General features: G+C 41.9%; 4 protein-coding genes and 1 long non-coding RNA gene across 7 annotated transcripts; 2 read left to right on the top strand and 3 right to left on the bottom strand.

Moving 5' to 3' along the window:
• Window positions 1-80,747: 80,747 nt before the first annotated feature.
• LOC116959479 lies at window positions 80,748-87,793 on the bottom strand. The gene is made up of 3 exons (XR_006166417.1): window positions 87,738-87,793; window positions 84,152-84,223; window positions 80,748-82,959 (listed from the first exon to the last, which is right to left on the bottom strand). It is a non-coding gene; the product is annotated as an uncharacterized LOC116959479 (long non-coding RNA).
• Window positions 86,066-376,489, top strand: MSRA (methionine sulfoxide reductase A). Of its 2 annotated transcripts, none has more exons than XM_042803094.1 (6): window positions 86,066-87,855; window positions 201,003-201,071; window positions 227,585-227,704; window positions 265,063-265,167; window positions 283,151-283,257; window positions 375,710-376,487. In XM_042803094.1, exons 1-6 carry the CDS (start codon window positions 87,717-87,719, stop codon window positions 375,872-375,874), a joined length of 705 nt encoding a protein of 234 aa, XP_042659028.1. In that variant the 5' UTR covers window positions 86,066-87,716; the 3' UTR covers window positions 375,875-376,487. The 2 variants fall into 2 exon arrangements, with proteins under 2 accessions (XP_042659028.1, XP_042659029.1); XM_042803095.1 differs by lacking the exon at window positions 86,066-87,855 and adding an exon at window positions 132,944-132,986 and having other exon boundaries at window positions 375,710-376,489.
• A 121-nt stretch (window positions 376,490-376,610) lies between these two features.
• Window positions 376,611-394,522, top strand: PRSS55 (serine protease 55). Of its 2 annotated transcripts, none has more exons than XM_032993858.2 (5): window positions 376,611-379,054; window positions 379,436-379,625; window positions 380,449-380,696; window positions 382,971-383,110; window positions 393,461-394,522. In XM_032993858.2, exons 1-5 carry the CDS (start codon window positions 378,919-378,921, stop codon window positions 393,761-393,763), a joined length of 1,017 nt encoding a protein of 338 aa, XP_032849749.1. In that variant the 5' UTR covers window positions 376,611-378,918; the 3' UTR covers window positions 393,764-394,522. The 2 variants fall into 2 exon arrangements, with proteins under 2 accessions (XP_032849749.1, XP_032849747.1); XM_032993856.2 differs by having other exon boundaries at window positions 382,968-383,110.
• A 47,374-nt stretch (window positions 394,523-441,896) lies between these two features.
• Window positions 441,897-443,652, bottom strand: LOC122154525 (cilia- and flagella-associated protein 251-like; the record flags this gene model as incomplete). The annotated part of the gene is made up of 2 exons (XM_042803461.1): window positions 441,897-443,334; window positions 443,383-443,652. Coding segments are annotated over 2 exons (1,197 nt in total), but the record flags the coding sequence as incomplete, so codon positions are not given.
• A 267-nt stretch (window positions 443,653-443,919) lies between these two features.
• RP1L1 (RP1 like 1) lies at window positions 443,920-486,534 on the bottom strand (the record flags this gene model as incomplete). Its single annotated transcript, XM_032993861.2, has 5 exons — window positions 486,262-486,534; window positions 472,847-472,904; window positions 470,180-470,837; window positions 450,703-450,868; window positions 443,920-448,742 (listed from the first exon to the last, which is right to left on the bottom strand). Coding segments are annotated over exons 3-5 (5,628 nt in total), but the record flags the coding sequence as incomplete, so codon positions are not given.
• Between the last annotated feature and the right edge of the window lie 28,015 nt (window positions 486,535-514,549).

Here is a 514,549-nt window from a genome sequence, read left to right as displayed (position 1 = left end):
AATAGAATAAGTCATAGCCACATGACATTTATTTTCGCTAATTTACTTACACACCCACGGGAAACCAATTAAGTCATCTGTACAGTACTGCTGTGGTTATTTGTATAGAACCAGTATGTCAGATGTTTCCTAAGGATGCACAGGAAGGTTAAACTGTTAAACAGGCTTTGGGCTTTTGAAGGGTACTTCTGTCAGGATGAGCAACTAAATAAAGGCACTGTGCAGACTTCTTTATCACTGCCTAAACCCCCTTCAAATCCTTCCTCAGTGCAGAAGCTCCCAGGCACGCCACTGTCATGTCCTTCACTCGCAGCTCCTTGTCCACCCTATAACCAACATTTTGGTCCACACACATGCATCCAGAGAAACCCATAAGTCCATTTTAGCATCGAGGACCTCTGCAATTCATCCCTTGGGATGGGTTTCTTGTTACTTTTCCTCCAGGAAAGGGTTTGATCGCTCTTTCTGATGAGTTTGAAAGCAAGTAGGTTCTTTTGACTCATGGCTTGAATGCCATCTGTGCTATACTTTAGTGGCATTACCCACCTTCTGCCTGCCATCAATACTTTTGAGAATGACACAAGCAAAGATTTTGGCCCTAAAACTTATGACCTCATGAAGTTACTTTATTATAAGCTGAGGTTAGATTTAACCCACACTATACGTACAAGTGTTTGGTTTTTTTTCCACCTGGTTAATGGATGCTCTGTTGCATTTTGTGTACACCATAGAGTTTTACTAGCTTAGATAGATTTGTTAGTCAGAACTGTGGTTTTGTCCCATTCTCCTGGCTATGCAAGCAAAACTCCATAGATGCACAGATGCAGTTGCACCAATCAAGCAGTCCTGTTGCTCATATAGTTCCTTGTGTTCAAGGAACTGGCTAATGAACACCTAATAAGTGTTAAGCTGACCTGGGCTGGAAGTGCTCACACAATTTCTTTGATAATTCTGAATTTCCGTGAGCTCTGAAGGAGATGAACTTCATCACCAGCTTCATTGTGTGCAGGCTTTCAGTCTTAGAGAGTGCCCAGGTTTCATCTGCCCTTGCCAAAGGCATCTTTTAAGAGTGATTATGTGGTCCCTGTAAGGAAGGAGCCTGCTTGATGTCCTCACAAGGATAGAAGGATGAAGCCAACAGAAAACTACGAGGACCGTGCCCCTGGGCTGCTCTGAACATGGTGTCCAGCTCAGCCCGGGGTGATTGCTCTGCCCTCTTCAGTGAACAAGACAAGCAGGAGTTCACAGCAGCATGGGTGCAGCCAAAATCCCCCGAGGATCAGGAGGCTGCAGGGCACTGTCCAAGCAAGAATCTTGTGTTTTTCAGGAGGAAAAATGGTGCTGCTGAAATGAGTGATGAGCAAAAATGTTGCCATTAAAAAAAAAATTTATAAGTCTGAGAAATTAAAGGGGCTTCATAGCTTCCATTTAAATGAAGAAAAAGCAAGTTGTGCTGCAGAAATGCAGTGACAGCGTACCTCTGGAAGGAGTGAAACTCCTAAGAGATGTCAGTTCTATGTCAGAAATTTGGTTCATGATAAGGGTTTCGAGTCTGTGGAATGAATATGCAAGTTTAGAGAGTTAAAGGGATTTCAAGTCATAGTGGGAGCTGGAGATGGAAATCTGAGCTAAAAGCTGGTAGGAGAAAACTAGAAGGAGTGAGAATTTGCAGAATACAGAATATAATATGCCCAAGAATACAAATTGAATTCTTATTACATATGACTTGGATGCTGGGGTATAAATTAACTTTTATTTGAAACTGCAGAACAAGATTTGCCAAGAAAAAACTCATCCTGTTGAACAGGGACAGGTTTCAGACTACATGGTGGAGAAATCCTTTCCAGCGTTGCTGTTTCTGCACCTGATATAAAGATAAACTCAAAAGCTAAACTGCAAATTGTTTCAGGAAATGGTGTGTCTGTTCAAAGGCTGAAAATCTGTCAGAGTCTGTTGCACTGGTAGGGATTATATGCAGAGGAAGTGGAATTCAGGGAGATAGAAAGCAAAAAATATAAATAAAAGGCAGTTCTACATGCAATTATAGAAATAGCATCGGAAAGGCAATATTTTGAAAATAAAAATGCCACAAATGAACATTTCAGATAGAAAACTTTAGTATAGAGGAGCTCCATTGAACAGTAAGGCTGTGGTTCTGAAAAGTATGCTGGTTAGTGGTTTAATGGAAAGGAAAACAAATTTTCCCATAAGGATTAATGCAATATAGAGCAATTGAAATGCACAGGGACATTATACAGCAGCTTAAAATCATTCCCATATAAAGTCCATCCCCGAACAAAGGCACAAGATGATAGCACCAGTGTGAAACTTAAATAACATAGTATTGAATTACTTAAAATGTTGTACTGCAAACAACTGTATCTTTGTAGGTATTTTAAGGCAAACAAGTATAATATTAGAAAAAAATTGTGTTCACCAAGATAATTTGGTGGCAGGAGGGTGAAGGACAGAAAAATAGTCTAATGACAGCAGTCAGCAGAGCAGGGTATCAAATGATTGACAGTGAATCTTGGGTAGGTAAGTGATGGAGAGTAGGGTATTTATTACTGTGCTATTAAAGAACTTCCAACTTCCTTCAGGAGGAATTTGAAAAATTGTAGGACAGAAAAAAACAGACAAAAGAGCAGAGGTTTATTCTGTAAATGTAAATATATTTAAGAAATCTCTAAGCTTTTGGTCTGAAGTGACATAAATTTCTTTGCTTATGCTGTTAGAAAATACACATTAGTTCTGGATTGGAAACACAGATGCTGGGGATTCACATAAACATTGTGAAAAAAAAAAAAAGTATACTGTGAGCGGAGTGAATGGTTTAAAGCCTTTGCAGCCTTAGAATAATGTATATATGATGTTAAAATGTAGGTAAAAAGAGCAGTAGCCCATAGAGAAGTTACTCCTTATACCAGTGAGGTAGGTTCCAGAGAAGGGTCGATCTCTACATCCCAAGAATGGCTGTCCTGTAGGAGGCTGGAGGTCCGTCTAGCTCAGGATCCTGTCTTCAAGCATGGTGATAAGTGGTGTTTAGGGAAGAGCAGAAGAACTGGGTGCATGTATGTGATCCTGCTTCCCAGTCCGGAGACGTGATTTCCATGTACAGACTTCAGTGGGTAGGGAAAGTGAGAGACACCTTCTACATGGCGGGGAAATAAGAGGTGGATTTCCAGTACTCAAGCAAAACCGGAAAAACCCAGGCTGTGGAGGACTTGGAGGAGCGGAAAACATCCATGGCTGAGCATTTTCTTGGACATGGAGGCAGTCATGTTTTTACCTGTTCAGGCTGTATTGCAAGTTTTCTCCTGCCTGTGTCCTAAGAGCACTTGCAACAGGAGGTTACCGCAGCAGAGCTCTGTAGGACTAACTTCAGGAAATTCAGATTTGTGTTGGCAAAGCAAGGTTTTACAGACTTGTTTTGAAGAGTGGCTGTAAGTGATTTAAAAGATTCCCTCTCCAGATATGCTCGTTTGTCCCGGTGCTGCTCTGGTGCTGGGGTTGCCATCAGTACTTCCCATCAAGGACTCTCCAGCTGGAGTTGCACTTCCCTGTTACACTGCTGCTGGGGGTGTCCCAGCACCTAAATTCTTGGCTGACCTTGGGTTTCACCCTCATGGCATGTGTGTCCCAGAGCTGGTGTGTTGGGACCAGTTGAACTTGGGCTATTGTCCCATGGTAGAGTCAAGGAGTCTGGCTGAGCTCCCATGCCAGAGCATCACTGGGTGTGGATGCTGAAGCGGAACAGGGTGTTTCCTCGGGGACTTTTGGGCATCAGGACACCCCGCAAGATTGGATGCACTGACACATCAGTGTCGAGAGCCTTTTGGGAGCAAGGTCTCAGATGTTCTGTGGGAACCCACTGTATGGTCCCACAGGCCAGAGTGGCAGTGGTGCTCCCCTTTCCCTGACCCCTCGGGTAGACAGCACTGCCTCTACGCCAGCCCCGCTCCTATGTTCCATCTCAAGTGCTAAGAAGTTGCTAAGCAACCTCAATCCATCTAGCAGCCAGCAGCATCACCACCATGAGGATACCGTGGCGTGGATGCTCAGGTACCATTTTTTTCCTGCAGCAGCTATCGCTTTGGAAGAGACCTATCCTTCCCCCCCACAAGCCAAGAGCAACCGCAGGGCTGTCGACAACTTTGCAGAAACACATGGGCATGCAAACAGATAGAAGCTGGACAAATCTCGTCTTTATACGAAGCACCTCTGCTTTGGCTTGGAGGGGTCATCTGGGGATGGTGTGAATTTTCATCAGCATGAGCCGTATGGGGCATTTGTAGGTCCAGCTCTCTGCTGGCGCCCAGGTGTGGCATGATCATAGAATCACAGAACTGTTTGAGTTGGAAGGGACCTTTAAAGGTCATCTAGTTCAACCCCCCTGCCATGAGCAGGGGCATCTTCAACCAGACCAGCTTGCTCAGGGCCCTGTCCAACCTGACCTTGAATGTTTCCAGGGATGGGGCATCTACCACCTCTCCGGGCACTTTGTGCCACTGTCTCGCCACTCTCAGGGTAAAAAATGTCTTCCTTATATCTAGTCTGAATCGCCCCTATTTTAGTTCAAAACCATCACCCCTTGTCCTATCACAATGGGTCCTGCTAAGAAGGTTGTCCCCATCTTTCATATAAGCCATGTGAAGTGATGGAGAGTGTGTGGGGCAGGTCAATCAGGGACAAGGTGGGTGCTGGAGAGGGGACCACCTTGTCTGGCTCTCCACAAACCCTCCAGCATGGGCTACTCTTGCAGGCAGAGGGACCTAGCTCAGATGTTAGCTATGTCCATCGTATGTCCATCCAGCTTTAGCATCCTAAACATGTGGCTCACCTGGCAGGTCTCCATTGCCGAGACTTGTTTTTCCATAGAAAGTAAAAAGCTTGACTAGAGGGATGGAGTCATGGATATTTATGGCAGCTTTCTTTAAAACGAGCAGGTTGTTGCTGCCCTTCTCAGTTTTGAAAAAATGTGCTCATTTTTTTCCTTCTACTGCCTCCTTCCAGCAGTGCAGCTTCTCGGTGTTGTCAGAAGGGTATCGCTTTCTGCAAAGGCATGAATATTTAACAAATGGCTAGATTGCTCGGAGACAGTGATGGTGAACCGTGTAGGCATGTTGGTGTGGTTTCCTTTGTGCATCGCTTGCATCAGTCCTTCTTTGCAAGCCTCCTGCCTTCCTTTGTGCAGAGTTTTGAGTTGCTCCTTCTTCGCGAAGGCTGCGGGGATTTTCCGAGTCCCGCTCTCGGACTGAGCTTGCGGCTGTACAGAACTGAACCCTCCCTCTAGTGGCTGCCGCACCGAAATGTTGAGAAATGTGCTGCACGTTTCGGCTAATCTCCGCTCAGGAACGGGCAGCGGTGCCAAAATCAGATTATCTGCCAGAGGTCCGTGGTTCCTGCGGGCTGGGAAACCAGAACCATAGCACACGCAGGGCTCGCGCTGCGCCCTGGCTGTGTTGCACGGGGTTTGGCCACGCTGATGCGATTCCTGCTGTTCCTTCATTCCGATGGGCTATTTGCAATGTAGGATTTGTCCCCCCTGAACCAGCAGAGAGGGGTGTGAATGGGAAGAGCTGCCTCAGGCTTCCCCTCTGGGACTCGTCGCACGTCTGGTTGAGGGCGCTTCTCCTTCACGTAGGTTTTGTGCCACCAGCAGTTTGGATTCATCCAGACCAGACGTGCCAGGGTGAAAGCTGGATTTCTGTTAAATCTCATTACAGTTCCTCTGTGTTTCATCATCCTGCAGACACGCTATTTGCTGCAGCATCACTCCTTGCAGCAGGAGGAATTGCAGTGAAAGCCTCCACGCCTGGTGAGAAGGGCAAAGTGCTGCCATCCAGCATGCAGGAGCTCCATCGATATCTCTACTTCTCCATCACCCTGGAGCTCAGCCAGCATAACTGTATGTGCAGCCGTTCTTGGGATTAAACTACTAGATCTTGTACCAACGGTGTATAGGAGCATTTTTTCTGGCCAACTAGGAGATGCTGCATAGATGTTGGGAAGACAAGGCTAATGCAGGGACGCAAGACAGCATCTCCCAGCTCAGGTGCAACCAGACAGCACATCTGACACTACCCAGTATGAATACGACTGCTGGGGGCTGCTGGTGCCTGAGCAGTCCCCGAGAGGTGTGTGCAGTATCGCTCATCTCAGAGTCACAGATCCAGACCCCTCAAAAGAAGAAACGGCTTCGAAACCCCAGAATGACTATTTAATTGTAAACACCTCTAAACCTTCTGTTGGTGGTTTGAACAAAACCCATCCAGATTGAATGGAGCGATCAGTCTTGGTATCTATTCACAAAACTGCTCTCCCAACAAGCAGAACATGTGGCTGTGCTGATAAATGCCAAGAATGATTTCTGACTACTGAAAACTTCGGTTATAGTTGTCTTTTATGATCATGGATATTCCCTGGATTATTTCAGTTCCAATCTCGGTCGCAGGGCCGTTCCTCTGTCTCATTAAAGGACAACCGTATGTAACTACAGACCAAATTTTTCAGCAGCCATTAAGTTATTTTGCATTTCAGTCAGCTTGACTATTAAAATAAACTGGACAATTTCCCAGTTATTGCTGATTCTCAGGCACCGGCACAAAGCTGTGCTTGAGTGTCTGTTGCTGCAGGGAACACATCGATTTAAAAAAAAAGAAAAAACCTCCCCATTGTTCTTTATGAAAGATTTCTCTATTTAGCATCAAGAAAAAAATTAGGTTCAAAATGAGCCAAACTTACGTGCTCTGGGTACCTCTGCCTTACACTGAGCAGGTAGAGCAAAGCCCACGTGCCTGGCACCAGAGTTCCCCTAAATCTACATCTGTACTATCTAGTTATTAACCAATAAATTAATTAGTGCTAGGAGAAGATTATTAAGCTCTTTCTGCTCCTAACAGGGTAGCTGCATCCAAATTGCCTGTTGGGAGCAGTCCCATGCCCGTGCTGCCCCTGTCGCTGCATGGGGACTGCTTTTTACTATCTGTATGAAAAGGAGTTTCTTTTGATTTCCCTTCTGCTGCTGCTTGTGGAGCCTCTATCGCATCTCCTGGCCTTTCCTTGCTGTTCTGGTGACTGGAAACTTTAAAAAAGCAAAACAGAGGAGCAGAGATTATCCCTGAATCCAAGGGCTGGGGCTTTGAGGTTACATGCACGGCACGACCCCGTCCTTGCAGAGCTTTTGGAGATGTCTCTTTGAGACTGCAGGAGAATGCCTTGGCCACTGCACATGGCACAGGGTAACAGAAGAATGAGAGCCGCGATTTCTTTCTGGATCTACTAATATTTCCTTATGTGCTGGTGCATGGGTATGTCTTACATGACATACACACACACACACACACACACATATGTGATAGTGTACATTATAGCAGGTGTTATAATATCGGCTCTAGGCTGGAGTAAGCTGAGGTTTAGGGTGTTTGGGGTGCAATACAAAACATGAATACAAAAAAATTCAGATTACCTATGAAAACCTCTATCTTAACGCTGAAATACATTAGTAACGGCCCATTTTTCACCTTCTCATGCTCACAGAGGAACCCCACTGCCTGCCTTGGTGCTCTGCATCAATCACCAGGGATGCTGGTACCACCCAGCACTGGCTGTGTTGACAGATGGGTTATTTCCCTGTGCTGTGGACAGGTATTCACAGGAAACAGGTCTAGGCAGTAATTAGGCCAGAGGATAATTTCAACTTGCACTGGGACCACTGAGCACTGCTGGAGGGGAGCAGGAGATCCTAGTCTGAAGGGAACCAAGCCCCCTTCTAAATGTGTTGCTCCTCAGATGGAGCTGAAGGCACCATTTTGGTGTGTCTGGTGACAATCCCTACCCGCTTGTCCCTCTTGAAGGTCATCGGGGGCATAGAACGGGGAGAGAACAGCTCCTTTTATGCCATGTGAGATATTTATATAGATAAGCGCTGCCGGTCACTGGGAAGCTGCCCAAGACTTTAATGGTTTTTAATTCCTGTATGTTCCGCTCTCTGTTGTTCATCACAGATGACAATTGTGGTTTCATGTCTGTGGGGCTGGGCTGGTTCTCCCTGGGAATCTCAGCTCTTTGTGCAATTACTACTCCTGGATATCTCTAATACTCTGGGTATGTCCTTGAAGTCTCCCACCAGTTAAGATCATGGGCATGGGCTTTATTTCCTAGTGGGAACTCCTACAAGATGATGTTGGTCCCTTTTTTACCCTGAGGCACGAATGAGGGATGGAGCGCAGATTTGGGCATCCTTGCAACAAGCCATAAAACACGCTGTGCACGATGGGGTGAGACTGGGATGGACAGGATGAAAGACAAGAACTGAGGGAGGACTGGAAAACAAGGACATTTTGGGCACCATGGTACTCACTGACAGTTCCACAGGGCGGCATTAGTGTAAAGCAGGGCACAATTAGACCTTTTAAGGCTTGTGCGTGCTAGCAGATAAATGCACCATTTGCTGCACCCTGATATTGATCCTGAAATAAAACAGTGTCGCCCTCCGCTCCCAGTTCCATTATCTCAAATCCAAAAGACCCAAAAATCACAGCTAGAAACCCCCAGATCACAGAATTGGCTTGAAGTTCTTGATTGTATTTTTAGTACTCTTTCTAATGTGGTTTGAATTTGCCTTCTGGTTTTTGAGCTGCTAGAGGAAACTCAGCTCATCCCTCAAACCTTTTGAAAATGGAGGTTTTTAAAAAATGAGTTGCCTCTAGGGCCTGGGGCTTTAAGAAAAACAACACATATGTATGTCTATGTATTCCTACATATATTTATACCTTCAAAAAATGAGATGCATGGTAAAATTACACGAGCTGGCAACACAACCGCCCTGTCACAAGAATGTCCTTGAAAGGGTGACAAACCACCTACACCCAATGCACCAAGATGAGGGGGCAAACGTTGGTTTGGCTAAACCGAGCCCTGTCAGCCCTTCCTGCCACCCGCAGGTGGCTTTCACACATGCAATCCCTTCCCTTGCCTGGAAACATTTAGATACCTCCCTGAATTTGGACTGGGCTACGGCCAAGGACTGGATGTTTGCTTTAAATCACAGAGTTCTTCTCTGCCGTGCTTTAAAAGCTGATCCTGGGCTGAAGTCGTGCCAGGATTGGTTTTATCAGCGATAAGAGGGAGACTCTGACAAAAAAAAAAGTGTTATAAATCTTTCAGAGCATTAAAAAAAAAAAAAAAAAAAAAAAAAAAAAAGAGCCTCTTCTCCCATGGGCGTTTTAACAAAGCAAGTTGCCCCAGGATTGAGCCGGTGCCCACTGCGCACCCCCGCACGTGCCTCTGGTTAATTAATTAATCTCTTGGCATTTTTTCCTCCAAAGCTTCCATCAGCACTGTCGCTCGGCAAATCTGCTGGAGAAAGGTGATGGGAACGTGGGTGGGGGTGTTTGTGTGTGTGGGGATGGTGGCACCTCTGCCGTGGGCACAGCCGACCCCGTGGGGAGCAGCTGATCTTTAGGGAAAGGTCACGGCATCGGGACTGCTGCCGCCGGGTAATCCCAGCCCAGAGACCTGCTCTCCTGCCCACCGTGGGATCACAGGAAGGCTCTGAGCCTCCGTATTTAATGCATAAGGAGCAACGGGATGATCTTTTTATAGGTGGTGCTCTCAGGCTTCACTGGTTTTGAATTGTTGGTGTAAGCAGGGCTTTGAAAGGAGGGGTTGGGTCCCCAGGCTGGTAGGAGAGGTCTGTAGGACCAACATCTGGAGCTAGAGTTTTGCTGGAGCCTTATTCGTCATCCTGGGGACCAGGGACCCCTGGAGACCCCTGGCCCGTGGGTGGCTGCTGGTCTGGACTATGCTGCTCAGCCAAGCTGGGACTGATGACGGAGGGGTGGATTTGGGCTCCTTTTTTAGCTGAGTGCACCTCCAGCTTTCCCCTTCTGTGAATCTAAGGAAAATCCTTTCAATTAAACTCTGGTTTTACACCATTACATTTCGTTCTAGAAGAATGGGAGTCTGGAGATCTGGGCTATATACTCTGTTCTGCCAGTGATGTGCTGGGTGAGAAGATTTTCCTCTGTTAAACACACCTGTAATCTTCCTTGTAACTTGCTGGATTTGGCCACCAGCTTGGAGGTCTACTTGCGCCATCTGATTTCAGTGGATTAAAACCAAGGACTGGTTTTCTTTTTCCTCTCCAGAGACCGTATTTGCCCTTTCTCCTCTGCTGATTTTGGTCTTGCTAATTTTAAAGAGAAATCCTTGAATCAAATACAGCACACATGGATCAGTGGGTTTTAACCCCTGGCCCATGGCTGGCTGTTGGTTTGGACTAGGCTGCAAGCCAGCTCTTGTTACATAGATATTTTCAACACTGTGCAAACGAGGCAAGAAAGCAAGAGAAGGTAATTAGGAGTTAATTTTATGGGAATTTCAGATGTAACCTCTCTTTTCCGTTGCCTGCAAGAGATGGCAGGCAATGGCGCACAAAAAACCTTTGGGATTTTAATCCTAATTTACAGATTAGCTAGGGTCACAGACCAATGCAGTTTGGAACAAGACCTTTGGATGTTACTTGGTCCAGCCCCAGAAGCTTTGCTAGTCCTTAGCTATTTTTTAAAGTCATTTAGTGTTTTTTTCCAAGAACAGTGGGGAATACCGGTCTCTAACCCAGCCCCTTGTCCCAAGGCAGGATCAAGTATTTTCTTCTGTCATTTCTGACACACATTTTTCTAACCTGGTATTAAAACCTTCCAGGAGCAGAGTCCCCCCCAGCTGCAGGTAACCCATCCCCACGCTAAACTAAACTACCCTCACGAGAAAAAACTTTCCTGATAGCAGGGTAAGAAAACCACACAGTATCAGCTCAATCAAACAATATTTGTTTTATTGACTGTATCAGCAACAGAATCCTGGTTTTGTCTGTGCTTTTGGGATCATTATCTCTGTGCTAACGAGGGCAGCGTTAAGAGGATGCTGCACTGAGGAGTGTATATGGAAAGAGGATGGAGAGGTAAATTTAAGTCTCTCGTAGGTATAATCACTGCTATATGGCCCCTTCTCATCTGTATCACGTCTCTTCACATCACCCCATGTTAAGCCACCCAGGGCATTTCCCTTCTCTCCAGGAAAATCTGACCAGCTAAATTCCTCTCTATATAGCAGAACTCATAGTAGTAGGAGAAAGGAGAAGAAAACGCAATATAATAGGCCACAATATAGTGCTATCTATAAATATTTCACCAGGAAAGGTATGCAACTGGTATTTTGAACAAATCCCCAGCCACAGTTTTAATAAAGTGCCTTTAGCATGCCTCTCTGCCGTGTTTAAATCTAATTCCAGTTGTCAGTCAAATCGCTGTATGTTATTAACCTATGGGCATAATTGCCTATTCCAAGTCTGCAGCTCTAAGAGGCTTTATGTATGATTGTAATAAATGAAATAACTTTTATGATTCCAACTCGTAGTTGAAAACACTGACATTGAAAATTACACATGCATACGCAATACTTTTGTCTTTCCCTATAAGATATTATTGGTGTGACTACTACTGCAGAGGAAGAGCCGTGTTAGCAGGGAAAGGACTGAGCTTCGCATTAGTTCATCTCTACAGCTGGCGCCACATGGAAACACTTCAGTCCTTCTTGGTTTAAAATAAAAAATCACGATCCAAACAAGAAAACTTTCATAAAATTGCCACTATGTATATCAGCGATGGAGAAATCCTTATACACTGTCACGGCCAAAGCAATTTATATCAGATTTAGGCACTGATGGCTGCTGTCTCTCCATCCCCAACCTCCTCCTTCTCTCCCACCATGTCATATTTTGCACCTCTGGGAGGAACTGATGCTGAAGGGGCGATTGGCTTGTTGGCTTATTTTTTATTTGTCACCATTGGAGCTAGGCGAACACGAAATACAAAGGGCACAGGCAGCATTCTGCACCCTTTTTGTGCCGCCAAAAACCACAGCATAAGGGGGAGGGCAACTCACAGCACCTACCTCCTTTGGCGTCCCTGAAAATCATCACCTCAGCCTCTGTTGGATGTCACCAGACTTTACGAGAAGCTGTGGCCCCACCAGCAGTAATTTGTGCCAGGAGCATCTCATCTGCACCCTCAGCAAGTTTGTGGATGACACCAAGCTGAGTGGTGCGGTTGACACACCTGAGGGATGAGATGCCACCCAGGGGGACCTGGACAAGCTTTAGCAGTGGGCCTGTGTGAACTTCATAAGGATTAAGAAGGCCAAGTGCAAGGTCATCCATCTGGGTTGGGGCAATCCCCGGTGTCAATACAGGCTGGGGGATGAATGGGTTGAGAGCAGCCCTGCCGAGAAGGACTTGGGGGTGCTGATGGATGAAAAGCTGGACATGACCCGGCAGCGTGCGCTCGCAGCCCAGAACCCACCCGTGCCTTGGGCTGCAGGCAGAGCAGGGGGGGCAGCAGGGCCAGGGAGGGGATTCTCCCCCTCTGCTCCGCTCTGGGGAGACCCCCCTGCAGTGCTGGGGCCAGCTCGGGGGCCCCCAACAGCAGAAGGACACGGAGCTGCTCAAGTGGGGCCAGAGGAGGCCACGAAGATGCTCGGGGGGCTGGAGCACCTCTCCCATGAGGAAAGGCTATTCTATGATTCTACAGTCTTGGCAGAGCTGGGCCTTGTGGCCTCGATTGCTTCCCCAAACCGTTTTTGTATTTGTAGACCAGGGCTGGGGAACATCTCTCTTCATTTCACCCATGCTGGATTGCTTCCTGGGTGGACAGAGGGACGGGCATCTCCAGAGGGTGGTTTGTCTCAGAGGCGAGGGACAGCAGTCCATCGGCAGTGGACATCCACACAATGTGATTCGCGGGCAAGGGAGGACCTTTGGGCAGCTGAGATTTGGTAGGATGAATCCCACCTCTGCCACTTCTCTACCTCCCTAACCTGAAGGCTGATGAAGAGAGGTTGGAACACTTGGAAAACACTCACTGAGGACCAGACCATGCCTAAAATACCGCAAGGGATGGGAGGAGTGTCCTCCACTGAGCTTCCAGCCTGTCCCTAGCTCCCTAAATACCCTCAGGAGAGAGACAGCAAGAGGGGGGATAAATTCTCTAGCCAGGCTGCTCAGACCTTGCCTTGGGTATGGGAAGGGGTTGTGCTGCTGGCCACCTCCAGTGACCAACCACTGGGGCATTTTATCCTCTTGCTATCCTCTACTTTGGCTGAAATGGTCCCAAAACACCCTGAGAGAGACCCAGTAGCAGCCTTCTCACTTGGAAACACCTCGTCCTCGCTGCAGGGCAGGAAGGGTCCAGGCTCTTGCTAATGTGGCTTTTAGGGCTGGGCTGGGCTCATGTCCTAAAATCAGAGTGTTTCCTCTGAACGCTATGATGGGTATTTTAGGGATTAGGAGTTTTGGGGCCAGTATAGGTGTGTTTATGTATCATGATGTGTAGGTTCACATGAGGAGTGGGCGATACTGTTAAAGTCTTTCCTGGCATTGGTAGTGATTAAAGAACTGTGATTTCAGTGGGTATTATGTCCCCACTAAACCTCTGGGTGAGGGTCCAGATGGATTCCGAGTGCTCTGCACCTCTTGAGCAACTCTTACCAAACTCTTGCCCTCCAACCCATCCGATCTTGTTGAGGAGGTCAGGATCTGCCCCTCCAACTGCAGCGCAACAGGAGCCATGGGGATCCTTCTTCTTTATTTATCCCCTGGCATATGAGACCTCTTGTTTCAGAGCAGCTCTGTTCCCAGTTTAGGACTCAGCCTTGGCTCCCTTTCCCTTATGTGCACTGCTTTTTGGCTCTGACCCGTGGCTGCAGAGCAAAGCACGCAGAAAAAGCTATAGGTACCGGGATACCATAGTGGCATCACCACCCCGTGTCATCGCGGCATGACTTGGGACCCTACATGCGCCCAGTCGTGGTGATGGCGTATCCTTCATCATTACCGGCCGCCTGGCGAAGGCTGGACCCACCTTCCAGCTCCAGGGAGGCAGGAGAAGCGAGTCGCCTCTCCTCCCAGCCTCCGTGCTGGGCAAAGCTCATCAGCTTTGCTGGTTTGGTTTCTCGTCGCCCGCAGGCTTGGAGCAAACCCGGTCAGACTGAGCATCTCGGCAGTGCTGGGTCCCCACGGTCTTTCAGCACGACTTCTGACTGGAATTAATCTAATTACCGGTCCGATTCTGGGCATTTTGGGTGATGGGAAAAATATATATTTTAAGGGGATGCTTCGAGATGTCTTAATAGGAGAAACGGGATGGCCTCGGTGAGCAGGAGCATCGTTAAAGCGCCGGCCCTGCTCCTTGGGGCGCTGCGTTCAGCTTCCCTGTTTGACCCCTTAATTTCCAGCAGTGATGTCACCGAAATCCCTGTTTGTGGTCTCGCTGGCGGTCTAAATTTAGAGTGTTTGAGATGATTTGTGACTCTGTTGCTGGGGGGAGGCGGGGAAGGGGGGGGGGTGGGGGGTGTCGGGGAATGACATGTGAGTACTGTGTCACTGAGGCTTGTTTGGGCTTTGGAGGCGGTGGAGTGGTGTGCGGAGATGACGGTGCTGTCCAGGAAGAGCAGAGAGGAAAAGAAATATGGGACTCTCGGTCCTTTTTACAGTCTAAGCAATTTAATTGAGCTTGTTGCTTAGCCAAGACATTAAGAAAGGATTTTCCCCTCGATTCCTGATTAGATTTCCCGATGAAACACCCACTTTGACTGCTGCTGCTGCTAGGAGATATGTTGGTTTGCAGTTCAAGGAAGCACACGGTGTAAAAATAAACCCAAGAAAGGAGCTGGATGCTGCGGGGATGTGGAGGAAAAGACCTTTCCACGTGGAGACCATCATCCTTCGTGGGGCTGAGTGAATAGGAGAGTTGGACAGGGCTGGGACCCGGCAGAGGGTTGGGAAATGAGGGAAATAGAGGAATTTCCCACATCTTCCCTTCTGCCTCCCCACCAGAGCCAGAGCATCTTAAGCCAAACCAGCGCTGCCGTCGCAAGCGAATCGGTCAGGGGGGTGGGCGTGGGCAGGGAGAAATAAAAATGGTATAAAATCGCAGATGGAAGGATCTGCACGCCCCGCTTCTCCGCTCCATCCATCCCTTTCCTCTCCCCGCATCGTGGGTACCCGAGGGTCCCTCTCGCCGGTCCCTTCCAGCGCACGACCTTGAGGCCAGACTCCTGAAGGTTATTTGGGGGCATCTCTGTGTTAATCAAACATTCGCACGAGCTGCTTAATTCCACACACCCCCCCCCCCCCCCGCCCCTATAATCCAACCGGGGATGGAGACTGGCAGGTTTCTAGCCGTTATGTTTACATCGGACTGCGGGTTGAGGGAGGAAGGAGGGGACAGGGAGTGGGGGGGAGCTGACGTGCTTGGAATAAAATCGTGCCACCTCCTCCTCCATCCCTCAGCGAAAAAATAAAACGCATCTGTCCACCCCCCCACGCCATTTCCCTACCCAAAGCATCCACCCAGAAGAGGAGGGGCAGCGCTGCAGCTCATCTCAAGGGGGCAAAGGTCTTTGAGAAACCCCCAGCCTGATTTATTCAGGGCATAGCAATATTTCTTGGGATTACTATTAATAAGAGCCTCCTGCTCCCTCCTCTCCATCCCCGGGAGCTGAGCCCGAGGGAGGCAGCCGAGCCCCGGCGGGGTACCAGGCCTCCCGCCTCGGGGTGCGAGGTGATGGCGTCTCTTCAGCCCAGCCATTTCGCAAGCAATAAATGGGTTGTTTATTAATTTGGGGTTCTTTAGCTCTCGTTTCTCTCTCCCCGTGCTGCAGCTCGTTAATGGAAAAGCCGTTTCGCTAGCTCTCCGGGCGAGGGCCGTGTGCTGCTGGGGCTGGCGGCGCCGCAGAGGGATGCTCGGGCGCGTAGTGCGGCGGGGCAGGGATCTGCCGGCAGGGATGGAGGCGATCCCGAAATAGAAAGGACCCCAAATCTCTTTCTTTTTGCCCTTTTTATTCACGAAACGTCAGCGCTCTGGCAGTTCAGACTCTCCTGGAGGTCCAGGACGCTGAGGCGCCTGCCCAGGGTTGAGCAGGCAACCGTGGGCTGCCAAATTGAAAGGTTGGCTTTTTTTATTTTGGGGTGGAATTGAATATTCATCCCCCCACCTGGTGCTGAGTGCGGGTCCTTCTCAGGGAGGAGGGGTGGGGGGGGGTAGGGGGGGTGTCCTGCCTCCGCCGCCGTAAAGAGACGGGCGAGAAACCTCCGTGAACAAAGGAGAGGATGCGGGAGCCCGCAGCAAAAGAGCTTTATTGGCACGGCACGACCCGAAACGGGCTCCTTGCGGCATCCGCTCCAGCCGGGAGGCAAACCCGGGGAGGGCTGCCCCGAAATACCTGCAGCACCCCAAGGATGGGGAAGGGGGGGGTGCAAAGAGGCGTCCTGGGGACCCCGAGCTGCCGTCACTGCTCCCGCGGCCACCGTCCCGTAGGTGAGGGTCTGCGCGCAGAGCTGCAAAGAGAGATGGGCCCCCCCCCCCCCCTTCCCCTCCACGCCATCAGTAAAGGGTGACCCCCCCCATGCCGCGGGGTGGGGGGACCAGTAAGGCCTTTCCTTGCCCAGTGCGAAGCACCTGCTGGGAGCACTGGGTGGTATGTGGGGATGGAGCGATGTGGGGCAGGTTGGCCTCCGGCTGCAAAGAGAAGGGAAGGGAGAAGGGCGGAGGGGGGGGTGAAAGGCCCCGGCGGGGAGCAGAGGGGTGGCAATGGGCTCCCTGACACCTCTCTGGCTAAAACGGTGGAGGAAAAAAAAAAAGAAAAAAAATTAAATAAAAATAAAAGAGTGAAAAAAGGGAAGGGAAAAAAATCAGGCAGGGGCCACTGCGGGTGGCTCTGGGGGGGCACCTGCTCCGCGTTAGGCCGCAGGGTCGCAGCATCCCCCCATCACCCTCCCCTCCCGCTGCCTCGGGCTTCCAGTTTCTTGAATTTTATTTTATTTTCTGAATAATTTAGGTTCTGTTTCCACCCCCCCTCTCCTTCTTCCTTTCCTTTCCCCCCCCCACCCCCTCCCCTCGGCTCCTCGCACACACACGCCTCTCGCCGGGGCTGTGTTAGGGGTATAATGAGGCAGCCGATGGGTAATTGGGATCTTTTGTAGGGAGGATGTATGGCCGGGGCAGCTGCTGGGGGGGGGGGGGGTTGGGGGGGGGGACAGCATTACCATACAAAGGGAACAAATGACATGTTTATCCCTCCAAGAGATTTACGCCCGGCCTCGCCCTGCAGACACAGCACTCCCACCCCCCCACCCCCCCCACCCCTTCTTCTCCCCGGCACTTTTGATTTAAATTATAAGGATTAAAGGAGAGGAGGAGTGGAAGGGAAAGACACACAAACAGCCACTAGAAATAATAATAATAACAATAATAATAATGCTTTAAAAAAATTAAAAAAAGCGGCTTTGCCCCAGCCTCCCCCCCGCCCCCGCTGGGGGAGCAGCGTGAGCCCCGGTGACCCCAAGACCTGCCCTTGCTTTTAGCAGGGGAAAAAACCCCTCGCTCTGCGGAAAAAAAAAAAAAAAAAAAAAAAAAAAAAAAAAAAAAAAGAATAAAAAAGGCAAAGCACAAAGCGGCGGCCCCGGGGGCAGCAGCCGCGGCCCCCCCGGGGCCCACCCGCGGGGCAGCCCCGAGTGACAGCTCCACGTTTCATTCCGCGGGTGTCTATGCGCGCAAGGGACCCCGCTTTTTTCCCCACCCCCCCCCCGCCAAAAAAGGTGCCGTGTGTGTCGCCCCCCTCCCATCCCTCTCCCTCCCCCCCCCCCCCTCCCCGCGCTGCGGGTGCCACTTGCGCCGCGCAGCCTGCGCGCCCCGCGGCCGGGCTTGGTGGTGGGGGGGGGAGGGTTCCGCGGGTGCGGAGAGCCGCGGAGCCGCCTCCGGCCTCGATGCTGGTCAGCCTCGTTCTTGGCATTCACCGCGTGCCTTAATTGTATGGACATTTAAATCAAGGTCCGCTGTGAACACGGAGAGAGGGGCCTTTCCTCGGGTGGAAAAAATTATATAGAATAAGGGAGGGGGGGGGAAATTATTATTAAAAATAATAATAAAAAGGGGGGGGGGAAAGGAAGGGGAGGTGGGAGAGGGGGGCCGCGCTGCCCACCGCCCCCGCGGAGCCCAGCCTTTGTTCTCCGCGCCCCGCGGAGGGCTCGGCGCGCCCTTCCCGATGGGGGGGGGGGGGGGATAAAAATCCAACCTCCCCCCCCACCCCCGGGGGGGGGAAAAAAATAAATAAAAACCGAACCAACCCCAACCTTTCCCACACTCCCCCCCACACACACACCCACCCCCTCTACCCCCCCCCCCCCCCTTCCACCATTTGGGTAGGATGCAATAGGGCGGAGGCGGTGGGTGCTGCCCGGGCAGGGGGGGCCGGGGTGCCCCGTTACCTGCCTCCGTCTCTGCCCGCCGCTGCCCGCTCTCTGCCGCCTTCCCCGAGCCCCGCCGCGCTGCTATAAAGGGGGGGGGTCTGGAGGAGCGTAATAAACCTTCCCCCGTTCGCCTGCTGCAGTCAATCCTTTCGCTCAGATCCCAAGTGGTGCAAAAAAAAGAGGAGAGGGGCCCATCTGGCTTCTCATCAGCTTTGTCAAGTCTTGCATACGCTAAAATGCTAATGACCTAGATAGCTCATGCAAAATGCAGCAGAGAGAGAGAGGGAGGGAGGGGAGGGAGCAGCGAGGGAGGGAGGGAGGGAGGGGGAAAGGCAGAGGGAGGGGGAGAGCCCGGGTGCATCACCCCCCCCCCCCCCTTCCCAATCCATTCCCCCCCCGCCTCAACCCCTCGCTGGCCAATGCACCTTGGTAGGTACGAGCCGGGCTTTGATTTGAAAGGTCACCCGGGTACGATGGGGGGGGGGGGGCACGGATAAACCGCCCTGGCTTCGCCCCCCACCCTCCCTCCCCAGCCCTCCAAGGCGGGGGGGGGGGGGGGAAAGAAAGGGCGCAGCCCCCATTGCAAACCGCCCCCCCCCCCCTCAGTGGGGTGCTGAGGGGTGTCGTGTGTGTGTGTGTGCGTGGGGTCCCCCCCCCCACTTCCCCGGCCCGACCTCAACACCCCCCCCCCCCCACCCCCCCCAAGAAAAGGAGCGAAGGAAATAAAATGAAATAAAATACCCCCTGCGCAGCCCCGCGGTGGTCCCTCCGTCCGGCAGCCGGTGCAGCAGCGCGGCCAGGCGCGTAATCCCGCGGAAGATGCTCGGAGAAGGGGAGGGGAGGTTGCGGGGGGGGGGGGGGGGGAGAGTGCCCACCCACCACCACCCCCCCCCTCACCGCGCTATGCGGAGGAGAGGTGAAAATGATAGAAATATATAGATTAAAAAAAAAATAGATCTATAAAAGAAAAAGGGGGGGGATAAAGTCAGGGAGCGGAGCGGGCGGCTGGAGGGGTGCGGAGGGAGCGCGCAGCGCGGAGCTGCGCGGAGAGAGGAGCTGTCAGCGGCGCCTTCTCATTTATCATTAGCCAGCCCTAATCTTGCTCGCTGTCCTCCTTCGGTGATGTTGATCCACTTTCCCTCCCTCCTCCCCCAGCCTCTCCCCCCCCCCCCCCCCCCCCTTTCCCCGCACACCCCCCCTCCCCGTAAAGGATTATTCAGCCAAAAAAAAAAAAAAAAAAAAAAAAAAAAAAAAAATCACAGCTGCTGACTCCGTGCGCCGAAAACAAGGCGGCTGCAGCCCTCGCCCCCCAGCCCCTCTCCCGCAGAGATGCTCCGGGTGTTGTCCGCAGAAATGCTGCCTTTTAAAACAAGGAGCGACCCGCGGGGAAAGAGCCTCCAGCCCTGCCCAGCTCCCCCCCCCCCCCCCCCCCCCCGTCACCCCCCACCCCTTCCACCCGGTTGGGGAGGGGGGAAACCCCTTGCCCTGACACCCCCCCCCCCCCACCTCCTGCTCCATCCTCCATACACCGGCCTCCCCCAACCCCTCTGCGGAGAAAGGATGCTGCAGAGCTGGGTGCAGCTTTGCATGAAAAAAAAAAAAAAAAAAATTAAAATAATAAAAGACCAGTTTTGGATGAAGCTTTGCTTTCTTCCCCCCCCCCCCCCCCCCCCAACTGCTGGTTTCATGGCTACGCTACTGTAATTATGAATTCTTTTTCTTGCGACTTGTGTGTGTGCGGGTGTGCGAGGGGCTGGGGGGGGGAAGCGGCTGTGTTTTGCGGCTGACATCACTGCAGTGGCGTGGGGCTGACAGCTCCCAGGGCTGCGCTCAGCCTGCAGTGGCTCCTCAGCTTTTTTTGCAGCCTCTCTGCTGACAATTGTCAGGGAAAAAAAAAAAGGAGGGGTGTGTGTGTGTGTGTGGGGGGGTGTGGGGTGTGTGTGTGTATGAATAATAAAAATAATACTAAAAAAAAAAAAAAAAAGAAAAAAAGAAAAACAAACCCACACCAAAAAAATCAACAAACCCACCCTGTCTCACTGCGTTCAAGGTGAATTTCAAGGAGAAGAGGGTGCTTTTTGTTCACGGATGTATACTGGTGATGGTTAGCTATACATCTAGATCCAGGGATATCGATGTATTCGCAGCGTCCCCGGGCCTTACCGAGCACCCTGTGGGACCCTGTAACCTTGTCGGGGTGCTGCGTGGCGTGACCCAGCCTAAACCCCCGGCTGGAGCAGCTCGGAAGGCAGGAAATCCTTTATTACTCGCCGGCTGATTTCGTATCAAGGGCATGTGCCTGCTCCTGGGATCTCTTTGCACAAGCCGCGGCTACCGCGCCGTTGAGATCATTTCAGCTACGTACCGCACGTATATTCCTTCCCATTGCATGAAGACAAATGCATGCTTTTTTTTTTTTTTTTTGTCTCTGCTTTTTCCCCAATTGAGGCCTAGAAGTTGCTGAGGATAAAAAAACACAAAAAAACAAAAAAAACCAAAAAAACAAAAAAAAAACCAAAAAAAAAAACCCAAAACGCGTGGAAGCACCAGCACCCGGTTCATACCCCGAGCACAGCCCGTGTGTGTGTGTGTGCTCAGAGACAGAAGCATCCGCTCTGAATAAGCACGAGAGCCCTGTGCGCATCGGGACCCCCCCCCCCCAAACGCGCTCCAAATCTCCGTGCCGAGCCGGCTGAGAGCCGCGGCCCTTTCTTCTCAGTGCTGTTTAACGGTAGTACCATTTCGTTTCCATTACGTTAATGACATTTCAGCTAATGCACCAAATCGGAGGAGTTTTCAGGGGAATACTGGAAATTAGACGTCGAAAATTGCGCGGGAGAGTCACCAGCCCAGGCGCAAAAATCTCCCCGCCTGCCCTTTATAATGCCACCCTCCCCAAAAAGCCAAACCACGATATTATTTGCTTAAAAAAAAAAAAAACCAAAACACCAACAAACAAGCCAACCCTCTTTACCCTGAATGAGCAACTTCTCCTATACCTCCTTTAAACTGTTTGCAATTCAAATAAGCGATGGTAGAGCACAGATTTGAAAGGTCTCGCGGGCAGAAGCCAACAGCCAGAGCATCCCTCTGAGACCACCGCGCTTCAAACCGCAGCTGGAGCCGCGGGCCGGGCGAGCATCGGCCCCTGCCCGGCAGGCAGCTGCCCGCCGGGGACGGGGTCACGGCATCACGGTGTTTATCTCCTCCTTGCTTCTCTGTCTCCGAGATTTATTGAGAACTAGTTGACTTAAAAATAATTATGTGTTTCATGGGAGGTAGTTTGGGTGGAGGTGAAAAGTTGTCACTTCAGTACCCCGCCAGAATTACTTATATATATATATATATTTTTTTTTTTTTTTAATAAGTAACAGTGCTTTATCTCTCCATAAGACCTTCCTTTGAAGGATCACAAAACGCTTTGGAAATCTGCACAAGCACCAATCCCAAGTGGCAATTTGAAGGAAATCAGTGCAATTCCCCCTTTACACAAAGTGGGGAAACTGAGGGCCAGGGGCCTCAGGGAACATTTTGCCGCCCGTCCCTCGCGGCGTGGAATGGAAACGAGGTGGAGCCAAGGCACGGAGCTGGAGCCACGGCTGAAAACCACGGGGGGCAGCTGGAGATGCAAACCCAGACCAGGGCTCCCGTCGCCCGCTGCCCTCGGCGCCGGGCAAAACGGCTTTGCAAAACGGGCACGGGGATTTTCAGCCTGAATTTCAACCCACTCGCACGAGGGCCGGATGCTGCATCATAAACCTGCGCTGGATTAACGCTCAAAGGGATCTTTTAGGATCTTTTCTAGTTCACGCTCTCGCCCGCTCCCCATCACATTCACCAGGGGTATTTAAAGTCCACTCCGACCCGCTTGAAAATACATTATGCTCCCTTAAAAACGTAAATCCTCGGACTTAAGCGATGATCCATCCCCTCCCTCTGCACTATTAGCACATTAAGAAATTAAACCATAAAACTCCTAAAGATCCGATTGACCAGCATCGCGCCGCTCCATATGGCACGGCATATGTGTGCGGCCCTCCTGCGCGCCCCGCCCGCGATCGCCTGGATGCTGGCATGGGAAAAGGGTTTCAAGGCAAATTCGGATGGATTTAGAGATCCTTTTTTCTTTTAATTTTTTTTTTTTTTTTTTTTTTTTTTTTTTTTCCACGACGTTTCACTGCTCTGCTCCACCTCCAGCACCGGAGGAAAAAGTGTAGAGGTGATGTATGCCCCTAAATACGGATGCAGAGCTTTGCTTTGCTGGAGGAGGTCAGGTGAGGCTACTTAACGCTTTGCAGGATGGCTCCCAAAAGATGATGGGCTTAAGAAAACAACCCCAAACCCCAAAGCTACATCCCCACAATCAGCTTAACAACTGCTGGAGCTGATGGCAGAGGTGACTCTAGGGGAATGGGTCCCGCTGGTGGGTGCTGAGCACCCAACCGGGGCAGGGGAAAAGTCCTTTTTCTGCCCTACCCGCCCCATGATAAATCACATTGCAGCAAACAATAGGCTCTGGGCCTCGCTGGGAGCTTTTCTCGAGCGACGATGGCAGGTTTTGAAAAGCCTTTACAAGCTTTTTCACTGCTTTGGTGAAATTTATACATTTTTTTTTTTTTTTTTTCTTTTCTTTTCTGGGGCTCACCTGAATTTCTGGGTGCTGGGAGGTGCGAGGGGATGAAGATCGCAGAGCTGGAGCCAGCAGCACCTTGCTGGGTTCATCCCTGTGCCCAGCGCTGTGGAGATGGACAGACAGAGCCCACACCAAAAAACTTTAAACCTAACACGACCTAAAACAGCTTAGTGGGGATATACATGAAGGTCGGGATTAATCCCCTTCGCCCCCCAACCAGGAGCAGCAAATCCCATTAACTCCCCATCCCTGGGAGGGGAAACTCCGCATCCACAGGTCCCCGAAATAGGGACCTGCTGCATTTATTTAGTTAGTTATTGTAAATAAAAATGCCAGCCCGTGGCAACGTCTCCTGCAGAAGCTCTGTACTGAGAATTAACGACGGTTTCTGCGGAAAGCATCGGCGTCGCTGCGAACCAGCCTGACCGCCTTATTCTGGTGCGACGCTTGTGTCGGCTGCTCACCTCCTAAATAGTTAATTCCTGGAGACTGCAAGAAGGTTAAATATGTATCGGGATCAGATGCAGTCACCTATAGCTCCCCTTCCTGCAGGATTTCTTGGGGCTACGTTGAGAACCGGGAGCAAAATTCAGCAAGAGGGGGGATGAAAAGCCTTTCTCTGCCTGAAAAACCCGGCTTTGCTCTCAAGTTGTAATTTGCTTTAAACCAGGCGAATTACTCACCGAGGTGATAGGTAGGAATCGCACAAAATATAGTGGGGGGAAAAAAGAAGCTGTTAGAGACAACAGCGGAAGAAAAACTCTGTTATCTATGGTAACAGTCTGGAGACTGATTTATACAGCGTATAAATAGAGCAGGAGAAGCTTTCTCGATGTAGACACTCGGATGGTGAAGTGAGAGTTTATTTTCCCCTCCCTTTCAGGTTCAGCTTAATATGAAAATTCTCCATCGAGGTAGCGGCTCCTGCTCCTCAGCGTGCGCTGTCGCACCCATTTCCATAGGAAACGGGCCCAAACTTTCTCCTCTCGACGCTGTGCCGGGCTCAGGCGTGGGACGTGAGCCTGGAGGTTCCCCCCTTCCTTCCCTACGTAGCCATTTCATCTTAATTAACCACCCCCCCCCTCCCTCCAGACCAGCCCTTGAAATATTATTGCTTTGTTTAGTTCTGGGTTTTGTGGAGGATGAAAGCTGATGGACTAGATCCCTATTCCAAGAATTCATTCCCTTCCACAGTTTTAATAATATTATTTCATCTACTGGCGGTAGAGGTAAAAAAAAAAAAACCCACCCCAAATATCTTGTACTCTGTGATTTATTTCTGAATTTTCCTCCAGGGGGAAAAAGTCATCTAAAGGTCTCCAAGCCGAAGGTTTAAAATAATGCATCATATTTAAGCAAATTATATCGGAGTAAGCACAGAGAAAAAAGGAAAGCTGTAGTGCCGGGCTGGAGCCTTGTTCAGCGTTTTGAGTAATGTAACACCTATTTTAGAGAATAAAATGTGGGGGGTAGTAGTGAGATTTCAGGGCTCGTCTCAAATATACCTGGCTGTTTGTGTTTGGGAGCCGCAAACCCCATCGCGTCATTTGTCCCTTTCGCATTTTGTGCCTCCGTCATTTTATGGGCATTTGCAAAGCAGCTGAAAACCAAAAACTCGCCTCGCCTCGCTGGAATTTGCTCTTTATTTTCCAAGCTGCTCTGATACAGCAGCAACGGCCTTGAAATCCTGCGGCTTCAGTTTTACGGTGACATCTCCTGGCGTATACATTATCTTGGCTCCTATTGTTCTATAGGTCAGCGTGAGAGCCCTGAATCAGGTAAAAGCACTTTCCTGGTCCCTTTTGTGCCGTATGCCACAATATAAATGTCTGCCTAGTGTGTGTTTCCTATACGCAGATTCAACTGGCATTGAACAGCAGATGGTTCAGGTAGCGGATTTAAAAGCTGTCCTAGCCACCCCCCAATCCTGACCTATATCGCAGGATGAATGCCAGGCATACCTTTGCTTTCCCCTATGTCGATCAGATATCTTTAGATTATTTCCCCCCCACCCCCCTTCCATCAGCTGTCAAAAAAAAAAAAAAAAAAAAAAAAAAGGGAAAAAAAAAAAAAAAGCAATACCTTCACGACTGATATTTACACAAGTAAATATTTTTTATGTATATACAGCCAGTATGAAATGATTTTTAATGAATTATCTGTGAGTGAAAACAGTTCTGTAAATCAGCAGGGCTGCAGGCAATTTTTACCATATGTCGGCTTGCATTTGTATCACAGAATTTGTTTTTGCGAGGACAAAATATCTGCTTTTCTTTCATTGCTTATGTCCTAGAATTAGGATCTACATAACTCAATGCATTTAAGCAAGAATACTGTCTGGTTTTATTGGACTATTATTAATGCAAAGGCGAACGTATCCTATACTGCACTGCACACCCAGACAGCAAGGCAGGCAGTAAGAGCTGCATGTTAGCAGGGAGAAGCCTGAACGATATTAAAAATCCCATTTTTCCCATAAAGCTTCCTTCAAACCTTTCTCCAGGAGGTTTCTTAGAGTAAATCGGCAACTTGCACAGCAAAAAAAAAAAATAAATGTGCAAAATATAAACTGCGCTCTGCACACATCCCTCCCTTCCCCCTCTGTAAAATAGCATCTGAATTCCTAATGGCAATAAGGATGAATTACTTAACGTATGGAGGGGGTGCTCAGGCTAAAAACACACTCCATGTTAACACTGAGCTTTATTATCACTGTATTTACCCATAGAAGTGTAAAGCTCGTCATGCACAACAGAAGCCGGAGCCTGAAATGAGAAATTGCCACCATAATACCCTGCAAAACGCAGGTTAAAACTTCTGTCTGATCCAGGTTAGCAATAAATTGCTCTCCTAAATTCAGTTACAAAACGAAGATGGAAAGTAATGGGGAGCAAGGGGGGTGGGGGGGAGGCGGCAACACAAAACCAAACTAAAATTGTTGTGGAGATCTCTTACTCTTGCTTTATTCCTGAACTCGGGGGATTTTATTCCTGAGCTGGTAATGCTGAGGAAACGTTTCAATTATCTTTTAAAAATATTGCCGCAGTAAAAAAAAAAAAAAAAAAAAAAAAATATATCTAAAGCCAGATTCTCCGGCGTTGAGCCGGGGCTAAATGGGAAGCAGGGGGGAGGCTTCCCCCAGGTTTGCATTGATGCTGGGAGGGAGGAGAAGGCCTCTGGTAACTGTGGTCCTCGCTCTGCCGCGCCATACATCGAACAAAGAGAGGTTGCCCCTGTTTGTATACGGGTCCTGTACATCGAGCGATTTGCCGCTGACTTCAATGGGAACAGGATGCTTTCCATTTGCCCACGGGAATATTTCTGGCGATGCTGCCTCGAGGAGGGGGGAAGGGAGAGAGGTCAAAAAGATTTTTATTTCATCTTTTTTTTTTTTTTTTTTTTTGGCGAGAGGATAAAAATAATAAGTAATAAAATTTTTAAAAATCCCAATTCTTTCTCTTTTGCCCCCGTTTTCATCCCCTCCTCTCTCCCTCTCTCGCCGTGTGGCCAGGATGCAGCCATTGAGACAGAAGACGACGATTATATAATGACGTAATGCTTAGATGAGAAATGTCATAACCATTTGTCACCAAATGCCCCGTGTACCGAGATGAAGCAAACAGTATGAGACTGACAGGGCTGATGAAAAACAGCACTTAAGCTAATTTTTTTCTGCTAAACTCTGTTGTGCACTATGCAAATATGATTGCGAAAGTGGGACATTATCAACACTTTAACGCTAGTTAACTTTCGGAGATGATACTCAGAGCAATCAACATAAACTTAGCATACAGTAACTTAAATAACAAAAATGTTTCGCCGCTCAGTGCTGACATTTGGTTCCAGCCAGCGTAACGCCGTGTGATGGATTGTGCCGTGCCTGAGAACAAATTAAAAATACATTGCTTCAGATCACTTGTGGCAGTAGCGAAGAGGAACTGGTTTTAAACCGGAATAACAATAATAGCAATTATATACCAATCTGGCCTGAATCATCTCGCCCTGCTAGCAGTTATTGATTATTAATAGGATAATATTTGCACGAGCCTGCCTTAGACCGCATCCCTCATCCCGCCGGCTCCTGCGCCAGCGCACAGCAAGAACCAACCCTCTCCTGACGAATTCACGGTCCAGCGGCGGGCGCTTGCCAGCTCTTAAATTTGTCAAGTTCCTCAGCAGCTTGTTTTTTTTCCCTAAAGGTCCGATTCCTAACAGTACGTGATCATGTGAGAAGCGCGGCTTTCCTTTTCTTTTTATTTTTCCCCGGGAAAATAAATTTCTCTTTATCCATCAGAGCTGTGTGTTGCAAACCCTAAAGGTCATCCTCCCAAAGAAAGGGAGAACCCGCTAGTTGTTATTTTTGTAAGCTCACGGCAGTGGGAGAGGTGGTATATGAAAAGATGAGCTGATTTACAGGAGAGGACGGGGCGCGCATCTCCCTCGTTAGCATTCGCCCCATTCCTCGCAGCAACAGGGAATAATAATAATACCTTAATATTCCCAGCAGGGCTCAAAGGAGCTGGAAAAACAGGATTTAGGGCGCGAGCTGGGGGGAAAAAATCCCACCCCGTGATGCAGCTGAACCCGTGGAGAAAAGTTGAAGCTGAATTTTATGTCGTGGTGTTATTGACTGGGACGTTAACAAACCCGGAGCGCGGGGAGCGGAGGGAGGTTGGATGGCAGCCAGCCGCCGCTGCCGGTCCGGGCCTGGAAGGATGCCGGCTCAGATATGGCAAAAAACACTCCCTGTCCTAGGTCTTCCCAGGGCTTCTTCAAAAACGTTAATTAAGACTCACACACTGAGTGAAGTACAGAGAATTAGCTCTATTTTGCATATGCAGAATTGAGGTGCGGGGAGGAGAAGTGCCTTAATGAGGGTGGCCCAGGGGGTGCACCAAGAATCGGGCCCCATCTTCGTGGTCTGAGCCCTCTTCTTTGACTGTGCCTTGTCTGGTCTTCTCCTTAATCAAACCTTCTTCTCCTTAATCAATCCTACCTAGTTCATTAATGAAACGCAACAATTCATAGCAAATATTACAGACTGGTGGAAAAAAATGGCACCTTTTCCAAAATTCAGGAGACATGTCAACACGTGCAGTTGGTGCAGGGACCAGAGAGGTGAGGTGAGCACCGGGCTACCGTGGGAGTTCTGGCCAAGGAAATAATTATACCCAAGGAAAAGTCTTCCTTCTTGTCCCAAGGGATGTCTGGCTGCCGAGATGCACCAAAGTACAGGGGTTTTCCCCTTGGTGAGACTAGAGCTGGAATTTTAGGGGTGAAGAAACCAAGAAGGACCCTACTGGGTTTGGTGGATCAGCTCTAAATTTTCAGCAGCCCAGTGGAGCATGGGCTGGACTTGCTGCTGACAGCATGACACTGGAGAGCAAGGAAATCCCTAGCTAGCCTGTTCTGCATGACTTAATTTATTAAAAAATAATACAATGTGCTTCAGCTCTTTGATAGAGGGGAAGAGCAAGGCTTACACATCACCCAGGTCTCTCTGCTCACAGCGGGGTGGGGTTCACCTCTCCAAACTTCAGCTATTTTGGTGCTCAGTGCCAAGACCTGCTCTGAGGTGTCTCTGAAGCCGGCAGCAATTTGAGGGCACCGAGGAAAGGCTGAGACTGTACATGCAACCAGCGGTCACACCTACCCCACCCCAAAGGCATGGCCTCATGGCCAAAGAAAGAGGAATTGTAGCAGATTTATTTATTAGTAAATGCATGGCTAAATTCTACAATTTATCACAAAGGCTCTGGTGCTGGCCAGGGTGAATGAGAGATGGGAAACAGGGTGGTCCAGCTTTTTTGGGTCAGGAAGGCTGGGGCATTTTTGGTTCATTAGCCTGTGCTGACACGGCAGCTCACCTTGATGCTTTACTCTGTTTCAACTGCTTACGCTCTGCCAGAAGGCCTTGCATCCCCCCAGGTACCTCCGAGGTGAGTTAGCAGCTCTTTCCACCTTCCCCCATGTCCATGGTCCCCCTGAACTTCACCCACCTCCAGCTCCACACGCCCGAAGGGATGTCTGACCCTGGGAAGTAACTGGAGACCACCTCACCATGGCAGAGAGCCTTCTTCTGTAGCCATGCCTACTCTGGAGGGGAGCTGAGGTCAGCCAGCACGTTGCTGTTTGATGGGAGAGCTCTCCTTGTTCTCACCCAACGCAAAGGTACTTCACCACTGAATTTCTGAAGCTGTAACAAGCCCGGTCCTAGTCCCCGGCTGCCTCTCACGGCCATCAGCAAGTCCTGGAGTGAGAGCATAAATGCACTTGTTCTGCCTTCCTGAGTGCAAGGGAACTGTCTCAACAAAGAGGATGAAATATTTCTCATGGCTTTCCATAAATGAAGGGAGAGAAAGCAGGGCAGACGGCAGCTACTCGAACCACTCCACCCGACAATTCATAGCCTACAAGAGCTTTGTGGGACCGCTGGGACAAGGCTTTTCTGCCACGGATGAACCCGCTTCTTTATCATCTCTGCCCAGATTCCCTTTTCTGCTCTTCCAGCTCCTGGTTTTGTAATAAATAGCAGCCGGGTCTGTGAAGGGTGAGCAAGAACAGCCCCCCAGGGCCTCTTGCTTTGCTCTCCATCATACCCCCGAAATCCATGTCCTCTGTGATGGATTTTTTGTGTTGCCAGCAGCAGCAGGATGCAAAGGACCATGACCGGCTAACCTCAAATATCAGGAGCTGTGTTATTATGCCTTGGACTCATTTTCAACAAGGCAGAGATTTGGGCATGAGGGACCTGTCCTCCACCAAAGTGACAACAAGGCTGAGTGCCGGGTCCTGCATTGGGGTCACACCAACCCCCCGCAACGCTCCAGGCTTGGGGCAGAGCGGCTGGAAAGGTGCCCGGTGGGAAAGGACCTGGGGGTGTTGGTCAACAGCCGGCTGAATACGAGCCAGCAGCGTGCCCAGGTGGCCAAGGTGGCCCCAACAGCATCCTGGCTTGTGTCAGCAAGAGCGTGGCCAGCAGGACCGGGGCAGGGATCGTCCCCCTGTACTCAGCACAGGTGAGGCTGCACCTTGAATCCTGGGCTCAGTTTTGGGTCCCTCACTCCAGGAAAGACCTTGAGGTGCTGGAGTGTGTCTAGAGAAGGGCAACAAATCGGGTAAAAGATCTGGAGCACAAGTCTTATGGGGAGTGTCTGAGGGAACTCGAAGGGTTCAGTCTGGAGGAGGCTGAGGGGAGACCTGATGGCTCTGTACAACTACCTGAAAGGAGGCTGGAGCCAGGTGGGGGTTGGTGTCTTCTCCCAAGTGACAAGTGACAGGATGAGAGGAAATGGCCTCAAGTTGCACCAGGGGAGGTTTAAATTGGATATTAGGAAAAATTTCTTCACCGAAAAGGTTGTCCAGCATTGGAACAGGCTGCCCAGGGCAGTGGTGGAGACCCCATCCCTGGAGGGATGTAAAAGACGTGTGGATGTGGCGCCTGGGGACGTGGGTTAGTGGTGGGCTCGGCAGGGTGAGGTGAACGGTTGGACTCGATGGTCCTAAAGGTCTTTTCCAACCTAAACGATTCTGTGATTCTATGACATCCATCCCAAAGAACCTCTTTTCAAAGAGCCTTTCTGCACTTGAAATCGAGGCCAAGAAACTGTCCCAATTGCCGTGACATCATCTCAAATCACTGCTGGGCATTCTTTCCACTTTGAGCGACCAGCATCAGCTCTTGTCCTATGTTTTATACGTGGTCAGCAAGAGACAGTCTCTTTCATAATAGGGCAGGAGCACATCCAATTAAACTGGCAAACAATATTACATTTTCCTATTACTTCGCAGAGAACATCCTTTCTGGTAAAGAGAACCCCAGAGGTTATAGAAATTTTAAGGTTTTCTTTTTCAAATTCTTACATGGCTGAATCTGTGATCTCAATTTGAATTAGCTGGTACCTGCTGTTTGGGCTGTTTGTTGTTAGATGTCATCGGTGATGGTGATACCAGTAGGGCTGTAACACAATAGTCTCAAAAGGATTTGAGGTCAAGGGCAATAAAGTTTAAAATATAATCTCTTTGCTTGGAGATATTTTTGCACATATATATCCTGAAAAGAAAACTCAGAAGAATAATGCTTTCAAATGCAATCTGAAGAAAGTCTCAGGGAAAAAGGCAATATATTTTGCAATGAATTCGTTTAAGCAACTCAGGTGATATTGTTGATTTGCTGCTCCCTGGATTGTAATTTATTAGAAATTGCTTCTGATGTTTACAGGATGAATAAAGAGTAGTTCAATGTAAATAAGGTGCTGCTGTATGTTTAAGTGTCCCTTCTGGTGAATTAAATAACTTTGTGAAAAGACTTCTTGCATATATTTATTCCACTTCCTACTTCAATGTCATTTTGGCTCAGTTAACCGGAGGAGAAAAAACAGATCGCACGTGAATATTTTACCGTTCTTGACGGACCTGTTCTTCGATAGGGTTTGGAAAACCCCTAATCACCCTGTGTGCTTTGCTGCCCTACTCGCTCCCTTAACCTCATCGCTCCGGAGACCTGGGCGCTGCTTTTTTTTCTGGGGCGAGGTGCCACTGTAGGAAGCAGAAATGGTCCCTCCCCTCCCTCGACCGCTGCACCAGCACGAAAGCGCTGAGCCCAGCAGAGGAAAAGCTTCTGCTGCCGAACAGGGAGGAGGGGAACTACCATGGCATGTAGCCTCCGCAAGACAGAGCACGTGATATTATTCAAGAGTCACCTTTTCAGCGGAGTGATTTGCTTCGTATGAGGCTTGCTTTCAACGTAGAAATAAATCTGAAAATCTATATACAACTGTCTCCAATTGATCAGACAAATCTTGCATAGCCAAGGCTAATCAGAAGGAGCTGTAATGCACAGATTTCTTAAAGCATCTTAAAATTAATGGCAGGATCTATCCCAGAGCTATAATTTTTTTCAGAGTGCTTAAAGGGGGGTTATGCAGACATAATTCAGCTGGATCGAACTGTCTAATCTGAGATTTACATGATTGGTAATGCTTACTTCTCTGGTAATCAATTCTTGCAGTGCAAGAAGGAGCTCTGAAACGTGCAGCTTCGGTATGAAGTACATTAATTCTTTCTAACGGGTTTATTCCTCCACCATTTGTTTGTCAAGTGCGATTTCGTGTTCCACCCCTCGCAGACATACCCAACAAACCCGCTCTGTTTATTTAACCAATTTACAGCCAAACTTTAAATACCAGCACTTGCTTCTGCTATTAACTGTGCCCTCTTGTTAATGCAGAAACACCTTGCAAGCCCCCAGCCAGTGTTCATAGCACGGCATCCCATGTTTTCTCCCAGCAATGGTACCAACATCCCCGAGCAAGCCCCAGGTCTGCTCTGCTGTACACGGTGATCACCCTCCTCTCAGCACCGCGGCTCAGCACACGCCGTGTGTCACTTATGGTCTTCAAAACATACATTTTTTTGACTCGTTTTCCAGTGTCACCCTGACATTCCAGAAAGCTCTTTATCAGACATGAAATCTCCCTTTCTTCAGGGCAGCATGTCTTTAACTTTATCCTCGTGCTTTACTTGCCCTGAAGGATTTGGGCGCCTACGGGAAGCTGAATTTGCTGGGGCCACTCTCCCAGGCTGGAACCACACCGCGCTCACTGTCCAGCCCAGATGCAAATCCATGAAAGTATTTATATCCCCACCGTGGATCTGAGCACATAGGAGCAGAAATTAAACTTTATGATATGTAAGCCTCACTCTGGAGATGGTGGCACATTTTGTGCTCCTCCCTGAGACTAGACTTTGGTGGTCACCCACATAAACAAGTGATTTTTTAAGCATCTCAGGCTGCTGGTTATGGTGTTACTTGGTGATGGTGAGTCTCTCAGCACCTCCTGACCTTGAAACGTTTGGGTTATTTGTTCTGTGTTGTTTTCATTCCAGGTGACTTAAACCCCTTCTTCCTGACACCAGATATGGTCAGGAGGTTTTACTCCATACCAGCAGTGTGAAAGGGACTTAAAGGAGGAGTAAGCCAGGTCTGAATCCAGCTGTGACCACAGCCTGGTCTGTGGGGGTGTAGCAGTGCTGACACTGGGCCCGTACGGGGCAGGGAGATGGAAATACCTTTCTTACCCTGAAGATGGTCCATTGTCACCAGCCCCTGGGAAAGGTTCTTTATATTCCATATTTTAATGAGTATATTCATAGAATAGTGGAATTGTAGAACAGCTTGAGTTGGAAGGGACCTTAAAGACCATCTAGTCCCGATCTCCCCTGCCCCGGGCAGGGCCCCCTTCCCCCAGCCCAGGGGGCTCCCAGCCCCGTCCAACCTGGCCTTGAACCCTTCCAGGGAGGGGGCACCCACAGCTGCTCTGGGCACCCTGGGCCAGCGCCTCACCACCATCACCATAAAAAATGACATCCTTATATTTAAGTCTGGATCTACCCTCTTTTAGTTTAAGTGTACACTATTACCTCCATCTTTTTTTTTTTTTTTTCTTTTTTTTTTTTTTTTGCTAGTGGCTCTACCTTCCTCCCACTGGCAGGAGTACCATGAGACACAGGACACGGCTGTGAGATCTGTGAGCTTCTTTCTTGCAAGACTTGCATTTTCTTTTGAAGTCACAGCACTCTGCAACAAGGCAACTGCTCCTTTGCTCCAGCCTTCTGAGCATGATGCAAGAGGAAAAAAATCATTATTCCCTCCCTGTTAGCAGATGCAGCCAGTGCTGGTTTTATTCTGATCTGTCCCAGTTCAGGTATTACAGAGGCGCTGCTGTGTGGATGTGACAGGGGTGACTTGTCACTGGGATCCTGTAAGTTCAGGCTTGAGGGTTTGAATGCAAACCAGACTCCCCTACTCAGTGGTCAGTCCATTTCTTCATTTTAAAACATGGTATAAAATGGTAAAATTCATAGAACAAGCTCAGAAATCTCACCCTACTTATGCAGTTAGCATCTTCTTTGGTATTTCAGCTTCCTGGCTGGGATTCCAATCCCCAGGAGATGTTTCAGGAGCAGGAGCATGGCATGGCTTGCAAGCTGGGCTAGAAGCGTGCGCATCCTTCAAGAGAAGTGTGACAGGGGAGACTGTACAACAAAAAAGAGAAATTGCAAAGTGGCAATGGGGGAAACACTGAAAACACGGAAAATGGGAAAAGCATTTTTAAACTAGAAGAAAAGGTTGAGTCATCAAGTTATGGTCTAGAATGTGCTCTTCTGGTAGACCAACAGGAATGGCTGCGTGGCTGGGCACGGCCTGCACAGGGATGGGCACATCTGACTGGGGAAACGTGCCAAGAGCTTTGGGTTTGCTTTGGGTTCACGACAGGTTACGAGCAGGTGGATGAGCACCTCCCCCAGCTCCTCCATTCGTTCAGGGGGATTCATTATGCCTGGGAAGCTTGCTCACATCGGAGTTTGAAATGATGTTAAGAAGACCTCATGGGATTTCCTGGTGATTGTCTCCCATAGTTCCAGATCAGCTGGATTCAAAGAAGCTACAAGGCTTTAAGCTCTGCTTCAGGTCATCTGGAAACCAAAGTCTCTTCTCTTTCTGCCTCTGCCATCCTCTGTGGCCATATGCTGAGTTTGGCTCTTGGAATTCAATCACCAGTGCTGATTCCTGAAGCAGAAGAGACTCTAACTTATTCTTCCCGCTGTATCTAGGCAAAGAGATGTTTATGACACAAGCTGAGTTAGAATTAGACTTAATCATATTTTCATTTTTCTGAGCAGAAGCATAATGTTCCTTAGGTTTGATCTTGCAAAATGCTGGTTGCTTTGGTCCTGATCCATGATCAGAAATCATGCATGGCAACTCATAGCATGACTGGGAGATGTTCTCAATGTTCATATAAATTCTGGAAAATACATGATGTGTTGTTAACATGAGGGAGTTTGTTCTAGTGCCGGTGCTGGGTCAAAACATGGGCAGGAGCTGTGTCCAACAGAGGACATGCCCATGAACAGCATTGTGCTTGTAGAAGAAGGAACACCAAAGCCAATCATGACAGCTGTGAAGAAAGAGGAAAGATGGCGTTTGCCACTGTTGATGCTAGTGAGCTCACACAACCGTGTTCATCTGAAATGAACGTTCTTTGGTGACTTTGTAAATGATCTGTAGCGGCACAAAAAGGAAAAGTGGTGCCATCCCAACAGGATGGGGAGATGCATTTGGACCAGGTCCTCATCTTCTGTGTGCGGCATCTCTCCTGCTCATGGAGTTGTGTTTAATAGCAAGAGGCAACATCTTTTTGCAGTTCGAATGCTCAGAGACCTCTTAGATTTGGCTTTTCCAGATTCTCCGTTGGGAGAGGAGAGAAGAAAGAAGTGAGGAGATTAGACATGGAAGAAGATCATTAGCAGACAGGGTGCTCCTGCTCTCTCCTTTCTTCTAAAGCCTGATGAATGCCACAAATAGGAGGAAGAAAATCAGAAATCAGCTCTGGGAGAGCTGTTAATACCTTGGAGTTAGGCTGGGATCCTGCCATCCCGCAGCTGAGCTGTGGCACCGTGGAAGATGGACCTGCAAATGAAGACTCCCCCGCGGTGCTGTGCTAGTTTGGCTGAGTTGAATGTGTCAGCAGGCAGCACGGGGAGTTTAATATTTATAATATGTTTAGACCAGTAATATATTCAGCCTACTTTTAAGCGGCATGGCTCTGCATGGAATGACATCTCGTGTCTCTGAGCCCTATGGAAAGCTCCTGTCCCCTGGAGGCAGCTGGAAGAGCTCTGCAGCTGATGTCCACGCTTGAAGGAGAAGGTTTCCAGCCTTGCTTCAGTTTTCCAGCAGCTGGGAGGAGAACCAGGGCTGGGGGTGGGATATTGCACAGGTCACGGGGTGGGAGAGGACACAGCATTAAGTTACGGATACAGGGTGCCCGGGAATGGCATGGGCTCTGCCAGGGCGGGATCGGGCACACTCACATCAGGTGTATTCACCTAAGTTTGCTCTGGTTTAGGTGATCCTGAAAAATGCTTTCGCTGTTGCCTTAGGAGGAAATTCTCCTGGCAGCAGTTCTCAATCACAGGTCAGTTTGTTTACTCAAAGAAGGATTCAGACGAGAAAACACCATTGTGAGCCCAAATAAGCATCAAATCAAGTTTTTAAAGCAGGAAATTAGTTTTCAGTAAACAAACTAGTTAAAATTCAGGTTCTAATGAGAGACCAGAAGGAACATCTACAGCAATAGGAGGTGAAACCTGTCTTGTTTGGATTATGTGATTAGAAGTTTTACTATTTTCAGTATCACTAATCTGAAAAAGTAAGCAATGTCACCAGAAAATTAGTCATCGTGGGTGGAAAATTTGGTGAGTATTTTGGGCTTTATTTCTGCACTGGAAATCAGTTGTTTGCTGAAAAACACACAGGGAAATTCAAGCAGTTGATGCTTCACTACTTCTGTTGCACACAGAGTAGGGAGAAATCAGTGGCTTTTTGGAAGGAAATTTGCGTGGGACATGACAGCAGTTCCTTTCACACAAACCCTAATGTCTCCAAATACAGATACATTTTTTTTTTTTTAATTGAAATTTTGGGGGCCTGAGAATTGTTCATAATTAAGTATGTGAAAGAGAAGTGGATCGTAAGGAGGAGGCTTTACTTCATGTCTCCAAACAAACCTCACCTAGATGAGATTTGTGCCTACACAGGTCTTTACAAGTGCCTGTGCATTATTTGAAATGTAAATAACATATCCCCGACTGCTCAGACAGTGAACGGGAGGGTAAGAGCAGTCTGTGAGGTGCCCAAATTTGGTGCTAAGCCAGCAGATGTGAACACAGGTCTCCTGCCTTTCTGCCTCATGACTCATCCCATACAGCATGCAGGAAAGCACAGGAGATTTGGGGGTTGCTTTTCAAATGAGAAGTCACCCCATTTTCACCTCCGTGGGACCTGCAGAGCAGCTGATGTGACTGAGCTGAAACGAGACCCCCTCCAGTTTTGGGGGAAGCTGATTCAGCGGGAACGGGTCTAACCCGAAATGCTGTAATAGCTCAAGATGGGTTTTGAGATCAGAGATTCTGATTCGTATTTATACTTAAATCTTTCCCATCCCAGTAACAATGTAAAACAGCCTTAAAATGACTGTGCAGTTTCAAACTGTCCCCTTACATCCCCAGTGGTGCAGAGGTCTGTAAGGACAAGCCCTGTGAGCGTCTGTGTTGAGCAAGGGCTAAAGAAGAGCCGGAGGGATTTAGGCTTTATCTCAGAAATAGTATTTCAATGCATCACCCTGACGGAGCTGCCGATGGGTCAGCGATTTCCTCAGCAAACCTCGGGAACAGGTGAAACACTGGGCAGGGCTTGGAGCATCACTCAGCCGAACTTTTAAAATAGCAGTCCCCATAATAGGATTAAACGGTGCCAACCAATGGGGGCAAAGGCTCGAAGAGATTACGCAAGGCATGCGAGGGGAAGGATTAGGGGGAGATACAACAAAAACGGAAGCCAGGAGAGTGCACTGAGCGTTAAGGGCGAGTGGAGCCACGCGCCGCTCACGCTTGGGGTTAGTTAACCTCTCCACCTCCGCTCCGGGACAGCCTGGGCTCACCCTCTCCATCCATAAGAACAGTCCCTGTGCTGTGCCTCGAGATGTCCCGTCTTCTCCTGGACGCCAGCTCCTGCCCCACTGACATGGTCCAGGGCTCTAGGGGCTGACGGCCGCTGGGAGCTGTGGGCAGCTGTGTGCACCAAAAAATAGGTGGTTTGAGGCCACTTCTCTTCCCCTTTGCAGTCTGGTAGCCATGGAGTGAGTGTTGTCACAACTACTCTCGGTTTTCTCATCTCAAAATGCCCCAAGAGGTGTGACAGCAAATTCAGGCATGAAAAATAGTCATCGGAGTGTGGCCCCACATTCATCCTTTTGCCTTCTGAAAAATGATTCTGTTAAAGTATCTCTTCCCCACATAATACTCTTAATAAGCTGCATGGAAAACACATTTTTCCCCAGCCACCCTCATGAGATAGAGGTATCCATAGTGGAATAATCTCAAGCCTGTGAATTTACATTCTTTTTAGTTATGGACACTAGAGTAAGAAATGTGAATGTGTCCTACCTTCTGCGTAGACTGTGATGTAATATCACAGTCTTGGTGACTTCACTGATTTAAGCTGTGTGAGATTGGAGCTGTTGACAGTTTATACCATTATCCCTCATCAGATTTTTCACCATACAAATGTGGGGGCACGCTATGTAACTTCAGGCATTATCAAATACTGTTTGTTTCCTGTAGAAGATGGACGTTCGTGCTCTTGGAACCCACATGGCAGGAGTTAAGGGCCTCTTTCAAACTTTAGGACTTTTCAGAGTTTCCTGGCTTTGCAACCTGAAATATAATTTCCAATAAGCAGAAATCCCACTATTTTTAACTCACAGAACAGCTCAATTGGCCCTCCTTACCACTAAGTTGGGGACAGTGTGCTGCTCTTCCATGCCTCTGAAGACCCCTCTCCAGCCTTCTGCACCCAACTTGCACCAGAACCATCCGATCCTTTCAAATTATTTCCCTTTGTCGATCTCAATGCATCTTCTATACATTTGTCCATCTGACTGGGACCTTACTGGTGACATGACTGTCATGGTGATGGCTACTTGTTGGCATGCCAAATAGAGAGCAGATTCTTTGGTGTGCCTCTGTTAATAGCAACAACAGCAATGATGGTGTGCACCAAAGTGCTTTACATTAGCAAATTCTAATGACTGACAGACAAAGTCTACGTAGCACTGGGTGTTGCTACTGATCTATATTCACTAAATAGGGATCCTGAGCAGAGTCATGTGCATTTGTGTGTGCAAAGGACTTCAAAGTGGTGCATGACCCTGCACACAGCAAGGTACTGCTGCTGGCAGCACCAGCTCCTGCTACGACCACTGATAGCATCAAATACAAAGTTGTTGCCTTTCACATACACCTCTTCACCTTTCTTTTCCCAGGAGAATGTACTTGAGACTCACTCTTACTGCTGAGAGGCCACAGCACTCCAAAGATTGTTGGATGCCATGACCTGCTGTCATTAACAGCTCTGTCTTTTGCTGTTCTGGCAGGTAATTGATAGCTGCTTCAGCACTGGACTGCACAGTTTGGGGTGTCACTGATAATACATAGTACAAATGCAAAACATTTTTATTTATCTATTTTATCCCTGGGCCTCTGCTTAGTTTGCCCTTAGATGTTTTCTCAATATAGCTATTTCCAATGGAAAATGAGATGATTACATTTGCAAGGAACCTCAGTGCGGATGAAGATATAATGCCAATTAATAAGGAATCATTCCTCCTTTTCTTTGTGTGTGCGGTGTGCCATCAGCCTAAAGCCTGTTTATATGACAGAATTATATCTGTTACTGTAAACTGCTGTTTTCTGTCTATAGTGTGCAGTAAAGACACTGTGTACAGGGATCAAAGGATTATATATTTATTACTGACATGTGCAACTGGCTCTTAGGCCATTTAGAAGCTGGGCTTCTATTTCAAATTAGGAGTTGAGGTCTCCACTGGAGAGAAAGATTCACTTCCAGAAGGCAATTTTTTTTAATCTACCACAGGATGGGATGAGCTGACCTCTGGCCGTGCCTGTCTTCTTCTGCATGAGAAAGCTTCCTTCCGTGGGACACCCTTTGTCATCTACCAGCTTCTTAGGTCATGAGACATTTCTTTTTTAGCTATCTAGAAGAAAACTCAGAATAAGCCCATGAGGCCACTTGGTGCCTTGGGGAAACCCTAGAAAAGCCCCGTACTGACCACGTGCTGTAGAGCTGCTACGGGCACGGAGTGAACGCTCAGGGCTTCCCGCAGACCATTAGTCAGCGGTGCTGAGCTTGAGCTGATGGGCTACGAGCACAAAGGAGCTTCTTTAGCTCCTTTTAGTAAACCCATGATCTCTTGTGCACTGAGCTATCCCTGTGTCATCCTCCCAGGCTGCCTGCCTGCAGCAGCAGAGACAGCTTTACGGGTCTGATGAGGTCCTATCTGAATATCATGAGTAATCTTCATGAGTGATGGAGAAATACTCATGTGTCTTGGTAAATAGCTGCAAGAGGCAGTTACCATAGTTTAAGATGTATAGCTGATTTTGAACCTCACCTTGTCATGCAAAATGTGAGCAAGACTGAGTCAGCCAAAGTTTTGTCACTAAGATCGCATTTATTATATATATATATGCATAAGATTAATGAACTGAGGCAAACTTCCATGGAAAATATTTATTTTGGTCAAAAAACCCAATGAACCTATTCTTCAGTGAAGACACTTGGGAAAAAGAGAAACCGCACATGAAAAGATGGAACAAAATCCATTTTTTGTTTTGTAGGAAAAGACTTGAATGCCCGTTGAAAAAATGGTATGGAATTATGGTGGTTTTTTTTTTGTTTGTTTGTTTGCTCCCTTTTAAAATGTCTTTGGAAATATGTCTTTGAGCGTTCCTGACAAGCTCTGAAATTAAGCATAGCCAAACAAAGTTTAAGTCAGTCATCTACAGAGACATGGGATACGTTAGGATATCTCTGTCTAGACCCAAATTTTTCATTTTTTTCAGCTAATCCCAGTCAGATTCCTATGCTGACCCATTAATATAAAATGTGAGCTACAGTCTGCTTCTGAATAGGAGCTATCACTGCAAGAAGCAGAGGCTACAACTCATATTCCTCCTTTTAATATTTTAACATCTCAAGAATTTTAACAGTTTTAATATCTCAAGAAAAGTCACTTATTCAAACTGTTTTCTGCCAACCCACTCCTCCGTCTTGAATGCAGTCAGGAGTCACAGGATGAGGTATCCAAACCTCAGGTAAACAAGCAATGCTGATGAGTTGTAGGAGGTGAAGATGAAGTAGAGAGTCATACCCACATGAGGTGCTCCATGGAGATGGGTGCTGGACCTGATGCTCCTCAAAGCCTCAGCTCCTCCATCACTTTTGGGGATAAAACAACCTCTTGAAGGAAAGAGCTCTATAGCTGAACGTTGATATTCTTCCTAAGAACGCATTCAAAAAATGTGAATTTGAGTGAAGGGAAGAGAAAAAGAGCTTGAAGAGGAGAGTATCAGCTTATGGAAGATCCTGATCTGCTGACTCCCACCTCTGGATGTCTGGAACTTATCCAATGGAGCAGGGGATTTCTTCCTGCTCCAGAGGACTTCACAGCCACACGTTCTATCCTGGCCCTGCCCATGGCAAGATAAAAAGGGTTTCTGCACCGTGTGGGTCTCCAACTACTGGGTTGGTTGGGTTGAGGACCACTGTCAGCCTCCACAGCCCATGGCTGAGCTGAATTTCAGAGGGTGATTTCCCCAAGTGAGTGTCATCTGTGGCTGAATTTTCCTTGCAGACTATTAGACAAGGAGGGTCTGTAACATATAATAAGAGCTTGATGAAGGCTGAAGGGCAGTCATGTTTTTACTGACTCTCATTTAAATGTAATTTAAATGTAATGTAAGTGCTATTACATGGCCCATAAGCAAACAGCTCCAACTGATGCTGCATCTTATTTTACCCGAGTCTGGGTTTTAGCCAGAGAGGTGGCAAGTAGCCCTGGATGAGTGGTGAGGTTGCCGACTCTGGTGAAGCCTTGCCCGATCGAGAGCCTCCCACTGCTGCTGACATGTGGGTGATTGCACGTGGCTGTGCTGAGATGCTTATTGGCCCTATAAAGCCGGCTACAGCATAATCTTCTTGGCAACTCTGGACCGGGGACATGAGATGTCACGCAACCCTTCGCTCAAGGAGCCACATCTACAGGTTGGCTAAACGTGGGTGCAGCTAGTGAGCCCTCGTGGTATCCCGCGGGGTTATTTTTGGAGCCAGAGCCATGGCAAAATGCTGAGCACAATTCTGCTGTCCCTTGTCAGCCTTGCCAAGTTCTGCTTTGCATCCACAAATGCTATCTCCTACTTAGAAAGCACAATGATATTTTCCACTGTGTCCGTCTTGCTTAAAACTCCACTGGGGTGGCTTATCCTCCTCCATACTAGCTGCAGGCTCCTCATCTACATCTTGAAGGCTTGTTAACTGTTATCCTACAGATTTATCGGTGTAGCCACCCAACATCAGACCTCTTCCACTACTACTAGGAGGTGCAATGCAGTTGATGTGGCTAGGAGCCTCCTCTGAAATCAGAGGTTCGTGTAGTAATGCTTTATTCCCCCTCCCAAGTAATCCTGATGTACCCCGGACCCACACAACGGTGCAATCTAAGTGGAGGGCACAGCAGCAGAGGAGGTGACCCGAACAGCGCGGTACAGCTGCTCCATGGCAGACATGAGCCGCATCCTGGCTTTTTGGCTACCCCCTTTACTAGTAAGCTTGTGCCTAAACCCGGGAGCCAGCTGTCAGAGTTGTGCCACGTCCATATTATCAGAGCCTCCGAAACCAGGTGGACACATCCCAGCTGCCTTTTGGGATTGGCACTTGTCCTGCTGTGCTGAGCAAGCCCCTGTTCTGCCACTGTAAGGTCTACCAGTCTAGAGGTGGGTTTTGAATTTTCCATCTAAGTCCCGCAGGCACCATTCCTAATTCCCTGCACTGTCCCCTACAGCTGGGATTTCTTTCTGTCTTTCTGACTCAAAGGTATCTTCAATGCACTTTTCATGTCACTGCAGCCTCTGTATATGGTTATACTTCAGACACATCCCCGAATATCAATATAGCAAAAAAGAAGAAAAAAGGAGCTGAGAAGGTACACATCTCTTAATGACTTTAAAAACTTTTTTAAGGGACTGCAGCTGGATTTTTTTTTTTTTTTAATATAGAGCCACTCCTTTGGGACCTACTCTTGGTATAAACTTGTGCTGATACAGTCTAACATCTAAAATAAATCTAAAGTTGAGGTAATCCTTTCAAACTCAATCTTACAAAACACTGAGTACAACCCTCACCTGGAACAATTCTCTTTCTTTATTCCACCTCTGGGTGCAACGGAGGATCTTACTGACCTTTTTTATAGGGCTGAACACTGTGTTCCCATCTTCGTGATGCTCCTGTTGTAAACCCTGAAGGTGGCTCCTACACTTCACTTTTCTCTCATGAGAAACACAGGCTACAAGATCTTCCTGAACAGCCTCTTCTTATAAATAAATACATTTTTTTTCACAAAACTCCCTTGAAACATGGCAACTAAAGTACTTTCACCTGTTTACTGAAGTGCATATCACATTATCCGTACCACCATTACTCTATAACTTACATATAGTAAAAACCTCTCAACATATATCAAGGGTTTTTTCAGTGCCTTCTGTAACAGTCAAATGAGCCCTGGCACACTTTCAAGTGGAAAGGCCTGATCAACCTAAATGTTAATGTTTACGTTTCTCCACAAAGTCGCCCATCTGAGTTCAGTGCCACTTGACTCTGCTCTTCCATTGCCCACAGGCTCGCGTGGGTATGGGACCGCCATCTCCACCGCTTTCTGCCTCAGGCAGTTACTTACAAATTGGCTGTAAGACCTGAACATCATGTCCTTGGAGACCAGCGTTCGTGTCACAGTAGGCTCTGTCAGAAATAATGAATTTAATGGATGTTGGAGCCCAACAGTCATCGGCAGCATGACCCTGGCATGATTTTGACCTGGGACACGTAGTACTGAGCTAAGGGGATCTGAGCAACCAGATCTAGGTGAAGAGGTCCCTGCTCATTGCAGGGGGGTTGGACTAGATGACCTTTAAAGGTTCCTTCCAACCCAAACCATCCTATGATTCGATGATTCTATGAAATAATCCTAAACTCAGATTAACATGGGTTAGAGATTCTTCTTAATAGTTTGTCTGGGTGCAACCACCCTGTTTAAGGGAACGAGGGGGTTTGGCCGTATGGATGTGGCCACCCCACCCCAGCCGTGCTGGAGCCAGCGGACAGACCCCAGCACTGTTTATTTTACCAGGACAAACGCAGCTTTATCATTGCCATTACATGTGCTGGCATCCCAGCCTGTTGCTAGAGTAGCCATCTCCCAGTACTGCTGTGCATTTATTTTATTGTGGGCTTCGGCTGTGTTTTCTAAAGATGTGCTGTGAGAAAGTTGTAATTGGAATCTTGAAATTTAATTTAGTGGTTGCCTGGCTGTCGGGCAGTTTTTCTGCCCATCGTATTCCAGACGTAATCATATTCCATCAGAAGCAGAATAAGCCAGTATGTCCTGCATTACTAAGTGTAGTACAAGTGTATTGCCTGCTGGATTTTGTTGGGTTTGATGGGTTTGTTTGTTTGTTTTTTTGTTGTTTTTTTTTTTTTCTTTCTTTTTTTCTTTTTTTTCCATGACACCTGTACATATTTGTTTTTCTGACTCTTGTCTGTGGACCTTGATGTGTTGAGTTATGATGGTACACGGGGAAATCAAGAGAAATGGTGAAAATAGCACGATGGAAAAGCCAAGCAGTGGTGTAGGTAAGATAAAATAACAGACAACCTCAGCCCTGTGGATGTCATATTGCTAATAATATATATTCTGCCAAGCCTGGGAGAGGGAAAGAGGAGAGTGTTTGAGAGGATGGATACGAACTGATGTTAGAAATGAGTCTGGAACAGAAACAAAGCGATTTAGTGTCTGTCCTTGAAGATCTTCACTTTGCCTGTACTCCTGAGATAAGATCACCTCCAGGGGACGGGGCAGCCCCAGTCGAAGGGGGACATGGTCACCTGCTCGGTGTCTGCTGGCTTGTCCATAGCCGGGCTCCCTGCCCAGTTCAGATGAGATTGGAGCAGTGGTGAATATACATCTGTCTGTACCCATTTCTGTTGAAACACCCATAGAAATCCCAAGCAGTCGTACGGTGAAGTTATCTGGGCTGAGGTGCATTTTCCAAACCTGCTTGGAGAGTTTGAAACACAGGGAAAACCCACATGTTTAGGCTGCTCCAGCTTTTATTATGTAGCTGTGAGTCAAAACTGAAGGATTAAAAGGAACCACCACAGAACCATATATGTTCAATGCAAACGCCTTTAAGAGAAAGCCATCTAAAATGAAAAGTGAATTCATGGCTATCCCTATTATGGCTTACATTTATTAATAACCACTGAAATTACAATGTGGCAACCAACAGCATCATTTAAGCAGTGACTATTTGTGAGGTGCTGTTGGAGAGCCTGACCTGGCCTTGGGAAAAGAGCTGGTACAGGTTTTGAAAAAAAAAAAAAAAAAAAAAAAAAAAAAATTCTTCTCTGGATGCAAACAGCATATTTTCTCTGGCCGCTGATGTCAGCACTGTAACACCACGCGGAGATGCTCCCGGCTGGAGGGCTGTTGTGAAGTTTGTGGAAGATGCCCAAATCCCTTGGAGAAACTCAGCTGCGGTCCCTTGGCAGCTGCCCGCTCTTTCCAGCCTTCCTCCATTGACGTTACCTCCTGGCTTCACCCCTGAATGCTTCTCTGTCCTCTTTTGCCGCCCGCTGGAAGCCCTTTCCCTCTGGCAGATTGATGGTGTTCTGGGGGGTGTCCCCAGCAGCCGTGCTGCCATCTGTCCCCCCTCCCCCTGGCACAACCCAGAGGCACCACCACTTTGAGGTGGGCTCCCTGAGTGCTTCCAGGGGTCAGGTTTTCCCTCTAATGACTGCTGAGTGGAGCAAACACCTCTCTTGGTGGGATGCAAGCACCTAAAACCCATGCCCAACCGCAGGACAGCCACGCATCCCGCCTATTTAAGACACAGTAGATAGAGCAAGGTTTCCCCTTTGCTGTAGGGTGTGCTCCAATCTGTTATAAAAATAACATATTCCTGGTCCCAGGAGGGAGCAGAAGACCAAATCTCTTGGTTCCTCTTCTTCATTTTTTATCCATCCCTGTGGCTTTTCTATCCCCTGCCTGCCGCTAATCAGCATTCCTCGCCAGGAGCAGCTGCTAATCTGCCGGCAGGAGTTAGCGGGAGCGGAGCGTGGGGAGGTGGTCGGGGTGAAGCAGCGACACTCTGCCGGCACCTCCTGCCTCCCGCACCACCAAACCGCCCCTTTCCCAAGCTCAAAGCCTCCATGGCAAAACCAGATTCAACCTGGTGCACCGAGTCCCACCCGTGAAAGAAAAGCTGTTTCATAGGACTTGTATTTTAGGGAGAAAAAAAATGTATATGTGTTTGTGTGTGCGTGCGTGTGTGTATATATAAATACATATATATATTTTCCCCTCTAAAACAACTTGCCTCCCTTTGGGAATAAAGGGGATCTTTAAAAATGCAAAAATTCCTTCCAGACAGTTTGTCATGTCTTACTAGAAACAGCCGACCCTATTAGCAATTTAAATGATGTCTCCTATTAGCATAATTTTTAATGAAGCAGAGCACGTGTTTCACATTTGTGTTTCCGATGCAGTGGGGAGGAGGCACTCGGACACTCAATGAACGTAGTAGAAATTGGCTTTGAGAGGACGAGGAGTGATGCTGCAATCTTTTGACAGTGACTCAAGCTGGTGCCGTGAAATTCAGTGTTGGGGTGTGTGTGTGTGTGTGTGTGTGTGTGTGTTCACGGTCCCCTGCTAAGGCCACGTGGCCAACATAACGGACCGACCTGTAGACAACACATTCTGCTTCAGTGTGACACTACGTAGATGCTTACAACAGGATGAACACTGCACACCCTTGACCTGCTCACGTGATTTATGAGCCAAGACTTTATTTTAGATAGTTCTCTGCAAGTGGGTCTGCATTATAATAATTTTCCCCCAATTCTATGCATAATTTGGTGGAAAACCGTCACTGACAAAAAAAGCCATGGGAATGCTACCACTCTTGGTCCATCTGCCAGATTTTTCGATGCAGGTAGAGTGAACGAAGGAGAGGCAAATGTGGGCTCGTGTGTGTGTGTGTGTTTTTGCTTCTAGAGCAGCAGTTGTGAGTTGTGAGATGCGCGTCCTGAAGGTCTGTGAATTATTCCTGCTGGGTTTACTGCCGGTGAATAGATGAGCAAAGTCATCTCCACTGTGCAACCAGTTTCACCAGTAAAAACACAACAAGACTCCGCTGGAGTATTTTTAGGATTCAGAAAAGGTTGCAAACTGCCCACTGCTGGATGTGCACAGAGAAACTATGGTTTTCCTTTATTTTTATTATTTTTTTTTTTTTCTCCAAAAGTGTTGGGAATAGCAGGATTTTTCTTCCCTGCTGCCATTCATAAAGTCTTTGGTAGCTTTTAAATATGACCTGGAAGCTTTCTCAGGGTGTTGCCCTACAAGCCAGGCTGTCGTTGCAACTCCAAGTCCTCCCTACCCATTTAGGAGTCCAAAAAGGGTTAGCAAACCCAGAATGACTGACAGCAATAAATGCTAAATAAAATCACTTGCCACCCCAGATTTGTTATTATTACTTCAAATTCTTATTAGCTTTACAGTACCCTCGTGGCAGTGTTCAGGAAGGGAATGCCAATGGGTTTTCAACTCAATCAAACATCAGATAAAGCAGAGCTGGTTTTTGTTTTTTTTTTTTTTTTTGTTTTTTTTTGTTTTTTTTTTTGTTTTTTTTTTGTTTTTTTTTTTTTGCTAAAAGCTTACATGATTTCTCTAAGATGAAATAGTAACTGAAATTTGCCCATCGTTTTCCCTGGTTTCCCCTGTTTTTCCCACCTCTCCCTGCCTGCAATGCTGATCCATTGCACTACGCCAGGTCCTCATGCACGAGCCATTTGCAATGTTAGAAGGGAAATTGTGCGTGGGTGTGAAATCTTGTGTGCACACATGTTCCACATTTTGTTTGCTTAAAAGCCCGTGCAAAGCTTTTCTTTTTTTTTTTTTTTTCCTTTTTTTTTTTTTTTTTTTTTTTTCTTTCCTTAATGGGAAAATACTCCTGGGAACTGAAGTTACACAGGCAATAGCACACAACACAAACCAGTAACCGATCCCTTATGGGGAGGACAGAAATGCCCTTGTGCTGGACCACCCTTTGGGAAAGCAGAAGGTCACTTGGACCAACCCTTCCCCCGTGTCAGTCTCCCCATCTCGTGCGTGAATGGTCTGCCACGATACGGAAACATCCTCATTAGGATAATAGGCAGATTTCCAGGATCCACTTCTGATTCCCCCGTCCTGGAACGGTCCCAACTATCACAGATGTTTTGACGGCTCTCCCAGAGGGCGGCAGCAGCTCGTCCTCCACTTTCGGCACGTTGAGCCCTGGCATGCCGCGAGCAGCGGGCTGCTGATGCCCTGTTCCACGCCAGGGATGGCAGCCACCCTGGTGCTCCCGGTCAACCCGGCACCTTCACCCCACCAGGGCAAGGTCCCAACTTGGGCTAGCGCCCAACTGGGTTTTTCAAAGCCATGCGGCATCCTGAAGACACAGTCTCCAGCCTGTGCATGCTGCAGCAGCTTCCGGGGAAAAAATATGTCTTTTTAGGACATCCTGCAAGCAAGTGCTGCTTCTTGAGGAGAACCTTGCTTTTAAGAAAGATGTAGAGATAAGGATGGACACAGGTCGAGGCTTCTTTTCCACAGGCCAGGAAATTATGAATAGGAAGCAAAGCACAGTAAGGACAGTTTGAGCATTAAGGCTAAAAGCAGGGAATAAACCTTCAGCATCAAGGTGTTATTCAGCATTAGGGTGACCTTCCTCAGTCTGCCCCAGTCCCAAGCAAGCACAACCCTGATTTCCCTGCTTGGGTCCCATTCTGATGGCTAGAGGATGGGACAGTGTGTCAAGAGAGGTCAAAGCACGTCTGGATTTGTTGGGTAACCTCAGGAAATTATTTCCCTTCCACCTTCCCTCCTGTCCTCCCCACCTGCTTCAGAAGAGGCTGTGGAGTTTACTCCACTCAAAAAGTGCTTGGGAAAGTTCAAGCGAAAGACAGCATGGAGCTGTTATTGTTGGTAGTGCTTTATTTTTCTCTGTCAGTCAATTAAGGGGTGGGAAACCTGATAATGAGAAGTTATTCATTGTGCTATATAACAGCGTTTTGTAGGGTATATCTTCCTTGGGAAGGAAACAAGAGCTGTCTGTTTATGAGAAGACTGGAAATATCAGACAATAAAAGAGAAGTGTCTGCACGTTGCTGACCTGGCCCATCTCCCACCTGGTGTCTCATTTATATCTGCTCAAAGCGACAGCAAAATGGGTGCGAAGTGCTGTTCTGGCAGGGCAGCACGGCCGGCTGGCGCGGCACCGACGTCAATGCAACGAGTCAGACCCCGAATCAAAAACTGTGGGGTTCGTTTGTGCTCATGAGCAAGCTGAGGTGGGACTAGGTGGGCTCTGAAGGGCTTTAACACCCAGCCTGGACACCTGGTGATGGGGAAAGGGAGAAATACGGCTTGAGCTGCTGAGGTGATACAGGGCTTGTGCAGGTCAAGTCCTTAGCGGCAGGGATGGAGATATTGGTCATCCACCTTTTTTTTTTTTTTTTTTTTTTTTTTCCCATTCATTGGAAAGAAGTGAAAAAAAACTTGGGGCTGCTCAGCTTTGCTGCACTTAGTTGACGTGTCCCGCTCAATGAGATGCCTGTGGATTTTGTGGCGTGGCAACAAATTCAACGCTCAAGGTACAAATGACAGATAACTGGGAGAATAACCATCCTTAGTGCTGCCTGCCTCACACCCTTCCTGTACCTTTATTCAAAGCCCTTCACAAACATTAATCAAATAAAGTGCATTGAAGTACCCTGAGAATTAAGTTAGGGAGATTAGAGTTGCATCTCTAACGCTGTGCATAGCGCTCCCAGGCCACCACTGCCTGTCCCCACAGGACCATTCATTCCTGGGGCAGTCGCTGGAGTGACGCTGCTGGTATTCCTGGGTAGATATCAGATTTGGTCCTCAGGCTGTCCTCTCACCTACGCTCTGGTAGCTCCTGGACATTGAGCTAGTCCTGCATTTATTGAGTGAGCAGGGGACTTGGCGCTGTGTGTTACATCATGGACACAAAGACTCATTGCTATGTTAGGGCTAAAATATAGCTCCTTCCCTACCTTCTCCAAATTTCCTTTGAAAGAAAGCCTATGGTCATTCGTGGTGAGGAGGTATCAATGAACAGCCATGAGATGGGATCCTGCATGTTCATGATGAAGAACCCCTTCCATAGGGCATCACACCGAGTTCAAGTCTCATATAGACGTTCCAGGGCAGACATTAATTATTCAAGTTAGAGCTTGGTCAGAGCATTGGAGTTAATTCTGTCAATCCAAACATGTGTGTTGGCACCATAAATGACCAAAAATGGTTAGGAGTCAAGCTTGGTATGTCCTCTGAAGGATGGTGCCATCAGCAGCCCAGACCTACCCAGGACCATTCAAGCACAGAAGGGAAAAGCCATCTGCAACATTTGGTGTCAGCCAAAGGCTACAGATCCCAATGGCATGCAGCCAGGACTTCTGAGACCATCTATAGAAGAGGGAAAGTCCACCCAATAGAGCCCAAAGAAATGTCTGAACTATCTCTTTCTTCTCAGAAGACCAGTTGTCCTGAAAGGATGTGGCTCTGGCCAACTTAGGGATCTCCACATGTACCTGCAGAGGCTAAGGAATTTAGAAAGTACATTCTGCCCAAAAGGGTTCTTTAAACTGGAAAACATCTTTGATATTCATGGTATTATCTCAGTAATGGTACTGCTTAATGACTATGCTGGTACAAATAAATAATAGAAATTAGCTAATAATTGACAATGGGGAAGGATCCTTTCTTCACTGGAGATTGAAACAGATCCCAATCATTGGGTTGAAACCAATAAGAGTCTTCCTTTTCTTCCCCAGAGAGACCAAATCATGTCTTTTGTGAAGATTTGATTTATATACCCCATTGCTGACAGAAAAATTTGAAGTCCAGGGAGCCAAAAGGGAAAATGTGGGGTTGCGCCTCCTCTGTGAGCGATCCCCATGAGAACATGGGTTTAGTCTTCATTAATAAACAGGTCTGTGCCAGAGACACATCTTCTTTGTGTCATCAGTCTCTCAGTCCTGAAAACACTGCATTACCAGCTTGCTGCTTGTGCCAGGCAAGATGGTATGGTCCCACAGATCCCAGTAAACCACTGGGAACGCACGGCAGGGTCAGCATCCTGCTCTGTCACAGCTCCCAAGAGGTCCAGGGTGATGTCTTTGGAAACGGTGGACAAGTGTCTGTCATGGTGGCATTCATGTTGTCCAACCGTGAGTTTTAGTTCAGGGCCACAGCACTTCAGAAGACCTCAACAGCAGAGGCGGATACACCACACCGCCTGTGCCTCCTGGTCCTTCTGTATCCAGGACTCTGTTGACTCTCCTGCAAGATCTGGCACAGAAAAAATCTCTGACTTTACTCCCCCAGAAGCTGGGCTGGTTTATTAACCCTGTTTGACTGCCCTCCATCCCTTGCACAGAGCTTTGGGGAGATGAGTGTTTTGAGAACTGGAGTGAATTTCATTTATTGTCCTCATTTTATCGGGTGGGTGGAGGTTGGGAGGAAATATTCTATTTTATTTTGGATTTTAATTTAGGAATATCTAAAATACCTTATCTGATTGAAGCTGACCCCTGCAATGCTGCCTGCTAAATATTTCAGAGAAAAGTGCAAGGTGTCTATCAGTAGGTGAGGATGAAATTCATTGCTTGTCAGTGAAGTTGTTGTAAACCTCTTAATCAGAGTTGATCTGACAGCTCAGTGATTACTTAGGTGGGGGCTGTAACTAGCACTAGCAGTGCAGGAATATATTTGTCCTACCGCTACGATTCCCCAGTTGTTCTCCACTTTCTCCCGGCGGTTGCTTGCTCCTGCTGTACTATGCTGTCATCTGGAACGCAAACTGATAGTAATTGGCCTTTTAATAGCATCAGCACATTGTCCGCCATGACCAAGTGCCAGGACTGATTTGGGCCCCTAACACTTTATTATCATGCAGTCTTCCAGAAAATTAATTGCTATCTCTGTTAGTGATAATCCAGACATTTAAAGATGAGCATCTCCTCCTGGGTTAAACAGTAAACTTACTGGAAGAGGGGTTGCCTTTTGCTTTTTTGCTTAAACAAGATTTAACCTGCACTAAGGAAGATTGTTGTAAATGAGAGTTTGACTTCAGAGACTGAAATCTGCATTTTGATATGAATTTTCCTTCCTTCCTTCCTTCCTTCCTTCCTTCCTTCCTTCCTTCCTTCCTTGGCAGCTGGCACTTTAGGTATAGCCCTTAAACTTATTAAATTGATCGGCCTTTGGAGTTTTAAATCTTTCCTACAGCATCTTATTTATGGGCACTCATGCCTACCGGTTGCTCTACTGAGATTAATTGGCATGTCTTTGTGGGATACTAAACTTTGAGCCAAGCCATATGCAATAGTGCCATCTTCACAAAGTCTTCTGAAAGGACTTTTGTATTAAATAAACAAACTAATTTTGTCACAAATTCCTATTGTTGACCTCTCTTGTACAGCTATCAAAAGAGGGAGGGACTGGTTCAGGACATTTCCATTGACTGTGGATCCAGAACATTAAACCTCCAAGCCAAAGCTTGGAATCTGGAGCCAAGTTGGTGGGAATCAAAATTTGCACTGAGAAATCCTGACTGAACAAAATGTGAGAAAAAAGATGCTGAAGAAGTAATTTCTTCACAGATAAGTGCCCACAGCACCAGACTGCCAGAGGAAAAGTTCTGTGCCAACAACCCATTTTCTCCAAGGCTTTCCTAACTTTAAACGAATCCCAGTTGGAGATCCATCCAAACCCAACCACTTCACGGTATATGGCGTGTTGGTGTCTCCTCAGATAATGTAGGCATGAACCGACTTACAGCTGGCAGCGAGCCTCCATGACAGTGGTGCTCCAGAACATGTATTGCCCCATTTCTTGCCATGAGAGGACTGCAGGTCTTAAAGTTTGACCTGAATTTATTTTTCTTGCTGATGCAATATAGTAACGCCCTTAAAAGGACTTCCCTGTACTGTCTGGACTTCCAACCCTTATGTTTTGGGAGCTCATTAAGCTTTTTAAGAACCATAGTTATGTATTGTCTCCTTCCTCAGCAAAGGGAAGTTAATTCTCTTTATTTTCTTGTTCCACTCTACTGTGGCCAAGGAAGAGGAAAGTCACTGGGTTCTTTCAAGGTTTACAAGGGGCTACCTTGGCACTGTGGTTTGGAGAAGTGATGGGAGGATTCAGCAGCACCATCCGAAGCTCCTGTGCTGTTCATGGAGGGGACAGTACTTGGATATATTGTCCTGTGCAAACTGCTTGGCAGGAGCACTTCTTCTCCCCCACAAGGATGGTGGGAGGCACATCATCTTCCTCTCTGCATAGTTGTTGGCGAAGCCGTGAAATTAATATGACCATATGGAAGTAGGCTGCAGATCTTGACTGTCTAACACACTCCAGTTTCCAAAATCATGCTCCTGACACAACGCAACCATAGGCTGCTCCAAACCCTAGGCTTGTGGCAAAAACACAATTTTGTTCCTCTACATCAGCCAAGGTACTCTTAGGTGTGAAAGATAAAGGTCTCTAGCAATTTATAACTGCTAATGTTCTGGCCCTGAAATAATCATGGAAGACATTTTATTTTCTGTTTATTCATCCTGACTTGAAGTGAATCAACTTCAGAGCTCACACCATGTGACGGTGGCAGTGGCGCATGTGTTTTCTGTGCCAGGAGAGAGTATCCAGGCAACTAGACCAGATATCAAAATCTTGTCAGATTTTTCCCACCCTGTATTTTGTCTGTGTTATGGCCCTTATTACCACTGAATTTAGGACCCGTTGATCCCTAATTAATTTAATCTCACAGCTGCCTTTTGCAGACAGAGCAATGCCTCCATTCTGCAGGTGGAGATGGGAGACACAGAGGGCCGTGTAGGAAACCTGGCTGCAGTAGGGATTGAAGTGGGAAGTCCCAGGTCATCAGCTAATAACAGAGACCCTTGTTTAAAGGTGGGAACAGTTCTGAGCGTGAGGGGTTCGAGCCAAAAAAGAAAAATTAACAACAAAGTCTTGTCTTACTGGATTGTAGGCGAAGTTGGGCTGGAAGGGGCCTTAGGAGGTCTCTGGTCCGACCTCCTCCTCCGAGCAGGATCAGCCCCGGGTTTAGACCAGGTTGCTCATCCATTTGGGTCATGAAAATGTCCAAGGACAGACTGCACAACTGGAACCCACTCCCCTGTTTGTGTCCTTTGCCCACAGTCTGAAGCCCTTCTGTATCCTTCTGCCAAGAACCAGCCCAGTAAGTCCACACAAGTATAACCCGAGAGATGGACCAGATTCACTGTATGGAGGCTTCTGCTTTTTCTGCTGAAACCATTGAGTTCTAGTCCCAGTAACAACATAGAGATCCCTGTGTATAAGTTAGAAGTAGGATCTAATCTACCTCATACGGGCATGCAATCTACACCTAAATTTTGCTCCTGTCTTGAAACACACATGTACTTGTTACTTGCTCAGGGCAGAGAGGAAGTTCCTCTGAAGACCTCCGCAAGAAGATCCTTAGACTGTCCATAGCTTCTCTGTAGATGTCACCCATCCCTGGGCAGGAAATCCAGATCAATTCACCTGTCACTGTAATTCCTCCCCCATGAATGAGAATCCTACGGTGTTAACTTCTCGTGCTTTTCCTTTTCATTCCTGCTTTTTGTTCAGCACTTCATTGTCAAGAGGAGAAATTGAGGAAGACAGGTATCATTTCTTGTATGACCAAACAGACAGAATGAAAATGGAATACCTGAATTTTTTTTTCCTTAGTAGTTAGGAATGTGGAAGTCAGTCATGGACATTGTGTCATGGCAGAATTGTGGCTGGATACTGAACTAAATTAGACTTTACATAAGTGTGGAATTTTGAGACCTGAGAATCATTTGTTATGTTTCAGAGATTCATCTCCCTCTCTGGCCCTACTAGGGAAAGAATAAATTTTCTTATATTTTAAGCTAAAAAATGTGTTGTTGATGACCCAACAATCTCAAAGTGATTCCTGGGGCCGGGAATCAGGAAATTCATATGCATTTTTAATTCATTGTCATTTTAGTTTAATGTCCTCAGGTTTTATTTCTTTAGCAATTCTTCTTAAATGTTCTTATTCCAAAGCCTATGTCCTAATTAAAAAGCACAGTGCCCTGAAATAAGAGATGGCATGCAAGAACGTCCTAAACAAAGAAAAATAAATAAAGGGCCTGTTAAATTTTCTACATAATGTCCATGAATGAGGAAGCATCCCCTTCTTCCTTTTTGACCTATGAATATCATTAATATGGACTGTTCCAGCACAATGAACTGGAAAGAATGGTAATATTTTTAATTTCCTCTCTTTGGCAGAAATAGTTGCTTCACCATAGTAATGTCTGCATGGGTAATACACTAACTTCTGCCTGACATGAAACGGGAATTTATCTTGGATTTTGTGGGTATGTCAGAATAGAGTCTGATTACTTCAAGCAACGATATTCATGCTGCAAATTCTAATGAGTCTTCCAAAGATGACTCACGGAGGCTCTTCCCAAATGACCTGTAGTGAAAAATGGCTCAAAATTCCTGTTGGGAGCTTGGTCACCCTTGATTATAAAGCCAGGCACTTGGACAACAAATCCAGAGTTGCCCCTGTTTGGTAGCAAAAATATGATTTTGCATTAAGTTACAGGTGTAATTCAGCTTTCATGAGCTGGACTCTGAGCCAACTTTACCCAGATTTGCCGTTGTTTTTCCCTAAGAATAGTTTACAGAGAATTGAAAGTGATATTAATTAGTTAGAAATCAGCTATTAGAACAGTCTTCATTGACTAGTGACCCTGCAACTGGGCACAAGTAAAAGGTGAGAAGCAAAATGGACTCAGGAGTTTGCAAGGGAATTTGTTCTTTTCCTTTGTGCGACTCTCAGCCTTTCATTTTCCTGCTTAAAATTATTTTGCTAATAATCTTACTGAAGAAACACAAGAATAACAAGTAAATCGATAAACGATTTCTCTTTTCTGCCTTCCAAAGAGTTTGCTACTTTGTGGGCTATGTGATCCCATTTGATGCACGTGCTGTTTGTTACGGGACTGAAAGGAGCTGCTCTAACCTCTGCACTTTGTCTTTTCAAAGTAGAGGAGAAAAACAGCTTGGAGTTTAGTTTATATGCAGAAAGTCACACTGTAAGTAACACTCTGCAATTTTCACAGCCTTCCATGGACACTTTATATTTGATCTTTCTTTGTTATATTAAAAAAAAAAGATTTATCCAAGGAATTATATAGGCTGAAAAAAAAAAGGCTTTTACTGCCCCACAAGGTTTTAGTGGAGGAGAAGAAAATGAAAGAGTAAGCACAATGTTTCCATACAAACCAGGACAGGGGATTTGTAGCAGGGTCTTAAGGGAAGAGTTGCCCATCCCCATGTCTGAGCTGGACACCACGCTCCTGTGATGCCTCCATGCAAAGGCATGGTTGTGCATGGGGTGGAACCCAAACTCACAGCCAAAACCACCCCGAACAGGCAGAACAAATTGCAAACAAGAGCCAGGGCAGGAGCTTGGGCTGACAATTTCTCTGATGTGTGTCGTGCTTTACGCTGCTGCAGGAGTAAAGAGGAGGAGAAGGGGAGAAGAAACCTGGATTTGTTTTTTTTTTTGCTACCAAAGACAATGATGGGACACCAGAAGAGTATGCACTTGTGAAAGACTGTTCTGGAGCAAATGTAGGTTGCTCCTCAGGAACAGGAATAGAAGAAATAGGCTTTTTTTAGAGGAGGATTTAGACTAGGTATTAGGAAAGCTGTTCCACCCTAAGAGTGGAGGAAGACTTTTTCCAAGAGGGTCTTAAAAAACCCCCAAAACATCAGTATGACTGTAAACTCTTCAACAAGAGCAGTTTTGGCTTGAACAGGGAAGTTCCCAGATCTAACACAACTCGCATCACATTTCACACAGGTCCTAGCGGTAGGTGATTGCTCTCTCATGTTTTTGTGTTGGTGTGTGGCCTGGGGAAGGGTCTCTGAGAGCTCTCGTTGGGTCAAAGGGATGAGTCAAATACCTGCCAGGAATGTGCTGAGCCCATTTGTTTCCACCTTGGTGCAAGGGGAGGCTGAGCGCCGGCCGGGTGAGGCTCGGGAGGTCCATCCATCCCTCTGGCTCCGGGCCCTTGGAGCAGGACTGAGCATTTTGGTTCCCCGTCAAGGCACAAAGCTCGGGAGATCTAACATGCGCACGCAGGAGGGGGCACGGCTGCGAGCATAAATGATCAAAGGGCAGAGCAAGCTGATGTGCATAAAGACGCTGTGATACAGCAGAAGAGATCCCCTCAAGCCCTCGCCGATGCTAATGCATATATTTACCTCCTGATTGACTTCATAATTAATTGACTATGTGGGGTAGATCCTTCTCTCGCCTCCCTTGCTCTAAATAGGGCTGCGGAAGCCTGCAATGACATGGGTGTAAAACTGAGCCATACAAGGGATGAATGAGGCCTTTTGTCTTTATTTTCTCTGAAAGTACATAAAAGCTATAAGGAGCCTGTAAGGATATAAACGAGGGCAAAAATGTATTTATCTGAATCCCCAAACTGCAGCAGGAGAAAGTCAGCACACAGAAGGGCTTAAGCAGTTGTTAAAAAGAAGAGTGGTTTGTATTTTTGACTCAAAGGTGGATATATTTTAAAAATACGGTAGGAAGGTAGGGGAAATTAATACTTCCATCCCAACCAGAACAAGGAGAAGAAGCATTTGTTATGCAAATCTTTTCATTATTGCAAATCCCGAGTGTTGATAAGAGATAAGCGTTGTTCTAGCTTTATTTCAAGTAGCTCCTGCACAGACGCGGGTACGTGATTATGTTGCTGCAAAAGAAAGAAACAAACACACACATTTTCCCTGTACATTTATTTCTGTTACTGGAACATGAATTCTGGAGCCTGCCTGAAAAGGCATTTGGTCCATTGAGGCTTGTTCATTTTACTGCTTTGTTTTCTGCTAAGGTGACATCTGCTCCTGAATGACCTTAGCATCTTTTCTCTCCGCAGCCTGGCCCGGGTGGCCGTTCCTTTTATGCGCATACATTAATGTTCGGGTGAATCGCAGCTTCATGAGGTCTGTTCTTTATCCTTTTCATTTCCACTAATCCCAGAGTCTGCAGGGAACAAAGGGCTGGATCCTTGCGGTGTAAATGGCCAGACCCGACTGTAGGGATTTAAACCCGCTACGATGTGACACCAGTTATCTCCAGAACCCATTCCCCACTTTACCATCTCCACCATCAAATTCCTTGTCCTTGTTGATAATTTATCACCTTTTTCCCCCCTGCTTTTTGTCTGCTTAGGAGGCAGCTGTAAAATTTGCTTGCAGCAGTGGGCACACGGAGCAGCAGCAGCTCCCGTCCCAGGTGCCCCCAGCCCCGGTCGGACACGTCCCCGCTGCACGCTGTGGCATGAGGGAGGTTACTGGTGGGTCGAAGGGTTGGTGCCACCCAAATGTCACGGACACTGATTTCCTCCCCATCACTGTGCCAAGGTGCTCCATATTTATGTGGCCATGGTGCAGGATCTATCCCAGACCGCTGCTGTCTTCCATGGAAATCAATGAGGTTTGCTCAGCCCTTCATTTAGCTGAGACACAGCTATCTGTCTGCCTGGCTATTAAATTACTTTTCCACGTGACAACAGAGCTTCCAAACTTTGCAGTATAATTTCAGTCTTCATATGCAGCTCTTTGAGCATTTTTTTTCCCCTACTCCCATTGTTTTACCACTCTTTCTCCATTCAGAGTCTTGGTGTTGCAACAGGAATATTACATTTGCCCCATCTCCCTTTGTCTGGCACCTTTGTTTTTTGCATCAGCACCAAATGAAATCAATTTCATAACTGATTTCTTTGACCTGGCACCAGAATGACATGCCTACAGTTTCTGTTACAAATTCTCCTTGCTGTCTGTAATAAGTTACTTAACCATTCCATTATTTCATGCCGGCTCCCGGTGGGTTTTAGCTGCACAAGATGTCTTTCTGATGAAATTGGCACCAGCTTTTAAAAAACCCAAATCAGTTATATCTCCTGGGCCCTGCTCAAGACTTTAAAAGAGGTTAGTTAGTCAGGATTTTCATTTTACACATCTGGGTGGAAAATGCACAGGCATTTTTTCCCTCTGCCTGCACGTACAAATGGCTCACATTGTTTCTTCGATAAAAATGTTTATCGTTGGGAGAGTCGGGAGCTCACTCAGGGAGGAAATTTGGCTGATATATATGGCAAGACTCCAATGGCTTTAATGAATGCAATGTTGATCACTTGAACAACAGGATCAGCAATATGGCATGGATGCGATAGCCCTTTTTTCCAATCCTGGTTATAAAGTACCAGATAACACCGTTGTGTCAGAGGGCAACTCCCACTAGAGGGGAAGAATTATGATCTGGGTGTTAGATCTGGTTTCTTCTCCCATCTTCTCCCTAGCAAGGCTTTGTTCCTGGAGGTGGTCCAATTCTTTTTCCATTCAAAGTGATATTGAAATCTAATATTACTTCTCCTGTCAAGCTTGCTGGTAAGGAAACATTTAATCCCAATGAACTTTTTAAACACCAATTTCACTAGGTTTCTCAATCTTCTCAACCAAGTCTTACTTGAACTACTTTCTAAATGAATACTGAAATATTCATTTACAGAAAGGAAAAAAAATAGACTCCCTCATTCCTTCGAGGTCATATCGTTATGCAAAAAAACACATGTGCACAACTTCCCACCTTTTTAAAAAATCAAACCTAAATTTGACTTGTTCTAAGTACCTAATGGGAGCTGCAATTTCTTGCTAATTATATAATTACTCCAGATTGTTATGTAGCACTAGCAATTAAACACTTGAAATACTTTTAGCTTGAAGAAAGTAATTACGTAATTCCAGTGAATCTGGGCAAGTGAAGTTGCATTGGTTGCTGCTCCCTTTCCCCTATGACTTCACGTCCACAGCCGCTCGCACAGAGACGCAGCCGTGAATTCCTGAGCTGCTGCAAACCGGCAGAGCTTGGCCAAACTTGGCACATCACTTCATGGCATCTGAAGGCCAAGCTGGTTATGATGTAAGGGCTTAACATGATAAAAATACCTTATTTATACAAACAGACAGAGTGATATGGATGTGTGTGCATATATATATATATCTATACACACACACACACATATATATGCATTATATTCTAGTTTTAGAAGCCTTTTCATTTTTAGAGGCTAGCAGGGCCATGCCCAAGGGAGCATCCTAGCATAGCAGTCTCCCAGGGGACCTCCCTGTCACACTGTCTGATGTGGTCCCAATCCTGAGACTTCCCAGTGGATATTTTCATGTGAGGTGTTTGCCCAGACCCAAAAAGGAGTGCATTTCATGGCGTGGCATCTTCCATACAGCTGCAGTGACAGCTCAAGCGTAGCCCTATTGTTATTCACCACCTCATTCTGTGTACCTGGAGCAGGGCCCCACAGTTCTACATGTCTGACCAACACAGAAGGAAAAATGTCCTTGTCCCCAATATTTCACTATAACGTCCCTTGACACCTAATGCTTTTAACTCAGGTGACAGTTCTGTCTCTGATGTCTCCACAGTCCCTGCTCTCTATGCCAAGACACTCAAAAGATGCTTTATTCTTCAATCGTATACTTTAACTCCTTCCTTCTTAATAGCAATTATAATTATAAAGAAGTCTGGAGTGTCTTTTAGGTCTGGTCCCGGAGTAGCAGGGACCAGTGAGCGGTAATGCTGGCCACAGCTGTCAAATACTGTGGCTTTTCACTGCATCCTTCATAGAGGATGAAGCTGTATATGTATAAGTAAGAGCTGTATGAGATTTCAGCTTTGCATTAACTTCTTGGTTCAGACTTTAAGTAGGTTTTAAACACAATTGTAAGGCTTCTCATAGGGAGAAGGGGAAAGGAAACATAGCCTTAAAATAACAACAAAAAGTTAAACAACATGCTGAATTTTTGACAGCCCTCCATAAAGTAAAAAGGCTGGGACTTGATGTCATTCAGTTGAGAAGAGTTCCTTGATGTCCACTGATTTCAAGGACAAGAACGTCCCTGCTGTATTGTTTATATGGAAGCTATCATCATTCAAAGACCAGGATTTTTCATGCATTTTGTCTCTGTCTCTATTTATGTCTGACTCTTCCTCCTTGCTTAATTTTAATTTTTTCATGCGAATTGAGACTGAGAGCAGAACCCATAAAACCTGTAAACCTTGGTCCACTCTTGGAGGAAGACAGCATGGACTTGGAGCCTCCCTGAGGCTGCTTTGCTGCAGACACTTTGCCAGATACCATCCTCCTTATGCCACCACTGTGTGAATTTATTGCCTCTCTCCTCTGGGAAGCTAAAACTTAGACAACTCCCTTCTGGGTCTGGAGACTAGAGCAGTGGCCCCATCTTTGGAGGGAAAATCTCATCCCACCCTTGAAGCCTTGATGTGATGCTCTCCCATATGCAATGTAGGGACCATAAGAAGGTTTTGAGCAGGTAACTGGAGATCTTCATCCCAAGTTTATTGCATTGATGGAAATATTTGGCTTGGCTTGGCTCCAGCAGACTTTGGTTAGTCCCTGGATTATACATATATGTACATATATATGCACATATGTATATGTACACACCACTATATATAAATCTCTATACCACTGATCATTTCAGGTCTCTGTCTTACTGGCCTGATGAAAATAAAACTCTTACTGAAGTAGACATAGCTTTTACTTGCATGAAGCCCAACAAGTTTAGCCCTCACTTTGCTAGAAAGCAAACCCAGCTAGTGCCAATCGACCTGGAAAAAATACCTCTGTCAATGAAATGATCAGAGATGATATGTTTTGACTTGACAGCAAAAAAAAAAAAATCTAACCTCTTTCATTTTCCTTGCCCCTCCTAAGCCAGGGGCCGTCCTCTGTTTAGTCATTCCTGGGGCTGAAACCAGCATGGAATGCTAAATGGATTAATTAGTACTACATCACTCTAAATTTAGACAGCTTCCTTTCAGAATTAGATTTATTCAGGTTTATGCCATTACATTTCTTAAATGTACATTCTCAATCACATTAGCAATTATGAATACATTACATTTATTTTATTTTTGAAATATTTTACTGTTGTACCTTAGGATATAAAATACACACACTGTCCTACCCAGGCAGAAATGTGAGGTCACTACCGCTCATGATTTTGTTGCAAATCTCATGATTTTAAAGATAATACTGCGACTCCCCCCAGGAACTATCGAGTATCTCCTTATATGAGAAAACCAATTTTAATTTTTCATGCAAGTTTTTAATCTCCTGGAGTTGCAGAGATATTAATGAAAAAAAAAAAGTATTTGCAAAAATGAGGAGGCAAATAAAAACATTTGCCATTCAGACTAAAGCTCTCTTTACCTAAGGTGATCACAAATTTCTGGGGACTAATCTCATGACTTCTAAGCATTGCAAGTTAATATTAATGAAAATTATATAAATTGGTATAACAACGAAACAATCAAACCAGAACTCCCACAGGGAAGGATTCTGGAGCAAGGACGTCATCCCAGAAGCAATGTTAGGGCAGTTTCTGTGACTATGCCATAAGCTTTCCAGTTCCGGTCTTATACTGGGGAGTTTTTCTCCGCTCTCCATTTCACGTGAAGACAACAGTGGACAACAACAGACGTGTTCTGTTACATCAAGGTAACAGGCACGTCAGGTCTGCATTGTGAGCTGCTCCAGAGAGTTTGAGAATTTTGCATACAAAGTGAGCTTTGGCAGAAGGGTTCGGTATCTGGGCCTGTGTGGAATCAGATTTTCAAACCAGGCAGGGGTATAGTAAGTGTAAGTTATGCACACGTGAACGTCTGAACTTGCTGAGCTCTCCTGGCAGTTCTGGTGATAGTCATTCTCCTGATGTAAAGTGGCTATTCTGCAGAAAATCTGGTGATGAAAAGAAATAGTGAAAGAAGTATACTGAAAATCTGTGAAACTAATGCAGAAAGTGAGGATAGGCAGCAATATATTAAAAATAGTATTTCACATTCCCTGGTACTATGAGAAATGCAAAATGAAACAGTAGCTATTAGCTTGGCATGTCAAAAAAGGCCAGTTGTAAGGTGCTTACTTAAGAAATGTTGTAGGAGATAGAGTGTGCGGCAAATCGGTTTGCGATGTTACAGCAGGGAGAGAATTCAAAAGCGATTTCAGGCAAAAGGGAGCTGGAACATTTCTGGGGACCAGTAGCATTAACAGTGGCAGAAGCAATGGTGAAGAATTTACAGGATTTCAGCACAGAGCAGGAAAACTAAAACAGATTCCGATAAAATGCCAGGGCAGTTTACTGGGAAGGATGTTTCTACTTTAGAGAGCTCATTTTTGCCAGTTTGTAAATTCATAGCGGCCGAGAGTCATGAATGCCTCACAACTGGTGACTGCAGAGCTAGAAAATGGAATGACAACAGCTCAGCAGCCGCTTTAGAGACAGCCAGCGTGGCTTCGCCGAGGGCAAATCGTGCCCGACTAATCCAGCGGCCTTCCATGATGGAGTGACTGCATTAGAGGACGAGGGAAGAGCTACGGATGTCACCTGCCTGGAGGACGTCAGTGAGGCACGGACAGGTTCTGGATAAATGGCTTTTAATGGAAAAACTGAGAACAAAACACGCACTACCAAAGCTACTACATTGTCAACACACCCTCCCCCCTCCCCAAACCCACCCGTTCCCCGCAACAGGCCCAGTCCCACCCCCCGCCCCAGCACTGGCTGCAGGGGCCTTGCGCTTGCCGCCATTTTCTGGCCGGGAGCCATTTTGTCTCTTCTCCGCTCGCTTCTCCCCTCTCTTCTCCGCTCGCTTCTCCCCTCGCTTCTCCCCTCACTTCTCCTCTCGCTTCTCCGCTCGCTTCTCCGCTCGCTTCTCCCCTCGCTTCTCCGCTCGCTTCTCCGCTCGCTTCTCCGCTCGCTTCTCCCCTCGCTTCTCCGCTCGCTTCTCCGCTCGCTTCTCCGCTCGCTTCTCCCGGCTGGTGTCGTGCCGGGACACACTGCCCTGAGGGGGTGGCAGGTCTGTCCCCACGTCCTGCCGTGGATCCTCAGCCCTCATCCTGATGGGAGTTAAGTGCTCCCTGCTCAGGGTGGCTTTGGAGGCCTTGGGGACACGAGTCATTGGGGAGCATCTTCTCGGGCAGCCACAGCGAGCTGATCCTGCGCTGGGGGATGGAGCCACTAGTGCCACCGGTGTCCACGGGCACGGGGACGCTGCTGGAATCGTCCCGGCTGATCCCCCCCTTGCCCCCAGGGAGCAATCCAAGTGCCTCATAGCCTCTTCCAGCAGCACCACCTCAGGCAGCACAACGTCACCGGCTGGAATCACCCCGGGGTCCCTGATGGCTTGGACGTGGAGGGCAGCAGAGTGGCTGGGGGAGATGTTACCACCCAGGGGGGTGCCCTCATCCATGGGGACATCACTCGCCAGGGAGATGTCACATCCTGGGAGGATGTCCTCATCCATGGGGACATCACTCGCCAGGGAGATATCAACACCTGGGAGGATGTCCTCATCCATGGGGACATCACTCGCCAGGGAGATGTCAACACCTGGGAGGATGTCCTCATCCATGGGGACATCACTCGCCAGGGAGATGTCAACACCTGGGAGGATGTCCTTAACCATGGGGATATTGTTGCCTGGGTGGCTGCCACTGCCTGGGGGTGCCGCCAGCGGTTGGCTCTGCTGGACAGGCCATGGTGCGTGTACTGTCCCTCGACGTGGTGGTGGCTGCGGAGGGACGGTGGCAGCACTGGACGGGCTGAGGCCGCTGCTCTGCCCTGACAGTTGTGGGGCAGGACAGCTCAGCTTGGCTCTGGGGGGCCCATTGCTCTGCCCAGGCCGGGGGGAGCCGCAGCCCGGGGGTCCCCACAGGGCAGCGCCTGGCCGGGAAGCAACGCTGTGGCCGGTGACAAAGGTGGCAGCTGGAGGCAGGTTGGTGCTCGTCCACTCCGAGTGGGAGACATGGGGGTTGAAGCAGCTGCTGCTTGGAGCCATCTGCAGACCTGCAGAGGTGAGAGGGAGATGTGCAGGGGTGAGGACCTGGAGGAATCTCCTGGGGCACCCCCTGAGCCAGCCCTGAGCACAGACATCCCCCTGCTCTGTGCCGGGTGAGTGGGGAGCTTGTGGCAGGGACGATTGTCCATGTGGTGGTGAAATGGGAGAGATGGCTCCAAGAGATTGGGGAATTATCTATAAATTATATTTACTGGGCAGGTTGATCCTGACAGAGAGACATGAGCACTCACTGGTGATCACATCCCAAGCCGGGACAGGAGGGCGCATGAGGGGACTGAGAAGGAGAAGGGAGAGGCGCAACGGAGAAAGGGCTCTGAATTTCCCCAGAGCGAGTCCCGGGGCTGTCGGGGTCAGGGTTAGTCCTCACCTCTGGTGTAGAAGGTTTTGGGGAAGAGGAATGGCTGCAGTAGCTGGGCCATCGGAGGAGCCCCAGGGCCGCACAGTGTGTGCTGCAGAGCTGGCAGTGCCATGGTCACTTCTGTCCTGTGGATTCTGTTTGAGTGTTGCCTGGCAAGGAATGTTGGGGCTCCCCGTGTTCTGTCCCGCCCCCAGTAGCTTTGACTGCTCTTCATGCAGAGGGAAAGGGTTAACAAAAGAGTTGAGTTAAGAGTTATGGTCAATGGCTCAATGTCCAGGGGGAAACCAGTAAGGAGTGGTGTCCCTAAAGGGTTTGTACTGGGACCAGTACTATTTCATGTCTTCACCAATGACATAGACAGTGGGATTGAGTGCACCCTCATCAAATTAGTGAATGACACCAAACTGAGTGGTGCAGTTGCCTCACCTGAGGGAAGGCATGCCTTCCAGAGGGACCTGGACAAGCTTAAGAAGTGGGCCCATGTGAACCTCTTGGAGATCAACAAGGCCAAATGCAAGGTCCTGCACATGGGTCAGGGCAATCCCCAGTAACAATACAGGCTGGGGGATGAGTGGATTGAGAGCAGCCCCACAGAGAAGGACTTGGGAGTACTGGTGGATGAAAAGCTGGACATGACCCGGCAATGTCTGCTCGCAGCCCAGAAAGCCACCCGTGTTCTGGGCTGCAGCCAGAGCAGGGGGGGCAGCAGGGCCAGGGAGGGGATTCTCCCCCTCTGCTGCGCTCTGGGGAGACCCCCCTGCAGTGCTGGGGCCAGTTCTGGATCCTCAGGGTAGGAAAGACATGGACCTGTTGGAGTGGCTCCAGAGGAGGTCATTAACATGATCAGGGCGATTGGGGCACCTCTGCTATGAGGACAGTCTGAGAGAGTTGAAGGTTGTTCATCCTGGAGAAAAGAAGGCTCCAGGGAGACCTTATTGCTGCCTTTTATGATGGGGGGCAACAGTTTTAAATTGAAAGAGGGTAGATTCAGATTAGATATGAGGAAGAAATTCTTCACTATGGGGGTGATGAAACACTGGCAGAGGTTTCCCGGAGAGGTTGTGGATGCCCCATCACTGTTAGTGTTCAAGGTCAGTGTTGTGGTTTAAGCTCAGAGGGCAACTGAGCACCATGCAGCCAATTGCTCACTCCTTCCCCTTCAGGCATGGGGAGAAGAGAATAAAACAAAATCCTTGGGGACTGAGACAAGGACAGGAAGGGATGACTCACCTATTTTGGCCATGGGCAAAAACCAGACTCCATTGTGGAAGGAAAAGAACATTAATTTAATTTGAACACTACCACCACTTAATCTACCAATGAAACAGAGTAGGACAGTGGGAAATACACCCACATTTTAAAAACACCTTCCCTCCATCCATCCTTTTTTCCTGGGTTCAGCTTTGCTCCTAATTTCTCTACCTCCTCCCCACCAGCAGCACAGGGGGTATGGGGAATGGGGGTTGTGGTCACTTCATCACCCATTGTTTCTGCCACATCTTCCTCCTCAGGGGGAAGAATCCTCACACTCTTCCCCTGCTCCCTCCCATGGAGACAGTCTTCCACGAACTTCTCCGGTGTGGGTCCTTCCCACAGGCTGCAGCTCTTCCCGAACTGCTCCAGCATGAGTCCCTGACACAGGGTGCAGTCCTCCCAGCAACAGACTGCTCCAGCACGGGCTTCCCTCAGAGTGTTGGCCTTCTTCGGGTGTAGCCACCTGCTTTGGCGTGGGGTCCTCCACAGGCCACAGGTTGGCCCCTGCTCCACTGGTGACCTCCACGGGCTGCAAGGGCGAAGCCTGTCCTCTCACCACGGGCTGCAGGGGAGTCTATGCCCTGGAGTACCTCCTCCCTCCCTCCTTTCTTCAGTTGCCCTTGGTGTTTGCATAGGTATTTCCCTCACAACTCCCACTCCTTCTCTCAGGTTCTCCCTTCTTAAATATGTTATTGCAGAGGCGCAGCCACCGTTGCTAGTTGGCTTGGCCTTGGCCAGAGGTGGGTCCAACTTGGAGCCAGGGGAGCTTTGAGAAGCTTCTCACAAGAGCCACTGCTGTAGCCACCTCCCCTGCTACCAAAACCCTGCTAAGCTCCCACTACACAAACCCAACATAGCCGGGTTGGATGGTGGGGCTTTGAGCAACCAGGTCCTGGTGGAAGGTGTCCCTGCTCATGTCAGGGGGGTTGGAACTAGATGATCTTTAAAGTCCCTTCCTACCCAAACCATTCTGTGATTCTATGATTCATATTAAGTATTTCACTTTTGTACTCAGTCAATACAATGTCTAGTGTCTTCTTCAGGCTCTCAGAGTCGAGCTCAAGCCTTGTTTGCCTGTTTTTCTGCTTTCATAGGTAGAATAGAAAAAAAATCATCATTAATGATCTTGTTTATCAGCAGAGAGGAGACCTGGGCTCTTTTGGTGTTGCATAAAAGCAGACTTTGAAGATGGCTTCTGTCCCAGCATCTCAGCCTAGTGGTGTGTATCTGAGTGTAGATGGTAGATACCTGATCTTCTCAAAGAATTTACCTTTGACAGGCGGAAGCACTGTTCCTGCTGGGTCATCATCGGCTGTTCAAAGCTCTGAGGTCAAACAAAACCAGGTCTTTAGTCAAAATGTTGTACAAACCATGGAGCTGGGGCACAGTAAATGATCTGGGGATGCTCTTGTGAGGCACATCAGAGATTGGCTGGTGCCACCTGGGACAATATCAACTTTTAAATTTTGCCCAACAACAGGGAGGAACAGCAAGGCTTGGATATTGGGACAGAAGCAGAAGCTCTTGCTCTGCTTTATCTCACCCAATGTAAGGTCTTACCAGTATGCTATGGTTGGGATTATCTCCTCCTATGAGACACTGTGGAAGTAACTCACACCAAACAGCTAGCAACTTAATAATGTTCATCAACGGGCAGTCAGTGCCAAAAATGAATCTTGCTTTTTAACTAAATCCAATGTCCTCGGACTTCTGTAAAACATTTAAATTAGCACCATATAATGTCAATGAAATCTCCTTTCAATGGATTCAATACAGGAAGATCTCACAGAGCAGACTGCAGAGGAGAATCACTGTCAAAAGGAGGGTTGTTTATGGAAGGTTCACATAGATCAAAATAAGGTCTGACACCTTTCCACATTTTTATGAGTCTCTGAGAAATAAATATAGAAGCACTGCTGATGAACAGCCCAGGTATCCCTTAGATTTACTGCAATCACAATGAGAAAAGAACAGCTGTTTTTATTGCATCCTAATCCAAATTAAAATGTGATAGGAACAAAACCCACAAGATGAACCTACAAAAAGGCATCTTACTCTTGGAAAGCAGCTGCTCTGGGAGGGTGTTAGGTGTTTAATAGATGGTGAATGAACAGAGGCTCTCACGGGGTATGCTGCTGTGATAAGTCACAAATGGAGGCACACACAAGGAAGGTGTGAAGGGATCAACTTCTCCCAGTCCCTCTGCATGCAAGAGACCTCGACATTTGGGAGAACCAGAGATTTTCCTTGCCATGGATGTATTCCTGCTACATTGTAATGATCAGTTTTGAGTGCAAGCAATAATCATGACCTTTTTTTGTACCATTAAAAAGGCATAAGGCAGATGGATTGCAGACTCAGGGTTATGTGAGATTTCGAGGAAATCAGTTTTTATTTTTTAAACCAACCACAACATGTTAATGATCTAGGGGTGTATTTTCAGTGCAAAGGCATTTCTCCATGGTACATCCCAATCATGCCGGTGTAACATCCCCATGCCACAATCTCAGCCCCCCCAGGGTTCTTGTGTTCGGCTCTCTCCCCTGATATTAAGGTGCAGAAACTCTCTCAGATCAAGAGGGAATCAGAAGCTCCTCCCTGAGCATGTCTTCACCTGCAGTGCCTTGAAGGGGGTGAAAAAAGAGGTACCTTGCTGCAGGGAGACAGCGTAGATTTTGGAAACAGGACAGAACGGGAGAAGGCTACTTATACAACATCTCAGCAACCCCATGTCTTTATTTTCACCAGCTTCTTGTTGAGGCAGGGAGGGGAGAGATGTGATCTTCCTTCTATAGGCAGGAAAATGAGGCAGAGATGTTAAAAGCGAGGCTCACAATGGGAATGGGGTAGATCTGGTGGGTCTAATGGTTGCATTAGTTGTGCCGTTCCTAAATCTGGTTCATCAGAGTTCCAGCCAGGTTGCTGTATCATCTAGGAGGCAGCTGATGTTTAGAGATGCTCAAGTTAGTAATTTTTGCATTCCCAAGCATGCGAATGGCCTCTGTGCCAGTGCATTAAATAGTGCCAGGGGGATGTTATTAGGCACTGAACCTGTCATGATTCGTATTTCAGGCTTCCTCTGTCAATCCCATTTCAGAGGTTCAATCTGGTAGGAAGGTTTTAGCGAGTCAGGACCAGCACAAAACAGAGAAATAGAGGACTGGTTTTGCTTCATTAATTCTGGGAATGGGGCGCTCTGGCAGGATGCTGGATAGCAGGGTTTTATGCCTTCCTTTCTCTGAAGAGTTTGAGTCCCCACCTCTCTGTAGAGCTTTTAGGCTATGATCCCAGGATGGGGTGTAGGTGTGTTATCTTCTTTCAGCAGAAGCTTTTCAGCTTTATTTGGCATTTAAATATTAATTGCACCAGAGAGAGGAAGCTGAAACATGACCCTTCAGCCTGACTCTGAAAGGGCAAGGCTCAGGTTATGACTATGGTGTTGGGCTATGAGGGTGCAAGGGCAGTGTTAAATTGTCAGCATGTTCCCTGGCATAGTTTTGGTCTGCGTCAACTAACATTGACCCAAACAATCCCCAGGCTCAGCTGAGGGTATAGCGTGAACCAGAGGTCATTCCCAGTGAGCGGTGTGGACATGGCCACCCTTGTTTTGGGACAGTGAGCTTAGCTGCACCGCTTGGCCTCAGGGCGAAGAGCCATTCCCTCACCTGCGTTAAACCCTGTTTAGTCTGTTAGTGTGAATGAAAGCGAGGGATTAATTTATGGAGCAAGGTCTGGGTCACAGATCTCTCCCAGCAGCTCAATGAACATATGGCACATTAGAGACCCATCTCAACAGCTTCAGCAGAAGGAGGTAAAAACATCCCCTTCCTGAGAGGAGTCTAGAGTGGGGTCAGAGAGAAGGAAATGGGAGGACAAGCTTGTTCCAGGCAGGAAAGGTCTTGATGGTCCATCCCACGTGCTGTGAATGCTCTGATGGGTGGATGTGTTGTAACAGCACTTACTTGCCGAGGTGGAAAAGAAAGACCCGTCTCTTTCATAAAAACAAAAGTCTCAAGTACATGGAGTAGGTGCAGGAGTGTGAAACCTATAAGGGGGAAAGGCCCTTATATATTGTATGCAGTTACAAGCGCCGTTATGATGCCACGGACAAGGATGCAGAGGCTGGTGCTGCCCATCCCAGCCCTACCCCAGTGGAGGGGTATAAGGCATCGTGGCTCTCAGGAGTCACAGCACATTAAGGTGCTGAGACAGCCCTTGCTCATGGCTTTATGGCATTGACACATGTCAAGCTTCCTTTGAAAATTTAGTCCCGGTCCTAGAAAATTTAGTCACAGGTCTGTGATCAAAGGAGGTCTTGGTCTGGCAAGGAAATGAGTTCAGTGTGTATATCCCAGCCATGTGTTTCAGATCTCTTTTGTGATAAAACTGTATATAGAAGTATATATGGATGTAAGTACATGTATGTATTTATATAAATATTTATACATATATTTACATGACTGTATGTAAACATATCTATATAAACTAATTTTCACCCCCAAAAAATCATTGAAGCTGAAAAGTCACTTCACAATAAAGACTAAATAGGGATCTGTGTCTTTTTCAAAATATTTATTACAGTATAAAACTTCAGGATGCAGCAACTTTGTCATGACTTCACCAGACTCATACCCACCTTGTGACTAGAGATGGAAATGGAGCCCAACACCTTGCCGGAATTCTGTATGTCACATGTTAAATGCACCCACAACACCCTATTTTTTCCAGTCTTGCACCTGCTGTTTTATATCTCATATTTAGGGCCAGTCGTTCTGGTCAACTTTAGCAAGGGTCAAAACCTTGTTTTCCACTTGAGATTTAATTTTCCGTCTCTTCCTTATATCAGTAAGTGAATCTTTGATGTTCTCTCTGCCAGTCATTGTGCCTTTCTGCAGCTTTATATTTGGCTTGATTGTACTATCTTGTGAACATGACTGTCTTGAAACAGAATAGCATTGATGCACAGACTGTCAGTCAGAGAGAAGTCAACCTTGTTCTTCTTTTAATGATGTGGGCTTTCCCCTTTCCAATTCTTGGTGACTTTCCTCCTACAGGAAATGAGTAGGATCTTCTGGCTCTGACTATTATAACATTTTACCACATGTGTTCTCTTTTGTTCCTAATTTCTCTTCAAAAGTGACTGCTTGGGCTGCTTTTCCCATGTTAACACTGGTGAAAAAAATAGATTTTTATTTCTCCTTCAGCAGCTTGTGACAGATCTTGAAACCTGCACTCATTGTACAGTTAACCATTGTAGTACGTATCTTTACTATTTCAGGCACTAATTAATTTTATTTATCCTCTCAATGTCTCTTGCCTTTGCAAGAGAAAGAATACTGTGTGCTTGTCCCCACCTCACTGATGTGGTGTTTAGGCACGGAGAATTGGTACTCACCCAAGAGAGCCCTGGAGAGGCATTGCAATGCCACCAAACACACACAAGGCTCCGGCACCCACCTCAGGGGGTTTTGCCCCAAGATCTTGTGCTCTCACCGCTGCCTCCATGGCACTTAGAAAGCCACCCCAAATGAGGGCACGCCGCATTAGCCGCGATATTTTGCATAGTTGTATGGTTTCAGCAGCTCATCATCTTGCGACTGCCGGTAAGTGCGCATATCAGAGCGATAATCAAGGTAGAATTCTGCTTTTAATTATACCCTTTGTGACACGTTGAAATCAACAGCATCGCACAGCCATGTCTGAATGCTCAAATGAGAAAACTGGAAAAATCAAGTGAAAGGAATTTGGTAAAACTTTCCGGTTCTGATGGAGGTTCAGAAGTTGAGCTTGGTTTTATGGAACTCTTGCTGAAGGCAAAATTTGGTCTTTTTGCTCTCTTTTGCCTGTTCTAATTAATTTTTTATCTTTTTGTTCCATAAGACATGCTGGTTTTTAAAAAAAAAGACCGAATGTCAGAACTACTAAAAGCTAACTTTGAAAGCCAAGTAATAATTCATTTTAAATCAGCATCAAACCAATGCCTCTCCCTAGTGTTCTCCATAAACTCCGCAAAAAATTAGGTGTTTCAACAAGAGCAGTTAATTATACAGACATAATGTGGAGCAAGACATTTATAAAATCCCCTAATGGCTGATCGAATGATCAGAGAATCACACAGCATTTGCAATTAAATATAAAAATATTCTGGATTTCTGGTTGTGAGTTGCACTGTTGGTGGCAATCCTATATTGGCATATAATAAAGCAGTTGTAAAAGCAAAGAAGCCTCCCTAGAAGATCAGGTGATGAAAAAACACATTGTGATCCTGGGATAATAGAAATCTGCATTGATTCTTCATCATTATCAGGTGAATTAACCAGTTCCTTCCTTCTAAACCCTCCTAAATTTCTCAGTGAGACAACTACATATTGTCAAGCAACTTCTCAGCTTAATCAAAAATAAAAAAAATCCAGTAACTATTTTTATCCACAATAAACTTGGATTAGAGTAAAGACATAAAGTAAGGGAATTGTCACACTTGAAGGGTTTTTTTGTGAGCGGAAATGTCTTTTTGCCTTTGAAAAATGTGTGGCCTAGGTAATATCTGAGAAAATATTCACGCCCCTTTTTTTGTTTGTTTGGTAGAGGATCCCATGTATTGTCCATGCGTGGCCTGAGTCCCATGTTAATGTCAACACAGATAAAAAGTGATTGTGAAATTTTGAGGAAAACTTCCTTTGTGAGCTCTGGGAGCTAACAACCTTCCTTGTTTCTACAGGTTTGCGAAGAAGTTGAAAAGCTTTCACAATATCCCGTGGAGACATACAATTTGTATTCAGAACAGGCTTCAGAAGTGACAGCAAGATTTTCCATCGGAGATTTCCTCAATTAACCCCAAGACATGCAAATTGGCATTTTTACTAATATTCTCCAAGGTCTCAGGCTTGTGATGAGCAGAGTGCTGTCTCTCATTAGCACACCTGTAAGAGCTTTGCAGCAAGCACACACACTTCTCAGCATCTGAATATTTTCCAACTCCATTTCCAAATCAGCAGCTCCATTCTCACAGGAGGGAGAGGATGATGCCCAGATCCCAAATATATATGAATATATATATATTTGCTGGGTATATTTTAATCCAGGTCTGTTCTGTGGTCTGGTTCAACCCATGGCCATCCAAATGTTTGGGGTGGTTTGAGGGGAATGATGCCTGCAAAGGACTGCCACAAGCTGGGGAAGGTGGGACGGCTGTGTAAATGTTATAGTGATTGAATGTGTCCTTTATAGGGCTGATCTGCTCAACACCTTCCTTGTGTCTGAATCTCACATAGATTGGGAAAAAAAAAAAAAAAAGATTTGTGTTCTCCCAGTGGGCTCTGTTTGGGAGGAAGGTTTCAAGGCATAGCTGCAATCTTAAGTCCTCTGAAAATGTACTGAATGTGAATCTACCATAAGCTGGCTGATTTTAGTACTGCCTCAACTATTAAAGAAAAGCAGCAATCTCTCATTTCCTCCTTGTGCTTTCAAGGGGTGTCTTTTCTTTCCTCAGTGTTTAGAAGAAAGTGCATTGCGTCTGCATGTGAGGGAGCTTCCAGCCTGCAAACTACAAGAGTATGGAAAAGTCCTGCAGCATTGTACGAGCTCTCTCTGCTCCAGAGAGGAACGTAGCTTAAGATGCCTTTTCCATGGGGAAGGTCTGGATGCTGGGTGGACCAGGACCATGGGGCATGATGGAGATGTTGTTTGCAGGTGTAGCTAGAGGGACATCACTGGAGAAGGCAGGCACCTAAAAAGTCGGTGCTGCCAGGTGGGAGAGGAGTTGTCTGCCCATCCATTTTAAGGGTCACTAAATGAAGTGCATAAAGAGCATCAGAAACAGGAGCTCCCACCCTCAAGGCAATGTCCTTTCCTCGCCAAGAGTCCAAACTCAAGCTCCCGGCTGTGAAGTTGCTCTCTTGACCTTCGGCTTGTCCCTCCTGGCTGTGCAGTGTCCTGGTGTGAATGTAAAGGATGGGAGTTGTCTGGAAACTGAATCCCGGCCAAGGATTGTGCGTGCTGGAGTGAAGGGTATGACTGAAGGTGAGAGAGATACAGTCGGGAGCGGTGAAGATCTCTTTGGACAATTCAGATCCTACTTCAGCAGGCACATAAAACAGGCAGTCGGGGCATATGTTGATGTGCTCCTCTTATCAATACAAATGGTATAAAAGGCAAGATAGATGAACGGGATGGTCTACTTTTGAGTGCAGATGTGAACATAATAGGCATCGCAGCAAATTACTACGGAGAAGATTGTCAGGACACTTTCAGAGCAACCTATAAATTTTACAGGAGGGGCAGAGTAATTTGCATTGTGGAGGAGTAACACCACGGTTAAAGAAAACAGGAGTCACATCAGATAAGGAAGTTAACTGTAGCAATAAGTAACACGGTTGACAACAGACTGAAATAGCACGCCCAAGAGGAGGACCACAACTGAGCTATTCCTCTATTGCTTGGTCAGGGTAGTGACACTGCCCGAGATGTCCTAAAGGAGACCAGAGATGCTGTGGGTGTACAAGATGCAATAAAAAGGGGCAAAGTCATGTACGGCGGATAAAGGTAATGTCCAAACATGATGCTGAGGGTAAATTTTTAGGTATCTGTGAACAAATGCTTCTTGCAGTGGTCTTCAAGGATTCTTCTGCAGTCAGTGGAGAAGGAATTCCTGGTGCAGCCCAGATTCATTATGGTGTTATCAAAGAGACACTCTGTGTGAGAAGCCATAATGTACCGAGCTTCAGTATAGTCATAGGAACAAGAAAGCCAAAAATATCACCAGCACAGTCGTGGATTTAAAAAGAAGCCTTATGAAAAATGAGGCAACTTGTTAAAAGGAAATTAGTACAAGCCACGACTGGATGAGATGTTTGCAAGCAGCCGAGATATTGTTTAAAGACACCATATTAGAGGCTCAGAGAAAATACATAGAGTGTATCAAAAAAGACTTTAAAAAGACCAGAAGAAAGCTACCGTAATTAAAGATCAGAGCGAAGGAGGCTATTACAAGTAAGAAGACTTCGTGTTCAAACAAGGAAAAAATAGAGAGCATACATTCTATTAAGAAGGTAGACTAAAAGATTTGAAGAACAACTTTCGAAAAGCACGAGCAAATTATCAATCCTCTTCCAAACACTGCCAGGCAGTGTGAAGGGCCAACAGAGAACCAGGGTGTAAAATGAGTAACTTCAGAGCCGCAGGCCGTAGCATATGCATTGAAGAACACCAAAAGAACTTGAATCTGAACTGTCTGTGCAGTGGAAATTGCTTGTAATTAGAACGGAGAACAGAAACTTTTTACATGTAGTTAGGGAAGAGTCTGCAGGGGTTTTGCTGGCTGAAGTCTTTAGTAGGACAAAACTGCTAGAGTTTTTTGCCAGCACCAACTAGTAAATTAATCTGGTTATGCTGTGTATGTGACCTTCCAAAGGCCCTTACCAAATTGCTAAGAAAAGCAAGCTGCCATGGGCATGAGATGGTATGAGAGATGTGTTTTTTCACTGATTAAAGGACAAGCAACAAAGCATTTTGCAGGTGAGGGGGATTATTAACAGGATCCCCGTGCTGGGAGGTGGACTGCTGGACAAATCTGATGATACTGGATGATGTACTTGCTGATGATATTGGTTTATTCGAGGTTGTGCAAATGAAAACCAGTTGCAGAAACCTCACAAGCACTGGGAGGCCAGATGATAAATTGGGAGCTGAGATTCAGCGTCTGTTACAGCAAATTAAAGTGCCGGGAAGAAAGCAACTCTAAATCTCTGCTAAGTACTGAAGCTGAGTGAGGTGCTGTTGTTGGAGATGTGATCTTAGAGCTATGGCAGATAGGGCCACAAAAATGGCAGAAACCCCACTGCCCAGGAGGAAATAAAAAAATAAAAAATCTTTTTCCCTCCAAGTGACAAACTGAATATTAGGAATTGTTAGGAAGTGAAAAAAACAAACAAACAAACAAATCCTATAATTTCACATGTGTAAAATCCCACTGGGGAACTGTGTCCAGTTTCTAGACTTCCCAGTCAGCAGGAAAGACACTGACAAATTGGAGTGGGTCCATCGGCACCATCAGTATGCTTAGGAAACTGGAGCACATGAAATATGAAGAGAGGCTGAGGGAATTGGCTTTGTTCAGTGTTAAGAAGAAAAGGCTGAGTGGAGATTTTATTGTCACCTTTAACTATCTTAAAGGAAGGTGTTGAGAAGTTGGAGCAAAGCTCTTCTTGGAGTTGCACAGAGAAAGGACCAGATTGAAATGTACACAAGCTGCAAGAAGGGAAGTTCTGGCTAGATGTGTGGGAAACAAATTCCCACTATGTAGGTGGTCAAACACTGGGACAGTGACCCAGAGAGGCAGTGGAACTGCCATCCTTGGAGATACCCAAAACCTAAGTGAAGACCCTGAGCAACCTGGGCTAAGCTGGCCCTTCTCGGGATGTAGGATTTGAGTGGCGACATCCAAAGGTCCCTTCCAACCGAAACCACTTACAATACTAGGATTGGTTTGCATGTCTGTAGATTGTGGTGCCTCTGCACCTTGAAAAATGAGTGCTGGTTGAGTTCCCTTTCTTCCCCCTCAAAAAGGACACCATGAAGCTGGAAAAGTGTCAATGAAAGGAGTAAGGGTGCTGGAAGCCATGGAACAATGCTAACGTGAGAAGAGATGGATTTGAGCCTGGAGGAGAAGGGAGGGATGTCTGCAGATCGACGAGCGCCATGAGGAGATGAGCAGAGAACGATTATCACTTCATAACATGAGATCAAGACAGCATTTGGGGAAATGCCTGAGGTTCAGGTTCACCACAAACCAAGAGAACGTTCTGGGGAAGTGCCACGGTACATTTGCCCTATTCTCAATTTTTTTTCTACAAGTGTTTGTGAGTGGCTTCATCAGGAAGACAAGACTCTTCAGTGGAGCCCATGCTGTCCTGCCAAAGCAGGACCCAAGTCCTAGTGAGCCTGGGGGCAGGCTGCAGAAGACCCAGACCCAAAAATACCTTTGCAAGGCTTGACTCAGCCTGATATTTTGTATAAACTGGTGTATAGGGGAAACAGCGAGCTCAATCCTTTCTCTGGCCCCAAACGCTGCTTGCATGTGTTAGCACATATCTCGCCTGCTGACACGTTCCTGTAGGTGAAGTCAAGATTAGTAAAAGTGTGTGAGATGGAAGCTCACGGTGGATAAAGGGAAAAGCTGCTGCCAGGGCTCCTATGCCTCGTAGCTCTGAAAACTTCTCCCTTCCCCATCTGCTTTTTTAACTGGCAGAGCACTCTGCAATGTCTGTATTTTCATCCGGAAGGTTGTGAAGGGCAGAGGGAGGAGGAGGAGAACTGGTGGTTTTCGCAGCGGTTGTCATTCTCTCCAGTGGCAAGCTGTATTTGTCTTTGGGGAAAGGTGACTATTGCGTGCTTTCGTGACATCACGTTAGATCTTGGAATATTTAAAATAATAGGAAAAATGCATTTCCCATTGACTTCTTTGGGAGCAGCTTGCACATTTCTGCAAGCAGATGGTATGATGTATATTAAATTATCACTTATGTCGGGGGGCTTATTTTAAGGATGGAAGTGTCGTCTCTTGGTATTTGTGCCAGAACTGCTCATCCCCAAACCAGGATTTTTGTATCCTTCTAGCTACCCTGGAAAATATTTGCAGAAATGTGCCCTCCCCAAAGACAGGTAAAAACTGTATCATCTTGTTCTTCTTTTGCATCTTTTAATGAAAAGGGAAAGCAATTTTTAAAATGCCCTTTGGGTCCAAATTGGCATTAATTGAACTAAAGGCAAATGTCTCCCGGGCTTCCTTGTAAATCCCCTCCACTTGGGTGAAGGTTCACATTGACAAACAGTGACAACACGAATAAGTAGTGCAAACATGACTAGTAAAGACCAAGAAGTCTAAAGCAAATGCTGAGTCATCAACAATATTTATAACCTCCCATGCTCAGAATAGAAGATACCAAGGGACTGCAATTACTGAGATATGACAAATGTTGAATTTTTAATGACTCCAGCTGTAGGACACTTCATCGTCCAAGAACATCGCTGCTGAGAGTCATAACCTTTGTTTAATCCACATACATTCGTTGTAAATTATGCTCTGTCCACTTTGTCCATAAAAAGTATTGCTGTTTGTGGAGATATTTTACATCAATGAAGGCCATGATGCTCTTGAAGGCTTTTGAATAACAGAAAAATAAGGGCTTTGAATAACAGAAAAATAAGGTCACAGCAGACCTTGAAGGTTTGTGAATAACAGAAAAACAGGGTTTCTGAATAACAGAAAAATAAGGTAACAACAGACCTTGAATAACAGAAAAATAAGGTAACAACAGACCTTGAATAACAGAAAAATAAGGTAACAACAGACCTTGAAGGTTTTGGAATAACAGAAAAATAAGAATGTTATCAGTGAACAACAGAGGACTTTGGAAGAACGCCCGGAGCAAAAAAGTTATTGTGACAAAGGTAAAAGAAAAGACATGTGTAGTTAAGGTAGCCAATCAAATGTTAGAATAGGTGTGTGAGTAATGTATGGTAAGCAATAAGCACTTATGTTGGGGTGATTGACAATTTTGTAGGGGGCTAAAAACGCAGCTTTCTGAATAATAAAGGGTCTTCTATCTTAACATCGGAGTCCGTGTCGTCAATCTCCTCAGCTGCTGACTACCAAAAAAGTTATACCCAGTTCGGCAGCTCTCCATATCCCATTTTCCTCTGTTTGGCTCCTCTCCATAATCTGGTTTTATAACAGACCATTCTTCTGTGTCACTCTCAACCCTCTTATGCTCATCTCGGTGCCTTCTCCCATACAGTTGTCAAAACACACCCTTCTGTGGATCATCTCTACTTTAATCCTCTTCACACGACTGTTTCTAAACTAGCCTACTAATCCTACCCCCATCACCATGAAAAACTCTATTCAATAAACAACACCTGCACTGGGCTTATTATGGCCTTGGGATATTCTGTTTCATTTGGAATGTAAGTTCCTGGGGGGCAGAAGAGGTGACAAAGACCCACTGATTCCTCTGGGACTCAAATATCCAGATACCAACAGGATTTCAATACCCAGGTATCTTTGATGGTCCAGACCTGTGCCCCCCTCTACGTACCACGCGGCGATATACTGAGGAGCAATTCCAATAAAGAATGGAATCGAAAGTCAGTACATCCTGTGGATGATAAAGAAGATAATTTAATAGGCAGTCAGATATATTTTACATATGCTGTTAATTTCTTTTCTTCCAAACAGAATATTACCTGGCATTTAATTTCCCTCAAGAATCCAGATGCTGTCAGGAAACGTCCTGATATTTTTGTTTAAAACTGAGAAGCATTTCAGGTGTCTCTTAATCCATTTTATTATGATTTCTCCAATGAAACTATCTCAAATATACAACCTTTCCGTTTACATCAGCACCTGAGTGCATTTTGCCAAGCAATGACAGGCTGTGCTGCATATCTATTCCCAGAAGAGCCTTCTGTGTTGCAATTCAATAATCACTGTTATTGCTGGATGCCAGCATCGAAAATAAGAAATGTGTGGTCAGAGCCTTAAAAATTTCTCACCACCTTTAACGAAATACCAGTTTTATTTTATTTTCACAGGCTTTTCTTATGCACGGGGATGAGGAAACAGCTCACGTTTCATAAAGATCATCTCCTTGGAGCACACTAATTGCCTGGGTTGTAGGAACTGCCTGCTGCAGTGGAGGAAGGAGCCCGCAAGAGGGCTCAGGGAAGCAGCCGGCATCCCTGGACCAGCATCCCTGGACCAGCATCCCTGGACCAGCATCCCTGGGAAGATGCTGGGCAGGGCGAAGCGGGGCCCGGAGGGAAAGCTCATCTGTTCAATCACATTCACTGCACTCCTTCAAACATCTCATATAGGGCAAGCAAATAAATGAGCGGCCCAAACAACATCAGCCTTTATTACCGGGGATAGGAGCATACATGTATTTTTAATCTTTTGCCTGGGTATTTCTTACGAACTTTATTAATAACGGGGAATGCTGCCGTACGATAATATACGATAGCACTTAAAGCTTATGAAGCTCCCTTTCAGTTTTATAGTATTGGCACAGCAGGCTCTGCTGAGCACCACATGAGCACATTTATAAAAAGCTTATTACAGCATGTAGCACAAGAGTTGTTTTTTTTATTTTTTTTTTTTTACTGGGAAACCAGCACTACTAAATACGATTATTTCCTTTAGTAGGGCAGCGTAAACAACTCTGTCATTTGTTTTCATAAAGTCATCAGTGCCACCGCATACAAACCAGCGCCGACTGACAAAGCCAAGGAATCCACTAGACACTGTGCAACGCATTTAAAACCACCGGTGAAGCATGCTTATGTTGCATAATTTTCCACCAAAAAACTTAATTGATTCCATTAGGTTTTTTTTTTTTTTTTTTTTTTTATTATTATTATTGTACGGTTTTGCTGTCAGATGAAAACAGAATCACAAAGCAAGCCACAATATTTTGACCAAGTGTATATATATGTATGCATATAAGCAAAACAGGCTGCCAAAAATACATTTTAGGTGACATGCAATACTTTTTCCACTATCTAATCTATTACAAGTCAGCCTGCTAGGAAAAAATATCCTTGCTTTATTTACAGAAGTGATGTTTTTACAGATTTTGAAGGTATTTGGTGCTCTCTGCAGAATTTAATATGGGAGATTATAAATGAAATTCAGTTATACACCGTTTCTTTGTATTTGCAAGCTAGATCACATCAGTACCTCCAGCAGAGCAGTGGGCTGTGCAGTTGCCTTAGAGAAATGTTACCCCAAAGTCCAGGGACAGTTTACATGTTATCACTGTATTTCTTCATTATTGACAGTTTAAATAAAGAAAAGTCCTTAATATATTTTAGCCATTCATATGGATTTATCTGAATGGACTTCAGACTTTCAGTGAGTTGGAAGAACTTCAAAAAGACAAATATTTTAGCAAATCTGAATTTGGGGTTCAGGAAGAAAAAAAGGTCTTAGTAAGGAAGGGAATAAATCTTGAGAACTATGAGATCAGTAAGGAAAATCTGGAGTGGGGAATGCAAAATACTCATTATGATGGGGAATGTGAAGGATATTGTGCTAAATAGCTGATTTATTTTGGAATGGCTGGTAAATGTGTAATATGAGTAACATTTTTACGGGGTTGAAATTTGCTTTAAAATTCTGCAGTTTCTCCTAGGTAAACAAAGGAAACAATTTCTGCCTAATTTCAGTTATCAAAAAAAATCAAGCTATCTACTCTAAGCTACTCACTAGGGCACTTGATGTGAGTTGAATGAAAGAAGCCTTTCTGGAGAACAGTCCATCCTGCCTGCTCCACTCTCCTCTTTTAAAATGGGATGAATTATGTTCTGAAGATGCTACTCTTCCGTTGTTTGCTACGGAAAAATATCTGGATGCCCAGCTTGGATGGGTTGCTGTACTTCAAAACAGCTAAAGTTAGGTGGTATCAGTCCCACCCAAAACTACTTTTCTCTGCCCTCACCTGCGGTGATTTATTTCTATTCATAAAGTTTATCCTGCAAAACAAGAGTTTAGGGTGATATAACCACAGAAATCCCTAAGTGAACTGTTCAGAACATATTGAGAAATTTATTTCCCAAGTTACCGTTTTATGAAGAGAAAGGCCGTGTCACGATAGCTCCCAACTAATGAAATCTGTGTTAAAATTTCAGGTTTTAGGCAGGGAAGGGAACGATGCTGATGACAATCTAACCTGATGTGTGCAGCACTGGCCGCTCAATGTGCGCGGTGATTTCCCCTCTCAAAAATTGGAACCCAACCTATAGAATATTTTGTACCACAGTGGGATATCTTGATTTAAAAACCCCAGGGCTGAGCCGCAGCTGCTGGTAACTTCTCTTAAGCCCAGGAAATTTATGGAGCTGTGAGAAGCCACGCTGTTGAAGGGGGATACCTGCTAGCTCTTGGGCGACCAGCGACCTGGCTGCCAAGTGTTAATTCATTTCTAGCGGGTGTCTGCATCTCTGCAGGACACAAACTCCGCAGCGACAGACAGCCCTGCACGAAGCTGTTTGACTTTTTGTGTCTGGGTAGGATTTGGCTCAAGATTCGGAGACCTTTCAGATGTCTCCATATGCACAGGGCACCTGAACCCTGAAGACAGGCGAGGGTTTTCTGTTTGATACCCGCTGGAAGCAGGAGTGGATGAGGTTCTGAACCGGTGATCATTTCTCAGCCGACTTGCTCTCCTCGCGCTGTTGATGGTAGGACTTTTTTCAGCCGCTTCCACGGGGGGTGCTTGAAAGCCCTCTGAAACGTTCTACACCGTCAAGAGATGTCTGCGTGGAGCTTGAAGGTACGACAGGAGACGTTTGTGAGACCAGAGCCAACCTGGAGGAGCACCCACAGCGCGGGCGATGGGCCCCAGGGCGTCACCGAGGGCGCTACGTGCCGGCAGCGAAACCAAGCCCCGCGTCGACCAGCTCTTCAGGGACTGTCGCAAGAGCTCAGAACCCGAGTCCCAAGCGGGCAGACACCAAAATGCAGGTGTCCACATCACCTCGGCTTGTGCAAACACTGGTTATAAAGATGCACTTTGAAGCAGGAACCAAGGGTTATACCTGCCAGGAAGAAAACGTGCGGATAGCGTGCTTGTTGCATTAATTAGCACCTTTTTTTTTTTTTTTTTTTTTTCCCCCGCAATTGCTACAGTGCAATAGAAAAATAAAGCAGAACCTGCGTGAAGAGGCTGCTTGTATCCTGCATTTTCCCCTTCTCCCTGGCGCGTACGGTAGACTCTATTAAATTGCCCATTGTTTTTGACATCCCTCTGTAAATCCCAAATCACTACATTATTCTGAGGTACAGTGCATGATGGCTCTTCTACGTCAGTTCCATTTTTAGTATAATTTATGTAGCTTAATCTGTATCTAAATGCTCATCTAGATCCCAAATGGAAGGCAGATGAATGACTGATTAATCTCCCTGCCTCTCTCTAGAAACTGTCTCATGTAGATTGCTTTACTATATTATCATCTTCGCTGTCCTTCTGGGGTGCCGGATACAGCTGTTGATACAGGAATTCAGGTCTCTTGTTTCCAAAAAGAATTGTGGCACTTCAAGTCTCCAGTTCCCTTGATTGAAAACCCCTTAGAACCAGCTCATGTCTTTTTGCTAAAATTGGGGGACCAGTGGGTTTGTTCCGATGAAAACACATGCTTTTTCAGTGGTCTCGTTACCTGACCAGTCACAAAATGTGATTGCAATGAAGCAATCATCATAAGGTCAGTGTGATGTCATGTCGGCACCAGTCCTAAGCTCCATTATTTGACATTTTTATCAATAATGAACAACATGGAAAAAGATTTCCAACTGCTAGCAGTTGACCCAAAAACTGCAGAGGCAGTAGTGACCAAGATGGGGGATCAGAACAAGTCTATAATAATAATTGAAATGGCGCTAAGGGCTAAGCATAGAACACAATCTCCTTTGTATCTGCCATCATCGTCTATGTATTTCTGTATGTTGGCAATAAATTCCTGAGGAGCCCTCGGGAGGCACAGCAGTGTACCTCTAAGGCTGGAAGGTCTAATACTGCCCCTGGATAGATGAGTGCAAAACCAAGCAGGAACGGGGAAACCACGTTACACCCGCGCTTGCTTTGGTGTGACCGGTACCAGAGTGCTGTACTCATTATTTACACCTTCATCAAAGTGAAGAAAAAAAAAAATAAATCAGGAAATACGTCATTTGAAAACCTAGAGAGGGCACAGGGAAGTGCAATGACAATACTTAAAGAATTAGAAAACATACTTCACCGTGATGAACTCCCAGAGTCCTGTTTATATTGTCTTGAGGGGTGACCACAGGTTACAGCAGTTAAATCTGGATAAAAAAAACTGGATAAAAGAAATCTTTTCGTTTTAGGAAAGGCAGGCTAAGATATAATGGGTGGGAGCTGGAGCTAACCTAAAAATAAGGCGCATATTTTAAACAGTAATCAAGCACTGAATAATCCACTAAAGCCTGTGGAGGGATCTTCTTTCGCTGCACGTTTTCAGATCAAAAGATTGCTTTTCCAGGAGATGCACACTGCAGCACAAACCTGCCTTCGTAATCAGCCTGTTACCACGAGGTGGTTACACAGGGCTTTAGTGGTTTGAAGATACAGCAAATTCTGCTACATGGCAAAAACACATCTATCCTAAACCACAGACTAGCAAATTTAACTCTGAAGGAAAGGATTATGTACAGTAAATGTCAGGTCTTGGAAAAAATTGTGTACATTTTGAGCAAGTTCCTAGGACTGGATGACTAGGAATTTGTGTAGAGCCCTGGCTGAAAGGACACAGGTAAGCCCACCCCCTTTTTTCCTGCTCTCTTTCCCTCGTCCCTCTTTTTCCTGCTTCACACGGGTTCCTTGAAATTTTTTAGCACATGCAGTAACATTGCTGTGCTGGGAATACTGTGATTATTACATGGGAACGCAAGCACTGTGTAGGTGCCTAAATCTAGGCTTTTTTTCTGATATACTTCTTGATTCAATCTATGTGTTGGTACAAATAAAGTGTGTTTCAGTGTGAAGCACAGTGCACTATAAACAAAAAGATAATCATGTTATGCTGCTTGGTTGGACAGGCAAATCCATACCAAGAGAACTTTTAAAAGTTAGTGTGATTTTCAGACTCTCCCACCCAGACCCCAACCCGTGGAACGAGAAAAGCGGACAGCCCACACTTTCCTGAAATGTAAGCAGGATTTATCTAATTTACAAAGTATTCTCTTTCCACGGAGCCAAGAAGCACTAAGCACTTTGGAAAATCAGCAGTTTTTATTTAAGTGGCATGATGGCTTATTACTATTTAATACTTTGGATCCAGTTACGAAGCAGGGCCAGTGTGTGAAGTGCCCTACAAACACAGAATGAAAGACTGTTTCCTGACCATAATAGCTGTAATCGAAATGCATCAACAGCCCCGCTATCTGTCACTGCTCTAACCGCTGTTTTGGAGTCCCGCCGCCGATCTTTTCGTGCCCTGCTCTGCCGTTATCAGCCTCACCAATGAAGCAGCTGAATGCAGTGGATGACAAAGCAATTTTTTCCCCATAAGACTTAACGTACCCGCAAGGACACCTGTGATTTAAGAGATACACATAACATCAATACAGAGGGAGAGCAGGTATGGTGTGGAGGATCACTGGGATCGTTTGACGGGACACAACACTGTTTTTTCAGCAGCCGGTGTGTCACAGCACATCAGGGCTCTGGAAGAGCTCAGCCACTTCATCCGTGAGGCTGAACAGCCAAACATTAGTCTGTTTTTCTGCCCTTCACCTCTGAGTGACCTCGATTCACACAAGGAAGACGGCAGTGAAAATGTAACCCTTCACAAAGAGGCAGCGAGGATGCTCAAGGTTCAGGCTGGGCAGTCCGGCTCACAGGCAGATACATTAACTCTTACAGGAAAATTGCATTGCCATCCATCGTGACATTAAGTGATGAGTTTTTTAGAAGCACATTCTTGGCAGAGTGGAGCAAGTACAGATAAATATGGTGAAACAGAAGAAATGGCTGGTATAAAACCAGGGGACATCATCATCTCTAGTGGCTTCTTACCAAGTAAGAAAGAGCTGGGAAATGTCAGCGTGACTAGAAATGAGAGAAAAGCTAATTAGGTGAACATGTTTTAAATGAAATTCACACTTTGTTATCAAGCATTTCTGAACCAACTTGTATTGTCAAAATACCACATAGTTATTTATGATACGCATCTCTGTTTTCGCTTTTTCTTTTTAATGGATTTTCTTCAGGTTCTCGCAAGTTTTTGGAGGTCACCTGAGGTCCTCTCCAGTACTGATCTCAGTGATTCTAACTATCAAAATTTAACAAAACTTGAAAAATGGACTGCAATCTTGGGACTACTCATGCTGAAAGAGGATGCTGTTTGCCTTTCAAACACAGGAACGGTGAATCTGAAAACAGAGATGGGACAGCTTGCCTCTCAGGTTCCGATCTGAATTTTTAATTTTAAAGAAAGCCTGACTCCTGAAACATGAATTTCCTGCTTCTCTCTATTTTTTTTAGGAGCATCTGGGAATTGTCAACATTGCCGTAAATATCCCACTTCTTAATAAATATGAATTCTATGTCTCCAGACTATCACATCCATGTAAAATCTAGATTGATTATGAGCTGAATGGAACTGCATTTGCCATAGACCACTTTTTGAGAGTTACCTGGCCTTCCTCTTGCAGACTAGGCATCGGTCTGTCATTTTATCTTCACTCCTATTCAGCCAACAACCCAACTTTTTCAAAACCCTCCAGATTAATTTTGCATTTAATTACTATCACGTCCTCTCTCTATAACTTTGCTACTTCTTACTTGTGCACTATCTTTTCTCATACTCTGAAATTCAGAGTGCAAGACCCCTGCTTAGTTCACAAACTTCCTTTGCAAGGTTTTGCAGAAATGTCTCTTCTATTGACCATGAGTATATGCACAGAATGAGCTTCAGTTGTTTGAAAAACATAACACCATTGTTCTAGCTTCTGTAAATCTCTGTTAGCAACCTGGTGGTGTTATATGTTCAATATGCATCATATTACCCCCCCAATATGGTGAATATTTTTCACAGGCACTTATACTCTGTTCACATTTTGTTTCAATATTTTTATTGCAAACGTATGTGCAGGCACTGGTCTCTGGAGATGTATGCTATTTAAAGCTTCTTCATTCAGAGTACTCTGCAAGACTGGCATGACACAGTACACTGGCTAAACATAACGTAGGAGAGTGCGGCACAGATCAACAACCAGAAAACTCTGGAGGAAAAAAAAAATATTGTACAATAAAGACAATTACTGCATACAAGTCTGTGCTGCATGTTTTGCTGAGTATGTTTGCACAACCCTTCCCTCCCTCAACTGAGAGCATGGACAGCAAGCCAGGGGGTGGATGTGACATACATACATACCCCAAGAGGGGCATGCATACAAAAACCCCTCCTGCGGCAGAGCCGGTGCAAAAAGAGACTGGGTACAACGGCGCTGGGGGGGCTCCAGGGCATGGAGCACACCACACGGCTCGGAGAGTAAGGCTGGGGAGAAAGCTCAGTAAGTCAGAGCTCAAGGAAGGGGGGAAACTACGGAGAGGAAAAAGGGGAACGAGCCTGACCTCAGGGGACGGCTGCTCCCCCTCGGAGCCAAGGGGGCAGGGGGTGCCGCCTCCAGGGCACGCACCCCGGCGTGTGAGGGCCGCGGCTGCGCTCCCCAATGGCGGGAGGGAGAAAAGGGCCGGCGCTCCGCTCCCGCCCTTATCGGCCCGCCTTCCCCCCCCCCCCCCCCCGCCCCCGCGCCGCGACTGCCCTCAGGGGTGATGCCGGCAGCGTCGCGGCACCTCCTCCTCCTCCTCCGCCCGCTCCGCAGCTCCACCTTCAGGATGGGCGACCCGGCCTCCCGCCTGCCGCCGAAGAAAGAAGCGTTCCCCGGCCGCAGCCAGCGCATCCCGGTGGCAGGTAGGGACGACACCACCCGCCGCCCCCACCCTTCTTCTTCTTCGCCGCCGCCGCCGCCTCCCTCAGCCCCGCGGCGGGAAGGGAAGCGGCGCGTCCCTGAGGGAAGTGGCGGCGCCTGCGCGCATGCGCACAGCCCGCCCACCCGGGGCGCTGGCCGCTGCGGCGCCTGCGCGCCGGTCTGGGGCGGGACGTGTGTGTGTGGGGGGGAGAAGTAACATGGCGGCCCCCCAGTCGGGCGAGAGGCAGGAGGGTGCGTTGGGAGCGCGGTTGTTTCGTGATTTAGCGGCACGGTGACGTTTCCTGTTGCACCCTTGTCGTAAGAATAGGAATTAATCGATTGCCGGAGCAGCCAGCAAGCACATGCCTGGTTTTCTCTTGGCCATATAGGAGTTTTCTGTTTAATTTTTAGGGCCATACTAGTCCTATTCAGGGTTTTAAACAGATTTACCTAGCCCTTTCTCTGTTAATACCTAAAAGTAATACCTCAGCATGGTGTGGATGTCCTAACCCTCATTTCTGCAAAGTGTTTTTAAGTTCTTCGTAATTCTTTCATGGAACCATGGACTGTTTTGGGTGGGAAGGGACCTTAAAGACCATCTAGTTCCACCCCCCTGCCCCGGGCAGGGCCCCCTTCCCCCAGCCCAGGGGGCTCCCAGCCCCGTCCAACCTGGCCTTGAACCCTTCCAGGGAGGGGGCAGCCACAGCTGCTCTGGGCACCCTGGGCCAGCGCCTCACCCCCCGCACAGGGAAGAATCTTTCCAGTACTACTCCTTTTGTTTTGAGTAAATGGGTGCTGTCAGGTAAGCAAAGTAGCAACCTAGAATTAAGCAATTTTGCCATCTGTCAGCCCTCCTAGGAACTGAAAACATTGCAAGATGACTGTCATCACTTAGGAATTATAGTGGCACCTAGATGCTCTCACATGCATGATCCTTCTCCCATTGTACAAGTTGGTTATTTATATGTATCTTTGCTCCAGGTACCTAAGGTCCCTAACAAAGTCTGTGTACTTAAATATATATTTAAACATGTAAGGTACATAAATGCTGGTTGGAGAATAGTAAATGGATGATGTCATAAGCTCAGTGGAAGAAGTGTTTGAGAACATAATAAAATATTGTGTTGTATAGATATTTGGTAAAATGCTGAAGGTAGCAAGAATGTAGTGGTGAAATTGAAGATACCAGGAAGAGTATTATGTCTGATGTGGAGAAGGTAGACTCAAAGGAGGGGTGCAGAGATGGGCTTGATGTCCTTAGTGCAATGAACTCTAGAGACTATACGGAGAGTAGCACATTGTCTGGATTAAAGTGGCACCTTCGTATTGCTGGTGGATAAAAGCCTGGACAGAAGATATGCTAGGCCCATTTTATGCTTTGTAAAGCATAAATATACATAAATATATATAGATTAAATAATTTTTTGCTGCTGTATAAAAAATGGCCTCATAAGGCCAAACAGGAGATTTTTTGGATGTTTTTATTCTATGACTAAACTTAATATTATGTACTTCATAACATCATGGAACTCCAGTGAGTTGCAAAAGTTAAAATTTTTAAGATGTAAGCTACTTTCAGAAAAGAATGGCAATTAAAATTTTAACATTGTCTAACATTTATTTAGTAACATTTCTTTGTTTAAATTGATCTTAGATTGCAGTATCAGAGGAGTGTTGGTTGGAAGGGCTCTCCAGTCCAGTCCAGTCCCTGTGACAGTGCTGTGCTGCCTTCTAGTCAGAGAGTTTTTTCTCGAGTGCATCGTGAACCTCTTACGGCAGAGTTGGTAGCTGCTGGCCTTTCTGATACTGTCTGGTGCTGCTGAGCAGGGTTTGGCTGAGTTCTCATTCTCACTCTATTCAGCTGCTGTATGATAGCCCCTTATTTTACCCTTCAGCAGCTGAAAAACACCCAGCCTCTGTCAGCTCTCTAGGTTTGTGTGCTGTAGACTGCTGACCAACTTGACCACTGACCTCACAGACCCTTGCCATTTTATTAATGTCTCTCTTGAACTGAGGACCCAGAACTGGACATGGTATTCCAGGTGAATTCTTACCACTACAGCATAGAGGAGAGGGTTTTTTCCTTACTCTGCTGTCCACAGTCCTTGCAATACAGCCCAGTACATAGTTTGCTTCATTTGCAATGAGAGCACATTGCTAGCTTATATTTAACCTGGCATCCAGCATAATTACAGGTCCTTTCCAGCTGGTCTGAGATTATCCTGCAGTGGTCCAGGATTTGCACTTCTCCTTGTTGACCTTCATGAGGTTTCTGTTGGTATAGACCTGAAATTTTTCAAGGTCTCATTGGACTGAAGCTCTGATGCTTGGCTTCTTCAGTCTCACTCTCTGTTTAGCGCTGCCCTCAATTTTGCCGAGCATGTTTTCTGTCACATCATTCATGTTATTGTTTAAGATATTGAATGATACTGGCTTCAGCATCAGCCCCTAGGGTAACCTGCTACACACCAGACATCAAGTTATTGATCACTGCCTTGTGAGTCTGCTGGTTCTGCCAATTTTGGATGTGTCTCGTACCTAGCAATATGTTCTTCAGCCAGTAGTTTCTCAGCTTCCAAGTGGAAATGCTCTAAGTGATGGTGTCAGAAGCCCTGCTAAAGTCAACATGTATTACATCTACTGCTTTGCCCTCATCTGCATAGCCAGTCATTTAATCATAAAAGGCAACCCAGCTGGTCAAGCATGATTTGCCTTTGCTAAATATGTTGACTATTCCTGATTACTTTCCCGTTCTCTTTGTGTTTGCACAAAATCAGTTCTGAGGACATACTTCATGATCTTGCCTGGAACTGAGCTGAGGCTGATCTGTCTACAGTTCCTCAATCCTCTGTTTACCTTCCTTAAAAATGACTGTTACTATAGCTCATTTATAGGCATCAGAGATCTCCCTCAGTGACCGGGATTTTTCTAGATATCATTCTATGTAAATCTCTCACAGTGTTATGATGATTACACCAGTGAGCTTCCTCCACAGCCCTGGAAAAACCCCACGTGGCTCCTCGAACATTTAACTTATTTAAGTATCCATAACATATTTTTCCCGACATTGCTGCTTTTCTTTCTGACTGTGCCAGTGCACTCAGAGGTTTTGGAGCAGTCTTCGTTTCTGAAGACTTCAGCAAAAGAGGTTTTGAGTACTTTAGTCTTTTCTGTACTACTTCTACACTGTCTTCTGTATTCATGAATACACCCAGATTTTCTCTATGGTTCTTTTTAGTCTTGTCATTTTTGTGGAATAGTTTCTTATTGCTGTTTGCATCCCTATCTAGTTTTCTCCAGCTTTGGCCTTTCTGATTTTGTGCCTAAATTCCTAGGCAAGGCATTTTATATACCCCCTTTGTTGCTTGATACTGTTTCTACTTCTTGTATGCTCTCTTTTTGCATTTTAGGTCATTAAGCAGCTCTGTGTTTCTGATGAAGTTCACAGTTTTTCTGCATATTTTGTTCGTTAACACTCTCAGAAAGTTTTGGTCAAAATTCAGACTGCCCTGAGGGGTGTTTTTTCCCTTTGACAGCTTCTCAGGGGCTTCTATCTAGAAATTCCCTAAATAAGCCAGAGTTTGAGCTCTGAAAATCCAAAATGCTAAATCTGCTGTTTACCTTTCTGTCTTTCCTTTGGATCCTGAACTCCATCATCTTGTGGTCACTGCAGCTCTCTGCCATCTACTGCTGCGACACTGCGCTTTTTTCCCTGCTCTGAACAGCCAGTCAGCAACCAACCATTATCCCTGGTGTTCCCTCTGAAACTTTTGGTGTGAAATTGTCACTAGTGCAGCTCCCTGAATTGCTTGAACCATTTGATGTTACCCTCCCAGCAGACATCTGGGAACTGAAATCTCTCAGGGCGACCAGAGCCTGCAGACTGGAGACTTCTGCTAGCTCTTTGTGGAGAGGAAAGCCTCGTCCACGTACTTCCTCTTGGTCAGGAGCTCTGTAGCAGACCCCAGACCACACCACCTCCAGTCTCTCCCCTCTGATCTTGACTCAGAGACTCTCAGCTGATGTGACTTAAATTCCACACTGGAGCTCTCTGCTGTCAAGGTGTTTGTTTCTGTGGAATGCAGCTCCCCATCCTAGTCTTTGCTAATCTTTCCTATGTACCTTGTTCCCATCCATGTCACTTCTCAACTTGTGTGTGCTGTGCCAGCTCTGGTTCTGATCACATCATAGGTCTGTGACCACACTTGGACATCTGAGTCTTCTTCTTTGTGAACCAAACCTTGCCTTAGTGTGCAGACATTTGAGGAAAACATCTGCCAGACCTTTCTTTTAAGCAGTAACTAGCACTGATCCTAATCCAGTGACCCGAGGTGTTCGTCCAGTTCATCTTCAGTGGTGTTGAGGGCCTCTAACTGTTTCCTAATGTCACATACCACTTAGATGAGGGAGACAAGTGACTTAGATTCATAAATCCCCTAGGTGAAGAGCTGCAGAACATTTAGCTTCTCTGTGTGGTCTCTTTGAAGATCCTGTTGATCTGCTCCTCATCCCTGATGCGACACAGGGTGCTCACTTCTCGCAGCTCCTTCCCTTGCGCTGCAGCGATTCGGTGGCCAGAGCCACCTCTCCAAGGTGAGGCTGCTGTGATCCCCACGCAGGAGCACCAGGCTCTCCCCACAGCCCGAGACCACTCTTGGGAGTTCAGGCTGGAGGGAGGTTCCCAAACTACCAGAGGTGTTTGTGCTTTCTGGGTGCGAGATGGGCAGGAATGCACTCTGCCCCTCGCTGAGATTTGTTGGTTGGCAAGGAACCTCTCGTGCTGACGGTTCTTGATCGCCATTCACAAACCTTGTGAGTACGGATCGATTCAGACAGCTCCCTCCTTTGCTGCAGACCGAAAAGAAGAAGACACAACTTCAGCTTGAAAGTTGCAGTTAATCTATTCTTGTGAAAAGCTAAATTACATTTCTATTTCTCCATAATTTGCTGACCACAGGATTATGTGAGATTTGACCTTGTCCGCATAACTATTTTTTTTTTTTTTGTGTGTGTTTTATTGTAAGGTTATTACTCATTTAGGATCTGAGTCTAGGAAAATTATGCAGTTAAACATTGTATAATTATATGGATTTCTGTGAAGTGACTGGAAGTAGTTGGTTTGTGATACAAAGGGTTCTGTTTGTAGAAGTCAGTTAAATGGGGATAAAATACCATCCTGTGAGCTGAAAACAATACAAACATTGAGCTTCACTTACTCTTTTTTGTAATCAGGTTGGATTTATCTGATCTTCAACAAGTTTCATAATCTGGGAATTAGAGTTTGTTGTGCTGTTTTCTTTCCTTGCAGTAGACCTGCTGCATTCATTTTTGAAAATGATTTCTTTCATATAATTTCTGTATCTGTGATGATACGATACTGTGCTTTATAGTAAAATCACGTACTATTTATTGCTTCTACCTTTCTAGCATAACTCTAGTTTTCAGAATTAATTTTAGTTACTTTACTGCTAAAACATGGCTGTGTTTTATGCGTGTGTGAGTATATATTGCTTACACTATTTAATTGACTATATTATTTTATGATAGTGGTAGGAGCAGTAGTGAAGGAGCCCTAATAATGTAGAGGGAACCTCCTGTGCAAGACATTGTATAATAACATATACACACACACACTCGTAATTTTTTTCTGTCTGAGATAGAATAGTATAGTAAATTAAAATAATGTTTTGTCCCACTGGTCCCAATGAGTAGCATTAGGAAATATCTCTCTATGTGGTCTCAGCTATATTCCTATCAGAGGTACTTATAGTGTAACATAGACATCTGTAGTGGGTTAACTTTTTTCAGGCAGTAAAGGTACAGCTCCTGGGTAGACAGTGTTACGATTGTTTAAACCTGTTAAGCCTCTTAGCTTTATATTTATAGATTAATAGAGCAATAATTACAAATGTGGAGGAGGTCATGGTGAACTTTAGTCTGACCTTCTGTATAAAAAAGAGCACAGCATTTCCATGAATTAATTATTGCTTCAATCAGATCATGCTCTTTAAAGAAAACATTGATTAAAAATGTCATTGGACAGAGAATCTACAGTAAAATTTCATAAATTGTTCCATTGTTCCATAACTCTCTCCATTAAAAAGGTGCGTATTTTGAATCACTTTGTTATGTTTCAACTTCCAACCACTGCAGCTTGGTACAGCTTTCTTCATGAAGATGAAAAGCATGGTAGTATGTGTTTTCTGGTTTTCATTAAATACGTTTGGATTGTAATTAGGTTGCTGGTTAGCCTACGTTTTAAAAAAGTGTTCAACCAGACATAAACCAAGCAAAGTGAATTTTTATTGTCAGCAGAAGGCAAGTTTTTCAATAATTTATTAGTTTTTGTTTCTTAAATTGTCATGAATTACTTCAGGTCTTCCTTAAGTTTTGGATATCAGAAGTAGACAATAGATTTTACTAGTGACAGTGTCAACTGCAGTCTTGTTCCTACTCAGTATTTTCCTCTTTGTGTATCAAAGGATAACTAACATTTTGGGTTGAAGTGTTGCACTGGGAACTTTGTGTTTAAGTGATGATGTTCTGCGTACTTAAGAGCTTTTCAAGTCATTGGGATAGTGTCTGATTCTATCTTTAACTTTTTCAATTGATCTGCATTTCCTTCAGCTCTTTGATTTAATTCCAAGTCCACATATTTTACATTAAATTCATACAACAGTGGAATTCAGTTCTGTATGGAATTAGTACTTCAGCTTGACATACTGAACTCAAGAAAAAGTTGTGCTGACTGTTATTTGCTGAGACACCTGGAGAAGAATGTGGCTAGTGAGCAAAGGAAATTGAGATTTTGGTAGGCTTTTAGTCTCATCGTTTCATCATTATTGTCTTCAGATGTAGCAGGAATATTTCAGCTTTAGTTGCCTTGATATTGTTAGAGCAAATATATGATCTTTGAGTGAAAGGGTAGCTCTGCCTAGGTTCAGTTAAGCTGGGACATGGTACTCAGGGGGATCTTATCAATGTGTAGAAAAACTGGTGGGAGGGACTAAAGGAGATGGAGACGGAGTCTTCCCACTGGTGCCCCGTGAGTGGACAAGAGGCAACAGACACAAAGTGAAAAGCAGGAAATTCCATTTCAACGTAAGAAGAAAAACTTTATTTCACTGAGGTTGGTTGAACAGTGGAACAGGTTGCCCAGAGAAATTGTAGCTTCTCCATCCTTGGAGGTAGTCAAAACCTGACAGGACACAGTACTGAGCAACCAGCTCTAGCTGACCTGGCTCTGAGCAGGGGAGTTGGCCCCGGTTATCTCCAGACGTCCCTTCCAACTTCAGCTGGGCTGTGACTGTCAATCCTCTAAGCTGTAGCAGTAGTGGTATCAGCAGTGTCCATCTTTTCTAGGATACTCTAGCAGTTACAGAATTCCATCAGGATCTTAATGATCCTCCTCTGTTGGGAGGCTGAAATAACATCCTAAGCAGATAACATCAAAATAACCAGCCAAAGCGCGTACCTGGGATGATGGTACTGCTTTAAGTGACTGCAGGAGGTTGGAGTCAGACCCTTCAGTCTGCTCTCATTTTGGCCACCCTACTTTTGCATTTCTGCCTGCGTGACAGTCCGACCCGTTGCAGAGTGGGGCATGCTGCCAATCTCACAGGATACTCCGAGTCCAAGTGGTTAGAATATATTTCTGAAACGGGTTTCAGTTTTCCCCAGGCTAAGTGGAGGTATGTCAGTTTTTTCTGAAGTTCCTAGAGGATATACTGAAGTTTTACAACCGGGATCACTTACTCTTCCTTCAGAGACACACTTCTTGACATTAAATCTATGCAGAACATAACTGGTATTTTATGGCAACTACTTTACCCTCCCTGTTCTATCCCCTGCCTGCTGAAGTATCACTTGCTTTTCACAGGGTCTGGGCATATTAGATTCCACCCCAATTGAGTGCATATGCATGAAGAATAGTATACCGTATATTTTTACAGGGAGATTATTTCACAAGAGATTTTTAAATGAGATGATTTTAGGTACCATATGTCCCATTAGCACTTGTTTAGTTGATTTCTACCATTGCATTTAGTTGGACATCATTTGAAGTGTAATAGTTTCCAAACACAATGAACATTCAGATGCAGAACTAACCCCTTAAATTGTTTTGCTTCAATACCTCTTTGTTTTAGTGGAATTCCTGTCCATGCTAATATTTTTTACCATTCTTAAAGCACTGTACAGAAATTATTGTGGTCAGATTAGTGGCTTGTGGTTTGGTACTTTGATTTGTCTCATGCCCTGCCCTTGGGGGAGGTTGCTGACTGGATTGTGTTTGCTGCCATGGGCACAGGGAAGGGTGCTTCGGCTAAAAGTCCATAACTTTTATTATGCATGTGCCCGGCCTGGTACAAAGACTTCCTGGTGGAATTTGATCCCTTTGGGCATGGGATCATCCAGTAATTTTCTCAACAGTTAGTGAATCAGTGTCGTCATTAAAGTTTAAATTATGCTGACTTATAATGATACAAGGGCATTGCGCTGACAAAGCGTACTGGATATCACTGAGCTGTGATCATTGAATAACTTATTCTTAAATCATCAGTACTTTCCTACCAAGGGCGAATGGCAAAATGGAGAACTGCTGAATGGGACAGCCTGATCCCTTGATACTTGCAAATTAGTATGTCATGGAAATCTCCATGTTTTTGTGGCCTCTTTGTACTGTGCAGAGTTAGGGAAAAAATCTGCTCCCTTATGCTTATTCGGTGCCTAAATATGTATGCAGCGTTAGGTTGAGAAGTTTTAAACAGATTTTTCCTGATATTCTGACAGTTTGCCGAATTGTTCAAGGCACAAGATTTTGCAGTAGCATTGCAAACTAAAATGTAAGCTTAATGTCTTCCAAGATATTTTTTCAGTAGAATATAAGGAATAAAATAAAAAAAAAATAGAATTTTTTTCCTTTAATGATTAAAAAACTTTGTTAATCATGGGCAAATATAAAACTTTTTTTCGGATGTGAATTCAATATCACTATATTGTAGGTCTAACATAGAGATTCTTGAGTCAGATTATGACTCAGAATAAAGCTGACAAAGAAAATACCGTTTCTCTTAAGGTTTAGGAGGACTGATTACTTAAAGTTTTCTACCACTTTATTTACCTGGCACAGTGTTTTACATAAAGTATTAACTAGTTACCCATTTGTACTGAAGTTTATATGGAATATGGGCCAAAAAATGTGAAATCTGACCTCCACTGAAGTACAGTTCAGGAGCATGTTGAGTAGCAGTGTTGTATGTGGTCTAGCATTTCTCAAATTTCAATTTACCTTTCTAATTCAGAAGAGTTATTTACTTATTTCTTCATTCTAAGAGATGATCTTTGCCTCAAATACACCCAAGCCATCAATTTCCATAAATTATTAAATTTCATTACAATTTCACTATGTATGCTGAGACTCAAATCAGAAAGGATGTAAAGCAGAGTACGTTTCTCTGCAGAAGCACCTCACCCCCAATAATTGTTCATTATCTGAAAGACAACTTCTGAAATTTGTGGTTACAACATCTTTATAAGTAGGTGTGAGATTAATTTGCTTGGAAATCCTGTCTGTACTAACATGCATTTTCTCTCTCTCTTTTTTTTTTTTTCCCCACCTTGTCAGGTATTTATATCTAAACACTAAACAGCTCGTTTTCAAGCGAAGTGTACAACTATAAATATTGTACTGTCGTTAGAAAAACAGGAATTACTTTTTAACCACCCATTACATTTACATTTTGGAAGGTGTTGCAGGGAGAGGCAAAGGTTAAGTCAATCTAAGGGTTTTTTTTGTTGTTGTTTGCATGTGCTTTTTTGCTCTCGGCAGCTGGAAAACAATAACAAAAAGGAAGTTAGCATGCGCACGCAATACTTGATAGATTAAGAGCATACAGGAAATATGTTTACAGAGCTGCACATCCAGCTGTCAAACGCTGCTCCCAAGGTAACAGCACCCTGATGAAAAAACCCTGCACTGCCTTATCACCTCTAACTACATTGCAGTAGAAAGGGCTACATCATTCATCACTGAGCCCTCTCCAAAAAACATATAAAGTTAAAAAAAAAAAAAAAAAAAAAAAAATTCTCAGTTGAGTCCCCGGAGTTCCTGGCGGACTGCTTAGCATGCTGCTCACAGTCGGGTGTGTGCGCTGGCATGAAGCAGCGCCGCACAAAGCTGTACCCCCAGGACTGCGGCGGGGCGGGTGCGGAGGAAGCTCTCCCCGGGGTTTCTCCTGGCAACAGCGCAGGTTGCTGGGAAACAGAATTACTTAAATGGGGAGAAACTTTACCCAACTGGCAGCCTCTTGAATGCAAATATGCTTGAAGGAGACTCCTCTTGCTGATACCGTAATTTCCCTCTCTGAAATGAAAAATGGATCCAGAGGTTCTTTATTCAGAGGATTGTGTGTGGATGCTGCTCTGAGGAATCATTCAAAGTTGTGTAATAAAAGATGATAATTATTGCTAGTAAAAGGTAGTGGTGTGGTACACAGGACTCAATAGCTTCTCGTGGTTGCTGTTTTGAAAAGGGATGTAATGTCTGAATTTGCCAAAGTTGTGTTGTTAAATAAACCTGTCAGTTATGAGAATTAAACACAAGGGTTATATTTACAAAGGTTATTTTTTTTCACTTGAGAATATTTTATATTGTTTTGTGCTAGTCCTGGGATACATTGGTCTTCTTTGGCTAATTGTGTTCATTTATCTTTAGTGCAATTATTGCATGAATGACATTGACTTGACATTTAGATAATATTGTGATTTTTGACTCAGAAGATAAGAAGGTTGAGAGAAACATCTCACTTCCTTCACTTGATCTCCATGCTACTATTTAAAAGCCTTTTGAGCTTGGATGCTGAAGATCTGTGGTGCCAGCTATGTCTTCAGTTGTGTCTGTGTAACTCAAATGAACAAATGTTCTTCTTTTTCAATATGATATTTGGCTGACTTCACCACAGTCACACTAGCACAAAGTTAGCATATATGGGGAAGACTGAGTTGGTTTTAAATGATGAGCGGTTGCAGCTATTCACATACGAGTAGGCATTGCTAAAATACCATGTAGTAAATCAGGTTGTGGCCTGGATTGCACATGTGCCTCTGTAACACTCATTTGGTGGATGTATTTCACAGGTAGAGACATGGGCCCCTGTTGCCTGTTGCTCCTTCTCTTTCCACACCAGATTGGAAAGTGCAGGGGAAAAAAACCTTGTTTTGGCTTTATGTTGTCACTGGAAGGTATGTAGTGTTGAATTGCTGCTGCAATTACTGCTACAGCAATACACAGAATTACGCTTTTATAGGTAAAACAGGCACTTCCGTGTTTAATTCATCACATGGTGAATGTCAAAAGACAGTTAAACCAGGGAATAGTGCCCCCCAAATGCCTTTTTTTTCCACTGGCTGCAAGGGGAGTGTCCAGGGACCAGCTCAGATGGAGGCATCGGCATTATAACCAGCTAAAGTGTGATGACAGGAGTCTTATCTTTGCTGTCTTAGGCGGCAATAGAATCACAGAATAGTCTGGGTCAGAAGGGACCTTGAAAGATCATCTAGTTCCAAACCCCCTGCCATGGGCAGGGACACCTTCTACTAGAGCAGGTTCCTCAGAGCCCCGTCCAACCTGGCCTTGAACCCTTCCAGGGATGGGGCTTCTACCACCTCTCTGGGCACCCTGTGCAAGTGTTTCACCACCCTCATCATAAAAAATTTCTTTCTTATATCTAGGATGAATCTATCCTCCTTTAGTTTAAAAAGCTTGTCACCATCTTTCTTATAAGCCCCCATTAAGTATTGAAAGGCTGCAATCAGGTCTCCCCAGAGCCTTCTCTTCTTCAGGCTGAACAACCCCAATTCTCTCAGCCTGGCCTCACAGCAGAGGTGCTCCAACCATCTGATAATTTTTGCGACCCTAACCAGATAGTGCACAGTCTTTCATGGGCCCACTACTTGTATTTCAATGTCGTAGCTGTTTGATGTTGGTTAAGACATCAACACGTCTATCTTAGTCTTCCTTTAGGAATGGTTTTCCAGGAGTGAACTGCTTTAAGTATTTATAATATTCTTTTAATTTTGACCCTATTATTTATTGCGCTTCTTATCTCTTCTTGTGTCTACATAGCCATTTAGCATCTCTCAGTTTTCTTTTATTTCCTTGATTAGAGAGAGAGAGTGGCCCCGTGCCACCTTCTCCTGTTTTCTGTTAAAGTGTAAAGCTGTTTTAATCTCTGTCAAATAGTATAACCAGCTGGTCAAAAGAGGTGATTAACCCACTATACACAGTGGTGGTGCAGCTTCACCTGGAGTCCTGTGTGCAGTTCTGAGCCTCACAATTTAAGAAGGATGTGAAGGTCTTTGTGTCCAGAGAAGGGCAACCAAGCTGGTGACGGGGCTGGAAGGAATGTCCTGTGAGGGGTGGCTGAGGACTTTGGGCTTGTCTAGTTTGGAGAAAAGGAGCCTGAGAGACAACCACATCTCTCTCTGCAGCTTCCCGAGGAGGGGACATGGAGAGGGAGGTGTTGAGCTCTTTTCCCTGCAATCCAGTGATGGGATGCATGGGAACAGTTCCAAGCTGCATCAGGGGAGGTTTAGACTGGACATGAGGAAGCACTTATTTACTGAGAGGGTGGTCAGACACTAGAACAGGCTTCCTGGAGAGATGGTTGATGCCCCAAGCCTGTCAGTGTTTAAGAGGCATTTGGACAATGCCCTTAACATCATGCTTTAGCTTTGGTCTGTCCTGAATTGGTCAGGCAGTTGGACTAAATGGTCTTTGTAGGTGCCTTCCAACTTAAATTTATTCTAGTCTAGTCTAGTCTGTTCTCATCAAATAGGTTACTTTTCAAAAACTACATCATAGTCATACTTCCCAGCACAGTAGAGCTCTGTTATGTATGGTGTTCTTAAAATAAAGAGTAACTGCAATGGACACTCATTTCAACTAGACATGCTCACGATTTATGTTATGGTTACACGGACAGATCAGCTCAGTGTAAGCCAGGTGTGGATTTATAGCATAATAACTACTCCAGGTAACTGCCTATGTGGATGCCTTTGTTGTGCAGTGAACACAAAGTAATCTCTCTCCGTTTCAATGAGAGGTAAGCTGTGTTACATTTACTCCAGCATAAAACAATGCGGTTGCCACAAAGAGATCCTCTGATATGTTGAGAAGTTTGTTTGTATGAATCATTTTTATCATCTTCTCTGGTTCCCACCAGAACAGCACAACCAAAATTAATTCAGGGAATAATGTTATTTAATAACCTATCCCCGTAAGTTGGTATTCAGTGTAAAGCCTTGAAAATTTTTACTTGGACAAAGAGTTGTTCTGGTTGCCCTGAGTCAAAAGTTCTCTTTGAAAAATTTTTTTTTATTTTCTTCATCAAATGCCAGTTCATAGAATCATACTTTTTTTTTCTTATTTTCTTTGATTTTCTAATAAAGAAACAAATTTCCAAAGTCAGGTTATCCTAAATGAGAGTTAGCCTGTTCATACATGGAACTGTAGAGGTGCAGCAGCTTTAGTTCTCTCAGAACCCTCAGGAAGTACAGGAGTAAAACTCCTCATATTTTAATGATTTGAAAGAAGATAAGTGCAGAATAGACCTTAGATTAGATTACCATAGGGCAGATTTAAGGTTGGTTGAATGGTTTAGCTATTAACCTCTGTGTTTTAGTCCTTTCGTATTTCTTTGATGTGTAGTATTTACTTTCAATTTTTTTGGCTTAAAAAGCTTCTATGTTTTAATTAATGTCTTCCTGTCAAATTTATACCTTCAAATTACAGTGGTGTATGTTGCCTTAACTTCAGTTTTATGTAATTTTTATTAAATTTATTTTTACTTTGCAAACATTGAATTATTGGGCTTGTAATTTGTTGTGTGATAGTCATTGCTTTATCTTTGCATGCTAATATTTTATTTATTATGTGTAGAATTTCAGTGGTATGGATATGTTTGTATAGTGCTCTTATTTTGTGACTTGCAGATTTTTATGATGCATAAGAAACTTGCATTTAAATTTCTAGTACAGTTAAAATAATACACATAAATAAGCCCTTAGTTCAAACAAGATAAAAACTTGTGCAATATATAATGATGTTTATTGCAGTTTCTTCTGTATTGCTCACAGTTAATTCCTGATGCAGCTATGTAAAATTGGAGTTAGTGGTATTTCATCCACCTGGGTGAAGAGATTATGTCTGTCTTAGTTTTGAAGACAGGATCTTATTTTCTGTTGAAAAAACGTGACCAAGTAGGTTATATCTGTGTTTTTATAGTAGTTTGGGCTTGATTTTTCAGGAATTTGACTTTCCAGGAGCCTCCAAACATGTTTTAAGGGCGCCCAAATTTCAGGAATGGCTGAGAAGCAGAACTCGAGCAGGAACTGATTTTTTTGGCATCCCTCAATGTGGGACAGGAAGCTCTCATCTTGAGGACATAAGCTCTGTTTGGGGGTAGATTTGGTGCTTGAGACACTGGCTGATAACTTCTGCTAGGAACCCACTGAGAAAGTAGAAGTATCGTGCAAGGGATTACTATTTACAGGCTCAGAAATTTACTTTTTGGTTTGTCAAACCTGCAGCTCCTGAAAATTTCATCCCAGAACCTGGCTATACTTCAGTTGATGCACAGCCCACTCCTAAAGCAGGAGCCGGGGAGGAGAGTTGTTGATTAGTTAGCAGGCTGGATGGGGAAGGAGAGGGATGACTCCAGACGGTCCTTGGGGACAGCAAAACAGAATGCACAGACAGGGACTGGTACCTGCTGCCCTGCAGAGTAGGATCATAGGATAATCCAGGTTGGAAGGGATTTTGGGAGATTATTGATTTATGAAATCAGTAGCTTGACAGCTGAGCTGCTGGTCTTGTAGAGAAAATGTCTGTAATCGTCTGTGCTACTTTCAAATATTGAGATTAAATTTAAAAAAAAGGACAAAATACTAAGTCAGGGAATCAGTGGATGATTTCCTGGTATGTTTTAGTGAACTGCATTAAGACTTTTTCTACGATTATCAGAAGCAAAGTAACTGCACCAGAGATAACATTATGGTATGTAGAGTCTATGTGGAGATACTTCATTGCCTGCTTTCTTTTGTTTGTGTTCTCCCGTAAGGATTCTCCTTTTTACCTGAACAGGGATGTCTGAATCTGCTTTTGCACTAACTGAGGTTGACCTGATGTGTGATAGGGAGCAGAAATAAAATCTCATCTTAAAGAGGTTGCACTCAGACAACTTTTAATAAAATAAAATGCTCACAGAGTAATAATGCTTAATTGTAGTACTATCTTGATTGACAGTTTTCAAAGTTACTACTCGGAAATGGAACAGGAAAGAAAAGAAATTAGCAGGCAAACCAAATGTAGAGGATGAATTCTTCAGCAGAATGTACTAATATGTCTTTACACGAAGAAGAGAAATATCAGTAAGATGACCCACAGATAGGTTTACGGTTGTTTCTTCCTTAAGATATTAATTTCAGAACTTGACTAGTGATCTTTTAGCTATTCTTTTGAGTGATTCTGGGATTTTCTTACCCTTCTCCTATTTTTTATCATTTCTGCCACAAATTCAATCATAAATTCAGTGATTTGGGTATAATTGCTCGGGAGTGCAGCTGCAGTTTCTGAAATTAAGCAGGAGGACCAACAGAGTATCTGTTTGCCATGTTCGCTTCTTCAGAAGTGGAACATTCTGCTTCTGAAAAGTGTCTTCTGATGTTGTTTGCAGCTGAACATGATTCCTGTTTCAAACACTGTGTTGAGCAGTGAATTGTATCTTGCTCTTGAGTGGGTTAATGCCTTTGTTTTCTTGCCAGGTTGTCTAAATTCCTTGCTATGTGATTTAATTTGGTCCCTTGTGCCATTCTTTGTCATCAAATTGCTTTTCAAACTACCTGAAAGATGTTCTCTTTTACTGGAGTAGGATGCCATCCCACTCAGGAAAAGCTGGATTCAGCCTCTGAGTCCCCAGCTTGGGCACCACAGGCTGTTCCCGTGCCAGTGAAGTGAACTGTATCAGGGCCCTGGCTCTGTAGATGTAGATGACTAAGTTCACCTCTGTTAAATCGTTAGAGAGATCCTGGGTCTGCCTTTGCCCTGGTCAACCAGTGCATTCCTCTGAACTCATGGTTCAGGAGTTATGAATCAGGGACTGTTCCCAGTCGACAGCTGGACTCAGCCATCCTTCTTCCGAGTGTACAAGCGTGGCATGGCTGTGCCTGGGCTGGTCACGCAGGGCCGGAGGATGGGACCTGCGGTCACGAAGCAGCCGTCAGCAGGACTTGAGTGTCTCTCCAGTCTTTGGTAGTGTGGCAGTGCAGGCTGTCAGACTTGCCCTCTTGCATTTAAATGACTAAATTTCTCCCTAAGTCCTCATTAAGGAGTCATCCTTGTGTTGTGCATTTCACACGCCAGTTGAGACCTACTCAGTGTTTGATTTAATTTACAACAATTAAAAGCAAGGTTTTTGAATGAGAGAGAGAAAAAAAAGAATCATCAATATGTGTCCTGTATGTGTGGATATCTGTGCATAGATATTGCTGAGTACTATAGTTGTCGAAATATTAAGTATAATGGAAGTGGAAAATGAATAAAAAATTGTACTCTCTGGGCTGATGACTGGATGAAGATGAGGAATTCTGAGATATTAATCTCTGAAAAACCATTTAAAATACTTAATTTGTGAAAATTTATTTGTTGAAGAGAATGTCGAACACAAAATCACTTTGTACCTCAATTTTAGATTAAATGCCTTGCTTAGTGCAAAATAAGGAATATATTTTTATTCCTCACACATGGACTGACAATTACGAGATGGTAACCTGACCATATTTTGGATAAATTCTCTTTCTTAGTTATTTGATTTTTCAGAGCCTCCTTTTTCATAATCACTGAAGCTATTTGAGAGTTTTTTCCATTTCATTAAAAGTCTATTTTCACTCTACCCAAGTTAACTGTAAGTAGATTCCATTATGAGTAACTACTTCTACCTAAAGTACTATGTATATATTTTTCATGTTGCACACTGTAATCATTTTTCTAAATGACAGTCACAAATGCCTGTGAAACTGGGTACCTAACATTTTGATTTTTGTAAGTATCTGTTTTTCTCCTGAGATCTAAAAGGAAATTATAAGCAGTTAAGGATATGAATGATGTTTAAACTTCCATGTGGCATTTTATATCTATAATGCATGTATCTAAAGTGTTCCGGGTGGTACTGGATGAAGAGAATGGGAAAACATTTTAACCTATGAATGAAAATGATGTTTGATATACTCAGAAAAGCAGCTGGTCCTCAAAAAACTGAAGAAGAACACATTTAGTGAAGACTGACCCATGTATTTTGCAATTTCAAATTGGGACGTCATGCCAGCAGATGATGACTAGCTGAAGTATATTCCCACAGTGGGATATTTAGGAAGTTGTTGACAGCTTCCAATAGAGTTTGGACTTGCAATTTGTTTGCCTTGCAGTGCTGGAGAACTCCACTCAACAGTGTGACAGTCCTAAACCCACCGCACTGCGGCATAGCTCAGGCATGCAGATTTGCTGCTTTGATTTTCAGCAGGATTCAACTGGAACAATCCATTTCTGGTGCTAATCCTTTTCCACAGCATCGCTCGACTGTTGCAGCCTCCCACGGAAAAGGCCACAGTCATGCATATATTATGTTGTCAAAATGATAAATGATAAATGAAAGTGGTAAGCGGTCAGCTGCCAAGGAAAAGACAGTCTGTCCTGTAGCGAAGTGTCGTGGTTTAACCCCAGCCAACCACACAGCTGTTTGCTCACTCCCCCCCAGGTAGGATGGGGGAGAGAATTGGAAGAGTAAAAGTGAGAAAACTTGTGGGTTGAGATAAAGGCAGTTTAATAGGTAAAGCAAAAGCTAAAAACATAAACAAAGCCCAACAAAGAATTAATTCACCCTTTCCCATCAGCAGGCAGGGGTTCAGCCATCTTCAGGAAATCCGGGCTCCATCACGCATAATGGTGGTTTGGGAAGACAAACTCCATCACTCTTAATGTCCCTTCCTTCTTCTTTCCCCAGCTTTGCATGACACCATATGGTATGGAAAACCCCTCTGGTCAGCTGGGGTCAGCTGTCCTGGCTGTGTCCCTTCCCAACACCTTGTGCACCCCCAGCCTCCTCGCTGGTGGGGTGGGATGAGAAGCAGAAAAGGCCTTGACTCTGTGTAAGCACTGCTGGGCAATAATGAAAACATTCCTGAATTGTCAAGACTGCTTTCAGCACAAATCCAAACCATAGTCACAGACTAGCTACTACGAAGAAAATTAACTCTACCCCAGCCCAAACCAGCACACCAAGTTAGTTGGGGACGCACAGCTATGCAAAACGAACTGTCCTAGGTGGTTCCTGCTAGGGACAACTCATCAGTCTGCTGATTCCTGGGAGTCAGGGGGACTTGAGGTGCACACCACAGGGCCTTGCAGATCTAGTCCTTCATGTTCTGGTCATTCATGGATTTATAGGCCTTTATTCTTGCTTTCTTGTGTATTTTTTTCATTTTTATGGTTGAATCTTGAAATGTTCACGTCAGCTGTTATCTTCCTTTGCTGCTTTTGTGTGGCTGCAATATTCCTTTCTTTTTTTTTTTTTTTTTTTTCTTTTTTTCACCATACTTCTTTCAGTATTCATTCTCCTTTTGTATTGGTCTCTATGTCATAGCTGCATTCACTCACTTATTTGTTCTTAGAGCTTCACCCATGTTTGTCTCTTTAATAATAAATGAAAACCAGAAAAGCAGAGAGTCATTAGACAATTAATTGTCATCATCCCTCCGTAATAACAGCCTAAAAGTGGCCTTTTTTCTGTCACATAATGCACTTTCACCCTTTAATAATAAATCAACAAAGCACCTGGCTCCAAAATTAGACTCTTAAAAAACCTCTGGCTTGTTCTCAGAGGAATTGGCTTCACTTATCTCTAATGGGAATGCCCAGAAATGATAACGGGAGCGTGATAGCAGAGAGGCTAATAAAGTTAGCCCTGACATGACAAACATGCCATGTTAAGAATGTATTTGTTCTTAAGGACAAAATGTTTTGGGGCATATCATGCGCCTGCTGCTTTTGAGCAATATTCTCCTACCAGGTGGTCAGGATGAAGTGTTCCACAGCTTGCATTGATCCATAGCGCTTAGATATTCTGTCAAGGAAGACAGTGAGAGTTATACCTGCCATTAAAGTTTTAAAAGTATCTATTTGGGGTTAAAGTGCCTTAATGAGCTTTCCAATGGATGAAGGCCCTTTTAGGTGTACAAATAGTTGCTAACATTTGTCGTTTATATTATCTGTATTTAGGCATGCATTTACTGTGTTTCATAAGAAAATGTAGGCCTGTAAGTGCTTTTGCATTTTATACATCATTTTCTCATGTTAATTCTTCTCATAAAACTTGCCTGGTAGATTTGCCTTCCCTGCAAGCGAAGAAAATATGCTGTGGTGGTAAGTGGAAGGAGAGCCAGGCTTGTGGATGACTTCTGTAATAGATTCCAAATATAATAGCTTAAATTAATGAATTACTACTAAGTTACTACAAGTTACTTCCTAAGTTTTCCACTTGTGAGGTGGGAAATCATGCTCACTTGACAGGTGTACTAGGACAGGTATTCAGGGATGCTACTTTTGTGAGACACAGGTGCATTGGAGTGAGGTGGAAAAATATATGAATAAAGGGATTTTGAGAAAAGGCAGAATAAGAAGACATCAGGAGGCTTTCATTGGGAGAATTTTAAATGAACAAATGGTAGGGGCATCAAAGTGAGATATATAAAAGATGGAAAAAAGGATTTGAATTGAGCGATGACCAAGGCACAGATAAATATTATTTTTTTCCTAATTCATAAAAGATCAAAGTGATATCTACGATATTGCAAAAGAATAAATTTTTGGATTCTTTTGTGATCATGGGGAGGCAGATAGTGTTGAAGGACAGACCTACATGTTGTTCTGCAATGGTAAACCTGTCTACGATGAAGATGGTCAAATTTGGATTCGAGATGGAGAGAAAAATACTTGGAGAGAAAGATGAAGAATTCAGCTCTTTCTATATTTTGTGCATTGGAAGAGAATAACATCAATGAAATATATCAGGAGAAATAGCTGGAGATATGAGAATGTTCAAGAGAAAAATGTTAAAGTCAAAAAGGACTTTATAGAGTTACTAATACAGAGCCTGATATCACTGGAGTGGGTCAAGTTACCCCAGATTTGAGTACTGGACTATTGCAGCCTCCCATCGAAAAGGCTTAGTGCAGGAAGGAGAGAGGAAAGGACTGACATCAGAACTGTGGGACACCCAGACGACAATAAAGAGAAGCAAATTGGAGAAGCAAGTGGGGGAGTAAGGTGAAAAATAGGCAGAGAACATGAAAAAAAGTCCTGAAACTTAAGGTGTGGAGAAAGTTTTGTATTTTCTTCCTGTGTGGAGGATATTGGATTAAGTAGAACACTAGATTGATCTGGGCTGGAAACTTATTTAGGGGAAGGAGGAGAAATTGGTTGCACTGAAAGATTTTGACAGCTGAAATTGGAGGAAGATGCATCTTGGACGGTGTCACTGAGGGTGGTGTAAGCAATTTCAGTTGAGTAGAGCAGAACTGCAATTACAGAGTATTTAAGAGAGAGGGAATTAGGAGAGTTACAGTAAACGACATATTTTAAAAAATGCTTTAAGACAGGAAGAGTGTAGTCATTTCTGCAAATGAGATCCACTGTATTTGGAGCAGTGTATATTGAGAGACAAAACAAGGCTCTTCATCCTATTAGCAAGGCTCTTCTTTTCAGAAAGGTGCTTGGCTGTTGGGGAATATATTTCTTTTTCCTGCCTTACTTTCAGTAAGAGTAATGAAAGAATAGTTAAAATTGTTCATCTCTGTTGGAATTATATATTTTTTTGAAATATAGTTGAAATACTCTGTTGTCAATACATACAGTTTTTGAAGGAAAACTTATTAAAAGATGAGTTTCTAATAGTGTCTACTGAAGTAGTATAGCCTTTCAAAGGTAATTCCACTGACAGTAATTTCTATGAGATCTTTTTATTCCCGTGTTGATCCCTGATGGTCTTACAGTAAAGGCAAACTGACATATTAGAGTTGTCTGTCAAGTGCACAATGAAAAGAAATAGAAAAATTATACATAGGTGTATTTTTTTCCCAAGTTGGCCTGTCATAATGATGCAGGATGCTAATTGAAATGATAGGATGTGCAGTATTTTGAGTAAAAAAAAATTGATTTTAAAGTTAATGTTGTTTCTTCTGGAGTTGGGAGGCTGTTGGGAAAAACACAGCTAGGTCTGTTACCGACATTGGAAACAAGACAAGGGGAAGCTTGAGAAGATGTCTAATTTATCCACCTGTCTGAAGGTCAAATAATTAGCCTATTTAAAAAAAAAAAAAAAAAAGTCAGTAGTTAGGATTACACAATATCTCAGAGAATGTAGCAGTTGTTATCTTTAGATTGTGTCTTCTTAAGGCTTAAGCTAGATCTTTATTATTTTGATTTAACTTGTTTGTTTTCTTGTCCTGTTCTCGATAGTTACACAGAATAGTTTATATCCTCTCTTCTTTCATTCTTCTTGATTACATAGCTGTAGTGTGGGATCTGGTGCTGGTTTCAGACCTGAAATTTAGATATCTGCACACAGGAATCTGGGTGCGCTCTGGGTGTGAGAGCTCTTGGAGTGTTCTGTGGAGGTGTAGCCCCGGAGTGAAGCCCGGAGAGCTTGGTTTGTAGGGTAAGCAGATGGGTGGGGAGAGCAAGGGAAACAAAATTTGTTGATAAATTTACTAAGAAGAAATGTTGATTCAGCAACTGAATACTTGGTATTTACTTGGATATGCTTGGTATATCACAGACTGTGTATCTGATGCAAAGATGGAACAGGACAGATACGAATTAAATCACTTACAGCTTGCCAAAGAGTCCCACCCAGCCGTCTTGTTGGGCATTAGTCTGCTCTCCAAAGATCTTTGGCAAATGCGGATCTTAAAGTAACACTTTTAAAACTCCAGGGCTTTCTTGGCCTGAGAAACAAAGCATGCTCCTGTGTTAGACTGAGGAAGAATATTTTGCCTCCTTTTTTAGCCAAGTGAACTTTATCCCTGACTCAAACCTTTGGGAAGATTGGATCGCTAAGTCCCCAGTAAAAACTTAGCCCTGAAATGTCTGGGACTCTATATTGAATCTCTTCACCAAAAAAAAAAAAAAAAAAATAGTATTCACAAACTTATAAAAATTACACACTTAGAGAACCTTTTTTTTTTTTTTTTTTCCCCCTGCATAATTTATTTTGCTTGTTAATGTAATGCATATATTTTAAAAAGTTGGCATTTTGCCTTGGCAAATAGCTTGAAGATAAAAGAAAGTTTATTCCTGTAATTCTCCTCATATGAATTCTTGTCATTTAGCATCTCTTGAATGAAGTTGCAGATATGTTTTGCTATCCTTAAAGTCTTGCAACATAGCAAAGATTTTTCCACCAAGGTTAACTGTTAATGCTGAGCCATTTCTCCTGTGCATGCCACAACAAGAACTTGTGCTTTTGAATTAGCAGATGACATCATTGGCATCTACGGATGTGTGGAGATTGCTGAAGGTTTTTTGTGTATTAGTTGGGATAAGATTTAGTAATAATTTAGTATTAATTTTCAGATGATTTTTAACAAGGATGGAATTGATAAGAACTAGTAGTTTTCAGGCTGGAGTTTAGAAAGTTAAAATGGGTATGACTTTCAAATGCGATCTTAATTCAAATCTATACGTCTCCTGCTCCTGGCATCTTCCCATGATTCTCGGGAGGAGAGAATGAAAACATATTATTTTAAGGAGTATTTGGTGCTTATTAAAATTACACATACGCCCGCCTTCAAAAGAATCTTGATTTACTGCAGGTTGTTCATGTGTCGCATGCGGACATTTTTAGAGAACAGATTTCTTATCACTGCGAACAGTGAATGGCTTCCAGTGCTCCACGATCAGTGAGCAAAAATGTTATATCCATTGTAAAAGGTAGGAAACCACAAAATCTATAAGCCGATTTGGCAGAAGAGGCGGTTGTTGGTGCCAAGATTTGGTTACTGACCCACAGTTTCCTGTTTTTAAATATATTAATTGATTCGCAAAGAGCATCTTTTGGAAAACAAGAACTCAGACAGACTGGCACAGGCTGGAGCTCCGCCAAGACTGCTCGGGAAGGTTGCCATGCTGGGAGCGAGCGAGCGAGAGAGCGAGCGAGCGAGAGAGCCGAGGAAAGAAAAAAAGGCAAGACTTGGCACGGCTCAGTCAAATCAGCTTCTTTTGTCTGCTTTCTCGGCTTGAGCTTCAGGAAAGAAAACCGTCCTGGGGTACAGAAAAACTCAGAACTTTTTGGTTTTCAAAGTTAGATAGCTTTTTAAGTCTCTTGGGCTGTTTGAAAGTGGTGGTACATTAAATGACGTTCAGTTACCAGTGATAAGAGAAATAAAAGACTTCTTTAATGAAGCCTCCACAATGTCAGTTTATACATGTGGGAAATACGATATTTGATTTTTTTCGTATGTCTGATTAAACTGTAAGGGAGCCGAGTAACTTGGAAGATTACAGAGGGAATACCTAAGTAAAAGGGAGAATTTTCATTTTTTGCAACAGAAAAAAAGTTTTCATCGGCATGAACATGCTTTAAAACCAAATCTGACCTCCTTCGGAATATGTTCAGAATGGGAATTTCAGCGTTTCTCTCATATATGCTACAGATGCGAACTTTTAATGGAACCTCCTTAAAGATTTCATCTGACCCAGCAACGAAGTAAGAGTAGAGAGAAAGTTGTGACATCTTAATGTGAAAGTAAGTATGTTCTTAAAGCAACAATATTTATTTTTGCTGCTTCATGCTGTCCTAGCTTCATCTCCCAGCTATTAGTGACAAGACTGAAGACCAGCAGGGCAAGCCGAAGACACCCAGACTACGCCTGAGGGGCAAAAAAAGAAATGAGAGCATGGTTATTTTGCTACTGCTCTAAAACATTTCTTCCAGTGCATCTTACTAGACAGCATATGAAATTGCTGAATTTTCTACTTTTAGGGGAAATAAGAGATGGAAAAATATTGACTTCTGCCAAGTGAGGAGTGTTTGAGGATGACAGAGCTGGATTTGAACTGATGACACTGGATATAGAAACTTCAGTTTGTAGTTACAGTACCTGTTTGCTGTAAATTGTGAAAAAAATCTGCTCTTTTCTCATACGTGGATTAAAAAAAAATCTGTGACGACTGGGGCGTGGATGTCTTATGATTTCAATAAAATTAAGGACCTAAAAATCCATTGTTTGTTTTCTCCAAGGGTGCCTGGATTTTCAGTGAGACAGGTACCTTATTTCTGTTTTCATAGGAACAAATACTAGCATACTGCCTATTAGGCCTGGATGTGGTTGGATTATACTACTTCTGCTGTGACAATCAGCATTATTATTTCAGAGAGTAACTGTAAAGCATAGATTTTTATGGATCGTCTTCACTTCTAGTAAGTATTATACTACCCTTAAAGAATAGATTGTTCAGCCTGTAAGATGTGCAATTTCTGGCATGCTGCAGAAGTATATTTCCCTAAATCTTATATGCTGAAGGAAAGTAAGAAACATTAACGAAGAGCATTTTAACAGGATTGTGTTTGTATTTTAACTGTACGTCATGGCATTTTGATTACTAGACTACTAGAAATAACTGGTATTTTTGATTATGTAAAAGAACTTGGGTTACTTAATACTACATTGAATTGATTTCATAGCAAGATATGTCAGATTTTTACTACATCAGTGAACCTTTTGAAAGATACTAAAATAGTGGGTAAGGTGCTGTTGTGATTACCATTTGATGTGCTGAAACCTTTTAATATGGTTTGTTAGTGATTTTTGAAGAAAGTGTCTCCATCAGATGATACTCTAAAAATAGCAACCCTGTATTTCTAAATTGTTAAAAAATATATTCAACAGCTACCTGTTAAAATAGGAATCCCACAATAGGTTGCAAATTGATACCCATTGGAAAGGAAGTGTTTGAAGGAATTCAATTTTGCTTTCTGTGTGGTTAGCTAGTATGTTGTTCATTCCTGCACAGACATTAACATGTGATGTGATCGGGGAAACAGAGGGATGTGATGAGTGGAAGTTTGCAATCACAACAGTGTAGTAAGTTTGTCTATCTGTGTGCATATTCTGAAATTAATTTCCCGTATTTTTTAGAAATAGCGTGTAGTCTCAAAGCATATGCTTTTTTCTTTAATCGTGACATTTCAAAGCAAATTTTTAATGAGTGTCCCTATTAAAAGTCAGAAAACAATAGAAAACATTTATCGTAGTGCTTCTAAGTGAAAACAAGCTCTGGATATTAAAATAACCATATTTCTCTCCTGAGTACTTAAATAATTCCGTAAATGATTTCTCAGGTTTTAAACATGATCAACATGTGGATCCTTGCAATGCATTTATGAATAGAAGTATTTGTACAAATATTTGAACATACATTGACACTGAAGTTATTTTGAAAGCAGTTACTATAATTTTGAAAATATTTATCTTTGAAATTTTTAGTTAGTACATTTCAGTTTCTTAAATGAGTTAGACACCAGTGCAGATTTCTTTTGGCCTACATAATAAAGTATTTTTTCTTTCTGGTAAAGCCTTTGCTTTTAAAAGTTCATCTAAGTGCTTATTTTTGGAAAATACCCCAACTTGGCAAGTTAAAATCAAAATTTGAATTGCATGGTTTAAATGGTTGGTTCCAGAATGTTGATTGGGTTGCATGCAAACGTAATTTGTGAGTATAATTTGACATGGTTTATCGTATTTATATATTACATTTACAAACTGTATAATGATTTGGAGTTTTCTGGATACTTTATTCAGATTATTCATTATCACCATCCTTTTATGATCCCTAATTATTGGTTAAGTTTAATAACTTCGTAAATGAGCATTTTGTGTTTAATTCTTAATGAATCATTGATACATATTTTGTATTGGACTGTACAGTTCCTTAAAGTGTCATATTCCAGTGAGATGAGGATTAGGGGCTAGGGTTTTACTTGATTTTTTCTTATTAAACTACAGAGGCATAATACTATTTCACGGAGGAGCATTGCGTTTGATACTGTAATGGGCCTATGTCTGCTCTCACTTGTATGTATTAATAATATATAAATCAAGGTTTACTATTCTGTTTTTACTGGTATCAAAGTAGACTGAGATCAAAATGGGACTGCAATTGCTTAGTTTGTGCCTTTTATATTGATATGTGTAAACCATTTGTAACAGATTTCTATAAGGCTTAAACAACCGCTTACTATGAACCGATATGTTCGTTGGACAAGGAAGAGATACGCAGTTGTCAGTGTGACTATGGATTTTTCCTAAATCTGCGTGTAGGATAATAATATAAATGTTATTTTACATTCCTATATCCATGGAAAATGCTGACAATTACCTTGATACTCTATATATGGTAGAACACCATATTCTGCCATTGCTGAGGTATCCTCAGCTTCTCTGTCCAGTATTTTTTAAAAAGCTACGTATATTTTAAAGCTCTTCCTATTTACCATTACTCCACAATAATTGCTCATTTTGTAGCCTACTACATGGCACAGTGTTTTCTCTCGGTATAGCAACTTATCTGGCATTGGTGTCATCATTTTAATTATTACGTATAACTGTAGCATGTATTCCTTCCGATCTTGCTCCAGTATGCAACAAGGTATGTAAAACTAAGTGTATTCCTAATATTTTATCTGTAAGTCAACCTTAACCAAGGTATAAAACTGTCCAAGAAACTGCAGAAAGAAGGCTGTAGTATTCTGTTTTTTCTTATTGTCTATACTTTTTCATAATTTAGCATTAATTACTTCTTCACTCATTCATGAGAACAGATGAAGACTTTTTCTTCATTTTAGTTAAAATCTTTTGCTCAGTACTATGTGTGCATGTACTGATTAGATTCTCAATGCTGCAAATTGGCATAGCAGGGTTGACTTTGGTGGAATTCCACTCCTCTATCCCAATGGGAGGTGTAGGCCAAGTCTTTACCTGTGCAGTAGAAATTCTGAGCAAAATCGATAGTATTTTGTCCAGTGTATCTGTTAAAACATCATGTAATTGAGTTGAGTAACTTTTGGAATCATTGTGGAGGAATAAACACCTTTAGAAGGTGATTTAGATGGCTGTCACATCGATCATGTGAATCGCTCTCTTTATTGACCATAAAGGTAATCCAGGGAAGCTAGCTTAGACTAAGACATCTGACATTTAGTTTTCTAAATTTGAGGAAGGTCAGTCAAATTCTTAATGAGATGATTTACAAAAAAGGAAGTTTTAAAATAAAAAATGGCAGTGATTTCTTGTACAGGCTTGTGCTCCACTACAACGAAGTGTTTGCTTTATTCAATTTCAAGTTTAAGAAATTAGGAAAATAGAACAAATGTTAAGATGAATATATTAGTTTGGAATATTTTTTTAAGTTGTCTTAAGATAACTGTATTGTCTGCTATATTCACATTTATTTTATGGATAAGGAATAGCCCACAGTCGTTTAGGGCCTGACTGATTCTGATAATCTTGTGGAAATTATTGTAGAATTGATAGAAGCTTGTCCTCTTGATAATTATGGACATCCATATTTTTCTAGTTGTTTCCCTATAATTAAGTTATACCCAGTATGCATCTGTTTCTCTGAGTCACTGTAGCAGTTTTTCCATATTTGGCTGATGCTGTGGAATTCTAAAATGTTTTTATCTTCCCTGGGGCACACAGGGACCACCCACTTAATGTAGTTGAAAGCTCTGGTGGTCCTTCACCTTGTCTTGGGTATTCTGTATCATCTTACGTTCATAAAGATGCCACTTATTGTGGCTAGAAAAATTAACAAGAATGAACTGGCTACTGTGCATTTTCTTATTTAAGTCATGGAGATATTGGGATTGAAATGTGGACCTGATTTGAATGTTATTTTCATTACAAAGGGATGAATTATAGGTCTTGCAAGAAATTCACATTATTGTTCCTTCTTTACATTTCTAAATCACCTATTTTTTGTAAGTTTGCCAAGATCAAGCAGAATAAGGCTCTATTTTCCTTTAGCTGGCTTCATTTTGTTGTCTTAGTATAATGAAGGTCAACTTTTCTGTGTCTGCTTTGGTTTTAACTTTCTGAAGACAAAGACTCTTGAATCTTGTCTATCTAGTGTTTTAAACTGGAGAGTGACTTCTGGTTTTGCTACCTCCTATATAAAAATATAATTCTCTTCTCTTCTGCATTTTTTCAGTGAAGGTAAAAGATATCCTTGAAGATGCTTGGTGACACTTCTTTTGTTTTCCATATTCCTAAGTATCTTGGAATGAATGAATTTGATTTTTTTTCTCCATTTTTTTCGTACACCATATAGTTTTCCCAGGTCAATGTGAGAGGATACTCTATGCTCAGTAGTTGTTCAAAGAGTCTATGAATTTCCTTTTCATGAACCACAAAATAGCAGCTCAGCAGAGGTTCATATTGATGTTGTCTTCGTTCTTCTCCTGATAATGGTGGAAAGGAAAACAGGTTTTTGAGGAAATAGGGCATATTCTCTGGGAACATCTGGGGAGTTTAGGTGCCTAACAGCAGTATATAGTCCCATCTTAGACATCCTAGGCTGAAGACAGGTGGGAGCATCTGAAAAGCTATCGGGCATTTGGAATTGCTTTCTTTTTACCATTTTACTGCTGCAGACTAGAGGAGGTTCTTTTTCTATCAAGTATTTGATTCCCAAAGACAGATTATGTAATGCAAAGGATCATGGCCCTGCAAATAATGTAATCCATCTCCTGAGTAATGACAAGAGAGCTTGTGAGTACAGGATCAGGATCCCTGGTGACATGTCCTCTTAGTCTTACATTTTGGCATCTTAACACCCGTCTGAGCACTTTTGTTCAGAGCAGTGCATTGATTTGTATATCTCCAGGTCTTTTTTCTTTCTCTTTTGTACCTGTCTTGTTTTCTCTAATCCCTGAAATTTTCAGTTCCAAGACAACTGATATAGTTTTAGCTACTTTAACTATTTCTGCTATGTCTCCACTCTTCCCTATTTTTCAGGGATTCAACACTGAACAAGTCCTTTTTGAAAAAAGAATTTTTTTCTCAGTAAGGGACACAGGGTTACCAAGGCATCCTGTTACTACCTTTTCCACGTGAAGAATTAAGGTTTAAGTTTGATCTTGTATTTCAGAAATCTCGAAAGGTAGATAAAGGGTGTTTGAGTTCACTGGGCTTGCTTTAGGACTGCTGTATTCTGAAGCTGTTCTTTGCCACTGTCCAGAGGTGTTTGGGGTTCCAGGGCAATTAGTGGTGTAGTGTATGAGAGCACAAAAAGAAAATAGGGCTTGAAATGTACATGTTAGTATGTGTGTGAATTAGGATGATTGTGGTACAGGAAACTGTAGAAATAGTATAGAATAACACAGTGTTGCAGAAGAGTGGTGGACTCTGATCTGCCCAAAGTAGTTTGACTTAGCCAGAGCAGTGAGTGCTTCTTAGAGCAAAGAAGCAAAAAAAAATAGATGCCAAGAGGTATTTGTCTCTCCACTTTGGTAAGATGGAATCTGAAGGGCAGCAAGATCTGACCATATTACATGACCACTTCTGATCAATGTGACTGCTAATTTGCTTAGGGAAATTATCTGGCTGGCACAGATGACTGTCTTAGTGTCATCTTTTCTCCTATAGTCTTATTCTTGCTGACCTCTTCAGTCTATATAAAAATCTTGGTTTGTCTGAAGTTGCAACCTCTGTAGTACCAAATGTTAAGTTTTTAAAAACAGAAAGTATACAGCATTTGTAAGACACTGACTGTTTGCCCTGTGTGCTCTTAACAACTTGTTAATGAAGCCTATTAGTAAGAAAGAAATTAGAGAATAATCATGAAACTGGGATGTCATATTCATGTCACGTTAGTCCTTATTTACAGCGAGATTGGGTGGCACACCTGTGGAGACTTTCAAGTTCACTCTTTTCACGGATGTACATTGCTGTAAGGTTATGACAGGTAGATGTTTCAGACACTTCAGGAAGATGCCTATAAGGAGGTCAACAACTTAGGAGGTAATCAGATCCCAGGAAGAGTGTCTCTGATATGGAGATAACATGTTTACTGAATTCAAAAGGAAACTGGAAGGTCTGAAGAAAGGTTTGTTTTGACTTCACTAAACTATAATGAGAAGATATATTGCTGCCATGCACATCTTTAAGGAAGCTGTTAGTAAGCTCTTGATTTAATATGCAGAAGCTATCGAAGATTATATTATCCTTCTGTAAGACAGAGCAGGCCCATCACAAGCAGTTAAAAAAGTAAATTGGGTCCCTGACTTTTTGGAATGTTTCAGGATGTAGTTCTTCACGAAGAGCAGTGTGGGTGGCATGGAGTATCTTGAGAGCAGATGTGATTTATATTTAGTCAGTAGGTTATCTCTGTTCCATACAGTGAATTACATATTTCTGCTGAGATGGGAGATCTAGAGTAGTATATGTGATGCCTTCCTGGACAGGTGCAAAAGGTGGGGAGACCATACTAGCAATCTGTTATTTGGGCTATTAATGTATTTTAATATGACTTTAATTTAATGTTCCATATAAATTAGTATTAGAAGAATCAGAGGCATACAGAAAACATTGTCTTTGATCTGCTAGATTACATCAAATTTGATTATTTCTTTGACCATCTTCTTAGATAATGCACTTAACAGTTCTTGCTTTTTTCCTGACACATAACAAGGGTCTAGTCCCAGTTCCCAATCTGCAGAATGCTAACTTTGGGTTTCAACACTGAAAGGTTTCCATTTGTATTGATTTCACAGAGCAAGCCGTCATCTCTTCTACAGTTCAGCACAGCACCAAATGTGCAGTGGAAGATTGCTTATAAGAGATGAAAGGCTTCTGTGTGGATTTTATTTTGGATGCCCCACAGCAGTGTTTTTTCCAGTCCTACAGATAGGAATAGGAGTAAGGTCTAGTTCGCTTGTTCATCTAGTACATAGCCAAGTAAAAACAAAGAAGTCTTCAGGGTCCTTACTTATCCATAGATAAGTGATAAGATGTTTCAAAACTTTGTTTTCCACAGACAGTGATTTTGGTAATATGGATTCCAGCTCAGATTAAAACACCTGCGGAAACTAAGGAGAGGACAGACTGAGAGGAAGTGGGTGTGTTCAGGAGAAATATATTAGAAAAATCTTAACAATTTGCTGGTACTATATTGATAGAAACACTAGGAATTGAACAATATAGGCTGGAAAGTTTTGCACTGAAGTAGGCGGTATCCACTCATAAAATCTTCTCCAAGAAGTTTATGACTGCATCATAGTCTTGTTTTGGGCAGTTTTCCCATTTTTAAAGAACAGCATGGTGTTTGCCCATGAGTTTATATTGTAATCTGTTCCGAGTTGGAGTTGTTCTGTCCTTAGTTGTGAATTGCTTGTTCACTGTCTGTCTAGGAGAGCACTACTTTCAAATCTCCATAGGTGAGAAGGCAAGGAAGATTTCGGAGAAGAGAGGACCTCTTCTTTACTAGTAGCTATTATTTGAAGGCTTGCTACTTTCACTGTCGTTAATTACCTTTCACTCTACCTTGGAGTTCTAGACAATGTCAAGTATCCGCAATGTGGGAGGTGGAATAGAGGGGGGTGATAGGTGGATGCTGTTGTTTATTTGCCCGTGCATTGTCTTTATACATAGGTAACGATAGCATCTTGCAGAAATTCCCCCAGTACCCTGTGCTGTGACGTGTGTGGTTCTGAGATTGAAACAGCCACTTAAACCTTGGTTATGGAAGTCACAGCAAGCCAAACGTCTTGGCTACAGCCAGCTGAGGTTCCAGAAGAGAGCCAGTGATGATAGAAGATCTGTCTTTTCAGGGCATGTGTTTCTCCAGCAGCTGGATGGTTGTGATGCTTGAGAATAAGAAAGCAGAGATGAGATAATTAGTGAGGCACAGGCGAGTGCCATATGGAACGTGCTGCCAGCAGCAGCCTGTTACTGCAAGCCCTTTGCTGTTTTAAAAGAAAACCAACGCTGTTTGCAAGTAAAGCCAATGCTGGCTTGTATCTGCAGTTACAAAGAGGGAAGCACTTTTATTACTTTGTCCATAGCTTTATCCAGTGGGAGAGAATGTTGTAAGAGTAATCTCGTATGTCTGACCTAATGCTAACGTATCAATTTTTGACGCTATCCAAGGAATTAACTCCTGGGCACTTGGTAGCAAGCTGGAAACCCACCTTTACAATCCATAGATGAGAGGTTTATGGTCCCTAGAAGACAGGAAATTACATATATATGCCTTTCTATTAGTTCTGCACGGTTGTGATCTATTTGAAGTACTTGAGATGTTTTGTTCTGATGCTGTTATTGCACTTAGGGCTCTTGTTTTCTGTTTCTGGGCACCCAGTGTAGTAACTTTTCATAGATGAGCTTATGTAATGTCTGTTGTATTTTTTTTTTCCCCACTATGATTAAACTTGTAAACTCATAACAGTGGTATAGTTTTGTGTTTAAGATACAATGTGCTATTGCAATAAGATACATTGTCCCCGTATAATGTTTTTGCTTTCATATGGATTCATGCTGTCCAATATAATTCCTTTTTTCTATTATAACACTTCTTCTGTGCAAATTAATCTGAAAGGGAAATGTTAAAAGCCAATATATTTGTAGTGAATGAACCAGTTTTAGCAGAGTGAGCGATGTGATTCCCTGCAATACTGTCTCACTGTCTCTTCTTTAAAATTGCTGTGTTGCAGGAGGCTATTGTGGTACTTACTTTTATAGTTGGGAAACATTTTTCTTGTTATTTAATTCAGATGCTGACATAATGAGTGCTGTGCTGTAATGAATATTTGATGTGTTTATGCTAATGTAAATGCCCAACTATCTTGCCAGTTCTCTTCAACCTTTAAACTTTTTAAGGAACAATTTTGAGAGTGTTGCAGCTTGTCTGCCCAATGCATTTTGATGAGAAGGAGGAATGTTTTTATGGACACTCAGTTAACAACTTCTGGAATTCATTTTTTTGTGGTCTTTGCTGTTATTCGGTGAGATTTTAACTTGAAATAGTCTCTTTAGACTCTCATGAGAGAATTGGGCCAGGATCAATATCTGCAGTGTAGGTATGTAGGACTCATTACTCTCGTTTTCCTTCATAGTCAGCAGACAGAGGCAGGCGCTTTTAGGCAAATTTGGTCATTATATAATACAATGCTGTTGGAGCCTCAAGTGGAATAGTTTCTAGTAAAACTCAGTTATCTTCTAATTAATTTGCTTGTAGAAGTGCTGAATTATGACTGAGGTGCTCGTAAGCAGTGAGTTTGTAAATCAAAGGCTTTCTTAGCTCTCCTAATGTGGAGCAGCTGAATGATCTTTAGAAATTACTAGCAGTATGCAGAATGTTTCGTAGGCACACAGTTACACCTAGCCCTTTGTGTGTGCGTCCGTGTCCTCTGGGTGATGCCATCAGGTTGATCTGTCCCACAGAAGACGTTTTAGAAGACGGTCTGTACGAGTCGATGTGGCATATTCTCTGTCATTTCTCCCGTCGTTCTACCAGTAGGGTACAATATGGAGTAATGCACATCTTAAAATTTTGGCACTGCATTTCAAGAAAAATGCGGTCCAACTGGAAATAGTCCAGAGGACAGCAATGATAGTGATCAGAGGTCTAGAAAATATAATCAGTGAGAAAGCAAATTTGAGTTGTTTAGCCTAAGGAAGAGAAGACTGAAGGAGAACGTGGTAACACTATTCAGTTATGTAAAAGGCTGCTGTAAATCAGAAGGTGATAATCTGTTCTCCATGCCTGTGGTGGCTTAGACAAGGCATAGTGGGTTTAAACTGTGTCAGAACAGATTCAGGTTAGATATTAGGGAAAAAGTTCTAAAGATACAGGTAGGGCAGTGCTGGAATATGTGATCTCTGGGTCTGCAGAGCATCCAGCTGTACTAATCTTTAAAATCAGGTTGAGCAGACAGCTGTCAGAGATGACAACAAGTCATCTTTACCTTGAGACAGGCTGATGGACTACATTTTCTCTCCAGGACCTCCAAACCTGCTTTTTTATGATTATTGATACAATAGATGAAAAAGAGAGATAAAATGACTCAAACAGAAGGACGATGCCTTAACAAAACGTCGTAACATTTCTAAAACTACATTCCATCAGTTGGATTTGCTCCCAGTTTGTTCTGCTTCCACAATGAATCCCTTTGGTTAGGAAGGCTAAAAAATTTGAGTAACACCGGGGTCTACTAACAGTAAGTATGGATGGTAGTAACTGGTAAGGGTTGCCGAATCCTGTAGCATGGTGGAGGTGAGGCTGGAGCAGCTCCGTTCTCTGAGGTCCACCCAGCCGTGAGGGTCATCCATGGAAGGTCTTATTTGATATTTTAGTTGTTTTCTTTATTTTCTTAATTTTCTTCTTACAGTATTTTGAAGCAATTCTGTCACAGAAAGGAGAGATGTGTTCAGTCTTTCAACCCGTGCACCTAGCTGTGTCAAAGAGTGGCCCCTCTGGATTTTACAGTCTCATAGTGCAAGGAAGTTCATGATGATCTGTCCAGTCTTTCCCTTGTAAACTTTCAGCCTGTTTTCTTACTCTTTTTTATTTAAAAAAAAGGAAAGTGTTCTGCTGTCTGTTTTCCTTTTTGTGTATGAAATTTGCATGTTCTGTGCATGTCTAGAATACTCACTCTTTTTATTATCACAGGCAACCTCAGTGGTCCTGACTGCATATATTACCTGCTTTTGAGCTGTGTGTTGGAAGTGGTGAATTTTGCATGTGGTATTTCCCCTCAGCTGTTTCATCATCTGGGATCAGGCGCAATCCCACTGGCAGGAATTATGCATGATATTACCAGAAAACATTACAGCTGACCGTGTCTTGTAATGAAAGGGCACAGTACTGTGCCCTGGAGTGGCCAGGCTTATATTTGCTTTGTGGATTCCTTTATAAGGAGCTCATTGAAACAAATCTTCTGGGTATTCAGCAGCCAAAGGTAGTTTTAAAATGAAAAAATATTTTTAACATAATCAGATAGGGAAAAAAATCAAAGAAAATTACAAAAATGGTAGGAAAAAAAATAAAGAAAGGGGGGATAAGAAGAAATGTTTTTAGATGAGATCTTCCTAGAAGTGCCTACATACCTGTTTTCTGTGTTCACATTTCTTTTGCTATTAGGAACAAAAATCTGTTGATTACAAAAAGTTCTTTTACTACTGCAGCATTGATTTCCCTTGTCCTACATGCTTGTGCAGTAAATGAGCAACCTCTTGTGCTCCCAGGCAAAGGAAGGTATTTTATCTCTGTCCTACATTGCTGTGCTATGAGGGAATATAGCCGGTTAAAATAATTCAATTTAGGACAACGTATTAAGAGTCAGTAATCCTATTGTATTACTATTGCATATTAGTTAAAGTTATTTGAACCCTTTACTTCCTTGATTTTTTTTAGCATATTTGGAGTTTTCCTTATCTTCAGTATAATCGTTTGTTTGTTTGTTTGTTTGTTTGTTTGTTTGTTTTTTGTTTGCTTTGGGATAACTACAAAATCCTTGTGTGCATTTTTGGATTCCTGACTTACTGATATATGTTATTAAACTTATCTTTCACATAGGAGATTTTATTTAAAGATGAGAGGGGTGTGTATGTATCTATACAATTGTATATATATGTGTGGAGGTGTGTGTGGTAAAAGTAAAACTTTATGCTCATATGCCTCTCCGAGATAATTAAAACATTTACATTTTTTTCATTATAGTCAGATATCATAGAGCTTGTTTAAAGATTTTTTTTTCTGGTAAATTTTCCAGACATTCTAGTATTAAACTTAGTGTGTACATTTGCTTAAATTTGAGTTTCCAAGTGATATTTAGACCAAAGGCTCTCTGACTGCTTTATTGTAAATCATTATAATTTCATTTGTATTAGAAAAAAAATTAGTCAAACGAATGTGGAAAGTCCTTGTCTGCCTACCCTCTAGGAATGCATTTCCCTTTCATTGCCTGTGCTGGGTGTTGGAGTTTCTTATGTTGCCTCAAACTCACTGTTGTTTTCTTTACAAGTCACTTCTTTTTTATGTATAGAAAGTTTATAGATTTAGTTAGCTAATGCAATTATTGGTTTTAAAATGTGCCTTTGGGCTTCAAGCAGTCTTTTGTGTAATGCTGTTATGTATGCAAGTGATGGGCATACCAAATGCTTAACTTGCCTTTCAGAAGGACATGTGAAAATAAAATGTGGTATTTGCATATCTTTCAGGATGAGACCAGAAGTCTTAGGAGGCACAAATGTCAAAATACCTGATGGAAAATGTTGAGTGCACTTCCTGTGATCCTAAACACTGATGAACTGAAAAGCAGAACCTCGATTTATCTCAGATAGTTAGCGACTTCTACTACCTTGAAGGGGACCAACACAATTTCTGTTATTTGGCTTTTCTGCTAAAGTACTCAAGCTTTCTCCTGCCTTTTTCTGTCCCCATGAGTGTGCTGTTTAGGATGCCTGAATGGGACACTTCTGGCTGTAGTTATTTTCTCCGTAACTTCAGCTTGTGCCATGCCCCCCGAACACTTGCACCTCACAGCTCTTGTCCTTCTCCCTAAGGGTCCTCTGAGATGTCACCAGCATGAAAAGTTCCCTCCTCTTACTGGGAAGCTGTGAGGCTTCGCTAGGAAGCTCACTGCTCCCATTCAACTTGCATCTTTCCCTTCTCTGAAACATTTCCATGACTCCCGTATGGATCCGCAGTCTTGGTGCCGAACACCGCGGCATCAGGAACAAAACCAGTGCTGATGGTGCCAACAGTATGAAATACGATATGTAGTCATGGATTCATGTCTGAGCATTTAAAATTACTTTTATTTGCTCTTTCATTGTTTAAACACTAAAAGGAAATTTGTCCCACACAAAAGTGCATCTAACTACTGCTGAGAGTTTTTATTAAATTTCCGCTTTATTGAATCTTCTCACTTTTCTAATTTTACTTGCTTCATTTTTAATGGTCATAATAATGGAGGTGATAATGTTTGTTTATTATCACAGCACCATTCTCCCTTGCACTGTAACTAAAGTCACTAGACCTTATTTTACTAGCCTCAACATCTGAGTTAATATTTCTCCTGCTTTCCTTTTTATTGAAAATTTATGTCTCCAAACATTCTGTTCTTAATATGCTGAAAATAAATTTGTGGCTCCCATTACTTCTATCAGGTGCTGAGCACTCCAGAAAATGGGATATCAAATAATCCTCGGCACTCAGGCACTCATCTGTTTTATGAGCACACTCCAAGTTTGCTACACCCCAAAGAGAACCCACACAGATCTTACAATTCACTGAAGAGGAAATTGAGAAATTCAACCTAGTTGATAAAGGTTTTGCCACCTTCTCATGCAGCACAGGGTCCACTGAGAAAGAGCACTCCCTGTATTTTAAAAATTTTAGACTCTAGCTTGTCATTGAGTGGTTAAATGACACAAAAGTCATTTTTTCCACACTCCTGTGTGTGCTTGGAAGAGGACTGCAAACTTCATCAAAGTTGCAGAGCTAATGATACACATAAAAATAATGGTGTTTTTTTTTTTTTTTTTGTGGATTACCTACGACAGCCTGCGATTACTAGTATGGGGGTCACAGTTTGGGAACACTTAGAGTAATATCCTTGTCCAGCGAAGTCCAATAAGCCAGTGTAACGGTACAGTGACTTTAATATTGATGAATAGGCTCCCCACAGTATCCTTTAAACAGTTTTATTAGTAATCTAAGAATACTGCTTAGCAATTTCAGATAAAATGGGCTTTATATAAAATTGAAAAGGCCTGGGGAAAATGTTCTGTGTTGTTAACTCTGTTTTAGCTGAGCTAGACTTGTATGTCACAAGCCATACTGGGACTTGGATGTAATAGTGGGGCTTGAACCTTTGCTGTCTATCCTTCTTGTTTCCTTCTGCCTGTATTACACTAAACTTGGACTTTACTTTTTTGATAGTAAATGAAATTAAAATCTTCTCCTCCCCTTCACAGCCTAGGAAGTGCCACCTTTCTTCTAAGTGTTTATCTGAAGTTTTTTCTGTCAACCCTATTGCAGATTTCTAAATCCCAATATTATTAAATGGACAGCTTCTGTTTAAGATGTTGTAAGAAAGATTAGAGATATTTTGTGTAGTTCAAATATTTAGAAATCAAGCTGTAATTTTGCCATTGGTGATAGCAGTTATTCCGAAAAAAACATTAGTGAAGCAGTTGGAACCCAGCAAGTTCCATGCCTTAGGTAGCAGGAACATGCTTTCAGGGCTTTCCAGATTTAATTTCTGCAGCATGGCCAAATATTTCAAGCACATATGTCGAAACTGGCTTTCAAAATCTGTTTTTAGGCTTTGATTTTATTGGAAGGTGTAAAAGACTGGTCCTTTGAAAAATCAGGCTCCTCTAATTATGTAGGTAACATGTTTTAAAATGTTAAAATTCTGTCTATGAATCATTCTCTCCCATTATTAGAGATGACATTTCCATTTAATTTCCCAGTGGGATTCCATTTAATGTTTTCAAAACAATGTCAGTTGAAATCATATTTGTTTTGGTTGTTTGCCTTTGTAAAGAAATTTTTATTAGCGGAATTGAAAAGTTTTTAAAATGGAAGCAAGAAGAGTTTTTAGAGATGAAACATTTGTAAAAGTTCCACTTGTTATTTTCTTTTAAATTCAATGCCTTGAATAGATGTCAAACTTGTGAGGCAGCTGTGGCACATCTATGTATAACATCAGAAACAAAGGATTTGGGAGTCTGCTGAATTTCTTATTTTGATCATGTTCTTATTCGGTGACTCATATATATTTAGTACTACTGTGAATGAAGCTAATACTTTGGTTTTAATTTACAGATGAAGAACTTAGTCCATCCTTGGAGTATTTGTATTGTCTTATCAGGAATGATTTTTTTAGCTGATATATTGAATTTTTGTTACATTATTGGCTATGATGCAATGTGCCGGTCTGTTCTAAATATGGCTGTTCTAAATAAAAGAAGGCTGACTGGTTTTTGGTCCAGAGATCAGGTGGCACAGAATGCCTTATATCAGTTGGGCCAAGGCGTGGATTCTGGCACTGGGACAAGATGCTCTTGCATTCTTCAGATGTCCTGTTATTTCGGAGATGGTGAAGGCTGGATGTGGTTTAAAGTTTTATCGGCTGTCATTAATAAGATTCACCAGGATACTTGAGTCTTTGCCTTGTTGTGGGCTTGATGAAATGTGGTGTGTTGAGTATAATGTGAAATTTAAGTGTGTAAGGAAAAATTCTAGATGAAACAAGAACTGCTCATGCATTTGGGAGAGTGTGAAAAGGGAGAAAAGTAGCAGAAGGGGAGAAACAACATACGTGTGAAGAATAAGAGAGTTGCAATATCTTAGTATGCTGCTTATTAATAGGATTTATTGCTGTTATTTGTAATAGAATCATAGAATCATAGAATGGTTTGGGTTGAAAGAGACCTTGAAGTTCATCTAGTTCCAACCCCCAACTCTGATTGAAACGTCTTCTTTTACATTTCTTAGTTGATACATTTTCAGGAAATTAGAAGAACATATTAAATGTCTTACCTTCTACCCCATGTCCCCTTTCTCTTCTGATCTTTTTACTTGGTAGGTTTTAAACATTTATGGGGAAAAAACGTTTTAAAAGAGCATGTAACACAAAGGTAATAATCACAGTGCCATGCTGTTTTATGGGGCAATAATCCAGTTGTCTTGTTTGAAAAAACTACTCGGCCTTCATTCTTCTAGCCTTTACCATGGGGAATGGAGCTGGATTATTGCCTTGTAAAACAGTGCTGCATTCCTGTTGTTGATTAATTATAAATCCTTGCCTATCACTAGTCATGGAGTACTTTCTGTCTTAGAGCATTCCTGTTCCTTTCCTTCATGGCTTTGTCCTGCGTTCAGAGGATTCACAAATAAAAGCTGAGTTCCCCCTGATTTGTGGCACTCTAACGTTAATCACCATTCTGGGAGTTTTTGTATAAGCATGTTATACATTTATTTTCTTCAAATGAAGGTGAATCACAGCACCTTCCATGTGGACGGCTTCTAAGTGAGATTCAACCTGCCTAAATTTCACTGAAGTCATTCAGTCTGAGGGAACAGGGAGTGCAGTGGTGGCTTTAGTGCCAGTGAGGATCCCTTGCCTCCCCGTGGGAGTCTACTCAACTTCAGATCACATATCCACTTATTTTCTGCAGCCCCTGGGATATGTAACCCAGTAGTAAGTAGATGTTATCGAAGAACTTGAGTAGTACCACCCAAATGAATTTTAAGAAGGTTGAGATCTCCTTAGTTTTGAACTGGGAATGTGGGCTGCTACCTCACATCATCAAGGTGCTGTAACTGTTAGCACTTGGGTGTATATCGATCCCCCTGTGTGTTGGTAACTGATCTTGTTGGGCTCTTCCAGAGAATTTTTAAGTCTTTTTCCACTTCTTGAGGCTTTCTGGGAATGGGAAGGAACAATCCAGAAATACCTGAAATAGCAAGAAGCCAGACACAGCCATGATCATATGGTTGCTGGTGTGACATGCAGGTAAACTAGTAGGACAGTCAATTCAGAGGTATTGCCAAATAGAGTTACAAATCAATAGACACTATCCAAATCGAAAGATTGTAGGATTTGTAACATCATTTGTAATTTTGTGCTGAAGAAGAGTCTGAATAGTATTTTCATAAATTATGTCTTTTGTGGGGGAATGACCTACATATGTTGATGAATTTGATCAGTGCACAATTAGTGAATGAGTGTTTTCTGATGTAGTACTTATGATTAGTGTTTGGCAAAATGGCCATTACCATTCCTTATTTATTTACGTATCAACTTGGATGCAGTGGTCTCTATACTTTAAAATATTTTGGAAGTTGAACTTGACGTTGTGTGTGACCACCAGGTTTATAAGTAGTGTTTGATAGGGTGGACTTATCACACATCCAACTCAGTCATCAGAGATGACTGTCAGTTGTTTTCTCTATGAACGGCTAGACAGTAACAGGGAAAAGTTTGATTCCATGTAAGGAAACCATTCTTCATAGTGTGAGTGTGAATCACCATCTGAGATTACAAACTGCACAGGAAGCCATGGATTCAAGCGTGCTTCTTCTGTGCCAGGCAGCTTTTTTGGGTTCTCACTGGCTTCCAGGACCCATACTGTCTTCTCATACTCCTGCTTTACTAGTTCATAAACTGCGCAGCTAGATGGAGAAACTTCTTGTTACTTTCTGGACACGTTGGAGAATACGTCCCGGGGGACTGGTTACTGCACAAGGGCTCTACTCCCTCAGTTTTAGGTACACCACCAGAAGTTGGTGGAATAGCTTCATGGTAGTCATCTGCATTCAAGCCACACATCACCAGTAAGGTTAGAATTATGGTAAACAGTGTGGAGGATGTTTACAAACTTTTCAAATACTTGATAGAAAGGAGATCAACCCATGCTTGGTTGACCCATCCCAAGATCACACCTGAAATATATTTCTAAATCTATAGTAGGCTACATCATCATAGTAAACTGAACGGTTTTCTGGTCTTGAGTCCGTCTGACCACATCCACACTACTAAACTCTTTCACCTGACAGAACACTATAGCAACATTCAAAATGTCTTTTGGAAAGGTTCCTGGTCCATACTGACACTAATTAAGCAGATGAATACATGAGTCAGTCTGTAGGGCCAGTCTTGGATCTAGTGCATACACTACATGCTGTTTAAATTTGCTTAAATTAGAATTTTCCTCCCTTTCCTTTCCTTTCCTACTCAGCTTCATGATTTCTTGTTTGTCATTTGTCTAGGAGGCAGTTTCTGCTTCTGTTCCTGTCAGCTAAGTGACCCTACATGCTAAGATATGCTATTTTTTTGACACGCCATATGCAAGAATCTCTCTTGTGCTTGCTTGAATTACAAGGAGGTTATTAACTTTTAGTGGAGTGGGCTCTGCTTTCTCACCCAGTAAGGCAGTGTGCAGGTTTCACAGTGAAGTTCCTCTGTGCACTGCATTTTATAGTTTTTATAAATACACACAGTAAAAAATGTGTGCTACAGGCATATCAATGAGATGAATCACTGCACCCCACTGTTGACTTTTGTTTGAGATCAAACCTTGATTATTCACCACCTGATGGTGACAGTGAATTTTGGGTGCCTGATCCTCAATCTTGTTTTTAAGGGAAACCGTGCTATTTACTTCTTGAAGTTCTCTATGCTTTGGATACTAACAGCTTAGCAGAGTCTGTAGTTCTTTGTATGGAATGGTAACAGGTGGGATCACCCAAGAAATCAGAGTTTTTCAGTTCTTTGATTGAAGTGATCAGTGCTGCTGGCTGCTCACTTTGTAAAAGGTCTTTGATTCTTGAATATTATGAACATAAGTACATAAAATAAAGGTAACTCTTTCTCAGTTCACCGATGTAAAAAAGTTTAACATCAAAATGATTTTTCTGAACAGTGTATACTGATGAACAGTGTTGTATTAAAATGGTACATTGACAACAATTAGTTAACAATTTGTAAAGTTCATTTTTATTTTTACTGTGTCTAAATTTGGAATATACTGGATAAACATATTTAACCATCAAACGGATTATTCAGTAACGGATAGAATTAGGAGGAAAAAGCACAGGTTGTAGGAGGATGATTTTTGGGAAGCATGAGGAATTCACTGCATACTGAGATAGCTGAACGGCTGGTTTTGGTTGCATCAAATCTAGGAAAAGGTTTACAGTGAAGAGCCAAATTAATTTTAGAAAAGAGGAGTCCTCATGCGCTGTCACCTGCCTTTGGTACATGCAGGTTCATAAATGTCTTCCCTCTATGTATACTCAAGAGAAGTATTCCTTAAAAATGAAATATATTTCTGCACCCCCATCCCCTAATTTCTTATTGTTTTGTGGAAATGAAGTCAGAACAGAAGTGTATTTTAACTTTGCTTAGAGCAACATAATTGGTAGGATATATGATTCAAATAAATTGGCTCAAATTTTCACCTAATGTACCCCTGCTTCAGTTCTCTTGCTGCCCTCATGAACTGTAGTTATTGTTCTTGCACTGTAGTTATCTTTGAAGAGGCAGGGTTGCCTGTGGCAGTCAAGGAAAAATCAGAAGAAAATTTAAATGATTAATTAATGTAATCTAGTGTCTGTTTTACCAAAGGCTTTCAGGGACTTATTTAGCTCGATTAATGAGAGAAATTCCAGCAGCAGGTTTTTAGAATAGGTTTTTGAAGAGTGTAAATGACATAGCTGCTGGAGGGAAAATGATCTTACACCTCTTTATATTAAGCCACCCACTGAATTAGTTCTAAGGAAAAATATTCTTTTAAAGCTTTGATTTCTTATTTAGTTATTATTTAGTATTTGTAAAAATCAACCTAGTACACATTTTCTTTGAAGTTGTAGAGGACAGAGGACATAAATCTCAAATATAGCTCTCAGCCAAAAGTCTACCTATTCCTAAAAGTGCCTGGGCAAAATCATGGCAGAAAAGTCCGCTGGGGGATACTGAATACAGGTACCACCTTTGGGCCAGGAAGTCCCTGGAGGCTGGGCAGATTTTCTAGGAATCTGTCAATATGTGTGTGCTCTGCTTCTGTGCTCTGCGGTTGGAGGGAGAGCAAGGGTCTGAACTGGCTTTTAGTTCAACCTGGTATAGCTGTTTTGCATGATATGTTTTAGGATTCTGAAAATACCTGTAACCAAATGAAGAAGGTAAAAGAAATAAAAATGTCGAGATATTTAAAATATTGACATGTTTTATGTTTAGCTATTTAAAATTGTTGTTATCATGCTTAAATTTGGAAACAAACACTGATGAGCTAAAATACTGCTATTTCATACTGTTGCAGAAGGAGTTTGGTTAGGTGGGACTTTTGGGAGTTACCTAGTTCAATTCCTTGCTCTGAGCATGGCTGCCTTCAAGGTTAGGGCCTTGCTCAGCTGAGTACTGAAAATTGCTGAGGATGTAGATTTTATCACTTTTTTAGGCACCTGGTGCTTAACCACTTCTGTTGTGAAAAATCTTTTCCTTGTGTGGAGCTGGAGTTTTCCTTGCTGCTGATATTTTTGTTTCAAAAATATGCAACTGTATGTTTTAATACTTCTGAAACACTTGCAGGTTTTTTTCAAAACAAAACAAAAAAAATCTATTAATTGATTATTTCCAGCAAATTTTTACTCAAGGCACACTAGCAATTGCTATTGAAGAAAGTCATCAATTCCTGTCCAGCTGTAATTATATTATTTAATGTTAGTGAAAATGTTTTTCAGCCTAGAAGTTAAAGCTGTCTGTGGGGATACAAAATTCCTCAAGTTGAGATACAAGATGCTAGAATGGAACAGTGATGAACACTGAGAAAGACACAGAGAGAGATCTTCAAACTTGCCTTAATTTTTAATTTTTTTTTTTTTTTGGTAGCCTCAAAACTATGCAGATACACAGGCTTTCTTCCTCATTCATCTGCCCCCGCCACTTCTCTGTAGATCATGCTAATCAAAATGGTAGCTAAGTAGAAAAATACTTCTATACTATAATTATGTAGCAGAGGAATACTGTAGTTTTTGAAATGAAAACTAAAAAGTGAAGGTTTGCGCTGTATTGTATAGTCATAGAATAATGTAGGTTGGAAGAGTCCTATGGAGGCCTGTGGTCCAACTTCCCATTCCGAGCAGGGCCAGCTTAGGTAGGTGAGATCGCTCACCTCTCAGAATATAGATGGCTCATTCAACTGAAGTGTTTTATCAGTTGAAAGATAAAAGTAGATTGCCACTTATTTTTCTGAGCTATCTCTGTTAGAAGAATTTTTAGTGGCCATCAGTCCAATGACAAAATGAAAAAAACAATGAAGTATTTTTCAGTATAATAAAAATGTGTACGCTTTACACGTGGCTATATGGACTAAGGCTAGGTGTATTAATTTAAAAGATGTGATAATTATTCTTTCTCTTTCAAAAACAGGGGCAACAATATTATACTTGCCAAAGGTTCAGCTGACAATCAGGAGGCCAGTATGACAGTGATGGCATACGGAACTGGAGGTAAAGTGATAAGGGAGTAAGAAAGCTGGAAAACGGAGGGATAAAAATGAGTCCCCAGGCAATCTGAATATGAGTCAGAGAAGGGGAGGAAGGAGGATGATGTGCAGAGGAGACCTAAAGTAAGGAATGAGAAAGCGTGGCTTTCAGGGTAACTATGACATGAGTGTGAAAAGAAGGATTGAGACATGGAATTTCGCGGGAACTCATTTTAAGGTCACGAGGCACAGAGGAAACCCCCAAAAGAAGGCGACCTCATTACCACTGACTACAACATAAGCAGAGCAGTTCCCAGGGGGAGGCAGTTAACCCGCTGTGGGTCTCCGTGTTAGCAGTATCCCCCGATCCTCAGTCCATCAGAGCTAGTGTGCTGGAAAGAGAAGTAATCCACTAACAATTTGTGTCATCATTATGAGCAGCAAGGTTTTCTTTTATATCTTATGTTAGTACATAGCTTCACCAAATTGGGGCATGTGATATGCCCGTGTTTTTAATATCAAGAGGTTTCAATGAAGGTGAAGAGGAAAAGAATCTTACTCTTCTAAAGCTTGCATAAAATATTACATTTGAATACAAAGCAACTGCTTCCATGAACCATAAACCAGCCCCAGTGCACTGAGGAGGTTTATTATTCAGCCCAAGAACACTCAGGCACAGCTCACAAATGCAAGCACAAATGGCATCCCCTATGGCTTTTGTTTTAGCGAAGCCTCTGGCAGCAAGAGGTCCTATTTCTTCATTAACTGTATATACATCTTGATTTATCCTTGTTGGCAAGCTAGCCCACCTTATTCCTCATATTGTGAAACGCACACAGTACCTTGCTTATGATTATGATCTAGAAGTGACAGTTTAAACAGCCTTTAAATAGCTTCATCTTATCCATACATGGCAGAAGGTTCTTTCATCGCTTTTCTGTAGTTTGTATTTAAAATGAGCACTGTCTTCTTGGTAGGTATCAGGGTGATACCTGGGTGACACAGCAAAAGATATGCTGTGTTATCTAAAAATTTTCACTGGTGTATATCTGTCAGTGATAATTCTGTTACTGCTTATGCTCAGACACTAGTGCTTCTAGTTCAGTCTTTCACTGGAGCGGCTTGTGATTTATTGGTGAGAGAAATGTGTAAGTTGTGTCCAAAGGCTGGTAGGGTGAAAACTACAGCAATGTAGCAGCTTTGTTGATACTGAAAGGAGCCTTGGGGCTTTTCCTTCCGCCAGAGTTACTTCTGGGAGCAGGACAGATGCCATAATACAGCCTTATGCTGGCATATAAAAGCTAGTTGTGTAGTAGTTGGTTATACTCCCCCATATGGGCTTTCACATAATTTGTCCAGGCTAGAATGTGGTGAAGACCATGTTCAGCTCCTGTGAACAACATGTATCCTGAAAATGCATCTGAGAGGGAACTCTGTTAGATTGGTCATGTGTTGCCAATTCAAGCAAAAATAAAGCATTTCAGCAGTCGAATGGTAAAATGAGAATAGTAAGCTGTTGCCATTGAAGCTTATTAAGGGTTCCCAGACTCTTGTCTACCTAGAACCCTTGGCAAAAAGATGATGCAGCCTCGAGTGATATTAGTAGCTGAGGCAAATACATCCGATTCCTGCATTTCTGGGAGCCCTGCCTGTCAGAAGTGATGGATCAAACAAGTGCGAGGTATTGATGGTAGGCGAACGCCTTGCTTAAAGAGCTTTAAGTGGCACTTCAGAGAAGGGAGATGGCCGTACCGCTGTGATTCAGGGTGCCTCAGCCAGGTACCCCGCTGTCACTGGAACTAGTCATGCCTGAAGATCTTTGGAGACCAACGCAGTGAACTTAACCGAAATGTCTGTCTCTCCTTATTGACTATAGATATTTCTGGAGGATGAGCGAGTGCTTCTCTATGACAAATCTGCCTCTTAGTTTCCTGCAGGGGCTGAGAAAATAATAAGTTAAAATTACCCAAATTGCTTTGGGTTTGTGTTTGTACTCTGCGTTGCTCTCTTTGTTTTTTTACTGAGTGGCGAGCACGTCGAACTCTTGTTGTGGTGTTTCTCGGATTTCATTTGTATAGCTGAGATTTGTATTTGTATCGTGCAATTTTGCCACACACCCACACTGGTTCTTGCTGCCGGAAAAATGCGGGAAGAAATTTAAACACCACGATATCCCTGCTTTTAGTCTTAGTTGATTTCTGTTGGATCAAAGACAGTGTACTAAAAGAAAGAGAAGCTTCTAGTTTGAATTAAAAAAAATCTTCACAGGCTTATCATCAAATCCTAAAGAAACATCAGTTCTCTTACTTTTACTTTCTTCTATTTTCCCAATACCTGTAATCCTTCTCATATTTCCATTTACCTTTTTTAAAATCCATGCATTCTTTTTGATGTTTAGCTGCAGAAACTGCCTTTTCAGAAACTGTGGCTTTTTGACTGTGTTAAAAATATTTTAGTTTTAATACTGTAGCTGCATACATAATTTCAGTGTAGCTATGTACAACTTTATAGCTTGTGTTTTTTCTGCGTGTTTATATTGAAGAAGCAAAGGTCTAGTATTATCTATTGTTATTAAAAATAAAACTTTAAAACATTAATCCATCCAAGAAATAAAGAATCCTGCAAAGCATTTGATGTTGGTTGCAAAAATAATGCCAATACCGTACCATATTCTGAAGAGCATTTTATGTGTTTCTCTGTTTTATTATCTATAACACTGCACTGTTGTTTTCCAAAGCTCCTGTTGGCTCCTTCTTGTTGGGATTATTTAACAGCCTGGTTTCCTGTGTCCTTATGGGTGCAGAGTGACACTTTTCACTACTGCCTATTTTAAAATGTTCTTACATCTCATTTTCATGATCCTACAATTATGTTGGATCAGTGTCTGATTGTGTGATAGTTTAACATAAGGATCATCTCACTCCTAATGGACAGAAGCAGATGCTTTATTTGATCAAGGGTGATACAAACCTTTCACCCATTTTTATTATCTCTTTTATTATATTTTTGTATGGTAAATACACTGGATTCTGTTTTGATATACTGCAGAGCTGTATATCACACGTCAGTTAAGTAGTTACCAAGTCTTGAAGACATTGAGTTATTGTGTTAGAATTTCTCTGAGTGAAAACATTTCTGTTTTACATTGCTTTTAAGGTACAAGTTGTTCTGATCTTTCATTAATAAAATAAAGATAAATTTATTACAGTATTCTTCATCATTATTGATGCTTTGAGATTGTAGTTTCCTAGCAACAGAAAAGACAATTTGGAAAAAAAATGGTTAAATATAGAGAAATCTACTTCTCCCTATTTACTTACTAAATTCAAGCTCTTAGTAATTGGAAAAACTGCGGCCAAATTAAAAAAAAAAACAACCAAACAAACAGTTTTTACTCCTGACTATGTGTTTTCTCAATACTTTTTAGTGGAGAAATGGTAAAAATATTTTTTTTTATGATCCCTGCAGCCCAGCTGAATGGAAAGAAATTGTGAATTTTGCTAACAAGGTTGAGCTGAAACACAAATTTTAACCACATAATACCAGGTCATCCATGCTGTCGGGTCATCCTAGTCTTGTAAAGGGTGAAACAGCTCCAAGAATAAATACTTAGTGCCCCTGTGCTGAGGAGTATCTGTCTTTAGTGGTCGGTGGTGACTTGTATGCCAGCTCAGCCCTCACCGTGTTTTCCCTTTGTGGTGGTTGTAACTTGGGTCAGTGATCAATGAGTTCACACTGCAGAGACAAGAAACTCCTTCCCCAAGGCTACGGAAGATATTGCCACAGCTGGAAACAGAACTCAGGTCTCCCTGCCTCCATCCAAGTGCCCCATCAGCCAGACCAGAAGTCCTGAATCTAGAGTCGATAAGCAACATCTTGCATTTGAGACTCTGCTGTTGCTCACAGAAACGATTAGAGTTTGTGCTGCTGTGATCCAAGTGGATTGGGGGTGAGGGATGGCGTTGCCCGTGGCACGTTACGTTGCCAGCACTGCTGCCCAGGGGTCTGCAATGATTCAAGGCCATTTGACGATACGTGGCTACCAGTGCATTGTTTATCTATGTCATGATGTCACAGCTCTTACAGAGGCAAAAATGTGTATTTAAAGTACTAAAGGTATTAAAAATTTAAAGCTATGCACAGCCCCAGAATTCTTTTTTCCTAAACCAGTGCATGGCTTTACATAGCCCATTTTCCATTATTTTCATATCCCATTTTCTACTATCACAGTCTACCTGCTCATAACAAAGCTTCTAAATACCCTTTTATACCCGTGACTTACAATGTTCCTGTATTCCTGATTTCTGTCTCACTGTTGATATGGGTCTTGACATTCATTTGATTAATTTCTGCTATTTCATTATTCTCATTAGGATTTTAGGTTTGGCCTAATCTGCCTCATGTTTTCACTCTATCTCCTGTAAATATTACCATTAAAACTAAGTTAAACTTGCATTTAAAAGCGAATACTACTTTCAGTGGAGCAGAAGAAGCATGTAAGAAGACAGAAACTTTTTATTTTATATCAAGCTTTTGGTATATGAGGATAGCTAAAAATTTACTGTCGATAAACTTGGATGCTAGAATCATTGTCTTGCTCTTTCAGCTACATACCATTTCATGTCATTCTTGGTTTGAGTGGCTTTTTGGTCTTGTTTTACATTAAAAAAAAAAAAAAGAAAAAGGGGCATGTAATCTACTTACTGATTCAGGGAGCAAATCTTTTAACTCATGGAATGTCACTTTGTCTTTATCTACATTATATACACTGATTTTCTCTGTACTGGTAAAAGTTCCAGTTTCTAAAGATGTTTTAGGTGAGTGTACCAAGTAACACTGTTAAAATGGATAAGATATGTGAAAATTTATTCCTTCTGCATATCTGGGCAGTTCAGAAATCGTTCTACACTTTATAAGATGCTGTTCTGAACCATGAGAGACATTTCAAAGAACTTTCCCCTTCTCACAGGGGTATTTGTGTAATCATCTTTGCTGGAACAAGTTCCTTTGGCATGCTAATGAATTCTCAACTCCAGGAGGTTCTTTCTACAAAGTTGCTTTACAGCAGATTTAATGCTGTTAAAAGCACACAAGAAAATTTAACCCACAAAACATGTGCCATCATCGTTTATGCTGCTTCATGAAAATGTGACATGCACGACGTGAAGGGATGATTGACTAAGATAACTGTTTATATAGTGTGAAGAGGAACAGGCTAAGCTGTGACCTTGCTCTGCTGGATGTAAGCAAAGCCCTGGGATGGTGCCATTGTAGGTCGACGTTAATTAGTAATTATCCAGGAAGAGAAACAACAATTTTTTAGAGAAGATATTATGAGGGATATTGGATAGCTGTAGTTTTATTTTTATTTATTTTCTAAAAATTAAACATTAGTCTTTTGTGTAAGCTCTCCTCTTTTGCTGACTTCTGTGAGTTTTCACAATTCTCCCTTTTAATCGGTCATCTTGAGGGATCTTGAGACCCTGGTCACAGTGCAAACATAGAGTCGCTTGAAAACATCGCCCTTAGAGGAGATGTAGGGCCTGGCTGAGTGAAATTAAAATTGTCATGAAACAGTAATTCTAAATTTTGTTTTTTTCATATCTTCTCTTCAAATTTCCTCTCTGAGATAACAGGAAAAATGTAAAGTCTTCTGGCCACTGTGCTACCAAGTCATAGACCTTGCTTGTTCTCCTTCTGGCTGTGTGACTCCTGCATGCTTATCATTTCAACCGGAGGTGTCAGTAGTTGTTCTGCTTAATCTGATGGCTAGAATGTTTTATAAAGGTGCAACAAAAATGGATCTGGATCCTCTTAGGATCCTGTGCAGAAGACTGAAATTTAATCTATCAAAGTATGTGATAGACTGGGTTGATGTGCATTAGCAATACTGCCTAATAGAAACTGGTAGAGTAGCCAGCTTGGAGAAATCTGCACGTTGTTTGTGGTCAAACCTTTTGGTGTTTGGAATATATTATTTTCAGTAAGGAAAATAGCACTTTCTTGTGGGCATGCTAAGGATATTAAAGGAATGCTGCTGCATTCAACAACGTATTTGAGAGTGGTAAATACTGTAGAAACGTTACCTACTGGATTTTCAAAGAGATGTAAACATCCATCTTCCATTTTGATTTTTATGGAAGTTATGCATGCCAATACTTTATTTTTGAACATCCAGCCCATACATTCTTTGAAAAAGTTACCAAAAGGCTTACTTTTCGGTAATTCTTAATGGAAGAAAGAAGCAATAGTGCTACTCCATCATTAGAAATAGTTTCTGAAACTGCTCTACATCATTGGTAAGACTACATCAAGAATTATACATCTGTTGATGATCTCTCTGTGATGAGAAGGATGTGGAAATAGTGAAGAGTAATAAAGGTCAGCCACAAAAATGGAAGCTGAAAAGCAAGCCTTATGATGTGGATCTTGAAAAACTCAAATTATAATTCTCAGTGAAGAGAAGATGGAAAGGCAACTCTCCTTGTATGTGGGTATTTGTATGTTGTCCTGGTTTCAGCTGGGATAGAGCTAATTTTTCTTCTTGTTTGGCTGCTGCCTGAGTTTAAACCATGACATAGGTGGAGAAGATTCCTGCTAATGGGTGGCATTTTAGTTTTGCAGAGAGAACTGTAAATAGAAAGACTAAAGTCAATAATAGATAAATTAATCTCCAAAACAAGGGTTGGTTTGCTAGCTGCAACGATCACTGAAGTATGGAGCGACTTCTTAGGGGATTGTTATTACATCTGGAGTCTTTACAATGAATTTAGGTTTATATTTCAAAAGCTTAAAACCTGTTTTGGGAGAAGTTATTTGACCTGTATGTGCAGAAGACATTTTTAATCTCACAGTTCTCTTGTGCAACCTCTTGCATGACAGGTTTTGAGCACAGAGGATTGCCTGTATTACCCTCAATGTGTTAATAGCCTCTGCACTGTATTAGAACTGTTCTTATACTGTTATTTCTAAGGGTGGATGCAGGTCATCTATGCACATTAGGAATTATTCTTCAGTACACAGTTAGCTAACTGATTTTTTTCTTATTATGCTTTTCTGGAGGGTGATTACAACTAGTGAGGGGGTGTCCAAATGGCAGATCAATGTTTGCAAATCCACAGGTGTGTGCTTCTGTAGAGTTATGCAGTGGGGATGTTTGAGGTGCAGGGTCTGTTTGGATAGTGCTGAGCATATTCCAGGGCAGGAGGTGGCAACCATGGTATCTCCTTGGCTAAATCCACAGGAGGAATTAGTGCAAACCAATAGAAGTAGATTTTTAGATCGTGTTGAGGGATCTGATGTCTATGCTGCAGATATTTCAGGGATTTTTACATTGGACTAGCTTTAGTCTGGCTCTATGGGCTGAATCCTATGTGGTACATTTCTGGAGTGAATCTTCCAATTTGGTTTTATCCAAGAGGAATCAACTTTATGCACTCGGAGACCATTCTTCATGTGAAACAGAGTAATTAAGTGGAGATTATCACAAGGTTTGCCTGAAAAGTATACTCCTACTTGGAGCTAAAATTCTTAATGTGGATGTGCCTTTTATTGCAGCCACAGGGATGAAATTTTGGATTGAACTGTCTCCAGTACATCCTGCTTTGAAAGGAACTTGTTTTCTTGGAGAGAAAGTCAAGGAATAAACTAATAAAGATGAATTTTTGACATGTAGGAGAAAAAACCCAGAAGCAAACTAGCGATATTATACTGGCAGATTAGACAAACCTTCCAATAACACTTTACTGTGGGGTAAATGATACTCTGTTCACTCAAGTGATTTATCAGGTGTGTTTTGAATAACAGAAGATCTTTGGCAATGCACCAAAAGTAACTTTGACCCTCATCCTTTTGCAAAGCCTTCTTGCCTGAATCTCAGATCAACTCTCAATACAAGGAAGATGGAGAAGGAACTGCCTACACTGAAGAGCAGTGCTGGTCTAAGAATACAGGCACTGTTCATGACATAAGGTGACCTGAAAATTAGAAGAGCATTTCTAAAAATTAGAAACATTAAGTTCTGGACTGGCCTCCCAATGGCAGTAATAAAGCAAATCACTTAAATGTTGTATAAATGATATGACCGGTGTATTGCTGAGAGCATGGGGTTGGACTCAGTGACCCAGATGGTCCCTTCCTAATAGAATAACAATTAAACCATAAATTTCAATATAAAATAGCTTCCAGTGTGAATTGTGTTTATCTTAATATCTGACTTTTTTTGAAAATGATTTGACTATCTAGACTTTATGAATTGTACAACTGTGGGCTGAAGATAAAATTTTAACTCATTCAGGAAAATATGCTTCCATTCATACAGGGTCTGAGATGTGCTATTCTATTGGATATTCTCAGAAAAATGCCTGGGTGAATAAAAGCTTTTTTATTAAATTCATGCTATCATATCTTCTCTTTTACATTTGGTAAGGATTAATATTACACTATCGTTTAGTCATAAAAGAACAGGTCTTTATAATGAACTGTGACAAGAGAGAGGTGAAGAAGAACTTTGATAGACAGATCTGATATAATGACACAGAAGATAATATACAATCCACTATCCTTGTATCTTGATCTTTTATATACGTTCAACTGCAGGAAAAATAGAGGAAAAAAGCTTTTTATGAAAAGAAAAAAACACTAGCCAGTTTGCTTACAGAAAGATTATTCGAATCACTGTTGCGTAGGAATAGAGAATATGTGTGACCATCTGACCCTCTGGCTCTTAGTGGGGAACTGGTAATGTTCTCCCACTGGTCACTGGAGCCTAATGGAGGAATAATTTTGCTAAGATGTCCTCAAAGCTGTTAATTTATCCTTTAGTTCTTTTGCTGGCCGAAGACTGAGGAGACTTTGGAGAAGACATTAAATATCCAGAGCGTTTTGGACATGTATTTCTCTCTTATTTCTTCTTCATCTCCTTCTGCCCAAGGAGGGAAAAAAAGACTTTCAGCCTGTAACTCTGTGTTATAACTGAACAAAGCTGCTGTGATTGTGCTCCATGTCGGTCCTTCGTTGTTCCCAATAACTTTTGAATCAGCTGGCCAGCTTCAAGCCAATTTGAAGGAAGAACGGTGAAACTTGAAGGAGAGGGGTCAGTGAGTCCTCACACTGATGGATAGGAAAGGGAATTCTGTTCTTCTGCTTTAGGGGTAGTTGGCAAGTCAACCAGTACGCCCTTGTGGCTCTCTAATCAGCATGGCCTCAAATTAGCCTCACCCTGCTTCTTCAGCAGTAAAAAAAGGGTTAAATGACACCTGGAGAGGAGCTGTGATCAGTGAGAAAGTGGAGGGAGCAAACTTTACAAATCTACAGGAAACCAGGCTTTGCTGGCTTTGTTTCTCCACAAAATATCCCGTTTAAACATGTTAGTCCATGATACAATCTTAGTGTGGACGAGTCATGGTTTTCTCAGGTGTGAGGGTTTGCCTCATTCCGGTATGTGTGAAATCAATCCATGCTTTCCATGTTAAGATTTTCCCACATACAACTGTGGCAATTGGCTGTCACATTGGGGCATTCTTCTCTCTTTGTCCTCTCCTTCAGCATCAATCTCCAAAATGCACATTTTCCCCTAATTGTCATACACTGTAAAAAAAAAAAAAAAAATTATAGAAAAGACTGTGAAGGTGGAATTAAAACTAGTTGACACCTAGCCAGTGCAACATTGTACTTCCAAGGAAATATTTTCTGCTCAAATACTGTCTGCAATTTGTTCTGGCTTAGCACGGCGTTTACATGTTAATTTTCTGTGGCTGGAAGTGTCACCCTGAATCCAAATAACTGCCTGGGTTTGAAGAGACCGAGTTTGTATTTGCTTGTAACTTTAATCTCTCTAAAACTACAGAAAGAATGATTTTAACTTGGTAGTCTTTGTTTCTTTTGTTTAAAGATGTGTTTAATTCTTTGTAAAAAACTTTTGATGAGATATTATCATTAAAATTACTGTATTAAACTCAACATCATGAATAATTCATAATGCAATTTTGAAAAAAATTGCCATGCAAAACTACAATAATTAGTTTTATATGATAGCAAAAGCATTATTTTCATATTTAGACAGGAAGTGAACATTTATTTAGATAGACTATTCATGGTATACTAAATTATAGCATAAACTAGTGTTTGTAATTTAAAAAATGACAATTTAATTTGAAAACCAGCCCTAAGATGCAAACTTGTATGTTGCCACCTACCTGATAAAATTGATTACTTTGTATATTTATGCCTTTGCTGTTAAGTAGGTGGCTTTAAAATGTGATTGAACATTTAAAATGAGACTTGAGCCCATGTTGCCTTTTATGAATTTTTTTGCATCTTATTTAGAATATTTTGAGTAGTGATATCTCTGATTTTCTGAGGACACAATGGCAATTCTCATTAATTGCATCCAGTCTTGTATATAACTTCTCCCAAGAAGTTGTGGGATGGTTGGATGGAGTCATGGAACAGGCCTCAAAACTACTTACCCGAATCGGGGATTGGAAGCTGCCTAAATGCTGTTGTACAAATACTAACCTACATCTTCCCAAAGGAGACTGTCTGGCAGTTTTAAGTCAAGCTATTTTCTTTTCTCTTCCTGACATCTTGAGAAATCTGTTCCCTTTCTGAAACACGGAGTAAGGAACTGTGCTAAGCACCCTGAACTTCTGTCCTGCCCTAAACCCCGCATCTGCAGAATCCTGAATTTCTAGTTATTCACTGAATCAAACTGAATGTCATTTCTTTAACTTAATAAATCACCATGTACACAGCAAATAAGAAAAAAACAATTTTATTTCTTTAAGTTGTGACTGTCAAAGCTTCCAGGCTTGTGTAGGAAGAGGGGCACAGATATTTTCACATTCTCTGTTGACCTCCTTGGGCTGCTGGGTGTTGGCATGTGTTTCTCAAGAAGCTAGCTAAATGAAGTGTAATACTGCTTGCGTTTCAGATATTGAGTATCTGCCACACGATCCAGTTAGTAATTCGTGGAGCCCAGCTTTACAGCCTGTGCTCAGAAAAGTTTTGGTAAGTTACTTCGATCTTGGCAGTCTGTGGGGACAAGCATTTTATTAAAATGGCTTGAATAAGAAATACACGACACGTACTGATTTATTTATAACAGATCAGTTACATGTAGTAAAGCCACTGGAATACTTTTCTGCGTTGGTGACCATTAAGTGGTGCAAAATTTAGTTTGTGCTGGGTGGATGAAGCTGACTGTTGTGAGCGGTGAGACCAGGCGGGTCAGGAGCTGGGCTGGGGCCTCCAGCCTTGGCAGGGCAATTGCTTGGGTGCCATCATCTTAGCAGTGAAGAGCTTATACAGGCTGTTAGACAGAGCTGGGATAAAATGAAATACTGAATAAAATCCTATTCGCAAAACAGAGCTGAGATCCTGCCAGGAAAAACCTAATGACATAATTGCATCCGTGTCGCGATGCACACACACAAGCAGATTACTATAATGGATGTGGACAGTCAAAATTCTGGCATTTCCAAACTTTTGAGCACCTGATTTTGCGATTTTAATATGACTTGAATGAATTATTTGAATAGCGTAATGCTGTAAAAAAGGGCTTGTTGAAATGCAGTCAATGGCTCAGAGCAGCCGATAAGGGTTTTTATTCATATCTTCTATTAATTTGAATGGCAGGCAGGTCTGAAGCTCACAGCGCGCTGTGAACATTGCACCCAGTGTTTTTAATATGAGCGGTGGTAAGAGAATCAGGCCTCGTCTTTCTGTCTTAAAATGCTACTGTATGGCGCTTACCTCAAAACCTTTTAAAAGCTTTCAATTAAGTGAAGAGTTCAGCACAGCTCTGCATTCATAGAATTCTTTCCCTGATGTCCTGAATTTAAGATCCTTTTCTACTGGTACTTGTAGAAATGAGTTAGCTGTGTTTTAATAAAGCTATTAACGTCTTGAGCAGTACCTGAACATTTGGCATGGGAAGTCAGGCAGAAGTGTACTAGATAAAGATTACTTCTGTGAGAGTATAGAACATAGCACTAGTGTATCTAAATTATTCCTAAGGATTCCTTTCAGTGTGTTTTTTTGTACCTCCATGATGATTCTGAGACTACCTCGTTAGCGACTGGTACCTAGATTAAACACCTGAAAAAGATTTTGTTCTACCAACTAGGAAGATCCACTTTTGTCCTTTGTACGATGCAGTTCTTCAACAGGAAGAGGCTATAAAATGTTAGCAAATAATTCTTTTTCTCTGTTCCATTAAAGGCATCATCAGAATAATCTTCACAGCAGTTTTGACACCTTTTGTAACGTCATATTCTGCACAGAACAGTGCATACTCATTTCATCAAAGCTTATATATGCAAACTTTTGTTGTGCTAATGTAAGCTCCCTCAGGGTTCTCTGTGGCACTCGCACAAATTTTAACATTTTGACTTCTGCACTGCTGGATTTTGTGTATGTCACCTAAAAAGCAGCAAGAGTTTTGTTTCTTTTTTGTTGTTATTGCTAGTTCTTTGTTCTTTCAAAGGCTTTTCAAGGCATTTTCCTCTATTTTTGTGGATGCACTGATTTCTTTCCATGATTTAAAGTCAGAAGAAGATTTTCTCTGTTACTTTTTGAACTGACAGGTTCTTTTTGAGCTTTCAAAGGCACTGCAAGATACAGGGTTGTGTCGTTATCAACACTGTCAGATTCTTTCTGCAATAACAAAAGGGCCATCCAAAGACTATCTATAGCAAGATGAGAATTTATTGTGGATGTGCATAAATCCTGCCTAAGGTTTCTTCTCATTGCTCCGGGTGTACCAAGTTTCAATATGACAATAGCATTGTTACAAGCAGTACATAAAATTCATATTGCCTATGCAAAGTAAACTGCCATTTCCTGGTACAGGTACTCTAGCCCCAGGAAATTATATAGCAGTATAAAAAATATTTTCATTTTTATGTATAAAATTTCCATCATATGGCTGTAGTGGCTTGATCTAGCTTCTGCTGGGTTGTATGTGAACCTTTTTCTGACATTTGTGTTTCAGTGAACGATGTGTTCCCAAAGCTGGAGTCATGTGGCAGTAAAGGCTGCATTATGGTTAGGATGCCTACGGGAGGGAGAAAGGAAGCATTGGGTCAGCAAAGCACTCCATAGCAAAAAGAGCAAAAGGATAAGGGTTTTGCAACACAGTTAAAAGGAATCAATACAAATGAAAGCCTTCCCCCCCAATTAAAAGGGGAAGTTCACAATATTTTGAAACAACAGAGGAAGTACCAGGTTTCTTCTATAATAAAAACTGAGCATACACCATCATAAGTGACACTGCAGGTATTGAGATGTGAGAGCAAAAGCATGTGAACTTAGATAGCTGCTGTAATAAAAAAGGAAATTTTCAGATAACCAGAATGTTTAGAAGATGGTAAGCCCAGTGTGACTTCACTGACTTCAGTGGTTTTAGCTTGTAAAGAGGGCTATGGCTCTTCAACATGACATAATAAATAATCCTGTCTTCAGTACAACTTGTGACTTAAAAAAAAATTCTGAGTGTAAATTCCAGGATCAAGGATCTGATTTGACTCTTCGTTTTATCAGTTGTGAATTTTGATAGCTTGCAGCCATAAAGCTGAGGTTAAGTGTACCAGTAAGATACAGTGTCATATGACAAGATTTACTGTTAGTAGAATGAAGATTAACTTCTTCCTTCTGCTAAAAAGAGACTGGTATTTGCAATTCAGTTTCTTAAAAATATATATAATTTTTCTATTGCAAGTGCTTTTATGGTACATCTCCGAATTACTGAGCACATCATCCTCTAAATTTGACCCAGTATAATTATGGAGAAATACTGTTTTTCATGGAGAAATATGATGTATATTAATTTTCTGTTTCATTGGCATGCTGTGTTTACTTTGCCTAAGTAACTACTGAGAGCAAAATGATTACATTTTAAAAATGTGAAAAATGTTATTTTTCCATATGGGTGGTAAATACTCACTCTGCTATATGTACAAAATTATTTATGTGTTGTTTATGTAAAACTTCCTTTTAGAAGAAGAAATCGTCTTCTTTCATCGTATTTAACATTTGTTGTCATATGCTGTGTTGTGCATATAAATGTTTATTTTTTCTGGACAGTGTTTTAAAATTGAATCTCACTTCAACAAAGTCAAGGCAACTTTTCATTTTAATTCTAATGGGAACAGAATTGGTCCAGTATATCTTAGATTCCTTTTAACAGGGTGATTGACATTTTAAACCAGTTGGAGGTTTAAAAACATGAGTTTGAGGACTGAAATTGAGTTATTTGCAATAGGTAAATAGATGAATGAATGATTACTAATTTTATGAATTTTACAAAAAGAACACCTGTAAAATCATGTTGAAGGGATCTTTCAGGACACATATTTTAAGTTCTGTCCCAGGCAAGGGGAGCAAATGAATGTGCACTGATGTTATTGAAATTAAATAAATGACTTGGAAAGTCTATTCAAGTTAATGATTTAGGAAGAAATATTTGGGATATAGATTGCTATCAATTCCTTGTTGTCTGCAATTTTAATTTTATTTTTTCAGTATTTTAATGCCATCTTCTGAATAACTTAGATTTATGTTGGAGTAAAGCATTAAAATGCTACTTGCAGGGTTTTATTTCACATCAGAAATCAGTAAGGAACATTCTCTTATTTGCCTTTCCATATCATCTGCAACAACTACAAAACTCCAAACAAGAGGAAAAAATGTTCTTGAAGGAGATACTACAGTCAGTTTGAGCTGAGGAAATGGCAGTAAAACTGTGAGAAAAAAGAGGCAGAACTTTGTAAATATATTCTTCTTAGCTGTGTACAACTCTTGTACCACTTCACATTCCTGCATGAGTTATTCATTTATGTGAAAAACAAGCATCAACTCTGAAAATACGATTTTAGAAACGATACGTCAGTGTTGGTGTAATATCCCAATGTGCTGTATGCTGCATGTATATCTATACAAGGAGAAATGGTTGCTGTTGCAAATCAGACATATGAAGGCAAGCAGAAGTGTGGGAATGGAAAGAGATAAAAAATAGGTGCAGGCAGGCTATGCTCATGCTAGTAAATTAAATTGCTGAGAGCTGAAACTCATATTCTGTGTACTTTTAATGTGCTCTATATACTCTTAAGGCTCTTGGTCCCACCTAACTCGCATTTTGTCAGACGTTCCCCGGGCACATTTTGGCAGTGCAGACAAGAACCTGGTTTGGAAGATGAGAGAGATTCGTGTGGATGTGGCCAGACTGGTGTCGTGCCAGAGGATGGACCGGTATGTTCTGTGGTTTGCTACGATAGTGGTACCCAGACAGTTCCCTGTGGTGAAGACCAGACGTCGTTGCCACCACCCCTTAGTCCTACACATTTACCCAATCATTACAGTGATCTTTAACTGCTAATTGCTCGTCAAGTCTATGGAAGAATTGATTTTGCGAAAGAATTTGGAGAAACGAGGGAGTATTGGGATGCTCTGAGTGCAAAATTCAGCATGAAGTAAAAAACATACATGGGAAAATGGCCAGAAAGTGTGTAGAAATTCATTGTTGGTGCATCAATCTCAGTAACAATATTATAGTAGCAGTTGGTTATAGAGTTTCAGAAGGTTGTACAATTTGCTTGAAAGTATTACACACAGAAAGTTTTAACTTGGTGTCTGCAGTAGGGTCTAACAGAAGAATTTGGTGACAAGTAACTGTGGTGAACTCAGCTATGCTTTGTGTGGAATGAGAAGGTGCAATGTGTGAATATTGGAGATAGTTATAGACGAAAATAACATGGCTTTCCTTTACAATTTTAGCTGTAAAGACAGAAGGGAAAGATTGTCTCGCTGAAATTTTTTGGGACAGTGCAACAAAACTTCTACCTGGAGTGGAGGTGAAAGTGAGGGAGGATAGGAGTCGGCACCGACTTTGAAGACCTGTGCCTAAAAAGAGCAAAATGATGGTTTTATGTAAGAATAAAATACCTGACTGGTGTAAATCATGGTCTTCAGACATAGATTTTTGCCACGATGAGGTGGTGGGAAGGGGCAGATAATGGGGAACTTCAACTGATGTGGCTAATGTAGCCACATTTAACTCAGTGGAACTACACTGATTTACATCAATGAATTCCTAGCTTAGACACTTATTACTGTAAAACAGTTACCTGATTACCCCGATTCCAGCTGCTAAGCCCCCAAACAGGTCAATTCTTGAGGAAACCCAGTAGAGTATGGACTTTCAAAGTGATTTGTTTGGTTAATGACAGCGATTATTGCATAAAATCGTCTCCTCTAATTTGATCTCAGTAGAGGAGCAGAGACAAGGGACATGAGAGATGTCATGGAGATCTCTTCTTATTACCACTGCTCTGGCAAGGAAAGACTAGGTAGCAGTATACCATTAAAAAAGTCCCAGGTATATAGAGGGATGCTCAGAATTTTTTTTTTTTTTCACGATCAAGACCTTGAATGAACTAATTTGTTGTCACCAGCGATACAAAATTAAAGGTTCCTGCTGTTTTCTTTTTGATACTAGGATCTTAGTTAAGGAAACAAAAAAACTAGTACACAATTATGATGCCTTGAGCTTTGACAAGTCCAGTTTTCATCATGGACAGAAAACGCAGGTTCCACTGCTAGGTAACTTTCACATAGTCATCAAAATAAAGCACATTTTGTATTTTATAATTCTCACTGATTACTTTAACCAACATAAATTATTTTGGTCACTTCTCTGCTCCTATTTATCTGAATTACTCCCTGAGTTCACACTATTCACTCAAGTTATGGTATTGGGAAGAATAAACAGAAGATACTTTTCTGCTAAACTTCAGTCTATAAACTGTAGTCTGTGTTGATCAAATTCTTGGCAAAATATTCTGGTTCCCAAAATAGCCCCACTGAAAAGATTATCTGAATATATATTTTCCAGGTTTTTGGCGGCATTTGTTCTGTATTAATAGTACTCCTGCACAGAAATGTTAAGAGCATTTCAAGCTCAGATCGTGATGCTGGCTTTCAGAACGGAGTACAACAAATATCTCCTTCCAAAGCTTTTGCCTTTCTTTTATTCATACCTATTCAGCTATAATAATAGGTGGACAAAGTAAATTTTTAAGTCTTCCTAGCTTAAGAGTCTGAAAGTTGTTTGGTTGCCATTTAGGTTTATTTACTTGGTGCCAGCTCATAGCTAAAGTTCAGTAAAACTGCTATTTTGGTTCTTTACTGGCATTCTTTTCTCCTGAATTATTCGATTCATGTCCTTCCTGCATGGTTCTGCGTGAGATCCCTTTAGACATCTCCGAGCTTCTTGGATTTAAACCAAGCCCCTGAATTGCTTCTGGAGGCTGATGTGCAGTCTGGGGAAGCAGATTTGCTCCTTATCTCCCTGAAGAACTGACACATGGTGATTTAACTCTTCAGTTATTTGAACTTCGCTAATGTAAACTCTCCATCTTCAAGAACTCTCGTCATGTCAGCACTGGAGGTTTGTGGTTCAGAGACTTGCGATAGATTAAGCAAACAGATAATGTTTACATGGCTTGAAAGGTAGTCAAGTCCAGACAAAACCAGTGAATTCTGGCAACCCTTTCATGTCTCACTTTCTCCATTGTCCCTGAGGTTAGATTAGGTTTCCAGGGCCCTTTTCCTGCAGCTCTTGGCTTGTCTGAGAGATGGCGTTTCTCCTTTGTCTTGGGACAGCCATGTCTGCTCTTGGCTAGCCTCTCAGTTAAAAAAGAAACCCCCTTCTCAACTCCATTATAATAGCGTTGCTTTGTTTTCTGATTGTAGGAGGTTCAAGAGCCTTTTCGGAGTTTCATGGAGGGACTTACTTCTCCCAGCTCTTTTCAAAGAATTACTCTGGGTGGTTTTGTTTGAATGAAGGATCATTAAAACTTAAGAGATGAATGCTGTCCCTGACCTAGTGAGAGAGTCCTAGGACCATGCCGGATGGAAGAGACCTCCCAAGGTCTTTAGTTCAACATCCTGCATTTAGAGCAGATGGCTCAGGGCTTTGCCTGTGAGAGGACTAGGCAGGGCCCACTGTCTTACTGAGCCCTGCCACAGCTTTTGATCAGGTCTATGATAAATTTACTATCCTTTCCTATTTTGAGTTGGAGTCTCCCATGTTTTGACTTCTGTCTGTTGCCGCTTGTCATTTTAGTTTACGCCTGCAAGAAGAGTCTGGTTTCACCTCCCCTACACCCTCCAGTCAGGTAGACAGCAACCAGATTGACTCTTAGCCTTCTCTTGAATGTCGTGCAAACCCAATTCTTTCAGCAGCCCCTCACATGTCCTGTGTTCCAGACCCCTAACCATTTTGGTACTCTATACAGTGACCTGTCTGTCTGTCTCCCTACCTACCTATGTACCTATCCGTCTGTCTACCTATATTTTGGTAGCCCTTTATATGTACAACCATTAGAGCAGAAGGCTGATGCCCTAAAGTAAAAGGGTGATACGCAATTTCTTTAAGCAGTTCTGTAACAGCAGCTTCACAAAGTCAAACTGTACATGGGCTATGTAAGTGGAATCACATATTTTTTTAAGACAAAGGGTTATTCTTAATGCAGTTTGAAAGAGATTTTTTACAGTTTATAAGTAATAATATATAATCTCTAATTCCATGCCCAAGTGCTGTTTTCTTCCTTATTTTATAGTGTACATCTTCCTTGGTTACAGTGTTTGTCTCCATAAGCAATGCATACAAAGAGGGTGACTGCAGTCTTATGTTTTACAAATGCAAACTATCTAAAATTAATATTTGCTTTTGGAAGCTGAAGTTATGGAAATACCATAAAATAAACATAGAGCAAATGAAAAGAGGAAAAACTGTAAAATATATAGGAATGTGTATTTTTTTAAACTACTAGGATCTGGAATGAGCTTTCAGATGTTAAATACCATATTGTCTTCTTATTACTTTTATTTTATTCTTTTACCTTGGTTATTAGAAGAACAAATGATGATGGAATTTAGAGGATGAACAGCGGGGATCACGAGATTGAAAGTAATATTTGCAAGTCCTTAAAGATGAAGGTAGCAGAAAGCCAAATGGTTTCCAAAAAGGGATATTTCATGGAGTGATTTATCTGATATGGCATTGCCATTTGTTGTATAATTTCAGTCTTGTTGCTATGGGAACCAATTTTACTGTTGCAGTGATTGTTAATCAGGATTTGTAGTTATACCATTTTTACCACAAGGCCTTATATCCTTACAGATTAAATCATGGTTCTCATTGACAGTGGTGTACATCAAACATTATTGCCAGAAATGAAATCTGACCAACCTTCCTGTCATTTTTCTCACCATTACAAGAATCAGAGAGCAAAAGCTTTAGTTAACTTTTACAGGAACTCAAGGATTCTGCTTCAGTTACATTTGTCATGCTGCACAATTCCAGGAAAAAGAAAAAAAAAAAGGCAAGCAAGCTTCTGCCATACAGTATAATCATTTTATTTTTCATTTAAGTGGAAATGAATTGAGTACTCTGGTGAGACATTTTCTACATATTTCTTCTTTAAGCATCTCTTAAGGTAGAATTAAAGCTTAAGGTCATCTAAACTTAAGGACTTTTCTCCCTATATTATGAAAAGAGAAGTATTTGCGCTTATGGAAGGATTCAACACTTGGAGTTTAGCAGTGTAAATATTCTGTATCTTTTCAATCTTCCCTCTAGTTTTACAACTTTCCCTGCGAAGAGGATGTTGACAGAAATAGGGACAAAGGCGCTAATGCAGTATAGGTTGTATTATCCTTTGTTTCAGTTAAAGGAGGATACTAGGGTCAAAGAGCATGACTTCTCTGGTCCTGGTCCTAATCTATTCTCTGTAAGTGAATAGAAATGGGAAGAAGAATTCTTTCTCTCCAAATTTCCTCGCTTGGTGACCTGAAGTGCTAGGCTCAAGTATTTGCCTGGACACTCAAAGATTAAAGTAACGAAGATAGGCATTTCTGCTTGATTTCTTTTATATAACTTTCTGGTTTCTTTGCTACTAAAAAAAAAAAAAAATTTAAATTCTGAAAAAAAGCCACTTGTAAATTGTAAACTGATGAAATGCTGCACTCAAAATTCACAGAAAACTTGAAAAACAGATGAGAACTGTTAACTTTCTCATTCATCTCAGTGGGAGTTTTCTGCTGAAGCATAGTGATGACCAATATTGTTCAGTGTTCACTGGAGATCAGTTTAATGGAATCATTAAACAATATGCTTGTCTCTGAGTCCAAAACTACTGACCTCATATGGCAGAGCTCCAGTTCTTCACTCCCCTGGTCTCCTCCTTTAACTTGCACAATGAAAAGTTTTCAACACAAAATTTGTGATAGTTTGTGAGATGAAATTATGTGGATCACATCGTTTGAGTACTGGGGGGTTATTTTCATGTCTCCTCTGTTATTTAAATGGAGTTTTAGCAGAATTTCTAAAATGGTAAACCAGAATGATGCAGAATTGCTACCATTGTTCTCAGATTTATGTTCATCTGAAAGTATATTATTCAGTATGATACACCCAGGTAGCATTTTCTGTGATATTTCATGAAAACCCTCAGATTGCTGGCTTTTCCCGATGAACCAAATTCACAGCTTCTCTAATTTCAAGTCAGCCCCGTTGAGCCAGGAACATCTATGTAACAGTTTTGTTTTCACTTCATTGTATTCCAAGTACACTGAAGGATGCGGAATCAAAATATTAGCAAGGTGCTAGGCACATTTTTTTGATCCCTTTCCTGATTTTCTTTCTCCCTTCTTTCTCCTTTTTCATCTTTGCTGCTGCCGATACCCAGCCCCCACTATAATTCTGATTGGCTAAATTAATTCTGCAGCATCCTGCTGTGAATAATTATGTTCATCCAGTGTGGAGCTGGATGCCTTTCTCTCCCCCCCCCTCCTCCTCCTCCTTGCCTAAATTATAATGTGACAATTGAAGCTCACAGCTGGCTCATCAGAGGTGGCCAGTTTGGGAATTGGCACATCTGAATGTGCCTCTCCGTTAACTCTCTGCCTTGATTGCTTAAGACAAGACATATGTAAACCCCATGATTATTACCATTTTGTGCATTTCACAAAGATACTGCTTTAAACTGCAAAGCTGTTGTGTTTGTTGGGGGAGGGGAAATTACAGGAATTTTTCTCTTCCCCTCCCCACAGTTCCCTCCAACAATAAATAGCTGTCAGACTTATGTCAAGAATGAAATTATAGGAGCACATGAGGCCTTGATTACATTGTTTTGGATAGATTGCTATTAGCATACTGAAATGAAGTCTAATTTTTCAGTGCTTTAGCTCAGTCAAGAATCAAGTGGCAGAGGAGGGGGAAGGGAAATCATCTACAAGAAATGAATGATGTAATTCTGTGCAACCATTCTGTAGCCTGTTTCAGTTATCAGTGGTGAAAAACAAACAATGAAATAAATAAATATATTCTGCTGAAATGTATTATTAGTTGGGAGGTAAGGCAAAGCTGGCATATTACTGAACAAAACATTCAGGTTAGATGTCATTCTTTGTCAACTTATTAAAGACATCTCAAAAGCAAATTGGTATATATTTAATCCAACCTCATGCAGCTCCTAGTTCACTCAGTTCATTTGTATTTTGGAGTTGAACGTATACTAGTTTTTTATTAGTTGTTTGCATAATTCATAGCACATTGCCAGTTTCGGCTACTGTGCATCCTCTGATGATGCGCGCTTATTATCAGATAATGCGTAGGGCAAGTGCCCTTGTGTTATTGTTGTTTACAATTTCTGATGATGTGCATATGTCGCTTGCTTAGTTGGAAAATTTTTCGTTTTGTATTCTGTGAATCTCCTAACCTTTAAATGTTTTAGTATCTGTGGCTCCTAAGATGGTAGTTTTATTAGTCACAGATATGTTGTTTTTAACTACCCCTCTTTTGGTGGGGTGGAAATAAATGAAAGTTGTTTTGACTGATTCTTGAAACAATTGACCCGGAGTTTGGAAAGGGTCAAGACTCATTTGGGTTTACTGGTACAACTGAGAGCAGCGAGAAGAGATCATGAGCTGTGCATGATGATACATAAAAATCCTTCTTGCATGGGCTTGAATTGGCCGTCTGGGTGAGACGCACAAGACATCCAAATCCAGCATTTAGAATGGATTTATACCACAACATCATGAATTTGCTAGATGACACATACTATGCAGAAGGTTCTCACTGAAATGTTAGACATTTTATCTTTCCAATTTGAAATGCTGAGCACTTTATTATAATTTAAATTAATATAACTGAACCAGCCACAGAGGGACACGGTAATTAGAACTAATTCAGTCTGAAATATCCCTAAAATGAAACAAAATATCTTGATTATTCTTTAAAAAGCAGTTATGATATCTGTTGTTTTGGAGACCTCTTCTTACTTGAAGAAAACAGGGTTTACTTTGTTGGAAGGTTGGGAGTGTCTTGGTTCAGTGGCTCACACGGCCTGTGGAGCTTGTTGGCAAAGGCTACCATGAGTGCCAGGGGTTTACCAGGGTTGAGAATGTGCTTAGAGAAATTCAGAGAAGAAAAATCCACGAAGAGCTGTTAAGCATTTAATATCACTTCTAAGAGATGCCTTTAGTGCAGATAACTGTAAATGAGAAAATCTGTAAGGAAATACGACAGTATGATTGCACTGTTACACTGAGCAACATCTAAAGCACTATCAAAGAAAGGGACCCAGATATACTTTTGGTCAGATCCAGTGTGGATGTTCCTAGGTTTACATGGAATACTGAGCATGCATTTTAGTCAGTATTTACCTAGAGTTTCTCTTTATGTGTGCTCCAAATGGTTGCATTAAATTCTAAAGTTTGTCTTGGACTATTTCAGTAGGTTGGACTTCCCTGAACATTTCCAATATAAAGATAAAAAGACAATTCAAAAGATAGGTTTTTCTAAAAGAGATATCTTACTAAAATAGATAAAATAGATACCACCTCCCTGGAAGTGTCCAAGGCCAGGTTGGATGGGGCTTTGAAAAACCTGGTCTAGTGGAAGGTGCCCCTGCCCATGGCAGGGAGGTTGGAACTAGATGATCTTTAAGGTTCTTTCCAACCTAAACCATTCTATGATTCTGTACTATTACTTTCTACTTTTTAAATGTTTTCAGTTGCTTCAGTATTAGGTGAAGAGAGTACTGGAGAGAAAGGGAACAAGAGGGAGTGTAAGGTGGTGTGGAACAAAAGGTCTTTCTAGGTCAAAGTCGATATCTTCACTTGTGCCCAAATTCCCTCTGAGCATGGCCTCATCACTAAATCTTTCTCGTAAAGTGGTGAGATGCTCCATCCATGATCAGTCAACTAACTCCCTTCCAAGTCTTAGTCTGGATTGAGCATGGGGCTCAGCTGTGCTACCCTGGGCCACCGAAGGAGACATGAACCTTAATGTGAGTCTCCTGATGACCTGAGATGAACCAAAAGCGCCTCAGCCCTTGCCTCGCTATATGTGACTCACAATAAGCCCTTGGTAGTCAGATGAATTGATACAACCTTGTGGTCTCCCACTGGAAACATATCCAGCATTGGGTAATATTTATTTTTCAATTTCTAAGCTGTTTTGGCCTATGATAGGCCAAAACATTAAACTCAATTCCTGAAAATTTACTGTGGTGGTTTTGAGGAACATTTAATATGTTCTTTGGTTGTAACTCATAGCTTGGTAATCACTTCTGTACTGGCTATGACATGGGAGCCATGGGAAAAATGAAAACAATGCAGCATAGTTTGGCTCTCCATTATGCATCAGGCTTGCAAAGTGAACTTAGTAGTTCTGAAATACACCTTTTATATCCATTGTAGTGAATTCCTGCTGGTATTTTGGTACAACCTCAACAAGTACATTGTACTGTCACTGCATCAGTTTACTAAGAAATATATCTCTCAGTTACATGAATATCACTTTTGAAATTGGTATATAAGAACGCCTTGAAATGACATAGAGCTCAGATGGTTGAAGTTACTGTTAAACAAAGAAAATTTCAGTTCCACTGAAATCAGAGGAGGAAAAGCAAGCTTACTAAATGGAAAATGATAAATTCACAGCTGAAAGCAATTTTTGATATTAAATGACAAAATGAAGTCAGATAAGAAGTAGAGAGAAAATTACTAGGTATTAAAAAAAAAAAAATTTTAACATATGCTTAAGTGTCATTTAGAGAATCTTAATCTGACGAATAAAGAATCTTAAAAATTCTACATAATATTTCCCAATTCTAAAAATCTAAAAATATTTATGCAAGGGCTAAGCAATATTTCTTGCCGAACCATGTTTGTTATGGATTAGTTCTACTGATCTGTTTGAAACTAAAGTCCCCCTGAATAATGGCAGTGCAGCCTCTTTAGCTATGCTGAAACTGATGGCAGTGTTGCTGTTGGTGATAGTAGGTACCAAATGTTGCTCAGTTTGAATAAAGATCTCACAATCTATTATTAAAAAAACAAAAAGGAATTCATAATTAGAGAGGATGCTAGTTTTCCTGTCTGTGTTGTCTGAATTTTTAATTTCACTGATGTGAATATGTTGTAAATATTTTGTATGAGTACTTCTTATAAGTCACTGCAGTCACAAGTTTAAAAGAAGTTAATCAGAGGAATAAATCTGTTAGACATTTCAAGTGCTTCACAAAAAAAGCGAGAGAATGCAAACTCATGTTAGTATCTGCGTGACTTAATAAAAGAAGCAAATGATGTGCTAACACAGCCAGAGGGAAAATTGTTGTATCACTTATTTCCTGAGAAATGTGAATTTCAGACATAATTAACCCAGCACTCATATACTTGTGACAATACTATTGATTAGCTAATCAATGATAACTAAATACACACCTCTAAATTACATAGTTTAAAACACATTACATTATATCAATGGAAACAAACCAATTAAAGTGCTTTAAATGCATACAACTAATCAAGAATTTAATACATGCTAATTGTGACCAAAATTTCAATTAATGTGTTGATACATCATATTGAAGAATGTAAAAAGTGGTGAAGTAATCATGTTCATCATGATCATATCAAATGATCTCTGAAACATACTATCAAGAAACAATGGTAATTTTCTGCCATTTGTCAACATTTTGTTATGGATATGGACTTCATCTCTTCATGTGTGCATACATGTGTCTCTGTGTGTATCTATCTATCTGTCTGTCTATCTATAGAAACGGCCTGGTTTAGTGTGTCCCAATTCTAGGGTGGCCTCAAGGTGGTATTACCAAATCTATCTCTTTTTTATAATGTTTCTATCATCTCCTTTTAGAGGGTATGATTGAATATTTTAATGTATTGCAAAAGATTAGTGCTGGAGAGGATTAGGTGGTGGATTGTAAGTGGTCTTCAACAGGATAAGTATGTTTGTGTGTAGGATCTTTTCTCTGAGTAAAGTAAGATTTGTGTGCTGAATTATTATTTGGAGAGTGCTAACAAGTCATAATTTTCTCTTTGGAAAATGACTGGATAATAATAAGCATTTGTATCAGTAGCCCTGTTGTTGCATTCCTTTTATTTTACCTGTAAATTATGGTGAATGTCTTTAAATGGACAAAAGATAGTTAAGTATGTAGCTATCAAAATTAAATGGAAATTGGACACTTTACAAATCTCTTTCAGAAGTGATTAGTGTAAAAATGAATAGTAACAGCATAATATCAACTTGATCCATGCAGGAATAGATGGGAAATAGGTGGAGGAAGAATTGCCAAAAATCTAAAGAGCAGCCGAGGGATAAATATGCACATTAGGGATTGGATTCAGTTCAATGTTAATACACCTGAATTTAGATATCTTTAAATGCAGTAGTTGTCTGAGCTCTCAGTATAGTCTCTGTTGGTGCAAGCCCGAGAGCTGCCCTGCTGATAACATACACGTCTGCTTTAGGGTGTGCTACTCATGGGGCAGGCGGTGCCTTTCCCTGCCCGGCGCTGCAGGTGGGAACAAGGACATGGAAACAGAACGGTGCCACTAATCGATTCTTCTGGCTCATTGGTAAATTTGATTTGAAAAAAGTTTTTGATGACGTAATTCAGAATTTTCCTGTTGAAAACAGAGGAAACTGGGTAAAACAAGTCTTTGGGTTTAAAACCAAGTGTTTCCATTTGAGGCACCTCTAGAAGATATAAAGCAAGAACAAGCTGACCTTTACCCAAGAGTTTAGGGCCACTGATGCTCTCACCAGATGTGAGAAATCCATTTTTCAGCCCTTTCCTTTGCCTAACAGGATTTTAAGTCATCTTCCCCTGCTCTCTAAGAGATTCCCTTGATTACCAAGCAGTGGGGGGGAAACACATTTTTTCAGGTAATGCCTTGGCCCTTTGTCCGTTTTATAAATAAATAAACATTCTCTGTAGCAGGGAAGCAAACCCAAGTGTCCTGTTTCCAAAGGAATACTCTTAAGTGTCCTAAAATCAGTCTAAATTGTGTCTTTGAGTTATTCTTAATCTGCTGCAACTAGAGTTTGATGCTAGAAGAGATTATCGCTAGATGATCTCAGTTAAATTTTTCAGCGAGTGTACTTGTGAGAATTTGATTATAAATCATGAGGAACCTGAAAGCAATCAGGAAAAAGGGTTGAGATGTTAAAGGTATAGAGAAAGGTAAAATGACAACTGAAGTACACATAAACTGTATATAGATGTATAGAAAATGCATGAAGTGCTAGAAATTTATTACCAAATGATATTGTTATTTTGTAGGCTTGAAATACACAGTTGCAGGAGATGGGAAATTTCATAGAGTAAGCAGTGTAATACTATTAAAGATGTCAAAAAAGTAAAATAAGGTCATTACTCTGCTCTACTTGCCCGGTTGGAGTATTGTGTTCTATTTTGGACATTCCTTTAAAAATAGCACATATGAACTAGGTTGACTCTGTGCGTAATCAACAAATACATTGAATTTTGCAGAATGAAAATTTAAAAAAGATTTCATTAGGTTTAAAAACGTTTTGCCTCAGTAAATAAATAAAGGTGAGGGACTACAATCAGCAGAGAAGGCACCTTTTCCACTTAATTAATAATGGAGCAGTAGATGCAGCAATGCCCCTTTCTTCCTGGAAATCCGGAACGCTGGTGTTAGGTATCACCCGGGGAGATAAAGTTCGATCTTAGATGTCAGTTAGATGTTTCTTTCGGAAGAAATTGTAACTGAGCAAGGCAGGACAGAGACACACTGCAGGAATGGAACAAATGCTGTTAATGAGGAAGATGTAGCATAAATGTGGTTTTCCTCTTGCAGATTAAAGACTAGCAAGATGAGAAAATTTAGCTCTCTGCAGAATTTAGGATAATAAAGCAGGATTTAAAAAAATGACCTAATACACTTACTGGAATATGAGGGCCATCAGCTGAATATTCTATGAATGAACAACTCCCCTCTGTACTTGATTCTTCAGGTTGTGCATGCTCAGATGCTCGTTTTTTAACATTGGTATAAAGAAACTGAGAATCAAGCACATTTTGCTTGCCCTCGAGAAAGACTTTAACAGAGAAAGTGTACTAACAATAAAATGTTCAATTAGAACACATTTTGTAGCTAGATCATGTTACAGGACTTCCACACACACTGCAGTTTTTCAAGGGAAAGAGGGCAACCCTTGAGCAGTAGCCCTTAGGTGTCACAGGACAATGGCAGCTTTTGACAGCCAACCCACCAATCCAGTATACCTTAGCAATAAATACTGGAGTATCAAACTTGAGGTTATAATTTTGATGGTATGTAAAGTTCCAGGAAAGATTAAATTTTTTGAAAAATAGTGGGGATGTTATGAACCGGACTGGGAGCCCAGGGAGTTGTAAAGATTCTGAGATCCCCTCACGTTAAATTAAGGTGAAACGACACCAAATAACCATATAAAATGTTTTACTTGTGGTGGAAACAACTTAAACTTGGAAAAGAATAGCAAGCAATGTGGTGTCTTACTGGTAAATTTATAAGAAAGAAAGGAAAGGAGTCTGGTTTCCACCCCCGGTTCCAGCATTGTCTCAGGTCTGGAATTCTTGGGTGGTGGGTGCACACATTAGCAAAATTTTCTGTCACCTTTTAAGTTCATCTTATCAGCTGATTAGCATATTAGACCAAGAGAGGCAGGTATTTCACAAACTCATTTCCATGAGAGACGGGGGAAGGGTGGAGCATGGGTTCTGCACATTCATTGAGGGGCAATGGGGTGCACTAACCCCCTTGTCCAGCTGAGTCAGTGGTCATGCTTGGGCTCTCCCCGCCCCCTTATTTTCTCATTGGGTTTTGCTTAGGTCCATCTGGTGCTGGTTATTTATCTCTCTTATTAGTCTTTTTCCCCAAACATATAGTTTCACTCGGGCTCCGTTTCCTTCCTCTGAGGCTTAGCTATGGAATCTGGCACTACAGCAGCAAGAAGTGAAGCTGTGCACCTTCCATACACTCCACACTTCCTTGGGCAGCAACTTGTCCTTCCTTGAGGCTTTCTCTGTTGAGGAATGTTTGAGGCACTGATTTCTTCAGTTCCTTACAGGGGGAAAAGAAGTAAATAAAACAGTGGATATTCAGATGACATAAAAAGAAATTGAAGACAGTGGTGAGGGCCTCTTTGAAAAACTAAAATTACATTAGTCCTTCCAGCTAAGTGATGAGGTTAAATACATATTTACAAGGTCATGCAGAATACAAGAAGAAAAGTCAGTTTGTATTTTTTTTTCCTTGTCTATGGAAATACAACTCTAAACCCTAAAACCAGGCATTACACACATACATATATATATATGTACACACATAGAAAAGTTTGGAGCCGTTCACTTATGTTTTTACTGGTTTCCTATGAGCATCACCCTAGGGTCATACTGCCACTTTCAGATAATACCTTTTATTTACACCCTGGAGGCTGAAGAATCTATTAGAATAGTTGGAAATTTCGGTCAAATCCTGAGAACTGTGGAAAAAATGCTGAAATATTTGTAAAAGAGAAATGTTCTTTCCTCTCTCCCCCAAGAGTGAGCAGAAGGAGCTTTTGTATCCAAATGTCTTTTTCTTGTTTATAAATACACTTGTACATAAAAGAAAGTCTTCTCAGCAAAGCTTATGGAAAGAGGTGGTCAAGAGAGTTTATGCAAGAAATAGGCATTTCTTGAAGCAAACAACAAACAACCCACAGCAGTCCAAAAGTTTCTAATAATCATACAAAGAGAATTCATTCTTTGCTAGATAGAAGGTGTCTGAAATCCATGGCAAATAGGGACACATATATTTTAAAATGCTGTCCATGAGGATAGCAGTGTTTCCAATAGTAACAGAACCCAACGAAAAATAAGCTTCCATGTGAACTGAACAATTTGAGGGTCTGACTCAGGAGACAGATTGCTGCTCTGCACGTTTCAGTGCTCTCAGAAACAGTGATTTCTATTTTGTACTTCAATATATATGTCTAAATAACTACTCAAAATGGTCCAGATTGTTTGAGGAGACACTCCGATTGACATATTTTCCGTGATAGTTTTAATCAGCTGATACTTTTCATATATTGATGAGCATATGCAAATAATGGCATATGGAAGATAAGGAGGTGATTTGTGATGGCCAGCATGGCTTCAGTAAGCGCAAAGTGTGCGTGACAAATTTGGAGGCCTTCTACGATGGGGTTACAGCATTGGTGGATAAGGGAAGAGCAACTGACATCATGTACCTGGACTTGTGCAAAGCATTTCACACTGTCCCACACGACATCGTTGTCTCTAAATTGGAGAGACGTGGATTTGACAGATGGACCACTCAGTGGATAAGGAATTGGCTGGATGGTCGCACTCAAAGAGTTGCAGTCAACACCTTGATGTCCAAGTGGAGAGCGGTGACGAGAGGCGTTCCTCATGGGTCAATGTTGGGCCTGGTGCTGTTTGACATCTTTGTTGGTGCCATGGACAGTGGGATTGATGCACCCTCAGCAAATTCACCCACGACACCGAGCTGTGTGGTGCGGGGACAGGCGGGAGGGCAGGGATGGCATCCAGAGGGACCTGGGCAGGCTGGAGATAACGGCCCATGAAAACCTCATGAAGTTCAACAAGGTCAAGTGCAAGGTCCTGCACGTGGGTCAGGGCAATCCCAAGCGCAAATCCAGGCTGGGCAAGGAGTGGATTGAGAGCAGCCCCAAGGAGAAGGACTTGCCAGTGTTGGTGGATGAGAAGCTCAACATGACCCAGCAATATGCGCTTGCAGCCCAGAAAGCCAACTGTGTCATGGGCTGCATCAAGAGAAGTGTGGCCAGCATGTCAAGGGAGATATCCCTGTCCATGGCAGCGGGGTTGAAACTAGATGATCTTTAAGGTCCCTTCCAACCCAAACCATTCTATGATTCTATGATAATCCCTGTTGGAGAAGACCTCCAAGTTTTTGAAACAGAAAACAGCATCCTTTTGTTTGAGTTTTTTACATTTACTCATTTTTGAACAAAGGTGCCATTCTGTGTAAAACTATAAAAAAAGGGGGAAGTGCATAAGTAGGAAATGGATCTCTGAAAACTGATGGATGATCCACAAGATCTCATGGAAATAAAGAAATGAAAAAACTTCAAATACAGAACTGCAAGCAGACAGGGAGAATATCACCAGGTAAAAAGGGTTCACCTGGGAAAGGAGAACAAAATTGCAATATTGAAAACAATGAAAGAGAAAAAGAAAGAAAAATTATGCAATTCTGTAATTAGAGAGGGTAGATCAGGATAAATAAAGATTTAGGATATATATAACCAGAGGGGGTTTTCAGCAATAGATTTCTGAAGTTAAATTCCAAAGTTTGATAATATTTTTCCAAAATAGTGAATGTCTAATACCACCATCAGAATCAAATTCTAATCGATTCTTGAAGTAAATTGAAATTAGTCATCTCAATTAAGTATGTGGGGTTGAAGTAAAATCTCGTTTGACTTCATTTTCTTTTCAGCTTCTGAAAATAATGTAAAATTCTGAAAGGTATGTTGTTCTCTTGGCACTGCAGTTGGGTTTTCCAAAAAGGTACTGTTGCTCAGAGAGAGAAGGGGATCGTTACAGTTGCATCAAAAGTGTTTCACATTGTGTGCAAATCAGGCAATAAATTCTTAAGTTTTGAGAACAGACATTCTCAGTGGGATTTAGACAGATGGACAACTCAGTTTTTATTTGGTTTCACTTCGCAGGTTTCTGACTGCTAATTTTACAAAGGCACAGAGGTCATACACATGTATGTAATCTTCCACAAGGTCAGAGAAATGTGTTAAAAGCAGCAGAAACATGAACTGGCCACTTATACAATACCTGATTGAGTAGGTCCCAAACTTTCAAGGTCTTTTTTGCTTTGTACGATCGATGCATTCAGATTTTTAAAGGAGCAATACAGCTTGTTTCTTAGAAATAATGTTAAAGCAGGGGTCAAACGATCACATTAATTACCTGGAGGTCATTTTGAGAAAATTACTATCAAATGTGTTGAAAAAGGTTTTATATTCTCACAGAAATTATGATCTGCTGTTTCTATGGAAACTGCAACAGTAGTTCATAAAAGCTCTTTAATGGAGGTTTACAAAAGCTTAACATCCTGAAGTCTAGCAACATCTATGGAAAAAGCACACTCATACACACATAAAGCTAATTTCATCTCTGTCGCAACTCTTTGATTTCAGCCTGTTACATCAGGCATGAATTGAGTCCCTAGCATTTAATAGTTGTATAAGATATAGGGATAAATATTATAAGATAATATTTGAATTGTAATCCTCAAATCTTTCTCCTCTGTTGGACACACACGCACTGTCATACTGTCAACCTGATGAAATGGAGCAAATCTTGGAGGAATAGAGCTATTTAAAAATGAACATTATTTCAATCTGTAGAACATTCTGGCCTAGGATTTTATTTTTATATTTCCATATTCCATTAACTGTGCTTTTCTGGTGGGTTCAGTCTGGAGTGAGGCTGAACATTCTGCTCTTTTACACATGCTTAACTTTAAGCATGTGAATAGTATATTGACTTCAATGCATAAAGATAAGGAAATGCCTAAGTGCTTCACTGGCTTAGAGCCAGCTTGCTCAGCTCCCAGCAAGAGCATGCCCAGTATCAATGATTAATAATAATGAAAACTAGAATTTGCATTTTCTTAGATAGTTTATTGATAACTTTTCCAGGATGAATATTCCTTTTATCTACCATGCACGCACACAGTCTGTTTCGTCACTGAGATATCATTGTAAAAAATATTCAAGAGGCATGATGGACTGCAGTTTGCTCTCTCTTAGTTGAGAGGACTAATAAGCATGAATCTTGCAAGAAGAGGAATAATGTGATATTTTAGTTCAAAGTGCAGTCAGGGTTATTACTGTGATTTTGGGAAGATTCAAAATATTGCTGATTTGCTGACAAATCTGTCAAATAAATCTTTAAGGCACAATAAGAGTCCCAGGAAAAAAAAGTGGGTGGAGTAATGGTGAAGAATAAGCCATTACATAATTTAGTGGAAGTGATAGAAACACCCCTACAGCTCTTGCCTGCAAATATTCCATATGATTTCTCTGCTTTCTGCTGAGACTTTTTAACAACTCCCATTTGTTTAGGGTAATGAACTACCTTATGGCATCGAACCACAGACTGTTTGGAGACTATCGAATTGTTAGTGTTTTTCTGTGTTTGTATTTGACTATGAACATGTAAGCAATTTGGGATTAAATTACTAACTAAAGTTTGCCCATCTGCATAAAAAAGTGTATTTTCTGATTTTGCTAAATGGGTATCAGATGAAAGGGGAGAGAAGAGAATGGCTAAAATTTGTTTGCAGCATTAGCATCATTTTAAATGGAATCCTCCAGTTGTCCCTCCTTTCTGTGTATTGGGTTGGTGTATACACCAAGACTCCTTTTGGAGGAAACTAAACCAACTCAGCATATTGGAAAATAAAATCTGAACTAGTGGCTGGCCTTCAGGCAGCTTCAGGCACTTATGCAATTGGAGGATCAGACTAAGTCTAGTCTAAATAACATCTTGTACTGCATATAATACACAGATAGGGACTTTATCAGCAACTGCTTGTTTACTGATTTATTTCAGTGGAACTGAATTACTTGCTCTTGTAAACATAACCACTGGGTTTATGAAAGTAAAAAGTCAAATTCCGTCTTTGTGGCCTTTGTTCCTTGTAGCCACAGTTTGCACATGAAGTTGGAAGTCCTGGGAGATATGGATTTGCTAATAGTATCTATGAACTACATGAGTGCTGTTGACTGGAAACGTACTTGAAAATGTTAAGTAATGATCTTGGGTGACTTGAGTTCATTTTGATTCCGACTACAAACCTGTTAAAAGAAAATGGGAGACATTAATGATTTCTGTATAAGGTATGTATTGGCGAGTGTGAGTAAAACTAGCATATATACATTTTAGGGAATTTCCTGAAATATTAATTGCACCAAAGATGTCAGTTTACTTATGTGACTGGCTGCCAAAAGGAGAATGACTGACTCCATAGCTATTCAGCCGTTACTGATGGTTAATGCTACTCATGATTTGGAAGTGATTTGAGAAACCAAATGGTATGGGTATACAGTCAAAAGTCAGTAGAAATAGTATTATGTTTTTATTGTTTTTACTTTTAGAAGAAAGTAGGAATAAATTGAAGTCTATGACTAAACCCCCACTATCCTCAGCGAGGCCAGCCATTTTGGTCATTGACTAAAGCCTTTTTCCCCTTCCATCTCACTAACTAAAATAACACAATAGCCAGAAAAACCCCAGTAAACATAAAGAAGCTCCATATATAATAATAATGCTAAATATTTGTTTTGTTTTGTTTTTTTGTTTTTTTTTTTTCATGGAGACCCTGTGGGAGCCCTGCAGGCTTTTCCTGTTGAATGTCCAAGACCAAAATAGATACACGCGAGGACCAACAGAATTTAAATTTCTATTGTGCAGGTTCACTTAAAGGAACCTTTGCATGGGTCTGTATCTGTAAGCTCTCAGTTGCCAGATTCAGCTCTAGTTAGGTGAAATAGAAAATTAGTCTTCTGTCTTGTCTACATCACAATCTAGGTTCTTTGTCAGTGTGTTATATTGTTAGTACTATTCCTAAAATACTTAAAAGGATGCCTATTAATCAAAGCCCCCCATAGTTTGCCTTCCAAATAAGTAATTGTTAAAATTCTCTAATGTATTTTCAGTCTATTATTTAAGATTACATTACTATTGTAATAATTGACTTGATTAATTATTGTATGGAATAAATGAAAATACTCGTAATAAGCAAAAATACAGAGTTAACAAAAATACATTTATTTTTCAAGGAAAATGTTAATTAAACATCAGTAGAGAATGTGTGATACAACTATGCTTTTAGATGCCCGATTTCTGAGAACTGTTTGTCTCTTAGGTACATTTGCTCTATAAGCAGAAAGAAAAACAATGAGCAATGTAGTTTAAATCTTAGTAACCTGCTTCAAAATTTGGCTGTCCAACACCCATATAATTTCATTCCTTGGAGCATTGCCGAGAATATTTATTTAATTAAATATCATCTGTTTCCTCATTAATATGTGGTTCTTCTTGGCTATTTTGTTGTTTCCTTTGTGCAGAAATCATCCAATAAATTTGCATCAGCTCTGATGTATTTTCTTCATTAGATGCTCGGGATGATGAGTCCCCAGGCAGGCCTTAATTTGATTTACAGTGTACAAAGAATTGAACCTTTTTACAAATTAAAACCAAAATGAAACAAACCATAACAGAACAACCTTCACTGAAGCTCCGATAAGAGCTACCATTTGTTCTTTTCCTTTTGAAAAATAATATAGAGAAACTGCAATGATGTCATAGCAAACTATCACTATAAAATTAATTCTAAAACTATTTGTTTGTATTCAATTAAATAGTCCTTACTAAGGCAAGAATTTTCATCAGCTTAAGCCTGAAACTTGTTTATCTTCCTTCTGTTATGAGTTTTATTTGCTTAAAATCTTCCAAGTTATTGTCGAAATGTATGTTTCTGGGATTTAATGTAAGATACTAACACATGTGAGTAAGTGCAAATTATGTGTGCCAATGGTAATTGGTAGTGAAGTCCATCAGTTCAGCTCTGACCTGAATTTGCCAAGCTGGATCCTAGCAGTCCCCCACCATTTAATTTCAGCTGGTCCCCTACCAATCTATTACATAGCTTAAAACGATGTGTATTGCCTATATTAGAATTTGAAAGTGTCCGAGACAAACTTTTGCTGTCTAACTTGTGCTAACATTGTGTTTTGAAATAAAGCCCCAAAAATACCTGAAACCACACTTTATGTTGATAGAAGCGAGATAGAAGGTGTGCAGGTTCAGGGAAAGCTACATGTGCTTAAGAAAGCCAAATGAAATAATTGGTAGGGTTATTAGTTCATTGTGTAATGAGCATCCAGCACTTCATTGAGATAGAACACACTGGTAGTGGATTTTGACTGTTTTTTCTTTGTCTGAAGAAAGCAATGAGCTTTGAGGTTTCCACTTTAAATTCCAGATTAAGAAGTCCAAAGGAAGAGATGTTACACTGAGCAAGACATGATTCCATTCAACTTCCTATTTCAAAACAGGAAGACAACTGGAACTCTTTAATTAAATGATTGCAAAGACTTTTATTTTAAACATGAGTAAATCATTCCTTCAGTTTCTTAGAATTGTTTTGACAAGTGGCTGAATTATAGTTATCTGGTATTTATAAAAATTGAATAGATCTAGACGTTGGGATGGGAAAACTTTCTTCTAGCAGTGGAAGTCTGGCAGTATTATAGGCAATGTGAAACAAAGCTTCTGTGAGCAATGGGCAGGCTTAATTACAAGTGTAGTAACACTGCAGCTAACATGCTGAGTCTCAAATTGAAAAAATCATGGTCATTGTTTTCATATTCTCCTCATAAGAAATGATTCACGTTTCTCAAAGTGATTTCTAATATTTTGCTACTTGATCCTAGTTTGGAGTATGGTCAGCAAATATAAACCTTAATTTTGCAAAATATTACTCATGTGGTGCACCGTTTCTTGGTAGACTATACAGTTGAGTAAGATCTTGCGTGATTAATTTGCAGTAGTGTGCAATCTCAGTTCATGAGCACATTTCTGCAGAGTAAGTGCTGCTTAAGCATAAATATAGCAGGTTCCCTGGTTTTCATCTTGCTCAAATCTCAGCCTAGCTTTTCGCAGGAATATCTTTTGAGATCAGCTCTGTCTAATGCAGGCTGCCCGCATAGGCAGCAGCACTAATGAGAGTGACTCTGACCCCCATGAGCCTGTTTGTTCTTCTGTGTCCTTCACCCAGCTGAGAACCTATGCATTAACATGTGTTACACATAATAAAATAACGCAGGAGTAGTACCTATTGTGATCATATTTCTCCAACCCTAATTACTGTCTTGAGATTTATAATGATATAAATGAGTTTGGCTCGAGTCAGTTTTATATATCAAGTATATGTGCTTTATAATGAAGCTCAGTTAGACTGGAGAAGGGGCTTGGTTCAGTTCACGTGTACAAGCCTAGGGTGTGCAGCTTATTGATTTCCATTTCAGAGGCATATGTGTCTTGCAAGTCTTGCCCTCTGCATTTCAGGGCTTTTCTATCACACACTTCTGGAATATTATCCCCAATTTAAAGTGTTAAACTGGGTATAATTGCCTTTCCCAGTTCAGGAAGCTTGTGACAAATTTAAGGGCTGAATCCATATCTTATGAATCTGACTTTAGTGTATTTAGAGTTCACACAGTTTAGATCCATGATTGTAACTACTGTGACTTCTTTACTTAAGTCATTTAATTTCCCTGTGTTAAATTTTTTTCCTTGTCAAGAACTAGCACTAATTCAAATTATATCTCTTTCCGTTGCTGATTAAGTCATTAACATTTAATACTGATTTGAACATCAAAACCACTAATCAGGCACAAATATTAATGGCTCTATTTTGTAGCTTTTCCTCTGACCTGGGTTGCTAGTGCTGCAGATCTGTTATGGCCCACAAGTTCTCAGGGCACCATCTATTTCTGGTACAGCAGTTCTGCTGGTGAATGTGAGGAAAGGTTGGATGGTTTTTTTACCTTCCTCCTTTTGGTCTTCAGAGTGATTCCTCACTGGTGGTTATGTGATTTATTTATGATAATGTGAGCCCTGTCTGTTCCCAGTATACTCATTTACTTTGCGATCTGTCCCCACTTTTCCCTCCTCGTTCATCAGTTCTAACTCTACCTGTGAACTTCTTGAGAAGTTGGATGGATACCATTTTGATGGCAGTAAAAATTATGTGGCTGGGTTTAACAGAGGGAAGACTGTGTGAATAAATGAATATAATGTAATGGTCTGCTAATTACTCAACCTAGATGACCTCACAGTTCCAAATTTATGAATCTTTCCTTTCTAAACAGGACTTCTTTCATTCCTGGTCTTTCTTCTTGGGCTTGAATATTAATAAATCAACACTTTTAATACTCTCTTTACTCCAATTTTCTTCAGTAAGCCCTCCCTCTTTCTCGTGGCTTTTTGGTGTTGGGAATATAAAATTTGTATGTGTACAGTGAGCTGGAATAACCATGACATCACTATAAAGATGTTGCTCTTCTTGTAACATTTAGTGCAGGATGTCTCAGATACCTTAGGCATCTAAAATAGCAATAGCTATATTTAGGTACCTGAATATTTCCCAGTGTGTTGCAGGAGTACAATAACTTCATTGCATTTTTTTTTTTGTTTGTTTGACTATATTAAATATACTTTTATAAGTATAGGTACCAATAGCATGAGACTCCTGGCTCTTCTGAATCATGCACCCAGCAGGGTGGGATCTTTGCTGGTGCTTTAATTTGGCATAGAGCCACTGAGCATCTTGCCAAAATTCCGAATTAAGGCTGAAGAACAGTTGTCTGGAGCAAATAATTTAACTTGATGATTCTGTCCACTTACTATGTCTTCCATCTGGCAGTGTGTCTTTTCAAAGGTTATGTGCCTATGCCTATTCTCTTGGATAGGACTGCTATAGCTGAGCAGGATGAATAAGAGTTTACCAGTCGATCTCTATTTTCTCTTGCATGAGGAGAGCTTATTCGGCACTCATCTGAATGTGCTCGAGGTGATAAGCAAACAATCAATTGACTTCTTAAAAAAAAAAAATCTAAACAGAAGGGAATCCAAAACACTTGGAGGCTTCTGAGAACGCCTTGAATTGCTTTTGAGCTACTCTTTTGGCTGATAACTAAAGTGATGGCCCTAAAGAAAGCTTCTTACAACCTTTATATGCCTGTGGTAATGGTGATGCAGGATTAGTGAAAAGGAAGGAGAGAGATTAAAGGAGTGGGTATTTTTGAGAACAGTTCCCAAACCAAATATTGCCTGTCACATTCTATAATTTATCAACAAGCTGACAGCCTATTTCAGATTTGGAAACCTCCCAGAATTTTAAAATAAATCAAGTTACCCTTCTCAGTTTTAAGTAGTACTTTGCCCCTTATCTTGGCTCTACTGTTTGTGGAATAGCGTAAGGGGAAGGTGGCATAATCTAGCTCTAAATTAAATGGCTTGGCATTTTTCTTTACCTACTTTTTCCTACTACCATGAACTGTGTCAAGATCTTTGTTCCTATCAGTTGACTGTAATCAAAATTTTGTCATTATCGATCCATTGTTATTAGTGTCTGAAAGTGCTGTATTTGAAAGTGCTGCTTCCTTGGTCCAAATTTACAGTTGATATGCAAAAGCGTCCTCATCCTCACTTTTCCATGAATATGTTTTCTTATGTTTCCCTTATCTTTTCATGTATTACTTTTAGTGAAACTCATGAAAAACAGCTGGTCTAGACGGGGAGGGAGGAGGGAAGAAGATGGGACTCATGTAACCGCTCTTCATGCTCATCTTCCTTATTTTTGTTCCTTTTTTCACTCCCCAGTACTTTGTTGTTGAAGTGTGACATCTCAGGAGCTGTCAGGCAAACGGTCAGCCCACCCTTTTTTTTTTTTAGTGCCTGATACGAGATCATGATAACTTTTCACTACTGTCTTTTTAATGCTCCCTTTTCTCTTTGCTGTCATGCTGCTGCAGTAGTAAAATAAATTATCCATTTGTGTTATTGGTGACTTACCTTTGTACCTTCAGCTCTCCCCTTACAGAGTTCACTCACTACATCAGGCATTCCCGTGGCGAGCTCCAGTCCAGAGACTTCCATTATTGTTAACTTTTCCTTATGCAATTCCTGAATAGCTCCACAAGAGATGAGACTTCTGTTGTGCTTGATGACAGGACACCTAGTGTAAGTGGTCCTGGCCTAAGTGAAGTTAATTGTAAAATCATCTACTGCTGTGCTGCTGATCAAACAGCCAAACTCCTCTTTCACACTTCTTGTTTCTTTCTGCTTCTGGTAATTCTCCCCAACCTTGACATGAATTGTTACTTTGTTTGTTACGCATTTTTTTTTTTTTTTTTGCAAATTTGTTGGAACAGGATCATTGTCCTTTTCAGCAGTCCCCTGTTGATTTCTCAGAACTTGATGTTCATGGAAGGTTTGTTTGCAGTATACATCTTCATGGGAGTGTCATTTAGAAAGGACCTTTGGCCAAAAGTTTCAACTGTTTCTCTGACTTTGTTTTTCACTTGTTGATTTCCAACTGACCTGCGCTTGCAGCTTTGAGGGAAAAAAGTCTGAAGCAGCAAATTGAGGCAAAGAGCAGGAATTATTTTTTTTTCTGCTCTCTCGGGATAAAAAAAAAAAAAAAAAAAAAAAGAAAATTAGAGAAATAATTCCTCACTCTTTCAGCCAGTTCCACTGGCTGTGAAGCCTATTTATCCATTGGCTCAACTACAAAACATTCTGGATCCACATGTCTTATAAGCATACATTTTTATAGATAGATAAAATATATAGAGAGATGTATAGATATATACACATATATATTCTTTTATATATATGATGCATTTGTATAAAGCAAAATGAAACTTGAAATTCTTTGAGATTATTGTGTAAGCATGAGTATTGCTGTGTGATTACTCAATGTTTACAGTTTTGCAAAAAAACACATCAGAACCACTTTCTTAGAATTATGCAACCGAGCCCTGGGCTGCAGGCAGAGCAGGGGGGGCAGCAGGGCCAGGGAGGGGATTCTCCCCCTCTGCTCCGCTCTGGGGAGACCCCCCTGCAGTGCTGGGGCCAGCTCGGGGGCCCCCAACAGCAGAAGGACACGGAGCTGCTCGAGCGGGGCCAGAGGAGGCCACGGAGATGCTGGGGGGGCTGGAGCAGCTCCCCTGGGGGGCCGGGCTGAGAGAGTTGGGGGGGTTCAGCCTGGAGAAGAGAAGGCTCCGGGGAGCCCTTCGAGCGGCCTCCCAGGGCTTAAAGGGGGGACAGGAGAGGTGGGGGGGGTGACTCTGGGTCAGGGGGTGGGGGTAGGATGAGGGGGGACGGTTTTAAACTGACAGAAGGGAGATTTAGATTAGATATGAGGAAGAAATTGTTCCCTGTGCGGGGGGCGAGGCGCTGGCCCAGGGTGCCCAGAGCAGCTGTGGGTGCCCCCTCCCTGGAAGGGTTCAAGGCCAGGTTGGACGGGGCTGGGAGCCCCCTGGGCTGGGGGAAGGGGGCCCTGCCCGGGGCAGGGGGGTGGAACTGGGTGATCTTTAAGGTCCCTTCCAACCCAAACCACTCTATGATGCTCTGTTTCTGATCATGGATATGGTGGATATGAATACCAGTTTGGAAAGGACCTCAAGGATCCTTGGTTGTGTACTTGCTTGTGTACTGAGTCTTCTGCCAGCATTTTAAATTACAGATGACAGAATTATTTTCTCTTCCAAATGGTCTAGATCCATCTTTACTTTTGAAATAGAGGGTATACAAAATTTCCATTCTGATGTTCAACCCTAGCTTTAGGATAAAAGGTGTCTAAGCTAAATTTATGGTTCAGGCTGGTTCTAAAGTCAATGCAGTTGGCTGCCAAAAGGTATTTCTAGATTCCATCATTAACCATTTTCAAGCAGATAAGGGGAATTAATCTTTTCAGTTGCCACTTTCTCTCCATTGCCCACAGAAAGAACTTTATGTGTTCATTAGAGAGGTTTTAGGTAAGTATATTAGATTAGATAAATCTCACAGTTCAAATTTACAGATCTTGTTTTCCTGCTAACCAGTAGATTGATGATGTAGATTTTTTTTTTTTGAGTAAACAAACAAAACAGTCCCCCTCACTTATGACATTGATATCTTATCAGGTGCAAACTTTCTCTATGTGTAATTAACCCAGTTTTATTCCTGATTTTTGACACATAATATTTTAGTGATTCACTGTAGTTTCAAGAAGCTGTATATTAAAAAGACTTTCTACACCACTTTCTGCATGAAATATAACAAGGAAAATACTTTAATTGCATTTTGATTTTCAGTTCACTGTCCAACAATTTTATATAATTGTTTATTAGAGATTATTGTAGCCTCTACTACAATAATTAAAAGTTGAAAGGCAATAAAAAGAAACAATCTTGTTGCAGAACAATGTAGCTGCTTGATTCTGCGTGGTTTCTTTTGCAGTGATTAACCAACAAAGATATTTTTCTGGTGAAAGACATTTTTCAAGAATTGCATTACCAGCTAAACAATTTCAAAAGCTGCATTTAATAATATTGTAAAATAAAACTATTTCCTATGGTTGACTGAATAATGTAGCTTCCTCAAATAGTACAACCCTTAGCTAATTAACTGGGTGCTTTCATATCAGTAGCTGATTATTGCTTCTGGAAACAATCATTTAGCCACTGAGAAAGGAACAACACATCTTAATAAAGACATTTTTCCTTACAGATCAGCTCATTAAATTTTTTCTAATGCATGTCATCAGCAAGGCTGTAAAGTAGTTTCAACTAATCCTGTAAACTTTCATGGGTTTCTGTCTCTAAAATGGAGATACAGTGTTTACTTGGTAGTTCTTTGTAGCCTGACAAACTAATGAAAGTGGGGAATTCGTGGGGTGGCAAAGATGTTTAGGTAAGAAGTGCACTGGTTTGGGGAAGCTGCACTTGTTGCTTGTAGATGTTTAAAGGGCAAGGCAGTAAGTATGACCGCAGTTGTGATTCCAAACATTTATGAATCTTAATAGACATAATTGTACTGTGTTAATTCTCTATTAGTTATGTATTGTTTAGCTACTTAAAAACTGTAAGTCAACCATTGGTAGGAAACAGTAGCAGGTAGCTGTGATCATTCTCATACACAGCGTCTGTTAGAGGGAGATTAGTCTAAGCACATGGTTTCTAAATGACCTGTTAGTTTGGCTGCAAAGTAAGTGCATTTCTAAATTACGTGTAGAATGAAAAAATAAAAGTTAGATTATTTTGAAATAATAATCACAAAAAAGAATTCAAAGTGTCTTACTTTGGAGAGAGTTACTTTTCAAAAACGTAAACAAGCTTTGCAAGGAATCTTAAGATTCTCTGATAGAAGTTTTTGTAGAAAGTCTTGGAAGATTTTTCTAGTTGAGGTAGCCAAATTGTCGAAAGACTTTTTTGATGAAAGGAATCTATAAGAATCTATTTTTATCCATGATAGCACTAAATATTGATATTAGAAATACCTCATTTCTAATCACTATTGTGAATTTGTGATTGATTTAGGTTGTTACAGAAAAGCATAATTATAGGGAAACCATTATTAGTATAACTTTTGATTTGAAGAGACGGAGTTCAATAAAATTAATGTTAAACATTATTTTTACTTAAATTAGTAAGCCAGACTGAATAGAGAAATCAAATATAAAATTATCTATATAATGGAAGATAACCTTCACACAAGCCAGGCCATATTTTTTCAAACAAAAGTCTGCATTTGGGATCTATGCATCTATTTCAGTATTTGGTTGTCCATTTAATTGTGGACACTTATCTAGAACTATTTATTAGGCTGCTAACCTAGTCAGCAAAACCATCTAAGTCCTTTGTGAATGTTTTATTGACAGTTATATTTTTTTATTTCATTTATATAAACATTAGTAAGAGAACAGATGGGTGAATTGCAAGCCCTGGACATGCTGTGACATGCAATCCTTAATATAAGAGTTGGGATTGAAAACTCTGTGTGAAGTTCATTACCAAGTTATTTTATTTTGACACTTGATGTTGCCTGTTCATTTATTTGTACTGCATATTGACAGAGATGGCATCTCAATCATTTGCTGATCTTTCTCTTTTCATAAAGAGAAATCATATGTTAAAAACACAGACTTCCTCAGGCTGGAAGGGACCTCAGGAGATCTCAAGTCACATCTCTTGCTCAAAGCAGGGACAGCACTAAATTCAGCCGGATTGCTTATGACTTTCCCATTGTGGCTTGAAAACCTCTAAGTGAAACATTCCACAACCTCTCTGTGCAAACTGTTCCAGTGCTTTAGTATCCACAGAATCCTCTTTACATCCAGTTGGAACCTCTCATCTTTGGATATAAGGCAGAAATCCTTCCCTGTGGGGGGGGTGAGGCGCTGGCCCAGGGTGCCCAGAGCAGCTGTGGCTGCCCCCTCCCTGGAAGGGTTCAAGGCCAGGTTGGACGGGGCTGGGAGCCCCCTGGGCTGGGGGAAGGGGGCCCTGCCCGGGGCAGGGGGGTTGGAACTAGATGATCTTTAAGGTCCCTTCCCACCCAAACCACTCTATAATTCTATTCTATGACTTGCTTCTCTTTCAATTTGTGACTGTTGTTTCTCCTGATGTGCAGCTCGGTAAATAACTTGAGTTTCTGTCACCTTTTCTGCTCTTTTCTGAAGACGGCGGTATGTTGGGAAGATACTGGCTACAGCCTGTGCAAAGGTACAGCAAGATGTGTCTCCCACTCTTCCTTCAGAAGCAGCCAAGAGTCATCGGGTGTTGTTCCGACCTGGTTCTGCAGCAGCAACACTGTGCAGAACTCATCTTTATATTGGTCTGGGTGAAAAAAGAATTGGGGTCAATTTAACTTACAAAGCCACGTGTGTTTGACTCCCCAGAGTAACTCTTAGTCTTCAGAGAGAGAACAGACCCTGTGACTTGTACAGATGAAACTGTGCTGTTTGCTTCCAGTAGTCTCTATTAGGCTTAGATTGGTAATAAATTCAGGTCTCGTGTTCCTCTGTAACATCAGAGTCAACAGCTTTTATATTTAGCCATGCAAGGAAATAAAACCATTGAACTTACAAACTTTTCTACATTTGATCATATCAATTTTATATTATTTGAACATTTCTCAGTAAACATAGCGATGGGGCATGAGTTACAGCTGCAGCACTTTCTCACATCGCTTTCTGTTCTTTCATCAGCTTTGTGCTCTTCATTTATTGCCTCCCCTGAGTCATCAGTATTGGTCTAATGGACTGGAACAGCCTAAGGTGAATGGTAATTACTTATTGAGTTGCTGATAGCCCAGATGAGAATAGGACTTATTAGATCAGTAATAATGGACATCTGTGTTTAATGCAGAAATTTTAGAGTCTAAAAGAAAAGTGTATGAATTTTTTTTTTTTTTTAATGCAGGAAGTTAAAATATTGTTATAGAAACGTTTAAAATTAATTATATGAATCATATTGTCAAAAGAAGGCATTCCGAGAGGTAAACATAGTAGAAGTGCACTGATTGTGCTCTTTCCTCACAAAACAATAAAATTAAAATGGTTTTGAAACCACCTTTTTTATATGACATAATATGAAAGAAAATGTTCGGTTCCCTAGCAAGAAATGTGTACGACTTGCTTATGTTTACCAAACAAGTAGTATCCTTAAACTGTCTGAAAAGCATCCTCAGGAACACTTCCCTTCCCTCTTCATCCACACTGGCATGATCAGGGCTCGGCTCCGATTTGGTTTCAGAATTGTTCTGCTCGAGACCTTGTTAAATCTTTTTACCTGCCATCGTTAGGGTGGCTGAGTGCTTGGATGGGAAGGCATAAGGAAACATAACCTGTATAAAATGGCCACTGCTATTTTGCTTTTTTGTGTTCTTTTTCTGTTCAGATGAATGCGATGTTCTGTTTTTTCTTACAATCTTTAACCTTTAGTGTATTATTGCAGGCGTAGACTTGGCTTCGTTTCATTATCCACTGAAGTAATTTTCTAATTTGTCGTTATGAAGAGTCATTTATTAAAAGATTTGCAGCTGCGTTGTTAAATAAAATAACAATAATAACAACAATAATTTGTATTAACTGATGTGCCCAATTGGGAAAGTGGTGCTCCACTGTACAGAATAACGTAGAACATCTGAGGAGGTGTGACCCTTTGCTCAGAAAAATTGTAAACTGCTTTAAGAGTAGATACAACTGTGTATAGTAGAGAATAGGAAGGAAGACTAGAAAGATGAGAATAATTACAATAATATCCGTCATCTCCAAGTGTTCACAGCCTAATGTTTGCCCTGAAATTTTACCAGATTTGCTACAATATTTGTTTCTCTAGTGAACCAGTTGTATAAATACAGTCATAAATAAGACATCAGAGCAAAGAGAGCATGAAAACCAAGAATAAATGAGATATATCTTACATCATCTTTATAAATTTGAAGTATACGTTTCCATGCGCTAGATTTTTCTCTAGTAAAAGAAAAAAGGTTTTAAAACCTTCCAAAGAAGAAGTGTAAGTGATGCTAAATAACTAGAATTAGAAGCTCCATTATCTCTTTAGATTCTTACGTGCTGTTAGTTTAAACAAATGAGATTTATCTTGTAAATATCCTGCGAAATGAGAAGCCCCAATGATTAGGGATGCGGTTTATTGCTGCTGTGTGGTTTACCATAGAGCACGGTTTGGAGACTCTGTTTCTATGATCCTTGCGTAAAATATGAAATAATTCTTTGAGCACCAGCGTCACAAAAAGCTCAACCTAATTCTTTCTGAAACAAAGAGCCTGTAATTTTCCTTAAGTTCCCATTTTTATGATGCTGTTGAGCTATTCTATCAGTTAACAATAAATGCTTCTTAGAATCCCATGTTTTCAGTAAACAGTATCTGAAGTGCTTTTTCCTTAGATCAAGTCTGAAAGAGCCTTGAATACTTTTTCCATTTGTAAGAGAAACTTTGCCTTCATATAAGTCAAGAGCAGACTGATTTCTCTTGTGTTACCTGATCCTTCGAGATTTACTCTTCACCATATTTAAAATTCACCTTGGTGCTGGGACAACCTGATAAATTCATGGCTGGGCTTGCATAAACATTGTTGGGATTCAGAGGGTCCTTTCCACTGTTATGACCGTGAATATTTTTTCATGTCAAATAAATCCCAGGGAATCTCAGCTCATTCTAGGATTCTTTACATTGTTCCTTTCTCATCTTTCAAACAGACTAATCCTTCAAGGCCAGTCATGCAGTGGTAGATAGGAATTAATGCCAAGATTCAGATCCTGCATTGCTGGAATCTGCAAGGCAATATCAGATATTGTACAACATCTGCGTGGAAATGTTGAATGAGCTGCATCACAGGTCTTGTTCAAATAGCATGTATTAATTTAAAAAATGTTTTTACATCCAGGCTACATTGAGTGCTTTCTGACTGTAATAGGTTAAAAGCAAGTATATTTTATCTAACTAAGCATATAGTGCTATAGTCCCTTATAGTTTGTATTTGAAGAACTGCCTGGAATTGCCACATTATTTTGTTGTCTTGTATTTTTTTTTCCCCTTTGTTTTTATAACACTTCCAATAATCCTAGCCAGCAACTGAGTAGCTAACTTGTTATCTTCTCTCCCTCATGAGTTGTCAGATAAGGCCACATCTGATATTTGCAGGCAGTTCATTGCCTACTTTGATGGGTGGTTATTGCTTATTATTATATTTATAAATATTATAAATATTGCCTTCTTTCTCTCTTTTTTTTTTTTTTTTTTTTTTGGCTGTGGGGAAGTTACATAGCAAAGCATTTCAGTTTACATTAGCTACTACCATAACTTCCTTTCAAGCCAGGAAATCTGAGGTGCCTATGGGTAGACAAGTTTGCGTAGATATAGCCTATACAATAGGTTCTAAACAATATGCTTTAAATCAGTGCCTTATTTTCAAAATTATGGAGTTAATAATATTTCTGTCAGGAATTTGCAACTGAGATTAATTACTGAAGTTTGACTATACAGTCATACATGAATGTAGATATATGAATATATGCTGGGTAGTTAATTTGAATTTGCAAGGTTGTCTTGTTTGTATTTGCATTACTAAATACTTTTGTCCTTGTTAGATTTTAGTCATTGATCCTCTTTCCATTAGTTTACATGTTGTTTACAGTAATTTGAAATAAAACTTGCAGTGCTTAGCTATGATTATTTTCTGTTTCAGGTTTCTTTACTGTTGACTGTGATAAGTTGATGACACTGCTAGCACAGGTAGATTAGGCCCTGGGACACCCATGTTTTGTTTCCTTCTCTGCTGCTGGCTTCTCTTGTAGCCAGGGGTATGTCAAGTAGCTCCTATTTCTGCCCTTCTTAGGGCTGTGAGAATAAATTAATTAAAAACTATGAAGTATGAGATGCTACGGAGGCTTTCAGAGTAAGTGAGACAAATTGTCAGGGTGCATTTTAAATTCTGCTTCTCGGATGCCTGCTTATGTGATTTTTGAAGTTGTTTTTCCTTGAACAGTTATAGCAGGAGAATTACATCAACCGAACATTTGTAGAAAGCAGATATAAAAGTGAAGTGAATATGGTCAAAGCAAATTAATTTCAAAATGTGAATGGTTTTCATTAGAAAATGCTTTTACATTATCGCCAGTAAGTATTCATCCAACTCTACATTGGAAGTACTAAGATAAAGTTTTTGTTTCACTTTGGGGATGGCAGTGAAATTTGAAAAAATAGAATGGTATATACATATTAAGTGTTACCAGAGTTAAAGATACCTGTACTTTCTTTAACCTATCCACTTGACCATCCTCTTTCTGGATGAACCACTTTAGAGATCCTAATCCCACAGAGGTCACTACTGAACTCATAACAGTTTTGTTAACTTACATTTGCCTATCTAGTAAATCATCATCTATATATATATATATATATATATATATATATTTATATTCTACACATAACTTAGATTTCCAGTTTTCAAATACTGAATAAAGTTCAGCCGTAACCTTAATAAAGACAGCAATTATGTTTGCATTATTCCCTCACTGCTTGTTAAATTGGGTCCAGAGTGTTTTGTGGATCTAGAGCAATAAACATTATCTTACTTTGAAAGTTATTATAAAGTGTTGAGAGAAACATAATTAACTATTGTTACTGGAAATGCTCAAAGTTTTATCGTGAGAAGGTTTGAGAAGCTTAATTATAGCTTTTTTTCACTGAATAACTTGATATTTTGGAGCTCTGATAATGTCATACAGAGCCATTCTTCTGTGAATGTTAGCAATGCATCCTTGATAGTAGCAGGCAAAAGTTGCCATCTGAACTTTGGCAGCATCACATCCCTATTCCGTCCGCATTTGTACAAAAACAAAGATTACTTGTCTTTCCAAGCCTTGCTTCAAATAAAAAAAAATAGCACAAAATTAGGACCCGTCACTTCCAGGCTCAGCTCTTTCTGCGAACTGCTTGATGTAAAATTTTGCATATGGGTCCATTTCTGAGAGGTTGTAGCTTCTTAGGAAGCTACTTGAACCTCATCAAATCTGCTTTTTGTGGTGGTCTTAAACAGCATTGCCCAGATTCTTCCAGCACACGACATCTGAAGAACCTCCACAACCTTTTTAAGCCTTCAGGCAACATCTATACTAGTGAACCAGGCAGAGCCAAGGCCCATTCCTTGGCTTGGAGGCCACTGGGGTGGTTTGGCCACCTTCATGCTATTAAACTCTCTTCTTCCAAAACATCCACACTGCCTGCCGGGGATGAACACTGACCTGCTCTGACTCCTGAACCTTGCTGGGAATTGCCAGGGAGAGGGCTAGAGAACCACCATGAAACCACTGCTGAAAACCATGTAACTGCAGAGCTTTGCGGTCTAGCCCCTGTGCCTCTGCCACTATTAGTTTATTATTAAAGCAAAGCATGAGGAGTTAATAATCTTATGTCAGTTATTCCTGTCCAGGTACATTCACAAAAACACATTGAGCGGGTGAACCAGCTGGTATTTGGGTTGGCACCGAGGAGAAAAGCCCCAACCCAGTGTGGTCACACAGACTGAATAACTGGCACAGGTTTGTAGGTGACCAAGATGCAGGCTCTTCAAGCTATGTGATTAAATGTACACCAGCTCTTTTTATTTTTTTTTTGTGTTTGTTTTTTGAATACTAGTTGAAATAATACACAGGAGCCAGGTTTTTGAAAGATCTTTTAATATTAAGTGCCGAGCTCTTATGAAAATCTGACATCACTTCAATGGGAGCTACTGAATAATTTTGAAAAACTGTCCTTGATTATGTAGTACCATAAGCTGCAGCTGGTCATAATACATGCAGCAAGAAAAAAACAGTGCAAAAATTGGAGTCACGTTTACAACACTATTTCAGCAATATGAAGATAAAAATACTGTAGGACTGTTGTAGTTTTCTGCAAACTAGGCCTTATAAAGTCAGGATACTTACTGTTATATTTACTTCTGGTAAATCAAGACACATTAAAGTACTAAAACCATGATTGTGTTTTGTCAGTTTAGGAAGGGAAAAACTGTTAAAAAAATCCATATCCATTTTATCTACCAAAAATCTGCTTTGTCTACCATGAAATCACAAACATTAGCATGTATTACTCATAAAATTGTATGAAAAGTGATTGGCAAAATTATAAAGCAGAATTTGCCAGCAGTTCTCTTTTATTTCATGGTTTAACTGAGAAAGGAATATTGTGGGCAGCCACTGAAGTAGAAGATACACAGACATGGGACATTTCAGAAGCAATGAGAGCTAAGTAAACTCATTCAGGAAGGAAGGGATGCAATGCAGGCAATATTCCCATATCCCTCATTCATTACAACTTGAATAAAATCATTATATGTAAATGACTTGTAAAGGAATGACAGTGGCTCAATGGGTTGTATGTCATCCCATAACCATGTAGCGCAAGCCTACCCCGAGCTATGGATGAAGAGCTTGAGGTGGTTTATATGTAACACTTAAAGCAATGATGGATAAATTCATTACATCCCAATTTATTCAATTACAGTGTAAGCTCAAAATGTCAGTTAATTTCAGTGTATAATAGATCTGAAGGTTCAAATTTGTTATTAAGAGCAAAAGAACAATGGAAAGAATGCTAAAATTCTAAAAAGATGCAGTTTATTAGAGTTTTATTAATGGATAGAAAGAGGAGGAAATTTTTAGAAAATAGATTCTGTATTTAAAGGAGTGTGTTGCATATTTGGATAACATATACTTTATTTTTCTTGGTTGGAACAAAGGTTAAATTCCTGTGACGTAAGGAAAGTAGACTTCACTGTCAATTATGGAATTGTGTCTGCTAACAGAATAAATATCAGGGTGCAACTCATGCTTCCATAATAACAGTCAGCCCTTACACTGGGATTAATGTGTTTGTTTTTTTCCTCACAAGAGTGACAGTCTTTAGAAATACAGGATTCCCTGGAAAATTATATTGCAATTAGGTTCTACAGTGGAGATGACAAATCACTTCTTTGCAAATAGGAAAAAACGTTAAGTTCATCTGGCCAAAATTCAGATGCTCATGGTATAGGTATTGCTATCTGAGCTAGTCACCACTGGCTCCATAACAATCACGGGGGAGATAAATGTCCTCAAGTTATAATTCGATTATTTTAGATGACTGCTTTAAGATGAGATGATTCATGTTAGAATTACCAGCCTATAGCACTACATGCTTCATTTGTTTAGATCTCTTGCTGTAATGGGTTAAAGTGTTCGTTTTGATGATTTTCAAAATAAATTCTGGCTTTCAGCAGAAATTTGTTGCAATTTGTAGGGCTATTCATAGAAACTAATGTAAAGAGGCTAACTTCAGCATAAAGAAGCTAACTTTAGCATAAAGGAGCTAAAATCTCCCATGTTTCTTCTTCCACAGTCAATGGAGAGATAGAGGGTGGGAGAGAACCTCATTCAGCAGGCAGTTCAAAGCTGAAAACTAATTTTAGGTTGTCTGAATTGCTCTCTGTGATGCCCTATCTCCCTGTTGATCATACAGAAGAATTTAAGGGGAATATTTCCCTTGGGGAATATATCGCTCACGGCTGCCAAAATAACTGCCCGATCCTGCTCCTTTCTTTTAAAAGGGAGAAATCCTTTCTTGACACACCTCAAACACAAGGCTGAACTCCCCATGCCCGTCCCGGGTCCGCTGAGCAGCGGCGAGGAGCAGGCTGCTTGTGCTCCCCCTTCCCTTGCTGGCGGGGTGCTCTGTGCAGCCCACGTCCCCCCCAGGCACAGCCAGTACCTTCCCTTCCCTCGTTCATCTTGTTCTTTGATTATTTCCCGGAGCAGCCTGTACCTCCTGGTGCTGTGAGATGTGGAGCACTCTTGTCCATGGCAGATGCCTCTTCTTGTCAGCCACGCTGATTACTTTCCCAGTTGCCCTGTAAGCATGAATTCTCCCAGGCCTAAAGCGTGACACAGCAATGCCAGTAAAGAAATGTTACTGCTTTCAGTGGAGTTTAGAAACAGATCCCTAGCTGTGCTGCTGTTAGAGTTAGTAATAACACCCTCCTTGGTTAGTATTTGATATATTCTACAGTTGTCATTAATTTTAGTATTAACATAGGTTGTCGATAGTTAAATATATGTGAACAATCACTGCTAAAACTTTTCTGTGACTCTACCGATGTTTTTAATGTGTGTAATATCCTTTCTAATCAAGCACTCTTTTTTCCTGTGTAGCTTTGTCAGTCTACATCCTTCCTCATCCACTCTGCCTCCTTTCTTCACAGTTCTGCTGGAGTACCCACAACATTTCCCCTGCTATTCTGTCTCTGGATTTCCTCTAAGCTTTCAGTACCAATTGTTCTAGATTTGGTAGTTGTTTAATGCTATGTACAATGCTTACAAAGGCCAGGTAAAGGCCGCTAAACATGCTTTCACTCTTTAAAGCTGCTGTCTTCACTCTACAAATGGTATTTTAGTAAAGTTCTGTGTATAACCTGCTTATTAGCAAGTTTTCTGAGAACACATAAGGGCGACAGTCAGTCCCAAATTAGGCAATGCAGTACTTTTAAAGGAGATGCCTTGGACCAGGAAGGATGATTGAGGACCCCAAAAGGAGGCACCTTGCTCTTTCCATTACCTGAGAAGAAGCCTTATCATCTCTATCAAGCGATTCAGTACTATAATTGGAAATATTCTTGATGTGAGTCTTTACAAATCACTACCAGAATGCATAGTTTTTTCCAGGTAAAGAAATCCAAATAAGTGCTAACTGTGCACATACAGTCCATGAAAGTCTTACCTACAGTGAATAAAGTATCTGGTTCATTGAGGGTGGTCCCACCACCCAGAGAGAGTCGTTTTGTTCCACTCTTCTGTCTTCATCCTGTCTTCCCCTCCCTCAAAAGTCAGTGCTGGACAGTTTACATGTAGGATAATTCTTCAGAGCCTCTCAGAGTTGATTTCAGAAGTGAATAAAGCCTGGTCAGCAAGTCAGGATCAAATCCATTTTGCTTCCTTTCCTTATAGCTGATCTGCTTTCTCTGCTTTGACTACAGACCTGCTCAGCAGATCTCTCCAACGTCAATCACTAGACAGACAAGTCTCTTTGTGCAAGTATTTAAAACAGGACATCTGTTTTTATTGTATTAGATGCTCTTATCTAATACTTCTTGAGGGTTTAAGTCCACCTCATAGCCTGAGTGTAGCTTTGCGATGACACTCGTCTGGGAATGGTTAAAGGCATTTTAAAAATGAAACTTTGCTCTCTAAGAGGCCAAGCTTCAACGAAGAGATGCCTAAAGGTGCAATGAAACTAATATTAAGTTAGTTAGACACATAGTAGACACCACTGTGTGTCTACTGCCGCACAGACGCCAGGCAAGGCTGCAACAAAGATCCAAACAATTCAGTGCCTCACGCTGTCACACGCGATGGGAACTGTGTGCCTTGTGCTTAGGTTTTCTGAACAGCCAAGTACATCTTCCTTCCTTTCTGATTCTCTTGCATCTCATTGTAAATCGCTTTACGCACTTTGGAAGGTGCAAAATATGACCTGGAAGTTTACTGTGAAGCGTGTATTCATGATGGATCCCTTAACCATGGGTATGGTTTTGTAGTGGTCAAAGGCTAGCTTGGTGATTGATGGTCGCTAGCTTCAGTATAGAAAAACAGTTTGAGCCTAGAATCCTGGTTATTTATCTGACTTAAGATAAAAGTGAAAAAAAAAATTGCTAAGTATGAAATATTTTATGATGTATTTCTAGTGACTGAGAAATAGAGTATCAGCCTTAAACTGCAGTAGCTGTTCAAGACGAGGTCGTAGCACATTTCTGTAATTGGGGTAACTACTTCCCATTTCACTTTAAAAATTACCTTTTTTAGAATCTTCCCCGTCCACTTCAGATACAGCAAAAGGAGTATCATGACGTCGTTTCACAAAGAGGGTGAGCACTTTGGCTAAAACGTATTTAAGGCTGAGGTGCATTTCTGAAGCTTTGAGATGTTGCTGCCCTTTTAAGGAGATAGTTAATTGACGCCTGTGCTCACTGTGCTGGCTTATAACACTGTTCTTGTCTTTAATTCCGCCGTCAGATGATGAGCTTCTCCGAGTAGCAAGATCACAATTCCCTTTTTTTTTGAAAAAGAAAAGCCAGTTGGCCTCACCTTGGCGCTCCCCCATCCCGCTTTTGCTGTGCCGAGGGGGGGGATATTACCAGAAAAAGGCTGATGTTCGTCTGAAACAGATTGCGAGGGGAGGCCTGGACCCGTCAAGCTTAGCTGAGCATTAGGTCTGGTCATTTATCACTGTCAGATGGGCGAGGGGGGGAAGAAGCACTGGACCGTTCCCGCTCATCTGCTGACTGACAGCTGACTGAAGCCTAATGCAACCTCCAGGCAGATAATCTGCCATCAAGGGGGAATGTGTGCGAGGGAGATACTCTATCACAGGCTGCACGCTGCTTCTTGCTCAAAGCTACTGACATCTTCACAAGGCGAAAAGAAATGTCAGTCGTGCTTTCAGGGACTGCGGTGTGTTGTAAAGCTGCGCGAAAACTGTGCCGTACCTCATTTCCATGGTTTCGTGTAGGTCCGTTTTTTTAAAAACAGATTAACGGCGCGGTGGAGACATGCAGTCAGGCACAGAAATGGTAATATGATGACAATGTTCAGATGAGAAAAAGCGCCGTTTGTTTCACCTATCGATTTAATCCACAGGACTGCAGATACGCTGCAAAGCAGCACGCTTATTTAAAAACAACAAAACCCGCCCTGCCAAATGTAGGCCTCTGAGTATGCCTACGTATTTAAGGAACGGGAAAAATATCTTGTGAGGGCAAACTGAAATTAAAGCAAGAAAAATCTAATAAGTAAGGGTTAATACTATTTCCTTCAGAGTTTTGTGCAGCACATACTTCCTGTAGGTGCTTATTTAGAGCAGCGCTCTGCAAGATAGTCTCTCAAACCAGTGTGAGAATGTTCTGTTTTCAGAAATTCCTGCTTTACCGCCTAATGAAAAATTCTGTATCTTTAATTTTGTCAATCTTAAACTCAAGGTTTTATTGTTTTTAATTTGCTATTATTTTTATTAACAGTGCCTAATTTTGCTATTCATTACAAATCATATGTATTAACTTAACTGGGGAACATTTTAATTGAGCACTGCTGGAGATTTTCCAATAAATTAACATTACATACTTTTAACAGATGTCTGAATTAGACATTGTTATTAGACATTGTAATTAATAGAAGTATTACTCAAATTAAAATCTCAGGGCCTTAGAAAAATTAAATTGTAGGTGACTGAGTGATGTTAACTCATTAATAGACAGTGACTGTTGAATTTCCTCCAGTGGGTTTTATTAGCCCAGTAAACACCCTTTTCCAAGTAACTGGAGAGGAAGTTGGACAAACTCTTTGGTATAAGGGACTGGGAATCAAGACATGTTTTACCAGCAATATTGTAAAGTTCTTTAACCTGTCATTGTGTTATTGGTGTAATATGTCCAATAATACCTTTCAGGGATATTTTAAAGTTTTAATATCATGTGTTGGTTAGATTTTTTTTAGATACAAAAATCGCAATAGGCCTGGTTGTTCACTGGCTTGGATGTTCAAAATCATTTTTTTTCATTTTCTTGGAGAACAAATACAAAGCTGGTATAAACTAGGACATTTGTACAGGGAAGAATCAAGCCCTGTAAAGGTATAAAGTATCAATGAGTAGATGGAGAAAAGTATCAGAATTGTTTTTCTTTGTTATTGTTTCTCTAACTGAATGAAAGCAGACAGTCTGGTTGGAAATAACTGGACCCAGTATAGATATCTTTATCTGAGATAACCACTATAGAATCCTTCATCTTAAAAGGGGAAAAAATAGTCACCTGTAGGATATGATTAACCTCTTCTGTGTATGGATATTTCAAACAAGATGAACTGCTCAATACTGCATATTTCTCCCCATTAGTCCATGTCCTTTGGGTGAGAGGAACCTTTCCTGGGTCAAGCTCTTCCATACCGTATTTCAGAAAAAAGAAAGAAGTTACACGTTGAGTGGTCTCATCAGCTTGACTGGCATGTTTTAGTGCTATATTAAAATATTGTAATATTAGTCAAAGAAATCTACATAGGAGAAGCAGTGTTCCTCTATGAGTCCCTCTGCAGGAAAAAATGTTTGAGTTACGTCTCTATGTATGTAATTACAGACTTGAAAAACCACTGCTCTACTATTTATCTACAAATTCATGTCTAGCCATGAATTTCAAAGGGGTTTTTCCACTTCGAACATGTATGTGAATGTCCAGCAAAAATTATCTTGAGTCTAATTTTGAGAAGCTGTGAACATAAAAATTCAGTAATAGCTTGTCGGTGTTAAGATATCCAGTATCAATTGGCACAAGAGCTAACTGCTCTCAGGGTGAGCCCTCAGAAAGCGAGCATCCTAAATCAAAAGTCACGTTTAGAACATGATTAATGTAAATATTAACATGTAAAAGGAAATTAGAAGAAAGTGACCTACATAAAGCAATTTGGGAGATTTTACCATTAGGTCGGCACTGTTTTCTGTACCTAGCTTTTCTTTGCATAGGCTAGCCTAGAATTTGGCACTTAACGTTGCTGATTCACAAGCAAGGCGATGTTGAGCCAAGCGGTGCCAGGCAGAATATCAACAGAGATTACATCCCCAGCCACAGCCTCTAAAAGAGAAGCTGAGGGCACATGGGTTTTCAGAATCTGGCCATTATAAGAGTTTATTTCTCCTGTGAAACTTCTGTCCTTCCCTCAGGCCATGGTCTTTGCCCTTTCAGACAGTTTTTTTTCCTTTTTTTCCTCAAGAAAGATGAGGGTGCAAGCTCTTCTTCCATAATAAGAAACCAGTGTTATTCCTGGAGCTACTTTGCATCTCTCTTTGCTTCATTGCAGAATTTCTGCCTAGAGCTTTGTGCTAGTTTTCATTTTTCATGATGTACACATGATGTCCCAGTTGAGTATCCAGTTCATGTTTTATTCATGTGCTTTTCACCCCTTCTTTGAGATCATTAATAAAGCTGCTAAATAAACCCAGGTTTAACAATCCTCCTTGCCACACCCCGCTGGACATCTCCTCCCAACTCGGTTACACTGTGTTTATCATCGTCCTTTGTTTGGATCTCTTGGTTTTCCAGTCTGTCTGATAGTATTCTTATCCAAACTGGTTTAGATAAGGGTTTCAAGTGGGGTTTTGAAAGGCATTGTCTCTAATTCTGAAACAAAGTCCAGTTGTATTTTATCAGCTTCATTCAATTCCTACACTAACAACCAGATGCTGCTGGCACTGCCTGAAAAGCAATAATGGTTGAGATGGCATGGATTGTTCCTGTTACGTAGATAACTCAATACCACGCTCTGCTCCAGGTTTTAGGGCCTTTTCTATGCATTCAGTGCATTGCTGATCATTATAGGGAGTCAAATAAATATGGTGTGCTGCTCTGTTCTCTCAAATGATGTCATGCTGACCCGTTCTTTTGCAGAAGGAGATAATTATCAATCCAGATTATTCAACAGCTACGCATTGGGCCCCATACAGAAAATGTAACACTTTTAAAATTATTTTTATTTGGGTTTCCACATGATGCAGAACTGACAGACAGCTGAAATCTCTATGGGTCAGTATACTGTCAACCTGACTATACATCTGAGCAGATTAACTGGTGTCAGGTTTTTCATGTCCAGTTCCAAAACTAGAGGAAATTTAAGGAAGGAGATAAGGAGGTAGCTCTGGTTTTGTTTACGGGCATCTTCTCCCTCCTATAAGGGGAAGTACCACAGAAATGATGAGGAAACTTGTTAGGGAGTGTAAAGGGTGATGTCTGGCATCTCTGAGTGATTAGAGGTGGAACAAGACATTGAGCTTGTGCATGAAAGATGGGTACTTTCGGTCAGGAGGGCCTCGAAAGTAGACAAGCAACTCCTGCCTGGTGCAATAGAGAACCAGATTGAAGAGGAGAGTGACGTTGTCAAACTGATGGACTAGAACAGTGTTCTTTGCAGCAATGTTCTTGGGGAATTTTAGTGCTCCAGAGAGCCTCTCTTAAGTCTCAAGGAAAACATATTTTAGCAATCACAGTGGGAGATAATGAGAACCTAAACAAAAGATTTAGATGTACATGTAGATAGTGGAGCCATCTTGTAGAGGTATTAGGAAGATAATATCTTGACCAATTGAATGCTGCGTATCTTCTTAGAAGGACAAATTATATTTCTATTTCTTGCTTAATTTTTAACCTTTGAATCTAGATGTTCTCTATTTTTAAATCTCCTAACAGTCAGGTTAAAAAGCATAGGTTTTAAAAATGAAAAACTGAGATTTTCATGTTATGTCATAAATCCAAAAGTTAGGTTTTTGGGAAGTGAAATGATGTGATAATCCCAAAAATACAGCAAGAGTTGACTACCGTGTGTACCTAATATGTTTCTGTCTTTGTTACCTGTCTGAGCTGGGTGAACACTGTATTGATTAGAAGTCTACTACTGCAGTACAGCAACAAAACTGCTTGTGAGATAGACTACCTTCTAGCAACCCTCATAGGGATCATTATTTTCCTCTGCTATTTTTTCCTTTGCTACTTTGATTATATGTTTTATTGTTAACATTTGTCCTGCTTCATAACCCAGAATCTCTGTTGGTGTCGAGGCCATATTTTAATAAATATCTGTGTACCCACAGGTACATATAATCCTCCCACTGAATAGATCATAAATCTCAGTGATATTACTGCAAGTGATACAGGTGGAATTCATCTGAGTTTGTCACTAGTTTCCTCATAATCAGTGCTCAGAAATTGATATTTTTAAATATGATTCATTTTATCCTGAAGAAAACATCCAAAATATGTCAGATGAATCACCACAGAAGTGTCTGGTTCTTTCCAGAGTACAGAAGGATCCAAGGCTGAATACTCAGATGTACATATCCATTGTAGGTGATTAAAGCCAAGTGGCACAAATCCCAATTGAAGCTTATTTTGTTTAACCTTAATGTATCTTCCCCAGGACTCAGAAGTTAAACACCTGGCCTATAGATTTAGAAAACACATCAAGCAGGACGTGTGGGTACAGTCAGGATGTGAGCGGTCTTGTTTATCTGAGTCTCATGTACTTTCTGCGTGTGAAAGTCACATAATGGTACGTGGCTTTGTCTCCTTGAAAGCAATCAGTCCCTTATGGTAGGTTCTAGGATGCTTTCCTCTGGCCATACCCCAAATACATCCCCGATCCTCATATTTTACTCCCACACCCCACCACCCTCTGTCCCAGCTGCCACATACCCACCACCCCACACCCGGGATGTCCATCTGCTCGCTGGTCTTACGCAGAGCCCTGCCGCCAGCTTTTCCCCTGGCCCCACTCATGCCCCTAAGGCCCATTTTCCCCGTCACACACGTGGTCTGCTCTGACCTTGGAGCCCACCCACCCCTTCGCACTGCAGCCTGCTTCCCCTGCGGTCCAGAGCTGCACGACTCCCTGCTTCCTATTAGCAGTCGCACAGCTACAGGCGCAGATGTTCAGCCACTAATCTGCAAACCCCAGTAGATTGGAAATTTCAAAGTCACTATTTCTCCTCCTCTGCATCCCCACTGCCCTCTTCTAAGAAATTAATTCATTTTCATTTTCAGAAACTTATTTTCCTGTCATTCCCGTTGGTACATTTCCCAGTAAGAACTGCAGAACGGAATCAGTGTGTGATAATCTTGCCCTTGTTCATTAAACAGAACCTTATGTTTTTGGAGTCCATGTGTTTTGGAGTCTGAACTAACACAATGTGCTAGGTCGCATCATGTTTTGTAGCATCAATCAGTTTCTGTGTAGTAATCTGTTTGATAGAATGGATGAAGTAGAAGAGTGTGTCACGTTGTGAGACATCATCTCCAGAATACATTTCAAAACTCTTTTCAGCTACCACTCTTCCTTTCATGACCAATTTAATAAGCAAAGTTAGTTATTTTTCAACAGAATTTGTAATTAATATTTTCCACTGAATGATACCATGCTTTTTAAATAATAGTTGGGAACCAATCTGTGAGAACATTAGCACAATTACTACAGATAGTTGTAGGCACTGAATTACCATTACATAGCTGACCTCTCTTTTTAATTGGTAATGAGTTGACAGCTGATCTCCACTGACTGACGGAGGATGGAACTAGAGAAATGAGAGGTAAAAGAAACCCAGTAGATCGTGTACGCCATCTCTCTGCCAATGCTGAGAACCAAAACGACTTGTCAAGAGTTGGAAACATAAATGGCTGGATTTGGGCAGCAATGTCCCTGTGCTGAAAATACCCTTTGGGAGACAAAGTGATTTGAAACATAACACTTCAGGTCTGATCCGGTATGACATTAGATTTTCTTATTACACAGGACCTTGCAGAACTGACAGTTCTGCTCATTGAACTAGACCTGAGAATAAAGAAGAGCTTCTATTTCATCACGAGCTATGAAGAATTTATGGACGGAATTCTGCCATAAATTACACATCTAATACGACCATTAGCTCCGCAGAGGCCAGAAGCAGAGCTGCCCTTTCCCTCTGGTGCCTCTCTTTAGTCCTCTAAGAGAGTGCCCCTGGTGAAGCTGTGCTTTCATGGATTTTTCCATTGAGTAGCTTTTTGAAATCCCCCAAATGATGAAGAGAGGCTCCACCTTCAGGGACAAGGATGAGTGGGTGGTTTTAGACAGTTTAAGTTGGAAATGGGGGGGATTTAGTAGGTAATTCCTATTCCTTCAGCAGCACTACCTACAAGCTTTCTCTTTAACAGCCAGACTTCCTCTCTGTCCTTTCCAGATCATTGTGAAACTTTTCCAAACACATTTTCTGATATCGAGGAGATCTTGGGAGAGGGGACGGGTATAAATAATGTGAAAGATTTCTCCTCTGTCTGAAGAAGTAGGGATCTGGTTCAATATTAATGACTGGAACAATCTTATCCTTGCACAATGTGTAAAATCCTCATGACATAATTTGGACATAGTACATGCATAACTCCTCGGGGCGTACACATCAGATGCCATACTAGCAAACAAAACCCTTTTTTTAAGGAAATATGTTCTAAGTTATGAAATAGGTAGATGGTGAAAAGTTTTCATTTATGCTTTTGTCTGAAAGAGCTATCAGGCTTACTCCTAGAATAACTGACAAAGCAATCTAAATAACTGTTTTGATCAAGCTATCAGCCATGCCTACTGAGAATGATAGGACAAAAAAAAAGGTAGATTCTGATCTGTGACATCTAGGCTTTCAAACCAGAATTTAGTCAGTTTGATTTCAAATTGGATGAATCAATTGTTAAAAGATTTATCAGAGACTTAGTAATTTTTTTTTTTTTTTTTTTTAAATAACAAGATTTAACAATTACTGTTAAAAGATTTAACGGGTAAGGTACAGCAACAAAAATCAAACAACCAACAGTTCTTCGGTTTAAAAAGTCAGGTATCAAGGTTTGTATTTGGGTATATAAATGAATGACCTGTTTTTCAAAAGTACTGGCCAGTTGTGTCTTTCAGTGAAGTTAACAGAAATTCTAGAAGCCCAGAAGTTTTTAGAATCAGGTTATTTACTCGGGTACCTCATTTTAGGCACAAGTACAATAAAGGTCAGCTGCCTCTTTTCTAAGCCAGGAAAATGAAGTGCAATGAAGCTCTCAACAGATAACATGTAAATATACTGAAATGGAGTTCTGTTTTAAAGATATTGAGTAAGTTTTATGCTTGGAAATGTGAATAAATAACATTTTTGTTACATATTGTTACTGTCTTTTAGTTCCACAGGCCATGTAGCTTAATGGAAGTGTACATTTTAGTAGTTAGTTTACTTTTAGTTAATTAAATGTTGACTGTAGACTTCAGTATCGTTACTGTAAAGGATATGACAATCTGAAGAAAATGAACAGGTATCTTCTTATTTCCGTTGACATGTACTGGTTAAATTAAAAAGAAAATACTTATTTGGAAAATACTGGTAAGTAAGGCTAGTTTTGCTTCCTTTGAACTGAGTTTTCATGTGTTACCTGTGCTGAACTTTTACCCAAGGGCAGTGAATTCCTTATTTTTACTTCTTAGTCTTCTTTAGCTTAGGATTTCTTCTCCTTGGTGACACTTAACAGACTTTTTACTCATTACATGTTAAATGCTACCAAAGCACTGCCAAACTTCCATCATTTTTTTTTTTTTCCCCCTAAATATTGCAGTCTTTCACTGGAAATAAAAATTAGATAATTTCTTGTTTGCAAGACAGGAAAGAAACCCACTGGCCTTCAATTATGTACTGTATATTGATGGTGCACAGCAGTAAAAAGTGTTATATGAAAAAGCAGTAGGAGACGATCAGGCCTGATAGCCCATGTATCTCGCAGTGGGTTACCAATCATGCCATGAGGAGATTTTTCTGAATGTCTTACTTCTCACAAAGCACTTCACTTGTCTTGTGCTACAGGTTAGATTTGTTGTTACATCAGTTTTCAGACTGCTGATAACTCTGTCTTCTCCTAAAGCAGTAAAGCTTCCTCAGCCATCACAGGAGCAATGAATCTGATGCCTTCTTATTGTAGCACTCATTTTACTGTGGTCTTTCTGGAGCGTACAAACTCCGACACCGAAGTTAAACTTGGGCATTCAATGAATTTTTAAATGAGCACAGCAGCTGTAGATTACAGTGAAATGACATCAGTCTGTCTCCATGTTATGAGTTTTCAAATGGTGTCTGTCATCCTACTTTTCATTGCTTTGCTTTAGAGAGGTGGAGCTGTGCTTGTGGGTGACATACTCCTCGCACATCCAAAATTTAGGAGGCATTTAAATAACTTGCTTATTCAGTGCTGAACATTCGTCTTAACCCCTCTTTATTTAGATGAAAGCAGACTTCTTCACACAGGCCTGGCTCTAAGTTTTATGCCCCTTTATTGCCTACAAACTTTTGTTTAAAATTAATATAGCAACCACGCTAAATATTATACGTACATGCCATGCACAGATAACACTGCAAAGTGAACAGTGCTTATATGTTTCTTTAGTGCCCATCTTGCAACTCCTATGATGCATCTTATGACTTACATGCCACTTTTGGAAACAGTAACCACTCAGTTATTTTTATAACTGTTTTTACACACTTCTTGTATCCCCTGACCTGCTTTCTCTGTTATCTGTCTGAAATTTCCAGCCCCTCAGTGATCTTGCTACCACTTCGACAGCTGAGTGAGTGTTTGGTGTAACCAAAGGTGAAAAAACCTCCACCATGGTGGTGTGATGGAAAGTGTAGGAAAAGGTGTCTAAGGCAAAACAGAAAGGGGAAAGGAGTCGTTCAGGCAGTAGCTGGTTTGCTTTAGGAAGTTCCTCCCTCGCCCCATCACTGCTTATCCCTTTTCCTCCTCTTCTCCCCATTTACCAGCCGTGTTTGTGCTGGTAGGAGATGGAGGAGGCTCACGGTAATTGGTTAATCAGCTATTTTCAATTCAATTCCTGGCTGTGCTTACGATGGAAAATTAACAGTCCTTGTATATAAATATGACCCCTACTCCTGGATTAATTTGATTATGTGAGAATCTCAGTTTTCATTTAAAAATAATAACTTTCTGGCTGCTCTGATAAAACAAGTTTGGATATGTAGTCTAAATATTCCCTAATGGTTTAAAAATCAAAAGATAAATATGAAGAACGTATGACTCTCTTGCTAATAAAAAATAAATGTCCTCAAATCTTTACAATGATTGCTTGAGATTGAATATTTTGAGACCAGAAAATTTCTGATTTTCACTCAGTGCGGGATCAGCATTCATTGAAAGCCAAGTCTTTTTAAGCAGCTTCAGTTGGGTCCACAAATAGAGAACTCATGTTCATTAATGACTGTGGGTATCTTAACGTAGAGTTCCTCTCGGACATCTTCAGTTATGCAAAATGCCTCGTATAGACTTTCTGCACTGCTGATTTCATTCTTGGTATAACTTTCATTTCATCTGTACTACTGTGAGAGAAGATTTTGCCTGTGAGTGACTGCTTTGCATTAGATCAGTGCTTTAATTTTGCATATTTAAGAAAGATGCACGAACTTCAGCCTTTAATAATTACCAGTTTGATTCTGTTAAAGGTCTGATAAGTGCTATAAATTTTGTGGCAATTAATTTATTAGGAATCTAACTTAACGGCCCTGAGTTTTTATTTAACTGAGCTTTAAATTTCCTCTGGGCATACAGCAGATCAGTGAGTCTGTTCAGAACCTAAGTCAGGCTGGTTTGAAAGGAAATGTTTTTTAGAAAACTTTCTCATTTGAACATCTTTCATTGTTAAATTTGTCTATTACAGGTGTGATATCACCGACATACACGGAACTGTGAAGATAAATGAAATATATAGTAATAAATTAAAATGTGCCAGAGAACAGGTCCAGGCACTGGAAGTTGATTGTCCATGCTGGTAAATTGCCTGGATGGGATCTAACATGATTTCAGCTAGTCTAATTAACACTGTCTCAAATAGTTTCTAGATAGGACTTGTTTATTTTAGTGGTTTACTAGTACAGATACAGCCTAATGCATGAGTGGGCAGAAATTTACTTGAAGTTAGTGAACCTTTAGCAAAGGGCAATTGTAGGACTGTGTTAGAAACTACCGAGAGATAGTGCAAAGTGCAAAGGGATAGTGCAAATTATTCAGTGCAAAGACTGAATACCGCTGAAGAAATAGCGAGGACCGGTTCATCAACTTCTGATTATCTTTCCATACATTATGCTGTTTCACAGATACAGAGGATCTGTGAAGGACTATTTCTATGAAAAGCCACAGAATCCAAGGAGAGCAAGCCAGGCACTGCACCTGTCTAAATCAGACTCTGCCTGAAGCTAAAGCTGAATGTCAAGACCTCCAGGATATGTGTTGCTTTCAGCGGTGCCTTACTAGTTTTGTTCAACAGAGAGAAAAGTATGTTGCAGATATCTCTCAGGCTTAGTTTGAAAAATGATAGAGAATTTTTGCAGTTGAGGATGGAGCAGCGTTCGGCAGTTTTGAGAGGAAGTTCCCTGTTGTTTGGTTGTGAAGTTACATTCATGAAAATGCTGACAGCTTGAGTATCGATAGGACAGAAATAAAAATGTATTCCTTACCCACTGAGTTTCTGTTGAAACCATGAGGATCAAGAAGAACAAGAAAGTGACAGAGACATCCATGTCCTCCCAGTTCTACTCTTCCAAGTGCCTGAATGCTATGGTAGTCCACTGAAGGGTTAACCCCGTAAATATGGTCAGTATTAGGGTGAAATGTGTTGTTTTCACCACTAGAAAGCTGAAGTTGACTTCTAATAGCCAGTTCAGTGTTCGCTGATAATCCTTCCATTTCTCTGTAACAATAGTTTTTATCTTATTGGAGTCCCTTGTGCCTGCAATGATGATGATCTTGGAAATGTCCTTTATTCTTTCTGTTGGCAAGTTACAGGGAAAGTCTTTCTCATATTTTTCTAATTCCATGGGACCAAGGTATTTCTGATTTTCTGGTGCTACTCAATCCAATCTGTAGCTGAGAATTAAAGCTTATGTTTTCATGAGAAAAAGTAAAAAGGCCCAAACTGCAATGTTCTTTAAACAGTGTACTTGTTGAGAGGCTCTTTATACTTATGTGTTGTTATTTTCTTCCTAAGGTTGAATGTATGTTTTGTGAAAGTCCTTTTAAATTTTTTATTTTTATGTTTTACCATTTAGAGCATCCAGGCAGAGGGCAGGGAACACTGGAAAAATTGTAAAATCAAGTATGAAAGACAAGAAAATTAATTATTTTATCTGGCTAAGATCTTTGAAACAAAGGAATGAAGGCATTGGATGACAACTTGAGAACTCTGAAAATATTACTTTCATTGAAGCCCATCTCACCTCTAAAAATTTAATTTTAATTTTAATATATTGAAAGCCTCACCATTTGAAATGATAACTACCTCATACATCATATATGTCTTTCACTCTTTAAATAAAGGCAGCTATCAGGACTAGGGCAGGGTTAGATTATTTGATCTTGCATGATGTTTCATAATTTTTCTGACTGTTCACTTGTCTCAGATGGCTGTAGATCATGTTAGTAATGCAAGGTATAGCTAACGAGGTTGAAACCTTGTATGGCACCGGTCATATTACTTCCACTTTGGAACCTCCCAACAATTTCCTTGCTAAAGTCCCATTCTTGCGTGGCGAAGGGCATTCAATCTCCCTAAATACAAACAATTGACTTCATGGCACCTCTTGCTCCAATTGCACATAACCCTGATTTTCCCTTCTCACTGACTTTTGATAAATGTTTGATGCCAGCTGGGATTAATACTGTGCTGTGCCTCCTTGCTAATGAAAAATACTGCTTTCAGAGAATTCGCAAGGCAATCCCATGTTCTTAACCTGACCTGTTTTATTCCTCACCAGGTTCTGTACTACAGGAAGTAAAATAATGCACGTACTGAGAAAATCTCTTGGCTTTCTCTCCAGAAAGTATTTCGAGAACAGAAACCTGTAATTTGAGTTCAGGCAATTTTGTTTATTTCCACCGTTGTTGACAATGAATCTTAGTAGCTCAATAAATGAATGTGGGGATGCCAGTGAAAAGGATTGGGAAAATTCTGTTGTGGATCCGGGTGTATTATTTCATTTGGAGGCTGGAGAGCTGTCCTCCAGGTTATAAATACAACCCTTCCTGGTTATATGTACAACCCAGGTTATACAATAGTGATAGGCCTATATTATCACAAGGAGTAGAATTTTCTTTATGCTGAAGAAAGTACATTGGGATGAAAGAGAAATAGATTGGGATGTGAAGAATATATTCTTTATTTTGGAAACTGAGCAGTTTCTAGCCCCTGGGAGCCATCTTGTCACAGAGGGAGTAAAGCCAGGCTTCTACTACTTTATTGGGTAGAAATAAACCCTATGAGCACCAGGAATATTGCACTTTGCTGTATGCTTTGTATTCCTTAAGATTGAAAGTCCCGGTCTTGATTTGGGTTTTATGCAAATGCTTTGTATAGGTGTCCTGTATTATGTTCTCCTGTATACTTGTGCAAGGGTGTGTAATTTAGTCTTAAGCCGCAGCTTGTGATAGCTGTAGCTGACCAGGAGATTTCCCAGAGCCCAGCTGCTCTGTAGAAAAAATGGTCTTTCACCTGAGCGTGTGTAGCCATAGTGGCTAGGAAAGGACCGTTTAACTAAAGTAAATGTCAAGTGGACCAATTTTTCAGTTTCCATGAAAACAGCGGATATGTTTTTTCTAGTTTCGTGTCATGCTTTAAGTTCTCTAAGAAAAATGAAAGAAATTTGTCCGTGCAATAGAGGAGGTGTCCTGTGTGAAAAACATCTGCATTGAGGAGACCTGGTGGGAGCTCAAAGGTGCTGGGGCTGCCAACTCCGAGTCACTGAGGACAGTTGAACGATGGGTTTTGTTTTGCCTTTTGTGCTCTCCTCCCCTTGTTGATTAAGTGTTGGTTAATGGAAGAGCAGTTACGTTTGATCTGTTAAAGTGGTTTCCAATAGTGGCAGTAATTTAGTAGTGTTAAAACAGTCCCAAGGCGTGACTGTAATAAAGGACAAACTGTCATGAATGGATGTGGCCTTAGAATGTGTTGGATAAATATTCATTTTAGCGAACAGATTGCTGGTTGTGTCGGGTGTAAATGTCCAGGTTTTGGCAGTGGGTTGCAGGGGCGACCTCTGTGAGGATGAGCTCTGCGAGCCTGTCAGCAACGCTGGTGCTGCTTCTGGCAAAATACATGTAAGAAAGGCCAAAGCATGGCACAGCAGTGAGGAATGAGGAAAAAAGTGTGAGAAACAGCCCTGTGAGCCTGAAGGACAGAGTCAGGAATGGAGCGAAGTTAAGCCGGGGAAAAGGGGAGGTGGGTGGAAGGTGTTAGTTTTAATTTGTCTTTGTTTCTCACTATCCAAACACAAGTTAATTGGCAATAAATTAAATTAATTTTCCCCAAGTTGAGTCTGGTCTGCCTGTGATGGTAATTGGTACGGGAGCTCCCTGTGTATTACCTCGACCACAACCTTTTCTATCTTGTTTTCTCCCCCTGTCCCGTTGATGAGGGGGAGTGGGAGAGCGGCTGGGTGGGCATCTGGCAGCCAGGCAAGGTCAACCCACCACACTTGTGCAGAAATCGCACATAGTTCATGCTTGATCATATAAAAAAGCTTGTGGTTGAGCACCAACATGTCCTACCAGGAAAGGAGAATGATGATTTCCCTGCTTTTTCTCCTTGCATGAGGAGGTTGCTCTCAAGAGTGCCCCCCCTTTGACTGTATATTGCTCTGTATGTGTGTGTCGCATTAGTATCAGCTGCCTTATATTAACCACTAAACTGAAATTCATCTTCAGTTTATGTCCTGGGACTTGTGGACAGTATTTTTGAAAAATAGGCTCAGTGTGAAGTTCTGGATATTAGCGAACTGTACATAAATCAGACTTCAGGTTTCAATGGAACTGTAAGAAAAACCCAGTTGGTTTTATGCAAAGCATATATTCTATTACATTTTGACTTTTTTTTTTTTTTTTCCCCCTTCTAGATAAACATCATGTCAATGGAAACAGAATGGTAGCACCTTTCCCAGAGGGAACACAGATGGCTGTATTTGGTAAGACATCAGTTTTAAAATGAATGCTCTAAGCTGTACAGTGTTACGGCATGCCAAATTTCTTAATTTCAGCCTGAGTCCTTAGAGTTTTAAAATCTGGGCTGTTATTTCCATTTTCTAATCGCTACAATCAGCTAAAGCCACTGATCATTCTGGGAGATGTCCGTGCCCCAAAAGAAGTATACTACAAGTGTTTTTCTGAGCTATAGAAACAGAAAATTTAAACCCTTATTTTGTTCCATAAAAATTCCAAAATAGTAGCTTGTAATATCTGATAATTGCTGTAAGATCATTCATGAGTTTAAACAAAATTCTGAAGATGATCCATGATTTTCCAGACCTTAAGTCATGCAAGGAACTGAAACTGTTGGGATCTTCTGTACTTGCAGTTGTCACCATTTACATGCCCCAAAACAAATCTGCTGTTTGGTACTTTACTTTGTGAATAGTTTTGCAGACTTCCTGTTGGGTGCCAACAGAGCTGGAAAGGTGGCCAGCTGCAAAAGAGAAGATATTTAGTTTTATTGTATCTATGCTATTTTCTGTGAAAATGCCATTCTTTGAGACCTTTTGTAAAACTTGCAAAAAGTGTTTCTCTGGAGAAATTAATTACTTCTGGAAGAAAGAAACATCCTAAAATAGATCAGAATCTCCAGTTTTTAACCAAGATATGGACTTTGCCCAAATCAGGGAATTGTCAGAGCACATTTCAGAATGTGCTAATGTTAGTCCTTAAGGGCAAGTCTGTGGAATTTACTAGCAGAGAAAAAAAGTGGATTTCTATGACACTTATTCTTTTAAACTTATTGTTACAGCGAATGAAAAATTCCTTAACTCTGTTTGGAAGCATAAGATTGTAATTTTTAGAAAGGATATAATTCTCTATTAAATTCTACAGGATGGTACAAAAGTGCCTTAGGAAATTTATTATATCCTAATAAATGCTTATCTATCTAGGATGTTGAAGTAAATATTAGATTGCTACTGATACACCTGCTATATCATCTAGCTTGATGGAGTTCTAAATCCTAATAAGTGCAGGTGAGGTATATAAAGCAGTCATCACTGTTTTTGGCCTGGGCCTGTTCTAATAACATGTATATAAACTTTGGCAATCACGAGGCAATGTGTGTAACAACAAATAAGTAAAAACAGAGGATGTACCCTGGAAAGCAGTGATTCTGAGAAGCAGTGCTATATCAATGCCCAGTATGATGAAACAAAAAGAATAAATGCAGCCTTCAGATATGAAATCGGTGGTATAGTGAGTAAGCATTAGCAGGCGATTGTGAACCTGCACACCATGTTTCTGAGACAGATACTGAAACGCATTTCACATTCTGTTGAGCAATTGAACCGAATTTATTAACAAAAAAAAAAACAAAACGAAAGCAACCAAGAGAATCTGCATAGCATTGTGTCTTCAGGTAGGGACTTGGGCAGTTAGTGGGGTGCCTAACCAGAGGTTTCAGATGTCTTGGGCTCACTGGGCTGCCAGTTGCCAAACCAGAGGGAAGGAGGTCTCCTGTAGTTCTGCCATGTGATTATTTTAGTAGTCCTAGGGCACCCAGAATGAACCTAGACGCTTGTGTCAGGCACCCCATTTGCCCCAGAGGCTTCCTGAGGTTATGCATCAGTAGGAAACATCTTATTGATCTCCATAAAGGACAAAGTGGTAGAAATTATCTTCCCTACATGATACAGTAGGTCACTTTAGATAGTCTCGTCATCCCTACTGGTGTTAAAGATTAAGAATCTGTATTTTACAGCAGAAAGTCGCCTATGTCGATATGGCATTTTCTCAGTCATTGAGCTTATCGATGGTGATCTGGTCTAATTTATAAAAAGAAAAGACGTAGCATGAATATTTTGAAAACCCGAGCAGTGTCTGGAAGTTCTTATCTAGTAACAGTTTACATATCTGTCTGGAATGAATTATTGATATTAATCTATTTTCAAACAGAGCTGTATTCACATCTGAAATATTGAGCAATCCTGTGTGGAATGCAAAGGGCTAAGTTATCCATGGGCACTAATTTATTACTCCAAAAATTATCTTTTAAATCGATTATTGCAAACAAATTATAGTGTTAATTAACTTTTCTGTGGAGCTAATGTTTCTGTAGTTACCATGGTTGAAGAGGAGAAATGGTCTGTGGGTGTCACACTTGAGTTATGGTCATGATTTCTTCAAGTTCTCTTTAGAGTTCCTCTAATCCACTATTGTCTATCTGCCAGTATTCCCTTGTCTGCGGGTTTTGGAACATAAGAAAATTATTGGAGTGCTGGAATGAGAGATTGTTTGATAATTTTTTTGGAGCTAATGGAAAATGATGGTACATTACCTTTTGAGATTTAAGGTTAAGATGGATGTAGAGATTTTTCTTTGAATTTCTTACAGCAGACAGGGTGAGAGAGTTCTGGTACAATCCGATACTGACACAGTCTCCAGTGTTTGGATTGTTTTAAGGCTCCTCCTTTATTTCCTGTGTGATGGTCAGATCAGTTTTGCAGTGGTTGTGGTGGGTGTTGGTATGACTGCTTCTATTTGGTATATCACTGTTGATTGTACGTGATTTGTTAAATTTCATAGAGAGTAATATCCTACCTACAGAATTTCATTGGAAGAGCACTAAATCTTATTTAACAGCCCACTTTGAATCATTCCTGAGGAACTCTGTTATATTCGCATCGAGCCTGGTAACTTTCATCATTTTTAAATTGCCCTAGATTTTCCAGAAGATTGTGATTGCAAATGTTGGGCTAGGTGGTGAAAACTCATGCTGTTGCCATCTGTGCTGTGAATAAATGGAAAACCTACATGTTCTTAGGTTTACTATTAGACCTGAAATATAATAGTATACAAACATGACTCTGTTGATAATTGTTGTCATTTGTTGGCATTGGCATCCCATTCTGATATGTGGTATAGAAAAATGGAGATACAGTTCACTTTTGCTACCTCCAAGGGGGCAGCATTTGCTGGCCTCATGTGAATGGGAACGAAAGGAAGCACGCAAAGGAGAAAAGGATTATCTTCTCCTGAGATTTTTACTCATCCTATCCATGTATATCCCTGTGAACAGCAAATTTTTTGTATTTTAGGACTCTGTAAGCTAGGGGGGAAGAAACAGCGAGTCTGAGCTAGTACACCTTCTGACTCCATCTTAGCAAGAGAGGGCTTCTCACACCTCTTCTCCAGAAACATCGTTTAATCCTTTAATTGGGATTGCACAGGGACAAGTCTCAAAGAGCAGCAGTTACTAGGAAGTAATCTCTCTTCTTTGAAAAGATCTACAAAAGTTAAAAGGTGGTAAAGAACCAGATGATTTTGTAGATGATATGTACTTGCGGTGAATTTTCCTACTGCTTGGATAGTTTTAGATTCACCATTAAAAATAACAGGATATAATGTAATGCTGGGTTGTAAACATGTAATCCTTTTACCTGCTTGCAAAATGCAGTTAGATTGCATTACATAGCTCCATCTTCTGCAAAACCTCCTTCAAGATGCTCTTACTAATGCTGCATTATTTACTTTACGATATGACTTTTTGTTTTGATCGAGGTACAGGGTGAATGTACACGGGTGATTGTTCCTGCAGCTTTCCCATTTGTAACCGAACCTCACAGTTTTCAAAGGACTATTTAAATGATCTCGAGATTCTCCGGTTGTCTATTTAGCATCATTCAGCTGCCTAAGGTACACCTATTGTTCATTAGAATAAAGAAATGCGTCCTTGTTTCTACAACGGTGAAAAAGCTATATTCCAAGGGTGAGAATGAGTCTTTAATGGTAATCTTTTAATGCTAACATTCCAGAGATCCCTTAATCCAGTTTCTAGCCGATACTGAAGCACTAAGAGCCCAGGCGGTGCAGAGGCACTGCTCACAGCCTCTCCAGTGATGCTGTAGGGTGCTGTATCAGAAACCATTGCATCCCTTGAAGAAGAGAGGGACGCGTATTCCCAAGTTCAGTGACTGAAACAGATGAAACTCTAGATGTTATGTGCTTGTGTTATGGATGGTAAAGTAGAAGCCATTCAATAAACGCCTGTCCAGGAAGTTTCCTTGTGGTTTTTATGGCCACAGATGTTTTCAATTAAAAGTATTTTGCCTGTAGTGACTGATTTTGTCCAAAACCCTGACTGAAAGTCAAAACCTGAACATATATTAGGGGGGTTGATAATGTTTTGAAAAGAAGCAATTTAGGGTCTAAAATCAACTCTTGGACAGAGGTGTAAGTAATGAAGAGAAATGCTTCAAAGCTGCACAACATATGCAACTTACAATAAATTAACATTTTCATCAGTACCATTGTAATTCTTTGCATATTTTAAACACATTTAAATGCACTGCTGTATTGTGCTCAGAAATATTTCTGGTCAGCATTTCTGAACTTAATAAGTGCATATTTTTCTTATCAACTGCTGCTTGTTGCAAGACTCCAGTTTATCCCAGAGCACCTATATATTCACTGTGCTATATATGCTACCTTATTTCTCTAAGAGGAAGCATTGTGCATGTGGTGCATTCATAGAAGGGCTCTTATTTACCTTTAGTAAAATCTGGCAATAGTTCAGATTTGTAATTATAACACTTTTTAAATACGGGACTAAATTTTGTTGCATTTGTTTGACATATACTGGCTACTAACGGGATAATTGGTTTCTTGATGTAAACAAAATATAGAGAGAAGTAGGATGTTAAGTGACTGATAAGATCTAATTACAGACATTTCTGAATTGGCAGAGAGATCCAAGCTTGTTCACCTTCTGCTCTGCACTTACTAGACAGCAGCATGTTCCAGTAATTCTATAATGCTATATTACTGTTATCCTTTGCCTGAGTTATTACGTCCTATCAAGATTCAGATGTGCCCTGTGCATCCCCACAATTCCCACTGCTTCTGAAGGTTATTTAAACACTAAGCCAGGAGTACAGCAGGATTGCCTGCTAGCCCTTGCACGTGGCCTGTTGAGCTGCCCCGGCAGTCCAGCGTCACCTGCGCGTGCGGCGTGCGCCGTGGAAAGCTGAGCTCCTCAAACAAGACCTGCTCTTGGGTGGTTCAACTCTTTCTGATAAAGGATTGATCAGGGCAGCTTTTCAACTAAAGGAAAATAATTTCACTTGAAAGAGGGTTGCTGTGTTTAAGAATGGGTCACTGCATAGAGTTTCTTTTACTCGTTCCTGAAACACCCACTGGTGGCCACGTCATGTAAGAAGGTGTGTTAGGAAGTCCTTTGGTCTGACCGTGTTTTCAGTTATTATGTTTTTATGATGAGCTCTTTTCACCAGGAAGAGGAAACCACAGGAAACAAAGTTTGGACCCCAAGAGAAATACCTTTTTTTTTCTACACAGTAAAAATAGAACAAAATATTTTTCTCTGTTGCTCACATAAAAGGAAGAAAAATTTAAACCATGCTACATGTCAGAAGATATTATATCTCTATCTGAAGAGAATGTAAGATTTCACGATGTTGAAACAGGTGTGTGTGCTGTGACCCAAATTTTAGGAGAAACATCTACAGCAGTATTACCAGATGTTACAAGGATCACATTGTGGAAGAACTGAGAGCCAGAGGGGGTGTCTTTCAGAAGGGATTCATGTTTTTCATGCTAATTTTCTTTCAACATCTTGGAAAAGTGAGGGAGGTGTACTAACTGGCTGGATTTGTAAAGCACTGAAGCGTTAATGCTGCCCTGTGTTCACAAGGTGGAGTAAAAATGGACACTGAAAGTTCTGCAGTTCTGGAATGAGAAAATAAACCTGTGACGATATTGCATCACAAAAAGGGATTGCCCAAAGGGAGGCTGCTCCATCCCTAAACCAAATCATGTTTCTATTCTTTCCTTTGCAGTATGTTTATTAAAGAAATATATCCTTATTTCCCATTTTCTTTTTTTTTTTTTTTTTTTTTTTATCTTCCAGATACTGATTTATGGCCAGTGTCTTTTTGTTGCCTCTTCCAGAGAACTGAAACATAACCCAGTTCCCTGCCTCTGCTCTCTGGTCCTGGTTCATCCTTATTGCCACATCATCTTCCTCATAATCTTTCCTGAAGTACGATGCTCTGGTTTACTGGTCAAACCTTCTGGTTTACTGGCCCAAACCACGACAAGGTGATATGTCAGCTCTAAGCAATTGCCAAGGAATGTTCTCTGTTCAGGATTTAAAAGTCTAACCGGGGAAGCCCTGGACTGAAAAATTTCCCCTGAGCATGTTGTAAAATAAGGTGATAAAGACAGAAATAAGCGTAATTCTGGGATCTTTTAAAAATAATAATATTCAATTTCTCTTGTCCTCTGGCATATAGTAGGCATTATGCATTAAATGCTGGTGATCTGATTTGATAGCGTTGTGCGTCGACATTGTGGTAGTGCAAATGGCCAACTGCAGAGCGCTATGCAAGACAGACCCAAATAAAACGCTACAGTCTGCTTGGTCTTTGCCAAGGACATTTCCTGACATTTTTAAAGACTAATAAAGGACAATAAAATATCCCTAATGCAAAGCGAAAGCTGTCCTTGATCAGCACAACCCTTCATAACATTCTTTTATTTCAAAGGATCCACATCTCTTTTTCTTTTTGCTTCTGAAAACAACAGTAATGTGGCCTTCAAACACAATATCTGTCCTTCTCCATCAGGGACTTGTTTATGTTAATTTAGCTTTCTTGAGGTAATGAAGAATTTAGTTTTGTGTCATTTTCCACTTAGAGAGTGTTTTGCACATTAGTGTAGATCTGGAGGTTTTTAAAAGTAAATCAGATTGCAGGTTTTCAGTCAACATCATTCACCTTAAAACAGCCGTTTAATTATGTTTTGGGGACTCTGCCGCTGAAATCAGTACAAGAGACATAGCTAATTTTCATGGGGTTTGGGATAAGGCTCACTGGTCTCCAACGGCAGGAATTGTCTCTAACATATGTTTTATTCTCTATGCAAAAAGACAGCAAGAGCACCTAGATTACTTTAGAAATGCAAAAACCTTGCAGAGAAGTAATTTCTTGCCAATGATAAATAGGGATATATCAATGACTAGGGTGAGCATATGCTTGGCATCATTCTGAGTTGGTTTAAGTTTGAAATAAGAGTGAATTATCCTGTTAATGACTAGAGGCTGCCCTCATCAGATTTATGCTGTTTTGCAGAAGATATATGTGTGTATGCGTGTGTGTGTTTATGTGCTGGGATATACACACATACACATTTACCATCAGCATTTCTCCTTTGATTCCTGTTAATAAAGCACAGAGCATGGTGACATAGCATAAAACATACAGAACAGTGGTGATTTGTTCTATTCAGCCATGAAAAATGTGATGCTAATTGTCAATAGTTACAACAGCAGAGAAAAAATATATAAGGAGGTTTTTGGAGGGATAAAATTGTGTTGTTTTGATAATTTTAGACATACTGTGACATTCACAAAGAATTGTCAGTGCATTTTACAGATCCTAATGGATTTATCTTTACAAGGCTGCTGTCACAGACTGACAATATTAGAACTGGGGATATGAGACTGAGCAAATAGGGTCCTATATTAAAAAATATGGATTACTTATTATTGGGTTATTCAGTTTGGGATAATTTAGAGTGATTTTCCTGATTTTCAGGAGTTTTTCCTCACCTGATGGAGTTATTGGTGATTTCAAAAAATATATCATTAGATATCTTGCTTAAAATCAAAGATACAAAAAATCTTCAGCTACTTTTAAAATACTTGCTCAGAAATGCTTCTGAAGCTTTGGGAATCAACCGGAATCTTTATATTGACCTCATTGGTGCTTCCAACTCATCAGCCTGGAATTAATCTCAGTAGATTTTAGGTATGTAATCTAAAGTGGTCTTCAAGAATTTCTTCCTAGTCAGAGAAAACACATTTGGAGGTCAGTTAATAACAGCTGGTCAGAAAGGAGTAAATCACCCTCTGTAGGTGCCTTGTTCTGTCAAACGCTATCTGAACAGCTAGCTTAGACTAGGGGGAATTGATTCGTTTGCATAAATATGTTACAAATGTTTTAAGCCATTCTAGGTGTCCTAGGGCACTTGAGATGTCCACAGGGGACTGGCAGGGATGAGACAGGTCCCGCAGGAGATCCATACCCTTCTGAACTAGGAGGTGAAAGCCAGATAGGTTTATGCAGGACATTCCAAATGATATTAGATACCTTTGTTTAGGGATTCCATGTGCAGTTGAAGGTAAGTGTAATATGTATGTGAAATTGTCCTTGATCTTCAGCTTCCAAGGACACAGGTTTCCCTTTTGTCATATGCGTCACTCGTATGCCAGTCATGTGCAGAATTGCTGCATAAGGCATCTCAGATGGCACCAGGTGCCTTTATTTATGTGTTGGGACTGAGCACTGGATCTTCTCTGGCCATCCTGGGGATTGGACACCTTTTGTCACATGTGGACACCTATTTGTAGAGATCTAAATGTGGTTGTTCAAGTCTGCATGCTGAAGCACACCTTAGAGGTCTCTATTTCAAATGCCCAAGGTTAACTGGGAAGAATTGCTTCTAGAGTATTTCTCAGAGAATCCCTTACTTCCCAGTATATGCCAGGTACACTATTTATCCTTATATTTAGGGTAACGCCCACATTACTACATTATTTTTAATGGTAGTCTATGTTGACTAGTACAGGCTCTCTGCTTTTTCTGAGTGACACACCTGTTTGTCTTTAGAAGAGAGTGAAAACTCCACCCTTTAAGAGGGTCAGACAGCATTTTGTTCCCAGGGTTTTCTTCTAGAATACTACCCGACTTTTCTCTCTGTGCAGGACACACTTTAGAAATGAAGGAAAAAATGCACTTCAGCATCTACAAGAAAGAAATAATGTGATCAGTTTTTCAAATAAGATAAGAACTAATCACAAAAAAAATTCTGATTTGAGTTGAACTGTGAGTAATTTTGAAACAGCCATAGTTATTTGTTTGTGAGCCAGGGAAAACAGCATGCAATATGTCAGGCTTTGAGATAAAATTTATTGGTGTGTCATTGGCTTAAATCCAACATTATGCTCATAAATAATATAATCCTAGTGTGACACATTTCTGCTTGAACCTTGACTGAAAATTATTGAGAATCATGTTATGAATTATGTAGTAGCAGTCACGCATTCAAGTCAAAAGGATATAGCTTGAGTGAAATGCTGAAATGTATTTGTAATTAGGTACACTATCTAAAGACGTGTAGTTGCAGAAAGGGCAAGGTGTCTTTCTGTGTATCCAAAGGTATAACGTGGAGCCTTGCTGCAGGCTCAGGCTAATGGTCATCCAGCTTTTTATTGACTCATTCTTCTGGGATGGAAAGTCTGATGTGGTTGAATGTTGTTGTCATCTGTATCACTCTCTTGTATGCTATTAGCACTGCCTTCTGTCTCTTAATTAATATTAGCTCAATATGACCCAAGGCTCCAGACAAACCTTGACAATAAATATACAGTCCAACTGCACAGCAGGATGGGAGTAACTCAGTGTTATTCAGTGGAATGGGCCTGACAAGCCAAGAGAGGGCAAACGTAATGGTTTAAGCATCAAAATGGTTACACTCGGACTCATCAAGCGTGATGGGATTTATCCCTGTGGCAGATAGAGAGATTATCAACTGCTTTTCTTTCTGGAGACCAGTAAACTCAAGATCATTTTACTGTGCTGCTACGTTAAAGACCTGGGCATGTTTTTAAGATGTAGAAGGACTTTTTGGTTGTAGAGAACTAACATGGTCCCTCTTCAAACCATTGTGTAATGTGCTCCTTGGCTGTAGTGGTTATTTCTAGTCTACTACAGAAATTCACACCTTGGTTCTTTTTTTTTTTTTTTTTTTTTTTTATCCTTACTATCTGCATACCGCTTTGTTCCCAGGTTGTCTTCCGGAGAGAACCAGCTGGTTCCCTTTGAGATGAAACCTGCGTGTGATTCTGGGAATTGTCCATTCTGGGTACCACTCCTAATCATGCTGTGAAGAAGGGTGAAGCTTCACTCTCTCTTCTCTATACTAACCCCCAGTATTTTCGTGGCAGGCCTTGTATCCTCAAATGTCCTGATGTGCTCTCACATCATGCCCCAGTGCATGCAGCCCTCACCCTTGGTCTTGTGCTATAGAAGCACCATTCTTAATGGACTGACTCTGATTTGAAACAAAACCATAAATTGAGAAAATGTATGTGCACATATACACACAACGCTAATTATGCCTTAGTGCCATAGGTGAAATTTGTTTTGTCTGGTAAGTGGAAGAACAAGGTTGCTGACTGTGTTTCCCATCTCAGAGCTTTAGCTTTTCTTAAATTTCCTAGATCTCATGCCATGGTATATCCTGAAAACAGGGAACAGCAGTGTTGTATGTAAATGAAGCCAGGCCATGAACCACCTGTGGTACAGACATATTCAGCCAACTGGAGCTGACTATACTGTGAGAATTTAGCATCTGTGAAGAATTCGTACATACTTCTGACTTTTACTTGTTCTGGTAGTGTACCTTCAGACAAAGAAGACTGCATATAAGTAGATTTTCTCTTGCTGGCCAATATCTTCTGTATCCTTTCTTTTTGCTTTCATCAACAGGCTTTGGAACAGGTCACCACTTCTTTGGTGCATGTGACAGGGCCAAAATTTATATTTTTATATAAGGTAGGTTTATACTTGAATTTTTTAAGTCTTCTGTTAAAATATTGACACTTACCTAATTTTAAAACTAATCATGGTCCCCTCCAGTTGTTTGTGCCATACTACAATTATTTATGCTTTATGATGCTGTAGACCAAACCCAAGGGTAAATCAAAGATGTTTGTAGCCTTGAGGTAGTTTTGGTGCTTCAGCAGACTTATTGACTCTATACAAATATTTTCTCAAGAATTCAAGGTACTGTGTGGATCCAAAATGTTTTGGAACATATGCTGGAGCTTAAAGAAGTGCTGTGTTTGGAACCTGAGGCTATAAGAGTCCCTCCAGTCTCAATCACTTGTGTCTCGCTGGCTGCAGCCTGCTGTGAGTCTAAGGCACTTTGCTGATGACTTCATCAGCCATATTTTGAGCATAAGAATCCTCCTTCTTATACACATTTTTAGAAGGAGAGTAGTATCTGGATTTTAACTGATGCCTAAGTATGCAATTTCTTTCCCCGTCAATGCCCGTTGTTGGAAAGTGGAATAGGGACAGAAAAGAGAACAAAACAGAAATCATCATTACACCAGTGTATAAGCCCATGGTTTTTCCATGTGCAATACTGTATGCATTTCTGCACCACTCAGGTCAAAAGAGATCTATCAGAACCGAAAAATGTTCATGGGGGCAAAAAGGGTGATCGGGTGTATGGAGCATCTTCTGTGCAAGGGACAACAGGGTACACTAGGAGTATTCAGTGTGAAAAGGAGATAACCTAGTGGGGTACGAGAGGTCTACAGAATGATGATAATCATGGGGAATGTAAAAGAGAATTGATTTTGCAGAATATCTCCCCTTACAAGAAGCAGGGGCCGGAAGAAAGGATGCAAGCAGGAACCAGTTTCAAAATAAATCAGAAAAGCTAGGGTAAAGTGAAAGACTATTGGTCTCCTTGCCAAAGAATTTTCTTCATACAGAAGATTTCTCAGGTTGAAATGGGGCCAGGAGAAATAGCTGGAAGAGAGATCCAGTGAGAGTTGTTCAAACCACAGCAGGCTTGGGAAATCCTGCAAAAATCAGAGACTAGGACAATAGTACTGGGAAGTATTTTGTGTATTTATCCTTTTCTTATTTTTCCCCGAGTTCCTGTTTTTGTTAGCTGTGAGATGGATCCCCATTATGCCATATACTGTATGTCAGAGGTCACATATATCATGTGTGTATATCATTGCTTTTCTATTATTAATTAATTAAAGCTGTGGGGAGTCACATCGCTAGAACTTGTGTACTGATTTGAAAATACAGGAGTCATTGTTGAAAATGGTGTTGCAAACCTTGCAAATGCAAGCCACAGTTGTCATAAGCCCCCTGTTGAGAAAGATTTGTAATAAGAAATAATAAATTAAAGATGCATGTGAATCTTTAATGGACAATAAAGTTGGGCAAGTTTTGCAACCTTGATATGTATTCTAGTAATTGCACCTAACCTGCTTTGAAGTTGTATCCCCCAAAAAAACCCCAAACCCCAAAAGGAGCCAAAATGACTGATTGCACAGTGAATGCTGTAAAATAGGCAACAGCTCGCTCTGGATGTGTCGTGGTTTGGGCCTGGTTGGCAGCCAACCACCATGCAGCAGCTCTCTCTCCCTTCCCCTCCGGCAATGAGAAGGGACAGAGAGCCAGGCTTGGGGTTCAAGATAGGACTGGGATGGGGAAAAATTCCCTTTATGATCACGAGCAAAAGGCAGACTTGTTAGGGGAAGAAAAAAAAAGAACATACATTTATTATAGACACTAACAACACATAACAGAGTAGGACAGTGAGAAGCATTGCCACATCTTGAGAACACCTTCCCCCCACCCCTCCCTTCTTCCCGGGCTCAGCTCTGCTCCCAATATCTCTACCTCCTCCCTCAGGGGCGCAGGGGCAGGGAATGGGGGGTGCAGTCAGCGCTGCCACTTCCTTCATCTTCGGTGAGGGGAGTGTCCGGAACTTGTTCCTCCTGCTCCATCGTGGTCCCCCTCTCACAGGAGACAGTCCTCCACAAACTTTCTCCGACATGAATTCCTCCCACGGGCCGCAGCGTTCCCCACACTGCTCCGTCATGGGTCACTAACTTCCTCTGACTGGATTCCCTCCCACGTCTGCAGCCCTTCCTGAGCTGCTCTGGCGTGGGACTCCCCCACATGCTGCAATCCTCCCAGCGCTGAATTACAGCAGCGGGACTACCTTTTCCCATGAGACCCTGGCCTTCTTTGGGCACAGCACCTTGATCAGGTGAGCAGGAGCAACAGGCCACAAATCAATGTCTGCTCCACCGTAGCCCTTCATGGGTGGCGGGGGGGGCCGCCCTGCCGTCTCCCCACAGGATTCAGGGGGGTCTCTGCTCTGGCACACCACCCCCCTCCTTTCTTCCTCCATTCCTCCACTGACCTTGGTGTTCATGCAGCTGCAGCAACTCCTCCTCACAAGTCCGACTGCCCGTCACCACGTCCCTTCTTAAATACGTTATTGCAGAGGCGCAGCCGATTGGCTCAATTTCTCAAACAGAAGTGGAGCTGACGTGGAGCTGGGGGATCTTCGAGAAGCTTCTCACAGGGGGCCGCCCCGATAGCCCCCTCCCCTGCCACCAAAAAACTCCACCACTCACTCAACCCAGGACAGGATGCGTGTCTGGCTTGGCATGGGTATGAGAGATGCCTGTGCCTCTGTGCTGGCGAAGGAGGTGGGCTGAAGGCATAGTGTTGAGGGACTTCTTACTGCTTCCACCCTGGGGAAGCACATTTCTGTCTCTATGACGGCGTACCTGATAGCTACAGTTATCCAAAGTACACCTGTACATGGATCTCTGACCATGGTTTGTATAAGCTAATTTCTTATCCTCTTCAGTGTTCACTCTGTTGCATCTCGGGCTTGTCTGTCATGTACCACTTTTGACTATTGCATTATTCTGAAATGCAGTAGCCATAAGTAATACATGTTGCATTGCTTTTTAAATAAAAAATAATAATTGTTGATTCAAAACCTGTGAAGAAAGAGAAAAATTCTGCTGCATACAAAAAATAAGTGTATCTTTGCTTCTTCAAAGAGTTGCTATGCAATGGCCGCATCCAACTTCACGGTGAAAATGGGAATTTCCACCTTAGATAGCTGCTGTGCCGCTCTCATGGTGCTTCTTTAACAAATGCTAGTGCCTATGTCTATAGCATTTTATGAGGCTCCCCCAAAAGCCAGCTTCAAGGATAGAAAGGCTATTTATTTAAGCAAGAGCATGCTACTACAGCCCTTAAAACAGCCAGAGGCCGCGTACCTCCTGATGCCCTCTAGCTTAATATTCCTCCAACCACAGCCAGAGCACAGGACATTTAGAGGATGTCTAAGAAAACCACGGGGTTGGAGAGTGAGCAGGTCATGGACTTTGCTGTGCGTAATGGCAATTGCTTTGCCGAGCCATCGATGCAGCACAGACACTCTGCCTCAGTATTTATTATAGTTACTTTATTTTCAACAGTGACATACCATGTTTTTTGGGCATTAGTGCACGTCAAGTACTGCATAAATGGTAAATGACTAACCACATATCTATTTGGCCTCTGTCTTTTCCTCTGGATATAAATTAGTTTTTCTATAACAATCTCCTCTGGTATTTTCTTGAGTAATTGCCTTTTTTTGGGAGTGGGTAGGAAAGAGTTATTCTCTTTTGCAAGTGAGAACGTGCCATAATTTTATTGGCTACTAATAGATGAGAAAATAACTCTTGGAAATTCTATATTTCCATTAAGGACAGCTGTGGTTCAAAACAGATTAATTTAAATCAACTTCTAGGTACACTTAGAAGGCATTTATTAGTTTGGGCTTTTATTGGAAAAGGGTTAAGGGTATGTTTCGGTGGAGCTGGGGAAAGAGGGACTAAAGGGCTACTTGTTGAATTGGCTTGTTATTTGAATGTAATTATTTTTTGCTCCTGAGCAATTATGGACTGTAAGTTTAAGTAATTGTCAGGGTACCTACAGCTTTCTGTTGTTGTCTAAAATCTAAGGTTATAAATAAAATAAGTAATATGAGATTACTTTTTTCTGAATGTGTCTATGGCAGTTAATTTAACTTAGCAATAGTTATCAAAAAAGGAAAGAAAAGGCAAGATTTCTATTCCTTGCAGTAAACAAACTTTGTAAACAAGTTATTATTTTCTGCAGCATCACCCTAAAAGTGATTCTTATTTTGCTGGTAACAAAATGTTCGTGGTGCCTTGCTTTTCTAGTATTAGAATCTATTTTGTTTTGCTTCTGTATATTTCAAGCTCCCTAAGGTTGCTGTGAGATTAGAGAGATTTTCACAAGGCAAGGGTAAGGCTTCACTATTATTGCAGAGATGAATTTATATGAAAGATAGAGTTTCAAGAGAATCAAATGGATTACACAGCCCTGATGACATCTCTTATTTTATGTGTACATCAAGTTCTACTTGAGTAGCAGAGCACTAAAGTGTGTCAAATGACCGGGAATGATCTGAAATGAATCTCTGCGAAGTGTTGGAATACTTAGAGCAAAGGAAGATCACGAAATTATTTGAAAGCCTCAAATCAATGACCGAACTAAAGATGTGATGCTTTGCAATGAAGCAAATAATCAGGTTGATGATAGGACCATGTAGCTCTATCTCAATCTCTTTCACATATTATTGTATCAGAGGTTCTTTTTATCCCTAACAGACTTCTGAAAGGTAATATATTAAGAAACTACACCCTTCTTCAAAGTAGATAGAAAAGTGGCTAGGCTGAATTTATCTGTGCACATGTTGGCCTGATTTATTTTTATTGACTGTATCCTTGGACATTCTGCTGTGTTAATTCAGATTAAGTTTGGTTCCATTTTTGGACACTTCAGAGGTGTGCAAGGAGCTTCTGATGCTTTTATTCATACTCATCATATTTTTGTGGATCCAAAAGTTTATTTTGTAATAGAAATTAAAAAGAGTAAATGGTTAAGGGAGTTGGAATTTTCACCATAAACCCTGACAGTTTTTTCTGTGTCCTTGTGACACTTCCGTCATCATCTTTGTGGCCAAGAAACATCAGGTTCTTGCAGTACTTCTTAAGATTCTTCTTTAATTGATTAGACATGAGAGACATGCAATTTTAATCCAAATATTTTGCCCTTAAGGACTGATTGTTCTTACTTTGTGAATAGCAGTTCTTTTCTGCAGGTCATATCAATTTTTGGTGTAATATTGCTTTGTATGTGATTTGGTTGTTCATGGAAAATGATGCCCAATTGTTCCCAGCCATAAGCGTTCACTCAGTTGCATTCCCAGATCCCCGAAGATGAAAGAAAACATGTGTTTATTGGTTTCCAATTCCTAAACTGTACAGTTTGTGACAGTTCTCTGTCATGTTTATGGATTGTACTAATATGAATGGCCCTGTAAATAGAAAACTAAACTTTTGCGGGGGTTGCTGTTTGGTTCTGCATTGCTACCCAGAATCCAGCGCAATGGAATTAAAATCTGTGATGAAGGCTTTTATCTGCTGTGGTTTTGAAAATAGCAATACCACTAATGACGAAAACAATCTTCAGAGACAAAATTTTTTACAGTCTGCATTCGGGCTTGAATTCCTGAAGCCTCCTTTTCATCTCATTTTTCCCAATTCTACACCTGTCTAAATATAATGGAATTGATTACTTATACAATGCCAAGTAAACAGAATTAGTTCCATTTCATGAATGAAACTTGATCAAAGAATAAAATAAATCTTCAGGAATAAGGCATTGAACTATTTTTTTTTTTTTTTTTGGATTAATTCTTTATTTATTGTTAAACATGTTTGATTTCTCTTGTCCCATGCCTAATCCGTATCTGGCTCAACATGGTAAAGCAATCACAATGTTCCCATATATTTCCTGTAATTTTAGAAGCAGTTCTTTATTTTGTCTTATTTTCCCCATTACTGTATTGCAGCTATATCCCACTGACAGAAAACAAGTAAGATAAAAGTTGCTACATTTTATCTAAAGTTTTACTGAAGAATACAAACCAACTAAAATATGGGAAGGAAAAAGTTGGAAAATACATAGTTTTATCAAGTGGTGTTTCTGTTACCCAATAGTCATAGCATGAAACAGAGGTGTTTTAAACAAAGACCTGTTAGTTGGGATCCTTTGGTATTTTTCCAAAAGGGATTCTTTGCTTTGCTTTGGGACCACTCATACCTCAGTTGCGGAGTGCTTAAAGTTAATAATACATAAATTGTGGTTCATGTGAGGCTTAATTATTGTGTGCAAAATGCTTTGATGTTTTTGAATGAAACGAGCTAAATACATGTGAATTACTATTTAAGTACTTGCTTTCTAGAGGGAGCAGCAAACGTGGTTCCCCGGATCCAAACGTCTGCTGCCAGGCTTCCTCCTATGGCGCATTCCCACACTGGTGTCCGTTTGGGAGCTGGGAAGTAAAGCCCGTGAATTGTGGGAATATGTTCAGGCCTAATGAACCCTCTGCAATCTTCCAGCTCTTTTTAACCTTTCTCTCCCAGTTAAGGAAATGCCGAGTATGATTAATGCAGCACAAGTAGATGCAGAACAGTGATTAGGAATAACGCCTGTGCCCCAAGCCTGCGGCAAAAGGCAGAGCTGCAGAAGTGGTTGGCTTTCTTCACTCTTGCAAGATCTACTTCTCTTCCTATTCACTTTTGGGAATGATTCACAGTGTTAATTCTGATTATTTAGAGCCAAGATGAACTTCTGAACAGCGTGGGTGCAACTCACAGGTGGAAGTTATGTTGCAGAGTTGTCCTCCCAGCTCTGCCAGGTGGAGGTACGTGTCACGGGTACAGGGACATTCTGGTGCATCTCTCAAAGGTCAGAAAGTTTGGCCTCTGCTGCTTTCATATATTCTCCTTCCAGTGTGTGGTGACAGCCTTTCAGATCAGCATAAATGATCTTCTGAGTGGGCTGTATCTTCTGGTTTCTGGGAATTAGAGGCAAGAAGTTTTCCAAAAGACGATTTTAATGATGGAATTTTCTTGTTACGTGGACTCGCCAGAGAACAGTTTTGTTGACCTTCAGGATAAAATTGGTTTAAGTATTCCTGCTTATTGGATGGGAGAAGACTACTGAGGCAGTGAATAAGGCTGTCTTTGAAAGTATTTTAATACACTGACTTGTGTATATCCCTGCTCTCTGCTGGTTCAGATCAAAACTGCATTTAAATAGGAATATCTGAAACCTTTCATACTATAACTGTGAAGTTTAGAGCAACTGTGGTTTGTGCCTTATTAACATTCTTGATATTTGCTTCAGATTTATTTAAATTCTGTTGATTTTGTATTATTTATAACTTGTAACATGCATTTATGATGGATTGAATAAACACATTTTAAAAAACAATTTTCTATCTACCTATCTCTCTATTGCTTTTCCCAGTTTGAGTGCTGTTGTCTTGTAGGGCTTTTCAAAAGTCATACTTATACTTATGACATGTTATGCATATTTTTCATGCTGAAAACATGGCAGTTTTTCTCTTGACAGTAAAATATTCCTTTTCTATTATGATAGTCTGCTTTTCCTTTTACAATAATTCTAATCTGTTGTGCAGATTTTATACAAACATACATACATACATACACAAACATGTGCCCACACGCACTTCGAATGTCAGCAGCTACCATACAGGCATAAATGAATTGCCTGGGCATTTGTTAATTTGAATGAACATGAGGCTTCTGCTTCTCCTATGGAAAAAGAAGCAAACCCAACAGTTTCTCTGGGAATTCATGCAGTGTGAACAGAACACATCTTGGCAAAATGGTGAGCCAAGAAATTCCTCTTTAGTTGCTCTGTTAGGCAAACTGCATTTTAAATTTCTTGCCGAGGGCTTTGTTTGACTTGCCCCAGGCAAGCTGTTCAACATATTTATCAACCCTGTTGTAGCATTAGAGCCAACGCTTATCTAGGAAGATCATCCGCTTAATGCCATCTGTCATCAGGAGTTTTATTTCTTTCAGCTGAGCTTGTTCTCCATTTCAGTTTTTTTTCATATCCCTCTCAACCATTTCTTTGTTGACTGTTTTCCAGTGATCTCAAATATTCTGTGATTGCTCAAATATTCTGTGGGTACTGCATGTTAAACCCCTAAAGACATCAATAAGACAACGTTACGTTAAATCCTGATTGATAACATTAAACCTATATGCATCCAGATGGCTCACCAAAGCACCCCACATATTACAGTGTTATGTAAAAGGTGATATTGCATTTCAGTCTGAATCTGGAATTCTTTCCAGATTCTCAACAGGAATTTGAAAAAATTCAGAACAAAGACTCTGGGGTAATTCATGCTGTATTTTTATCTTGGTGCCTACAAGGACATGGCTTTGATCGTTTTAGATTTTCAGGCCCTTATTAACTGATATATAAGTGCACAAGCAATGTGAAAGTGTTCAACAAAGCTCTATACACCTACTTTACAGGTGACTCTGAGATCCAGTTCTACTTTTGGCTTTGTGTCCACAACCACAGTGAAGCCAAAGGGACTTACGTATTTCCCTGTAGAGAACAAAATTCAGCTTTCTGGACGTCTGCTGCTATTGAGTTACACAAAGTCAATAAAAATTATTGTAGCCAGGTGTACAGCCACTATGTATAGACAGACTGGATGTTCTCCTGGGTTGCCAGGACATCCTGATCTCCTTATTGTCCAAACTGGGAGATTTGCTGTGTCCCATCACAGCTTCCTTGGTGCCTGCTTGCCCATCTTCTCTTTGTGGGAGGGAGCATGATGGTGCCTACCGAGGTCTCATCCTGACCTTTCATGGTGAAGCCAAGGTACCCACCTCAACCTGTGAAGTACTAAAAATTAATGGTCCCCACCGTTTCGGAGCACACAGCATAAATATCTCTCTGGCTCACTACTTAGAAATATCAGTACTTGGACTGACTTCAATCAATCAGCTGTACCAACTGCTCTACACAATTTTTTAAAGAGAAAAAACGCCAATCACATTCAGTATTTGGCGGAAATGTATGAAATGAGCATTATTATATAGGTATATAACTTGCTGAGGTTCAATTTATTCCTTCCAACTGGGGAAAAAAATAATTTCAGTTCAAAGCAGCTGAGCATTTCCTTCTCCAGATTTTATAGAGGTAACTAAATCAATCGTATTCAAAATTTGGGCCAAGTCCCATACTGGCCAAGAGAAGCGGGGATACTGGCAGCTGTGTCTTCAGCTCCCGGAGAGATGCTGGCTAGAGCAAGATGCATTGAGGTAGGCCGGTGGGATGTACTGTTGGCTGTCCTTTACTGCTTCAATGTATAGGAGCAGCCTGTGCCCCCAGCTACTTTTGGCTGGGTACTGTAGCATTTGAGCAGCTGGCAGACTCGTTGCTTCAAGGGTTTCAGAACATAAGCTGGCACAAGATCCGGTCTCCTCTGTCTAATGTGCTCCGAAGCTTTGGATAGATCCTGTCCCACTACTTACTCTGATCTGGGGTTAGGGAAGAGGTTTGTGGGGCACGTCGCTCTTTGTTCTCTCAGTGTACCAGCACGTTTTATTTTTCCGAGTATGTATTTAAAACTGACATTTCCCCCTACTTAGTGGAATCATACATTCTAAAATCCTGTTAACAGAAGGAGGAGCAGGATCCATATCCTTTGCAGTTCATCTTCTGCAGTGAAGCATTGCTATCAACCTGGCATTGAAACAGCTTCTTAATCTGCTGCATGGAAAAGTGCCTTGAAGTGTGGGCGTAGGGATTGCAGGCGGTGGGCCAGAAAAGACTTGGCATGCCAATGAAATAATGCATTCATTCTTCAGAATATGACAAAAAGAGTCTTCTGGATGTCCTGTTGGACTTCTACTAGGGCAGGGGAGAGGGAATGCTTGTAAATAAAGCTGGCAGGAGCAAAAGGGCATTGGGTAGTCAGGCAGAAGTCAGGGTGTGCATGCACCTGATGCCCAGTGGAGAAGGATATAGGACAAAGGTAAAGGACAAAGGCATTAAAAAAAAATGCTCCTCAAATGAAAATACCATATATGTGTATATGTTTGAGGGGAAACAGGATAATTAGCCAATATATAAAAGCAATACAACTGCTGCGAGTTTCTTTAAATGGAAAACATTGTTCCTGAAGCATTAGCCTCCTTTAGCAACTGTGGAGCTCAGAACTTAATAGACTTTAATTAGTACAGAATGGGTGCATCTTGTGAGGTTTTAATTTGGGTCAGGAATGCCCTCCTGATGCAAATTTACTGCTCGCGCCAATGTACATAATGGAATCATAAATAGGAATTTACATGAGTGAACCTGCATGGAAACAGTATTCTTCAAAGATATGATAGGAACAGACGTTGGAGCAGGGGATCAGAAAGAAGGAGAGTAAACGTTACCACTGCAGGATCATGGAGTTTATTGTAAGAGTGGAGAACACGTCTTGAACATTGCATAGTTTTCAAACAAGTTTTCCAATCTATTTTTTGGTTCTATATAATGGCTATTTCATGCAGTACACAAAATGAAGAATCTAACAATATCATGAGCTATGAACATTATTATGAGTATAGATAACTTTGCAAGTAGTAATTTTGCTTGGGTTTCATCTAGTTTATACTGTAGCATAGACTTCTACAACTGAGACATGCTAGTCTCTTAATAGTTGTGGAAGAGAAATAGACAACTTTCAGACACAGATCACTAAGTTTTGGAGGATTTGATTCAACTACAAATTCAAAGACTTTCAGATTTTTGTAATGTCTGCATATGGGGTATGGGCTTGTCTCTCTTGCCTTAAAATACTCAAACGGTTATATTTGAGATGTCCAGCAGCATTTTGACTGGCCTCAAGATGCCTTTCAAGAAACACGTATGTCTCTCCTGAGTCTCATGTCATTTGTGCCAGCCATGTGTAGATAGATGTCTTGGATATCCTAAGGCATCTCAAATGACCCTTGGATGTCTCCGTTTAGGCAAATAAATTAATCCCTGAATGTATGAGCTCCTGTTGCAGTCAGTGGAGATCTAGTCAATATGGTTAACGTAGTCTTTAAAGCTGTTCATCTCACAAGAGAGTAAACACCTGGGGTTCAATTCTGCTCAGTTTATCTCTGTGAATATTTAAAAATTATTACAGATTATCTTTAACAATGAGATACTCATCTCTCTTATCAGAGCAACACTTTGCTCTCATTATTTTAGAAAAATACTTCAGCTTATGCTAACTATTTTTTAGAAATATGCAAATGATCTGGGTTGCCTATGGAAACACATGTTCCTTGGCTGAGCGTAAGGCTATGTACAAAAAGAGTTGTTCAGAAGATATATATGTGTATGGATATATAAAGAGAATAGTCTGAGAAAATGGATGTGGATGCTAGAAAGGAATAAGAGTACTGGCATTTATTCCCAAACTGTACTATTAGTATTATTTATAGGGATGAATGAACCTTTAAAGATTACTATTTAAATCTGCTTGGTTTTGAAGTTCAAAAGCAAAATATCTTTAAATACCTTTTGAAATTACAATTACGAGTCAGTCAAAACCCATCCCTAAAAGAATAGTTTTTGTTTTACAAATGAGCAATTAAAAAGTGACAAATATCTTAAGTGCTTAAACATTCTTCTGCAATACTTATTATATTCAAATAATACTTTTTTTGGGAACATGAGTATGTTCCCCAATATTTGTTTGTTTTTTTTTTTTTTTTTCTTTCTCTTAGGAATGCCTCTGGAAGCTCTCTAACTCTAAAACTGCACTCACTTTACCACTGCTGGGGATTATGCAAATTATTTAATGAAGAGTTTAAAATCACATGAATGTTTTCTAGCTTCAGATTATAATATGGGTGCCTATTTTGCTTTCATGTTTCTTTCCTACTGCTTTTACTGTTTTTTTCCCTCTGAGTTTTATTTAATTGTTTAATTTAATTATTTCAACTATTTCTTTCTTCAGTTTCCTTACTAGAGTAGTAATAATTAGGGAAAGTAAACTTTTTTGTACTAGAGGAGCATGTGAAGTCTTGAACTGAGATTATTTCCCTGTTTTAGTAGTTGTTGTTCATGGTAAACATGGCTTAAGGCAGTCAGTGCTCTGAAGAAGAAGCATTCCATGAGCTGATGTGCCTTAACTCCGGAATATTATGTGGGGTTTTATTGTTAATATTTCTACCCTTGTGACAATTTCTCTGTAGAATGTGGCACCACTTTAGCAGAATAACAACATCAACCTCTGAATGTATTAATACTGTGGAAAGCAATTTAGTATTGTATCATTGTAAATTATGTCCCTTTACTAGCAGGTTGTTTTATTATGACAAAGATTTCAATTTTATCTGTTCTTGTGGATGTGAGGATTTATTGTTTGTGCAATGTGCCAGCGTACTTGAGAAATGATGAGAACAGTTCACCAAGAGAATAAAATGTCTGTCTCAGAGGAAGGAGGGCAGAATGAATTCAGACATAAACTGGAAGAAGAAAAAGTGAAAGAAAACGTGATGAGGATGTGGGTCACTAGGTCAAATCAACAGGTCAGAGAGGGCTATCAATGAGAGAATCCTAAATAATAGTTAATGATCAAGGAGAGTCAGTGACCACCACCCTAATGATCGGTAATTTCAGTTTGTGCAGTTAGGGTTTTATTGAAGATTAAAACTCTTGAAATAAATAGGAAAAGACTAAGCATTTCTACTTTGCATTTGAAGTTGGGCCTGAACTCAAACAGGAATTTGGGTTGTGTCCTTAATTTTGGGTTACTCGTTTGCACTCAGGTCTGGGCCTAGCAGTATGTTATGGGAAAAATTCTGGATCTGTACTATTCCTTGGTATAGATGTAATAGCTCATTCACCACCCCTCAGCACGCTTGTCCAGACAACGTTAGTTCGATAAATTGGCTACAGAGTCCTTGCACAAGAGTGTGCACAGGCTTCACCTGCTGCAGACGCCGCTGGGATTTTAGGCAGCTGAAGCTCAAACTTCCCTTATAATATTAAGGATGCACAGCACTGAAGTATTAATGTTGGGCTGAAGTTTATTTTCCATGCTTCACATGCGGATACAGACTTAGGACCTAACAACCAACCCACAAAACAAATGAAAAGCATCCTTGGAAGCAGTCTAATATAGCTTAAGTGTGCTCACTTTGATGGGAGTTCCGATGCCCTCTTCTGCTCTCTGCCTAAATCCAACCATCAGAAAACTACTGAAAGTTGCTTGTTTTTTCAGGACAACATGTTTGGGTGAACACTGTCATGGGAAGTAAAGAACCTAATGAATTCCGGGATCACCAAGTTTAGGTGGTCCTAAAAAGTAAGCAGAATAACTGGGCAGTGTGTTTAGTTAAATATCTAAATTTAAGATAGATGAGATTTAAGTGGATCCTGCCTCCTTCTTCTTTTGGGGTTGCATATCTGAATACATTTTTTTCTTTTGTTGACAGAGTAAATTATGATTATCAGAAGGAAAAAAGTCTTTTAGAGCAGACTGAATGGCCACAGAAAAGCTGTGTCCCTAACTTTTCACTGTCTTACAATGGAATGGAAATACTTTATGGAACCTGTGATAGACTTGATATATAACAGGCCTTTCACGTAATTAAACAATTGTCTCAGTCATGATTTTAATAAGTGAAGTTTTCTCTTCTGCAGTAACTTTAGCAAAATCAGATGCACTTTTCAAATAGATTCTTTATCACAGTCTAATTCTGTAATGCCTCCAAAATGTCCTCCTGGATAAAACAGTATGAAGATGTAGTTAAGATTTAGCTACATCTCTAAAGCTGGGGGTGAGGAGTAAAGAACTGCAGACAGGAATGATGAAGCTCAAGGGTTTTATTATAAAATAAATTTGCTGTCCCACCCCAAGCTGTGTATGCTAGTGTTTGCTTCTGAACTTTGTTACCATATGCCTGTTAAGTGTAAAAAAGCCAAGAATTTGCATACCCTCCATGTTAAAGTGTTGTTAATGAGTATCGCTGACATGCTTCACATCACTCAAAAGTGCTGCAACAGGAATTTTGATAGGATGCATGTGGTAGCCTTACAAGAAACTTGCAAACATACCTGTGCTCACATGCAGTTTTACGTGTACCTATGAGAAACATGGATAAAAATATACTTCTAAGCAATTATTTGGTTAAAGACTCAAAGGCTGTCTTCACAAGGAGCACTTCCCGGCTCACTGCTCTCGGCTCTCTGACCTGGCTGTTGGGATGAGGGCATGCCCTGTCCCCCTTATACATGCTCAGACTTGGGTGGGAAGCAAACTTGGGTATCGGGGACTGTTGGTGTTCTCTAGTTGTGCTCTGGATTTGGACAGTGGCAGGACCACAGCTGCCATTTGTACTGTGCAATGTAGGCAGCGTGATGTGTAAAAACTGTCTCACCCTCTAGCAGTTGACTAAACCTAGGGGCAAAATTACTGGAGAACTTCTCAGCCTTAATTGAGACAAAATAGTGACATCAGGTACAGAAATACTCCAGTTTAAAACACCATTAGATAGGTGATGTGAAAGTGCCTGAAAAATTTCTCAAATAAGAATTCTTGATTGTTCTTCCTGCAAAACTGGGAGGGAATTTCAAGAGAGGTCCTACAGCAGTTTGTCATCAGCCTAATTTAGCTGAGGATCCCAAGTCAAATAGCCATAGCTATCTCTGTAGTCAAGGGAGAATGACTGTAATTTGATCAGCAATTTATATCTTCTGTGGGCTGAATTGTCCTTAGGAGATGCCTGTTTCTTTCCATGGTCTCCAGGAGCAGGCTGGGCTCCTAATTTATGCAGCTTGCTTGATCACCTGAATTTGAAGGAGAAACCTGGGTCATTACTTCTGTAATGTTTGGTGCATTACAACTTTAATTTGAAGTTAATCTCAGAAGTTTCAAAGAGACTATGCCTTTGTGAGCCATCATAGTTAATACAAGGTACTGCTTTGTACTTTGAAGGAACATTTCTCAATTTTTTAACTCATCGTATCTGTAGTGTTATCAACAGAAAACTCATCATGGATCATTGATTTCTAAGTGTATTTAATATTTAGCTTATTTTTTACTGCCTTTTATTTCAAATGGTTTAGTAAGAAAATAATAAAAATATGTTATTGCTGAAAGAGAAAATACATCACCCATAATCAGGGATAAGCTAAACAGTACTAGAGTGTACGTGACGTTTCAGCTTTAGAGTCCTCCAAATTGTAGCTAACATCCCTTAACTATTTAAAACATCAGACAGTTGTGAATGTTAGTCTTGTTTGTTCCTTCCCCCTGGCTTTCATACAATGTTCTTGATTGGTATTACCAGGAGAGTTTTGCTAATTTACACCTGTTGACAGTCCGATGTCCTTTGATAATTGGCCACGTGGGTGAATGACTACCAAAATTTTGTTTGAACATCAAATACCTGCATGCATAAATTGTTAAACTGAAGCATTTTTCCTCCTTTTATAGCATACAATTTAATCCATTATTACTGCCACCTTTAAAGACTGCGTATGCCTGAAAGCAGAACATTAAATAACTGTTTGCCATTAATACAAATTATTGTGTTTTGACAGCTTGCTAATCAACTAAAGTAAAAATGCTGCTATACAAATAGCACAATTGCCTTTTAAGTAACTTCTTTTTAATGTGCATGAGAATTCTTCTTGTTTGAGTCTTTGAGCCCTTATAGGATTTGTCCTCTGTGATATGTTAATATTCAGAAGCATAAATAAAGGTTTATTTGAGTTGTGCTCTGATGCAGAAAGGGTTTCTTAGTATAGTTACTCTGTGCATAAAGTTGGGCAACATTTGACCATCACGTGCTGGCTATAGCTGTTACTTCTGCTATGGACTGTATCAATTAACGCGCAAATGAGTGATTTAGTGTTGAGCAGATTTTGACATAACGATATGTACTTTATGCAATATTCAGGTATGGGCTGTTTCTGGGGAGCTGAGAGGAAGTTTTGGAGACAGAAGGGAGTCTACTCCACTCAAGTGGGTTACACAGGAGGGTATACTCCAAATCCTACCTACAAAGAGGTCTGTTCAGGTAAGCCTTTCTCTTTGTTTTTTAAGGATTGTGAGTAGAATCCTATCAGATTATGAGTGACAACGAAGAGTAAAAGGAGTGACGGCAGCGACTGAAGAGATTTGGTATTTAGTCAACCCTGGTATTGGCCTTGCCACCTAAACTGTAATGAAATCTGTGGTATGCCCATCCCATTGTTATTTCCTAATAATTCATGAATTAATGTATGTACAAATATCTCAAGGAAAAAAAAAAATAATTCCTTCAGGAAATGAATTCTGTTTCAAATTATGCAAGTGTGTTCCTTAGGAGTTTCGATTTTACTTTTGTCTGTATCTGAGTATGAACAAAAATCAGAAAGCACACATTCGTTCTTTTTCTTTCCATATAACCAAGAGGTTGTATGGAGATGTCTAATTTTTCATTTGCACTATTATTAATAATTTGTTAATTTTTTATACAGCTCAATGCACAGCATCCTATCATTTCCACACCAAACCCTTGCATTTATTTTTCACTGCACTCTTATACTAATCCTTCTACAGTACTGATAACCCAATACAGTTTCTTTCTGTGATCTAAAACATAGAACCACTGGCAGCCAACTGACTAATGTTACTGTTAAAGCAAATTCTTGCTTTCCTATACTCGCTGGTAGAGAACAGCTTGGAGGTTTTCTTTTGGTTTATTTTCTTGTTAACACTTTTTATGCCAAATTCTGAAGTTGATACACTGTTCTCACTGACAATCTGTCACATAGGCTTGATAGAAAGAGTGTAAAAAGTTCAGTGGCACAAACAAATAATGGACACTTTAGCAACTGTGCTGAAGTGCTGCAAGGCATCCAAAAAACCAGCAACTTCCTGGAAATACTAAGAAAATTGCAAAGAGGTGTTTTAAGGTGCTGTAGAATAGAAAAGAATATTTCAGTTGGAAATCATCTAGTCTAACTGCCTGACCAGTTCAGGGATGACAAAAAGTTAAAGCATGTTATTAAGGGCATTGTCCAAATACCTCTATTTTATAGAGGTATTAATTAGAAATTGCTGAAGAAATGCTGAAGAAAATATACAGGTTAGGAACAATTTCCAGTGGGAACATACAGCAGTAGTCATGCTCCTGAGTGCAAATGTTTACTGTATAGAAATTTAAAAATATCTAGAACAACAAAAAAAAAGGACACCATGCCTTTATTATTAACTGATGCATAGATACCCAGAACTTCTGCAAAATATAGCAATAAAAAACTTCATCTATGGAAGGATCAGTGATGCCTGTCTTATTTATCCAAATGATGCATTGCTTCCTAATACTTCTGCACTCTTGTATTTTGTATTTTCATCATTTGCCTACACTACTTGTAATTTTTATAAGCATATATAGTCCAAGACCTATCTGGTAATTATTGTCCACTCTGTTCAGTGGACTGGGTATTAAATAATTAGATTATTTGTCCTGAATAGGGATGTACAGTACAAGTTCTCTTTCCCAACACACTCACGGTCCCAGTACACTGAAGGTAGTTACGATGGACTGACTTCAGTGTTTCTCCAAAGATACTGAGTACTGGCTATTGATCAGGGGGAGAGGTGAGCACAGGACAAGATGGTGTAGACAGGCAAGTAGAAAAGGTATCATCTCTTTCAATTCTATGCAGTATAGGCTGGTTCAATATTTCAGAACAGCCCCGTAGTATTGTGAGCTTTAAGCTTGACTGAGATACTCTGAAAGCTTTTTGTATCTATTTTGTGTGTTGTATTTTATCAATGGTGAACAAAAGTTAAAATGTTAATTAAATAATCAGAGTCCTGGAATAAAGAAACAGGAAAAATCTTTGAAGTCTATTTTCTGATAGTTTTTGTTAGTTAGATTTGTAGTGGAAAAACATAGCTGAGGTTATTTTTCTAGGTCTTGTTTTTATACACATTTTCATTATGGGTGTTTATATGCCTCCAGATCCTGGACACTGGAGGATTTTTTGCTCAGAGATATCCAGAAGCATAAGCACATATTTCATAGCCTTGTCTATGTGAACATAAATGGGATGTGTATGTGCTACACATTTCTGTTCCTAGTTGTGCAGCTTGACTGAGTTGGAGAATTTACTGATTTCTGCACGCTGTATTTTTTCCTACTTAGCTTCCTCCAGCTCTATTTTATTCTTTTTTTTTTTTTTTTTTTTTGACAGGGCTTTTTTCATCTTTAAGCATAGTTTTTGGAAGTCTCTTTAAAGAGAGCTCTCACAAGCTCCCCTAAGATATTGCCATCTGGCTGCTTCTAGTTGCCATAGTTTTCGTTGGGAAGAACAGTTCTTATGGAATAGTAGACTTCAGTTATGCACTGTGTGATTGCCACTTTCTTATTCATCTGTTCTGGCAAGATCATATCTATGGTAAACACTTAACAGTCATGTCCTCTAAATCCAGCTCTAGAAAGGACATCAGGGCCATCTAAACAGTATCCGCTTGGCAAGTCTTTGAGCTTCGCAATCCTGAGAATCTGTGCAGGAAAGTTATTTTAGTTCAACACCTTTCTGGCACTCTACTCTTAAAAAAAAAAAAAGCAACAATTCTTTGGATGAAACATTTAGCACTTCTAAAAGCACACTGTCACCTAGACCTCAGGAAGAATGGTGTGGATTTACTCTTCCCCATGCTAAGATCACTCAAAACATACCAACCAATGGTGGCTTTTTTTGATTTGGTTGCCTAAATGTAGGATTTCATGCCATTTGAGATGTTTGAGAATATCCCATGTGCCACACTATAGTCACATCTCACAGTTTTTCATGGATGCTCCCGTTGCCCTTGGACATCTCAAAAGTAACTGGATGCCTATATGTGAACAACTAATTAAAATCTAATGTATCTGTACTTATATTCACTATCCATACTTCTATTTGGAGCTAAGGGCATGGACCATACACTGTTGATTTATGTGCATATGTGCTGCTACATGATGTGGAGGCAGAGGAGTATGTGTCTGCTGAAGCCTAAGATTTCTCAGTCTCTTGTTCTTGGATGTTCTTGGATGTGTGCACAGTTTTGATCATGTATCTATCATCTGATCCATGCACTTTATATATCAGAATCATAAAATGCTCGGATGATTTAGGTTGGAAGGGACCTTTAGAGGTCATCTTGTTCAAACTCGCACGCCATGGGCCAGGACATCTTTCACTAGATCAAGTTGCTCAAAGTCCCATCCAACCTGACTGTGAGCACTTCTGATAATGGGGCATCCACAGCTTCTGTGGGCAACCTCTTCCAGTGCCTCACCACCCCTCGTTGTAAGAAATTTCTTCCTTATATCTAATATAAATCTACGCTCTTTCAGTTTAGAACTATTACCCATTGTCCTGACACGACAGAGCTTAGTATAAATTCTCTCTCCATCTTTCTGATAAGCCCTTTTATATATTGAAAGGCTGCAATAAGGTCTTTGTGGAGTATTCTCTTCTCCAGGACGAACAATTCTCGCAGCCTTTCTTCATAGGAGAGGTGTGCCAGCCCTCTGACCATTTTTGTGGCCTCCTCTGGACCTGCTCTAACAGGCCCATGTCTTTCTTGTACTGGGACCCCAGAGCTGGATGCTGTACGCCAGGTGGGATCTCACAAGAGTGAAGTAGAGGGGGAGAATCACCTCCTTCGACCTGCTGGCCACGCTGCTTTTCACGCAGCCCAGGATACAATTAGCTGTCTATCTGGACTGAAAGCATACACTGCTTGCTCATTTCTAATTTTTCATCTACCAATATCCCTCAGTCCTACTCTGCAGGGCTGCTCTCAATCCATTCATCACCCAGTCTGTACTGACACTGGGGATTGCCCTGACCCATGTGCAGGATCTTGCACTTGGCCTTGTTGAACTTCATGAGGTTCACATCGTCCCACTTCTCAAGCCTGTCAAAGTCCCTCTGGATGGCATCCTTTCCCTCAAATATATCAACTGCACACTCAACTTGTATTACCAGTCTCTAATTTAGAGACATGGAGGTTGTACGGGACCATGTTAAAGGCTGTACAGAAGTCAAGATAGATGGACATCAGTTGCTCTTCCCTTATCCACCCCCACAGTCAGGTGACTAATCAGTCAGGCTTTCTGCTTGGAAAGCTGATCTTTCTTACACTGCAAGTAATAAAGTTACCAGCAGCAAAAGCAACAGGAATATGTTCCATGTACGCTGACTCATAGAACCCCAAAAGGTCCACAATGATCTTAAATAATACCTTTTTCAGAGACCTCTGAGGACAGCACTGCTTTAAATATAATTGATCTTAAAGTCAACAATAACATAGCACTAACATCTGCATTTAAATACCTGTAAATTGAGGAATTACTGAGATGAAGGCTTGGAGCATATTGATTGCAATTTGATATTCTGCTTCACTCTTTATGCTAAATTTCTTAGTGTTGAGTAAGTATCTTCTATAGAAAACAAGAAAAATGCTCAGAGTTTCTTGCTTTTCTTCATGCTTTTAGTATGTTTTCTAGAAAGGAAGTGTTGTGTTGCTTCAAGCGAATACAGATCTGTTTTCCACCCCAGTGGTGTTTTAGTCATCTGCTATGATCTTCATCTGATGGACCTCCCTGGGAAGCAAAAGTGATCTGCAGACCTAGCATGAAGCTATGTGGGGGGACACCATTTCTCTTACAGCAGGCAAGTGGTGGCTTTACAGTTACAACACAGTGTTGGTACCCCGTGTAAACTTAAGCCTCTAAGGGAAACCCTCCAACATCATTATTCTCGAAGAGCAGGATGATTCACCTCCCCATTGGGAAGGTAGGAAAGTCACGATTCTACCTGAAAGAGTCAGATTAGCGTTATCCTATTCAGATGTGGAACAGGTCATTTGAAGATTCTCCTATCAGTTGACGCGGCATTGCCTTACTACATTGATGTTTAAGAGATAATTGAGTTACTTTGAAGCTTATGAATACAGTGCTGGAAATTATTTTTACATTTTGTGGTGACAACCATACGGATGAAAATCTGAAAAGGCATTCTGGAGTGCGTAAAGGATTTTGAGCTATTTTTGGTGCATTAGCCTAATACAGAAATACACCATTTTTGGCCAGCCTTAGACAACCCAGGATGTTCATTCAGTATGAAACATCTTTTCATATTTTGCTTACAGATGTTCAGAACAATTCTGTTTATCTGTATATTCATAAGCTTTTTGAAATCTGCATAGCTCAAGTGGCACTGAAATCAGAAGGGAAAAACTCTGCTGTTGTTATTCATAAACTGGTTATGTACAATCATATCAAATGTGCAGCTAAAGATGACTTTCTTAAAACAGGGCAGTTTATAGGCTTATGGTTCAAGCTGTTAGCATCTGAGCAAGCCGTTTTGTTTCTCTTTTTTTTTCCTTTGTGTATCTTCAGTGACTATAATGTAAGATAAATAGATGAATATGCCTGTTTATTATCCAATATTAGCTAGAAGGCTTAGTGAACATAAAAATATACTTAGTTAAACCAATTTCTAATCTAGTCAATTCTCAGTACCTTGCTGAAGCATCTTCTCTTGTACAGAAGTCAGATTTTTTAATAATTAACAATGCAGTATAAAGCCATGCCACATGACTTAATTTCTGTGTTGAGTTACATAAAATACTTTATTGTGAAGTTATTTCACATTTCATATTCAACAAACCCACGTTTTTCTGAGGAATAGTATTGCATCTTGCGTACCAATTAGTCTTTTGACTGATTCTTATATGTAGGAGTTCCAGTTCTCCTTAAAATATCTAGGCTTCCAAAGGTCATCTGGAAGACTTCTAAATAGCTGATGGAAGAGAGCGGAGAAGGCAAAATTAATTTCTTGCTCTGTTACCTCCTATCCCTTTGGTCAGTTGGTGATTTACAAAGTTAATTCCATCTCTCCTTCATCTTAGTTATTCTTGAAAGAGAGGGCAAGACAACTGTTAAAGTCCACATCAGGTGACGGTTAGCATGTCTTTGCTTTAAGAAAGAAAAAGCGTGTAGAGGGTTTGACTCCATGATGTGGGACTTATTGGACATACTTACACATAAACAGCATGATTATTAAAGCAAACAACAGAAAGCCTGACTAGCGTTTTTCATTAGTTATTAATAGCAATGTGGAGAAAATGTAATATGTGAAAATACTTCTCATATTTGCCATTCTCTACAAAATACAGATGAATGCCTTATGACAAACTATCAGTATGTTGAGATAGTGCCTTATATTACTTGAAAAGCCCTTCATTTAGACATCACAACACTATTCCAAACTGGGTCTGAGTCTCCAGAATGTTTAAATGAATAATTAAACTACAAATATTCCTTTCACTTTCTGTAGCTTATAAAGGGATCTGAAGGTTTTCATGAACAGAAACTAAGTCCACAAGATTAAAGTTTCCAAGCAGTAATGAGAATGGCTCAGAACATTTTCTTTTATTATTAAATCGCTGTCAAGAGAATAGATTCCTGTTGTGCCTTTGTCTGTTCTTTTTTTTCTTGTAAGAACAGGATATAGGAATTTTAATGACTTACAGATTCTGTGAAGAATATCAGTGTTCACCATGCCCTTGATCTGTACAGTGTATCTTGATAGTATTGGCCAATTGCTCCACCTTTCCCCTTTTTTTTGCCTAGTTCACTAGGAAGGAAGGAAGGAAGGAAGGAAGGAAGGAAGGAAGGAAGGAAGGAAGGAAGGAAGGAAGGAAGGAAGGAAGGAAGGAAGGAAGGAAGGAAGGAAGGAAGGAAGGAAGGAAGGAAGGAAGGAAGGAAGGAAGGAAGGAAGGAAGGAAGGGAGGAAGGGAGGAAGGGAGGAAGGGAGGAAGGGAGGAAGGGAGGAAGGGAGGAAGGGAGGAAGGGAGGAAGGTCAGTCAATCAAAGTACAAAATACTGTACTGATCAAAGTTAATTCCATGTACTGTGGATATTAGCGTTTGGTATATCTTTTGGTAGCAACTGAAGAGCAAAATTTTGTAGAAAATATGAAATTTTTATTAACTAGGCCACAGTTGTGTCTGTAATCATGAGACTGTAGTCCTAGGATCCTCCTAGATGTACAGACGAAATCTGGATATAACCCTATAAACTCTTAATTTGTCCTCAGTGCAACTGCTAAGTCATGAATTAAAATGAATGTACCAATTTAACTTCAAAAAATCATTTGGAAAGGTGGTAGCAGATGCTGCTGCAATGTTAAAACCCTGGCAACAAGAAATATAACAGATGCATTGACTTTCAGTTACCTGCTATATTACAGTTCTACCTAGAAAATTGTCTATCTTGACATGACTGACATGTTCTTTTTCAACATAATAGCTTCTTGATGACCAAGGAAACTTCAGTATACTTTAGTATACCAGGATACAGAAATGTGTTCTGTAGATTCGTCATTTAGAAATAAAAGGCAGAATAAATATTTTTACCAACCACTGTCTGAAAAACAAAAAGCTTCCTGTCCACAAGGGATGGTAGCTGCTCTGCTTAGGGAGTTCTGCTACATCTTTAATCAAGGTTAAGCTTACAGTTCCATTTCAGAATTTGACATCTCAGGGTTAATATCTTGACCGATTTGGGTTTGAAGAAATTAAACTAATATTTATTATTTAGATACCTGATTGTGCCTTGTGGCAAATTTAAATTCCTAATAGCCTCACTGCTACCCTCTGTTCCTTTTATCTATTTATTTCATCATTGCCAATAATCACAGGCTTAGGTAGTAGTAGCAGTATAAATACTAAATATATTATTTATTATTAACAACTTTATTTGAATTGTATTCCACTGAGATGTGTTGTTTCCATCTTTCTCATCTCCTGCTTTTATTAAAGATATATATAAGATGAAAATGTGATAGCCCCAGAGGTTGAAAGAACCATTACAGAATAAGTCAAAGAGAAAATCTTCTGACCTGGAGCCTACACTAAGTTCCCAAAGGACCTTCATTTTCAGAGGAGACTCCATGCAGGATTAGGCTGTGATGTTCACCATGTCACTGTCCCTGAAATCAGAAGAAGATGCATCAGAGAGCTGCTTCTCAATTTAGGCATGGGAACATGGTGTATTTGTGAAAAAGATGTCATCAAAGGGCTTGCCGTTGTTGTTACGGCTACTGGGGTTTTCTTACATTTTGCTTTTGCTATGGAGACACTTGAAAGGGTAAAAAAAACAAGGCCAGTCTACTCAGTCTACCGAATTATCCTCCCAGAATTAGTGATTGCTGCAAGTGGTGACTCCATTGAGGTCACCTGTGGCTATTCATGTCCACGAGAACCATTCCTGCTATGTAATGTTTGAAGTATCATGCACAAACGGATACAACAAGTCACAGGAGGAAAAACAATAAGCAAAAGAATGTCATGTGGGGTTGAGATCAGAGATGGAAGAAACCAGGGAGAAGCTACAGATATTGGGAGAGCGTCTCGCTCTGGAAGTAAAGCAGATGGTAGAACATGTTTGCGTTTTCCCTCTATTGTTTATTGTGGTGTGTCTGTGTTATTTTGCTGCTCCTACTGATTATTCCCCCAGCTAAAATCTTTATTCCTTTAGTGGCACGTGACTGAAATGCTTTGGGCATAGTATGCATATTTCTGAGAATATTTTTTTCCTGAAATTGGGAGAGAACTGAAATTACTGTGCGTAAACATAGCCTACTTTGACTTACTCCATTTATGGAGCATATTCCTATGCTGGCATATGAAATTTGTAAGATAAATACTGTCTCACCGACATGATTAAGATTTTGAATAATTCCACAATTGACCTGCATAGTTTCTATGTCTTGGATGAATGATGAAATTATCCAATTACAAGAGTTTAACTTCTTGTTGCTCAGCCGTGCCTGAGAAGGCTATTTTACTTCAGCTTATAATAAGCAAAATTATGATAGTCAAGTTCTTCTCCGTCTTGCATTTGCAGACTTACACACTCTCACATGAGTTTCTCCGGGTGAGAAGAATTTGGTCCATGAGTAAGACAAGAAATTCGTCCAGTGAAAGGAGAGGGGTCCTCATGGCTGCAGTGCCTTGTAGCAACAGTTTCCACATGTGACGTAAAGTAACAACAGGGTAAAGGACTCTTTGAGAAGGATTTGGGGAAAGTCAGAGCTCAAGGGAGTTCACGGAATTGCACGGAAAGATTAAGAAAGATCATACAAATCCCTTTGAGAGTGTGACACATAGTAGTAAGCAACTGCACTGTACTACTGATTTAGAGACTTACAAAGAGAAGACAGTTGCTAAGGAAATAGCTTGTTTGCAGTTAGCGGGTTACACTGGAAAAACTAAATAGAAATAATGCGTGGGTCAATTTTTTTTTTTTTTTTCCTGATTAGTTTTGGCTAATAGAAAAACCAAAGGAATTAAGAAAGCAGGACCAAATAGAACACTGATTTTGTTTAAAATGGTTCCTAAATTTTCTAGGAAGGATTAAGGTAATGGAACCATATTTTAGAATGGCACTTTGACTTGAACTAAAATTAAAATCAGAATATTTCATTATGAAAAGAACATCCCCCCACTTTTCACGGTTCTACAGTGGCATCCATTAAGTGAAACCATCAACAAAATTGCAAAATTTTGGATGGAAAAGCGTTTTGGAGGAAAAAGGCTCATAAAATAGCAAGGGATTACAACTGTGCACAGCAAGAAATATTTTCTAAGAAAGATCAAGCAGTTTGTTTGAGGAGTCCTAACTTATCTTGGTAAAGCCAAGAAAAGAAGGATCCTTCAGGGAAGTCATCTTTCAATTTACTCGTTGATGATTTGCTGGGGGCTAGGACTTGACTACATCCATTGTAGGTGTATTCATTTTAGAAGAGATAAAAATCTTTCAAATGCTTTGGTACACTAAAAAAAGCAGAGATGGTAAAGCTAGGATAGGCTGTGGAGTATGATTGAGTCACAATTCTGGTGTAAGAGAAGGTATAGGATGCTTTCTACAAATTTTTTCATGAAACATCAAAACCTATTTCTAGGTAGGCTCCATCACTTTCTGTTTATATGCTGCCAGGTTGAATGCCTTAAGTACCACTATAATCACAGTAGTAAGCTACGTAGCCCAAGCTACCGAGAAGACTATTATCCAATTTTTATTTGAATACCCAAAGGGATAGAAAATCTGCCATTTCCATCAGTAGGAAACTTCCCCACAGTAATAGGGTGCAACAGCCCTCAAAATTGATTTGTAGAAGGACTGAGCTAGATCTGTTTAACACTGCAGCAGAGATCTTTACCACCAGAGCTCAAGATAATCCACAAGCCACACAAGATACTTCTGACAAAAGATAACCGAGGTACAATTGATATATAGATTCCTCCGGCTCTTTGTTCATTGACTTCAAGATCCTTTACAAAAATTGTGTCTTCCTGTGTGAGATCTGTCTGCTCCTACTGCCTGGGCAGGAGGGAGGGTGGGTCACTCTTTTCTTGACCCCAAGATCAAAGATTTGTTTAATGAAGTGTGTTAGTCATTGCTTGACTAACTGGGCCACTCAAAAGTTTACTTGGATCCCCAGTCAGGAACCAAATCCCCTTTTTATTTAAGCTGTCTTTCAAGAAATTTCTACGATATACCATCTCAAAAAAGGGAGAAATTAAAGGGAAAGTATTTGACTAATTGAAATATAACTGCTGTGTTGTTTCACACCAAGGATGCATTTAGTCTAACGATCTACTTCAGTGAAAGTTAACATGAGTCCTGTCTTCATATACCTCTCTTCCAGGTATTTTAGTGATTTAGTATTTAAGAATTACTGATAACCTTTTATGTATTAATTTGTCCATCCACTTGTTTAATATGATTTGATTTTAGCATTCACAAATATGAGGGGAAAATTGTGGTTTCATGAACTCTAGTGCTGAACCTGTGCAGGAAGTTTAGAAGAAAACTTGCTATAGTTAGACAATATAACAGTTATTTCATGCATGTTATGTATCACTATGTCTGAGAATGAAGTATTTATTCTGAAAAGTAAGTAAAAAGAGCTTTATGTGCTTTACTGACTCCCTGTCTTAATAATGAGTATTCCATAGTTACACGCTATATATTTGTACCATCGGTAGAGCTCAAAGCAACAGGTAAGCTGGGAAGTGGAGAAAAAAATAAGATAATAGGGAAGAAAGTGGATCCATCATAGGAGATCTGAAAATATCGTGTTTTTTTCCTTCTGAATGGTTACTGCTTTGAAATACTTCTGTAGTACACCTTTGGAGTCTTTCACTTTGCCACCAGGAAGGAGATGTTTCTTCGTGGCTGCACATCATATGGCATCAGCCTCCCTGCTGTGCTTCAAACACAACATTACTGGCAGAAGGTTTTTTTTTCTTACCCCATAGTTACAGTAGTTGCTGACATTCACCTACACTGGATTCAAATTGTATGTGAACTGTGGCCACCAACAGTACTAAGAGCATACGTCATTCCCACATCAGTGAGATCTCTTCAGCCTGTTGGTATGGACAAAGTGGCCAGTCTAAGGTAACTGGCCTCAAACCTGTACTTCAGAAAAGCAAACCTGTACTTCAGAAAAGCAAACCTGTACTTCAGAAGGAGGAGAAGCCGCCTGCCTTGGATAGAGTCCACTTGGAGTTATAGACACTCTGAAAAAATCGGCAGGGCAAAGTCTCCTGAAACGGTGACTCCTCTATAGCTTCTAATGAAGCTTCTTTGTTATCAACACTAGTGACATCCCCAGAAGGGCTGTGATGGCTGCGCACCGGCTAGATCTGTCAGTAAACTGAACAGGGCTCAGATACGGGCACGAGTATGTGATCAGTTGTACTGCTGGATTGCTTTGGTAGTCCCTCTCATGGTTGTAGCCAGGCCAGTAGCCTATTCTGCACAATTCCTAGACACACCTGGTGGTTAATATGGTACAGATACTCAAGCCCAACAAGCAGTGTGGATGCACAAACCCTGTTTAGTTTAGTTGCAAAGTAAGTTCTATAGTGCAGTTGGCCGTAGAGCCCAAGAGTAATCCCAGGCCTGTTGTATTTACTAAAATATTTTACACTGAGAAACTCAGTGGACTCTTTGGACTACCCTACTCTTGTTTTTGATCTTTTTTGAGGTGTGTTGTCCATACTGACATTCACAATCAGCCCTTTAAACCCGTGGATCCTAGAAGTTCTCTGGCTGGGAAGAAGCAAGAAGGAATTACCAGCTTTGCCTCCTCAACTCTGCACGCAGTGCCTGCCTGGAGACACTTCTGTACCTATTACTGAGCACAAAAATATATTGTGGCAGTGCTTGCAGACACATGAGCCCACAGTGCTAACACACAGATCAAATCTGCCTGGAAAAAAAAACAACCCTGACATGTGGCTAACCTTATTTTTTGTCTACTAGTTCCCCACTTGGTTTCATCCAGTGTTTATTCAGTGAAGCGATTCAATTAGAAACTATTTTTATTTTCTTTCCGAGGAGTGAAAAATGTTAATTGTAGCTGAAATGCCTTCTAGTGATTCTGATCTAATGTCACATTTCCATAAAGTCTATACAGTTTGCTTTCTGCTAAAATAGTACAGCAGTAGAACAAAAATACTAAAAAAGTATCATTAGTGTTTTGAATGCTAGACTTGGCATGGACTATGACCTTGCTGGATAAAGCACAGAAAAAAAATAAGGTCTTTTCCTCCCAAAACATGCCATTTAAGACTAAGAGATGAGACAACAGATTGCTGCAGACAGTTGGAGACATCAAAAGAAACTATAAGAGAATTTTAATTAATATAATAAGCCATCATCTCAGCATACCATGCCACTGCCTGTTTTTGAGTAGAAAGTGAACATGAAGCAGTTTCAACTCTACTGTCCTTGGGTTCCCAGGCTGTTATTGGGTTTTAAACTGGAGCATGACGCACACTGTGACGATCCTTCTTCTCAGGAATCTCATCAGCGATGAAAAATAGAGCTGGACTCCTGTAACGTAGCACTACAGCATTTGGTAACATCCATGGTAGCACCTCTGGGAGAAGCAGGGAGAAGAGGGGGGCTCTTGTCACCAAAAGCATGAGGACAGCTCACGGAGCGTGTGTGGTGTCCCCGTGGAGGGGTGGCTTTGGCTGTCGTTAGGTAGTAGCATTTCAGTATGAAGAAGTCAAAGGAGCAAATATAACCTTAATGGGTGCTCCTCAGCTCAGCTGTGTTAAAGGGGTGGCAATCTATGCCAACATTCAGTTTAGAAACTTCTCAGGGGCAGCTAGATGAGGATGGCAGAAATCTTCCAGCCCAAGTGGGAAGCTGCTGGGAGCAGGGACTTGTTACACACGTTAGAAACATTATGGCACACTCTGGAGAGTTGTTTGGGGAGAAGGACTTCACGGCCCATGGGCACTGATGAGCTCTTCGTGGCCTTGTCATACCACTTCTACCTCCCCTGTTGTGCCTCCTTTCAGGTTCAGTCCTTCCAGAGGCAGAGGAAATGGAGATCCTTTCAAGTACTTACAGACAGTCATGCATCAAATTGCTGCAGGGAGCTGTAGCAATTGCTTTTTCTTGCTTCTCTGCAAGCAGGGTAACCATTCTGTTCAGCATAGGAGCCAGCTAAACAGCAGAAATATGCACTGGGGCTAAAACATGCATTATAACTGGCAGCCTTGACTAAGATGCATCTCCTTAATTATAAAGGTTAGAAGAGATTCCAATTCGAGGTAAAAATTTGCCATCACTGTGAAGCTTTAAATTAGGATTTGTTTATCTTTCTAAAATATGTTCAGCTTAGCCATAAGTTATCCACCTCAGTGATATGAAAGAATACTTTCCTCCTCAGAAGGAGACTCTGGTTTAAAGGAGGCTCTCTGGCCTGTGTTATTAAGCAGGTCATAATTTATTCTGGCCATAACTTTCCTTTATTCATTCTGGAAAGGTGACAGGTACTGTGTGCTAAACTGAAAGTTTGCATTATCATCGACTACCATGATTACACATTGTTTACTCCTTTTTTTTTTTTTTTTTTTTTTTCCATTTTTGTGTTATAATTATAGTGTTTTAGATTTTCTGGAAAGGATACAGGGTTTAATCATGTCATTATGTGTGCTGAATGCTGTGAAAATTCTTTGTTCTGACTCAAGTGGAACACCATTATAATACTCTTATCATCTATTAAGAAAGTAATAAATTGGGCCAAATTGATCCTAGACATAATTCTGCTGATGTCAATGGTGTTACATCAGGAAGAAATTTGTCTCAGTCTGCTAATATGATGATAAGATAAAAAAGTGGTTACTGAGTGCAACCAAGTCCTGGAAAAAGAAGTTCCACTCTCATTGGCTCGGCCCTGTTTGTGCAGTATTTTGAAGCTACGAAGCATTGCAAGGGTGCTAAATATTGTTGTTACTATTAGTACTATTATTATTTTCTGAATGGACTGTGTATGGTAAGGAAAATGGTCAGGATTCTACTTCATTCTTATCCTTTCAGTTTTTGGCAGTTCACTTTCCTTCAGCAGAACTGACCCTGAACCAGTGTTAGGTGCAGATGGGACCATTATTTTTCACTGCTTCATTTATTTTGGTTTAACAAATGGCTTCATTTTATTTCTTGCCTCATTCCTCTCTGTTCAGGGATAGTTTAGCCCTTCTGCAGGTGTTCAAAGATGTTCAAAGACAGGAGTAATGTGTAATGAGTTCTCCACTTACAGTGTAAACTCCTAGCCTGCCTTTGTGATCCCTTCATAAGTCTTTATGTGAAGCTAAAATCAAATGAAAAAATACAGACTGGGATTTGGTGTCCTTAGTCTGTGAGCTGAATTTAGGCACCTAGCATGAAAGTGCAAAGAAGGTAGTATCCAATTTTCATTAAATAGGTCAGATTTTGGATGGGGAGGAGACCTTTTCTTCCTCCTGCTTCTGAACATGCAGCAGCATGTGATCCAAAATGGCAATGTGGTGGGTACAGAGGCAAACATGATGACATTCTTGCGCAGGAAAAAGCAGAAGTCCCAGATTTGGCTTCCCACAGTCTATCTGGCGTGAAACAATTACAAAGTATACAAAAAAAGATGTTAACCATGAGAATAGGTTCCATGACCTTACCCTTTTTTTCTCTTGTTCTCCTCCCTGCCTCAAATTGCCCTAATCAGTAGAAGAAAACAAGCTTCCCGTCTCGCTTTATGGCATCCAAAGAAAAGTGGCAAAACTGGTGAAGGGTCTGGAGCACAGGTCTTATGAGGAACAGCTGAGGGAACTGGGGAGGTTCAGCCTGGAGAAAAGGAGGCTCAGGGGAGACCTGATGGCTCTGTACAACTACCTGAAAGGAGGCTGGAGCCAGGTGGGGGTCGGTCTCTTCTCCCAAGTGACAAGTGACAGGATGAGAGGAAATGGCCTCAAGGTGTGCCAGGGGAGGTTTAGGTTGGATATTGGGAAAAATTTCTTCGTGGAAAGGATTATCAAGGACTGGCACAGGCTCCCAGGGCAGTGGTGGAGTCCCCATCCCTGGAGGGATTTAAAAGCCATGTGGATGTGGCGCCTGGGGACGTGGGTTAGTGGTGGGCTCGGCAGGGTGAGGTGAACGGTTGGACTCGATGATCTTAAAGGTCTTTTCCAACCTAAATGGTTCAGTGATTCTATGACTTTATAATCTTGCATTTGTGGCTACACAGTGGCCTTGCTTCATCAGGACAAGTAACGAATGTGCTTCCTGAGCATATCCTCTAGCCTGATAGTTAGAATGTTCTCAAGAGATGTATGCTTCTTATTGTGAGAGTCATTTGGGATCCAGGCATCAAACTTCCTGAGCAGGTGTTGGAACTGAGGACTATCACACCAAGGGTGTGCAATATTTTGGTACCAGCTCCCACCGTTTCACATCTAATTAACTAGGAGAAGCAAAATACTCTTCCTTGTCTTTCCCAGAGATTCACACACGCTGAACCTCACCAAAGTCTCTAATGATTAGCAGTATCTTTTATATAGCAGTAGGGATTTAAGGAACTTTGCATAATAAAGAGAATTATTTCTAAAGCCTGCTTGAAGGATGACTATTTCAGGCAGCTATGGAAAATAATTAACTGAAAAAGGGAAAAATTTTGCAGCAAAACTGCATTTGTTGCTACTGCTGTTGTAATAGGCAGTTTTGATATTCTACTAGAAGTTCAGAAATAACGTCACAAGAGATATGGAAGGCAAATTCTGCAGACCAACTGAGTATAAAGCCAAGTGTCTTACTGCATATTCATCTATTTACCACCTTCAATTCTTCTCTAATTCCTTTATTTTCAATATGATAATAGACTTTTCTCCATGCAGACTCATTGTTACCATGAAATAGAATTTGTCTACACATGATATTTTCATATAAAGCGTGAGGGCAGAATTCATCAAAACAATTGAGCTATGAGCAGGAATATCACTTAGTTGCTTTTTGCCTCCTTTATTCTCATCTTTCTGCATTTGAATTGTTAAACAGGAGCTCTGCTGCAGTGTCAAAGAGTATCTTACAAAAGCTGTTGCCATAGTGTTACACCTAGATATGATTTCTTTTTATATCACTGGCACGATAAGTGGTTATTTATTTGTACTTAGGACTATTTAATAGCTCTTAATTAGAAGAGTGGCCTAGAGTTTGAGGAACAACTTAACTATTACACCTACTGCTCCCACCGTATTTGCTAAATATCAGATAAAACTATTTCAGATAACATTTTTTCAGAAAGTTATGAGAAAATAACTCCCTCTTTTCTCACCCCTTCCAAGAATTCCTGAGCTACCACTACAGTTGTCACACCAGCGATGCAGCCTTCCTCTCTTCTTTTGAAACCCCTCCTAGAAATGAAACTTCTCCCTGAATGCAGTAGGGGAAGATCTTCCCATTTAATTACACTCGTACTGAAAATGGGTAATGGAAGTTTCTCTCATGCAGCACCGCAGTCTTGGTTGGGGTGTGCTTTCTTCCCTTTTGTTGCTCTTGCTTTTCATGTTCCTCAGCAGCAGTTTTAATGCTGGACTTGGCCTGGCAGCTCTTTGGAGCAGAACATATTGCAGAAAGAAGGAGGAGCACCTTAGCAGGGGCTGTTGCCTTGAGACTCGGCTGATTTCCTTCTATTCCTGGCTCCAAGGCTGACTTGGATGACCTTCAGTTTTTCCTGCCTATTATCCTCATTTATAGAAAGGGAGATACTTTATCTTATTTTACAAAGTGCTTTGAAATCTACAGCTTTGTGGATTTTTCTGGTACTGAGTGTTGGAGGAAAGCATAGGTAACAAGGGGGAATCAAATGTTTTCTTTCATCTCCTGTAGTCATAAAGAATTTCAGCTGATATATTTAGGTATTTATATATATGAATTGTTTTATTCAGCTGAAAAGGAACTATGTGTCTGAATGTTTCGCATTAAATGTAATTTTTAATCTCCATTTTAAAATTCTGATTCTGTTCCAGTCCTGTAGAATGCAGAAGTGGATACTGTCATATTGTACAAAATCTTCTTTGGGTACTTAATAATTGTCCAGATTTTACAATATGTGGCAGTACATACTATATGCAATGTCTGCCCCCAAACCTGCTCTTCATATTTAATGAAAACATTAGTTTTAATTGAAATAAGCTTTCAAACCGAGATTTTTACAGCTCTGCAGAATACGGCTCGATAGCATCATTCGGTGCTTACACATGTTGTGCAAATGCACTAAATTCATTAAGTTACTGCTTTCATTTGTAGTGAATTTACTGACAAAAAGATCTGCCCCTAAAACTTTTGTAATTTTCACATATTAAATATAACAAAAATGTAATAGCAAAGGTAATAATATTTTATTTCCAGTGGATTGGACTGGTACCATATGGTCTCCTTCACTGAAGAACTTCTATGAAGATTCAGTTTTAAAAAAATCTTTCTCTTGCAGCAATGTTTTAAAAAAACCTGATTCTCCTGTGAAGGTTTTTATTCCCCCAGAAGTATTTAAAACACTTTCTCTGTATCTCCTTAATTGAATGCAGCAGTATTTCAGTGCTACAAGCCAAGGTAAATCTTATTTCATTGTAAAACTACTACCTTGACACAACCAAAATAATAATAAAAAAAAACCCTTGGGGAAAAAAAAAACCCTGAAGGGAGAAATTACTGCTTATGCAAGGATAGTGTTAGTGGTTGTGCCATTCCCTTTTAAATAATTCCTCTCTAATTGGTAACCCAATGTAATGGGTAAGTGAACATATTTCACAACAGCAGCTGTTGGATGTTCAATGACTGGAAAATACAGTGATGGTTAAGTGTATGGAGTACTCATCCCATCAGTAAGAGTAAGTTAATCATATACAATTCACTGAACAGTGGAGTTGCATTTGCAGAGCAGTGGGCTGCCTTTTAATTGTTGTAGGTCTTTTTCAATATCTTGCAGTATCTTTTGTCTCAGCTGTAGCAGTTTTGGTTGCATCCCTAAAACTGTCAGTCTTCCTTATTTTTGCAAGGGCCTAACAATTCCTCCTTCACAATGCAGCTTAAATTGGACCAGATGCTGCATCAATAGAACAGTCTGCCCATCTCAGAGGCATTAAGCCCAAAATTATTTAGAAAATTGAAGCCTTTAACATACTCTGGATTAATGTGATTAAGTAGAGCTTGCTTTAATTCATAGCCATCTATTCCTTTATTAATAGCCATTTCATCAACAGGAGCAGCACATATGGGTACAAGATGACTGAAAGTTAAATTGATTGCTGTAAGCCTGTAAGAAAAGCATTTAATGTTTCAGTAATAACTGATGTAAGACTTCACTGTGGGGCATTTTAGATATAGACCAGCTTATAGACACAGTATTTATTAACATCTTTTAATTTTTGCTACAAGCTTGCTAAATGAAAGGGGTTTTTTTAATTTTTTTTTTTTTATTTTAATCCCTTCTTTAAGTCTGCATTTGATATACAAGATCAGTGCATTTATAAAGGAGAGTCTCTCATATGCACGATAACAGCTGGTCCAGGGCATAGTGGAGTTGAGACTTCTGTCAGGTGTAGGAAAAGATAAAATGTAACAGAGGTTAATTTATATGAATATATATACCTATGCATCTGCCAACAACACACATTTCTGATCCAGTAATCATAGGTATTGAAAGAGTGTGTGCTAGCTCATGTACAACCTAGAATACAGGGGATTCATCACTCACACACTTAAAATCTATTTTTTGGGGAGCTTGATCATTACTTATTTCCCAACTCAGCAATTATATATGTGCAAATCTATACATGCACACACATGTGTAGGGAGAGGAGAGAGACATCCACAGTATGCCCAATGACCATTCCAACAATTTACAGTGGAAGAGATCTAATCCCAGTATCTGGGAATGTTCCCTGGTACTGTTTAATTTCCTAGTATAGGCATAGTCTTAAATTCTGCTGAAGGTAACTAAGGTGCCAAAGTTTCTGTGTATGTTCAAACTATGCTGCCTCATCCAGAATAAGTCTATAAATTTATAATGTAGAATGAAGAGAACTAGCTGTAATTTATTACCATAATTATTGTCAAGGTGTAGAATTATAGAAATGCTGGTTGGAAGGGACATGTGGAAGCCTTTTCTCCCAACTGTCATCTGAAGCAGGACCTGCTTCAACACTCAATCAGGTCATCAGTGGCTTTGTCTGGAGAAGTCAGGAAAAGCTCCAAGGATGGAGGTTACAGAAGTGCACAGGGTAGCGTGCTCCACTGCAGCACTGTCCTCCTGGTGACAGAGGTTCTCCTCATGTCCAGTTTGAACCTTCCAGGTTGCAGTTTATGGCCTTTGCCACTTGCTATGCTCTCTATCACAGCTGAAGAAGGAAGATTTTCTACATCAAAGCTGTATTTTAGGTTGGAATTAGCTTTCCCTTTAGCATTCTCTTTGATAGACTCAGCTTCCTGCAGGTAACATCTGTAGGCCCCTTGCCATTTTTGTAGCTTTCTGTGGACCTGCTTTGTTTCTCAACACCCTTGAACCGGCCAACAATCTGGCCACCTTTGTGCACAAAACAACAAAATGCAAATGTCAGTGTCATCTTACGTGTAACTGCAGCTTCACATAGTTAATGGTTAAAAGAGTCACCAAATAATCCAATCTTCAGGCTATGGCACACTTCTACAATTTACCCATATTTCTGCACTGAAGCTCAGATAACTGTAGTACTATGGGCCATATACAAGAAGCAGGCGATGGAAGAGTGCAGTCAACATACAAGGCCTTGGTAGTGGCAGAAGAGTTCACTAAATATTCATAGATGATCACAGAGGAAAGCTGTTCACTTTCCTGAAGACCAAGTGAGAGATGATGAGGAAAGAGCAAAACATGTTAATTGTTCACCAGTCGTGGAGAAATATCTCCTCCCATTCCTTCATCTGCAGTGTGGACCAATGTCCTGGGTTGAGTGAGTGGTGGAGCTTTTTGGTGGCAGGGGAGGGGGCTATCGGGGCGTCCCCCTGTGAGAAGCTTCTCGAAGCTCCCCCAGCTCCACGTCAGCTCCACTTCTGTTTGGGAAATTGAGCCAATTGGCTGCACCTCTGCGATAACGTATTTAAGAAGGGACGTGGTGACGGGCAGTCGGACTTGTGAGGAGGAGTCGCTGCAGCTGCGTGAACACCAAGGTCAGTGGAGGAACGGAGGAAGAAAGGAGGGGGGAGGTGTGCCGGAGCAGAGACCCCCCTGTATCCTGTGGTGAGACGGCAGGGCGGTCCCCCCCTGCCACCCATGAAGGGCTACGGTGGAGCAGACATTGATTTATGGCCTGTTGCTCCTGCTCACCTGATCAAGGTGCTGTGCCCGAAGAAGGCCGGGGTCTCATGGGAAAAGGCAGCCCCGCTGCTGTAATTCAGTGCTGGGAGGATTGCAGCATGTGGGGGAGTCCCACGCCAGAGCAGCTCAGGAAGGGCTACAGCCGTGGGAGGGAATCCAGTCGGAGGAAGTTAGTGACCCATGACGGAGCAGTGTGGGGAACGCTGTGGCCCGTGGGAGGAATTCAAGTCGGAGAAAGTTTGTGGAGGACTGTCTCTTGTGAGAGGGGGACCACGATGGAGCAGGAGGAACAAGTTCCGGACACTCCCCTCACCGAAGATGAAGGAAGTGGCAGCGCTGACTGCACCCCCCATTCCCTGCCCCTGCGCCACTGGGGGAGGAGGTAGAGATATCGGGAGCAGAGCTGAGCCCGGGAAGAAGGGAGGGGTGGGGGGAAGGTGTTCTCAAGATGTGGCAATGCTTCTCACTGTCCTACTCTGTTATGTGTTGTTAGTGTCTGTAATAAATGTATGTTCTTTTTTTCTTCCCCTAACGAGTCTGCCTTTTGCTCGTGATCATAAAAGGGGGATTTTTCCCCATCCCAGTCCTATCTCGAACCCCAAGCCTGGCTCTCTGTCCCTTCTCATTGCCGGAGGGGAAGGGAGAGAGAGCTGCTGCATGGTGGTTGGCTGCCAACCAGGCCCAAACCACAACAACCACGTAACCCAGATGCAGAGTACCGGGCCTTTGTGTCCTTGACGTAGGGAAACCTGTGCTGGAATGGAAAGCAAAAGTGGAAGAAAGACAGAGAATACCTCTGGCTCGTTATATAGAGGGACATGGGGGATATTACTTTCTGAGCAGTCAAAGCTCCAAAGTGTAAGAGTTGACTATAGTAATTGTTTTAATGAGAGCTGGAAATTATTATGAGTGTCGAGTGTTACAAAGTGATGTTCTCAGTTAAGATTGTGAAGGAAAAGGGTGATGGACAGAGCCACAGACTCATGGATTCTGGTGCTGTGGGTGATCACCATGACCATCCCTGCCTGCCTGCATCTGCAGACCGTAGAATTCAGCACAGAAGCTTGGATTAAAAATACCTTAAGAAGATAAATAATGTCAAGCATTTATCCTTCAATGTTAGGAAAACATTTTATTACAGGTTGAATTTATGTAACCTCAGCTTTTAGCCACAGGATCTTCCCGTGCCTCTTTCTCTTAGCAAGACTGGAGCTCCTCTCAGTAAGAGGAGAAAAATATCTCCAAGGAGTGGTATCTGTGCAAAAGAAATCTGTGCCCCTCATTTTGCCAGATTAGGTGTTATTAAATTCAAATAGATCTCACAGTAGTAGGTACTGTACAATAAATATAAATGCGAGCATGGTAATTCACTTTATTTCAATATATTGATTCCTAGAGGGTTTTGTTGTTTGTTTGTTGTTTTTTTTTTTTTTTTTTTTCTTTTCATAGATGAATGTCCAGCCAGGGTCAACACATCACAATTACTTTTATTTTCTCATTGTCTTCTAAGTACTTTTGGGCATTTCTTTTTGGATTAATTAATGTCAAGGTATACTGATTTCACTTGAATTAAAATCCTTTCTTTGCTTTTCTTAAATGCTTCCATTTAAATAGGAATTTTAGAAAGGATACAGGTGACCTGTAATTTAAAACTCTTGATATGTGACTGGTTGAATAGAAATAATGGATAGTCAAATACAGTGAATGTTCATTAGCCTTAAGCAGGAGGTAAATGCTTTCACTGGTCTAATGTGAAGTCTTAACATGTACATTTTAGCAAGAAAAAGACAAAAATATTTTTTGTTATGTGTGTGTAGCAGTATAAACAGTACACTGTTTACTGGAGTCAATTTTAATTAATTTTATCAGTGGCTGAAATAAAGGTTGCTCCTATTGGCCTATTACAGCATAATTAATTGTTAGCAATAATTCATTTTACGTGACTTCTTGAGGTTAAGCATTGGAACAACCATTCATTAAAATTTGGGTGAGAATTAATAATGTTTAAAAGGTTTGCCACAAAAAAAAAGTGAAATATCTGTAAAGATTTATTAAAGGCTAATGATTGATCTACTTGCCTTTATTTTTTAAACCTGATTTCAAATATGGGTCATGCAGCTGTAGAAATATGTTAGCTGGCGTTTGATCTGTTTCCAGTGGTTAATGGTCGTTGTGAAACCTCTGACACTATGTAGCATATTTTTCACAGTGTCCTTAAGAAGATGCTTGTCATCACTAAGTGGGGTTTTATGCTCAGAGTGAGATTCTAGAAATGAAGAATTCCACTTACCATAATCAGAAATGAGATATTCTAAAATGTTCATGTAGCCTCAGATGATGCCGGCTGTAGAACAAGCTGCCTCATTGCAGGGACCTTCATGAGGGCGGTTGGGAAAAATAAACTTGCAGTCAAGGAACTGTTAATTCTTTCCGGGGGTTTCAGTGGGTGGCAGGGCTGTCTCTTATTCTGTGTTTATACAGCACCTTGCACAGTGAGGTGGCAGCTACAATTTGCAATGTAATGTCCAGGTATTATAATAATGAAATAAAGCAGGAAAGGGAGAAGATGTTATTTTCTAGCAGAAGGACAACCCATTGCTCTGTTGCACGCTGGGTAGGGTCCCCAGGAAGGAGCTGTGATTTCAAGGATCCCCTTGCTAGTGGCACTGGTTTGATCTTCATGATTAAAGAAAATAAAACACCTTCCTAAGTGTGCCTCAACACCATCTGCAGTTAACGGAGAGCAATTTGCGGCTCCTTCGTGGTGGGTGAAGAGCTGCCTTCCGCCACCTGAGAGGTAATGCTGGAACAGCTGCTGACTCAGTCTTCACAATATCCTCATTACCAGGCTGTAGACTATGACATCATTTGTCAGTATGCTTTGTGACGTCAAAGATCAGACCAGGTGCAGGAGGTCTATTGTTTTTCATCAGATAGGGATTCTTTGGGATGCGGGGAATATAAATGCATGGCTTAGACTGCAACTACATTTCCTTGATTAACCTGAAGTTGGAGAGCAGCTAAACTGTTTCCATGTGCGCTCTGCAGTTTCCTGGCATTCTCTGCCAGTTCAATCTCCTGCATTCAAACTCTTTTGATTATGACAGTTTCAAGGTTTGTAAATCTCTTTTTTTTTTTTTTTTTTTTTTTTTTTTTTATCAACCAGCCAATGAAATCCACCTTTTCTGATTTGAACTGCCCTTTCTTCCTCTCTGCAGACACTTGTACCACCCATCAGAGACTGTACATTTCTGATTTACCTGTCTCTGGCCTTACTGAAATTTTGAATACTTATACTGGGCAAACTTTTAGCCCCCTCCCTCAATAATATTTCAGGAGTATCACTTTAAGAGGGGCAATAGCTATTTGAAAAGCATTTTGAAAAGAAACAGTAGAATTTCAAAAGCTCTTAAAGAGAAGGTGCAGTTTTGCCAAGGCACTGTAAATGAAATAACTGAATATAATTTTAATGCTTTGGACTTGGAGATTTTTTCCTGATCCTTAAGGTACTTCTCTGCAGTTCCTGTCACACCTGTAGTCTGCTTTCATTTTGAAAGGTGGTCCGTTTTGTCTCTGTGCCCAGTCACGGGTCTTTCATCGTGGTACACGCAATGCCTACTTACTCACTTTCCCCAAGCATTCTCATAGTTGTATTCTAGATACATAAATTGACAACATTTTATTTTTTTAAACTCTCACCCAGTTACACAGTTTGTTTCTGTTAAGGACATTCACAGAAAAACAGGTTGCTTGGGCTTTTTTAGTACTTTCTAGAATTCCTGTATTATTATATGTTTTGGTGGACTTAAAAGTGTTTGTCTAGTATAAATTAATTCTGAATTTTCATCCTGGTTCTCTTTTTGCTGGAAGCCCTCTGAATGTTTGTCTGTCATCATGAAGTTCTCTGCTCTGTTGCTGTCTCTTCAGTTGGATGTCTGTGAGAGGTCTCTGGTGAAACCAGGTTGCCCGTACTGCTTTTTCCGTATTTGTTTTTGGGAAATCATGAGGGAAATAACGATCCAAATCATATTTATGTATATCATATAACTGTCAGATTAGTTTAATAAAAGTTAGTTATGAAAGAGAAACTTTCAGAGTACAAATATAGATTTTTTTTTTTTTTTTTTTTTTGCATTCTAGCCTACAGTTCTCAGATATTAAGATATGTACAGTTTTCCTCTAAGTGCTATTTTGGTGTCCAGGTTCACAAAGAGTGAGAATTGGCATATTTCAGAAGTCTAACCTTGTATTCAGAGATCTCCTCAGAGTATTAACCTCTTACTGAAATCACCCGAGAGACAAAAGAATAAAACTACAATTTTTGTTACTCTAGTGGAAAAGAATAGGTGTTGGAATATCTTACTCTCATTTCTTCTTTTTAAAACTCCAGATTATTTCATATTTTCCAACTCCTTACATTGATCTTGCTGTCGATGTCCCTAGGTATTATATTTACCTCCATTTATCCCTTTTCAAGTTCTTCTCAATGCACAGTGTATTCTTCACATTTCTATTATTCTTTGCCTTCCATTAAGCTCATTTATTTAAGGAAATTCTGTGTGTTGCTTAACTGTAGTACAGAGGCTTTGCCACTAAAGGTGTAAACTTTTAAGCAAAAAATTAATCATATTTTCTGCTAAATTGACATTTAAAAAATATGCCCTTTATAGATTGAATCTGGATTTCAGTACTGAGTCCAGGCATTTTATTTGTATATATATTCTTCACTTTTCCATCTATCCCTTTTCTGTACCAGAGCAGAGCCCCAGTACTGCTTTGGTTTGGGATATTACAGCCATTTTTGTGAACAAATCTCCCCTTAAGACTCTCTGCAGGAGACTTGTGTCTCTACAGCTCCTTCGTCCTGAGCCTGCTTGCAGTTTTCCTGGAGCATCACTCCCTTGCCAACCAAAAGGGAATTATTGGTTTCCATTTGCCTTCTCAGGAACAAGTCACGGCTGAAGCAAACAAGTAAAGCTTTATATGAGACAGCAATACTCAGGCTGTTGAGCATTTTTACTCTGAGTTTTTTAAACACAAGCTTTTTGGGTTTTTTTGCTTCAGGAGCTACAAAAGCATAAATATTCAGGCAAAGTGAAATGCAATCTAGAAATAATGGTCTCCGCTTCCTCATCATTTGTGATCATGTGATTTAGTGGGGTTTTTATGTTTGTGCACCCGCTTAAGCAGTCTGTGCTACTAGGATGGGCTCTAGAAAATCGCTCTTGAGTTATTTGCTCTCTGCAATCAGCTGCCTCTATTCTTGGCAGATGCAGCGATCAGAAGATTCTTGCTCTTCAAAGACTTGTCCTTTGTTTCTTTTATCTTTTAGAGCTTCTAGGGGAGTGTATTGACATTTGGTGTATTCACTGCTTTTTAGGGAAAAAATTCAGCGTTTCAACCATCTTCCCTCAGTTTGCAGGTCATCTTCTTGTCCTAGGGTACTTCACTTTGGAAGCTGTTTGTATGATGACTCTCCGTTGTCTGTGGTGGGAGGAGGACATGACACAAATCCTAAAGCCTGACTTCACTTTCACCAAGGCAGTAACTGAGGTAGAATTTCTACAGTTTAGTCAAGATTCAATCGTTATACACAGTTCCATTTCTGAAATGATCACAGTCTGCCACCTCACCCGTGGCAGTGGGTTGCATCTGGAGACTACTTCATGTATCTTACCTGCAGAATCCTGAAGGGGACATTAGGATACTTGCTCAAAATGATGTAGCAGATCTTTGCCTGGGCCAAAACTGAGCCAGAGGGCTGCAGTATGTGTCTGTGGCTTTTACAATAAATTAAACCGAGATTAAAAGAATGGTTTAGTTGCTTAGAGGGACAGACATTTAGATGCTGTATGAGGGACAACCACATTGGGCTGACAAATTCTCACCGGGTGTGTAGGAGACCTGCTGCCTTCTGGAGCAGGAGCTGGATCCTAGACAATTTGTCCTAAGCCTCAGATCTCAAATAAACTACAGGCCTTCATGGTACAACTGAATTAGTATCTTAATTTCATGCAGCTGAAGATAGCATCTTATTTATCGAGCTTGTTAGAAAAGATCTTTTTTTTTTTTTTTTTTTTTTTAATGGTAGGTAGTACAGCCAAATTGTTACCTTTTGAAATTCTTACCTGAAGTTAAAATTGCATCACCATAGATATGCCACACATTGCGTCATAACTGAATTTTTTGTTATCTAAGCATGATAATATTGTTTCCCTTAGCCCCACACTAAATATTTATATTAGATAAGGTGTTGTATTTGGGTTTTAAAAGCACAGAAATGTTGTCAGCTCAGGGCTTGTAATATTTAGAGAAATTATGTTGCATATATGGAGAATTAATTATGAAGAATATGATGTAATAGTGAGCTATGCTCTGCAAAATGGGGATAATGTAATCCAAATTTAGAAAGAACTTTGAAGTCTTTAGGACAAAGGCATGGTGCAACTGTGACATGGTATTAATCTTTTATCCTCAAAGTTTTTCATGCCCATGGATAACAGGATATATTTCCTGGGCAGATCTTTATTCACTGTGTTTATCTGTTATGATAAAAAATGTCAACATGATTTCATTAATTTGATTTTTCTAAGGAGCTTTGCAATGAACCAATCTTCTGAGCTACTAAATTCATAACTGTATGACAGCAGAAATCGATGATGCCAGAAGCAGACTAAAGCCGTGTGGGATGTCATGTGGTGGGATGGTGACTCCTGTGCTTCAGTTAGTGGCCAAAGTTTGAGTTGCAGTTTGGTACAAGTCATCCCCTAAGCAAAGGGCAATGAGTTTAAGTTGGATGCCCCGAGCTCTTGCACCGCTGTGCTCTGTTCCCAGTTCTATTGCCACACTCCTTTTTTTATGTTGTTCAAGAATGACCTGTATACCCAATCAATGAATCAGTGTGTTTATCCTTTGTAAAAAACCATATGAATCAAAGAGAGTCTTTCATGGTATTTCAGTTTGTCACAGCTTTGTTACAGTAGCCTTAACAGATATTTTCTTATCTGACCTAGAGCAGGCACAAATATGCCAGATAAGGAATTAATTTGAGGGGAGTGAATGGGTAGGACTGCAGAACACAAAGACTTAAATTCTGAATTACACCATTTTTTTCTTCCGAGGAAACTAAATTCACTCAGTCAAAATTATCCAGTAGAAACCTAACCTGAGCAGATAGACATTGAATTATCCCCCAAACCAGAATCCAAAATTGTGGACCACTAAATCTTTCATATAATAGGAATAATTTTCATCAGGGGAATACCTTTGCATTCATGATGTGTTACTTTATTGATAGCAAGTTCATCATGCACTTTGAACGTATTTTTTTCCTAAGGAGACTCTGTATAAAAAAGTAGATGTAATTTTTCCCTTGTTTTGAGTTTTTTTTTTTTCTATGTTACTGATACACTTATTATCTAACGCAAGGTAGAGAAATGCACACATGAAATGCAGCAACTTTGAGGAATGTCAAAGTAGTGGGTGATTAAGTCAAAGAAAATTCTTGCATTGTCTTCCACATAAAATGAGTGGGGAAAATATAATAAATGTATTGTGGATTTTAGCTCCTCTTACAAACATCATCTAAATACAAGATAGAGTGTTAATATATAGTTAAATCAAAGCTGTAGGTTGTACTGTTCATGTGCTGCTAGGAAGGCTTTGGAACAAGCAGTAGATTTTCTTGTGCTTTATTTGAGATGGAAATAAATATATTTGGAATAAAAAGTGATAGACTCTATTTTGTTGTACTCTTCCAAAGCTTGGATCCTACTCTAGGGAAGGAAATTGAATGATTTGTACTACTTTATGTGATTAAGTGTTTCAGTCTCAGCCAGGAAAGTGACAAATTCAGTGACATTTTTCAAAACCACCTGTCTTCAGTGCAATATCTTCATTGTACCATTGTGTGTTCATATGACCACATTTTTGACCTCTTTCATTTCTTATCACTTTCCAAACTGCTTTTCGTGAGATACATTGTGACTTTTCAGTATTTGAAAGTCTATGAAATGTTTTTTTGTTTCCAAGGGCAAATCGTAAAATCTCTGTAAGAGCAATGGTTAGTTTAGCATGCCATTTTTACAGAAAACATCAGTATAAACCAGTTATGCCCTAATTCTTGGCTCTGCAGCAAGGTAAGATGCTGCCAATAATACAAGATTCCTGTTAGTTATGAAGCTAAGGTTCTGTGACTCTCATTACTTCTTCCTTATTTAATCCTTCATTTTATTAATTAACTTTGTAATTAATGTGTCCTAACCTAAAGCTAGCATTTCTCACTTGCACGACCGCTGGTTTTGTTCTATATTTACATAAACTAGTGTTCAGATTAACACAGGTTAGACGTTGCAATCCTGGCATTGCATTTCCTTGGCTCCAAGTAGAACTAGTTTGTCGATAAACGTGATTTATTGGCATGTAAAGGCTCCGTCCATCTGATGTGTAAGCTTAGGGTTAAATCTGGGCTTTTAAATGAGGACTTTGTAAATGTGGAAATATGGTGTCTTTCTGTTCCCAACGCTATAGCTGAAAGATTTTAACTCATCTATATAAAGATCATATAGAAATCGTGGTTAGGTTAGAGCCTACCTCATCAACCATGATGAAAAGAAGATAATACCAAAGTCCCAATTCTTTGTGCAGATAACAGTGTTTGAGATAGAAAGACTTTGTTAAAGCTAAGTGAACAAAGGAAAAAGAGGGGCAATTCACTCATATATTCATAGCATTTAAGGCTGGTAAGGGCTCACTGCATTATTTAATTTGACATCTTTTATATCATAGGTCATTATGTTTCATCCAGTTACTATTTTATTAAGCCCTATAACCTTTTCCTGTAAGTTTAACTGGTATTTGTCTGAACTGTCTCTCCAAGAAGGAAATCTGATTTGATTTGAAAACATCAGGAGATGAAGAATTGACCACTTCCCTTGGTTTATAGGACAGAGGTTTATAGGAGCACCAAAAGATCCAGTGGTGTAATTGAGCAGTAACCATTTTCTGTATTTAAAATATGTGCTTACTTTTCCATTTGAATTTCCCTGCTTTCTGTTGCTACCACTAGCTCTTGATATGCCTTTTCACAGCTTGTTCAGAGATCCCTTTTGCACTTAGTCATTCTCTTCGTGGGAAGATGCTTATATCCTTAAATTAAAAACCTCTAGGTTTTCTTTTTGAAAGGCGAAACATATCATGCTGTTTGTCGCTGTCACTGAAACTATTTTTGAGGATCAGCCTAACTTTGGGATTGATCTCACCATTGCTGTTCCTACCAACCTCTTTTTTACTTACCCAATTCAGTCACTATTCCTTTTTTATTGCAATATTGCAATGAAATTCCGTATTTACTTGCTTGTCTACTGCCACCCTTGCACTTTCCTCAAAGAGCATTCCCCATTTGCAGGTATCATGTATGTCACTTTTCCCCATAAGTAGACATTTTACATACGACTGGGTTTAATATATTTTTGATTGAATGGCCCCAGTGCAGCAAGTACTGGCTTTATGAGACTATCTTATCAACCTTCTCATCGGAGTTATCCCCAGATTTTATAAGCTGAGACTTTTTATTTCTTTAAAATTACTGATGAAGGACTTCAACAGCAACAGGCTTTGTACCAATCCCTGCAGAGGACAGATAAAAATGCTGTCATTCAGTGCTTGTTCCCTTTAGACAATTTTTTTAGAACTGTCATTTAGACAATTCTTAATCCCTTTAACATGTGTGCTATTGATATTGTATAGTGCTAATTTTTTAATCAGACTGTCATGAAGTAATAAGTCAAATGCATTAATAAAGTCTAAGTCTGTTACATCCATGCTATTACATCCTACATTTATTACAACTAAACTTATAATTTCATGAGAGAGTGAAATCGAGTTTGGCTGACAAGACCTATATTCCATACAACCATGCTGACTGACGTTAATTACATGCCTATCTTCAACATTTTTTTTATCCAGTTGAATGCCGCAGGAGATATTCTGTGGTATTGTCCAGGAGCAATGTAAGACTAATCCTTAAGATGACGTGGTTCATCCAGTCCAGTGATCTCTGCTGTACCCTGGCTAGCAAAGTAACACCACTCAAAGCAGAGATATCCCATATCACGTATCACAACCAAACCTATTTCCCTAGGATGCAGACATTTCTCCCAAAACAAGTGGTAACGAAGCTTTCCACCGACATCTGTGAGAAATCACTGGGATATTTTTTTGAACGTGAGATTCCTTCTGAAGGAAATTAAATCAGAATACACTTTCTAGGTGCACCCTTAATGCACTCCATCTGTGAACAGCATTCAGTCTGCAGGACCAGACCAGGGTGAGTCTAAAGTAATTCCTCTTGAAGTACTTGCAGCGGGGACATTCAGGTGATGGAAGACATAACCTATATGGACAGTGAACAAATCAGCAAGTTTTGCCAACTCCTTTCGTCTTACAGTCTATATAGTTGTGTTTTGTTTTGTTTTTTTCCCCCTCCTTTTATGGGTTCTTCAATGTACAGCTGTTTTAAAAAGAAGAATAGAAAAGGTATCAGTAGTAGTGGTCTTGCTTTCAGATATTCTGTTCAATGTCTGATTATCAAAACCAATTTGCTGCTAAAGAATACATAGGATTTTGGCAAAGAAAAGAACTTTTTATAGTTATACTATATAAATTTTAAATACTTGCAAATAAGGAACAAGTCCATTTAGTAAGGGTTTTTTTTTGCAGATTTTTAGAAAAAAAGCAGCATTCTTTGTTCAAACTGACAATCTTCTTTATTTTAAATTCATTCAACCAGTTTTACTGAAAAATATGACTGAATTTCTGTGAAAAAATTATCAATAACAGCATTTTGTACCTCATTTTTCACTGTCACCTTTATTCTCTTAATTTTGATTTGATGGAGTAAAAAACTAAGTGATTTGAACAGTCTCCAGAAATACATTTTATAGCAGCTCATTGTTCTATCCACAAATTTTCTTATATTTTAAAATTTTCATTTACTGTGTAATTAATCTATCCTCTACTAAAACAAATAAATAAAATTTAAGAGAATTCTCTCTTTAGATGTATGCTCCATGTTGTAGCTGCTGTATGTATTACTTTGAGTAGGTGCTAGAAGAGACATGATTTCCTGTGGTCCAGGCAGAAGTTTCTAGAATTTATGGGAAATTTTGTTTTAATTAACAAATGAAGGATTGGCTGGCCCATAGTGATAAATTGGCTTCTTTCTGTCCAAGATTGACATATTTTAATGCAACTGTATAAAAGCATGGAACACACTGAGAAGGTAAAGCATTATATTTTGTAAAGCAGAAATTCACAGGGGATAATAAACCAAACATTATCTCCTAGTTCGATGATAACAAAGTCATTACAGTTATTTGAAATATAAAGAAGGGAGAAAAAATAGTAGCCACATGTTAGTGCCATTGTATAGCTGCTACATTTTACAGTTTCTTCCAAACAGGGGGGAAATCACCCTGAAAAACTGAAAAGTGGTGAGGAGACCATCAGTTGCAGGAGGTGAAGGTGTTGGGATGGGCTGCTCAGCGTCTCCCCAGGGAGAACTACGAGGGGCTCTCAGGAGCCAGTGGGAGCCACGTTCAGATAAAGGCAGTTGGTTCCTCACCTACAGTGTCGTAGATGTAACACATGCACTTTTTCTGCCCTTCCCTGGGCATCTGCTTGTGGTCATGGCCAGGGAGAGGCTGAAGGTCTGAACTAGCGTGTTCTCAAAAAGTAAAAAAAAATAATTGTGTCCAGTGGTGTCATTAAATAGAAATATCAATTCAGTTGAAATATTCAGAAAAAATAAAATAAAGGATGACTTCCTAGTAGTCTTTCTCTGTACAGAAAGATCTCTAAATAAATAAACTCAGGTAATAAATAAAATGTCTGTTTTTCTTCTTTGCTTGTTTAAAAAGTGAGAGGTATTAACCTCTTCATGAAGTTACCTTGACTTCTTGTGGATTTTATATCCTTTGGGTTCTCTGAGTCAAGAGCTGTTACTTTTCTAATTACAAACTATGGGCCTGCTGCAGTGAAATGATCTCCTCTGTGTTAGGCAGGAAGTCAAACAGAATTGTCATAATGTCAAATAAAATGTCATACCCTGCTTGAAAATCTATCGATCTGTAACTTTTTCCATTCTTTTCATCCTCGTTACTTTGAAGGTAAAAAAAGTAAAAGTTAAGTAATTCCTTAAAGTGTGGGTTCTCAGTTTGTTGAACCCTTTGTTTATGTAACACACTGCTATTTTAGGAAGAAGCTGGGAATTTTTTTAGCAAAAAATACAGCATAATAAAAATTCCAAGGCTTGTTTGGAGAAACAGATGCTCAAAAGACCGACTACTTTTTCATGTAATACTTTCATATTCACTAGGGCCTAGGCTTTAGCTAGCACAGATTGTTTGAGCTCCAAAATCAGTAAGCTCTAAAATGTGCATCAGCTGAAGTTCTGCCACCTATTTATGTACATTATATTTAGACATTTACTGGATTTAGGACCTTTATTTCAGTGGATAAAGAGAGGCAAGTCCTTTTTTTGTTGGAGAAGTGGGGCGGTAGGGAATAGTTTTGACGTTGCTTGAATTTTATACTTGAAATCACCCAGGGCTGGACTAGCTGGAGGTGAAGCCCGCATGCCATGGAGCAGCGCCGTCACTGCCGGGTGTTCACAGGTGAGGTGCTCTCAAGCCAGCCCTTTGAAGTTGTTCCACTTTGCCAGAAATAATTAAATGCTTACTGGATACAGCAAGTTAAAAAGAATGAGCTCGCTTCTATAATCCGTCGGCTTGGGCACTCACCTGGGAGATGATTAAGAAGGTGAAAATCTAAACACTATTAGGAAGAAAAAAATTGAAAAGGAGCACTGAGGTGTCACAGATATCTTTTTCTATTGCTCTTTACAGGAACATTTTTGCCAGAGTTTGAATCCCCACTGAAAGAGCTCACTGTAGCTAATCCTCTGAGAGTGGCTCTGTTTTCTAAGTGGGAAATGGATATAGGATAAACAGACAATCTGCTGTTGGCACACAGCCCTCTCTGCCACGGTGTAATAAAGTCTTATCATCTGCAGTGAGGTTCTTCAATGGCAAAGCTCCTTCTGAAGCTGAAGGAGAACTGAGCACCATAACTGGAAATCCGATAATGGCACCTATAAATAAAGGATTTCTATTTGCACAGTTAACAGCAAATGAAATTATATTTAGTCATTCAATAAATTATTTAAAAAAACATAGTTCAAACGTTGAGCTTTTTTGGGGAGAAGGCTTCTAGAAATGTTCATGCTTGGTAAAACTTTTGGAACTTAAAGTAAAGCATGCTTTTACTGTGGAATATTAAAGATCAGCTAATTAAAAACAATAGGTGAACTGAGGACACCATGACTCTGACTCAATATAAATGGACCTTTCATGAGAAATTCTGAAGGAGGCACTAAGGTGAAGAGCTGAATATCACTGAAAGAATAGCATCCATCAATGATATTTTTAAATCATTTTCAGCTGTTCAGTGTTATCCTGTTAAATTTCTTGTTAAAAGACATGCAGCTTTTTAGAGAACAAGTGGGTTTATTGTTTCTCTTTGATTACTGCCTCTCCATTTTAAGAAATCTTACAAAAAAGATTTGATTAGAAATATTTCAATGATTTTTTTTTTTTTTTTACAATACAGAGGAGTGGTTAGCTGGTTTGATGCCTGCTCTGTTCTTCTGGCACCCCACTTTACCGAATGTATAAAACCCAGACTGAAAGGTGATTATTCTGTTGTCGTAGTCAAACTTAAGCCCAATGCAAAAAGTGAAATAAGAAGATCAACAGGGAGAACTGCAATTTAAGTTCTGTTTGGCTGCAGCTGAGTCATATTTGGCACCAATGAGCTGGTTGTTTCCACGTGCTACTTAAGGTAACCTCGTGGTATCTCCTAATTCCCTCTTGTGGGGCATATAGCACCAGTGGAGAGATTGTGCTTTTCTTCCTCCTGTCTCTGATGCTCTTTTCTCTCTGTGCTTCTTCTAGGAAATGTCGTGGTTGATCTGTCCCACGCGGAGCCTTTTACCTGCCTATTTGCTCATGTATACCCGGTTGATTGATATAGTTTCCACTAAAATTGTTGGGAAGTAGGAGCGCTCACCGCAAATGACTGAGATTGTTCTTAGTAGAAATAGCAACACCATAGTCTGAAAGAGAATCCACTAGATTGTGGAAAGGCTTTGAGGAAAATTAGAGGTGAACCTGATAGGACCAGCAGCATTACCTCCTTGCTTTTCCTCTGAAGATGAATATTGATTTTAAATATGCTCTAGGTTCTAACAGTCTGTTAGCCACACATCTAAGGATTTTTTTCTTGAGGTCAGGCTATAGTTCTCAGAGTAGCACCATTATTTCCTTATTCAGAAGAAAAGAAGAAAGCTGATTCTTTGAACTTCCGGATTAGTCAGAGCAGACAGTGTTGACAAGATGTAATTGCTGCTTCAATTGAGAGGAAAGGTAATGCTTCTTGTTTTGAAGTTCTTTAAGAAACTCTCCTGTGATCTAAAGCCAGTCATCTTAGACAAGCAATTTGCTCCTGAGTGATAAGAACCTTTCATAAACTTCACATTGGTTTACCAAAAAAAAAAAAAAAAAAAAAAAAAAAAACCCCACTGAAATCAGCAAGCCACTCCTTAATCTCTTCTTAGTTATATAATGTAGGCTTGTGAAAGGTGGACAAACCACTCTCCTTCTTTATCTCAAGCAAAAACAAAAGTGCTGACCTAGCTAAGGCAAAACCCATTATTTTCACTGATAACCCATATTAAACCACGAAATCTGGAATAAAATGACCTAAGATGGCCATCAGTTCATGCCATAATATAGAAAGACCATTTCATTTTATTAAGCCAATTATCTCTGACTTGTATTTTTATTCTACTAAATGGATGATCCCTTTCTGCTAACCTACCATCAGAATTTGACTTCAGATAATGAGTTGCTTCCATGGACTTCAATAGGCCTTGTGCATGTGAAAGTGGAATTGGGCCATCGTTTGCCTGGACAGTACCTTGGTGGACAAGATAACATGGCTTTAGTTACAGGTTACATGAAACTTATATATTTTTGCCTTTTAATCTTGGTGAGCATATCTTTGTTGTATTGTGAAGCACACTAGATAGGAACCAATTTGATTTTATCAAAATTTTCATTACAGATGTCCCAGATGTGTCCCCTTTTACATCTCTGCATTCTAGACTAAATTTAATCCCCATCTTTTAAATCCCTTTTAATAGCTAGCCCTCCCCTCTGTGCCTCATTTAGGTTTTCTTCATTTCAGGTGCCCCATTAACAGATATAATGGTGTCATACTTTTCCCTGTCATGTCTCTCTAATATATCCTAGCATCCTTTTTATTTCTTTCTACTTTGTTTTTTTTTTTTTTTTTCAAATTCAAATTTCTCTTGGTACTGAATTGGTGTTTCCGCTGAACACTCCCCGGTTTCTCATAGACTCTGATTTTTCTTGTTTAGTGACAGCTAATTCAGAACCCATTACCAGGCCAGATTCAGCTGGTTCTTGCACTGCATGAAATTAAAAAATCCTGTTGAAGTCAGTTGAGTAAATTTGAAGTTTATTCTGGTATAAATGAGATAAAATCCTGACCTAGTGTGATCAGGGAGCTTATTGTGTCCCCACCAAAAGGCAGATCTGATTGTCCAGTTTATTTTTTTTTAAGATTTACTTATTATGATTTAACTGAATAATAGGATAAGGTTTTTCCCTGAGTCATGTATATATTACGACAACAAATATACCTACATTTATAAATTGTAAAATATATGACATATAATGTTTGTAAAATATAAAATGTAAAATGCTTGTGTAGCACTTGGTGCGATGGACTTTTGCCCTGAGACATCTGAGCACTCATCAATCTATTAGTTACAATTGAAGTGAATTATGTGGCCAGAGCCTTCACATTTTGTGACGCTGAACGCTTCAATAATATTATGAGTAATTAGACACGTAAGGAATGAAAAAATCATGCCCATAATTTAACTGAAAAATAAGAATCATTTGTTTTAATGTGCTGTAACACCTGCTAATCTTCCTTGAACTTCGTCTGCTGTCATAAAGTTCAGTCAGGTTCTCTTTGACTCTTTTTGAGGCCTATTGGCATCAGTGGTTTGGATGATGTGAAATATTTTGAAATTATTTGTGTGATCTTGTATAAGTATGCCTTTGAAATTTGTTTTTATAATAATTTGTAACTATTTTATCCATATTTTACCTCATGGAAACAAAGCCCGGTTTTATCCTGTCAAGACAACTTAGACACAAATAAATTTTCATATTTTAATGTTGTATTTAGAATATTTTAAAATATTTTACTGGTTGATGGTTACAGTTCTTTAAGAGCAATGCAGTTTCTCTCCTGAAAGCTATCAGATTAGTGCAATAACATCCCTGTCTTACCTTATTGTCTCTCTGATTAGTTTATTTCATGATGGCCTTGTCCAAACTAGCAGACATCTTAAAGTTGGTGTGCATGCAAAATATTGTACAAAAAGGCTTAAGTATAAATGACAGTAAATCAAAACACCATTAGGAAAAAAAAAAAAAAAGGAAAACAAAGGATTGTGCTTCGGATCTCACTATAAAAAATCTAGGCATGCACTAGCTAATTCTCAGTAATAACATCTGATTTTATTTTGTCTTTAAAGGTAAAACTGGCCACACAGAGGCTGTACGAGTGGTATATCAGCCAGAAAACATCAGCTTTGAGGAACTGCTCAAGGTCTTCTGGGAGAATCATGACCCGACACAAGGTAGAGTGATGAGTGAGCCAGTATTTAATTATCTTACTAATTACAGCTGGGATAATTAGTGTTTGAGCTGCATGGAAGAGATGAACCTTGAAATCACACTGGAGCTCAAGAATATGATTGCAGACATTTATTGACAGAGAAAGAGAGGAAGAGGGAGAATGAGAGTACAGAAACTCACAATACCCCTCCTCCTTTACAGCTGTCTGTGCTGGGAAAATTCCCACAGAGAGGCTCTGTAGACAATAGAAATTTTTTTTCAACTTTGATTATGACAATTTCTTCTGTAATGCTATCTTTTGTCTCTTAAATTAAAGCGTATTTCTTTGCAGCTTCAGAGCTGGTCATTTTATGTGTGCCGAGGACCTTTATCCTTCATAAAAATGTTTGTTTATTTTTTTTTCTTTTTTATATTTATCAAAGACAATGAATATCTTTTATGATTAGGAAAAGGGATTAAAAAGAAGGTAAGAGATGGTGTGTAGAGGCACCAGCAGAGCATTGTAGCTATTTGCCTTATTCAAACCTTTTGATTTAATTTATCTTTCTTGGAAGAGGCTTTGTGATGACATTACACACATCTGTGCAAACATAAATGGGAAACTGTGTTGAGAAAACATTTTACATGTTTATATAGTTTCAATAAACATCATCCTTTCTACCATTTCCCAGAAATACTACACACAGTAACTCATTTCAATATTTTAACAGCTATCATAATTATGCCACTTGTTACTACATCTGGGAACAAAAAAATGCAGATGATACCTTCAAAATGTGATACCATCCTGGGAAACAGTAACTCTGAGAAGGATCCAGGGGCTATTGTGGATAAATGTCTTCCAGTAAGCCCAGACCATAATGCGAAAATGGCTGTTGCAACTCCTGCCTATATGAAAAGGGAAGCCTTAGTCAGGGGCATGAAAGCTATTTTCTGTATGCAGAGTCAATAAAATCTCCCAACATTTAGTGCAGTTTCTGTGTGACATACTAGGAATTACACAGAGATATTTCTGGGGGTTCAAAGGAGGGACAGAAAAAGAATATAGAGCCTAGAAAACTGGCCTGGTGCTGTGAATAACGCGCTCAACTAGTCGAAGAGACATAACATTATGATCAAGTAACATTTACAGGTGCTTACGAAAGGAGCAGACACCTCTTAGGGAGGCTGACAACCCAACCACTGGTAAGCCATAAGAAGTTCCAGTAGCTGGAAGCTGAAGTTTGAAAAGTTCCACCTTGGAATAAAATAGTTTCACATCGCTCAGTGTAATTAAATGTCGGAGTCTTTTTCCATCACCATCCTTTCAAGTCTTTAGGATGAGATAATTTATCATTTTAAAAGAGGCTCTTGATTCGAGTCATGAGAAGAAAGTCTATGTCTGTGTGTCAAATATGGTAGCCTATACTGTTGATTTATGAGCCTCCTTTTCAGCTCTTCCTTTATAGTTGTGTTCAGAGTAATTTGTCTGCACCATCCTTGAAATGCTTGCAGCTCTGCATTGAGACAACGACCATCTTCAAATGATGCTTCAAGGGCCTTCGTGGTTTGCTCACAGGGCTCAGGAAGGAAGTTTTCTCCCTGTCCTACTAGCAGTTGGTTTTAAATCTTTTTTGTCCTTTTTTCTTTGGATTGTCAGAGACTGGCCATCACCAGAGGCTGACTTCTTTGTATTGGGCTGGTTGTTATGATATAACAGCGAATCCTATTTCAGGGTAATTGGCTCATGTGTCTTGCTCACATGTTGGGATTCATCCTCACTGCCAGACCTGGGAACTGATGAGCAGGACTGTAGGATTCTTAACCTCCCAGAGCAGTATGATGAGTGGATTTCTGCTGAAATAATCTGGGCAACTACCATTAATCAGTCATCTGCCATGTCTGTAGACTCGGCTTTGACAGCACATGGTTGGGCTCTGCCTGTGACACACATGCAATAGGTCAGTCTCTAAAGGACTTCAGTGCTTTAGGCTGACTGAAGTTCATCTGCTGGACACAGTGGTATGTGGATGAAGTGTCGCAGTTGTGATAACAGGTCAGATCAGATGAATTTATGATTCCTTCTGGCTTTAAAACAAAGTAAAATGAGGACATTCTGGATTTATATTCACCTTGCATTCTCACAGAACTGAGGTTCGAAATAGTTCCAGTCTGTGCATCCAGAAGAAGGTTGGATGCTGGCAGATGTATGATTCACTCTGATTTCTGGCAACTGGGGAAACATCACCTAATTAGCCCGGGCACAGAGCCACACTAATGTGGCTGTATTCCTTCTGGGATGTGAGCTAATATCTCCACATGACACTGAGCTGTGTAGATACCCAAGTCATTCACAACTGTCTCAGGCATCTATGTGGCACTGCAGTGCTTGATGTAAACATACCTAAGCCTTCATCTAAGCTTGCCTCAGTAGAAATTCCAAATGGTTCTTCTACAATAATTTGCCAAAAGTGATAGCATCACTTTATCCACAGAGAAGATGCCAGTCTTCTCTGAAGACTTTGCATACCCAGACTTGGACAGGTTGCTTTACTTATGTATTTTAATGGTTGCCTAATGCTAATCTCTGTTGAAGAACTTTGCATCACTACCACCCTTCTTGATTTGAGGAAAACCTAAGATGCAAGGTCCCAATTTCAAGTTTCTTTGTTTTGTAAGATAGGGGTGGTATGCTTGTATACCCTTTCAAATTTGAGCAGTTAGCAGTAGAAGATCTCTAAGGTGGAATTGTTTCTTTGCCTTGATTTGTATCTACTCGCTGCTTTTAACTTGCTATGGAAAATAAGGTTTTATGTAAAGATACTGAAAGTGAGAGTTATTTATCTCTCTGACCTATGATATTTTTCTCCTTTCCTGAGGTTCAGCTGTGTGCACCCAGTAAGTCTTATTTAGCCAGCCTTACGGGAATGCAGGAGTCAGTTTGTCAAAGAGAAGTTTTTTACTAAGCAGATAAATTAGGAAAATTTCTTATTCATGAAATTCAGCACACTCTTTGGATGAATCCAGTGTCTCATATAGCCAGTAAGGGCTGGATTTACTGAGTATAGCACTTACTCAAAAGTATAAAAGCTTTATCTGTGACACTGTCTTACCTTTTCTGCAGAAGTTGGGAGAAAAGCCATTTAAGCCCTCCTACCCCCAGCAGAGATAATGGACTCATCTAATTGTTATAATGTCATTAAACATCAAATATGTACATTCTATTGCAGTTAAAGACCTTTCCAATATCAGTCTAGATGGTACCAACTTGCTAAAGAGTACCGACTGGCAGTCCTATCATTCATTATTATATGAGTGTATTAATATTCAGAAGTTGTTGCTTTCTAAACAATTGGACCTCCTGCCTTCTAAATGAGACTGACATCTCACTGGGATTTGAATTTTCTCTGGGAGGCAGCCTGGCTCTTGTTTTGTGAAGCTCTTGAGTCTGAGTATTAAACAGAAGTCTATTGAAAAGCAAGAACCTTTGATCAAGTCAAACAGTCTATGAGTTGAAAGAGATTCTCCCAGATGAGCATCTCCTAAGTGTGGGGCCCTGATAAAGTCCTCCTTGACTATTAATTTAGTATCTATTTTATAATTCATTACATTTGGGATACTGAAAAAGCAACAAACAAACCCCCAACTTCTGCCAAGTGACATACGGTTGTCATCTCTGTTCAGCCTCTAATGCACAGACCAGCATTCCTTCTCTCCTAGGAGTGATCTTATCTATAAGAGCATTGCTCTGTATAGCTCTGTAAGCGCTTGAGGTGGTTGCTTCTTTGTCACTGATACAGAAGAAGAGAATTAATGTGATATGCTGAAAACATGGCAAAAGAATCTTATGGCTATGCACTTTGTACATAATTTTATTTTTCTAAAGTTCATAGAGCTGTAGAACAGATGCTGTATTGCCCTGTTTTTGCACTAAGAGGCCGTTCTCAGAGCCTTCCAGATTTTTTAAGATATAAGCCTGACCATCTCCTTCAGATTGCACCCTGACAGGGGTTCTGCTGGCACCTCCATGCTGTGTGTCTAGAGGGATGTGGACTTTCAGACCGTGAGTTTGTCTGTGTTGTGCCTCAGCCTGTAGTTTCACAACTGCCGTAAGCTAATCTTTGACTTAACTGTTAGGGAAAAGGGCAATTTTCTTCTCTCTCCCTGACCTGTCTGCAGGATACAACCTCTTTCATTGTGTTGACACTGGCAATCATAAAGTTCTCTGATCAAGCTGAAAATTAACCCTGCATGAATTGAAGTGAAATGTAATTCTCAGTCAGGACTTAAATTACCAGGAGCATGACTCCTAGTGGGATCACCCTTCTGGCATCAGCACTGTCCTATAGTGTGTGAGCCAGTTGTGAAACCCGACTGTGTTTATGTTCAGGGAAGAAGATGTCATATTTTATCTGATCAGAAAGTTTGGCCACCCTTTGTGGGGTGTCAGAAACTATTTCTTCAAACCTTTGGTAAAATCTATCTGATACCAGAGGACTCTCTTTGTCATGGTGGAAATGTGATTCCTGTAAAGCATATTACTGTTCATAATTATCTTGACGCTGTGTGTGGTTGAAGTCCTGCATGTGTCAGAGATTTCAGCCCAGTTCAAGGCAACTTTAGAGAAAGACTGCTTGTTACTTTCAGCAGTGGTACAGAAGACAAGCAGAAAGCAAAACAACTATTACTTATTTGTCTTTAAAACATGTTTGGGGCAAATGAAAAATCCACTTGCCTCTTTAGCTCTTTTTTCTCTCGAATACAACCCAGAATGGATGTGTGTTTTGGTAGTTCTGCTCCCCATGTTTGTCAAGAGTACCTAATCCTTCCCAGCCCACAAGAAATAACAGGTACAACTACAGTTCTCTGGAGTGAGCCACAATTGTACCCAAATCCCGTCCTTTTTCATTCCTCCTGGCTTTCTGTTTGGGTTTTTGAATTAGTGGAAGGAGCTGAGAGGAAGCCAGGACTCCATAGTTTTGGTCACCCTCTGTCATTGGGGTGAAGGGCAAAAGGCACCCATGGCCACCGCTGCCCAGGAGCTCCTGGGAATGTCCTTCAAGCCTTATTGATTCTTTGAGTGTGAATATACAAAGAACCAAAGTTACTGGTAACTAATCTCATTCCTCCTTTCTGTCATGACAAACTCCTTATCTTGCCTGTGTTTGTACAGGAAATGTAAGCAGAACTGATATTTTTCCAGCAGTTGAGGACCATCTGTACTACAACAAACTCATCACCTGCCAGATTCATTCAGAACATCTCTTAGTCCATATGTCTCGTGTTTCCACGATAAAGAAGAGATGTATGAGCTATTTCTCCTCCCTGTGACCTTCCAAACAGTTTGGCATTTAGCCTTAGTGCTGATACATGAATTCTCCAGATTAATATCTGGTTTTCATTGTGCTGACCCATTTTAGTTGCGGAGGGTATATTTATTTCTCACCAGTTTTGAAGGACTGTACTTTTTTTAGACATTGCGTAAGGAATCTATCATCTGCAAATAATTAAAATTAGACACTAGAAATGACATTGTATTGCTAATGAGCAGATGTGTCTACTTATACCAGTGGAAGAACAGCTGTACACATAAAAAACACTACAGCGACCCTAAACCAGCATTATGTATTCTGCTACAGGCCTGTAACTTCATTTTGAGATTAAAGGGAAAAAAATAGTCTGTCCATGTAAAATATAACCGTTTTTGATTTTTTTCTTTACATTTCTATAATTCTCCCTTTATAATTTGAAAGAAATTTGTTAGTCTTGGATTAAAGCACGAAGCACCTTTGTCTTGTATTTCAAATGTTACTAAGAGTCCTGATGGTTTCTGCATTATTACAAGGTGTAACAAAAAACAGCAGAAATACAAAATCTATTGTCACCAGACATATTAACTATATTAAAAATAGAATTACCAACCCCCTAGGGAGCCATTCTTGGTCTAATACTCTTCAATATTTTCATTAATGACTTGGAGTATATAGTGGAGAGGATGCTAATTAAATCTGTGGTAAAGACATTGCTAGGAGGCTCTTGAAGAAAACGAATAAAACACAGCTCTCTGTTGATAAATTAAAAAAGCCATGGAAATCGATATGCTGAGACACAATAAAGATAAATGTATATTGGTTCATGCAGGACTGAATACTCCACAATAGAAATATGTATTGAGTTGGTTGATAGAAGACAGTGTCTTCTATTGCCTTCAGGTTCTTCCAATTCCTGCTCTTTCCAATGAAATATCAATGGTGGGACATAGTTGACTGTTGTCTACCCATCCCACCAACAAATTTAATGGTCCTTTGCCCATAATCACCTCATAAATACCTGTGGTATTTTTCCAAAGTAGCAAACACAGTCTTTGCTAGTGATGCCTAACCACTACTGCACTTTTAGAATGCAACTTTATTTCTTTCATGAACTGAAACGCCTAATGTTATGTTGTTCCCATTCTTTGTCCTTTCTCTAGAGCTAAATATGCATTAAAAATAAATACATATTATTAGGCTGCTTTGCGTCCCCAGGAATTTTAGCTGTCATGACCTAATTTGCATATTAGACTCTTTTTATCCATATAAATTAGAATAGACTTTTTCTGACCTATATTTCCAGTTTAGGAGATGTTGTTTTTCTGTATCACAGTGAGAAGCTGAGATTTGACTCTGCATCTTTTTTAATGAAGGGAATTATTAGCCAGTGCAGTGGTTGCTGAGATGGCTGAATAGTTTGCATTATGAAATGAGTGGGGCTGAATCAGTTTTGTCTCAAGGGCAAAAGACCTTTTGGGCTCTCATTTCTTCTTACTTTTAAACTACTTTTAGACTATTTATTTTATATCTGACAATGATGTGCTAATCAGTTCTCCAGAGCTACTAAAAAATTAACTTTAACTTTCAGTATTGCTACAGTCAGTAATAAAATGGTTCCCTGAAGATGAGCAAAGCCATGGCACCAGGATTTTGTGCCACTGAAGATGAGGCTGTGACTCTTATGCTGTGGGAAACACAAACCCACCAGTCACCTGAAGGGAGGGTAGATTTTGACTAGATGCAAGGAAGAAATTTTTTATGCTGAGGGTGGTGAGACACTGGCACTGGTTGCCCAGAGAGGTGGCAGATGCCCCATCCCTGGAAACGTTCAAGACCAGGTTGGATGGGGCCCTGAGCAAGCTGGTCTAGTGGAAGGTGTCCCTGCCCATGGCAGGGGGTTGGACTAGATGACCTTTAAAAGTCCCTTCCAACCCCAGATATTCCAATTCCTTTTGTTCACAATGTCTGTATCTGCTAAGAACAACTTTGGAAAATGTTTTTATTCTATTACAGTCTTTCTCAGGATCGTTTCTGGGTTATTTTGTAATTGTAGCATAGCTGTGTTTGTAATTGAGGAGAAGAGGAGGAAGGGATGAGGGAGGAAATCATTTTAATTTGGGGTTGTTGATTTGTAACTTCTGAAGGAAAATCTGGACTTCTCTTCAGTAGCTTTCAAACATCCATGAAGTAACTGGTGTGAATAACAGTATCTAGATTTTCATGTATATTTATAGAATTAGAAAAGAGCAACCTTAGAAGATCTTTTTCTGTAGAATTTTTTGATGAACTGTTCCTAATCTTTATACAAGGAACGCAATAGACAATGTCAAAACAAAGTAATACCAAACATTCTTTTCTTCTTCAAATAACTCACTAGTAAATTTACTGTACTTGGGTCTAGAAATCTGAGGCACTGAAGCATGGCATCATTAATCATAGTTTATGGTGATTATTACCAGGCTTTTAATCTTTGTTTTCATGTATAATTAGGTACAAGAGGTCAAAGCTGACTCTCTTCTAAACAACAATATTTTCAGTGAATGACTGTTTTTCTCTGCCTGCAATTTTCTCTCGCATATTTATAAGAGCATTCTTGTCTGTGTTTTGAGAGAACAGTGTCCCATGAGTTCATCTTCTGATAAAGGCAAATGACAACAGTGTTATTTTTATTATCACTAATTATTTTTATTACTATTACAATAACACCTGGTGGATCATAGTAGCTTTAGATTCATAGTGCTAACACATATCTACATTTAGGCAAGACACTAGTGAGCAACAGATAAATTAAGAGAAAGGAGAAGGCACATAGAGAAAACAATAGCAAATCTGTGATTCCATAGCTGAGCTCTATGTAGTACCCGATCTGAATTGCTGTATTTAATTATATTTTCTCAGATGATCAGTAGATGTCCAGTTTTTGTAAGCATCACAACACAACTAGTCCATGAAGAAAAGAGGCAATGAGGGCCCAATTCAGATGCCCAAACAGAAATGTGTTTTGCCACGTCAGATCCTCCTGCATATTCTGTCTGTTTCCCAGTTGTGCTTTAGAAAATGTGGGGATCCCTTATGCCCTCTGTCATGTCTTCCAGTGTCTTCCAGACACTTCTGCTATATGCATTTATTTGGTCATGAAGACTGTTGAGATCATCAGTCAGATTTCTCTGCCCAGCATGGACACATCAGATGGTATGAAGACTGAGATAAAGCCACCTAAATTTAGAAGTTTCCATAGGAATGGAGGGTCTCAGCTCCCAGGTCAGTAGAGATCTAGTCAACGTGGTTGACTGGCCCCAATATTTCATATTAGATATAAAGCTGGCTGCCAAAACTGTAGGGACCAATTTCCAGGAAATAGGTTTGGTGAATGCAGAGGAACAGGAGACATTTATTCCAGATGAGAGAAGAAGGAGATGAAGAATCTCCTGAGAGCATTTCTCTTGTCAGCTTCTAGTCCTTGGATGACTTTTCACAGCAGATGCCTGGGTGGGCCATACTAATTTAGTATGGTGTGATGATAGCATGTGAATCACAGAATCACAGACTGGTTTGGGCTGGAAGGGACCTTAAAGATCATCCAGTCCCAAACCCCTTGCCCCGGGCAGGGCCCCCTTCCCCCAGCCCAGGGAGCTCCCAGCCCCGTCCAACCTGGCCTTGAACCCTTCCAGGGAGGGGGCAGCCACAGCTGCTCTGGGCACCTTGGGCCAGCGCCTCGCCCCCCACACAGAGAAGAATTTCTGCCTTATGTCCAATGTAGAATAGAATAGAATAGAATAGGAGTAGTTCAGTTGGAAGGGACCGACAATGATTATCTAGTCGAACTGCCTGACCACTTCAGGACTGATCAAAACTTAAAGCATATTATTAAGGGCTTTGTCCAATGTGGTCATATTATGATGAGTTTTGCTATTGTAACGCTTTTAAACCTTTTGGACAGGGTATCATTAGGGTCTACAGAGAGTGGTGGGCTACTCTTTATCTCTGTCACTGTACTAACTGCCCTTCTCCCCAGTGAGCTGGGATGGGAAATTGCATAAGAGATGAGAAAACTGTAGAAGGCCTGGCAGGGAAATTTATTTTATTCCAGGCTGGTGCTGAGACTATTACCTTGTAGCCCAATCACATGGGACCTCTTTTTTTGGCTGATCTTCCTCTCACAAACCCATTGCACGCCTTCTGCATCTCAGTTCTTCTCTGGTGTTTTGCTGGAAGAGAGGAAGAAGGCCATCCTCCTCACATCAGAACAGAAAGGCAGTGCAGGTATCACTGCTGCAGCTCTGGGGAGAAGGCAGAGGTGTCATGTTGTTGGGTGGCATAGGTCAGAGTCAAGCCTTGGCCACACTGAGGGACATTACTGCTGTGGCAGGTTCCACAAAATCAAAGCTTTATAAAGCTTCTCTTTTTCACTGTTATTTTGGATTTGTTGTAGCAGCATGTTGGCGGGAACAGACAAGACTTCTTGTTGCAACAAATTAGTGACAGCAGCTCATCCCACAAAATGTCATTGCTAAAGAGTGAGGGAGCATGTTCTCTTGTGCCTCCAACAGTGCTCCTGGATGTGTTATGGCATTAATGAAGAATCTATTGTCTGACAAACTGCTCTCTAATAAGGGACTGTTATTTCATAGGGTGAATGTTGTATTGAACATCATCAACAAGCTCATTTACACCAGCACTGGCAATCTTAAGGAAGTATTTTGTGATGTCTTTGTCCTTGGAGATATTCAAAACTGGGCCAGGCAAGGCCCTGTACATCCTACTCTACTGAAACAACATTGAGGAGTGGGGTTTGACTAGAGACCTCCATATGTTCCTTCCAAGCTCGGAAAATCTGTGATTCTGTTTTAGTTTCATATCTACACCAGAAAACCTGTAATCCGGTGGTTTGATGAAGGTTAAAGATGAAAAAAAAAGAAATTTTCACAAGACATTTTTGCTGAAGTAAATTATGAAAAATATTGCTGTCATCATGATGTGAGTGTAAGACAGAATTTATAGGGAAAGCTAATATTTGCTACCTTGATCACAAACCAAATGGGGAAGACCGAATTATAATTTCCTCCTTGACACTGAAAACCATGTATATTGAAAACTTTGTAAACCTTTTGGTCTATTGACAGTATAAAAGTTTTCTTTAATATGTACAAGATCATTAATGTATTGTAACCTTCTGGAGATACTCTTTTATATTTAATTTATCCTTCCTGCACCCCAGCACCTTCAAAATCATCAAGAACTCTCAATCCACAGAACTGTAACTCAGTTCTTTTCTATTAACATTTTTCTCCTTTAATCATATGCTATAAAGAGTTTTACTTTCCCTTGGCAACTTTTAAGCTGTATAGATGTAATCATTACAGTGAGTGATGACATCAAGCCAGGGTGACATGGTGCAATTGATTTTTACTAAATAATTATATGATGAGCTGGAAGAAGGAGTTTTATTAGTCTTAACTCAGCAAGAATTGATTGGGGAAAGAAAATGACCAATCGGTATATCAGGTTTCTGTGGGTATAGGAAAATAAATGACAGCTGCAGAAAAGTCTATAAATCACAGAAAAAATTATGATAAAAATAAGAGCTATGAACTGCCCTTTAAAATTTCACTGGGTGGCACAGAAGAGTCTAACAGACCTTAGTCATTTATCTCCATTATGCTTGGGATCCTCTGAGAATAGCAAGGTTGACGAATGATGCCATTACATTCTTTTATTATTTTTAAATGGAGAGAAGATAAGGAGTGTTGTATAAGTATTAATTTCAAGTCATTAGAGGGTTGAGTCTTCAAAAGAAATCCTTGATTTAGCCAATCAAATAAGTAAAGTATATTTTGCTTTAGCCTTCTGTAGGTAGTATATTAAACAATCAAACAATCATCATTTTGAAACAAATATGCTTGTTTGCAGTTTTTAAAGAAAAAAAAACATAGTGCTGGGAAATATGTTTTTATTAATGCTGTGGATGCTCCTATTTCTTATTGACCTCAAGATACTCTGGAGTTAGATAGAAGGGATGATGACTTACCTAAGATGCATCTTAACTCAAACTGTAGCATAATAGCTGTATAATTGCTATAAAGGGGCAATTCTTTCCCCCAGTCAAGAAGACACTGTAGTTTTGACAAGGTATAGAAATTATGAAGGAAAAGGTACTGACCAGCTGAATAGAAACAGGGATGATTTCATGTATTCTAGTCATACAAATTAAAGGGGAGCTAGTATTTACTACTTAGATGCCAACAGATATGGGGGAGACCAAAACTAAGTCATTCCTACCCAGGTGCATCAGAAGATATCAAAGTATTAGTAAGAGGGCTTTTTAGAGCCATTTCTTTAACTGTTATCTACATTTTGGCAGACAATAGTTTTTTTTTTTTTCCAGTGGTAGTGTGTTTGTATTGCATGGCAATCTCAACCTGGGAGTCATTCCTTTTGCAGGACGTTGGAGACCATTGCAGCTCCCTGTTCTTTCCATCTAACATCCTGCAGCTAGAAGTTTGCAGAGCAAGCGCCCAGCTCTTGAGGGCATTTTTTGATTAATTGGTGTTCTGGTCTCTCCTGGCAGAGTGAAGAATTTTTATGATCGCCAGCTTGGTCCTGGCTAAGAACCACTGAGGTGCTTTGGTCAGCCAAAGTGAAATTCCTAAATAAGATCCACGCCCAAGATCTAACACATTTAGAGTTCCAAATGCCCGCATCCTCCACTGGTTCTCCCGAGACAAGAGCTTACAAGGACTGGCCAGTGTTCACACAGGCTTTGGGCTTATACTCTTTGGCACCATCCAACGGTATGCAAAACCACATATTTTTGTCTCCTGCCAGAGAGGTGCAAATTCTATGTTTTTCTGTCAGTTCTAAAATCAGCTTCTCTACCTACACATCTCTCTGAGAAGGATTTTATAACTGTTCTCAGTGTAGCAGCCGAAGTTCTTTCTCTCAAACATCAGCAGCAAGTGCTAACCTTTTGACTCCAGGGTGTATTTCTTCCTGCTACTGTTGGATATGTTCCTGATCACCTGGTCAGGGAGATATTTGCCTTTTTGCCAATTATTGTCTTGCACCACTGACTTTAGTAAAATACAGCCAGATGAAATGGAGTGATCTTGCAAGCCCTGGGCTGACTAAGGGGGTTCTAGGGTCAGAATCTTAGATGACCCAATGTGAAGCTCAAGGACTTGCCTCTGCTCTGAAACTTCTTACACCAGATACAAATCAGGTAAATCATCTAGGCTTTGGCTTCTTCTGGATCATAGCAGGGACAAAGGGTGACCCTTGAAGCTCTAGCTGGTTGTCTCTAGTTGCAGAGATTCTGATCAACACTGGGAACAAGTCCTCTGGGTCTGATTTGAGACAAAGTGGGCCAGGTCTGACGTTAGATGTAAGATGACATTCTGCTTTCAGGCCTCAGGAAGCTTTTCCACAAACTACCTGTTGGAGAGAAATGGGCTTGAGAGCACTCAAAGTGTATCGGCTGGTCATTACAGCTGCAGGGGAGGCTTTTTCTGTTTATTGCATTCTATCACCTCTAAGCTTCTGAAAGAGTTGGTGAAGGTCTTTCTTCCTGTCAGAGGCCTCATTCCTCAATGTTAATACATTCTGTGAAAAAGCAACCTGCTTATCATCTCAGCGTAGAATTAAAAGGAGATTCAAACCCTACTGACAGGTTTCCCCATATATTATATCCTTGAGGAAAAGACTTCTCTCCTGGTTTTACCCTAAATTCTAGCCCTAAATTGGCAGGCTTTGCACAGAGGATGACTTTAAGATATCTTGCAGAAAAACAGTTGCAGGCAGTCAGCATTTCCCTGTCTAGAAGATCCAGCTGCTCTGAAGATGTACAGCTGATGTTCTGTAGGAATTATTCTTTCTTCCAGTAGTGAATATTTAGACAAAACTGGTTCACTGGTTTGATCTGAAATTAAAGCAAAATCATATACATCTCTTAAAAATGGAGTTGGACACAGGTGAAAAAAAATAATCTTCTTGAATGCAAATGTCTTATTTTGATATAGTTCTTTGTAGAGAATTTTTATGGGAAATCTGATCCTGAAATGCATCCATTAGTGATAATTGATATTGCTTTAATTCATCCAATCCATAATATCAAGGGCTTTGTTAGTTTTTCTGTGAAATGTAACAAAAATAGTGGTCATTCAAAGTACTTCTGTCTCAATGTTTTTATAATGTCTGATTACAGTTTGCAATAGATACTGGTTTTGAAGGATGTTTAACAAATGTGTTTAAGTCCTCTTTAATTACCTGGGACCTTGTAGGCAGGGTGAGTGACTTGAAGTCTGGTGAGATTATTTGTGGTTTTAGTTGTAGTGCTATAAACTTAGAACAAATTTCTTGACTTTAGTGGAACCATTTTGGTGCACAGAAGATCAGAGGTTAGTTTGTTGTCTCAGCAGAAAAGTTTTTTGGAGTCTAATGTACATCCTATGTAGCTAGAATCAATGGCAGCAATGCTGACAATCCTTTGTAAGAATGGCTTTTGATTTAGCAGTACGCAATATCTTCCGATACGTTTACCATCTTTATTAGATTATTTATTTATATTTTCACATTCTTATCTGAAGCTTAATGTGTGTAACTGTGGTGTTACGTTAACAGACAGAGACAGAATGTCATGATAGACAAAATAAGAAAGACATTTCAGAAATGGAAGGGAAGTTAGCGACTGATGATATTATGGAATTTTTGGGTAGCCAAGCAGAGATCATTTTTTATTTAGTAGACTCTCTTTCAGACAAAGACAAGATTGTTAAGCTCAGTCATTCTACCACACTTATTCAGTAAATTGAATTTCTTGCCTTGTTTGCTACTCATTGAGTTAGTGAATCTCAACAAGTAAGACATGCCAGAAGGTTTTAAAAAAATCAGTGATGGACTCTTAAGAAGTAAGTTTTTACATGTGAGGTACATTACAAATAACAACAGCAACAATGGAAATTGATGATGTCTGTACACATTGAATATATTTTGTTTTATTACCTCATAGTCTTTGTGGCTTAGATAATGTATTAGCTACTTATTGCAGGAGATTTAGGTACAAAATAAGTTATGTAACAAGTAAAAATAAATGACATTTTAGCTTAGATGATTGATCACATTAAAGCCATACTTTGGGGTAATACAATGCCTGTTCAGTCTTCTTCATAGCTAGTGGATGGTTTAACAGTGCAAGCCAACACCTGAGTGTGAGGAGGAGCTGTTATTATCACACAGTCTGACATCCTCCTTAACTTTATAATTTCATCACTGACCTTGTACAGTTCTTTGAGTTTGGTAAATCTTTGTGAAAAATTTATATCCTTGATCTGAAGTCCTCAGGAAAGGGATGTGTCTTTATTTTCCCAGTGAGAAATGCTCTTCACTATTTGAATGTTGCCTTATTTCCTATCTGGATTTTGTATACTTTGGTTTTCAATTGCTCTACCTAATTAAATGACTTTGGCAAGACTAAGGAGCCTTATTTCGCAGGTTATTTCTCTATATGCATATTTTTAAATCAGAGTCAGTTCTCCTCTTAACCTTCTTTTCAATAAATTAATTAAGCTGACCACTTCCCTATTACTATTTAGTGGTGGCACGTGCATATATTAAATAATCTTTTTTTATCTTCTCACTCAGAGCACCATGCACATGAGCTCATGCTAAACTCATACCCTTCAAATGCATGCTAGACGCTGGCAGAGTATATAGTGATCCTCTGTTTATAGAGATTTTTGTAATCTACTCCCTAGTCGGTTGTTAAGTAGTTTGTTAAGCAATAAATAGATTTGTAGAATGCTAATGCTTAAGCTCAAACATCAGTCAGCATTAACATATCCTGGCAAAACTAGTGCTTTACTGACCTGTATTCATTTTATGCCTGACTATTCACTAGCACTGGCTTTGCAAGAGCTCCCTACCACCCTAAAATAACTTGCAAAAAAGTGAGCAAAATATTCTCTGCCTTGCAGACCACATTATTAAGTATTGATGAAGAACACTGTTGTTCTTGTGTGTAATGATGTAACATTTCAGCCGATCAAAAGTAAACCAAATCATCAGAAACCTCTGTAACGTTTTTCGGAGTCGCATTCTCTCATGTGTGCTGTTGGCCACTGAATGGAATTTTTGTCCAAATGCATCTTTTAAAATATTTCTGCATCTTTTACTTCTTAAATATTTCAGCCAGATTTCATTTGTTTATTGTGCTCTCCTTTAAACCATTTTTTTCTGTTCCCTTGGAAAGTACAAGAGGGATACAAGTTACCACCTTCTAATGAGTAGTGTTGTATTGATCGCATCTTTCTCGCCCAGTATCACAGGGTCTTTCTCTACCTTCTTTCCTTTGCCAGGGGGATATCAGAGCCTACAGTTTTATTTCCATTTCATCTCCATAGTCCTGAGAGTTGATGGTCATCTTCAAAGGGGCTTCTGTAGTCTGGTGGCCATTAAAAGAAAAATCCTGATGATTCCAAATTTGTCTTGGGTTGTAGGCATTTGGGAGAAGGAGTCTGCTTCTTTGATTCTGCTCCAGAAACTCCAGCTTTTTTACTCACCCAGGTTCATATACAACACCAGATAAACTCAAAGTTAATACATTTTATTACAGCAAAGCAAAAAGTTATGTTCTTAAATGCAAAGTTGTGAACAAGGTGCGAAAGACAAAACCTGCAAAACTCCAATTGCAGTTGCAAAACTGCACCTCCAGATTATTCTTAATGCTAAATCTCCTCTCTAAGGCTGCTGTTTGACTTTATGGAGTGATCCACAGCAAAGCTGGCTTGCAGTATTGCTGCCTGAGGGAATGGGAATGGATAGCGAGGAGAGGCAGCAATGCCTTTGGCCACCGTGGCTGCCTAGGACTGCGTAATGCCAAACCATATCTGGGCTAGTCGCCTGAGGGGATTGTAATCTTCTCTCTGCTTTGGCCCATTATTTTAGAATCATACAATCACGGACTGGTTTGGGTTGGAAGGGACCTCAGAGATCACCCAGTCCCAACCCCCCTGCCCCGGGCAGGGCCCCCTTCCCCCAGCCCAGGGGGCTCCCAGCCCCGTCCAACCTGGCCTTGAACCCTTCCAGGGAGGGGGCAGCCACAGCTGCTCTGGGCACCCTGGGCCAGCGCCTCACCCCCCGCACAGGGAACAATTTCTTCCTCATATCTAATCTAAATCTCCCTTCTGTCAGTTTAAAACCGTCCCCCCTCATCCTACCCCCACCCCCTGACCCAGAGTCCCCCCCCCCCTCTCCTCCCCCCCCTTTAAGCCCTGGGAGGCCGCTCAAAGGGCTCCCCGGAGCCTTCTCTTCTCCAGGCTGAACCCCCCCACCTCTCTCAGCCCGGCCCCCCAGGGGAGCTGCTCCAGCCCCCCCAGCATCTCCGTGGCCTCCTCTGGCCCCGCTCGAGCAGCTCCGTGTCCTTCTGCTGTTGGGGGCCCCCGAGCTGGCCCCAGCAGTGCAGGGGGGTCTCCCCAGAGCGGAGCAGAGGGGGAGAATCCCCTCCCTGGCCCTGCTGCCCCCCCTGCTCTGCCTGCAGCCCAGGGCACGGGTGGGTTCTGGGCTGTGTGTGCACGCTGCCGGGTCATGTTGAGCTTCTTGTCAACCGACACCCCCAAGTCCCTCTCCTTGGGGCTGCTCTCAATCCCTTCTCTGCCCAGCCTGTGTCTGTGCTTGGTTCGTAGGTAGAATCCATCTCATATTTTGGAAATTCGTATGTACATGAGCAACTTCATACAGCTGGTCTTCTGAAGGGATTACTTATATCTGCATTAAAGGCACTAATCCTTGTACCAAAATTACTCATTTATGGTATAATTTCAAGGAATTGCTGAGTATATATAACTAAGGTTTTGATTTCATAATGTTACATATAAAGAGTATTATATACTTTTGTAATCCATATTATTCACATGTAGGTTGCAAATAGAACTTAGTAGATATTACATATATACCTGTGTTTTCTGCTTCTCCCAAATGTAAAAAAAATTGTGAAAGGATTGCTGTTCCTAACCATTATTCACTCTACGACAGTACTAATGCAACCAGAGTTTCTACAAACCTTCTCCTTAGCACTTCTTTACTGGAGTCCCCTTTGGAGCTTAGATTTGAGAGCTCTGTAAGTCATTCCTTTGCTCCATAACTAGTGGTGATGATAGTAGGAATTGATAACTTCAGAGTTAATTCAGCAATACCTGCGTACTAGTCCTTTAGACAGATCATTGCTTTGTGAATAGAGAATAGCTAGTTACCTCCAAGGACATTTTGAAACTTTCTCCCATTAAGATGTACTCCGCCAGCACAAGAAAATTTTTCAGCACTTGGTAAAATCAACTTTTTTTTGTAACCATTTGCGATGTTCAAAACAAATATTTTAAAAGTACCTTGATTACAGTAACTGCAGCTTGATTATTTAAGGTTTTACATCTGTATTTGACTACTGTGTGATGTACGAAAATGTAAAATGCTCACATTTAATTTGCATGTCATTTAAAAGGAGATATCAGAGTTGAATCTCTTCAGGACTGTTTAACCAAAGAAAGACTTGGACTTGCTAAAAATACCTACTGATTATGCACGTAAGAGACTGTGCTAATCCAGGTGTATGGAACATCCTGAATTTAGGTTTGTTGAATTTATGCCTGCAGCCCAGTCAGGTGGGGAGGATGATTCTCATGGTGTGTTGTGTTTTCCCTCTCCCCAGGAATGCGACAAGGTAATGACTTAGGCACACAGTACCGCTCGGCCATCTACACATTTTCTCAGGAACAGATGGAAGCTGCCTTGAGGTCTAAGGAAGAATATCAAAAGGTAACATTGGGCAGGGCATGGAATTACTTCATGTATGTGCAGAGGTCAAAGATGTCACCAATTTGCACAAAATCACTTCTTGTCCTGTGCACTGTCTCCATGTTGCTATTTGAGCTCCTCATCCCAATACTGAACTTGCATCATATTTGATTTAAATTCCAACTTTTACGAAATGTTTTTTTTTTTCTTTTTTGTGTCTGTGAGTCATTTTATAACTATGCAGAAAGAAAAATAGTTACTTGTGCAGGGTTATTTTTAATCTCTTCTAGAGATTTTTTTATGTGGGTACACCAGAGCTGAAGTCTGTGATCTTAAAGCTATTCAAGCATATTTGGACCCCATACTCTGAAGGGTGTAACCAAAATCTCAGACCCAAGAGTTCTTAAATGCTGGGGGAAAGTCCTGATCGATATTTGAGCATGGTAACTCAGGATCACCCACCTGCTGCTTATAAAATGCTTCTATCAAGCCATTCCATAAATGTCTTTGATTAAATGTGGCAGCCTGTGACTTAGTAAGACTATTTGTTTTGACATTAGTATTTGTGTGAGGGAAGATCGAACATTCCCTTTCTATACACAGTCCTATTTCCAGTGAAGATGGATTCTGTCTCTTCCCCGCCACATAAGCTATTATTTAACTAAAGGCAGAGGGATTAGTGTCCTATAGTGTTGTTGCATTGTAATTGCTGTCTGATCTGCCTAGTGATCTGGTCAATGCAAGATCCAGATTCTACAGCAGAGATGTATACATTCTTTTAACTTATATGAAATAGACTATTAACCTAGGATATCAGGGTAATAGAGTAGCTATTAGGTAGTGCTAAGAGAATAACAGCTTTCGTGCATTCACTTATAACATGGCTTCACTAAAATGTTATGTTGAAAAACCAGGGCTTTTGGTGAATATCTAATGTTAAAGGTAAGGAACCATGTTTTGAAGAGTGAGGGTGTATCAGTCAGAGGCATGTACCACGGCCCAAAAAGGAGGTGCATGAGCTGAAGACCTCTGTGGCAGTTTGGTTTTCATAAATATGTCTGACATTGGTGGGCTAAGCTATGTGTGCGCTTGTAGGGCTGGTTTGTACATGCAGTTGGCGTTATTTTGCATGCGAAGAGATGCTCAGAACTGCAAGTAACTAATTTGCAAGTCGCTCTTAGCAGTGTGATAGCTGTGCATGTAAATTAAGTGTTCAGTGACATATATATTTTCTCATGAGTAGCTGAACACATGGGGATAAGTCAGTCGTGCAGGTGTTTATCTTTGTTAACAGAGTAGTTTCTGAAGGTTCAGTATTCATATTTATCATGCAGAATTCTTTCTACTCATTGTTTACCTTAGATACGTTACTTTTCCAATTTGGTTTTGATCCTTTTTGTTAGCATCTGCTGACCAATATCACACTGTAAATCTTACAGCTTTCAGTTTGCTTTCCTAACTCTATTATTCTCTGCTGCTATTTCCCATTAAATTAATACTGACTTGAAAGCAAAATTACGATGTAGGAGATTGCGGTATGATATTACAGAAATTTCCATCATCAAATAGATTTTCTTAATGGCACAATTTAAAATTTACCTACTTTGAAGTCTATCACCATTTGAAAAGTGTGTATAATTAGTACATTTATATAATTAGGCACAAGTCTGTAAGTGATCACATGTAGAGTTTGTTTTTGCACTGAAGTAGGGGGAAGGAAGGGACTGTGTTGCCAACTAAGGAAACACAGCAAATATGTACTGAAATTCCTAGAGGATATGTGGTTTCTATGTATTATTAACAACAATATCTACAATATTATTTACTGTGGTATTTCAGTAGCAGTAGAATGGTTGTATGGGAAACACACTGAGCAAACAATATGCTCAGGAATCCTTTTTCATATTAAATGTTTTGCATTACATTATTTTAATGTAAATGTAATACAGCCACTTTCTTTATTATTGCAGTAGTTTAAAATAAATACCAAGCTTTTCTGGCAGTGACGCATGCATATCTATGCACCTGATAATGACAGATAAAAACACGTAGGGATGGCATAACACTTCATTTTTCTATGATAAGCAGTGGTACGTACACCAAACAGGGGAAGGACTAACAAATATTAGAAGTACAGTAATTGCAGCATGTATGAGCGACTCCAGAGTTTTTTTTGGCACAGCAAATGAATAGAAACAAAATGTAGTTTATTTGTTTGTTCACTGAATAATTGAGCATGTACTCTTGGATGTCTTTTTGAGCTGAGGACCTGGAAGAGAGCTAAGAATGTCCTCCAAACAGGGAACGATGTGTTTACTAGATGAGTTTTTTGCATAAAGACAGGTAGGGTTGTTAACTTAAAGGAGGTGGTTTTCTTTGCTGAGGACAGGAACCATCCAGTCCCAAGGTTTATATCATGAATTCCTGTCTCCAAGACAGGCTACCCTGAAGCACTAGCTCCTCCTCAGAAGTCAGATGGCCGTGTTCAGGTCTGTCTACATTTAGCAAGCAGTTTGGGCTGAAAGGAGCAGATCTGCAGAGGAAACCAGCCTGTACTGAGGACTCAGAACATGCTGTGTGCGGTTCAAGAGCGTTTGCTCTTCAGTAGCTGTAGTTTGGTCCTCTGAACCACATGCCACTAGCAGGTGGAAGTCAATGGTGCATGTCTGGTTTAGCTCCATCAAAAGGAATTGGGTTCATCCATCCCAAGGCCACTCTTTGAGGTGAACCAAAGCATGGTAGGTGACAACGATCGGGAGTTTTATTATAAAAGCACAATTTTGCTCCAAGCTGAGACACTAATGCAGCTTACACCTTTAGGGCAGTGCTACGCTTGAGTGGAGAAATACTGTAGTTAAGTGCACTGCATCCCTAGCTCCTACCAGCCTACGAGTGAGAATCATAATGTGCATTGAGCCCAAGTATCCTGCAGGGTTACATCTATTTTAAGTTGTGAAACTTGTTGCTGATTCATGCAGCTGTTTTAACAGCTGAGAAATGGCGATAGAGCAATGAATATGCATTGAGCCATGCGTCTTTAGCTGTTGATGAAGCTGAATGCATAAAGTCAGAGTTGGCTAGTGGTAATATATATTATAATACAATAGTGCTGCTGGTAAATTGTAACACAATGTAAGTGTAATCAGAAAAACAGAAAATGAGGGCCAGGGCTTGGTGAAAGTACTGTGAATGAGCTGTTCCATCAGTTTTGCCTGAAGCTGAAGTTTTTTAATACAGTTGAACTTGAGGTTACTCAATTTTCAAGACAGTTGCTAGGCTGGATTTGGTTTTCAAATGAATTATCTAGGCAATAATCCAAATAGTGAAATCAGGGTGGGAAGACGTTTATGTTTATTTTTTTTCTGAATCAGAGGCCTGCATTTGTTTTGTCAAGCACTAGCACTGGGTTTTTAGGCTCCAAGAATACACTGAGTCCCTTCTTCCCCATGTTTGGTTTATATTAAAGTAGCATCCCCAAAATGCCAACATCCCTGCATCCTCATGTAGGGCAGCACTGACAACAAACATTGTGGAGGGAAAGCAAAATGCAGGTCTATTATTTTGTTACAAAAACAAGTATTTGTCAGGAGAAGTTGCCACAAAGCAACTAAAGGGCCTGTCTGTGAATAATTCTGAATGAATTGAGTCTTGAGCTCTTGACAGAGGTGTTGAGTGGTGTGAGCAGGTAATAAGCTCCTGATTTGTTACAGTCAAGAGAAGTTGGTGGGGAGAGTTGCTGTCATTTGCTCCTATAGTTGTAATCTGGAGAGAGTAATAAGGGCTCGAAGAGACGGGAGCATAGAAACGTTGAGGTTTTATGAAGATGTTGAAAATGTGGCTTCTACTGAAGTCGAGAGAACTGGAATGGAGTGTTTTTTTACTGAACATATAGAAAATATAGATGAAGCACAGAAGTAACTTGTTTTTTTGCTTAGAAATGGACGGAGCCTTGCAAGAATTAACATAATACTTTTTTTTTTTTTTTTTTTTTTTTTTTTTTTTATGACTTGGACTGTGAGGCTGTAATCTTGGAAAGTTTCTCTGCAGGAGTAGATTGTGATGGTGCTAGAAATCCTCTCTGAAATCGAAACCAGCTGGTCAACAGATTGAGAAAACAAATCGAATAAAACAATAACTGCATCAAAGCCAGAATTACAAATTAAAAAAAAAAAAAGAAAGCAGCAATGCTAATTGCTTGCTTTGGGGCCTGCAAATATGTTTAAGAAGTTCAAAAAGTATTGTAAGTAGAGGTGAAGAGATTAAATTTAAAAATTAAAGTTTAGTACAAATGTTAAAAATACAGGCAATTGAAACTAACCCACTGTTCAAGCTGTTAGTCTGGAGAAAGTCTCTTTGTGGAAATGTCAGGACCTATAAAACTGTAGGTGGGTAGACTTTCTGGAGATCTTGAAGGTATATGATGCTCAGAGGAGAGAATGTATCACGCTGCAGTCGTAGCAAATATGTTTCTGTGAAGGTCTGAAAAAGATGCTCAGTTAAATGACTGAACTGTCTTTGAATTGGTCAGATCCTAATTTTTCTTTTCATTTTGTCAAACAGCATTTTCTGTTAATATAACAAAAGTCTCAGTTTGAAGAACGTGAATTTGACCAAACATCTAAAATTTCTTTTGCATCAAGCAACTAAAGGATTCATAAGCTGGACTAAATTCCCTATTGTTCTAATTCCACGAGAGCTAGTATATTTGTACAATTAGTTAGTTTTACACAAGTGCTTTATTGCATATTTACTCACATGCAGCTGAGAAGGGAATCCTTCAACCAGTAACTTCAAATGTACTGTTTGATTTCACAGATGTAGGTATTGGAGCATCTGAACGTGAAGCACCATTGTTTTTTCTCTTTTTGTGCTTCTGTTTTTTTGTTCTGCATGAGTTTTAAAGTGATGGGATCGTTCTTGAGAGGGTGCGTTCTTCATTTTGTTTTGTTATTTTTTTAACTTTTAAGGCCCTGAACAGTTACATGATAAAACATGGATGACCATGGAGAGACTGGAGATGAATATGATTTTACAGAGTTGTGGATTTACGGTGCTATTGTTCATTTGCAATGGCAAAATTTCAGTGCGGCTGCAGGTACATGATAGGACTCCTGATCTCAAACTTGCTCATAGGAGGTCTTGGCACGCAACTGATGTTGGTTTTGGTAGTTTTCATGAAACCCTCTTATCTCCTTGTGAAATAGAAGTGCTTGCACGAGCAGTACTACGCTCCACTGGAAGGACTCAACTAACCACCAACCTGGGAGTTCACATTTACCCAAAACGGCGTGTGTGCTCAGCCATGGGTCGGTCCCAGGGCCTGGTGCAGTTACTCACACCTAGTGCTGTTGGGGAAGCTCTAGCACAGCTCAGCCAACCTCCACCTGCCCCTCTACAACACGCAACTATCCCTCAGGGACTGTGTCATATCTGCCAGCCCTGTGTGGATACCCTGGGCACCTCGAATAATGCTAAGTGCCTATATTTAGGTAGCTGATTTTAGGCACGTCTTGATCTCTTGTGACTGTAGTGGAAGTTCAGGGACCTAATTCACATGTGGATCTCACCAGGTATAAGCCAGGTTGTGATGGATGGGTGTGTTCTGCGGGATAAGGGCAACAGTGAATTAGTACTGGCCAGCAGAAGATGCAACAGTCTCTGCAGCTCAGCAGCCTGACAGATGCCGTGAAACTTCCATTAGCTTGTTGTGGGATGATGTGGGAGCAAACCAGCAAAGCCCTGAGCTGCGAAAACAAGAGCTTTATGTTTGGTATCATAGGAAAGACATTTAAAAGCGGGAGTTTCCTATCCAGTGCAATCTTTGGAGCAGGAATCTGCAAGGAAATCAGGGGGTCAGGATCGGATTTGTCAAGGCTGGAGGAAAGTTTATTTACAGACCTACAGGACTGACAGTCCTGAATTTTAATTGCATGAAGGAATGCCTTGTGGAGTGAAATTGCAACATTCACCTGTGGCTTTATGTAACGTGCTGTGTAAGTTTAGAACATGCTTTGGCTGGGAGGCAGTTTATCATGTGTTTTTGGCTGGGAACAGTTAAATAGCTCTTTTTAAAACTAGGTTGTTGTTATTAAAGCAATACAATAGAGTTGATAAAAAAATAACACCTGCTTACGCCTCTTCAAATTATGTCTATTTCAGAGCTTTACATATCGAATTATCTTTGCTTCACTCTGATGTGAACAGTAGCTACTTGATTCCTGATTGATGGTGGTAGTTCTTATGAAAATAAGCAAACCTGATCTGATAAGCTAAGCCATTATTTATTTTGTAATCACTCATCTGTGCTCCAGAGATACCCTTTTTATGTTCATCCCTCTGAGAATGTTGCATTCAGCTATGGATGAGGAGGTTTTGTGTGAACAGTTTGTAACTCTTTTCGTATTACATTAAACTGCAGAATATTTGACTTCTTTGTCACTCCGAGAAAATATGGTTACCTTGCATCAGAAAGATATCTCAAAACCAATACACATTTTTGACTGCATTTCTTGATGACAGTGGCAACAAGATAAAAGCTTTAATGGCATGAATTTAGGATACCGTAGTTGGCTTGTCTAAGTTTCTTAGAATAAATATGTCTGTGAGATGACCTGTCCTATTATCAACACTGATTAACAACCCACTTGTTCTCTCTTTGTTGAATTTATGCTAAAATGTATCTATATGTTGCATTTATAAAGTTTTATAGTTCTCTGCTGTGTCTTTTTTAATGCCTTTTTGTTAGGGAATTCTGTTATGATAGACATGGTCAGTGCCCTGTGGTTTTCTTTGCAGCCACAACGTACAATGTCAGAGGTTGCTCAATTTTATGGTTACTGTTCATCTGGCATTTCTTTCTTAATAAATTTCGCTACATTTCTGTGCTGTAGAATCTTATCTCATGTTGTGGGAGGAAAACCATCTCGATATGGCTACCAAGATTTTTTTGAAACAATTAAATATACAGTATGTATATGTCCATATGAAAACACAAATGAGCACCCCTGGAAAGCACAGGAGGACTGTGGACACCTCTAAAAATTCACTGAGGCAGAGAAGTGCCACAATCCTATGCTGAATGCAGCAAGCTACCAATTGCATACTATTTCTGTTCCCCTGGATGCAGCAACAGCACATGTTGCTTGTTTTTATCAATGTTGAAAAGGCAAGATTTTTTTTTAGCTTTCAATTCTGCATATATGCTGTTCATTTGATCAAAGGCCAGGCATTTCACATAGCCCTTTGACTGCAGCAAATATAGCTAATCATGCATTTGAAGTTAGAACTATGAGCAACATTATGAAACCATACTTCCTATTTTGCAATCATTTTTTCATCTGGGAGGTCATGGAGTTCAGCAAAGAAGCCATTTGCTTTATTGTACTGTGAATGTGAAGCCAGTGCTTCAAGCTAACACTTATATTGGACATTTAAACTAATATTAGAAATTGCCCTACAATAAACTAATGTAAATATCAAATAGATTTGACTCCAAGAATGGCTTGTAAATAAAACATTTCCTGCTTTGTATTGCTTGCTCTATTCAGCTTGTCAGCAGTGTAAAAACATCCTAAATTTGTCTAGACATCAATTTTTCATCTACTTAGGCAGATGAATTCTCAATCTTCAGGGCAGATCTCCGTGCTGATCCAGAAGACGATGATTTAAAGGGCTAAAGTGACTTGTCTACAGGAGTCTAGTGCCATTTGAGATGTCCTACCCTATTTCACCTGGCCTCCAGCTGCCACTTCAGGTGGGCACGGATCTCCTAGGTCTTATCAGTGGTAAGGCAACATAGTGGAGTCTGTAGTGACGCCAACACGCTGAAGCTAAATTTATATCAGCCTGTAAATGTGTTCCCACATGGTTCAGTTGCATCTAGGATCATTCTGAAGGGCTTCTAGTTTAGGCTTTTGAATTTCTTGATGTTGATTGTGCATCTGTTATAGCACTCTAAAAGTATTCACAAGCATATTAAATGTCAGGAGCATAAATTTGGTAATATATTAATAATGATGGTTCAAGTGATTTACAGGGAAAAGGATATAGTCCTCTCTTAAGGAATCTCTCGAGCTTAGTTTATCTAAGAGATTAGTTATGTGAGGACATGATAAAATAGTCTAGAAGAAGGTCAAGGCAAAAGATGGATGTTTATGATTTACTGTTGCTGTTCTGTGTTAGCTCTTGTTGTTTTTGGGTTAAATGTAGCCCTTAAAACTGACTTAAGCAAAAATTTCCAGGAAACCAAAACTGAGAAATCATCTTGAGATGTGTTGAGAATGTTGTATCTTAATTCTGCTCTGGCCTTTGAATCCGTCCATGTCCAGGTATGAAATAAAGCTTGTAGTGGGACTCTGCACTGATCTGGAGAGGGAGTGAGGTGTTGGCCTGATTTATAGTTTCCATACAAATTATAAAATTAATCAAAAAGCCATTTTTGTTTTAAAGAATACATGCATTTTTAATGAGCAAGGTGAAGTCTGAAAGCATTACTTCTGCTATCCAAAGTTCGCTTATCCTTAGTGCAAAGCTGTGACACTATTCAAACCTCAAGTTTTCTCAGTGACAAAAGTGTGCCTAAGCCAGAATTCAAGTAAGTACTTATGGAGCACTTTTCTACTGTTTATCCAACTCTAAAATACAAAGCCAACAGTTTCTCTGAAACAGGGCTTTTCAAGTCAGACCTAAGAACATAATGTTATTTCAGAAAGTTCTGAGCTCCACAGTGCTCACACATGGAAACAACAGGTACTCAGCATTTATAAAATACTCTGCTCAAGTATCTAAATATGGGTGCAAGAGTGTTCACTTAAGCACCTGGCTTCAAACAATTTGATAACTGGATGTACTACAGCACGTACTGACAATTGTCATACCCTGATGAGGTTTTTGTCATACCCTGATGAGGTTTTTGTCATACCCTGATGAGGTTGCTTTCTAACTGATGTTAACATTTGCCAAAATAACTCAAGATTTTCTTACCGGACCCGATGCAGATCAGCTGTACAGCTGCAAATCCAGAGCAACACCATTAGAATCAATGCAATTACTTTGGATTTCCAGTAGTGCAATTGAGATGAAAATCTGGCCCAGGAGTTTCTTTAATTTCAGCAGTTTTGTTCCCCAATGAATTGTCAGAGAATTTTGTGTATTATTTTCTGTTTGAAGTATTCCACTCTGTCAAATATAGCTCTCAGCTTTTGGGAAAACAAGTCAATACTTCCTGGAAAGAAAAATCAGAGCATGCTTTAGCAAGCACTATCGTCATTTGCGTTTTGATCTTGTGATCTTTCTGCACCAAGATTTTTTTCCCCTTTATTGACTTCCACAGATTGCTTGTGGACTAATCTTTTTTCTTCTTTTAGATCCAGGATGTCTACTGATTTCAGTCAGGGCTAGATTGCAGAAAGAGGTTAGAATGGGCTTTTTGGTTGATGGGCAATACCATCAACTGTATTATCAGTCTTGTTCTAGAGCTCTGTAGGATTGCAGACATTAAAACCAAGCCAGCTAGGAAAAGCCAGGACATTTCTCTTTGTGTTATTGCATATCTGTAATTCCCAAGAAAGCACAGAGTTACAGCAGACACTAACATAAGTATTCTCTCAATGGTGTATCAATGGACTTAAGCCTGTATATAAATCATTTGTACAGAGGCATATAGGAATATATTTAAAGATACTTTGTTAAGAGCTGCTGTGAAACACAAAGGGGAAAGCATGCTGGACAGATGCTGCTACCCCTAAATATGTGCATGTGTCTGAGGACATGGATGGATGGGATTTGCCTGAGTTCAGTTCTATTTTACAAAAATTTCAGTTCAGGAATCTCTGCTTCTATGACTTTGATTTTATTCAAAGGCTCTGTAGCTAGTAATTTTGTCATCTTACGCTGCAGGGCTTATGAGCCTAACTGGTGAAGTACCAGCTAGATGGGATGTCTGCATTCACACCATGCAGTGCTGACAAGCAAGATCAAGCAAAGCCCGTGCTACAGCTCTCCACTGAGATGATGTAGAAAAATCTGTTCTTCTGCCTTTCTCTCTTCATATTGCCACCCCCAAGTTTATTTCAGCCTTTATTTGTTGTTTGCTTCCTTCCCACATTGTTACCTGGCTCTTTTGCTTTCCAGGATCTTTTATCATTTGACCTTGCCCCATATCCCTTTCTTCCTCGTTCCACATTTTCCCCAGTCTTCTAATTTTCCACTTCTTTCCTCAGGCCTATGTTTCTGAAAAATTTTCTTTATTCTTGCAGACAAAGATAAACTTGTGTTTTTTCTAACTGACCTTTATTACATGTCATTTAGTCACACGGTCTAAAAGTAAATCTAGCTGCCCAGTATATCAAGATGGAGAAAATATATTCCCTCTTCCTGCTGCCTAAAGCATCTTAAGATACCTCCTACTTCAGGGCCACGTAGGTGGGTGCTCTGCTGGGCCACTGCAGAAAGTGTCATCAAAGACTGAGAAATCATCTTCAGTGTCACAGTGCTCCCAGCCCCCAGGACTTTTTGCTCTGTAGTTTTTGGTCCTGACCTTTCCCCAAGCAACCAGTTCTCTATGACTTATCGAGGTTAATATATTCCCATTCTGGCTGCTCCTTTCTCCTTTGCTTTGGTTATTTTTAGGTGACTCAGTTAAACCACATCTTTTTTCAAATTTTAAAGGAACTGTATTTAAGATGTTCATAGAAGAAAAACTCTTTTACACATAAAAGCACTTTGTAAAGCGGTAGGGAAAGGCATACTGAAGACCCATAGCCAGAAGCTTAAACTAGGTGAAGGTATGTATTTGTAACAGCAGGTGGCTGACAGTGAAAGCCAGGGATGCACCGTCTTTTCAGGAGAATAATCAATATTATTCAACTAATTATTTTGTATCAGGAAATGTGTCTACTCAGAATTGTAGCTTTAGGCGTCAATGTTCTTGTATCATTGACTTTCAGCAAAAAGCTTCTTTAAACTTAGTTCTGAACTTTCTTGAAGTTTTTCTCTTTTAAAATAGCTGTCTTTTTTTTTTCTGGGAAAATGTGGATACCAGAACTGGATACAGTGTTACAGAATGAACTTAATCAATGACATAAATAAAGGTCAAATTACCTCCCTGGGCACACTGCCGTTTTTACACATCTCTATAGATGTGCCTTTATTCTTTGTTTCTAGATACAAAATTTTTAGATTTCACCTTCCTAGATGCAGAATTTGGGGTTTAACTATGTTATAATGATCTCAAGTGTGCAGTGTGAGCACCTTGGCATTATCAGCACTTGCTGTAACTCTGACCTTCATGTGATCTTCCAATTTGCCAGCAATAATTTTGTAATTACTTGCAAGGCTCAATCACTGCACTTCATAATAATTCTGGTGAAAGTCCATCTTAATCCAGTTATCATTTTCACTACTGATATCGCACAGCACTTATTTTTTTAGTAAAATAGTTATATGGTATTAAATCAAACATGAAATGTTAACTGTATTGTAGCTACAAAGTTTCCTTTGTCAGCTAAACTTATAATCTTATCAAAGAAAGATGTTGAGTTCATATTTGACCTGTTTTCTACAAAAACACGTTGATTGGCAGTAATTATATTCCTTACTATTTGAATGTTGTTTCATTTGTTTGTTTGTTTTTGTTTTTAACCAAGTACAAATTGGCACAGTATTGCCTGTGTTGTCTTACTTGTCCCTTTTGAAGTACTGTGGAAAACCAGTGCTCATTCCCTCTTTTAGAATATTTAATACCAACCATCTACTGATTGTGTGAAAACAGCATTTTTCTAAAAAGTTGAAAAATTAAACAACTTTGGGTTTATTAGCTAGTTCTTCATGCTGAAGGACTCCCAACTGCAAACTTCAAGGCTTAATTTTTGCATTCCTTAAAGAAAGTGTCCCAGATTTTTTTTTTTTTTAATATGGAGAATACATTATTTTCTCCAGCTGTATTTCTCAGAAATGGCTGAAGATTTATCCCAGAAAATTTGGAAAATTACTTGTCTTCAGCAAATACAATTCGATGACAACTTTCAGCCCAAAAGGTAAAGTTTCATGGAGCTTAAAATACTCAGAGAAAAATTCTGAGAAAAAGAGGAGTTAGTTAGAAAACCACAGTGAGGTACTGTAGCATCCCTTTTCCTGCTCCACATACACAAACAAATGTGCACGTTTAATACCATCTCCCTCATTTCTACTTTCTGTAATATTTTTTATTTTTATCTCCATCGGCTAATTATATCTTGGACGATTATTTTTCATTCAACTCTTCTTGCCATTATATATATGTGGTTGCTATTTTATGTGCCAACAATCATAGGAAATAAATTTCCCCATTATGCCGTGATATATTATTATAGGAAAAACCCTCAGTGCGAAATTAAGGGAATTAACAGGGCTGGAGGAAAACCTGATTTGTTTCATTGCCCTCTGGTGGCTTTGCAGCACGTCTGCAATGGCAAGAAATGTAGGAGCTTGTTTTCCTTTCTCTTTGTGTGCACCCCAGACTACCAGGTTTCTTGTCATTTGAGCACCCTAAAGTTGTTTGTCCCCCTTTGTGTAAACCACAGAGCACCATTTCGTATATCAGATAAAGCAGAATTATCCTAGCCGTGTTTGTAAATGATGACAACACGGGATTCTCTGGTTTTTATATTTTGCTACGGAAAAGAGGAAGATGTGCATTATCTGTATGAACATTATTTACCAAGTGAGTTTTGGGAGGGACACTTGTGTATGATGGCCCACCACTTAAATATAAACAGTCTAGAGAAGCAGACATCAGTTTTTAGGCATCATTTTCTGCTGCTGTTGCTCTGTGTAATTGTCAATTCATCACACAGTCCAGCTAAAGGAGGGCTTGGCAAATGTTTCATCCCATTTATTTGTAAATTATCCTTCCATCTTGGAGTGGAAATCTTCACTGGCATCCGTGGGGGGGGCCAATCACTGTGGGTGTGCAAGTCCAGCTGCAGGCGCAGGAATGTTGAAGGCCCGTGAGGGTTCATGGTTTCGCATCTTGAACTTGCCGAGCATCTTCAACCGTGTCGATACCCCCAGAGGTGATAAGCGCTCAGCACCTTTCAGAGTGAGCTCCCCACCGTTGTCACGCTCAGTGCTTGACACTGGATAGACACCACAGAAACCGACGGGATCTAATTCTCATTTTGCAAATAGAAGGAACGTGACTTCCTCCCCCCCGCCCCCCCAATTTCATTGCAAGATAATATTTCAACAAATATACCGGTAACGTGCATTAGGCATAGTGAGTTAGATACGTACAAGACATACCAAGGGTAGGAAGAAGGGGGAATAATGCTTATCTTGGGAAGAGATCATAATATTAAGAATGGCCTTCTTTGAATTAAAAAAAAAAAAACAAACCTGAGGCAAAGATATTAATTTTGAATAGTAAGATCAGAGGAAAACAAATACTGCTCCAGACTGGTTGTTACTATTTTTTACTTTGAGTTAACACGCAATACATGACTGAATTATGGCTTGTTAGTCTTAAAAATGGAGTGACTTTTTGCCATAAAATGCCTGTCTAATATAAATTGACTTTATACAATGTCATATTTCTGCACTATCGTGGAAGGAGAGGGGGTGGAAAACCTTTACAGGGCATTTTTGAAATGACAGCACAGTTCTGGCTTGGATAGTTGTTTTAGGTCAGGCATTAATTTAGCGTCACGAGAAAATCACAGCTTTCATTAGAGAGCGGAGCACGGGTGACTTGAGCACCTGTGCAAAAGAGATGAAAGCACGTTTATTTGTATGTCCGTGTTTGCGGATGCGCATTGAGAGCGTAGGGGAAAAAAAAAAAAAAAATAAAAAAAAATTGCAGCTTTGCACTTACTTCAAAAATGACTCACTCCCTCTGGTGGGAACATTTCATTCTGAACGTGTGATGCTGCTTTCCCTCCTCCTCCTCCTCTTGCGTCCACCCCCCCTCGCCACATCGCATTCATCTTGCTTCGCGTGACATCTGCTCCGCGTGCTGCAGAGCAGCACTTTGGTTTCTATGGCAGCTGCTGTAGCCAGCGGACCCGTGGGCCGGGTGGGGAGATGAGGGATTAAAATGCCCAAAGTGGCCAGATTTGGGTGCGCAGTGGCCGTTCGCCAGTGGCCAGCGGGCTGGGACGTCTTCAGAGAGGTTGCCCCAAGAGTAGGTCGTTCTCATGGCCGGCAACTGCCGGGTCCAGGGGCATTGGCTTCCTCCTCCAGTGTGAAGTGGCTGAAGGACAATAGTCAAGAGGAGGGTGTGAAGAACAGCAGTTTACGGGTTTGGTTGAACTTCCCTCCATTCTTTCCTTTTGTCTTGTTTAAGTCTCCAGTTTTGCAGCAAACGGTCCTCGGCTTCTGCCTTTCAGATGGTGAAAAAGCAGATGCCAGACCTAAGATATTATAATTAAGTGTCTATTTATAATGTAGTTTGTCATTAGAATTACCATGTCACTTTTTAAACAAGAGAGGATAATGCCAGTTCACAATCTACACCTGTAGCTTGGGTTTTTGTTTTTTTTTTTTTTTTTTTTTTTTTAATTTATTTTAAGCACAGTTCTTCTTTGATTTGTTCTGGCTCTGAATTCATTAAGAGGCCTGAATTAGCATCCTGCTATATCATCTGTGGCTTCTTACCTCCTCCATCCCCCCCAGGTATAAACACCAGGATTCTGAGCTGGCTCACTTCAGCTACAGTGAGTTGAATAAAATAGAGAGCCCACTTCTTCATCTTCATTTTTAAAAAATTCTTTATGTAATGGAATCAGAAGATGATTTGTGTTTCTTGGTTGAAAAGCCCGTGAGGATTGTCATTTAGGTTGCCACGTCCTGGCTCGTGTGCCACCACCTACCACAAGGCATTGCTGCTATGCAATGTCCTGTGTTCGGAATCAATGTTATCATGTTATACCATTACAAAGATGTATTTATTTTAGAACGGTTTGTATACGGGAGACTAAGCCTGCAGGATCTAGGATCCTCTACTAAAACTAACATTAAAGTGGCAAATGTGAGGAGAAGAGTTGTTGGAGATTAATATCACTCCTGTTTCCTGTATCTGTTGTAACGAAGGGCATGCATCGTGTGCCCTGTGTGAGTTCACGGATGATACTGTGCTTTGACATGTATCCAGATAGACAGCAACTAGCTTGGTGGGGTAAAGTTAGTGTTGGATGTACTTTAGAGAACTCTGAATAGTCTTTTTGATAGCAGATGAACAAGTCCTTTTCATCTCTGTACTTCTTTTATTCCTTTTCCTTGAAAAAACTTTTTTTTTTTTTTTTTTCTCATTTTCTTTAGTGCTCAGAAATTCAGGAAGCTAAAGCTAAGTGTTAAGTCTTGTCTGAACAACATTTTGCATCTTCAGGCATGCCAGCTATACTTTGTGTGGTTGTATTATCTAACTGTGTTTGTATCTTGCATCTTTTCCATTTTGTCAGTTATTCCCACTTAATCCTATATAATCTTTCCTTGAGTCTTTATCAGTGTGCCAGATATCAGATGCCCCTCAGTCTCTTTTAAGTAGCTGTCAATGGCATGATACGTTCTCTAAAACTCCATTGTAGTCTGGTGTGTGTGGCTCTCCGGTGCTGTTCTAAAATAACATAAATTAAGTTTTATTAGAAAAAAAAAATCACATAAAATTGCACGAAAAGAAGAGGAATACCTTTTACCAGTCTCCTTGATCTAGGGTTATATCCCCATTTTAAAGTGCTGCTTGGATGTCTGTTCTACCCTTAGCCTTGCTCCTGTTCCCATCTGTTGTATAGAACCTCTTTCAATTGCATGGAAATCCCATTCTAGCCTCACATCTTTAAGGACATTTAATCTCTATTTATTATTAACAGTCTTCCTTATAAACTACTTTCTTCCCCTTTTTTTATTTTTGTCTAAGAGCAGAGAGCAGTGAGAGGCTTCATTGCTCTTTAAACTGAATAAACGTCTGACTCAAATCCCTTGAGTTGCCTAGAGGTCATATTGGGTAGCTAACTTCCACACTGGACTTCTAAAGGTAGCTGTAAAAAAAAAAGTTAAATCTTTCTAGAGGATGATAAAGTTATCTGAATCCTCCCCCTCACTTACAGAGGGCACCTATGGTAGACAGCACCTGGTTTCTTTCAAATGGTCAAGTATCCTGTAATGGTGCTGTTCATTGCTCTATCTGAAACTGTAACTGATTTCTTTGGGAGTTGAGATCATTCTACATTTTCCAGTATTTAGCCCTGAACGCTTACAGACCCTTCGGTCCACCTTGGAGAGGTGGAACATGAATTTTGCTTGTAGAAGGTGCCACACCAGAAGAGGGGTTGTGGCCTCAGCAGTTACCATGCTCCTGTTCTCAACTTCCATTTGCTTTGTTGGCTACTACCTCAATATATGTAGTTCATACCACTGCTACTAGAGTAATGGATACTCAAAAGTTCTTTCTTATCATTCTTAGAGTCCATGACATCTTGGTTGTAGGTGGAGCGTAGTTGTATTTGCATTTTTTAATGTTTCTTTTGCACCAGTTGTTGTTTTGTTTTGTTTTGTTTTGTTTTCTTGAGATCAGTCAGTTTATGACTTACATGTCTATGTATCGATCAATGTTTGGAGATAATATTAAAATGGATTAGCACGTAGCAATGATATATTAAATGGTGTAATTCATCATTCTGCAGAGGCCATCATTAATTTAATTTGTTTAATTAAAATAGCCCATTAAAATGCTGGTACTGGATTTAGTTACTGGCATAAAAACACTACTGGCTTCTTTTTTGTTAATGGGACATAATTTTATACAAGGTCTCAACAACTTCAACATTTTGCTAATTGAGTCAGCAGTTCAATTTGAAATTAGAGTTGCTGGGAAGGAAAAACAAATCAAATATAGAACCTAGTTAGCATTTAAGACTTAAAATAGGGGGTTTCCTTATTTTCTTTTTAGTGAATGTGAGCAGGAGGTCAGGTTGTTATGTGAACATTAAAAAATGTCATCACCCGACCTGCTGTATGCCTGACAATGCGTCATGTTTATACTGACAGAGAAAAGCAAACAAAACAAAATGAAAAGGTAATGAGGTAGAGCATGGAGGAGCTGTGGAATCTTCCCCTCAGAAAGCTCTGCAGTGTTTACTAATGCTGCTGGTTCAATATAAAGACGCAATTGCAATAAAAAGCCACTGTATATTTTTCCATTTCAACTTGTACTTTTGGAATTTGCCAATGGTAGAAAAGACAAAATTGAAATAATTCCATATCTGAGCATAAAAGCACAGAATATATCCGTGCTGGTAAGCAGGCTTCATTTCTACTGCGGTTTTGAAGTGTTGTGCACAGAGTGGAGAAAATCCAGTTTCACCCCTTTGGTGAAGTCTTTATTGTCGACATTATCGCCCTCCCCTTGCCACAGGCTTTATTCTGCGTGGCTGTTCTGGTTCTGCTTTCTCCTGGAGTGTTTCCTCTTTGGGTTGTTTGTGCTGCCTCAAAACGAAACCCCCAAACCCTTTTTTCTGTACAAAAATACAGTAAGTGCCTGTTCTTGGGGCTGGCTGAGCCATCCCGGATGACCTACGACATATCCTAAAACTTGAACAGAAGGGTCTGATGGCTTGCTAATTCTGCAGTAGATGCTAGGATGAAAATTTGGTTGTCTAACTTAGCACTTGGTGCAATTTGAGATGTTTCAGAATATCTGAGGCATTTGTATGGGGCTGTTAAGTCAATGGGCCTGCAGCAGTCCTGCACGTTTCTGGGTCAGCGGTTGGAGATCAAAGCAAAGTATCTGTATTTAGGTGACTGAATCCAACCTCCAGTTTACAAGCAGACACTTCTGCTGTAGGATTGTCCAGAACAGGGTTATGGAGTGAGCTACAATTAAACAACTTGCTTGGGCTCTCTCCGTGGGCAATTTTGTTCTCTATTACAGGTGCAGGTGAGAGCTGCGCTGATAAGAGTGTGCTGAACGTGGCTATGGCTATGTTAGCATAGTCGCTGGCATGGTTTTAGCCTTGTCTCACTAAAAATCTCCGTAGCAATGCCCCTGAGAGATCTGGGGGTGACAAGGTGGAGGACAGCTCCCAGGAGGCAGTTCCAGTGTGACCAGTCCGTTGGGAGTAGGAGAGTCTGGTTGTTTGGACGTGAGCCCAGCTGCACCGCCTGGTCTGCGGACCACGTAATGAATAATGAATGATTCAGTACACTTTATTTTCCAGTATGAATGAAACCATTCCATTCCACATCAAGAATTACTTCTGTGAATGAGAAGGACTTACTTATACTATTGCCTTTGATCACAGTGAAATCAAGGAATACTCATCTCCGCAGTTGTTTTAAATAATGTACTTCACTTAGATGGGTGTCATTTTGCCCGTTGAGAAAATTGATGGGAATGTTGAGCAAAACCAGTGCCATAACCTTCTCTGGTGGCTGGAGATTTTCAGATGCCCCAAGTAGTGAGAAGGGGTAGGATCTGGGGACACTTCTGGGTGACACCGTGAAGCAGCAGGGAGGTTCAGGGGGCTAGCTCTGGGATCTGTTGGCCAAGTTATTTTCTGTAGGACCGGGGAGTTGGAGCTGTAATGATAATGTGGAAGAAACGAGTTCAGACCCCTCTGCAATATTGTGTACAACTCTGGTCACTCATCCAGGACAGATGCAGAAAAGTCTTGCCAGGATAATCAGGGAACATGGAAATGTTAAACAAGAAAAGACTGGGATTTGTTATCTAACAAACAAGCTGAGCAAAAAAAAGAATATATTTTTTTTCTAGAAATAGGAAGGGAGTAAATATCAGGGAGAGGGGAAAAAGCTGTTTAAGGTAAAGAACAATGTTAGCACAAATCCAGGTGGGTATAAATTGGCCATCTTTACCTTTAGGCTTGGAAATTAGATGTTTTATAATCATTAGAGCAGCTGGGTTCAGAAACAGCTGCCCAAACAGAATAAAGGGGGTAAGAAATTTGAGGATTTATGTGACAGTGCTTGCAAAGTTCGTGAGAGGATGTATGTGAGCTTCCAGTGGCAGGAAACTGAATTTGATAACACAGGAGGAGGTCTTTCAGACCTGTGGCCTATCAGTGCAAAGTGCTACTATCTTATGAACTAATTTGTCCTCAATTTTCCCCTCTTTTAAAAGAGCTGGGACTGCAAGAAGACATTATACTGCATCGCATGCCTTGTCCTTATGATTTTATAGGTTCATTGGGAGAGCCATTACTTTATTCATCAATATACAGTTTCCCAGACCCTATGGTACACCTGTTTTGTGTGTCCCACTATTCACAGCTGTCTGTGTAATGACACGGGTCGCAAAGCCTGATGTGCTGAAAAGATGTGACGTACAGAAAATAAACAAGTTCTCTGGCCAGAGAGTATTCTGATGATGGTAGAAAGCTAGGTTTCCTGGGATTGTACGCTGACAGCCAGTCAAATTGCAAATGCCTGGTTGTCAACTTCATCATAAAATACATTATCTAAAGTTACCCATGAGAAACTCATACACTGACCACAGAACTGCCAACATCTTAATGACAACCATGAACAGAGAAAGTTTAATGCATCTCTTTCTATGCAGTAATCACAGTGTAAGATGGCTTCTTCTCTTTGCTAGTTATGACTGATGAATCTATCCGTGGCTTATATTTTCATATGTATATGTGTGTGTATGTGTATTTATTTCTTTTATTTTTACCATTCCCATGTGTCAGTTAAGTTCATAAAAGTTAAGCTGATAGCAGATGGGGTAGAGAGACCTCTAAAACTCAGAGAGACATCTAATGCACACAAGTTCATTTAGGTCTTTGGTAATTGATATGTAAACTTGGGCAATAAACAAGAAGTTGTTAATAAAAATGAGTATGAAAATATTCTTGCAATTCATACGTGCTAACCTGAACAGCAAGTCCCGATTTTAAAATTCGGATGTTTCAGTTGTCAAACAGAAGTAACACTATGTCCTGATTAGTCAACCAGTTCACCAACAAATGATAGATTTAGGATTTATTTTCACCAGTGAATTTACAGTGAATACAGATCACAAACAGGTTAAATATTGAAATTAGCCTCTTCACAGATATGGAATGAATAGACTAAAAAGGGCTATATTCATGGGGTAAACTGCCAAATAGTCTGTGAATGGATGCAATAGGGGTTTTAGATCTTTTGAACAGATCCTCATTTCCACTTCAGGCTCCATTTTGCCAAGGACATCAACACTTGAAATAAGTACTAGATATTGGTGATCCATGGTGTCTCCTGCAGCACCAGAGGTCTCCTGTCAGTAACCATATTTAATTCAGATGATCAGTGTATGTGAAAACACTGCTTGAATATTTCAACATATCCCTGATGTGGAGAACCGGATTGAAAATGTGGTTTGCTTTTTTTTTTTTTTTTTTTTAAAAAAAAAAAACAACTACTAGGTTAATTATTGCTTTGATTATAGAGCTAGAATTGCCATCTGTCACAAGCTCTGTGGGATGACCAGGCTTATTTTGGCTTAGTGTTTTCCTACATATAATGTTTATTATTCCCAAAATAATATAATGTGGGACAGATACTATCATCCTGGGACAGGTTGTCATGTGATGACTTTACTCATATCATCATACTGTACTGTAATGCAATTACATTTCCATGTGCCACTCTGTTAGGCTGTGTGTTACATGATATATTGTACATAGCTTAGAGTTGTGGCACATGGAGAAACGGTGCATCTGACTGAGATAGCTCTTCTGTTTAATTAACGTTATTTCCATGTAATGAGCATCTAGCGGTTAGCCAGTAGCTTTCTTTAAAGTTGAGAGCACTTGGGAAAATAGGATGTTACCGTCAGATTAAAATATCTTCATTTTGTTAAGGATCTTCCTCAGATCTATCACAAAACAACCCTCTTCTCCTTTGCATCGGGAGGATGCAAGATCAAGTCTCCTGGTGCTGACTGCTACTGCTTTATTACAAGGAAAAAGACATAAAGACATCCAGTTTTGTTTGAGGCTTTGCAGATAAAAGTGAATATTTAACCATCATCCTAAACTGAAAATACTTCCAGGTGAGAAAACACACATCTGTGGAAATGCCACTAAATAAACAGGCAGATGTATTATCCTCTAGCTCAAGTCTTAATTGTGCCTGGGCTCTAATTCTGGGAAAATACATTACCATTATCAGCCTTGCTATGACAAGGGCTGCAGCTAGCGCGAAAAGTTTCAAGCTCCTTGATGTGTAAAGTTTGGGAAAAAGTCACATTCTGGGCCAGAACTAAATTAAAGGATCATTTTACACACTGGCAAGCTAATATAGTGACACCACCAAAGCCTCTTGCAGGTATTTTTCTCTAAAAAAAAAATAGGTAGAGGAAAACCGTAGGATGTGTCATTCATACCTATTAGCCGCTAAAAAGATACCTCTATGTCTTCGCATGCCATTCCACCCTGTCACTTACTCCTTGCTTCTTGAGGCTCTTCCTTTGCATTCTTTGATCCAGAAACAATAAAAGATATTTGAACCTAAGATGTGTGCGTAAAACAACTTCAGAATGACTGCATTTTTTCAAATGTTTCATATTAAGCTAATCAGCCGTAAAGGAGAGGGCCAGGGTGTTACCTCCTTATTCAGTTCATTGAAGTGATCCTGATGGAAATCCTTATGACCATTTCTAATCACATGAAAAGGTGGAAAATAAAAGAAAAAAAAAATTAATTGCCAGCAGCTTGGCTTTCATGATGAGCTATACTGACAAAATGCGATGTCTGTCTATAGGCAATGAATAAAGTGCATGTGATTTCAAACTCCAGGAGATGAGAAAAATCTGCAGCAGGTCTCTTGTCACCGCCTCTTCTGGTCGACCAGAAAAAAATCCTTTGGTTCCTTTTTTCCTCTTTTCACAATTTTGCTGTGGAACACTGTGCAAACAAGCTTCAAAACCCGAGTTACCGAGCTTTTCAATTAAATTCCCATCAAAGCCACAAATAGAAAAATCAATATGGTTCATCTAGCATTTCTAAAGTTGCTCAAATACTGCCTGAAAGAGGACACGCTGGCAGTGCTTTTTTTCCCCCTATTGTTTTGTTAATGATTTACAAAGTCTGATATTTTAGGGTCTCACCTCCGAAACTTGAATCAAAGATAGAAGCTTGCTTTCCTCCCCTTCACGCGTTAAATATGACTGCGTAGAAACCACTTGAGTATTACTGTTGGCGCGTGTGTTTCTGCTAGGTGTTTTGCCGGTCCGATACCGGTAAAAGCAAATTCTTCCTTGGGCAGCAGTGCTGAGGACCTGTCAGATGCACTCGAGCACGTGGGGCTGTGCGTGCTCCGGCGGACACCCTCCAGCCATGCCCGAGGCAACGCTTGCAAGTAACGGCGCAGGGCAGAGCTCTTTTCGAGGGTGAGCCTCAGAGGATGCACTCAAGGAGATTTGCAGTTTCAGACGAGGAGGCAGGATCGGGTCCCTGAAGCATTGCAGACGTTTTTGCTGACCGCCTTTGCAAGCGGGTGCAAAACTGTGAGCCTGGCTGCCGTGTCAGCAGCGTTTTAATTAACTATATATTGCTTTATTTAGCTATACGGATAGCATTGGTTGTATTATTTCTTCAAATGTAGGAGTGGAATGCAAATGGAGTGCATTTAAATGTAGAGAGCAAAGGATGGTGTTATAGTAGGAGAAAACATCTAAATGAAACGCAGAGAAAAGAGTTGCGTCTCAGTGATATTACTGCTTATGGCAAACTTGGTTGAAATGTGCATTCTCCCATTATCTTGACTCCTCATGTGCACACAAATCGCATTCCCAGCTTATTCGAAGCCTGCATACTGTTAGCACAGTCACCGGGGTGTTTGGGCAGCATTATTAAAACAGCATTAGTATGCAGCAAGGTGCTCCTCGCCCTGCTAAATCACTTTGTAAAGTGGGCCTACAAGCTCTCCCTCTCTTTGTTATGACAGCATTACTCCCCGCGCTTCTGATGCAAGACTAATAAGACTTAAAAGCAGAGAGCTAAATTAGGGAGATGGGAAATGAAGGCAGGGGTAGAGACTGAACTGGGCTGATGGAAAAGCGTGGGCTGGTGGGAAAGGCAGAGAGAGGGTGAATGTAGATGGGGAGAAGCCTGGGGGAGTCAGGGTGCATGGACAGGGCACAAGAGGCCTGAGCAGGAAGGGAATTGAAGCTTATTCTGAGTCTGGCATGATAAAGATGGCTGAAGTGTCAGTATTAGAAAGAAAAAAAAAAAATGAAAAACCCCTGATATTTGCAAAACAGGATGATCCAGTGAAACGATGCATGTGAAAAAGAAGAACATGAGGAGTAAGTAGGACATAATACACAGAGGAAATAGAGAGATAAATGGCTGGAAAATTAGAATATTTCTGTTAGAAGGAAAGAACATTCAAGTCATCTTTTTTTTCCCTACAGACTTTTAGTTCAAGAATGATTCTAACCAAACAGAACGCCGTATTCCTGGTCCTATATGGTATTTTTTAACACTTGCCAAATGGTGTCTGCTAGCTTGTAACAGATGTAAAAGATTATTTCCCAAATCTGCAAGAATTGTCACTTTACACTTGCAAAGTGAAGACGTCTTGACTGGAAATACAGGAAGAATGAATTATGCATGAAAGTGCTGCATGCCTATTTTTAATGGTGCATAGGCATAGTCTGAAATATTATTTGTTTCTTTGGCTTACGTTGAAGAGGGGTGTGAGTAAGGAAAGAATGGGAAGGTGAACAGGGAAATCTGCCTTAAAAACGTGTGCTGAGATTTCCTGATTACAGAGACACCAGTCCAGCACTGCAGAGCAGTGCTGCTCTATGAAGAACGAAAATTAGTACGTATAAAATGTTAGTATCTTCATGATACCTTTGTCACCATCACTAATAAAATGGCATTGCAGCAGCAGGGAAAGGCAGCATTAACACTAGGCTTCCTAAATTCAGGCGAGTTAAAGGATTTATTTATTGATTAGCCATACAGAAGCAAAACAGAAGCAATCCCAATCAGCCCACAAGCGTTTACCCTTGCAGCGCGGAAGAGGAACTCGTGTTTCTTCCCATTGTTTTGAAAGTCACAATTTGGAACATCAGGTGGAAGAAGTGACGACTTCCCCACTGAGCTGGCCTGTCGCGGGTGATAGATGGCCCGTGCTCCCCCATCAAAGGCCTCGTGCATCCCCTGTTTATATCCATTTGTAAAGGATGGGGAGAGTGAACAGCTTGCACATCAGGAAGTTTGTATTGGAGGGGAGATTAATGAGACGAAGACGTACTTGCTAGAGCCATTTGGATCCTTAGAGGAGTCTGAATGAAAGATTTCCAAACAGAGAACGTGCTCAGGTTGTAGCTTCAATACATCGTAATGCACACGAGCAGGAATGAATAGAGAGGTAAAGTTTCGATTAGTATTTCATTCTAAATTGAAGTTTGACTCCCTCAGTTAAGCAGAACGGATTTCTTTCTGGCATTTCTAATATGCTTTGTAGACTGTGCAGGCCAGGCCAGAAAACAAATTCTGTTTTTTTAGAAAACATCAAGATAATCAAGGTTTAGGTGCTTGCTTTTGTTTCACATTAAAATAAATTTTAAAATTATTTTATTTCTCTGTGTGTGTGAAAGAACAGGCATATCCTGGGAGAGGGAGGATTCGTGCCCAGTTTGTGATGGCTGTGAGATTGTTCCCCAGCACTAATTCCTCGATGGTCCCTGGTGAGGTGGGATCTCCTGCCGCATTGCACTGAGACTGTGTTATCACCTGATGGAGAGACAGTCCCTACCTGGAGAAGTTTTCGTGGCAAACAGCGAATATTTCTGTTCTGATCTAAGGAACATAGATGCTTTAGTGGAGAATTGTAGAAGACAAGAAAGTCGACTGCGGCAGCACAAAGAGCAGGAAGCAAAGCTTGGTTAGGGATTTCTTCCCAGCATCTAGTGATGAATGGGACCTTGATGGGTGTTTCCCTTGGCTAATTCTTCCACGATTTATGAGAGCACAGTGGCCTCTCAGCATCCTCTGGTTTTTCTCTCTCTTTTTTTATTGGCTCAACCATTGAGGATATCCTGCTTGACACCGATCTCTGTATGAGGTGGTGTTGGTACTTTGCTATTTAATAACTTATAACTTTATTGCAGCTGTATAACGGAGGTGGGTGCAGTTGAGAAAATGAAAATCTGCAGTTAGAGAGGCAAATAGACCATCAAGCAGACAATCCACATGCTCCCTGGAAATATCGCTGTGGAGCTGCCATTGCACACATGATGTGTTTGTCTTCTGCTTCTGTAAGAAATAAGTCATTATACAGTAATACTCCCTCCTGGCACTGCCTCTTCCTTTTGGAGGGGATGGGAAATGTGTTCGGCCTCCAGTAGATTGGTTTGGCAGGTGCCTACCACTGGCATGACTTTGGCAGCTGTAAGAACCAGATGCCTGGCTCTGACTAGTTTATCCGTGGCATCTGGGAGTCAGTTCTTATATGACCTGGCTTGGCCAGCCTGCTTCTTGAAGAATGTGGTGTAAAGAGTTACGATTAGTATGTAACTTTCTCCTCAGTTTTTTAAATCTGATTTATTCTTTGTGGTCTTGAAACTATGGGTGGGAAATGCCTTGATATAGTGGAAAAGTAACAGCAAAAACTGTATGCAGTGAACAAAGCACCCAACTATATGAAATATTTACATCAACACGCAATGCCTCTAAGAAGTCTTCAGATAACTATATGGTTTTGTTAAGAACTGCATTTTTACCATCTTGTGGTGTGTATCTTGAGTGAAAGGTGAAATCAAGATTCTTCTGAATTCTGGAAATGTGGCTCGTGCCATGTGTTCGCAATCATGACTTTGTACCCATTGACTCCAAGGGAAGCAATGAATCCATTTTTGGGTCATAGACTGGGGGGATCTGTTTTTCATCTTTTAACAAATGTATCTTGCTTCCTTGGGGAAAAATCTTTTGTATACCATGGCAGTGTAATGCGGGTTTTTTTTTTTTTGTATGTGTTTTATATTCTCCTGCAGTTACATCTCGTGCACTACATGTGAAAATCACAGTGACCCCATGCAGACCGATCATTAGCCAGTATAAATAATCACAGCTCTGGTGGTTTCCAGGCATTCACTTTGTTTTATGCTAGCTGAGAATATGACCCGTATCCTTTCAAACCTGCTGTGGTAACAAACTCGGAGCCCAATCCTGCTTTCAGGAAACTCAGGAGACTTTTTGCAAATGGCTTAATGGTGCCTGAGAAGGCCCCAGATCTTATAGTTTGCTTTATGTGCTGCTTGCAGTTTTAAGGTTTGGGAATATGTTAACTTAGCTCTGATGAGAAGGGGAAAAGGCAGCAGTGCTGTTCTTCATCTGTGGAAGTACATTTGTTGGGTAGGCTGTGTTCTTTTAATGCTTTCCTCAAATGCCATTTTGTAACAGTAAAATGCTCACTAAAAATACTAAAATATTTTTAGTTGTCGAGTACAAATCAGATTGAGCTGCACATTTCCCTCGTGAGTAAAAGTGATGAGTTTGTGTTCATTAACTCGGGGCCATCTGGTGCAGACATGCTGCAGTCTGTGAATCAAACATGCATCAAACTCCAGGGATCAGAATAACCGCCAGACCCAGTGTTTGGGGGGCTTGGGGTGGAGGGAGCAAGAAGAGGGTAGTCGACTATAGATTTCACTCTTTTTAAAAATTAACTCCGCTCTACAACAGATTTCAGAGTTTAATATTACACTATTGTAAAACTATGTTCCAGGCTCATCAGTGACCATTCAGGTAACCTTCAGGGTGCTCGCCTGCCATTAAAGTAACTGTACCTGTCATCCTGACTATTTTGTGTACAAAATGACAAAACAGTACTGTGTTTCTCTGAATTTTCAAATAATGCATCTTGAGTGTGCAGCTACACAGATGCATGTAAGAAATAAATCTAAACAACCTTTCTCAGTTTTTCTGGGTTTGCACTGATGCAAGTCAGTGGTGTTTTCACTTACATCAGCATAACTGGATTAGATTTTGTAGCGTTTTGTAGAAAACTTGGGAAAAGGGAATTGTAATTAGAGGCTCCGATTCCATTTTAAAGGTCTTTTCCAACCTAAATGATTCTATGATTCTATGAAATCTGCTCCGATTACCAACCTGGCAGCCTTTATACGTTTCTCACCCAAATGTCTCCAGACTTTCTTCTTCCTGCCTTTCTTGTATATGTTTTTTCCGGGCTCTACCTTCATCTCTTCCAAGCTCACGTCTGTCATGGGTTGCAGTGATAGCTGAGTGGTCCCACAGGTTGGGGAAGAGCCAGTTTTAAGCCTGCACGTTTTTTGAGATGATCCGAAGTCACCAGGCTCCACCTGCAAACCTGTATAAGCCTGTGAGTTCATTATCGCATGACTCCGGCTCCTTCCATCCACATTGCATCATGTTTTCATAATTTTTCATCTATTAGCCCTCATATAAGCTTGAGAATGCCATAGACTGGGGCAGTGGGAAGCATGGCAACACCTCCTTTAAATGGTTCGTGACACAAAGTGGTTTTTGTTTTTATTTTTTTTTTTTTTTTTTTTTTCCTGAATAAATACATGTGACTTGGTTTCTCTTTTGTTTCTTTCTACCAGGACCTGCAAAGTCTGGAGGGGTGAATTTCTTCCCCACAAATGATGAGTAAAGAGGTAGGCGCAGGCCAGGCAGGTGTGATTGGGCTGAACACAACCAGTGTGAATGGTGATACTGGGGGAGGGTGATGGCAGAGCAGTGATCGTACATAGGTGTCGCAGCTGCAGTTCATGGGCACATAAACCCAGCAAAGCTGGACTGTGAAACAGCACCAGAAAAAGAGCTGTTATTAAATAGTAAGAAGAATCCTCTGGTCTAGGAGAAAGGGAAGGATTGAATTTAGTGTACTTGGGGTCAACTCTGTAGTGGTAAAAAAATAAAACCGATCATTTTCTGAGCCTGAGGCCAAGCTGTCACATTCAAGTCGTTGCTCAAATAAAAACAGCTGAGGCTGGCTGTGTCTGTATTGTCTTCCGAGGTAAGTCCTGGGCCCATTGCATCCCCTGGAACAGGCAGTGCTGGGGCACACACCAGGGACTGCGAGGTGCCATGGGCCACCAGCTGCACCAGTGCCTGAGACCATGTCCTGGCCCTGCTTAATTTACTCATATAAACACAACCTTTGGGGCTAGGGGTCACTTTGCGCAGTCAAAATGGATGTGCATATAAACTTTGTTTTCTATTTCCAGCCTCAATCCCTATAATAACATATTACACTATTTTTATACAAGGATATCTTGTTTTGAATAGGCCATCTGTGTCACTGTAAACATCTGCTTATTCCTAACTTCAATAGGTTTTCCTTTTCTTAACGTCAGGAGGGGTAAAATTTCCAAGAGGGAGCTGAAATTGTTATGCGGCTGCTGAAAGAGCCATATATCTAAAGCCATAAAATAGACAGTGCTGCAGCCGTTGTCCATATCGTAAGAGTTCTTTCAGTGGTACATCACAGGGTTTTGCCCAGGACAGCAGTCACTCCCCTGAACACCTGAGGTGTGCTTGATGCCTGTGTTGGGGCAACTGAATTGAACCCCTTGAAATCCGAGCCTTTAGAGCAGTTCTGCTAACCAGAGATAGATGTTTAGTTTCGGAGGAATTGAATTGCTCTCTGGGCTCCACTGGACTCAGTCAAGGTGCCCACACACATATGTCGAGTGCTGTTAAAGATGATTTCAGATATCTGAGATGTTCACATAAAGCTGGCAGACGTGACTCGCTACCCACAGGAGGTTTGAGCCATGGGAATGGTAGTGAGGGGCTGGACAAAATTCTGATTATCTCAAATAATGCCTATGGATGCCAATGTTTAGGCAACTATATCCCTCAGCAAGACTTCCTTGTCCTTAAAGGAGCTTAAAAACCTTCTTGTAAATACCCAAGTCAAAGTTTCTGGAGGAGAATCCTGTTTCATCTGTTTTGTTGGATGTCCTGAGGTGTGAGTGTATTCTCAGTATCTGTGATGTATCCACTGGCTCAAAATCTAAGAGTTGTGTCCATCCTTGCAAAAGACAGAGTATTGTGTCTCCTTACTAAGCCAGGCACCGTCCCTGGGAGGGGACTGGAGGATGGTTTTCCTGTGGGATGTGGCAGTACTTGCAGGCCACTACTGCAGTCTATCTGTAAATGAGAAATGACACAGCTGAAAACCAGGGTGAAATCCATACAGCAGATAGGAGAAGATTCAGGTCCATAGTCTGTCACTGACTTAATAAAAAAAAAAAAAAAAAAAAAAAAAAAAATCTGTTATTAATATATGAAGGGAATGAGAGCAGGAGTAAGTAATCACTTCCAAGCAAAGATCATGTTTCCATGACAATACCCCTATCACCAGATAATCCATATAGCATACGCTTGACTGTCCTGCTGGGATGTATTTTCGCATATTTGGAAAGAAAAATTCTGAAACTGAAACAGAATTACACCTTTGAAAAAGTTGCGGGTTTTTTAAAGGTTCTCACTTTTTTCATCACTCTCTTAAATGACTTGTCGTATTAATGGGACCCAGTCAAAGGAGATAACAGTGCTGCACAGCCCCCTTGTTTCTTTTCTCTGTTCTCTTTGAGTCTCCTCATCAAAATGACCGTCCCTGCTCTGTCTCTTAATTTCCTGCCTGGATTCAGTCACACTGCTCTCCCATTAAGGGCAGTTTCATGAATGACATCTTTGAAAGCTCATCATTGCTTTCATTTGCCTGCGAGGGAAATGACTGCTTACTCATCCCCTTTGGGAAATCAAGTTTACCTTCCAAGGAAGTCTCTTTTTTCAGTACTTTGTACCGGCGTCTTTGCAAAATTCTCAGTACGCTTGTTGGCTCTTCCTTTGTGCCACCTCTAGGAAGAGAAATAAACGTTCATGCTCATTTACGCAAGAAAGCAGGTGACTTTCGGGCTCTAATGGCTCATTTTTCAAGGAACTTTTTTCTCTAGGACAAGGTGATTCTTTGTCATCTTCTGTTAAAGGATGTTTCAAAGTTGCAACAATTTCTTTCTCTACAGGATTGCTTTTCCCCTTTAAGTCTCATCATGTTTCAGTTTGAGTCTTTGGATTTTGGATGCTAATAAAATTCTGGATTCTGGTTCTCTTTGCGTTTGCCTGCCCGTTACTTAAGCTCCTTTTATACTTATTTTATGACTTCTTTGCATAGTGAGTGCAGCAGGTTCACAGCAAGCCTTAGCAGAGGTGAAAATCTGGCGCATAATTTTTGTTGGAAGAGAACTAATGGTTCGTTACAGCACTTTGCATTGCCTTGAGAAGATGTCTAAAGCTTCCCAAGCTTTTGATGTGGGCACCAGAGCACGCCAAAACCTGATCTAGCACAGCTCCCAGCATCCAAGCACATCGTGGTTCATCCACCAGAACCACTAGTTTTTGCGATTTGCTCTCCAAACTCCCCGTTATTGCGATCCACGAGGCAGTTATTTGCCGTTTCATGGAAATTATGTGGTTAGATGCAATTCTCGGTCAGATAGAAGTACCTCAACAAAGTGATTTTCAATTTTGTTTTTTGTTAGGCTTGCTGAGAGAGGCTCACTTGTGCTTTCTGAGGGAAACTTTGTAACTACTAATCTCTAGGAGCGGAGATCTCAGGGGGCCACAGTGGATAAAACAAGGTTATTTTCATAGATCTGCACTTGCCTTTTTTCTGTTCCTATTTCCTTTCAGAAATTGCATCTTGTGTCAGAGAATAAAAAGAAGAAATTTTATTCTCTTATTCTGTCCTTCTTTTCTTTTCTTGGCTTTCTTATTTAGCTATGTGCATACCTTTCAGAGTAAGAGGTAGCCTTTTCTGAAGCCTCTTGGTGGTTTAATAGGCTCAGTCCCAATAAACTCAGCAAAGTTCAGGCTCCTCAGTCGCTTTGGGGATTTCAAATATGTTACTCTGAAAGCTAACAGGGACAATGACTGTCACATACTATGCCAACGTACTGTGTCTAGAGCGATGCCAACGTACTGTGTCATGAAGCTATGGCACAATATTAACTGACAGAGTAGAGCCAGCCCGTCTCCCTTTATAAATATGACTGCAGTACAGCTGTGCACTCGCACTGGGGTATGTGGGAACAGTATTAATTTAAATGCTTTAAATCCATCTGGATCTTCTTGGCTCTATTCTGTGACTAGAAGAGCTCTTTTTTGAGGCAGTGTATCTGAAGAATTCTGTTTAATATGGGTAAATAATCCATTGCTATGTGTTGGTCAGAAAAGAAGGATGATGAAGTCCTAATTAGTTAGATCTCTTCCTAATTGGCTATGGCAAAGAGATTTCTAAGTGTGCCAAGTACATAAAGTGGCCGAATAGCTGGCTTTGCCTGAATAAGATAGAGACTGTTTCTAAAACTGCTGTACTGATTTGAATTTGCTTTGAGGAGACGGCAGCAGAATGTCAGGTAGATTAATCTTGGCTATTGTACATCCTGTCTCGGAGGGTCATCCCCTTGCCTCCCATCCACTTTGCTCCGAAGTTTGACTACAGCATTTTTAGCCTTGAATTTTGAATTGTTCTGATGAGGCTTGTGTGAACCAAATACAATTTGACTGGCACCTCTGGAGCAAGTGATGTTTCAGGGAGTGAGTAGAATGAAATTGTTGACTGTGTGTCATTAAAGAAAGGAGAGAGGGATTTCTAGTCTTAGCCACTAGTTTTCTTCATTTTGGTTCACAAAGCCTTTTAAGAGCTGGTTTGGATCATATGCAGAGTGCAGCTTTTCAACACTTCCAAGCAATAAAATGTGTTGTTGACCATTTCTATTGGCTATTCCCCTAATCTTGGTACTTTGGGATCACCTCACTGGTCTAAATCTACTCCCTTGGTGGGGAGCAGTCCAAACTAAACCTGGATGCTGTGATGGTATGTCACTTATGTAGAAAAAGCTCTGGCCTTTTGGCTCTCTGAGCATCTGGATTTTAGAAATCACCCCAAGAAACACTCTGAATTATGCCCAGCCATAAGAGATGTTCATTTGCTATCGCGTTTGCTGAATGTGTGCAACCATTTAGCACAGCCACTAGCCTATTTGTGTCAAACAGGTCTCGGAGAGATGGAGAAGAGGAGAGGGTCTGTCTGAGCCCAGGTCTATGCCCAGCAGAATCCATTCCACAGAGCCTTTAGGCTTGCAGTGATACATCATTTTTCCCCAGGATCACAGATAAAAGGTACAAGCTTTTCCCCTGCACCAGCAGCAATATAAAAAGCAAGAGGGGTAAAAGTAAAGAGAGTGAGATAGCACTGATATAAGAATGGCTGCAATCAGGGTACGATGAGATTATATCAAATGTGTTGTGAAAGTTCTAATAATTAATTGTTTCTTAAATTCTAATAATTAATTTTTTCTTAAACTGTGCAGCCTATTTGTTAGATATTTCTTCTGCATTTCTAAAGCAGTATATGATTTATTTTTCATCATTCTTTTTACCTTGTGAACCATATTTCTATACTTCATACTTGATTTAGTAACCATAGCAATGAAATAAATGCATTTTCTTCATTTACAATGGTGTCTAAATAGGTACTCATCTCTGTGTAAGTTCTTTATCAAGGGATAGTTCCCTACCACCATAATGAGAAGGCTATTGGCTATGTTATTGAAATAATTTTCACTTTGATTTTGTGACATCAAGTCCAAAGTCTCTGAAAATGCATTTCTGTCTACCTTACTTCTCAAGTGTATACATAGGAATGTATAACGAGAACTTTCCATGGGTATTTTTTGTGTAGAGAGAGAACATTGTTAGCATTATAACTTTTCCGATACAAAGAGATGCATTAATACCTTTTATTTTCTTATGCTACCCTCACATTATCTATAGCTCAGAAGTTTCTATAGACAAAAAAAGGGAATGCATACTGACTTTTTCTCTAAGGAAGAGTACATACTTTTGTTCTTGGGTAGTCCTTACAAGAATAGATGTAAACAGTGTTCATTTCCAAAGGTTAAAAATAAAAGCTGCAAAAGAAAAAAAAAAAAAAGAAAAAAAACTTCTCCTTTTGTGTTCTTAACAGATTGCTTTTGCAACTCAGTGGCAGATACATGACTCCCTTTAGATTATTCACCTTTTACATATTAATTCTTCTTATCATAGTCTTCAACAAACATAATTGAGGCATTTTCTAGAAAACAGACATAGATTTCTATACATTGAAGTTACAGTCATGCCGTAGCCTCACAGCACTTGAAAGAGTTGAACATCAGGTTTGAGCAGCCGTTTGCGACTATTTTATTCTGTTAGGATCATATGGCATAATCAGAGAATGCTATGGGAGATTTGCACTGAAATTATAGCATTTCCTCTGTGCATCACATTCTTCCCATACCTCTGCCACGAGCAAGAAATGCTGAATTAGTGTTGACACTGAATCCTACTCAGATAAATGCAAACTGCATGTTGCTACATGCACCATGATCATCTCTTGGATGGAGTAGTGTTACAGCTACTGTGATTTAAATTTAAATCTTTCAGCTCCAGGCTCATTCTTTAAAAGAAAAGGCTTATTATCCCTTTTACATGTGGAGACTAGATTTCCAGGAAAAAGAGATTGGAAAGGATTTGAACCATCAGCAAATTAGAGACCTAAATTAGACTTCCCTGAAAATTTTGCACAGAAATATTTCTTGACCAAAATTGTTGTTTTAACTTAGGGAAATTTTCTCATGAGGATGAATTTTATATCTCTGTATAGCAAAGCATCCAAAAAAATGCATTTTAGGCTGTTGGTTATGTGTATATATATATATATTTTGACATATGTATGTGTGTGTGTGCTATATAAACAGCCATTATCTGGATTTTTGCTTTTTCATAAAAGTTTTTAAAAAATCAGTGGGATAAGAACAGATTAAAATGCAATGCTTCTATTTTATTTGATTTGGGTGTTTTTGTGAAATGAAAGAATTCACCTGCTAGCTTTACCTTTAACTGTAAGTCTTAGCTTCTGGCCTCTTCCTGTGTGTTATAAATGCCCAATTGCAAAAGCCAGCTGCTGACTCTGGACTTTTAAACTCTGTATATCTCTAATAGGGTAAATCAAGAAAAAAATCTCTTGCAAGTGCATAGTGTGGCTAGCAGCAGGATAGGTAATTTGTACATTCCCCGGGGTTCGCAGGGAGTCTGAAAATTGAAACTGAAGCTCAGCCCCATGTCCTAGTAATGTCACTTCTGTATCACCTGCCCATATGTTACTTAAACAGTTCTCACCTGTGTCACTACTGGGGTTTGAGCCTTTTCTGCTTGAACTAAAGCCATGCCCTAGCTGGGGGATGCAGCAGAGTTGTAGTCTGCATTTTGGGTTCAGAAAGGGGACTTACGACACACAGGGCACAGGGGGTTGCGCTGGGTCTCATCAAAGGAGGTGGGTGTATGCTATCTTTGACTCAGCAGGAAAAACCTTTTATCTTATGAAAACCTTCTGAAATAAATAGTATTTCTTTTTACTTCTTGCAGTACTGGTTTAGATGACAGTGCAGGTAGCTCCTGCAAAAGGATAATTAATTTGGGGGGGATAATTTTTTAGGGGGAGATGTTAAAGGCAGAGGCAATTCCTCGAGACTGCAGTAAATTAGGAGTGAAGCCTTGTGATGGACAGACCCCTGAACCCTAAATAAAGACAACAGAAATAATATAAGTAATAATATCCCAGTCATGAATGGACCTTTCTTTTATGTATTTCTCAAAGCAATAGTGAATAGTGAGGTTATAGGAAAGCAAGGTGTTCATTGTGTCTTACCACAAAGTTCATGGGCTCCTTTCCCATATAAAATTGTTGTCTTAATCCTTTTTATTTAATCTTTCTCCTGCATTCTTTCTTCATCCCTTTCCTCGCTTCTTTTTACCCCTTAGGAAATAACTTTGCCAACTACAAAGGTCACAGGGTCTCATCCACTCATGGTAGTTGCACTTTTCAAAGCCCAGAAGCTGTGCTTTGTTTTCATAACTGGGAAAAAATATCCAATGCTATGTGTTTTCAGACTCTTTTCACTTCTGAATGCATACATCTTAAAAAGAAAAAGGAAAAAAGGAGTGTTGCCTTCCATTTATGCTAAGGACACTATAAAATAGTGCTTGAAATAGTAGTGCTCCCCCTCTCTGATGAGCGTTCCTGTCCAGTGGTGCTGACTTGCTCACGGCAGTGGGGAGTTGGGAAGGAAGAAATGGAATGGTTGTGTTTCCTATGTTAGAGGTGACAGTAAGAACAGGGGGATCCAGAGTTCTGACAAACCATTTTAATTTAGATTTTTAAAGACAGTTTTGAAACTCTGTAAGTGCCAGAAAGATAATCAAATACTCTTATAAAACATTTTCTTTTTATCTCATAGGACCCTCAAATAAGACCTAAAATAGGCAGATGTTCATGACAAAACCCAGTGTTTTCTGTGCACAGTATTCAGATTCCCCATACCACTGAGATTATTATGAATTATTATATCAATGAGTCAATAAAAAATACAATGACTGTAGAATTAGAAGGGATATCTCATGTCTGTAAAGTTTAGTCTCACATTGTTGCAGACAATATCTTATCATCTGGTCCTTTTCCTATAGACAATCAGACTTTATTTAGCAGTGCATCCTTTCCCCAATTTCTCTTCCACATGTGACTCTCTTGACAGACAGCTCTACAATCTTAGGTTTTCAAGGAGCAGAGGAAATCAGATCATTGCTTCCAAAGTAGCTGATTATGGAAATAATGATGGAGATAAATTTACTCTTTCATCATTTAATGCTTCTGAACAGCGCAGGGCTGATAGAGTGAAGATACCAATGGTGAAGAAATTATGTTTGTACAGGCTCTAAAGACCAAAATTCTAATTTTGGGAGCTCCTCATGGAGTCCTTTTGCGTCATCGGTTTTCCACAGAGGAGCCCAACACATGGTCACAGGTCTGCTACGATGGTTCTCAGGAAACTTCACACGGGCTTTGCAGTGATGAATCAGCAGGCTCATATCCTGCTCACCTAAAAGTTACAAGATAGATCAAAGTATTTCTGGGTGGCACGTGAGAATGCTGAACCAAGAATGACTGACACTGTTTACCAAAAGAAGTGGATACAGTCAGATTTCTCCAGCTGCTACAGGAAGGCATCAGTATAAATGTGCTACAAGAGAGGACTTGACCTAACAGAACAGAGTGAAAAGGGCACCAGTTCTTTCTTGTACATTTCTTTTGCATCTTCTTCTATCCAGGGTCATTCAAAATCTGTGACCTAAATGGCTTTTGTCATCTCAAACTTCCTTTGACGTGTGCTCCTACTCACACTACCTCTGGTTTCCTTTAGATGGAATGTCCTGGTTTGGTGGTGCTTTGTGTTTTTTTTTTTTTGTTTGTTTGTTTTGTTTTGTTTGTTGTTTTTACCACCATCCAGATTTATAAAATCTGATTATGCATCAGATTTTAAATGTTTACCTTCTAAACTGGCATGATGAGAAAGAATATCTACAGTGAGATGCAGCTTCCGCACTGAAGTGTCTGCAGGTAGGTGCTACCTCTGCAGCAGTCAGTAGAACCTGTGGAATCCAGAGAGCTGTGCAGGTGACCAGATGTCTACTCAGGGAGAGCAGAATTCCTCCCATATCTCATTGATTAGGTTCCCATTAATTTTACAGGGAGGTCAGACACCTAACACACATGTAGACCCGTATATGTAGACATCTAAATGTACGTGTTTTAGACTCAAACTGAATTCTTCCCTAAGGACCAAATGATCTGCCCTAGATTAAATGATCTAGTGTCATTGGAGATGTTCTGACACATTCATCCTGGCATGAAGCAGCCGGTCCAGATGGGTGCAGGTCAGCTATAGGTTGTGGATCTCACCTGCCAGCCCTGTGTAGGTGGTTAGGATGCTCTAGGGCATCACAAATGGTGGTGGATGTCAACGTGTGGTAACTGAATTCAGCCCATGTAGATACCTAAATATAGGTGTCTGAGCCTGATGCTGAATGTCACTCCTAGTTTTCTAGAAAGACATTCTCTGATCTGTCATGCAAGGGTAAAATGCAAATCAGTCTACGAATGCAAAACATATGTCAGTGCAGTAGATGACAACGTTCCCGACACTCCCCGATTTCCTTGGGACATTTAAGGAATTCATTTCAGAGGCAGTTTCTTTTCATGAACATAATTTGAGCCTAATCATCTTTATACACGTAACATTAAGTTTTTCAGTTGCCTCATTAACTATTGCTTTAAAATCTAGATGGTCAAATATTGATGAAGTACCACGCTCTGGGACTGATCATATCTTCATTCGTGTTCTGACATGACCACCTAATTGCTCTGCATCCCATGAAGATATTATATGCCCACAAATACGAAAGACGATTGTCTATGTGAGGTCTAATGAAAGAAGACAGTCAGCAGAGAAGAGTGGACCTTAGTTAAAACACTGGCAAACAGCTGCTCTCTGTGTTGTCTGGCCTTTAAATGAGCAAGTATATATATATTGGTTGATATATTTTATTGAGAACTGATGTATCACAGCTGCTCAGGGCTGCAAGCATACGGCATGTCTGTTATTCTGGGAATCCTTTTCTCGCTGACTTGAAAATGCCACTGTACTAGAGATTTAAAGGTGTTGCTGACCTGTGCTGTGTTTTTCTTCAAATATAATTTAGTTGCAGAATTTGTTCATTGCTAATGAAGAAAATGATACGAAATGTTTGTGATTTCATCAGCTAAAATTATCTCTGAAGATGTGATACTGCTGGATGGGCTTATAAAAACTCAATTATGGGTAAGATCTCTGTATGGAGAATATATTTGTTATTATTAAAGAAGCAAAAAACCCATTCAGTTGTGAACTCCTTGTACAGCTTCACCGGGGCTGAATAAATGAAGGGTTTAGGTTTTAACATCCAGTGGAAAATGAAAATGAAGGAATGGGGTAAAGTGAATCAAGTCTTTCATTCTAAGTCAGTAGTACTTTCTGCAATTAGGATAATGATTTAGAAAATCATTGTATTCTAAAACCCGTTTTGTAGGTTTTATCTGTTGAAAGGTTTGTCTCCATGCTTGTTTCCGTTTTCATCAATAGGTTCAAAGTAATAAAAATCACAAAAGAGTACAAAACCAAAACCTCTCTCATATTTCTGGAGGTAGGCAACAGGCCACCAGTGCAGAGGTTCTTGCAGGACTCTCTTCTTACTTCAGAAGGTGGCTATTTTGAAATTAAAGATTACTGGTGTAATAATCTTACACCACTAAAGAAGATCACTGATGGCTGTTAAATCAAACTTTTTTCAGATCTCATGAAAGCTAATGTTATTATCTTCCCAAGTAACGTACCGCATCTTATGCATTCTTAAGAAATCCATAGTTTTATGTCTGCTGTATATTCATATCAATAAGAAGATCTTGAGGAAAATCCGTGGGCCACTGTAGCTCTTAGACTTCCAGACAATGATTTTCACGTAAGAAGAGTTTGTGTTTCCTGGACATGCAGAATTTGAAGCCAGCCACCTGGAAACCAGACACATGCTCACCCGCCCTGAAATTACTACTGTAGATCCTTCTTGCACCATCCCCAGTTTTTCAACAGCCTTTAAAACTGTGGTTGGCAGGAGTGGATTTAATATGCCAGCATTAGTCCTGATGCTGCTGTAAATGAAAATCAAGTCACTCTCTACTCCTACTCCGCTGTGCATGTCCGTGGATTGCATTAGTGCTTTTCATCACGGCATCCTAATGGGAGCTAGTGCTAAGCTGTTCGGCTACTGTGACCCCTAAATTACTTTCAGATACTATTTTCTATTATGTAATCCTTTGTTCTCTCTGTTCCTGCTTTCCTTCTTCCTAGATGAACACAGAGGCATATGTGTATATTAAAATATGGCTTTGCTGATTGAGCCTAATGTACTAAGGAATCCAAGCTGATTTTATGACTGCCTCTCCTTAATACTTATGATGTCAAACTTTGTGTCATTCACAAATGTTGTCAGCAATGATTCTATATTTGTTTCCAGATCCCCTAAAAAAAAAAATAATCTAATAGTGTTAGACCTAAGACAAGGCCTTTTAAAGGTAATGCAACACTTTGGAGATGGCTCAAATGGTTTCCTTTATAGCCAGTGTGAAAAAAATGTATGTTTAGGAGTAATTCTCAGATTCTCAGCGGTGCAGATGAATGGTGAGTAGCAGTGCTTGTTGGTCAAAGTGCTTGTGGTATTTATATTTGGTGCAATAAACCCCTGCTTTGCCTCCAGCTCAAAAAAGAAGGAAGCATTTTAAGGGTAAAAACGAGGCAAATATTGGTAGCTCGGTCAGCCAGCTGGACCCCCCTTGTTCTTGCTGCGGTTAATGGAGAGAGAAGGGCTCCTCTGCCATCGGCACAGGCTAGGACTTGGGCACACAGCATTGCCTCCTGTCTCTGCGGACTCTTGAAGGATGTCAGCTATCTTCTGTGCCTAAAGCTGGGGAAAGTGAATTACTCCCATCCCCCAGCTGTTAAATAATAATCTTCACTTTTTATGGCTCTCTAATTTGAGGTGCCAAGCACCTATGAAATTCCCTCAATAAATAACGTAAAGAACTTGCATTAACGTCTTAACATTCAGGAGCCATTTTAGGCATTAGAGTAGTGACAGTGCTAATATTTCACAAGCAGCCCTAATGCTTCCCCTGCCTGCGTTTGTTTTACAGTGATCTTTAATTTCCTGATTGCACAATGGTTTCCAAATAATATAATGCACAATATGGACATTTTCTACAATTCTTAGAAAAGGTATGGCATGGTGTAAGCAAAACAATACAGCATTCCTGTATAATCATCCACATGTACAATGATGTAGAATAACGATGTACATCTGAGGAAATATCCAGCTCTCCTGCATTCTTTCATATAAATTAACTATGTATCTAATTGCCTCATCTGCCAGACTGCAATTTCTATGTGTTCACAGGTATATTGCTTTTGTGTTTAACTGCTTCATTTCCATGAATTGTATGCATAAATGGGTTGTAGAGTACCATACTGCTTGCTAAAATATCGAAATACATACCTTAGAAAGAAGAAAGATCATTTAAAGTTGATTAAAATCATGTTAAACAGAGTAAGTATACCATGAAGGAATGCTACCTACCCTTATAAACAAACCAGTACTGTAGGGAGGTCTATGAAATGAGAGAGAGAGAGCAGAAAACAGCAGAATCACCTTATAAACCAAATTCTCCTCCTACGAATAACTTTGTTAAATTCAGGGGAGTTGGATCACAACCAAATCTGTGCCAAGATTGAAGGAAGGTCTTCTCAACGTGCACTGTCTAGAGGGGCAGAGGGAAGTGTGCAGGTGCAACTCTAGTTGAGGCATTTCCTGATTTTGTTGATTGCTTAATTGTAACGTTCTCAATACACTTGTTTCAGAGTGGAATTTCTTAAATGAATGCCACTCAGAGCTCATTAGCACCCAGAGATACACAGCAGCCAGCATTATCATGGTTAAAAAACTACCTCGAGGAAGTATCAAGGCTGGAAATGATCACGTATGAAAACTTGAACCTGGATCCAGAATTTTGGAGCATTTGATCAGCTGATTGATGTGATACGTTGCAATGAACTATTCTTCCATAATGCTGCTTCTGTACTGCAGGATGTTAAGAATCAAGAAGCGTGTTCAAAACCTGTTTGTATTATTTGCTTGTGGGAAGGTTGAGGTTGGGTCAAGGCTAATGGTTGATAGCAGACTGACCCTGCAGGTATTTCTGCAGGAGAGATTAACTCCGTGTTACAGATTGATTATGTGCTCTATGCAGTGTGGGTATCCTTAGTCTACCCGACTGTCTTGCAACGAGATGGAGCAGGATCCTTCCTTGGAGGGCTCCAGTGCTTTCTGCTGCAAGGGTAGAGTCTGTAGGCATCCACCTCTTGAGCTTGCTGAGACGGTGCTATGGATGTGTACCCGGGGGTGTCTGGAGGGGCTTACTGGGATTCAGCCTGTGGCTATATCTGTGCTGATAAACATTGCCAGGGCACAGGCCCAGGCACCAGGCTGCTGCTATTCTTATTGTTCGGGTGGTCCTGGCACAGTTTTGGCCCCGGTGAACTTTCCAGACACTTCCCAAGCACACTTTGGGAGCTGGCACCTGCCAGAGACCATTCCCAAAAGGCAGTTTGGATGCCACTACCCAGTTCTGGAGCACGGAACAGCATGGGCATGGCCAGGCCGTGCCAGCTGGCCTCCAGCACTGGGTTAGCCGAGTTGTGGAGGTGTAAACTTTTGGTCTGCAGTTTGAGCAGAGTTCTGTTTTAGAGCTCCCGTCCTTGGAGGCAGGATCCAGCACAGCTACTTTTAGCCACGGCAAAGCGAGACACCTCGTCGAAGCTCCCAAACCGGGCGCCTGCTGGAGTGCAGAAAGCTGGGCTCCTCCAAAGGGCGATCCATCCCACTTAGTTACCAATTTGGGAAAGACCGACAGTGGGTGACGAACGCTTTCCTCTCGTGGTGGAGTGGGTGTCGATGTCTACGGGAGAGCAGACACCTACTGCAGAAAGCTGATGGGAACAGAGATGGATGTGCCACCAGCATGCGACAAGGGTGCAAGCACCAGGCCAGCTTGGACAACGTGGATGAAGTTCATCCCTCTGTACAGTAGCAGCCCAAGGCTCGTCTAAACTCGCACCCCTCAGATGGGTTGCGAGTGGTGCAAAAGCTTTAAAGCCGTCTGGGTACAGCTCAGAAACGAGCCCTCAACGGCCGAGCGATGCGTTCATGTGAACCACGATGGGCTTGCTCTCATCTCTGATAACTCTCGTCCCAAAAGTGCTGATTGGGAGAAGAAAACTTTCAGCTAATTACTGTCATTTTTAATTTTTTTTTTTAATTTTTTTTTTTTTTTTCCCTGTGAGCTCTGACTACTGTTCTTAATTTCCTGACCAGCTTGCGCCCTTCCCCCGCGCCTCTCTGAGCATCTGTGGTCGTTTCAAATTGAGCTGTACTACCTGCTGCTCCGACTTTCTAACATACCATACCAGTTGGTTTGCCAAACAGTGAACTGCCAGCCATCTGCCATCCGAATCAGAATTTACATTGTTTCATCTTAAAATAACGCCTTCGGAATATCAAGTAACTCTCTGCATCAGGTTTTGCGAACTGAAAATCAGCCAGGATTAAAAACAAATACCAAATGTGCCTCTGAAAGGAGCGGGGAGGGGAGGAGGGGGAAAGTTGGAGAGGTAAAGTTTTTAATTTGCTAGTTACCTGATCTGGAGTGAAACGATAACGCTGATAATTTTAACCTTCCAAATGCAAACTCCTTAACACCGAAGCAGTTTCACGGTAGCTGGTGAGGTGGAGCAGGGGGAATAGGGACTGGTTTCGGTGCATAGTGTGTTACTCCGTTACTTTTTCTCAAGTTAAATGCTCCTTGGGCCTTAGTTTCTCTGTCTTTAAATACTTCAAACTAAGTATTCACATATTCTTGGAGTACTCTGGCCTTAGGTCTGCTCTTTGGGTGCACAGTTTTCATGACTACAACAGCTAGCTGTGAATTAATGAGTCAACTGTAGCACTCTCAGTTGTAGTGGAGACCTAATTTGCCTGACTCCTTAATCCCAGTCATTAAGAGGTAAAATAATAAATTTACCAAAAAACCAAAACACATTCTGCTGTTTGATATTGAGCACTTTTAATCATGAGGCTTTAGGATGTGTTGTAGCGACAATATCAGGCAGCTTAGAGGTCTTTGGAACTCAAGCAATACCCACCACTGTATACCTGTAATGGAGGTCCCCATAGGTGATATTTGATTGTAACACTGAATAAAAGAGGAATCTGACTGATCACAGTCCCTCTGTTGCTGAGATCTAAAACATAATACTGGCCTGTGTATTTCTACTTAGAAAGTCCATCAGCATATCCAACCTATGGCCTGTTATGAAATGTGGTAAAATGGAAAGGGGTTCAGATGTCACCAACAGATTAACTTGGCTCTCTCCCCTCCTGCAAACCTTCCGTGTGGTTCTGAAATCTCTTGAGCCCTAAAAAATGCTTTAGTGTGATGGTTTCTTTTAGGCAGTGTGTTGCAAATACCCCTGTTGCTGAAGAAGTCATGGCTAGCGTGTATTCACTTACAGTGACAAGTCCAATTAGATTAGTTGTCTTTAGTAATGGAAGGTGCAGGAACATAGACTACATATAAATGTGTTGAAATGTAAGTCCACGAGATGAATTTCCAATGCATTTAGTTCCTAGTTAAGGGGAAAATAAGTGCATATTCCAGCACATGGTATAATAGCGGTCTCAGTCTTCTCATCTTCCAGCACTGTGAGAAAGGTGTATTTGGAGCAATATCCATCCATTAATAGTAAATTAATTCTTTCAAATGGAATCATCATAAAACTGACATGTCTGCATCTAGGCCCAAGGCACCAAGTAAGAGCCAGACTGCTTATCTGTGGTGCCTAATACATGCTAAATACTCAGAAACACTTCTTTCCAGCAGCATCTCCTCCAGGATCTGTAAACTCAGATGGAACATATGTTTTGGACCAGGGAACAGAAGCATGTCAGTTTGATTGCTTAAGCACTCAGAGGGGGTGATTACTCTTACCTTGCTTTAGCTGTTTAAAACTAATGGCCTTAACCTAAACCTGTCACGTAGGTTGCCTCCGTTATCAGTGGAAAGAGAGCAGGGCCTCCAGGGAACAATTCAACCCATCCTAACATAGGTCTGGAATCAGTCTACCTCAGTGACAATTTTTCCCACCTTTCTCCTGAACCTTAAGAATTAGCTAGAACTACACACCTACATTTTAAATGAATCCTACTAAAATAGACACCACCTGCTGTTGTGCGTTCTTGCTTGTTTTTTATTTTGCAGAAACAGCACACTAGGTCTTTCTTCTGCCAGAACCCAACAGCTGCTCTAGAAAATCTTCTTCTTCCGTTGATTTTTGAAAGGCTGAGCTCTTCTCAGTTAAACATTTGGCCTCAGGAGGCCACTTCCTATTCTGAATCTGGGTTGGATATCGGTAGTAGGAACCCCGCATTTAGATATTTAAGCCTCAAATCAAGAGCCATATTTGTGCCTAGAATGTCAGATAGGATAACCAAGGATTACTCTTTAGTAGTGTCTGGGGCTAAGTTAGTATTATTTTGTTGAAGAGGCAAGCAGAGTTGTGGCATGGGCACTTGGATTGGAAGGACATTCTCCACACTATTAAAATGTTGTAAGGCTTTCTGGTATGGTTGGCCAGTTTCAGTCCAACAGAAACTCTCCTGGATAGTGACCAGGCATGGTTAAAAAACTTGGATAGACAAGGAACTGATCCCAGTTGGCTCTTTGGATGCAACCAGTATGTTTGGGATGTAAGAAAGTGTAGCTGTGCCATGTTTTTGGGCCTCAGGGGCAGAAAATGGGGCCTGGAACATGATTTGCCAGTATAAATGGTAGCTTGAGTCTCTGCATTATTTGCAGAGTGCTTAATTGGAGTACTCTGAATTAATTCCAGGCACCTGCATTTTAGGTGTTATAAAATCTAAGTAGGGACCTGAGGCAGCCCAAATCTCATTGCACGTGCCTGGGTTTGCTCAGAACTGGGCAAGGACCCAGATTCTGTTTTGGGAGCTTTCTTTCTGCATTATTTATATGCTCATGTTTCAGTAGCCACTACAAGCCCAAAACCCACTTATGCAAAGTGTTATGCTGACATGTAACAGCACAGTGTCCTGCCTTGGAACCACTTATGATTCACGTATAAGATGAGAGGTAAGAAGTGTTTTCAAGAAACAGATGGTGGGAACACAGGATAACAAAGAGATCCATTAGTAGAGGTATTCAATTAACTTCTTTCATTGCTTCTTCTACCATAGCTCTCACAAAAGATATTTTATGATAAAACTACTAATAAAGCTCAAGAAAATAACTTCAGTTAGGGATTGGGGGTGGTAAGGTTCAAGCTGAGATATGCCTTTACTGCAGCCCCAGACAAACTAGAGGAGTATATTGATACCCAAATTAATTTCAAAATGGTTCTGAACAGGGAAAATCACCCATGTGGAGCTTCATGCCTGCACATTCAGCCTGCTACTCATAGGCAAGCTAGCTAGTTTAAAGCTATCTGAGGTGCCTTAACACAAGCGCTTAGTTTTTCTGGTTGCTAATGTTTCACATCTCTCCTCATTCATACAGAGAAGCTCAAGCCCTTGCTAATCCTTTCACTTGCCAGCTGTGTTTGAGTATTAGCAAAAAACTGTTTCCACTTGTCCAAGGTCACTGAGACTCTTCTTCAGAACTGAATTCCAACTATTCAGTGCTCTTAAACTCTCACAGAAACATTTGAAAGCAGTCACCTTTTAGAAAATCAAGGATGAAGAATTAGATCACATTCTGTGATTTGCATTGATTAGTAAATGCATTTACCAGCAAATCTTGTGGTTTCTTCTTCGTACCTAAGTTGAAGTTTAGCCACCTCAAAATACTGTTCCCAGGATACCAGTGGAACTGTCAGGTGTCATGCAGACTTGCAGAAAAGGGAAAAAGAGCTACAAGAAATAGCACCTAGCAAAAATTCATCTTATTTGGGGGGTGAGAGAGGTTCACTTGTTCTGGACTTTTTAGGTGGGATCAGGCTATGAGAACCCAACTATTTCAGGTTTCTTGAAGCTTTTATAAATCTGTGTTTGACTTGTAATGTCTTTGATGTCTCTCTGTAAAGGAACCATTTATAGGGCAAAAAAATGTGAAAGTCAGTGTATTTTCGCAGTGTTTTTTGCCTTTAGGGATGGAAATATCCCCAGAAGATCAGACTTTCTTTTTTTTTTTTTTTTTTTCCAGTTCTGTAAATAACTTCAAGCTTTCAAAGCCCCAAGAAACTTATAAACAAAAATATTTGAGATATAAATATTAGTGTCCGTAATCCCTGTATTGTTTATTTATAGGAAACCAAGGAAACACAGGAATGGTAGGTGGATGAATTGAAAAACACACTTTATTCAAGAAAAAGGCATAATGAGCAACCATGTACTGTGCTTGGTGTTGTGCCCAAATTAATTCATTGAAGAATTGCAGACTGTGGTGTCATCTGAATTATGTCATTTTTGAAGGAAGTGCTGCAAAGGATGTATTTGTTAGGAAGATAATTTCTACCTTGATATAAATGGACTCTTCCATTCTGTGAAAAATTAAAAAGAAAAGCCTGTCAGGATTAATTCAAGGTCTTTATATTGTCCATTTATAAGACTAAAATAGATAACACTTGGGCAAAGGAACAGTGAAGCTACTGAGGTCAGATTTAGACATGGGAGCATGATATTACTGAGAAGCAGTTGGTAGAAATGTTCATAAAAATGATCGAGACAGGATCATTGAAGGGCAAAAGATGAAGACAAACCGGCAGCAGGCACAGGCGAGGTGACCTACGCTGTGGCTTCCAGTCGCTGCATATATGGGTCCGAAATCCAAAGTGCATCCGTCTTTGGCATGAGTCAGTAACTTGAGTGAACTTTTGCATCTGGGCTGAACCCGTGCCTTGCCCACAGAGCTGTGATGACCCGTCAGTTGGGAATGTTCAAAACCTCCCTGCTGCTAAGCAGCTCCTGGAGCAGGAGAGCGGTGCGTGTGATTAAGGAGGAGGTAGTTCTGGATTGGGAGACCTGGGAGCCCCTACACTCTGTGTGCCTTCCGAGGACAGCAAGAAACTGGGCAGAAAGGGGTCTGTGAAAAGGATTGAGTCACGTTGTGGTAAAAATTGCTTTCTGAACAGTTCGGTGTGACTCTTTTTTGACTCCTCACTATTTCCCAGTGAAAGCACCCTTTCCTAGGCGCCGGCGCTAGAACTTTTCCCATGTTCATTTTCATGCCTGAATGCGAACTTACCTTTCTTACCCTGGACAGCATCTCCACTATGTGTAGAAAATAATTTTTAGAAGACCGAGAAAAGCCATTAGTTTACCTCCCTCTGAGAGATATGTACTCCCAGAGACCTCATCCTGCATCAGATGCTGTCTGTGGGCAGGGTGGAATTCAGAAAATGTTCAACTCTTGTACTGAAAACAAGGGCTGTGGACTAAATCCACCTCAGTTTGCAGCCACGGTGGTTCCAGAGGTTCTGTGCTGGTTTTACCTGACAGAGCTTGACCTTCTCCATACAAATAGAGCTGATGTCATCTCAAGTTTCCTGAAACAAAGATCATGCAGGTATTCATTCATGAAGAAGGCAGGTTGTGGAGATAATATCCTGGAAAAATGTTCAGAAGCTAACAAAAAATGTTTTAGTATATCCAGCTGCTACATTAGGTCTGACACAAAGGTAACAGACATGATATGAGTGGTGTATTGAGTAGAAACAGGTAAAAGATCTTGTATTTGCATGGGATTTTAAGACAATTACTGATATCCTCTGTTCAGTTCTGGATCCATTTGGAAATTAAAGTAATGTCAGTGATATAGAATTAGAATATAGAATAGAATAGAATAGAATAGAATAGAATAGAATAGAATAGAATAGAATAGAATAGAATAGAATAGAATAGAATAGAATAGAATAGAATAGAATAGAATAGAATAGAATAGAATAGAATAGAATATTTTTAGTTGGAAGGGACCGACAATGATCATCTAGTCCAACTGCCTAGGCAGATACAGAAAATAGTCAGTGGTTGTAGACCAAGCGGTCTGAAACTCAATGTTTCCATCTTAGAGAAAAGGAGAGATGAGGGGAGGGGTCATTTAACCATTAATCTTAAATGTTTAAACATGGAAAAGATCTCACATATGGGATATTTCAGTGCTTTTGACAAAGACGTGGCACCAGACAGCAGTTGGAAGTTACTGCTGGGCAAAATCTAGCACAGTATTTCCTGGGAGTGAAGATAGTTGAATATTAGGATTGTAGAAACTTGGAATGATTCAGACTGGAAGGAACCTCTGGAGGTCTCTGGTGCTTGGAGCAGGTCCAGCTTAGATCAGGTTGCTCATGGCTGTGTCCAACTGAATTTTTACTATCTGGAAGGATGGATGGTTCACAGCCTCTCTGGCTCCCTGCTTGAGTTTCTGGCCACCCTCACGGTGGAAATGCTTTCCCCTGTTACAGCTTGTGCCTGTTGCCTCTCATCCTTCCGCTTTGCACCTGTAAAGGAATCTGGTTTTGTCTTCTCTGTACCCTCCTTAGATAGTTTAAGAAAGCAGCAAGATCTCCCATGAGCCATTCCCTTTGCTGAATGAACCCAGTCCTCAGCCCCTCCTGTGTGTTGCGTGCCCCTGGTCCCTAACCGTCTTGGTGGCCTTCGAGGCAGGGGAGCAAATGATGAATTTGTTTGAAATTTTTAACAAGACACTAGATATATTTCTGGAGAACCTGCTTATGGATTCCTCTTTCTGTAATAGTTTAACAATAGAAATACGGCGTATTCTTTTTGTGTTTAGCACATAACCATAATTTAGTCATCTTAAACTAAGTTGCCACAGTGGAGTAAACACTGGTCCTTTAAATTCTCCTGCTTTACAAAGGAAGGCAGATAATTAGGGCTTACAAAAAATTATTCAAGGAGCTTACGCTGCTGTGGTCATTTGTGGATGGGAGGGAAAGCTGTAGTAAATACGTATCATTTTATTGAGAAAACCTGTGAAATGTTGCTCTGTGAAGTGTTTCTTACAAAAAGAGTGTATGCCCCCTGCAAAAATTAAAGCTCTCAGTAAGTGTTAACTTGTGCCCCATGTCATGTCCATGTCTCGCATGGAACAGCCACAACTTTTGACCCAGGGACTGCTTTGTCAAGGTAAGTTGTATACCATGGCTAAGTCTTCAGCTTACAGCACAAAGAAGTTGTTGATGAGGCCATGCTACAAACCAGATCAGAAGACTCCTCTTGCTGTAAAGAAAGGTTTTTGTCAGGTTTTTGCTGGCTTTCATGTCAATTTGAATCAGTCCCCTGGTGTGGTTCAGGAAACACTGGTTCCCTTGCTTCCTGGAGATGGTTTGCAACATGCTTTCCTTGAAAATCTGGGGCACTTGCTATCTGCCACACTTTCCTCAAGGCCATTAAATTCTTGAAGGGAAATAAATTCTTCAACAACAGAAAGAGAAAATTCATAGCCAGAAACCTGGCGATGATCAGGGCTGGTCAGAAATATTTAGGTCAGAAATAAATGTGTGTATGTGTATATATATGTATATTTTGTACGCTCAGTGTGTTCCGTAATATAAATATTTTTGATCTGTGAGTCCTTAGCTGAGCTGTCTAGGGGGAGGAAGGGTGATAGGAGGAGGAAAGTTATGAAGATATTGGCATTTTTAAGTTATGTTTTCACAGAAATTAAATGGAATTTCTAATCTTTCCATTGAAATGTTCATGAAACCATTTTAAAATAAACTACATTTCACCATGTCTTTACCTTCTTTTTTTTCCCCATTTTGACCTGTAATATAATAAAAAAGGACGTAGTACTCTGCTACTTTTTCATTATTCCATTGCCACTTTTTATTTTCTTGATACTATTTTTGATGGTATGAGATAGGAAAAAATGGGGAAAAAAATCTAGATAAAGGTGAACATTATTCTTATGCACACAGAAGACCAGAACACTACTGAAGTGTAGTTTAAAATCTGTGATTTCTTAGGAAAGCTCAAATATTTCAGTAAAATGCAGCTTTGACACTGAAGTTTTCATTTTCAGACAAAATTAATTTTTCTGAAGAAAATAGAATGACTTCTAGCATTTCTGTACAGTGATGCTGTTGCCCTAACAACCCTTTGTTGATGGTTGCTATAGAAAACCTTTTGATAAACTGGTGTATATATAGCAAGCTTTTAGCCAAGTGCTTTCTTCAAATTTTTTCCCTTTTCCATTCACGCGTGATCTTGACGAAATTGATTTACAGATGGCCACATCCTGATCTCACTTTAATTAGGTTAAATCAGAAGTACTTCCTGAGCATCCCTGAAAGTACACTGATCTGAAAGTGGACCAAAAGAAAAATCTAGCTCCCATGGTGTATTTATTTTATGGTTTTATTTCACATGGGGGTTGCAATTATTTATTTATGCTTGGTTTAAACATGTCCATCCTGAAGGTGACACAAAGCCTAGATTTAAATGTTTTTCTACATCAGTCCATCTAGTGCCCCAAGCGTAATTTGGCTCACTGAGCACAAGATCCTTTCATACCCCTCTAGCAAAATCTTCCGTCGGAAAGTCATGAGCCCTGAGAGGATTTTGAGAGAATTTATTACATTATTAATAAACCATCAGATTAAAGGACACAGTTCCCTCTGGCTTTTCCTAAACTGGTTTTGTTCATGGTATTTTAATTCAGACACATTCTGTAATTAAGACATTTTGATTCCATTTCTATTAACAGTGATAAGACACCAAATCATAAAAATATCAAAAGTGGGGAAAGGCCTGAGCACACAAACCTCAGAGAGCGCCCAGCATCCTGCAGTCAATTATGTGATAATTTCTATATGAAAAGTATCAGATTCTTCTAGTTGCGCAGCATCTCCTTTAAAGAAAATAAGAATGGAGGAGACAAAAGTATGTGATCTGAGCCAGGGAGTGCAGTGTATGCCTCACACCTAACCCGCTGCCTTGGCTCAACCACGGCAATCTCAGCTGGCAGGGCTTGGAGGAGGTGAATACCTTACAAATATAAAGGGGCAAGGGAAAGAAATCAAATTCACAAGACCTCCATTTGCACAAGAATTATATTAGCCATTTGCAGATGCCTTTCTCTGCATTATACTGAGATTTGACCAGATTCTGTCTTATTAGGCAAAGGGTTTAATTGAAGAAAGAGGCTTTAATTGTGTTTAGGATATGCAGCGTATGCTGGTAATCCACTTTCAATAAAATGGACATGAAGACCCAAACAAGCTGAGCTGACCACCAGGAAGGATCACTGATTTCCAGCTGCAATGAGCCGAGCCCATTTGTGAATCAATCCCAGCGAACATGTCCTGGCTGATCAGAATTTCACAAACCCACAGCTTTTTAATAGACTTTTAACTCTAGCCTGGTAAACTACATCTATATTAGAAAACTAAATACAGCCAGGGCATGGGCTCAGATGTTGGCCTGGGATTTTCAGTAAAGTCTTTGACACAGTTTTGGCCAGATTAACCCTGCCATTCCCAGATGTGGTCTGGGAGTCAGCACATGCCAAGTACCAAACGGAAGTTTGGAAGTGGCCACTCATTTTGGGGTGGTTAGTTGTATGTACTTAAAGAGGACGATGACAGCTGATCTTTAAGCCAGAGACCAGTCCTTTATCCCTTGTAGAAGACCTCCAAAAGAGGATATCTTAGGACCGGATATATAAAATGACGGGGAACAGGGTGGAGGAAATATATATATATATATATATATATATATATTCTGTGTTAACCCAACACTTCAATAAAAGTATTTCTATATGTAGGGCAAAAAAATGGCTCCTGTTTACACTTCTGTATTTCTAAGTACCTATTACAGAGCCTTAACATGTCTTTTTGTAGTGACTCAGACGTGAGGCATTCACTGTATGGGTGTACTGCAGCTCTTTGCTCACTCTAATCATAGAAAAGTGTTTTCTCTGCAGCAGAGCTGCCTGCAGAACCACTGACAACTCTGAGGAAGTGTTTGTGGCTCAGTACCTGCAGCAAGGGATGGAAAAGAAACACTGACGTTGTCAAATAGCTGCCTACAGGTGCAGAAATAGGTCAGCCAACTTGGAAATCTTTGGATTATCTCCAAACAAGAATTGGCAGGTCAAAGATAATACGAGCATGTGGTCTGGTCAAATGGTACAGGAATTCACTGAGGCAGAAGGCAAGCTACCTGACTGAAAGTGGGTGGGAGAGCTACTTAATACCAAGCACTTGGGGCAAATATCAAAGATGTTGTTTCTGTTTTAATTGACGTCTGATCATGTCCTACTCATTTTGAATAATATATTCTACATACTTTCAATAAGGAAGAGCTGTCAAGTTTGCCTTCCCTCATATTTCCCCCCTGCACTCTGGCATATGAGAGCAGGCCAACCTTAACCTACAGGAGATGCTACTAGCCATGTATTATATATTTCTGTGCCCTCTTCCTTTATTTTGTGGAGTGCATTGGCTTCAGCAGTCCCAAACTGGTCATACAGTAGCTCTGTGATTATCTTGCTGTAGTGCTACATGGACACCACTGAGGTTTGAAGCTGAATTCAGATGGCACGTTGGCTCTGACACAGGGCTACCTTAATCTTCAAGCATCATGGCTTTCGGGTAGGCTGTGGGGTGGTGGGGTTGGTTTCTTTCATTCTGACTCACCACTGGCTCAAGAAAAGTTATTTTTCTCTCCCTACTGATCAGTGAAATAAGCACTAAAAGAAGACTGTGCATTGTAGGTCACCTACCCCCTCTTCTACTTTACAGGTTTTAAAGTGCTTCTTCACATGTAGCTCTATAATTTTCCAGCCTTTCATAAAAGATAGACTCAAGCTATCTGTCAGGGTCATAAAATGAAGATCATTGTGTTATGTGTCTGATCTAATGGATAAAGCTAGAACTCGCTTTCACACTGATGCCTGAAATAAATAAGCCAACCCATTGAGATATAAGCTCAAATCCACCTTGCCCTCCTAACTTCTGGGATTCTAAAGACATTTTCAGAATTCATGCCTTTCTCTCTGGTATTTTGAAGCTTTTCTAGATGGATGTGTAAAACAGAAGAACATTTTAATCTTGTATTTAAGACCCTTTATTCAGTATTGTTATCTCTAAGTATTGCTGCAAACTGATGTAACGAGCATGTGCTGGCTCAAAGCAAGCTCAGATGAGAATAATATTCCAATGCAGAGACACTTTTGGAGAGAAAGCAAATAGCTTCTTTCCTAGAGCCCCTCCCCAAGCCCCCTGAATACATGTAGTCAGCTCTTTCTATATCACCAAGGGGTTTTTATTCCTTTGCAATATGGCAAGCTATTTCTTCCTTCTTAAATTTAGTTTAATCAGCAGTTACGGCACAGTGTGTGGCTTTTCATAATTCTACTGATGTTTCTGCAAATGATTACTTAGCGCAGTGCATTATTATTACTGTGGACGATCACTTACAAGCATCTGTCGGGACTGACATAGGTAGAGCTGAGCCTGCCTTCAGGCAGAAGGATGGGTTAGAGGTCCTTCCCAGTCCTATTTTTATAATACTCTGCTTATTCAGTTGCCTGGTTTTCTCTTTTTTTTTTTTTTTTTTTTTGTATGTCTTCAGCACTAGATATCATTATCTGCCCCAAATCATCTTTTTCTTTTTTGCGATGCCCTAATAATAAGCTTTTGTCATGTACAATGTCTACATCTTACTTTTTTTCCCCCTTTTTATCATAATATCATCTGCTTGGGATGTTTTGAGAAAAATGCAACAAGCTATGATAAATCACCTTGTCAAGTTACATGGCAATTCAAGCTGTTGCTGAAGTTACAGATAAAATCCAGCAAGAGGCTTTGTGGGGAAGAAAGGTGGGGGAAGGAATTTGGTTCTTCAGAGCCTGCATCTCTCTTGTGCCCGTAATGAATCTATGGGTGGGATGAAATGTGGAGGATGTGTCAACCTTGCTGTTGTTCCTAATGAATCAAGAAGCTATTTTGAAGAGCTTCTCTGTCTCTCAGGAGCCGTTTCCATGTTGCAGTCTTGGATATGCATTCTGAATCGCTCTGCCTTTTCAACCTGCACCTGCAGTGCAGTAAAATATATTAAGTTTAGTAACATTGCTTGTTATCAGGTCGAAGGGTTGCGCAGACCTGGCTGCAAACTTTATAGAATCCTTTGCAATCTGAGGTTTTACAGCAACCACAGAAGGTAGAGGCAAACACTGGCAGTTTTGCAGATGTTGGCTCTATATTTGTTATCAGGGACCTCTGAGGCAAAAAAAAAAAAAGCTTTTCTCTTTTCTCTTAAAGACGGTGATCAGGGGCACAAGTGTTCCCAAGATGTTACAACCAGTTAGTCTGTAAAGAACAGAAGCCTCAGAATTTCCCTTTGTAGTCCCTTCAGCCAAAAATGAGTTGGAGCACACTCCTTTCATAGCTGCTGCATCTGCTCGCAAATAAAGAGCAGACACATCCCTTGAGAATGAAGGACTTTGCTTTCAGATGAAAGTGAAAGGACATAGAAGGTCCAAATATAAGGCTAGGACACAGTGTATGTTTCTTTTCTACGAGAGCAGCCATCTTAAACAGAAATAATTCTCTGAATTGCAGCTCCTCATGGCAGATGGGTAAGAAAACTGCCTGGATACTGAGCTGTACATAGAAATGAAAAGCAGAATAGATCCATGATTACAGATAAAAGAAATAGCTAAGTTTTAAAATAGTTTTACTCCCAGTTCCCCCTCTCCCCCAGCGTAGCAATGTTTCAATAGTTTAACACATCAGTGGAAAAAAATAGCAACCAGAAAAGACATCACCCAGAGGAATCAAGATACCATTATTTATAATATCTAGAAATTGTCTGTGCACAAGGAGCGTAAAATAAGCCCAGTGTGAATTAATGCTTAAAGCACAGCCTGAACCTACCCTTGTGTATTAAATTTTGCCACGCGATGTTTGCAGGTGCAGACGCTCCTTCGTCCATGCCGGTCACTTGTTAGCATGTCCTTGGCACATGCGGGGCTTGCGCTGGCTGGCATTAGCCTGGGCAATTCTTGGCCACAGTGTACAAGCTAGCACAGGCCAGGAACCATTCCCAGTATGTAATCTGCACGTGGAAACCCGTCTTCAGGGCCTAAGAGAGGTTAATAGGGTGGATGTGAGCTGTGTCGTAACATTTAGCCTCTGGGCCACAGAGCAGTCTCAGGTGCATTTTATGAAATACAGAAATCAGTGAGCACAAACACTATAATGACCCTGACAAAAGAGGGTTTCTTGTGATCATTCTTTGCAGGAAAAAAAAAAAAAAATTAATTACCTTTACACATGGTATTAGCAAGAACAACATTTTGGTTGAAGTTAGACTGGCTAATAGACATACTCTGAGCAGTGAAATTGCAGAAGAAATGCTCGCTCTGAAACACAATTACAAATCTCAGCTTTGCACAGATGCTCATATGAGGCCTCTGTTGTATAATGCCAGATGCGAAAATATCCCTTTGTTCAACAGTTCAACACAGTTTGTTCAACAGACGGTGACAATTTCGTATCAGATTCATTCAGCTGAGCTCATATATAAATTATTGAAATGGCCTGGGATTTCCCTGCCTGGGAGATAACCTCTATTTATTTATGCTGAATACCTAGAGTGGAGGCCAGTGATGCTCCCCGTCCGTGTGTCCCTTGGAAGAAAGCTACAGGCAATGCACTCCCATTGTTTTTGAAATCTCTAACCAAACCTTGCTCTCAAGAGGAATAAACAATCTCCAGGACACGTTGCAAGACTCAGCCGTTTATGTGGGGCTTGTGGGAGACAAATGTCTTTGATCAACATTATTTAGAGGAAGGAGTGGTTTTTTCCCACTGTTTTTATTGGTAAAAGATAAGAAATCGCATGTTCATACTGTGGTTTCATCTGGCTGAGTTTTTAAGTCGTTGCAGAAAATTCTTGTGGTCTGTTTTCCACCCTTGTGCGTACCCTCCTCTCTGCCCCTGATGTACCTGCTCCGTGCTCTTGTGATGCCTAGATCAGTTTGTAAGTTCCTTGGGGCAGAGACCCATCAGTCCTCATTATCCTGACAAGCCATGCGCACCCTTGCTGCTATATATATAAAATCATCTTGCATATAAAAACAGGGTTGTCATGGTGATTTGAAACTCCCTGAAAGCTTGCTGTAATGCAGTTAATCTTATGCACATATCTACACTTATTTAAAATCAGCCATATGACAAGTCACCTCATATGTAATGGCATCCAACCCACCCCTTAGGGAGCACAAAATCTGCATAGTCTGTGCAGCTGCCTTTTTGGGGGAGTAGTATTTTGAGCATCTAACTGCTTTAGACCTCACCTGGCTGCCAGATGCTGTCAGTTATTCCTACAATCATGCAAACAGTCTCCCTCATTTATAATCTACAAAATATAAATCGTAGCTTTTTGTCGGGGTTCAGGGCTCACATGGAGGAAGAGCCTGTGTATACTTCTTAATGACACCTCAAAGTTCAACATGAAGGTGGGAAGCTGCTGTTTTCTCCATGTGGTATATTCCTTAAATATTCAATGAAGAGTCAACCAGAGGAGGAAAAAAAAAAAAAAAAAAAAGAAAGAGGGATTAATTTTGCCATCCCTGTAGAGATGCTCTGTAGGGAACAGTTCCGCTGCTGTGGAAGTCAGTGGGATGGGATCAGGTCTTGAGAAGTCACTGTGAAATAAAAAAGAGGTAGAAGTATTAATATTTAATTGTCAAAGACTGTAAGTTATGTGTCTTTCCAGAAGAGACCCCTTTGTGTACCCATCATTAAGGGCAAAATATACAGTTCTTTCCACATCCCTATGGAAACTTTATCTGTAGATAAAGACAAGATGTTCCTAAGTAATATTGCACAATACAGAGGAAATTGTACCATAATAAAATGAAATTATGACTTCATCCTAAAAGCAGCTCTACTGTAGTCCAGCTCTTATTTGGTGGCTGTTGTGCCCCATGCATGCTAAAAAGCCCCAGACACCATGGCTGCGTTACGGTTGCCATTCTGTGGTTGATTTGTTTTAACGTTGCATTAATGGAGGGCTCTCTTTTTGAATGTCATCGCATTTAAACTGCTAAAACAATCATATGTGCAGTACCAATTAGCTTCTCAAACGGTGATTGGGAGAGAGCAAATAATAGTTAATTTGTGGCATTTGCCTCAGACGAAAACTGTAACGTGCTCAAGTTTTGAGGAGGTTAGCAGCATTGTGAGGAATTACCTGTAATGTTCTGGCACTCTTGTTTCCCACGGGGTTCCCATGGGGCTGCTGAGCCCATATTACTCTTTCCATATCCAGTCCATAGATGGATTGGTCTTGTCTCCCTCATTAAAGACTGAGAAATACTCCATCCATCTCAAACCTAGATGGTTTTCCTTGCTGTGTTAATCTATCAATGAGTATTTTAACCTGCAGCTGGTGGTCCTTAGTGTTGAACACATTTTATTACCAAAGGTACCAAACTCTCACTGTGTTTCAGCAACGGGAAGGACCAGTTTCAACATGTGATGTTCAGTATGGGGGTTGTACATTTTTAGTGTGTCGGGGGGAGCAAGGGGAAGAAGGCAGGGGTACTTCAGTGACCTTTATTTATGGCTCCTTCAAGCAATGGGGTTCTAGTTTCAATTCCTGTGACTGCTCAGTATGGTGTTAGCACCAGGTAGGGTTTTGCTTCTTTCTCCGGTGGCCTGGAGCAGCACTGAAAAATGAGGACTTGAAACAGATTTTGTCCCTCTGTTAATAGTAAAGGAGAATTAGGAGCACTTTCTTAATTATCTCCTCTAGAAGAAATAATTATACTGAAAGAAAAAGACGAAGTCTGCAAGAACAGGCCAATTTATGATTAAAAAAAAGAAACTGTAATCCTTATATTCCGCAAAAGCCCTGTAACTCTTATGGGAACGCTGACCTTTTGGGAACAAGTGTAAAGGTGTGCAGGGGAACTCAGATGGGTGATACATTTGATTTCGATTTGTTTTTTCTGCGTGGGTCAGAGTATCAGCTGTTAGCTATCAAAAGGGGCAAAGCACTGGGTTCTGGGTTGGTGTCCTCTGGTTTTCTTCTGCGAGGCGACCGAGGTTTAAATAAATTAAAAAAAAAAAAAAGAAATCCAAGAAGGCTAATTTTTGCTCACTCCTCAGATTCTTGACCTTTTTCTGATTTAGGGATGAATTTCCCCTTTCGAGGATGGTCAGTGCTTATGCTACTGTCTCATCCTTTCCTGGAGGCAATGAAGCTACAGACCGTCTTTGGACTTAGTCCTGCCAATGGTTCCTGCAGTATCTGGCCACTTTTTCTCTTGAAGGGTTACCTACAAGGAAAACTAAGAGGAAAGGACTCTCTTTGCACTGCAGTGAGGCACACGGCATACAGATACCTCTCCCCGCTGAGCCACTCCTCCTTTATAGGATCTGCCTTACCCAGTGGGACTCAGTGGTTCTATCTATACCAGCAGCCCTGAGCCTGGGCAACGTCCTGAGATCTTCCATGCTGCAAAATTGTTATCAGGGCTCCTTGTCATGGTTTTGGCCCAAAGCAGTGAGTACTTTACCCAGAAAGGTCTGGACATTTAGCTCATTTAGATGGACCAGCTGGCCTCCAGGTTCATTTTATTTACTGGTAGAAATCTGGGACATTCATTTAAAGTAGTGTGATATAGGGACTGGACTATGTTGCCCTCTATTCCTTATCTATTCTTTTGATTATGTATGCTTTACATTTTTTTTTTTTTTTTTAATTTGGTAACATGTCTTCCTCTCCCTTCATCTTCCTCACCTTTTTTCTTTGCTTGTTGCTTGCTAACACTTGTTACTATATATACAGTATTTCTGAACTGAAAAGCTTTCATGCAGTACCTTTATTTCTTGACTAGCTAAGTGCTTTCTCTGTTACTTAGTACTGAGTCTGACAGACACATGCCTCTGGTTTATTAATCTCATAGAGTGAGGCTCATTATGAGTATGTGCTATTAGCAAACAGGAAAGTGCTTACTTATAATTGCTGTTCTCTAAAGGTTGCCTTGTCTGTGGATTCAAATTCATCATCATCTTTGTTCTAGAAAGTGAAAATCTATTTCTGCTAATAGGGCTGGCCTTTAGTAGACCAAGCAGCAGTCAGCAGTGGCTTCAGGGGAAGATCTACACTGCTTTTTTTTCAACTACTCCTCAGGACAGCCAGTGGGCTGGTGTTAGGGGCACCTCTGCATTCATACTGAAGAGCTGAAGACTGGATTCACAGGTCCTGTCCATGTTGTGCCACAGATAAAGCACACATGCAGATGTGATCTATCACCAAAAATTCCTGCAAAGGAACTCAGCATCCCCATCCTACCCCATCTCCACAGCTGGGGTTTCTGTACTAAGCATAACCCTCAACTCCAGGTATTGTTCTAGAGAAGCAGGGTCATCTGCTGTGACTCCTCTGCATCCTCTCTGACCTTGTTGCCTCTCATGCTTTGCCAAGCTGCTGCATGAGAGGAGAGAGAAAGTCCCAAAAAAGCAGCAGGAATCTCAAAAACAGGCAGACCTGCCATACCAGAAGGTAGCACTGTTATCCTCCCGAGATCCGGTACCAACGGTGCTTCCAGCCTAACTTCATGCTGCAAGTGATTTTGCTGGGCACGCTTCACTGAGAGCATCATAGGTGGGTGTCATAGGCAGAATATGTGGGATGTCCTATATAGGATGACATGTAGGATGGTCTCCAATGGCCTCTTGGTGTTCTGCAGTACTAGTGATACCTGGGGAATGGGAAAGCTCCTTCAGTGGGTTTTCAGGATCAGCTTTGGAGCAGATCCACAGAGAAGGGGAGAAGTTGGTGAAGACGTAGTTAATAGATGATCTGTGGGAGAGGCAGACTCTGTTTTATTAGTGGATATCACTACCAGGGGGAGAGTGAGAGAGACGGTTTATTGCTAGGTGATGAATCTAACTGTGTGACCTCTTAGCTGAAGGCAGTCCCATCAGATTGGTGGCCTGCCAGCATCAAGTAAAGGCCTGCCCAAGGCTGAGCTACCCTGTGTGGCACTTTTGTCTTCTCTGCAGGTAGTTTTTAAAAGCTTGAGTGTCCTTGCTGTGCAGGCTATCAGGTCCACAATCTATGGGCTCAGCCATGAGCAGCCAGAGGTGACAGAAGGCTTCCTGGGACTTTCCATACCCAACCTAATTTACAACTGTAGGTATAGCCTGGATGTTTCCAGGCAAGAATTTGGTCCAGGTTAACTCTCTCGGGACTGCATTTAGGCCTCAAGCCATTGTCCCCAGAGTAGCAGGTGGGGAAGCTCCTCCTGCACTCTTACAGGCGCCCTAAAACTGTCTCTGGGTGGATGGCTGGGGCGTGTGGCCTCACGGATGTTACCGAGGGTGTTATTGCAGGGCAATTTAGATGCAGCCTGAATATGCTTGGAGGCACGTCTTCAGTCATATTAATTTTCCTGGAAGAAAAAGGTCAGCCTAAATGAAAGGAAGTCATTTTGCCTCTCACTGGGAGCCATACAGCACGTCAGTAAAAAGAAGTTGAAGAACAATCACTAAAATATTGCAGAAAAGAAGGTTTAAAGGGTCCAGTAACTTAAGAGAACTCCATTCAGTCTGTTGTCCCACTGGTATAACAGTGGAAGATCAGCTGAAGGTCGTAACTATGTTTTCACATGCGTGTGATGCTGAGGTAACTACTTCTGAAGTTTTGAAGGAAACCTGAAAATTACTTTTCTTTAAAAACTCCCATTTTCAGTACAACCCTGAATTCAGACCGTTCCCCAACATGCGGGCAAGATTCGTGAACAAAAAGGGTCTGCTGCCTTCACAGCTTTCTGGCCTACGACAGCAGCACGGTGATTATTCAGAAGGGTTACCCCAATTACTGCCCGGTGCCCGAGTGCGTCCTTCTGCGGCTGCGAGCGGGGGGACGGCAGCTCTCCGAGAAATCGCGCAACACCTGCAATGTTGAGACCAGACAGGAACAGATTGCAGCACGGGGAGCGCCGCTTCGATCTTGGGATGAGCAACAGTGAGATGCAAGCGGTATTTTAACATTTTAACTTGCACATTTTAACTCTGGAAAGCCAAGGAAGTCAAAGGCAGAACTGAAACTCGAATCCCTCCAACCTGTCTTCTCGTCATTATAAATTGCCGTGGTCTCTAGCAAAGCCATCCCGGGCTGTTCTGGAACCTATAGATGTGTGAAAGGTTGCGGAAAAAGATTATTTAAGAAACAGTATGCAATGATCTGATAAAAGATGACAACATAATTAATATCCTCGAGGAGGCAGAGTTGAAGCTCTATGAGCCTTGCATTTCTCATTTCCTGACTTTTGAGTGCTTAACTGTGCATATTTAATGTTATATTAAAATAAAGGAGAGGTGCATGTTATAAGCAAATAGTCCCTTTCCTGCTACTCGAGGATATTGAATTATTTCAGGGAAGATGCATTGTTTTGATGATGTCTGCATGATGTGAATTGAAGTGACATCAGCTATGATCCACATTTATAATTCTAATTTATAATATCGTATTGGTAAATTGGGCTGTGCATTATCAGAGTACGTGCTGCTTTTTGGCAGACATGGGCTAAATATGAAACCGAAAGAGTGTTGTTCTGACTGGAAACAAAAAGAGGCCAAGGCTGTTTGGCTGCTCTGCAACATGCTGTTACATAGAGCAACTGGTTAGGACTGGGGAGGAAAGCATGGTCTGGGGAAGCAACCTAGAATGTATTAATAACTTTGCTGCTGGGGATGTTAGAACTCTGTTAATGTAAGACTTACCTGAAATGAGGTAAAGCTGCTTAGAAATGGATTTCCAGACATAAGAGTATGTAGTGACTTCTTAAGAAGCAGTGAGGAAGGGGATCAGTGGGGATTATTCCCAGAGATGTCACTGAGACACACTGCAAATGTTTCCTCTTATAACTTTTTAAAAGAAAAAAGTGAATTCACAGCAGGCATCCTAGGTGGAGTGTCACCGGCTTGCTCTTTAATCTGCCTTGCTGGCTGTGCTACCATCTTCCAGCTCCAGCACCTCAGGTGTAAAAGTCACAAGTCTGCACAGCCTTGCAGATGGAAGATCCACGTTAAATAATAAAATCTGAAATCAATGTGCAACACTTGGCAGAGGTGGGGTACCGAGGCGATGCTACCAATAATGACAAGACTGTTGCTCTTGGTGTCCATTCCCCTGTGCTTGCAGGCAGACCTGTAAAGCTGTGTTTATTTTCTACGCTGCAGGGAGGGCATCTGTGTGAGCACCTCTCTGCTTGAACATGGGAGGGTTGGTGGGAACCATGTCTGTTCCTTTTTGCATAGGTAAAGCATGCTCTCATCCTTGTGCTCTCAGAGCACCAGGGCTTTTTCCTCACCCCCAGACTGTCTTTGTGTTCCAAAATACCCATGAAGATGCTATCAGAGTACCAGCCCTTTGTTACCAAGCAGGACTGACCAAGAGACAGAAGTGCCTTGGCTGTAAGCAAAATATAAGTGAGATGATTTGGGGGGAACTTCACGAGATATAGGCTACTACACGTATTAAAATTTGCACAAAACCGCATAACCACAAAAATATATTTACATCTGTCTCCCAAGACCACTTCCCATAATTATTCTTATTAGATCAATAAAATCTCTGGATAGGTGTGGAGAGGAGACTGGAATGTGCACAAATGTGTTTTAATTGACATTTAAGGCATTTTCTTGGTCCTTGGCACCTTCTACCTATGCAAAACTGGAATAATTGAGTCTGTAGATGTAGACCTAAAACAAGCAGGACTCAGATTAGAATCAGGTCTGTTCTGTGGGCAGGGAATTGCAAACGGCTTTCTACCAGCATGTGGCTGATTTTCATTCACCCAATCTGTTGTTCTGGAAGGCTGAAAATTGTACAAACTGCATAAAAACACAGGGCCAGATGTGTTGGGTCTGACCAAAGGTCTGCCCAGCCCATTCCTCTGATGGGATCCATCTAGGCTGGATTGTCACCTAGTGTCCATCACTGTCACAACTTGATGGCCATGGCTGGTTTACTGGCATTTGGATAACTGTATTGGAGGATGTGGACTTTGTTACAGCTTTTTTTCTGGAGTTCTGGTTGATGTGGCAGGAGGAAAGGTGTGCCTTTCCTCAGCCTAAACAAGATGAAGTATGGAAAAGCGTGGGTCGATCTCCTTTGGTGTGACCACAGAAAGCCAGGCAGTAGGCAGGTTTGGAGACAAGGTGACTGGAGTGGGATATGAGATCTTCAGGTTAGGAAGGGAGCCTGAATGCCCAAGCTGCCAATCCTTCCTTTTCTAAAGGTATTAGGAGGAAAAAGATGAGCTCCAGGTGCTGGAACATTGTGACATTTGGGTTATTGTAATTCTTTCTTCATTGACTTGCATATCCTACTCCTTCAGTAGGTAGGTCACAAAATGTGCTCCTGCCACACCTTGGAGAGAAAGAGCAACTCTGGGAAAAGTATCACCTACTTTCTGGCAGAGAAGAGTTCTTCTCTTGGAGATTTGGAGCAGACTTAAGAAGTGAGGGACCTTTCTCTGTGGATCTCATTGACCTCATCACTTTTCAGGCACAGTGGAACAGGCTTTGAGGATCCACCTGGTTGACCAGATTGGGATGGAGAGCTCTTGCTCAGACCAGGTTCTCATAAGTCCTCTGCACAAGTGCACACTAGCAAATCCCAGACATCGAGGGCCTTGCTGTGGTGTCTTACTGCATGTTCTGGGACATGCACAGTCCAGGTCTTCTGCTGAAGACAAGGAACCTCCATAATCTGAGGACCTGGAACCTGGTGCCACTCCTCAACAGGAGTTACAAGACTTCATCGTAACTGATGACATGGGGTGAGGAGAGATTTAGATGCCATAGGGAAGCCTGGCCAGAGCGGAGGAGGAATGTTTGCCCTGAACCCTGCTTGGATGTGGCTGTGGCCAGCAGAGGAGAAAGGAAGGCTTCAGGTTTACTTTGATACCACAGACATTTAAAGGTTGGTTGAGAGGCTGTATTATTATCATGAAAATAAAAAAAACCTACAGTGAGAACAAAGTGACTGTCAGCACCACTGTCACCCCACTGTCAGTAGCATCCTTCCGTGAATATAAAATAAGAACAAAGTAATAATTTCTTATATAAAGCCATAGTTATTTTCTGGTCACTGGTAGTAACCTGGATATTGTCTTCTGCTCTATTTATACTCCTGACAAAGAGGGAAGCTGCAGCAGCTGCAAAGACTGATTGCCAGGTATCAAAATAAGGCCAAAAAGCTGCCATGTGATGTAAACTTTGGAGAAGAAATTTCTGTGAATGTGAAACGTCGAGGCTCTGAGTCAGGACTCTTCAATACTATCACTACCTCTGGCAGCAGACTGCTACGTAGGACACCGCAGCTTGTTTTCCCTTCATGCCTAGTTTGCACCAAAATAACTCCGCTGACATCAAAGGCCCTACATCTGAGCTGCAGCGGAGAGAGGAGGAGGAGGAGGAACAGATGCTTCAGGTGCAGCCACACGTCGCAGTCAAGTGACTCGCGCAACCATCTGCTGTTGGAAGGGGCGATCCTGACATCTCCTCTCTTCTGCTGTCCCCTTCCACCCCTTCTTTTTGACTAGCACTCACGTGAGACTGCGATGAGCCACTTCACAGATCTAAACGGGCAGAGGAATTTGTACTTTTTTGTGAGTTAGTTTTCCACTGATGCAATTCCCTGAGCAAGTTGACCAGAGGGTGAGAGGAGCACCAGCACCGACGTGAGGAAATTTGGAGTATGTGAACAAGAGTGATAGGGAGAGGCCTGAGCAGGACTGTCCATTACAGCAGTGTCTACTCCTTTGTTCAGCTGATGTTAGCACCTCAGCTTGTTTTACAGGCATTTTTCTTTTTTAAGTAACACGATGTTTCATATGATGCTTCACTGATCCCCAAGGATATTGAGGCTGAGTTAGTTTTTATAAGTTCTAAGTTTAAAAAATGCATTTGCTAAGATACTATGCTGAAGAGAAATGATATTTCTTTGGGTACATTCAAAGGAACAGTTTATCTAAACAGAACAACTTATTATGTGTCATTTGATCTACAACAGCTGATAGGGTACAGTGTCAATTCAAATGACCTGATGATATTTGCTATTGATTAACAGCCCACATATGAATAGTCAAAAACCAGCTGAATGTAACCCATTTAGCTTCAGTACGACTGTATGAATAAGAAAAAAAAAAAAAACAGGAGTACAGCTTTTGAAAATTTGACCCAATTAATAGGGCCGGATATAGAAGTCCTCACTCAGATCTTGACAAGCTTTTGTAGCAGCAAAATGGTTGCTGGACCAAACTTTATGGGTCTTATATCCTAACTGAATCCAATAGAAGTTTACCTGAAAACCATTAAGTTAATTATTTGGTACTCTGGCTTCAGTGACAGCTTTGGATAGATGACATCTAAGTCTGAATTCAGGATGTGGCCTTCAATTCTTTGTTTGTAAGAATTCATTCTATCCAGCACTGTAAACATCTCTCCTTTCTTGTAAATGCAAAATACCCTTTTTTTAACACAGAGTTTCAGGAACACCTTATGAATTCACAGAGCTTAAGTATTGTTACCACAATACTTCATGAAGTATATGCTCAAGGAATCGTTAGTATGTTGAAGAGCTGGTGCATGTATCTGCTGTATGAACTTGCTAGTGGCTAAATAAGAAAGACTGAGACTGCCATGTTAAATTTGCTGGTGTCACAAGGAAAAGAGCAGAGCATCCTGGAAGTAATTACAGGTGAGTGGACCAATATACTCTTACAAATGTAGTTCCATTAAGACATTTTCCATCACATTCTCTCCTACAAATCTGGATGTTTTATTGATGCAGAGCTAAATCAAGTATCTGCCATCACTACATTCTCTTCTTCCATCCCCAGCTGGCATTTCATGCAGCACATATTGCAGTTTTCTTTTTGAACAGAAGCCTTTTCATCTACTGGAAAGCAGAAAAATGCCATAGGTGACATAGTTTAGCAGCATTTAACACATTAAATAGCTCTCTAAACTGCTGCAGATGGGGAAAAAAAAAAAAAAAAAAAAAGAGAGAGTCCTGTATGCATGTCAAAGCTACAGGAAAACACATTTTTCTTTCAGAAATGAGCACTGCATTTTCCATGCAAATAGTTTAAAGAGAACAGAAACTTGGGTCTGGAAAGAATTCCCTAGGTCACCTAATCCGGTTCCTTGTTATTCTGTGCAACCATCTCATGAAATCCTTCCCAGAAATTAATCGAGTCTCATTTAACATCTAGTGAGTTTTTTCAGCAATTCCCTTTGGGAGCCTATTTCCTAACTTCATTTGTCTGAGAGTTGAGGACGCTTTTTATACTATTTCTTTAATTGACAGCCTACCTTTCTTCATGGCCAGTTTAGTCACATCTGTGGTTCAGATTCCCTCACAAACCCTCTCCACATCTGCTGGTTGCCTGTTGGTCTTGGACAAAAATGCTTTAAAGGACTAAGATAACAGGGTATGGCAATTCTTCTTTGCCAGATGGTACCATTTTTTAGAAGAAAGCTGTCAGTCACTGCCTGTTGGATTAAGTCTTTATGCCAACCACTACAAAATCACGGCACAATAAAGCTGATCATAGACGATTTGGGAAGTTGAAACCATGGAGTGTTAGAGATGTACTTACACCAGGTGCTTGAGTGAGCTTTTCATCTCTGTTGCTGCTTTGACTAACGTGTCTTCTTGTCCAAATATATGGTAGGGTGCTGGATGCCACATTGATAGCTGGGGCAAAAGTCAGGCTGCAGCCTCCCTGATACAGCACAAATATTGGAATGGAGCAATGAATAGGCCACAAGATGGGACAAACTGGTCTAGAGTGAAGTGTAACGAATGTTCTGCTGCCAAAGAGCAGGAGTAGAGGGTCAGTGTCAGAAGACTGTGGGTGTGAGATCCTTGGATAGGTCCAGCTGGCTTGCCAAAAAAGCTTCTTTTGATAGACAGTTTTATTCCAAAATCTTGGCAAGTCAGCAGGCTGTGGTTCAGCAGCACCCATTAACAACGGAGATCAGCTCATAAGACTTATTGATATCATGGAGGTAGAAATCACGTAATTCTGAAGGGCTTAGCTGCAAATATCATTTAATGGTAGAAGATGGATGTAAATACCAGAGCCAAAGTGTCATCAGAATGAAAAATTACTTAAGACTGCTTACCCAAGCTCATGTCATCAGCAGATAAATTAATGGAATAATGTTTTAAGCTGCTTGATAATGTACAAGTGGAAAAAACAAACAAACAAACAAACAAAAACAAAAAAGCAAAAAACAAAAAACAAAAACACAACAGTGCTAATATGGAATGGATTAAGAGATGTCCAAAAATAACCTCTGAAATTATGCTGTGTAAAAATTCTGTAATGTGAATTAACCACGTAGGAAATACTCTAGACAATGACAGTAGCAGGCTGTTGTGGTATACCTTGCCATGATTAACCTGCCTTTCTCCTTCTTAGAGATTTCTTGAATGATTGCATCCCTGGATTGCACTTGTCTTCTTAGTAAGTGCATCATGTCAGTGGGGCAAAGCTTGAAGGACAGAGTCTGGCTTCATTCATATTATTAAAGTCCTTTCGTTTTGGAAACAGGGTGGCCCCTTGCAAACTGCCTTTGGGAATGATTGATGGCCCACGGTCCCTGAAACCGTTCTTGGAAAACACGGGGAAGATTGTTAGTTGGCGTTGGACTAAAAGCGTGCCATGGGCTGCTCTAAAAGCTGAGCAGTACTGATGGTCAAGTTCCTCTGCCCATGCCCTGGCACAGTTTAATTTAGTAGTATAGCTGTAGCCATATTATGTTTTATTATCTCTGTGGATGTAGTTGATTAAAACAGTCATTCAGGAGCTAATTGGGTTCTTTGGGTAGACACAGTATGCTTCAAGGTAAGTATAGGTTAAGAATGATATCTTTGAGTGTTATTTGTTTATGTTAATTAATTGGAAAATTCAAAAGGAAGGGTGCTTACTTCCCTTCAAGCAGATGTGGCTGATAGCAAAGGAAGCAGTGATAACCTCATGGTCATCATAACAAATGTTACCAAAGAAAAAAAGGGGTTGTCTCGTTCTTAGCTTTTTTTTACTAGCCAAGAATCTTGCTTTTCATGTCTGGATTTGAAGTCTTCCGCTTTAATCCATTTCTAAGTGCTCCGTTCTTCAAGATCAGTTGGTTGTTTTTCTATGATATTCCAATTCTCTTAGTATTGATTTCAGAGCTGTTAGCAGTTACAAGTGGCTGGAAGTTGCAGTAGACAAGTGAGGTACTAGGGAGAATGGAAGAAGGTAGATTTGGTGCCTATCTTAAATACTAAATGGGAAAGGAGGACCTGACAATGTAGAGATCATCCACTCTAATTCCTAGAAATATACTGGCACAAATAATCAAAGCCTTTGCAAGCACCCAGAAGATAACAAGGAGCTAAGTAACAGTGAACATGGACTTGTCAAGAACAAATGACATCAAGCTAATCTAATTTCCTTCTGTGACAGGATAAAAAGCCTTGTGGACAGAAGAGAAGTAGCAGGTGTTATATATCACCGTGCAAGAAAGCTTTTGACACTGCCCCTCCTGACACTTTTGTAAGCAAGCTAAGGCAACAAGGTCTACATGAAACTGCTCTAAAATCTGTACGAAATTTGCTGGAAGTCTGTATTTAGAGAAGTTAATGATAGTTTTGACATTTCTTCTGTGTCAAAGTAGAAAGATGCATCCAATGGAGTTGCACAGGGCTCTGGTTTAGGCAAGCATAGTTACCTGGATGGCTTTGGAGCGGAAAACAGCAAGGCTAGGAAGCTATTTTACAGGAATAGATTTAGGATAAATATGGTGAATGGGACCCAACAACACTGTGTTCTTGGAAAAACATGCAAATATGTACTGGGATGTATATTTATGAAGTTAGCCTACACTCCATATGCAGCAAACCTGCTTTATTCATCTCTCACAAAGCTGTAGCTGTTTTGCCATGCATGGTTCCTGGGTGATGTCCTTCAACAAAAATGTAGATCAGCTGGTGGAGATGTAGAACAGAGCAATAAGAATGGTCAGAGATGAGAAAAGATCGGGCAAATATCCATCAGAAAAGCTGAAAATCTAGCTGCTTCTGTTGTGGAACAGTAGGATGACCTGCAAAAGTCTGTGCAAACCGTGTGATACCATGGTGGCTTTTTACATGTGCGTATTTTTTCAACTCATTTCTATTGTTCTGTGTCAAAGTAGTGAATGAAAGTATGAAACAGGATTAGTCCTAAGGATGTTCCTTGAGGAACTCTAGTTTGAATCTTCCTCTAGTCCAATCTTGCTCTAATTTAGGGTGCTTTTCTGTCATCTTTCCTTTAGCCATAGTCCTTGTACTAATTAGCATCTTTACTTTTATCATAAATAGGTTCCCATCTGGCACTAAATCAAATACTTAAGTATTTCTAGCATTAGAAGTCACAACAGAGCTGTTCAGTCAAAATTTTACAGAAAATTAAGAAGGACTATTAACTCTGTCCATTCTGGGAAACTCCCATGAATTCTAATATTGCTCAAAGCAGTGTATTGGAGCAATCTGTCAGATATGTCTGCTTATGTATGCTGAGTATTTAGAGACTCAGGGCGTACCTCTCCTATATTTGGTAGTCTGAATTGAGCTTAAATGTCACAGTAGCCAAGGCATTCATGTTAATCATCAGTAATATGTTGGGGTTTTTTGTATTTATTGTGGCCTTTCCTCTATAGCTGGACTATACTGAGTGCAAGACACAGTTTACACACATAATGTAATGAATTCCTTTGGAAAAATACAGTGAAATGACTGTTAATTCCAGCATCTCTTCTTTCTGAATAGTAAGGTGTCTCAACATACATAATTCATTTATTCTACATTTTGTGAAATTTCTTTAACAGAATCAGAATCTCTTATGGGAACTTGACTACCTTGTTGCTAGAAATCAGTCTCAGACCCAAAGGAAACCTGATTTTGTTTCTTGTCTTCTGTTTCGCTTTGCTGGAAGTGCAGAAGTAGTTAAATCCCTCTCTTTCCATCTTGCACACACACACGCACGCATGCACGTAGCCTAACACACCACTTTGTACGATGTGCCTGCTTGGCAACTTGTGAGAGTTTTGCTGGCGCGTGGGAGAGACCTGCAGGAGTCAAGTGCAGCATTAATGTAAGTTCCCAGTGGCTTAGAGGGAAGCTCATTACTGACCCGGCTTCTGCGTCTTGTTCATTTACAGTAACACTTTAAATATTTAATCGATCTCTCCTTCTTTCCTGTCATGGACCATTTTCCTTCAATTGATTCCTTTTTGGGGGGCAGGGATGGTTGGAATGCATTTATGTTAGTGGAATTCTATAAATTATACTCATTAAGAGGCCAGATACAATAGGCCAATGTGGAATTACTCTAAGCTTTGTATTGTAATTTTTGCCCCGGGTTCTCAAAGCACTTCAGAAGCACTAACTAGATAAAGGTGAAGAGCAAAGCTCTGCTGAAAGTTAAAATACCTCCTTAAGTTCCCAGGAGCCGCTTCTTAGGAGTTGTCACTGCAGATGTAACAGGATTATCCTTTTGGTAATACTCAGCTCACTGAGCTTCAGCCTTTCTGGGTTTTCTGTCGTGGTGAGGGATGGGATGCATCCTAACTAGAGGGAAGGAAAGTGGAAGGTTGGCATGAGCATCATCACTTTTTCCAGAAAAAAAAAGCGCATGGTCTTGCTTGCACCTCCTGAGACTCTTCACCAGGTCAGGCAATGCTGAGGCACTCATGAGGTTGAGCAGTGTCCTTATATTACAGAGTTTAGCTGTGAAGCGTCTCTTCTGTGGGTAGAGATGCTGTAACATCTGTTTTACAAGTGGGCAAATAGAGGCACGGGCAGGGAAGGGGGAGCCTGCCCCAACCTCTCATCTACAGACTCATAAATCTCGTGTTGACCTTGTGGGATCACAAATTAATTTTTACCACGAAGGATTTGACAGCAATTTTGGGGGGTGATATTTTTAGTAAGGTCTATATCCTCGCTTTCTAATCCTATGAAATAGGCATTAGACAGCATGTGTTTATAAAGACAGCTGTAGCAGGCACATTTACTTTACACGGTTCCTGAATGCACTCAGGGGAATGATGAAAACAATATCACACCTTTGGGGTTGTACAGAGGTCTTGGAGTACAGTTTGGCCTTGTTCTTGATGAACGCAATATCACTTTATAAACCCTATAAAGAAAGAAGTGTGGGGTATTTGCCTTTCACCAAAGCAGGCTCAGAGAAGGTAAGAAACCTTCAGCAGCTGAAGGCAGACACTTTTAATTGGCAGGTAGAGGGGGCTTTCAGCAAATGTGCTTTAAGATAGGATAACAAAACTGATACTCAGAGCTGCTTCTGGTCCTGGCAAGTTCTTTCCCACTCCTGGTGAATGTGGAAGTCATCTTGAAAATGTGTCGTTTTCAAATCAAATTAAATACCTTGCACACTTCCTCAGTTGCTATTGATTTTTATTTTATTGATCAGCCAAGAAATGCTTGGATATTTCAGATATGCATTTAAAGTATTCCTGTGTTATCTGGTTTTGCACCGTCAATCTTAAAACTAAATGTCCTCAGTTAGCTGAAATAACAAAGTAAAAAAAGCAACCCCCAAAGTTGTCCTGTTCCCTAGTAACTTAGCACAAAGTGCTATCCCACAAGCGTCACAAGTGCTTTTCTTCAAATCGCAGTGATATAGTACAGAAGAAAGAGAAAGCCAGGTTCACGCTCTGTGGGAACGGGGTATTTTCTTGTATAGGAATATTTGCTTTTCAACACAATACTTCGTAATACTATCCATTATTACACAGCTAAAATGCTCAGCCTTTGAACTCAGAAGCTGGTATCATCTAACTACAAGGACCAGTGTCTGTCCAACTCCATTTACGCTATTACTATTTAAGCGAGCATTTTGAGTAGCAGGCTCTGAATACAGTTAAATTGCAAAGACAAATGCTGCTGTTGTCGTTATTGATGGTGTATGTCCTTGATACAAGTGTTGTATCTCAAGGAGAGAAGTATTCATGCAATCGTCCACTGCTGACTTTCTTGGCACCCTCCATTTCAGTTTTGTTTGGTAAGTGGTGGAGTCTTTGAATGAAGATGCAACATTTCAATTACTCCTCTCTTTTCTTTCCTGGAAACTGTCAAGGGATAAGAGCTGTGATTGTAATTGAAAATATCCCTACAAAGCCTCAAAATTATTATAACTGAAATTAAAAACTTATTCTTTAACTACTATTAGGTTTTACCTTGAAAAATCATGCCTGACTTTCAAAGAAGAGACTTTCATGGCTAATAATAATAATCTTTGAGACTTTAGCAGATTTTGGCCATTCATTTTCCTATATGGTCACAAAGAAGTACTCAAGGAAGTCTCAGCCTTCTCACTGCAAATTTGATTTGCTTTGACCCGGAGTCACCATCAGAAATTTTGTCACCTGAGGCACCTAACACAGGAAAAAAAAAAATGATGGGGTCTTCTGTAGTCTATGGAGCACCTCTGGATGGCAAGGCAAATTTTAGGAGGACTGAACTACTCTCTGGAGACAGATATCTGTTGATGCTGATTGTGGAGAGGACCATTCTCTTAAGTTCAGGTTACATGGGAGGTCCTGAGCGTGTAGCTGTTGAGACATCTCTTGTGGAGGAGTTAGATGGAGCCATCCCCCCACCAGTCACCTTTTAGTGACTACACTGAAAAAATGTTTCTGCATTAACAGAAGTTGACTGGTAAAGTAGTGAATGGGTGAAAGAGAAGTTAGTTCTGACCTCAGTCTTGCAGGTGGAGCTGGGTGCTCCCCATTTTAGGGATGTCTGACAGTTCCTCTCAGAAGTCTTTTCCTCAGTTGATTGATACTTTAGCAAACATTAACTTGGGGGGGGTGTGACATTTTCCATGCCAGTTTTCTGCCTCCTCAGACTGATATTTTTAAAGATCCAGCCAAAATTGTTCAGAGAAGGAAGCTGGAGAAAAACATGTTGTTTTCAACACTAAAATATTTCTCCCAGCCTGTCTATGAGGAGCCCTGGTACCCCCCTGCTGCAGAGCAGAGATCTGAAATTTGGTAAGGGGGCGTCTTTTGCGCATGTTCTGCCTCTTTTTTTTTTTTTTTTTTTTTTTTAATTCCCTGTGGAAATTTCCCTAGCCTTTCTTAATTTGCAGGCATTTTTTATTTTTTTTTTTTTTTTTTTAAATCCCACACATTTGGGAGAGATGTCACAGCATTTAACAGCTGAAGCCTTCAAAAGACGCTGCGGGGTAAGTGTCGTGCTGCTCTGACTGCTTGTGCCCTGCTGCCGCAGCTTGCTTTCCACCACTACCTAAGCAAAAGGGATGCTTCTTACCGTCGCGGATGATATTTGCTTTTTTTTTTTTGGCAAATTTGGGTGCTGCATCCTCCTGGGGTTTTAAAGCAATGGCACCCAGGGCAATGAGGAGGGACAAGCTGCCTGGCTAGAAGGCAAAAATGAAAGAAATCAAACTTTAAGAGGGGAAATAAAGGAGCAGGTTGGAACAGAGAGAGGGGGACAAGAGATCTAATGGGATTAGAAATTGTTTGGGGTTGCTGGGGCACATCGGAGAGGGAGCTGGGAGCAGGAGGCTGATGGGGGCACCTGGGTCTGCAGCCTGCAGAGCTTGGAGAGGGGCTGGCAGAGGAATGGTTCAGAGGGAAATCAAAACCACCTGATGACGTGAGGGAGAGGCATAGCCCAAGCTTAATTCCCTTTGCTTAGCCCAAATACCGTTTGTAACACCACAAGCCAGCACAGTGCCTATTTAAAGGCTGACCCGCAGGCTACAGTATATACAGCTACAGCCTTTCTCCTTTTCCCTGCATCTCTTTTTAAGGTCCTATACACAGCACATGATCCTGAGCCTTCTTATTTCCTCGTGAACACACAGCTTTAATTACAGCAGCCGTGTCAAACTCGCCAGAACAAAGTGCTTGTTGCTAGACTTTAATCCAGCAAGCCCAGTGAACATCCACTTTTGCAGCGTCAGGTATTAGAAAGGAACAAGACACACACGCTTTCAGAGAAGAAAAAGAAAGGAAATCAAGCTGCTTTCATGTATTCTTTGTAATTATTTTTCCCCTGTTGTTCAGAATTCAAGTTTAAAAAAAAAAAAAAAAAAAAAAGGAAGAAAAAAAAAAATAAAGAAAGGAGGGCTCTAACATTTACTGGCAGTAATCATTTCACCATCTGCTCAGGCGTGCTGCTTCCAGAACACACGTTCTCAGCTGTTGAGCAGTCAGCTCTCCTCTCCCCTTCCTTTCGGAGACAGGGATGCCAGCAGTTCCTAAACTGTAACAGCATGAACAAGGCTTTATTTTTTTTTTTTTTTTTTTTTCCCCCCTCCTTTTTTTCCTTTCAGTCGCTGGAATTTTTTTTGAAATGGCAGGAGAGTTAGGACTTTTCACCAGATTGTTTCAAAGACTGAGCTGTTCCCGACGTGAAGGTTCTTCATCTGAGTGCATGTGAGTGGTAAAAATGTGGAGCATGTTAATATTTTAATATTTCAGGGTGCCCCAAGCAGGTTTGCTTTGTGGTAGAGCTCCACTGGCACCTGGGCTGCTCTCAAGGATGGATTTAGCCCCTGTTTCTTTAGCTGTTCCTAGGGGAAAGCTTTCCTGGTGGGTACTCTCATGCCTGGGCATAGACACCTTTGATTTCTGCTCTCATGAACCATTTCGCTGAGCTCAGCACCTCTCATTCTGAGGGCTTCTTCCCATTCTCTTCTACATGCCAAGCCAGCACTGAGCTGTTCGACATCGCATTCTCCTCTCCAACAGCCCAAACCCAGCAGTGAATCACAGCATAAAAAAACAGAACCTCGCTACCAGATGGGCTTTGTTGGCTAAAATGAGCTAGGACAGCCAGAGTTACTCTCTCTGCATGCTCCTGCATCGCTGCCCTTCAGCTAGTGGTGAGCAGAAGCACTTAAGTAAATATATGACTAATTTAGAGGGCAGAGGGTAACAATAATTAGCTCATCCTGTCCTTGAATGTTTCTGTGTCACTGACTCCCTAATCTATGGCTCTTGCGTTTTCTGTTGTTGTTTCTCATGGCAATAATAACCTGCGATCTCAGTTTGTACATTTAAATTCAAAATGAAAAAACATCCATCAGTGAAAGCCCCTATTCAATTCTCCCACTGTATAGCCAACGCTTTACAAAGAAATGAGCCAGAGTGAATTCAGAGCCCATTAGGCATGTCCCAAGAGGCATGAATCTATATGCTTACAGATGTACTTACAGATATAAATCTGCATTAAGAAAAAAAATCCTGCTTGACCGAAGGTATTTGTTCTAAACCACATAATTTAAAGTGCAGCTTTGTACGGAGAAGTGACTTGGTGGGATGGCTTTGTGTGATTTTATGTGTGTTTCATTGCATCAAGATCAAATTTACTCTTTTACAAGCAGAAGAAATGTTATTTCACTGTCAGGCTCACATACCTGCTCTTGTTTCCGTAGTCCAAGCTGGATGGGTCTTTTCCCGTCCAGAAATTAGTGTTTTTTTGATCAACATTTGATCCAGCTGAACTGTAATGCAGACTGCAGAGGTTGGAGCCTCAAAACCACTCTGGTAATGTCCCTTGGTTCTCAAGTGTCTGTGTGTGTGCATTAGCCTCTGTATTTTCACCTTTGAGTACGTTGTGGCACTCAGACCAGTTCTTTGTTGCCATTTAAGAAAATATCAATCTCTGAATAAGTCAGACATGCTATTTATAAAAAGGTTATGTGAGCCAAATATTTATCATCCTCATAACACAGGATGGTGACACAGGGAAAATCAAAAGGTAGGCAGGTAGGAAAACAGGGTTGGGAAGGCAAGAAATGGAGGCTAAAGAAGAATGTGAGAAGCAGGGGAAAGAAGAAAGGAGAAAAAGGGAAGATGTTTGAGCCCGAAGGAGCTCCTAAATATCAGTGCCTATGGCAATTTTTCCCTGTGCAAGGGAAACCCATCCGTTGACCTCCTGTTGCTGTTATGTAGATGTAGATAGGAACTCCTTATGGTGCCATTGTACCTCCCTCGATGATTATTAGATGCGGTGCTGTGTAATAAAGGGGAGTGGGAGGATCTCCTGCAGGTTTGCTGATTTTTAAGACCAAAAGCCCTTTCTCACCCTGGGATGGGCAGATGCTGGCCACTTCTATGCGGTCAGTGGCCTGTGTCACACAGGCTGTGCAAGACCAGCTTGGCTGTGGGGCACATGGCTATATTCACTAGCTGAAGTAAATTTGAAACTGTCTATGCTCGGGAGGTTGGGAGGAGACAAACTGAATGACCTTATTCCTTCAATGGAAACAGAGATACTATAAGCATGGATTCAGGGCAGCAGATTTGGTGTCAGGCATGGTGGGAGAGGCCATGCTGACTTGTGAACTCGGGTCTGTCACTTGGAAGAGTATGGGAAATCCTGTAATGTGTCTCTCCTGCCCACTTCAAGTTGCCTAGATGGTGGGACCCCCATTGCTTCCCCCGGAGAAATGACAGCCTGGCAGGGTTGGCATCTGCTGGTGCCTATAGCCTTGAGCGCAGCGAGCGCCTGGACCAAGCCCCTTCAATTCCTTCTCATAAAACCCTCAAAGGACCCACGTGGAGATGGACGTAAAGAGGCAGCAAAAGGGAAGCAGTTGTTCTCCAAAGGAAGGAGTAGAGGGGTGTTGCTAACACTGTGATTCCTCGGAGCAACATGTCCTGATGCAGCCTGCCATGCCAAGAGAGGCACAGAGCCATGCACGACATCTCCAAACGGTCTGTTAACTTTCCCCATGCTCTTGCTTCAAAAACAGGAAAAGGCAGGGGAGCGGGCAGAGACCCCAACAGAGTCTGGGGAGGTGTTTGGGGGGCGGCGGGGGGAGCCCCATCATTTTTTTCTACTTGCTGTAATAACCTAAATGAACAGTTCAGAGATTTCATAACGCTAGCCACTTCCTAATTAGGACAAGCTTAAAAAGGACCACTTGGCATCCTTGTTGGTGAGAGCCATGTGCTACCTGCATCAGGCCAACTCCAAAATGAAACTGATTTTTCTCTTACCTACATTCTGCATTCAAGCAGCTGCTCCTAACAGGTGCTTGCTCTCTTCCTAGCAGATGGCGACAAAAAAATGGGTTTGTTGGCAGGTTTTGCCACAAAGCAGCCTTCTTATCACACATATTGATGTGTATACAAACACACGCGCGCGCTATCAGGCTTTCGGTTTAAAAAGTAATTCTCCTTCTGATATAAGGTCAGTCACGTGGGGTCTTAGTGAGAATGGTATGCATTTCTCTCTTTTGTATCGTGGGTCTAAAGGCATTTGTGACATATCTGCCACATTAAAATGCTGGCTAACATTTCCCCATTAGTTTGACTCTTCTGCTGTATCTAAAGGACCACGTAGTAGGAGGAATATGTAATGTTAGACTGCATACCTCTGTATTTCTCAGTGCATCTTTAATAGCTTGTACTAGCTTAAATAACAGTGAACTAGGAAACCAGCAGGTTTTAGGTGAGGATTGCCCTGATGTTTGTCTCCTTGTCATTGTTTAGGGTAGTATAATAGAAATGCAGAAAACAAATGATCTCTCTCCTTAAATAAAACAACCAACTGAAAATTCACAGTGGAGGAGAGACATAGCAATGCATTTCAACAGAGGAATATAACCGCAGCATTTTATCACCAGGAAACGCACCCAGGACTCTGAGTGCTGAAATGTGTTCAAAGCTGCCTTGGGGAAGTACGCGGGGAGATCATTTGTTCTGTACTCATCACTCGAAGAGAGACAGCTGTCAAACAATACCTTACATCCCATTTTGTTTCTTGGCCTGTTAACTCTGATTCCACCTCCCAGATTTTGCCTGGTGAGGGCTGTAAATTTGACAAAATGGTGCAAAGAGATGCCAGATTCGGAGGAGCACGGCGTCGCCCAAAAGACCTTTCCTTCTTCTATTTCTTGTCGTGCAAGTAGCACCAGGAGGACCCCATACTCGCTCTGTTTTGCTGTTCATTTCAAAGAAACAGCCTGAGCCAAGACAACCAGATGAGGATGACATCTGGCTATCCAACCTCTGCCAAGTCACTGCTGTTCTGTAGCTGGCAGGAAGATGATGTGCTGCAAATGCCAGGTTCTCGCTGAAACGTAAAGTGCATTCCCTGCATTTTCTTTGCTTCCTATCCAGCCACAATCAGTTTGGTATTTTGCTTTACAAATGGCCAAATTCAAATCTCCTTTCCAGATGCATAAATCCATTTCATCGATGCTCGGAGGCTTATACAACAAGTGGAATTTGACCCTGAAGTCCAAGATAGCCTTGTATTTTCTAAGTTTACTGACAAATTAACTTGTTGACTGTGGGGTGTTTGTGGTGACGACTGCTAATCACATATATGAGAGCAGTTTGTATCTATACTCTTCCAGGAAGGGGTAGGTAGAGTTTGGGGCAGGTGGACAAACTAAAGAAGCTCTGGAGGTCTCCTTCACTGCTATTTTTCTGTAAGACTAAGGTGCACCTCTTCAATAAGAAATCACTATAGCTTGTGAAAAAAAGCACTGTAGCTTGTGAAAGAAACCTGTTATTAATCAAAGGTACGTGGAATTAAAAGATAGCTCTCTAGGCCCCCTGTAATACATTGCTCTCTGTTGTGCTCGGAAGGAGTCTGATCACAGGTGCCCAGAGGAAGCTTGTTCAGGGATGGTGTGTGGAGGAGCTGAAGCTGTAGGATTTACCGTTTCCTTATGAAGGATTTTTGTTTTCACCCCTCCCTGCATGCTGCTGTACTCAGCATTTTTGGCAGCTGCCAGAGGGCATGAAATAACTATGCTGGTTTTGCAGCTGATGTTCTGACCAAATGCATTTTTTCCCCCCTCCTCTGGTAAAATAGTTTTGCTACGGGCACAAGTAACCAGTTTTTGAAGTTGTAAAAGTAATTTTATTAAAGAAAGGTGCACAGAGCTTAGGCTCTTGAAGTGCACTTGCTTTGCTAAGGGTGAAGGTTGTGTTTCTACTTTTCTAGTTAGCATCTAAAATTTGACTTCTTTGCCACGTATTTGCAGATTTCAGGAGTATCATTGTGCTTTCAGTCTGTGGGCTTGGAAGCAGAAGCCATCTGCTTTTGAGGGCAATCACACAAGAAGTGGATATTAATGCCTCCGGAATAACTCAGATCTTTTAGATTTTATTTTGGTGAACCAGCTTGCTATGAAAATGAAGTCCGTACCAAAATCTTCACGAAAGAATCTGTAGATAGATAGAGATTAGAGAAATTGAATCATTGAATCACAGACTGGTTTGAGTTGGAGGGGACCTTAAAGGTCATCTAGTTCCAACCCCCCTGCCCCGGGCAGGGCCCCCCTTCCCCCAGCCCAGGGGGCTCCCAGCCCCGTCCAACCTGGCCTTGAACCCTTCCAGGGAGGGGGCAGCCACAGCTGCTCTGGGCACCCTGGGCCAGCGCCTCACCCCCCTCACAGGGAAGAATTTCTGCCTTACATCTAATGCAAATCTGCCCTTTTTCAGTTTAAACCCATCACCCCTCATCCTACCCCCACCCCCTGATCCAGAGTCCCTCCCCACCTTTCCTGTCCCCCCTTTAAGCCCTGGGAGGCCGCTCGAAGGGCTCCCCGGAGCCTTCTCTTCTCCAGGCTGAACCCCCCCAACTCTCTCAGCCCGGCCCCCCAGGGGAGCTGCTCCAGCCCCCCCAGCATCTCCGTGGCCTCCTCTGGCCCCGCTCGAGCAGCTCCGGGTCCTTCTGCTGTTGGGGGCCCCCGAGCTGAACAAATTGGATTAATTGTGTATTATTTTGTCACGTGCAACTGTGCTAGTAACTCACCAGCAGTTTGACCTTCCTAGACAGCTTTTGTGGAGCTGATTCCAGAGGAATGGATCTTTGAATATGGCCTTAGCAAGATGATGTGGTGAGTGACACTGGATTTAGTAGCTTCTCTTTGACCCCAACTGCGCCCATTTCCCCTTCATGCTTTATCGGTTTTGCTTGTTTTGGTACATGAGCTACCTTCTGGGGTTTAATTCTGTTGTCTGATGCACAAGTGTCACGGTGACATTAGTGATGTCCTGGAGAGGCATCTTCTGTCCTTTAGATGCCTCTCCAGTATGATGGGGGTTCCCATGAGTCTTTCATCAGACCTTCCAACCTCCCGATCATGTCTCTGGTACCTTGAGCTACCTTGCATACACAGGGTTTGCTACAGTAAAAACCAAGTGTGTGGCTGACAGCTTTGCCCTGCCTCCTGCTCTGAAATCAGTTGGTTTCAGCATCAAATAAGCAAAACCAATGGAAATTCTCAGGATTGTATATGCTTATTCAAAAGGTGTTTTCATCTGCTGGCTCCAGTGTAGATCTCACATACAGTGAATTCAAACCACAACTTTTTTTTTTTTTTTTTTAACTTCATCAAAAATTACCCTCTATCTGTGCCATAGGAATAAGTTGGAATATTTTGAGTTAAAATCAAATTCGATCAAAGCTTTGACAAATAGGGGAAGATCTTTGCATTGAAAGGTGTGTACAGATACCATAACTAACTTGAATCACGTTTGATGCTACATAACTGCTCAATGTGAAATATCATTCTGAATATCTAACTGAATCTTTGTATCCTTAGATTCTGTCCTTATCAATGATCATAATGCATCCTCCTGTAAAATAATCAGTTCACTCGTGGAACTATCATGGCAGTGTGGTTTATTCATGTCTGCACGAAAAATAAATTGCTTGATATTATCCCAGTACTTGGAAGCAAAACTTTTTTCCAGAAAAGATAACAAATAGCTAATTGAGGTTTCCGAAAGCGTGTGTACTATTACCGTTAGTAAGAAGCTTAACCAACCTGAAAGCAAATGCTAAATGATCCAGATCTTAGTCTTATTAAGATTGTGTGTTTTCTACCACTTAAAAGCCTATCAAAAACCTAAAGAGCTGGGTAAATGAGATTTTCTGGAAGGCAAGCTTTAAAGTTTACCTCCTTCTCTTTTTAAACAAGGCGGCGATGCCTCTATTTACATGCTGTTTCTGGAACTCAAACGGAGCGAGTACATCACTGCTGCAGTGTTTCATGGAACATCCTTTGTTTATTCACACTGTGCCACTTTTAAACTTCAGATGTAAACAACAAAGGCTTCTTTGTATTTCACACTATCTCATACTCACTACCTTCTGAAGTCCAAAGCCAAAACACTGTGGAATTTTACCCTCCTCACACTTTCTTCTGCTTGTCGGATGTGTTCTTCCAGCCTTTTCTATTTATAGTAGCTGGAAAACTGCTTATCTTCTGATTAAAACATGCTCTGTTCATTTTCTCTGGACTTTTCAGTCCTTGATATGGGCTAAAATTGTATTCCTTGGTAACCATTTCAAATATAATTTTAGTAGTAATTATGCATATATTCGATAACAGAAACAGTTCATCATCCTGATGGATCCAAATTGCCTTAAAGTGGTCGACCTGTCAGTGATCTGTTACACAGATGACAAATCCAAAAAATACTTCACTGAACTTAGTTGGTCAGAGAGGAAGGTCAGAAAGACCCAGGCTGGAAATGCAGCAGCTGTCTGCCAAGACACATTTTAGCATGGAAGAAAATGGTTTCCATTTCAACCCAGAGTGGGAATTTTAGTTGGAAATGTCACAGAACTTTAGCTGCAGCGATCCTTGAGATCTGCTGCTGAGAAGTCCCCCCTGCCTTTTTCACCTTCAAGGGGAAGGACCTTAATTTTATGTTTCATTTGACATGCAGTGGGTCAGACCATGAATGGTGTCCGCATCAATCTCGTGCTGGATCCGTCTCCTCTATGTTTGATGATGCCTGGGGGAGGTCACCAAGGCTCTTTGCTCCTCTTCTCCCATTCTGTGCTTATCTCCATGGGAAAGACAAGGACAGACTACCAGGGCAGTTTTAGACACTTTACTGTGCTCTGTTGCATACAGTCCTGTCCTGTATGTATAGCATAAATGAAATCTTACTTTTCAAGAAAACCAAAGTAACGTGGTGTTGATTTTTCCCTTTCCCAGGGACAAGTAGCATCCTTTATCATCCCATCCCCTTAACCTGCATTTGAGCACAAAAAATATCTGATGAGCCCATCCACTGAATCCTGGGTTCAGTTTTGGGCCCCTCGCTACAAGAAAGACCTTGAGGTGCTGGAGCTTGTCCAGAGAAGGGCAACGAAGCTGGTGAAGGGTCTGGAGCACAAGTCTCATGGGGAGTGGCTGAGGGAACTGGGGGGGTTCAGCCTGGAGAAAAGGAGGCTCAGGGGAGACCTGATGGCTCTGTACAACTACCTGAAAGGAGGCTGGAGCCAGGTGGGGGTCGGTCTCTTCTCCCAAGTAACAAGTGACAGGACAAGAGGAAAAGGCCTCAAGTTGCACCAGGGGAGGTTTAAATTGGATACTGGGAAAAATGTCTTCACCGAAAGGGTTGTCCAGCATTGGAACAGGCTGCCCGGGGCAGTGGTGGAGTCCCCATCCCCAGAGGGATTTAAACAACATGTAGATGTGGTGCTTGGGGACATGGGTTAGTGATGGGCTCGGCAGGGTGAAGTGAATGGTTGGACTCGATGATCCTAAAAGTCTTTTCCAACCTAAATGATTCTGTGATTCTATGATTCTATTTGGGTAGAACATTTAAAGTATTTCATAACAAATAGTTTTGCTGGAAATTGATAGCAGTCCATGTTAGTTCCCTCTGAGATATTTCTGTGTAAAGAAACCAGTAATATAGACTGAAAATGCTTTCATGGTGGCAGCAGCTAGTTTAGCAGGTGAGTCTGGTGGTAGGCATCCAACATGAGTTGTTCTCTTTAGAATATCCTCTTGTGGCTGTGTGAAAGCTTGGTTGAACAAACATTATAGACAAAAACCCCTTGACCTCAGTCCAACCAGAGTTTCTCTTGCAGTCTGAGCTGACCTAGGAGCTGTGAGGCATACTGTATAACTTTCTTCATATTTGTGTTAACTGTGGCAACTGGAGCCTAGAACTTTGGTCAGGCTCCTCATTGTGCCAAGTGGTGCACATATGGCCATTGTGAGAATCAGCGTGTGACCTGTGGAATAAAAAAGGATGAGTAGCGTTAGTGCCATTTTAAAGAATGAGAAACACAAGCAGAAAGAGAGATTGGGAGTGCTTGTTTTTCTGAAAGTCACCAGGACAGTCAGAGGCAAGCCTTATTATAGTCCTGTATGCTCAGAGCTTTCACCACAAACAACTCAATCTTCTGAAGAAGGTGGACAGCACAAGGCAAATCATCTCCCAGCTTTTTTTGGATGAGATGATTTAGCATTACACACTAATGGGCATGAGAGGCTGAATAGAAAAACAGATCTTGTTATTAAAGGCAAAATAAGTGGCAGAGATGACAGGTTGCCCAACAATTTCCATTATAAGGATCTTCTTTCGGGTATTCCAGTATACCAATTTTTGTGATTTCAGAAGTAGATATTCGTGCTTGGTCTTTGTCTGAAAGTTTTTGTCTCCAATCACAACCAAAGTAATTTCTGGATTTTTCAGGATGAGTTTAGGAAAAGATAAATTGTTTATTCCTCTTAAAAATTCATATGTTTTCCTGAGAAACTGTCATGCTTATATATTGTGGAGGAAATACTCGATGTAAATCCAGTGTTGACACCAGTGAGAAAAATAAAGTTATGGCAATGTAACAGTAGAGCTGAACTGAGCTCTTGACGTTAAATATGTGAAATAAACATTTTTACTCCTACATTGCAATTCACCTGAATGAAAAATAATTGGAGTGACTTCCATTTATTGCAAAGGATACATACAGAAAGGAGTACCTTGCATTGCACAGGCCAGTCTGTACTTTGCAGCAGTTCAGAGATAACTGAACTAATGGAAGCGGTAAAGTCTTGTCAACATAGTATTTATATATGGAGTGTTTTCTTCTGCCCACAGGCAGCATGGATTTGCCTGATCTTACCTTTATGCTGCTTTTGGACCCAAGTTATCTTCTCAGAGTCGTGCAGGACTTCACCATGTGGAGATACTGGTTCTGGTCTGCAGTGGCTTGGAAGATTCTGCACTAAGCTTCACTGCTCCAATTGTGGGTTGTTATGAATGGCTCCATCTCAGTTTGGACCTGGCCATTTTTAATTTCAGGAATTTAAAAGTAGTGGATGAGTGATTAGTGAAGAACAGTCTCTGCTGTCTCAAACCACGGAATAGATTTTAGCTTTAGATCACTGAAAGTCAGAACAGGTCATATCTTTTCTTAGCCATCATAAATTATCCATGCAGGATGTACAGTAAAAGGCTGTTTGGCTGCATTAAAATTGGCCAGACAAACAGAATTTCCATCTCTCTCAATGGCTCCTTCAACACCTAATTAGTTCCCAGATGCTAGTTGATCAAGATGTCTTTTATCTTTGCTAATGTTATCTTCCTATACCTCCTAAACGTCCCCTGATGCCATTCCTCACTTTCATCTTTCTTCCCTCAAGAGAAGGCAGGATGGGTGTTCAGGAAGCTCTACTCTGAAGGTCAAGCTTGTAAAGACTGTGGGTCAACTTGATCCTGTTATACCAGTCAGTGTCTGGAGCAAGAGCTTTGAATCCAGAATTAGATTGATGTGATGGAAAGCAGGATACAACTTCCTTTCTATGCATGTTCATAGGATCAGTATCCAACAGGAAAAAATAGAATTGCAGATTTTATTTCTCTGTCAGTTCCATTTAATACAATTTAGGACAAATTCAATGTTCATCTTTTCCCATTGCTAGAAGGTACAAAGAAGTCTGTCTGTATAAATCAGCCATTTCAGCTGGCATAGCTGATTGTTGTGGGCAACGAGGAAGTACACTCAGATGTAAAATAGTAGGAAATATCAGACTAACTGCACTCCTGATCCTTCCTAGACCCTCTGAGCATAACCGCTTGGGGCCTCAGATATGTTAATAGCCAGGCTATCGGCCAACTGCGATTTACCTTGGCAGGTCTGATTTATATCCAAGCCCAGCAATTCTTTCCCCTCTGGCAGGAATGAGTGACCAAAGAGCCTCCTTCAAGCTAAGTATTTAAGAGAAAAGCATTTCAGAGAAAGCAGGTCTTCAGACAAATGGAACAGACTATATATGTGTGTGTGTGTGTGTGTGTGTATATATATATATATGCAGCTTTCCCCTGAGGCTCATGAAGCTGTGTCTCTAGCTAGGTTCAGCTTGCTCGATTCAGATGATGTGCTCTCTTGTGTGTGGAGGTTTTGTCAACAGGCAAAAGCTCTGACAGCCAGTTTTGCAGTTTTATAGATGAGAATCAACATTCTTCATCTTAGACTTTGCACCACCATCTTTTAAGTTTCTATTGTATTTCCTTCTTATCTGCTTTTTCCCTGGGCTGCACTGGAAGAATACACTTGTATGAGCAATTCCAGCAGGCCCATGTAACAGCATTTCTCCTCTTTGACCAGGTTATTTGTAGTCCCTGTAGGATGTTTATGTCTTCAGATTTATAATGTAGTTACATGGCAGCTTGTTTTCTATGACAGCAAAGACCAAAGAAAGCTGTAAAGTCAATGGGTTTCACCATTTCTGCTCTTAGATCCATGTGCCCACTATGAAGGATGCAGAATTTATACCAACATAATTCGATCATTCCCAGTTTCCATCTTGCCCAATTTGCAAGAGGCACACTGCGAAGTGAGTTCTGAGACTAAATAGCTTTCCTGCAAGGATATTAATAATACTTAGAAATTATATAGCACTCCAAACCCCTGTGCAAGCATTAGCTAATTATGTAGTACTCCAAAGCCCTGTGCAAAACATTAGCTAATCAATTCTTGCAGCACCTATCAAATATATCAATATTGTTGAATCCGCTGTGCAGAGAGGTAACTGGAAACAGGAGGATGTGGGTATCTGGTCCCAGTCCATGCTGCTGCCCAGTCTGGTAGCTGGGGTTAGACTTCAGCACTTGCCAGCCACTGCTCCCACATTTTCCTTGTCAGGATTCTTCTTCCCATCTGGCTCACTGGGGATAAAAACATGATTTCCAAAGGGAGGTCACCTACATGAATGCAAATGCAGATTTTAACAGCTAGGCATGATTTCAGACCATTCCAGGGCTTTGTAGAGGTCACTGGCATCAATTAGTTTGGAAAAGCCAACATCAGTAAGTGAGATAAGAGAAGACCGGTCCCAGCATGGCAAACTGAATTTTATATATTTGCTAGAAAAACACTTGTGTGTTTACCACTAAGGTGCTCCAGCCAACTGAAAGCAACACAAAGGAAGCAATTTATAATAGTATATCATTGAGATGTGATACTGCAGAGCAGGCTGTCCTGCAGAAAAGGAGAGGTATATCTACGTGACACTTGGCAAATGAAGGAGAAAATAAAACATTCTTTCTTAACTGCACATTGTTGAGGCCTCACGCTACTCATTGTGTTTGTTCCTCTGGATCAAAGTTAGTTACTCTGGATCAAGAGAACATCTATTGCTGAATTTCTGCTCCCAAGCCTGTCAGCAACTGATCCACAAACTTGGCAAAGTTAGTTAATTTGTTTTCCAGTTAAAAATATCACAGTAATCATGTGTCTGGGATGTACGCATACTCCCATCCTACACAGGATCGAATCTGTGCAACTGATTCCTGCAGGCCTTCTCCTGAAATAGTGCAGCTCCTTCAACTCTTAGTGTTTCTGGAAACAGAGCTGAAGTTCAGTATTGCTGCTGACAATAGGAAGTTCTGAGTAGCCAGTAGAAAAAAGGTGTAGCCCTAGAGATTTTTAAATCAGCACTCCCCGCTGGAGCGCTCAGAATTGTGAGATTACTTGCCTTACAGTTTTACTTAAGGATGAACGATGATACAGCTCACAAGCTGCCATAGGTGTCAAGATACTCCACAGTATTTTCAACATCAGTGATTTTAGAGGGGCCATTAGAAATACAGGACTTTTGTGTAAATTGCTGAGACACAAGACAAACTGGATATTGCAGCGGCCTGAGTATAGGCTGTAAGCTTGCTTTTAAAGTGCATATTGAATCAAACACAGGATGATGCTATTTTTGTTAAAAGCCACAAAATGCTTGAAACCAATTAATACTCTGCTGCTTTACTAATGCCTCTGCTCACAAAATTAAAAGGCTTCATTTAACCAAACCAATTCTAAAGCTTTTTTTGTCAAATTTAGAAGTGGGTTCAACCCCTTCTCTGAACTTCCATGAACCATGCATTTTCAGCACAGCATATCAAAGTTTCAGTGGCTTCCAGTCTGTTCCTTCGAGTATTTGGAGGTACAAGGGAATCGTGCTTTTCTGGCACAATTCATTCCAAATTCTTAAAGGCACTTTACAAGTATTAGCTACTTCCATCTGAATATAAACAAGAAGCCAAACACCTTGAATGTGTTGTTGCCATGCTGTAATGTCAAATGATTAAATATTTTGACATACTTTGGCTCAATATAATCATCTGGCTACTAAAAGCTGAAGCAGCAATTACTGTCAGTTCGGAGGGCAGTAGCAAATCAAAGTGCAGAAGTATCACGTGCTAAATACAGTTGCTTGGGAGTAAGTGAAGAGCAACCTTCTGTGGTTACACTGGTTTGGTTTATTCCTTGGCAGTCCAACGTATAATCTCCGGCATTGAGGACAGAATTTCGTAGCACCTTGCATAACTGAACTGAACTGCTGCCAGTGGAACAAACTGATTTTGCTGACCTGCAGATTCCACTGTGTCCCAGTGACCCAGCGCACAGCCTTCAGGTTAAAAAGCAAACACATCTGTAAGATGATGGCATCTCTAAATAACTAGGATATCCCTTAAAATCTTTCTAACTGCATCTGCTTGCTGTGGGATCCGCTCAGGGACTGGTAGCACTGGGTTAAGTGGCAGACAGTTGGATAACCAACTAGTATGGCTCCAATGGAAAAAAATAGAGGGTCTGATTTGCCGCAGTCCCTTGTGGTTCCAAGCTGTGTGTCCAAAATCACATCTTTGCTGACAGTGATATTTGTGCCAGTCGCTGGTCCCACGCATGCAGTGTTCATGTGTGTGGCACTGGCTCCTGAATGGCCCAATATCTGCGGTAGAGGCAGTGCCTTGGTGCACACCTCCAGTCTTGGTGCCACCAGGAGGAAAATTGCTTCTTGCCAGTACGTGCTGCACAAGTCCAAATATAGATGCAAATCTGCATCCAAAACCATTGCTCCATGTCACTAATTCACTAACATATTTTCCTTAGGATAGCTGAGCATTTTCGAAATCGGTTCTGGAGACAAAACATCTGCAAAACTTGAGCTGTCCATGAAGGGCTTGGCGCAGGTAATACCAGAGCAGAAAGGCACATAATTCATTGTGTCTGTGTTCACAGCTGAGGAATTTGGGGGTTTCCCACACCAGATTGTGGTTATGATTTTGAGGAGCTGTCTCAAGTTGAAGCCAGAGCAAAAGAGGTTCAAAGCAAATCCCTGAGATGAACAGGGGCGGTCAGTGCTACCAGGTGCTGGTCGGCTTCGGGTATGAAAAAGAACTTAAATTGGAAATTGCTTGTCATTGGCAAGCTGAGATTTAAATTGTCCCTGCTACTGAAGGAGTGAAAAGCGGGCTACTTCTGTGCTGAAGGTGTCTCCAAGAGGATCCAGCAGAATTATAGATGAGTTAGGTCTGATGTTTTGTGCTGCAGATTGCTTGAGTTATCAGAAGTTAGTAGACACACATAGAACACAGTGTTTCAGAGAAGAGTTGACGTGACTTTAGCAGAGGAAACTTGTGTCTTGAACACATAATATAGTTTTCTGAAGAAAGTGGGTGCATAAAAGGGAGCCAGGCGCTGTGGAATAAGAGGAAAGTTTATCTTCTGAATGAGTAAGTGGTTATAGATAGGAAAGAAAAGATACACATAACTGGGCAGTTTTCACAGTGAAGGGAGCTTTCCAATTACCTGTCTTGGGAACCTGTGCTGTTCAATATACTCATAAAAGAGCTGGAAAAGGGAGACAGACAATAGTGACGTGCCAGAATCTGCTGATGGTGTAGAGTTATTCCAGGTAAGCAAAAGTAGACATGACTACAAAAAGTTGCAGAAGAATCTGACAATACCAAATGTCTGGGCAATGAAATAGCCTCTGAAATTCCATGTCGATAAAAGTCAAGTGCATACACAATGATAGGGTTTAAATTAGCCCGCGAAAGAGGCCCTGGCGTCATTGCAGATGGCTCTTTGAAAACGTCTGCTCAGTGCTCAGCAGAGGTCAGAAAGGCAAGTGGAATGCTAAGAATTTCTGGGAAAGAAATGGAGAATAAAAGAGAAAATGTAACTGAATAAATCCGTGGTGATCTTGAATAGAGTACAATTCCAGTCAACCCCATCTCAATGCGGCAGTAAAATAGACCTAGAAAAGATGCAGAAAAGGGTGAGAAGGCTGACGGGAGTTATGAAGTGGGGAGTGGAAGCCTGTGAAGTTTTCTGAAGAAATGAATGAGCAGGATTAAGGCAGAGGTGTAAAATCAAGGTCACTATGGAGAGAGTGAATAAGTAATTATTTTTTTGCAGCAGAGAATGTAATGACATGGTCAGGCAAGAAGTTTAAAGCAAACAACAGGAAAAAAACTTTCACAGGCTATAATAAATTAGGCATTAGGAAACAAAATCATTTACATGCTGGAAGTACTGGTTGTTTAAAAATGTAGTAGTGCTGAGGTTCCCAGCGCTGGCTCCAACGTGTTCCTCCAGCTCTTACCCCGATGTACCGAGCTGGCCATGTCCCCTCTGTCCCCTACAGCTGGGTGACATTGGGGTTCTGGTTTGGTTTGGCCACTCTCCAGTAGAACTTTCCAGGTTTTCTGAGCTGGATTATAATCAGTTAAAGGATCTTTTTGATCTTATAGTGTCATCTCTCCCATGACAAAAGCCACCAAAGTCCCTTGAATGAATGAATGAATTAATTCTCTTTGAATTACAGCAAAGTATTTGGGGAAAAGAGGTCCAATAGTACCTTAAAACTTTCCTGAAGTGAGTAAAATGTCCCAAGGGTTAATTACACTCAATTAATTGGTCCTCCCCATTTCTGTATGCAAAAGCTGCAGTAGCCCTTTTGGCTGCAGCACGGTAATGGGAGGTCACGTTGGATGGCTCAGGAATTTTGAGACAGTGAGGACTAAAAAGTCTGCTAGAACAGGATTATCATCAAATTATATGTGCCTTGGCAGCAGGAAATCAATCAAGAGTGGGCTGATTTACACCTGCCGGAGCCAGCACATCATGAACATCATCATCTTTCCCAGTGATGTTTTTATCTTTGCACTGACACAGTCAGTGCGAGGAAAATATTTTCCTGTTTAAAATCAAAACATTCAAGGTAGTGTTTGGCAGAGTGTCGGAGCCTGGGGTTCCTGCTGCTTCTGACAACAGTGCTGGTATCTTTTGCTAATGACCAAAGTGCAGTATAATGAGTTGTCTTGGGCTTCTGCTTTATTCAGTTTGCAGTGTTTTAATGGACTGTTAGTAATTCTGAAAGGGATAAATGATGTTTATGCCCTCTTGTGGTATGTTATTGAACAGAATGGATTTTCTAACTGACAAAATTAGGCCAATGATGGAAAAGTCCCAGGTAAAAATCTGTAACAAATACTGTTTTGCACAGTAGAAAAATATCTATCCCTCCAGCAGCATCCTCATGACTCAGTGAAGGGGAGGGGAAGCCAATTTTACATGCATTTACAGCAGCAAGTAAATGACTAATGCCCATGATGACAGTTTGTGCCATCTTTCTGGAGTGAAGATAATTTTAAAAGTGCTTTTCTTTGCTAGGAAGGTTAGAAAGTAAGTGAAATACTGCTTTCCAAAAAGCAGTTGTGTTGACACCTCTTTGTGTCAGTTGTAACCAACGTGTTGTGATACATACCTTCACATTTTTTATTTTCTTTGCTCACACATTAGACAGGTAAATAATCTGGTTCCCTTGGAACAAAGCCTGTCCCAAAGATGAATAACAGTCTTTGGTCATTTGACATGGGGAAATAAGGCCAGAAGGTGAAACTGGGCTTGTTACCCTGCCGTGTTCAAATACAATGGAGTAACTAGTTGACATCTTCCTAACCTGCGCTGAGAATTTAGACGTAGGGTTGGGAACTAAGGGGCTCCCCAGGCAGGTCAGTCACAGATTTTGTATAAATTTTATTACTTCATTCCTGATTAAAAAGTGAATACAACAGAAGTTATTCTTCAAACAGTGAAATTACCAGAATAAATCAGACTAGTGCTCTGCAGTTTCCAGCAACTGATGTCACACTGTGGCCAGTACTTAGCTGTTCTGAGGCAGGATCTAGGAAACACTGCTATAGGAAATTTGAAGACCTTTTGGTCCCAAATAATCACCTAATATTTAAGTGTTAGCTAGTGCTGTGAGGAAGCATTATTTCCATTACATGTCATCTTTCTCTCTGACCAGCCAACAAGTATGTAGAAGACTATTGTAAAGAGGAAGGGAGTGATTTCCTTTCCACGTCCATGATGAGTACAACCACAGTAGTAGGTTTAAATGAAAGTAGTGGGCTCAACGGGGTTAGGCTTTAGGAGAAACTCTCTTAACAGGATGGTAAATATTGGAATGGCCTCCTTGAGGAAACTGGAGGATCTCCACCTCTGATGATCTTTCAGAAACAGTTAAACAAATGTTTTTTCTGGGAGCAAGGCAGCTGGCGTTCATTGTATCATGGTGAAAGAAGTTAGACTTGATGACTTACAACAGGTCTACCAGCTCCATTTTTGTGTTTCTGTGCAATGAGTTCCTTTTACTGGATTTATTTATTAGTATGATGAGAGAACATGTGTTTATCTGGTAATCTTAAATGCTGACCCTTTGTTCTTATAGTTTATCTTACTGTCAGGTCTGGCTGATGGCAATGCAATTCGTTCTATGTCCAGAACTTTACAACAACTATATTTTGCAACAGTTGTCTGACACCAATTAAAGTCCTTGTTACGTTATCATGGACTTCAGTGAGCATAAGTTATGTCCCCACTGAGATAAGAATTGGCTCCAACATGTTGGTGCTTACCGGTTTCCTTAGAAAATGAAAATTCAGTAGTTAAAATGTTATGGCAATTCATGTTAAAAAGAAATTCCCTCTGCCAAAAACCTTCCAGGAGTTTCAAATTCAGTTAAAGGATATCAGAAAGAAATTAAAGTCTAATTTGAAATCCCCACCCACATTCCTTCTTCTTTTCCTGCAAAGTGATTATTGCTCCTGGTCCACGTATTGGCAAATCTTCCAGAAATGAGCCATAATTTGTCTTAAAAATACCTTTCTGGTCATAATGGAACTGTTCTTTTTGAAGAATGGGTTTGCAGTGACTCTGTAAAAGAGCCCAAATGCTCCTATTTCTCAATGACATCAGCAGGGCTAAGATTTCACCTAGAAATTCTTCTTGGCGTAAGGATATTTGAGATGGATAGCACATTTCAAAGCTGAGTCACCTGCCAGGTGAAGTTGTTGGACAGGCAGTTCTTGCACGGCAGCTGGCCAGGCTTCATCAAAGCATGCTCTGCTGCCTTTCGCTTTTGTTTTCCACTTTCGTGGACGGCACCACATCCCTGCCTGGTGTGGTTAATAAAGAGGAGAGAATGTATGTGTGGCCATAGCAAATTAAGCAAATGAGTCATTGAAACAGGAGGGTGCACTACTTCTTCTCACCAAGGCCTGCTTTGGTGCCTGCAATGTCTCCTAGCTAAACAACCTGGGAGCAAGGATAAAGGGCTTTCAAGAGCGTGCTGCAAATGTGGTCCAAGTGCTGAGAGATGTCTGTGGCTCCTGCTGAGAGAAAACCTAACATCATTCATCAGCAGAGAGGCCAGCAAACCACTAATGGCTTTCCATCATGTTTCTTGACAGGTATTGACGAAGGGTGGTTTTGGTCCCATCACGACAGAAATCCAGGAGGCTCCAGAGTTTTATTACGCCGAAGATTACCATCAGCAGTACCTCAGCAAGAACCCCGGTGGATACTGCGGCCTTGGGGGAACTGGGCTTTCCTGCCCGATTGGGATCAAGAAATAACCTTATTCCACTGCTTCCACTTCATTTTGGGGAGTTTGAAAAAAGAACAACCACCCTGATAGGTGTTAGAGTGTGCCTGTGGCATTGCTGCATAAAGATTTGGGAACCTCTTGGGGTGGCTTTCCGTAATCTGTGCAGTTTCCCGATCACCAACATTCAAAGCTGAAGTAGAAGCAGAAATTGTGCCTGTGGGCAAATGCAGCTTCTTGCTCTGTGCAGCTCATGGGGTTTCCTTGCTATCTTATAATCTGGAGAGGAAATACATTTCTAAAGGCTTGGCTAGAAATGCTGTTAAAAGGATGAATTAGGAGGTGGTTGCACCTGCTAACTGCTTTGCATAGCTAATGCCTTCAGACATGTTTATTTTCTTGGGTTAATGAATTTTCTTGTGTTGTGAGATCTTTGACTTCTGGAGACATGATTGGGCTCATTTTAACTATCACAACCCTATAATTTGATATCTTTGAGAATGGTGAATTGGTAAGATCAGTAACTCTCTCACAATTCCACTTTCACAGCAACATGTAATATCACCTATAGTGTCTATTTTCTGAAACAATTTCAGTAAGAAAAATTCAAAATTCTAATGTGATACTTTTTTTTTGACAGTTCCATAAAAGTGTATAAACACAAAAAGAAATCAATTTTGATACCTGCACTACAATAAATTGCAAAAAAAGAAAAATGTTGTCTGCAACGTGTTCTACGGCTCTGAGTATATATCTGGGTAGATCTAAAAAAAGTATCAAATATTAAAAGAGGCTGCAGCCTGCTAATTAAACACCAGGGCTTTTAAATCTGTATTACTGTGCATGACAGTACAGAGGAGTAGAATTCGTATTGGCTGCACTGTAACATAATTATTCCTATGATTAATTATTTGTACTTCAGTAGCTTGTGGAGCCCCCACGAAAACCAGAACTCATTAGGGCAGGTGCTGCACAAACGTAATGTGGGTCTCTGCCCCAGTGCATGTGCAGTCAAGATAGCAGGACAGCCAGAAAGAAGCAAAATAAGTTTTCCTTTTATTGATGGAGTTCTCAGAGTGGAGACTAAAACTACAGCCAAAGGACAGAGCGGATGCAGGGGTCATCCTCTATGGATATGGGATCTTATGGGTTATAGATAGTCTCTGGAGTATCCTAGGACAAACAGCTTCAGGAGGAGAGATGGGACTGGGTTTATGCCACCCATCCAACTTGCTGCTTGGAATACTTCCCAGGGTGATGGGAGGTGTGGGCTTGAGCCTCTCAAGATTTGAGAGGCTGTCTTAATCAGTAAGTTTGAAGAACGTGTGTCGTTGGTGTGTCCTCTTGCAGATGTGCTTTCTTCAGGGAAAGCTTGTAGGAGCCCACCTCGATGTGTCAGTTCTGGGCAGCAGAGCACATAAAGCCATTTCTGAGCACCAGGTAGTGGGGACCCAGAGACACACATCCACAGCCTTTGGGTAGCTCTCCATGGCATTCCTCCCCATATCTCGGTTTGATGTTTCCTGCTCAGGTTTTAGGCTGAGAATGGCCCAAAACAGCTCCCTGAACAATCTCCTGGAACTACCCAGCAGACCATACCTTGTTCGAAGCTTGGAGTGACTGAAAATGCGCATCATGTAGTCAGTCTTTGGGCTTGTAAATCCTCTTTTTTATCCAAAGACAGGCAGTAAATCCATGTCAGAGAAATTAGCTCCCCATCTTCCCCTGTTGCTCAGCTGATGCTGAGTTCATTCCAGCCTCAAAAGCCAGAGGAAAGCTGTCTTTTTAACAAATTTATACCCTGGGCAAGCTTGAGAGGAGCTACCTCTGGCAGGGTTGCCATGTTAGGCTCTTTCTGCAGGTGCCCCAAATTGTGCCCACATCGCGCTCAGGATTTCCAGCTGCTGTGGTGATTGATCTCCTGTCCTTAGCATGTTGTGCCACTGAATTGTTCTAGTCCTCACTGTCAAGGAAACCAGCACTTTTGTCTAATTTCCTAGGCACAAGGTGACATAAAAGCAAAGAAGAGCGGAAAATAAAGTTCTTACTTTCAACCTGTGTTTTTTTTAACCTCTGCGTAATTCAGACTTTAGTGGGATAACTCCTAATTTGCTCTAGGTACGAGGCAGAACATTCATATGCTGAATCATTCAGCTGCTCATAAAATGTTGCCTGGTTCCCTTCTGTCCTTTCCCCTCCCTCCCCTCCTACTCCACGCTATAGTTACTGTTTTGAAAAAAGCTGGAAAATCTTTGGAAACAGCACCATCCTTAATATAGCCAGGCTCACGTCTGAACCTGACTGAGTTTTTCTGAGTCCCTGTCCTTATGGAAATAAGTTTTGGTTTAGAAATCATCATAGATGGGTCCAGTGATGCTAAAATTGGCCCATACCAAAAAATTATGCCTCCACAGAATTAATTATGGAGTTACTGTAGGGCGGAGTTTTGTCCTTGAGCCCTTGCAGTTGCTGCTGAAGGTACAAAGAGTATCAGAGATATAATCAGTAAAGGTGAAATGCTAATGTTTCAGCCTCATGGATTAGTTTCTGAAGCTCAATTTGGTCTTGTAAGCCACCCTGGCCCACAGGGAAGAAGGGAGTGGCTGCCTCAGCATCGCTGATACTATACTTTTGATTTGGCTCTGTTTGAAATTTACCCTACCACAGAGCTGCCTCTTTCTTCTGAGAACACAGACGTTGTCTAAATGAAGAAGAGAAAATTAATTCAGAGTTCGATAGGCTTCAGCACTTCTCAGCGTTGAAGATGAAGGCTGATGCAGGGCCAGCACCTAAGGTCTTTGGATATGGCTCAAGATCCAAAAAGGGCTACAGCACCCAACTCATGAATCCCACTGTTGCAATACCCTGTGAAAGTCAGCCCAGGCTACAGACAGGAGTTTCACTGCTGCCCTACCCCTATCATAGCAAATCCCAAGCCTCCTGGAAATCATGGAGCTTTCCCTCATGGCCTTAGGAGGGACACCAGCCGACAGTGATGCCAACAGAAACAGGAGAATTGTGTGATGTCACATCCTGGTTGCCCTGGCAGAGAGATGTGTTGCCTTTGGCGAGAACATGGCGTGGGGAAAAGGCATCTACAGAAGCATCACTGCCTTGAATGTTGTTGAAGACCGCTGCTCCAAGACTGGGATTGAAACGCTGCTCCTCATCCTCTTTTGTTTAACTTCTCTGATCAGCGGCATTGATGCAGGTTTTCCTTCTCAGATTTTTATGCTCAAAAATGACCATCAGAGCCAAACTGCTAGTAGCCCTACAGGATATACACGTATCGGTAAATGAAATAGGCCTGGCCTTATTCCTTGTACGTATGGCTTGTACCACATCCTAATGCTGAGCTCTTCCACTCTCTAAACAGGGATTTTATCCGGCTTGCCTATGGGAAATGGCCTATGGCCCTGCTAACCCCTAAACTGCTTGGGCACTGCTTGGCAGAGTGCAGGGGGATTTGGTAGAGATCAAGTAGCCTGGATAATTATAGACCAGTGCTTTGGCTGATGTCCTGCCCCTCTAGTTGAGTAGCACAGGCAGCCGCACTGCTGTACCTGAGCAATGTGTCTCATTTTGTACCCAGATTGCGGCCTCCGACCATCTTACGAGTCCTTTCTGGAGACGGGCAAGAGGATCACAGCGGGGAGGTACGCCGAGGTTGGGGAGTTCCCGTGGCACGTGAGCATCCAGGGCAACGGGAGACATATCTGCGGAGGGACCATGATCAGCGCATTGTGGATTTTAACTGCGGCCCATTGCTTTGCAGAAGAAGTGTGAGTACCTGGGGGAAGGAGGGCCAGCCCAGGCACAATGGGATTGATAACGTTGCTCCTTGTGGGTGTAAGATGTGTCTGTCCTTGAGGTCTAGTGCAACATATATGTGACTGAGCCAGAAAGAGAGCCCTCGACATGAGAGGTGGCTCCCTTGGGGAAAATAGGCCCATTTTTGATCAGAGGTAATGCTACAACAGAAACGTGCAGAAATCTGTGTAACCAGGAGATGCAGAAGGGGACTATTTTGGAGGGTGGTCTGAGCAGCCTTGTATCAATGCTGTTTGGATGGTCCCAAGCATTTCCTATATATCTAAAAAGAGGTGTCTTCCTTTCCAGCTTATACTAACCCCCAAATTACCTTTACCTCATGTTTGCTGGATAAATCAACTCCATGCAATGCCCAGGGGCAGAGTCCAGCCCTCTGTGACCCCCCTCCAAAATTTGGCAGGTCCAAGAGCCGAGACTGCTCGATGACAAATGACCTGTGGCATCACAACCTGGAGCAGCTGGCTGGGGGCAACGTGATCCAGAGCAGCCAGCCCAGGGCACAGCGATCCCGAACATCCAGCCCACTCCATCTGTTCATTAGCAACTGGGCTATTTATAACTTGGTTGCATTCATGTTCTACCTCTACACCTCTCTCCCCTGAAAATTAGCTTTGCCTAGAAGTGAGGGTAGATTTCTGTGGTATTTATAGCTAACCTACCTCTGCAATTTGCTCAACACCACCCCACCCTGCTCAGAGGGAGGAGGCACCAGCCTCTATAACACAAAACCTTCATGTTTGCTTATGTCTACACCGCTTCTCTTTTCTTTATAAGGCCACCAGATCTCACTGTTGTAGTGGGGGGAATTGACCTCAACCTCCCGCTGGAAGAACATAAGCCGGACAGCTTGATCATCCATGAAAACTTTGACAGAATAAGCATGGAAAATGATATTGCTCTGATCCTGCTCAGCTCTCCCATTGAGTTCAGCAATCAGAAAATCCCCATCTGCTTGCCCTTCATAGATAACGTTGATACGTGGCAACACTGCTGGGTTTCTGGGTGGGGAACCCCACCCGCAGGTGAGATGCTGTTGGGAGATGGATTTGCTAACCAAGGCTGTTTTTTATCCATTTAAAGTAGATGTTGTCTCCCAGGAGGGGTTATGCACACTAACTTCCACTCCCTACCTCTGCAGTAAACACATCCAGGTCCTTGCAGCCTCTGCACATCCACCTGCATCACCTACTGACACCCAGAGCAAAGTCCCTGGTACTCTGAGCACGTATGTTCAACCTGAAACCTTAAAGCCACCTTTGCTCTGCAGGAACTCGACCTTACTTTGGATGCATTTTTTGCCATCCAAAATAAGACAAGGTCCACCCTGGTGGGCAAGTTAGGCTGGGTCTAAAGTGGTCTGGAATCAGGGAAATGAAGGTCTAGGGTTGTTTTCGGCTTAATGCCTCCATGAACTGGATTGATTCAATGGTACTGGTCACCCCTCTTCTTCACTCGTTTAGAAGATCGTATTGTTATTGTTAATTGCTCTTGTTTAAGCCCTAATGAAAGTAGCTCCTGCACTGATTGTGACCCAAAATATCTATCCTGAACAAATGTCATTAAGTGGCTAATGAGCAATTTCATTATTGCGAAGAGATAATCAGAACGGAGTGGGCAGGGTGGTGCCTTGTAGTAAGTGAATGTCCCATCTAATCCTTGCTCTTCTGCTCTGTAGAATTACTGTCTCCTCTCTGAAACTCTGCATTTTATTTCTTAGGCTTCGTTTGCCTAATGTAACAGTAATACACCACACAACACAGTGTTATAGTTGTGAAATTCTCCCATTTCACCAAGGTAACATGCTCTTAGAAACAGAAAGACGGGGCTGCTGCAGAATCACTCTTCTGCTAGGCAGCATTTCTTTTTAGCTAGTCTCTTTGCAAAATGCATGGCTTGGCTCCGGAGATGGGTCTCATCCTACTGCGTGGGCTCAGCTGACATCACTTCTGCTATCCAAATTACACCCTGCAGAAGGTCAATGAACTCAGCCCTGGCACACAACCCTTCTGCCTGGGAAACGCTTCAGAAGAAAATCAGCAGAAGCTGAGTTTGGTGAGAGGGATGTGTGATGGTGTGGTACAGGTCATACCAAGAAGTATGAGGCATTGTTCCTTGGTGGGGGAAAATGAGCCATTTCTCCTCTCTACCAGCCATCAATCAACTGGCACCTCGGGCTGCACTAGCCTGCCTCTCCTTCAGCTGCGGTCAATTAGACCTCAACAGGTGGAGCCACCTCCTTGGAGATGCCTACATCAAAGCATTTTAATCTGTGGGCATTTCCGTGGAGCAGCCTCATCTCAGCTGAGAAAGGGACCTGACAACTTTCTATCTTTTAGATCTTACCTTTGAGTCCTATTTTCCAGAAGGTGCTAGGAGGATTTAGCTGAATGAAGTATGGGAGAAGGAGTGAGTTTCTGAAAACCTGTAGCTCCTTCCCGGCAGCAACATCCTCCAAAAGTCAGTTTTCTCCTTCAGAATCAGCTTTACTTTAAAGAGAAATGTGAGTGAATTGAGTAGGTTTTCCAAGTAGCTCTGCATATTTTGTCTTTTTGTCACCTGCTGGTGGCTGCTGCAATTTCTGTTTTCCCATCTCAAGGGAAGAATGAAGCAGTTATTTCCATTGGGTTCTGCCATCCTGAGAGCCACTTTGCGGAAGATACAGCTGGGTGTATCTGGGTGAGAGCCCACCTCACAGCCAGATACAGTCCTCACAGCCCACCAGGAGAACACGGGATAACAAGGTCATCTGTTCTGGGGAAAGCTCAGTAGACTTTCCTCTGCAGGGCTCATACAGGACCCCATGAATAGTCCCTCAGACTAAGTTCTCCAGAACTGTGAGTGAGAAACCCAAGGTGTGCAGTGCAGATCATCTCAGGTCATCACCTAGACCAGCAGGATAAGCCATTCTTTTGGGGGTCTTCCAGCTGTACTACATCCCAGAGTTCGTCTACAAAAATAAGTGACTTTTTAAAATCCTATTTAGCAAGCTTCCACTTCCCAGGATTTCAGCTTTGCCCACTAACACCTCTCCCCTTTCTCACTACCTATCCACCTCCTAGTCTGGCGTAAAGTCAAGAGCACAAACTTGTCTTTGCTAACACTTGGACAGCCCCTGCAAGCCCCCATGACCCAAAGACCATATGGATGTGACCTGAGACCCTCTTGCCCTCAGATACTTTCCAAATCCAGCTGAGAGCGGTCTCAAGGGCTACTCTCCGGGTGTAGTTTCACCCTTACGAGTCTGCGCTGCTCTTCAAGCTTTGTAAATCATTCTCTTCTCACTTTCTGGTTAGCAGCTGGGGTGCCATCATCCCCTGTGCTGCAGAAAGCACGGATGAAGCTCATCAGCAGGGAGCAGTGCTTGGAGCGGATCCCACATCTAGAGGATAACCTGTTCTGTGCTGAGCTGGAGAAAGGAGGAGGCGGCGCCTGCCAGGTAAACAGGCTCCCGGATGGCCACCCTGCCTATGGGGACACAGACACGTTGTAAGAGAATCTCCTTCCTTTCAGGAATTAACATCGATCCTTCCCACCACATCCTGGGGTTGCTAACAGGAGGCCAGGGAAGGATGCTCAGGGGCCAAGGAAGTGCCTGCAAAGGTGTATTGAGCCAGGCAGTGGGGGTGTGGGACTATTGGGGTCGGAAAGCAGTGGTGGTGCTGGAAGCAAAACACCTTATCGAGCAGACAGGCCTCTCCTCATGCTCTCCCCCTTGCTCTGATTCCCTCCCTGCAGCAAGAGAGACAGAAGCTCTGCAAGGGAAAATGCGACCTGAAAGGAGGGCAAGGGAAAAGGGTGGTTTCCAACAAGTCCCCTTGGATGAGAAACAGTTTTGGATGGCTCTGGGCACAGGATTTTGGACTGTTATAGCAATTTAAAAACCCAGTGTCTGCTGTGGTCAAGCTGTGCAGCGGTGGGAGCGATGGGAGGAGAGGTCTCTCGTCCCTGCAGAGAGGACTCAGCTCAGCATGGGCTGTGTCTTCCTCCTGCCCGGTGTCCCCTCAGCCCTGGGTGAGGCAACTCTGCTCTATCACCAGGTTAAATGCTGAAAAAAGGCAGGAATTTTTGTCTCGGAGGGTCAAAAGCAAAAGAATCAGGGAGGGAAATTTAATTCAGGAGTGTTTCATTTGGATAGTGGAAACCTTTTTCAGGTGAAGTCTTGGCTCTGATCCAAATGTCCTTTGCTGACATGGCAGGTTGGTCTGTGGGTGCCAGAGCTAGTCACATCTTGTTGCAATGAGTTAAATGATATAGGATGGTGGACTTTTCAAGCTAAATTATAAAGAGTTCAAGTGGTATTTGTTATCAGGGACTGCTAAGGGGAGGCAGCTGACACAAACACCCAAAGGTGGGAAAACCTCCCTCAAAAGTTGTGCCCTCAGAACTTACTCCACCCAGAGGATCACTGTCCTGATGTCAAACAAAGTCTGAAAGCCAAAAAACACCTTTTTTTTTTTCATAGAGTCCAACCTCCAACCCCTTCTCTGAGAGCCTGGTAAGGACTGGGCTCTCCTGCAACCTCTGCTTCAGGACTAAGGTCTCCATCCTCCACTGGCAAGGGTTTTCTTGCATGGGTTTGCAGGGACGCAGATGGTCAGACACATGTATGCACAGCTTCATCCTGTAGGAATCATTCTTCCAGGGAACTAAAACAACACTCAGGACAGAGAGGGGTCCCCTGGCCTTTAGGCAAAGGCATTGGGTACAAGGAAGGTGGTCTGCAAAGCCATTGTGATCTGGGCCTGGAGTTGGTCAGCAGAGGGGAAATTTGCTTTCCAAGATCATTTTTTTGATTAACCAGAGAGCATCTGTCTCTGAAACCATTAATCTAGTGGCTTTCACCTCCATTAAATGAAATCAAAAATCTTAAAAAGAAAACTGCCACAGGATAACATTAACATGATTAAAGAATGCACTTTCCAGCCCAGCCTTAAGTTCTGTGGCTGAATTATGCTGGTGAAACAGCAAGAGCACTTGTACCCAGCAGAATGAATCTCCTGTATTCAGAAAGCTGATGAGGGTGCTATTTTGATGTACAATAATGTTAGAGACTTCTGAGGAATGAACTAGAAATGTGAGCTTTCCAAGCAGTGGAAGTACACAATGACTGCATGTGTAATAATGCTCATAACCCAGCAACTGCCCACTTTTAGTGGAAGCTTGACCAGGCAGAAATGTCTTGCCAACTGAAATAATGAGAGCAAGACAAAACCATACCCTAGGTGAGTGGAGCTCTTTGGGAGAGAAACAGGTGACATGACTTTTTATCACAATTTGCTAATTTGCTGGAGGGGAAGCATTTTGCTGATGGATGGTTTTCTGGGAAGTGCTGATTGAAGTCTGGTACGGCACATTCTGGCCTTGCTAGTCTGATTCAGAAATCTAGTGGCTTGCATGTAGTAGGCTGCCTGGTAATGAACTGGGAGGTCAGGTCTGAATCTGATGCTTCTTCTGCAGTATGGACAGCTGGACACCCAATTCATCTGCCCTGGGCAGATAGTGAGGCACACTGTAGACAGTGCAATCTGTCAAGCTGTGCTTGTCTATAAAAATCATGGGGTTTGTGTCAAATGAGAATGAGGACAGATTTCAAAATACCTAAATCCTTTACAAAGTCAGCGTTGTCGAGAAGGTAGAGCAGCCCTGGGCACAGTTTTCGTCTACGCCAACCGGCTGTCTGCTGGATAATTTCCAGCCACAGCTCAAGCTTTTTCATGGGTTGGGAGCAACCAACAATGGAATCATCAAATCATAGAATGGTTTGGGTTGGAAGGGACATCTTCACCTACATCAGGTTGCTCAGAGCCTCATCCAACCTGGCCTTGAATATTTCCAGGGATGGGGCAGGATCACTTTGGATCCTGCCACTCCAGTTCAGAGGCCAGGAAGGAGCAGTAGCACAGACAAGACAGAGACCCCTGCTCAGGGAAGAAGCCCTGGAGATGCTGAGCTTGCTGGTGTAGATGTGGTGATGGTAAACCTGGAAACCGTGCATCACACAGATGCACGATCTGTCTGGACATGAAGTAGATAAAAGCTTTATGTTAACCTTTCCTGAGATTTGCTGACTATTAGGATACATTTTTTCATGTCCAGAACCAGGCTAAGATGGGCTACATCTAGACCAAAGGTTGTAAGATCCTCATCTGGATCCAAAGCATGACCATCCTAAGTCCTTGCACTGTGTGCCATTTATGTTTTGGATTTTCCCCATAGCAGCAATCTGTTTTATGAGTAAGTAAAGCCACACAGATATATTCACCAAGGCACCATGCAGAAGGTTTATCCTACTGACCACTGCCTTAATAGCTCCATGTGGCAACAGGACACGAATAGAGAGGCTTGGACATTTCACCAGCTGCCATCTTACTGGTACCAGACACGAGTAATTTGTGGATCGCTGACAATATTCCTATAATAACTCAAGGAGATTGAATAGCAGAGCTCTGGAGTGTTTGTTCTTAAAAAAAAAAAAAAAATCCGTTCACTTAAGAAGAAAAATCTATTATATACCAATTCCCTAGCAGTTCTGCAGACAAATATATAGATTGACTGTGAATTAACACTAACAGGATCTGTAATTGACTTATAGTTCTATTTAGTCATAAACATTAGCATTAATGGATGTTCATGGGGTACAAGAGCTAAAGAACAGACACTAGACATGGCCTATGTGTTATTTTTTGTGTGCTACATTTCTTCCATGACCCCATGAACCACAATTGATGTCTAATTCCTTGCTTTCTTAAGCATCTTTTGTCAGGCTCTGATGCAATGGTAACTTGAACAATAATTAGAGTATAAGGGACTCACAAAGCAAATGCCTCTTCAGTGTCTTGCCTATCCAGACAAAATTCAGTAAATGGCCCAATTATATTTCAGAGAGTTTCTGCAAAGGAGGTCTGTGGGGCTATCTCTGCGATGTGGTGATTAGGACAGAGTGTGTTCAGCTGGAAGTCACAGTTCACTTACAGTTCAGGTCGGCAGCGGATGAAGGGGGGGCCTGATCCCTGGCCTGACTTTCAGGGGAAGGAATCATTGAGTGGCCACAAACAAGCAGTGGGATGGTTCCAGCTCAGCTTCACCGTGCCCTACACCATCCCCTGGTGTTGGGCTGATTTGAGTCATGGACTGAAGCTATCTACCCCCTTCCACCGATTGTAGCTGGAGGTGATCCTGCCCCCTCTCTGATAAATGTCTGAAATGATGCTAGGATGCATCAAGGGCTCTAGGTTTTAATTTCTTTAATGCCATGAAAAAGGCACAGAAGGACCTCTTTCCTTCACCTGTAGGATGTTGTGCCCACATATACTGTCAGCAGTTTGGAAAGGGCAAATGCCCTTTAAAGCATTGGGGCTGCTCAGGGCTCTCGCCCCTCATAGCTATAGTGACAGAAGCTGTTGTTGTACCACCCTGGGTGGGATTTCTGTGGCCAGATACAAATGTTTTTTCTATAGCCATCCGCATCTACCAAATCATCTTTCCATCAACAGGGAATAAAAACCCCACTTCTGACATGTAATTCATTGAGACTGTTTTAATCATCTATTTTAAAATGAGATAAATCCCTGTACAAGCACTTATTTCTTCCCATTAACTAAAAGCATGTCCAAGGTGTCTAGCTCACAGGGAGACACATGGCTCCAAGGCAGGACAGTTGCCTACATTTAAGTCTCCAGTGTTATTTTAGATATCCCAGGATATCCCCCTGGCATCCCACCGCCCCACCACAAACCATGCCCAGTATGTGACTGAAATGGGAGCTTGATGCTTGCACTGGAAACACTGGGGAGAGATGATCAGTCTGGAGCTGAACTCACCCCTCACACCCTCACTTCACTTGTGCATAAGAATGCTAAGCCAGTACAGAAGTGACCGAAGTTCTTCCACCCTTTTACAAGCTCTTGCATCCTTTCCCTTGGAGCTAACATGGCTCCAAAAACTGGAAAGGAAGACTTGTGAAATAGAATATTTTAAAATTAATTTACAAATTAATATTGTGTCCGTATTTTAAAGAAAAAGCCTACAAATTAATATTGTGTCCATATAGGTCAATTATCGCAGATGCAAAGCAAAGATCACAAACCAGGGAAGTGTGGTCAATCCCCCAGGCTGTTCAAAATATCTGGATGGAGGTGGGCAGACAATGGTCTGATTGCAGTCTGCAGGGATGGACAGTATCTGTATGAGGTCTGAGGTTATAGGCCCTTCTGCCTACCAGACTCCTGGGGGCCAGGAGTCAAAGTTAAGCACATATAAGTCCAAAACTGTTGCTAACTATACAAAATTACTATCATAGCGTACCCTCATATTAAAGAGAGTGATCCATTCTCCATCCTTGTGGTGGATTCTCCATCACTGAACTATGGCTAACACGATGAGGTGGGGTCTTTTCCTTAAGGGACAGGCTGGTTTAAGTAGGAAGGTATCCTGGGAAGGCCCAGAACAAAGCAGTAGAAAGGTGTTTCTGCATTTGCAGTCTCTTAAATTTTCTTCTGAAGGGTGCTTTGATGTGCAGCTCCTAAGACTTAGAACACTTGCCCTGTGTCCCATGGTTTTATAGGACTTTTGTCATTTGATTGTTTTATGATATGAGGAGCCAAGTAAACACATTCAGGCTGTGGTGGCCTTTAGTTGGTGAAAAACATTCCTTCCTGCTGCAAGGACCTGGGATGTTGATGATGTTGCGTGTCTCTTCTGCTTTCTTCGTCTGGCTTGTAGCTTTTGATCCCTCAAACTGCAGATGTTTGGGGGGTCCAGCACTCCTCTTTGTGCCTGGTGAGTGAAGCTGTGGGGAGCAGAACATCTCTGGATCCAGCTGAAACACAAAACCCTAACTTGTGCTTGCCCTGGGAGCGGGGGAATGGGTGTGATGACTCAGAGGGGCCACTTCTCATTCAATTACAGTGAGTCAACATGGCTTTAAGGGAAAGTCATGACTCACAGGCAGATTTAAATTCTTTGAAGGAGTTGACAAGCATGTGGCAGAGGGTAATCCAGCTGATATAATGTGCTGAGATTTCCAAAACTCTTTTACTGAGATTTCTCACCAAAGGCTTATGGACAAACTGAACTGTCATGAAGTAGAAGGGCTTCACTTTGAAAGGGAGGCAACATGGAGAAAGGATCTGACCAGAGGGAGGGCTTACAAGGGAAGTTGTGTTGGCATCCATGCAAGGAATTACAATGTTCAAGGAGGGCAAATGCTGAGTTGACCAAGCTGGTCGATGCCACAGCGCTATTCAGAGTGGTCAAAATTAAAACTGACTGTGCAGAGGTGCAGCAGGGTCCCATTATTCTGAGTGACTGGAGGTTAAAACAGCAGATGCAGTTCACTTTTGGTAAAGGAAAAGGAATGAACATAGGGAGAAGCAGCTCCAGCTGTACGCATGCAATAATAGGCTCTAAATTAGCTATTACCATGTAAGAAGATCTTGGAGTAACTGTGTATAGTCCTTCAAAAGCATCAGCATGAGGCTCTGTGGAGGTCAAAAAGGCAATGAGAACATTATGAATTATTAGAAGAGGAATAGGTAGCAAACCAAATGGGTGTTATGCCAGGTCACTAATCTTGGGAGCTTATGTCTTGTGTGCTGTGTGCGATTCCTGTCCACCCTGTCTGAGAAAGGAGTTGTAGTTTTAGAAAAGGAGAGGAGGAAGAATGAACAGGGACACGGAATGGCTTCTGGCAGAAAGGGGAATAGCAGGGCAGGACTCAGGCTTGTGAAAGAGACATCTGATGAGGATATGACACAGATTTCTGAAGTCATGATCAGCAAGGAGAAGACAGTCAAGAGCTGTCCTCTTGCCACTGCTGTTTAAAATACATGAAGAAGGGGTTGAGATATGACCGTATCAGGCAGCAGATTTAAAACAAAGAGAAGGAAGTGGTTTTTTCATCCAACAGATAATTAAACTATGTAAGTCACTGACCAGGATGTTGTGGGTATTTATCCTAAGGGATAAATGGATTCAAAAAGCAATTAGATAACTTCCTGGATTAAGATCTCTCTGAGGCTATTAACTACTGTGATGTAAATACAACTCTGTAAATACTTGCCCTGTTTCTTATTCTCCTTCCCTGAGCACTTGCTACAGATGACTGTCAGACAGGAGTCTGTGCCACATGGGTCTTTGGCCAGATGCATTATAACCGCCTTTAAGTCTGTGCCACCATAGTAACTAATGGGCCCTGCTGACATCAAGTTGGGCGGTCTTGTTCTCCCATTTTCCAGTAAGGGGATGGAGGGACAGTGCAGCTAAAGGCTCCCACCTGAGATCTCAAAGGGATCCCATAAAAGGAGCCTAGGTACCCTGTGTTACCAAATTAATTTTCAGTACCTGGACACTAAAAATGTCCTTGGCCCCCTTCCTTCCACCTTTCTCTAAAAATAGCTTGTTCACAGTGAAATGACTGAAGGAATCATCTGTTTGCAAAAACCTTTACTTCCTGCAGCCATGGCAGATCTAATGGCAAGTGTTGTTATTCACGTGCTGACACTCTCCAATTTACACAGAGCTTACCAACATGAAAATGAAACCAGCAATGACTTGCAAGGATTGTGTATCCACCTAATGAGTATCAGACGGGTTGTTCTCCCTCCCCCAGAGCTTCTCCCACCTAAGAAGATTTATGTGGCTGAACGTGTTTGTTCTGATCAATTACCATGTTGCAGACACAAATACAAATATGAAAGGAAGATTATACAGTGATCCAAAGCCCACTAAAGTCAGCAGAAAGGCTCCTGATGTTCACAAAAAGGCTTTGCCTGCAGTGAAAAGGATGAAACTTCTGATCAGCATCAGTGAAAAGACTGCCTTGTTAGTCGGTGACAGTTTTTATACAAGCCAGAACTATTTATCAACAAATATATCATTGCTCTCACCTCTCCTAATGGGAGGATTAATGCACAGTTGTGGAAGGCATGAGTTCAGCACCAGACCTGATTTGATGTGGTTGCTTTTCACTCATCCTCCAGCTGACAAGAAACATGCAACAGAAGCAAAGATGCTATTTTTAGTTGTGTTTTTTTTTTTCTGTTCAGAAACTTGGCACTCAGAGTGAAGATCAGGACAGGTGTCTGGTGTATGTTGCTGACCAGAAGTATTTCACCATCAGGATACAGGAGGCTGAAAGCTGAAAGCAGCATTTAATAACTTCTTCGATCTTCAGAGACGTTAACCTGAGCATTCATTAAATTAGTGCTACTGGAAACATCACAGAGCTGAGATAATTGTACCAGCACTCAAAACTCCCTCCTCCCACACCCTCTCCTACACAAGGGTGGAAAACCTTGGGCCAGCATTTCTGAGAGCTTAAGGTGGGTTCAGGGATATTCAGAGGTGTCCAAGTACTAAGTTTATTTTCTCTATTTTTACCCCTATAAAAACCAGGCTACTGATTCATCTGAGCTACCGCTATGATTATGTGAGCGAGATTATCACATGCAGAGGCTGATTTAGCCCACTTTGTGATAAAATCATCGAGTTAAATCGCTGAAGTTAAGAGAGATAGCGTGTTAGAAGTTGCACCCACGAAGCAGACCAGCTCAGCCCATGTGGAAAGGGATCTGAAGCAGGATTTGGTTCTCAGGTCTTGTGGATTAGAGAAATGGATTTGCAACTGCTTCCCAGGTTTTCACAGCATTGATGAACTCCCCCTCTGACCAGGTTTTAAATCGCTTTCCACAGCTGAGAGTCCCCCAAGCCCTGCAGACAGCTCTCCCTTTCCCCGCCAACTGGGCAGAGAACAAAATTAACATGGTTAAAGAGGCAAACAGGGAAATCTGATTTGAAAGGAAAATCGCGTGATGTATAGTTTACATATGGATTCCTGGCTCTGCCATTGCCTCGTGCAAATCACATCCCTTTTCTGCTGTGGTTTTCTCAGCTATGAAATATGATAAGGCTTTTCCCCCCAAGGATAGTCACAAGGTATCAGGAATTAACTGGTATTTAAGTGCCCTGGGAGAAAGATCCTCTGCAAGTGGGAACAGCTTCCAAACTGGACACTGAAACTGATCTGCCCTGACGGTGTGCAGGGGCTCTGCCAGTGCTAAAAAATCCCCTGTACTGGGAAAAGCTGGCACAAAGCATCCCGACGTATCACTGATGAGGGGTTGTCAGCTGTCGCTGTGTCACTGGCTTGCGAACGGCTCCCACTTCCTCAACTTCATTTATTATCTTTATGTAGGAGGCTTGAAGCGCCTTCCTTTCCCTACCAGGATAATACCTTTGGCCTGTTCCTGCCCTGAGGGAATTAGCAGTAAAATTCCCAGTAATTTAATTCTGTGCACAGCCTAGGAGATGTTCATTCATTCAAACAGGATGCCACCGCAAGGACACTGATAACACGTGGATCCAAGGTCACTGCAAGGTCACCTGTGTGATTCACACAATTCTTGGCTGAAAAAGGGTTAGGAAAGGTCTTTAGCTCCTGAGTCTGAAGAGGGTCCAGCAGCACTGGCTGAGGTGCAGACACATAGCTACACTAACACCATTGCAGTCCAAACAGGATTGAATTTATGGTTGGACTCTGTGACCTTAAAAGTGTTTTCCAACCTGAATGATTCTACAATGCTATGATCCTCTGAATGCTGAAGCAACATTTGCTCTGTATTTATCTTAATTTTTCCCTCCTGTGTGCACGTTGAACCAACAAGAAAAATAGAAAAAACCTGAAAAAGATAAACATATTAATGCCCTGAGCCCTCCATCTAGTGAAGTGAGTAGGAATTCAGCCATAAATTTTAGCGGGTGCTGATGAGTTACACAGGGGACTACAGCTGCTTCCTTACTCATTAATTAATGTGTGTTAGCTCAGGGTAGCTGCTGGCGGAAAGGGGTTCATACATTAATGACAAAGATGTTTCTCAAAGTAGTGTGAAGAGAGGAAAGGACAACTTTTCCCAGAAAAGCTGACTGTCTCAGGAAATGGGTTTGTGTTGAATTTATTTGCCACCTGTACTGGAGATGGAGTAGAAAAAAAGATTCATCCCCACTGTGGAAGGAAAATTATTTAGAGCAGGGACTGCACAGCACTGAAGGTGTACATAACTGTCAGAAAAGTGCTGTACCTGGCTGGGGGCATTTTGTGCTGGTTTCTCTTCTCCCTCGGGCTGTGCCCAGAGATTGCACACAGAAATCATATGGGCAACTAGACGTGCTCTTGGTGTTCAAGCTACAGCAGCCAACAGGAGGACGTTCCTCTTGGCAGGGTGGCTGCAATGTTCATTTGAAGGCTTGCACGCATTGGGTGAGTGATGGTTACCCCTGCAGTACCAGGCAAGTTTTCTGTAAAATTACTGTGGTTGCAAGAAGGATTTTGCAGGATTAGTGTTCATCTCTTGTCCAGTTTCTGAATGCTAGCCCCCAAAATTAACAGTGGCAGGCACCCAGTGCCTATGTGCACCGGTTTTGCAGAGAGGTCAAGGACTGAATGAGCAGTCACAGCAAATGTCCCTTTTCACTCTTGGATGTTGCCTCTCGGTGACAGGATTCAGGTATCCTTCTGGGACCACGGGAACATATGGAAAAAGCTGAGAGGGACAGGGCATTGCACTGAGCCAGAGCCTGTGACTGATTTCCTCCTCTTACCTTCTGTATCTATTTACTCTGCAGGGATCTCAGGTCTGAGCTGTGAAATTTTGAGTCCAAAATTTCCTTATTCCTCCAAATCCTCACGAACTCAGGGTAGAGTTTGATTTTTCCCAATCAGCCTGTGGGATGCAGCTGCTATGGGAGACCTGAGCTTTGATCCTGCTATAACATCCTCCTTATGCCGTAGGTGGACAGCGGGGGACCTCTGGTTTGCAGCTACTGGCACACCATGAAGTGGTTTCAGATCGGCATCGTCAGTTGGGGAGAAGATTGTGCAGAAAAGCCAAACCATGAGATCCTATTGTCTGTTTACAGCTACCGTAGCTGGATTGAGACTGAGACAGCCTTAAGGGGGAAACCTTTTTTAATTGAAGGCATGGATAAACTTCCAAATTCTGGGGTGTTTTTTTCCAGGGCTGAGAAACAGCTGGTATTTCTTGAGTATCGTCTCCTTTTATTTATCTCTTTAATAGCAGTTAGATTACTTTAGAGAAGATTTTTCAAAACATAATAAAAGTCAGAACTACTGTCTCATTCTTCTTCTTCTGCTGAGCCATATAATCCTGTCTTAGGTCGACCTGCTCCATCTCACTGATGTGGACACAGATGCCAAAATGAGATGCCACAGTAAGACAGGGGAGAGATGGAAGCGATGGAGAGATGAAATTAGAGAGCCAGGACAGACAAGAAAGGCTATAATCTTCCAAAAAACACAGATTTTCCACATTGGTGGGTCACGTCAGAACTATATTTTTGCTAAACTCACATGTAAAGTCAAGATGTGGTATCTGAAGCAGCTTCTCCCCTTGGAAAGCTGAAACCCTAAGAAAGGTCTTGGCTTACTCAGTTGCATATTGGCTTAGCTGTTTGTAGGGTAGCTCTGGGTTAATGTATCTTACAGCTAATTATTAGCTGGACTAATGTATCTTCTGTATTGCAGCAGGACATGACTACATGTCGTATTTGGTATCTCCTTAAACTAGAGAAAGGGCAAGAAATCTTTGGAGCAGAGATGGAAGGTGTAGCATCATATAACTAAACAGTCTTATTTACCTGGATTGCAAATGCTGAGTTTTGGTTGTTTAAAGGAATAGAGAAAAATCTGCCTGGCTGAAGAGAGCTGTTTCTGAGCTATCATTAAATTCTGTCTATAGAAATCCCCTGGTTTTGTGATTAGACAAAACTAATCCCTTGTAAGAAAATGGAGAATCAAAAGGAAATAGGTTTTTTTTTTTTCTTTTTCTTTTTTTTTCTTTTTTTTTCTTTTTTTCCTCTCTGTTAGAGGCCTTTTACAAGCATTGCTGAGAGATCTACATCCCAACCTGAGCTGGGACTGAGCTGGTCCTTCATGCAGTGCATGGTTCTTCATTGCTTCTCCAGCAACAAAGTGCACTGCAAAATACGTTCTGGTCTTCAGAAGGAGTTTGCTTTTCTTGAAAGTGATGGGGAAGGAGGCAAGCAGCAAGGTCTCCTTCATGTCCCACCTTTGCAATGGCATAAAAGCACCTGTAATTTGCAGCAATGATAAAACCCAGTGAATGTGCAATGGGACAGAACCTCACAAATTGGTTTTAATTACCTTGATATTTTCTGGCGAGCTGGTGGAGAAGCCTTGTAAATGAGAATTAATTCATCTACCTTAAACTAATGCAAACCCATCTTGGCATAAAAGTCAGACTTTATTTTCTGTGTTATCTGAGCAGAAAATAATGCTTAATTATTATTAGTTCTGAGTAATGCTTATGAAAATTGCTCCACATTAATTTCACATGGCTGACTGGCTAATGGATGCATAAGGGTCTTGTAACCCTTTGCAAAAAGACTAATAAAAGCTAAAAACAAGGGGAATATATTACTTTAGCAGCTATTAGTAATAGGCAGTGTCTGCTCGCATTAATACCTATATTTATTTTCTTTTAATAATATATCAACAGATTCTAGAAGCTGTGGCAGGGGCTGGACATCAGGAAATATTTCCTAATGCTGCAATCTATTCAGCTACAGAATTGTTTCCCCCAAAGGAAAAGAGATGTCCTCCTGCTTGAATTGTTTTAATGTAGGGATTGTATAAAGCACTCTTGTCTACAGCACATGGCACAGAAAAAAGCCTGTGCTTACAGGGAACTGCAAAAGGACACAGTAGGTCTCTTCCATCAGTAGCATTTGCAAACTGATAATGGTCTGTGTTAAATGAAGACGATGCTACTTAGTGGTTACAGCAGGGCATTGCTGCTGTGGGCTTTGATCCATCCTGCTGCTCATTTACTAAATGGCCTTGGGGAAAAAAAAAATCTGTGCTTCGTGCCTCAGTTTCCCTACTTGTAAATTGAGATAATGAAAGTGGTTCATTTTGCTATACGGAAATATTGGTTCTGCAAGTTAAGATCACCTATGTAGCTGCAAAGTGATAAACAGGAAAGAGGCTTTTTCCTCTTTATTTAAAACACGATAAAATTCATTAAAGTCAATTCATCTTTTCTACTACATACACTTTTCAATATTTAGGGTTAGAAAGGAAATGTTTGTTTGATACTTCTGTGCTGTAAGTAGGTCTGATGAAAATATGTTGGTGCTGTATTTTGTTTCAAAGGTATTTGTGTTTTGAGAAAGCACATCACTTTTGATTATGGCTTTGATGGGAATATGTTGGAGACACAAAAATCAAAATGCAATATATCGGCATTGTCATTAACATTTCAGTGTGACCCATTTTTTGAGCTTTACAATGTTGCTGTACTAAGTTTCTTACATTATTGTATTCTGTATTTGTGGGTTTAGATCATTTAAGTGAAAAGTTTCTAAACTGAACTGCCTCAACTTTTATGCTTTAGGCAATACTTTGGAATGTTCACTTTTTGTTTTAACTTGCAGCTCTTTTCTTATTGCCCCTTCCTTCTCTCTAGATACCTCTTCCTCACATCCACTCAGCCCAATGGAGAGCATCAAGCAGTCTGGGCAAAAGAAATATGTTTCTTTCAATATCCTTTGCTCAATGAGTAAAGCTACACAGCATGAAACAAGAGGCTGCTGCATGGGGGGTGGTGATGCAAAGCAGTGCACCAAAATACAGGGTTTTTTTTTCTCAACATTACATCTTTAACTGCAAAAAACAGAAGCAGGCTATGGAAATGCTTAGAGACCCAGGGAAACATCCATAAGAGGATTCAGGGGACAAAAATACGAGGATATGGGTACTCAAGGAGACAGAGATGAGGTAGTCAGGCTTTGATTGGATATAGGAACAAAAGCACCTCCTGTGAGCACTAAAGGCTGCAATTTAAAAGCCAATATAGCAGAATAATTCTGGTTTAGTTCTGCAGAAATGAAGGGCTCTGTATATGTGTGTTCCCCTGCCTGCCCCATCCCAGCTGGCCATTTGCATGCAAGTTTGAGCGGAGGAATGGAAGATTTGAAGGTGATGGCATTTGCCACTTTGGCAACAAGAGCTGGTTGCAGATGAGAAGTGGAGAGGGCTCCAAGTGAGTCATGTGGCTCCACCTCAGAGAAGGAGGGTTGGAAGATCATCGGTCCAAGATCACAGATAACTACCGCTGTAGAAATCCAACATTTATTCAGGGAGATGATCCCACATGTCTCTCCCCCAGCTCTTCCTCAGTAGATGTGACATGGTTGATCTGAGGACAAAGCACTTGCCAGTGCAATCCTTTTAGATGGACTGAGATTTCCCACTTTCTCCTTTTCCAGTCCGTGTTTCCTTACAGGGGTAAGACACAATGAAAAGCATAAGCTTGTCTTCTCCTGCTCCCTTCAGCATCCCAGGCACCTCTGTCCCTCTGAGGAGAAGGCAGACCACACACAGGGCTCTGACTGCAACCGTTGGCATCCATCTGTCCGTCCGTATGCACTGCATGAAGTGTTTTGACTTTGTGTATGTGTCTTTAGCTGTCTAACTTCAGTGCAAGCAAAATATCAGAGGACTTATTTCTCTTCCATGTTTTTGTGCACCTACCAGGCAATGAGTGAAAAAGCACCTGTGGATATGGCAAAAATTGTTGGTCGGGTCTTTAATTGTGTCTTTTGTCGATGGTGAAGTAGATTAGAGCTGGAGACGGAAGGCTGCAGTGTATCTGCACCCATTTCCATATTTCCCAGTGACTTCACAAGTGCCTTTCTGGACAAACCATTTTTCAGGCTAGAGGACTCAGTTTACCCTTCTATAAGCATAACAATAATTAAAAGCCCGGGACATCTCTTGGGATGCGCCAATTGTGATAGTAATGAATGACTGTTGTTAACTGAAGTGAAGATAGCTCTGGAGCAAAAAACACTACTGTGTCGAACAGTATTGAACTGCTTGATTTGTTCAACAACTGTTGAATACGTCTGGTGTTAGGCTGAAGAGATGTTTGAAATAGGTGAATTATGGTCTGGAGGAGAGCCTGGCTTTGGGATGAAGACAGGATGGAAGTTGGCAGCCCTTGACATGCCTAACCAAGTCACTGACATCCCTAAATGTACCCCAGAAATACAGCCATGCCTTTCCCTGCAATGTGGGAATGCTGAAGCATGATGGATCAGTGCTGAGCAGTGCCCACCCTTTGCATAGTGGTTGTGCTTGCTGACCTTGAAGAAACACCTATTCTCCTTGAAGGTTTTTGCTCACTTGCCGTATTCATTGTTTGAGCATTTCATTGCCAGGGAAATCCCTTTGGTTTTGGCTTCTCTGGCAGTCCTGTGACAGTCCGCACTGCTGATCAGGAACGGCTTTTCTATGTCACGCTTGAACTGCCCATGTACTTCAAGAACACCAGCTTGGACACCTATTAGCAGATCATACTTCTTTGCTGTTCTAACATTAGTGTGAACCACTCCTGGCGGTTATTAGGGCTTGAAAAATGAACCATCTGGCAGCAAATGGGCTTACAGCATCCTGTGGCATCACGAAACATCCTCTGATTAGATATTTCCAAGGATCTGCGTTCAAAGTGTCTGCCTCCCATGTTCTTCTCTGAGAGGTGTCTTGTGTTTGAGAACACTTTCTGTATTCATAACTGGCTGCTTTCTTCCATGTCTCATCATGATTCACTGCTTCAAGGGCTCTTTAATATGCAATTAACTTTCTTCCCACAGCCCAGACCACTAAATGATTTAGCAGGTGGCTACAGAGGAGAGCACTGCATTTGGCTCCTCTGCTGGGAAGGGTGGGCTTCACGACACTGCTGGAAAGTAAAAATTCCTCTTCCTCAAGGATTTTGAATTTATATGTCTTAACACTAACTCTGCAGACATTAGTCACAATGTAAGCAACTCCAGAGCTAACCCATGTGCCTTCAGATTAGGAAAATGGAGGGAAAGGGTAATACGACAGCTTGGGAATTGGATGCAGACATGGGTGCATAGATTCAGCTCTGCAGGAACCCTGTGAGATCCTAGAGGAGCTCTGTAGGGTTTCATATGAAGAGGAGCAACTCTTGAAAATTGAGACAATCGGTTCTGAGCGATCTGAAATTCCTTTGGAGACCTATTGGGAGAAGAAAGCTTTGCCTTTGTCCTCTTTCCTTTGATCACAATGGGAAATAATTTGAATGAACTTGTACCTTGGACATAGATGGGAAGGAATTTGCTCACCACCAACGTGAAAAGCATTGCTTCAGTCTGGAGTGCATAAGAATTTGGATAAATGATAGGAAAGTGAGTGTTTCCACTGATGAGGGTCATCTCAAGCAAAAATTTTGGGAGCAACCTTGGTCTGAACAGAATGATAGGAAAGGGCCAAGGGAACAATAGGAAGTGATCTGTCAACTATGAGCATGAATTTACGAACAACCCCTGAAACACAGTGTGCTGGGCCAGTAGTTACATATTCCTTTATTTCAAGCTGCACTGACGATTTCTCCTCCAAAGCAACTTTTGGCTAAAGACTCCAGGTAAAAGTGATGCTAAACAGAGCAGAGGGCTTTCTTAGGAAGGGAGGGGACCCAGGAGTGATGCAGCAACTCAGGGGCACTGGGGAGGTGTGGAGAAACCTCCAGCCACCCGAGCGTCACTGCCCCAGCCATGCTCAAAGCAAGACCCAAGGAGGTGGAGTGGGAAGCTGGAGCCAGATGGGTAGGGGAGCATGAAGAATCACAAAGTGATTATTTGAGGCGGGCCCAACTGCTGGGTGCCTTGTGACAAAAGACTTGTTTTGCGGATGAGTGAGCGGCTGTCGCTCCGTTTGCACGACTGGTAATGTGGGAATGAAGCCATCCGTGCGGAAGGGAGCCTCCTGGCAAATGCACGTTATCACATCCAAGGTGCCTGGGGTATGGGTTCAGGGTATGATGACACTTGCAAATGCCTCCAAACATTTGAACCTGTTTCCTGGAGGAACCTGGCACACCGGGCCCTTCAGGGAAATATAACTCTCTGCAAAATCCTCCGAGTGCTGCCAGATCTCAGGGTATGATCTTTTACTGTTCTTTGTTGACTGTTCATCTGGTATTAGGAGGAGCCAGATCTTGGGCAGGACCTTCATACCCCGTGTACTGGCTCTGACTGGGATGGAGCTAGCTTTCTTTGTACCAGTCCATATGGTGTTATGCCTTAGATTTGTGACCAAATCAGCGTTGATAACACATCAGTGTTTTAGCTGTTGCTGAACAGTGCTTGTGCAGCATCAAGGCTTTCTCCATTTCTCACACTGCCCCACCAGTGAGGAGGCTGGGGTAGCACAAGAAGTTGGGAGGGGGACACAGGTAGGACAGCTCACCCCAAATGACCCCAGGGATATTCCATACCATATGACGTCATGCTCAGCAATAAAATCTTGAGGAAAGTAGGAGGAAGGGGGGATATTTGGGATTGCGGCTTTTGCCTCCCCAAGTGCCATTAGGCATGATGGAGCCCGTCTTTCTTGGGGATGGCTGAACCCCTGCCTGCTGGTGGGAAGTAGTGAATGAATTCCTTATTCTGCTTTGCTTGAGCATGCAGCTTGGCTTCACTTATTAAAATGCCTTTATCTTGACCTGTAAGGTTTTTGCCTTTACACTGGATCCTGAACTTATATTTTACTGGTGGTGTTAAAGCAAAACTCGTGCACCTCCAAGGACACATTTAAAACCACTATTGCAGGTTGGTCCATGCATAAGCTCCAGGTGACTCTATTTCCCCTGCAACCAGCATACAGATATTGTGGCTTCATATCCCCAGTAACTTAAATGGCACCAAGACCTCTTCTCCAGCCCCCAAACCAACTGGCAGGGACCTGCCTGATCCGTACGGTTAAGCTCTCAGCCTTCAAATCAGGGTGGGTGATCCAAACTGCCTCCTGGTGATGGTCCCTGGCCTGTGCTAAGCTGGGAAGTGTTTAGGTTGATGCTTGTTAGATTGGACTAAAGCAGAGCCAGAGTTATCTATGAACCACTCACCTGTAACCACTCAACCCTGTTTGATTTACAAGTACAGAGCTATAGACTGTGCATCGCTCCCTCCTCCAAACTCTGCTTCTTTCTCAGCTATTCTGCCAACAATTCCTGCTCTACAGCCATCCCAAACATCCTCCTACCAGCCTGGCAGGCTCACTTGAGTCATGAAGCCATTATTCAAATCCTCAAATGGGCTTAAAAAGTACGTGTTTGGTGTTCTGTTTTTCCCACTGTGTTTAGAGGCACACTGAGTCACTGTTGAAAAGGGCTTTGACCAACCTGCTGCCTGCCGTTACAGGAAGGGGTTGCATCACAAACTTTTCAATACCACCTACGTTCCTGCTCGGCTGCCAGGTTTTCAAAGCAATCACTGCAAAATTACAGGCTAACTATACAATAAAGAAAAGGGAATGGTACCATCCCACTGTGATCTCGCACAGAACCACAGAACTGTTCTTTAATAAAGGTAAATCAGCTTCTGCTTTGCTGCATAATGAGCCTCTGATGATTTCAGCAGGAGAAATCCCAATTAGAAACGGGTGGAAAAGGGGCGTCCCATCTTGGGAGCGCGTTGGAACGCCTGAGAATTTTTCCTGTTGTGCTTTGTGGTTAAACTAAGGCTTTAACATTTGAAAAACCACCCCAAATTAACCAGGCACAATGCTGCGAGGCAGGATTCAAGCCTTCCTACCCTTTTTTTTCACCTACTACAGTCTGGTGAGAAGAACATCACCTTCCACCCCAGTTATGATTTGGAGCACTAGTGTAGGGGCTGTTTGGTGGTGGGAGCTGTTCTGCTTTATATTTTTGCAAGGATAAAAGGGTAAGAGATTGACGTATTTCAAATACAGTTTTAAAAGGTAGCTGCAGTAACGAAGGAGGAGCAAAGGCATCTGCTGATTCAACCTGGACCAGACCCCAAAGAGGGTTGTAGGAGCCACAGACTTGCATTATACCACTTGTAGGTGCGTTCTGTCATTAAGCAGCGATGGCGTTAGCCACGAGGCAATGTCACGAGGCCAAATGGCTTGTTTTGACTGTCTCCAGGCTATTAAGTTCTCTCCCTGTCCCATGTGGGTTCCCCCATCCCAACCGCCTCTTGGGAAATAATTGCATCCTAGAGCACAGGATGCAGGTGGCCAACTGAATGTCTCCAGAGATGTGACATCCTGCATGAGAGCTGGCACCTTCTTCCCCACATGGGAGCTGGTTTTCATGGGGCTTTGCCTAAGGGTGTGGTGGATCCTGGTGTGGCATGTTGCACTGCCTCTCGTCAGGCCAGTGCAAGCAAATGTGTCAAGAGAGGTATCCTGAGGTTTTTTTGCAGCTTCCAGGAAATGTAGGCTGCAGTTTCACTAAAATTCACCAAAGCAAGGTCATTGCTGCGCTCCTTTTTTCAAGGGAGGAAGGAAATCTCTGGCTGATTTTACTCTCCCTGATGTCTGAGGCAAACCAACCCTGTGGGCACAATAAACCAAACCCAGGCCAGACCAGAAACCCCTGTACTGCTTTGGGACTACATGAGCAAGCAAGAGCTGTCTGGGGCTGGGTGTGAAGGGAGAGCCGGACTGTGGTAAATGTGAAACCTTGTTGGACATCTCAACCTGCCTCACTTACACTGGGGTGAATCCAGACTAGCTCCACTCATGCTGGTGTCGATACACCACGTAAGATCAGCATGAAGACAGAAGGACCACTAAGTGATACAGCAAAAGAATGTTTGGAGGATTATCTAAAGGTTTAAAACATTGGATCCAGAAGGTCTTTGCTTTACCTGACCTCCAGAGTGGCTCTGGGAAGCTCTGTTTTTTTTTTTTTTTTTTTTTTTTTTTTTTTTTTTGTTTTGTTTTGTTTTGTTTTGTTTTGTTTTGTTTTGTTTTGTTTTTTTTTCGGGGAAAATAGATATCACCTAAGTCGAGTGAAGCAGACAGGCAATGTGCAGACTGAGCACACACCAGCCCATAGTCTGCACCAGTTGTTATTTCCTGCAATAGGACCCTGACATCCCTGTGCTCCATTTTCCATTATATATAACAGAGATAGCAAATGTGTCTTCTTGCAGTGGAGGTTATGAAAGTAAATTCTACTGGTGCTATTCTGGGGCTCAGAGAGCAAGTGAAGGGGTCATAAGGGGCTCTGAAATACAGATAAAACAGATAAAGAGGGAAAAATACCCAGCCTGCAATGTAAAACTCGAAGGTCCAGACTTGCAGCAATAGCTGTCCTTACTTTCTCTACCAGGAGCAAACTCTGGTGAGTTTTGTTCGTGTATCTAACTTCAGGCTGAATTTACATAACTAATTTTATTGCACGTATTTCTGGCCAATTTTTCACGTGGGATTGCTTGGAGTTTGGGCTCAGTGGCACAACAGGGACAGCAGCATGGTGGGCCAGTTGAGCTTTTTTATTTTTCTGAGCATTTCCTGAGTATCTCATGCCATAAGGGATGGCGGTACCTTAGATCCCAACCAGCCCACCCCTGCCTGGATCCAGATGTATTTTCCATGAGACAGGGCTCAATTCTTGATTTTTCTGGCAGATGGGGCAATGTCTTCTCTCCAACCCACCAAGGAAAGCACACAGCCACCCTGCCACATGGTCACTCAGGCAAGAAGTGTTCCGAGACTGAATTCCCTCAAGCATTTTAAACCCAGAGGTTTACTGTAAACCCTTTAAAAACAGATGTCGTGTTGTTTTTGCCATACAAATTCTGTCATGTGGAGCTTTATTTTTTTCTATTTCTAGAGGACAGCCATAGCTAAGCACGTATATCATGACAGCCTTTGTAATTTTCTACATGTTCTGCAGAAATTGAGTTTTCGTGCCAGGTACTATGGGTGCTGAGTGCTTGAACAATCTGATGTTAAAGCTCTTCTACTTTCTGGCCTGCGGAACAGATGGATTGCATAAGTAGAAATTGTTTTGTTTTGTTTTGTTTTTTTAAGAGCTATTTCATCCCTTAAGAAAATATTCCTTCAAAAAGCAGCATGGGGAAAATCTTCCTTTAGTAGTAGTTATTAGGTGGGGAATGGCTTCCCAAAGGAAACAGTCAAAGCCTCACCACTTGGAAGTTTTAAAATTACAGTAAATAAAGTATTAAAAACTACCTTGAAAAACAGAAACTGGCACAGGCTGATATAGGCACTAAGGGCCTGAGGGTTGTAGGCTTTGCCATGCCTTGTGTTAGGGGTCTGGCCCGCAGAAGGGAGCCACAGCCTCGTGTAACACACCCAAGCTCCTAGATAGTGTGGCAGATAGCACAGTGTCCTGCGATGCTAAATACAAAGATTTCACAAAGTCACGGTGACTTCAGGCTGGGGACGCTCCTGTTTTTCAGGTATCAGGAAAAGGTTTGCTTTCTGCTTGTCATGCTCTTACAATTTTCCCCTTTGGATCTCCAATTTACCTGGGGGTGTTGGTCAACAGCCAGCTGAATATGAGCCAGCAGCGTGCCCAGGTGGCCAAGGTGGCCCCAACAGCATCTTGGCTTGTGGCCAGCAGGACCAGGGCAGGGATCGTCCCCCCGTACTCGGCACTGGGGATGCTGCACCTCGAATCCTGGGTTCAGTTTTGGGTCCCTCACTACAAGAAAGACCTTGAGGTGCTGGAGCTTGTCCAGAGAAGGGCAACGAAGCTGGTGAAGGGTCTGGAGCACAAGTCTCATGGGGAGTGGCTGAGGGAACTGGAGGGGTTCAGCCTGGAGAAAAGGAGGCTCAGGGGAGACCTGATGGCTCTGTACAGCCACCTGAAAGGAGGGTGCAGCGAGGTGGGGGTCGGTCTCTTCTCCCAAGTAATGAGCAATAGGAGAAGAAGAAAAGGCCTCAAGTTGCTCCAGAGGAAGTTTAGATTGGATACTGGGAAAAATTTCTTCATGGAAAGGGTTGTCCAACATTGGAAGAGGCTGCCCAGGGCAGTGGTGGAGTCCCCATCCCCGGAGGGATTTAAAAGTCGTGTAGATGTGGCGCTTGGGGACGTGGGTTAGTGGTGGGCTTGGCAGGGTGAGCTGAACGGTTGCACTCGATGGTCTTAAAGGTCTTTTCCAATCTAAATGGTTCTATAAATCTCCTGGGTTTGGAGATACAAAACTGAGCCAAACAGACCCGGTTTGGATCCTACTTAGTGGGCTCCTTCTCTCAGTCACTCCTGTGGTGCAGAAATAAAATGTAATGAAAATAAGACAAGTTTTTAATGTGCTTCCCAAATTGTTACATCTTTACCAGCCAGGTAAGATGGTAAAGTCTGAGCAATATGATATGGAAATAGGGAAATTGTATCCATGTCATAAACTGGGCATGTTGGATTTTCCTCTGTAATACAACATTTAAGGGAACACTGAATAGAATTCCATAGAGAATTTCAAAATGGCATCCACCACCCTTAAAATGGGGATTTTCAAAGAATTTCAACAATCACAACCAGATTCTGACATCCAAAAAAGTTTTGCTCAAACGTCAAGGGACTTTCAGGTCAGAAGAAACTGTTCTTATCATATAATTTGTCCATCTGTGCAGCACAGTGAAACAAAACCATAAAGAAATAAAAATATTATTCTATTATCTGTTTACTAAGATATTAAAAACTACACCATAATGCCCAAGTGTGGCACATGTGAGATATGAAGCCACTTCTTTGCTATTTACATAGAAGCTGAATTCTTTTAAAGGCTGATCTTAGCCATAAGTGTTAAGCATAAAAAAATGCAATGCTAATGATGCTACTGGCTATCTTACACAAATTGAAGTTTAAAAGAAAAAAAAAAAAAAAAACAAACCACTTTATTTCTTTCCCCCCTCTCTTTTCTGGCTTTGTCTAAAAACTTTTTACCTGTCAGGAAATAAAGAATAAACTTTGGTTTCTCATATGCTTTATCCAGCACCATTTTAACACAAACAGTGCTGAGAGATTGCACTAAGAATAAAATAGGAATTAAATGGAATTTCTTGCAGCAAATACACAGAGAAAGTGAAGTTGCTCAGCTTTTTGCTTGTAAAAGCTTATTTTTGGAAAGAGTGTGTATACATAAGCACATACGTACATATTCACATGTACATATTTAAGAGCGGTGAAACTACCGTTCACCTTTTTCAGTCTTGATTGTAATTGAAAAAAATGACCTCTAGATGGCAGAAACTCTCTCTTTTGGGCTTAAAAAAAAAAAAAAAAAAAATCCCTGCACGGCATGCCACAAAAACAAGTTTTACTGTAATAATTGGTTTTCTAAATATTCAGCTTTTCAGCCTTATCCAAGCCTGGAGATCTCAAGGGACGTGGTGGCATCATCCAGCCACACCGAATTTGCTTTATGCTCATACTGCAGACCTTATGCCGTATTGCACCTACCTGTCCTCTTAGCCAGATTCCATGGTAAAACAGATAAGACAGGTAAGCCAAGTGCTTTTTCGTGGCCAGCCATTTAGCATAAGTCTGAGTGAAATCAGGATGAGCTAAGTGCCTAAATTTTAGAGGTTCTGGCTTATTTGTATGCGTGTTGCAGCACAAGCCAGAGAGCTGATGGGAGCATTAGAAAAACGTTTGCACAGTCTAGCTGATATATCTATCAGGAAAGAGAGTGGTTTAGGGGATAAAAATTGGCTCCCTAGCTAAAAGTTTAGCATTTAGGCTAAGTAGGTCACTTGGCTGCTTTTTTTTGTTGTTGTCTGCAGAGTGAGACGGATGATGCATTCCTCCTACATGGGGCATCCTCTTCATCTGAGGACCACTGCTGCTGCCTCACCCTTACAGCCTTGTACCTTCTTTTGTTGGAATTTATGTCTCCCCAGCCTGACCTCTGAAGCTGAGGACTGCACAGGCTTGGAACTGATGGTCTGGTCTGAAAATAAGGTGTTTGTGTGCAAGCAGAGGAAGACAGACTTGGCCACTTAGAGTGAAACAGGCTTTTATGTATCTGTCTTACCATGGTATCATGACTAAAATACACCTTGTCCTTCCTCTCTTCTGGCTCTGAGTGAGACAGGAATTTTCTTCACTCATTTCTCCCTCTTTATATTTTTAATTCTCTTTTCCCACCTCTGTTCTCAGCCAAGGATTTCTGGACCTTGACCAAAATTATGATCTTCTAACATTGATGTAAATCTTCAAAGTTTGTGGCCGTCTCATACCCTTCAGAAGCTTGTCCTACACTCACAGATTGTTACCAAACCCATCTTCCTCCAGACATGGGAGAGATGGATAAATCTGAGGGATATGAGGCAAAAATCTTATTCTGTCAGTAAACTAGAGCACATGAATGTAGGAAGCCGAGGACCAAAACCTTGACTATAGCCCAGCATTGATCAAAGAACCTGGGATAATCCTTGGTGTTAATTAGTGAGAAGTCTATGTTCAAGCAAGGATTGTGTAGGTGAATAAATAACAGGGGAAATGCTTGTAAGGCAGAATATAATGAAAGACCATGAGAATAGCTGAACAGCTTCAGATGATGAGTTCAGCCAGTCTCTACCAGTGGCCGAGAATATGAACATGGTCAGAGCTACCAAATGCCTTTTTGAAGGCTGGCCTATTTGATAATATAATAACATAAATCCATTGTTTTGATGGCCACAAAGGACCATTATAAATAAGGTGATCCTGGCTCCTCTGTAGGTCCAGCTCTTGAGTTTTATGTACAACTCTCTACTTCTCTGTAAGCCATCATGGTGAAAGACGTACACTGCGAGGATGAGGCTCACTTTAGCTAAGCCCAGCTCCAGCACAGGGACAGGATCTTCCTGGGACCTGTCCTGGGAAGGTGCATTTCCCAAAAGGATGCCGTGGTGGTACCCTGGGGTGTTACAGCCCTGAGGGTCTGAGTGCTTTGGGCTGTCATGGATCCACATGGACCCTGGCCATGTGGTGCAGTGGGTCACTGTGTGCTGCAAGAAAGTGTCCTCTACTCACTGGGGGATACAGGAAAGGGCTACAGCCCAGCAACGGTTGCAGTGCTGCTGGGTACAGCTCATCTCACCTCCCTTTAGATGTTTATGGCACATGGTTTTATATCTGACCAGGTCTACTATTGCCTATAAACCCTAGTAAATGATCCCAGCCAGTGAATCACCTCACCCTAAATCAGAAGCCTACATTTGGTTTGATGACTCACTTCACTGACTGTGCTGGCTGGGTTTCTGTTGACGTTAATGAGAGGCTAAACACCTACCTCTGAGGTACACATCTATGACATAGACACAAAGTCCTTCATTCAGCTGCCCACACACAGGTACTTAGTGCCATCTGAGATGTCCTGCGGTATCTGAGACATCTGTATCCCCCTGGCAGGTATGACATGGGAGATCTTTATCTTCTGGGCTGACACCTGGAGGTCAGATGGGACAGGCTTGGGCATCTCACGTAGCAAGAACTGAAAAATCAAGTATCCAGCAATGGGTCCCCAGCAGATCCGTTGAACAAACTCTCTAGGGAGAGTTTGCATGGGAGATCCAGGTTTAATTCCCTGTTGTGACACTGGGTACTAACACTGAAGCCACAAAAGGGCAATGAGCTGGGACACACTCAGCCCATTCAGTTGATGCTATTTCTCTCTCCATCTCTCACTTCGCTATTCAGTGGAGCAGGGAGAACTTGGATGATGGGTGATAGAGCCACCAGACATGCTTTGTCCTCTCTCTCCATCCACTCCTGCCTTGTTCTGGCTGAAACAGTGATCGAGTTAAAATCAAGGACAGGAAAAAAGTGGCAATGTAAGGAGATTTTAAAAAAACAACAGATTGGCATTTCCACTGCAATTGTTTCTGCTGTGGGAAAGAGGGATTTGGACAAATCCAAATCACATCCATGGATGTCTTCTGAATCAAAGCTGCTTGCACTGAAGGATGTGAATGCTTTTCTTGTTGCACTGATGTCTCTCGGTAAGGAAGGCTCCACCAACATCTACAAGTTGCATGACAGAGAGGAGAAGAAGCCTGGATGAAGGTTCAGCTTGTCTCAAGTAAGAGTCTCTGACATTGTGCTAATAAAATTCAAAACCCATTAAGAAATAAAAATATGATCTTGAAGGAATTAAAGTGCCTTGAGCTGAAGGTAAAGAGAATTGAGACGAAGGGGTAGAGGGCATCATCCATGAATAAAGCCATACCCAGCATGAGAGTTGGCTTTCACGTGGAGCCAAGGGCACCCCGAGCGACAGAGAGCGGGTGGCCCTGGAAGGGCTGCAGAGCTTGGGAAGCTTTTCACTCTTTTCCTTCAACCCAGAGCATGTAAAGGGCTTTATAAAGAGTGAAAAGGAGGGAAAATTGTCATTTCGAAACTAACGTAATCATCTGTCATTCTCTCTGACAGTTATTGCAGCTTGGTGATGTTCAAACCAAAAGGACAACTTCATGCTCTCAGCAACCCTGTGATAACTCAAGCAGGGACCTTCATAGCTCTGTAAAGTAAAATACCCTGAAAACTGCTCAATTCATGATGGGGAAGTTATCAAGCAGCAATGGTGATCACCAAGGGCCAATTAAAAGGCAAAATAAACTATAATCAGGACTTGCACTGAAATACCTCCGTGCAGCCAGCATCAAGAGCAGGCGCTTAGCTGAAAAACCAGGTCCTTCAGAGGGGGTTTAGTTCAGCTCCTCAAGACTGCAGGTGCATAAGTGATCTTTGTCTGGTTGTTGTTATTTCCTGAGAATAATGGCCCTGTGTGTGAGATCTGTAGCCATGCTGCTGCCTTGATCCGGGGGCAAAGAGGAGTCCATCCAATGGTGGTGGTAAAAGGCTGATTTGTGTCCTTGTGTCCTCCTTGGGGAGGGCCCCTCTGAGCCCTGGGGGAGTGGGGCTCAGCTCCCTTGCCCCACCACAGAAAAGGAGCTTGGCAAGGCATGGGGTCAGCAGGAACAGGATCAGGCCCTGCATCTTGTACACGGCTCAGTGGTTTGGCACTTTCATCCCAACAGCCGCCTGTCTGGGGATTTGGAGAATACTGCGGAGATGGAGAAAGGAAGGAATAGAGTTTCACCTTTTATTCTTTTATCTTGGCAACAATGTGTGGTGGGAAAAAAAAAAAATAAAAGAAGAAGAAGAAGAAGTTATGAATGGCAGAATTAACAATAATAAAAGCCCCCCCTCCCCATCCCTCCTCCCTCTCCCTCTGCCGTCCATTCAGGAGACCGACAATAAACAAGGTCATTTGATTCATTCGGCTTGGGGTGTAAACAAAGTCTTACAATAAAATCTCCCCACCAGGGCCCCCCTTTTTCTCTAAGAATAGATGTCCCACTGCTACGCCGGGGCCCCCCCGCTTCGCTTCTCCTCTCCCATCATCCCCGGATCGGCGGCCGCGGGCGTCCAGCCCTGCTGCCGCTTCCGCAGTCCCCGTCCCGGCTCCGTGAGGCCCCGCTTCCTACTTGGTGTGGGAACCTCGTCTTCCCCGGGCAACATCTGCAAGGACGGCCCCACTTTCTCATGCAGGCAGCAGCACTGTCTCATCATGGGCTCCTGATCCAGAGAGAGAGAGAGAGAGAGAAGAGGGGAAAAAAAAAAAAAACAAACCCAAACCTGACTCAACAATAAAGGGATTTGTGTTCCCCTCCCTGGCCTGTGAGGAGCAGATCCCAAAAGCTTGTGATCAGCTTCCTTTTTTCACAGGCTGGTCTGTTATCTGTGTGGCCAATGTCAAAATAGGTCTGTGTGTGTGTGTGTGTGTATGCACAATGGGAAGGCTATGGGTTGTACAAGGAGCTGTGTAGTAACATCAAGCCTAGGATGGGGTTCAGTGGGGTGCATGACCCTCTGCCTGCACTGGGGAAGGCGATAAGAGTTCATAAAATCACAGAATGGTTTGGGCTGGAAGCAACGTTTAAGGGTCATCTAGTCCAACCCACCTGCCATGGCAGAGACACCTTCCACTAGACCAGGTTGCTCAGAGCTCCATCCAGCCTGGCCTTGAATGTTTCCAGGGATGAGGCACCTACCACCTTTTTGGGAAACCTGTACAAGTGTTTCACCACCCTTATTGTAATGAAATTTCTTCTTTACATCTAGTCTGAACCTACCCTCTTTTAGTTTAAAACCATCACCCCTTGTCCTATCACAACAAACCCTACTAAAAAGTCCCTCCCCATTCATCTTATAAGCCCCCTTTAAGTACTGGAAGGCTGCTACAGGGTCTCCTCAGAACCTCCTCTTCTTCAGGCTGAACAACCCCAACTGTCTCAGACTGTCCTCATAAAGGAGGTGCTCCAGCCCCCTAATAATTTTGGTGGCATCCTCTGGACCTGCTCCAGCAGGTCTCTGTGTTTCTGAAGACTGAGGACTCCAGATCTGGACACAGCACTGCAGGTGGGGTCTCAGCAGTGCAGAGCAGAGGGACAGAATTCCCCTCCCTCGACCTGCTGGCCATGAAGCCCAGGGTATGGTTGGTTGGACTGTAGGATGTTTATAGAGGTGTTGCTATATGTTTGTTCCTGAAAGCTGGATACTGAGTTGGATGGCTGTGTGTTGTGAGTAGTAGGGTTGAAGCATGGTGTGTGATGGGATGTGCAGAGTAAGGATCCTTTTGGAGGGTCTGAGCCCTCTGAAGGCAGATGGCTTAAACACCTTCTCCTGGTTATAGTCAGTTCAGGGTGGGTTCACGTCAGAAGGCATGATTGAGAAGCTCTGAGACCTTGTCCACCTCATACTGTGCTTAAAATAATTCCTACAGAGCATTAAGTGGATGCCAAGCCAATGACCCACAAACCTGGGGATGTATTTCCATCTGGCATGTCCACCCTTCTTGTCTCTCCTGCCACCTATTCATACTGGGTTGACACTTATGGGTCCTGCCTGTGAGTTTCTGCCCCAAATATGGGGATACCTTGCATCATAGATGTTCACCAGAAGCTCCCTTTACCCTTGGGATACCCAGCCTATATTTGTGCTTGGAATTGCCTCGACCCATGTGCAGGACCTTGCACTTGGCCTTGTTGAACTTCGTGAGGTTTCCACAGGTCCATCTCTCCAGGTCCCTCTGGATGGCATCCTTTCCCTCCAGTGTGCTGGCAGCACCACACAGCTCGACGTTGTCAGTGAACTGGCTGAGGGTGCGCTCGATCCCACTGTCCATGTTGCCAACAAAGATGTTGAACGGTGCTGGACCCAGCCCCAATCCCTGAGGAATGTCACTCATCATTCCACTTGGACATCGAGCTGTTGACTGCAACTCTTTGAGTGTCACCATCCAGCCAATTCCTTATCCACTGAGTCATCCATCCATCAAATCCAAACTCTTCTTGTTTATTCCCCATGTTATGTGTATTTGCATAGAGGCATTTAAGTTGGGCCCTCAGTGAAGCTGACTTATTGGCTAGAGTGGCTGGAATTTCTCTGTGCTGCTCTTCAGGTGCTCTCCTGCTGACCTGTGACCCCTCTTCAGGCTCTGGGCATCTATTGCTGGCACTGTCATCAAACTGGTAGGAATGGGATGGATTGAGGTTGCCCTCTTCCAGCAACTTTAATTTAAAGCCCTCTTCACCAGCTTGTCAAGCTTATGACTGAAGATGCTCTTGCCCTTCTCTGACAGGTGGACCCCATCAGCTCCCAGTAGACTGGATTTCTCAAAGTGAGTTCCATGGTCAAGAGGCCGAACCCCTGGCTGTGTCACCAGTACCGTGACCATTTGTTGATTTACCAGATTTGACTGTCCCTTTCAAACACCTTCACTTTGACCAGGAGAATTGATAAAAACACTACCTGTGCCCAGTGTTCAATTGGTGTTCAGCTAGGTAGTGTGCAACTACTCGCTTTACTTAAATTTGCGACACCAGGGGTTGTCTCATCATATTTCCGTATCACTTAGTACAATGGAAAACAGCTCATCTTTCACAACTTATCTAACACTACAGTGTTTTCACAATGGTGTCTTGAGCTGTGTAATAATAATAAAAATAATAAAAAGGAATGAGTTGTTCTTTCTCAGGGGGGGAAGGCTATTTTCAGAGATGCTCAAGTGATGGGTATTAACAAATAATTCTAATACAAAGACTGATTTTTTTTTTTTTTGATTCAGCATTCACAAAACCATGAATTTTAACTTTTTGTTTGTCTGCTGGAACTCTTCCACATTTTCTTCCTGGGAGAAGCAGTTTCTTATGTTTCCTGGGAGAGAGAATTCTCCACAGTACAAACTGTGAGAGACTGAGCTCTGAGAGGGAGGAAAACTGTGGGCCAAACCATTGGGTAAATGTGCTGCAAGAAAACCCAGCCAATGACAATTAAATCTGCTTCACTTATCACCTGCATAACATAAATGTCTTTTAGGCAAGGAAAATGCCTCTCTTCCTCCCTCTCTCACACACCTGCTCACACATACTATAAAAATTTCTTCTTTCATCTGCTAAAACGTTGACAGGTGTGTTTCAGTCCTTGACCACAGGTCCCTACCATCCAAGTTGGGTCACCGAGCAGCCTGCAGAAGCTCTGTCTCTTCTTTCCAGTAGAGAATCCATGAGTTCATCACTGTTCTGATGAAATGGGGAAGACCTTTCTGTCAGGGACCAAGAGACTGAGGTTTTGCTGAACTTGCTACTGATGTTCCTGAACAGAGGAGAAGGGAGAGGTCTGAGACCTCTGTGTAAGATCTGTGTAGCTTTTGGGCATGAAAAAAAGAAAGGGGGAAATTTAGCAAGGCTTCATTTCTGGGTTCATGCTACACAACAGCATATTTAAGCTTCAGACAGCACCACTTTCTTGAAGTTCAACATGGCAAAATTTCATCCTCTCAAACAGAAGAAGACTGATTAGCAGAAGTCTTCCTGTACAGACTTAGCAAAGCATCTGGGGCTCATACACGAAAAAGTCAGGCAATGGGACAATCCTGGTGTGTGTCACTGGGATTTTCCCGGTTTTACTCTGGCTATGTCAGTACCCCTGAGCTGGGAAATGGTGAAAAGGACAAAACATACTAGACTTTTTTCAACAATGGGCCTGTTTGGACTGCAATAGGATCACTCTAGATCTGAATTTTTTTAAGATTTGCAGCCCAGATTTTCCACAGTCATGGCACCTGCCCTTGGGGAATGATGTGGCCCTTCAACAGGGCAATGAAAAGGGAGGGAAGTTCCTGGTTTGAAGCTTTTTGAGGGGATGCATTGCAAGGGTGAAGGAAAACTTCAGCTCAGTCCCTGGGAATTCTTCTACAGCCAAGAAATCTGTATTGTTGGAAAGAGTCTCCCAGAGGAAGTGATTGAAATATCATCGTGTGAATCATATCTGTAACAAGATTGGGCTGTAGGAAACAAACCTTTGCTGAACCCTGGGAATAGATTAAATGACCTAAAAAGACTTTTTTTTGTTGTTGTTGTTGTTTTTTTTTTCCATGCAGGAATGACCTTTCACAGCCCACATTAGGTGAAGGCTGCTGGGTTTGGAGATCCATCAGGGTTCATTTGTCCCACAACACTACCTGTCACCAACTGTGCTGCATGAAGTGCTCGAGTAGAGCTGTAGGATGTTTTTTTGTGCTATTTAGAGAGGGCTGAGCTACCTCAAATGATGACCACTGCGGTGTTAAAATATTCATGTGGTGTATTCTTACGATGTGGCTGATGTGTGGTGTTTGCTGAGGCTCAGAGAGCCGTGATCAGAGACTGGCACTGCTGGAGCAGAGATGGGACAATGGGGACAGGAGACCCAGGGGAAGGTGAGGGCAGCAGATAGGTCTGGGGTCCTGCTCTGAGAATAGTGGCTGGTACAGGGATGGGAAAGTGTGTTTGGAGGGAGGTGTCCAGTCTGGAGAGGTGAGCGTTGTGCTGGGGTGAGGAGGCTGGATTGAACCATGACACAACACCTCTGGGAGGAACGGTATCCATAAGCTTGTTTAGGATCTGACCTCAAGTCTTGCTTAGGGCTGAGCAGGGGTTACTTCCAGACATATTTTCCATTATACATCTTGATCTGTATTATTACTTCTACCTGCCACTCCTATCAAAACTGTCATTTTAGGCATTATGTATACAGACAGTAAAAAGACAGTCTGCTCCAAGGAGCTTAAAATCTGCATGCACCTTCCATGAAATTACTGAAACAGTTGACACATATATGAGAAAGGTACCAAATATGTTATAAATCCTCCTATCCATCTTAACAGGCAGAAGGAAGACTAAAAATTCCACCTAAACTGCTGTTTACTAGGTAGCTTTAACAAATATATATTTTTTCAGTAGTTGTTTCGTCCTGCCAGACTTTCTTATTGCCTGCTTCAATTCAGTCCTACTGAAGCAAACATTAACAGCTCATCCAATTGCCTATATTTAACTCTCCAAATCTGGCACAGATTTATACCAGTGCTGGTAACAATGGCATTGAACACCTGTCAGTGACTGCATTTGCCCAGGGATTCGCTTCGTTCCATGCTGTGTGTTTAATAATTCCTGTGAACAATGGGACAAATAAACATATTTTTTACTTAGCTCTTACTCAAGCCAACACCACTGTCCAAATTATACGAGAGGCCTGCAGAGGCTGGTGGTTGTTTCCTAGACTTGTTGCTTCTTTCCCTCAAAAACGACGTTGTCAGCAGCTCTGTGCTCAGAGAGGGCATTTACCACTTGTATATAAGGAAGGAAGAAGGAAGAATGAACAGGAAAGGGGCAGCGTCTTGCGGGGCTCTGAAGGCAAGGATGATAAATATGAGCTTGAAGCAGTGGATGACAGAGAGGTCTTCTAAGAAAGGCTGAGGTGGTCTGAGCAAAAAGGATGGGAGATGCATGCAGTGCATGGCTGAGGTTGGAATAACAAGGGGTTACAGAAGCTAGCATAGGAAGTGGGAGCTGCTGATGGTTGACCGGAGGGAATATAACACATTGCAGCTGTGTCCTGGAATAAGATGTAGGGATGGGGGGGATTGTTGGGAGTTGGCAGTGCTGTCTTTGGATGGGGAAAGGGCTTGGGAGGGAAGGCAGTCTGTGTTTGACAGGGAGAAGTTAGCTTCTCCTGGTGTCATTTGGAGAGCTGCTGAGAGCTGAAGGGTGTCTATGACCCTCTGGACAGTGTAGGCCTTTGAATATTGTAAGTAAAAGACACGTAGCAATTTAATACTCTGGCTAATGATTTTCCAGACATCAGTCAGCGCTTAGTATTGCTCCATCTTTCTACATAAATAAACTCTGCTTTGTGAGGTTGAGTAGTTGTACTCCCCCAGTCACAGCTAGTGTCTTGCTAGAAATTTGTGGATGGGCAAAGGTGGGTGTCTCAGCAGTGGCTCACCAGGAAGAATGGGTGGTCTATTTAAAATGAAAATTTAGGGTCTTCAAGCCTTGGATGCTTGAGGAAACCTACTGACCTGAGCGGTGTTGTTGCACCTTTCTACCTGTCAGGTCTGGAAGGGGATCCACCATGAAAACATGGAGCTTTGCTGTTGAATCTGTGGGACCATGAGCTTGACAGTGGTCAAGGAGACAAATTCACCTTCACTCAGATCAGCTGAACTCTGGATTTACAAAAAGAAAAAAAAAAAAAAAAATTGGCAGGCTGTGTCTGTCCAAAGTCTGAATGAATAGAAACTCCAAAGGAAGCACCTGCTGCTAAAGGAAATCCAGGACAAGTTTTATTATCCTTTTTCACAGGTCTATTCAGGACTACATTAGGGGTTTCCTCTTTCCTTTTCTGGTACTTCACACTCATTCACAACAAAAAACATATTGTGCTTATGAATTATATTCCAGAGAATATAGCTGGAGCTTATAAAGGCGCTGGCCAAAGAACTTTATTTTTAACTTTACTCCCTTGCGAATTAATTTCTGAAATGAAAGCTTTGCAATTGTTTGGGGTTATTTTTCTCTCTTTTTCTTGGACGGGGCACAAGGGCAAATCCTGCTTGCTCTGTGTTAACAAAAACTGCCTCTCAAGGAATGAGGAGCAAAGGAGGTGAGTGAGGCTCTCGATGGAGCTCAGCTACGGGAAACAAATGGAAAATATTAACGCAATTCCTCCTAAACCAGTAAAATGTTAGAAGGCCTCCTATTAATGATGCATTGACCACACTGGTGCATACAGAAGCCGGTGGTAGTTTTTCCATTTCTATTGTGCTGTAGCTCCACATCACAAAGAGAGAGAAAATCCCCTTTGCCTGCTGAAGGCCATGTAAAGAGCAACTTTTGAGTTTGATCTTGAGACTGTCTGAGCCAGTGCTGAGGTGCCCAGGAGGCACTGAGGAGTTTGATTATTAAACACAGCTGCTCAGCATAACATCTTTCAGGTACAGAGTACATAAATCTGAAGGGCTTGTAAACAACCCAACTGTAACACGAGCCACTTGTGAACCAATGTTTGCTTTAGTGGGTCATTTTGCACCTGTGTAAAAACTATATGACCTGATCCCTGAGAGCCCTGAGAAGGTTTTTCACCCTTCTGCACTGGGATAAGTGCCTAAAAGGCAGCAATGGGCCCTCTGTGTAGCAAATACACTGTACCCCATGAGCACAAGGAGCGCCCAGTGCATGCACACAAAGCCTTTTCTCATTCTCTGCCTTATCTGTCCTTAAAATTCTCCTTCTTGGTTTCAAATGACCTTGTCCATCCCCCTGCCTCCACACCACCATGAGGTCACAGCCCTGAGCATGGCTTGTCATTGCTGCCACCTTTCCCTGTACCCTCTGGGTGCTGGTTCTCCATTTCACAGGTTATATTTTTATTGAGAGCCCTTTTTAAGAGAGGAGATGGCCCACTCTGCTTTTGAGCAGTCACCAGCACAAGGAGTTCTTCTTCAGCCTGAGGCTCCTTGTTGCTACCGCAGCGGAAATAGTAAATTATAGCAATTAACGGTGGCATAAATCAGAAGCCGTGACCAGACGAGGTCACTGAAGACTCTAGGGCTGCATCATACCAGTAAATTACCCCAGACAGGAATTCCTTCATCCACACTGCTAAATTGTTTGAGTGTTTCTTGACATGATTTTTGCCCAGGACAGCAACACTGACCCCAGGAATGACTCAGGCATTATCGAGGGCCAGAGATTATCTGGACATCTTGTGGGGGACCCTTGTCTGGATGGTTAGAGGACAACCATCACAGGGACATGGCCAGGCAGCAAGTCCTGGCAATGGTTAGTAGAGATGCAGCCCACTTTTAATGAGTGTGATCTAATTTTTAATGAGTGTGTCAGCATGGAGATGCCATTTCTATACAAGGAGAACATGCTCTCGTTCCCAGATTACCAATGCAGTTTTCACTGCCCTTGATGCTCTTCACATTTCTTCCCTCACAAGCTGTTAGCTAAGCGTGTTTTAAGGTGTTGCCCCAGGGTCAAGCTGTTGGTCCTTGTGGTTTCCAGGTGGTGTCAGACCCCGTGTCACTCTGAGCTGAGGTATGGCATGGCTCCTGCTCTTGAAGACAGAAATCCTGGCTGGCTGGTAAGTGCAACACACAAAGCCCTGAAAGTCCTTGCTGCAGGACATTAGCACGATAAGGGCTTCTCTGTTCTGATGGGATTGATTTTGCTCTTTCTCTCTTTGGCTTTTAGGATGGTTTTCTGAGTGTTTTTCTTTGATCTTATTAGATTACAAGAATACTTCCAGACTTCATATAATACTTTGCAATATAGGTACTGAACATGGTTGAATATATAGCTCATTTTATACACTGACAAGCTGTGTTACTCCTACTGTAAGACAGCTACACTGCTTTACAAAGTAATATGAAATGTGAGAACCAAAGCCAATGTCTAATTTGTATCTTGTTTGGCGGGGCTGGGGAAGAGGTTGAAATTTGCATTGCTTCTGACCTGATGCCTTACATTAATTTTTCCATTTGTGGGCAGCCTGGATTTGGGAAGCCAATGAATCCCACTTCTCATTGGAACACAGGAGGTCAGAGTCCTTCTTAACTGTCTTGTTTCCTTGCCACCTGATATTTCCAAAAAAGACCTCCATACTTTAGGCCTTTTTTCTCCATCTTTGAACTGGTTGCCCAGGAACATCAGTGATGATGCAGGATGGTGCTGGAGTCAACAGATGTGATTCTACACCCATATTTGACCACCACCTATTCTTGTTTCATGGATGGAATGGTGCAGACAGGAATTAAGGACATGTGTGCAAGGGGAAAAGCTTGTTCCTGCCCACTGAGTGAACTGAGCTAGTAGTCAAGTATGTCAGAGTGGGAGAAGTATAACCTAGGAGAGTTGTGATTAGGAAGAATTATGCTCCAAGAGGAAAGATACTCCAATAAATAGTTTTTCAGTCCAGGCTGATTCCATTGCCTGACCTGGATGCATCAGTCAAAAGCAGCAGTCATCAGTATCTCCCCATCTAGTCCCTGAGGCACTCAAAATTTCTCCAAGACCATTCCTCTGGTGCTTGGTTTCTGTATCTGGGTATGTCCAGAGTCATCACCATCCTGACCAGCCTTGACAGTGAGGCAATTCCCAACTATCCCACCCGGTGTGGGGCCTGAAACAGTGACCTCATCCTGAAAAGAAAGATTTTTGTGAGGCATGGTTGCTCCTGCTCCCACACTCCTGCACATCCTCCTGCTCTACAGCTGTTTGATGGTTTGAGCTCTTGGTCAGGAAGAGGGAATAGCCAGTATGGGATTAATTTTGTAGCAAGAAAATGCGTATCAGTCATCTTGGACTTTGTTCCTTCAGCTCCTTGTCTCAGTATTTTCATATAGGGTAGCCAATTCAATTCTCCACATGTAGATGCCTAGTACCAGTTGTGATGTCCAATAAACTTGAAGAGATGGGTTGGACATTCTTAGGGATGTCATGTGGCACTAGGCATTTCTGTGTAACTAACTGAATCCTGTCTTTCATTTCCACTGGCTATAATGAGAGTTTAGATGAAATCACATGTAGCTACCTGCTTGCAGACACCTAAATTGATATGACTTCTGTTGCCTGAAGACAGACCCTGAGAGCTGTCAGAGATACTCCAGGGATCTGCACGGAACAGGTACTTAAAATGGAGGTACACCCACAGAATCTCAGTTCACCCAATGAATCTCACCCACAGACACAGTCACCCTCCATCCCACCACCCTATTAATCAAAAAGTCAGATTATTGGAGCAGCTGTGCAACTTTCTACATGGTTCCTCCGTTTCCTGCCCATTTTTACATCCCTTATATATTAATGACACTGGCACTTTGCGTGTGGGGAAAATAAAAGACGGGAGATCATTTTGCAACCAGACAGGCCTACTGCAGTGTAAAATTGTTTCTAAAACAGAAAGGGCACAGAATAAAACAGCTGGCACTGACAAGCACAGAGCTTTGCACACTTTTCTGCCAAATGGAGACTGAGCTCCACATGTCTCTCCGTCCATGTCTTAGCCTGACCACATGCCCAGCAACCCTCCTGCCATAGGGTTTTGTTGTTGGTCCGGGTAAAGCAGGATGGTATGAGCATCAGGGAAAGGCTGCATGGGACAGGGTCGACCCTCCTTCACACTTACTCCTAGAGCGGGGTTTGAGCTGCACTGCTGGGACAGGGATGCTGGTTTCAAAGGACGCTTCAGAGGAAGCTTCTTTGTGAGCGAGCAACGGAGCCGAGGGCTAAAGGCACTGAGTTGTGACTCCAACGAGTGCTTCAAAATTTTCCATGCTACAGAGCATATCATCCTCTCCACAAAGGCTTCTGCCAGCCAGGGAGTGCTTGTCATTTCTCTGAGAGCTAAAAGATGAAGATTAGCCTGTCTCCCTCCTGTCTCTGCTGCTTGGGAGGTATCCAAAAGGCTGTTAGGACACAGCAGTTGAGTCTTTATTACTTTCTTATAGGATATAGAAAAGGAAGTGCAGCCCGTGATGAGGAAGCTGGGAGATGCTCGACTGCAGATCACTGGGGTTTGTGGAAAATGGCTGAAGCCCTTTAGAGGAGCCGAGTAGCAATGAGGGAGATCCCCCTCTTTTATTTTGCAGTCACTTTTCAGATGAGAGGCCAGTCTGCACTCTGCACTTATTTGAGGTGATGGTGGTGAATAATTAATAATGTCTAAGTAATTAATATTATCTAGTATTTCTCCTGCAGCCTTAGCAGAGGGGCTCAGAGCCTCACTGTGGTGGGTGCTGTATGGAGTCAGGGAGGAGAAGAGGCAGCTCCAGCATCCATTACCAAGGTCAAGGAAGGGGGAAGAGGTTCCCACTATTTTCTGTTCTGCTTCTGGAATTTAATTCAGATCAAGGAGGTGAATTTGGGGACAGGCTAGATGAGTTCAGCAGCTGTGGCATTGAAATGCAGGGATCTTAAATGGCAGGAGGAAAGGAAACCCAGTAAACAGTTTTCAGATCTCAACTGAGCATTGCCTCTGAACTACAAAGACCTGCGAGAAAGAGGTATCAAACACCCAGCTCCTACTTTGACCCCTGGCTGAGGGGAAATGAATCAATGTTGGGAAAATATGGAAAGCAGGATGAGATTATCTAATATATAAAAGAAACTGGAAGAGATGGCTTGGGATATTTGTGTATTGAGGCTCTTTCCACGTCCTATTCCTTTACGGGGGGGGTGCTATTGTACCTATTGTGGCAGATCTTTATCGGCCCTGTTTATCACGTTGGGTGCAGGGAATGTCAAATTGCTGAATGTCAGGTTGTTGACTGTTTTCATAACAGGAAGCTGCCTGCTGTCTTGCTGTGTTAAGGAACTCCCGTATGCACAATATTTTCCAAAACAACAACAACAAAAAAAAATCTAAACACTCTACTGTGGTTGGGTAACTGCATGGCTTCACATTTCTATTGTTCCTTGTAAGGCAAAATCCTGTATAGATAAATACACTTGATACACATATGCCTGTTATTTCTTTTGTGTAAAGATACAGGAAATATGGCTGTTGTTTTGTCAAGATGAAATATTTCCCAATGTTAGAACTAAATCTTGGCACTTTTCAACAGTGCTTGGGAGCCTGGAGAACTGCCATGTTTGGGTGCAGGTGGGACATGGGAGAGAGCAGTACAAGACTGGGTTAGTCATTGCAACACCAAGCATTGCAGGACCCAGCTTTTAAGTGCTTTTGTCCCTGTGAGTCCAAGTTAGGCATCCGGCTTCCCCTGTGGCATTGCAGAGAGGGGATGACTAATTCAGATTTCTTACTAGAAAACCTCATCTGCTTCTCCTCACTTGGAAAACAAGTGACCCAAATACTTCCCGGCTTCCCTGAACATCAAAATCACAATGACCGAGTTTAGGAGCTGTAAGTAACCCATGTGAACTGCCTGAGAATGCAACCCAGAGGACACCCTTCTGAGGGTGGACACATCTCGATTGGTCAGTTTGGGCACAAGTATTGCAATTTGGGTGCGATGGGGTCCTAAGCACCTTTGCTCAGAGTCCTGAGCTGTCTGCTAGTTGTAGGCACCTAGACTGTTTGTTGGAGCAATGCACTAATGAAGTTCCTACATAAGAGCTCTCCAAGTGATAGCCAGTTTGAATGGCCCAAAAAGTGTGCAAGCACTGTGTGCAAAGTACCTTTGATCACAACCTGACTGATTCTAAAATATGCTATACCTTAGTGAAATTAAGAGATGTTGGTCTGAAGCACCTCTAGGATGAGGAATTTGAACCTGAGTCTTCCCTAATCCCTCTGGCTTCTTTAATTAATGGACAGAGGTGAGGATAAATTTTTTCTACAAGACTAAAATATCTCAGAGGGAGACAAGGAGGGGCACCTCAACTTTGGACATGTGGTCTCCACTCCCCAAGGGTTTTCTTTTCAGACACCAGATAGCAGGGTGTTGAGACAGGGTTGGTGTGCTTTCAAAAATTGATCAGAGCACAACTGGACTGCTGTTTCTGACTCCAGATTGTGAGAATTTGGTCCACAAGATGTGTGACCCCGCAAGGCCATCTCTCACAGACATGGGTTCTCTCAGATTGTTGCCTGGGCTGTAGGAACATGGCACAGGCAGAGAGCAAGAGACCTTGAACTAGCAAAGGGATTTCTTCAAAGACCCTACAAATTAAAGAATCTTAGTACCAATAGAAAATGTGGCATGCTTTCTGTATCTGCCTATAACCTTTGTGGTCAGCATACTCATATTTCACCCTGGATAAAATCCTCCTCTGCTCTGTAGTATAACCAGAATTATTAACTCAGGTAATTCTAAGCTTTTGCATAAAGCTCAATATGCCTTTTAAAGAGCACCTTCCCCCTCTCCAGTGACCAGGTAACCTCATGAGGCTTCTATCACAGTTCGGCAGATGCTGGCAGAAAAGGTGGGCAAGTCACCATGACTGGTTTCTAATTCAAAGGTCTGTGAGCAACCAGCTGGTCATTCCCCAACAGGGCATCAGTCCATGCTGCTGGTTCCCTCTCACTGTTTTATTGTGGGGAAAAAAAAAAAAAAATCTGCTTCAGAACAAAAGTGACAATTCTTGTAGGAGGGAATTGCCAAATCTGTACTTGGAAAGAATAGACTTGTTGGGATTTAGAGAATTTTTGGAAGAAGATTCAGCCTGAGAGGTTAGCTCTGCTTTCCCAACTTTAGCTGTGCCACCCAAGAATGGGGAAACTAATGATCCTGGGAGCCAAAGCTGAGCCAGACTCTTCAGAGCTACAGAAACTGTGAGACATCAGGCCAGTGGTGGTAGTGACCTCACACCTTCCACTTTCCTCCTCCTGAGGAGCTGAGCCAACGGCTGCATCTGTACCACTGGGGTGCAAGCACTGGAAGTTGACTGGCCATGCTGTTAACCTGGCAGAGGAATGACACATGCTGGAGTGAAGCAGGGAAAAAAAAAAATATTTCGAAAGAAGTTTTAAGAAAAAGACAGACCTAACAAGGACAATCATAATTCAAGAAAAATGTATTTTTGTTTTGGAGTAGGGCATGGCCTAGAAGGCCCTTCCATCCTGTATTTTTATTATTTTGTGCTTGTGTAACTGCGGAGCTATTAAGACCCAGCGACACTGGGTCTTAATGAATTATATCATTAAAGAGAAATATGATATACTCATATTTACTATATAGTCAGCAGAGGGCGTCAAATGCACGCGTGTCTCTCAACCCCAGTACAGAGTTGGAACAGCAAATCCGCTGACGGCCAACTATTCCTCCGAGCGCGGCTGATGCTTCCCCGCCAATTGTGCGGTTGCCCCAGGTTTCCTTCCCCGCTCGCCGTGTGCGGTGCCATACGGTAGATGCAGACCTAATTGTTCGCCCTGCGGCCCCTGCAGACAGGATACAAGTCCAGTGCCAGGTGTTGAATTATTTTCCTGCGTGGTGGTATAGTGCATGGGAATTGTTGATAACACTAACAATACAGCAAAGGAAAAGTGGGAGAGGAGGAGGACAATTAAGCAGCCTTTGAAAGCCCCGGGGACATGTAAAATACCCTCCCTCTATTCATGTGTCACCAAGTCCAAGTTCTTAAGTATAGAAACGCGGGTGTCGTTACTAAGTGAATCTCTCTTACAGCCTGAAACCTTTCAGTGAGACCCTGGCCTGTATAGCGGAATGAGTCACCCCACTGTCTTAGTGGAGTTAAATTTGATTTATCCCAGGAGGCTAAAATGGATCATCTTCCCAGGGAATAGCTACATATCCCTGCTAAGTTTTGGTAGCACCGGGGGCTGAGTTAGGGTTGGGGTCTCAGCCGGCTGGCCCGAAGGGTTCTTAGTGAAAGGCAGCAGGGTAAGATGACTGCAGCAAAGAGGCGGAGAGTTTGGTAAAAAAGTTTTGTGGGAAAAAGAGACCTAGGATGTATGAGATCTGGGATCAGACCCTGGCTTCAGACTCACTTTGTGATATTGAGAAAGTCACTAGTCCTTCTTCACTCCTGAATGACTGTAGAAATACTCAGATTTTTAGGACTGAAACCGTATACAGCACCATATGGCACCCAGCCATGCATGTAAGGAACTTGTTACCACCCTAGATGTTGGTGCATGGCAGGTCTTTCAACAGAGTATTAAGGGTTGATTTACAGAAGAATAAGAACCTTTCTTCTGGGCTCCTGAGCTCTCCAGATCTCAGTGTGAGTCTTTAGCTGTGTTTCCAGGCCCACACACATTTCTTGCAGAGCTGGCTGTGTCACCAACCCTTCTCACAACACTGAGCTCTTGCACTGTCCAAGAGGCCACTGTGTCCCAAAGCTGAGGCCCCTTAAGCTCGCTGCTATGATGACACTTTCCTGTTGTCCAGCATGCAAATCACAGCGCAAATCACCGGCACTTCTGATTAGGAACTGTTTTGTCAGCATTTGGAACCATCCCAGCAAAAGCGACACCAATTATTTGTGTCAGCTCCCCTCTGAAAGCAGGAGATATATGAAATCTCACCCTGAGACAATCCATCACAGCTTGCAGTGGGATTTGGGACCTGTCACCCTGATGGGATATTGACTGAGCGTGGCTTCTTCCAGGACACAGAGGTTATGGAGAGCATTATATCATCCCCAGCAAGGCATCGCAGATTGAAACTGAAAAACAAGCCTCAGAGTCTCTCAATTTGGGTAAATGGAGAGCAACTGAAGTGAATTCAGGCTGCTCCTGATTTATGTTTATCTGAGGAGTTTTAATAACTGATGCATGATTAAGTGGCAAATGTTTATTTTAAAGAAAGCTGGGACCAGGCCTTATTTGTCTGTTTGTTTTATCAGCTTAGGCTGATATTGAAGTCTTTTCACCAGGGTACATGGTGAGATCTTAGTTTGCTCAAGGGCCACTGGATTTTCCAAATAGTCCTTTTTTAAAATTTTGGTTTTTGACTGGTAGCAGCTGGGATTTTGTGCTGATATCAGGCTTTGCTTGCAGATAGGATGGGAAATGGTGGATGCTCAACTTGGAAGGTAGGAATTGGGCTCTGCCTGGGGTTGTTTTCAGAAAGTCATGTTGCATCCACGATTCTTTAGTGCCTCCTTTCAGTCTAATAAAAAGGATATTAAACATCTTGAGTTAATGTTGAAAGATCTTTATAGCAGCCAGGGGTTAAACACAAACTTACAGCAACGTCTTAGCAAGACCATGAGCTCTAGCTTGTTCACAGCTGGGTTTGCTGGTGAGTGTCTTGTACGCTGCTCACTTCTTATAGGTTCTTCCTAAAATCTGCTAAACATTGCAGAGACATGGTAAGGGCTAAAAGGACCTCTGGTTAGACTCTGTAATAAATCGTCCTTCCTACAGTTGTCATTACTATTTGGCAAAATGTGACCATTCCTGTTTTGCAGTGGCTGTTGCATTCTGTTTTTCCCCAAGATGAAGTTTGCTGTGTGCATCACTAATACATAATATCATATAGTGATCTTTCCCTTTATGTGTTACTGTCTCCCTGTGGCTCTACTCATCCCATAGCTCACATCAGCTCTGTCCCAGGAGTTATTCCTCACATTTTGATGTCTGCAGCTCCACTTTTCTGCTAAAATATCACCTTGGATGAGTGCAGGACACCTGCCATGGGTCATCCCTTTTCCTCTTGTCTTTGTAGCTTCATACTTGGATAGTCTAGGGTGAGGATTTACAGATCTCATACACAGGTACAGGAAAGAGAGCACAACCCATGTCCTGAGAAGTACATCTAGAAACTCAGATGAAAGAACAATGATTTTCTATCTCTGTTAGAAACTTGCCATCATCACCATGAAGCAATCCCAGGTAAGTCATCTCTTAACTTCACCAGTACCCATTTCCCAACCCATCAAACCCAAAGCAACTAGAATTAAGGAGCCCAGGTGCTGCTAGGTGGAAACGTGCCCCTTGCAACTGCACTAGGTATTGAATGAACACCTGCATCCGCACTCACGCATTAAAACTATTGACAAACAAAAGCACACAGCAAAGCATTGAAGAGGGGAAGAATCAGACCAGGAGGTGTGCTTACAGAGCAGGTTAAAAGTGCATTTTCCCACTATTCAGAATATTTATTCTGATTGTTTTATTATTGTCCTTTGCCAAACCACTAGGAATAGGTGCTCTGCTCACGGAGAACAGTAACACAATAATACAACCTCTGAGGTCTCCATTTCCTCAGAACCACAGCTACATTTGACCTGTAAATTTTGAGCCTTATGCTGCCCAAAGGGCAAGTTCAACCTGGTGTAGTGGTTATGGGATTTATCAGTGTATGCAGAGAACCACAGGGTGCTTCTTACATCCCAACTTACAAGAAGAAAATCTGTGTTTCTCAAACAGACAGCTTCAAAAATTTCCCCAGATTCCAGTGCTAGTCAAATCTGGAGTGATCCAGACATAGTCCAGCCCAAATCTTTGGGAGAAGCACTGTACACTCATCTTCTCTGCATCTACCTTCATCAAGAGCAGCTTCCCCTTGGGTGTGGCAGTGCTGAGCTGCCCTTCTCTGGCAATTCACTCACCCCATTTCTTGCCATCCATCAGCTTTCCTCTCTTCCCTTGTCTTTTTGAGCTGACTCACTCCCAGGTTATGTCATGGCCAGTACAATCCCTTTGGCTTTCTTAAGAGATACATGTGGTCTCCAGTGTGAGCACAGAATCTTTCTACTGGAGGACATGAGTCAAGGGGTCAAGAGGGATTTAACCATCTCAAAGGCGACCGTTGCCCACCTGGGGAATGACTCTTGGCCACAGCTAAGCACAGATCCCAGCAAGAGAGAAGAGAGATTCCCAAGGGAAAATATTGAGGTGCAAGGAGGACACCAATAACAGTGGGGCATCTGCAGTTGTGCCCTTTCAGGGCCAATGAGGATTTTGGCTGAGTCTGATATGTAACTCTCTCTGCCTTTCCCCAGACTCAAATGATGAATCCGTGCCCAAATCACAGGCAACTTACCCAAATGCAGAAGACCAACCAATCACAGAGATCCCCGCTCAGCACCAGCTAACCATTGCTTTACCAGCTAACTTGATGGAAAGCTGTTAAAGTCAGAGCTCTAGCAGTTTTTCTAGTCCGGTTGGGTTTCCCTTGGTTATTAATTATTTTCAAAGGAAAATAAATCCTTTGACATGTGAAAATGCTGCAGTGACTATCAGCAGAACCGTTCATTCATGGCAGAAATACTTATAGGATATTTTAAGTAAGGGAGGCAGTGTTTTTCTTCTTTGTCTTTTGCTTTAAGTATACCACATACTCTTTCTCTGTGTTGGGAGTGCAGAATTAAATCCTAATTAAAGGCTGTAAAAACACAGTGAATCTGAGAGGCCAGGAACAGATACATATTATTGCCCCTTTCATAGATCATATGAGCGTTGTGGTGACATAATAAATAATCCACCCAAAGTTTTTAAAGGTAAAAACCAGCAAATCATTAATAATGTCTCTGGCACCATATATCAAACTGAAGCCTTCCTCTTACAGCTGATCCCCAGGTATTCCCAGCTGCCTTTTTACCTTGTTGTATACATTTCTACCTCCCTTTGCATTGCTCTTTCTTCCTGTCTTCCCTGCCACCATATTTCTGTGCTTTGTCCATCTGCATTTGTTTCTGCAGTTCACTGAATGAATGTATGAATAACCCAAGAAAACACACACGACACTGTTTAAACCCATTTGCTCAGGAGGTTTAAAACTTGCCCAGACAAGTAAAGACTGGCAGAAACTGTTTTTCAGGGTAGGGAGCAGAACTGGATGATCATATGGTAGTCTCCTTTATTTCTGGCACGCATGATTTATTTACACTTCTGTCTGTAACAGGGGAGCATTTCACTCTATGCAATTTTTTCTGTTTTGTCACCCTCTCTTTGCTTTTTATTTAATCCACTTAACCCATTTCACTATCTGAGTCTGTCCTTCAGCAAGCCCATTTCTCAAGGGCTGGGATACAATCTGTCATTACTTTTTTCTTGTTCATGCTTAGTGTAGGTGAGTTCTTCTAAGTTGCTGGGCTTCCTGGGGTTATCATAATTAGTTTATCTTCATTAAGTATCATGAATCTGATAACAGGAATTCCTCCAATGATGCCTCAGTCCATTTACCTGATTGCTCTTCTGTCTCACGATGTGGGGTTTTATCTTACCTCTTTTTAGGCATTGAGGGAAGACTAGTCACACAGGTCTTGCAGAGGAGGAAGGGGTGGCAAACACAGGGGCAGGGAGTCTTGTGTGGGATTCCCCCATCTGGAAGATGCACCACCAGGTGTCAGATGAAAATGAATCACCTTTTTCCCAGAGAAAGCAAGAATATCAGGGAACTCACCCCAGTGCCCAAATTTCATTTTCTATGCTTGGGTATTTTTTTTTGGGTTTTTTTTTTTGTTTGTTTGTTTGTTTGTTTTTTTTTTTGTTTTGTTTTGTTTTGTTTGTTTTGTTTTGTTTTGTTGTTTGTTTTTTGTTGTTTTGGTTTGGTTGGTTTTTTTTGTTTGTTTGTTTTTGTTTTTTGTTGTTTTGTTGTTTGTTTTTTTTTTGTTTGGTTCGTTTTTTTGTTTTGTTTTGTTTTGTTTTTGTTGTGTTTTTTTTTTGTTTGTTTTAATAGATCTGGGAGTTACCACAGCTGTTACACTGTTCCTAGTACAATAAAAATCTCTGCCAGTTCTCGGGAATGCGCTAGCACAGTAAAGGTAAAATTTCTCATTACGTGGGTAGCTGCCTTCTCTCCCTAACACTTAGGGCAGGATTCACCTCACCTCACTTTACATATATCTTCAGCATCTGCAGGTGTTCCAACATGGACTGGCTGTCTAAATGCCTGTTGCACACAGAGAGGAGTGGTAGCTTAATGGGTTGCCCATACATAGGTGTCTCGTGACATTTGAGATGCTCTTTGGTATCTGAGCTACCCATGCGCAGCTGGCAACTGATCCAGTCAGAGTTTAGGCAAATATTCAGGAGAAGAAATGTCAAAGTCTTCTCTAGGTTGAGCTCAGCATCTCTCCAGTCTCTGCTGTCTGCACTGACTAAATCTCCTTTGACTATAGTGACATCTCATTCCCACAGACACTTGCATTTAGATGCCCACAATCTGAAACTGAGATCTCATTCACTTGCTTACATGACCACAAGAAGCATGAAGTGCTATTTGAAATATCCCAACTCATCCTCTCTGGCTCCCACCTCCTTCTCCAGAAGATAATGTCTTGCAGAGCTCCTGCATCCTACCTGTCAAACTTGTGTGAATATCTCCAAAACCCAGGGGAGATTCATGGCACTGAAAATCAAACCCTTTCTGTATCATGGGAAAGTCTGCTTTGCATCCTGTCCATAATGAGACAGCTGCGATTTGTACATGTGGCACCAAGGTAAGCCAAACTCATTTATCTCTGATACATATCATTATGGATTTGGGGGCTGGGTAAGAGCCCAGGGTGGAAGTGAAATGGGAGTGCTATGCACATTCATGGGTGTGAGGCAATGATGAAATGTTGCTGCAGCTCTGAAAGGAGCTAGGCTGCAGGGGTTTGTATAGTACTGAGGTGACACATGTCCCTCCAGCTGGTAGGGAAGAGTATTGTTTCCCTCATTCCTTACTTTGCACATATGTGGATGGGTGATTCCAGCAGGGTGACAGCATGGGTCTCCGAGAAGGCATGGTTAAGTTTCAGTTCAGCACCAATCAACCTTGTACGTAGCATTCCCCAAACCAGGAGGCAATCTCTTGGCCTTCACATGAGACTTCAGCTGTCTTTGTAGTGGCCCTTATGTCTCTTCAATGTTTCATCACTACAGGAAAGTCCAAGCCATTGAATATCATGGGAGTCTTGAGAACTTGCTGTAGTAATTTCTGTACCCATCTGAGAAGGTAATTAAACCTTTGGAACAGGCTGCCCAGGGAGCTAGTTGAGTCACCATCCCTGGAAGTCTTTAGAAGAGATGTAGATGTGGCACTTAGGGATGTGGTTTAGTGGTGGACTTGACAGTGATGGGTTAACGGTTGGACTTGATGATCTTAAAGGTCTTTTCCAACCTAATTGATTCTATGATTCCATGAAAAATTTGAATGAGGTACTTGCGTTCAGAAAAATATGTAGGGTTCCAAGTCCTGCTAACTTCTGTGGGACTTGGGCTCCTACATGTCTTTCCGAGTGTAGCTGTAAAGCTACCTGTCCAGGGAAAGGCTTGTTATTTCGGATACTTCCTTTATTTTGAGTGTAAAGCCACCACTGATACTCAGAATACTTGTCTCTAAGAACATCATAAGCTTACAGCTATAGATTCCACTGAGCTAACACCTAGCATATTCTACTTGATGTCTGTTCTCAGTAACCAGAAAAAGGTGCAGAAAGCAAAACTATCATTTCCATCACAAAAAAATCCAGTCCTGCCTAGTTCTGCTAAGCAATTTGCTTCTGCATCAAGGAAGAAGAGAATTAGTGGGTCTAACTATTCACAAAAAGAGTGCTGTGGATTCCCCGAGTTTAACAAGGGCTCTGTGCTATCCATGTCTCAGGGTTTCATGGTGCTGCGAATGTTTGAGTAATTAATTTCCAAAAGCAAGAGCTATGTGCTAGAAAGACCTTGTAAAGGAGATTTTGAAAAACATATAGGGATATCTATGGGAGTGCCAAGAACAGTAACACCTAAATGTTTCCCTAAGCTTCTGGATGCCTCATCTTACTATTGTGGAGAAACATGCTTCTGTGTTTGAATGACCATCTGTCTTTCTGTCCCCGCTTATAAATGCTGTATTTACCCATGCTCATAACTAGCTTGGAAACCATCATCAGGCACATCTCCTTCTTTGGGTGGTAACTGCCTGAATATCCCATTTTCAGTTGTGATTAGCAGACTGCATTTGTAGCATGGGTTGCAGAAGAAAACTTCATTAAGTTGGCAAATCCTGTCAAAAAGTCCTGCTACATGTAAACAGGCCGCGGGTATCAGCATGATACTGGCTGTAATTTGGGAGGAAATTGTATCTTTCTCACTGAAACAACCTCAGATCAAACTAGTTTCTGTAGTACTCCTGACTCCTAATGTTTCTCAGCAAAAATTTTTGTGTTTCTTTAATGTTTTCTAGGGAGGGCAACTTACCTCCTGGGGTGCTATTGTCAGATGTTGCTTGTTTCATAGCCAGGCTAACTGAAATTTTTTCTGTGTCCAGAAAAATAATTTAAAGGTATCAAAAAGCTTCAAGAAGAGATCACATCAATTGTGTGTTCCACTTGCTCCTAATAGCATTTAACAAGTTCATGCCTTGAGCGGTGAATTTTTAATGCCCAAATGGTAGTGTCCTGTCTGGAAACATTTTTACAACATCATCAATTTCCTTGGGACAATTTTCACTCCAGTATTCAAGCTACATTGTTGGTACAGCCTGAGCCCACCCACGTCTGAACTCGTGGTGTAAGTCAAAGAAAACAGTAGCAGTCAGCAGGGATATAGGGACAAAGATTTGGGTGCTTCAATCGTTAGTTCTTGTAGTGATTAATCAGTAAGAAACCTAGAAATCTTTTAGACTCGTGCTGGACAAAAGCACATAAATGGCTGAAAATCATTACTTATCTCAAAAAATAAATCTGTGTAGTTCATACTTAAGTGTTATTCTTTTATTTTTAAAAATGTATTTACTTGTTTTGGTATGCTGTCATTGATGATTCTACCTTCTGCCCTTGAACTTTCTGTGCACTTAATTTCTGATCCTCCAAACACTCAGTTTGCAGCCACTTATGCCTGGATGCACCAGACACTCTTTATTCCCATCAGTCCAGTCCTCACGGCATATAAATATCTCCGTTTCTGGACATGTTTGGAGCTGCTGAAGTCTCATCAGTGATGATCAGTGAGGAGCTTACTCACCTCTAAACCCTGTTGGGATTCACCAGCTGAGCATGTCCTTACCTGCTGAGCTTTGGGGATTGATCCAGTGGGTGTATTCAGAAGGTGCAAGACTGTTCCTTGCACAAATTGCAGCAGCAGGCAGAAGTATCCTCTTGCCTGTTTAGCAGTTAGACCCTCTCTCTTAACTTTCAGGAGGCTCTTGTTCAATAAATCCATATGGAGCTTGAACCTACATTTCCCATGTTACAAGAAAGGGAGCTAATCCATACATGCTCTGATACTCCTCAATGTTTCTTTTTCATTAAACTACCCAATGGTGTATAGCAATGATTGCATCGCTTAGAAGTAAGTGCATTGCCCTGAAAGACCATGTTGTCCCCATTGATATGGTATGCAAAACAGAACAGCTTCCAGATGGGAGATCTTGAGACCACTCAAGATTTTAGTTCCCTGCTAATGCCCCTGATGGAAAGACACTGGTGAGACTTGAGAAAACATTTCTGTGTCTATTTTTTCTGACTGTGTGGCATAGCTGGTTCTGAGAACACTGACCAGATCAAGGCCAACGAGTACGATGGCTGGAGAAATATCAACATGTAAACACCGTATCTCTCAGTGTGACCAGGGTTTGGGTGGCCGTGCCTGATCAATAGCAGAAGGACAGGTACCTGCAGGGTCAGCTAGATGGCTGCAAGTGCTAAAGCAAGAGCTGTGGTTTAAGCACAATGCCTAAATGTCTTTGGCTGGAAAGGCAGTGCGGTTATTTCAAAGGTCCTCTATGGGTTGGTACAACCCGTGTTAGAGGAAAGCAAGTCTTCCTCTCTCTATGCACAATCCACATAAAAGAATAAAAAGCTATTATGAGACCCATGTCACAGAGTTGTCTGTTAAGGTCCTGAGGGTCAAGATACTGTAAAATATCTTCTCATCTTAGCATCAACTGTAAATGTAATTAGTATAGGCCTGAATTCTAATTCTTGATTATTAATGATGCTAAACCAAATCTATCCCTTTCATTTTCCACAAGTTGATCTGCTCCAACGTGGCAAAAACCAACAGCAGAATTGTTTGAACCACTACTGTTTTGGAAAAAAAAGTAAGAGACCTGTACTTGCTCATGTATCCAGAACCCTGTTTGGGGGTGGATGCTCTGTTCCTCCTCTTTTCCTCGGTGGCTGTGGGACACGGGATCTCCCAGCTCCCCTTGGTGCCCTCCCTGCCACCCTGGCAGGGAATAACCCTAAGCCCAAGAGGGACGTTGGTTTCCTGTCATCCTGCTGGGAAAAGGTCAGTCTGCCAGGATCACCAGACAGGAAGAGATATGGAGGAGCAACAGGAAAGTAAGTGAAAGGGGCGGAGGTTGGGGGACACAGCTTTTTCCCATCATCTGTCCTCTCCAGCAGCAGCACTCCCACACGTGATGTGAATCTAGGGTGCGGCCAGAGATGCACAATCCTCTTTCCTTGCTCAAGGGATGTCACAGGAAGGTGAAACCTGATGAGATTAGATGACGTGCCTTGCTGCGACTGGCTGGCAGATCCAAAAGACATCTGATGTAACTAAATCCCTGCAGTTCAGTGTAGGCAACAGTTGTGAGATATTATAAAGATTTCACAGAGCGGGTGCATTTTCCTCCCCGTGTTCTCCTTCCCTCCTGGCACACATTGCTGTTGTGGACTGATTTTGCCAGGAACTGCTGTCCTCACTTGCTTGGTCTCATCCCTGTAGCTCTCATATTTATTAAATGCATCACCAGGGCTGTGGCTCAGCAAACTAAGCTGCTCCATGAGTAACTTCCAAAATGCGACTCCTTTGCTGTGGAGTTGTCTTCTTGGGATGGGATTTTCAGGTGTGCAGTATAGTACTAAGTCTGAAGGAAGCTTTCCTCACCCCTAGGGCAAGCTTTATGTCTCTGTCCCCAGGGAACTCTTTAGTGTCCTTCTATTTTTACTCTCCAAGTTTCTTAGGAAACCAAGCAAAATACAGCCTGTTAGGATCAATGGGTTAGGTTTGGGGCAAGGTAGGAGACTGGGGAAGATATCAAGGCTTCTGCCATAAAATATAATGTGGGATTTTCAGAAACAAGGATGCTTTTGTGGACAGGAAAACCCTTTTCCCTTCACATCATTGTAGATTTTAATGTGGAATCTCAGTTCTCTTGTCTGCTCCATCAACTGACTGGCTTTGAGGTTTAGCAGCCCAAACCAACCTCACACATCTAATGCTGCTATAAAGAAGAGGGGAACCCTTAACACTCCCCAGTCCACACCTTGATTGGTGCATGGGGTCATTAAGCATCGTGGAGCCCACGAGGTGAGACAGCAGACAGGGTGGGTGCCCTTCCCCAGGACAACTTGGTGCATGAAGCCCTACAGGGACTGCAGCACTAGGCTGTGGCTGCCCTCCATGATGCCCCATGTAGAAGTTTGGTGAATCATGAGTCTGATGCATGGAGGCATGGCAAGGGAGACACTGCAGCACAGGACAGACAGACAAGTGGGAGCCAGACCTGGCTGCATCCCTTGTCTGCTCCTGAAGGCAGAGTCTTTAATAAGGGTGAGTCCTACTGTCCAGTGACACTCTCAAGAGCAGGGGTTGGTCTCTTGTACCTCAGTAAAGTTTCTGCTCTGGATGACCTGGGGTAAAACTGATGCTTGAAAGAGAAATACAGATATTTGAATGTTTAGCAACCAGCAAATTATTCTTCAAATGTTTTCGTGTACAGAAAAAAAAGAGATTTTTGCATATTCCAGAGAATTAGCTGTGTCATTAATGAAGCTAAACAGAATTAGCCTTCAGTGGTTGAGGTTGATGTCAGGAGCAAGGAGGCACTGCTAAGTGAAGAGATGATGTTTATTGAGTCTGGGTCCTAGAGCTTTAAGTCTTCTCTATATGCCAGCACAAGGCACCAGGAGTGCCAGAACAGGAGCCAAACTAGCCATTGTCCTAAGGCAATCCCACCACTTGGGACCACGGAGAACTCCCAGATCAGGGACTGGTGAAGGGGGAGGATTTCTGTACTGTAACAGACTAATTAGGCACCACAGAGAAACATTTTCATCCTCTTAGGAAGCACTGTCTTGACCTTGCTGCTACGCCTACTCCCTCTCTGTCACAGGCCTGAAAGAGCTTTGCTCAGCAATTTTAGAACTGGAAAAGGAGCCCAAGCACCATCCTTTATGCAAGAGCTGAAAGGTTAATACATGTCACTTTTGTTGGCCAGGACTCTGCAATAGACTAAGGAGGATCCAGCCCTTTTTACTGAGGAAAAAGAAACACAAGCCTGCCACAGCCTGCCCTTTCAACCCTCACAGTTCAAGCCCACTTTCACACCACAGGGTTTAGAATAAATACATCCTTCTCCTAGCAGGGATGTGTCCTCTCAGTTGCAGCAAATGCGAAATACAATTCATTGCAACGCAATGCAAACTGTGCAGGTTGCTCTTAGGTAGGGGTTTTCCTGTGGATTGCAGGGATACGCAAGCACCGGGCTCCTGAAATTAGAAAGGTCAGCAGGGATGCTCCCTGTTGGAGATGCACAAACCCTGGTGCTCAGCTCAGAGGGCATGGAGTTAAAATTAGAAGTGGCTGCAGGGTTACAGAGATTGCTTCTTCAGCCTGACGTGGTGATGGGGTCTGTGGTTGAGAGGCATGAGAAAATAAACATCTGCAGCCTGAATGTGTTCTAGAGGATCACAGGAAAATATCGCTCCTTCCACACAAGGTTTGGGTATCAGGAATTTCTCCCTAAATAATCTCTCTCTTTCCCTGGCATACAGAGGACATGTATACACCTAGCTGTTACACCGAAATAATAGGGAAAAAAATAATTAGGGAATCCCAAGTCGAGTCACTTCCCAGAAAGTCTATGTTGGGTGTACACAGTTCAGAAGATGTCTTGGTGTCTGGCACTTTTCTGGTATATAAAAATACTTCATAATTTGAATAATTCACCATTCAGAAGTCCATAATCTGAGCCCCCTCTTCTCTGCTGAGTATGTCCTGCATCTCTTTCTGACTCTGGGAATATTTATTCACCGGAAGCAGGACAGCTCCAACTGAAGTGATGGAGAGAGATTCCCGAGCCCCAAACAGCTTGTGTTTGTCTCAGACCTTCTTAGATACTCTTCCTCAATTGTTTATCTTCCATGTACTCAAGGTATTTAACTTGGAGGCGGGCAAATTGCAGGGACTGACAAAGATGTAACGCGTGGTCATATGTGACACCCACTGCAACAGTTTAAAACATTGTTGTGTACTCCTTATCTCATGTCCTAACCACAGCCCACCCCTCCTGCATCCACGAGGACATACCTCTGGAGGAGTAATGGGATCGATGGACTTACCTGAGGTCTGTCCTGCTTCAGGAAATTAGTGTTGCACTTTTTGGAGCAAAACACTGCAACTCTTGAATGTCTGATTTTGGAGCTTGATGCATGCACAGATTTGAGTTTTTCCATCCCATTCCTAACCCTGTGTTCCTTATTCCTGCCACTTGCCAAGGAACCACCAAGCCCTGTAGTGCAAGTTCTCCACCTTCCAAATAAAGAAAAGAGGGAGCTTGCAGGGCACATACACAGCCAGCTTGGAAACTCTCCCTGACCTCCAGAACAAAGCCTTCTGAAGGAGCCTGACGTCCAGAAGTAACATCAAACCACCCCTTCCTGTAAGGCAGCTGGGTTTTCAAGTGTCTGGAGCTAAATACGGTGGTAGGTCAGCAAAGACCCACTAGGAAAAAGAGAGATGCTCTCCATTAGTGAGAGGAGTGTCTGCTTGCACACATGTGCGAAGACCTGAGCTTTAGAAAGCACATTTCTTTTATTTCAGTGGCTTACACTTTCATTTTCACCATGTTCTTCATCAGCTTTCACTGAATATTTCCTGTTTAAAAAACAGACAAGCAAACAAAACCAACATATGCCAAGGAGCAATTTGGCAGGCTGGTAAATTAAAAAAAAAAAAAAAATAACCAAACACCCAAAAGACAAACAGAGATGCACAGCAAAACGTGTGATACAGCCATGCACAGCCAAACACGCCGTATAGCTGTGCAAGTCTCGCATTGCCTCTCCTCCCTCCTCCTCAGCTCTGCTGAAAGACTGCAGCTGTAATCCCCTCCAGGTGGTGACAAGCATTATCCTTCCAGCCGGTATAAACGTGACAGCTTGGGAGCTGGCTGGTAACACGTGTTCCTATGCTGTAAGAGGGAGAGGGAAGCTGCAAGACCCAACATGCATGTGATTCATAGCAGCCAAGGGGAAATGTAAACTTTGGAAGCAGTGCAAGTGCGAGAGATGTAACTGCGAGGGATCCTTTTCGGCTGCGTGCTTTGTTCATGGATGCTCTGGGCTATCCTGGGAGAGACTGATGGAGGATAAAACCACCTACCTCAGCATAATCTGACTGGATTGACCCTGCGACTGCTCCCCAGCCCCTCTGAACGGGGCATTTTGTGAGCAGGCTGGATGGGTGCAGAGCCCACGATGCCCCAACGAGGACAGGCACACGCTTGCCCAAACGCAGACGGTGCCACACACCAACATGAGTGGGACGAGTCTCACGGCGGGGAACTCTGGTGGTTTCAGTTTTCATGGTTTGATGCTAGCATTTTGTGTTTTATTTGATTTCTTTCTCCTTGCTGGTGCTGCAAGCGGGGAACTTTATGACTCAACACGGATAGGGTGTGATGTTGACTATGCACAAACGGCTTTAAAAGGAGCAAAGTCAACAGCTGGATGAGAAATCCTGGGAAATGTTTGCCCTTTCACTAACCCTTTAAATTCCAGCTGTGGATTTTAGCAATAGCAGAGAAGGGTGATCTTGGAGGCAAAAGGTTTTTAAAAATTCCATGGGATCACTGGGTTGAGCTGTTCCCTGGCAGGCTCCAAGTCACCCCTGTAAGAATTGTAAGATGCTTTTGGGTAGCTACGCTGGGTTCAGCTCTTCCCACATGAGACATCTCCATCTGAACAACTTGTCTAGACTCCTTGTGTGCACAGCAGAGAGAAATAGGCTTGCTGAGAGCGTAATTCATCTTGTAATGTAGTTGTCTACAGCAGATGAATCACACTCTTTGCTTCTCTCACCTCGCTGGTTATAATGGGAAGCTGGATGGCGGGCTCAGATCTCTCTTCACCAGAAATATTTAAAGTTAACTCAATGCGTACCACTTCCAGTGTATGTCTCATGCCAAGATCAGAGCTATGACTACCCGGCTCAGTGCCTTTCCGAATCCTGCAAGAATTGATGTGTCAGAAAGCAGGCATTTCATTTTGCTCCCTATGAAATGAAAATGCTTCTACACATGGTTCTGTACCTTCCAGTCGCTGCCGATGTGGAGACGGACGCTGAAGGTCTACTGAGCAGCCATGCTGGGCCATCCGTTCTCCTTCAGGGACTGACAAGCACTGAATAACAGGCTTCTTTCTGCAGCAAACACCTTTTCCCTGGCATCCGGAAGAGCTCCCTGGCAGGCATCAGCCTTTACCCTATGTCCCTAGGCGGGGTTTTGAAGCAATCAGCCTGGTGGTATCTGGCCAACTTCCAAGCTGCAGGGGTAGTCACAGCTCGAATTCCAATGTTTGCTCAAAGTGCCTGTGTTAGGATGTTATGGTCCATGGCCTTCATCCCTCCAGATGACAGTCCTGTGTCACACTGAATAATTGCTGGGAGACCCTGTCCCTTCACTTTTCCTGGAGAACCCAGGACAAAAAAACCTGATGCATGTGCCTAGAATTAGTGGTATGAATCCAATCCAGCAGTAACATTTTCCTGGGTGCCTTTCCCTCAATTATAAATCAGTGGATGTAGCTGTATTTTTGACATTTTTCATGCTGGACACCATAAAAAATATTTTGGAATTGATTTGTGGAAACTTTGGAAAAGTTTAGTAGAGAGTCAGAATACTGATGTCATGGGACATCACTACAGAAGGGAAAAATTGCCCCACGGCAGCACTGTTTCTTTCTGACCCAGACAGTAAATGCCAGAGGGATCGCTGACGCTGTGTGAGTGCTGTCGTTAACACAAGCATAAGTCTAGACAAGGAGGATTCAGTAGGACTATCAAGTCTTGTGAACAGTGAGTGCTTGAAGGCATTTGCAATCAAATCCAGCTCATACTAGCAATGCTCACTTATGTGCAAAGCCCAGCACTGAGATCATGCATGACAATTTCTGCTCGAACCTTCAAATAGCACCTTAAAGGAATCTTTAGTGGTACAGAAGCTACAGGAAGGGTCCTTGGAGCAGGTGTGGTGTTCATCACGTACTCTAGATGTGGGAATTGACCTGTCAGTGCAATACTAAGATACTGGAAAACGTACATTTCTCTGTGTCAGAGGAAAGTAAGTTTTCATGTTTCTGTTGTACTGGTTTTAGCTGAGGTAGAGTTAATTTTCTTCATAGTAGACAATATGGGGATATGTTTTGGGATTGTGCTGGAAGCAGTGTTGATAATTCAGGAATGTTTTCAATATTGCTGAACAGTGCTTACACAGAGCCAATGCCTTTTCTGCTTCTCATCCCACTCCACCAGTGAGGAGGCTGGAGGTGCACATGAAGTTGGGAGGGGACACAGCTGGGACGGTTGACCCCAACTGAACAAGGAGACATCCCACACCATATGGTATCATGCTCAGCATATAAAGATAGGTGAAGGAGGAGGAAGGGGGGGACGTTTGGAGTGAAGATGTTTGTCTTCCCAAGTCATTGTTACGTGTGATGGAGCCTGGTTTTCCTGGAGATGGTTGAACCATTGCCTGACCATGGGAGTGGGGAATGAACCCCTTGTTTTCCTTTGCTTGTGTGTGTGGCTTTTGCTTTACCTATTAAACCGCCTTTATCTCAATGAGTTTTCTCACTTTTACTCTTTAGATTCTCGCCACCATCCCACCGGGGGAGAGTGAGTGAGTTGCCGGCTGGAGTTAAACAGTGACACCTGTATTTCAAAGCTAACTAGAATTTTAACATTTAGTTTTAACCTTGTACTTCTTTTTTTTTGAGGTAGGATTTGTTCACACGATCTTAGGGGTGGATTCAGGTTTTTTTACATCTATGACTAATGCAGTTTAAGATGCCCTGGAGCATCCCTGACATTTCCAAGGAGCTTGTGATATGACTCTGGACCTACAGGAGATCTGCACCCCCTTAGGCTAACACTGAGGTGTAATATTGGATTCCCTATGCCATTTCAGCTGGCACGAAACACCTTTAAACAACTACATAGACTCTAGTCTGTCTGAAAGCTAGTAATCTTAGATATGGAAATCTCTACAGAAAAAATATGGAACGGAGGCTACCAGATGAGACAAATTACCAAACTTTGAGACAGTCAGGGTCCAGCTGAGTTACATCTAGAGATGTAGTTCCACGTGAGATGTCCTAGGAAGTCCAAGACATCCATATGAGGATAACAGATACGATTGCCTTTATTTTTAGGAAGGTCCAGGTCTTAACTTCTCTGTCTTGATGGTAGTGTAGGTGTCTTGGATTCCCTGGAGGATGTCAGTATGCACTATAAGCCTTTGTGAGGACAGCTCAGCTGAGATCTAGCTCTCCACTGACTACTCCACATAGGCTCTTATTTCTCAGACACCTAAAATTAAGTATGCACCTCTGGAACTGAACTCAGTTCTTAACTGAAGTGAAATGAATCTTATCTCTGGAAATCATTTGGTTGGCTATGAGTTTAAGAAACTAATTCTTAAAATGATAACAATATTAATTATTTGATTTTGAATATTGCTTATTTCAACATGTCTACATGCACTTTCACAAACCTGACACAATACTACATACATATTTTTTCACCATACAATTTAAGGCATTTTGTTTTCACTCTCTTAGTTTTTTGCTGTTTTATTGTCCCTGCAAGTTATTGATAAAATGGACTGTTTCCCAAAGAGGTATACACATGTATGCAGCTGAGGTATGGTCAAACTTCTCCTAGCGTTAGTTAGGCATTTATTCAGAAATGTATATATTGCCCCAAGGAAAAAAAAAATATATATATATATATATATATATATAATCTGGTAGAAACCAGCTGTTAAATGAAGTTTGCAGTTCTATCATGGTTTGTCAAGTCCAACCTCTCCAGTAAATGCTTGAGACTCTTCCAGCTGTCTGCTGCAGCAAAAATGCCTAAACTTTTTCCATGTTAAAGGTAAAATTAGTTTAAATTTTACTGGTTGTCTGCAAGGATGAGGCACTGAGCAATTGCAAATCCTGTTAGCTTCAGAATAGGGCGTCGTACAAAATTTTCTGAGGGATCCCACATGATTGTAAAGTGCTTGGATACCATCATTGGCATAGTAAAGGTAATCACAAGGAATTGAACTTGACTCATTTCTGATTTGGTCAATATTGCACTCCACCACTTCTCAGATACCTGACAGGTGAATTAATTCACGTTTTTATCTACAACTACATGATTACATACTACAGTGATGAGCACATTACAAAGATATGGGTGGTCTGGAAGAGAAGAGACTCCTGGAATGACCTTTGTTGGTGCTGAGGATTTACAGTGAAGTGAGGAATGAGCTCAACCTCTACTATAAAAAATAAGGAAAGTGGTGAAAGACTTTGATATCCCAGACCCTTTTACTGGGTACAGAGAAGGTAGGGAAGGGTAGGGTAGGGTAGGGTAGGGTAGGGTAGGGTAGGGTAGGGTAGGGTAGGGTAGGGTAGGGTAGGGTAGGGTAGGGTAGGGTAGGGTAGGGTAGGGTAGGGTAGGGTAGGTATGGGGGAAATGAATGTACATCGCTGTGGGCTGTGACTAGACTTTGGCAATGAATCCAGATTTTGTCATGTTTCTGTGGATTGGCAATCTTTCCAGGAAAATGGCATGCAACAGATGAAAGGCATCCTGAATTCACTAGAGATGATGCCCAGCAGAGCCACAGATGACTCAAGCAGCAAACAGCATGGCTTAAAGAGCGGGAACAAGAAGGTATCACAAACAAAACAGCCTTCCCTTTCCCCAAACCACTTTTCTAATGAAACCACCAGTTCTTAAGGGGTTTACTAGCCCTCTAGAAATGAGGGCAAGTAATTGCAACGTTACAAGATTCAAGATCAAGTTTACCGCACTTAACTCAGAAGAAAAGCCAGTTATGATGGCTCAACTCACTGGAGATACTGTAATTTATAATGAAAATATACTTTAAAAAAAGAAAGAAAGGAAGAAGTTAAAAAGCAGTTTTTAATAAGCAGTTCTAGAAGTCCAGGTCTTCCTGGTCAATCTCATCAGAGGCTTCTTTCTTTTTAGAAGCCTGAACTTCATCAGTATGTTCAACCTCCTTTGGATCTGCACCTTCAGCATCTGCCTGGTCCTCATTTCCTAGGGGGTCAGTACATGAAGATGCTTTATCCTCTTCTTCCTCCTCACTGTCAGGATACATCACTGAGGGTTTGCTGCTCTCATTACTTTTAACCTCTCCATTGGAATGGTTGCTGATGAGGTTGTCGTCTTTACATTCCCCTTCACCTTCATCTTCAGACCCCTTCTGGGATTGCTGTGACAAGTTGCCTACAGAAGAATAACAAGAAAAGGCATCATCTTTGTTCGGAGTCTCTAGCATTTTGATGGGTCTTTTGCCTTTGGCCTCTGAGTCTGTCTCAGAATCCTCGCTGTTGCCTTTGTCTTCATGTTTTTCATGTGCCTTATCAGGGTCATCACTGATAGGTTTCTCATCACATCTGTCATCTCCTTTACTGTTGTTTTCCTCCTCAGCTGAACACGCCTCATCTTCTGGATCTGGATTTGCATCTTGCACTGCTTCAGCTTCATCCTGCTCAGCTTTTTCACTTCCTTCAGCGTCATCTCCTTCAGGGTTGTTGTCAGTTCGAGACCCATCAGCATCCCCTCTGCATTCAGATGTTTCTTTCTCATCGTCAAACCCAATGTCCTCATCCTCTGGCTCCTTTGCTTCTTCAGCTTCATTTTCAGCTTCATCTTCAGCTTTGGACTTCTTTTCAACCTCTTGCTCTGCATTTTGGGTTTCCACTTCTTGTTCTTCCTCTTCCCTGTTTGCTTCCTCCTCCTCTTCCTTTGTTTCTTCATCCTCTTCTACTCCCTCTTTTTCTTTCTCTGTTTCTTCCTCCTCTTTTGGGCATTCTTCCTCTTCTTCCACTTCCCGCTCCTCTTGTTTTGTTTCTTCCTCATCTTCTTCTGCTTCCTCATCCTCCTTTGTTACTTCTTCCTCTTCTTGCACTTTCTCCTCTTCTTCTGTTTTTTCCTCCTCTTTCATGACTTCCTCCTCATTTTTTGTTCCTTCTGCCTCCTCTTTTATGTCTTCCACTTCTTCTTTTGTTTCTTCATCCTCCTCCTCCAATTCATCCTCCTCTTCTTTTATTTCTTCCTCCTCCTTCAATTCGTCCTCCTCCTCTTTTGTTCCTTCCTCTTCCTCATTCACTTCCTGTTCCTCCTCTTTTACTTCCACCTCCTCTTTCATGTCTTCCCCTTCCTCTTTTGTTTCTTCTTCCTTCTCATTCACTTCCTCCTCTTTCTCTTTTGTTTCTCCCTCCTCCTCCTCCTCTTTTCTTTCTTCCTCATCCTCCTTCATTCCCTCTTCCTTCTCCTCCTTCTCTTCATCCTCATTTGTTTCCTCTTCTTCCTTTGTTTTCTCTGCTACTTCCTCTTCATCTTCTTCTTTATCTTCTTTCTCTTTTGTTTGTCCCTCCTCTTTTGTTTCCTGCTCTTCTGCCTTCATTATTTCTTCTTCCTCTTTCTCTTCCTCCTCCTCTTTTGCTTCCTCTTCTTCTCTCTCTTTTGCTTCTTCCCCTACTTCTTCTCCTTCTTCCTTTCCTTCTTCTTTGGTTTCTTCATCTTTAACCTCATCCTCCATTTCACAGTTTTGACTTTCTGATATTTCAGGTCCTTCTCCATCTCCATTCAATGTTGAGCTGCCCACTTCATTTAATTCTGGCTCATTTTCTTCATTGTCATCCACTTTCATTTCACTTGTCTGGAGTTCACCGTCATCCTCATTTGGATTGCCGTTTTCTGCAGCTTCCACCATGGAACTTCTGGGAATTTTTCTGATGTCCTGGACTGCTTCAGAGACACAGGCTTCCTCATTATTTTTCTGAAACTTCAGGATTTGCTGTAAATCAAATGCTTTCATGACTGGGGCGTTGTTGGACACCACTGGGTTTCTTGTGGGCTTTGAAGCTCTTTTTTTCCTCACACAAGAGTCACATGGGCAGTATTCGTCCTCACTTGTTTGTGCATCAATACTGGCCTCAAAAGCTGCACTAAATACTATATCTTCATCTACATCAAATGATAAGTCTAATGTGTCCTCTAGCCTAGTATGGCTTCCACTCTTGTCACTAAAGAGTGATCTTTTATGCATAGTTTGCAATCGCTGTCTCCTCTGCTCAGTTTGAAGTGTTGGCTCACGCTTGAGTGGTTCATCCGGAGGCCTTGGTGTCTTCTTCCTTGTCATGGTTTTAATCTTCCTCAGTTCCTTCTCTATGCTTTTTTGTATCCTTTTACTCACTTCCTCCTTTAGCTCCAGTATCATTTCATCCATCTGCTGGTTGTTCTGCAGGTTCCACCTGACTTTGAACTCATTCATGGCATTCACATAGTGAGCCATGAACTCCTTCTCGATTTTCTTGAGCAGTCTCAGGACCCAGACTGGGTCTGGATCTGTTGAGTTTTGCTGGACAAGGGATGTGCCCACACAGGTGGCTGCATCAGCTTTTGGCTCTGGGTCATTTGGAGACTCTTTTTCAAGCTGCTCTTCCAAATCAGCTTTCAGTTCTGTCCCACGATCAGCATTATTGATGTTTGCATCATCAGTAGTGGTTAACTGACCAGCTTCCCCTTCAAGATTTTCTTCTGGGAGTTCTTCATTCATGGCTTCAATTTCTTCTTGTTCTCTATTTTCAGTTAGTTTGCTGTTTTCGTTGTTTTCGTTTGTTTCCCCTTCATTCTGACCATTTTCACAGTTACTGCACTCAGCGTCCTTATTCTCTTCTGCCTCATGATTTAGAGAGTCCTCTCTAGTAGACTGTGTTTTTTTCTCACCTTTTGATTTTGAGCAGGCTCTCAAAGGTCGGGATGACTTCCCTTTCTTTTTACTTTGCTCCTCAGCCTCAGTCATTTCAGTCACAGTCTCTACATTTTCCACTTGTCCAGATGATTTGAATTCAGTAAGTTCCTGTGCCATTAAAGTGCAGTCTCTGGCACAAGCTGTACTTTCTTCTCCCGAGCCACCAGAACCACTGCTAACATCAACCCCAGAGGATGACATGGGAGTGAAGCCATAATCTACAGATTTGGGGACTTTAAAGCCAGAGGCTGTTTTTGCCTGCTCACTCGCCTCTTGTCCTGAATTTGGACCACTTTTTTCAGCTGTGCATCCAAACCACAGGTCTTGAAAAATATTTAGTAGCTTCATATACTTTGGTTTACTCAAATGTTTTGATTTACCCGATGGATCTCCAGAGTCTTCATCAAGGAGTTGGATACCAGCAAGACAAGTAATCAAAATGTTGGCAGAGTTACTCAGTTTTCTCCCCATAGTGGGGGACACTTCAGGCAAACTGTTTGATCGGTCAAATTTTGTTTCATGTTTTGAACTGAGCAAGGCCTTCATGATCTGGACAGAAGTCTGGACAGAGGTTGGCAGGTCTCTGCTGTTATTTTGGCTGGATGTAACTGACTGGCTGCATTCTGCCTGGTCAGCTTTGGCAGCTTTGGACACAACCTCAGAGATTTGTTCCTGATTCACGCATTCTTCAGGCTTTTCATTAATATCACTGCCTTCTGCTGTCTCTTCTCCTACTTCAAACTTTGACTCATTCTTAGCCTCCTTCACATTCTTTTTCTCAACTTTTTCATCCTCTGAGATTTCCTCAGCATTTGTACAGTATGATACCTCAGTGGTTGCCTTTATACATTCCTCTTCTATATCATTCTCCATTTCATATTTCATAAGCAATACTTCTGAAGGGATTTTACTTAGCCATTCTTGCACAACTTCTTCTGGAGTTGTGTTTGGTAGAACAGATGGAATTAAATCATTCCCTTCCTCCTGCATGCCGGTGCCTTCTAACTGTTCATTCACTTTTCTGTTGCAAGAATCATCGATTTCTTTATTCTTCTGATCATTTATTTCAGTTGCAGCTGATTTAGACCCATAGGAAGTTGCTGGGGAGGAATGTATAATTTCTTTCTGCTCTTTTCCCATGGTCAGCACCGACTCAGTACCTATGTTGCTAATGGAGGAATTCTTCAACATTGTTGAGCGTATCTTTTTGCTCTTTGGCTTCTCTTTTGGTGGGGCAGGGCAATGCATACTATGTACTGACAAAGTCTCAGACAGTGATGCTTGACTGGAGTTTGACATCTTCGTATGATTATTTCTAGCTTTTATCTGCCTTGATTTTGAAGATTGAGATATGTTTGATTGTGAACACCTATCATGAATTTCCTGGGATATGTGTGTCAACAAACATTTATCTTTTACTTCTGACTTTGAAGAGTCTCTTGAAGAGACACTTGCAGGATTTCCGTTCCTAATCTGAGTCTCTGTTGAGTGGTCACCTTTTGAACATATACTCTCACTGACACTTCCTTGTCTTGAAGAAGGGGCCTCTGAATTAATCTTGGAATGAACCTCTCCGACTTTTCCATTAAGGTTTGAAATACTTGAGCAGATGGATGATGGCTTGCTATTTTCTTCTCTATGGCTTCTCTTCTTTGAGCCTTTTGAAGATTCACTGTAGCCATTGGTGGCACTTTTCAAGCTTTTCTCATCAGTAAAACCTGCAACTGCCTCTGTTTCATTAGTAGATGAAATGTTCGAGTGAAAAGATCCTGAGTTATGAGATACGGGGTCTCCGCTTGATTTTTTCTTGATTTCACATGAGCTTTTGGAGTAATTAGATACTTTGTTGCACAATCTCAGATCATCTCTCTGCAAGGAATTCTTTTTATTTGGAGTGGATTCAAGTGATGACACAGACATTTCGGATTGTGCATCCAAATGAATAAGGCTGTGCTTGCTCTTTTTGGATCCTCTGGAAGAGCAAGAGGCATTGCACTGAATGACCTCATCACTGTCACTTCTCTTGCTGTTCCTGTCACTAGCTCTGGAATAGATGATTTCTTGTGTAGAACATCTTTCACCTTCAATGCTCTCATCTCTAATTGATTGGCTGGGCTTTGTTTTTGTTGACACAGAGCTGACTTCATTGATTTCATTTTTTTCTTGTTCTGCTTCAACTTCTTCAGTCTCTTTCTTAGGGCAGGAGTCATTGGAGAAGGAGGAGACCACCACATTGCCTTCAGAGTGGTCATCCCGTTCACTCTTTGCTCTTGGTGTGTTCCAGTTACTAGACTTGCTGTGCAAACTGTTGGCAGTAGTGGAGCACCTAGTGTTATCTTCTTGATTTGCCTTCTGAAGGCTTGAGGAGGACATGCTCCTACCCACGTTACTTGTTTCCTTACAAACATTCTTCTTGCTCTGTCTGGAATGCAGAGATGACCTTGACATGACACTCGCAACTCTGTTGCTTTCAATCTCTTCTATATCATCCTTTAAGCACTTCACAGAGGAAACTTCAAAACAATTTTCATCTTCATTTTGCGAATTGGTTTTGCTGGCCTCGTGGTCTTCAGGGCCACCTCGAGTATCCACGTTGTTTTCACAGCTTGAATGTGACATTAAACCAAAGGATGAAGGTCTCCGACTATTGCTTGTGCTTGTCCGAGTGTATTCTTGCTGGTCGTCTCCATTGGAAGCACCTGTAGACAAATCACTTCGACACGTACACTTTTTAATGGATCTATATGACACTCTGTTCTGTATAGTCTCTGAGTAGGATGACTCTTGCACAATGTGCTCAGAGTATTCCTCACTGGATGTGGTCTGGAGACTATCCACAGAAGCCATTTTTTTGTGGACTACTCTCCTCCGGGAAGACGTGCTGGAGCATGATGACCGTGTGTGCCAGGTACTCCGTACACTGGGCTCTTCCCTCTGGGATGTGTGCATGGGGTTTTTCCAAATGTCATAATCCTGGTGTTTCTTTCCGCAGCTATGACAGTGAAACTCATCACATTCTGATTCCTCAAATTTTGACATGTAAGAATCAATATCACATGGATATAATGAATCATCTGCCTCTGAGCTGGCTTCTGGGTTCATTTTCTGTATGGGGTTTACTCCACTGTCCTCCTCTACACCTGACTCTTCACAAGGCATCTGGTTCATCAGATTGGACTTTTTGATCTGGGTGGACCACTGCAAAGTCTCATCATTTAACAAGCGGAAGCGGACTTTCATCTCAACAGACAGGCTACCATCCTTGTTCACATGTACCCGTTTTTCTATGTCGTCACTGACCAAGGAATGGACGAGGTCTCCAGGTTTCGGATGTGAGAAACTGTTTGAGAAAGGTGCACCATTATCTGGTGAGGTAATGAGACCATTAGGATATGACTTTTCTGATGATAAAGAAAATCTCATTGACCTATTGCTTGATGCTGACCGAGGATGGATAACACTTTTCTTGGCTTTCAACCCAAAGCTCACTGGAGTTTGAAATAATTAAAGAAAGATGGAGAAAAATGTTAACTTATGTATATAAAGATGACACAAAACACATAGATCAAAACCTCAAACTACTCAATACTGATATTATTCCATTAAAGTTAAGGCTATGTCAGCTTACATAATTTGAAAATTTGGCTTTGACTAAGTGATGGTCACAAATGTTAAGTTTTGAATGAACAGTCTATATTAAAATCATCTATACCTTAACTTTATTTTTTTTTTTAATCTAAATTGAAACACAAACACTTCTTTTGTTGTATTATGTGCATGGCAGGAAAATAAAAATATATACACTATGCAATTTAGTCTCAAAGTTTCTGTATTTTATCACATTGTAAATACCCCTTTATTTAACTGCACAAGTTTTCATCCTTCTTATTCAGTCAGGGAAAATTACATGGAGAAACAACCCTCTTCCTTAGTTAGAGGTCAAGTGTCACACGTTTATTGTGCGTCATCCACTTCTCCACTCATGTGCCAGGACACACACGTGTGGCCATGTAAACCAGAGCAGCACTCAGTACCTGAAGGGATGTGCCACTATCAACAATTATAATGCTTATTAAAACATGAAGGACAAATGTAAAAGGAGTTGTAAGCTGATGATAGCTACAAAGAGAAATAGTGTTAGTCATAGAGGAAATCAGTGATAGGGAATTTTAAGACTTGTAATCCAAAGCACATCTCTATGGCCCAACGCAGTGGTCTGCATAGATATATTGAGGTCCTGGACCCTTCATTTCAAGAAGAGTACATTGCTATCATGCTGCTTTGCAAGATATGCATCTATCTTGTTTCTAATAGATGTGTTTGTTCAAAATTTACTTTTATATACCTAGAAAACTACATACCTCTGTAGTCATATAGATATGCAGCTGAACGGAGAGCATTTTCAGAAGGAAGTGTTGAACAGGGAGCACACTAACCAAGATCAATAACGTATGAAATAGCTTCTATCTAACCATCCTTACAGATCTGAACTGATATATTTGCTCAGTCTCTTGATGGACTAACCTTCAGTTTATTCCCACTGCTTTCCCCAAATTTTTACATTGTACGCAGTGAGTGTAGGATGCCTCTGTCCTTAAGTTTCTACAACTAGCTTTCAACACACAAGTGAATCTTTTCTGGCTCCTGGTATTGACAATGAAGAAAAACAGGTACCTCCAGAGAACACTTTATTCCATCCTAAAAGCAATACCTGATATATGTGTGATGAATTGCCCTTTGGAAATGGGAAGTTTCTCCCCATAGGCTACCAAGGGTGGCTAGCTTAATTACCTGTGACCAAAGATAACTCATGATGAAGTGTCGAAAAAATATCATCCTAAATAACCCATAACATAATCCTTCCTGAACATAACCTTTCCATAAAAAACATGCTTTGTTTCCAAAGGGCTACACTGCCGGTAGCTGGTAGTTGTCCAGAGTTTGAAATGCCCTTTACACCCTGAGAAGTTATAAGTCATTTAAAGAAAGCATAACAGAGCCTGAGAAACTGAGTCTCCTGCTGACAAAACCAGGGTGTCCTCTGGTTCTGGTGCAGGCAAATGCAGAAATGCAGTCATTATATGACAGACAGACAAGGGAATAGAGGATTCGTGGGAAATCTCAAGGGTTTGGGGAGTATCGGGGCAGACACAGGAAAGGAGGGAGTTCTGGAAGGAAAAGGAGACACAGAGATATGAAAGAGGAAGGGAAGTCAGCTAGACATGGGGAGCATGTAAAAGAAAGACTAGAGGGTGTAGGGAGGAAATCCTAGAAGGAAATCAGAGAAAAAGAAGGGGAGGATGGAAAGGCCTGGGAGGCAGAGAGAGGGAAGTACATTTTCCATGTGAAATATGCACATTGGGGCAGTACAATAGATTCTTGTAATTGCCATGTTGTGGGACACAGGCCTGGAGATGACTGTGCAGTATGCCCCAGAGTTTTTCTTACTTTCATTGTTTTCATTGACATTGTTGCCGTTGGAATGGGGAGCCAGGTCAGGCAGCTTCTCCACCGAGTGTTTCCTCAAATTCTCCATCGATATAGGTTTAAATGGCTCCCGGCCGACACACACCAGCACGTTGGGGCAGTGAAGCAGAGCCTGCATGCTGTCAATCTACAAAGAGAAGAACAAGTGGATCCCCATGAGCTGATAGAGCAGAACTAGGTTTCACCTTCCAGGTCCAGAATCAACTGACATGTAGTTCTCACCTAAAATAAAACAAACGTGGTTCTGGAGAACTTCAGGGTCTACCAGGGCCTGTTGGTAGGCTCTGTTGCAGTATTCTTCCATTGAAAGAGAAGGTCTGCTATGTTTAGTTAGATCTCCTAAGAGAGAGAAAGGGTGCAGGAAATTGCCTAAGGGAGAAGATATCTTATTTATTACAAGGTTTTACAGCTTCTGGGAAAGATTTAGGCATAATCAATACAGTAGTTAGGAAGGGATTGGAACTGGAGATTATTCAGTTTCCCTTGCAGAGAATTCTACTCTTTAATTCTTCTAATTCCTATATTGGACAGCAATTATTGCCTTGTAAATGCTACATTCCAGATTGATCATTAGTACTCTTCCTTCCTTTGATCAGGAAGGAAAAAGAACTGTGACTTTCCCCAATATTAGCTCAACTACTGTCTTGAATAGTACCTCAAGCATTGTCTCAATAATAGACAACGTGAGACATTGTCCCTCAGTGTGGGAATTGCCTGTGAAGGACTCTCCATTCCTCCACGAGAGCTCAGGCTTACAAACTGCGTCATCTTCACCACATGATCTGTGCCTGGATTATACACCAAGACCTTCATGTCAGCTCCAGCAAGTAAAAGGGAAGAGGGCTAGCCATGGCAGAAAATCACTTTCGCCCAAATACAACATTTACATAGGATCTAAAAGAGCAGGAATCAGTCCTGTGATGAGCGCTGTCTAGACAAAACCCGGATCTCTCTTCCATCTTGCTTCTACAATATCTTATTTGTAAGACTGAAGTCAAGCTCCCAGGTAAACCCGTTGCTGGCTTCTAGAAGGACGAAAGGGCTCTCTTTCTGTCTGAGAGGGATTTAGAATGGCCAACAGCTGGCAGGTTTGAGCTGTCAGGGGTCTCCATAATCCAGCTAGGATGTTCCTTCCTCTTCAGACTGCTACGTCAGGAGATCATCTCTAGAGCATATGGGGACTCACCAGTAAGAAGTGACCATGCAGTGGTCTACCAAGATGTTAGCTATCACCGGTGGTAGGCTGAACATTATCTTGCCTGTAAGATTCACCCTAACTTCACTGTGTCACTTAATCATCAGCTCTTCAACTCGCAACCAAGTATGGAAGAGATCAAATCCCGGAGGAGTTGCGATGACAGTCCTGCTGTTGTCATACGTGCCTGGCATAACAGAGCATGAAGAAAGGACTTAATTCTCTGAATATTGCTCTAACAAAGGATTGAAGATTCAGGCCCCACTTCAGAGTCCAAGCCCTTAGTTTGTGAAATGCCTCTGGGGTTTTCTGAGATTAGGTAGTACTGCTAGAACTTTGAGAGGTACTATGATAATAGTGCTGGGTCTTATGCAAATAAGAGGAAGGTGAATGTGTGGAGGGTGAAAAGACAAGCCAGAGACAGACAGAATCACACTCAAGATCCAGTTTAACACTTCTGGTAATTTTTTGTACAGTAAAACGTATGGCATGAACTTTTTAGCGGGAACACACTAAAATCCCTTAGTCTTCCCATTATTTTTTTTCACTCTTTGCACTGTAACAATACTTGCAACCTGAGGTCCATTGAGACTGTTGCTATAAAAACCTAAGTAAGAGAGGATCTGCTCTCTAAAGTTTACATTAAGCACCACTGTGTGTAAAGTGACAAAACTGCTGAGTCTGTGTGATAAGTACCATTGAACAGAAACAGAAAATAACCCACAAATCTCAGTCTATCTATGTCTACTGCTTGTCATTTGCCAATAAACCCACTTCTGATCCATATATTTCTAAAGGAAACATCTTTCTAGCTCACTTAAAATGTTTATAGAAAACTTAGAATTTAATAAATTAACTATTTTAAGTAGGTTTTTATCAACTGTGTATTTATTTTCTTTCTTTACTTTCCCGTTCTTTTGTCTTTTCTTTTTTATTCCTTTAGTGAGATCTTTCACCCTGCCCTCATAGAAGTAGAAAAAAAGTGAGGGTAAAAAAGGAGAAAGAGAAAAGGAGGAAAGAAGAAAGAAAAATAAACATGAAATCTCTTCTGACCCTAATGTAAACCAATCTGTCTTTAAACCCCCACTAAGTTTAGGATCTATCCTTATTTGCAAAGGACATATTTGCAGTGAAAGCTATTTTTTGCCCAGGACACTTCCTCACATGTTACTGTGTCTGTGTATAGATACTTCAATCACACTCATCACTGCTGTGTTATGTGTGCAGAAAATAGATGGTGCCAGTGACACAGCTTCAGGAATCAATGGAGCTGAGCCAGCCAAGTTATTGAATTTATATATACTGCACAAACCAAATCCTTTCATATGGAATACACTTGTGTTATGTGATTTAAAATCAAGCGTCTGTCATGTAGTATTTCCATCATCATCAGCTTGTTAGCAGTGTTTATACCTATAACACAGCTTTTCTTCCTAATATCTTGCAAGCCTAATCTCTTTGAATTAATAATTGTAGAAATTCATCTAAATTTGGCAAATCGGCACTTCGTAACGCTTCATTGACAAAATCATTTTGCTAGTTATAAATACAACTGAACACTTCCTAAGGATTAAATAAATCATTTTTCTCACATTGATTTGGTTTAATGCAGCATCCAATCTGTCAGGGCAGTACAGTGCTGTGGAGCTAGGATAACAGTTCATCTCAGTTTGCTCAGCACAGAACTTTCCCACACTGCTGCATGAATCCCATCCTCCCAACAATACGCCACTGCCTGGGCTGTACAGAAGACATCCGTCTTCAGGACAATCAGTATGGCATTTTTAACTAGTGCTAAATTACCTCTAAATCCCTCTTAGGTGTTAGGCAACTTGCATCTTGCTCAGCGTGTCCCAGGATGAGGTCCATGTGTTGTTTCTCAGATTTGCTTCTTCTTAAGGAATATATAAAATTTATTTCTCATGTGAAGGGATCCTAAACCTGCAGGCATGCCAGTGTCTAATGTTGCTTCTGAATGTTCTGAGTTAAATACTGGCCCCATTTCAGCCAGTGGCAGAATTTCTGCTGGCTTTTCTGGAGTCTGCCTTATACTGCTTACTACTAGGAAACCAACACGAAAACTGGGAGCTTTCCTTTGTTATCCTGCAGGAGAAGTGATCCTGTTCTTCTGCTTGGACATAGTAACTACCAGACAAAGAGTTATTACGACTAGTGAAACTGTATTTTCCATTAACTTTCTGCCATGAGTTTCATGCAGGGGGAGGAAACAGGACATCAAACAGAAAATTGGTGAAGTGGCTTGAGAGATAAGATTGCAAGATTTGGAAATAACACTATGGCAAAAAAACCCAACACAGTAGCTATTCATATTTCAAAAGCGAAAGCACCAAAGAAGGGGATAAAATATTTCATCTGATTAAATTATGAGAAAATAATCTGATATTGAATTGCTGTTCAGGATAACTAAAAGGTGGGAATGGTCTTTCAGAGAGGACAGTGAGAATTCAAAAATATGGGATGTTGTTCAAGTCTGAGATATGTCTCCCCAAGCACAATCCTAGTCTAACTCTTAGGAGTTATCTTACTCTAAAGTGGTTTGTTCTGGGACCTAAGATTTTATAAGCAACACTTTTATAAGCAACTTTTATAAAGGAACATATTGTCTTAGATAAAAGTTGTGAAAAGCAAGGAACTTCTTTAAATGTTGAAAACAAACAACAGGAAGATAATAGCTAGATTTTGCCTCAGATTTCAGACATTTAAAACTTAGAAGTGTAGGACTGAGCTAGTAATCCAAGGCTGTATAGTCCATGCAGAAAGGACAATTCCTGTACCCTGCATTGGCCATCTCTTCTACTGTGGGACAATTCACGCTCTGGAGATGCCTCTTTCTTCCTTGATATAAAAGCATCTTGGAACAATTAGGAGAGATGTAGACATCTAAGATAAGGTAGACTAACTCCAGCCAACATGACCACTCAATAATTACCAGGAAGCATCATCTAAACTGAATACTGACTAGCGGTCTCCAGGGCCCCAGGTCTGTGCTCCTTCTTGAAGGCTATATCATTTCATTGAGTTGTTGTTGTTAATTGCTATTTTAGAAATACAGTCATAATTAACTTCAGCTGTATAATATCAAATGTGGAAAAATCCCAATATAAGTAAAATCAGTAATAGAACATTTTGGGACAAACCTTATAGGTCTGTCCTGAAGCCGGGAGACTATCACTGCAGTAAATATTAAATTATTTTAAAGGGTCTTTTAAATTTCTTGCAGTCTGTGAAAACCAAGGACTTTAGAGGCCGTTGCTGTCTGACCTTTACTTTATTGGATTATATTTTTATTTATTTATACAGGAAATACCATTTAATTTAAACATAAAAAAACAATTGTTTTCACTGTGAGGATGGTCAAACACTGGAACAGGTTGGTCAGATTGTTGTAGAGTCTCCATCCTTGGAGATACTCAAAACCCAGCTGGACACCTCAACAGCTTTCTCTACCTGTCTGTGCTTTGAAAAAGGGTGTTGGATGAGATCTCCAGAGGTCTCTTCCAACCTCAACGATAATGTAATTTTGTGATTTATTGTAGGAGATGTGGTTGTTATTTTCATATAGACATCAGCCTGAGGAAAAGTGTGGTGGAAACTGAAAGAGTAGAAGGTAGATGTTCTTATCTCCCTTAGCTGTCAAAATCAGCGGAGGAAAATAAATGCCATTAGGGTGGGATGTGTTTCATTTTAAAGCAGCAATAAATAAATATTTGGTTCTTTCTATTAAGGTGGGGGGAGATCAGAAGATGCCCCAGTGAGATAAAATGGTGGCTACAGGTCGGTCAGCACAGATTTTTTTCCAAAATTAAAATTTTCTGTTTGCTCAGAGATACCATTTATCTCTTCCAAGCAGTGGTGTCTAAAGAAATCCTTCTGGTAAACAGATTCCCCACTTCTCCCAAGCTGCCACACCAAGATTCTTGAGTATCCATGCCAGGATACTGTATTACAAGAAAAGAGTATTACATTGCAGTCTAACAAGCATAAAAAAAGGGCAACTGATTGTGAATACTTAAAATCTAGTGATGATTTGAAAGAGCTATGATGGAGAAGGGAATGCCCTGCCCTATTGTTTCTCCATTAACTCATCACGCTTTATTGAGTCACCTTTTACAATCTAGGCTTCTTGCACATTAGTGGAGAGCATCAATATTAATGGGGGACAGGTCATTTCACCCCAGGAAATCCACCTGATACAGGTGGAACATCCCCCACTGGGCACGCCTGACTCTTTCCCTGACTAAAGAGAAAGTCAATCATCTCAATGCAGTTGTCTAAATGTAGATCTATAGAACAGCTTGAGATGTTCTAGGGTATCTAATATGTGCCTGAGGGTGGCGGACAGGATACAAGATAAATATGAGACCTGTGCCCTAACAGACTACTACCTGAAAGCTAAGCAGGAAACACATAACATATTCATATAGAGACAGAAAATTAAGCACCTTCATCTGCAAGCTGAAGCCCAAAACATGGTAACTGCAGGAATATTAGTCCATGATAAGTGAACAGTCAGAAATAAAATGGAAGAAAATGAATGGCTTCTGATAAAGGTCTTTGATGGGTTAGGAAAGAGTTCCTTTGGATCACTCAGGCATCATTCAATCCCTCTTTTGAGTTCCCTCAATGTAATTGTCCTATCATAGAGCTCATGAGAAGGTTTGCTCACAGTTAAGGCGCTTGATGTTCAGAGACAAAAATCCACTAAGCAAAATTCACAGGGAACAATCTCTATGAGTTTGCACTTGGTGGACTGAAATAGACTCCTGTTAAAGATTTATTGTGTAATTCCTGAAAATGAAATTAAGTTTCTCAATCTTACTGTAAAATCTGATCCAAATTCCACTGTAACCAATGGACAGAAACTTGCTGACCTCTCCAGATTCTGGATTGGGAACCAAGAGGATTATGGAGGCTGTGAGTGAAGATCTGTACCAGGAAGCAAAAAACTTGTTGCTAATACTTGCCTCTGTTGAAGTATTTTTGTTTGTATCAGTCAACTTCTGGCCCACAAACCACTGTGGTGCTGTCATTTAAAAAAAAATTGCAATTTGTTGTGTTAAACCTATATGCACAGACTCTTCAAAGTAAATTCCAGCTATGTCTTCAGGTTTCACTGAAGTCTTTGTACTTCTAACAATAAAATTATGATTTTTCAAAACAGTAAAACTTCTGTTTACTCGCTTCATTATTTCACACCACAGGAACTCCTTGTCACATTGGGGTATGTCACATATGGATTGGTTCAAAAAAGCTAGGTGTCCTTTCCAATAAAAGCGTTGCATAGTCATTACTCTAAGACTCACTGGGGAGACCACCATGTGCAAGGTGGAAATGAAAGAATATCCTCTCTTCTGAACTACAGATTTTTTTCAGTTTGGGTGCTATCCATTGGAGGATGGATTGTTTCCATGAACATTATGGTACAGTACCTACCACAAAGGGGCTGTGATCTCAGCAAGTACCTCTAGGTGTTACTGCAACACAATTAATAATAAAATGTCATGAATACCTAAACAGAAGAAATGCAAATATAACATCTCTAAAATAAGGAATCTGTTGCTTGTTGTGGAGATCATGCTATCCTCTGGCTCTTCCCAGAGAAGAAAGAACCTTCATAAACCTTACTCATCTCAGAAGCTGAATACTGATACCAGTTTTTGATGAAGGTAAAATGTAGGAGATACCCTATTTTTTTTTCCTCTGCTGGCTACCAGCCAACCAAAACCATTTGAGAGTTAGAGAGAGAGACAGAACGAGGAAATAATGCAAGACATGGCTGATGTCACAAGTCCATAAACAAATCCACGCTCCAAAGAAGTGCAGAGATGCAAGGGAGAAACAGGAAAAGCCTGTAACAGACATGTTGAAGAAAGGGCTAACGGGCTGAGTTCATTGCCTATCATGCTGAGTCATTGCCTTATTTCCTTGTGCCCTTTTTGTTTTTCATTCAAACTTACAACACTTTAGAGTAGGAACAGCCCTTTTGTTTTGTAAATGTACTACATCCAATCCAGGGGGATCCAGGCTCTGAATGGGGGGTATCTTAGTTTAACAATAATAAATTTTGTATTTCATTCATGCAAAGAATCCATTTGCCCTTCCCTTCCCCAGACTGCACTGCAGGAATTAGAGAGCGGTTCTTCTGGGGAGTGGTTTTTTAAAGCTATGCTAATCTGTTGGTCAGAAGATGAATCATGGGGTGTTGGCACTCCATGCCCACATAGATATTAACAAATTAGCAGAAGAAAGAAGGAGGAAGGCATAGGAAAGTGCATTACTTGACCTCACTTTCTCTAACATTAGCATAGGCAACCTTCCCCACACCCTACCACAGTGGAACACCCCTTATCCCATCTCTGGAGAGGTTGGTAGAGGTGACATGGGTGTGTATTTCATGAGCAGCCAGAAACTCTCCCCCTCACATTAGAAGGAACACAGAACAAGAGCTAATATTGAACTTAAAGTAGGGCACTATTGCATAGAAATGGATCTAATCCTCTGAAAACTGTAGCACCCAAATGATTAGTCCAGAAGTGAGTACATGGCATCCCTTCCAGCTCCCATGGAGCTAACGTGGTCTGTTACACACCAAATCAAATATCCAGTCCCAAAATCCAAATGCAGGAATCGGGACAGATGCCAGTGTCCTGGGCTGCTCCAACAGCAGGTAATCTGATAAACATAAATTACATGCTGATATCTTTATTTGATGCTTATATAATGGGAATACGGACTAGTCCATTGCTCCAGATGCTGAAACGCAGCAATATAAGATGATTTGTCATACCAATACTTCTAAAAACATCAGCATCTTCTAGAACTTTTCAGACATGAGCTGTCTAGTTTTCTGTTTTGACCACTGTGTAAAGCTAAATGAAAAATGATAGCTTTGGGAGTTGTGATCTGGAAATCAAGCCATGAAGCACTCAAACAGCCAAGTAAAATATGTGAAAGACAGAGGAATAAAGGACTACACTGCTTTCTCAGTCAACCACAAGCAAAGATCATGTTTAGCTATTGCACTGCTGGCAGCTTTTCCTGCAGTACTCACAGATGCCTTTTTCCTGGTGTAACACTTTGCACATGCATCAAGAAGATGTTTTGAGTTTGTCCCTGGAAATAGTCTGGATGAACTTGTCTTTCAGCAGTCATAGAATCACAGACTGGTTTGAGTTGGAAGGGACCTTAAAGATCATCTAGTCCCAACCCCCCTGCCCCGGGCAGGGCCCCCTTCCCCCAGCCCAGGGTGCTCCCAGCCCCGTCCAACCTGGCCTTGAACCCTTCCAGGGAGGGGGCAGCCACAGCTGCTCTGGGCACCCTGGGCCAGCTCCTCACCCCCCTCACAGGGAACAATTTCTTCCTTACATCTAATCTGAATCTTCCCTCTTTCAGTTTAAAACTGTTACCCATCATCCTGTCCCTATACCCCCTGATCAAGAGTCCCCCCCCACCTTTCCTGCACCCTCTTTAAGCACTGGGAGTCTCCTCTAAGCTCGCCCCAGGTCCTTCTCTTCTCCAGGCTGAACACCCCCAACTCTCTCAGCCTGGCCTCATAAGGGACATGCTCCAGCCCTTCGATTATCTTCATGGTCTCCTCTGGACTTGCTCCAAGAGACCCACGTTCAAGAGAAATACTACAATCAGAAGTTCAGTGGCCACTGGAAACTGTTTTACTAGCAGCAGAAGAGAAACACCACGTGGAAAATGGAAAGGAAGAGGAAAGACTGAAAAAAAAAAAAAAAAAAAAGGCATGAAGAAAGCAGAAATGTTTTTGAGAAACAAGTGAAGAGTACAAAAAGGGGATGAAAACTGACTTGCAGCCTGGTTCAGTTTGGAAGATGGGTCATTAGGCTCATATAAGGGGTGCCACAGTTACTGCCTCTGTGGAGGATGAGCTGGTTCCTGATGAAGACTATGGGAGGTTTCCTGAGGACTTCCACTAAGTGCTGGATTGAGTTGGGAAGGTCCCCACATTGCACTGACTTCATATGCAAGTTTTTGACGTTTTTTTTCCCTACCCACCCACACTGTCAGCTCAAAATGAAGTCTGAGACTATTCTAATCATAAATCAGCCAGAGAAACATAAAATTGCTAAGGGTGCAAATTTCAGCATAGAACGGAGGAAGGCATTTCTTAGAAAGTTTTTGCTGCAGATACTTTCCAACTTCTGACACACTGCAATTCCTCACTGAAATCAGAACCTACCACCTGCTCCTTTGGCACCAGATTTATTAAATCTGGTCCATCCAACATCAGCATTTGAAAATCATGAGTCAGACTAATATCCACCCCACCCCAAGTCCTTGCCCTTATCCTCTCTAAGGGCAGGATTAGCTTAAAAATTGACAAGCCTTGAAAAATGCTAAGCATTTAGTTGTTGTGATTAGCCTTGTGATGACTGCATCAATGGGAAGGATACAATTCATGAGTTCAAGCTTTTCCCTGTGACCAGAAGTTCTCAGAACTTACTCCTTTTATATAGGGTTACCTACAACATGGATGAAAACTTACTCCAGCTGGAAGCTGTGGAGGCAAAGAGTGAGGCACAACATAGTTGTGGTTCAACTAGCTGTAGGAGCTAGGACTGAGCATATAAGTCCTACTGCTGCTTCTAGATCAAGCTCACAGTTCCATATGGAATTGTTCCATGGTCTTACCATCCCGGGTGTCTCTCAGCATAAATATTTGTGCACCGTGCTTCATTGAGCACTGATACAGCCTATTGATTCCAGAAGCTCAGGGTATAAAGAGAAACTCGTTTAGTTGAAACCCCTGGTTTAACTGAATAGTTTTCTTGTCATTGAGTCCAGGGTTTCACTCTCAATTTGAAAAGCCTGTAGTACACATGTGGAAGCTGGAGGATTGTTTACTTCTATGCAGTAGAAGTAGCTCCCCTGATGTGAACTGAATTTATTTCAGAAAAGGTTGAGTTGAAAGAGAACTAGACCTTGCTAAGCGTTGCAGCAGAGTCCTTTGAATCCTCTGTTCAGGGTCCAAAAGCAAGAAGCAAACTGATGAAAATACAAAACAGCCTCTCTTTTCCTCTCCCATTATTGGTAAAAACTCCAAAATCTACATTTGGAACACCAGATTTTTCTATTAAAAAAACACAGCCTTTCTTGCAAAAATTCTTTGCAGAAACAGTGATTTCTACATAAAGTACCTAAAGAAAATTCACAGTTTTTCCAGGAGAGGGTGGAATTCTGCTATTCTTTGTGCTATAGGTAAATGAATAAATAGAAGCATCACATTCACCGATGCTATTGCATATATTCAATAATATGATTGGAAAGGTCTTTACGCTGGATTAAATTCAAAAGAATTAGAAAGTAATTACCCTTTGCTACGTTATTATTGAAAGAACAAAATCTCCTCAGGCTAAGGGAATCATTTGCATTTGGTATATGTTAGATAAGAAAGTACTAGATTTGGTATATGTTAGATAAGAAAGTGGCTAGCATACGGGGTCCATTTAACTACATCTTGTAAGGCACTGGGCCAAATGATTTCAGGGCATCTCAGAGGTTCATAAAACACACCTGGATATGAGTCTTCTTATGGATCAGGTTCATGGAAAGTTTTGCTGAGGTTTACAGATCACTTGTGTAAATCTCATTGGAGTCATTGTGGTTTTGGCATGGAATCAGAGAATATTGAACCTGAAACCTGTGGTTTGTTTTTAGACTATGAGTCACACGCATGGTGGGTGGAAAGTGGTACAGTTCACTTGATAACAACGGTTTGCACCAGATGAGGGGCTGAAATTGGTTGCAATTATTCATACCTGAACACAGCACGAAACCAAGTGTCACAGTGAATATGTTAACATGGAACCAGAAAATTAATTATCCCAAGGTGGGAGATTGTCACCTTTCTTCTCTTATTTTTTATATATATGCGGCAATTTAAACCAGCTTATTTGCCTCCGTGTACCCCATTTCACTCTTACAGTTCCACCAGGGTCATGATGACACCTGTCATTAAGACAGATGAGCTTGGTAGACAGCCCAAACATAAGTGGCCTAGAGGATGCCTGTGGGCAGTCTACAGATGTCCTAGAAATGGCTATATCGATGTGTAAATCTGAGTCAGGAAATATGTCAGACAAGCCTGTTTCCTGGCCTTGCACCCTAAGGTCACTGTAAATGCAGTCACTATTATCAAGAACGATTTAGTAATAATAGTTAGGCCAATACCTTTACTAATAACAGCTAAAAATAAAAGTTCTGTCTTTACTGCTAAATTAAACAATTCTGGATCCAGGGCACTGGAACAGAGTCACCTGTAGTGTTAAACTGTTAGAATAGTCTTTAGTGCATTTAAAGCCTGGATTAATTGGCATTCTCCCAAGCAATTCCTGGGCAGATATGGGAGTTAACATATGCCAGGGACCTTTCCTAAGAAGAAGCTTGAATGTGGCCACTCAATTTCAAAGCCTGTGGGAATTACACCCTATTTTGGAGGCTACATAGTATGAATATATATAGATGGTGTCAGAGCCATAGTATGTGCCCTGATACTACTCTGTCTACTAGAATAGCTGTAGCCCATGGTTCTACTTCTGACTGAGGAGGATTTTAGCCTACAGATTTCTGGACACTGGGAAGATACACTGGGGAAAGAATCACTTCATATGTGCCCTTCTGTCTTTCTCTAAGACTGCTACAGCTGGCCACTGACAAAGACGGCTTGATTTGACACAGAATGGTTAGTCTTGCCACAGTATTTAACGTATCTCATTCCAAAATCTACACAAACACAGAAGAAAAACGAGGGTACTTACCCCAAGGAGTTTCTAATAACTAATCCTTTACAGTCTCCAGTTAGTGGTGCCTGAGGAAGCATTCCATAAGTCATGATTGCTCCCTTGATTAACTCACACAGTAATTCTCTGATCCCTCAAGGAAATTTGGTTGCATATAGTGCTTGTTCTGCAATGCTCTCAGTTGTAGAGTCTAAGGCAAAAGAGAGTCTTTCTGGTCATCTACCCAGCCTTTCCACATAACAAACCGGATCAGATTCACTCATTAAGTATAACAACTTACGGTCAGCCTTGAGTACGCCTAAGCAAAAAAACATCTAAGTCTTGGCCTGACTCCAACAAACATAAAACTAGCCACATCCCTTGGAAAACTCTTCTGACTGTTGATAAATCCCATTTGAGAAGCTCATGGTAATTGCCACCAGTAGCCATAAACTATGTAGACTATTTGCCATAGCACAATGTGGTTTCAAATGACATACAAGAAGGAGTACTGGAATTTAAAGAAAAAATTGTTTTTGTTTTAATTTTAGACAGTCAGTAAAAGGGAGGCCTAGTGATTCAAGAGTAAGTGCAGAAATCAGGACATCTGTGACTAGACACATAACCATGTTGCTAGGTTCCTGTGACTTAAAGATGACTGTTCAGCTGGTGAACCCTGGATAATTGCCATTTGTAAGGGAAATCCTCTGTTGCTGTGCAGTTGCTGTCACGTAATCCTACACGTCATCGCTTATAGTTTAATTATCTGTGAGGATTTTTGGCCTTTCTATGATCACTGTTTGCCTCTGCCCCTAGAGGCATTCTTCCCTATCCAGAGCCAGGCGGTGGGGGATCTGCACATAGGTGCAACTCTCCTGTGGTTTAGGCCATGGAGAAAGAAATTCCACTAGGCTGTATAATAACTTCACAGAACATAGATGAAAATCCATCTGATGGAGAAGATAACCTACAAATTTTACTCTGCCTTCTTTTATTGAGGTATCTGCTCTTAGTGGCACACCTGGTTCTTTTTTAGTATAGAACTGATATCCCTAATGAAAACAAGGAAAGCTGTAATTTTCAACTGTCTCATCAGCCAAGTGATCTTCATAGGTAAAGTCTCACGCCTTGTGTTTGCCAATATTTAAATATCTGTAGTACTTTAAAGCAAGTGTATGAAAACTTAGGCCTAGGTTAATTTTAGGTGACTACTCTGAGTCAGTCTTCTGATCTTCTATAGTCAATAAAGAGAGGCCAACAGACAAAATGATCCCCTCATCCTAAATGCCTAATAAATTGATCAGATTTAGATGAATTAAGTCCAGGCCTGCCTATCTTTTAGTGCACAAACTTGCACAGTTTCATTAACAAGTTAATGACATGTCAATGTTAACCTAGATAACAGATTTCTCTATTTGGCTACTATTTTCAGTTAATCATCTGGAAAACAGTAACTAGTGGCTTGACCTGAAAAGAACTATATGATTTGCACTCCTTACTTGCTGAAAATTTAACTGATTTTTCTAAGCTAAAATAAAATCAAATTCTTCTCCAGTCCCACAGTCATCAAATAATCATCAAATTACTATTTTGATTTAGAAATTGATTTAAAAAGTCATGGTTAGTTTCAGATAAGGGGCTCTGACCCTGCTGAAATCAGTGTGCAAATATTTAAACACCTATTAAAATCAGTGGGAGTAGCTCTTCCTTCCTAGCAGGTAATCTGCTTCATGCTTAAGAGTAGAAACACTGGTTTCACCTCATTCAAGGCTTCAAGGAGTTAGAATTAAAATTCATATGTGTAAATACCAATATAACCATTCTGGATTTATACTAACATTGGAATCAGGATCTTTCAGTCACTATTTCTACTGACGTGAGTTCTGCATAATTATTATAGTCTAATTCTGAATTTATAACACTGAAAGACTCTGGCCCAAGAGCAATGATGTCCCCATAATATAGGCCACAGAAGAAACAACCAGCAAATACACTGGCCTTTCCTAGGAAGTTTATAAAGTGCAATTTTGAAAATATGGGAGAGACAAATAAGAAGACAAATAGGAGCAAGAAAAGACAAAATAACAGTAAAGTAAATGTGATCACAAAGACAAGAGCTCTGCTGGCCTCCAATGCATCTTGATGCTATACCATCACCTTTGGCTGTACAAAGAACTTCATCTGCATCAGGATTCTGCATAGTTGCCCATGACCTTCTTCAGACTTTGTTCCATCAAAAAGAAAAAGAACTAAAATGTTCAGTTTAATGGCTTCATGAAATCACTAGCATTTCTTCTTTTTCAGGTAAAAACTTACGCTAAAGCCAATTTGAAAAAACAATGACACAAAATGAGGACTATAAAAATAAATAAGTGCTGTCTAGATGAGAAAAAACAGCGGGATTTGCAGTCTAAAAAGTTTATTGCCCTGTGAGTTGTGATTGAACTTAGATGTTTACTGGAAACATTTGTGGACAATGTAGACTACAAAAGAAAAAAAGAAAACACTTTTCTCTGCTTTATTGTAGAATCATAGAATGTTTTAGGTTGGAAGGGACCTTAAATATCATCTAGTCCCACCCCCCTGCCCCGGGCAGGGCCCCCTTCCCCCAGCCCAGGGTGCTCCCAGCCCCGTCCAACCTGGCCTTGAACCCTTCCAGGGAGGGGGCAGCCACAGCTGCTCTGGGCACCCTGGGCCAGAGTCTCACCCCCCGCACTGGGAAGAATTTCTGCTTTATATCTAATCCTAATCTGCCCTCTTTCAGTTTAAAACCGTCCCCCCTTGTCCCATCCCCACCCCCTGACCCAGAGTCCCTCCCCCCCTCTCCTGTCCCCCCTTTAAGCCCTGGGAGGCCGCTCGAAGGGCTCCCCGGAGCCTTCTCTTCTCCAGGCTGAACCCCCCCAACTCTCTCAGCCTGGCCTCCCAGGGGAGCTGCTCCAGCCCCCCCAGCATCTTCGTGGCCTCCTCTGGCCTGTTCCATGGGTGTCTAAATTTATACCCAGATAAAGGTGTGATAAGAAGACAAAGGCTTGTAATTTTGAAGTGTTCTGGATTGACTTAACAAAATGGTAAAGATATTAAATAGAGCCACTGGGATAGTGTATGCCAACCATACATTACGTTGCAGAGGTGATTTAACTTATTTTAAGATTTGAGTTAAGATCTGGAGTTATAGTAGCAGAAACAAACAACAGGAGATTGAAGGGGTAACACCCTCAGACTATGAATAGCACTTCCACTGATGGAAGAGATTAATTCACCTGTAGGAGAGGAGGTTTTTTCCTTTTTTGCGTTCAGTTTTCAAGAGATCAAGAAAAAACTAGCAGCAAAAGAAACATTGTAAACCTATTATTAAATGCTGTGAATTATGTTATTCGAAGTCAGACAAATACAGTCAATCAAGCAATAGTCCATATGCATTGCTTAGCAATGAATCTTACTGTTATTCAGCTAATCTGTCAAATCATGGAAATTAATGTCAAACATTACTGTTCCCCTCAACCCCAGCCCTCTATCCCAGAAATAATGGCCTCTGTAATAAGTCTTGCAAACTTTTACATAGACATGTGTTAAAAGAAATTTACAAAATTATTAAAAGAGTATTTGAATTATTATTCAAAGAGAATAATATGAAGAACAAGGAAATGCCCAAGAAATATGAAGCATCCAGACACCTTTGAATAGTCATGGAAGAATGGAGGCTTGTTTTCATTGTCTCTAAGAGAAAATGCGAATGTAAGTATGAAGACAAGACATATATTCAAAATTAATCTTCAGCACCAGTTGAAGGAGTTTATTTCAGGAAATCCCCCAAATGGTGCAACAAATTTGCCATTTTCACCCCTCAAAGAAATCATTAGTATCTAGTAAAAACTCTGGGACACAACTAGTTGTGTATAGGGAACAGAAATCTTGAAGATGAGGTACGACAAGAAAACTTAGACAGGAGCAGAAATGGTTTAGAGAATCCTTGTGAAAGGAAAAGATTAGAAAATCTAAGATACTTTTTTTGTGGTTTAGATGCTTTGCACTTGAGACTAGTATAACAGCTCCAGGAAGTCCTAACAGGAATTACCACTGAATGAGCAGTAATGAACGGTTAAAAATAATCAAGAGGTAGATGACTGAAATTCAGAATGGCTAAAAAAATCACTTTAAAAGATTCCTCAGAAAATATGACACATTTCCTAGCTATGAGTAAGACAATAACACTGACCAGGTTGGACCCATAGTCACCTATCACTGCAACATTCTACACGAGAATAAAAGGGGTGAAAATTAAGTTAATAAGGTACAGAAAATGAACTGCCTATTGACAAGATGGTAGTGAAAATTTTCCTAGCTAAAAAAAAATCCCAAGGGACTGTGAAGGGATTAAATGATAGTGTTTGATCCACAACCACATTTCTGCAGACGGAAAACAGGGAGGAAAAAAAGCAGGAGTGAAAGGTCTCTACGGGACCCCCCGGATTTATTATAGAAAATATCATTATCACTACATAGAGGATAGTCTTAAACTCTGTGGCATGCCGGAGAAGATAATCTAGCTGCAACAAAGAGCATCAATCTTTTCAAGTGATTAAGTGATGTTCATGTGCAGCTTGGGCTGAACCATTTCCAAAAACAAAGGCTGAACTGGAGGTAGGGATGCAAAACAAGTGACAAAACTATTGACATCACGTCTCCCAAAGGAACCTACATAGCTTGGCACTTAAATTGTCAGCAAAGTTGTTAGCATGTAAAACTTAGTAGGTGTCATTAGCTTCAAATATTACACAGTGACCACTTCTGGTCAGTTAGTACCCGTGTCATTCTAGTCATGTCTTGTAACGGCTTGGCACACTGGGGTGAGATCTGACTCTGGGTGAAGAGAGGTCTTTAGAGAGGATGACCACCACTGCAGAGCTGAAAATGTAAAAGATAACTGCGTGTCTTTAGATGGAGGATGAATAATAGTGAAGATACTATGCTTACAGAGTGTGTATTTAGTACATATCCCAGTTAAGATATCAGTGTTTATAGTGACTAGAAGAAAAATTGTGGGAAACTTAATTAAAAATCACAAAGAGAACATTACGACTGCACTAAGAAGTAAAAGACAAAACTTTTCTTTAGAGAAATGAGTGAAAATTCTCAAAAATGGAAGCGAAGAGGAAGTTATTACCACTACACAAGATTATTATCTCCATGTGGACTGAATAGAAGTCCAAGTCTTGAAAACTGGAGAAATCTGTGACAAAATAAAATACTTATCCATAAATTATAACACATCCTGGCAGCACGGTTGGGTTTGTTTTGTTTTTTCCTTCACCCGAGTTGGCTACATTTGTAGTAGGAAAACAAGCAGTGCCAGACCCTTTTCTTCAGAATGAAGGTCAACTGAAGCAGCCTGGATGCTCAAACACAGGCTGGCCACATCCAAACCACCTACAGTGAATGGCCCCAGGCCCTAAATCTAAACTGTTGGGAAACTGTTACTCTGGGCCAAGACCAAACCAGGGAAGATATTAAGAATTTAGCAGAATGGAGAAGAGAAGGATGACATCCTGCTCTAACAATTTTTAACTTAGTAATGTAGTTGTAGCTGTGTTACACATTTATTTCACCTTGGAAATAAATTGATGGAAGCTAGAAAAAAAGAACTTATCTGATTCTGAAGGCCTCTAGACACCTCTACTTGGCCAGCTCCAAGTTCAATGGACTGTCAGCTTAGTCTCAACAGTTATATGGGAGCTTAGCCAATTACCTCACTTAAAGAAACATTTAGACACTGGCATACAGGCAGCTGAATCTGAAATTAATCCAGCTCCAGATATTTGCAGTCATTTAGACAGTTACTTGAAAAGTAGCTCTCTAAAGTGCCTATTCCTTTTCACTGGCTGCTGAAATAACCTAGGGGATGGGATTCGTCATGTGAACCATGCAGTTTCCTACAAGTGAGCCATTTTTATCTATTTTCCATTAGGAGAAACACAGACTCTAGGCACAATTAGAAAAGGTGAATCCCACAGGGAGGTGGCCAGCTTGTTCATCTTGGACTTAGACAACTGACTCTTAGCTCTTAAACTTTAGGGGGATTAATTCTCTATTTTGTTTATCCTAAGCCTTGCTTGGGTTTTCCACAACTAAGTTTCCCCCTTGCTCCTGGGTCTGTTTTCATAAATCCTTAGTTTCCATAGGACCCTCAGTTTCTCAGCAAGATTGCAGTTTCGCTTGTTTGACATACGTGAAGTGTGCACTGTCCTTTCCCTGTTATTTTATCTCATCTCTGACTGTAGTCGTGCTGACACTCTTTTAGCCTCTAGATCAGTAGGGTTGGACAGAAATCTGTATCAGTAGGATGTTCAGGAAGGACTTTTTCCTTGGACCCTCCAGCTGAGAACGGGAAGCTCTGGTGGGCATGGCAGAAAATGCTGTGATATGACATGCTGCCTCCACCAGGAAAGATGCCTTAAGGCACCATTATCTCCTCCCTCTCGCCGTCATAGCTGCACACTCCTGTCCCTGTTCCAGGTTAAAATGGTTTGGGTTAAAAATATTCCTCCATCTTTTTTCCCTCCTGGATGATCGGTCATCTGAACCCAAGTTATTTCAGTCATCTGGGTCAGAGAGTGACACCACAAATGGTTGTAACATTATCACTGAGGAGCTGGCACACAGCACTGTAAAGGTGGAAAACGTGGCAAGGAGCAGGGCAATTACTCGACTCTGTTGCATTGCCAGGGACAAGTCAGGCTAACATGTCAGAAGAAATGAAAGTACTGACTAGTCTACATTACAAAGAGATGGAGAAGAAATTAGGAGAATCTCAGCTTTGTCAGCAAATTCCTTTAGGAACAGAAGAACAAAGGAGTTGTCATGCTCTACATTTATTATAAGAGTCCACCCCAATTGGCACGTTCACCAAATCATCAATACAAATGTGTCTCCTGATCCTAGTCATACCCTAATCACTTATGCACTTATTAGTTATATTACCATAATGCTGAGGATCCCACATCATGAGCAGAACCCTGCTTTTTTAGGAACTATGTAAGTGCAAGGTGCTACCTAAGGGCTGTCTTATTCTGTTGAATTCCCAGTTGTTATGTATAGAAAAGTTAAATTTCTGTTGGGACATGCCTCCCAGGAGAGAGTGAGAAACTCCATTACTAAACATTTATTTAGGGTTTTATACCCAGCTGCAAAACATACAGCCCCTGGGCTTCTGTCAGAAGTTGCCTCCCATTGACCCAAACCAATATCTGATGTATGAAGTTCTTGAATGGCTGAACAAGATTCTTCTACATCACCCCTTCATGTAATTAATGGGGAAGTAACCAATGTGACAGTAACTACACAAGCCCAAAAGATTAAGGTAATGTGGGTAAACTATTGGCCCTATGACCTAAAGGAGTTGTATCACAGAGAACGCAAACACTGATGTGTTAACATCTGTTAGAATAACCAACCAGCACCAGGTATCATAGATACTTGCCTTCTTCCCATCAGTGGTGTAGAGCTTCTTCACTGGGTACTGCAGGATCTCTGAAATTTCATCCAGGAGACTTCTGAAACTCCTGGCATTTCTGCGGTTCAAGATAATTGAGCGCCGAAACCCACTGTCTCCATTCTTAACTAGAGTGATTTTCTTGGGTATTCTGGGGCCATGCTGGGTGAAAGGTGTGGAATAATCTTCCATCTTGCTCTCCTGAGCTGCTCTTCTCAAGGTACTGGAGGGTCGACCACTTCGTGGAGGGCCTGGCCTATGTCCTCCAGAAGGAATGCTAATAGGCTTGACATATTTCTTATCGGAGCAAAGGTAACATCCTCCATCCTCCAGCTGGTCCAGCTCACTGATGCAATGTATTCCTCGTGGGGTGGTGATGGTCCGTACCCCAAATGGCAGTGGGACCCGATGAGAGAGATCATCCATGAGTGCATTGAAACTCTTGAAACGTCGCTGGTTGATGGCCATCTTGACTCCTGCAAACTGAGGATCTCCACTTTTGAAGAAGGTTATTTTTTTGGCCGGGGGTACCTTGGTGACCGTGCTTGCCCGAGCCACGGAGGGAAGGGGCTGCTCATAGTTGTAGGAGCTGGTGGTTGACAGGTGGTCATCAGGCACCTGAGTCATCCCTTTTGCTTAAAAATAACTACAAGAGAAGGAGAAACAGAATAGGCTTTGAGTCATGCAGAATCGGTGCCTGAATAACATGGGAGCAAAGTTTGTTTTCCTCACAACAGTTTTATCATCTACGCTTGATGAAGAGCAGATTGTACCAACATGGAGTTAAGAACTCACTGGCTCAGGTAGATATGAGGAAACAGTGGAAAGAGTAGCTATAACCCTTCTCCTCACAGTTAAACCATCCTTGTCCTGAAGATGCCAATGAGAATTCAGTCAGTGTTAGTTGCCCGAGGCACAAAAAGCATGAGTCAGACCCCAAGCAAAACCCACAAAACCTGATATTTGTGTATTGTTGTCCTTTTGAGTTTTGTGTCTTCCTTGATTATATTTTTGAGGTTTTCTCTGAAACTATCAGAGTCAGTGATTATCGCAGTTTTATTTTTACAAGCAGAGTGCTGAGATTCTCATGTAACCCTGTAGCCTTGTGAACTGGCGTATAACAAAAAAACAAAACAAAACTGAATTTGTTCATGTAGTGATTGCATGTTGTAGCACACAAGCAGCCCTGAGGGTACCGAGGGGCAGAGTGGTCTGGTTTCAGAACATCTGCACATGGTGACATCATAGTGTGATAAGGTAAGGTCTGGATGAAAATCCATGGCAGTTATGCAAACAGATAATGGTAAGAAACATCACAAGACCTCAAAAAGGACTACAAAAGTTGGTTCTGCTAAACAGTGGGAAAATTTGAAATCAGCGTGGTAAGCACAGATGTGAGGAGAACGACCTGCCCAGCTTGTCATGCAGCAGCTGGTGTCCTTCACTTTTAAAGCTAAGCTGACTTTGGTGTTTAAATCTGGAGGTTGAGTCCCACCTTTTGGGCTTCAACAAATGTATTTCTAACGACATGTTTCCTACAGTTTGCTCCTGGTTACACTTCTTTCAGCAGCTGAATAAAGTTCTAGTTTCAAGAAAATAGTCATGCTACTCACTAATTATTCTTTGGAGGACCAGTTCAGTGACCACTGTAATTAATGGGAAAGTTGTCATTGATTGCAGAGGTACAGCATTCAAAAAGCTGTAAATGCTGATTTTCTCCACATTTTAGAACAAGAACATGATTTTAATAATGTGCTACTCTCAAGTGAACTATTTCTGCACTTTGTACTACAGCAAATCCACTCCTGCAAAAAATGGAAGTTTAACCTCAGTTAGGTGAGAAAAGACATTAGGCACGATTTGAAAGATTATTATTTTGACAAATCTCTGCTTTTTTATATCCATGCACACTGACAAAGATTTCAGTATGATATATTCTTTCCATGTAAGTATTTCACCAAGCAATTATTCACTTATTTATTTCCCAGTTAAAGGTCAATCCATCACTCTATCTTTCAGGGAAAAAAATAATCTAATTTCTCTATTTTTCAACAGCTTTCAGAAAGGTGGCTTTAACTTTTCTCCATGAGTCACACATTAGCACTTTCAGACATCAACAGCATAATTTCCAAACAAAGTCATTATCCAAATTGTAGTCCCTGGACCAATGGTGGTCCACAATATGCTGGCTACACTCCCAGAAATCTAACTGCTTATTCTACTTTTTTTCAAGCTGTTAAATCATATTGAAAGAAGTATAAAAAATTAAAATAAAGGGCAAATTATAACATATTTCCCAGTACTAATTTTCTCTGGGAATAATTTCACAAGACTCTTAAGGGATCACCAATGTAAAAGAACATTGTTCTTTAGGTTTTGGGGGATAGAGTTGGTTACCCACCCAAGCCTCGCTGATCCGTCAGGTCTGCTTTTATGAAGCCATGAATAATGTGAAGAAAGAGCCTTCCACAAAAACCTTACATGAAATATAAACAGTTCCCACAGGAAGAAGTTTTGCATTGTGGATTTGAAGTTTCGGAATGGAAGGGGATTCTACTGTATATCTGGCAAGGCAACAAAAATGGTCATCTTGCCCAAATATATCTTTTTGTGAATACATAATGGAGGAGTCTCACTGTATATTTTTGTACTTACAGTGAAATACTTAATGCCTCTTGCCTAAGATGACATTTTCTTACAGACTATCCAAGAGCTTAAAAATAAATCAACAAAATAATTAAAAAACAAACAAAAAAAAAAAAAAAAACAAAAAAAACCCCACAAAACAGCACAGCCAACCAACCACCTCCAGGATCTAATGTACTGGACAAAGTAGGAAAATGAGTTAGCAGGTTACATGCTGTCAATCAAACTGTCCTCAAAATGACTGACCACAGCTTGGAGGGTTAATCAGGACTCTGTTACTAAGGATAGAAAGAAAAGCTTCCTAAGCTGCTGGAGAAGGCTCTCAAATCCACTGGGGCTTTAGGCACAGTTTGCCCAATCCTTCTCTTGCTTGCACCCATGTAACTCAGGTACAAATATACCAGTGTAAGTGGTATATTCACATACCATTGTAAGTGAGAATGCAGTCAAGGCCAAAGAGGTAATATTTTCCCCTTGCCTAAAGTGATGCAGAAATCTGGAAAACTCTTAAGCCACCCCACTCACATCAACTCACCCACTCATCAACAGTACTTTGGAATCAGATTTATCTTTTGGGTAACTCCAAGGAAAACAATGGAGCTGGAATAAAGATGATGGTAGCTCTTGAAGATTTGTGTATATGTTTGTTACTTCTCATCTGGTTGATATTCACTTGCTCAGGACATAGATGACTGAGGTTCATATCAAGATTTCAGTGAAATATTATTTTAACAGGAAAGTCTGGTGAGTCTTGGCCCAAATATTTTCAAGTTCATGACAGATGTCAGAGTCTCAGATGAATGCTCTACAGCTGGATCACTGAGATTTGGGCATGAAATAAGGACAGACAAGCAACCTGTGAATGATAAATAATGGAAAATTACTTGTTCCTTCATAATTCGCATACGAGAGCATTCATGCTTTCTCTCACAATTCCTTTTTGCAAAGAAAGCACACACACACAACGCAGAAAAATCAATCAGTTGGATTCAGGTACAAAACAATAGGAAATGTATAGACTGGAATTCTTGTCTTCTAGCAATATTTATTTATTACTTACGTAACCATTATACTTGTGCACCACTATCGCTTACAACACTAAGCACCATCTTTTGTAGAAAGCAATTGCAGAGAGACCAGAGTCATAAAGGGTTTTATTAGAAGGGCAAGGATTTGGGGATCCTGCAAGAATAGGTTCAGCAAGTTTTACATCTCAGATCCTTAACACGAATCTTCCAAATGTAAGGTCAGTGTTGGAACCATTATGCAGTCCACCTTATATAGCATTGCTTTTCCACCTGTGGACAGCACACCTTTCAGCATCCAGAGACTATTCCTGTGGAACCCTTGACCCAGACGGGAAAGGTCACTTCTCTGCAGGCTTGCATCTACTATAAGAGGTCAGCAGCAATACTGGAAAACTTGTAGAAGTCCATCCATGGGAAAGCCTGAACCCCTCATGGAGGCCATTCTCCTCAGTCAGGACTGTGCCAGGCAGCCTGGCCCCTATTTTGTGGTTTCTCATCACAGTTCAAAATGACATCTCAAAAAAACTACACTGTATCAGGCAGACAAGTCACGCACTTCTAAACCCTGTCAAACCTCAGCTATCCAACTTCATGCAGAGGAAGCTGTGTGACCATGTGGTTGGGCATCTGTGATGTGAACCCTTAGCCAAAATCCAATACACCTGCAGCACTTCACATCAGACTTCATCTTCCATTCCTCACACTAGGCTTGTTATCTCTGAGGGTTTTTTTCAACCTTCTCTCCACTGGGGACATAGAAGAAGGAGAGGAACCCAGGTACCACTCTAGAAAGTGCCTGAGCTGAGATTGGAGAGCTGTTAGAGAATTCAACTCAATGAATTGAGCACCAAGTCTATAACCACTTTCTGAGAGCTGAGAACACCTTAATGACAAGCATCCAGACTTGACTTAAATACTTTAAATTATCAAGTCTACCCTGTTGTCCTGGGTTGAGTGAGTGGTGGAGTTTTTTGGTGGCAGGGGAGGGGGCTATCGGGGTGGCCTCCACCACTCACTCAACCCAGGACACCTGTCCAGCAGCAACACTTCCAGTAGTTAATCCCACTTAGCACTGAACATGTGTGCCTTTCTGCTAGATTGACTATGTCTAATGTCAATTTTTGTATGGTTTCTGTAGATAAATTAGCATGCAGACTTTTACTGGAAGTTTCTCTTCCCATACAAGTAATTGTAGCTTCCATTTTTACAAAGTCATTACTTCCAGGCAGAAGAAAAATATGCAGGTCACCATTAACATTTGGAATGGGGTTGGTTGAAAAATCCAGGTGTGTGTTCGAGGGAAATCATGAACAAGATGATTTCATTTGAAATTTTTCCCAGAAAAGGTAGGGGTTTCTGGGAAGAAAGATGAATCATTGTTTTGTAAGATCTAGCCATGTTACTCTAAAAAGGATCATTTCAATTTGCTCTGTGCCCTTTTTGAGAAAGAAAAGTACTTTTTTTAAAAAGCGAAGTGATCTTATTAACAAGGAGTATTTATGGCCTGACCAAGACAAAGTTTTGTATGGAAAATTAAAAAAGTTGAGATTTTTGATTCATAAAAAGGGAAAAGCATTGAATTAGAAGGCAGTGTATCTATTTGCCTGTGATTATATAAGAATTCCCTGCAAACAAACCAGGTAGATTGTATAATTTTCCCTCAATTTATTTGTTACTTAAAATTACTTGAAAAGGATTATCAAACTCTGTGTAAGACTAAGTTTTTAAATGTTTGGAAAAGAGTTTCCTGATAGCCATCATTGTCATTCTATTCTATGGCTGAATGAGCTTAAAACAGTGTTCTTCACCCAGGTCCTTGCCAGAGCTCGTGTTAAATACAAGCAAACCCATCTCTTGGTAGGAACAGTACAGTAGTGATTTCAGCCATTGCAACCACCCCTTGAACTGCACCGCTGGACCAGTAAGCTAGAAGGCATGCTGGACGTGCAAGACTGTCTTCTGTGCTAAAAACAACCTGATTTTAATGGCATCTACAGCTTATACCATTTTCCTCTACCATTGGCAGGGAAGAACATGGGCACATCCACCTAGGAGGGTTTGTATTCATTGAATCCAAGATAATTTATTTATTTTCCTTCTGTTCTGGGATTCAGCTGAGAATTTACCATATAGTTATCTCCTCTATTAAGCTGTACTGCACCATGTCCTATTCCTTATAGGTAAGGTTAGTCAGAGTCCTGAGCAGAAAGAAGCACAATGTTAGCTTCTCTCAAGTCCTGTCTTGGAGTATACACTTACCCAAGCTCTTACATTGTCCATGCCTATGATCTGGGTGATTTCTTACTCAAAGCAACAGCATAACAGACAGGTTGTTCTTTGCTGAGCCCTAGGGCTGGAATGGCAGGGGTAGGGAGCACTTGAGATGGCTACTCAGAAATCCTCATTAGTGACCTAAATGGTGAAAGAGGGCACCCTCAGCAAGTTCTCCAATAACACCAAACTGTTGGGAGCAACCAACATGCTGGAGGGCAGGACTGCCATTTGGAAGGACCTTGAAAGCCTTGAGAAGTTACCTGAAACGACCCCCAGGAGAAAAAAAACACCAACCATGTGTCAGGGACAGTAAGCTCCCATACAGTAACACAGGCTTAGGTTGACTGATAGCAGATTTTCAGAAATGGATGTGAGGGTCCTGTTGGACAAGAAGTTGATCAGGAGTCAGCAGTGATCCCTCAGGGCAAAGAACATCAGCCACATCCCGCAATGTATTAGCAAGAGTGTCCTAAGCAGGCCAAGGCAAATCATAGTTCCCTTCTGCTTGGCTCTTTTGAGAGCACACCTGGACACTAAGTCCAGGTTTTCACTCCATAGTACAAGAGGGATCCTGACATACTGGAGCGAGTCCAGCAAAGACCACCAAGATAGTAGGACAAAATAGGAGCTCATGATGGGCACAGGGAGGATAAGAGCGCTAAAATTGTTGAAGCTGGAAAAGAGACTTGGAGGCATTCAGATCATTGTCTATAACTACCTAGGACACGGTATAGGTATGGTATATAGAGAGCCAGACTCTTCCTCTAAGTGATTAGTAAAGTGCTAAGATGTGACAGATACAAGCGGCAACATGAGAAATACCATTTAGGCATTAGAAAAAATTATTTACAGTGGTGATCTGGAGACTGGGACCTAAGAGGTGGAGGAATATCCAACCCTGGACATATTAAAAACTCAGATAAGCAACCTGATCTATTAGACCTGGCTGTGAGTGTGTGACTGAACCAGAAAATCTCCAGAGTCCCTTCCAGCCTAGTTTATTTTGCAATTTAGCAAAGGTAAGGCAGCTTCTCCAAAGTTTGTCTGCACTCTCCTTGGCTGAAGCTCATGTGGTAATTAAGATCCAGCTAAGTGCCAGTTTAATATGATCCATCCTCTGTAGCAATCTGAACTGTTCCATTATCAGAGGCATTTTCTGTGATCTGATAGAATACTCCACCTCTAATTGCTTTAACATCATTAGTGCTTCCATTTTATGATTACTGGGTTTTCTTCTAAGCAAATTAAATATTCATTTAACAATGTGAGGCAGATGTTAGTAGATAAGGTTTTTTGTTGCTGTTCTGGGCTTTTGAGGGGGGGCGTGTTTGGATTTTTTGTTGGTTTGTGTTTTTTGTTTTGTTTAGTTTGTTGGAGTTTTTTTTAATTTATTTTTTAAGAATGTACTGCTTTTTCTTTATTTGGGTCCATATCAGTTTGAAACAAGTCAGTCTTCAAAGCACAACAGTCCAAGTTGTATTTCCAGCTACAGCCTTACATTGCATTTAGCCTAGGTAATCAAGAAGCCCAGCTTTCTGGAGGATTAGAATTAGTCTCAGGGATCACCTACAACAAATCCTGTGCCTATTCTATGTGCATTATCTAATTACTTTCTCAGCTATCAACCACAGGTGCAAAGAAAGAAACCCCTCTGAAATTGTTAAAGAATAGGGTTTTTTCAATGTTCCTTACTTCTAAAAGTATTTATTCTGTAGACAATATCTCTACAGTTGATACATCAGTCTTCATGGACTTAAATTATGAACTTGAGTCCCTTCAACATGAGATAGAACACAGTTGAGAAGCATTGCTACTTTGCCAAGAGTCAACTTCACCATGCAACTAACACTGCATATATGAAGCTGAAGACCAAAGCTCATGGTATCAGTAGCAGTTCAGAGAATAGGGACTGAGCCAGAAAGATCTGGTTACAGGATCAGGATCTCAGACCTTACTGAGGTTGGGTCCTCAGCTCCGTGCTAAGACTTTGCTCAAACTCCTGAGTTCTGAGATTTGCTTTCTGCTTGGGAGGAAACATGGAGAGCTGTACATGAGCACAACATAATAAACCAAGATGACGGATGGCACACGGAGCATCTGTCAGGTTCTCCCGATGAGGAGAAAGAGACAGGGACACAGTGGTGCCCACTTGTTATTCCTTCCCCTACATATCCTGTTGTCTCCCATCATTTCTCCCAGTCCCTCAGTACAACTGTACTGTGACAGCTCCCCTGGGATGGTCTTAATCACAGCCTGCTGTGAAATTAAAGCATTCTTCCACCAAAGGGCCCAGAGAAACTCTAACACAAAAGATTGGTCTTCTTTTGCTAATGAAATGTAGGATTTGTCTTTCCTAAAATGACACCATGGGCTTCGGAAACCAGAGAGGCCAGTTCTGCCACGTGCTGCTCGACACCCAGCTGTGGTCCATCAAAGTAACAGCTCTGTGACGCAGACCTGATGACACACACCTATCCCTGCAACAGCCTCCGACAGCAGCAGTCGCACCTGGGCGTTTCAGAGCGCACACAGTTCAGCTCCAGCAACAGTGCGGAAACACCCTAGGAGCTGGGGGATGACGGTTTCATTTCAGAGGGTAATTCTAGTGCTGTAGCCAAGCATTGCCTAAGAATAATGCTGTTTTAAAGATCCAGGGGGTTAGGTAACTTGCTCACATTTACTCATATTTCTGGCAATAATGGGGAAAGTAGCTTTGTATTTCCTTTTGAGATCTGATTGAAATTTTATGTCCAGGGTAATCTGCATGTTTGTGCCAGGAAACTGATAAACAGATGTGCAATTTATCTCATTTATACCATTTCTCTTTCCTTTCTGATGTCCTCAGTTCCTTCCAAATGATTATCAATTTTGCTTTTCATGAATGTTTTTTGCATTCTTAAATTATCTCAAAAGACATTAAATCAAATCAGATCCCTCCACATTTCAACATGTATACTCTTTCTCAATTTTCAAAATGTTTATTACTGAATCTGTGGACAGCTTTTATTCATCCAACAATGTATCTTCTAAAACCCTTTGAAACAATTTTCCAGGCCAAATTAAACACTGTATAAAATCTGATAAACAGTAGAAGCAGTCAGGTTTCTCTGGCATTGTGTATTTATTTGGCCTGTTGTCTACAGTTCTTGTGCCATATAGTTGTCTACTTATTTCTGCCTTAATGTGTGTTTCATTATATTAGAAGACACAATGTCTCACCTGAAGTGACTCTCTCCTTTTGGCTTTGTGTAGTAGGGGGGAAAAAAAAAAAATAAAATCAAGGTTATTATTCCAGCCCTTTCTCCTTTATTCATCCCAGTTAGCATTAGTTGCCTTTGGGAAGTGATACAGTTTGTTTATCAATTCATTCTCTAAGGTCCAACATGACAACATGATTAACAAAACTGATCTGTGTGCCTTCCAAATCTTTCAAGGATTCCTCCACTTGTTCTTTATCAATTTTATATATATATATATATATATATTTTTTTTTTTTAATAGTGACTTCCTTCCTCACTTTAAATTCTACCCAAACTACTCTCCTACAGTTTTCTTCTTTAGGACAGATTTCATTTTTTTTAAGGTGTTGAATAACTCAGCCAGTTTTCAATCCTCCTTTTTCATTTATTAATGATCCTGCTTTTTCTGCTACTTTTGCTCTACCTGCAAGATTTACATCCTTCCAATTTTACTTATTCTTGATTTTAATTCATGTCAGCAGAACTTTGACCTCTCATCAAGGGTAGCACTACTAATATTGGCACCCTGGCCAAAGTGTAAATTTGGTGATTTCTGCAATTTCTGCTTGCCTACACTTTGAACAATAAACTGTTCTTTCTTTTTTCCCATCTATTGAATCTCAGTGCCAGTTTCTCAGATTAGATGAGCCAGCAGGACTCACTGGAGCTCACGAGATCTCTTGGGATTAGCACTTGCCGAACACCGGGCTCCTTTTGGGCACTGTGCAGGAACAGAAGGGACAATGCTTTCTCTCCACAGCCAGATGAGTGACAATGGTGGGTATTTCCTACACTCACGTGTCTTCCCAGGTATTTTGGGGCCATTCTGGAAGAACAAAATGTTCCAGTGGGGTAGTATGGTCAGGTGACTCCACAACTGCTCAACCCCAAACAGGGTTGGAGAGATCACGTGCAACCAGGGAGCAGGGACAAGGATCAGCCAATGCCTTGGCACTGTGGGACAGATATATCCTAGCCAGGCAGGATACTTGGGGCTGGATGTGGATATCTGTAATGTTTCTACGTGAGACAGTCACTCCAGCCTTCCTTCAGAGTCACCAGAGAGATATGGTATCTTTTAGTCTGTGTTCATCTCATCCTGAACTGAATGTCTCAGGTGAACTTTATCTTAAAAGTAGTGTATCTCTCCACTACCTGGAAAACAAGCTCAAGGTGATGACCATGGACAGTGACAATAAGGATACTTCATCAGATGTATATCATTCCTTGCGTCCTGTCTCTAAATTACCAGAAATGAAGATTTGAAATGCTCACAAAGAAGAGGGAAGAGAGAGATTCTCCTTGGTTGATGTTGACCCTTAAAAGAACATTTAAGATACTTTTTTTAAAATTGGATGGAAAAGAATTACCAGAAATGAGTACCTGAAATACTGAAAAGAAGGAGAAAAAAAAAAAGCAGCACTGCATTTTCTCCTGGGCTGACCCTTCAAATAGCATTCCTTTGATATTTTTGAGAGATGAGAAGGTAAGAAAAATTTTGCTTCACCTTATTTTTCCTTTTACTCTTGCAAAGCAGGTGAAAGAGTATTAAAAAAAAAAAAAAAATAGAAGTTTTATATTGAAACATTCAAAACTTCATTAACAAGATGGTTTGGGTCCTTTAAAAGACCCCACATTTGAACGTGACATTAAAAATAACAGCTAAAAAAGCCACCTCCTAACCCTCCTCTGCTTGAGCTGCAGTTGAGATCCAGCTCTCTTCCATAGCAATGGACACCATGTTCTCTAGCCTCAGTCTGCTCTGTGAGAGACTGGCCACCTTCTGCTGCCTTCCCTCCACACATTCTCTGAATGCCCTGGTACTTCTTCCTCATTCTCCTTCTGTCTCCTGTTGACATGGTGCTCCCTGTGATGTCAGCTGGTGACATCATTCTCCACGTTCATGGTAGTGGGTGTAACTCTCCACCGCTGGGCCTCTCCTACTCTTTCTCCAAGCTCTTTCCCAGATGTGGAGCTGCCAACTCTTATCGCGGTTAAAAGAACACCTCCTTATCTTTCACCACAAACCTTTCCCTTCCCCAGCCCTCCTTGCTGTGAATAACCCACATTTGTATGACACTCAAACTCACAATCTCCGTGTCGTGTTCAACACTTACATCTCCTTCACACCAAACACTCTTATCTGGTTTGTTGCCAAATCCTACAGACTCTTGACTGTAATCTCTCCAAAATCTCCCGCCATCCCTTCCTGCTAAAACACCTTTCTGTTTCTGAGCTAGCTTATCTCAACTGTTATAAACTTTATCGGCTTTCACAATATTATGCAAGGTCGATTCAAAATTCTACCTTTAAAATTCTTCAGTTCTGGAATCTGGTGGTTTCCCCCTGTTTTTGCCCTTACCACCCTCAGCAGCTCTGAAGTTCTTCACCTTCTCCTTTCTTGCTCCTGTTTCTCCTGAAGGTGGCCAGGGTTGGCCAATTCAGCCCACACCTTGCAATCCATGGAGCAGAAAGTGTTCAGCTATTATGGTAATAGATGACATGTGAAAGTGTAGGGAGAGATGTAGTCCTCCTTGCTGCTGTGAACCTCCTTTCCCTGGCTTCATACTCATCCTAAAAACACAGAACTTCTAAAACATGTAGGAGTCAATGCAAAGCTTATATAACACCACAGTCATCACTCAGCTCTTCATCGCCACTATTTCTCAGCCTATATCTGATCCTGACCTGGATTTAGATGTGAACATTGTCCCATTTGTCCTGTCGATCACTCAGAGACAGATGTGATAAGAAATAGCAAGATTATTTATTAAGAGGCTTTGCATGCCTTTGAGGAAGCTTAAAGTGATAGCGTATTGAAATGGGTGAATGAATCCCCAACAAAAAGGAAGTAAGTCTGGAAAAGTACTGCAAAATATACCCAGGATTATTCATGCTGATTTTTTTTCCATGAATTGGCTAAGTGCCATGTTTTTCCAACTTTAGGGTTGATTTTGCCTGAACTTTAATTGGAAGGGCATCTGCCAAATGTGCTAATGGGCTTGCTGAGGTGTTCATAGCGGGCAAGTCAGAACTACCTCCCTGCAAGACCTCATGGCCAGATCTCAGTGACATGAGATTGGCTTGTGCAGTCAAGAAACAAGGACGACACCAGCTGACTAAGCCTGGGCAGCTAATGCAGAAAGAATGCAAATATGAAGAAATAAAGCCACTGAGCAAAAGGAACCTGTGAGCAATTTGTATGGGATAATTCCAAAGAAACTTCAATGCAGCAGTGAATATTCCCTCAAGTAGGACAAAAATTTTCCACACCGCTTTGGCAGCCGCTATAGTTAGTTCAATAAATTACCTCTTATGTTTAGGATATATCTCATTATTCTTAGGTGCACTTTTAGTACCAAAAGTTACTGTAAATGTGTTTCTTCTTAGTAACTCTAGATCAAACATTCTAAACTTACAACTCTGCAGGTTATTTTTATTATCTACCAGATCCTTATTGCCTTCTGGGCTCTGAGAGGCATGCTCTGCTCTTCTGTCACTCCCAGTGCAACCCAACACAGCAGCTGGAGGTTAACTGACACCTGTATGTATGTCTCCATAAGGCAGCAAAGAATCCATTTCTCACTCACAGCTTTACTGGCCGCACCAGGCTAAAAAGCCTAAACCCACATATTTGTTTAAGGAGTAGCACTGGCACAACGTGGCTCTGGGACGCGCACCGGGTCTGTTGAGTCAGCAGTTATCATTTCTATAGATTTATTGCTCCTTGGGATTCCAGCAGTGCTCGGAGGCTGCTGCCGTGATGGCTGACGGTAAATGCACGTGTTGGGACATCCACGCCGCCAGCCGGCACGGGCCCAGGCTTGCTGTCAGGCTTGTGAGCAGGCCCGCGCGCACAAAGGGGTCACCTGTGCTCTCTGGGTGCGTAACGCGAGCCAACCTCGTTTTGCTGGGCTACATCCAGGTGGTCCTGTGTATGCCATCACCGGATACCCAAGCCTGGCTCCTTCCCAAGCGTGTTGTGGATGCCGAAACCCAGCACATAACACAGGGGGTGGGTAGGAAGCAGGCAGCTTGGGGACCCCGCAGTGCTTAGGCTCTTCCTCCGTCTCAGAGTTGCATAGACACAAACCTAAGAGATAGTCATGGTTCCTGGAGCATCAAACAGAAGAGGCAGACAAAGGCTAAAAGGGAAACTGAGGTACCGATGGATCAAGTGACTTGCCACGTACCACTTATACGGCCATTGGGACAGCACTAGGAATGCAACCTTTGTCTCCCCAGTCCCGATACAGTGATTTGCACTAACTCATTAATGCAAAGAGAAAGAGATAAAGCCAATCTCTGACAAAAGTGCATTGTTTCCAGGTGAGCTACTGTGAAAGAAGCATGGAAGGATTTGCATTGCCATCTGGGTAGCCCACCTCTCCTGCTAAGCCTTTAAGTATATACAGGACTCTTCTCACGCAATCCAGAGCGCCAATGTCAGTGGAAACACCTAAGAAAGCAAGGCAACAAACTTAACTTCCATGCCCTGCGGGAAGAGGAAGACTGAGGGTAACATTAGACAGCCACAGGCCTGCAGGATGCCAACAATTTTGAGAGGTTTTGGAGAAAAGCAACAGAATGATTGAGGGGTTGGTTAGATGAAGGAGAGAGGAAAAAAAAATACTGAAAGCACTAAACATACATTGCTTGGCCAACTAATGCCTGAGGGAAATAAAAGAGCTGGCAGGCAGGAGAGAGCTGAGAGCCAAGGAAGAAGTAAGATCTCCATTGTGAAGAGCTCTCAGCCCTTGTAAGTGAACAATGAGGAATGACTGTGTGCTGCAAGCCAGGAGATAAGTTAGGCTGAGGGGAAGCTGATGGTGTAGGCACTACACAAATAGATGAAACCAAGTTCTTTCTGAAATATTTTTGGCTCTAGCTGTACCTGGGTCTTGATTTTCTCCCGTGTCTTTCATTCTTTATGTGGTCAAAATGTTAAGTTGCTAATTCTTCCCAGGCATGTAGAGGAATTGCTTAATGTAGAGCAAGAGGGTATAAATAGTTGTGATGGGATAAAACTGAGAAAAGGGCAAGTGAGGTTATTTAGATTGGAATAATATTTAAATGAAGTAGTGGAAGCCCCTTCACATAGGTTATTTGAAACTAGACTAGGAAAAAAAGAAAAAAGTTTTCTTTTTTTAAGGGAGTAGATTTTAGGGAAAAAAAAATTGCACTGTGAAGGGAAAAGATGAAGAGATCCGCTATTTATCTCTCCAAACTAATTTTTTAATATATTAAAACCACCTAAGCTGTGTAAGCGACATTTTACATCTGAACATGCAATTTGTCCCTCTTTTACATTAATGGCACATTAATTTTACATTAATGGGCACAAATTAATAATAACAACAATTGAGAGCAATGAAACTATTAAAGCTCCAAAGAAGAGTCAAGGGAGATCCAGTGCAACAGGGGGGAAAACAAAACAACAAAAAAACCCAGCAAGAGATAGAAACATCATCTTGTGCTATCAGTTGCTGTAAGGAGAAATTTGAGGGAGTAGAAGATTAATACTGATCAGTCACCATCACAACCAACAATTCATAGATTATAGACAGGCCAAGAATTTACTGTAGTCTCAAATGTTCCAAAGCAAATACAAATCTTGGTCCCAACCTTACAAGAAGAGTCACAGAGATGCAGAAATTCCCAGATCAGGAGTATGGCCACCAGGCAACATTCTTCCATAACAGACTGATGAAACCAGGTGGGTTTTGAGTATCATCAGGTTCTTCTCTTCACAGACTTAATGGGCTGCTGACCTGCGACTTACAGGTAAATTTATACCGGTACTCTTGTTCCCCTATGTGTTAATTCAACTCCTACATATATGTAGTCCTGACACTATTAGTTTCCTAACACAATGTATAAACACCATAAATAAAAGGCCAAGAGCTATGGGATGAAATTTGGTGCCCCATACTATTGTGAGGGTCAGACCCGATGATCTAAATGACCCTTATGTCATCAACTATATGAACCTCTCTTCAGCCCAATAAATTAATTCATTTTTTTAATAGTAATTAACTGAAGAACTATTAAGGGTTAATGACCAGAGACTTGTATTAACCAAAAAACACAAGGCCCCCCTTTTAGCTTGTACTTAGAGAGACTGAGGGGTTGCCAACAAAAGAAAAAGAAATAATGAAAAATAAAATAAAAAAAAAAGGCCTTGTGGGCTATTCAGATCTTACAGAGAAAAGCAGAGCAGAAATTCAGGTTTAGAACCCAGCTGGGATTGTGGTGAAAGTCACAATCCCTTCCATCAGCAATGGGTGTTGGAGCAAGCCTGCCTGGGCAGCAGTGCCTAAAACAGACAGGATTCCCCTCTCTGTGCACAGAACCCCACATCTTATGGGCTTGATTCACCCTGAATAACATCAGAGACTTTAAGTGGCTGCAGTGAGTTATATCAGGAAAACTGGAATCCAGGTCTGATCAGAAAGGAGACATATTTCCTTGGGAAATGCCTCAGTAAGGATGGACGCAGAGTCCCCTGCAAAGCCTCCCAGGAAAACATGAAAACAGCCTTTGGAAATCTTCCAGGGTTAGCATCTGCTTTGCTCACCAGAGGAAAATACAGCCACAAGCTATGTCTCGATCACATCAGCAACTTCCCCCCTACATATAACTCTTACTTGCCATGGACACCTATTTCTCCCACGTGAACATCAACCACACCTCACTTTCCTAGTAAGAAACAAAGCTGTAAGAAAAAAAGACAACAGAGCTACTGGAAAAAGGCAGTCAATACTAACATCAGGCCTCCTGCTCCTGCTTGCTCTCCATCACTCCCATATCTCGATTGTTGCTTCTCTTCCCTGTATTGATTCACAAGTGCATAGAGGAATAGAGAGAGGAAGATTCAACTCACCACAGCAAAGGTCATCCAGGTACATAGCTTTTCTCAGGTCAATAATCCATCCCAGGTCAGGCTTCCCTTGAGCGCTCACAGAGGAGATCAAAATCCAGGCAGAGAAAACTCACTGGTTTATTTTTCTCAGCCCTACAAATGAGAGGTGAAATGTTTCTGCTCACTTGCTGCCTACACAGGGGGACAGGTCCCCCCCTCCCTTCCTAAAGCTTTACATCTCTCCTCACAGCTTTCCCCACCGTCATACACTTCCATACTCAACCACGAGCTCTTCTGCCTATGGCAGCTGCTTGGAATGGGATTAAGATGAGCAGAAAGGAGCTTACAGCTGGACACCATCTGCAGTGACGATAATTAACTAATGAGGTTTTAAAGAAGATTATTATTTTTTTTTTCCTTGTTCCTCATACAGATCTGATGACTGAGAAATTTGCATCATTGTGTGCATGGTGGTCTCTGCTGCTTGACAAGCCTGACCCAGTGCCTCCTTCTCCTCTGTGCACACATATTCAAGTCACAAGCTTGAAGGCAGGGGAAAAGCTGGCTCCTGGTGGCAAAGGCTTTCTTGCCTTTTCTGATCACAAAGACCTTGTTTTAAGTCTCTAGCCTGTGATATGCAGTGAATAAATCAGATTAAATGATTGCAAAGGTCCCTCCCAGCCTGAAAAAAGCCTCATGAGTGGCAAAAAGAAAAACTCAGATTCCATGACAAATTTTCCTATATTCTATGAGGGAATCTTAAAGGTCACCTATAAATGATAAGGAATGACAAAAATCACAACCACAGAGAGGTGAGGGGAAACATTACTCCTCACTCACCAGTGGGAAAAGAGACATCTTCAAATTCTGGTATTTTTATCACAGTCAGGCCAGGGGCAGCCCCCAAATGTCCTAATGCCAACCTTCCCTACAGACCATGCTTCCTTGTCAAAAAACTCTCATGTTTTCTTATATAAAACCGTTGCCTGGCCTGCAAAGATGGTGTGCTCTACACTCCCTGTTAATGATCATTCACCCAAAATCTTTACGGTTTATTCCGAGGCTCCATTCCCACTTTCCCATCCGGGCTTCCATTGGGTTGGACCAAGAGCAGGTGGAGATGATGGTGCATGGCTGAGTGTCACCCCAGCCTTGTGCTGGGACACAGCATGGGTAGAAACCACCTGGCAAAATATAGGTGTCTGCACTACAGACCCTGTGAGAAAGCAGCTTCTGCTCCCCGTTCAGCACATTCCTGGGGACACAACTCCTCACATGCTATAGCTGATGTCAAAAACAGGCCAGCTGATTCATCCGCAAAAGTGCCTCATTCTCTCCAGAGAATAAATGAAGTCTGAGATGATAGCTCAGATACTAACCCCTGCCTCATAGTCATCTAGAGTTGAATGAGATGGGTGCCCACTCTCATACCACCCAATCATATAATGCACATGAGGTTAAGCACTTTTCAAAAACTCTCTGTATCTTAGAGTGAAAACAGCTAGCTAACTGCAGTACAGAGTAACTATCATCCAATATTTGCTACTATTTTTTCTGGTGGTGATCCTAATTGCAAATATGATTTCTGTTATGTTCTAGCAACAAAAACTTTGGTGATGCCTGCTTTTTCCTCCTAAGTGTGAAGTACTCTTTTACAAGGTCAGATACCTTCTCACCCCACCTTAGATGCAGATCAGCTTCAGCCCAGTAACATGAGAGCCAGCAAATCTCAAAGAGGGGTTTAATGCTTTATTAGAACTCAGACTAAAGACACTCTGTGTATACCTGTGAAATAAGTTGGATTTATGCTGAAGTAAGAAGTAGTACTCCCCTTTGGGAGTTGGTGTATTTTTTTTTTCTTTTGGGGAGGTGAAAAATTAAGGAATAAACCTGAGAATTTTGGAATTTCACCCATGGGAAGACAGACACTCTGGACCCTCTGCTTTAGAATGAGCTGAAGCATTTTCCAGGCTCCAATGACCATATCTTATCGAGGAGGAACAGCATCATATGCAAAACACATACAGTATAAGTACAAACAGTTCGATGTCAAAGTTTGTACGATGAATCCCGTCCTTACCCACATGAGCTGTGGCCATAAATAAATGGTCCCAGCAATTACTATCTACCTTCAGGTGCTTCTGTTTCTTTTACATGAAGGGAGACAAGGAGAGACCTCACCCAACCCTGAATTACCCTTGCAAGTAATTATTGTCCCACTGATGACAGACCAGAGGCTGTTTGCAATGTATTTTTCAGTAACTAGAGCAGAATCTAATTCTGCATGATTTGCCCAAAATAATACTCCAAAAGACAAGGCTGCAAGAACAGTGGTGTAAAATGATTTTCCTTTTCTGTGTTGTAATCCCGCCTCCTTCCTCACCCTATCCCACCAGAAACTTAAATCATAGTTACAGGTATGTTCAAACCGCAGCTGAAAACAGGGCTCACCTCAGACATGTGTGAGGACTCCACATGTTGCAGGCTGTAACTTCAGGCAGGTGTCATGTTAAATCTCTTGAGAGGCTGATTGCTCTTTGTCATTGGAATGAGGGGAATTTCTCCAGCTTCACCCTGTGCAATGGCTTCATAAATTAAAGCGGCACATGATCAGCTTGATGTTATGCTGCAGTTGTTGACTGTTTTTTTTTTTTTTCTCTCCAAAAGATTACACATTGAGTTGCTCTGAGTCAAGTTTCCAGCACATTTCCCCTCCAAGACTGTCTTAATAGTTAATTGTTTATTATCATTAATTGTATTTTGACAGCCTCCCTCGCCTATTGTACCTGTAAATCTTCATGGAACTTCAAGGCATTAATGAAAATGGACTCACTTGCAGGGGTGGTTAAGGATTTTTTTATTAATTGTTTAGGGAGAATTCAGGGGGGAAAAGGCACTCTGGAAAACATGTTAGATTTGAAAAAACTCCTGCTGGGAATGCTTCTCAAATTGAGGGCTGAATCCTAGTCAAAACTACAGGGAAGAGAAAACACCCAGGGTGGGTAGCTATTAACCCAGATTCAAGTATTTTTAATAAATTAAGAATCATGCTGTAGGTGTGAGCTCCACAGTGGCTGTTCTGACCCTGTCTCCTCTCTGGATAAAGAGTCCTATAAAGTCTTGAGCCCAAGAAAAATCCCTGGTGCTCATCTGCATGGAGAGTGAGGGAAGGGCAGATGAAATAACACATCAAACATGACACAGGTCATGCAGGAAACACACAAGTCTCCTTTTCTAATCCCTCTCCATTAATGAACACCTCTTGCCCCACAATTTGAAATTCAGCAGAAGACAGGAAAAATTTGCTGACTGGGAGATGGAGAACCTAAGCTCTTTGACTCCCCTAAAACCCTCCTTATATTTGTGTATTATTAGCACCTGTTTCTAATCCATTATTTAAAGGTTTTATGCTTAACAGCTGAAATTTCCAAGGGTGTTAGGTCTCACTCAGAAAAAAATGAGTACAATACCACTGGGGTTACTTTGTGCAAATCACTCCCTCTTCACAAAGGAATATAAACTAGTACCTTATTTCCAGAAGGTGCTTAGCTTCCTCTTAGGATGTCCTCTGCTGAATAAGGCTATTTTATGTATAGTGAAAGGATCTTGGTCTTGGTCTCACAGAGGTATTCAAGAGGTAATTATCCTGCTCAACCAGTACAGCAGAAGAAAATGAGCATAGACGTCCCTGTTTGTCTCAATTATCAGTTACTGCTCTCTACCAAAATAATTCCCAGAACTAATAATGCTCATTGAAGGCCCTGTGTGTGTGGTGATATGTCAATATTATGTAATTGTAGGCAGACTGTACTGAAGGACTCGCAGATCCTGGAGGTTCGCTCTGATGACCCCAACAGTAGATGACCAACTTCTAGGAGGACTATGAAGCCTAGGTGTTATCAAGACTATAGGCAGAACTCTGGAGAGTCTAGAAAGTTAAGAAACACAGCTGCAGACAGATGTCTGTCCTAACTGCAGCAGATCCCTCTTTCCCATTGAGACTAAATTTATTTCTTTGCCAAATCTCCCCTCCTTCCTCACCAAACACACATTCTACCTCAACTTTTCAGGGTCACTTGAAAAGGTTTTTTGTTCACTCCTATGTTTTATAAAAATAGAAATACCTGAAAACCAACGTGGGAAGCCCAGTTCTGTCTTGAAATGCAACTGTATAAATACATTAAAATACAGGGATCAGCATGAGTGAGAATGAAGTTACTCAGTTGCCTTCTATGCACTTTCATAAAATGGCTTACGGATTTGCACTGCTGGTGGTGATGGAGGAATTTAGCCTTCAACATCTAAAGGGATTGTCACGTTATTAATTCAGGACAGAGACAGAGAAAATTAAATTGTTAAAAGGGCACAGGTAAAGTCAGGCATATTGGATGAAGTTTATTACAAATGTATTGCTACCTTTAAGGTGGGAAGCACCTTTCTGAACCCAGCTAGCTGAGCCAGGCCACATGCAATGGCCATGCTGTCTTCTGCTGCCCAACAGCACCAAAAAGACCCGAGCCATCAAGGCAAGGAGGCCAAAACCACAAGTCTTAAAATGCTGATCGCCTTGGAGGCGTTTGAGTGGCAGGACGGTGAGATTACCTCGCTTTGGTCAGTTACAGAGATAAGAGATGGCTGTGGGATGCTTGAGCATCTCCCCAGACCTCACCTTCTGCCTGGGCCCCTCTCTAAGACCAACCCCAGGCTCCCGGTGGGGCCACGACCACAGTGGAAGGTCTGAGAAGGACCACCCATCATCAGCGACTCTTTTGGGTGAACCAAAAGGAGAGCTGGAGCTTTGCCAGGCTTTGCTGCACTTATCTTATCTTGGCTGGAGTACAGACTCTGACATATCTGCACAGGTTCATCTCTGAGTGTTGTGACACAACCGGGCAGAGCCTACCAGCAGATGCACAGGGTGATATCGTTGCCTCGGCCCAACAACCCTGTCCTTACTACGCTCTCTGTGTGGTGGGCTCTCAGATTAGGATCTCAGGTTGCCGTTGGGAGGCAGCTGAAGTACCACAAGCCTGGTTGGGCTGAGGTGAAGGTCTCTGACTTTAGGGCAGTTACACCTGCACTGGGTAATGGTAAGGGTTTTAAAAACTGGATTTCTTCACCCTCTAAGGTGCTGTGTCTTGTAACAGCATACAATGTGGAGAACAATGAGTGTGATGCAAAGCACAAGGGCAAGAGATAATAGACCTTTCCTGATAATCTCCTTGTACTCAAAATCTGTATGGGAGAGAACTGCCTTACATGCTAAGGCATTAATGTATTATCACTAAGAGCATTAGGGACTTGATTAGTACTGCAACCTCCACACCCTCATCCACCACATGACCATGCTTTAAAGGGCTCCATCCTTGCCTGGTCCTTGTACCTTCCTTCATCATCTTTTGCAGCTGTACTAAAATACAGCCATGTGTCAGCAACAGGCTTGATCTCTCCTGTTCTCCTTAGATGATGCAAGCTCCTAGCAGGGATCAGCTGCTGTGCGAACAGTTCTGACTGATTCCTATAGCCATACCATAACACTTCCACTTTGAGGTCTTGCCTTCAGTCCGAAGGTAGTTTCTGCAAAGCTGAGTTTTTCATGGGTAATTTTTTTCCACAATTGCAGCTTTATTGGCCTGAATTCATCCAACCAAACTAGGCATTTACAGAGTAAATAAAGATCTTCCTTGAGGAAGATCTTTGCTGGGAATAATTCAGGCCATGCAGAGGAGGTGGAGGTGAGGGGGACATCATATGTGGAAAGCTCCTGTGTTCTGAGGAATGATGCATCTTTCTCTAAATCAACCTGAAGATTTGGCCCCAGTCATATCATCATACAGAGAAATCTCTCTCACTCATCCCAGGAGCTGCTTCCTACTTTGAGCTCCAAAAAGTGGTGATGGAAAAGATACTGATGAGTAGGACACCAAAATCTCTGCTGCTCTCCTGGCTATGCTGCAGACTGATTTCTCTAGCACGTGCTCTGCAACTGCAACATGAACTCTTACTTCAGCTCACCTAATCGGCAGCAGTGGTTAACCAGAAGACGTGGGACTTGAATACACCAGGCAGCCTTTTCCTAAATGCACCTTCTTGTGCTGGAGGATGTTCTGTGCTCTCTGGGATGTACACACAAATGACTATAGGAGCAGCTATTCTGATAAACATAGGTACTGGGAAGGGAGAGGCATAGAAATGTGGATAATCTCAAAAATTCAGACAAAACCACTACTGATTCATTGGTTTAGAGAAGAGTCACAATGATAACCCTGATTTGCTCACTCCAACATTTTCACACATCAGTTTTGGAGATACAGAACAGGAAGTTGGCATCTCTACTAGAAAACTAAATGGTGCTTGTAGTCATTTTATGGTCCTGAGGCCAATTTTCAGAGCTGGAAATGTCCACAGTATTAAACTTCCTCTAAAACAAGGTGAATGCTTCCTTACTCTCTGGCACCGGGGGTGGTTTTTGGTACATGCTGTCCCCCAGTCTGGGCCTGGGACTTACTTGGCCCAGACCAAAGCCAGACCTGAGACTGTATTAATTGTATAAGAGTGTATATAGACCAGTTACCCCGTTGTCTGTGCCCTACTGCTGGTTAATATGCTGTTCTCGGCATAACCACTTTGCTGGATTCAGACAGAAGAAATAGCTGGAGGAAAGCAAGGAACATGATGAAGAGACCTTGAGGAAGAGGAAATCTGACTATGGTCAGGCTCCCAAGTGCCAGAGGGAGTGTGAATCAGTGCAGAAACACTTCCCCAAGGAAATGCTGCTGTGTGCAAACAGGAGGCTCCTTGCCTTCACATGCCCCAAACTTGGCCCTCTTGGAAAATCTTTCAGGGGATGAGATTTAAACATACCTCTGGGACTTGGGACATTTGACATGCCCAGGGAAAGTGGCCTGGATTTTTCCTGGATGTGCTGAAAAGGGAAATGTCTTAATACTCCTCAACACAACAACATTACAGGATATACCTTGTGTCATTTTGGGATTCAAAATCCACTCTGTCAGCTACTTCATTGAAACTCTGCTCTTCCCAGGCCCTCTATCCTTTTTCTTTTTTTTTTTTTTTTTTCCTCCCTCTCATTTTGATTTCACCTTCAGGGATAAGTTTAATTTATTTTCTTTTCCCTTGGAAGTAGTAAATAATGGGAGGCAATGGTTTTCTAACAGGGCACCACATCTCGTCTCTGGTTTCCCAACACCTCTTGCAGAGCCACAGAACCCCTCAGGACTACAAAATGAATCACTTCGGAGGGATGGGTTACCAGTTCCTGTGAGAGATCCCACGGCGGGATCCCTGCAACCAAGTTTGAGATCTGCAGCACAGTGCCCACCTAACGTCCTCTACAACAGCAGGGAGAAAGATGGAGGAGCTCCTCAAGGAGATGAAAGGAGATGGGCAACTGACCTTGTGTGGTCCAAGATGAGCTGTTTATACACTGTGTCATCCCACGTGTGGGGAAAGGGTGAGAGGAGACCAACATTACAAGACCATCAGGAGAAGAAATAACCCAAATTGTGCATTTTTGATGCACAGCTTTCATCTGAGCACTCAGTGATTTCTTACTCCTACAGCACAGTGGCTAGTGGGCCAAATTCAGACGATGTGATGGCCTCAGTTCAGACTCCTTTCAGGTGAGGCAACTGCAAATGACTTTAGGCCAGCACATGAAAACCAACCTTCCAGCCTATGCACAGCCCAGCACCAACAGTCTCCTCTAGCCCACCACGAGTCCCACATCTGGGCTCCCTGCAACTACACCATCTGACCTCTGCAGCCTGGTCATCACCAGGTTCATCCCATATATACTTAAGACCTTCACAAGGTCTCTAATTATGGTGTGTTGCAATCTTTGGGTCTTCTCTGCCAATGGAAATGAAAAGATGCCTCCAGAGAGGGTTTACGTAAAGAGCATGGGATGGTTAGCTCAAAATCCAGGCCATGGCAGGCAGATGCTGTTTCAGAGAGGGAGTACCATTTGCATGGTGTGTAAATGCAGGCAGAAAAGTCCATGGTGGTCAGAGACCTGCCCCGGGCTGGGAAAATCCCAGGAGGGAAGGGTTTGTTAGAGCTGTGGTGGCTGGGATCACCAGGAGCAGTCATGTTCTGCTATGCTCTGGGCAAAATGTCTGGGAGCACAGCCCGGCAGAACAAGTCTGGTAGGGTTGCTGGCATATTCATACCGGTGTGTTTGGTATGAAATCATGCCCTCACCCTACCTCCCAGTGAGCTGCTGAAAAGCTTCCCTGTTTTGTAATGAAGATGACAACATCCATCCGTCCCCTGCCAAACAGGGATCTGAGAGCGGCGGGTAAACATCCGCGCGCTCCCCTGAGGCCAGCAGGGAAGAGGGGGTCCTGCCCACTGCTCCTGCCCATGTGGGGCTAAATGATGCTCACCCCTACACATGCCCGTGGTTTGCTGCAGCAAACAACTTGACTCAACACACACGTACTTGCAGTACTGAGGTGTGTAAGAATTTGTTCCTTTGTGAGACTGGATCAAGGGGTTACCGTTTAGCTCAGGCAACATAGCTTTGAGCTCTGGTCTCGGGTTCTGTCCAGATGTTTTCCTTGTGATGATTTTGTCCCAGTTTTTTAAAAGTATGCTTACACCACATCAGAGGTAAAAAGTTCAATAAGATCCTGAGACTTCAGTCCTTTGCATGGCATCAAACAATATGGTGCTGATTTCAAATGTATCTTATATTGCTCTGGATTTATGTAAGTTCTTGGGCATCAGGTCTAGATACAGATTCTCCATCACAGTAGTATTAATCTAGAGTAATGAGATTACAGTTGAAGGAGCTACTGTACTTTTACACCACTGAAATGAATCCAGCATTCAACCCCTCATTTGACACTATTATAATCATGTTGGTTATGACAGTCTGTCCAGGAGTGAGAAATCAGCTCTGTAGTTTTGAAGAAACCTGCCTATGCCACTGCTGCAAACCCTTGTGCAGATGGGTTGTTCCCAGTGAACAAGAGTAGCTTTTATGCTTTTCTTCTTCTAAAACCACTGTCTCGATTTGTTAATCCTCCAACTCTGATGTTGTAGGCATGTCACCGCCTTGGCCAGCTCTGACTCTTCACTGAAGTGACCCCACCAACTCTTTAATGAGAAGTGTGAAGATTCTTAATGGGGCTTTTTCTCAATTCCAGTAGCAGAGTCCCCGAAGGATCACTAGGAATGTACTGGTAAATATAAGAAGTAAATTAGTCCTAAAATGTGTCTGAGTGTGTGCACAGATGACCAGACCACTTACTTGAGTCACTATCAACTTTGGCTACTACTATGTCTAATGTCAAGTCCCTGATATGGTTTCAGCATGACCTTCCATCACTCTGAATTTCCAGGCATGGATCAGGAGTTAGTACAGGACCACCTGGGTTTGAAGGCTGAATTTGACATTATGGATATGGCCAAACCATACCAGGTGGACCAAGGCCCAGAGAATAGACAAGGCAAAATCTGATTTATAGATATTGCAATAAACATTTTTAAGTTGCCTCTGTTGTTTGTGGATTTGTGGGATATGAATAAATTTGTATCTTGAGGGTTTTACCCTGCAAGAGCCTCAGGTTCCATTGTCTTAGTGGTTTCAGAGTGGGCAAAACCACTCAGTACTTTAGTACTTTGAAGTATCTGCATTGTTATGGCCATTTATAAACATCATCAGGCAGTTTGTTTCTTTCTTGCCCCCACTTGCTGCCAAGAAATAAATTCAGGTTAATACTTCCCCTGTTTGCTTATGAGATAACAGAGTCGCTTCACACTGCTGGGTGTGCCCGATGTGTACTCAGCACAGCTCTGAGCAGTGATGGGCAGTCACCTTTGATGGTGGAGCTTAGTATGAACTTCCTTAAAGCTTCCCTTACACCCAGTGTTGGGAAGAAGACATGCAGCTAGGGGATTGTCCTGAGCTCTTCACAGAATCACAGAGTGATGCAGTTCAGAAGGGACCTCGGGAGGTTTCTCGTCCAACCCTTCATTCAAAGCAGGGTGAGTTGGAAGTTAAAGCCAACTTCAAAACTATAATATATTGCCCATAGTCATACTCAGCAATGTTTTGAGTTTCTCCAAAGACAGAGATTCCCCAACATCTCTAGGTACTTCCTCCAATATTTTACTGTCTTCATGGTGGGTATGCCCCCACCCTCTGCCTCCTAATGCCTAGCTGGGATTTCTATTCTTGCAGTCTTGCAATGTCCATTGCCTCTTTTCCTTTCACTGTGGACATCCAAGGAGAACCTGACTCTACCTTCTCTATACACTCCCATTAGGTAGTTGACGACAGCAATAAGATCCCCCTTAGACACCTCTGTTTATGTCTGAACAAACCCAGTTCTCTCAGCCTCTGCTTGTAAATCCTGTCCTTTAGCCCCCTAACCATGTTGGTGACCTTCTGCCTGACTCTCTCCAGTTTGTCAGTCTGATCCTTGTGGAAAAACTCAAAACTGGGAAGCCCAAACCCAAATACGGTATTCTGGATCTGTCTTACAAGTACCAAATAATTCCACGCAAAGGAGAATAAGTCTTCTATTACACTATTATGCTTTCTTTCTTACTTGAATTGATGCATGTAAGACAGGAATCAGATCTAAGCTAAGAGGTGATGATGATCCCTTTCTCCTTTGGGCATCCACTGAGAATGAGAAGAATGGAACAAGTGACAAGAGAAACCAGCATCAAAGCCACATCAACACAGTTTAGCAGATGACCACATAACAGTAGGGTGAAAAAACCAGTTATCTGCCTATCTATCTCTTGCACTGAATGGAAAGAGAAGTGGGAATGGTACTATGGTACCCTGTTATTTTGCATGATATGCTGGTTGGCTTCCTATCTCACCCACCTTTTGGAGGTGGTCCACATCCACCACATGGCCAAAGAAAGACAACAGGGTTTTGTACTGATGCTGGAATAAATCTGTTTGGCCACTGGGGTTTTTAGGGTACCTATGAAATAAAATTAAGATGGCACTAATGAATAACTCAACATAGACCTGGTGACTGCGCCTGAATAGTACTTGGACCCCCTACCCTGCCAGGACCTAAGCATCATATTGAAGGTGCAGAGAAGACCTGAAGGGACTGTACTAATCTGTCCTGGATTAGACCCTGCACAGGGAAACCTGAGAAATTAGGTGTTTTGATGCTTACAGAGCTGTTTAATCATAAGATAATGCACAGCCTGTTCACACAAATTAGGGTGGGTCCTGTTTGCATAATGTTGATTCCAGAGATGAATTCATCTCACAGACAACTTGTTTCTACTGCAGATTTTATCCATTCAGCACATTCGATACAGGATCAGATCTCAGTCTGGTGAAATTGTTGTAGGGTGGATTTTGAGAGGAAGGAAGGAGGAAAAGAGAAGTGCAACCAGAAAGGTAGCTGAACTTTACTGTTTAATTACTCTTGGATTACAAGGTTTAGGTGGAATTTTACCAAGGCTTTATAATTTGAAGGGGATCTTTGCTTCTTGCTGACCCTTCTGATCAGAAGATGTTTAATAATATTTCATTCCTTATTTGTTTTGCAAATAACAACTTCAATCATGGATCAGACATCCCCCTGCAGCCCTCCTGTACTTCTTGCCCCACAGATCTTACAGTGTGACTGCCTTCCTTACAAAAATGCATCCATTCACGACTTTCCCAACACTACACAGGATCAGAGCACCAATTTTCAAGCATTCCCTTTGAAATAAAAATCTTTTCAGGACATTCACTGCTTCTTAACAAATTAATTAGATTTTAATTAAATATCACTAAGAAATTAAATTTCCCTTTGCAGTCAGCTGGGTCGGGAAGGACCACAGGGCAATCTGACAAAGTTGCAGTTTTGCTCAGCTTTCAAAGGGGAGGGATCTATGCTGATTCATTCATAATCAGCAGATCAGACCACTGAATAATGCATGGGATGACAGTGACAGTCCCAAGTCCTGAGAAGGAGCCAGAATGTACTTCTACAACTACTTTTTCTTTTGAGAGGAGAAGTGGAGAATAAACACACAAAAAAATCTCATTTTAGTTTTAGAAGCCATGATGGGAAACACAGCTTTGAGGACATTGTGAGTTCCTGATAAATATTTGGAGGTGCATTTTTTGGATATTTCAGAAACTGCCTTCTGGTGTCTCACTCTATTACTACTTTTTCTTCAATCTCTCACTGTAGAAGAAGTACTAATACTTGAAAGTAAGTCCCGAGACAGATTGTACTCTCACATAGCTGCCACAAACACAGGGACCAATGAAGGAGGCAATCAGACATGGGCTACTGAGAGAGGCAGAGGAAGCTATGGGAGATCATGAGCAATGAGACTTAGGGAGCTGTAGGGCTCTGAAGAAGACTTGCTTTCATATCACCTCTACAAGCCTTGAAATTGTCCCTGATTAGGAGGGTTTTTTTAACAGAAACCCTGAGGTTAATGGCTGTAACCATACTGTATGGATTTGGTTAGATTGTAATTTTAAGCCACCTTAAATTCATATTCAGAAAGCAGAAAGGTTCTTCCTGCCTTGCCCCAGTAAAGGACTTCTCCAGTGTAAGGGACTGGAGAAGCAAAGACAATTGAAGCTCAGAGAGATCTAACTTGGCAGTAGTTAACATCTAGATAAATTGGAATGAAAAAGCAAGTGTCTGAGTAGTGGAAACATGACCTTGCTGATTCATTCTCTGATCTTGACTGTCTTTCTGCAAAGAAATGGCAGGACAATAGGTCTCTGCGCTGAGGCTTATTTTAACTGATGTTTTGAAGGAAGAGATGGAGGTGTGGAGTTAGGAGCACTCTGTGCTCTCCCACTTGCTCTACCCTAGCCTCGGGAGCAGCAAACGGAGGTGGCTGCAGAATGGTGGGTGGTTGGTGGTGTAGAGTGGAGAACTCTGTGTTGTGCATGCCCAGGACATCAAGAAAGAGGGATGTACTACTACTTTGGTGAAGCTACCTCACATTGAGGCGGGTGTGATTAGATGCTAAGAGGATGTAAAAAAGGGGTGGAGTAAACTACATCTGGTGGGCCAGAGCTTACATGGAAGCAAATGACAAGTAGTTGGAGTGAACATTAGGCTCTTGCACTCAATGAAACCACCATGTAGTTGGAGCAGTCGGAGTGAGGCTGACCTATAATTTCCTAACACTAACATGTTAACTCAGTATCTCAGCTTCCTGAATCCCCTGTCTGTAAAGTGCTTGGGTTGAAGGACTTTGTTGTTGTTGTTGTTTTGTATTTGTAGAGAAGATGGCATGAGGCATTGCTGGGCACTGGCTGAAGTCCTCTCGTAGTTCAGTGATGGTAACACTACTTACACAGGCAGTAAAACACTGGTGGTGAATCTGGTTCTTCTCTACGCTGCTCCAGGCTCTTCCGGTGTTGTTGGGATTCATTTAACCACAGGAAGCACGCTGGAACCAACCAAATCCATCTTCACTGATCCTGCTCCCTTTTATACCTTCTGGAGAATACAATGAAGAATGGAGTAAGAATGAAGGGAGCTTTTACAAAGGACAAGTTGCCTTATTTTAAAATAGATGTATGAAATACTCTGACCACGTCCGGAGATTCTCAGCCCTCCCTCTTTGACTAGAGGAAACTTAAATAAATTAGCTCAGTCTTAGATTCTTCAGGCTATGCCTCTTCCAACAAAATAGGGAGTCCCAGGGCACCAGTGTTGGAGCACTGATGTCCACTCTGATAAACAGTGCAGACATTGGCGTGGTTTTTGTTTGGCCAACTAGCACTGACCCAGGTGATTCCTGCGTGTGTTTTGTGAGTTTGCATGGATCAGGGCAATTCCAAATAGGCAGTGTAGGTGTACCACCCTAATAAGTTTAATATTGTGATTATTTGGGCAGGGAATGAGCATAGTAATATTCAGATAACTAATGGAGATAGAACTCTGAACGCCTAAATTTAGGTGGGATAAATAGCACCTTATATTTTTTCTGTGATCTAAAGATGGATGTGGAGGCTTACCCTGCCATTTTCACCACAAGGGCAGTCACCAGTGCTGTGAATGGGGCTCTGCATAAATTAGAAGCAGCAGGTGGATCTCTGGCCTTCAGTTTCCCGGTAATATTATTAACAGTAACGATGATAATAACCAGTGGTGATGAATTCTTTCTCCTCTTGCCTCCCCAGATGTTGTGCCTGTTTCAGTGCTAAGCGCTGCAGACCTCATGTTGTACAGGCTTGTACTGCATGGTGCACCCTGAACAAATACTGTTCCCAAGACTGGCTGACACCTGTGTGTCACACTGTGATGTTGATGACATACACATTTCATCTTCTCCTTGTCCTACTGAGACATGTGTGTAAAGCTGCAGGATTTGGGGACTTATATATTACATGTTTTTTTTTCTGGTATAATTGCACAGAGAATGTAGACTCCGTTTTTATGTATGAACCTATATTTGCAAAAGGTTGGTGTGGTAGTCAAGCGCTTTGCACAGTAATAACCTGTTCCTGTTCATCCCACAGGATCCCTGAAAGATTTTCATGTTGAGGCAGGATGAGGTGTACACAGTCAATTCCTGATCTCACCCCTTAACACCATTCCCATGACATAACTCATTTTTTGGACATCCAGCCTGAAGAAAGTCCAGGACATGTGCCTCCAAGTGAAATCAGTGGGCATCAGGCTTCTACATCCTCATGTAATTAAGCTCTTTCAGATATTTCCTGTCAAAAATCATCAAGGGACCGTTGTACTTAATCACCACATCACTTTATTCAACACTGCTTCACTTCAGTTCCCCAATGGGCTTGGCTGTGCTTTTGTCATGTGTTGCTGTGGATCTTCCTTCCTAGCCAAATATTTTCATGCTAACAATTTTATCTCCCAAGGCTCAGACTATTACTACAGACACTTCTCCCCAAAGACACCAATCTCTCTTCAATTCATTAATGTAACCTTGGAGGAAACTAATAACAGCATGTGTTCACCAGCTCTTTAGGATTTCACAGAGAAAAACGGATGTTCCCAGGTGCCTTAAGAGAGGATTTACCATTCTGGTACTGCAGAAAGGTTAGCCAGAGCTCACTGAGCTCAAAGGACATGGCAAAGGTCATGTAGTGATTTGGTGGCAGAAGCAAAACTGTAATTGCGGAGTCCTGACTCACTCCATTCATAATTACTGTCTGTCATTAACATAACACAGACTGCAGAGTTAGGAAGTGGATCCCTGTTTCCCTTCAGCCTCCAAACATATGTAACCCTCACACCTGATTTTTTAGAAATACACCCTAATTCTATAGATGTCATTTTGTGGCTTGGATGAAAGTTACAGGCAAAATCAGCAATAAACAATTGGACAACTTGAATTGTTCTCTCAGTTTAGGGTTTCATCATTCTTTCTTCAACAAAAAGTTGCATTTTTGAAAAAGAATATTTTCTTGTAAAAATCTTTTTTTTTTTTTTTAATGGAAAATATGTCTTCTCTAATAGAGTTTTGCTTTGTTTAATTGAAAAGAGTAAACAATCAGTCTTGTATTTATTGAAAAATCTCATATTTTTAGTTAATAAAAAACCTGTTCACCTGAATACAGTGAATGTTAAAGTAAGAAGTGTTTAAATCATAGAATCACAGACTGGTTTGGGTTGGAAGGGATCTTCAAGATCATCTAGTTCCAACCCCCCTGCCCCAAGCAGGGCCCCCTTCCCCCAGCCCAGGGGGCTCCCAGCCCCGTCCAACCTGGCCTTGAACCCTTCCAGGGAGGGGGCAGCCACAGATTCTCTGGGCACCCTCGGCCAGTGTCTCACCACCCTCAGAGTAAAACATTCCTTCCTTATATTTAATCTAAATCTGCACTCTTCCAGTTAAAAATTGTTGCCTCTTGTCTTGTCACTACTGCCCTTGGTAAAAAGTCTCCCTCCATCTTTCTTATGAGCCCCTTTCTATATTGAAAGGCTGCAATAAGGTCTCCCCAGATCCCTCTGATCATTTTTGCCTTCAGTTAGCTCTTCACAGACTGGGAAGAGATTGTGAGACAGAAACCCCATCTCTTCCCAGCTCTGCTGCTGTGATCCCACATCTATAAACACCGTTAGGTTTTAAGGTTAGGAGTATTTCTTATTTAATTTCCTCTCACTCCCCCTCAAATATTTCCCATTCAGACAGGATGCAGTAGGGACACTTTTCAATATTAGAAGACAGTTCCATCAGAAATGTTGGGGTGCGGTATGATCGTTTGATCTCAGTTTATGAGACAGATGTCCCAGTAATACCCTTTTCTCTATTGTCCATAAATAGAGTCTAGTTCTCAAGTCAGTGTCTGCTTTACAGACATTAGAGATGAGATTCAGCTCACCTACGTTTAGCTGTCTCCAGTGAGATCAAATGCCACTTCCAGACTCGGGGAGATAAATAACCTACCCATTCAAGTTCTTTCCTTCCTTCCAAATAACTCCAATCCTTCAACCATGTAACGCTCTTTAGTGCAGAAAGCATCCTCAATTTACAGGCTGAGAAATGAGAATGAGAGGGATGCTATGATTTGCCCAGAGTCCTGCAGAAGGTTGTGGCATGACTAGGAAGCAGCACTGGAGAGCCTGGCCCATCCCAAGTAATTCTGCATCACGCAGATGTCATCCTGGGAGGACCTCATCCCAAAACTCGTCTTCCAGATCAGGCACTACTGATAGGTCTTGCCCTATCAGTATAAATGCTTTTGCATCCTGCAGTATAGCTGTGTGTGTGCTGTGGCCAGGTCCTCAGAAAGAAGAAGTATTATGGTGTATGAATTCAATGAATATCATCAAAATTATCGGAGCTTCACATCTTTAGGACTTCTTCCATGCTCTCAGATTGGATTGAAACTAGCCAAAAGATCTATAGATAATGGGGAAAGGAGGCAGTAGATGTGGATATTATGATTACAAAAGTCATATTTCTATAGCACTTTAGGCTTTTTCAGTTTTTTAAAAGCTGAGAGTCTTTGCTAAACCAGAAAGGTTCAGAGTTGGGCATTTCATATTTTCATTATGTTCTCTTTAATCTACTAAAAATAAATAGGTCTTCAAGCTCATAGAATCTGATGATGGGAAGGAATGAAGCCTAACTTGACCAAGAAACTGTTAATTGTAACTAAAGGAAAGAAATAAATACAGCACATAAAAAAAAAAAAAAAAAGAATTTTTTATTTTTTATGGTTGTTCTGGGGCAGCCTGGGTATTGCTGTGAAAAATGTTTTGTTTTGTTTTGTTTTGTTTTGTTTTTTAAATATGCATCATGTCTTTTTAAAAAAATCAAACAATCTCACTCTGACTGGTCAGTCATGACTTTTATTTTTCCTTTATGCATGTGAGCCATTAAAAAGGAGAGAAAAGTGAAAAAGCTGTATAAAACGCATTTTGTTTTTAAGTGTGTTTAAGGGAAACTAAGCTAAACCTAGAATTTTCTTTAAGTTGTTGTTTGTTTTTTTTTTTTTTCCTTAGAAGGATGTTTTTGGCAAGGAAATCATCAATGGAAAATGTTTGACCAGCTGTACTCTTATCTTTAGATCTGGAAACACATGCAATACATGGAAATCCCCACCTCACTTGAAGTTTCAAGGGGATGACTGGGTTTTGTGCTCATACTTCTTTCAATATGAGTAAGTGTTTCAGTATTTGCTTTCATTTACTATCCATCCACTCCAGTTGGAGGAAAAATACAGGAGAATTTTCCCTTTTGCCACTGCAATACATGATCACTGTGCAGGGATCTGTGAAGTCCATGCCTGTTCATTTTTTTGCAGTCCCCTGAACAAGGCCTCGGTCTTGGCTCTTCCTTTCGTCTTCAGGGAATTTAAATCTGGAGATTAACTTCCACCTTGCAGGAAATAACAGAGATGACCTGGATATGTCTCAGTATGGACTGGCCATCAGAGCTCAGTCATTTGCACTGCTGTTTACATAGTCCTTGCCTTGTTTTTGGCCTGAGCCTGCTAGTGTAAACCCAAAATGATCCCCATCCATGGGTCAGGAGTTAGCATGGACCAAAGTTCATTCCTGGTAGGTTGTTTAGATGTAGTTACCTTGCTCTGGAGAGGGTTTAACTATATGGACTTTACCAGATGAGGCCAGCTGGACATCAAGGCAGAGCATGGACACTGGTCCTGGTTAGTCTGCCAGTAAGCAACGATTTGGATATGTCATGGAGTGGTGTTTTTTTCTCTGAGATTAATGACTCAAGTGCATCTTTGTACCATGGAGCAAAGTAGAAAGGTCTTGTAAGCTTTGGCTTTTCTTCATGCTGTCGGGACTGGATTGTCACCTCTGGTTTTATTTCATACCCCAGCCATCAAGTGTGGATAATGCTTAGGGGAAAAAAAAAAAAAATCACTCATGCAAATAATAAAAAAAAAGAAACCCCAAAACCCCAGACATACACATACACATGCAGACCTGCTTCGGCTTGCATTGCAAGTTCTCAGCCCGGGAGCAAATCACTTGGGAAATTTAATTAAACTTTAATGAGGTACTTTGATTGTTGGGCCGTGCGCCTAGTGGAATTAATGTACAGTGAAGGGGCGTCTCGTCATGCTGCTGGCAATAGCTGGCAAGTTCATGTAGAGCAGAGCATGTCATCCTAAATTACCTTTTGAACTTGGGAAAGCAGCAGGAAAGAACAACCAGGAAGCTCTAATGGGTCACTTAATTACAGCAGGTCCTTTATGTGTGAGTCTCATACACTGAAGAAACTCCCTGAGATTTTTGGGGACTTTTCAGGAGGTTGGGGAATGGAAGACAGGCAGGGCAGTGATGTTGGTCTGGGTTGTGGGTTTCCTTCTGTTCTTCACCAGAGAAAAGCTGTTTTATAATGTATACTGGTTTTGAGAGGACCATTCGACCTCAGGAGAGTCCCACCTTCTTCTGTGTCAAAGGTAGGCCTCCACCTTGGAAAAGATCTGTCATAGATCCCATATAGGAACCCCAGACATACCTTAAAACCTCAACATTTCTGTGAGAACCTGCTGCACCAGGCTGGATTTGGCTATCACACACTCTTGTCTTACAGGTTCCCAAAGGGACTGGGACACTGTGCATTCACCAAGGTATGTTACCCCACAAGACCCCTTACGGAAAGGATCCCTTTTTGAAAAGGACTTCCCTCCCTAGGCACCCAGGAAGGTGAGTCCTACGTGCTGGAAGAGAAGAGAGTTGCAAGGTTTACAAAGGAGAATTGTAGGATAAATCAGGTTGGAAGGGAACTCTGGATATGTCCAGTCCATCTTCTCTCCTGCTCAAAGCAGGACCAGTTAGAACAGGTTACTCAGGACCTTGATGAATTGAGCTTTCACTATCTCCAGGGATAGAGATTCCATGGCCACTGTGGGACCTTGTTCCCAGGCTTAACTACTTCCAGAATTTCACTTGCTGCAGCCTGTGTTCATTGCATTTTATCATTTTCTACATACCTCTCACAAGAGACTCTCTGTCTTCTTTACAGCCCCTCATTAAGTAGCTGAAAGCATCAATAAGATATTTCCTGAGCCTTGTCTTCTCCAACCTGAGCAAACCCAGATCCCAGGCTCTCTTCATACATGTGTTTCAAGATTACCAGAAGAGATAACCCTCTGGTTGGACCCGTGTCAGTTTGTCAGCAAGAAAGAACTCTAAAAAGAGATGCTCCAACCTTCCTGTATTTCTGTCGACTCCTTTAGAGACTGAAGGATTCATAAAAGAGGTGTTCAGTGGCAAGGCAGAATCCATGCATGTGATTTTTCAGGCTGAGATCCAGACCATCTTTGAGATCCTGGAGCTGTGACTCCAGAATACACTAGCCTTGAAGCCAAGGCAATTCTAGAGATCCCAGTTTAGAAATACAGTCCTATTCTGTGATCAGTCGTGTCGGCATTGTAATTAACAGATAGAGGAGGGGGACCAGGCAACATCTTCCTCAGAGGCACGGAGAGCACAGATATTTTTGGCTCTGGGCCTCACTTGTATTGTTCAACACCAAGACAGGGTCCTGGGAGGACAACTGTGTTCATCTGGAGGCTTGAGTGTTAAGGGTTCACAAAGGATTTGTTAAACCTCGCTCCATCACGAAGCTCTGGGCATACTCTATCCAGGGCTCTGATGTTGCACCAGCCATTGGAAAGTCAGCAGTGGGTGAGCTCCATCTCCTCCTGACTCTCAGCTACTGAAGGGACCTGGAGATTTTGGCATGTCTCAAGATGGCAAAACTATAACGAAATGTCCTGTTGCCCTGCAGCCCCTCCAGCTCCTTCTATGAACATTATTGTAGACCAACTCTCTGTTGTAGACCAACCCATTATTGTAGATCAACCCTCAAGGCAAGGTCCTTTACCTCCTCTGGTCTCTTCACTCCATGCAAATTAAATGGAGCAGTGCTGGGAACATGTCCCAGGAATGCAAATGCTTAACGCAAGGCGATGCATGAGCTCTTGAAATCTGAAATGGGGACAAAACAGAAAGTTATGTCTGCGTATGCTAGAAGATCATGTACTGTGTTCTTGGAAATGTGGAGGCCACCAAGCCAGTAGCAGAATTTCTTGGCATTTCTATAGCACCACCCACCCAGTCTTACAAAACCAAGCTGTCAGTGTACTGACATGGTGTGGCTGGGAGTGACAAACTGTTTTGTGTTCTCCACTGTTTTTTCATCAAGACTCATTCATTCCTGCTTCTCTTTTCAGCAGACAGTACAACTTCTGCACTCTTTAAGTAGTTAAGTGTGTGTGCGACTCTGTCATAGAATCATAGAATCATAAATTCTTTTAGCTTGGAAAAGACCTTTAAGATCATCAAGTCCAACTGTTAACCTAGCACTGCCTATTCCACCACTAACCCATGTCCCTAAGATCCACAGCTACAAGTCTTTTAAATACCTCCAGGGATGGTGACTCAACCACTTCCCTGGCAGCCTATTCCAGCACCGACAACCCTTTCCATAAAGAAAATTTTCCCTAATATCCAATCTAAACCTCCCCTTGGTGCAACTTGAGGCTATTTCCTTTTCTCCTATTGCTTGTTACTTGGGAAAAGAGGCTGATCCCTCCTTTCAGACAGTTGCAGAGAGCAATAAGGTCTCTCCTGAGCCTCCTTTTCTCCAGGCTACCATACATCAGGGTCTCAAGATCTGAGCTGTTGAGTAGAGACTGACCAGTGGGCCTCCAGCTTTCCAAGCTGATGGGCAACTCATCCATCTCTCCAACACCTTGCTTAACCGAAGACTGAGGAAATGACTGAGTTTGTGCAGCACCATGGTATTGGCAGGACAAACATCAAGAAGGCATCCCTACCCAAATCTTCTGCTTTTGCAGCAGAACATATGGAGTAAGCAGAAAATAAGGCCCAGAGCTGGGCACCATGTGAAGAAAGAACGAATTCAGCAGCTTCTCATTATTGAGGAGCCGTGGTCTAGGTTCAGCAATTTAAATTATGCCTCTGCTGTGGTGTTTGAGTTGGGAGCCCTGCTACCCCAGGATCTCAGTGGAGACATCTGGGCATGTCTGGGAAGTAAATCCCACCTTATATCACAGATCAGACTTGCCCGAATCTGTGCAATCACTGGTGAGGGACCTGGCAGGCTCAGTTAAGTGTTGAGCGGACGCACCCAAATCTGCCTGTGAGCTGAAAGAGGCAGTGGTCCGAGGTCAGGGGGAAAAGTTCACATGAGGTCCTGCAGTGTGATCGTGAAATGAGTGCCTTTCACTGCATGATCACATCATGGGATCTCCTGCAGCTCCAAGTCTCCCGCAACGTCTGGCACCTGGAAGAAGCAGGGAGGTTGCACAAACATGCTCCAGTCCAGCATTTCCTAATCCTGGAGCACTTGACACTGCAACTGCAACACTTCTTCCATCCTCCTGTGCACAGGGGAGGGAAATGGGAATATTTTCTAAGGTTGTAAGAGCCCAACAGACAAAAGTATTACTCAAGGGGCCCAGCTTGTGTTTATACTCATAAATGAATAGGAGCAAGATCAAGGGCACACACACATCTGCAGTGACCCTCCAGTTATTTGCAGCATGCTCTCTGGTGTGATTTTGGCCCAGCTCAGGTGGCACCGATGCAACCAATGCCTAGGTAAGATTCAAGGTGAGCGAAGGCCAGGGGCCATTTGCAGTAGGGTGCTGTCGTCCTGTTTTTGGAGGCTGCTTTCTCCAAGTCATGGCTAGTCTGACATCTGTACTCTGGCTTGGCCACTCACGGGTAGCCCAATCATTTCTTCTCCACCTTAGGCCATTGGTGCCTCTCTTTGTTTTCTATTAACAGCCCTCAGCCCTATTGTAAAGTCTGTCATCCCCACCTGGTCCAGCAGATCCTGATGTCACTCCTCTCCCTTTACCCGTGCAGTCACCACTCCAGAAGGTTCATTTTACTACTCTGGTCCTGTTCTCCTCCATCTTCTGGTTCCTCATCCAACGTTTGTCCTTCCAGTCATGCTCTGCTCCTTCCCAGCCCCACTCTTTCTTGCCAGACCACAGTTGTTCACACCTCCTCCTTCCTTGGCTGCTTTCTCCAGCTCTTTCACCACCTAGTCCTGTCCCCAGCACCCCAAGTCCTTGTCTCCTGTCTTGCTCAGACCAGGTCCCACCCCTAGCCTCCCACTCGCTGCTCGCAGCGCATGCCACCATTTCCACACCCACCCAGCATCCCTCAGTGCCTCCTCCACCCAGTTTCCTCATGTGACGATAGTTTAAAGCTGTTGAAACTCCACAACACACAAGTCTCACTCTCCAGCACCTGTCCCCAGTGCTTGACAAATATTTCTGAAGTGAATAATGAGCAAACCAAGTCTCAGCACTCCTGAGGTAGACTGATACCCAGATATGAAGACTTGAGGTCTCCAGACTGGAAAAGACATGGCTAAAGGGGTGGGATATGATGTATGGTTATGAAACCATGCATGGCCCAGAGAGGGTAAATAGGGAATAACAGAACTGGAGAAATATGGCATCAAACCAACCTGGCAGGTGGCAGGTTTGGAGCAACAGGAGGAGGCCGTTCTTCAAACAGACCAGGGTTGTAAAGGGTACTAAAATTTTAAACCCACAACCGAGCGAATGTATGGAAGAAAATCCCACTGAGGGAAGGTCAAGACAGAGAGCTCACAAAGTCCTGAGCTGCAGGTGGTCTGAAGAAGGAGAGGTGCTGGGGTAGATGGCTCCGCTTGCCTCATTCTTATACTTTTCTTCAGACGTGCTTTCCTTACCCTGTCAGAAACATCATGAGCTGCATCAGCCTTAGGTCTGGCCAGGCATGGCCTGTCTGCATATGGGTGTCATATGTCCTGTGTGTGCATATATATATATAAATATATATATATATGTATGTATATCTTATATCTCCTGTAAATGAGAGGAGTCGAGTTGGGAATACCAGCCCCTCCAGACCAGAGCTCACGGTGCTCCTGGGTTCAGAGACGAATTAGACCTCAGGCCTCTGTTACTCTGGGGGGCTCTGAGCGGTGACAATAGTGGTGACAAGAAGCCTGTCCCTGACAGCAGAAAATTAAATAGCTGATCCCAGGTCAGGGGTGCTGAGGAGCCTGTTTTAAACTAAAGTTTTCAGCATCCTCCCCGGATTTTGGCCGAGGCCCAAAAGGGCAGCGTGGAGACTCTTCACTTGCCAGGGAAGCAAATCCAGCTTTTTCTCACTCAAGCTGCAGGAAAAAAAAAACCCAAACAAAGCAAAACAAAACAAAACAAAACAAAACAAAACAAAACAAAACAAAACAAAACAAAACAAAACAAAACAAAACAAAACAAAACAAAACAAAACAAAGCAAAACCAAAAGCAGTGTTTTGTTTCTCAAAATGAGAAAATGGAGTGGTGGTGGTGGTGGAGAAGGATTTTTGGTGCCCTGGCTGGTCAGGGCGGAGTGCGAGACCTGCCATCCCTTGGTACTCGATGCCTCCTGCTCCCTGGGATGCCGGGAGGGAGCAGCGGGATCGTGACTCAGCCCCCACATGAGCGGGTTTCCTTCCTGCACCACCAGCCCCAGCTTCTGATGTTTTGTTTGCTGTGAAGCTCTGGGGGCCAAGCAAGAGCTCCTGGAAATCAAAGGGAAAGAACAACATCTTGGGTTTGCCGAGGCGGGGTGCGTCCTGGCTGGCCAGGGTGGTTCAGGGGGACATTTGGGGTGTTGAGGGAAGAGAGATGGGAGAGCTGGAGGGAGGGCACGGGTCAGGTCTCTAGCATGAGCCTTCTTAACCCTGAACTCTCCCTGCACACAGCAATGCTCCTCAGACACCCTTCAGGTGCCGGCAGGAACCTTCATCGGCTCCCCAAGCTCTGAGGAGGAGGAAGGGAAGGGGTTTTCCCCTATCTCCTTTCTTCTCAGGGTGTCCTCCAGTCCTCTTTCTGCCTCATTGGGTGGGAAACAGGACCCCCAGCAGTCCCTCTTGCATTGACATAGGAGCAAACAGGGGTGGGGAGGCAGCTCAGCTCTCATTAACCACCCTGGACAGGAGATTGCCAGAATTTGTTGTCAGACTTCTCTCTATCAATGCCAAAGACAAAACTCTCAGACAGAAGTTGCTCAGTGCTAACAAAAAAAAAAAAAAAAAAAAAATGTCTGTACACTCTCTGGTCCACTGTTTGGCTTTGAGGTCCCTGGGATGATCTGGCAGCATCCAAACCAGGTGGTCACATCCAAACCTTCCTTGGGGATGTCCTTGGCTACCTCCACCCCAGAGCTGGGGGAGGACTTGTTGGCCCGGGCACTTCTGTGCTGGGGACTGTGATAATTTCAGTGTGGATGATCGCTGTTGAGGGCTGGGGATCTTCACTGACCTGGTTTCTTGAGCAGTGTGAGCCTCGAGCCTCTTGTGTCCTTTCCTGTGTCCAGAGATGACCCTGAAGATGGAACAGCCTTCAGGCAGGGCGGATGGAGGTTTTGGCTTGAGCCCTGTGGATGGTCCCAAAAGGGCTGTAGGAGCACCCAAGCTGCATCTAAAAGAGAATAGTCTGGCCAGAGCAGGATTTTACTGATTTATTGCAAAAAGATGGAAATGTGTCCCTGGAAGAAGATCCCTGTTTACGGATTCCTTCCATACACGCTGCACAACCTCTCTCTCCTCCCCGACTAGCTGCGTGCCGCTGGGCTGTTGGACCCAACTCTTCCACTCTCTTCCTTCTTTCAACATCTCTGACTCCCTGGATGACAGAGTGGGCAAGAGCCAACCCTGGACCTTTAGCCACCGAGGCTGGTGTGGGTGGTCTTAGCTCCTACCTTAAAGGGGCTCTTAGGAGCAAGTCCTGCCTGGGGGCTGGATCTCCTCCCCGTGGGCACCAGAGGTGACAGTGCTGCTTTCAGACAAGTGGGTTGTCCCCAGGGTGACTCTGGATTGACGCTGAGCCTGAGCCCACGGGGTCAAGCCCGAACTATCCAGCCCTGGGCTCTTCTCCTCAGCTCCCCCCTCTGCCTTTGCCTTGGCACCCTCCCACCCCAGCCCCAGCAGGGAGGGAGAGACCCCAGCCAACCCACAGCCCTCCTGCCCTGTGGCCAAACCCTCTCTCCCTTCACCCACCTCCATCCCCTCACCCCTGTTTTCCCATTCCCAGCATTTACCCTCCCACACGTAGCCCTGGGGGACCCGGAGGATTGTACACAGAGGGAGAAGTTATTTTTCCTTGACATAAACATCCAAGCCTTTCCTCGGCCCCTTCGCTTGAAACGTGGAGGTAGGACCTGGACTCATAACATCCGTCAGGAGGGGCTGGCCTTATCTGCCAGGAAACACTCAGCTCCGGATACATCCTCCCCTGCTCCCGGCACCCCAAACATCTCCCATTGGCAGTGCCGGGCAGGAAACCACTCAGCAGCTTGTCTCATTCCCTCCTCTGGAGGGACGGGAGGGAGGGCCTGAACCTGTCCTCCTTGCGTGGCTCCCCGCGGGGTTCGGAATCGGGGAGGGGTGGGGACAAAAAGAGATGGAGGGGAAGGGTGTTTTCTCATACGCAGAAAGGGGTTGACAGGCAAAAGGGGATTTTGGGGAGTTGACAGTGGTGAGGGTCTCCCCTAGGCTCTGCCGCTGATTTTCAGGATGACTTTGGCCAAGTCTCCCCTTCTCTGCCTCTACTTCCCTCCCCTGATTCTGCTTTGAGAGTGATATAGGGGGGAAAAAAAATCATCGCCCATGTAATTTAGTAGCAGCATCCAGAGCCCTTGCATGGGGTAGAGACCCCTTGTGCTAAAAGCAGCACAAGCACTTTGTCCTGTTCAAACTCTCGGTAAGAGACAGCTCATGTCACAGAGCTGGTCAGAAAAAAGGATGGGAGCGAGGGAAGCGTTATCTCTGTTTTACAAACAGGGAAACTGAGGCACGGCGCAGCCACGTGGCTGCTTGCAATCAGGGTCTGCCCCTGCCCAGATGTGAGGACGGAGAGGAGCCACCACCTGCTGAAGGGATGCAGAGGAAATCACCCAGCCTGGGAGAGCCAGGCCATGACACACACCACAGCTCCCAGCCAGCCCGAATCCCAGCGCTATCCAGGAAGGTGACCTCATCCCCGCTCCCAGTGCCCAGCACCGTGACCAGCACAGCCACGGGGGCCAGGAGCTGGCCAGAGCCACTGGTCACCAGGGGCAGAGGAGTCACACCCTGGCCACCTCCTGGCAAGGACACACCCTTGCCCTGGCCCAACCAGACGCCCCTAAGCAGGAGTCCAAATGTGATATGAGGTCACCTTATCCATTCCTGCAGCCCTGATTTGATTTTCCTGCTGGTTTCCAGCCCATCCCAGCCTGGAGAAAGCAGCTCACAAACCACAAAGATCCTCGGTGTGCACAGAGACAGCCTTGGGCTTGCGGGTTTGGGATGGGGAGGGAGGAGAAACATGCCCAGGACTGATGCAGAACGAGTCCCACTTGGGGTGGGGACACCCCCAACGTACCTAAACCACCATGGCCATCAGTCCTTTGCAGGAACGTCTGTTTTTCCAAGCAAAAAAGGCTCCTTCCCACCTCTCTCAGCCACGTATTTTCTGGCTGATCCCTGCAGCAATGACCTGCATCCCCCAAAAATGCTGTGGAGTGGAGGTGGGGGGGCAACCCATCGCGTTGCATTTTCTCATCCTGCCGGAGAAGGGGCGGATGGCTCCACTCCCAAACTTCATCTCAGCTGCTGGTGTCCTGGGAGGTGGAAGGCGGCTGCTCCCGGCGCTGGGCGTGTGCCCGGATCCGTCCGGCGAGCCCTGGCTCCCAGGGAGCCGCACCTCGCCTTGGCTGCGGCTCCCAAAACCCTCAGGGGGGCCCCGGCTCCCGGTTGGGGCCTGTAGCTGTTCCTGACGTGCAGAGAGCACGGGGACACGCTCCCACCTCTCCTCACGTGGCTCCGGGTTGAGCAAGTGGGGACAGGCTCGGCTCGCAGGAGGCTCTGTGCATCCCGGACTGGCGGGCTGCTCGGGGCTGGGATGCACGGAGAAATCCCTTTTCCCGGGGGAAACTGGGCTCCGACCGCTGCCGGGAGCTCTTGGCACGGTCTTTGCCTCCGCCGACCCTGAATGTGACTCTGTGTGAGGAGAGAAGGGGGAGAAGAGGCTCGCGGGGTGTTTCAGTTGATCCCATCAGTGCTCAGGGCCTGGGAACAAGGAGTGGGATAGGCAGGAGCAGCCCAAGTCCCAGAGAGAGGGTCCCATCAGGGGGATAAATGCAACGGCCCAAATTGGGCTTGATGGTGGCAACAGCGGGAGTTGACCTTGCCTGCACCTCCTCACCATGGCAATTTAAAACTTCATTACACCATTCTCAGCTGTCCCTGCAGCAGACCTGGCAGAAAGGGACATTTGCAGAGCGCCCTGGCGTGGGTGCCCCTCTGATGAGAGTCTCCTTGGAAGGGAGAAGCCCTTTGGTTCAAAGGTAAATCCAGGTTTGGATGCATGCATCCAGGTCACCCTTCCTATCGATAATTTTGAATGTGCTGCTTGGGGGGCTGTGAGCATCCCTCAGGCCTGGGGCACCACAGGGATGGTGGGCAGAGCAAGAGGCGGGAGGGGCAGGACTCCTCCAGCCCTTCTCCTGCTCCTGGTGTGGTCCCACATGAGTCAACGCTGCTGGGCAGAGAGGCCAAGCAAAGAGGCTCATGGCACCTCCCATGGCAAGAGCTTGGTGCCAGCAGGACACCCAAAGGTATCCATTTTGCTCCCCCTAAAAGGGAAACCAGCTGCATGTGGCCAAGGGCTGGGATGCCTGAGCGACGGGCAAAGGAAGAGGCAGTGTGTGTGACGGGAGGGCTGTCTCCAGGGGGGCCACGCGTCGGGGGGATGAAGGAGGACCGTGACCACAGGAGAGCGGCATTGTGGTGCCTGCCCAAATACTCACACAGCCCCCCACCTTC

Source organism: Tyto alba, unplaced genomic scaffold (assembly GCF_018691265.1).
Source record: "Tyto alba isolate M040663 unplaced genomic scaffold, T.alba_DEE_v4.0 Super-Scaffold_40, whole genome shotgun sequence".
NCBI lineage: Eukaryota > Metazoa > Chordata > Aves > Strigiformes > Tytonidae > Tyto > Tyto alba.
This window is presented reverse-complemented; position numbering and strand designations above follow the sequence as displayed.

Coding starts and splice junctions, on each gene's coding strand:
- MSRA (XM_042803094.1), top strand. CDS start 87,717: ATGCCGGCAGCGTCGCGGCACCTCCTCCTCCTCCTCCGCCCGCTCCGC. Junction 201,072..227,584: donor AACACAGATGGCTGTATTTG/GTAAGACATCAG, acceptor TGCAATATTCAG/GTATGGGCTGTTTCTGGGGA. Junction 265,168..283,150: donor GAATCATGACCCGACACAAG/GTAGAGTGATGA, acceptor CCCTCTCCCCAG/GAATGCGACAAGGTAATGAC.
- PRSS55 (XM_032993856.2), top strand. CDS start 378,919: ATGGCGTGGGGAAAAGGCATCTACAGAAGCATCACTGCCTTGAATGTT. Junction 379,626..380,448: donor CATTGCTTTGCAGAAGAAGT/GTGAGTACCTGG, acceptor TTTCTTTATAAG/GCCACCAGATCTCACTGTTG. Junction 380,697..382,967: donor GTGGGGAACCCCACCCGCAG/GTGAGATGCTGT, acceptor CTTTCTGGTTAG/CAGCTGGGGTGCCATCATCC.